At 36.8% G+C, this 438,898-nt stretch overlaps 2 protein-coding genes and 1 long non-coding RNA gene across 3 annotated transcripts; 2 read left to right on the plus strand and 1 right to left on the minus strand.

The window, feature by feature from the left end:
• The first annotated feature begins 165,870 nt into the window (after window positions 1-165,870).
• LOC145660678 (uncharacterized) lies at window positions 165,871-178,491 on the plus strand. The gene is made up of 2 exons (XR_014126858.1): window positions 165,871-166,046; window positions 177,667-178,491. It is a non-coding gene; the product is annotated as an uncharacterized LOC145660678 (long non-coding RNA).
• On the minus strand, window positions 178,309-392,403 carry LOC145660677 (heterogeneous nuclear ribonucleoprotein L-like). Its single transcript, XM_081726013.1, has 16 exons — window positions 392,320-392,403; window positions 382,557-382,619; window positions 347,589-347,638; window positions 315,274-315,462; window positions 296,233-296,305; window positions 281,653-281,738; window positions 268,303-268,399; window positions 257,928-257,991; window positions 203,926-204,003; window positions 193,272-193,410; window positions 189,348-189,558; window positions 186,375-186,496; window positions 184,188-184,338; window positions 183,719-183,830; window positions 182,343-182,438; window positions 178,309-180,966 (listed from the first exon to the last, which is right to left on the minus strand). The coding sequence occupies exons 1-16, from the start codon at window positions 392,386-392,388 to the stop codon at window positions 180,887-180,889; spliced, it is 1,680 nt and encodes a 559-aa protein (XP_081582139.1). The 5' UTR covers window positions 392,389-392,403; the 3' UTR covers window positions 178,309-180,886.
• Window positions 392,404-392,456: 53 nt separating this feature from the next.
• Window positions 392,457-432,117, plus strand: LOC145660676 (F-box only protein 28-like). The gene is made up of 5 exons (XM_081726012.1): window positions 392,457-392,755; window positions 401,790-402,038; window positions 408,020-408,227; window positions 427,948-428,096; window positions 431,168-432,117. The coding sequence occupies exons 1-5, from the start codon at window positions 392,669-392,671 to the stop codon at window positions 431,507-431,509; spliced, it is 1,035 nt and encodes a 344-aa protein (XP_081582138.1). The 5' UTR covers window positions 392,457-392,668; the 3' UTR covers window positions 431,510-432,117.
• Window positions 432,118-438,898: the final 6,781 nt, after the last annotated feature.

Raw genomic sequence — 438,898 nt, forward strand, 5'->3', positions numbered from 1 at the left:
AAAAAGACTTCATAACATGGAGGCTTAATACTGTCTTTGTAGGTGATAAAATGAAAACTATGTCAGTTGTAGTGTAATGTTGAATATAAATCCTTTGACAATGAATATTGACCATCGTATATAATCCTTCTAAACAATGAGTACATAAAATTGATGATACAATCGTAAAATGTTCCAACTTTGTAGCAATGGATTGAAGAGTTAATACATTTGTCAGCAAAGGAAACTATCTTTTAAGAAATGCGTGATTTAAGGCGCATAATTTTTCATTTAATATCTCAATAGAAACAGGAAAACAAATGTTAGAAATAAGCACTTCTAATTCTTAAATTTTATTAGACTCACACAGTAAGGCTTATAACATTGTGTTGTTATACTAATGCCACATTGACTTGATCCCTAGTCTTCCGTTGCAAGCGCTGTTATCGGCTGAAGGAATTCCACTCGCTTTCTCTCGCTTAGCAACAGTTGAACCCTTATTGGCTCAACGCGTGGGTGTGTGAGCTTTAGTTCGCATTTTTGCCACGGCTCAAGACATTTGGTAGCACAATAGTACGTCTCTCCGTAACTCCGCACGGCAACTCTTCAAAGGATGCGATTTTTTATAATTCTGTTTCTCGCATTAGATAGCTTGGCCGAATTCGTTAACGGGCTCAATCCCAAGGTGAATTGCTAGGAAAAAGACATTCTTATTGGTTCTAGTGAACTTCGTGTCGTTTCGAGTACTCCGAGGAAAACCGAAGCATCGCGGCAGTCGAGTTGCGAGTGAGGTTAGATTTATATCGAAATTACACACCCGAGCGTGACGTAATGTCATGTTGCATGATCAGGGGACAAAGGTGGAATAAAACTAGTCCTGCGGGGCTTCTGACCCCCTTCTCTCGCTGACGCTCCCTCAGCTATCTTTCGTAACATAAGTAAATCACTTTTTTATCAATAAAGTTGTGTGTGCAAAGTGGACTGATTAACACGTGACATTACGTCACGACCGGCTGGTGCAGCTTTAATGTAAATTTAACTATTCCCGTCGAGTTGCGACCAAGGTAGTTTCTCTTGAAGATACACTGTCAGGGCATGACAGGAGAGCGGCCCGGGCACTGCACGTCATGTGTAAATTTAAAAATAATAATAATAATAAACGGATGAATTTTTAATGTCAAACTTTGAAAAGAAACTTCGAGGACTACCGCACGGGAACGGCACGCTATGTGTAAGTTAACTTTGAATGATAAATTAAGAGCAATGAAAATTATTGAGTTCACTTAGCATAATGGGCGACAAGCATTCTTAAAATGGACCGGAACACACAGGAACTTCATTCTAGCACATGTGTGTGTGCGGCATTTGTTTCTTACCAACATTTGGACATTTCTAATAATTTATTTGTATGATTACATTATAGATTGATCTATTAAGATAGGCTACCATGACATATTAACACTAGAAGGACCAAAGGGGTCATTTTGACCCCTGACGGAATTTAAAATATTGTAGTTTTAAGAATAATTATCTGATGGCCAAGATATGCCGTCACTTTTACTCGTGTGTTATAACATGTCCATAGCTGAAATATTTATAGGCAATTATTTTTAATTTTCCCGAAAACTTAAGTTCTACCTAGAAGGACCAAAGGGGTCAATTTGACCCTTAGCGTTTTAAACAAAGTTATATGAATGAATGGTTTAAATATTTTCTGTCGTTGCTATTTTATGACTTTTTTCTTGAGTACCGAAATTTTGCACGACGATGTTCTTCTCTGAAGTAAGAATTGTGCTATGTTTAGATTATACGTAGTGGAGTAGAGGGTATTCCGTTTTGAGTGATATTGCAATATAATATTAATGGGGTCGTGTGAAGGAAAGGACTCACGAGGTGTAGATTTATACAGTTTATGGGTAACAAACCAGATAAGTATGGTGTGAAATTTTGGGTGTTAGTTGAGGTGAAAAACAAATATATAGTGAACAGTTTTCCTTACTTAGGAAAAGATGAACAGAGACCAGCAAACATTCCACTGGCGGAACACGTAGTTTTGCAGCTTGTAAAAGCTTTGAAAAACTCCGGACTTCATGTGACCTGTGATAATTTCTTTACGTCGTTACACCTTGCAAGAGAATTTCGAAATATGAAAATAAGCATGCTTAGTACTTTACGAAGCAATAGAAGGGAAGTACCGGCATCAGTTCACTCTATTAGGAATGAACTGTATAGCACAAAAGTACTCAAAACAGCTGATGACATCACACTCACATCGTATCAGTGTAAGAAAAACAAAAAATGTCCTTCTGTTGAGCAGTCTTCATTCGGATGTACTGTACGTGTTATGAAAGGTGAGAAGAAAAAAGAAACCAGAAACAATATTGTTCTACAACAAACAAAAGGTCGGAGTTGATATTGTTGACCTGATGTCACGAAAATACTCTGTGAAGGCAGGAAGCAGGAGATGGCCTGTGCAGCTATTCTACAATGTGCTGGATTTGGCCGCTATCAATGCCTATGTTTTGTACAAATGTGCTACAGGGAGGAAAATCTCTCGACATACATTCATTCTCAAATTAGCGGAAAAACTTTGTCAAGCGACAAGACAGAAACGAGTGCGGAACGAGCCTAATTCTGAAGAGTTGCCAGGTTCGATCCCAACCAAGAAACGAAAGAAGTGTCAGATAGGAAAATGTAAGGGCAATAAAACACAAGACGTGTGCTTTCTCTGTAAGAATTTGCCTGTGTCAAGAAATATGTTCTCTGCTCCATCTGCCCTGAATAAAGATACGGGATTCGTGATGGCACATATGTTGTTTTCAGGTAGGAAACTCAATAACATGACTGTTTCATTGCTCCTGTACGAAAATTACAATTCCAGCTAGATAGTTGTTTCAAGCTGTTTTATTCCAAAAAAACTAACATTGATATTTTCAGAAATAATAAAAATTGTGTGGTTCTATTCAAGAAAAATAGTTTCTTTAGTTATGCATATGATCCAAAATTTCTTTAATTTCAATAAACATTCATTTAAGCAACTTGCATTAATATTTATTCATTAAAACTTAGTAGGAGTCAAAATGACCCCTTTGGTCTTTCTAATATAAGAAAAATCTTGGTCCTTCTAGTGTTAAAATAGATCTGGAACTTCCGCTCTTTATTTACATCTAATAATAACTGCATTCTAGCAAATTAGTGTGATAAGCATTCTAAATACTTGCTTTTTCAGACTGCTAATATTTGAGATGGTTGCTATCACGGTATGATGTTGATCTTTGTTGCTCATCTTCAATTCTAGCAGTCAACTAACTCTTCATATCCTGCAATGGAAGTTTCATGCTACATCATCAGTGCTGGAAAGCTCTCAAAATGCTGTTACTATTTTCATACTTTGCACTTCCTTTTATTTTCTTTACCATCACCGTAGAATAGTTACCGTATTTGTGTTTAAGAAACATTAATGCTTTTAGGTGGAATATGCATATGCTGTTATTTAAATTCCAAGAAATGTGCCGTTGGACGTTCGTAAACGATTTATTAAGATAGTTTTAAAAAGTTCTTGGGCCATGGGGATGGAAAAAGTTAATAAAAAGATCGTTATTTTCCTGACTGATGTCTTTAATTTTTCCAATCCACCATTTCTCGTCGTAAATACAGGATACGGTACGAGTATCATTAGGTGCAAATGACACCATGCTATGTTCTTCATAACATCTGAATTGTGTTTGCGTCAGAGGTATAAATCTATGATATGATCTGGCAATGATAATTCTTTTACAAGTAGCAAATCTCGAATTTCTTGCTGTTTGACAGCACTTCTTCTGATGAAACATAGATAAATTGTATATCTGAGATACTATCAACACAAAACCTGTACATCTGTTTAGCTGTTAAAATTGCGAATTTCACATCATTGCAACAACTTATAACTCCGAAACCACTCAAGTCTCAGTGATGCATTTTTATCCACGTTTTACTGCACAACTATAGTCTATTTTGTGCAAATTTGAGGTTTTTCACTTCTGTCCTTCTTGAGATATTTGATGGTGAAAATACACGATTTTCGAAAATTCGCAATGTTTAAAAATTTCCAGAAAATCAAGTATATGGTTCTCAGATCTGAAACTTGTTTGAAACGTTGTTTTTACTATCTAGTCTCTATGTAGACAAAAAATTGAAGGTGAGTCTCATTTATTTCGTTTCAAAATGAACATTCCAAATTGGTCATTTCTAGGTTTCCAACCGCAATGTTCGAAGCTTTTTCTTTCAACGTTCTGAAGTACGTCCCAATGTGCACAGAACGCAGAATGCTGTCCATTCAGAGGCGTCCGAAGAAAATTTTCTAGAAGGAAGGGGGGGCATCTCCATGGTTGTTATATTGCGTCTGGTATTTCTGTTATTTAATATACGTGGTTTGCTATATTACACATACATTTTCGTGAGCCAAACGGGGACCCGGGTCCCACCCTGCCCTCCCTTTCGGGCGCCCATGTATCCATTCCATTAACTTTGATAGGGTTTTGATTTTGAACTCATTATCTTTTTAAAAAGTTACAGCATTTAACGGAATTCTCTGAAAAGTGCAAAATACGCACACGCGCTTATACAAAATGGCCGCTACAAACAAACCTGCGCGGCTAAAGAATAAATGAATACCCGTTTTCAACTCCCTGAATGTAGTACAATCTTAGGTAAAAAATTTAAAAATAAATAAATTTTGTCAGCAACTTTTAACCTGGAAATTGGTCGATTTTATTTGGACTGCCCCTAGCCTTAGTGGTGACAGAGATGAATCTGGATCTTATACATGATCCAATAATGTTTTTAAAAATCGCTCACTTGTTAGTATATCTTCATTTCGTTGCTTATTCAGATAGATAATTCCATAGCTTTATACACAAATAAAGAGGGCGTAGCGTGTCTTTGCAATGTACCAAAGGGAAGCGATAAAATTTAATGCATGGAGACTACGCGTACTAGCATGTATTCATAATCTTACTGTCTAGAAATGAATTACACTCTGTGTTAAAGCACTGAGAATATGTATTGTTTGTAACTGTTACGTGATTATCACTATTCAGATAGTTCTACATCAATATGGATGAATGTGATGAAAGTGGAAATTTAAGTTCAAATATGATTCTAAAGATATTAACTATGCTTTTCATTTGTTTTCTTTAAAGCGAAGTTGGATGGAAATAGAACATAACATCAAGTGTAGTGTGTGACCCAAAAATATCATACAACTTAATATTGTAAGCGTTTTGGGATGCAAGCTCGATCTCTCCTGATGAAAAAGATAATCGTGCCTAAACTTACTTGAAGTTAAACAAATTTTGCAGGTGGTAAACAATGCGTATGCCGTTTATATATGAATGTTCACAGTAATTTTGACATAAAAGCGAAAGGATTGTTATTAGCATTTCTTATCATAAGTCTCTTTTGGGATTTGAAGCTCATTCATTTATTTGTTGGTTTTATTTTTCTTACTTTAATTAACACTCTCCTCACGTAGTTGTTACTGTCAGAGGCCGAAGTTCCCAAAAAAAGAATCTCTTTGGTGATTCTCGTCATGTCTTATTCAGTGCCTTACTTCTTTGAGATAACTTCAAGGATCTAGCGGATTCCAACAACGCAAGAAACCAGCAAAAGGCACTAAAAACTTTAGACCTTTTCGTTTGCACGTGTGAAGCGCATACGTGGTGAGTACTTAGTTTATAACTAAATGCATGGACGCGGATATCCACATTAATATAGCTTTTTCAGTTTTTTTTTTTTTTTTTTTTTTATCTTCTTGGTAAATGGGGGATAAAATTGTGGATGCTCGCGAAGAGACACACATTCCTGTGATTGTTTTTCGAAGCAATGTTAATTATAATCTTGTGTTAATAAAGTGTATCTAGTACTGTGAAAACCAGAACAGTATTCCATTCGATTTTTTATTTTCTCTTATATTTTGAGTTTTTTTTTTTAAATTCCAGTTTATATTAAGGTTACTTTCTCAGTGACCTTTTACCCCTTTCTCGTCTTTGAGTTCTGAACAAAGATGCTCATGTCTTCCGTAGGTACCGAGTTCTTTTTTATTTATTTATTTATCTTAATGAAATATGGTCTGATGTTATTTTACAGAAATGCTATTATCAAATTGTAATTTTCTTGCCAGAATGCATTTGAGAGGACCTCAAGTACAGATATATATATATATATATATATATATATATATATATATATATATATATATATATATAAATTATTGCATTAGTTTTGTAAATGAAATGTGAACGTGAAATAAAAGCAAGAATAGGAATGGTGAAAGAAGCCTTTAGGAGGAAGAAAAAACTATTTTGTGGGACTTGAATAAAGAGAATTATATGGGTCACAAACATGGACATTACGCAAAACTGATAAGAACGACTGGAACCTTTCGAAATGTGGGTATGAAGAAAAAAGGAGTGAACCAGCGGGTCGAACGGAAAACAAATGAGAGGGTGTTATAAATGGCGGGGGAGAAAAAAACAATGTTAGCTACTATTAAGAAGAGAAACTGGTTGGGACATTGGATAAGAAGAATGGTATCATGATGGACGTTTTAGAGGGTATGGTGGCAGGAAAGAGAGAGTGGGGAGGCGAAGGAGACTACAATTAATGGGCGATATCAAAACAGAGAAATTGTACGTGTAAAGACAAAGAGGTTAGCGGAAGACCGTGGAGCATGGAAGCTTCTCAGTTGAGGCAAGTGACCTGCCAATAATGGCAGAATATCTATGGTGATCATGAATTTTGTAAATTGTGTCTGTATAAATTTCATTGCATTTTAGTAAGCGTAATTATTCACAATCACAGGGGATTAATATTATAGGTGGATTTTCATGCAAGTATTCGTTACGTTCTTTGCTTGCGTTGTGGCTGAATAGCCAATTGAGAAAGTTGTTTAAGTACGGTTCTACATGTAACACAGCTTTCTGTTGACTACACATAGAAATCGCAAGCAAGAAACACAAAGGACGCTTGCATGAAAATCTGTCCTTAATGTTTATTTGAAAGAGATAGATATATAATAATCTCATGAGATTCAGAAAAGTACAAAGAAAGTATTTATAATTATTATATTAGGAACTACTTTTGAAATCATAATTGGTGTAAAACAAATAAGCTGACTGTTATCTCATTATCAGGGGTTGTGCTGACGCAGATAGAAATCTTGGGATGCAGTACTGATATGATATTTTGTATCCGCACAGATCCTCACTAATAACCGTACTGGTTTACTTTAGGCGCACCACTAGAAAAACATTGTTGAAAATTATAATTCTTTTACTAATTTCTTTCTTATTACCCCTAAAAGGTTTCCGCTGGGCCGCAAAAAATATCTCACTTCGCATAGATAAAATTCAAGGGGGCCATCAGAAGTAATTGTTGAAAATTTACAATTCTTTTATGATTTGCGTATAAATATGGCTTCCGCATATATGACATAAAAACTACCTTGTAGGAAACAAAAACTAAACTGTGCTAGTGGTGGCCACTACAAAGAACGAATACTATCTAAGCAAGTCAGGGCAGGGCGAAGCTGGTGGTAGCGTAGGGTGCGTCCGAAGGAATGGTCAGCTATGATAAGTATGCGCGTAATCGAGGGCAGTGAAAACAAGTGGGTTTTGGCAATAAGAGTTTCAATAGCACTTGTCATGATTTCATACTAGTAATGTTCCACTTGTAAACATAAAATATATATTTTGTAAACTGTGCAGAAATATACCGCCGGTGGAAAATAGCATCTAATAGAGTCATCTTTCGTATACATTCACTTATTTCATCCGTCATAAAGTACTTGAAATGATTTTACACTAGTGACTCTACACTTGTAAACCTAAACTACAGTTGTATTACTTTGTATTTTATTCCATCGCCTGCAGAAATTTGTTCCTTACAAACATGTCTTTTCATGCAAAGTATCGAATTTTACGTGTAAATATTCCAAATTGTGGTATGTCAAAACTACATCAGCACCTTCATAACAATAACCCAACACGCTACGTCCCCCCCCCCAAAAAAAGAAGTTAGGCCTACCTATATTTATACATAGCACCTTTCATACAGGATTTGTCATTTTTCGTGTGTCTAACTGTGCAGCAATTGATGAATGGCATGTTTTTCATCAGTACTACAATCTCGGCTTAGCTATTATAAGTTTGTGATTCGATAAAGGTAATAGTATACAACAGTTCCTCATCGTGTTCCGTACTCGAGGATAGTTCTTACTCTTGCGCCACGTACAGAAATGGTGGTATGTCATCTACAAGTGTTTAACTTTAAAAAAAAAGTAAATAATAAATAAATAAAATAAAATGATGGTAATGATGATACTGATGATGTGTTTCTTGTATGATGTTCCCTTTCCTTGAGACTACAGGCTATGCTGGATGTATCACTGACTAGTGACAACGAACCTACTGGGCCCGTATGGGCTCGCCATCAACAGTCACTGACAAACTCACCAAGCCAATCATCTACGGAAAATAAAACTCAAATCTTGCCCGAAAATGTAAAGATTCCAGAGTCTCTTCCATTTCAACTCACAGTCCGGTATCCAGGCCCGCAGTTCATTATCCACATCCCATCAGGAAATAGGTTGTGAACCACAACTACAGACACAGGACATCGACCTACGAGTAGAGCTGGCAATGAGCACAATGGAGATCTTAATGTTATCTGTAAAAGTCCTATCTAAATAAAAAAAATCTTACAAATCCCAAAACAAAATTTTGTCGCCCAACGGAATAAAAAAATCCAAACTGAGAATTTGATTTAAAACTGATAAAATAAGAAAATTTTCTGCTGACTCAGCTGTTTCCAACCCCGGTCACACTAAGGAAAACTCTCTTCCCTCGATTCACAGCTATTTCATTTCCTCAGTAAAATTATTATGTGTGTACTGTTCTTTGCCTTGATCATGCTTCACATACATATCAAATATAACTGTAACTCAAATTTACTTCTTTAAAAAAATTGTTATATTCTGTACTTGAAAAGAAAGATGTTTTCACGGCTAGTAATTTTTATTTGACATTCTTCATTGAAAGTGGATTTGACAAGAAATTTAATAAGAGAATCTTTACACTTGCTCGTACTGACATACCCATCTGAATTGAAATCAAAAGAAACTAACATTAAAGATTTTCTAACTTTTCAGAGCCGAAACATTATTTACTTTTATTTTATTTTCCACAGATATTCTTGAAATATTCATATTCATTAATATTCTCAATATTTATAAACATTCACATCAGACCGACACAAAACAAATGAAAAATCAACAAAAAACACACCACACTTTTAAATCTACATTACATATTGTCTGTGGTTAGCTATTTATTTCCTCTTTCTATCATTTTGGTGCTCAAAACCTTCTGTGCATTGAAATTGCGGCCGGCATAGAGGATTTACGCTTTTCGCTACCTCTCTTGAAGCTCGGACCCACTGGACAAACTAGCACAGGTAAACACTCAGAGAAAATATTTGCATTACTTAAACCTAAAATCCCTATCCTAACCTAGCTATACTATACTAACTTAACCTAAGGAAAAAAAAGTCATACACATATACATGAAGCACCCTTTGCATTCATAAAATGTTATGTTGATTTTTAGCTACCACATTACGACAAAAGACGTAGTGGCTATTTCTTAAAGTGTCGCTCTGAAATTCTATTTTACTTTTAAAAAAATACTGAAACATTTCTACCAGTAATCGTTAAGACTGTATTTTAAAATTTCTCGATGGGTATCAGAGTAAAATAACGTAGATTTAACCTATTGACGATAGTTTCCTGTTACCGATACGCAAAATTTTATGTACCCTTGTACTAGACATTAGCCGTGATTTCTGACACTTGCTTCGAAAATTTCTGTAATGTTTAGAATTATTTTAAAACCAAAGAAAACATGCCAAATTATACAAATTAATTTCGAGCAGTACTATGCTTCCAAAAAATGAATAATTTTGAGGTTTTAGGGAATCTAACATTTCTTTCACTGGGAGAAATGTGTGTGCGGTACACACATTTCTTGTTGTTATGACAATCGCTCTGCGTTGAGATAATTCTAGCTTTCTTTCCCCCCCCCCCTTCATTGAATGAATTCACGCTGTCACATTTTCCAGACCTATATGTGTGAAATATTGGGGAAAAACTTACTGCACTTAGCACATCATGTTAATATTCGCACGTACACAAGAAAACCACACTGTTATTGTTATGCCACCAAACTATTAATTTCGAGGATTTCACTATCGGAACTAAATTTTGTTTCACTGGTTTTCTACTTACATGGATCCATCCATCGTCGACTGACTAACTGAGGTTAAAAAAAATATGATGAAAATATTCCACGAAATCCCCTTAAGAGATTTTCCTTCGTGGTATCTAAAAAATATATTTAAATGCACAAGCAACTGCCATGACGTTCCAATGTGGCAATGAAGTGCCACTCACTTCTTCTTCTCTGATGTTAACACACCAAACTCAAGACCTGAGTCTTTTGCCACCGTCTTATTCTGCTTCCGATACAATTTCTAGCTGTTCGAGAACGAAGCACCATTCCATACGAATAACACTGATGTCAGTCAAAGAATTAATCACAGTTTTAAAAATACTAATGATTTTAACAATTTTGTGCAGACGACGAACACTGCACGTCCATATCCTATAGCTGTTGATAATGCAAGACAAAGAACAATGAGAAGATGATCCCTAATTGGAAGATTATTGTGACGTAACTATCGGATGATAGGCTTCTCTTCTGAGATCAAAGAAAGCCGAAAATCTCAACCACAGCTGTAATTGCGGATGATCCAATCAAATAATTTATTCCGAAAACAAAGAGATGCACCAAGAAGAAATTATGGCTGACTTTCTTAATTTGGAATTTTGAAGAAAATTTACGAAATAAAATTTTAGTTTTCTTGTGAAGATTCCCTATGCCGAAATATCTATAGAAATAAACTGAAAACCATTAATAAAGCTAAAATATACATTTATTTTCTAAAATAATGTTATATTTTTGGCTAAATACGTAAAATATGCAAAATATAATTTCTAACCATGTATTTTTCATGTAATACTCGTTGAAACTATTTACTTAACAAAATTTACGCAGAATTTGCGACCTACTTTTCATACTACAAAAAATTAAACATGTTTTCTTAGATTTTCAATAAAGATAAAAATTCCTTTCAATATACAAGGTGTCCAAAAGTACCGGGCCATGTTACGTTATGCCGAGCATAAGGTAACAAGAGGTAATAGAACACACAGAAGAAACCCAGATCATGTTGTACTCACACTGGAATATGCAGTGTGAGTAGTACACCGTGATCTGCGTTTCTTATGTGTGCTATTACAACTTCTACATGAAATACCATCAAATACCATGAAATAGCACTGTCGTAACTTGGCCACCTCTCTAAGTTGGCCACCTGCTTATCTTGGCCTAGTTCGTCTTGAACCTGCATTTTCCCATAAGACATTTGTTACTTACTACTCTATAAGTTGACCACCTGTCTATCTTGGAAGTTGGCCACACTGAAGCAATGTTTACCCTATTATGATAATGATAAGTTTACCTGCGTATCTTGGCCACGAAAAATACAGTTTTGTTATTTTTCTTAACTCTTTCGAATTCCCATATAAGAGGCAGATGTTCTGTATTTGTAACTGGACACAAAGAGCATAGGTTCGCACGATTTGTTCTTTGGAGGTCAATGGCCAGAACACTACCCTCATAAAAGGGTGGTGAAGGAAGATGTGAATAAGAAAAAGCACGTATAGGAATTCAGGAAATGGTTGTAGGTATTTGTTTATCCTGTCTGTTTTGGTAAAACCATTAGCTATATCGGCTCCTTTCGTCAGTGGGAAGCTTTAGTAATTACCGAAAATTCTCAAGGTTAAAGCTCAATTGTCATTTATTGGCACTTGACTGCATGTCAAAAGGTAGCGGAGGTTTTGAGATATGAATTCCCTCAAGATTTTCTCAAAACATCTTTTGCTCCGAGGGAAAATTAGAATGTGCATATCTGCCAAAAAGAATAAAGCAAATATGTTTAGAATGAACCACCATTCAGTAACAACTGAAAAGAAGTCATATAAATTGCATATGAATTTCTCAATTTATAACTTAGCTTTTCTTGTTTTCAATCTGAATAACTCAGTGTGCTATAATATCAATTTCAATAAACTGCGTAAATACACTTCTATTTCATGGTTGTTTGTGTTATTGTGTTTTCAATCCGAATAATCCAATGTACCAGACTAGTTTTCAGGAAGAGAAAGGTATGCATATATATTAGACATACTATCTAGAGCGCCGATCCTGGGGGGACCGAGGGGGCCCTGGCCCCCCAAAGCTCATGTGGTCCTATTTTATTTATGAGTATACAATATTTGGTATAATTTGAGTGCAATTTGTCTTAAAATCTTCATATATATATATACACCTTCTGCATCTGAATGCCCCCCCCCCCAAATTTACAGAGAAATCGGCGCTCTTGCATACTATAGTAATGTTTTCTAGTACTGTATATTTTTATGATTACTCTATATACATTATTTATAAGTAGCTGTCGTGCCACTGTTTATTAAAATTTTACAATCAAGTAATAGTAGAATTCCTATTCTAAAAATACACAAATCACACTTATTTTCTGTAAGTTGGCCACCTGTCTAAGTTGGCCACTTTTCGATGGAACCGGTGGTGGCCAACATAGACAGGTTTCACTGTATATCCTAGATAAATACAAATGGCGGCGGACTCTCTTATCTATATCTTATAACAATGGACAATGATAATTAAATACTACTAACTATAATCGGTACAATTAATAATCATGGACAATTAAAAAATATTCACTGCTACCATATTCTTCTTATAGATTAATTACCTATATTTAACAATTCAAGCCTAAAACATTTTTGCATAAAACGTCAAGCACACTAGGACGTTATATGTCGGTACACCTACTTTTTCACCGATAAAGGTATTGAATGAATGAAATAAGCATGTACTCTTTATGAATTTAATATTATTCTCTGAACTTACAAGCATGTATTGGTTTGTGGATAAGTCTCTAATTAGATAACGGATATACTTGTTTGTATGGTTTAATATCTTTGAGAAATTTAGTTACTCTCACTTGCAGTATAATAAAAAAAAATATTATATTGTGTGTTATGCTTGCAGTCAAGGTTTGCAGTAGTGTGGTTATTATCTTCTAGCCCTTGTGCGTTTTAATATATAAGTAGCCGCAGCTGCATACGCCCAATCAACTTTATCGCTGAATTTGCTTTAAACTAAAAATTGATTTTCAAAATGGCCCGTCCATGAGGACGAAATGACCGGGTATAAGTAAACTTGATATAACTAATAAATGTGAAATTTGAGAGGATAAGAGCCGTCGAACATAATTATTTTATGCTAAATATCTTGATAATTGTATCAAACAGTAAATATGTCTAAAAGTAAAATTGATTAAAGTTAAAATTGAAAAGGAATTAGAGTTTGACCCTCAAATACTTAACTGTCCAGCAGCAATCTTGATTCCTCATGCGGTTAAGTTAAAACACTACATTTATGAGATTAAATTACAGAGATCACAAACTTCTTACATGGTACAGATTAACTATATTGGCTCACAATATTAATAACAACAATTCGCGCAATCTAAATTTTAAGATGTCTGATTCAAGTATTTTAGCAATTTCATTCATTATGCTCTCACAAATAGTTAAGTACAGATCTTACTCGATGACGCGTTTACGTACCAACTTCTGTCCGGCAGAACTGACCTTAAGAGGTGCAAGGTTCATTTGGGAACACTTTTGGTCGAATCCAGGTTCCCAGTCAACTTTCATCAAAGCCCGTAAAAATACAAAAAAAAGTCCTTTTTAGTGGACCTTATATCCCTGTGATAGAATGATAAACAATTAAAATGTTCACTTAAAAGATGCATGTGAGCTAATTCACCAAACATGTCTTTTTGTTTGTTTGTTTGTTTGTTTGTTTTAGTATCCAGGAGATTCAGACTATACCTGAAAAGTAGGCACATAACCAACCATGAATATATTAGAATAAATATATATATATTACATGTCATGAAAGTAACATTATCGTCTTATCACAATCTAAGAATACATTCTACTTAAAAATCAAGAAATAACACGGTTAATGAAACTCATGGATCCTTAAGATAAAGTATACTTCGAATTATCTTAGTGCTACCAGAGTAATGCGCACACTCTGCAAAGAACGTCTTTAAAGTTGCATGTCCAAAAGGAATCTATCCAAAATTCAATGTATAAATGTTTTTAACGGTTTCCAAGCAATGAAATTTAAGATATTTAAATAAGACGCCATTTTGAATTAGCTACGTTGCCAACCTTTTTATCCATCACAAAATGTGACCAAACAAGTAACCACGAAAGGTAACCAAGAAAGTTCTGTCGCTTTTTGTCGAGGTCTGTGTTTAATTGACCTTTACACCATGAGTTGAATGCGAATGGAGATAAGGCGAAAATCAGTCGTTGGTGTGGATATTTCCAACATAGTATCTGGTTGTGGCAGTTCAGTTACACCATGAACTTGCATAAGGACAGAGTGAGCACTGGACCTCCAGAGAGCGTCATAAGGGCGTGTATGCTGTACGAGTTCAAACTAGGGTCGAACACCGCTGCAGCGGTGCGGAAGATAAGCTAGGTCCTTGGTGAGGGTGTCGTGACTACGTGGACAGAGTAGTGCAGTGGTTTAACGAGTTTAAGGACGGTAACGAAACACTCGAAGACGCACTAGTGCCGGAAGACCAACACATGTACAAAATGAAGATCTTCAGGCAGAAATTGAGGCGAACAGTGGCCAGACATGTGAAGAACTCGGACTACAATTCAATGTGAGTGGAGAAATCATTCGGCAGCACCTCCATCAGCTTGAGAATAAACCACAAGTTGGGTCGATGAGTCCCACATGATTTGACTCCGGGTCAGAAGGGACTCCGGGACTATTGATTTGACTCCGGGACTATTGACTTCTATTCTTAGCCAACTGGATCCAGTTCTACTTTGTATTCCTATTTCTGCGAAATCCATCTTAATATTGTCTTCTCATTTGCGCCTAAGTATTCCTAATGGTCCTTTCCCGATTGGATTTCCAGTTAAAACTTTGAAAGTGTTCCTACTTTTTTCCATTGTCGCTACATGATCCTCCTAGATTTGATGACCCTAAGGATGTTTGGTAAACGGTATAAATTATGCCTTCCCTCGTTATGAAGTTTCCGTCATTCCTTATTCCTGTTCCTCTTGGTTCCAGATATTCGGCTCAGGATCTTGTTCTCAAATACTTTCAGTCTATGTTCTTCCCTCAGAGTAAACGACCATGTTTCGCAACCAACCATAGAAAACAACAGGCATTATTGTAGTTTTATATATTTTAAACTTTAAATTCGTCTACGGAATTCGCCAGGACAGAAGGTTTTGAACTGAGTAATAACACGAATTCTCTGCTTTTAATTGACATTTAATTTCTTCGTGACTATGATTTTCATATGTTAATGTTAATCCTAGATATTTGAAAGTATCCACTTTATCGAAAGTATTGTTTGATATTTTAACGCATCCATAATTTGCAGTATTACGATACCGACGAACTTCCATGTATTTAGTTTCCTCTACATTTGCTTCTAAACCCAAGCCCTGCAAGCACACCTGAACTAAAGCGAAAGTTAATTTTAGATACAGTTCTAAGAACATTCCAATACTAATCTTCACTAACTTTTTCTTAGCAAAAATTCGCCATAATTTCAAATAATTCTTTCTTTATAACGATCTAACGTTTGGAAAGAAAACCAAAAGTCTATGCTAGTAGAGTAAGCAAACCAATAAATGAAGAAATAAATAAAAAGACAACGAACCATAAAATGGCACTTTTATGTGTGCGATGATGATGATGATGATATTTAAAACCAGCAAACAACTAGAATTAAGTGACAATAATTCTAATGGGGTCGAAACAGAATTGAAAACGCTATCTTGTCACTGTCAAAAAGTAATGGCGACAACCCAAGTGAAATGCCAAACACCTGTCTTTGGCAATTGAATATGACATGTCTGCCTTAAAATAAACAACCAACAGCGGCTCATTCCTTCCGTCGTCAGCGAAATAAGCAAGTCTATACATTAACACTGGAAGGATCTCCATTATCCCCCTCTGCTTCTTTGGACCATTATTTCACCATGCATTATGAAGCTCTTGAGAAGTTCAACTCTTTTAAAAGACTTGCTTACACAAAATAACAAATCACTACTCGCTCCTTTTTTTTATATGTTGGTTCATCGTTCTATATTCTCACACATGTTCAACACTTTCCGACCGACTATTACACGTTTCAGTGTGTCAGCTACACATGAGATTTTTCTCTTCTGTTTCAGTTTTTCATACGTGAAAAAAAAAGGAGAGAGAAGAGTGGAAGGGATTAAAAGAGATAAACGAACACCGTGCCTACAAAATACGGAGCTTTGCAGATCATTTAAAAGCATTTATTGGGAAATCCAAATAGGCGTAAATGTACTTTACAAAGAGTTACACGTATCCATTCTATCTCTTTTAACAAATACATACTGCTGCAGATATTTAATTTTGCAGCAGTCGGGTAGGTGGATAGTGTACAGCAATCAAACATGCAAAAGTTTGCAAATTCGAACAGTAATACATTTTTTATTAGTCTTTCTAATGCAGAGTACTGCTGTATTCTTCTGTTAGAAGAGCATTATTTTTAGTCTCTAAAAGGAAAACTAATACGAACTAGATATATCGTATTTCAGAACCAAAATGAAGCAATTAATACGTTTAACTTTACGTGAACCATAAATAAGTTTTCTCAAAAATTGAGTCTACCTAGATTGCTTTCTCGCTCCCAATAACTGTTGATTTTTTTTTTTTTTTTTAAGAATGACTTTCGAGATGGATTTTGTAGGGATTTCTGAACTTCCTTCCCCAATAATAAAATAATGTTGCAATTGGACACCTCGATAGCAGTTACAAGTGGAAAACTAAAAATTTTGCCTACGAATACTCTTGGATATTAACGATTGAGAAATTTGCGCACAATTAATTACGACAAAATTGGCAAAATGTAGGAAAATTTTATTTCTGATTAAATCTAAGAGGCTTACGTAATTTTCATGGAAGAGTTAACGTTAGGAAGTTGTTTGCACCCCAAACAACACTTCAGGCATTATCTTCAGTAAATTAGGGGGGGCGGTAGCTCAGTGGTAGAGCAGTTACCTTTGGTGCGTTAGGTCCTTGGTTAGATACCTGGCCAAGTAAGTTTTTGGTGACGAACATTGTGTCAGCGGGTTTGATTGGGGAACTCCCGTTTCCTCCCTCTTTCTCATTCTACTAATTCATCACACTTGCCTTAATCATCGTCTCCATTAGCCTAACGAGTATGAGTGGGACGTTAACCTGAAAGATTTCATTTTTTTTCGGTAAGTTGTTCGATCAACTTAGAAATTTTGGGTATTATCTTCGGTAAGTTGTTGCCAACGCTTACCGGAGTGTCAATCCCTTCTATTAGCCAACTATTGGACTGCCAAGCATTATGCTAATCGTCAAGGACGTACGCATGGGGTGGGTCCTGGGGGCCGGACCTCCCCCCGAAATTTCGACTTTTGGGTAAATTTAGCCTAATTATAGGAACAATTTTAGAATTTTTTAAATAAAATGTCCTCATACTGACTTTTGACCCCTCTCGAAATAAATTCCTGCATACGCTACTGCTAATCGGGCCCAAATTCATCGTTCAATAACCTTTCTAACGTCAGGATTTAGCAAAACCGTTTCATTGCTCGAAAACGGTTGATTCCACTCGTTCCTCGTAAGGTTCCTGGAGTGACTTTCCCCGAAATCATCGTCGGCTCGCATCTTTAGTAACCATTACTGTAGGGGTGTAAGTAGTGCTCCCTTGTGAGTTCCCAAATTCCAACCTCACTTCCCTGTTAACTGTATTCATTATAATCCACGCTAATGAGGTTCTAGTGACACCAGTGTAAACATGTTATAATGAGAGGGAGTGGGGAGGATGTTTCTTGGGTTTGTTTTGTTTATGGCTAGTGTTGTAAAAAAAAGTGTTTTTTCTGTGAAGTTGTTTTTCAATAAAAAAAAAACATCGTTCTTTTTTGTTTTTCAAATGTCTGTTTTTCTGGCAATTATTATTTATTAATTTATGTTGCAGATTATTGAAATAATCAACAGAACTTGAGTCGAAGCCCTCACAACTTACAAATCGTTTGTTTCTTTATACCTATTACAACGACTCACCAAAGGTAGTCGTCAACCTGGTTCGGCTAATGATATATATAAATCTTGAGTGGTAGTAATTGTTTACACATAAAAATATCTTCAATAATTATATACACTATTATTCTCACCTTTTCTATCGAAATTACAAGTCGATGATCGATATTAAATGGTTTATTAGTTGATACTCTTTTAACGTATTTTCACTCAAACTGTCTCGCAAACATACATGTTGATTAGGTATCCATAAACAACTACATAGCAACTAATTATACTATAATGTATGTTTCTTACATATATTAAAAACATTCTTCTTTTGTTATTTTTAAATTAACATTATATCTGGTATAGTGCTTATGTAGAAGCACTTTCTGCCCAAAAATACAAGTAATTATCAATTTATACAAAGTATCTCGTTGTATAAAAATGTCGCCCGACGATGGGACTGAATATAAAAGTTACAAGGGAGCTTGGTTTTTATATTTAAGAACCACTGGTCCATTTATAAGAACAATATTCCATTAATTATGTCCTTTACATTTTGATCGACCCTCGCATATATATAACATTATTTATTTTCATTCATATAAATATATTTATAATAAATCTTTCATTTCATTATCATTTATCTTTTATTATATTAATATATATTTTATTATTAAAACGTCGTCGCTTATTTATATAATTAACGAAGGGTACAAATTCAAAATAGTAAGAAGCAATTACATTTTAAAACATGAGTCACCATGATCAAGGGCGCATTATATATTAATTACTTTAGATGATACTCTACAGTATGCATTGTATCAATTGGGCGTCAGAATATAGAAGGGTCTTATTCCAGTAACATATAAGATTGTGCATGAAGACAGTCGTTGAATAATTAGCTTAATAGAATGGATCATATACTTAACATAATCTTTGACAATTAAGTTTCAACATAAATCAAATATACTATAAATAACCTTTGCTTTTAATGAATCGAACTATAATTCTTCATATTAACAAGAAAGAATTAAAATCATTTGAAAATTATCATTTGTTGAAACAAATGTGATAAAATATCTTTGAGTCCATATCGAAGTCATAAGAATTGTTTTCATTATTGATATTAACACATAAACTTAAAAATAAATGTTCACAAGAATATATAGCTGGTATGGGTTTAACCCTTACTTCATTAACTAGAGTCAGTTTAAATTTGTACTAGCATATGGTTCTAATAAAGTACATTGTACTGCACTATCATGATTAGGTTCCGCAATATTTTGTACATGTATGGCGTCGTGATTCTGATTTTGATACGAAGTGCCATCTCTTGAACAACGATTATGTCTATACATAGAATTTGTAGCATTTCTAGAATTTCGCCATGTATTTCGATTGTTTTTATGTCTACTTCGGTTGAATGATCTGACATAATTATTGTCACGATTGTTTAGGTTAGGTTGATTACCAACATAGCTTTGCCTATTTTGCTCGTTCTGATTGCTTGGATTTACTCGATTTAGGTTGTTTTCCGTATCATTCACATTACGGATATCTAGATTCCGAACAGGTACAAAAGGATCTGAATTATTTTTACTTTTACCTACTCCTGCTTGTTGATTCAGAGCATGGTATTGAGTTTCATAACATTGAACAATCATTAATAAGTGGTTAAAACTCATACACTGTGTAGAAAACAGGATCTGTTGTAGTTTAAACGGTAGCAAATTTCGAATTGAGGCTATGATTCTAGATTCCGATTGCAATGGATTTACAACTTTTAATTCGTTGTATGTATTTACAACAAACTCGACAACAGATTTGTGCAAACGAGGATTGAAATGTTGGTTTCTAATCGTGGCATCTCTATTTGCAAGCAAAAAGTCATTTTCGTAATTTGCGATTAACGCTGCTTTAAACTCCTCATACGTACTAACGTGATCTCGTACTGCTTTAAACCATAAAGAACATGGTGGGAGTAATAAATGAGGGATTAGTTTCATATATTGTGATCTATCTATACACATTATATTGCACTCGTCCTGAAATTTTTCTAGGAAAGAAGTAGCATTCTCATTACATTTACCACTGAACTTACTCATAGCACTTATTTCATTCATCTTTACGCTTAACTTTACCTTCCTTTTATCATTCCGTGTTCTTGTTGAGTGACAATTCCTACCTATGGCGTGATGTGTAGTTGCACCATCTCTTTTCCGCCCATCTGTACTTCTCGGATGAATTTCTTCCAAAATAATGTCCTCATCAGATACGGGTGAAGGCGAAGTCATCTCTTGTGAACAAGGGAATTCTACACGATCATTATCCATGTTGTTGTGGTATGTGTTGTCCTTGATCTGTAGTGTCCTGATTTTCTCTTGTAAGGTAGCTATCAACTGTGTATTCACACGTATCTGGTTGGAGTTATCCGTGACCTGAATCTTTTGTTGCTGTACAGAAGATTCTATTACTTCCAAATCCCTTTTTACACCACTGACTTCTTGGATTAGATGGTTTTGATTATCCTGGCAATCCTCAGATATTCTTTTTAACTTTTCATCAAACTGCGAAGTGATGTCATTCATTGCCTGGATAATAAATTGTTTCGTCTCATCTGACTTCTGCTCCAATCGTCTGTTGGATTCCTCGGACTTCTGCTCCATCGTCTGCTTTAATTCTTCATATCGTCTGTTGGATTCCTCGGACTTCTGCTCTATCATCTGTTTTAATCCTTCATATTGTCTGTTGGATTCTTGCTTCATGGCTTCCATATCGTCTTTTCGGCTTTGTTCTTGCCGCTGTAAGACTAATAAAATTCGGTCTTCTAATGTCATTCCTGGTGCTGCATTTTGTTCACCGTTATCACTATCACTGGTTTCTTTCTGCATTGCCTCACCGTTCATTTTTCTTGTGATTATTCTACCACTTCTAAGTCTTGTCAAGTTCGTAGTCATTAACCTTATTACAGAAGTAAATTCACCCTTACTTTACTTCGGGATTTGAATTTACAAGAGTCCCGGGTGAGGTAAACCAAAATTTTTACAACGACTCACCAAAGGTAGTCGTCAACCTGGTTCGGCTAATGATATATATAAATCTTGAGTGGTAGTAATTGTTTACACATAAAAATATCTTCAATAATTATATACACTATTATTCTCACCTTTTCTATCGAAATTACAAGTCGATGATCGATATTAAATGGTTTATTAGTTGATACTCTTTTAACGTATTTTCACTCAAACTGTCTCGCAAACATACATGTTGATTAGGTATCCATAAACAACTACATAGCAACTAATTATACTATAATGTATGTTTCTTACATATATTAAAAACATTCTTCTTTTGTTATTTTTAAATTAACATTATATCTGGTATAGTGCTTATGTAGAAGCACTTTCTGCCCAAAAATACAAGTAATTATCAATTTATACAAAGTATCTCGTTGTACTATACGAGCAAAATTGTGTGATTATTCCTTTCGGATCCAGGTCATTTTTGGCGTTTTCTTACATTTTCAGTTAGTGACTTATTGCTCAAAAACCGTTCATTCAATTGAAATGGTTAAGACCTTGTTTCTTAGAAAAGAAATGTGGATATTTTTTGGTGTACGTTACATTACAGTGTTGCCAGCGGATGAGAAATTACTGAGGTTAATGTAAGGGTGAACATTTACAAAAAATTCCCTAACCGAATTTCAAGATTTTTTGTATCTAGCACCACTGTCGCTATATGGGTCCAAGTCACCTTAAAAAATTCTTTGGTGTGTTGACAAGGTACAGTGAAAACCTGAAATCGCTGGCTTCCATTCAAAGAGAGAAAGAAAAAATATCTGTTTCCATGCACATGAAATTTTGACACTTTTTACGCCTCAGAAGCAAAAATCAAGAGATATGCCGGGACTACAGCTTCTCTAATTATCCTATTAAAACTTTTTATGGTGCGTTCTGTAGGCCTAAAGAAAAGGTTTTTAGGTAGTGGTACATTTGTTCCAACGTAGCGAGCAAGAGGGAAATAATAGAGGGGAAAGGGAAATTTGCCGAATTTTTCACCTAAAATTGGGAATTAATTGTTTTGGCTGGAATCACTGCCATCAAACAGACGTAAACTGTCTGAAAGTACACCTTGGTACCCCGAGAATATATCCTACAAGTATCATGGCGATATCTAACAAAAGGAAGCATGAATTTTTTTAAAAAAAATCTCATTCTGCCTCAGAAATTCACAATTTTCTTACCATTTACAGAACATGGTTTATTATAAGCCTCAACTGTACTTCCCCTAATTATTCTACGGAAAGTTTTTATAGTGCGCTGTGTAGGCTAAGAACGAGGCTTTCAGACAGCGGTACGTTTGTTCGAATGTAGCCAACAAGAGGGAAATAATAGAGACAAAAAGGTTTTTTTCAAAATTTCCCCCTAAAATCGGAAATTAAAATTTTCTGTAGCTGGCAACAGTGCAAGCAGACACACACAAATTATCTTAAAATAAGCTTTAGTATCCCTCTAATATATCCTACAAGTATTGTAACGATATCTAATAAAGTAAGCAGGCCATTAAAAAATATTTCATTCTACCTAAAAAAAATCACAGTTATCTTTCCACTTAGAGAACAAGGTCTACTATAAACCTCAACTTTACTTCCGCTAACTATCCTATTGAAACTTTCTATAGTGCGTTGTGAAGGGCGAGGACAAATCTTCCAGATTCTGGTATGTTTGTTCCGATGTAGCCAACAAGAGGGGAAATAATAATAATAATAATAATAATAATAATAATAATAATAATAATAATAATAATAATAATAATAATAATAATAATAAAAGTGTAAAAAAAAGGTTTTAATGTCGGTTTAGCACTATTGTGGTTGTTGAACTCAAAGAAAAAAACTTATGCATGATTACAAAAATCTTCATCTGCACTCATCCAATAATTAGATTATTTTGGTTCTTAAAAAGAGGAAAAAGTAGTAAACAGTTGTACATACAATTGTAGTAGATAATATTAGTTAAACCTTGGCTTTATTCCCAAATCAAAACACTAGGAACAATAATAATGCATTATTCACGGAGAGCAAGAAGAACAAGATGGCAAACATGAAAACAAAAATTCCTCTGACATACTGTTTACGTACCAGAGAATAAGTGCACATCATAGTTATTAATAATGGTAGACAGAACTGATCTCAAGGGTCAGAGAGTCTCAAGCATGGGTGTTTGTTATTAGTAGAAATCGAAGTTTATAAACGCATGGAAGGAGCGGAACTAGCAAGTAAAAAACTGGTGGGACCAGTCAGAACCCAAACTATGATAGGTATATCATGAGCAGGGCCCGGATTTTGTTGACCTACAATTTTCTTAAAAGCGACCTATAAAATGACACTAAAATTCCTGTAAAATGACCCTAAAATTCACAAAAATTGACCTTAAAATTTACGTTTTTTAAAAACGTTTATTACGTTAAACCTTGTCATTTTTTGAATATCTATCGGATTTTAATTATCATTTCTTACTCATTCTCAAAAGTTTTGTTTCAGTTAGCTGCAGTCTATTGATCAGTCCATTGTACAGCATTTTACGTATTGAAAGCGTCAATTCACTCCCGGATTGAAACTAAGAGCACACTTAAAGAATAGAAGTTCGCAAGTGTAGACTGAATACATGAGAATAATAGATTTAAAAAACTGTTTAAAATCTCTGTAAGTCTTCTAATCCACTTTTAGTTATTCTCGTAATCACATCCTTTGTGGTCAATAATCCAAAGCCATCTATTTGGACAAGTACCAATCCTTACCCCTAATCAACCAGCTACAGCTTAGTGTTCATTAGCTTTTTAGAAATGCAGTTTTCCACCCCAATAGTCAGGAAGCAGGAAAAGATATAACTTTGTATTTTCAAATCCGTAAACAGTGTTCATTTTAAGAGTTTCTTATGTATAAGAAGAAAGATTAAAAAGATCATAAGTTACTTGAAAGTTACCTTAAAATATTAAAAAATGACCTGAAACTTCAAAAAGGCAAAAACTGACCAAAAGTTGACCCTAAAACAATACACTTTTAGAACCTTGAGTTGACGGATAACGTTTTTATTTGAAGTTGCATTGTCTTATGCGTAACAGAAAAAAGTTGACTTGTCAACAAGATCCAGGCCCTGATCATGAGTTTACAATTTTTTTATTGATCCTACAGAAGTTTGCGACTTAACTTTCTCCTGGTGGATATTATGGTTAAGTTGAAAGTTGACATTGTGGACCTCAAGTATTATTTTACACATTGCATAACAGAAAAATTGCAAAAATTTTCCAATCAACAATAAAATGCAACGCTTACTATAAACTTTTAAAAATATGTAAATAATAGTTTCAATTATTTTTGTCACTCAAAAAACTGGGGGGATGGCCCAGGGTTAGATCCGCCACTGATAATGTACGTAGAGATCAGTAATAATTTGCCACCTGTCTCAAGTAAAATATTTTGATTATGCAATAATGTCTAATGTGCATATTAATTACATTAAATTAAATCTTGAACAACCATTTACAATTCGTTACACTGTAAAAAAAAATCATAGGTAAATTTAGAAAAAACGGTGGCAATCTGTTTGCCACTCCTCTATGTAAATCAATTTACACTTATAAAGTAAAATTACTAATATGAAATGGTGTAAAATTACATTTTTATCAATAAAAATATCGTACTTTCTTAGAAATTTACTGTAAATGTTTAAAATAACACAGCAAATTTTGTAATTTAATCTAAGAAAATGTGTATCAACTTACAACATAAAGGGTAAATGATTTTACATTGATGTTTGGCAATTTAATTAATTTTTTTTTTTCAGTGTAGTATTGTTCAACGGTGAAATAATTTTTAAAGAGTAAGATTTTGGAATATCTTGATGGGTAAATGGTACCATATTACCATTCCTGCAATGTTTAGTGCTATACTTAGACCAGTGGTTCTCAATCTAATTCCTATCACGACCTCTATTTTATCATATCCTCTTATCAGCGACCCCCTTATTACAATTTCTGGTTTGTAATAAGCTTGTGTGGGATTTTTAATATACCTGTTGTGGAGATCTCACGATATCCATCTATTTCTATAATAGTAGAATCTATTTCTTGTATAACAGTAACTTCTCTAAAAGCAAACGGATTAAAAGATTAAAACCAAATTTTGTCAGTTCATTCATATTACAAATGTCGAATCCGAACCATCATACTGTTACAAAACGGAGAACGTTTGGAAATTTTAAGACTTCATAACTCCCTTAATTTTGGGTCATATGATAAAAGTAAAGCGATTTCTAATTTCGGTGTAAAAAACTTGTCGAGTTGTTAAAAAAAAAATTGTTAAATATTTTAAATAACTTGATAATGGACGTAACAAAGGTTGGACCAGACATTGCAGCACTAGTGAAATCACACCATGCTCACGTATCTCATTAGCTTTCAATTTTAATTGTATTTCAATATGCAGGTTTTGTTGCATTTGTATTTTTCTCGTATTTCAATATGTAGTTCTCATTAGTTTCATATTCTATCTCTTTCATTTAAATTGATTTTTATACAACTCTGCAACTGTTGAAAATCTTTAGTAGCTATTTTTTTTTTTTTTTTGTTGTTGTTGTTGTTCTTAACAGTATGTATAAAAATAGAAATATGTCCATCAGAAGATAATTCAAATTAATCTTTAAAAATATTTTCCGGTATTAGACTCTAATTATATTTATCTCTTCAACTTATCTTCGCTACCCCAGGTTGAGAAACCCTGACTTAGACGATTATAAGTCTAAAATGAGAAAATCAAATGAAATGAAATCCTTGAGTTTTACATCCCACGGTTATGCCGGTTAGGCTAAAGGAGACGGTGAAGATGAGAAATGAATGAAAATGGTGGAATGAAGAAAGTGGGAGGAAACGGGAGAACCCCGAGAAAACCCACGCACACGGTGTTTGTCCACCACAAAGTTCACTTGGCGGGGGCTGGGATCGAACCCGAGACCAAGTCTAAAATGAGCTTAATGTAGGGAGAAAATAGAGAAAATTAGGGTTAATCACGGGACAATTTCCTGACGAAATACGAAACGACACAGTGCTTTTTCGAATAGAAACAGATACGCTTTTCAAGACGAGACTTTAAATTTTACGACAACGTTTCGAGACGAGACAACCTTAACACTTATCTTGTAGGCAACCCTGCCAAAAATTCTGCAGACGTATATACAAAATAATTGAGGCTGTGAATCATAAAATAATCTGAAACAATGCAAAATTTTTCAAATTTGAAATTTTATTTCATTAATAATTTTTTAAACCATAGTCCAGACTGTTAGAAAAAATCTTCCTTGTGGTACTATATATAGCATAGAAGTCAGAGTTCGATTCCCAATGGGAGAGTGTGTTCGAATCGCATGTTAAGCTGAGGTCCATATCCCATACAGCCTCTGTGCTGAAATGACATATATATATTGAGAGAGACAGAAAGAAAATGAAGTATGTTTTACCTACGAGGAGCGCTCAATAAGTCTGCAGAAAAAGACAGAAAACATTTTGGGTAACTTTCTGTTTACTTTTCAATATAATCTCTTTTTAGATAGACATATTTTCCCAGCGTTTGTCCAACTTTTTAAAATCGCTCAAAGAGTAGGATTTCGGAAATAAGCATCTGCTTCGGCGATGACCTTGATGTGAATCTTTTTCCACCGAGCCATTTTTTCAAGTTCGGAAATAAAATAGTCACTGAGGAACAAATCTGGTGAATATGGTGGGTCTTTAATAATTAGAATTTTAATTCCATAATTTTTGCCATCAAAACTATTTTTTCTTTGCCTCATAAGGGCGTTTTTTTTTCTTGATTTCGTCTTGCAACCGGTGCAATAACAACGCATAATACTCTCCATTTATCGTTTGTCCTTTTTCCAAGTAATCAATGTAGATGATTCTGTGTGCAACAAAAGAAAACTGTAACCATCACCTTGTCGGCTGATTTCACCTCTTTGCCTTCTTTGGAACTAGATTAGGGTGACCAACCGTCCCGTAAAAACGGGATTGTCCCGTTTTTTCACTACCATTCCCGGTGTCCCGAGAAATTCTCCTGGGACGCCAAAATGTCCCGTATTTACGTACATTCGGTACAAAAAACCTTTCGAATCGCTAAAACTTCCTGTGATTATATTGGAGTATGTCGAATTACTGAGCAACGTCAGTATGACGTTTGCGATATTGGATGTGGTGGCTGCACTGTTTTCCCTCCTAGGCCTCCCCACTCCGCACACGACAGTGCAAGGGGATGAAAGTCTTATGAAGAACAATGTAACCTGTTTTTACTCTCTGTTTGGGCGCATTGAGGCGCTGTCATAAGTGTTTCCGTGATTTGCTTAAGATGTAACATACTACGAAAGGGTAACAAAGGTTTATAAAAGTAAAGGTAAAAAGAAAATCAATTGTAAGTGAAATAATGTTTAAAAGTAACAAAATGCAAATAAAAGGAGTTGGAATCTGATGCTGAGAGTAATGTAAATCCTGTCGGTGACAGATTTGAGCGCTCATATATTTTTAGTAATGTTTTTCAATTATTTCATTTTTTAGTTGCTGATAGTTACTTGTTATTTAATTAATTCCAGAACCTTTTAAATATGTTTTAAAACTAAAAAGTGTAAATTTACTCTTTTTTGTGGGGGATACAGAGAGAAAGACAGAGATAAGGAACGGAAAGGCAAAACTATATATTTAAGGGAGCAATTTATCCAGAAATAAAAGGTGTCCCGTTTTTTCTAGTTGACGATTTGGTCACCCTAAACTAGATCACCTTTAAACACCTACCGTTTCGATTGTTCCTTTGTTTCTGGAGTGTAATAGTGTAACCACGTCTTGCTCACTGTTATCTATTAACGTAGAAACATATTAACTATCAACGGGATTGTGACGAAATAGCACCAAACCAGCCTCCCAATCGATTGCGTTTATTCTCCACTGAGAGCACCCATCTTGTCGAAATTTCTTTCAAACCCAAATTTTCGTGCAAAATTGAAAACAGCGTACCTTGTGATATGCCTGTGGTCTTAACTATTTCGCACACTTTGATTCGTCGATCACTTATACTATATCGTGGATTTTGTCAATAATTTAGGAGGAAGTCACTTCCACTCGACGCGGACGTCCCGAACAATGTTCATCATTCGTGGATGTATGGCTAAATTTACTTACCAAATTGTAAACAGTCACAAACACAGGAGCAGATGTGCCATGAAATTCATCCAACTCGCCTTTGATCTCTTTCGGTGTTAAACCTTTTAAATAGCAGTGTTTAATAACCGCACGAAACTAATTTCTTTCCATTTTTCGAAATAAACACAAGTTTGTTTCTTCGATCGACTTACAAAACCAAATCTTTTTCGATACTAAGCGTCATCTTTCGGATTTTCTAAGGACTTATTGAACGACATTCTATTTTGTAAATGCGGAATAATTCAATTCTTCGAACATTATAGATCTAGGATATAATTACCTCTTCCACCATCAGTGGGTAAGATACATAAATCCAGGCTCAATTTCCCGAATAAATACTATGAATTAAAGAAGAAAACAAACAAACAAACAAAAACTTATACAGACACTCCTCGACATGCGTAAATACATCGTTCAAGGGCTCTCCAAAGAGGACTCCAATACTCACAACTAGCTGAGTATTAATGTCTATTCATTTTACAACATAATAGCCAAATGAAACATTTTTGAACTGATTCAATTTTGTTTGTTAATTTTGTCTGTATGTTATTTCAAATAACTGCACCAAACTCTAGTCTTGATTTTGTAAGTAAATTGTATACAGCAGGCAGGGCCGTGCTGGGATACTAATGAGGGCGGTGGACAAGTCTACTAAAAGGGCGCCCATACAAACAGGAATATATATATATATATATATATATATATATATATATATATATATATATATATATATATATATATACAGGCCCGTAGCCAGTCCAAAAATTTAGGGGGGGCCCGGTCGAAGTTAGGGGGGGCCCGACCCAATCATATTATACTTCATCACTATATTATAGTTCATTTGCAGGCCTACCGTGAAACTTTTATTGGGGCCAGCCAAAGTTTAGGGGACGTGGATACGGGCCTGTATATATATATATATATATATATATATATATATATATAACTAACTCTATGGCCTATGGAACCCGGAGGTTCAGTGCCGCGTTCACAAAAGCTCTCCACTGACTTCTATCCTTAGCTAATTGCATCCAGTTTCTACTTTATGCATATATATATATATAATATATATAGAAAGAGAGAGAGAGAGACTTTGAAAGAAAGTAACACCAAATTTGTTTTAATATTAACGTAAATAGCTAACCTCGAATCGAAATCTTCTTTACTACGGAAAAACTCTTTAGTTCCTGTAATAATATTTCTGTCAACTAAAAAGAAGCTAAATGTATCAACAATTTAATATGGCACGCCAATGGACGCAGGAGGTTCAATGCCGCGTTTGCAAAAGCTCTCCATTGATTTCTGTTCTTAGCCAACTGAACCAGTTTCTACTTTATATTTCAATCTGCGAGAATCATTTTAATATTGTCCTCCCATCTGCGCCACGGTCTTCCTAACGGTCATTTGGATTTCCAGTTACAACTTCGAAAGCGTTTCTAATTTCTTCCATTCTGGCTAAATAACCTGACCATTTGAGCCTCCTAAACTTGATGACCCTAACAATGTTTGGTAAACGGTATAAAATTATGCAGTTCCTCCTTATGAATTTCCGCCTTTCCCCATTCCCGTTCCTTTTGGATTTCGAATATTGGTTTAAGAATCTTGCTTTTAAATACTTTCAGTCCGTGATTTTCCCTCAGAGTCAGTGACCATGTTTCGCAACGATACAGCACAACAGGCATGATTATCGTTTTATATTTTGAGCTACAAACTCCTCAACTGAATCAGCGACAGCAAAAGAATTTTAACTGAATAATAGCACGAAATCCCCGCTTTCAGTTGACATCAATTTTTTTTACTGATTATGGTTTTGGTTTGTTAATAATGATCCTAGATATTTGAAAGTATCCACTTTGTCGCAAGAAAATATAAGTTGGTATTTTAACGCATCCATAAAATGAAGAATTACGATCCCACCAAACTTTCGTTAATTTAGTTTTCTCTGCATTAACTTTTAAGCCTATATCACTGCAAGCGTTAATTAAGATTTCTGCATTCCTTTCTATTATTCTATCATTCCCTATTAAATTTACATCACCAGCATACGCCATAACCTGGCAAATACAATTCAGCTCTAGAACCTGATTGCTATCTTTGATTTTCCTTATAGTGTTATCCAGAACAAAGTTAAATAATAATGACGACAACGCATCTCCTTGTCATTCTCAACGCGAAAGCTCGTGAACAAGAATTTCCCTACTCGAACCTTACTTTGGGATTCATTTAAACATATCTTAATTAATCTACCTTTTTCGGTATTGCAAATTCTGTAAGCATGTTGTACAATGTTTCCCTCCTACCAGAGTCTAAAGTCAATAATTGATGTGTCAGGATGTTGTATTCTCTCATTTCTTTTCAAGTATTAGTCAAATGGTAAATATTTGTTCGATAGTTGATCGATTTTACCTAAATCCGGGCTGATAATCTCCAATAATTTCATCTGCGTATGGAGTCAATCTTGCTAATACAATGTTTAAGAGGATTTATTGGATGTTGACAGAAGAAAAATGCCTCGATAATTATTAAATCTGTTTTACTGCTTTTCTTCTGAACTGGAACAATGATTGATTCTCTTCATTCTTGTGGTAATTCCTCATTGTTGCAAATAAGGAGAATTAGTTTATCTTTCTCTACAATTTTTCCCCTCCAGCTAAAATTAAGTCAACCAGAATTTCGTCTACACCCGGAGATGTGTGTTTAATTTTTTAAAATAGCGATTTCTATTTCTGTCTGCTTAGGTTCTAGAATATACGGTTATGTTGCATGCATTTCACTTTCTCCACGCCCATTAGTTTTTGGCTATGTGTTAAACAAATTGTCAAAGAAATCTGTCCATCTATTTAAGATGCTATCTGTATCAGTGCGAACTGCTCCTTTGGGTTTCTTTAATATATAAGCACGAAGTTGATAGCCTTTCTTAAGTTCGTTGATGCATTTATACATGTTCCGAATGTTTCTGTTTTCACTATTATCTTCAAGTTAATTAATTTTAACTTTCAAAAGTCGCGTTTCTTTGTTCTAAAAGTTTTAGAAGTTTTCCGCCAGATGACAATGAAATTTTATGTAGTTATTTCATTCGGATTTTGTAGCCAACGCTGTTTCTTGTTTTCTCTTCTCTGCTACTTTAGTACATTCCTGGTTGAACCATGTTCCTACGTATTTCTGCGTGACGCAATATTTCTTTTGCTGTAATTTTAATGTTCTCTCATTTCAAAAAAGTATCTTGAACACTATTGCACTCCGAACCTTCTAAAACCGAGAATCTATTCGACACTTCAATCTAGCTCCCCTCTCACCTGACTCTCCTCTATTTTTTAAAAAAATAAAATAAACCGCTCCGTTTTCAGATATTGAATATTTCCTTTATTCAACGATAGTCTCCCTCGTACTATCACAATCAACTCCTGAACGACCGAACATCAGTTGTGCTAGACTGTTCTTTTCTGTCTACTAAAACACGATCGGTTTGAATGTGTGTTTTTCCATCTAATGAAATCCAAGTATATTTATGAATTTCGCGATGTTGGAATTGTGTAATCTTCACGATAAGGTTTCTGGATATTGCACAGTTCACGAGTCTAACGCCGTTGTCACAACCTTCCTTATGCAAACATTTGTTTTCTATAATCAGTTTGAAAATACCCTCTCGTTATACCTTCGCATTGAAACCGCCTAACAGAATTTTCATATGATATTGCAGGAGATGATCAAATACCCGTTCTATTCTTTCGTAAAAACTGTATTTTTTTAATCGCCATCCTTATTTCCTGTTGGGGCATGTGAATTTAAAACAATAATATTACACCACCGACCTTTAAGGGAAGTAAAAGAAAATCTATCATTAACAAATTCAACCTATGTAATTGCCTATTGTGAACGGAAAACCCTGTTTCTAGATGGTAATTTTAATTTGTTCCCCTAAAAGCACGTAAAATTTCCCGACTTGACTCCTCCATTTCCTTCTCATCTAACTTCCTGATATCCCACTAGGTCCAACCTCTATTTCTAAACTCATTTTTTACAAATTTTAACGCGCCTGTCCTATAGGAACTACTTATATTTCATGTTCCAGATCTCATGTCGATTTTACTTTCCTGAGTTCGTGCCAAGTTATCAGTTCTGATCAGAGGATTCTGCGAACTTATCTGAACAATCTTTTTTTTACAGGTTGAGGTTGTTAGCCTCATACCAAATTCTCAAGCTGGATTATCACCCCTTGTCTGTCCGCGACTGCTTACTCAGTATATTCGCAGCTAACCTCTATATCCCAGAGGCCTTCTCCTCGATGCACAACCTGAGGAAGCGCCGTGCCGTGGTGACAGGAAGACCACATTTTATGGAAATTAATACAGCTATATTTCAGAAACACAGAAGGTACTGATTATCCGAACACTGCTTTAAAACACACAGGAATAATCAATATGCTCGAATATATGGATGCATATTAAGACTGTGAAAGCTTCGATGCCGTGAAAATCGTAAATTAGAGACTAGTGTCAGTGTAGTATTACATAAATGCATCGTACGTTTGACTATCCGAACTATTCTTGATGTATCACATTGTTTTGTTTCATAGATATATAACTTTATAATATTTTTGTAAGTGATTATACTCTTTACCCGTTCTCTGCCAATAGCAACTGTATGAATTAATAATACAAAACTGAAATACAGAAGAATAAAATAAAAAAAAAACAATAATGTGATATTTCGCAGGGCATCTTATGTAAAGGGCGCTTGTATTCTTCACAGGTTCTGTACTACCAGTCAGTATTTGAATTTATTATACAAAGCTCGTATACAGGATAACTAAAATCACTCATCTATAATGTGATGTTTCTTAGGGCGCCTTATGTAAAGGGCGCACTGTACCTTTCACGGGTTCTTCGCAAACAGTAACTGTGTGTATTTATTGTACAGAACTGTGCTATACAGAAGAGTAAATAAAATCGTTCATCCTTGATGTGGTCTCGGAAGGGCGCCTAATGTAAAGGGCGCACTGCACCTTTCACGGGTTTTTTACCAATAAAACTGTAAGAATTTATTACTAAAAACTTGTAACTTTATTTCTACTGTGATATTTCGGAGGCTGCACCGGGACACGTCCCGGTGTCCCGGTGGGCCAGCACGGGCCTGACAGCAGGCCATTGTTTGCATATGAATCCTATTATTCTACTAGTCCCTTGCACCGTGCCCGTATCCAAGGGGTCTAAGGGGGCCGCCCCCTAATTTTTTACCGGCCCCCTAAAATTTTCACGGTAGGCTTGCAAATGAACTATAATATGGTGATAAACTATAATATGGTTGGATCGGCCTCCCCCTAACTTTTACCGCCCCCCTACATTTTTGGACTGGCTACTGGCCTGCCTTGCACTATAGCATTATGATTGCTAAATCTTATTCCTATCAAATACTATGCCTAAATCTTTAATTTGTTTGTCTTTCTGTAATGTGACATCATTAACATTTTTAATAACATAGTATTGCCTTTTGTTAATATATGAAATATATTTTGTTTCTTACAATTGATTTGTAATATCTAAATTGTTTTTACATGCTAATAATGTATTAATAATACCATGTACTACTACTACAAATAATAATAAATATAAAGACATAGGAACAGCCCACGTGATATTGGAATAATAATATTTACCTACTTATATTAGACTCTCTAATACAGTTGGACGTCGATAACTCGAATTCCTTGATAACTCGAATTTTTTCACATTCCATTGGACTCTCCATAACATTGAATGTTAAAATAACCACTGTAAGTCGAATGTTTAAAAACTATAAATACAACCTCGATAAGTCGAATTTTAAAGCTTTCATAATCATATTTAAAAATCCTCAATAACTCGAACTTTTTCGTATCTGTGAACCTCTACAGTTTGAATTTTACTTCTGTAAATCCAATTTCTCTTGATGTGAGCTCGATAACTCGAAATTATAGCTGAGGCTGAGGTCACTCAATGGTAGAGCGTTCACCTCTGGTGTATAGGGTCCCTGGTTCGATCCCAGCTCGCGCCAAGTGAGCTTTGTAGTGGACAAACACCGTATGCGTGGGTTTTCTCGGGGTTCTCCACTTTCCTTCCACTTTCTTCATTCCACCATTTCATTCATTTCTCATCATCACCATCTCCTTTAGCCTAACATACATAATCGTGGAACGTAAAACTAAAGATTTGATTTCTTGATAAGTCGAATTGGATGATAACTCGAATTTTTCACATTCTTGAATTCTCCATAACATTCAATGTTGAAATAAGCTCTGTAAGTCGAGTGTTTAAAAATAACAACTTCGACAAGTAGAATTTTAACAGTTTCATAATCACATTTAAAAACCTCGGTAACTCAATTCGTAAGTTTCGTATATGCAATCTCTACGAGTCGAAGTTTACCTCTGTAAGTCGAATTTCTCTTGATGTGACTTCGATAACTCGAAGCTATGGCTGTATGCTTATACGTAATTGTCATTGTTCCTAGTCCTATCATTGTTCTACTGTAATTGTGTTTTACTTGTATCTAATATTTTATTTTTACTAGCCATCTTATTTAATTTAAGGATCTTTTACAACTTCGAGTTATAGAGGTTGAATGAATAAAACTTCGAGTTATAGATGTTATATAGTCACTTTCCATTATGAACGCGGAACCTCGATATCTCGAATTTTTGTTGTGACCACCTTTATAACTCGACCCTTGATTACTCGAAAAACTCGATAACTCGAAATTTTACCTATTTCCTTCAGCTTCAAGTTATCGAGGTCTCCCTGTATTATAATCGTCACAAACGAACATGTTTCTACTGAAGCCTTCTTGTTGATTGCAGTCTTCGATTAGATTGAAAATTTTAAATAGGCTAATAGGGTCTAGATTCCACCAGAAATAGAGGGGGCGCGGTGGCTCAGTGGTAGAGCGTTCAAATCTGGTGCTTGGGGTCCCGGGTTCGATCCCAGCCCCCGCCAAGTGAACTTTGTGGTGGACAAACACCGTGCTCGTGGGTTTTCTCGGGGTTCTCCCGTTTCCTCCCACTTTCTTCATTCCACCATTTCACTCATCTCTCATAATCACCGTCTCCTTTAGCCTAACCGGCATAGCCGTGGGACGTAAAACTCAAAGATTTCATTTCATTTCATTTTCCACCAGAAATAGAATTCTGGGCAGCGTGCACGTAAAATTAGAATACCATACACCTTATGAAGAATCAGAAACTAATCCATACACAAAATCTTGAATACGTCTAAATAGGCATATATATGAAGAAAATTGACAGAACCATTTTTTTAAAACCTTTAATATTTAGTTTCTTTTTTTTCTTTTTTCTTTTCTTTTTTGTAGGGGGCACACCCTCTTTTAGAGAAGAGTTGAAAGGGAAACTATTTGGATGTGGGTTTACTGACATTGAGCTATAGGACATTTTTTTATTAAATAAATACTCTAGTTTGAAGGTCATTTTGGTCTTCGCAACTATTATCATTATTGAGGAAGGTAATACATAAGACATGTAGGTATTTAGTCTCATGTACGTAATTATTTATTTCCCTTCGTGATACAATTATGTGCACAGAGAAAAATCCGTTCTCCGGACAGCTGTATATTGTACAAATATACGGTATCCTCTTGCTTACTGTAGAAATCAGTACATAGCATACGTTATCCGTATGTTACATAGGCACTGCCCTTAGATGTTACATCATGCCGTTGCAGGATGTCTGACATCTAACAGTTTTCCGTATATCACATGCATATACTTATGTTACCTTCGTCAGTTATATGTTATACACGTCCATTTGTATGTGAGATCCTGACCGCCTACATTATTTCATACGGAAAGTACGTATAGATGGTACACTTATACGGAATGTACTATAAAACATGCGTTTTCAGTTATACGTCTGCTGTACGTTAAGTCCAAAAACTACAGGAATTACGCATGTAACCTATCTTTTCAAGTACGCCACCTACATTTTTTTTTCTCAGTGTGCGAGGCCTTACAAAACTTAGGCACCTTAATCACAGACAATCGTTCAACTAACTCTAGAAATTGCATGATATATTTAAGCAATTATTTTTTAATGCTACAACATGCACCGAAATGAGAATGCATTGTAATTAAAGTGCACAATGACCATGAAATGATAAATCATATATGCTCTCAAGTGTAAATAAAAATTTAGTTATTTTTCTACAAATGGCATACGTAAGCATGTTGATCCATGCACTTATTTCAAAATGTTACTATCCCAAACGAAAAAAACAAAAAAAGTCGGATAGCATATGAGTTCATATTTGCTGAAAGATTAATATTTGATAGATTTGGCAAAAGTGTGGATACTGTGTCTCGAGATAATACGTTTTACCATACACGAATTCGCCTACAGAAAACAAGTTTTGCCGTAATAACATAATGACTACAATTTACTGCAATAATAATTAGAACTGTTTTTTGGTTATTAAAATGCAAAAGTTGCATAGATTATTTAACATCACTGCATTACATACATGACATTGATCCTTTGCAAAACAGGAAGCAGTCTAGAAATATTTAAAACGCCTAACACTGAGCTGTGTTAATAACAGACAATTTCAATGGTCTGGGTGCTTTCTGTTTTAGATGGATATTTTTTTCGTATGATCCTCTCGCATGATTTGCGTAATATCAATCATGAAAGTTAGATTTTGAAACATAGTCCTATTTCAATGTTGTCACCTATAGGAAACAAACAACTGGTCGAAATACGTTCTTTATAACGTAACTATCTAAAATACCCATTCTTCGAATGGATCAGATAAAATATCTATGTAAACAAACTGAACAACGAAAGGAAAACAAATATATCGGTCATTTTATACTACTTTTACATATCCTTGTAAACGCCCCCTGGGAAACCCTGGTTCGAAATAAAAGAAAAAAAACACCTCTGGCACCCAGCTGATTGGGGCTGTATTTGGAAGTCAATCCCTGTGGAAGTATCACCATTCACCTCAGCGACCGCGAAAACTATGGATTTGACACCAATATCGGTCATTTTGGATTATTATTATATGTCTCGGTAACTCCCCCACCCGCAGGTGACCCCCGGCCCGAATACAATGGTAGCTGAATTTGAAAATCATCATTAATGGAAGTGTCACTATTGATCTCAGCTACTGCGAAAACTATGAATTTGACACCAAAATCAGTCATTTTAGATTATTTTTACAGGTCTTGGTATCTCCCCCCCCACCGGTGACCCCCGGCTCGCAACCGAATGAGGTGAATTTGGAAGTTATTGCGATCGAAGTTTCACCATTGATCTCAGCGACCGCGAAAACTGTGAATTCGACACTAATATCGAACATTTTCTATTACTTTTACATGTCCCGGTAAACCTCCTCCCTGAGACCCCTGATTCGAATAAAAAATAATTTTAAAAAACACTTCGTCTTGGTCTGGGGCCTGGACCAAGGTACCCGTGACCAAACTTTTGTGGCTCTCGGTCCAGTCGTCTGGTCCCCAGGTCACACACAGACAGACACATAAACTCTTTATTTTATTTACAATAGGTAGATTCAAGCTAGTTAAGTTTTAATGAAGAAATTATCAATGTCTGAAATATCAATTATTTTTCAATTGTTACTAGTTCTTTGGGGCTTCAAGAAAAAATATGACATTTCAAAAATATTAGGTAGTATTAACAAACAATCCTAGGCTATCGCGAGCATGATTCTATAGGGTTAGCATATGATTTGGTTATACTTGGGAGAGTTCAACATGGTGAAAGTACGAACCCTCGTCGCGGAAGTCTCCAGCGGGAACTTGTATAGTTCTATCCCACATTAAGCTGTGGGATAACATTTGATATGCTGTTTGCGCTGAAAAATAAAATCAACCAACGAATATGGAATTAAATAATGTAAGGTTCTCATACTAACAATGTCTAAAGTTGTTTCTATATTCTTATTATTCCACTCTATATCGCTTCTAACCAGTTTTCACCATCAGGTGAATTCAATAGTCATAGTTTACTCATTGTCAAGCTACAGGGAAAAAAAATGGTGCAAGCAGTTTTGACGTTAAGCTAAAAAAACACTTTAAATATAAAAAGTGGGAAATCTGGAGGCTACCGGTTTCTAATTAAATATCTCTTATCAAATATAATACCTAAGAAATTTGGATATCCAATTTCCGAAGGAAGTGGGAGGAAACGGGAGAATCTTGAGAAAACCCATCCTCATGGTGTTTGTCCACCACAAAGCTCACTTGGTGTGAGCTGGGGTCCAACCAAGGACCTCATGCATCAAAGATGAACACTCTACCACAGATCCACAGCGGTCCCATGAAAACTAGTGAAATACAGACTAATATAAAAGTCTAAATCAAATTCCCTGAGCACCCTGATGGCTATATGCTTCTTCTGTGTGAAAGGCTAGGGTTCGATTCTCAGTGAAAACTCACAGGATTGAGATTCCGTATTAAGCTGTATATCCAGTCGTATGTATCCTCAATGCCGAAAGGGACACTAAACCCAAAACAATTAGGCAATCTAATTCAAGTTTTCAACTAAGCAATCTAAATCAAGAATTTTGTTAAAGCAGAAAATAAGACGAATTTGTATTAACATTTTTCACAATGCATTAAAGAAACCAAATTCTTTTCAAGGAGATACTGACACATTCCGTATTTTTCAGCTAACGTTGTCAAAATTTAACTTTTCCTTGAAATGTTTGATCATATATATTTCAGAGATTTCATTAATTGAAGTATATAACCAAAATACAACTAAATTGAGAGTAAAGATGACAACAACAGAATGAAATATTTCATCCTAAAGTTACAAGTCATAAAGAGGTCTTTCTACCCACACGATGCAGTAATAATACTCACTGGAGTTGTAAATGAAACATGGAAACTACAAAACTCATTTCTCTAAGAGATGTTCCAAATATCTTGGGGTGGAACGTTGAAGTGTGTGTCAGGAAGAAACTTCAAAATATAATTATGTATTCTCATTCGGAGCTATAACACATAATTTCTTAAGCTCATTACACTTATATCTCCTTCAGTTCTTCTACCTCTTAATGCTGTGCCTTTCTATGTTGTTTTCAAACATCTTAATACAAGGTATGATCAAAAGTACACAGGAGAATGTAGTTGCACAGAGCCATCTATCCATGTTGTATCCGTAAGCCCGCTAGCCTAAACCTTTGGTACAGTCAGCAGTTTGAACTATTTGTGACATGTTAGTTGGCTTCCAGAGGCAGAAGAGTGAGGACGTGTTAAGAGTGTCTGTCTCGCGCCAACATTAAATTTTGCTCAAAGTTGCAAAGAAACAAAAGTGCCAAATAAGCTCACTAAATATCAAAATCCGTGTATGCTGTTGACGCAGTGGCATTGAAGACTGTTTACAAGTGGTATGAGCGATTCAAAAGTGGCTGAAAATAAGCAACGATCGACGTCCAAAATGATTGAAAACATGAAAACAGTGGCATAAACGATTTGTTCAAACAAGTGAATGACTATTCGAGATCTTTTCGAAGAACTAAACACCTCGTATGGGTCCGTAAAAAAATATTTTAATCGCCGATTAAATGCACAAATGGCTTCCTTCTTCACAACGAAAATGCGTCGTGCCACATCTTGTTTCTTATCCTCCAGTTTTTGGCCGAAAAAATGTTCCTGTCTGTCCATATTCACTGTGCTCTGCAGATACAGCTTCATGTGACTTCTGGCCCTTCTCAAAACTTAAAACCGTGCTGAAAGGAAAACGTTTTGACACCCTTCCTCACATTGAGAGGGCCACGACAGAGCAGCTAAACGCCCTTCCAAAAGTAAATCCTTTCAGAAGAGCTTCCAGTCATGGACTCAACGTTGGAATAAGTGCATTGCTAGCAAGCAGGGGTGTACGCAGAGGGTGGGTCCTGGGGGTCCGGACCCCCTCCCCCCGAAATCCCGACTTTTTTGTAAATGTAGTCTACTTTTAGGGACAATTTTAGAAATTTTCATATAATTTAGGCCCCCAAAACGCTTTAGACCCCTCCCGAAATAAATTCCTGCGTACATCCCTGCCAGCAAGGACAGTATTTTGAAGGAGATTAAATCAAATTCCATGTAAATTTATTACTTTGTTTCTAATAAAATTATTTATCGTATATTTTGATCACACCTCGTATTTAGAGCAGGAATTTCCAAACTTTCTGAGACCGCAACACTCTTCACATACCGTAAAACATTTTTTTCAGCGATATTGAGAAGTTTTTTTTTAAAGGAAGGAAAGATATTTGGTTATATTGGAACGTTGGACTTTCAGCTGTAAAAATAAGTTAATGCTGGTATATGGTCATTCAATACCGGGTACTAATCCACGAATATTGTACTATACAACACAAAATATAAGAAATAAACAAGTTGAAAAATGAAAAGAAGCTAAGCCAAACGATAACGAAATTACCCGAAGGAAATGGCAGTTTTCTACAACGGTTTAATATTTATTTTTAGCGAAACTGGGAGTTACTCAAATTTTTAAAATTATTTGTTAATTTAATAAAGAGCTTAATACTTCTACAATATTATTAGCATTTAATTGTTAAAAAAAACCGTCCAAAGACGAGATAAAGGGTGTCCCATAAAGAACAGCATCTTCCTAAATTGCGCGCCATTTCTGTTCTACAGGGTGTTCGATAGACAATGCAACCCGGAGTTTGGAATAATAGAACTTTTGAACCTGAAGTGATACACAAATAATGGTTATATCAAAATGAAGCTTTGTTCATGCATATACCTAGTACAGGGTGTCCAATATACAATGCAATCCGGAGTTTGGGATAGTAGAACTTTTGAACCTGAAGCGATACACAAATAATGGTTATACCAAAATGAAGCTTTGTTCATGCATATACCTAGTACAGGGTGTCCAATATACAATGCAATCCGGAGTTTGGGATAGTAGAACTTTTGAACCTGAAGCGATACACAAATAATGGTTATACCAAAATGAAGCTTTGTTCATGCATATACCTAGTACAGGGTGTCCAATATACAATGCAATCCGGAGTTTGGGATAGTAGAACTTTTGAACCTGAAGTGATACACAAATAATGGTTATACCAAAATGAAGCTTTGTTCATGCATATATTTTTAAACTAGGAAGATATAATTGAAGTACACTAGAAATCACACAGTGTTGCCAGATGTAACCGAAGGTGTAAATCAATTTTTTGCAAGATATGTAAATTAACTCATGACTCATAGGTATGGATGTTCTGTCGTTAATTTTCAGTTTGTTTAGTTGTAGTAGCTTGGAAACTATGGAGCAGAGAAAATAATTTTTCATTTCCGTCCATAACTAATCTATAAGAGAGAACTAGGAAATCGTAGTTTTCGTAAATCAACACTCTGAATTGTCAACATTGCTGATGTTTCAGTGCATCAAAAGGTGTGTTAAGGATCTGTCTACATTATGCAATTTCTGAAAACAATGAAAAAGAAACTTTGAAATTATCATGATAAAATTTTTACATACATGCACCCGGCAACACTCTATTATCACGAAACGAGTTATCAGCCCTACAGCAATGCTGGAAGCATTTTTGCCGATCCCAAACGTTTCAGCATTCTTGCCAATTTGATGTCGAGAACATAGTCCAAACAACCCCTGCGGGGCTTCTAACCCGTTCCTACAACTACTACTACTACTACTACTACAACTACTACTACATTAGCTGTGGATCTATATAGTACAAGGGCAAACGTACTACTACTACTACTACATTTGCTGTGGATCTATATAGTACAAGGGCAAACTCATTTTAATGAAATTTTTTTAAGAAATGATCGTTAAATCACTTTTTGAATATTATTTTTAATCTTATTTTAACGAAAGAAGTGTTATAAACATTTTTAAAAGTAGTAAAAAAAACTGTCCGTAGGCAGGATTCGAACCCTCGCCAAAAACATTTCCGTTACTAGCATGGTACGCTAGACCACCCGGCTACCAGAGCCGACAACAATTCTCGTTTACTTTGTGCTATATGTAGATCATGTCTTGTGATATCGCATCTGTATCGACCAATCAGATCAGAGGATATGCTGAAACGTTTGGAATCCGCAAATATGCATGCTGGAAGTGCCCCCTGTTTTGACTCAAACACTGGTTCACATGTTTCACCATGTTGGCAGCAACTTTACGAATAGTAGAAGTGTTAATATTCTCATTGGCACTGCGAATGTTCGTTTGCAGGTCTTGTATAGTTCCAGAATTCTTCTTGTATACCTCTTGCTTTAAGTAGCACCATAGAAATGAATAGCAGTGTTGCCGGGTGCATATAAGTAAAAATTTTATCATGATAATTTCAAAGTTTATTTTTCATTGTTTTCAGAAATTGCATAATGTAGACAAATTCTTAACACACCTTTTGATGCACTGAAACATCAACAATGTTGCCAATTCAGAGTTTTGATTTATGAAAACTGTGATTTCCCTAGTTTCCTCTTATAGAGGCCTCATCCGATTTGTTATGGGTGGAAATGAAAAATCCTTTTCTCTGCTCCATAAATTCCAAGCTACTACAACTAAACAAACTGAAAATTAACGACAGAACATCCATACGTATGAGTTATGAGTCAATTTTCATATTTTGCAAAAAAAAAAATTGATTTACACCTTCGGTTATATCTGGCATCACTATGTGGTTCCTAGTGTACTTCAATCATTGCTTCCTAGTTTAAAAATATATGCATGAACAAATCTTCATTTTTGGTATAACCATTATTTGTGTATCGCTTCAGGTTCAAAAGTTGTACTATCCCAAACTCCGGGTTGCGTTGTATATTGGACACCCTGTAGTAAGTTGGCATCACTGAACGTTACACGATTTTCATCTATTATCTTTGTGGCTAGTAGTTATGGAGCGTTGAACAGCGCATCGTCGTCATCATGAAATATTCACTGGCCTCTGCACAGCACTAGCCACATTACCGAGAAAGAAAAATCAAAGTGGCACGGGTCCGGGATCATAAGAACCTATTTTGAAATGAAAGTTGAAGGGTTGGAAAAAATCACAGGTGTTCTCCTGTTTCCTCAACCATTATCATTGTAGTTAAACGATTTCCTTTTGTCTCCGCCAAGAGACTCTTGCTACTGCCTTCCGAGAAGACCCCCTGCCGTCCGAGCAGGTGAGAATACTGATCTTGAAGAAAAATTTCGTCACATAGAACTAAAGCAAGAAAAAAAAATTCTCCCACGTCGGACATTGGTATTAGTTATAAAAAGAAATAACCAAACCTCAAAAGTGCCAAATATTCATTAAGATGCATATACAAATCCCCCGCTTGAGTTAGCAAGTGGTTAACATGTAAGACTTCGATACACGTGCTCCGGGTTTAATTCCCGTTGGGAGTGCATTTTGGCGTTCACCCAGTGTCGTGACCATAGTGCTCTCAAACGGGTCGGGTTGACCCGACCCGACTCGGATCGGGTCAGTTCGGGTCAGGTCAGGCTACTCGGGTCGGGTTGTCGGGTCGGGTCAGTCCGGTCAGCTCGGGTCGGGTCGGGTGAATCGGGTCAGCTGGGGTCGGGTTATTCGGGTCGGGTTGTCGGGTCGGGTCAACCGGGTCAGCTCGGGTCGGGTTGTCGGGTCAGGTCAATCAGGTCGGATCACGATTCGAGTCAGTCGGGTCAGGTCGGGTCGGGTCGGTCTTCAACCCGACCCGACCCGTTGAGATCACTAATCTTGACCCATTAATAGTTCCAAATTTCTACTTAACTTTGAAGTATGTTAAGAGACCAAAATCATATCCACGAATAAATTAAATGTCAACTGAAAGCAAGGAATTCGTGTTATTCAGTTCAAAATCTTTTGTCGTCGCGAATTCTGTCGGGGAATTTGGAGCTTAAAATATACAATATATAAAACGACAATCATGCCTGTTGTTCTCTATGGTTGCGAAACATGGTCGTTTACTCTGAGGGGAAAACATAGACTGAAAGTATTTGAGAACAAGATTCTGAGCCGAATATTCGGAACCAGAGGAACAGGAATAAGGAATGGCGGAAACTTCATAACGAGGAAAGGCATAATTTATACAGTTTATCAAACATTATTAGGGTCATCAAATCTAGGAGGCTCAGGTGGACAGATCATGTAGCGAGAATGGAAGAAAGGAGAAACGCTTTCAAAGTCTCAACTCGAAGACCAATCGGAAAACGTCCAGTAGGAAGACCTAGGCGTAGGTAGGAGAAAATATTAAGAATCTCGCAGAAAGAGAAATAAAAAGTACAAACTGGTTCCAGTTGGCTAATAATAGAAGTCAATGGAGAGTTTTTGGAACCCGGAATTCAACTTCCAGGTTCCATAAGCCATAAAGTTAGTTAGATTGAAGTATCTAAGCATCAATAAATCAGACAATATCTTGGTTGATACGTGTTGAATAAAAATCGCTTTCAATCCGGATCAGTTAAAATAGAAATCTGCATGTACAGTCGTAATACTTTGTTTTCCTTAGTGTGTGAGTAAGAACCGAACATTGTATATATTTGTTTGGGGACAATTCGAAATATTTCATGTTATGCGGTCTCTGTCTCCTCGAGAAATTTCAGATCAGAAAAAAATGTGTATTGATATGATAGCGTAAGAGAAACAAAAACAGTGAATTTCCTTCATATGTCTTTAAAATATGATTGGATAGAATATGTTTGTACGGTAGACTGTTGAATTAAATTCAAACGATTCAACATGTCATATTTTCAAAAAAAAACAGCCTGTACTGCACTAGTTTTCTTGTATCTTCCTTGCATAAGACTATCAAAGATTCGAAGAATCTAGCAATATTGATCTTATGAATGCATTGCTAGTGCTTTTGCATAATTCTATGTCACTGCTTAACCTTAGGATATACCCAATTGTTAAATATGCCTATTATATTGTATTGAATGTTTTATACCGAAGAGTAGACCTATTGTTATCACAGATTTAGAAGAAATGCATTATTTATATATATATAAACCTATAAATAATAATAATGAAATGCTTTCATCGTTAAGGACAAATACCAATGCTCTCAAACAGATTATTAGCAATTTACCGTCTCAGACGGTTCTACTATACAGGGTGTTTCAAAACAACACCGACAACGTTTGGGAGGTGATTCCTGACACCAAGATAAGACGAAAAGTATAGACCAACCTGGGTGCACAAATGCTTAATTTCGGAGTTATAGGCTGCCGAAAACATGAAAAAATGAATTTTAAAGGTCCATAGCTCCGAAACTATGGGACCTACAGTAGTCGGGTCAAGACTTTATTTAGGAACTAATATGTGCCCTATCCAAATATCCATGTTTCAGAATCCTGCGGTACTTCCGTACCAATTTTTATATAGGTGGTTTGTGAGTACTTCAAATTATAAGACCATAGCCAAACTCCCTCTCCAAAAATTGTTGTGTGAGTACCTTAGGATTCTGAAACATGTATTTTTGGATAGCCCACATATCAGTTCCTAAGTGAAGTCTTGACCCGACTACGATAGGTTCCATAGTTTCGGAGCTATGTGCCATTAAAGTTCATTTTTTTTTCATATTTTCGGCAGTCTATAACTCCGAAAGGAAACATTTGTGCACCCAGGTTGGTCTATACTTTTCGTCTTATCTTGATGTCAGGAATCACCTCCCAAACGTTGTCGGTGTTGTTTTAAAACACCCTGTATAAGTATGGCCAATTTAGATTTAATTTTATGTGGGGGGAGAAACTACGTTTTTGTACTAGTTATGGTTTTCTAGGAGACAGCATAATATTTAAATTAGAAAGAAAGTACTAATCATACTATTAACTGTCTTTCAGAGTTGATTATATTATAAAATCTACGCCGCGAAACTACATCGTGACGCTCCCCTGAGTGTATTAGGAGGCGCTCCGAAAAAGGATCGCAGTTTGATATTTGGTTGATGAAAACTTATTCTGAAGTGTACTCTAATATGTACTTGCAATATAACTATCAACATAACGCAAATTATAAATTTTACTGATCAGCTGCTATTAATGAATAATTGAAACAGATGCAATACCACATTTCTTTGCTAATCTTACTAATACTCCTATCATCATAGGTATTCTGCCATTGCTAGCAGAGCACTTGCTGTAACTGAGAAACCTCCATGCTCTATGGTCTTCTGCTGACCTCCTCGTCTTCACGTACGATTTCTCTGTTTTGATATTGTCCATTAATTTGTAATCTCGTTCGCCCCCTCCCTGTTTTTCCTGCCACCATACCCTCTCTAGCACGTCCCTCATGATACAGTTTCTTATCCAATGTCCCAACCAGTTTCTCTTCCTCTTCTTAATAATATCTAAAACTGATATTTTCTCCCCTACCCTTTCTAACACCTTCTCATTCGTTTACGCTCGACCCAACTAATTCGCTCCATTCTTCTCCACATCTACATTTTGAAACCTTCCAGTCGCTTTTCATCATTTTTTAATAATGTCCATGTTTCTGCCCCATACAGTACAATACTCCACAGGATGTGGGAGACCCGGGTTCGATTCCCGGCGTGAGTTCATGTGGTTCGGATTCCACGTTAATCAGTAGGTCCACGTCTCATATAGCCTCGCTGCTGAACAGGACATAAAACTTAAATTCAACTCAGCTCAACTCAATACTCCACAGGAAACATTTTATGTGTCTTTTTCTCAACTCTTTATTCAACGTCCTACAAAATATTATTTTCTTCCTCCTAAAGGCTTCTTTAGCCATTCCTATTCTTGCTTTTATCTCACGTTCACATTTCATATACATAAATATGAACGTGAATGATATTACATAAATAAAAATCTGTTTTCTTCTTTTAAAAAATAACAATGGATTAGAATATTAGGTAGAGAAGGAGTAAAATAAAATAATAAAAAGAAGGGAATAAAACTTAAAACAAAACAGGTATTTAGGAATAGGTCACACTAAGAGATAATGTCATAAAAGTTATTTTGCCATATTAACGCATTAGCTTCTATCATCTGGTATCGTCCATGCCTTATTCTTGCAAATGTTTTCTTCTACATATTGTTTTCAGGTGTATCCTTTATTTTTATTTCTTTTTATAGTAACTTCCATTAACCCTTTTAGGATTTCCACTTTTTGAGGCAAATTTTAGACTTTCACTCAAACAGCTTCTGCTTCCTTACTATTTATCGTAGAATCGTGGTTTATACCTCGCTTTTTTCAGGATAGAGCATACTTACCAGCTGTACCACTACTGTATTATGCACCAGAAACGGGACAATCGGGAAAAACCAGAAGGTTTTTCGAAAAAAAATGAAATTTTTACGCCCCTCTGGCTCGAGTCTGGGTTGACGTAGGGATCTGAATTTTTAAAGAAATATACGTTCTTATGTTCATAATATGTGTGCAAAATCTCAATCTTGTATCTTGAAAACTAAGGTCGGGAGAAAATTTTGAAACTGTGATTTTTCATATATATATACTTCAAAAATGTGCTGCGTCATTACTACTTGATCTAGAGTTATGGAACAAACGCCATTTTCTTCCGTATAACGAGCCCTTTCCAATGATATAATTCACATGTCCGTATCATACACCTAAGACGGAAAATTCGGAGAAAACCCAGAATATTTTTGGAAAATCCTCCCTGAGTTCACGTAGCGATCTGAATTTTAAAAAAAGTTATGTACACTCATGTCCAAAATGATTGTCGCATATCTATAACTGTCTTCTTGTAACAATACAATTTGATAATGATTTTGCAGGGTAGTTTTATTACTGATACTATATGTATAATCCGGAAATTAATATTTGTGGTAAATTTCGAAGGAAAAGACTTATAAATACGAAAATTAGAATGAGTAAAACAAAATGTTGCTAAATGGACAAGAAAGTTTTATTTTCAATTTATTGTTCTTATTTACTGCTCTTTTGACATGAAATTTGCCACATGCATGTCTTTGCCGATTATACACATACTAACATTATAAGAAATACCGGGAGAACTCATCAAATTATATTCCTACAATAATATATTTATAGACATGCGACAATAATTTTGGACATGAGTGTACATAATAAGTGTGGAAAATTTCAATCTTGAGTCTTGAAAACAAAGGGCGGAAAAATTGTTGAAAGTCTAAATTTAGTCTGTATATATATCGTATGTTAACACCCAATGAAAAATAAAGAAAAGAGTATTTTAATTTAATTAAATGGATCGTCAGAACTACTAGATTCTTTTTATTTTCATCGATACAGAATCAATAGACAAGTGTTACTCGATCTCCATCGTGTTTTGGATACCTCTGCGAGTAAGTCGTTGGCAACGGTCTGGCTACGTTTCCACTGCTTTACAATATTCACATTGCGCATGCGCTTCGTGTTTCTCTCCTTGTGCTTCTGTGATCCAAGGCGTTGTTTAGAAAGTCAACGTCTTGAGTTTTCTGCTTGTCCTAAGCGTTGCCAAGTCTGTAGATTTATGTGTGGATCTACAGATTTTTTATACCAATACGGAATACATTTTTGGGGGTGGGGTATGATCTACGGACTTTTTTTTTATTGTTAACATATCATTCATTTCAGAAGTTAAGGTTACAATCGACTTCTTGCTAAAAATACATGTAAGGAACACAGTGAAAAGAAACATCATCATTTTTCTCTGGATCCAATGAAGTTGTGTTCGAAGGGTCAGTAGATACAAAAAAAAAAGTTTTGACGTTGAGCTACAGAACCGTTTTCAATTCTGCCTTTTTCTTTCACTAATTTTCATTTACTTTGTTGTTAGTGAGTCATCCTCTAGACTTATGGCTTCGGGTCTCCTATTACTGTCTTCGACTGCTTCAAAATTCTAATTTAATAAAGCACTAAGCCACAGGTTTCTACGTAAAGAAAGGCGACTCGAGTTCAAGAGGTGTAAGTTAATCGAATTCCCGATCAATACTGATTATAAATCTTACAAACATGAACCATCGACAACAATCGCTAGAAAACGAATGACTTTTTTGTCTGACTCGCTAAAAAATTGCCATAGAAAATAAATAAATAAACAATATAGAAATAAATATAAAACAAAACAAAAGACCATTGATTTACACAACAATCATATTTCGTTTTCCTTTTTTAAGTGCATTTTCATTTTATTTTTCGTCTCATCTACTATCCATTACAAGCTACGTCTTCGGTATTACCTGAATGCAAAGTTGGAGTTGTTTCGTTGTGTGATAATTCATGTCAGTAAACGAGTTTTTGAAGAGCAGGTATAGGATGTAAATAATTACATGGCATAGGAAATAAATAATTACATGGCAAGTCTTCAAAATTCAGAAAGATTGTTAGATGCTTATCCCAACACCATTCATGAACTGACAAATCGCAACTCTTAAGAAAATGTAATAAATTTAGAAAATATGAGCCATGGCAACAATTGCAAAGTGCCAGTTGGAATCTTAAAACATGCTGTGAAAATTAGGAATGTTCCCAATTTGAAAGATCGAATAATGAACGTTTGGTGCACATGAGAAGTCTTAAATTCATACTGGTTAATTTAGAACAAAAATAAACATATCATTGATTTTTAGAGAAAATTTGCTATTCAAATGAGGTGTCTCTGGCTTTTATTTTTCAAAATTTCACTTTAGTTCAAAATGGCGGATTTCAACATGCCTGCCGTCAAGGATACCCTTACCGTATCACTTTCTTCTAGGCCTAATATGTATTACTGAAGCTTTTATCCACTTATTATCATTAATACGCGGGTTAGAAGCGGAGATAAGGGATTTACGCACATAGTAAGTATAAACAATTAATATGCCTGTAACTTTTCCTCAAATCTGTGTATTTTAAAACTAACTTCACCATTGTCTTTCTGATTAAATTCTAGCTCGAAATTATGTATCATATTACCCTATTCCCATTTAAAAAACTTGACCTTAATTCAAAATGGCGAATTTCAAGATGGCTGTCTTCAAGGTCATACCCACCATGCGACTTCCCCCTAGGCCTTATATGTATCTACATGGTTATTCTTTCATTAACACTCCGTTTACAAAGGGTAGTAAGGGACTTCTGCAGTAATCTCTAATAATCACATCACAACTCTTAAAAAATTATTTAAAAAATAGAAAACATTCACCATGACAAAAATTTCTGTCATCACAAATAATGAATACGTGTCCTATATCAGCAAAGTTTCATTGAAATCGGAGCCGGACAATTGGGTGATATCCCTTGTAAGTTCCTTGAAATACCAAAGCTTTGGAACATACACTTCCTCACCTCCAGTCCCCAATTTCTTGGATTTCACTTTCCACAGTTCCTTCCTAAATGCCGACCGTAGTTTGTTTAATTTTTGATAACAATATCGCATGTCGACTGAGGTTTCGACTCTTTTAATTTTGTAAGTAACATATCATATGCCTCTCCTCTTTTATACCTATCTGAATAATACACTTATTACAGATTCCAAAGGACGGGATGAGCTCGCAATGTCTCACTTTTACTAGCTACCGTGATGACAGGACCTGATCTGAGACAACTGCGTGTTACCTTCAGTTAATAGTACAGTTATCGTAGCAAAAGACGGTTCATTTGTTCAGTCTAAAATAACCGTACTTCAGTCCAAATAACCACATGAAGAACTGACTGAACTGAACGAATTCCTTCAGTTCGCACAGTTTTTCCTTCAGTTATGACGTCACAATCAGATTATCCTTCAGATAAACTGATAGATAGTGTATGTGCTCCTTATGGGCCTTATATATAATAGCCATTCTATATTATAAATTTTCTGGTCTGTTTAAAATGATTATATAGTGGTTTTAACATAGTGTTGTATTTCTGCCTATGTTTACAGCACTTAAAGTTATTATTATTATTATTATTATTATTATTATTATTATTATTATTATTATTATTATTATTATTATTATTATTATTATTGAATATATGTGTGCTACATCTTAAAATAGTAAAAGGGATCAGATCAACGTTCAGAACGGAGGAGGAGACGTGAAGTATGCAAGACTCAAAAAGGGAGCGCCAGGTAAAAAAGTTGGAAACCACTGCTTTAGATTAACTACTGTACTAAATCATGTATTGATTCTATTGATTTACATCCAGCATTTTAATCTTTCGTGCCATCTGCAAGATATGAGTTTGTCTAACGTCAAGAAAAATGATTTAATTCTGTTTATAAAATATTTTGATCATGCGCAGAGTTTCCTAGCAATCACTGTTATTCCGAATGCTTGCAACTGCAAAATTTCCGTGGTTTTAAGAACGAAAGATGTTACGACAAGCGATCAACTACTTGAGAACTTTCCATGCAAAAAGATAGACCAATTTTTCTTCATTTACTGCGAAGAAGACATTGTCATGCAGCACGAGCAGGCCACTCGTGACTGTCCTTGTCTCTGAATAAGGGTCTTCTTTTCTTCATCAAATAACAGCAACCCGCCGGTGGAAATCGATATAATACCTTCTCGGGATTGAAGTGCTCTCAAACATGCAATGCATGACATGAGAACTTCTGTAATTGGAGATCATGGAAGGTCGCTGGCGCTGAGCTGACAGGAATTTGTCAGTAACATAACGGAGAGATTTTTCAAATGTCATTTAATGGCAAGTTAAAATAGGAAATCACATCTTTAATTATTATTATCGCTACAATTAAAATACTTACAGGTTATATGACACTTAAACAGATTTGTTACAGACAATAGTACCTCATTCTCTCACATGAGAAGAGCTCCTCCATGGCTAAGTGGTTAGCGTACGCGACTTTGGCGTGGGAGACCCGGGTTCAATTCCCGGCGGAAGTTCGTGTGGTTTGGATTCCACGTTAACCACTAGGTCTACGTCTCACATAGCCTCGCTCTCACATGAGAAGCTGAATTGGCGAACGTGGAAGCAGGAAATAGGCCATGGGGCAGGCATCTTGCCTGAAACAACCCAATAGATTAAGGGTTACCCACGACAAGAGACGAGAAAGAATTTTCTTGACACGAAAGATGGTGTTACTAGCGAAATGAGAAAGTTAGTTTTCGAGACGGAGATGAGAATCGGGACAAGAGGAGACATTTTTAAATCCGAGACGAAACATGAAATTTCATAAGTCTCATGAGCAATACTAGAGACAGAGCTCTTTTTACGAGAAACAGATATAATTTCCGAGACGAGACATCACTTTCAACACATCTTTCCGAAACGAGATACCATCTACTCTTGTATCATAGGATATTTTAGAGGAAAATGGAATTTTTCAGTTTAACATCCCACGATTTTGCCCTTAAGGTGGATCACCACCCGGAAGTCAATACATATTTTAGCTCATTCCCTTAATTACTGCGCAATGAAACGTTACATATTATAAATATTGTACTGTAAGATAGAGTTATGTTTTAGCTACAACACAAGATACTGATTCATTTGGTTGTGTCTTCTGATATCGAAAAAGATAAATAAAAGAAAATATTTTATTAGTTTTACCATCAGCACAGGAGATGGCACTTGCTGTTAGATCTTACTAAAAGTGCTCAGTTTTATGAAATGTTTATTTGTATGTATAAAGTATTTTAAGGTAACAATCTTATCACGAAATAGATATATTGTTTGACCGTTTTTCGTGTTATGTTTCACATTTTATTTAAATATTAATTTACATTTAAGTAAATAGATTTTGATAAGAAACTTGCGCAGAACGCCATATTGCGTTGTTGCCAAATTTGAACGTTTAGTGTGGTAGCCATAATAAGAACATTCCTGGATTCTAGCGTTGCAGTTTGAGAAGCGAAACTTAGCTGTGAATTGCGGGAAACGTCGAAACCTAATTTCTCCAGTAATTATCCAAGCAGAATTCCATCACTACTTCCTTTGTTATCTGGCATCAGTAAACACTCGACACTATGTGGCAACGCTGCACTATTCAAGCAGCGTTTAGCATAGCACCGAGAACACCTAGGGATCCATCTTAAAGTTAAAGGAGACGGGTGATTAAGGCAAGTGAATGATGGAAGAATTGGTGGAATGAGAATGTGGGAAGAAACGGGAGTACTCAACAAAATTAACGGACACAACGTTTACTACAAACTTACTTGGTCGGGGATCGAACCAGATACCCTAGGCACCAGAGGTAAGCGCTCTATCACTGAGCCACCGTTCTACCGTTCTTTAAGTTTGACCTCGCACAATCATGCACCGAGGCTAAAGGAGAAGGAGCTATTTGTAAGTCCCACCTTGTCTGGGAATTTCTTATGAGCTTTCAAGAATCCTTTACCCTTCCACTGCACTTTGACGAATGTGCAGTGGCGGATCTAAAAGGTAAAAACTGAGGGTAGTCAGAACCCAGACTATGATAAGTACATCATGAGAGTTTACTATAAACTTTCAAAAATATATAAATAATGCCTTAAATTATTTTTATTAATTAAAAAAACTAGGGGCTAGGCCCCACGACCCCGGGCTAGACCCTTTCTACGTATGTGTGACTTCCTATACATACATTGATTGGGACCGCTACTCTACGGCTCCTCGTCTTTGAAATAAAGCCTGTTGGAATGTCTTTTTCCATGGTTTTGGACAGCCTTAGCCCAGGAAATGTATTTCATTTTCTCCCCATAGGTCCATGTGGGACACATTTCAAATTTAATGTTGCACAGGCGTGGAGTGAGTTGCAGCTTTGGGATGGCAAGTGGATAGAATGTCATTTCATAAGAACACTACAACAGCCACAATGGACCTTTGGCATAACGTCAGGTAACAATGAAATGTCTGAACAGTGGCCGCATTTTAATGACTTGACTTCGTTTCGTAATAAGTACAAACACAGAAAACACACTGTTCAACGCTCCAACGATGTCCATGGTAATTGTAATGATATTCCTATAAAATGGCATCCTATTCTCTTTCAATCTCTCACCTGTAACTCACACTCCGAGCTATCGTGATTGCGCAATGCTTAACTGTAAAAGTGTCAGTCAACTACGTGCCACCCTGTATATACTGTATATAAGTTGCTCGATTAGTTTTCGATTTAACGTCCATTTTCAGCTTTGGAGGTATGAGAGGAGACATGGATCTATACCAGCGTTTCCCAACCTTTTTCAACTTGTGGCACACTACGGGTGTTACTTGGATTCTCGCGGCACACTTATAGATATTATTTGTAAATATAAAACAGTGGTATTTTTTCTGATTATTGATATCCTTCTTACAGAGAAGAAAGCTCGATCACTGGTTTTTCCTCGTAGTAATTCATTATGCTTATTTTTCATTCTAATTTAAAAATATAAAACAATTGCAATAAAATATTGGACTCAAGTTTTTAAAAATAAGCTTTCTTTTTTTAAAACTGTATCCAACCTTTTACTAAGAAGGAAGACCACTAAATAACGAACGAATAAACAAATCTCTTTTACTTTTAAAACACAAATGTAGATAATTTGTCCGAAGGATTCAAAGGGTTGAATGCGTATTTTAAATTTTCAAGTTGCGAAATAGTCTGCAACAATAAAGAAGCAATAATTGTCATAACAATGACAACAACTACTTTTTTCAACATTAGAAATGTACAGAACAGTAACACGCCATGAAACTTAAAATTGTAGATTCATAGCAGAGGTTCATAGTAATGTGAAATACAAATATACATTTTCCCCACGTTTTACAATTTGATTGCTATAAAATTAATAATTTTGTTTCGATTCCTCGCGGCACACCAGCGGCCCATTCACGGCACACCGGTTGGGAAACGCTGATCTATACCTTAACGTGTGATGAACTCCCACTGGAAATCGAGCTTGGGTCTGCCACGCCGAAGGTACAAATGTTAACCATTTGTCTACAAACGATATATCAATCGAACAAATCTGTACCCTGCATTGAAAGAGAGGAAAGAAAATGAAGTAATCTGGCAGTCAATATGTATTGTATAGTATAATATGAAATTACTTTTTTTAAACAGAATATGTACGATACTCTTCATACAAATACTATGTACAATAGTGTAACAATATTTAGTATTTAAAAACGTTACAGCAGTTTATACTTCATTTGTTTCTAGACAAATACACCTGACATGTGGAACAGAAATCGACACTGACTGCTGTGTAAATAGATACTCGCATCAAAAACCAACATGGCGCAGAAGCGTTATTGTGTTAAATGAGAACAAGACATCCCATGACACAACTTCGCTTTTGGCGGACAACGAACATCACCGATACATAGATACGAGTTAGAAATTTACATAGAAGCCCATTTACACATGCTAATCGAGATTATGCCTCCGTAGGTTACATATGCACATCGATGTGTTCTCCTCATACTCAGTAACTGAGTGCATGTGTGTTTGAATATAGGAAGAACAAAGTACATACGTTGTATTGTTGTGTAAAATAATGTAGCATTTTGTCATACTTCATTCTCCTTTGCTCTGCTAAATTTTCGTTTTGCGTTTTATTACAATCTGTTAATGTTGCTCAGTGACTATGAAACATGCAACAATAGTGCAGACTGATGTTTTGTTTTAAGCTTTTGTGTATTCACGTCCTAGAGTCAACAACTTTGAAATGAACAGATCGAAGCACGAAGTAGCTATGAAAGAGGATTCTTCTTGTAAAGAGGGATTCAATCTCTCCTTTTGCTCAGATTTTTTTTAAAACCTATTGCGCACTGCAAACATTTTGTCGCGCAACTATTCTGTTGCTCTGGCTAAAAGCATTGAATCTTATGGAAGAGCGCGCACACTGCGGCGACGGAGACACAAAAGTCGCCGAAGTGTCTCCAAGCAGCGAGTTAGACGACAGAAATAGCTCAAAATGCATGGAAGCAAATGGCAGCGTGCACACCAGTGACAAAACAGTTGTACAGGGCTCCCTGTCCAGTGAGTTAGAAAAATGTAATGGAATAAAGCATATTTTTAATTAGTAATTAAGTCAATACAAAGCTAATTGAAGAAATACAAAACAACATTATATAAAAATGTTTGTAAGAATATTCCAATGTATTTGGAGAAGAAACTGAGGTGTGAAGTGTATTTCGCTGTTGTGAGAAAGTGGAATGAGCTTTCCATCGAAGAAGAAGAAGATAGATAGGTACACTCATGTCCAAAATGATTGTTGCATATCTACAACTATCTTCTTGTAAGAATATAATTTGATAATGATTTTGCAAGGTACTTTAATACTGATACTATGTGTATAATCGGGAAATGTATATTTGTGGTAAATTTCATAGGAAAAGAATTATAAATACGAAAATTAGAAAGAGTGAAACAAAATGTTGCTAAATGGACAATAAAGTTTTATTTTCGTTTTATTGTTCTTATTTACAGCTCTTTTGACATGAAATTTGCCACATACATGTTTTTGCCGATTATATACATACTGACATTATAAAAAATACCGGGCGAATTCGTTATCAAATTATATTCCTACAGCAACATATTTACAGACATGCGACAATAATTTTGGACATGAGTATACATTCAAGAATGTACCCATTTTTTTAAAACTTTTTTGTTTTCAAAAGCTTAACATGTTTTCGATCATTTGTTTCATTTTCCACTAGAGCTTCGCAAAAGGAGATTTAAGCCTAAGTCTAACTATTTGGCACTGCGTTAACAGACGGTTCTATCAAATATAACTCAATTAACACAGTAGTAACCAACTTTTACTACCTTAAAAAGTGTTCCTGAACAATGGGAAGTTTATTATACACCCTGTAACTAAGCTACAAAAGGAGTAAATGTCGTATCCACCGAGTTAACTTTCGGAATATTTCATTCTATAGTTTCTCAACGAAGCTAAAGGCAACGTATATGAAAAACTGCGTAGAGTTCCCCGTTGCTGAATAGATAAAGTCATATTTCGCTAGCTAGAAGATTCGTGGTTCGAAACCCGTCTCAGAAGCTGAAGATGTTTTCTAAAATCTTAATTCCCCACATTTTAAAGATCTTTCTCTTTTTTCTACTCAGCTGATGCTCTAAAAAGAGTTCTCCACCTTAATTCGACAACTGCCTGATGTGATGCTCGCAGTTCGGAAACTTTCCTTCTTCTGTTTCAGAAAATCCCAACTTTAGTCATAATATGGATGCTGTCCGATCATTTTTTCTCCAATTCTAAACTTGCACATGTAAATCATCCCTCTCTCTCTCTCCATATTTGAAAATCAAATGAAATCTTTGAGTTTTACGTCCCACGGTTATGCACGCTAGGCTAAAGGAGACGGTGATGATAAGAAATGAATGAAATGGTGGAATGAAGAAAGTGGGAGGAAACGGGAGAACTCCGAGGAAACCTATGCACACGGTGTTTGTCCACCACAAAGTTCACTTGGTGGGAACAGAGTTTGAACCCGGGACCCCACTGGGGCATCGCGACCCCTCTCTCCATGTTTGAATATATATATATCAATGTCGTTCACTATGAAAGCACATGGCTTGAGATCAAACCTTCGACTCTTGAAACCAAATGTAAAAGCTCTGACAATGTGCTACCTAACTCTATAGGTTTGTTGCTAAAAGCAGTGTCATTTTAGATTTTAGCCTGGGGGGGATTCTCCGCCGACATAAAAGTTTCACTTTTTGTATTAGTATTTTACTATACATTCGATCAAAAATGTGATATGAGGGAAACTTTAAAGAAATACGTATATGTTTGAGAAAACCTCAAACTTTTCGTTTCAGAGCCAGAAATCACGTTTATATTATCGCGAATTTTTGAGAAATTGGGCATTACTTGCGATACATGCGAATGAAAACGAAAAAGTGGAATTGTTATTAATTATTGCTAATAATAACTAAAAGCGCATTTCCAATATTATTTAACTTAAACGTTGTATTTACGAAAAAGCTCTGCGAGTTATTTGATACAGAAACTCTTTCACTTTATAAAGATGAAGACATCAACAAAACTGAACAATTGTTTAAATCCTTGACTGTGTTTTGTGTTGAAAACGTTCATGATCTGCTGGTTGCTTACCATGAATTTAAAAGTAAGGTTATTAAAGTTATCAACAGTGAGGACAGTTGACATTCTATCATTGTTGAACAGTTTAAAAGTTAACCACAGGTCTTTTGCTGTCAGTTCGTTACGTTCAATATGGTTGCCAGTCTCGAGTGTTGATGCCGAGAGATTCTTTTCCAAGTATAATATGATTGTTACTGACAGGAGAACAAACTTAAAAATGAATACATTAGCTAGAATGTGCACCTAATCGAGGTACATCCTTATTTTTGCATTTGATGTATACCTTATTACCAAAAATATACTATTTACAAGTTTAATAATTTAAAAAAAAAACTTGTGCTACATTTAAAAAATAAATGCGACATAAATGCGAAAAATGTTATAATTAATGCTACAAACTATCAAAATTGTTGAGAAAAAGTTTCATCTCTAAATAGGTGTTTATCACATTTAAAGGGGGGGATGACCAATTGTCTCTCCTGGAACATTTGGTTGCAATTACTGAAAAGAAATGAAATTAAACATTGAATAACACTCACTTCTGCCAGTAGTTTTTAGAACTCTGCACCCGCGTTACAGATTTTGTGATGCAGTAAATCTACTGCCGTGATTGACAATTTCCATAGATTTCACAAGGAGCATCTTCTTAGCTTGCAATCTTTGATGAAGGGAAATAATAAAAATAAAGGCATTTATGAAGCTATGGGAAGATTTTGTTACATTATATATCTATATGTATCTATATGTATTATATATCAATATATATTCAAGCTCTAAAAAGGGTATTCCAGAACAAACGACTGAAAGAGACGGTTTTAGAGCTATAAACCTTGTAAACTTGGTTAATGTTTTTTCTTCTTTCTGAATGGAAAGAGTGTATTACGTCACACACTGCTTTAGACAAGAAGAGGCGGAGGAGTGAGTGAGTTGGATTGAATACCAGAAGGAAGCACTCGATCGAGACGTGTGTTTCTGAATGCATAACAAACGGGGCAAGAGTTTGTTATTCATTTGGAATTTTTTGGTAACGATTTCTATGCCGCGAACTATACAAAGAAAACTATGGATTTTACACTGATATAATTTGTTTTGGATTATTTTTACATGTCACCATTCCCACAGGAATGATAATGGGAGCTTAGCCTGGACTTAAACGTCATCAGGAGTTCCACTATTCATCTCAGCGGCCCCAAAAGCAATAATTTCGACACTAATATAAATCAATTTCGGTTATTTTACATATCACCCCCTTCCCATTCCTCACTAGGTGTGCCAAGGAATGTTATCCCCCCACAGTATTGTTTCCCAGGCTGTAAGTAATATGTATACCAAGTTTGGTCAAAATTGTTCCAGGAGTTCCAGAGTTATGCTGGAACATACACACATACGTGCACACATTCATGTGTACTTTTATATATAGGATGAATCATTCATCTTGGTACACTCTTGTAACTTTTAAACTAAAGGATAGAAAACGCTTAAATTTCGTACCATACTAATATAGAGATGGTGATATTGTTTTTAATACTCTGCAATACAATTACAATAACAGTATTGCCAACCTTATATAAAGTTATGCAGATGATGATGTGATGTGATGTTTTTCAAATAGCATTACTTCAGGTTATTACATATTTCAAATCTACATTTAAAATGAAAACATACAATACCGCCCTTATTACGCAGTGTTGCAAACTAAGGACGCTACAGTATCATAAACTTCAAATACTGATCCCGGATTCGATTCCCATTGGGGACACTCGGTCCAAAAATGTAAAAAGTTTTTTTCAGGCCAGCCATCCTGAATGAGGTTTACCTGGGTCTTTCTCATTCACACCAGTCAAACGCCGGGGTGGTACCTAATATATGGGTCCCAGGCCACTACCTTTCTTCCCCAATCCTTTCTTCCTTCGAATAGTGTGATCGCAGATGCAGAAAGCTCAAAAATCTAAATCGTAAATCCTAAATCGAAAACTGACCAAATTTTGGAGGATTCTACAACAATAAGAACGAAATATAACACGGACGGGGTAATGCATATCCAAAGTAGTTTAGTCGGGCTTCTCATACGCAGCGATCGATTCCAAGACCTTGCGAATGTGTAGCGAAAACTCTACTAATATTTTTAAAAGACATTAGGTGGAGATGGGAGTCTACCGTTTAGACATCCCTAAATTAATTTTTGAATATCTTAAAATTGTTTTGTGCACAAAGTACAAAAGTGATGCCCAAATACTTGAGACTATTTTTGTGAAACTCAGGAAAGTTGGGGAGAAGAGGAAGTCTGTCTAAATCGATTAAAACATGGGGCCGCGGTGGCTCAGTGGTAGAGCGTTCACCTCTGGTGCTTGGGGTCCCGGGTTCGATCCCAGCCCCCGCCAAGTGAACTTTGTGGTGGACAAACACCGTGTGCGTGGGTTTTCACGGGGTTTTCCCATTTCATTCACCACTCATCATCACCGTCTCCTTTAGCCTAACCTGCATAACAGTGGGACGTAAAACTCAAATATTTCATTTTCATTTTGGATTAAAAGAAACAGCTGATAGATAATAGCAAACTCTAGAAAGAGTTTTTGATGCTCTTGCTATTATTCTTACTTGCAAGACAAATTAAATATACAGAGGGTTATAAATTTAATGGAAACACCGACGGGCGTCAATCCCACCGGGAACGTCTTCTCTCCAATATTTGTAAGACGGTTTTTCACCCCCCCCAAAAAAAAAAAAATTTCAATTATCTTAGGTCAACTATGACTCAAAGTAGGCTCACTCATATAACAGTTCGCTACGTTCACAAAAGAATGTTAGACAAAGTAGATATGAAAAAAAGTAGCACAAAAATAAGTTTCCAATTGTGAAAAAAAAAATTAGTTTTTGGCCCTATGGTGATGAAGGTGGAGTAAAATGTAGAGGAACAAACTGTTTTTGTTAAGACAGTGAGCAGCAAAGCGCGAGTTTAGTTTAGCTTTAAAAATTCAACCATTTTTTTTTAACTCTACATTGTTGAGTTGTCACATTACCTGTAGACCTAAAACCTGTTTTCAAAATTTTATTGTTTCTGGGTACTTACTGTACATTACATTTTATCATTATTTTATTTTGACATATCTACACTTGGTATCAGGAGTAAAAGTGAGGAGAAACGCTGGGGAACGCCATCACCCCAGTTCCAGAAAATATCTTTGGAATCCACCACTTTCTTAAAAAAAAAAAAAAAAAAAAAAATACAATGTTCAAAGATAGACACTGGGGATGCGTGATGTCATGGGTCCTCCTACCTTTTCAGATCCACTTTTATACCAGCTTGGTATCATTTAAGTTTAACTAAAATTGTAACAAGGTTGCATTTTACTGTTTAAATAAACAAACAAACTTTAAAGTGTCTGTATGTTTTCTTTAGTGCCACATTTTCAAAAAAAAGAAAGAAAAAAGAAAAAAGAAAGAAAGAAAGAAAAAAAGAAAAAGAAAAGAAAAGAAAACTAGATTATCAAAAAAATTAAAGTTTTTGTTTGCTTTCTAACTCAAAAATGCTTTAAAATGCTATGTAAGAAGACTACTACTTTAAAAAAAAAATTCCTGGGGAAGACCGCCACTTCACTTAGGGTATTTCATACCCCCTAGTCCCCCCGGGTAGTCTATCCCCGCCCCCAAAGCTTATGTGCTGCTGACGCCAATGGAAATACCCGAAGGGGCAAATATGTCAAATATCAGAGTTTGCAACGATCAGGCGGTGAATACAACACAACGAAATTTCGTTATTTTTAAAGCGCTACCAATAATGTTTTACTTTAATCTTATTGGTAAAGATTGCGTTCAATGAGAGCAAAGAAAACTAACAGTTTATTTTAGGTTTCAGAGAATTTCTCTCCTTCTTGTGTCACACAATCATCAATCCTGTGTTTTGCTTTTGATCTTTATCATCTTGCCTTTCATCAGTGTCCTCTACGCGTACAATGTATTACATCTCCAGCACTTGTGATAAAAAGTCCTCTTGGTTTCTCTTCCCTTCATAATTAATATATAACAAAAGAGGGAGAATTGTAAGGAGTGACAGTGTGTCAGGTATATTTCCTGTGAAAATCCCTAAATCCCAAAGACAAGAGGGCACAGAGAGAATAAACGTCAACTGTAGAATAGTGAGAGTCAAGACTGGAGAATTCTTGTAGAGAGAATTGCAGAAATGCATGACTGGAGAGGAGAAACAGCTCAAATACTGAAAAACAAATATAGATTTGTGTTTAAACAGTGTAAGAGGGTATTTATATCATAGTACTAGTAGAATTACCAACGATTTTATGGCGGACACAACATCTCTATTTGTACACACATCGTAGCAAATATTTACATTAAAACTTTGGCAAATACTTCTTTCTCTAGTAATTTGCATCGTTACTTTAGTTCTTATAATTAAATTATGCTTTTAACTTAATTAAAATTGCATCGTGACACAGTTCCAGTCAACAAATGAAAAACCTTCTTTATTTCATTTTATTATTATTATTATTTTTTAACATCTACGATTCAATAGCCTTGGAAACATTTGGACTCGAGGTGTGGTTTCTGCCTCAAAGACAATTATTGAAGAGTTCGTGGAAAATAGCTCAGACAAAACAAAGTTCCAGCTTCTGCACTGGCGCAGACGAATATACAGCCGATCACGAAACAGGTTACAGAGATTTGCTAATTTTACGGGAGAACTAAAAGAAGAGTAAATCATCGGCTATCGTAAAAGAAGAGTAATACCGTATGTTACGGGCTATAAGACGCTACAAACTATAAGACTTACCATCATTTCTAAGCATTTTTTTTTAAATACCGTAACATTTTACCATTTTTATTATTATATTGCAAAGCTATGCTAAAATAATTGAAGCGCTTGGAGGATAAAGGTGTTATGTTACATTTTTCGAAATGTTGCATGCTGACTGTTCATGCACGTGTTATATGCTACTCATACTACCTAACACATTATTTGGTGAGTCCTCGTCCTAGTGCAAGTATTTAGAAACAATGAAGGTGGTATGTTGTAACGGACAAAGTTGTGAAAGTTAATTTTCCCATCATATTAAATTTGTTGTATACCACCTTTATTTTCCAAGCGCTTCAATTCTTAGTTTATAAAACCGGACTGGCCTTTAAAATCCCTCACAAAACGTCATAGAGACAGTATATTAGCAAGCTTGTGAATCCCCGCAACTCATGTTCGTCGCATGGGTGCACTGCTGCTGCCAGTTGAAACCAATGTTGCCAGATAGAGATAAGTTTCCCGCAGCATCGAATATATGGCCATTTTTAAGACTGGCGGGAATTTTAAATCAAACATTGCACATTTTTATATTAATTTCAACGTACCTGAATTTTGGAGGCAATTTTTCGAAGGAAAAAGTGCGTCTTATAGTCCGTAAAATGCGATAACCAATAAATTTTGTATTTGTATTAGTGGCGTAGCGTGGTTTTCTGCAAAGGGAAGCTGTCATTTTCAAAATATTGTTCTGAACATTTAATGCATTGCTCTAAATATTCTGTTATTCTTAAAACATGACTGCATTATTTATTTTAATACACTATTCTGTGTATGCAGTGGAACAATTCCGATGAACCCGATTTATACATTCATGAAGTGTTGTTGACAGTCCAGGAAACAGTTTACTAACCCCCATTGTCAATAACATTCTAAGAACCGAAGGAATGTAACACTGCTGCTGTGACGAACATTGATGAAAACATGCTATTCAATGCATGGAACGAAGTGGTTTACCTTTTGCACATGTGCGTATGACTAGGACTGCCAGGACATCAAATACAGGATTGTTTTTTTTTATTTTACACTCTGTTCTCTTGTCCTGTATAAAGGTTGTAAAGGACGCACATTTATCCTATATTTGGTTGCTAATAGCAGTAGTTCAAATTTTAAGCCATTCTAAAGAAGACACTATTACTATATTTCATGACTTCAAAGAAAAACCGGAACATTACATTATCTGATAAATGATGTGTTACTCGCGAACGACCTGAACGGTTCGTTTGGATGATCAAGTGATTAGTGGACAATAGCAGTCGCAACTGCCAAAAATTCAGCATCGCAGCACATAATACTAACGAAGAACATAGTATATTTTCACTGATGAATGAAAGTGGAGTACATATGGAAAAAAAATGTTGAGAAATGCCAAATCAGCCTATAAATATACTAATAATGACCGTTGTTAAATGTCATTTGATGTTAGAAAGACTTATGAAATTCATGAAGTACCTACTAATCAAAATTGCCAAGCAATTAAGTGTACTGTTAAATAAAAACTGGACTTAATGTATTTTTAAATATCAAAATAAATTAGATACTAAATGTACTTAGGTATATTTAGAAACTACTTTCATTTTTTGTCAGCATGCATTCTGTATTTACAATGGAGAAATACCTGTATGTCAACCCTACGTATGACCAACGGCTCACACATTGAATATCTTTAATATGTACCTGAAACTTGGTGACTATGTATCTTTTCATATATTACTCATCTTTGTAGGTTTTATATTTTTAAATACATTGCGTTATACATTAAGGGTGAAATCAAATACTTTCATCCTTAATCCATACTTAAAATATTTTACAGTACACTTTTCTTACATCATTGACGAGGAGATATACACACAGGCCCGTATCCAGGGGGGTCTAGGGGGAGCCGCCCCCCTTAAATTTTTACTGGTCTTCTCTAAAATTTTCATGGTAGGTTTGTAAATGAACTATAATATGGGATGAACTAATATTTTTGGATTGGGACCCCCCTAACTTCCACCGGCATCCCTGTACATTTTCAGGCTGGCTACGGGCCTGTATACACATCCCTTGAGTTATTTTCTTCGTCCCTAATCTTTGCAGTAATGTTCGCTAAATGTCGTTTGCTCTGTTGTTCTAGGTTAGCACAACAATAAAAGTACCTCATCCACTTTGAACATACACTCAAAATTCTCAGTCGCAAATTGGTAACATGTTACAAAATGAGCTTTGAGAATGTGGGATTTACAGAATCCTTATTTCCTATGGGATAGTGTTAATAAGAGGCAACTATAAATATGACACGTAAACTAGATTGAAGGGTCGTGATGTTCTATAACGAACAGAAGGATTGCCAAAATAGTAAATCATACTTTATTCTCTGTCTATTCATAACTTCAGAGGAAGTTTTCAATGGACACAAACGCCTAGAACACTACCGTTGAAGACAAATGTCTGGAAATTAACAACTTCGAACGTAGAATTAGCCAAAATTATAGATAATAGCAAAATTACATATTTACTCGGTGGAAAAATATGTAACAGCTTTTTCAGGCCAGCCATCTTGAACGAGGTTTTCTTCGATTTTCCTCATGCACACAAGGCAAATTCCGGGATGGTACACTGTAAAAAAATCGTTGTGTTATTTCAACGACATGCCTATGTGTTAACATGATTGTGTTAAAATATAACACAAACAAGTGGTTAGAACAACTCACTCTCCATTTGGAGTTGTGTGTCAAATGCCGATAGTTGAAATGACACACAGCCTGTGTGTTAAATTAACACAAGTGTAGAATCTTCGGTGTTGTTTTCTGCGTGATTGCCAAATATGTTGGGCATCTAATTATAAAGGCTTATGAATTGAAGCTACAGACAAACACAGTAGAAAGAAGTACTTAAACAAATCCAGGTATACGCAAAATCTCAAAATGAAAACCGCGCGATGTGTTTTCAATTGTTTTACATAATGTTTCTGAAGAAACCCTAACAGCACAAGATGTGCTAGGCATGTGTTCTTTAGGTATTCTAAATTATTCTCCCACATTTGATGCAGTTATTGCTTCTTTTTCTAAGCGATTGTGTACTAGAAACAACAAACGCATCAACTTTATTAGATGGCAACTGGTGCCGATCATTTGAAAATGAATATGGAAGAACTATAAAATAAAGTAAATAGACAGTCGTCATTTTGTTATAAAATTAAGTCTACATAGCGAGCAGATTTTATCTTATCCCGAACGGTTATTGTCGAATATACGCGGCTTAAAGGAGCACTCTGATTAGCCAAATTCAAAAGACCTCAACAATTTATACCTCTACAAGCGACGTTTTCTTCATCGCCTCCGTGGCCAAGTCGGAAGAGTACGCGGCTAGTAATTGAAAGGTTGGTGGCTCGTGCCCCCCCCCCTCCGCCTATGGTGTACATTCTTTTACTTGTTTAAAGTGTTTTTTTTTTTTTTTTTTTTAGACTCAGCATAATGTAAACATATTACGCATATAGGCAATTTAACATATTTTGGGAACTAATTTTGTGGTTCATTAACGCTTACGGCACGGCTCAACACCGGTTGTGTGTTAAAGACGTAACACACCCACTGTGTTAAACGCCAATACCGCGGGGTATGTGTTGAACTAACACCGCATAGTGGTAGTCACGCTGGAACCACTGCCCTGTGTTAAAATTGAGTTGAGTTAACACAACCATTTTTTACTGTGTACCTAACATACAAGTCCCAGGCCGCTTCTTTCCTTCCTTCCTTTTTCCCGAATAGTGTGATCGCTGAGGGACGTCTTCCCTCATACGTTACTGGCTAACATGTCCATAAATGCCGAAAGCCCAGAAATCTAATTCCTAATCCTAATCCTAACATTTCTATCGGCTAAATATTGTGAAAATGGCTAAATTGGCAACACGGGATTAACGCAATATATTACACGTTTGCTAAGTAGTAATAGTAATGTAAGTAGTTAATAATAGTGGTTATAATAGTAACGGTGGTAACAACATGCAGAAACTTTCAGTTTGAACGTCTCTCCATAATTACACAAATGCCGCTGATCTCCGGCCTTGCATTCAGTTCAGAATGGCAACCCTACTTCATTATCGAACTAGTAACAAGAAAAATATTATTTGAAATTGACATATGCAGTTCCATGCTTAGCATAACGTATACTCACGCTTTGATTAGTGTGAATAAATCTACGATCGTAGATAATAGTCTGCAGAAATAGTGGATCCTGGAAAGCAGCCACCCGCGTCTCAATGTTTTCTCTTAGATGTTTCCCAATTTAGAGAATTAAACGAACAGACGAAGTAGACCCTTCAGAAGACAATGGTTTAATTCCGAGCAGACATTCTGTGCAGGTTTCCCTCGTTTTTGTTACTTCGGATGTTCTCTTAATTGGAAGTGCTCAGATGTTGCTCCCCGCACCACAAAATCCCACATCAATCACGACAACGCGTGGCAGAATGAGTGGCTCAAACGTATATACGCGGAAACTGCTTCTCCTTCGGTGTTCGGTGAAATAAGAGTGAACGAAATACAACACAATTCCAGTTTGTGGTATACAGCGGTCTTATCATTTATAATCTTGAGCTTTCACCAAGAATCAAGAGTAATTAGGTTGCGGAAGAATAAATGATTTGGCTGGCGTTAGTTTGTTATAATACTGGTAACTCATTAAGTGTCCTTAACAATGTCCTGTCATTAAAATGAGTGATTTTCTAACAGGAGTTGTTTGATTTCTAAACCTGTAAGACGTAATCCATATATTCATACCTCAATAGAACTGTACTGGATATTCAGAACAACAATCTTCGTCTCTCTCCCTCTCTCTCTCTCTCTCTCTCTCTCTATATATATATATATATATATATATATATATATATATATATATTATGTTCCATTATGTACCATTATTTATTTTGTTTATGTACCATTTTTGTTTCCTTGTAGTGGATTATGTAATTAACAACGTGCGTTTAAAACATCCAGTATTGGTTCGTTTTATGTACAGTCTGAGTTCGGATATTTTTTATTTGATTTGATTTTACCGTTCCTTTCAGCAGCAAGGCTATATGAGACTTGGACATACAGCTTCTGTGGGATGTGAAGCACATAAGGTCTCGCCGGGAAACGAAAATTGATTTTTAAACCTGCATTGCAGCTGTTGCCGGCAAAGTGTAACTTATGCAACCACCATATGCCAAATGTCGGTTTGGTTGCCTAACCACTTTATCAAGTATCTGAAAATAGATTCAATCTGCCAGGCAAAAAAAGAGTATCATAAACCAGGAAACAAATACAATATCATTTATGTTTTGATATAAAATCTTGTTCTCCATTCAGGAAACATTTTATGCTGAGCTTGAGGGATTTCAGTTTACAAAATTAAAGCTAGAAGCGGATATTTTGGTTATAATGTTAGTTTTAACATCATTATTCACAGAACTCCTTCTTCCTTTGTCTTATATCGAGTCAACATTTTTGAAATAAACGAACTTGTGGTAAATATTTTTTCCTTTCGAACTTTAGGCTTAATAAGTGTAATATACAAAGCCACAATGAAGTTTTAATTTATTCATAAAAAAAATTAAATGATAATTTTATTTTACGAAATTTACTACATTTTCAGAGTAATTATTGCTAATGTTGTTAACTTTCTACTAAAATATTTTTCTCTAATAGATTTATAAACAATTCGTTGGAACTAGAAAACCCGCTACGACCACCGATTTGCTCATTTATCTTCTATCGTAGGGATGCGTTCGAGTCGAGTCGAGTCGAGATTTAAGCCTGTCTCGACTCGACTCGAGAAAATGTTGTCTCGACTCGTGTCTCGACTCGAAAATATGTTGCTGTCTCGACTCGTGTCTCGATTCGACAGTCTCTGTCTCGACTCGACTCGAATGTTCGCAACGTTCCTCGGTGGGTCGCTGGAGAGAGTTGGCACCACATATGCACACACAGGTCATCTAATTCCCGTAAATTCCGGGGAGGGGGTGATGCACCCTCACGTCACGTTCAATCACATCCCAGATGTGATCGATTGGGTTCAGATCCGGAGAGTTTGGGGGCCAGCACATCACTTGGAACTCGCTCCTGTGTTCCTCGAACCACTCCATCACACTCCTGGCCTTGCGACATGGTGCATTATCTTGTCGAAAAATGCCACTACCGATGGGAAACATGGCCGTCATGAAGGGGTGTACGTAGTCTGCAAGCAGCGTGCGATACCTCGGCCGTCATGGTGCCTTGCTCAAGCTCCACTAGACATATAGATGCTCACCTGAATGTTCCCCAGATAATAATTAAGCCGCAGCCAGTTTGTCTCCGTCCCGCAGTACAGATGTCAAGGAGCTGTTCCCTATGAACACTACGGATTCACACCCTCACATCGTCATGATGAAGAAGATATCGGGATTCATCAGACAATGCAACGCTCTGCCATTGTGCCAAGGTCTAGTGGCGATGGTCACGTGTTCATTTTAGTTATAGTTGCCGATGTCGTGGTGTTAACATTCGCCATCGTTAGGAGTGTGTTCAGACTAGTGTTGTGAAGGCCTGTGAAAAAACCGGAAATTTTGGGTTAAAAAAACAGTGTTTTTACTGTTTTTCCGAGCTGGGGAAAAAACGGAAAATTTGGGTATTATCAGAATCATCATTTAATCATAGAATCATTTTAGTTAATATGTTAAATCAAACATATATTTCATAGAGATATCTTGATTGTTCTATGTAAAATTCCGGAAATTTTGAAACCATTAGAAAAAATCGTTTGTTCGGAAATATTGGCAAAAACAGGAAAATGTAGTTTAAAAACTATTTGTTAGCCTGATGCTAGTAATCTTACTTGCTGTAACATGTCTGCAACATATACAGTGGGAAGTCGAAAATCCGAACCAATTGGGACTAACAGCTATTAGGATTTTCAAATTGTTCAGATTTTCGAAAATGACCAAGAAAATGCCATTTAGGCTTACATACTGTACGGTATGTTCTTCTATCGATACAGTGGTTATTCAGTACATACAGTAATTACAATACCGTACGTAAGGCTACTTACATTTAATGTTTCTGAAGTACTTGCTTGTACTCTAAATAACACTGTTCTTGTAAGTCACACTTAAAACTTATAGGCCTAAGAAAAAATAAAAATAAAAATACATGACAAACAATTACATATAAATGAACTTTTGTAAAAACACTGACTTCACATAACGTCGATGGACACGCTATTATTTGTTTATCGCTAGCGTTAAGACAAAATGTAAAAAGCTTCTAGGGACCGCATTCGGATTTTTGACGTTAGGATTATCGACGTCCTACTGTATATATAATGTATTTCGCTAATGGAAAAATACTTAAAGCAACAGGTTTTAATTCTACTTTACACACATATACCGCACAAGTGAGTAAATTTGAGCAGCGAGAAATATATTAAATGAAACTTCCGTTAGTTATTATTACAGACTAGCAGAATATCCATTCTTCGCACGGGGAGAACACGTTTCATTTTGGACACAAAGGGCACCAAAACTGTCACTAATGAACTTGTGGAGCCCCAAAACTATGAATTTGACATTAATATAGATAATTTTCAATTATCTTTACATGTCACCATCCTCCTTAGAGTACTAATGGGGCTGAATTTGTGGATTTAAACGGCATCTTCTGCTCATCTCAGCGAGTATGGATTCGAGGCCATCTTCGATCATATATATATATACAGAGGCGGATCCAAGGGGCTATAGCCCCCCCTTCACACTCAAGTATACACTGCATAAAATGGGCTTCAATCCTGCTTTACACTGGATAAAACTGCAAACTATGGTTTAGCCCCTCCCTTGATCATATCCTGAATCCGCCACTATATATATATATATATATATATATATATATATATATATATATATATATATATATATATATATATATATATATATATATATATACTGTATATAATGCTCAAAAAAATTAGGGGTTCAGCTGAAATATCACACAAGACCTTAAGATAGTGTATGAATAAGCTTGTGTTTGACTCATATATATCATACAAGAAGGAATGCTTTAAGATACACTAGAAAAATGGGGCACATGCTGGTGTTGGGGCACGGAAAACCTTGTTCGCATGGCTCATGACACAAGACGGTTATGTGTGCATCTCTCGAACTGCCCATAAACAGGCAAAGCAACAACACTAATTGTTCCTTAATATGTCATATGATCACTTCGAATAGCCAACAGAGCCTCGCACCTGCGTGGCATGGATTCAATCAGATTATCGATGAGTTCTTGGGGGATGTTGTGCCACTCATCCAGAAGAGCGACTTCCAGCTCTGGAATGGTTGTTGGATTTACTGGCCTAGCCGCAATTCGTCTGCCAAGCATATCCCAGACATGCTCAACTGGAACGAGATCCGGAGAGCATGCTAGCCACTTCATTCGAGCGATACCCTCAGCATCTCATCCACTAACCGAGTTCTGTGAGGACAAGTATTGTCATCCATAAAAAGGATCGAATCACCAATGGCACCAGCATAAGGAAGAACAAGAGTTTTCATGATCTCATCCCTATATCTGAGAGCCGTCAAAGAGCCATTTCGGATGATGTGGAGCTCAATACGCTCACCAATGCTGATTCCTGCCTACACCATCAGTCCACCACTATGATACTGGGATCTTTCTCGCACAAACATGGAATTGTGTCGTGTTCCACACTCTCTCCAGATGAAAACACGTCGATCATTATGCTCTACACTGAATCGAGACTCGTCAGAGAACAAAACATTGCCCCATTCATTGCGTCCCCACCCACGATGTTCCTCCGCCTACGCTCTTCGATCAACACGGTGTCGAGCAGTTAATGGGACACACACCATAGGTCTACGTGCGTAGAGGCCACCTTCTCGAAGGCGATTGCGGACCGTTTGAGTAGATATTATGCGTCCTGTTGTTGTTCGGAAGGCTCGCGGTAGCAGAGTTGTATTCTGGTTTCGACGGGCTGTTAACAACAGATAACGATCGTCTCTGGCTTTAGTTGCTAGTGGACGGCCCTGTCCTTGTCTTCTTCGAACACTTCCAGTTGTTTGAAATTGATTCCACAATCGGGAAATCACACTTTGTGCCACTCCTATGGCATGTGCTACCTCCCGCCATGACTGACCAGTTCCAACCTCATTGGGGGCCGCGGTGGCTCAGTGGTAGAGCGTTCACCTCTGGTGTTTGGGGTCCCAGGTTCGATTCCAGCCCCTGCCAAGTGAACTTTGTGGTGTACAAACACCGTGTGCGTGGGTTTTCTCGGGGTTGTCCCGTTTCCTCCCACTTTCTTCATTCCACCCTTTCACTCATCTCTCATCATCACCGTCTCCTTTAGCCTAACCGGCATAACCGTGGGACGTAGAAACTATAATCTAATTTAATATTACTAAATATTAAAAAATAATGACTTACCAAGGTGACGTCAATTTGGCAGTCATCAAATCCATTTTATACTTTCACTTAATCCAGTGGATATTAATATAACAATTACAAGACACACGTCATCATCTTCTCATGTATCTGCATTATTTGATTCATCCATAGATTTGTTATTTGTACGCATTATTCATTTTTGCATTTTCGGGAGGGTTCAGGGTTCTTTCTTCATTTAAAGAGTCGGTTCTCTGTATTGGAAAGAGAATCAGGGGAAGAAATATATACAAAACATGCCGCTTCCGACGCAGCACTGAAGCATTTCTTTTAGCGGTCATACCCCCCTCCCCTCTCAAGTTGTAAAGTGAGAAGGGACAGAAACATCCCAGACACTCAGGGTTCAGTTGACAATAATAAAACTATGGGTAAGTAAACATCTTGTATAGAGTCACGTTTTGCTTATTTTTGAACATTTCTGTGAATTCAACAATACAACAGCGGAAAATACTAACTGGTTTTATTACTCCAACCATCGCTTCAACTAATGGTAATTCCCAACGCTCAGTGAGCCATCTAAATTTTCGTTCTTTTTCTGTTCTCCAAAGGAAAGAATGAGATTTTGCCAAGATGCTAAAGTCAAGATGCTAGATGCTAGATGGGAGTGAATTATGCTAGATCTAGCACCAAGATGCTAGATATGGCTTCACTGGCGGGCTTCGATATCTACAGAACTTTCTGCCAAAGCATACAAAAAACACAAAGCACAATAGTTTCGATAACATCTGTGTGGTCCTTCGGTAGGCTACACATCTGGTAAGAAGCTCAATCCAAAGAGTAGTTTGCACTGCACCCGTAGCCGGCTAACAAAAGACTCGTAGCCGGCTTGTATAGATAATTGAGTTCAAATTTTCAAGTATCCATTTACTGAATGCACATATCGTGTATGCATGCATTTGCATGCATTATTTAATAAGTAAATAAAGTACACACACAATTAATTATGTCAGTGATAAACGGTGTTTATTGAAAAAAAAAACCTCTCCAAACAATGAAGATTAATCTTAGACTGGAGAAATAGTTATCCTTCGTTTTCATTATCATTTGGCCATGAAACAAACGCCTGACAGATATACAACCCCTATATACAACTATGTGATGTTGGAATATATAACTCGTAGGGTATGATGCTTTACTTTTTCAAAAATTTCAGTACTTCTAGTGAAATGAAATCTTTAGTTTTATGTCCTACGGTTATGCCGGTTAGGCTAAAGGAGACGGTGATGATGAGAAATGAATGAAATGGTGGAATGAAGAAAGTGTGAGGAAACGGGAGAACCCCGAGAAAACCCACGAGCATGGTGTTTGTCCACCACAAAGTCCACACGGCGCGATCTGGGATCAAACCAGGAACCCCATGCACCGGAGGTGAACGTCCTACCACTGAGCCACCGCGCCCCCACAGTACTTCTTGTGTACCCCTATAAACGCAATAAAGAACTAATGGCCATGGTTTTTTTTTTTTTTTTTACAAAAATATTGAATTAGAACTGGACAATTTACATAAAATTTGGAATCGACAAATGAAAACGGCACGTTTCTAGCACTTGTGGGTTCGAGGTCTCATTGTTGAAAGGATTGGAGACAAACATATAAACTTTTCTGTGAGGAGAAACATATACGCGTAAATCTAGTATTTTAATATATAGATAATAATTGGAATAATTTTATTTTCGAGTGCTGTTTTTTAATATTCGCAATATTGAAATTTTTGAACTTAAATTTTTCCCGTGTTTGAAAAAAAAAAGATATCATTACTAGTAAAATTAACCTAATACAAACATATTTATTTTTTTCAATTTTTCCAGAAAATCGAAAAAAACGTTTTTTTAAAAAAAACAGGTTCAAAATTTCCGGAAATTTGAGAAAACTAGTTCAGATACACTTGTACTTTGCCCAGCATTAAACTCTGATCTTAGTTCCGACGCAGTTCGCCGCCTGTTCTGTTATACCAATCTGCCCAGACTAGAACGTTCGACATCTGTAATGAGGTGGGGGCACCCAACCCCTCGACATTTGGACGTCTTTTCCCCTTGGTTTCACCACTTGCTGAAGACAATCACCACAGCACTCCTCGAACACCTGACAAGTCCTGCAGTTTCCGAAATTCTCGTGCCGAGTGTTTCTGAGCGAGCACTTTCTTTATTATAATATTAAAATAATATTAAAAATTATAGAAAAATTTTCGAGACATTCGAGTCGAGTCGAGATTTTTACCAGCTGTCTCGACTCGACTCGAGTCTCGACTCGAAAATTCGAGTCGAGAAATACGTTTGTCTCGACTCGTCTCGAATTTTACAAAGTGTGTCTCGACTCGAATCTCGACTCGAATTCGAGTCGAGTCGAGTCGAGATTCGAGACATGTCTCGACTCGTGCGCATCCCTATTCTATCGAATCACCGACAGTGATGCCAAGCTGAAACGTTATAAAATCCCACTTGGAGAGGCAGAAATCCCCATTTCTCTCTTGAATTTCCCACGCTTTATAAAAAATTAAATTTATAAAGTATGAAAGTGAAACTACTGAATGGCACTCATTTTCTTCAATATTTTACTGAATTCGTATCTTCTATGTTTTTAAAACAGTTTATGAACAAGTAATTGTGAGATAATTGAAAATGTTGACGGAAACAAATACATTTTGTTGTTAGAATTTAATATTTGCATCACATATTTGTGTCGTAGTTTTCGATGGAACGTAACGAAACTAGATAAGAACAAGCTATAAACTCCAGTAATTTCATGTGGAATGTTTTGGAAAATGGTTGCTTCTCATTTAGTATATTTTTTAAAATACCAGAGTTGTTAATAAGTTCCATGGTGCTTGTTTTTTGAGATTCTCAAGTCACTGTATAAATCACTTCCATATTAGCATGTATTTTACTGTAACAAATTTTGACAATTAGCTCTGATTTCACGTTTAGTGAAGACTTATTTAGTTTGCTTCGCGCTCATAGAGAACTTTATTGGCGTCGATGAAGTATATGTATGAAAAGATCCCTTATATATTGTCAATTTCTACCAAAATTCCATTTATCCCTTTTGAAGGAATTAATGTCAAAAAATCCCACAATATGGGATTTTTCCCACAGGTTGGCTTCACTGATCACCGATTTTCTTTTATTCTGGTTTGGTTTTCTTTTTTCAGAATTCTCTCTTCAGAATGCAGTATTTTGTTTGTTTGTTTGTTTGTTTGTTTTTGTTTTGTTTTCGTGTTATAGTGCGAACACAAAGGTAGAACGTACTGTTATCTCTCCACTAAACTTGATTTTTTTAGAGGCCAAGATTTCGAATGCAAAAAAAAAAAAAAAAAAAAAAAAAAATCGCAGGAAAACTTCTTTAAAAAAACTAAATTCTTTCTGTACAGACGCGTGAACTCGACAACAATATAATATTTTCACATAATAATCTCCGTAGCTTAACGTTTAACTTCAAAGCTAATAAATCTAATTGTTTTTGAAACAATTATTAAGCGCCTGCTGCTTATACAATCCAGACTGTCATTGAAGTTTTGTTGGTTGCAGACGCCTAGACGTTGGGTTGACCATATCAACATTTGCTTTTGTCCTTTTTTATAATAGTCCCAGGAATGAGACTATTGGCTTCCATAATGCAAATCACAATATTGAATAAAGCGTAAAAAGTAATAATCATTATAAAGTATCAAGGACAATGCTTTTATAAAATGCATTAAAAGTGAAAAAATTGGGTGAGTAAAATTAAGAAATAGAACTACCCAGATTAAAATTATTGAGTAAGATTAAAACCATTGGTAAAATCAAATATCCATAAAACATTAACCTTCAAACTTAAGAAGAGCGCTCAACAATTTTAATGTTAGTCTGATTCTTCCATTTAATTCACACCAAAATACGCTTTTTTAGTATATACAGGGTGACCCAAAAGTAGGTACACCCCTATCAAGTATAACATTCTAGTTTATGGATTTATTCGCTTTGACTATTCCGGGCTTAAGTTATAATGTAAAAAGATGTTTAAAACAAATGATAATAAAAAAATAGGTCTACCTGTTTGATAATAAAATACAGTGAGCTGATCGGTACAGGACTGTATACCTAGTTTTGGGCCACCCTGTATTTTCTAAACTTTTGTTAATGAAGTATTAACACTGAACTGCCCCAACAAAAAAATAGTGCATTTTATAATAGCACTAGCATAAGTCCCCGCTTTACTTCGTGAAGAATATGTTTAAGCACACTATTTGTAAATAAAGAACTGAGTACGACAAACAACATAATCAGAGTTGCCTCTGTTAATACCTAGGCAGCTGACATGCGTAAACACTCAGAAAATAAAGAACAGAGTGTAATAAATAATGACTAGCGACGTCTTCGGCGTTGCCCATGTCAATTCACGCGTTACCTGACATGTAGGTTCTTGCCTAAACTTGGGACTATCACCAATCATCTCAGCGGCCCCGGAAATTTCTGTTTCGATAGTAATGTCAGTTATTTTGTCATCCCTTCTCATTCCCCATGCCGATGAGGATTAACTTCGATATATATAAACTGAGAAAAAAATGTAGGTGGCGTACTTAAAAAGATAGGTTACATGCGTAATTCCTGTAGTTTTTGGACTTAACGTACAGCAGACGTATAACTGAAAACGCATGTTTTATAATACTTCCTGTATAAGTGTTCCATCTATACGTACTTTCCGTATGAAACAATGTAGACGGTCAGGATCTCACATACAAATGGACGTATATAACATACAGCTGACGAAGGTAACATAAGTATATGCATGTGATATCCGGAAAACTGTTAGATGTCAGACATCCTGCAACGGCATGATGTAACATCTAAGGGCAGTGCCTATGTAGCGTACGGATAAGGTATGTTCCGTACTGACTTCTATAGTAAGCAAGAGGATACCGTATATTTGTAGAATATACCACTGTCCGGAGAACGGATTTTTCTCTGTGTACGGCATTGGGACTATTACTAACCTCCGTGTCTTTGGATACTTTATCTTTTCACTCATTCTCACCTTCATGCCGATGGTAGCCGAACGTGGACTTGGGCGGCATCGGTAGTGTCGCTATTCATTTCAACGAGTCGACACTAATATAGGTCATTTCGATTATTTTTTACATGTCTCCTCTTGCCATCCACCTAAGTATATCTTACAGCACAGTACTTTTTGTTTCTAAATTGTAAGTCATATGTAAATGTTCTTTTATTTTTAGAAATGAGTTTACATACGGAGTTTCATCTTCCTAAGATGACTAGGTCCGTGAGATACTCTATTTTTGCCATAAATTTTAAAATACCTCTTCCCCTTTGAGTCCCCCTTCTCCGCCCTTATGATACGCACGTAAAATTTTCAAACAATCTACGGTCTCTTTTCATACTTCGGTTTCTTTGCCACAGTTACTTAGAAGTATGCCACACCAATGAGGTGGGTTTGTATACCAGACAAACATACATACAAACAAACATTTTTATGTATAAGATTGTTTCTTAATAGTTCCGTTTACTGTTTTCTGATTGTAAGTAAATAGTATTATGAAATTTTCAAGTATTGAAACATCAATACTTTCATTAACAGGGAATACTTTCATTTCTATGTCCAATAAAAACTGGAGTATGCTGCTGTGTTCTGGAATGCATTGCAATAGTAATATCGACATGAACTGGAAAAAATCCAATCTAAATTTATCAAATACTTGGCATACAAGAGGACTGGGATCTATCCGTGTTATGAAAACTACACTGAGAAAAATCCGTTTTCCGGACACCGGTATAGTGTACACTACGCATCAAAAAAATAGCAACAGCTAACGCCCTGCACTTAGGCCATCCAATATACACCTTCTTATCCCATAATCGTGTCAGGTAAAGAAGCCCCCCTCTCTCTCTCCTCCTTCTTCCCTCTTATACTAAAATTAGCTAACAACATGAGCGCAATTCTTATTTCAAACTACACATGTAATAGTTTCGATAAAATGAAATAAAAAAAACGAGACGAAACAAGATTCATAGGTTCATATACGGAGAAAGTGAAACACACAAAATGAAAAATTGAAACCAATGGATGTCTATAACACAGAGATTCATAAATGAGGCAGAGAGAGAGAAGAAGAGAGAAGAAGAAAAAGGAAAGGGAGAACAGATAAAACTGTGGAATTCAAACGTAGTAAGAAAAGAAACTAACACTATAAAGTTCCGTTTCCAGAAATCCAACAGTAATATAGAAATAACGTTTGCTTTTACATATTTTTACAGAACTATTCGAATATATAGAGGATGCTTTAAACATTCATTATGACACTTCCATAATGGATAGCATACTCAATTTCAAGTAGAATTCTAGATCTCTGAGACATATCTGGGATCATGTCAAAAGTTTAACACACATGCTTTGTTTTCGCGTGGTTCGATTGCAAATTCGGTAGTGTTCATTGGACGTACTGTTCCAAAATACATTCTAATATACCCAGTAGATAGCGTTGGTCATATCCTCCATTTCAGACTACTAATGCAAACTGAACAAAACAGAAAAAAGAAAGGAACGAAACAAAAAGAAAAGAGAAGGAAAGAAAAAAAGAAAACTGAAGAGTAATATTTTACTGCTAAATTTCTACCAGAAATATCCTATATTAAAAGTTTAAACTGTATCCTAATGAAAAGATACAAATGTTGGATAGGTATATCAAGCTCTTGCTCCGTTTTAACTTTGGAACATGAAGTGCGTGTGTGTGTGAGAGGGGGAGAAGTGAAAGATGCAAAGACAGGATAGGGAAACGTCAAGATAGAGAGAGAGGGAGGGACGAATATAAATATGAAACATACTTATCATTACAGTATATGATATAGAACGCACACACTGTTTATTTGAATTATCGCCAGTGATGCCTTGTAAGTTCTCCATCAGAAGATAAATCTATGCAGCCATTATTTTATGCGAAAAAATCATACTACCTGATGGGGAATCGAACCTAGATTTTCCATTTGGAAGTCTGGCACGTTACCACTACACCACCGACTTCTTTAGCCAAACTTTGTTTAACAAATGATGTAGTGTTTCTTTCTGAGAAGGATAACACGAAAAGTGTATATTGCAGATGAATGATGTTTTTGTAATGTCCTGGTAATTCCCTAGCCCTTTCTCAACCAGAATTCGTAAAGCGTCTCAATCATGATACAGGTGTTTGCTTCCACATTCTTATGTATTGCTTGTCCAGTATGATAAGTCGATTCTTCACAATTACTTTGTAAAATGTTTAACTTTGGTTTGAACAGGATTTGAACTTACGTTCGATAGCTCTATTATTCAAAAGACCATTACGTTACCTCTACACTATCACGCCATCTGAAATTACAAGCCAAATATTACTTACTTTATCCCTGATCTTTGGAACGAACCGGCTTCTTTCTGTAACGTTATTTGCACCAAAGTGCACAACGAAATTAATTTATTCGACGGCCTGAAGAGAAATTGGTGTCCACTGATAAAAGAAAAACATACAATCGAGGAAAATATAAAGAAATAAAACATATTTTGCATTAATTTTTCCATGCAAGTTCAAAAGTATGCAAATAATAATAATAATAACATATATTATAATATTGAAAGTAACTGTGTTTGTGACACCTAATCTCTTGAACCACCCGACCGATCTCAATCAAATTTTCAACATTGATAAGGTTCGGGCCTGGGAAACTTTTTTTTATCATTTCATTTTAACGGTAAAACTTAGGTTTATGAGAAGAGGAGGAGGGTTGATACATAAAAATGAATAAAACGTAATAACTCTTGAACCACCAGACCGATCTCTACCAAGCTTTCAACATAGATAAGGTTCGGATCTGGGACGACTTTTATCATTTCAGTTTTCCGGTGTAACGTAGGGGCCGGAGAGAGGGATATATATATATATATATATATATATATATATATATATATATATATATATATATATATATATGAAAAAAATGAAAATAAAAGTAACTTTTCTGACTTCATCACTCTTGAACCACCCGACCGATCTCGATTAAATTTTCAACATAGATGAAGTTCGGGCCTAAGATGGCATTTATTTATTTACTTTGACGATATAACTTAGGGTTTGAGGGGAGAGAGGAGTTAAAAAGAATAAATATAACTTGAAAACTCGTGAAACAAAGGATCAATCACAATCAAATTTTTAACATAGAAGAGGTTCGGGCCTGAGATGATTTTTATCATTTCACTTTCACAGGAGAACTTGGGAAGGGGAATAGGAGAGGGAGATATATAAAACTAAATAAAACTTACTGAACTTTTGAACCACCAAACCAATCTTGATAAAATTTTCAACCTAGATGAAGTTCGAACCTGAGATGGTTTCTGTCATATCACTTTGACGGTGCTACTTAAGAGATGGGGAGGGGGAGCGACATAAAAAAGAACCAAAAATTACCGGTATAAGTGGCGAATCTATAATTTTCAGAGTCGCTAAGATTAACAGTGACACATCTGATGCTGTTTAAATCCAAATTCAGCTCCTCAACTTGAAGGAGGGGGATACATATAAAAATGATCGAAATAACCAATATCAGTGACGAATTTATAGTTTTCCGGCTCGCTGAGATGAACAATGACACTGTAGATGCCGTGTCCCACAACATAGGGTAGAGAGGGGATATATAAAACACATCGAAAATGACCAATATCAAAGAGCGCTTTAGTAATCCTAAACAGTGACTGAGTAACGGAACATATTACTATTTTGTCTCAATTTAACCCAACGAAGCGGATAATTGATGTTAATAATAATAATAGTAATAATAGTAATAATAATAATAATAATAATAATAATAATAATAATAAGATACTACCATACTATGAATGTGAACATTTATTATTAATTATTATTATTATTATTATTATTATTATTATTATTATTATTATTATTATTATTATTCACGTACTTTTGAACTTGCACACGAAATTACTGCAAAATATAATTTATTCCTGTACTTTTTCCTGGATTGTATGTTTTTCCTTTATTGGTGGGAACTAATTTCTCTCTAGGCCGTCGAATAAGTCAATTTTGTTGTGTACTTTGGTTCGTTCCAAAGATCACGGCCAAAGTAAGTAATATTTGGCTTGTAATTTCAGATGGCGTCATAGTGTAGGGGTAACGTAATGGTCTTTTGAATAATAGAGCTATCGAACGTAAGTTCAAATCCTGTTCAAACCGAAGTTAAACATTTTACAAAGTGATTGTGAAGAATCGACTTATCATACTGGACAAGCAAGCAATACATAAGAATGTGGAAGCAAACACCTGTATCATGATTGAGACGCTTTACGAATGCTGGTTGAGAAAGGGCAAGGGAATTACCAGAACATTACAAAAACATCATTCATCTGCAATATACACTTTTCGTGTTATCCTTCTCAGAAAGAAACACTATACCTTGTTAAACAAAGTTTGGCTAAAGAAATCGGTGGTGTAGTGGTAACGTGCCAGACTTCCAAATGGAAAATCTAGGTTCGATTCCCCATCAGGTAGTATGATTTTTTCGCATAAAATAATGGCTGCATAGATTTATCTTCTGATGGAGAACTTACAAGGCATCACTGGCGATAATTCAAATAAACAGTGTGTGCGTTCTATATCATACACAGTAATGATAAGTATGTTTCATATTTATATTCGTCCCCCTCTCTCTCTCTGTCTTGACGTTTCCCTATCCTGTCTTTGCATCTTTCACTTCTCCCCCTCTCACACACACACGCACTTCATGTTCCAAAGTTAAAACGGAGCAAGAACCTGATATACCTGGTCTGGAGAATCTAATTAACTGTTAACTTCGGCGTCGTGTTTTTCGTGCTCTGGGGATAACATCTCCAGTCCTGATCATCTCTGACATAAATACTGTTTAAACGCAAGGGAATAAGTAAAATCTCTTTTATATCCTCTGGGTTACCGAGTATCAGTTGAATTACCGGGTCACTACGGATTTAAATCCTCGACCCAGTGGTGGTCGATAACCTAACCAACATCATCCGACTGACACGATGATCCGTTTGAGCTCTTAGCGTGTTCATTCTATCTGTGCAAATTACGTTATATCCGGAAGAGAAGAAATCAATGCTGGGTGTTCGGAACAGATAAATCTTCGGAAAAGACTAGAAAATGGTAACTCTTTGGTTATTTGAAAACAAAATTTTATTTATACTAATTCGACACAAAATTTGTTCCCATCCTATAATTCAATGTTTTTTTTTCACTTTGAAATTTGAAAGATATTACATGTATGAGGAATATAAACTTTTCCTTTTCAACATTTGTAACTTTTCAATACGATACAGTTTGAATTTTTAATATAGGGTATTTCTGATAGAAATTTAATAGTAAAATAGAACTGTCTTCTATTTTCTTTTTCTTTTGTTTTCTTTTCGTTTCGTTTCGTTTTTTTCTGTTTTGTTCAGTTTGCATTAGTAGTCTGAAATGGAGGATATGACCAATGCTATCTACTGGGTTTATTAGAATGTATTTTGGAACAATACGTCCAATGAACACTACCGAATTTGCAATCGAACCACGCGAAAACAAAGCATGTGTGTTAAACTTTTTACATGAACCCAGATGTGTCTCGGAGATCTACAGTTCTACTTGAAATTAAGTATGCTATCCATTATGAAAGTGACATAATGAAGGTTTAGAGCATCCTCTATATATTCGAATAGTTCTAAAAACATATATATGTAAAAACAAACGTTATTTCTATATTACTGTTGGATTTCTGGAAACGGAAATTTATAATGTTAGTTTCTTTTCTTACTACGTTTGAATTCCACAGTTTTATCTGTTCTCCCTTTCCTTTTTCTTTTTCTCTCTTCTTCTCTCTCTCTGCCTCATTTATGAATCTCTGTGTTATAGACATCCATTGGTTTCAATTTTTCATTTTGTGTGTTTCACTTTCTCCGTATATGAACCTATGACTCTTGTTTCGTCTTGGTTTTGTTATTTCATTTTATCGAAACTATTACATGTGTAGTTTGAAATAAGAATTGCGCTCATGTTGTTAGCTAATTTTAGTATAAGAGAGGAGAAAGGAGGAGAGAGAGGGGGTCTCTTAACTGACACGATTATGGGATAAGAAGGTGTATATTGGGTGGCCTAAGTGCAGGGCATTAGTTGTCGCAATTTTTTGATGCGGAGTGTACAAATATACGGTATCCTCTTGCTTACTACAGAAATCACTACGGAGCATACGTTATCCGTATGCAACATAGGCACTGCCCTTAGATGTTACATCATGCCGTTGCAGGATGTCTGACATCTAACAGTTTTCCGTATATCACGTGCATATACTTATATGTTACATTCCTCAGCTATATGTTATATACGTCCATTTGTATGTAAAATCCTGGCCGCCTACATTGTTTCATACGGAAAGCACATGGAACACTTATACGGAAAGTATTATAAAACATGCGTTTTCAATTATATGTCTGCTGTACGTTAAGTCCAAAAACTACAGGAATTTACGCATGTAACCTACCTTTTTAAGTACGCCACCTACAATTTTTTTCTCAGTGTATCTAACATGAATAGATAACTTCTGCATCTGTACACTTGAACAAATGCGAAACGTGATAGATCTGATTTTTCCCCATAAAATAGTTAAAAATGAGTTTAATTGTACAGATCTGATATCGACAATAAATTTTCGTGTCCCGATACTTAAAACTAGTGGTGATAACTGTGGCCTGTTCTATTGCAAAAAAGCTAGGACCAACGTATTACTGAAGTCACGAATCTGGAGAATATGCTCTTCTTATAATAAAATATGTGTCGAACACAAAGAAATTGACATGTGAAATATGAACTATATGCTTGAGAAAACCATTGTAAATTTATTTTGTAATTCTCCAACACTATAATTGGGCTTATGCCTGGTGTGTTGACGACAAATCTATATAGACCTATATATAATTGAAAATCACTATGTTTGTGACTCTAAATCTCCTGAACCCCTCGAACGATCTTGATCAAATTTTCAACATAGTTGAGGTTCAAGCCTGGGATCGTTTCTGTTACTTAAATTTGATGGAGCAACGTGGGGAGAAGAAGGAGGGGAGATATATAAAAATCAATTTATATAAGATTGAAAGTGACTATTTTTGTAACTTAATAACTCTTAAACTATCTGACCGATCTCAATCAAATTTTCAAGATACATGAGGTTCGGATCTGGAAACATTTTTGTAATTTCACTTCAACGGTGGATTCAAGGGGGAAGGAGGAGAGGGGAACGTATACATAAAACTAATAAAACCTAATAACTTTTGAACCATCCAATCAAACTCGATCAAATTTTCAACATATATGAGGGTCGGGCCTTGGGCGTTTTTTTATCATTTCACTTTGACGAGCCAACCTAGGAGCGGGGGAGGGGGAGATATATGTAAAACAAAAATAATTAAAATGACTGTCGTTGTGACTTCATCACTCTTAAACTACCTGACCGATCTCAATCACATTTTCAACATACATGAGTTTAGGGGCAGGGATTACTTAAGGCTATTCACTTGGACGATGCGACGTAGGGGAGGGGGAGGGGGAGAGGAAGAGAAATTTAAAAATTATCAAAAATGCCCGATATTAGCCCATTACTGCCCCTTGGCAACTTAAGTTGCCATGGCAATTTTTCGTCATAGCGTAAAAACTCATGGATTGGCATTGCTAGTTGTAACCGTAAAGTAACTTTGGGGTCTGTTTCGTTATAGAATTGTTGAATTTTCTTTGTATAATATATTGATGCGGGATTAGCACTGTTGTTTGGGTACAATGTGTTTAGAAGAGAAAGACGCAACTTGATTGATTTGAAAGACTCCAGAAGGAAGGATTGAGGGTCTGCAAAGAAAAGATTGATTTGATTTTGATAGTTATGATTTTCCCGTGTATTTTCTCCGTGAAGATTGTAACTTTTCAAAATGTTCCCTTTTTTTGAATATGTTGCCTGTTGGGAACTTAAGTTGCCGGGCTAAAAAAACAAGAAAAAAAACATAAATATTTTTCAAAAATATTCTAATATATATTTTAGAGTACTAGTAAGACCAAATAGGCGAAAAAACTTTTCAAAATACCAGTGGGAAATTCTGGGCACTAATGGGTTAGTGTTGAATCTATAGTTTTCGTGATCGATGAGAAAAACAGTGACACTTCTGATGCTGTTTCAATCCAAGTTCAGCCCTGATAGTTGGGGAGGGGCAGGATACAACGTAGGGGAGGGGGATAAACATTTAAAAATTATCGAAAATGATTAATATTAGTGTCGAATGCATAGCTTTAGGAGTAGCTGAGATTAACAGTGATATTTCTTTTGCCGTGTGTCGCAGAACGGAGGATGGGAAGAGGGAGCTATATATACCGTAAAGAAGGGGGAGGGGAGAGAAATTTAAAAAGGATCAAAAATGCCCGATATTAGTGTCGAATCCATGGTTTTCGGGGTCGCCGAGATGATCAATGATATTTCCAATGCCGTTTAAATCGATGCCATTAAAAACGAAAACCATATTTCACGGGTATTAAACACATGAGATACGGAATTGTGCATTTAAATTTTCATTTCAACCCAGCGAAGCGGGTAATATATGCTAGTAAATAAATAAATAAATAAATAAATTTATAAATGAGACTGTTTCCTAGCAGCAAAGACAGCCTTTAATTTTAATCACCAGTTCTTTAGAATTTGTTATATTCGGGGAGCAATATCTTAAGTAAATTAATTTCTTGAATCGATGCTGCTTCGCACAACACCCAGGAATAAGTATACCTTTGCTCTTAACATTAATTAAAGTCTCGAGGAGAACATCCATCTCATGAAAATTTAATTTTGGCAAACAAAATGGAATACTTGAGACTTTTTTTTTTTTAAATCTAACATAGTTGAGATTAAGTCTTAAAATTGTGGAACACATAACACTAGTCTCGTAGCCAGAAAGGAAAACAGGGAAGCTTACAAAAAGATAAATAAATATATAAATAAATAAATAAACTACACATTTATTGAAAAACTGAGCAATTACCTAATACTTCAGACGTCACTATAATTATAACACTCACACAACTACTTTAACTACTTGGTTCTTATTATAACTATTTTAGGAAAGAGGGTAATGCTTTGTGGAATTAAAGTTTGTTATGCAATTTCTGCAATTAAATTCTTTCCGTGTCAGCAAGCTTTTATGAGATATTACGCGATCTCTTTGTAACTAGAACTGAAAACATTTTGTTTCCATACGTTGGGATAGCTGCAATAATTATGTTTTTACCCAAGGAAACATATTTAATATTCTTGTTGCGTTGAAGATACACAAGCAAATTATTTATATTACTATTAGAATATTCTGCGAATAATGAAAATCAAAGAATGGAACTGAGTTTCTAAATGTAGAGTATACTAGTGTAAAACTTTACCACACCGCAAACTGATTCTTCTCATAGAAAGAATAAAGTGTATGGGAAATATTTCAAAGTTAATTTTGAACTTCTTTCCCCTGTTAGTATACGTATTTCAATTGAAGTGAAAATGATTTTTATAAAAGCACCAGTTCGACCCAAGTGCAAACCATGTTCTAAAAATAAATTCAAACTATCAGCTGTTTACGGCACTGAGCATATTATGAATACGAAATCGGAAATTAAAATGCTATAGAAATTACCTCCCCTTTTTAGAAGCAGAAGTTTCTAAAATGCTGAGACACATGCTCATTTAAATTTGATGTGTTTATATGCCGAGTTAATGTACCTAACTTTCGGAGGCATTGAGATATTGTTTTTTTTTTTTTTTTTTTTTTTTAAACTTTGAGCCCCCTTAGTTCATCAAAGTGATATGACAATATCCTGGTTCGAGATCTGCGTTATGTTTAAAACTTCGGTTTAAACGCTCAGCTGTTTTCTCGTAAAACGACCACTACTATCCTGCTCATATTTATATAGATATATTGACAAGATAATATCTTTACAAAAGGAAATTAATCTTTCAAATACTTTGAGTGGCATTTACCTAACTACGCGTCTATAGCTATGTGCAAAATAAGAAATGATGATGAGAAATGAATGAAATGGTAGAATGAAGAAAATGGGAGGAAACTGGAGAACCCCGAGAAAACCCACGCACACTGTGTTTGTCCACTATAAAGCCCATTTGGTGCGAGCTCGGATCGAACCAGGAACCCTGCGCACCAGAAGTGAACGCTCTAATACTGAACCACACCGACCCACATAGCTATGTGAAGTTACTAAACAGGGGAAGATAGAACTGACTGAAAATACCATCTTACATTTCGGAAGATCACTGCACGGAAGAGCACGGAACTTTAGCATACCTACTGCCGTTTTATCCTTCCATAGTTGTTTCAAGCTCTGAGAAGAAGTATATAAATGACGCATTTAATTGCTGCATAACATTGAGCCAGAAATATTATTTTTGCTAAGTCCCCTTCAGTGGTGTAACTAAAGACTTGGGGGCCCTCCTGCAGACAGCGTGGAGCGGGGCCCTTCTCTACATCCCACTTCTCGATTTTGGGCTCCCTGATGGCCTGAGGCCCCCACAATGCGGGGTCCTTATTACGCCCCTGGTCCCCTTGCTCTCCACTGAAAATGGAGAAAGAGGTGTTTGGTTTAGAACTATTAGAAAATGGATAAATAAACTGGTTATATTTAGCATTTGACTATAATATGAGTTAGGAAATGAGCATTTGGGTGAAATTAACTTATTGTGTCTTAATCATAAAAATGAAGGTTCAGTTCGTAGACTGCATAATTCCAATTCTCCTTTTCTTGACTGCTCAGCATTACAAATTCAGTAGTAAACTCGATATACAGTAGACGCATTAATCTTTACATAACAGCTTAGACAATCTCAAGGACAAAGGTAGCATTTTCTTACATATACAACTGACATTACTTTTCCTTTGCGTTCCTTTTCATTATCATTCTTGTTTGTGATCTGCAAAAACTGTTACGTAATATGGTTTCCTATTCACATAAATCAGTAATATAAAATAATTATCTCTATACTGCCGAAAATGCGATACAAAACCTACAAATTCCTACTCAAATTTAAATTTATTTAGCAATTTGCGACACAAAAAAAATAATGAAATTTAAAAAGTTCTTATATACATGGTGACCACGTTATTATGTATATGATGTTTGACTGATTGTAGTATTTGTAACTCTGGACAGAAAGTTTCGATATAGCAACACTGTGCAACCTAAGAGTGGGGATAACGGTTACTGGAATTAGAACCGTTAGAGTATGTCAGACAGAATGAACGGAACGGTTGTCTCTGGAACAGCGCAAGCGTTGTGTACGTTTGTATTCTGCAACAAGCAGTTATAGTCGAGAGGTTCTATTGGTCCCCAACCGGCTTCCTTTGTACTCAAGCAGAAAATTTACCCTAACCGCCCTCATAAATAACACTCCAAATAAGCCATAAATGGCACGTGTTCGGTGTCGAAGTAATACGTTGTTGCCATAGTTAAACTTTTATTATCGATGGATACATTATATAATAATAATAATAATAATAATAATAATAATAATAATAATAATAATAATAATAATAATAATAATAAAACACAACAATCATTAAAGGAATTCAGTATAATAGTATGGACAGGGGCGGTCAAGGACGAATTTCTGGGAGTGGCAAAGAAAGATTGTATTTTTTTCTCATCGGGTTTCTACGGCACTGCCTTGCGGGGGGGAGGACAGGGGCGAACCACTTAACATGTTTGGTTCGTACAAGCGTTATCGTTATGCAAGTTACATAATATTAACAATATGCTATATTTAAGAGTAATATAAGCACATATCATGAAACTAATGATTGATTTCTTTTTTCTCTTCATTACAACATATCCAAATTGAATTCAAATTAAATTAAATATTTCAGTTTAACGTCCCAAAATTATGCCCTTGAAGCTAAAGGAGTCGGAAGGAGGAGGATGCAATGAAAACAAAAGTAACGAAAAAACTAGATAAATCTTGTTTTTCTGCGAAGACTACTGAAGAATCAGTAAGCAAGAGGATGAACATTGCAACATCGCTTTCTTTTTCAGCAGGTCAACTGGCAGGCCACCCTCAACTGGAAGGACATGTTCAATTATCCCTCCAATGTAACAAAGAAACATGCAGTTTCCTTCAGTGATGTTCCGCTTCTTTTGTAGCCGCCTGGGGACGATTTGAGCGATTTTACTATACACGGAGGTGAAACTGAGGATGGCAGTCGGGTTTGGAGGAAAAGGCCCTCCATAACGTGTTTTAAAGGACAAAACGTAATTTGGCCGAACTAAGGCAAATTATTACTGAAGAGTTTCATAGCATACTGGTATAGGTCTGTCAAGGTGCTTGAGGCAGCGTTACTCTTCGTCTCCAGGCATGTATCGATTTCTATGGTGCATTGATAGACCATTGCATGGAGAACAGAGATTAACATTCTTGTTAGGAAAGGTATGAGAGTTCCCACATAGCACACTAGTCCCTTGGATGTCCCATTTTGATTCCAATCATGCCATTCGGTTCCCGGGATTATCGGGACATTGAGAAGACATCCCATGGACGTCCTGCATGGGACGTCCTGAAGGATTCCCATGTAGGATGTTCACGGGACGTCCCAGATGGGACAGCAGGTCCGAGGGAAAACCAATAGACATTCCTTCGTGGTCCCGTTGAATATCCCGGATATTAGCGGACATCTGGATCTCCCGCGGAAGTCCTGTGGATGTCCCGGGAGCACATTCATATAATCCCGGGATGTCCCGTCGTCCGTTGCGGGCTCAGTCTCGGACATACCGTGGACGTACTTGTGCTATGTGGGTTATGTGTTTATATTCAATTTCATGTTTAAGTTATGTTGCTAGTTTCTTTACCGCAGTCTTTGAAGTATTATATACCTAATTATGGGTAAAGTATATCGTGGAATGACAATCTGGGAGGAAACGGGTAAACCTCGGAAAAACCCACGGTCACGATGTTGGCCACCACAGACTCACTTGACCGGAGACTGAACCCAGGACTCGCACCAGTATAGGTTAGTACTTTCCCACTAAATCACCCTGTCTCCACGTCCCACGGTTATGCCGGTTAGACTAAAGGAGACGGTGATGATAAGAAATGAAATGGTGGAATGAAGAAAGTGGGAGGAAATAGAAGAACCCTAAGAAAACCCACGCAAACGGTGTTTGTCCACCACAAAGTTCATTTGGCGCGAGCTGCGATCGAACCAAGGACCCCATGCACCAGAGGTGAACGCTCTACCACTGAGCCATCATGGCCCATCCAATTAAGGTATTTGTGCAATAATATAGTTATTTCTGGAAAATCTAAAACTGTTCTAAATTTTAATGTCTGTCTGCTGGCAACCCTACGTGAATACAAATCATTGTTGTTACATACGACAAAAAATAATAGATCATTCATAAGTGTAATTCGCAATTTCCTTTGGCACATTGTTTTGCAATTTGACATTTGTACACAAGTACACAATGAAAATACTAATAAATTCTGAAAGTACAATGTTCAATTTCTTTACGCACATGAAAGTTATACCTTTTAACTAGTAAAAACAAAGAGCATGCAAACAAAACAGAATTATTGTTATGATTATTGAGGTAATGAACAGCAGAATTATCCCAATGACCGAGCGAGATCTATAAGAAAAAAAATACGTTTTAAATTTCAATGAAACACATCTGGCAGTATATGCGTTATGTTCGTTTCTTTCGTAGAAGTTATACCGACGTTTCTTCACAATAGGGAATAAATATTACAGCAGCATAAAGCGATCATGCTTATAACACAATTCATGGCGTACCATATCAACATGCAAAAATGAAGTCACAAAATCATATTTTTTCTACTCGTTCTATCGCAGCAGAATATAAGATTGTACAGTATGCTAAGTCTAGGAACGTTAGCTTTCATTGTTGAAGATAAGCGTAAGCGAAAAGAAATGGACAACTGTTTGTTGTGTTTCTTGAGCCAAAACATCACGTCGTCACATAGTAAAACTTATCATTAATGATGTGATCTTTCATGATGTTTGTCATTTCCTTTGTGATTACGATATGCGTAATGACAGCGAGCATGTAATCTGTGTCCAATTCTGATGGACATTAAAGAAGAAATCTCTTGTGTCGTAAATTGTGGAGTCTTCTCATCTTCATCATAAAAATCTTCATCGCTATCTTAACATGCGCTCTTCATTGACTAACTAGTAATCATACGAACATTCGCAATTATACAATTCCTGTCTTGTTCCATTACAGGTTATTGAACGTTATAAAATTACGCCATGTGTTGCCTAATATATATTTAATGATTTCAGAATATTTTTAAGGCTACCAGACTCCCAATTTAGTCGATTCATTTCAATACTAGAGACCATATGTTGATAAATCACTATGTTCTTGAGATACACGACATTGCTGACACTTAGGACTGCCGTTATTTTTGTCAGGTTCAACTGCGAGGTGTGATCAAGAAATAGTGTGCAGCCGCCCCTTGTCGGTCTGAGAGCTCAGATGATGCACTTATAAATAACGTAATTGGGGATGTTAGAACCGACAAGTTGCGCCCAGGATTTTGTATACATTGAACTTGACAGAGCGTAAGGTACGGGATCTGACCTGGGTTGCACTTAAATAAAATCAAACATATGCCAAAGAAACAGACTGTGATGTTGAAGGGGATGAGAGGGGTGAGAAGGGAGCAACTTTGAGGACAGGTTAACCTACTTGCACTTACTTGTAGATCTGGATGTTGCCTTCTTGATGATTCTCCCAATGGGCTTACGTCCGTCCATCTCTCTATTTGGCTGGCTGGTCGTTCAAGCAGTCGAAGGTTAAGGGTTAGCGAAACCCGGACAGGAAAACCAACTTTACGAAGACCGCAAATTCAATCAAAGTGGAAACTTCTTTTTAGAAAACAATTCATCATCGTTAACAGCTATGCAACGTTAGCTGAAACAAAAGTGCTCTTTAGGACAGAGCAAGGCTAAATTTGTCGTAAACTTGAAAATGAAGTTCGTGGTCTACATCTTAACTCGTCTCTAATTCCATATCGACTGTCCTTCAAAAGTCTCCCGATCGTTTTTGTTTAGCCTCCCTTCCGGGTTCATATCCTCGGTTATTCACTATGTTTTCCGTCTTGATGAAAAAGTGCGTGCTCGTAGATTAACCAAGGTAAAGTGATGGTAGGAATGGGGACGGGGAAGCAATCTGTTGTTTTTGTTAATTGAGAAATTACAAGTGTAAGAAGGAAATAACAGACAGCAATAAGACTTCCTAGTAGGAAAGGCAAATGAACTTAGAAAAAAAATCGAAAAGTGATTCAACATTAAATGAATGATTATGCTTTTCACTGTAATGAGTTTTAAAATAAAATGTCCCATAGTTCAAAATAAAATATTTTGTTATGTGTCTAAATACACATATCTTCACAATAGGGTGAATAATTTTATTAAAAATAAAGTAATAATCTTACATAGAATTTAATTTAATCTCCTTCAAAGTACTGTCCTTGGCTAGCAATGCGCTTATCCAAACGTTGAATTCATGACTAGAAGCATTTCTAGAAAGCTACTTTTGGAAAGGCGTTCAACTGCTCTATCGTAGCCATCTCAATGTCAGAAATGGTGTCAAAACGTTTTCCTTTAAGATGATTCTAATTGTTGAGAAGAACCAGAAGTCCCATGGTGCTATATCTGAAGAGCACAGCGAATATGGAGCTGGACATACAGAAATATTTTTTTCCGTCCAAAAACTCGCAGAGCAAAAGCAAGGTGTGGCACGGCTGGTTTTCGTGGTGAAGAAGAAAGTCATTTGTCCATTTAACTGACGGATTTAATGATTTTCACGGGCCCACACGAGATGTTTAGTTCTTCGGAAAGCTCTCGACTAGTTATTTGTCTGTTTGAACAAATCAGTTGTGACAATTTTTTGCACGTTTTCATCTGTTTTTGATGTCAAAGGACGTCTTGATCGATCATTGCTCGTTTTCAACTGACTCCTTGCCGATTTTGAATAACTCATATCACTTGTAAACAGGCTTCAATACTACCGCTTCATCGCCATACACTGATTTTGACATTTCGTGAGATTCTTTGGCGCCTTTTTTCAGCTTAGAATAAATGTTGGCGCGCAACAGACACTCTTAACATGTCATCATTATTCTTCCTCTGGAAGCCTACTAACATGTCACAACTGGTTCAAACTGGACACGGACTGTATCAAAGATTTAGGCTATCGGGCTTACTAGTTGAAAATGAATACAACATCGATAGATGGCGCTGCGCAACTACTTTCACCGGACTTTTTGAACACACATTGAATATTGGAGTTTACTTTTCAGAGTGGCAACAATACCGAGCAATTAAAACAGACAAAACGACTGTAAAAGACGTTTCATTCTTACAGAACTGGTAAAGAATTACAATTATAATTTTGTCATGTTGGGTGATAAGAAACAAAAATGAAAAGAATGGCCCAAGAGTCTTTGCCATTTCTCCAGTTATTTATGTAATTTCTCATTGCAGATCATGATATGTAAAGATTGCTAAGAAAAAATGTGCTCCTGTATATCGTAGAAGAATGAATGGCACTGACCACGTGGATTCACAGACAAATGGACAAAGGACATTCTAATAGTTTTCAGAGGATAATTTAATAAATCTGTGCCGATGTGGACAATTGCCGAAATAAACAAATTCACGGTGTGAGAAAAAACTGTTTGAAACTGTTAACAATGGAGCATCAGCCAGTGTTACCATTGGGGAAAAAGTAGCTAAATCTGGAGGATTGAGCTTTCAAGATAGCGACGAAAAATCACTTTTCCAATTGGCGGCGTTTTTCGTGATTTTTAAATGACAACTTGGCGACTAATTTTTAAATATAAAGACTGCTATACTACTAAAACCTTGTCTTTCTGTAATCAAACTGAAAGGAACTGAATTTAGAGACACTAATGACGTCATAGTAGGTGCTGAAGCATAGTTGGCAGCACAAAACAAAATGTCTTATTATTATGGGACGGCTAAAATTAAGAACCATCCTTTTGAAAATGAAATGAAATCTTTGAGTTTTACGTCCCACGGTAATGTCGACTAGGCTGAAGGAAACGATGCTGATGAGAAATCAATAAAATAGCGGAATGAAGAAAGTAGGAGGAAACGGGAGAACCCAGAAAAAAAACATGCATGTGGTGTTTGTCCACCAGAAAAGCTCATCACTTGGAGTGAGTTGGAATCAAACCAATGACCCCATACACCGAAGTACCACCCTTTCCTGAAATTTGTTAAAAACATCAGTAATGCTTCAACATTATCTGACCATTCATTTTGGAAAAGTCTGTGTTTAATTTAAAATAAACTGGCTAAACCTGCGCATTAGCCATTACACAGCGCATTATTCACATTAGAGCATGAGTCTCCTTGTCATTCCTCACAACATCTATACCTGTTCCTTTACAGACAGAAGTGAAAGATATCTTGACAAAAATCAGCAAGGGGTACCATAAAGGGGAGATTTTTTCAATATTTCGCACCATTTGCAAGATTTGGGCCAACTTCCGGTTGGAGTTTCTAATTCATATATGATCAGTGTTTTCTTTATTCTTGCGTGCAGTGTGTAATACCCAAATACATTACACACACAATTAATTATATTGTCAATGATATATGGTGTTCATTGGGCCAAACACTCCAAACAATAATGATTCGTCTTAGACTGAAGAAATAGTTATCCTTCGTTTTTCATTATCATATGGCCGTGAAACAAACACCGGAAAGATATACTAACCATGTATACAAATGTGTGGTGTTGGAATGTATAACTTGTAGGATATGATGCTCTACTTTTAAAATTTCAATACTTCCAGTGTACCCCAAAAATGTAATAAAGAAATAACGGCTACTTTTAAAAAAACAATATTCAATTAGAACTGGACAATCTACATGAAATTTGGAATCGACTAGCGAAAACGGCACGTTTCTAGCACTTGTGGTTTTCGAGATCTCATTGTCGAAAGGATTGGAGACAAACATATAAACCTAGCATTTTAAAATATAGACTAGCTGAACCTGCGCTCTCTACACAGCGCATCACTCACATATGAGCATGAATCTCTTTGTTATTTCTCACATCTGTACATGTCCCTTTACAGACACAAGTGAAAGACGTCTTAATAAAAATTGGCAAGTGAGATAAAGGGGAGATTTTTTCAATATCTCGCTCAGTTTCCAAGATTTGAGCCTACTTTCCGGTTTGAGTTTTTAATTCATGTATGATCAGTGTTTTCTTTTTTCTTTCTTGCATGCAGTATGTAATAGGCAAATACATTACACACACAATTAATTATAATGTCAGTAATATATGGTGTTCATTGGGCAAAACACTCCAAACAATAAAGATTCAACTTAACAGTGGAGAAATAGTTATCCTTCGTTTATCATTATAATTTGGCAATGAAACAAACGCCTGAGAAGTTTGCAACCGCCGTATACAATTATGTGGAGTTGGAATGTATAATGCCTAGGATATGATCCTGTAGTTTTTTTTAAAGAAATGGAATCTGAGTTTTACGTCCCACGGTTATGCCGGTTAGGCTAAGGGAGACGATGATGATGAGTAATGAATGAAATGGTGGAATGAAGGAAGTGTGAGAAAACGGGAGAACCCCGAGGAAAACCACGCACACGGTGTTTGTCCACCACAAAGTTCACTTGGCGGGGGCTGGGATCGAACCCGGAACCCCAAGCACCAGAGGTGGACGCTCTACCACTGAGCCACCGCGGCCCCAATTTTTTTAAAATTTCATCACTTTCAGTGTACACGTAAAATGTAATAAAGAAATTGGGGCCATGTTTTTTTTTAAATATTCAATTAGAACTGGACAATCTACATAAAATTTGCAATCGATCAGTGAAAATGTCATCTTTCTAGAGCCTGTAGTTTCCGAGATCTCATTGTCGAAAGGATTGGCCACAAATATATAAACGTCCACAAACGTATAGTTTAAAAGAACTCCAAAGATGGCAGAACAATTCACTTGCATTGATTTTCGAAAAGGCTTATTAAAATACAAAGGCTTTGAAAAATAATTTAAACAATAAACTTTACGAAAAAGGTATATTTAAATAATTTATTTAAAGTACACATAAAACATCTGTCTTCGTTAAACGTGAAATTACAAATAACCGTAAATCAAAGGTTTGAAATCCAAAGTTATAGGTTGGAGCTCAGACGCTTTTGTTAATATTGGCATACAGCGTTAAATGTTCCTATCACGTTATATATCAAAAACGCACATCCTACAGCTGAAGAACACTGCCATAGTCTCGAGTCGCCTTGAGACAGAAGAACTAAACTGCATTCGTTTATCTAACACTATATTTGTGACTGTGGCGAGTAGGCACTGCATTTCATTTTACATCATCAGGTTTATTTCATAAAGCTCAACACATTGCTTCTATACCAGTTCCCTTTATACTTGCACTATTTATATTTGTATTTTGTTTTCTTATATCCATATTTATATTTATTAACTCACGTGATGTTTTTTGTTTGTTACTTTTCAGCACTATTTGTTTATAAAACTGCACTTAGACCATCATACATCATTTAAAACAACAAAGTCTACAATTCTGTGCCAAAGAGAGGGCGTAGCCCTCTAATGGCTAGGGCTAGGAGTCATACACCAAATCATCTAATTTTGAAAATAAAAATGAAAATTGATGAATAAAGTACAACCTACAACTCCCTGACCCTTTACCTTTAAAAAACGCCTTTTTTCGCATAATTTAGCTGTTTCCAGCTTTCTTATTTGAGGCATAATGTATAGTGTCAAGTCCAGACTGAGGATATTACGAGCATGTGAGCGCAAGCCCGGCAGTTCTCAGTGGCGGGAGAGATGGTGAGGAAGATAGAGGGTTTCACCCGAGTGGAGACTGCACTACCGTACACGCTAGTGTGCATATTTTTGGAAGCTTTATCATCCATTTCATCATTTCTCGTTCAACATACCACTGTTCGATCATTGGTTTTCTATCCACCATCCTCATTGACCACTATGACCAGCGGTCAATATCCGAGTCTTCCTGCGGCTGCTCCTACACCATCCGTGTTAGCTCATAAAGTAGAGAAACGGAAGAGCTACAAGGATGTATTTGAATCACCAGTAATTGCGACTCCACGACCAGATGAGAATACCAGGACTACAGATGATGGCAACATTGCATCTACATCTACATCTCCACCTCACAAGAAGCACCACGACGACAGCTCCAGACTCATGATAGTAGACAGCATCCAGCAACTCTCTCACAAACCTCAACCGGACGTACATAATTTTCTACTACAAAACTTTGATCCAATAATCCGCAACATCAAACTAATACTTCAGCAAATTCTTAAATACCGACCACGCAAAGAAATCTTACAAATTGTCCAAACTCAAAACGGCTATATCATAAAGTCACCTCTACCGCATTTTGCTACAACAATCAGAGACAAGCACAGTTTCGAAATCTTCGGCAAGACTGCAAAACTTACGAAACTCCAGGACCAACGTACCAAACTACTACCTCCACCAAGACGAACTCCTACGCTATCTGTGGTCATTCGCGGAGTGGATCCATCGTACAGCGACGAAGAAATTGAGAAGAAATTACGTCAAGAAGGGTACGCATTCAAGAAATGTCTCCGCATCCGCAACAACCAAGGAGCTACTTACATGGTCCGGGTTTTAACCGAATCGCAAGATATTATTGATGATCTCTTAGAACACGGGGCATACACCTACAAGAAACGACACAGAGTCGAACCTTCGAAAACTCCAGCCCCTTTACCAATACGCTGCGACCGCTGACAGGAATATACGCACCCAACATCAAAGTGCATCAATTCTTTCATATGCGGTTACTGTGCTGGTCCCCACCACACCCGGACCTGTCCAAACATGCAACAACCACCTGACTGTCCTACCTGTCACGGACGTTACAAATGTAATTCGAAACTTGTTCCTCAAGAAGCACAGCCTGAATTAGTTGTTCCTCTCCACATGCACAATACACAAAATCAAACCACTGAAACCTGTACCACATCCGACCAACCTATAACTATTAAGCAGCTCTTAGCTTTCATCACTCTGACGCTTCAAAACATGCATCCGTTTGCACAATCGATGATACCGGTCTTCAACTCAGTAAATCTGTCAAATACCTCGGCCTCACCTTAGACGCACATCTCACTTGGAAACCACATTTACAGGATGTCATTGCCAAAGCTTCAAACCGTCTCAATTTATTAAAACGTCTCATGGGTACTACTTGGGGTCTCAGTTACACAACTGTGCTAAATACTTATAAGGCCTTTTTGCGTTCAGTTCTAACATATGCTAATCTGGCTTGGGTCGCTGCACCTCCTTCCTTCTACAACAAACTGAAGATTTTGGAACGCCATGCACTTCGCATTGCATTCAGGATAAAATTGACCAGTCCGACATACGAATTGTACGAAAGAACGCCTTTATCACCTATTATGTTTCATCTCGAATCTCTCCGTCTCAAATATATTGATAAACATCTGCATGAACGCATCCGCTCCTTATCGACACCATGAACGCCCACATAGACTTTCCGATTTCAGCTCCTATTATACATACACCGCTATCTCTTCTCTTCACGATCTACCATTACACTCTACCCCCAAACCACAACTATCTCCCCTTACCAGAAGAATTGAAGACCGACGATCCCCAGCCGCTCATTTGTCCATCATTCGCACTGTAATACCTCTGTCACTAATCTGGGCTTCCTCTTGTCTTTTATCAATGCTTGGAGCAGCCCCCAAGCGAGAAGATTAACCAGCATCTGTCAACTAACATAACCCAGTGATGTATTGTCTTTTGCACTTCACAACATTACATTTCGCCTTTTCATCTTCATCTCATGATTGTGATCTAAAGATCACAATGTTTCACCTGACAATATTTGAAATAAATAAATAAAAATCTCTCTCTATAATTATCCTACCGTCTTCCCTTAATGTTTTCTTTACCCCTCCTAACTAAGTATGATACTATCCCATAGACCAGCTACAATTACTCCTATTTCTTCCTATTATGCTACAACAAACCTTCCCATAGATGGCGTAACCCTCGAGGGGGTAGCTAGCTCCGGCTAGCAAAAAAAAAAAAACGCTTTTGTTGCTATTGTGGCATTTTAATAGATAGATTGTTCCTTGTCACTTTGTATATCTTATCTAATTTAATTACCAAATCCCTTCTTCTTTTATTTCAAGTAAGTAATTTAGTTGCAAAAACCTTAGTCGGAAGAGGTGACACTATTGTGTATGGAGATATTTAAAGCAAAAATCATGTTTTTAAATCATTGTTAAAACAGTCTTTGTGAATACAAGTAGATAAATAAATTCCATCCTGCATTTAGAGAACTTTTGATAAACTAACAGAATGTGGTTCAGGATCCCTTTGTTTTAAGTTAATGCAAACATTGTTTTAGAACAATCACAATTTAGATTTCAACTTCAAAGCACAAAACTATGTTAAAATTAATGAACAGAATATAGAGACGGAAAAACAAAAACCGTTTTGAACGCTATAACAAAACTATTAAAATAATTTCCTACTTTTCCTTTGGTGCCGATACCAACAACAATTGTATTTTTAAAACATTAATTGCCTGCTTCATTATACATGGAATGAAACTACTGAGTAATATTTCCATTTGGTTCTACGACTAGCTATACAATAGTCGTTGGAATTGAAATGAATAATTCATTACAACCAACAAACAATATGTTCACATATCCTCTGTCTTTCGTTCGACAGAGAACAGTATGTTATAAAGATAAACGCAATGAGGCAGTAATCGTTATGCTTTCGCTGGTTATTACAGCAATTACGTACGAGCTCTCTCAAGTATTTCAGTGGTAATATCTAAACGAAATATTGATGACATGACAATATTACTGTATTACGAGGGTGGATTGGAAAATTCGTGGCCTGAAGGAGGGAAGCAATTATTTTGGGTTCGTATACATTAACTTCAGAAATAATAAACACTTCTGACCAGAGTATATACACTTGTTTATTAAAAGCTAAATTCCAGTGTAACAGTTTCGTCAACGTAACGTTGTCTTCATCAGGCACTAACTGCTAGCAGTTAGTATCTGATGAAGACAACGTTACGTTGTCGAAACTGTTACGCTGGAATTTAGCTTTTAATAAACAAGTGTATATACTCTGGTCAGAAGTGTTTATTATTTCTTTAGTGAGTTCCAGAGTCGTGATGGATAGAGTTGCACATTAACTTCGTAGCTATATCTGGTGTTAGTCATTGTGTAAAATTTCATTTCTCTATTGTTTCAGGCGAGGAGTTTGTAAGGCGCTAAGTCAGCGGAAGTGACGGAAATGTGGAACATGGAGAAAATCAAGCATCGGTCTGTCATTAAGTCCCTGTATAAAAAGGGCTTAACACCACAGGAAATTCATATGGACACTGTAGAGACATTAGGAGACTCCGCGCCCTCGTATTCCATGGTGAAAACCATGGTAGCTGAATTTAAGTCTAGCAGAAACAACACTGAAGATGACTTCCGTAGTGGTAGGCCTTCAACGTCGACCACTACAGTAAATGTCCATAAAATTTGTGATTTGATTTTGAATGACCGCAGAATCAAAATCCGAGAGGTAGCTGAGATTGGGTGGGTATTTCCCATGAGTGAGCACAAAACATTATCGTAAACGAATGATTGATTGATTTTGAGTTGTACGTCCCGTTCAGCAGCGAGGCTAAATGAGACGTGGACCTACTGATTAACGTGGAATCCGAACCACATGAGCCCCCGCCGGGAATTGAACCCGGGTCTCCCGATTTTCGTAAACGAATTAAGGTTTTCTAAGGTGTTCCGCGAGATGGATATCCAAGCTGCTTTCAGTTGAACAAACGCAATCGACTCACCCTTTCCCATGATTAATTGCAACTGTTTGAAAGTGATCCGGAAAAGTTCATTGGCTGATTTTTTACTGTAGACGAGACATTGGTACACCTTCATACACTGGAATCAAAACAACAATCGAAACAATGGACCTGATCTCCTGTCCCAAAGAAAGCCAAACAAGTTTTGTCGGCAAACACGGTTATGTCATTATTATTATTATTATTATTATTATTATTATTATTATTATTATTATTATTATTATTATTATTATTATTATTATTTTGAGATGTTAGGGGCATTATCATGATCGATTTCTTGGAAAAGAGAAAGACTTTCAATTCTAAATACTACTGCAACCTTCTGCGACGTTTGCTTGAGGAAATCAGAATTAAAAGGCCAGAAATGCTGCGAAGAAACTGTTGTTTCACCAGGACAATGCGCGTGTTCACATGTTCCTTGCATCCATCGTAGAAATTCGTTCCTGTAGGTTCGAACTGTTGCCGCACCCACCCTATTCGGCTGATCTGACCTCCTCGGACTTTCAATTGTTTAGAAACTTGAAAACAGTTTTTGGGGGTGAGATATTTTCTTCGGATGCAGAGATGAAAAGTGCTGTACTGGGATATTTTGCAGGACTCGAGGGATCATCTTTTAAAAGTGGTAAAGAAGCGTTTTCGAAGAGGTGGTGTAAAATGTATTTTGGTTCCTCAGGTGTCATATGTAAATAGTTGTTTTCAGGCGTCATTATTATAAAACAAAACATATTTAGTTCTGGAATGAAGAAACCATCTAGTAGGTAAATATATCTAATATATTAGTAAGTAAGTTGAATAGGAGTTTAACGTCCCTTTTGGCAGCGAAGCTACATGAAACGTGAGCCTACAGTTTAACGTGGAATTCGAACCACCGTAATGCGTTTAAATTTTTCCAATCTTTCCCACCGGGAATTTCCCACCGAATCCATTAACGAGCTTTCGGACAATTGGTCCATTAGACTCGCTAGGGAAAGCTCTGTCGTCTATGGTTTTCGAGAGCATGTCTGTTTCCTTTCAATGTAGTTATTCCACCGTTTCATCATCATTTGTTCGTATTACGTAAATTCGTCTGCTTTAATTCATAGAGTATAATCGCTTCCAGGATAGTCTAGGGGACAATGAACTAAACTTGTTATCCATTTTAAATATAGCTGTTTTTTCAACAAGGTATTACACAGTGTTGCTATCTGTAATTTTACGAATTAGCCAGTATGAAAATTATTGAACGATAAAGATATTAATATAATATTAATTTTAAAGTCCTATAGGACTCGAAACTTTCCACTCAACTATTCGAAAATCACAGGACGAATAAATAGTATTAAGTTAGTGCGATTGACGTGTACGATTTTTACATCTGGTAGGACATCACCGTCTGTAACGCAACACATGAATAACGCGTACAACGTTATAAATTCCCTGCATATTCATTCCCTAGGCGCTCACCCAGTCGGACAGGATGCAGTCTGTTGTTAAATTGTACCATGAAGAGAACACAATTACAAATGATTCTCTTCTATTAGGGAGCTCGCAATATACTACACCACTTATATAGATAGTGGTGTACTTAGGTATATACTACACTACTTGGTGTACTTAGGTATATACTACACTACTGTCATTCGGTGGATCTATGCAATCGGTACACTGAAAAATATCCATTAGCCAGGCAGCGGTATATTGTATACACGACTCCAAAAGTGCATTACCACCTGCAATTCTCCCTTTCCTGCAATAGCAGGCAACCCAAAAAGCTCAGCGCTTGGGTTGGTTGCACATTCGAAAGGCGTTGGACCAAACCTCAATTTTGTTACAAATATATCAGTGTGGCAAACTGCAAATAAGAGAATAAAATAAATTGTTAAGACTTACCATTTTATTATCGTGATGGCAATGGATGACATAAAAGTTACAAAATCATCTTACCTAAGCAGTTCAAACAAGGTGAATGGTAAGAAACACACATAAGAGGAAAGCAGTTTCTTTCCTTTTTCCAAAAGAAAATCTCGTGAAAAAGAAAAAGATTATATAATGTAAAGGTTTAATTTAAAAGCCTAACAACCCCAAAACAAACATCCACACGACACAGAAAGAGAGAGAAACACAGAATAAGGAACACCAATGGCTTAGCTGACTAGCGGGCCTCTCAGACAAGATAAAGAGATGGGATCCTAGTTGTAAACCTAATTGTTATAATAATAATAATAATAATAATAATAATAATAATAATAATAATAATAATAATAATAATAATAATATATAATAATAACAACAATAATAATAATAATAATAATTATTATTATTATTAAAAAATCGTCTACTTTCCCAATCTCTGACCGTACCTAAGAGCATGTCTGTATATAGCGGTCATGTGAGTACCTTTTTTCAATGAGTGGCCCTAAAGGTCAAAAGGGATGCAAATCTCTGAGAGAAAGGAACAAAAAAACTTTCTTATGATAAATTCTAGGAGAAAGTTTGAGGAATTGCTTTTGATGGGTGCTTTCTTGTTTCTTGGGGACAGAAAATTGTATCGGCTAAGAAATTACAGTATATAATATTGCAAATTTGCAAGTGCATTTATTTACAATGCAATTTGAGGTAATAAAGAAATTGAAGACTTCGGGGCAAACGACCTGTCAAGTCCAAAAAGTGAAAGTATAAAGGAGATAGCTTCACAAGGATTTCTCTTCATCTGATTTTCTTCAAATTTGGCACATATATACTAGACCAAAAAGAAATGCACATGTTTTTTTTCGTTTCCTTTTAAAAAAAAGGTACCTTTGATTTAAAAGGACCAAATTAAAGAAACTATACTCTGCCGATGCAAAGGTGACTTCAAAGTATAAAATACGGGTTTTGAAGTTTTTCACAGAGAAGTTTTGCAGAGGCAATGCTCCTTCGAAATGAGAAAGGACCCCGAACAATCTTTATGGAAATTGGATTTCGGTGGAATTGCTTGGAACCGTGTTGTTGTAGATATTATGTTCCTGAGAAAAGTCTCAATGGGCACAACCAAAAATCGTTGGCCGTTTGGCCACCACGAGGCCACTTTCTTAAAAAAAAAAGCCGAAGAAAACGACATTCGAGATTTTGGACAAAAATACTAAAATCGTGATGTTGTAGATATTGTGATTCCGAAAAGGTCCTAATGGCCATAACCACCAAACACTGATATTTGGCCACTACAGGGCTACTTTTTTGAAAACAGCCAAACATAGTGATATTCTGGATTTCAATGAAAATCAGTAAAACTGTGATGTGTTGTAGATGTTGTGATCTTGAGAAAAAGTCTCAATAAGCACAACCACCAATCACTGACCGTTTGGTAACTACAGAGCCACAGCAGAACTTAACGTTATTTTGGATTTCATAGCAATTGCTTGAAACGGTGATATGTTGTAGATATTGTGATTCTGGGAAAAGGTCTTAATGAGCACAACCATTAATCACTGATCGTTTGGCCACTACGAGGCCACTGTTTTGAAAGTAACCGAAGATGGCCATGTTCTGGATTTCGGTAAAATGACTGAAACTGTGATATTTTGTAGATATTGTGATTCTGAGAAAAGGTCTTAATGAGCACAACCACTAATCACTGATCGTTTGGCCACCACGAGGCCACTTTCTTGAAAGTAACGGAATATGGTGATGTTCTGGATTTCTTAAAAAAATAACTGAAACTGTGATATGTTGTAGATCTTGAGATTCCGAGAAAAGATCTTAATGGGCACAAACACTAATCAATGAACGTTTGGCCACAACCAGGCCACTTTCTTGAAAGTAACTGAAGATGGCATATTCTGGATTTCGGTAAAATGACTGAAGCTGTGATATGTTGTAGATGTAGTAATTCTGAGAAAAGGTCTTAATGGTCACAAACACTAATCAATGACAGTTTGGCCACAACGAGGCCACTTTCTTGAAAGTAACCGAAAATATTGATGGCCTGGATTTCGGTAAAAATGACTGAAACTGTTATATGTTGTAGACATTGTGATTACGACAAAAGGTCTTAATGGGCACAGCCAATAATCACTGGCCGTTTGGACACTACGAGGCCAATTTTTTGAAAGTAAGCGAAAATGGTGATGTTCTGGATTTCATTAAAAATGACTGAAACTGTGATATGTTGTAGATATTGTGATTCTGAGAAAATGTCCTAATGGGCACAACCAATAATTACTGACCGTTAGGCCACTTTTTTGAAAGTAACGGAACATGGTGATGTTCTGGATTTCGGTAAAAATGACTGAAACTGTGATATGTCGTAGATGTGGTGATTCTAAGAGAAGGTCTTAATAGACACAACCATTAATCATTGACCTTTGGCTACTACAGGGCCACTTTTTTGAAAGTAACGGAACATGGTGATGTTCTTGATTTCGGTAAAAATGACTGAAACTGTGATATGTTGTAGATATTGTGATTCTCAGAAAATGTCCTAATGGGCACAACCAATAAATACTGAGCGTTTGGCCATTACAGGGCCACTTTTTTTAAAGTAACGGAACATGGTGATGTTCTGGATTTCGACAGAAATGACTGAAACTGTGATATGTTGTAGATCTTTTGATTCCGAGAAAAGGTCTCAATGGGCACACCCACTAATCACTGACCGTTTGGCCACTACCAGGCCACTGTTTTGAAAGTAACCGAAGATGTCCATATTCTGGATTTCGGTAAAAATTTCTGAAACTGTGATATGTTGTAGATATTGTGATTCTTTGAAAAGGTCTTAATGGGCACAAACACTAATCAATGAACGTTTGGCCACAACCAGGCCACTTTCTTGAAAGTAACCGAAGATAGCCATGTTCTGGATTACGGTAAAATGACTGAAGCTGTGATATGTTGTAGATGTAGTAATTCTGAGAAAAGGTCTTAATGTTCAAAAACACTAATCAATGACCGTTTGGCCACAACGAGGCCACTTTCTTGAAAGTAACCGAAAATATTGATGGCCTGGATTTCGGTAAAAATGACTGAAACTGTTATATGTTGTAGACATTGTGATTATGACAAAAAGTCTTAATGGGCACAGCAAATAATTACTGGCCGTTTGGACACTACGAGGCCAATTTTTTGAAAGTAAGCGAAAATGGTGATGTTCTGGATTTCGTTAAAAATGACTGAAACTGTGATATGTTGTAGATATTGTGATTCTGAGAAAATGTCCTAATGGGCACAACCAATAATTACTGACCGTTAGGCCACTTTTTTGAAAGTAAAGGAAATGGTGATATTCTGGATTTCGGTAAAAATGACTGAAACTGTGTTATGTTGTAGATGTGGTGATTCTAAGAGGTCTTAATAGGCACAACAATTAATCATTGACCTTTGGCTACTACAGGGCCACTTTTTTGAAAGTAACGAAACATGGTGATGTTCTTGATTTCGGTAAAAATGACGGAAACTGTGATATGTTGTAGATGTGGTGATTCTAAGAAAAGGTCTTAATAGGCACAACCATTAGTCACTGACCTTTGGCCACAACCAGGCCACTTTCCTGAAAGTAACCGAAAATATTGATGGCCTGGATTTCGGTAAAATTGACTGAAGCTGCGATATCTTGTAGCCATTGTGATTGTGAGAAAAAGTCTTAATGGGCACAGTCAATAATCACTGGCCCTTTGGACACTACGAGGGCACTTTTTTGAAAGTAACGGAACATGGTGATGTTCTGGATTTCGATAGAAATGACTGAAACTTTGATATGTTGTAGATATTGTGATTCTGAGAAAATGTCCTAATGGGCACAACCAATAAATACTGAGCGTTTGGCCATTACAGGGCCGCTTTTTTTAAAGTAACGAAACATGGTGATGTTCTGGATTTTGATAGAAATGACTGAAACTGTGATATGTTGTAGATATTGTGATTCTGAGAAAATGTCCTAATAGGCACAACCAATAATTACTGATTGTTAGGCCACTCTGTGGAAAGTAACGGAACATGGTGATGTTCTGGATTTCGGTAAAAATGACTGAAACTGTGATATGTTGTAGATGTGGTGATTCTGAGAAAATGTCCTAATGGCACAACCAATAATTACTGAGCGTGTGGCCACTACAGGGCCACTTTCTTGAAAGTAACAGAATATGGTGATGTTCTGGATTTCTTAAAAAAATAACTGAAACTGTGATATGTTGTAGATCTTGAGATTCCGAGAAAAGGTCTCAATGGGCACACCCTAATCACTGACCGTTTGCCCACAACCAGGCCACTTTCTTGAAAGTAACCGATGATGGTGATGTTCTGCATTTCGGTAAAAATGACTGAAACTGTGATATGTTGTAGATCTTGTAATTCTGAGAAAATGGTACAACACCTAATCAGTAACCGTTTGGCCACTACAGGGCCAGTTTTTGGATAGTAATCGAAAATGTTGATGTTCTCGATTTCGGTAGAAATGATTGGAACTCTGATATGTTGTAGATCTTGTGATTCCGAGAAAAGGTCTGAATGGGCATACCCACTAATCACTGACCGTTTGGCCATTAAAGGGCCACTTTTTTAAAGTAACGGAACATGGTGATGTTCTGGATTTAGGTACAAATGACTGAAAAGTGATATGTTGTAGATCTTGTAAGGTCTCCATGGGCACACAAACTAATCACTAACCTTTGGCCAAAACCAGGCCATTTTCTTGAAAGTAATCGAAGACGATGTTCTGGATTTCGAAAAAATAAAACTGTCATATGTTGTAGATCTTGTAATTCTGAGAAAAGGGCACAGCCACTAATCACTGAACGTTTGGCCACTACAGGGCCACTTTCTTGAAAGTAACGGAACATGGTGATGTTCTGGATTTCGATAGAAGTGACTGAAACTGTGATATGTTGTAAATCTTGTGATTCCGAGAAAAGGTCTTAATGGGCACAAACACTAATCAATGAACGTTTCGCCAATACAATCCACTTTCTTGAAATTAACAGAAAATGTTGATGTCCTGGATTTCGGTAAAAATTACTGAAACTGTGATATGTTGTAGACTGCTGGTTCTGCGGGAAGGTCTTAATAGGCACAACCACTAATCACTGATCATTGGCCACAACCAGGCCGCTTTCTTGAAAGAACTGAAAATATTGATGTCCTGGATTTCGGTAAAAATTACTGAAACTGTGATATGTTGTAGACTGCTGGTTCTGCGGGAAGGTCTTAATAGGCACAACCACTAATCACTGATCATTGGCCACAACCAGGCCACTTTCTTGAAAGAACTGAAAATATTGATGGCCTGGATTTCGGTAAAAATGACTGAAACTGATATGTTGTAGATATTGTAATTCTGAGAGAAAGTCTTAATGGGCACAGCCAATAATCACTGGCCGTTTGGACACTACGAGATCACTTTTTTGAAAGTAAGCTAAAATGGTGATGTTCTGGACTTAGGTAAAAATGGCTGAAACTGTGATATGTTGCAGATGTTGTGATTCTGAGAAAATGTCCTAACGGGAACAACCAAAAAATTACTGACCGTTTGGCCACAACCAGGCCACTTGAAAGTTACCAAAGATGTTGATATTCTGGATTTCGTTAAAAATGACTGAAACTGTGATATGTTGTAGATATTGTGATTCTGAGAAAAGGATTTAATAGGCACAACCACTACTCACTGACCGTTTCGCCACTACAGGGCCAATTTTGGAAAGTAATCGAAAATGTTGATTTTCTGGATTTCGGTAAAAATGACTGAAATGATGGAGTGTCAGTGGATCAATTGGATTAAGATTTTTAAGTGGGTTGTGGGTCAACAGGATATGACTCAATGTGACACACAACCCACCGTGACCCACTTTGACCCAACAATCCATTCTGACCCACGCTGACCCACCGAACCACTGTGACTCACCAACCCATTCTGCTCAGTGCGTTGTAGACAGCTTCTTCTGAGCACTGGTGAATTTGTCTACGTTTTACTTTCAAGGCCTTCTTTTTTCTTCTTTTTTCATTTGTTTCTATTGAAGAAGGAACTTCAGACACTCTTGTAGAACTTCAGGAATTTGATCATATTTGCAATTGTAATAATAGCAATAGGACTTACTTCTTGACTTTTCAAACACAGCCTAAGAGTTTTTAGAGGAGCTAACTACTGGTTTTATTTTTAATCACCTATAATGTATGAATTATTATATAAAAATTTAATATAACTATGTATGTGTGATCATCAACATCAAAGTCAACTGAAATGACACTTGGCATATACATAGTTAGGCCCTAATCTCAATATCATTTTTTAAAACTCCCTTTTGTTGGGGGGGTGGCATTTTCTATATATAGGATGGATTTCTAAAAATAATCGAAAACGATCGATATTAGTTGACTGCCTAATATTGATATTAGGCAGTCCTTGATATGAACCACCGTGACTGCCATGATATAAATTTAACTTCAACTGCTTCTTCAATGTTCTTCTTCTTTTTATTTTTTACTTTCTATGGCTAGAGTCGAGGGTGAAAAAAATATTCTGTTCAGAAAATGCTGTTTACAATGCAGTGAGCAGAGTGGGTCACGGTGGGTGGTGGGTCACATGCTGTTGACCCACGTCCCACTCAGAAAACTCGACCCACCGACCCACTCACCCACTCCAACTCTGGTTAACGCTTCGGCGTCTGGAGTAAACAAGTTCTGCCAGGGGAACCTTTTTCTTTCAAAATATATTTTTATATGTTCATATTTATTATTATTATTAATTACTTTCTTGTATTTTTTCCTACATTATCTTAGATTAGTGACCACGGTTTAGGATAGATTATGTAAAGTCAAATACGGTTATATATGGTTACATTTTCGTTTCTTTCTTTCAAAATGCACTCCTATCTGTTCACGTAGTCCAAACGTAGGCACACACCTCTGTATTAATCAACTATAACATTCTAGTGTATGAGTTTATTTGCTTCGGCTCTTCTGAGCTTAAGCTGTAAGTAAAACATATTAAGAAAAAATAATAAAGAAACTAAGTCTACCTGATGGATAAAAATAAGAAATTATATAAAATGCAATGAGCTGATCAGAACGGTACTGTATACGTACTTTTGGGCCACCCTGTATATTATTAATAATTTATTTCTTGCATTTAATAATAACTAGCTGAAAATAACCACTTTTTCCATGGGTCAGATAAAATATCTATGTAAACAAACTGAACAACGAAACGAAAATATATCGGTTATTTTCTACTACTTTTGCATATCGCGGGAAACGCCCCTTGAGACCCCCTGGTTCAAAATTTAAAAAGAACGTCTCTGGCTCCCAAGCGATGGGAGCTGTATTTAGAATTCAACGCCTCTGGAAGAATTACCATTCATCTCAGCGACCGTGAAAACTAAGGATTTGATACTAATATAGGTCATTTTGGATTATTTTGACGTGTTTCGGTACATCTCCCCCCTCCCGGTGACCCCGGCCCGCACGCAATGGTAGCTGATTTTGAAAGTCATCGCTAATTGAAGTGTCACCATTTATCTCAGTGACCGTGAAAACTATGAATTCGACACAAATATCGGCAATTTTCTAATATTATTACATGTCTCGGTAAACGTCCCCTTCCCCTGAGACCCCTGGTTCGATTTTTTAAAAATAAAAACCACTTGGTCCTGGTCTGGGGCCTGGACAAAAGTATCCGTTATTAAAATTTAGTAACTTTTTGTCAACTCGTCTGATCCCCAGGCCGCACACAGACAGACACACCGGCAAACTCGAACAGATAGAACAAACAGCGTTCTTTCGCATAGAATGTTGTTGCTTCCACCCAGCCTAAGTGCCGGAGGGCTTCTTTTATACGTAAACACGTCTATTGAATCTGCCTCTTCTATCGAAGTAATCGGTCGCGTGTAGTCCTATTTTGTTGTTATTGACCTTGAAGAAGTAACAAACGGTTTCTCATGAAGTCACAAGTCGCTTTGGTCCGTGAAGTTGATATACAGTAGAAATGACCTATGCATTACTCACCCGTTGTGAAATAGAAAGATTATGTTGGTTTTGTGTGAACACCCACAAATCTGTTATAGCAAGAGGCCTTTCCACAACTACTTCCAATCTAGATTAAATTTCACGGCTAACGTTTTGAATCATACACAAGAGTATCATTGATATGTTAGTGTTAATAATATTTATGGAACCAAAGACAGGTTTTAAACTTCCAAACTGTGCTGTGCATAAAGTCGGAAATCTTATAGAGTGGTTTCATCCGTGTGTCTGTTGACAGATACCAAAGCAAAGAGAGAAAGTGATATAGAGAAATGGTTTTCTGCTATTGATTCTTCATCCAATGAATAGAATAGGTTCCATCTCATCCGTTAACTCTATATTGAACCCAGAAGTTTTCCAAATTAGCAATTTCCGGTTCTAACATTTAACCCATAGATGAAAACGGTAACATACATGAAAACTTTTTTTTTTTTGTAAACGATTGCGCGTGTATAGGCAACATATCATGGTCATTCACAATCTCTACTAAAATTGAAAATGGTTTAAATTTATTATTACTTCCGGTTTCAACAACAGTTTCAACTTTTATCGTCATAGCATAAAACGGTAACAGCGAGAACTGATTTTTGAAAACGAGTTACCATCTAGAGTCAACATCATGGGTACACAAAATATTCTACCGAAATTATAAATGGTTGAAATTTACTATTACTTCCGGTTTCAATTTCCAATTTCCGCCTAATAGAAATAGTAAATGCTTCAAGATGTGGTCTTTTGCAATTAATTCAGTATCCAAAGAATATATTTTATTTCCTCCGTTAACCTTCTACTCAAACCGGAATTGCTTCAAATTAGCCATTTCCGATTTCAACGTTTGTTGATATATAAAGGAAATGATAACGGATAGTGAGAAGTGGTTTCTGCAAACGATTTAGAGTCTAAAGACAAATATCTACAATACTAAATTCGGCTGTAGTTAGAATTTATTATAACTTCTGGTTTCAATAACGGTTTCAACGTTTATCGCTATAGAATGAAAACGGCAGCAGATAGCTAGAAACAGTTTTAAGCAAACGATTCAGCCTCTCAACAAACATATCGTTACTATCCATATAACTCTACTAAAACTGGATATTGTTTAAATTTACTAGTACTTCCTGTTCCAATACTGATTTCCGTAGAGCAAAAATGGTAAAAGATATTAAAAAGTGGCTTTTTGCAATCGATTCATCGTCTCAAGAATAGCCTCCTCCATTTCTGTGGCAGCTTTGATCAAAGCAGAATTTGTTAAAATTAGCCATATTATGTTTGAACATTCCTCGCCATAGAGCAAAAACAGTAACAGATAGAACATTTTTGTTCAAACGATTTACCGTCTCTAGGCAACATACCATAATTATTGTCAACACCCTATCGGAACAAGAAGTGGTTCAAATTAACTATTACTTCCTATTTCAATTCTTTTTTCCATAGATGAAACAATAGGAGATATCGGGATACGGCTTTTTTTTACGATCAACAGGAAGTGGTTCAAATTAACTATCATTTCCTATTTCAATTTTTGTTTCCAGGAATCAAAACAATAGCAGATATCAAGATACGGCATTTTTAAATATATCAGAGTCATAAGGAAATGTTCCTCCAAGAATTCAGCATCCCAAGCATACTCTCCACCAATTCCTATTCAAAACAGAAGTAGCTGAAGTTAGCCAAGCTCGTTTTCAACGTGTATTGCTACATGTTTAATCTATGACTAAGAGTTTCAACTTGTTGCATATATTAGAGGAGTTACCAGTACCAATACCAAACTAAAAGAAGTGAGTATCGTTTCACAGTGTGAAACGAAGATTTCCAAACAATATGAATTCAATAGTGAAACTTGAAGTAGTGTTATCATCTGTCACAAAAGAAAATGTACGTTTTTCGCGGGATAGTATGTTTCTATCACCTCTCGATTTAATTAAATGTTTTAAAGGATCAATCCCTAACCATAAATCGATAAATGTATTACCTCTCGTTTTGCAGCTCAGACAAGATACGATAGAAATATCGTAAACCTTAATAGAAAGACAAAACAGCTACGTTCTTTTACAAGCTTGAAACTTACGAATATTAGCAGTATATATTTACAGAGTAGGGAGTTTCTGCTACGTTATTCCGTAGTTCATTGGATCCGTACACAACTACCACCCAGATGCTATGTGAGCTTTGTGGTGGACAAATACCGTGTGCGTGGGACTTTCCGTTTGGTCCCGCTTCCTCCCACTTTTCATTCCACCAATTCATCCCATCATCATCCATACAGCCTGAGCCGTAGTTACCTAAAGAACGTATGACAAAGTCAAGTACTTGACCTACTAAGTAGAATTTGGTACGCTACCTTTAGACCACGGAGGCCAAAACCGTGAACTGGCGTGCTCATAAGACAGTGCAATTTGTAGTTATGTTCAATTAGCAAGCCAAATACCAAATGATGTTACATGTTCCTGTATTCTTTATATCATAGTATGATACTACAAATATAACAAAATATTATGATGAAATAAATAACCAAGACGCTAGGGACGATTAGGTGTTCCTGGAACGGTGGCTCAGTGATTGAGCGTTCACCACTGGTGGATGGGGTCCCAGGTTCGATCCCAGGTCTCGCCAAATGAAATTTGTGGTGGACAAACACAGTGTGGGGAGGGTTCTCGACGTTCTCCTGTTTCCTCCCACTTTATTAATTCCACCATTTCATTTCAATTATTCCACCATCATCACCGCCTCCTTTAGCCTAGCCGGCATAACTGTGGGACGTAAAACTCAAAGATTTCACTTGCATTGTTTTGTTTTCGTATTACTAGTAATAGCAGTAGTGGTATTCGCTGTCGTTTTGGTATAGTAATAAGTAGTAGCAGTAGTGGTAATAGTAATAGTAGTAGCAGTGGCGGCAATAGTGGAATTAGCACTAGCATTCGTAATCGCAATAGTAATAATAGTATTAGCAGTAATAGATGTAGTATTAGTATCACATACGGTGTAGAAGTTTTACATATCTTCTCTGTTACTCGTAATGCATTAATGAGTGTAGTATAAGACTTTTACGTCCATGAGCTGTATTATTGTATAATAAACATGGCTGGACAGAGCAAGCACAAATAACAAATAGACAGACAGTATAGGGATATAGAAAACAACCCTTGGGTAACTTTTCACACGATTTTCCTATTTGAGAAGGACAAATAGACAGTGCAATATTATGACGACACATTTCTCATTTTCCATTGCATATTGAAGGATTGACTTGATTTATCAACTTCGTTGTTCTCAGGCCGGTTACGCCCAGCCCGTTTAGAGCCTGGCTCGTTTGTGCCCGGCCAGTTTAGAGTCCGGCCCGTTTGTGCCCGGCCCGGTTACAGCCCGGCCCATTCCCTGCCCGGCTCGAGATTCGGGCCGGATCGGGTCGAGCCGGACACTGAATACAGATCCATCCGGGCCGTCTTCGGGCCTGGCTTTGCAGGGCTCTGGTCTACAGACACACGGATAAAACCGTTTTATAAGACTTCCAGCATTTATGCACAGCATAGGTTTGACGGTCATTTCTATAGTAACTTCATGAATTAAAGGGAACTTGTATTCCTCGAAAGGCCTTCAAGGTCAATCGAACAATGAAAAAACTGATACTAGGAGTATTTTAACACGCCACTCACTACAACGATGTAACAGAATGCTGCCTCCGGCTGTTAATAAAAGGCTTAACTAGCTGGAACTCGCTAGTACAGGAGCAACGTTATATGCCAAACAACGTTGTACTGTGTAAGAAATGCTAAGGGTTGTTCTGTCAATGCGCGCCGCCTCCTTGGTGTTCCCTGGTTCCAGCACTCACACAAATAATCTTGTCAGGGCGCTGCAGGCAAGATTTTTACTTTCGAAACATAATAAACATAATAAAATAAATATTTCTCGGTTGACACTATCAAAAAATAAACAATTAAAACATAGAGATGGGAGTTAAAATTTCTAACCTCTAAAACATAATTGATTGTTTCAAATGTGTTTGTGCAAAAGCAACCAAGGAACACACTAAGTTAGTCACTTTATACTTTATGTAAACAACAAAATCCTTGCAGGAGGCACGGTGGCTCAGTGGTAGAGCATTCACCCCTTGTGCTTGGGGTTCCGGGTTCGATCACAGTCCCCGCCAAGTGAACCTTGTGGTGGACAAACACCGCGCTCTTGGGTTTCCTCGGGCACTTCCGTTTCCTCCCACTTTCTTCATTCCACCATTTCATTCATCTCTCATCATCACCTTGTCCTTTAGCCTAAACGGCATAACCATGGGACGCAAGACTCAAAGATTTCATTTTCAGAATCCTTGCAAGTTCTTTTTGCAATACCATTAAAATTATTTTTTCTTTTATGATGATATTTTCATTTTAATTTGTATGAATGTAGTATTTTCTTTTAGTAACGTTTAATAATATCACTGCCTTTTGCACTCATTGTGCATCATGTAAGTTGTTGAAAATATACACTAAATACCACGATTATATATGTTGGGAATATGCATTACAGGAATTAAACTTGAACCCGGGTTTCAACCTGTTTCTTTACGTTTAAGTCAGCCGTGTTACCGACTGAGCTAGGACAGTCCCAACTTATCCTTATATTACCGGTATATTTTACTTTATCACAGCACAACCCTTTATGACAGTGTTCATAAAAGATTTTAACTACAAAGAAATCAATCAAAAAAAATCGAGACTCCCCTGAAAACATATAACACGTCCCGCCATTTATATGCACCCACATACATTTTAGAAAGTCGGCGCCGTTGGTTCTATCTGTTGGGTTTGAAATCAGTGTTTCTTTCAGAAACTATGTTCCGGGGGGCACACTTCGTATTCCGGGGGCACTATTGATAACTTTCTATTTTTTTATTATATTATAGACGTATTATTTTGGTTTCTTCCGGGGGGCACTCTCAGAGCTCCGGGCGGGCAGTACCCCCTAAAAACACTTCTGGAAGAAACACTGTTTGGAATACACCTAATCTAATATAAATAAAATAAAACGTTTGTTTGTGTGTCTGTCTGTCTGTATGTATGTATCTGTGTGCTGCCTGGAGACCAGACGAGAGGACCGAGAGTTACCAAATTTTGATCTTGGGTACCTTGGCCCAGGTTCCGGATCAAGACGAAGCGTTTTTTTTAAATCGAACTAGGAAGACTCAGGAGACGTTTACAGGGACATGTAAAAGTAGTAGAAGATAACCGATATTAGTGTCGAATTCAAAGTTTTGGCGGTCGCTGAGATCAATGGTGAAACTCCGATTGCACTAACTTCCAAATTAACCCCACTTAGTTGCGGGTCGGGGTCTTGGAGAGGATAACTGACATGTAAAAATAATCCAAAATGGCCGATATTAATGTCAAATCCAAAGTTTTCACACTCGCTGAAATCAACGGTGATACTACTAATAGAAGCATTGACTTCCAAATACAGCCACCATGCGAATAATGGGTTTTTCTGATAGTTATTAATAAATGCAAGAAATAAATTATTAATAATAAATGGGAACAGATAGGAATGCATTTTGAAAGAAAGAAACGAAAGTGAAAACATACATAACCATGTCTGACTTTACATAATCTATCCTAAACCACGATCACTAATCTAACAAGAAGAAAGTAGACTTTGGTAAATTAACTTCGGGTCATTTTTCGCGAGGTAGTATTGCACATTTAAAATATGAATATTTATGGATGCGCACGAGTCGAGACATGTCTCGAATCTGGACTGAAATTCGAGTTCAGACACACTTTATAAAATTCGAGACGAGTCAAGACAAACTTATTTCTCGACTCTAATTTTCGAGCCGAGACACGAGTCGAGTCGAGAGTTTCGTAAAAATCTCGACTCGACTCGAATGTCTGGAAAATCTTTCTATAATTTCTAATATTATTTTGAAGAAAGTATTCAGTCAGAAACAGCCTTGAAACCATTTCCAGTATTTATTACTTTAGAAAGATACCGAACGCATAAACTTAATGGTTAATCTTTCGAAATCAAGATTTAATTTTCAGCTCAATTCAGTTAATTAAAACTAATAATTAATGTCGTCATATTTGATTGTACTTTAAATATAATAATAATAATAATAATAATAATAATAATAATAATAATAATAATAATAATAATAATAATGCTCTGGGGGACATACACGTCAGAATGTATCTAGTATAGCTAGAGCAAGGCACGATGACGGCAGACGCGTATCGCACACTGCTTGCAGACTACGTACACCCCTTGATGACGACCATGTTTCCCAACGGTAGTGGCATTTTTCGACAAAATAATGCACCATGTCACAAGGCCAGGAGTGTGATGAAGTGGTTCGAGAAATGTTCAACAATGTTCTATATCTGTTGACGATGTGCGAATTATAAGGAGGATGAGGGAAATCCCCATTGGTAATACTATATGCTCCTATAACCAAAGGAGATTTCCCTCCATGTCAAAGAACTATGTGCTTTGTAATTAAAATGTATGAGTTGTTTTATCTGTTGTGTGTATGAAATAAATTATTAAAAAATGCAACAAATAAATTATTAACAATATATGTGATCAGATAGGAATGTATTTTGAAAAAAAGAAAAGAAACGGTAAACATACCTAACCGTATTTAACTACACATAATGTGACTAAATTAACCGATGGTAACTAATCTAGAATAATGTAGGAAAGATGCAAGAAAGCAATTAATAATAATAAATATCAATATATAGAAATATATTTTGAAAGAACAATGTTCCCCAGAAGTAACCTTGTAAATTTAGGATTTAGGATTTAGATTTCTGGGCTTTCGGCATCTGAGTCATTTAACCCGTCACGTTCGAGGGATGACGTCTCTAGGCGAACACACTTTCCGGGGAAAAGGAAGGAAGAAAGGATTGGGGAAGAAAGGAAGTGATCTGAAACCTAAGGTATCACCCTGGCATCTACCTGGTTTGAATGTGGAAAACCAAGGAAAATCTCATTCAAAGTGACTGGCCTGAAAAACTTTTAAATTTTTCGACCGAGTGCCCCCACCAGGAATCGAACACGGGACCGCCTTTATGTAACCATATAAACGTATGTTTGTCTATTCCATTACATTGCGAATAGGCGAAATTGGAACAATGTTGCATCGGAGTCAGTCAATTAGTTCGAATAAAATATGTTATTCGTAGCACAATCCCTTCGAGGCATTTCCAAGATCGGGGCAGTAACCCACATGGTCGAAAGTAGTGTTTCCACGAGATGGGACGAGAGAAGACTTCAAGCTGTCTCGCCTCGTCACATATCTCGTCTCGTAGACGAGATACGAGAAATGTCTCGTCTCGTGGCAACACTAGAGCGGATGAGGCCCACAAAAAGGAGCTGTTATACAAAGTGGTTAAAATTACAGCTTTTAACCACTTTTGTTTGGTTATCAGCACAACACACAACACGGCTACAATCTTCCAATCAGTCTTTCTTTCAGAAAACATGTTCCTGGGGGGTATATTTAGGATTCCGGGGGTACTGCTGGTATTATTCTATTATAGATGTATTATTTTGGTCTCCCCGTGGGGGGTACTCTCAGAGTTCCAGGGGGCAGCACCCCAAAAACATGTCTGGAAGAAACACTGGTTAAAACAACGACTACTTAGTTTCGACCACGGGCGCCCGAAGGGAGGGGGAAGGGGCCCGGCCCCTCTTGCTCACGAAAATGTATGCGTAATATAGCAAACTACGTATATTAAATATCAGGCGTAATATAGCAATCAAGGAGATGACCCCCTTAAAAATTTCTTCGGGCGCCAATGGTTTCCAGTAATGAATTATTACGACAGGAATATTTGTCAATATCGTCGGTACAGTCGAAAGGCAAGCCTTCCCCACTTATTCTGAAATCCTTTTTTCAAAACCTCTGGCGCCACTCCAAAAAATAAGAAGGCCTGTGTGACTTTCTGATTTCAAAAATGACTTTGGTTCGAATAACATCATAAAACAATAAAAAGAAACTAAATTTTATTGTCAAACCAGCATCCTTTCAAACTCAGTACAGGAAAAGGCCTACACGTTTCTGTCTTTGTTCGGAACGAGAAAACTCATGAAACAATGGTTAGTTGCTGATGAAACTGGCACTAAGAGAACTTGTATTTCTATAAAGGATTTTTATACATAGATATAACCACCAGCCCTCGGAATGAAATCTTCTGAAATACTGATCTCAAAGAATGGTGTAACATTTTACTTGAATCTGGAACAGTATCACTAAATATTTAAACTTGAATCGGTTGGAAAATAGAAATGAAAGCTGTTTGTAAGAATCATTTAAAAAATAAGTTTAGGTCTTCCTTGTTCTTTTGGGATAGTCCTCATTTCAAATAATAAACGCTGGTATACCTTCGAAGGCAATAATTTATTCCGAGTTAATACATTTTTAAACAATTTCAAAAACTGTCTTTGCATTTTTGAGACATGAGACGATACGAGGCATTTCAAGAGACGTCTCGTCTCGTCTCGAAAACGAGACGGGACAAGTAGTCTGTCTCGTCTCGTGTCTCGTATCAAAGGTTTCTGTCTGGTCTCGTGGCAAAACTAGTTGAAAGAAAGAAACAAATGAAATCTTTGAGTTTTACGTCCCACGGTTATGCCGGTTAGGCTAAAGGACAAGGTGATGATGAGTAGTGAATGAAATGGTGGAATGAACAAAGTGGGAGAACCCCGAGAAAACCCACGCACACGGTGTTTGTCCACCACAAAGTTCACTTGTCGGGACTGGAATCGAACCCGGACCCCAAGCACCACAGTTGAACGCTCTACCACTGAGCCGCCGCGGCCCCAAGAGAGAAACAAATATGTAAAGATACATATATGAGTACACACACACGGATAAAGTAGTCATACATGTATTTTAATCTTCTGACTACTTAACCCCGACTAATTTAAGATTGCAAGAAAGTAATTATTAAGAAGAAATATAAACATATAGAAACGTATTTTGAAAGGGAAAAAAAGCAAATCGTACCAGCCGTGATATGAATCTGGGTTGCCTACTCAACAAGCAGACACCTTACCGAATTATCTGCGGCAGAACTTGCAATTTGTGGTTTCGAAGCTTTATTTATACTGTGTGTGTTACGTAACGACGCTACGGCATGTCATTACTAGTGCGACCACCTCATTCAAGACCCTTTTTGTAAATTGTTTGAGAAAAAAAGAGTGATTTCGTAAATCAACCAAACGGATCTTGTATATAGAGGGTGTAACTAAAAGGTACGACAAAACTTCATAGGTGGATTCCTTATTGGTAGACAAGCAAAAAAGTTCCGATGGCTATATGTCGGGAAATGCATCGTTCCAGAGTTACGGCCTTTGAGCCGACTAATGGTGTGAAATAGTCACATTCTGGTCGCTCCTTAATGTGTCTCAATTTAAACCTCAATATATCAAACTCTGATTAAGATAGGAAGGTAATTTTAGTAGCAACGTGTTCTGCAAAAATTAAGCTTTCCGCTGATATGCATTTTATGAGTGTATCCCCAAGGAATGCCATCTCCAAAATGCTGATGCAAAAATCAAACAAAAAACAAGTAATTACCCTCCCATGTTCATCGTGGTACTCCCACACATAGATAAAATATACAGGGTGAGTGAAAAGTCCTTGGACACCTGCATAAGTTTGAAAATCGACGGGAAAAGTAAAAAGTGATGATGGGAACAGAGGTTTGATGAGGGGCCGCAACTTTGAAGTGTATGTCATTCATGGCCGCCATCTTGAATTCCACCATTTTGGATTCAAGTCATTTTTTTAAATGGGAAGGGGTGTATGACCCATCAAATAACACTAGCTTGAGCTCAGGAATTTAGTGGTGTAATTTGTTTTTCCTATCTTGTACAGTTGAGAAGTTATTAATGTTCAAAGGTGGGAAATTACCTTGATACTGAATGCTACAACACATGTTCTACGTGTTGTCCATTTCGTGCAATGCACAACTGTAGTCGCTGCAACCACTCTGACTGCACACCGAGGAGATGTCTCCTGAAGTTTGGTCACCTGAGGCTTGTTGGATGCATTCCTCCAGGTGTCTCAAATCACGAATTGTCTCAGCATACACTATCTGCATAAGATGTCCCCATAGATAAAAATCAAGGGGCGTTAAGTCAGGGGATCTGGGCAGCCACTCCACGGGACCACGGCGACCAATTCACTTCCGTGGCAGTTGTTCACCCAACCATTGACGGACACCAAGTCTATAGTGTGGAGGGGTTCCATCGTGCTGAAAATAAGATGGGAAAATGCCCTCAGCGTTCAGTGTGGCAGGGAACACAAAGTCATGCAACAGCATCAGATACTGTGGTGCAGTTAAGGTGTTGTAAATGAAAAATGGCCCAATGATGCGGGTGTCCCATATGCCACACCAAACCATCACCTTCGGTGGACTATGTTCTCGACTCGGGTCAACCCAGTTCGGATTTGCGTCATACCAGTATCGACAATTATGTCGATTAATCTCCCCGTTCAAAGTGAAATACGCCTGGTCACTGAACAGTATGCTCTTGAAAAACGCAGGATCCAGTTTGTGTTGTTCAGTAGCCCACATGCAGAACTCCAACCGGCGATCAGGGTCATCCTCGTTCAGTTTATGTTGCATGTGCAGCTTGTAAGGATGCCACTGATTGGCGTGCAATATCCGGATAACGGAGGATTGGCTTATTGGACATGCTAGGGACACACGACGGGTACTTCGTGTAGGACTTTTCACAAACGACGCAACAACCGCCGTTGCAGTTTCGTCATTGGTGGCAGTCTTTGGTCGCCCACTACGTGCCCTACCTTCAACAGAGCCCGTCTCTCGGAATTTGGTGATCACGTGAGCCACCGTGCTGTGCGATACCGGTTCTCTGTCTGAGTGCCGTCGGTTGTAGTTAGCTGCTATTGTTCGGTAGCTGTGTTCCACTGATATAATGATGATTTCGATCTTCTGTTCACGTGTCAGACCTATTTTAGATCACCTGGAACAGAGAGAACTGGGTCAGTATCAAGGTAATTTCCCACTTTTGAACATTAATAACTTCTAAACTGTGCAAGATAGGAAAAAACAAATTACACCACTAAATTTCTGAGCTCAAGCTAGTGTTATTTGATGTGACGTACACCTTCTTCTCATTTAAAAAATGACTTGAATCCAAAATGGCGGATTTCGAGATGGCGGCCATGAATGACATACACTCCAAAAGTTGCAGCTCCTCATCAAACCTCTTTTCCCATCATCACTTTTTACTTTTCCCGTCGATTTTAAAACTTATGCAGGTGTCCAAAGACTTTTGACTCACCCTATATATATAGGCGGAAAGCATCGTCCTTTAGAAATACATAGATATCAAAAATATCTTCCTAGGTTAATAGGGTCTGAGTTATTGAGGTTTAAATTGAGTCACATTAAGGAGCGACCAGAATATGACTATTTCCACCATTAGGCGGCTCAATGGCCGTAACTCTGTAATGATACATTTCCCGACATATGGTCATATGAACGATTTTGCTTGTCTACCCATAAGGAATCCACCTCTGAAATTTTGCCGTACCTTTTTGTTACACCCTATTATTATGTGTGTTGGTGCAACAATAAGTTCCCAAGAATATAGATTAATTCATTTTTGATTTTAATCTACACAACAAATGCTTTTTATGAAAGCAAGGAGCCTGCGAGTTAAACATGGTTAAAGACCGTAAATAAAATTGAAGATCTGAATTGCAGAACATCCGAAGTCCACCGGAGTACTTTTTTGTTTTTAGAAGAAAAACAAGAAGATTATACTTGGAATGCTATTCTGTTTAGCTGAAATTATTTTGATTTTTTTTTAAAGTTTTGACTTGGACTTACGTATTATGCAAGTGAATAGCCCTAAAACATAGATGCTAACATAAAAAACAGAAAACGAAAAATGCGAAGAAAAAGAGTGGACTTGGGATGTTTTGTAATTCAGGTTTTCAATTCAAACTTCAAATGGAACTGGGGTAACTCGCAGACAATGGCTGACTTAACACTTTGATAATAGCGGGTGTAATGGCTGATTTGAGAACACAATTGATATGGCCTCTGTAGCTAAGTAGACTCCCACCCTTCCCCCTCAACATTGGATACGGAAATGAAAAACTTATTTAGAATTTGATTGTTGATTCCAGTATATTTCAAGCATCACTTCTCGGAATCTGGGCCTGTGATATGTCGATATATCGCTATCATCGATATCTATATTATCATATATCAACATTCGATATCGCAAATATATGGACATGAATATATCATTCTAAATTTTCGATATCGATATTCGGGGAGTGGGGATGCGAGGTATAAAGGTCCCCTAAGACTTGCGATGGATGAAGAAATTAAACTTACTTTTTGCAAGATTGTTTTCTAATCATAATATCTTTATTACCAAACATTGCAATGTAAATACATCCACTTGCAAATTTGCAATATTATATGATGTAATTTCTTAGGCGCCAGAACTTTTTTGTTCCCTGAAGAAAGAAACAAAAAATCACGTGCAAAAGCAAGTACTTCGAACTTTGAACTAGAATTTGCCGTAATAAACTTTTTGTTTCTCTCTCTTGGAGATTTCCATCCCTTTTGGCCTTTGGGACCGCTAATTGACAAAAGGTGCACACATGATCGCTATATGCATTTATGCTCTGAGGTAGAGTCAGAGATTTAGAAAAGGAAACGACTTTTTAATAATAATAATAATAATAATAATAATAATAATAATAATTATTATTATTATTATTATTATTATTATTATTATTATTATTATTATTATTATTATTATTATAACAATGGAGTTTACAACTAGGGTCCTGTCTCTTTATCTTGCATGGGAAGGCCGCAAGTCTGCTACGCCACTGGTGTCCCCTATTCTCTGTTTGTCTCTTTTTCGTTTCGTGTAGATATTTGTTTTTGTGCTGTTAGGCTTTTATATGAAACTTTTATATTATGTAACTTTTTCTTTTTATGAGTTTCTTTTTTGGGTGGGGCGGGGGGAAAGAGAGAAATGCTTTCTTCTGATATCTGTTTCTTACCATTCATCTTGTTTGAACTGCTTAAGTAAGTCAGTTTGTAACTTTTGATGTCATCCAACTCCGTCACAATAATAAAATTGTCATTCTTAACAATTTGTTTTATTCCCTTATTTGCAATTTGCCACACTGATATATTTGTGACAAAATTGAGGTTTAGTCCAACGCCTTTCGAATTCGAAACCAACCCAACCGCCGAGCTTTTTGGGTTGCCTGCTATTGCAGGAAAAGGAGAATTGCAGGTGGTAATGCACTTTTGGAGTCGTGTATACAAATATACGGAGATCATATCTTCACTACGCAAATCTGTACGAAGCATACATTATCCATATGCTACATACGTGATGCATTTTTCCCGCTTAGATGTTACATCATGCCACTGCAGGATGTCTGACATCTAACCGTCTTCCTTACATTACATATGTATACGTATGTTACATACGTCAGCTGTATGTTATATACGTCCATTTGTATGTGAGATTCTTACCACCTATATACAGTCATACGGAAAGTACCTATAGATGGAACACTTATACGGACAGTATTATAAAACACGTTTTTAGTTATACGTTTGCTGCAGGATATATAGTTATACTTTTTTAAGTCCAAAAACTACAGGATTTACGCATATAACCTACGTTTTTACGTACGTCGAATATGTGTTTTTCTATGTAAGATGCCATGCGGGTTGGCACTAACCAATAAGGTCCACTGTTTGGTGTGTGAAGTTCACTGAGTGTAAGGAATAACCGGGCTAGTTTTCTGCACCGAAATGACACATCTAATGAAAAATATATGTGGTATGACAATCGTGAAAGTCAAAAGAGTGGTTGGGATTATGATGAACAACCGGTACGATTTCCATAACCACCACTCGACCTGCAGACTTTCTTGTTGCTCCTATGGTGGTCTATGTTGGAATTGATCCATTATCTCTGTTTCTCCGAAAACGTCACCATAAATCATTACGGAGATTAACTCCATGAAATGCACAACAAAGTTGTCTACAAGCATCCAGCAATTGTCTGTCCTCATGCTGCACGCCCATATTTCACTCAAAGGACGGTGAAAACTCTCAATGTATTACTTACAGTATTAAACTCTTCCTCACTCATCATGTTCTCGTGATGCCTCTTCCACTGACTACCACCTCTTGACAGGGCGGTATAACGTGTGGTTGAGGACATTTTCGCATTAACAGACTCTAGACTTCCTGCGTCGTTTATTCCAATTACTGGCTGAGCGATGCAAATGGTGTGCAGTTGTAGCCGGAGAATACGTTGAGTAACTATACGTTATAGTTTCGAGTCTTCGGCCTTTGAAAATAACACATGCATATGGACATTTCAAACGAATCAGTCATGAAGAATCTATAGGATTGTATATGTCCCTTCGTAACCAAGTGACTAACGCAAGATATTTCAATAAGCGTGGTCCTTGGGTTCATGCCCAATGAGGGTACGTTATACAAATCCGAGTAGTGGTTCGAATATCAGTTTACACAGTTGAACCGTCTCATAAAGCCTCGACGTTGAAAATTGATTTTACATCTGAATTAATCAGCAAATCAACATAATTAAAGGGTATTATTTTGGATCTTGGGGAGATATTTTCACTTTTAGCAAAATTGTTTTTCCATTAGAATTATTTGTTACCTATCATGATTAGGTAACCATTACCTATCTGATAATAAGTTACAATTACCTTAAAGGAATTTACTTTTCTCCACAACTGTCAAACAAAAACAAACCAGCAGCTTCTATTGATTTGTCATTCAAGAGAGAAGAAGTTAAAAACGTGCCTTTTGGTTGTTCTGTGGTGATTTGTCTCTTTCAGAAGCAGAGGAGCTTACGCTTGACATCGATGAGACAATAAAAGCAAAGACGGAAGGAAAAGCAAAGCGTGCGGAAGAGTTTTCGTCGATCGAATCACGAGGAAATGACTGCAAGATAAGAGAGCAGAGACGTGTCATGGAGACTTAGCATTAACTAATCGTCACCGCGACGCGATCGCACTTGGAAGGCATCGTCGTTTAATTCCACTTCTCACCTTCTAATGAAACAGCATTACAAGATCTGATTCAACATTTTGCCAGTTCTTTGTTACCTCAGAAACAATGCGCGCAAAAGTGACAAATCATGATTTCTTGCACAAAACACAAATGTTCTTCGATGTGACAGCTAGATCTTTTAGTGTTTGAAATGAAATGAAATCTTTAAGTTTTACGTCGGTTAGGCTAAAGGAGACGGTGATAATGAGAGATGAGTGAAATGGTGGAATGAAGAAAGTGGGAGGAAATGGGAAACCTCCGAGAAAACCCACGAGCACGATATTTGTCCACCACAAAGTCCACACGGCGCGACCTGGGATCGAACCAGGGAGCCCAAGCATTGGAGGTGAACGCCTTTGTAGTGTTTGAGTACCTTATTAGCATAGCATGGGCTGACTTTACTGGAAGACAGTTGTCTTAGAGTCTTAGAAATATACCACTAGAAAAACTTTCTTATATTTACTAGAAAAACTTCCTTAAAATGTTAGATATTGAGTCGGTGCATAATTCGTAGCGTTTTGTAAATCTAAGTATCTTTATTCACCTACCTTTTCCAGTACTATAACAATTAATTAAACACAGGAAGGTTACAATTCATGACTTTGTTGTCATAATTGAGTGGTCAGAATTAACTTGATCCAATTCACGCGTTCTTTGACGCAAATTTTCGTGAAGAAGCTGATTTAAGTAATCTTAGCCTAAACTTTAGTCTTTTCTTCTTCTTCTTCTTCTTTTTTTTAACGTGGAACATCACATAGTTCAAAAAATCAGTTTTTTCCGGAAAGAAGAAAATCATTTCTTTCCGATAGATGCTGTCAGTCAGTGGCGTATTTACGATTTTGTTTCGGGGGCGGCTAAACCCGGAAGCTCCCATAAATAAGCCACTGCTGTCAGTAATGGCGTTAATTCCATACACAGCCATATTGTTTTCGCAGCTCCTGTTGCCTTTGATCGTGTTAATCTTGATAAGCGGAATGTAGCAGAAACATTTAACTTTGTCCATTTGGCGCTGCATTTTCTTTCAACTGCAAAATGTACAAACTATGTTCATACACCATGTTTTCACCAAAACTACAAAGGATTAACAATGAAGTAACGGACAAATCCTTGACAATCCATTATTGATAATCCATAAACAAAACAGGCTTAAGAAGCTATCAACCTTACAATTTTTAACAGAATGACTATTCAAACTCAAAATCTCAGCCGAGTTCGTTAATGGATTCAATCCGTTAAAGTATTAACGGGTAAAACGGGCTATCCGTTAATATTAATTGCAATCTATAACATATACACCACAAATGTAAGTGAATTTTTGAATTGTTCTTTTGGAACAGATACCTAGACCGATTATCTCGGCTGAGTTTGTTAATGATTCACATATTAACGGATAACGGTGACTTCAACGGTGGCTATGTACATCCCATATTCCATATATGTAAGCAAATGTTTAAATTCTGTTTTTTGCATTAGATAGCTATAACAACTATCTCAGTCGAGTTCGTTAATGAAGTTAATCCGTTAACATCTTAACGAATAACAGTAATAATGAAATAAATTCGTTAACACCTTAACGGGTAAGGGTGATAATGAAGTCAATCCTTAACATCTCAATGGGTAACGGTGATAATGAAGTCAATCCATTACCATCTTAACGGGTAACGGTGATAATGAAGTCAATCCATTACCATCTTAACGGCTAACGATGATAATGAAGTTAATCTGTTAACATTTTAAGGGGTAACGGTGATAATGAAGTTAATCCTTTAACATCTTAACGGGTAACGATGATAAAGAAGTTAATCCGTTAGCATCTTAACTGGTAATGATGACAATTTAAATTAATTTGTTAACATCTTCACACGTAACGGTGGTTTAACACGTAACGGTGTCAATCCATATCCTATATATGAAAAAAAATTCGCGCTATCCTCTCTACTGTTTTTTACCAGAGTTTATTGTTTAAAAACAATAATGTAGATGCAGTATATTTGCTAATTATTCATTGTTATTTAACTACGTAAACCTTACGGTATATCGGTTTATTGGTGCTCCTATTAAAGATATTTAGCAGCTTCAGGTCTAAATTTATTTATTTATTTATTTTACAAAATATTCTAAAGGCAAAGAATATTTTTCCACTTAATTTTCTAGGAAGTACTAAATACTATTTAGTAAAAATACCCAATATCTGAGATTTTATTCGTTTTTGCGCTGTCATCCAAGCCTATATCAAAGATGTTTTCTTTCACCGTGGACAATTTACAATATATCAATGGCGGCTCTTGAGAAATGACTAAGAATTTCATTTTATCGCTAAAAAGAAAGTTTCATACAGCTTCAAAAAGCAGTATACAAAAAATTATGTTACGTTTCCTGATTTGAACACTTATCTGGGGAGGGAAGAACACTTATACAATTCTTATCTCGTGAAGCATGTTCGTGTCCATCCATTAATTTTTCTTCCAAGTTGTTATATAGTTGTAAACGTATTCTCCACCGACATTCGCATTGAGTCAAGAAATTGATTTGCTTAAGATATTGCTCCCTCGAATGTAACAAATTCTAAAGAACAAGTAATTAAAATTAAATACTATCTTTGCTACTAGGAAACAATCTCATTTATAAGATCATTTATTTATTTCTTTGTCATCAAAACAACAGATGTAAGCCCAATTATAGTGTTGGTGTTTTGCAAAATAAATTTACAATAGTTTTTTTAAACATTTAATTCATGTGTCAATTTCTTTGTATTCGAAACATATTTTGTTATAAGAAGAGCATATTCTCCAGCTTGGTGACTTCAATAATACGTTGATCATTGCATTTTTGCAATAGAACAGGCCAGAGTTATCAGCGCGAGTTTTAAGCAGCGGAACATGAAAATTTAGTTTCGGTATCAGATCCGTACAATTAAACTTGTTTTGTACTATTTTATAGATCAAAATCAGATCTATCACGTTTCGACTTTGTTCAAGCGTAGGGATGCAGAAGTTGTCTATTAATGTTAGATGGTTTTCAAAAGAAGAATAGATTACAGTTCTTTTGTATGCCAAGTATTTTGATAAATTTAGATTGGGCCTTTTTCAGTTGGTGTCGGTATTTCTGTTGTGATGGGTTCCAGATCACAGCAGCATATTTCAGTTTTGATCGGACATAAGAATAATACATGTTTGTTGGTGTGAAACTCCTTTCCAGTTCTAATTATGAACCCTAATATTTTGAGAGATTCATTAACTATGTTGCCTATATGGTTATTAAATGTCAGTTTCGTATCAAACGTAACTCCAAGATCTTTGACTGAATTTAATCTAATGTGACCATGGTGGCTAAGTAGTAGAACGTTTACCTCTGGTGCATGGGATCCCTGGTTCGATCCAGGCTCGATTTTTTTTTGAATTTAATCTATTTAGTAAGACCTGATTAACTGAATAATTAAACTTTATTTTATTTTAGTTTTTAGTGAAGATAAAATGTTAGATTTGTTTATATTTATTGAAAGAACACCAGTTAGCAATACTTCCTGTGTCATATCGTAAATTGAGACAGCCATTGATGGTCTTTATCCTACCGTATATTTTGAGTCATCCGCAAAAAGCAATTTGTCACTTAAAATTTATTTTGCACCAAAGGTCAATAGAATTGGTTTACTGAAATAATACTTTTAATACTTAATGATCATTTTTGGGAGACGTTAAAATAGGGGGGTTACATTACCATGAAACCTAAAGGTGCAGCCGCGCCTGTCTAATATTACGATTCATTGTAATTTAAACAAAGGTGGTGGGTCAGCGAATTTTATTGATTCATTGTAAAGTTACTACACAACAAATCCGTGGGGAATATTTTAAATGTGGTAAGAGTTTTTGCATGTGGAAAAAAAGATGACACAGCTATTGTAGTCTCTGACTAACAGAGATTTTAAATCCATCCTGGGATCTCGACGCGGTAATTGAAAAAAAATCTCTCCAGAGCGGAAATGAAAAATACATGTATAAAAAGAGGATTTTAAGTTCAGGGGCTGCATCAGAGTCATGTTGGCAGTATCACTGACATTTTAACTGACTGCTGATATGTAGAGAAGCAGACACGATATAGTGGTGGCCCGATATATCGCTTGCCAGCCATTATCAAACTTAATCAGATGTGAAGACCGCTGTGACATTATCCACTTGTTTTATTTCTGGAGCTGCCTTGTTCTTTTGGCACACAAACGCAACGTCTTCCCTTGTTTTGTTGTCCTCAGTGGAACGAACACACGTAGCAAAGACAATCCATTGTCCGACATGCTTCCCAACGACTGTGAAATTGCTATCAACCCTTCTTTCATAACTGGATTCAAAAATAATACCAGAAAACACATGCAAGAATTTTCTCATCTTGTCCACTTCTTCTTCTTCTCTTCATTAAAGGAAACCGAACGCTTTTATGAAGATGAGAAACCAATAAAAGTTTTTAATTTTCTTCTCAGATTTAATCAACTGCAGATAATGTTCTCATTAAGGTAGATTTTAAAAACTTTTTTTTTTTTTTTAGCTATATAGCACCAGACGCTATATCGTATTTTTTATAGTATTGATTATTTCTGTTTTTATATTAATATTTCAACTAAGTTAATTGGATAAAACGTATTTAAGAAGAACGATAATGCGCATATAAAACTCAGATTTAATTCTGATAGATATTTTTGTCTATAGACTGTATGCTGCCACTAACTATCATTTACCCGCATCAATTACCGATAGATGGCACCATGTTTTCCAATTTCTTGAATTTACTGTACTTTCAACACATCAACATCTTATTAAAGTGGTATCGCATCGCAGTTTGCTACACAATGTCATAAAAATAGATACAAACGAAATATGTATCGTAATATGCGATGCAAAAATATGGCAGAATGAATTGGATCCACGCATGAGTATAGAGAGTGGAACATTTTTATTATTATTATTATTATTATTATTATTATTATTATTATTATTATTATTATTATTATTAGCAGGTCCCAGGACTAATAGGATATCATCCTCTTAAATTAGGGTCTGAAAACTTTTTCCCAAGCCTCGACCTTGAGCTTCCTCCTTCAACTCTCGATATATTCTTCTGTTCAGGGCATTCCAGGTATTAAGAGCAAACTCAACACCATGTCAGTTTTCACTTTTAAGTGACAATAGGAGATAAGATTTTAAACTTAAAATCATCATAAAATTCTCCCATTGAGAATTTATAAATTTTCCTCTTACCCCCCAAAAGTAAAGGTAGTTTACTAAAGATTGAAATATTAAAAAGAAAAGAGAAAAGACATTCTGTATTTTAGAATCTAATATAAATAAAATAAAATTTGTTTTTGTGTCTGTCTGTCTGTGTTTGTCTCTGTCTGTCTGTCTGCCTCTGTCTGTTGAAGATTTGTGCCTATCTGTCTGTGTTTGTCTGTCTCTGTCTGTCTGTCTGTCTCTGTCTGTTGAAGAGTTGTGCCTGTCTGTCTGTGTTTGTCTGTCTCTGTCGAAGAGTTGTGTCTGTCTGTCTGTGTGCAGCCTGGAGACCAGACGAGTGGATCGAGAGTTACCAAATTTGGGATATGAGTACCTTGACCCAGGCCCCAAACCAAGACGAAGCGTTTTTTTTTTAATTTCAAGGGGGAGCATTTACCGGGACATGTAAAAGTAGTAGAAAATATTAATGTCGAATTCATAGTTTTTGCGGTTGCTGAGATCAATGGTGAAACTCCGATCGCATTAACTTCCAAATACACCCCATTCGGCTGCGGGCCGGGGGTCACCAAGGGAGGATACCGAAACATGTAAAAATAATCCAAAATGACCGATATTAGTGTCAAATCCATAGTTTTCGCGGTTGCTGAGATGAATGGTGATATTCTCACAGGCGTTGACTTCCAAATACAGCCCCCATGCGAAGAATGGATATTTCAGCGAGTTAGTATTAAAACTTTATTTATGAAGTATGAGCAAAATCGACTAAGTTATGCTTGTGAAAATGGGCCAGAAACAACCAAATTGCAAATTTCCCCTTTTGAATTTTTACCAGAGAAATTACCGTATTCTCGCGTATATAAGCCACACTCATGTATAAGCCCCACCCTTAAAATTTACCTTTACATCCGTTTAAAAAAATCTTTTGTTCGTTTACCGGTAATTATTGATTCAAATCAACAATAGTAGTATTTGAGTTAACGTGTTTGTTCCTGTGTTGAATTGTTGTTTCGTCTGATTGTGGCCTTGTGGATTTGTTTTCTATACGTGTTTCTTGTGATGTACGGTAAATACCGTACAACAAATGCAAAAAATTAATACCGTAATTATCTTTAAGCCATTTTAAATCATTCGCGTGTATAAGCCGCACCCTACATTTTCGTTTGCTTTTTCGTGAAAAAAGTGCGGCTTATACACGCGAGAATACGGTACTTATACCACAGTATAGGGTCGTTAATCAAATAATAATGTATGAAATATAAACAAAAAGCGTTAGGTCAGTAATTAAAAGCAAAAAAGTTAGGTTTGAATAATGGTGTATGACAGCATAAATTCAATTTCCTATCAATTTTAGAGAATTTTTAAAAGACGATGTTACTTTATGTTGAGTTAATATTTAACACAAGGATTTTTTTTTTTAAATATATACTACAAGTGTTAAACATACAGTCACTCGAAAAAAGTATTCGTACAGTTACTATTTTTTAAGAATGAACGTCTGTTTACGATTGTTTAACGACTAAATAAAGTTGAGATTATATATGTCGTACATATGAACCACATGCATTTACATCCATATTATCTTGCATTGCGCCATCTATTCAGTGTAGTTGCTGATTTTACGTCTTACTTCCATCGAAAAAGTATTCGTACACTGTAGTTTTGTTCGTAGTAAAGATACCTGCCAAGCACTGTTAGTATGATTACTCTTGCGTTGGTGCTTGAGAAGGTTGCCAATAGAAATAGTATCTCAGATTCCGTTCATTGCAAACATTTAGAAAAATGTAAGATCAGGCACAAATGAAAAGAAACAACGGTGGAAGAAAGAGAAAACATTATCAGGGTTCACAATTAGATTAAATCAGTGAATGAAATATCTAAATCATGGAACGACTTCCCTCAATGATGAAGTTGATGTTGGATAGATTCAGTGTTACGAAGTAAATTAGAAACGAACGTAGGAGTGGTCGTCCAGAAGAACTATCAAATAGATACAACAATGTAATAGTGCATATTATCAAAATTAATCCGAAGATAAGTGTCCTCCAGGTTGCAAATGAGCTGTACAGACGACGAGTAAAGGTGTCATTAGCTAAAGTGAGGAATGCGTTGGAAACACAGCTAAAGTGAGGAATTGCCGTATCTCAAGAAACAAAATTTGGAAAATTAATAGTAATCGCAAGAAGCGTCTAGAATTTGCTCTGAAGGACGTAAATAAGCCCTTTGAAATTTGAAACAGTTATTTTCATCGAAAGACTTAAGTACACCTTGTTTGGATCAAATGGAAGAATAACTATGCGAAGAATGAAGAGAACAAAGATCGATCCCAAAAATCGTACTCCCATAGTGAAAAATTGCTGGAGGATCTATGCGTGTTCGGTAATCAATGAGTGTTGTTGGTGTCGGGAGTTTGTCTTCTGTAGAAGGGACGATGAACCAAAGGAACTATACCAATATTTTAAATGACAATCTTCGACAAAGAACTGCAGAAATGGGACCAAATAATGACTTCGTATTTTTGCACGATAAAGATCCAAAACATGTCACAAACAATACTGGGATGTGGATTAGGGTGGCCACAAAAATTCAGATTTATCCCACACCTCTGGGCACCTTTTCATTTTTTTTTTTTTTTTTTTTTTTACTGCAGCTGATAGTAGTAAATTGCCAGAATTTCAATATCCTAGGTGGAATAGAAGACAGTGCTCAACGTTTTACAAATTTGGAAAATTGCGTTATTTTGTTTATTTTTGAAATATAAATTTCTAATCATATATTTCTTTTCCCAGATGCTGTTTGTGAAGTACATCAAGAAAACTGTATAAAAAAATGAAAAAAAATAGAACTGTCAATATTTGGTCGTAAGGACTGTTGTGTTACACGTGATTGTTGTGGAATTAGTGATGAGCGCAAGCGTCTTGCATGGTGGAACTCTATCACGGACAGTTGATTCCGATCCAGACGACAAAAGAAGCAGTTGTCGACAGTTTGAAGCCGTCAACTCCAAAGGATTAATCCATGTTTACCTTTTCTACTACATTCCCATATAAGATTTGTTTTTATTATTGCATTATTTGTTGATATTCTACTAGAAAATACACGCCATTTACTACTTCCCAGCTGGTTGTACTTCATTGAAACTAAGCTAAAAAATAATCCCTATTTTTGTATTTCATTTTTAATATAATATGCCTTATATAATAATTAGAGGACTGTCTTCCAATTGGAGTATGATCTAATTTTGCCAGCAGACTTGTTTTATTACTAGTAAAAAAACTAGAGGGTGCCTAGATGTGTACATTTTGAAAATTTGATTATATAATATGAGCCGCCCTAATGTGGGTGCTAATAATGTACCCAAACAAATTCACACACACGCGTGGTGACCAGACATCAATCCTGTAGAGCATTTATGGAAAGTTTTTGACCAAAAATTAAGATATAGGATTACAGTACAACCCCTCAAATCCGAACCCCGGAAATCCGAAAACCCGGCAAATCCGAACACGTTCTCAGGAGAAAAAAATAAGTACAGCTGGAAAATGAAAAAAAAAAGATTTAATCACACAAATTTGTTTTTTTTTTTAAGGTTTTAACATTTTTAGACTTAATATTTATTCAAAATCATTTTCTAATTATATTCTTACAAGAAGACAATTATAGATACCCGACAATCATTTTGGACATGAGTGTACACCCGCCAGTGAAGGTCACTGCCCTTTCGACCACTGGGCCACCCTGTCTAACCTCAGTCGTTGTTTTACCGCAAATTCAGTGACGAAATAAGTAAATAATATTATTTCCCGGGTAATCCGAACGCCCCGAAATCCGAACAGGCTTCAGCCCCAATTAGTTCGGATTTGAGGGGTTGTACTGTATTTCTAACAAAGTTGGTTTCTACAATGCTTGATTGGAAGATTGAAAATATTTCACCTAAAAATACAGCGAACTTACTCGTTCCCATTTAATGAAGATTTCAGGCAATTATAGCTTCTAAAAGGAGCCCTACAAAGTGTTCATCAATTGAAAAGTAATGTTATTATTACTATTATTTTCTTGAATATATCAGCTGTACGAATACTTTTTCCATGCATAGAATTATTTTGTTTGTACAGTTTGTTACAGAGAGAAAATAGCTTTTATTTGAAAGTTACTTCGTTAACATATTCATAAATGTGCACACCAATACACGTAATTTTATCACTCACTTTGCATCCTTGATATGAATAGTACCATTAAAATTATACGAAACCTGGGACTGTACGAATACTTTTTCGAGCTACTGTATTTAAAATTTAATATAATTTTCAGTTTATAAACCTATATGTACATCGCAACGAAAAAACTCTGGTTTAAGGAGGAGGGAATATAATGTTAGAATAGTGCAATGCAGATTATAATCTACTTACTTGGAAAATTTGAATTTTCTGCCGATTATGGCTTTTTTTAAAATTCTAGTTGCTTCGTTTCAAACAAACCAGATTAGAATACTATAATTTCTTTTTATGACTAAGCAATAACTTACTTAATGTAATTATATTTGATGATAATGTAATATCCTATTCAAATTTCGGTGTCAAATATTTTTGTGTTCGCAATTTTTATGAAAATGATAGTCAGAAACCTGACTAGAAATAAATAACTACATTTAATCATAATGCATGCCCATTTAAACAGGGAAAGAACAGCTCCACAAATTACAAATGTTGAGTCGATGTGGCAATACAATTTTTCTCTTAAGACCTAACCTAATCAGGTTGCAATGCTGATGAGAAGAAAAAGAGAATGCTTCTTCAGCAATAAACTACCAGTTCTGGACAGATATGAAGGGCAATAGTGATTCGCTGAACCAGAAACCTGATTAATTATTCAGAATGTATTTGAAGATTATACAGATAATAAGGTGTCCCGTTCAGGCAGACTTTACCCATCAAATTAATTTCACGTAACATATATAAAATGTTTCTTCATACGTGTATGCATGGGCGGCGATTAGGGGGGCAAGCGGGGGCAGTTGCCCCCCCCCCACTTTTTTGAAGTGACGCCCTAATTTATATAGTTATATTTGGAAATGTAAACAGGGTGTCCACACAATTTGGAGAAAAAATCTCTAATTTTTCCCTGACTCCATGACGAAAGTTCAATTTCTCTGACCCCTGGATAACTTAAAAATATAAAAGAAAGAAAGAAACCCCAGCCTCCACACTCCCCAAATTGGCCTTGATCTCTTCCGCTTCTGTTTCTTTCTTTTTTCAAGTTTCTTTCCAAAGGAATGTAAATTTACAAACATGTGCATTAGGCCGATATTGATTAGGCCTACATATTACAGAAAATATAAAGATACAAACGAAAGTGTGTAACACACACTCACACACACACACACACACACACATTATGCAACACATACTTTTGCTGGTGCAGTTGTTAAATGCGACTCATTTAGAAATGTGTTTTCATCCTTTCTCGCATAGTTTTCTTCTCATTGATCTGAATATTCTTCTTGTTGTCTCCGCAGTTTAATTTTCTTCTCTTCTTCCTCCAGCTCCTTTAGTTGTTGCTGAATCTTCCGTTTTTCTCTCCTCTACTCTCCTCCAGCATTTATTTCTCTTTTCGTTTCCAAAATACACCTGATATTGTCACATTGAACTTCTCACTGAATTTATCATACCTCTTGTAATTATTAAACCTGATGATCCATCTATTCTCATCACAGAATATGATCCACTGAGCCATCAGAGATTCTTCTTGTAAGTTGTCAACAATGAGAATTTTATTTATTGTGACACCACTTTCAAAAAATGCGTTTCCGTGAAAGAAGATAAAACATAATTTCATAAAACTGACCATAAGTCTACGAAGTTCTTCCGATTTCCTAACACTAAGTAAAAAAACTCATCAAGTCCAATACCATCTCTGTCATTGGCTATGAATTCATTCGAATATTCGGGGGCGCGGTGCCTCAGAGGTAGATTGTTCACCTCCGGTGCTTGGGGTCCCTGGTTCGATCCCAGCTCGCGCTGTGTGGACTTTGTGCTGGACAAACACCGTGCTCGTGGGTTTTCTCGGGGTTCTCCCGTTTCCTCCCACTTTCTTCATTCCACTATTTCATTCATTTCTCATCATCACCTTCTCCTTTAGCCTAACCGGCATAACCGTGGGACGTAACACAAAGATTTCATTTCATTTTTTTTTTTCATTCGAATGTTCCTTAAATTCTTCAGTCTGAGCTTTCACTCCGAGCTGGAGATACTATTTGTTCGCGTTCTCAGCCACTTGTCCAGATATCCTCTTGGCACCATGCAATTCTTCTAGAACAGCGTCGTCCCTTTTTGAGCAAATATGTCAGGATGCACTTAGACGTGTTTCTCGCAGAAAATTAGTTTCAAGAACTATATCAGAGAACACTGACTCCCTCAATATCATCATTGAGAACGCCACATTTTGCATCCAGTAACAATAAAGAAATCAACCCTATTTCATATATTCAGTAACTGAACAATGGACCTAAATAGATTTTTCCCTGACCAATCTGCCATTTCCCTAACTTACTTGATACATTTTTACTTCCCTAACCTTTCCCTGACTTTCACTTATTCTCCAGAATGTGGACACCCTGGTAAAGATTTTGTATGTATTACTGTTTCATAGAAAGAAATGGTGCCATATATTTGCCATTGCGTGAGTACGTATTGGTTATTTGTCTTAACGTGGAGTTAAGAAGGCTACAGTACTTACTATATTTCATTTCCTAAGAGTAAAAACATTCATTTGGTGGCATGTGTAGAATTAAAAGGTATAAGTTGTTCATTAATTCCCAGTTTCAATATAACTTTTGCAAAACAAGCGTCATTAATCATTATTATGATTAATATTATCCCTTCTATTTATTTGTTTTGCAAATTTATTAAATAATCTGATCACACAATTTACAGTCAGAATTTTAAGATGTTCATGAGCAAGGACTAAAATCTCTTCTTACTCTTTCGTTGTTTAAGCGTATGAAGGACTAATACCTACCTTATTGCTCTTATGAATTTACTTAATAAAATAGAAATACGATATACGGTATTTAAAGAAAGATACTATATCCTATTAGTTATGCAACCTTTCATCAAACAGTGTTAGAAACAACCAGGAAATCTAACACTAATATACAATTGTTCACATCTTGTCTTGCCCCCCCCCACTTTTAATGTCCAACCGCCGCCACTGCGTGTATGTATACAAAAGGTTGGAAAAATGGACGTACAAAGTTTAATTACAGTAGGAGAATTTTTAGTGAAAGTAATCGTGGAACAGATAGACGGACAGACACATAATCGCCAATCAAGTCGAATGGTAGAAGTTATCAATGCTTGGTTCAAAAGCTAATTAGGTTTGTATTCCATATTATAATATACAGGAAAAATTTGTCACAATATTTTGGCAACAGACTCCTTACATCAAAATAAGAAAAAAATAAAGTTCATATGGATCTGTGGTCAGAAGTCCATAGTTTCGAAAACGTAAAAAACTTAAATGTCCATAGTTCCACTACTATAGGACCGATGTAGTCGGGTCAAGACATCACTGAGGAACTTAAATGAACTATCCAAATAACCATCTTTCAGAACCTCCGGTACTTGCCCAATCATTTTTAAAGAGGCTGTTTGGGAGTATTTCATCACTCTCCACTTACCTCGCTAAAAATTCGTGTCCAAGTACTGGAGCATTCTTAAACATTGATATTTGGATAGTTCACATACCAGTTCCTCAGTGATGTCTCGACCCGAAAAATGAAAATGAAATGAGATCTTTAAATTTTACGTCCCATAGTTATGCCAGTTAGGCTAAAGGAGACGGTGATGATGAGAGATGAGTGAAATGGTGGAATGAAGAAAGTGGGAGGAAACGGGAGAACCCCGAAAAAACCCACGAGCACGGTGTTTGTTCACCACAAAGTCCACACGGCGTGAGCTGGGATCGAACCAGGGACCCCCGGAGGTGAACGCTCTACCACTGAGCCACCGCGCCCCCTTGTCTTGACCCGAGTACGATAGGTCCCATAGTAGTGGATCTATGAACTTTTAAACTTCACTTGTTTCACATTTTCGGCACCCTATAACTCCAAAACTATCCACTTTTAAGCACTGGTCCATATGAACTTTTTTTCTTATTTTGATGTGAGAAATCTGTTCCCAAAACATTGCGACACATTTTTTATAACACCCTGTATATATGATTCAAGTACAGAGCTAATTAATAATCTTTTGGCATAGGTTCAATAAAGCTCATGTTAACTTTTAAATTCTTAAAACACGCCACGAAAAGAAAGAAAAAAAAATGAAACTTGCTTATACAATATATTTGTGAAGACATCATCTTCAAACACACATTTCTAACCCAATGTTTGCTTTGTAAATAAGAAATGTTTGTTCTCAACATGCTTTTCTCGAGACAAGTTTCACACAACAGATATATACACACAATGAAATATATTCTCACTTTTAAGTTTTCATTTCAAAAGCCAGTACACAATACAAATAAGACATTTTTCATTGAGAAAAAGTTGTCTTATTTCTTTTTATCACAAGTAAGACAAATATGCATGCATACTAGAATAACATTTAGTGCTTTCTGTTGTTTGGGTACATCATTTCTTTTCTCGTCTTTTGTTCATTTTTTTATTTGTCTTTGTTCAAAATAAAGTAGAAACGACAAAACTAAATGCACATTAAACAATAATAGTTGCTACCTTTTTTACACCTCCTTCTGAATGAGATACAATTTTTTAGTCCAGCTTCTTATCTTTATCATCTGTAGGTTAGAAACTACAGGTTGTAAATGGAAGTCAATAATTACGAAAGAACTGGCGAAAGCAGGGCCAGCCCTACACAATTTGCTGCCCCGTGCAATACCATCATTTGTCTCCCCCCCCAATCTCCAGAAAGAACAAATCTTAAGGTTAGTGTAAAGGAACAACTTTTTCCGATAGATGTCACTACATTTTTCCTATATCTCCCATGTATTTTTTACCTCTCACAAAAATTTACAATTTCTTTTATAAATTTCAACCTAGAGACTTCAAATTTTTAGAGAAGGAACTTCATAACCTATTAAAGAGAACAATCCGTGCCGATTTTTTATTTAGAATTTTCTTCATTGTTGAAACAGTTTCATTGTTAAAGATTTGGACATCCATTTGAACAATCAAGCCATTTCAACAATGCGGAAAATTCTAAATAAAAAAATCGGTACGGATTATTGCCTTCGATAGATTATGAAGTTCCTTTCCTAAAAATTTGAAGTCTGTAAGTTGAAGTTTGTAAGAGAAATCGTGAATTTTCGTGAAAGATAAAAAAAATACATGGGAGATACGAAGACTGTAGTGCCATCTATCGGGAAAACTTTTCCCTTTAAACCAACCTTAAAAGCTACGATTTTAAGTATGCTACCCCATTATGAACAACGAAGGGGAGGGAAACAGCACTTGCACTAAGAAAGGACTAAACACTACAAATACAATCTCGTTGTGTCTTTTTTCTTTAAATAATAATCTATTATGTTAGTGAAAGATAAAGCAAATACACTTGCAGAGGAAAGATGGTGGCATTCAATACTGAGCTTCAATCTCAATATATCAGTTTGCAATTTCAATGCAACTAGCTCTTTTATCTTTATTTCTAGATTTTCCTTCTACATGTTTAAAAATTTTAAAAAAATGAACTTGTGTCTACTTTCAATGATAAGGAACTTGTTTGTAACAAAGACAAAACTAGTTTTCATATGAAAACTGTGATAACTAAGTAAATGGAGCATGTGTTCGCTACTTTTCGAAAATTCAGTACTTGTACTTGACGATTAGATTTAGGGCCGCCCCTAGGCAATTTCTGCCCCATGCAATGGCAACAATCAAGCATTTCATGTTAGGATTTGTTTGACCATTTGCTTTAGCATTGTTCATGTAACCTTAAGCTAATGCGACCTAAACATGATTTATGAATGTAGTATTCAAATAGAAGGTCAGCTTAGTAAATTTAACTACCATCATCATGAAGTTTGTTTCCAATAAGAAATGTTTATTTTAAATAATATAGTTGACTATACGTCGGAATTTTAGGCACGAAAAACTTACGTTTTAGGTGCCTAAAATAGGCCCTCAAAATACGAGACTAGGTGCTAAAAATTAAAAAATAGGCTCTAAAATTTCAATTGTAAATTTCCCAAACATCTTTACTTGTGTCTTTCCACAATACATATACATATCACAATAGTAAGGTTTTATTTATAGTTCACGGAACAACAAATGACCAAAAGTCTTTCCAAGTTTTCTACAGTCAGTGTGTGTCTTTGGTCTGCTAAAATCATTTTCGCTGAAGAGAATGATCTCTCAACTAGTGTTGTAAAAAAACGGTTTTTTTTCTGTGAAGTTTTTTTTCAATAAAAAACATCGTTCTTTTTCATGTTTTTTTTCAAATGTCTGTTTTTTTTTCTGGCAACTATTATTTATTGATTTACGTTGCAGATTATTGAAATAATCAACAGAACTTGAGTCGAAGCCCTCGTAACTTACAAATCTTTTGTTTCTTTGTACGTATATATTAGCAAAATTGTGTGATTATTCCTTTCGGCCCCAGGTCATTTTTGGCGTTTTCCTACATTTCCAGTTAGTGACTTATTGCTCAAAAACCATTCATTCGATTGATATGGTTAAGGCCTTGTTTTTTAGAAAATAGATGTGACTATTTTTTGGTGTAAGTTGCATTGCAGTGTTGCCAATGGGTGGGAAATTATTGAGGGAAATGTAGGGGTGAAAATTTACAAAAAAATCCCTAACCGAATTTCAATTTTTTTTGTATCTAGTACCACTCCTGCTATATGGGTTCAAATCACCTAAAAGAATCTTTGGTATGTTGACAAGGTACAGTGAAATCCTGAAGTCGCTTGCTTCCATCCAAAGAGGGAAAGAAAAAATTCTGTCATACACATGAAATTTTGACACTTTTTACGCCTCACAAGCAAAAATCAAATATGCCGGGGCTACAACTTCTCTAATTATCCTATTGAAACATTTTATGATGCGTTCTGTAGGGCAAAGAGGAAGCTTTCAGGTAGTGGTACGTTTGTTTCAATGTAGCCAGTAAGAGGGTAATATTAGAGGGGAAAAGGGAATTTTTTCCGAATTTTCCACCTAAAAGCGGGAATTAATTGTTTTGGCTGGAAACACTGCCATCAGACAGACGAAAACTATCTAAAAATAAACCTTAGTACTCCAAGAATATATCCTACAAGTATCATGGCGATATATAACAAAGTAAGCATGAAATTTTTAAAAAATCTCATTCTACCTCAGAAATTCACCATTTTCTTACCACTTACAGAACATGGTTTATTATAAACCTCAACTGTACTTTCCCTAATTATTCTAGTGAAACTTTTTATGGTGCGCTGCTTAGGCTAAGAATGAGGCTCCTAGACACTGCTACGTTTGTTCGAATGTAGCCAACAAGAAGGAAATAATAGAAATAAAAAAGGGAATTTTTTCCAAAATTTGCCACTAAAATCTGGAATTAAAATTTTCTGTATCTGGCAACACTGCTATCAGACACACACAAACTATCTTAAAATAAGATTTGGTATCCCCCTAATATATCCTACAAGTACTATGACGATATCTAATAAAGTAAGCATGTCAATAAAAAATATCTCATTCTACCTTTAAAAAAATCACAGTTATCTTCCCAATTAGAGAACAAGGTCTACTGTAAACCTCAACTGTACTTCCCCTAATTATCCTATTGAAACTTTCTATAGTGCGTTGTGTAGAGCAAAGACGAGACTTTCAGATACTGGTACGTTTGGTCCGATATAGCTAACAAGAGGGAAATAATAGAGACAAAACAGATATTTTTTCCAAAATTTCCCCCTAAAATCTGGAATTAAAATTTTCTGTATCTGGTAATACTGCTACCAGACAGACGTAAACTATCTTAAATTAAACATTGGTACACCACTAATATATTCTACAAGTGTTATGACGATATTTAAGGAACAAAACTTGTAATTACCAAAAATATATTACGGTAAACAGAAAAGTAGGGAAAAACTAGAAAAATCAAGGGTTAGAACATAAATATGAATTCTTCGTGCGTTCCCTAATTATCCCATTGTAACGATCTGAACTTGCGTTTCTTAAGTAAGGACAAATGTTCGATTGGCGTAAGTTGACTTGCACTCGGACGTATAGGTACGGATTTATAAATAAAAATTTCTAATTTTTGCCCAAATTTAGGAAAATTTTAATTTCCCTAATTGGCAACACTGCGCGCAGGCCCGTCCAATTGATGTCATCAGTTAGGTATCCATCCGAGGTATCTACTTGGCAAGTCTTAGGGGGCGTTTACACTTAGTCGATTTGCGTTCGATTCAGTTGAATTGACGTCACTTTCAACTTAATCGACCGTGTAAACGGGAATTCAACTTAATCGCTTGTTGATCGAAAGCGACTAATCGACTGGCAACTGAATTAAAAGACGTTCTATTTTCTGTGGTTGAAATAATTGAACACATCCATCGATCTGATTCGGCCTAGTTGCTTCGATTTAGTGGCAAATGCAGCGAGTCGATTTAGTCGTGCGACTGAATCGATTTAGTCGTGCGACTAAATCGACCAAGTGTAAACGCCCCATTAAGGAGGTCTTTCTACAACGAAGGAAGCTACAGGGAAAAAAGTAGTAGAGGAAATTCGTAATCAGAAAATTCTCGCATTTTTGACTGGGGTAAAATTTGAGAAGGAAATTCGACACCAGAAGAAAAAAATTAATATAATAAACTATAGTCCAACCATATTTTGCAAGAATAATATCCCGATATCTTAATTAGTGTCCACACAGGAGTGGATTAAACAAATGACACACCCGTGTGTGCCACTTTGGCTACCTGGGCCACTGAGTATACATTTGATTACATTTTGTTTTACTACTAACTCGTGTTGTTGTTGTAGTCATAGTCTCGACTAATAATACTATCGTAGTTGTAAACAATAACTTTATAAGGAAAATTTTCTCCTTTTTACATCTTAGTTCCAACACTGTTGGTGAGAAATGCAGGGTGTTTCAAAATAAATTTTGGGGTTTTAAGTCTTCGTAGTACTTATTACATTTTAAGTACAATTATAAACAATGCATCAAGTAAAAGAGCACCTCAAACAGTCTTTGCTACAAGTGTTCAATGTGAGATTCATTCGTCACACGGCACACATCTAGTCGATAGGCGAGAAAGGCCCATAAACTTTCCGCCATATGGCACAAAACACATTCAATTTAGGAGAGTCTCGTTTCAAGTGTACCATCTCCTGAGGATTTGCTGACGGCCAGATACAAACATTATGAGTGTTCACTTTAGCTCTTAGGTGAAATGTCGATTTACCACTGAAGACGACACGATCCAGAAAATCTTCATTGTTATGCAGCAATATTTCACTTGCGAAATTGGCATGTAAACCGTAGTCTGTAGACTTTAGACCTGTACCAACTGCAAACGATAAGGACGTAGTTGCAAGCGTCTCCTTAATATTCTTCACACAGACCGTTGCACTGTACAGATTCAGTCTTTATTAAAACACAAAAAACTTTCTGCTCTCCAGTTTACATCTTTGCTGCTTGCTGTTTCTAACGGCAGACAGAAGAAACAATGCATATACATGCGTGCGTACAAAACTGTTTGAGTTGCTCTTTCATTTGATATAATATTTATAATTGTAAGTTAATTGTAATAGATACTACAAAGTTTCAAAACCCTAATATTAATTTTGAAACATCCTGCATTACTTCAATTTGAGTCATCCTATATTCGTGTCTTTTATATACATATCATCAGGGCCGGTCCTAGTCAATTTGTCGCCCCATGCAATGGCATAATTTGCCGCCTCCCCCTTTCTCCAGAAAGAACAAATCTTAAAAGTCATGATTTTAAGTATGCTACTCCAGCATGAACAACAAAGGTGAGGGTAAGTGCAGTTGCACTCAGAAAGGCTTAACCCTTATCCGGGCAAGACATTTTTGTAACGTAAACGGGCAACCGGGGCCTGTGAGGCCCAGTATATATTTTAAGTGCAGAATACACAAAATCAATGCCTATTGTCACTTACTGTTCAGACTAGTCTAGAATGTACCGGTATATATTTTTGTCAAGTAGCGAAACTTCGTGTCACGTTTTTGTAAGCCGACCAAGCAGAATATCAATTCCGGTCCAGACATTTTTGTAACGTAAACGGGCAACCGGGGCCTGTCAGGCCCAGTATATATTTTAAGTGCAGAACACTCAAAATTCAATGTCTGTTGCCGCATACTGTTCCGACTAAAGGTTACAATAGTCACGTGTTCAATATATAATTATGTGACAATTTGATCTAATATTTGACAGGAATTTTACTAAAGTTATACGGGGCCTCCTAGGCGCCGGTTGCCCGGTTACGTCAGGAAAAGATTTTCAAATTAAAAAAAAAAAAAAGCTTTACCAACTCCATATGTTCATGATTTTAACTTCGACGAAAGATAGAAGAATTCAGTATTTTATGTCTTCGAAATATGTATGGTTATTGAGAAATTTTAGAAAAATGAAGCTACTGGGCCTGGGAGGCCCCGGTTGCCCGAATAAGGGTTAAATACTCACTAAAAATGCAATCCCGTTGTGTGTGTGTGTTTTTTAAATATTAATCTATTATGTTAGTGAAACATAAAGCAAACACACCTGCAGAGGATAGATGGTAATCCTTTTTATAGAATTCACTATCGAGCTTCAATCTCAATGTATCAGTTTGCAATTCCAGTGCAACTAGTTCTTTTATCTTTATTTCTTGATTTCTCTTCTATATCTGTTAACATTTTCTAAAAAAACTTGTTTCTATCTTCAATGATAAGGAACTTGTTTCTGACAAAAGCAAGACTAGTTGTCATATCAAAACTGTGATAACTTACTAAATGGAACAGATATTCACTACTATTCCAGAATTGAATTCTTGCATTTGGCAACAATCAAGCAATTTGTGCTCGGATTTATTCGACTATTTGCTTTAGCATTGTCCATGTGGCCTTAAACTAATGCATCCTAAACTTAATTTATGAATGTAGTATTCAAATAGAAGGTCAGCTTAGTAAATGTAACTACCATCATCATAAAGTCTGTTTCCAACAAGAAATATTTAATTTAAATAATATACTTATGACAGATTTTGCCGGACCATCCAAACTTGCCACTCCATGCAAATGCACGTGTTGCATATATGGTAGAGCCGGCTCTGCATATCATATGTATCTAGTCGACAAATTATTTATATATGACATTTAGAAAAATACTATTAGGCAAATTATTATTAGTTTTTATCTTTAGACAACTTATATGAATTTTATACTGTTCGTGACATTATTTTCGTACTTATTAAAGGCCTGCTTTCACGAAAAAAGAAAATTTCATTTCTACTTTTATTTCTTAGTTGATATTGATGAAAACTGCTGAAACCCGAATTGTTAATAGGTATGGTATTCATGTAAATTGTAAAATATTTGTAGCGTATCAGTATCTAGCGTTTAATTTATGTTGCATTTTACGGTGATTATACCTACATAAAAATATTTAATACTTAAATAGACGTAAGATGCATTAGAAATGACTATTTGAAAAAAAAACGAAATTTAGAAAAAAAACGAGAGGCAATGTTTTTTTTCTAAAAAAAACGTACATTTCTGAAAAAAAACGAACGGTTTTTTTTCTATTTACAACACTACTCTCAACTGGAACCATGTTATAGGTGCATACTTGAATTTGCTTGCATTTGATAAAAGTACTTCTCCCGGAAGCATCTCGTTCTCCTCCGTCAAGACTCGTGCCGTGCGATCCAACACATCAAATTCTGGGGTTTTCTCAATCATAGTTTTCCATTTACACTTCACTCTTTCCTCAACTTTTCCCGAAGCACTTTGAAGTTTTCTTTCTATTTTCTTTACCACTGTCACCTGCTTAACAAGTGTTCTTTCCTTGCTGTACAATTTGGCAATTGTTACAGGCAAGAATGAAAAAATTACCTTTATGTACGCAAGATCTCTCTTTACTATTGAGTCCTTCACAAGCTCTTTCAAAGCTGTGAGACACGCACTACTACCCTCACCAGGAAGTTCTTCAACAACAGGCCCAATAGCATGCAAGTTTTCAGCATAGTACAGAGCTGCCTCAATCCATGTTCCTCAGCGTGTTAGAGGGATATCGGGAAGTTATTTTCCTGAGAAAGGCAATTCTGGACGGAGCTTTACAGAATATTTTCTTCATGCTTGAAATGAGGTTATTTACTTCAGAGAATTCATTTCTCATAGTTTCAGAAATCCTGTGAGAAGCATGTGCCATACAGGTAACATGAATTAGGTTGGGGTAGAAGGTTTTCAGATGATTAGATACAGCAATCATGTAGGAGGCAGCGTCAGTACAGAGGAGAAATTTGGAATCACCTACACCACCGACATATAAGAGTTGCAAACTTTTGTTTATAAGGTAAACAATTGACTGGGCATTTACTTTCTGAATTTCCTTTCTACTGATCAAGTGGAGAGGTGAAGGTCCATCATCATTGAGTTTTCCTACAACGACATTGCTACGTTCCTGTTGCATGCGTCTGTTGTATCGTCGATGCCTATTCAAATGCAGGAATCGCCAATGTCTTCCCTAATCTTAGCGGGTGCACTGTTGTATTCGGCCTCTTTCTGAGCGTTGCTTGAGACGGAATCGGCTGCTTGCACCACTTCTAGAAATTATTGAAACACATTATTTTGAAGGACATTCCAATGGACGTTGGCAGCAACTATAAAACTTTGGTAAGTTCTGCATTAAATGTCCTCGTAGTTGAGGATGTAGATTAGGGTGACCCACCCTCACCTACATGTATGTTGATCTTGAAAAAAATAGCCCATGGGAAATCATGCAGCTACCAACCCCTTCCTCAGAGTACCTAGAATATGTTTACCTTCTGCTCTGACAAGTTTCTGATGGAGTATTGAACAGAGATGAGATGAATCATTTTATGTTGTATTTGCTACAATGCTTTCACAAAAGCTATTCTCTAAACAAAATATCTGTTTATATTTTAATTATTAAGAAAATACGTGAACAAGAATTTTAGGAATGATCAAAAAAAAAAAGGGATCAAAAGATTGCGATCTTGACCAATAATTAGTTTTTGAATCAGAGGCCAGAAAATTTTTGAACGGCCCCTAAATCGAGTTTTCGTTTTATTTATTTATTTATTTATTACGGAATAAGCACATCATACTGAGTTAAGTGATAACTTGGGTTTGGCAACATTACATCTAGTTCTGCAGATGTAAGACCTACAAGAAAATTTTTGCCTGAAATATATTGGATCATTCGATCCAAAAATGCTTTTTTCTTGTTTTAGGTTATTTGAAGCTTTTAAAGGACAAAAAAGGCAAAAATAGGCGCTAACATCTCTTTTCGGACATTTTAGGTCACTAAAACATTCTTTCAATACTCTTAAATTTTCATAATTCGTAAAGATCCAAAGTTTTATTGCGGTATTGTGAAAGGGGAAAAAAATAGGCATTTGCCCTAAAATCCGAAGTCTAGTTACAGGTATGACAGATTTTGCCGCTTCGTACAAATGCATGTGTTACACATATGGTAGAGCCGGTAGGTAATTGGTAAGGCAAAACGCGGATTAGGCCAAACGATGCAAGATCTATTTCACTGTGCCACAGCCATAATAAGAAATGTAATGAAAATATATTATTTTGTGCTAGAGTCATAATAGGGACTTAATGAGAGTATATTTCTTTGTGCTAGAGTCATGATAAGAAACTTAATGAGAGTATATTTCTTTGTGCTAGAGTCATAATAAGAAACTTAATGAGAGTATATTTCTTTGTGCTAGAGTCATAATAAGAAACTTAATGAGAGTGTATTTCTTTGTGCTAAAGCCATAGTAAAAAAAAACTTTCTATGTATATTTCACTGTGAGTTTTATCGCATTAAGTGGTGCGGTTCTCGTAGAGCATCAGTTTTTAGCTTTACTAAGTAATTGATTTTTCTCTTTTTTTTCGAAAACTACGCATGTGTATAGTATTTATACTCACACATCTTGTTAAGTTCTATCAGATTTGTCGATTGGTATATGCCTAATCGTTGGATTTTTGTTGAAGGTTACTAATATCGTAGAATTTCTAATATTTTTTCTTTCTTGTTCCGTTATTTGTGATGTCTCTTACTTTCTTATCTTCTCCCTAGATTATTTTTTTTTTCAATCCCTTTTGACACTTCCCCTGTCTTCAAATATTTCCTTAACATTAAATGTCGAACGTCTCCTAACATTAGACGTCATAAAAATTCTTTCCCGCGCTGTATGACATAACTTATATTTTCCGTCTCTTATAACCAGGCAAAAGACCTCGTTTGTACCCGTTCTCCCGCCTACTTTCAGATTTATGTGTTCTCCGACATCTCTCTTTCCCCTTAGTAGAAAACATGGCTTGTAAATCCAATTTGCTTAGATGAAAGGCGCTCCAAAATATTTACTCTCAGCTCCCCATTTTATTTCAGTCAATTTTGCACGTCATCTAATTTCAGAAGCTGCGTTATTTATGATCAAAGCGTTGAATTGTTCGCTTCTAAATGAATGAGAGCTGTATCGTTACTATATGTGAAACCTTAAAACGAGTTTTAATCGTCATTCTACTTAAAAATAATTAGGAATTGCATATTTCTGCGCATAGGAAAAAAAAACTGTGGCGCGTACGTAAAAACGTAGGTTACAGGGGTGCCCACAAAGGGGGGCTATGACGCAAACTGCGTCATTGAAATATTTGGGGGGTTAAAAATCTATATAAATATGTTTGAGGGTTTATAAAAATTAATCGAAAAGACTTTTTTCATGGAAGAACACCTACGGATAGACAATTGAGAGGGGTGCGTCATGGACATGAGGGGGGGTAGGCACCACTGGGTTACATGTGTAAATCCTGTAGTTTTTGGACTTAACGTACAACGAACGTATAACTGGAAAAAGTATACGTACTTTCCGTGTAAGTGTTCCGAATAAATGTACTTTCCGTACGAACAAAAAACTGTATAGGTGGTAAGGATCTCACATACAAATAGACGTATAACATATATGTAGTTGACATCTGTAATATAGTATACGTATGTAATATACAGAAGACTGGTAGATGTCAAACATCCTGCAGCGACACGATGTGACATCCAAGCTGAAAAAAGGCAGTACGGGTGTAGCATATGAATAATATATGTTCCGTACAGATTCCCATAGTAAACTTATGAATCCGTACATTTGTACAATATACCGCTGTCTGGATAACGGATTTCTCTTAGTGTGGGCTTCCGGCATTTATAGCCAACTTTAGGCCGTCATGTATGAAAAATGACATCTTTTGGTGATCACACTAGCCAGAGATGTGGGAAAGGAAGGAAGCGCTTTGGGGCCTTTGTGTTAGGTACATCCTAACATTTGCCTGGTATAAATGAGGAAAACCCAGGAAAAACCTCATTCAAAATGGTTGGCTTGAAAAGGCATTTACGCGTTCGACCGAGTATCCCTACTGTAAAGATCCGTACACCCACACCTACTGTAAGCTTCATATTTTTACTATAAATAAATGTTTTCACAATTTGAGTTGATTTTGAGTTTACCGTTCTTTTCAGCAGCGAGGTTATAGGAGACGCGATCTACTAATTAACGTGGAATCCAAACCACATGAGCTTCCGCCAGGAATCGAACCCGGGTCTCTTACAAGGAGACTTACGGAAGTGTCACTCATCAATTTGAATGAAACTTTGCATACTTGTAGAACATCATCGAAAAATAATCGACACGTAATTTTTGTTTCGGCAATGGTGAAAATTTAAGGGTAGAAACCACCCTTTGAACGTTAGGGGTGGTCTCCAAGCATAGACAGACAACAATAATTTAATATAGAAGAAAACATACTGCCAGAGGCGTTTTAGGACAGATGATTCAGAATCTGAAAATTCAAAATGGTGAATCAAATACAGTGATTACAATTACAAAATATCTTCAGGTTTGAAATTCTCTGCAGTTAGCCAAGAACAATTATAGTTAGCACGGTTAATATGAGAAGGTTGCAGACCAATTAGAAATCCCTTTTTATTGATTTGAAACCCCTTTATTTTAACGGAATGCTTGATTAAAGTGAGTCTCTGCACCTCTCCCTATTCGGGGTGCTTATGTATAGTGAGTTGCTTCTCCTCTTACTATGTCAGAATTTCACATATCCTCAATTGTTATAATTATGAATTTATTGAGAAAACCCTTCACAGTAATGATATTTCGTAAAGAGACGTGTGTGATGCATAAACATTGTTTACACCAAGCTCATTTTATTATAGCAATAACTGACAAATCGCAAAATGCAACACAATCTTCTTCCAAATAACTGTTTTTGTATTACGCATATCTAATAAGATTTGCAAATCTCAGAGAAGAAAACTGATTATGAATCGGTGATTTGGATCTAAATTATATTATTACGGAAATGTAAATCTATGTTATAGTTGTAGGGGACAATATCAGTAAAATGTCTCAAGAAGTTTTTCCACGTCCTAAAGACGAACACATCAAGAGGCAGAATCCTACAAGTTGTTAGTGCCGAATGGTTTCTATTTTGAGGTACCGGTACCCTTTTGTTCGTAAAATAGGTTGAAAAGTTGATTAATTGTGACCATTCCACGAATCTAATAACAAAATGGACTTTGCATTAGACGCTGGAAGAAAAACCTCGAAACCATGATCTCACAAGACCTGACGTTAGTTTTTCCGATTTTGATGCTTTCATAAGGACATTTTCAGATTAAAAGAGGTTGTTTTGGACTGTAGGACCAAATGTTCCATTCTTTTCCTGCAAAATAATTAACAACGGTGATAACAGAACAACATTTTCAGAAATTAAAATCTGTATGATATAGCTGTGAGTCATAGATTTATTGAATGTGCCGCACTTTCTACTGTTTGTGTCTCTGTAAACGCTCTGTGAACGCAGAGACTCACTTTAATCAAGCATCCCATTAAAATGAGTACAGAAAGGAGTTTCAAATTGGTCTGCAACCTCCTCGCAGTAATCTCTGCCAACTGTACTTGTTCTTGGCTAATTGCAGAGAATTTCAAACCAGAAGACATTTTGGTAATTGTAATCACTATATTGGATCCGCCATTTTGAGTTTTGTAATTTTGACGTCAGATTCTGAATCAGCTGTCCTAAAACCCCCTTGGCAGTATGGTTTCTTCTAAATTAATTTTTTTTTTTCGATCTATGCTTAGAGACCACCACTAACGTTCAAAGTGTCGTTTCCACCCTTAATCTTCACCATTGCCGAAACAAAAAAAAAAAAAAACAAACAAACAAAAAAAGCGTTATTTTTCGATGTTCTACAAGTGTGCAAAGTTTCATTCAAACCGATGAGTGACACTTCCGTAAGTCTCCTTGTTAGTGTTTTCACGATTTGTAAATAAATAGTAGCAGACGACAGTAGAAACTACGCTTTCAGAAAGAGACGGAAAGGGCACGGAGAATCACGAAGAAATCCGACAACCCCTCCAAAGGGCGGCTATAAAAGAGGACGTCGAGATCAGGAAGCTATCAGTGCCTTGTACTGGCATCTTCCTACGATACTACTGCTGAGACCGCTATGGGATAAGGAGTCATCAATCCAGTCTGAGGCCGCTTTGGGTTTGCACATCTTCCTACCAACCCGGGGAACATTATACGTCGAGGGGACCCTTTTTATCCAATATTAAAAACATTTGGAGCGATGAGAGACTTAGAGAAAGATTTTATTAACACTTTTTATATATACGACATTTTTGTAATAAGAAGGTGAGACGTGTTACGTTATTGATTCTACCTACAGAATATTACAATAGAAAATAGAAAACATGTTGCAAATTGTATGTGCATAAAGGAATATGTGAGAGTAAAGAAGTGTCACGAAAAACAAGAATATAATCCGCTAGTTAATAATGTATTTTGACACATACCATGTGCGCCCGGGCTTACCAAAATGTATACGTAATATAGCAAACCACATATATTAAATATCAGAGGTAATATAGCAGCCATGGAGATGATCCCCCTAGAAAATTTTCTTCGGCCACCCCTGACACACACATACTATATACATTAAACAAATAATAGTTTGTTCCAGTGGCCTCATTTGGGGCTTGAGGGGAGAAACTGCTCCTCTGAGTTTGAAATGTGCATAAATTTTAATCAATAATATAATAATATAAGGTAGGTACAGGTAAATACAAGAGTGTTGTATTTTTTTTTTTTTTATTGCCTTAATTTACATGAAACGCAAAGAACAAGACGTGTGCGTTGGAGAGTAACCTTTTCCGCGTGTAGAAAAAAGTGGTAATGATGCGACTCATTTCTATTTTGTACCCAAGGTAAAAGAAAAAAGTGTTACAAAGTGGCGTATTTACGAACACATGCAGGTAATTATGCCAAATATTACTACGCACCATGGCTGAAGCAAAAAATAGAATAACCAAAGTGCAAGATGAAGATAGAAAGATAAAATGTAAAAGCTGTAATCTCCAAAGTTGAAGTTCCAAACTGAAAAGTTTAAGTCCATAAGAAGATAAACAAACAATGTCTACTGATTGGTATGTCTGATATTTGGACAATTTTCTTCCGTTAAATGCTAATAATGTTAAGTTACATGAATTTTGCTTCTTTAACTGGTTCTAATATGGAACTAAAGATAGGCTGGAAATAATATTCGAAATATCAATATGCGTCACATAAAACTGTTTGATTTCAAATCCAATCTTTAGTTTTATGTCTTACATTACGTGCTGTGAGATATGGGTCTTCAGAGCACAAGGGAATCAACTCCAATTTCCAAACTTGTGAGAAGAAGGGACATTAAGGTTAGTGTAAAGAGACAAATTTTGCCGATAGATGGCACTACAGTCTTCGTATCTCTCTCGTATTTTTTACCTTTCACGAAAATTTACAATTTCTCTTACAAATTTCAACCTAGAGACTTCAAATTTTTAGAGAAGGAACTTCGTAACCTATTAAAGGGAACAATTCGTGCCGATTTTTTTATTTAGAATTTTCTTCATTGTTGAAACAGTTCCATTGTTAAAGGTTTGGGTATCCATTTCAAGAATCAATGCATTTCAACAATGAAGAAAATTTTAAATAAAAAATCGGCGCGGATTGTTCCCTTTAATAGGTTATGAAGTTCCTTCTCTAAAAATTTGAAGTTTCTAGGTAGAAATTTGTAAGAGAAAGTGTAAAATTTCGTAAAAGGTAAAAAAATACATAGGAGATACGAAGACTGTAGTGCCATCTATCGGCAAAACTTGTCCCTTTAAACCAACTTTTAAGTTCGTAAGGCGCGCTTAAATACATGGAAAAGTTAACACTGTTTCTTTACATTATAAGTGTTTTTAGCAATATCTTTTAAGCTATGAAAGGGTCTTCAGATGGAGATGTTAAAAGATTATAAAGGACTAGCAGCGTTCACCCCGCTTCGCTGGGGTCACCCCGGAACGCAATAAACCTTGTTAATGAGATAATTTTTACTTTTTCGCTTTGAAGTGATATGATAAAAACCATAGTAGATTGCAGTAAATGTTAACATTATATCGCCTGTCATTTATGTTAACCCGCCGAGTGACACGGTCATGCGGGTTGCATATAAATACGTTTATTTTTACCTATGATGAACTAACAAAGGATTTGTACGTTATGGACACTTGAATGGTCAATTATCTCAAGACACTGGTAATTGAAAATTAAAGTGATATGATAAAAACCAACTAGGGTCCAAATCCTAATAACCCCCCAAAAATAAAAGAAATTGGTTCAGCCGTATTAGCGTGATGAGGGAACAAAGGATTTGTACGTTCTCTTTTATATATATAGATGTGCCGTAAAGAACGTAGCTTTTGAAATGTCTGCCATTTCTGTTCTAGTAAGTTGGAAGAACTGAACGCTACGCGATTTTCACCCTTTGTCTTTCTGGTTAGTAGTCACGCAGCGCCGAATAGACATGGTCGTCATCTGTATTAAATGCTTATATATGTGGGTACAGTAGAGACCTGAGGCCCGGCCCGCGGACAGGCTTGGGCGGGCCGATTCTGTTATTTCTTTGGGCCGGGCCGGGCTTGGGCTGGCCGACACTGATTTCTCTTCAGGCCGGGCCGGGCTGGGGGCGATTAATTGCAATTCTTTAATAATTATTGACTCGTTAAACGATAATTAGAATAAAGGCAAACGTTGAAGAAGCGTTTCCGTAAAACTGTTACAAAATGAACCTTTTAAAATTTATCGGGCCCGGGCCGGGCTTGGGCCAAGAATTTTAAAAAAGTTATCGGGCTGGGTCGGGCCCGGGCTGGATTGGGCTCGGGCCCGAAAATTCGGCCCGTGCAGGTCTCTGGAGTACAGGAGTCAATTCTCTTTAATAAGACAGAGGTACAATGATGTTTCGTTTCAAAATTCGGGAGGGGTACATAGGTTCACCCCTTAAATTTGGGAATTGTTATAAAACAAAATTTGATAAACATTCTCTAGAACTCAAGTGGTCCTGCTTGTCCTCTTCTATGGGTAAATATTGCTAAACTATTCATGTTATCATATGGATGGTTATTAACCAAATTATCTTCTTACATGAGACTTTACTTCAACATATGGTTATGTGGTTCAGTACAAGGCTAGTTCTCAGCGCAGTAACTTCTGGAGGGGAAGCACTAATACGCGTATTTGGGCCCCCTTGAAAAAGTTGTTTTTCTAATTCTTAGGTCCCTCTTTCCATCTTTCTCTTACTCTTTATGGGCCCCCGGAACCTGTGAGCCCTCTCGCACGGCAAGGTCTGCGAGGCTGTTAGTTACGCCCCTGGGCCCTTTCCATAATGACAAATTAATTAAGGGGACAATATTGATAAATCTCAAAGCCATACGAGTAAATATTATTTCTAGGGCCCCTAATAGTGGACATTTTTTTTACTGAAATGGGCCTACGACTCATTTTTTTTTTTTTTTTTTATCTTTTGTGTGCTGTTTTGTTTATATATATAATGAATTTGTTTGATGCTTCATGTTCGCATCGTATATGGAGTAAGAAAATTTTGTCTTAAAATGGGCCCCGCTCGAACGACAGGGAGTTTCCCTGGGGGCAGTTGCCCCCTGCCCCCCACAAGTTACGGCCCTGTCAGTTCTCTTTTTATAGGACATAGAATGATGCACTCATAAATTTTGGAAAACGAAATCTTTAAGTTTTACGTCGCTCGGTTATGCCGGATAAACTAAAGGAGACGGTGATTATGATGAGAAATGAATGAAATGGTGGAATGAAGAAAGTGGGAGGACACAGAAGAACCCCGAGAAAACCCACGAGCACGATGTCTGTCCGCCACAAAGCTCACTTCGCGCGAGCTGGAATCGAGCCAAGGACCACATGCACCAGAGGTGAATTCTCTATCATTGAGTCACCGTGATCTTAAATTTTGGGAGGTATACATTGGCAACCCCTTAAATTTTGGAAATTGTAAAAAAATAAAATTTGGTAAATATTCTCTATGACTTTGGCTTATATTCTTTGTAAATTTGAATGGTTGGGTTTATGTGAATCTCTTGCATGGGCTAATCATTATCAAAATTTAAATTTGGATATTTTGACCTCATCTAAAATAAGATACTTTATTATATTATATGATCATTGTACATGAATACAAAACATAGTTTTAAGTCGTTGTTGGAAAGGTATCTTTGCTAAAGAGCCTATCCGGTTTGCCATAAGGAACGGACTGTGTCACGTGATCAGGTCAAAAGTCACGTTGCGTGCTAAATCGAGTCTAAAGATTACAAATCCAGATGTCAGATATTTCAAGCACGTATCTCCACGTGGGGCGCCCTGGGTAATTCGCAGAAGATGCATATACTTTAACATTATTAGATCTATTGATTTTACTCAAGCAACTTAACTTTTGATAATGTTCTATCCGTATTTACCTTACGTGCTATACATCATTTTTAAGCTCTTCATTATGTTTCTGCAATAAGCTTTCAATCAGCCATATCTATATTATAGTCTTTGAGATATGTGAACGACTTCTTTTTTCATTAATTTTCCATTGACTTTAATGTTCATGTTTCGTGATATTTTTGACTACGTTCCATCCATTTTAGAACAATTTCTTTTTTGAATTAGAATCTACATAGTCTGTTCTATATTTAAACTGAATTTCAGCTATCTCCCCAGGCCGGTAGCTAGCCCAAAAATGTAGGGGGGACGGTAGAAGTTAGGGGGGGCGATCCAACCATATTATAGTTCATCACCATATTATACTTCATTTGCAAGCCTACCGTGAATATTTTAGGGGGGGCAGTAAAAATTTAGGGGTGTCCGGTCCCCCTAGACCCTCCCCTGGATACGGGCCTGTATCTCCCTCTTTTGGTTTTTGAGATAAGTGGAGGAATTATTTGTTTTTCATTGATTTTCCATTGGCATTAACGTTAATATTTCCTACTTTTTTGACTATGTTCCTTCCATTGGAATATAGAATGTACATATTCTCTTCAACATTTGAGCTGAATTTCAGCCATCTCCCCCAAACTGGATAGACCATTTGGGCTGTAAGGTATATGCTGAAGCCACAGTCTTTCACATTATTCTTGTCAACAACAGCCATATGAACTAGGACATTGTTAGGCAATATGCGAGCTGAGCGTACAGAGTGACTGATTCAAATGACTGCCTCCAACGACTTGACGCAGATAGACAATTGAAACTGATACGTCATTTCTACCATAGATAGCACTATATGTCACGAACGGCTTGTTATCGTTGTGCCGTACTTTAATGTCAGACCGCAAACTTTTGAAATACCCCCGTATATAAGGCTTAACGGGCACAATACGAATTATTAGACCAAGGTGCCTGGGTTAGATGCGATGTATCATTCGTATGGTACATTTGGTCGCGGTGAACAGACTGAGCCTTTGGGAGAAAGACCTCTGTTAAGAAGACACGACAATAATAATAATAATAATAATAATAATAATAATAATAATAATAATAATAATAATAATAATAATAATAATAATAATAATAATAATAATAATCATAATATATTCAGGAAGTCGGATTTACTTACCCGTTTTGCATTGGTTTGGTACAGGGTAGAATTGGATCATACTAGTGGCCTTATAAGATTGTAATTTTAGTATATCCGTCCGTTACTCCACACGATAAGCTAGGAATTCTGCTTTTAGACAGCTAGAGCGATTATTCCGGTCGGTTTCGTTAATGGAGTCAATCCGTTAGCATCTTCACGGGTAACGGTGACTTTAACTGTGGCTATCCATAACCCATTCAATCATAAATGTACGTTTTGCGTAACCCTCAAAACATTTAAGAGTTGTGGGTTCCCACATAGCACAAGTACGTCCACGGGATGTCCGAGACTGAGCCCGCAAAGGACGACGGGACATCCCGGGATTATCCGAAAGTGTTCCCGGGACATCCACAGGATTTCCGCGGGAGATCCAGATGTCCGCTAATATCCCGGGATACGGGATGTTCAACGGGACCACGAAGAGATGTCTATTGGTTTTCCCACGGACCTCCTGTCCCATCTGGAACGTCCCGTGGACATCCTACATGGGAATCCTTCAGAACGTCCATGGGATGTCTTCTCATTGTCCCGATAATCCCGGGAACCGAATGGGATGATTGGGATCAAAATGGGACATCCCAAGGACGTAGTGTGCTATGTGAGAGGCGACCATATTGAAATATTCTTAATCCTTATTATTAACATAAGCCCATTGAATTATAATGTACGTTTCCGTGATCGTCTTTACTATCTTCAGTAGAACAGAGTTTATTTCGTATCTGCGGCAATGAATCTTCGGTTTTCTAAAAAGACGACAAAATCTTTTCGAGAATTGAGACGAGACTTTTATAAAAGTTACGAAACAAGACGAGAAAACCTTATTTGTAGCCAACTCTATTAATTTCTAACAAGAAATGAATACTTCTCCAGATAAACTTAAAGCTAAAAAGATGGTGGAGATAGGCCTAACCAACATACTCGCAAGAATTAGGGTATTACGAAAGTTTTCTAATCTTGGCTTGTAAGGATAAAGTTGTAATCTCAGGAGCCGCCACTGTATTAAGACAGAATCTGAGCTGCAAGAAAGCATTCAGTGTAGTACTTCAAGAGAATGAAAGGAAGTCAATGTATAATAAATATATCCTTAAGTAAAAACAGTAATGAATGAGCCAAGGTCAAATTTTTGTTTCAAACTTGTCTCTTAACAGTCCTTACACTGATTTACCATCTGTTAATGACATCATATGCCAATGAGAAGATTCGATTGAAGCACGTTCTATTTTTTATATTTAAAAAAAAAAGGTTAAAACGAGCTTATGAGCATACAACGATTAAAAATGAAAAATTTCATCTTGTCTAACCAGTTAAGTATATTATGGCACAGGAAGACATTTTTTTTTTCTTTCTTGAATCTTCTAGTGAAAATATGAACAACACATTTACGATCTCTATGTTGTCAAAGCGCAACTAAAGAAAAAGCTCTTTCTGTAAACATCTGTTTCCGCATTCTTGATGTATGCATCCATGACATATCGTTTTGACATGCTATCACAGTTTGTTCATTATCAACATTACAGCATGAACATTAATTCCAACGATAGAGACGACAGCGCCACGGTTACTAAGCTTCTGCCACAGTTGCCAGAACACATTTCATGCCATCAAATTAGGGCTCTGTGGTTATGAGGCATTATTCATCGCCACGTAGGCCCAGTGATATGAATTTGCTTCTCAGTAAGAGCATACTAATGCATGGATGATGTAAATATAGGTTCGTTAGTTAAGTATCAATTAAAGTACTCAGACGGGGGAATTAATGAGAAGTTTCATTTTCGATCAAAATTGAGAAAATAGTTTTTGAACCATTTCACCAAATTAAAATTTTAGGTCATCTCTAGTTGTAAAAATAATTAAACGTCCACATATACGTATTTGCCAAACTAAACACAACAACACACTCTCTGGAGAAGGAGTGGAAATTTGATGAAGACACAGTTATTGTGTTGAAACTGTTACATGTTTGTGCTTTTATAGATTTTTATCACATAATCTTGCTCAGTATGTTGTATTTAATTTGACAATATGGTAACAAGACCTGATATGTATTTGCGTACGAAATGTTTAATTAGAATGGGATTTATAAGTTTTATCTATTTTCAAGCTGTATTTCTTCGATTTTATCATTACTGGGCTTTTGTATTTTATCGACAGGTCTCTTCAATTAGTAATAATGACTAACAAATTATGCATGGAATTTTAAGAATGGAATCCCGTTAACTAAATTGTATGTATATTTCGACAATTGTTTGAAAAAAAAAAAATCATGTTCGAATTCAAATATTTTTACTCAACTTTGTGTTCTGCCTGTTAGATTCAAAGCTGTTCGATAGAAATTTCTTCACATAAATCAAGTACATTTTATACTCGTTCTGTTTTATTTCCCGATTCCAATCCAAACGACACAGTCTCCGACAGGCATTAAACAACGTAACTATTGTACATGTGCAATACAAAATATAGGTATCCGCAAGTTTTGTAGAGAACTTAAAAGGAATTAAAGGTTTACCAATTTTGAAATACCATACAATAATCGTTAATACTATAGTTTCCTCGCAACAGTCACATGGGTCATAAATTTTGTTCGGATCATCCGGTCTAGTTGTCACTTCAGTGACCCAAAGGTTCATACCGGCACCATTATTTCAGATTTCATGTTCTTTGTCAGTATATTACTATATGGGAACACCGTAGTCCAGTGGATAGAGCGTTTGATTCATGTCCGCGTGATGCCGGGTTCGATTCCTAGCCGGTGCTTCCCAATTTTCAGCTTCCACCCAGCGTCGTGAAGCAAGTTTAAGGACAGTGACGAAACATTCGAAAACGCACCACGTACCGGAAGACCAACACATGTACAAAATGAAGATCTTCAGGCAGTAATTGAGGCGAACAGTGGCCAGACATGTGAGGAACTGGACTACAATTCAGTGTGATTGGAGAAACCATTCGGCAGCACCTCCATCAACTTGAGGAGCAATACAAGTTGGGTCGATGGATCCCACATGATTTGACTCCGGGCCAGAAGGCAACACGAGCAGGCACCTGTGTTTCTTTGCTGTCTCGTCTGAGGAAGGAGCCATTTCCGGACATGTTGTTGACATGTGATGAGAAGTGGGTCCTGTACAAAGCTCCACGGCGCCATCATCATTGGTTAGCATCTCATGAACCAGTTCCAAAATAGCCGAAACTAGCACTGCACCAGAAGAATGTCCTCTTGTGTGTTTGGGGACTGCTCGCGGAATCGTGCATCGGGAATTGCTACCAGCTGGTGAGAGCATCGATACAACTGTGTACTGTCAGCAGTTAAGCCGTGATCAAGAAAAACTCAAAACACTGGAGCCAGCACTTCTGAATCGCAAAGGGGTTCTCCTGTTACAGGACAACGCTAAGTCCCAAGTGACTAGGATGACTCAGGACACCATTCTACGCCTTGGATGGGAAACACTATTGCATCCACCATACTCGCAGGACATTGCACCGTCCGATTACCACGTGTTCCATTCCTTGGACAATCATCTTAAAGGATGCCAGTTCAAAGCCCTAGTAGAGGTGTAAAATGCACTTGATACCTTCTTCGCTTCAAGGCCCACCAAGTTCTATCGCGATGAAACCCATGGCCTTCCAGAACGTTGGCAGAAGGTCGTCAATGCTGATAGAGACTATTTTTGATCTTCCAGATACGTCTTAGGTGACATATCAATGTTCGAAAGTGGTGGGTGAAAAAGCGACAGAACTTCCTTGGTTACCCATAACTCTATTACTGAGTAACATTTCAATAATACGAATATACTGTATGTGAAGATACGTTGATGCATAATCTTGTCAATTACTACACTATAACGTTGTTCTTAGGTACTCAAGTATATTCAAATAAATAGATAAATTGTTTACATTTTAAAGAAGCATTAAATCCTGTTACATTTTAGACTTCCAAACTATGCTATGCATAAGTGTCGGAGGTCATATAGGCTACTCCTATGTAGAACGGTTTTGTTTGTCCGAAAATATTATAGCAAAAACGGTAAGAGATATGAAGATGCGGTTTATTGCAATCGACTTAGCGTCCCAAGAATAGCTTCCATCTCCTCCGTTAACTTTCTATTCAAACCGGAAGTGGTTCGAATTAGTCATTTTCCGTCTCAACGAAAACGATAACAGATAGCGACAGCAGTTTTCTACAAACAATTCAGCGTCTCAGGACAACGTATCAGACTATCTCGAACACTTTGTAAAACCAGAAGTAGTTCAAATTTAATATCACTTCCGGTTTCAATACTGACTTCCACAGAGCAAGAACGGTAAGAGACCTCAAGATGTGGTTTTCTACCAGTGGCGTATTTAGGGGGGTGGCTTCCGGGCTTAAGTCCCCCCCCCCGAAATCTTACTTAGTATAGTAAAGTAAATGAAATATCTTGCAGAATTTTCATATTTTCAGGCAAAGCCCCCCCCCGAAAGTTAGCAAAGCCCCTCCTGAAACAAAATCGTAAATACGCCACTATTTTCTACAATCCATTTATTGTCTCAAAAATATGTTTCATATTCGTTAATCCTTTATTCAAACTGAAAGTGGTTCAAATTAGCGATTTCCGGTTTCAACACTTATTGCCATAGAACCAAATTGGTAATAGATAGTGGCACGTGGTTTTCTACAATCGATTCAGAGTCTCAAAAGAGCATATTGTCACTACCTATAAAACTCTACCAAAACCGGAAGTGGTTGAAATTCACTACTTCCGGTTTCAATACTGATTTCCGTAGAGCAAAAGCGATAAGGGACTTCGAAATGAAATTTTTTGCAATCGATTCAGCTTCGCAAGAGTAGATTCTATCTCTTCCCTTATCCCTTCCTGTTTCAATCGTTATTGTAACAGAACAAAAACATTAAGACAGAGAATAATGGCTCTTTTCATTTGAATTCAGCGTTCGAGGAATAGGTTTCTATTTTTGATCTTAACAATTTATTGCAACCAGTAGTTATAGATGTACTACTTCAAGTTTGTGTATTGAATTACCATAGTTTCGAAGTCTACTTTAGTTTCACGAAGTGAAACGAAACTCATTTGTTTATTCTACGTTTTATTAGCAACATCGTACATATTCGAAAATCGTGCTTCGTAACTTTCTCTAAGCCATTTCCCTACTAGACGGCGCAGACAGTTTACCCTGAACCAACAAATGATGTATCAGTGAAGCCATATCTAGCATCTTGGTGCTAGATCTAGCATAATACACAAGCATTTGGCATCTAGCATCTTGACTTTAGCATTCTGGCCAAATCTAGCATAATTTCATTTTACCCTTTGTTAAAAAGAAAAAGAACGAAAATTTAGATGGTTTAAAGCCCGTCGGGAATTATTCTTTTTAGTTGAAGCGATGGTTGGAGTAATGAAACCAGTCAGTATTTCTGCGGTTGTATTTTTTTGTTGAATTCAGAGCAAACGCAAATGTTCAAAAATAGCAAACGTGACTGCAAAACATATTTACTTACCCATAGTTTTATTACTGCCAACTGACACCTGAATGTGTGATTATCTGGGATGTTTCTGTTCCTTTCAATTTACAACTTGAGAGGGGAGGGATTTGACTAGTATTACACTAAAAGAAATGCTTCAGGGTTGTGTCGGAAGCGGCATGTTGTATATATATATTTCTTAAAATGTTATCCATTCATAAAATATAAATACGACCATCCTCCCCTATAACGTACCATTTATCATCATTCCTAACAGCGTCATATTAAATTTGTACATGAATACAGTTAATACACTTCATTAAAATAATGAAGATAAGTAGGGGCGTGTCTTTAAAATTAGTTAGGAAAGATAATTTGAAAATCTGGCATAATTTACAAAAATCTAGCATAATTCAGACCCGTGTTTGGCATCATCGCGAGTCTCGAGTGTGGCAACCCTGTGATGTATATACAAACATGGCTGTCATTGTTTTAAGCGCACGAGTAAGGGACTGAAATTCAATCGCAAATTTCGACTAGTTAGAATCAACTCATAAGCGGAATGAAGTGTTTTCAGTAATTAGTTAGCTCTGAAGTATTTTGCAGCGCAATAAAAAAAAAGAAAGAAAAAAATGAGTGCAAATATCCATTGAGACAATTATTGTTGTTTTGTTGATGGCATTGGTAACAATGTTCGATGATAGCTTTATTGTTGACTGTCAATAAGCTTACATGTATTGTTATATGCTAGGCAACTTTTTAGCTTGTTACTAGAGGAAAAAATGAAACAGAGAATTTACATTAAAGTTTGCTTAAGAATGGAATAAAGTGCAGCACCTTCTTGAAAATATTAAATGTTGCTTTTGATGTCTTACGGGTAGTACAAACGTTTCCGGAAGGGCTGGAAAAACAATTAAAGAGGATACGCTCCAGCACATCAAGAACCAATAACAACGTTGAAAATATGAAAAAAATTGTTATGGACAGTCGATCATTCACTATCAGAGAGATTGCTGATGATGATCACTTGGCTCATGCGAATTAATTGTTTCGAGACGTTTTTGGTATAAGACGTGTGGCAAGAACTTGCTCCGATTATGTTGAATTTCTACCGCTTCTTTGTGATTTTTTGGGACGAAGAACAATATCGTTACTACACCTCGGCCTCCACATTTAACGTACATGATCTACTGCAACTTCCTCTTATTCCCGAAAATAAAGAAAATCATGAAAGCACTTCACATGGAAAAGGTGAAGACAAGATCACTGAAGAAGCTAAATGCGTTCCAGAAGTGCTTCGAAGATTGGATAAAGCTCTGACACGATGTATTATGTTTGAAGGTGACAAGGTTAGTATTTATAAGTATATATATTTTAGAAAAACGAAAATTCCGCGTATTTTTTGATCAAATCTCTTATTCATCCCAAGCATTTAGAATAAGCGACCTTGCCCACGAAACGATTCGATACAAGACAGAGCTCTTCCAATATACACAGATATAGTACTTCCTTATATGAGACACCACATGGATGACACCTTTTTAAGAAGAGGCAGCTTCATCTCTTATCTTCCAGGCAATCTTAATCTAAACACATTTCAATCAGGAGACCGTAATTGCACACCCCTATATAATAACTCTAGTCTTTGACTATTAAAATTTTCTGCAAAATTGTCATACAAGTTATATTGAATTATAATTACAAATTCTAAATTATGAAACTTAGAAGGCAGTGTCTTTCAGTCCCTTTTCTGGGGGCACTTAGTGACTCGAAAACAGTATTCGTAGGTTTTCGTAAGAAAATTTCCCTCAGTTGACTCAAAAATTTCCCATTTCTTATCAAATTTTGCCTAGTTTGTTGTATGTCCAATTCCTATCACAGAAGTCATGTGATAAGATTAATTTAGCTATATTGAAGGAAGTGCCAACCATGTTTGTTTTATTCATTTGCTTATTACTTCTATTTTATTAAACTTTCCATTTTTCTTTTCTTTTCTTCTTCTTCTTTTTACAAAAAATATACCAAGGATCTTATAAAATAGAGGATCTGCCCTTACAACAAAATCTTGAAGCCATACGTCACAGTTTCATCACACCCCTACTCTGCCCACTCCTCCCAATAGGATCGCAATATTTTGAGCCAACAATCATGGCAGAAACGAAAGTAGCCAATCAGACGATTGCAGAAACGAGAGTAGCCAATCAGACGTGCCGATGTTCGGTTGTTTTTTGGCTTCATCGATTTAATAGGATGAATATATATATGGACAGATCCTCTATTTATAACATCCTTGAAATATACACAAATAACATCCAGCCAAGAATGGGTGCACATTATATTACTTTGAACAAACACATAAAACTATTGCTAGTGTATTGGTTTATTTCTGAAGGACAAAAAAGTATTTATATCGTTCAATCAGTCAGCGTGAGAATTTCCCTGGATTTTCATGTTTTATCGAAAAATTCCCTTTTTGCTAAATTTACCTACGAAATTCCCCTCAAACTACGAATACTGCTCGGTCGGAAGCAGTCAGACTCATGCTCATAATACCCGGTGACAATGAAACGACGTCATAGCATGGAGAGTGAGAGGTCACTAATATAAATCTCACAAACACGATTCTCTCCCCTATCTTCTCAGTAAATGGATAATTAATTATCTCTCTTTTATTTCTGTACGGTACCAAAGAGTTACACTGAATGATAACTACAAGGTAATAAAGAGTACAAACGCGTGAGAATCACAGAAAATCTATATGGTTTACTTATTCGGAATCGTCAAAAAGTAATGGAGTGAGTCTGTAAACATTGTTGTGTAGAATGTACGCGATGCCGTTGAGCCCAATAAGTTTTTGTTACATCTTTTTGTGTAGTCTGTGTTCGATTCCACTGTATTATTTATCAGTATGGGGAGACAAATGGCAAACGCCTACTCATTAAAATGTTGCCTAGTTACTGCCAGAACACCCATTACAGTAGCCTACACTAGTTACACATAGTAAAGACAATTTTGTCTTGTTGCTACATTGTTTATCAAAATTTTTAAAAAATCTATAATGTTTGTTAATATGCAGACTACCGGATTATAAATGAGAGCACGCACGCTCAAACATCTTTCATGTATTTCAGAATAAGTTTGGGTGGAATTGAGCGAACACTTAAGTTCGGTTATGTTCTTTCATACTAAATGCAATGCTAAATTTTGATTTCTTTCTTACACTTTTTTAAAAAGTACTCCCCATGCTATTGGGCGGTATGACAGGGTGTTAATGAACTAGACAGACAAACTCTTGAGAGGTGATTTCTCACATCAAAATAAGAGAAAAAGTTCATATGGACCTATGGCGAGAAGTGCATAGTTTCAGAGCTAGGGCTGTCCAAAATCGCGAAAAAGCTAAATTTCAATAGGCCCTATTTCGAATTTCAGAAACTGTGGATGGTGGTTCTTATCAGCGTAAAGGAAGTCAGGCATACACATTCCAAAAGTGCATATGCCTAAGTTAAGGCTAATAATGCCTTGTCTCCCACTTGACCATGCAATGATCATGAATTTGTAATACAATAATAATAATAATAATAATAATATATGTATAAAATATATAAAACACTCCCAATCACACACATACACACATGCATCACATCACCTGCACACATGGATTATAACAAATAACCACATAATATAGTCAAATTCATTTAGTGAACAAAAAGAGCAAATAAATTGTAGGAACAATAAAAATCAGCATTTTTTTCAGATGTTAGTAAGCCTTGATTGACTTATGAAGGATCTGCTCAACCAACTTCTTAAATAGATTGACTGTCTGAGATTGCTTTGTGTTGGATGGGAGGTCACTCCATGCACGGATCTTGGATGCAAAGAACGCATTCGAGTAGAATTTTGACAAATATAGGGGAAGAGAAAGGAGTTTATTTACACCTGATCTTGTATTGTGATCGTGGTGAGCATTTAGTGGTTGCAAGCGATGAAATAAGTAGGAAGGTTGTTCAAACCGCAAAGCGTTAAAGAGAAGTGTGAGTCGATGCAAATAACGTCTATCGGCAAGTTTCAAAAGGCCCAGCTTTCTGTAATATGGAGTTAAATGATTTGATCGTTTGAGATTATAAGCAACCGTATACAGGCATTTTGGATACGTTACAAACGATACGGTAATTCTTCATTTAAGTCTGATAGAGGTACATCGCAATATTCAAGGTGAAGAAATATTAGAGATTTTGTTTCAGTGGGTAGAATTTTCTTTAGTCTAGTGAGTGAATGCAAAGACCAGAACGCTTTCTTACATACAGCGTTAATGTGAGGTTTCCACTCAAGAAATTGATCTATTATTACCCCGAGATTTGTAACAGTTTCAGAATATGGAATAATTGTTCCATTTATCTGTACTGTTGGTATATTCGAACGGTGCATTTGCATCAGTCGTTTAGAGGAGGAGTCGTTTCGATTTAAGTGGATTTATGGTTTATATACATTAATAGGTCACTTCAAAAAAATGGAGGGGCAACTGCCCCCCCTAATCGCCGCACATGGCTTTTATTTTCCGTCTACATTTCAGATCATCAGGAAATAATACTTGTAGATGCCACACACTGTTCATCTATTCGACAGTTTCTCCTTGGACTTCTATAGTTGTCACTATCCCTTCATTCGCCATTGCTTTCGTTTTTCTTTCCTCCTCTTTAGTAGTTATTTTTATTCCGTATTCTTTCAACTTCCCACGCAATGCACAAGAGTAACGGCTTTATATATAGAGAAGGGTGGCCACATTATTTTGAACAAGACTGTACCTTCTCTATACATTATTTATGACCAGAAACACATGCTTTACGTAAAACATGCAGGATGTGTCAAAACAACACCGACATCGTTTGTGAGGTGATCCCTGACATCAAAATGAGACGAAAATATAGACCAACCTGGGTGCACAAATGCTTCCTTGCGGAGTTATAGGCTGCCGAAAACATGAAAAAAAAAAAAATGAATTTTAAAGGTGCATAGCTCCAATACTATGGGACCTACCGTAGTCGGGTCAAGACTTTACTTCGGAACTAGTATCTGCTCTATCCAAGTATGCACATTTCAGAATCCTGTGGTACTTCCGCGACAATTTTTATAGAGGGAGTTGGTGATGTCCGTAGGCAAACTCCCTCTATAAAAATTGTTGCGGAAGTACCTTAGGATTCTGAAACTTGGATTTTTGAATAGGTCACACATTAGTTCTTACGTAGTCTTGACCCGACTACAATAGGTCCCATAGTTTTAGAGCTATGGATCTTTAAAGTTCATTTTTTTTTTCGTGCTTTCGGCAGCCTATAACTTTGAAAGGAAACATTTGTGCACCCAGGTTGGTCTATACTTTTCGTCCTATCTTGGTGTCAGGAATCACTTCCCAAACGTTGTCGGTGTTGTTTTGAAACACCCTGTATATTTACTATTCATCAAGAAGGCCTAAATCACGCAATATTATTATCTTTGTGTATAGTTTTTAATGACTATGCTGAATAGTGCACAATAAAGAGCGTATCGTCATAAAAAAAAAAAAACGGACTTATGCTATGAGAATTGAATGTGATGAAGAGCGTATTGTTTACTTTGTGTGTGTCCGTAGACATACAGCACAAAAGAGAAGCTAAGTGCATATACTTAAAATGATTTTAAAGTTCTTCAAGTTTACTTAGAAGATTGTCACGTATCGTCTAAAACGAAAAGCTAACTTTGAAGTTGTTAACAGGTTTGAAAGAGAGCTTCACCATTCGGAAGTTATCCTGTTTCATTGTGATGTCACTTGTTATAATCAGCTGCTCTCTAAAACATTTTTATGTAATTGATTCAATTTATAGCCTGATATACGGGGGCACTCAAAAAGTTCGAGGAGTTCTGTTGTAGCTCTTTATTACCACAATATAAGTATACATTTATTTTATCACCTTCAAAGTTGACACCTTTGGAACATACACATATTTGTTCCACCGCTCCTGCGATTGGTGAAAACACCGATGAAAGGCTTTATATATATATATATATACAGGGTTTTCATAAAGTATGGACGGATTTAATTCGCTTATAATTTACATAAAAATGCTCATATTGAAATCAAATAAAGTGCAAACGGTAGCGGAAGGATTAAATTTTTACCTGTAATCTGCACCAGCTCAGTTCATTCACCGCCACACCTCCAACTGGGCGCCATTTACGTCCACACATTCGCGTAGGCGGCGCTGGAATGATGCTTTCCCTTACCCTGCTCACTGTTGCAGGCGATGTTGGCGGCCTCCCACTTCGAGGACGGTCCAGGACGCTTCCTGTCTCCAAGAACTTAGCATGCCACTTTCGGATTGCACTCTCAGTCAGTGCCGGCTTTTTGAACTGTTTGGTGAACTTTCGACACACCAGAATTGGTGATTTTAGCTCTGCGTACCACAGAACACATTGCGCTTTCTCTTTCACCGACGCCATCTTTGATACGGTAACAGTGTTGCCAACTAAAAATTTAATCCTTCCGCTACCGTTTGCACTTTATTTGATTTCATTATGAGCATTTTTATGAAAATTATAAGCAAATTAAATCCGTCCAGACTTTATGAAAACCCTGTATATATATATATATATATATATATATATATATATATATATATATATATATATATATATATATATATATATATATATATATATATATATATCTTCCGAAGTTCAAGTGTCGCGTTGGTTTTGATCTCTTCTGCATTAGGAAACGGAGAAGGCCCATTTTTAATTTTGGGAAGAACCAAACATCCGATTGTGCTAAACGGTTTTTAAGGCTATCAAAGTCTCCGAAGCACAATTTTCCCCAATTTGAACACGATGATTGCGCGTTGCTCGATCTGTGAAATTGCACCAACAAATAAATAACCACACACTCCTTCGTTCAGCTACATTACTCGTACACTGCCTGTTATGACCTGTTGACACTTGTCAATTTCATAATTAGACAACCTAAGGACTGTACTATACAAGATTCATTGTGACAGCATCACAAATGCCAAAACTAGAACATTCCGGGAACCTTTCGACTGCCCCTCGTATTTTTTTTAGTAGTGTTTATTATTATTTTGCCACATAACTTTTAATGGTGGAGAATTTTCAATGTACTTAAAATATTGTTGACAGTGAATTCTATTTTTTCATTTGTGTTATTAAAATTATGATTCATTTGTGTTATTACTTAAAATCAGGGTTTCAAAGATGTGTTCTTTCTACACTATGCGGAAAAACAAACAGTACTGAAATTCGCGTACGGGTGGCGCTCAGATGCAATGTGGTATAAGCTGAGAGTCCCACATGTGTGCTCAGTTGTCTGGACTAGCGTAGTGTGCAGTTGGTGCGAAGATAATGTTACTCACAACAGAGGAGAAGGTACTTATTGTCGAGCAATATTTCCGCTCATATGGTGTGGGGCAGCGTCTCACTGCAGATTTGCGTGGACATCTACTGTATTGCTCTGGCATATGAAGATGTAGATTTCATCAGTAACATATGGTTCAGTGATGAAAAGCCATGTGTACTTTGATCGCCACATCGACGGTTGATTATTGACCCTGTCTTGCACGATTTGTGCGGCTTTTACCGCACGAAAAATCTGTCGTTATAACAACAATGGATGCAGCAAGACTGAGCTATTGCCCACACTGCAAGTGAGTCACTTACCCTTCTGCTCACAAGAGTTTGGGCATCGCTTGATTTCCTGTGGAACGGATTTTCCATATCCTTCCCACTCCCCTCACGACTAAAGATGCCTACATACGGGGTATGCTGAAGGAAGCAATTTTCCGAACAGATAACTTCCTACCACTATACTGGAGTTAGGAGAAAAGATTCGGTTATTTGCTTTGTCATTCCACCAAACCGTGTTCACTAACATGTTCATCGATCTACAGGACCGCTATGAAGAATATGTGCGACCATAATGTTCAACATTTTGAACACATGATGTACAGGAATAACTCCTTGTAAATTACAATATGTGTTGAGTAACATTTAGTTGCCATCCATTTGCCAACCTTTCTTATGTTTCATCATGTTGTATAAAAAATAAAAAATGTCAACGATGTGATTTCAGTTCTGTTTGTTTTGCCGCATACTGTAGGAAGGAGTGGCGGCAAATTACCTAAGGCCAGCTTTGTCTCTTGGTATGTTATCTATCCTGGTAATAAAGCAAGAATATAGCCAATGCGTAACGCTCATATGCAAACTTGAGAACACTCAAGAATTACAGGTTGCATAAACATATAGGAAAATATTTAGATTTTCTTATTATAAACGGGCGATACCTCAATCTAATTCCTAATCTAGTCAGGTTAATAACTGTCGCTAGCTGCACTGCCTCTTAGTTCACGTTTTTTACACGTACAAGCGTCAAATAATCATAGCACGAGGCGTTATTCTAACCTATTCTAAATAACGCCTCATGCAATGTATTATTTGACGCTTACGTGTGTAACAAATCGTGAAATATACCGTAGAACAATACATCCCAGTACGCGTTATTTCCACATTTTTGGGCAGCCCTAACTATGAAATTAGCACTTCCCCCCGTAGATCCATATGAACATTTTTTAATGATCTTGATGCAGAAATCACCTCCCAAACGTTGTTGTTTTGAAACACTCTGTATATAAGTAGAATCGGCTTTCCCTCCCGCTAACTCATTTCATATTTCTGTCAAGATGATAACAAGGTAAAGATACCTTTCGTCTACTTTGGACTCATTTTTAAGTCAGAGCATTCTGAGCTTCGAGAATTCTATTGAGAGTATGTTTAGGAATTATGTCCTGTAGGAAATCCTTTGTGCACACATGACACATCAATAAATATGCATTTTTGGATGGCATATGTATGACTTCCTTTACACTGATATGAAACGCCACTTCACGATTTCTCGTGTTCGAAATTGCGTTTGTTGACAGCCGCAATTTCGGCTTTTTGGACAGCCTTAGCTGCGAAACTAAATACTTTCCCCATAGAAGCATATGACGTTTAAAATTATCTCGGTGTCAGGAATCTTCTCGCAAACGTCGATGTTGTTTGGAAACACTCTACATTACATTGATGGCAAGCAATTTATAGATATAGATCTCATAATTGTTTACGAGTTGAGTTGATTTTAACGGCCCTTTCAGCAGCGAGGCTATAAGAGACGGGACCTACTGATTAACGTAGAATCGAAACCACATGAGCTCCTGCCGGGAATCGAACCGGGTCTCCCAGTACTCAGGATTAAGGCTCTGTTCGAAAACACGATTTTTGTCTGAACTTGTAGGGCAAAGATAAATCATAGTCATTGATACTATAATACTAAAGACTGTCACGAATATCTTAAAATCTGTGAATCTGCTCCTTTATATCACGTATTGAATTTCAAAACTGTGAAGTGCATTAAGAAAGTAGTGTTTTTTGCCGTTCATAATATAAACAATTTGTGTATAGGCGACGTAAAAGTCATATTTCAAAAATCTACTGCCGGGTTCTCTCTGCTCCAAGCGAAGAGGTCACTACTTGTTCCGACCTTGAAACAACATGAGCCAATCTATCTTAGTACTCGAAGCAGAACAAGGTGGTTTTCTCCCTTCCTATGAATAAGTAGGCACAATGCGTATAAGAAGAGGTCAGAGGATTTGCTCACAGCCTATGCCTAGTTTCGCCTCTCTGAGGGCGTGATTATGATGTACGCACGGCCAGGTGATTAAACGAACACGTACCTGTCAGTATACGTACAGCACTGTGTATACTTATGCTGAAGGCGGGTGCTAATTCAATTGTTTTGCCTATTATTTAACCCCTTCAGTGCGTAATTTTCAGATGCGAACCGCTGAAAAAGTGTTTTTTTTTTTTTTTTTTTTTGAGAACTTTGGATGTTGATTCTAAATCTGTTTCAAAATCACTTACATCAGAATCACTAATTAATAACTCTTCCTCGATGTCAGCATCGTTGAAATATCGTTTTGAAGCCATTACTGTGCCGTCTGCTCTCAAACAAAACAAAGAATGAAAACTGTATTTGATGAAGCCCAAACTCTATTTTAATTTCTTTCTTTTTCTTCTTCTTTTAATTAAGCAACAATTGAAACCAGCTGAGCGCAAACTCGCTAAATATTGTCGGGATAACATTACTCATACTATGGGCAAGCATATTCGCCATACGCAATACAAAATAGCCAAAGCAAAATGAAAGCGTATATATACGCCATCCGCACAGCAGGTGCGTTTTGAAGACACGAGTTAACTCGCCACCCACACTGAAGGAGTTAAATAGTTTTCTTCATATCACTAATTGGAAAGGTACGTGACTTCGTGACTATATGGTAGAACCGTCACTGTATATAAGCATAAAGACTTACTGAAACCTAACGGATTCACCTAAGTTTGCCAACAACGGAGACAGTCAACTGATTTTTTTTTTTTTTTAAATAACAAAAACCTACTAATATGCAACTTATCAGTACCAGTCCCTAAACTTTCTTGCTTGGAAATTTTCCTTACTAACACTGTACAATACTGACTTTGTGGACAGTGTAGCAATAAAATTTTGGAATGATTTTCTCAAGTGAAAAATGTTACACCGTGGAAGATGGTTCCCTCAGCTTTCTAGGCTTCCATATTTTGTCTCGTGTCGGTGTTCGAGAAAGAGCGTGCCTAGATAGCACGTGTTGCACACACTATTGTGCACGGATCTCTGTTGCTATTTCGTGCAACGGTAGGCGGATCGGAGCCGAGCTTCACTAAATATAATCTCTTTTGGGCAGTTGGCAGATGTCATCGAGATATACAGCTCCTAACACACTCTTTTTTAATAAATCCTTGTTTAGCACATGGCGCTACCCGCCTACGTTGTGGGGACTATGTAGTCTCACTAGGTGTTCGACGCTTTCTTGTGAATGTCTGGAACACCCTGACCTCAGAGAACGTCTGAGACTAAGGATCTTAGGGAATAATGCGGTCTTTGTTCATGTGTTTGGAATGATTTTTATATTTTGTTATTTATTCGTTAGGCTTTTTCGCAACCTTTGTTTCAGCTTTTACTATATTTTTATTTTAATTTTTTAGAAGTTTTATTGTGAATTTTTAATGTGCAGCTTCTCACTCATTGCACATACTGTAACAGGGATAAATAGCCTCGCTGCTGATGTCTCCATAAAACTGGAATCAATCAATCAACACCCTCTCTCAGTGCAAAACGTTGCTCATTAACTCAGCAACTGCAAGTTGTTGGAGAATTAGTTTCCTTGTGTGTCCTTCAGTCTCCTCGTTCGTCTTGATGGTCTCCATATTTTCAAACACGTTGCCCTTGAGGTGAAACAAATTAGAGCATTACGGTGGATGGCCAAAGACATTGTCACCGAGTTGATCACAAGTCATTTGCTGGAGAACCTTGTGTTCTTGGCCTTCTTAAATTCGATACGTACAGATGTTAGTTTCTATCATACTCTGAAGTTTTGCATCTCTATTTTCCCAGAACAGCTATATCTTTGAAATGTGGACTCACTGTCTCACGTTAGGACGAGAAGTGAGATTTAGAATGTGAGTTATCATTGAGAAAATAGAGGTATTCTTCTAATTACCAACTGCTCTATCTGTCAGTACATGGAGAAATTTAACGGATTTTCAGGCTCTGAAAAAAAAAATTACGTGTAGGAATGTAAACCGCAATCCATGCGATTTTTCAGGTGACATATTTTGTATAAATATGACTAGTATATAATCATGCATAGTTGCAATACAGTCACAGTTAATAAAATACTATTTGTTGTTTTTAACCAGCACAAAGACACAAACCACTTTCTTAAGTAATCGCTAACGATCTTGCCTTTGATGTTGCCGGTCCCGGGTTCAATTCCCGATGGGGATACTTGGTTGAAAAGGCGTGAAAGCTTTCTCAAACCAGCCATGCTGAATTTTTCTCATTCACCCGGCAAAATGCTGGGATGATACTTCACAATGGTCCTAGGTCGCTTGCTTTCTCCCCTAGTTCCAGGGTAATGTAATCACAGAGGGATGTAATACGGGCTAACCTGGCAATGGATGTCGAAACCCCACATATTGATTTATAATCCTTCTAAAGGAGATATTTCATAGCCATTTTAGTATGAATTTAGTTATTTATGGAATAATACCACTGCAATGACATGACAGTATTCAGGAACGCTATAATGGCTTACTTTTCATATTAAGTTACTGTACCCATTGAAAATTTTAAGAGAAAATTGCTGAGACAGTAGTAGAGATAGGAATATATCCTCGGTGTCTGTTGGTGACTTATAGGTTGAATAGTAAGAAAATTTTGGCTCTTGCTTCAATTTAATTTTTCAGGACCTCTAAACTTCAACTTCAGGGGAAATCTGTATTTTCTTTCATATGGATCCATGCTTCACTGCAGTACCATGTGCTTATAAATTTTCATTAAAAAAAAAAAAAGTATAACAGATCATAAAATAAGAGTAGGTGGAAAAATGAAACTAAATTCTGCTTTAAAAAAATTCTTACGTCCTTGTACATATCAATTTGTTGTCTATATTTAAAATGGAAGTCTAACTAGCAATGGAAAGTGTGTTATTGTCAGGGTTGGCTGGTTTAAACCCTTTCTTGTTTCCAATTGGTTTAAATAAAAAATAATGAATGGTAAAATAAGATAAAAACGCCACAAATCGTGTGAACTTCATTCGAGATTGCTCTGAACCATCTAGATATCACCCACATTCTTAATAATTAATTTTCAACGATAGTTAATGAATTCTCTATGTTTGTTATTGTACGAGTATACGTTAGATCCTTTGTTGTATAATCTAGATCCTTTGTTGAACACATGCGGACTAAATTAGATCTTCTGTACTCTGTAGTCTTCTGAAATTGTCCACTAATTTTAAAGATGTATAATTCCGTATAGCAATTTAACTTATGTATCTTTTTGTCTTTCTGCAGTGACTTAAAATATTCACAAGTATGGTACATTAGTAGAAGAGATTTCTATCAGGAACCCTCTATGGACGAGTCCGTAAATTCGTCGCCTTTGTAATCAAGGAGTCCTGGGTTCGAATCTAGGTGCAGGAGTGAGGTAAACCCAGTAGGGGTTCGGATCCTACTATGAGGTGTACGTCCCATGCTTCATAAGGACGTCAAGGTCAAACTTATTTCTATCCATATGCAACTTAAATAAACAAAACTAATTTTATTTAACTAGGGTTGGCAACACTTTTTATTGTTTGAAACACACGAGGGACTTCTCTTTTTTCTTTTAAAAAATATAGTTTTCTGATTTCTTCTTTCTTTATTCAAGGGCTGTTACCTCTGTAGTCACTATTACGTCTCTACTAGGCATATGTTAATATCTGGAGTCGGACAAATGTACGTTTAAATAACTTTCATGTATGCATATGTGGATTTTTTAAAAAAGGAGTATTAAATGTGCAATGTTGGAGTGAACCAAATCGTGTTTTACAGTACCATTATGATGATTACCTTATGTACTAGTTCGTAGTTTTCTTCAGGTAGACAAGATTCATCACAAGAACATAGGATTAGATACTAGAAGTCAAGGCAAGGTACAAGAAAAAAAATTATATGTAGGAACCACAACATTTTTATTTTAATAGATTCAGTGCCATACAAAGTCATTTTTGTGTCAATGGACAAAGCAGTGACGAAAAAAAAAAAAAAATGTGCCGATAGATTTACACATATTTTTTTTCTTCCTACAATTCTACAATGAAAAGTTACTGAGGTAAGGAGTTACACTTTCTAAATCTACTCTCTATCAACTAGCATGATTCTGATCTTTACAGATTACTTCACTGCACAGACTCATACTCCCACAAGTACTCACAGTAAAAACTTCTTTTTGTCTTTTACCACTCTTAACATGACTCTCTAAACAATGCCAACAATTACCTAATAATAAAAAGCAACACTATTTTTCAAGGACCAACTATCACATTTAGCGAATTAGCCAGAGTATGACACTAGATGTTACAGTTGTTTTTTTTTCTGTTTTATATAAAAAAAAGTGATAGCACTAGTTGCTAATCAACTATGTCACAAAAGGAAAAAAAAAAACAATACAAAATTCTAACTGAATCCAATAATATGCAGAAAATGAAAACAATGTTACAATGACTCTACATAATTGTTACATTAAAAAGGAAAATGTGTAACAGATGAATAACTTAAAAAATATATATGATTGTAGTTTCTACTACAGAAAACGAATTGTTTTACTAATTGTTGTACACTTTTCAACTTTTGCATATTGACATTCACCAAACAGGGCACTACAATTTGGTTGGCCATTAATTAATCACATTAAATGGTAATTGACTTCCTCAATGGCTGTGTATTTATATTCTACGTTATAATAAACTATCAGACCTAAAAACAGCGGATCCCACTGAACAGCATAAATGGAACTTTTATTTTTCTCAAAGTCATTGCAATACATCTAAACTACATGGACTTCTGTTGCCATAATTAGTTATCTCTTTTATATTTGCATGATCTAAATATACTGAAGAACACCTACAATCATTCACTGTACAAAATACTTCAAATGCACTATAACCAGTGAAATATTTGGCAGGATCTTTTAAGCTGGTGACAAAGACTAAAATGGGACCAAGAAGTCGATGGGATGCTGGTCACCTCCTAGATACATTTTGGTGTTTTCTTTTTTTCTTTTCTTTTTCACACGAAGCTTCACAATCACATCAATGTACTATAGGAATTCTTTCAACTCTCATTTTCCAGAAAATGACAGCACCATCTTCACTTTTTGCCAAAGGGTAAACAGAAATAGTTATGTACTGTTTAAATTAAAAAGAAAACAGCCTATCTCATGCAGGTAATAAAAGCAAAATTACTCCAAAAGAAAACATACAATAACTTCACTAGTTTGCTGTATTCACGGTTTAAAAACGCACGAATACGACATGCTATTCTGAGGATAGCTTTAGTTTTTGAACGCTGAGTTTACTCATTTAAAAAATAGGGGATCTGAACACGACATTTCACAAAGAAAAAATAGAACACAGAAATTCACACTGGTCTGTAAAATGTTTTAACTATTCTACATAGATGAAGTAATGACCAACCTACAATCTAATGACATCGATATAACACTATTCATCATATAAACATTACTCTATAATGAAAGAAATGTTTCAACAGCTAAATTAAACAACGCTTGCATGAATGTCTTTCAAAGTCCTAATTTCATATATTAAAAACAAAAATGGAAAAGTGGGGCGGGTTGATTCTTGAGAAAAGAAAGAAAGTATGATCCTTGTGCTACTAAACATATCTCCAAACACAATGGGGAAGACCAAGTGCGTCAACTGTAAACTTAGGAAACGTCACAACTAGAATTGAGTACAAACAGTAAAGAAGATAGGTGTCATACAATGTGATTTTTTTTTAAAAAAAAGAAAAAAAAAGATTAAAATGGAGGAATGATACTTCAAAATAGTATTCTTCCATTTAAGCACTAGATGATATGTTCAGGTCGCCTTATATATAATATATATATTTAACATAGTAGTATTTGCTTTATGTCCAAGAACTAGTCTTGGCTTCCCCAGTTGATTTACTCTTTACTTTTCATAGCTGATACCGAAGTACAGTCTATTATCCTTCACTACAAATAACCTTGTGATATTGACATGGTTTTACCTGAGTGCAAAAGGAGAGTCTCTTGTAATGATACAATACTAAGAGGTACTTTCTCCCAGGAGAATTCATGTCTTTATTACTTTTATTAATTTTGGAATCCTAATGCGTGTTCCACATCTCAATAGTAAGATCCACGTTATCAATCCCAATATCATATCTTGTACTAGTTATCCAATGTTTTTGTTCAGGCCACATCACAGGTACTTCATGCATAGCCACAATAGTTCACTGCACGCAACTGCCGATTTTTTTCTTTTTTCTTTTAAAAAAAAATTAAGAAGTCTTACCAAGATGATATGTCTGTCCTTTGGCCATCGAATTTTATCCTCCTGGGGCACAGCCCAAAGTCAGGTAAACACATTCTAATTAATGCCATGTTGTAGAGTTGAGTTTGGACTGGACATAATTTTTGTTGGTATGGTATTGAGACTGACCACCCACTCTCCTGGACATATCTGTACGTAGCGGTTGCTTGGTTCAACTATTGCTGACCTTGCAGAGAAGCTGGAATATGTTTTGAAGACGAAAAGCAGAGCTTCATGATATAAGGAAATTTTCCAGCTGCAAAGCAAAGAAAGAATGTCAATCAGTAATATTATGACTCATGCAAATATAGCAACGCTCATAAATATTGGGTAGGGAGTCTATGGTAGGTAGCTCAAAATTTTGCATTCAGTGTGAATTAATCATTGAGCTAAGTGCATATTACAAATTAGCTGAAATTGTAGCTGCTTTGGGGAGCTAAAATTTGTACTTTGAAGCGGAAAGATGTTCTGAGGTGGTAACACAGTCACTAGACAGGTAAGAGTCATCTTACATGTTGTCAATTAAATTTGGATCGAATTGAAAACTTTTACTTCACTTTTCTATTGCAATGCACTGAAAAGCCTACTTCAATCAATTCGTTCAAGAGTTAATAAAAACATATGTACTACTTTTATAGTTACTATACTACTTGGATATAAAGCTCAACAATCATTGAAATTACCGCTCTAACTGTATTCAAAGCATTAGTGAATGTGTGGATTATAATCCGACATGAGAAGGGGAAGAGATTTTTCTTTACTTTCAATTTTTTCTTCTTTCTGTTTTGTTATATCAAGTGTAATATTTTGGTATATAATCTGAAAATTATAATTGATGTGATCACGGTTGGGTTGTCACTAAGCTTAACTCGTTTCAACTCAAGTTTTAATAAAAACACTACTACTTCAATCCATAGCGAAAAATATTAGGTATTGCTATAAGATGTGATTATTTTGTTCTCTGAAAATTTTCCAATAGAACACAAATTATATTAGTTTCATTTTTACTCAAAGTGAGTTTCACTGTAAATCAAACTAGATATATAATCTAATTCTAAAAAGTGATGAGTAAACTGTCAGGCATCCTACCCTAACATTTTGCGACAAGACAATGTATGAATTCGTAAATAGGAGCAAAAACTAAGTTCACACTCATAAAACAGTGCGATATAAAAGTACGTATATACAGAGTAATCAAAAAGTCACGCAACCATGGAAAAGGAATGTACGATTTCAACCGGACAGCAGAGCCTCCCATACCGCTTATGTGAAATGAGTATTTGGAATCTGTGTTATAAAGCTACACCACTTCCAAGCCAATGGGCCACCTTACTCTCCCAATCTCATTCCAGACTTTCTCTTACTGGAATATCTAAAGTCAGCAACTTAATAAATTTACTCACATACTTTGGAAGATCGGGAAACAAACAATCCACTAACTGTGGCTAACATCTCACGTGCGTGCGCATCCAGGAACAATATCAGAAGGATGCACATGTGTGAAGGGTAGAACCTTCACGGATTACGTGACATTTATCACTCTGTATGTGAAACTGACTACAAAATTTATACAAATTCAAACACTTCCTAAAACAGTTAAAATACTATGGAAAGAATCAACATTCTACTTACATGGGTTTGGAATTGGAGAATGATTACACATCATGAGAGCTTCAAGGGAATCTTGGTTGCTGTCGAACTCCAACAACCCAGATGAACTTCTTTCAGCTAAAGAAAATCAAAATGCTCATATTATCCTTCAGCACAAATGTGTTTTCAATTTGCAAAATGAATTACATAGTACTTTGCTCGCATGAATTAACACTGGCAGTTTCCAAATAAACAATTTATCCTTTCTCCAATTTACTGAAGCCGGATTTTAAAAGCTGGGTATGCATCATGTACTTCAATATATAAAATATTACATTTTTGTCTTTATATGTAAATATTACACGATATACAGGGTGGTCTGAAAGTAGGTATACAGTCCCGTGCTGATCAGCTCATTGTATTTTATATCATTTCTTATTGTTATTCATGAGGTAGACTTAATTTCTTTATTATTTGTTCTTCAAGTGTTTTTACTTACACCTTAAGCCCGGAACAGCCGAAGCAAATAAACCCATAAGCTAGAATGTTATACAGGGTGGCCCAAAGTAGGTATACACCCCTGCATTGATGAAGCATAACATTCTAGCTTATAGGTTTATTTTCTTCGGTTGTTCCGAGTGAGATATAAGTAAAAAGACATTAAGAACAAACTAAGTTTACCCGAAGAATAACAGTAATTATATGAAAAGCAATGAGCTGATCAGTACGGCAATGTATACCTACTTTTGGGCCATCCTGTACATTTTATATCATTTGTAGTATTTTTAAATGATTTCCTACCTACTATGAAAATTACATCGAATCATTTATATCACAATTATATACAGTATACACGTATTTACAGATATGAAATGTTTGTAAGCTGTACATTTAAAAAGGATGGCTCATTGATAGAGCGCTTAGCTCTGGACACTGAGTTTTGAATATCTTTGGACTTAGCTTGATGGTGAACAAAACTACATGCAAATTCCTTTTATCACTATTTTCGTTCATTTGCATTTACTACTTCGTAAATCAAAGTAAATGTCTCTTTTCTTTCGGTACAGAGCCTCCTTTACTTCCCCAAATATCCATCTCAAGAGAGAGTAGGTGAAACTCAGCGGCATTATTGCGAGTGAAGAACGAGAAAAAACTCGAAGCCTTATCGACTACGCTATTGAGACTACCTTACGATTAAATAAATATCTTTAAGAAATTAATATTATTCCCTTAACAATTCACTAATTTTGCGAAGATATTCAGGAAATAGTGTCACCAATAATTGTCTTTTCCCACTCTCTCTTACTTGCTACAAACCTACTTCGCAAATTCACTGCTACCACATAATGTTCATTTACAATATTACTTATTCAGGTTTAAAACCATTTAAAATATGGAGATGGCAGATTTTCACTTACTTTTCGATGGAAATAACTTGATTGTTTTCGGTGGTTTAACTTTCGCATCTTCGAAAACCTTCCTCATCGCATCCTCTGTCAGATTAGGTGGAGTATTAAAGAAGTGGAGTATCTATGCAGGGAAATAATCATATTAGTAACATTAGCATCCTGACATATATTGTTTAAACTGTAATTTTTGTTAACTTCCCATTCGTCACAATACGAACCTTCGTTTACTACTGATAGCAATAATTTATATTTTCAATTAAAATTGTTACAGTTAGCAATAAAATAATGAATGAGTATTAGAATACAAAATAGCAAATGATATACTCAACAGTACGTATGAATTAATTTACGCGATTTTTATTAATAGGTCCGATGCCGTTCTAATATTTTAACATGAAAATACTTAGATATCAAATACTATATAAATATCCACTATACAGAACATCAATACATTTGGAATAAGCACTAAATTTATTACCTTTGATGGTGGTTGAATTCTATTTTTGCTTGCCATTGCAGGATTAATAAATCTGTTATTTTTGTTTCCCATGAAATCCTTGAAGGAAGGAGAACCATCTGGTAATGTATACGGTTGCATAACATCACTTAGGAATGCTTGTTTGGAAAACCTATTTAAGACAATCATCACTATTAGAAACAATGTAAAACAATATCGACGATTTATTTACAGAACCAAGAGCAAACAGAATACACGCGTGCCTTTGGGTTCAACTCCCAACAAAAGTATCTAGTACCAATACTATATTTTGGTCTTTACTCTGAAGATACGGCAAATTTGAATGAAGAGAAACCAATAACATTATTATCACAAACTTCGTATCACTATAATGTAAGTTAACTTGAGATTGAATGTTACATCTTGTGCACTGAAGCAAAGCCAATTACATAATTAATAATTCATAAAGTACAGGAACAGAAACATTAAGAAAGCACAGACGTGCACAAGCAAGTTGTTTTACATCCTATGCCCCACTCAATCTGATTTATGTAATTTTAATTCTTTTTCTCGACTTACATATCAAGCAAGCTACATTCGTGTAAATAACGTACAGGGCATGTTCCAAAAATATCGAGAAAAAATTCAGAGAAAAATAATATTTGTTACAGATCAAAACAAAAACTACTACAATTCTTCATAATAGCACACCTGTGCATTGCTGCCATTCACGGTACTTATACCTTCTAGAAGTCGTAGAGGGAAACCTCTTTGAAACAACGCATCGAAGCCGCTTTGGCGATCCTCCACCGTTCCGAATAGTCTCTCAAGTTCCCCTTGATTAGAAGCAAAAAAGGTACACCGTGCGAGAAACTAGGTGACATGATGTGTTGTTATGCAGCACCCAGGTGTATGCGATCTTCCTGATGAGTTGTTCCTTTTGCCGCAGCCGGTCGAGAATCATTACGTAGTACTAACTGTCCGGCAGGCACATTTACTATGGATTACGCCATTTGTATGAGAAGACAATAAATGGTCTTTATCTTCAATTTGCCCACGCGAACTGTTTTCGGGTGAGGAGAGGCTCTTGTGTGTTACTCTGAGCTTTAGCTTTTGATTCGAGATCGTATTCGAATACCCGTGCTACGTCACCAGTTCACGGTTTTCCTTCCATTTATCACACAACACTTTGGGAACCATTTTGGCACACAACTTCCTAATGTGCAAATCATCTTGTCAGAATTCGATGAATAATGGGTTCCGGTAGACTAGATGCGTTCGCTATTATTCTGACACTGAGGCGTCGATCCGACTTCAACACTTTTCCTTATGTTTTTATCAGTTCCGAGCTGATCGCTCTTGACGTCTTCTCGGCCTTCCCGGACCATCTTGTGCCACTCCTACATTCTCGCTATTGACATCCTCAGTGGCGGCGATTGGACGTTAAAAGTGGGGGGAAGGCAAGACGACGGAAGGCTGTATAACTAATAGGATATTATCTTTTTTTTTTGTTAAAATACCGTATATCGTATTTCATATTTTATTAAGTAAATTGACAGGACCAACGCAAGTAGGTACTAGCCCTTTGTACTCTTAAACAGAGATTTGACTTTTTGCTCATGAACATCTTAAAATTCAAAGCGGCTGATTAATATATTGAATCCTTGTAAGAAGTAGGCTGGAATTATTGTGTTCCAATAGGTTGGAATTTTTGGGTTATTTTTCGTGTCAACTAAAACGCAATTTCTGCAGCTTTCTTAACTCCACGGGGGGATAACCATCACGTAGTCACGCTACGGCAAATATTATATGTCACCATTTTTTTTCTGTGAACCAGTAATACATACAAAAACTTTACATTTCCAAATGAAACTATACACATTAGTGGGTTACTTCAAAAAAAGTGGGAGCGAATCTGCCCGCCCTAATCGCCGCCCATGGACATCCTCGAAGGCTTCTTTAATCATGTGGAACGTCACAACTTCTGATCTTTTGAGCGATCTAATCGCGTAACGCTTTCCCTGAAAAGCTGTATCTTTATTCTCGACGCGATTAACGAACTGACCTTTATCCCAACTGCGATCTTCGTTGTCACGATAGGCACGTGGCCGAGCCGGGTAACATTCTATAGCTGGGAAAAAAGCTTTCTCGGTATTTGTGGGACAGACCCTGTATAGAGTATTAATTAATATAAATGATAATACATACCCTAGCTGAAGTTTTGAGCCGAATAATTGGGCATTATTCAGATTCTGAATAGCTCTTTCTACTGCCAGGCTATCACCCATTTGAATCATAGCACAGCCTTCTTTGGTTTTCAAAAATTTAACCTAAAAAGAAACGTATATATAAATTTCTGGTCTTCTCCATTGAGATAGACTACCACTCATAGAAAGATTAAAAAATAGTCAATAATATAGGAAGTGTTTTATAGATTTTGACACCATCTATATTATATCCAGCAGAACAAGGAGGATTAGGCGCAAGTGCGTGAATCCACTGAAATGTTAACTAATTATTTAATATTAGAACTACGGATTATTACACAAAATAACTATCGAAGCATTAACGACTTCTAAATCCAGCACCTCAACATTTTTCACATTTATCCTGTCACGGTTGACTCGAAAATATTAATGGTTTTAAGATGTGCGATCTCCTTACGCTAAAGGACATGGATAATGAAACAATCGGTGGATTTCAAATGTGAGAGAAAATCCACTGACAATGTTGCTACCACAGACTTGCATGACCGGTGATAGAACCAGAGACCTCTTGTACCATGGGTGAACGCTCTACCATTTACGAGCCGTGACCTCTATAGTTTATTGAAGGTTCACAGTCTCTTGTTTTTCGTGAAATAACCTAAAGAATAGATTATTTGATGGCTGATTAGACAGCACACTCGTCTAGGCCCGAACTCTCTCGTTCTTACGTAAAAACACAATTAAAAGTATTTTCATTATATATAAGTCAGTGTTTGTGACTTACCTCTTGAACCATTCGAACGATATCGATTAAATTTTCAACATAGATGAAGTTCGGGCCTGGGATGTTATCATTTCACTTTGATGTGCGACTTAGGCGGAGAGGGGATATATATATATATATATATATATATATATATATATATATATATATGATATAAATGACCGATACTAGTGTCAAATCTATAGTTTTCTGAGTTACTGAAATGAACAGTTACAGTTCTGATACCGTTTAAGTCCAAATTCAGCTCTGCAACTTCGAGGAGAGGAAGGGCAGATATAAAATAATGATCGAAAATTACTGATATTAGTGCCAAATCCCTAGTTTTCGGGTTTGCTGCGATGAACAGTGATACTTCCGATGCCGTTTAAATCCAAATTCAGGTTTTTATGTCCAAAATGAAATGAATTCGACCCGTGAGAAGAAAGAGTATTTTGCTAGTATATAATATTTGGCTACCCCAGATTTAAACTTCTCACCCTGGTGTAGTGTAAAAGCTTGGTAGAAAGAAGAGTACTGTAATAATGGTACGACATTCCTACATCTCTTAATACTATACATATGATAAGACATGCATTATACGTTAAGTTTGGGAAGCTGACTGAAGTAAAATGTAATTTGTGAAAAAACTCATCTGACAAGTAAACCTTACGTTTGGGTGAATCGAGTTGCTGACTGAGACACATATGAGAAAGTAGTACTAAATGTGGTCAGTATTTCAGTGAAGTTGTAGGTGCGAAGCTCCAGGGGTTTAGGAGATACAGCTACCAGAACATCACATGGAAGTACAGAATAGTCTTCATACAGTTGGAGGTAAAAGCTCTGTAAGACCTCTTGTAGCGACAAAAGGTGAATAACAAATATATGGGTACATATTAGGACTAGGGGGAAGTCATATAGTAAGGGTATACCTGACGGCGGCCATCTTGAAATCCGCCATTTTGAATTAAGGTTAAGTTTTTAAAATAGGAATAGGGTCATGTGATACATGATTTAAGGCGCAAATTCAACCAGAAGAACAATGGTGAGTTTAATTTTTATTTACGTGCAATTGGTAAAAAGTTACAGGGAAATTAAATATTGTTGCAGCATATGTATTAGTCCTTCACCCCACCTTGTAAATTTTGTGTTAATGATAATAATTAAATAAAAAGCAGGTGGATAAATATTAGGTCTATGGTAAGAGTTGCCTTGATGGCGGCCATGTTCAAATCCGCCATTTTGAATCAGACAAAAGTTTTAAACAAAACGCATATCAGTGACACCTTATTAATAGCAAATTTTACCATAAATCCAACGGTATAACCATTTTTGCTTTATCATTAACCAGCACAAAATTAAATGGGAATAGAGTAATGCAATAGATGACTTGGGCTAGAAGTTAATCAGAAATACATTGTTGGCGTAACAAATGCTGGTTAATGATAAAGCAAAAATGGTTATACCGTTGGATTTATGGTAAAATTTGCTATTAATAAGGTGTCACTGATATGCGTTTTGTTTAAAACTTTTGTCTGATTCAAAATGGCGGATTTGAACATGGCCGCCATCAAGGCAACTCTTACCATAGACCTAATATTTATCCACCGGCTTTTTATTTAATTATTATCATTAACACAAAATTTACAAGGTGGGGTGAACGACTAATACATATGCTGCAACAATATTTAATTTCCCTGTAACTTTTTACCAATTGCACGTAAATAAAAATTAAAGTCACCATTGTTCTTCTGGTTGAATTTGCGCCTTAAATCATGTATCACATGACCCTATTCCTATTTTAAAAACTTAACCTTAATTCAAAATGGTGGATTTCAAGATGGCCGCCGTCAGGTATACCCTTACTATATGACTTCCCCCTAGTCCTAATATGTACCCATATATTTGTTATTCACCTTTTGTCGCTACAAGAGGTCTTACAGAGCTTTTACCTCCAACTGTATGAAGACTATTCTGTACTTCCATGTGATGTTCTGGTAGCTGTATCTCCTAAACCCCTGGAGCTTCGCACCTACAACTTCACTGAAATACTGACCACATTTAGTACTACTTTCTCATATGTGTCTCAGTCAGCAACTCGATTCACCCAAACGTAAGGTTTACTTGTGAGTATCAAAGTACCATACTGAAGTTCAAATTATTAAGTGATCAGTGTTTTCTAAATGTACTAAATGAATTCAATTTTGTACTTACCCTAATGACGTTTCCGTACAAACAGAATATGTTGAAAAGTTTGTCTGGATTAACTTTGTCTCCATTGAGGCCATAAACCATCATAACAGAACCAGTCTGTGGAACAGGTGGATTAGGAGCATGTGGCATAGTCGGGCCATACCCTGGTCGAGGAGGTGAAGGACGTAATGGCTCTCGAATATCACGACCATAATCGTTTTTTAACCCATATCTGTGAATTAAATTGGCAAAGGAAAATATTAAGAAAGATTTTCAACTCGTGCATACCTATTTCGAATTAGTTTCTGCTTTGTACATTTACAATGATATATAATTGGATTTTCTTTTGTACGAGGGGTGAACAGAAAGTAAGGTTACAAAGTCTGCAGTGAAACGTGTATATGTTATTTCATACAACCAATACAACCAACAGATAGTAAATACATTAGGTTATTTTTCCACAGTTTCCATATCCGTTGAGGCACTTGTTGTATCGTGGGATGAGTTTGAAGATTCCCTCCTGGTAAAAATCGTGTCCTTGCGTCTTCAGCCACGTTGTCTCCTCATCTAAAGCGAAGCGACGGCCTCCTAGGTGTTCCTTACATTCCCAATTCTGCAACCAGATACGTAACGTGATCCTCCCGTTGTCCTGAATCAGTTCCTCCACGTGATCTCTGTTCAAATCTGTTGATACCGTGATGGGTTGGTCACGGTGCTCCTCGTTGGTAACGTTTTCTCTACAAACTTTCGACACCATTTTGTGTCATGCTGAAGAGACATTACAGCAGGAATGCAAATAAGGTACAAAATTTAACTTGCCCAAGAAAAAAGCTACTAGCCCACACCCCACAATAGAAATCATTTACTTACCTTCGGTTGACACTAAATACTCGCCCGCACCGATGAACCACTCACCCTGGGCGAGTGGTTATTTGCATCCCTGCATTCCAGTCTCTCCGTAAACCTCTACCAGCTGCCGGTGAATTTCAGCCGCGGTTACCTGTTTCACCCACAGAAATCGAATAACTGAGCGGACTTCTTCGCGAGACCAGTTTTCCAAACGAGTTGCCATTTGTGTTTACATACAACTAGCGCTCTAGGTTGCAGGTGGCTGAAACTGCACAGTTGCCAACTCCATATATTACATACGCCTTACACTTCTCTGTAACAGAGGAAACTCCAGAAATATCAGCCTTGTAACCTTAGTTTCCGATCCTCTCTCGTATATATAAAAATTATCCTGTTTGGATGATTTGGTTTAACAGTCCTCGTAAACAGTGCTGATTCCATTTTCCCACGGGGAAATTTCAAAACAACAGGGGTTAAAAATGTACTACGAAGGTACTGAAAAACCACACTGAGCACAATGGGAGTGAGGCCCGGGGATTTCGTAGCTTCGGGAAAGAGCTCCCTTCCTCCGGGTCACCCACTGAAATCATCACTGATCATAAAATTAAAGAAACAGCCAAAACTAAAATATCGATTTCCGAGAGATAACACTTCGTAGAAAGGCAAGTCTTAACATTATCCACAATCACGTTATTAAATAATAATAAAATAAACCATTACATGTACTGACATGTGCATAATTCCACAAGAGCACGTGGAATTCTCCATTTTATAATTCATTAGATACAAAATATAGACGAAAGCATTTTAAATGTGATTATACATACATTATCTCATTCACTTTGGAACAGAGAGAATTCTCACTGAATTATTCTAATCTAAGTTAAATTGTTTTCTTAAAAGTACAGTATTCTCTTAAATCATCCAATTTGCTGTGTACATTATTTTATTTCTTAAATTTGTTAGCAGCTGCAAGCTTCCTACAATTACTGAATAAGTTACGAATTTTGTCTTGAAAGACACGCGTTATTTATCACAATTACAATTCCTAGCTCAACGGTTGTTAAGTATTTTCATAGTTAATTTCCCTTATATCCGAAACATGATATGTAATCTTATCAATTTACGTATCCAAATAAAGTGGCGAACTTCTTGCACTCAGTTTTTCAAAGTAATGGGAGTTTTTTTTTTTTAAATATATTTTTCGTAAAACGATGTTCGAGGGCAGCTATTGATGATGCGTACTATGGTTTCTGAACAAACAAAAGTACGCTTTCATTTGTCCGCTGAAACACCAGAATTGTTGAGGCGAAGCAACAAAGGCAACAGTTTTAAAGTAGTAAATGTTCCGCAATCGCTTTCCCTGATTTACTTCTCTTGTTAAACTACAAAGAAGCAACAATAATTCTGAAACAGTTGTAACTGCGGACGGGAAGTGTTTGTTTTGAGCTGCATCTTCAGTAACGATACCATTGGGAGCTTTCCGAGCCAATGAGGCACGCGGGACTACTTTTTCAAACAGCACTGTATGTGATTTGATCACACGGCAATCTCCAACGTCTGATCACAACTTCAAAACTTCGAGGATCTCAACTGCCACTTTTTCTTCCATGCAGTTGCCATGGACATACATACGATCGATGCATTCGTTATGTATTGATATTGGCCTACTTAGAGAAGGATTTTTACAGAGATATCCGTCGTCAAATTTCATAACCACGTGAAAGACAGTCGAAATCACACTAAGTGTAACTTCCTATATTCAATAATCAGTACCCTCCTAATAAGAAGCAGTACACATTAACGTGTGACTTACTGCTTATATGCATAAAATTTGTGGCTGATAAAAACCAACTACAAAGTCAATACTTTCTATCTCAAGCGCACATATAAATAGACTTCTACATAGTCTCAAACTACAGATATATTATACGAGGAGCAGTTAAAAAGGTTCCCACAATGTAAGTACACACTAATCACCTACAAAGTTGACACCTTCGGAACACATTTGTTCCACCGCTCCTGCTCATTATTAACTTGGGAAAGAGTCAAACATCCTGTGGTTTTTAATTGAAATGTTTCTAAGGCTATCAAGTTCTCTGAATCAGATTTTCCTCAATTTGCACATGAACTTCATGTTTGAGCGTTGCTCGATCTGTGAAATTGCTCCAACTGATTACTACACTCCTCCGTTCATCTACACTACTCGTACACTGCCGTTATGATCTGTTCACACTTTTCAATTTCATAATCGGGCAACCTAAGGACTGCACTGTACAAGCAAGATTCACACTTAATTGTTATTGCACTACAAATGCCAAAACTACAACAGCATTCCGGGAACTTTTCGACTGCCCCTCATATTATTTATTTGTTTACTTCACACTAGTGACAAAGCAAATGAATTCTTTTACGTCAAGTTATCATCTGTTGTGGAAATTGATCATACGTGTAAATTAATGACGAATAAAAAGAGAATCTAAACATTCAACTATAATGCTCACCAGGTCCTAATAACCTCCATAATAAACCTGAGTATTCTATATTACGTTATTTTGAATTTCCTTATACGTTACAGTAACTTAGTTGATTTGGGGTTTAGCACCCTTTCTAGCACCGAGGCTATATGAGGCGTGAACCCACAACTTGACGTGGGATTCGAACCAAGTTAGCTTCCAGCGGAAATCAAATTCGAATCTGCCGCGTCTTTGGCACATGCGCAAGTTTCTGATCCATACAGTACAATAGTACACATGAAGCACTTTATGTGTATTTTTCTTAACTCCTTACTCAAGGTGCCACAAAATATTTTCTTCTTCCTTCTAAAGGCTTCTTTCGCCATTCCTATCCTTGCTTTTATTTCAGAATTTAACAGTCCCATTATTAAAACCTATAACTGACGAAATTATATACACTGATGATTCAAGAGGGTGTAGGTATGAATAATAGATTTTTTTGCAATAATGTCAATTTTTTGTTCATAATATGAAATATAGATTTAGAACTGACAAGCACTGAATGCGACGACTCAACCAAATCGTACACTTGAGATTAACTGTTACGTAAGAACAACACAAATGAAAAGGTTCGATTTACCTGTCCAGCAGAGGTGCAGGTCCACCGTACCTGTCACCATAATCATTGTACGATCCAGGTCCATTCTGATGCCCTCCATACCCATCCTCATATCTGTCGCCACCGCCACCATAAGGAGGCTGGCCGCGAAGAGACTCTCCTGCAAAGATTTAAAAAAAATCTGAAAACAGATGCACCTGAAACATTTTACATCTAAACACACAGAGATACTTTCTTTCCCTTCTCTTCCAATCAATGGTCAGCGTATATAGGGTGAAGGCAAATTTGTGATTGGTTTGTTACTTCTTACTATCTACTGTTGCAGTTCTATAGTAATTTCTTCGCATATTAGGGTACATCCCAATCACACTGCTGTCAATATAAAACAAGCGCAGAAAGTTATGGGTTTTCCAGACTCAAAATTTCTGTTATGATTACGAGTATGGAGCACATGCCAATTCCTTGTAAAATTTGATTATGAAGGGCTGTTTAATAATAGATATGCAAATGTTAAGAGTAATTTCACAAAAGGTGTGCGCATAGCAACGAAAGAAATGTTGGAATAAGACGTTGTAAGAAATAATCATGAGTTCATAAGAAAACAGCTGGGACTCCTATATGCACCTGTAGAAGTTTAATCGCACTTCTACACGATAAAGAGTTAATACAGTCACATTTTATACTGGAATCTTTGAAACTCAAGATTTAAAAAAAAAAAAAAAAAGTACATTTTAGTGATAACGGGATTCCGACTACAACTGGTTCGAAGTTTTGTTTTTATAAATTTCATAAATACTGAACTACTTTTAGTGGGTTTTAATATACTTATTAGTAATTCCACCATGAAACCTCCTATATTAGTATTTTACCTACGTACAATCTGAGTTACGAATACTTTATGTCATCACAGTATCTGAGACCAAGATCCTAAGACGAATATTCGGACCCAAGAGGAACAGGAATGGGGAACGGCAGAAACTTCATAACTACTACATAATTTAAACCGTTTACCAAACATTGTTTGGGTCATCTAGTCTAAGAGGCTCAGGTGGTCAGGTCTTGTAGCCAGAATGAAAGAAACTAGGAACGTTTTCAAAGTTTTAATTGGAAATCCAATCGGAAAACCACTCTTAAGAAGACTAGGCGCAGATGGGAGTACAATATTAAGACGGATCTCGTAGAAATAAGAATAAAAAGTAGAAATTGGATCCAGTTGGCTAACGATAGGAGTCAGAAGTCAGTGGAGAGTTTTGTGAACGTGGCATTGAACCTTCGGATCCTATGGACCATAGAGCTAGTTATCTTTACTACAAAAGAGAGCAACGATGCAATAGTTTCCAAGGACACTACCATTTTTCTTGAATTATGGTACTGACAATGCCATTAAGCTTAATTCTGGTATAGTGGCCCCGTGTAGCGTAGTCGCTAACACTCTCTCCTTTGGTGCGAGCGGTCCCGGGTTCGATTCTCGCTGGGAACACTCGGTCGAAAAAGGGTCAAAGCTTTTTCAGGCCAGCCACGTTGAGTGAGGTTTTTCCTGGGTTTTCCTCATTCACAGCAGACAAATGCCGGGATGGTACCTAACAAAGGTTCCAGGCCGCTTCCTTCCTTCTCTTTCATCGGATAGTGTGCTCGCCGAGGGACGTCATCCCTCATGCACGTGACGGGCTAAATGGCCTTAAATGCCGACAGCACAGAAATCTAATTCCTACTCCTAATTTTGGTCTAGTGCATGCTTACAGAAATCATGCATCATCCCCAATATTACAAGTACATTACTCGACGAAATCAGACTGACTATTCCCAAACGTAACTGATAACCAAATAACAGGACAATTGCATAATATTTTCATGTTTTCAATAGTAATGATCACTGCACTTATTCCAGAGAAACTTATGCAAATTAAGTTGCGGTATCTATTACTACCTGTGTGGGTCGAAGAGCGAATCAAATATTTACGTTCAACACACTGCCCCTTAACCATCATGATCCTTAATGTCGGATTCAATTGCGGGGAAACAAGGCAACAAGAATCCCATCTTCAGATTTACGTCTTATACAATCTTGGAGCTGAAAACCCTTAAGCGGGGGAAAGGTATGAAGAGAAAATAACATTTATTCCGATAGTTCAGTTCACCAGTCAAGTTTCAGAAAATAAAGATCACTCGCATGCAGATAAAATAGAAGCATTTCATTTTTTTTTCTTTTGTTGTCGATGCTAAATGCACTGAGCGTGTAGGGATGGTTTTTGATCGTCTATCACTGGGGGAGTTCACGTTTTTTCGCGCGTGTGCTTTCGACTGGCACAGTACCAAAGGTCCACCTCAAGTAAGAAGGCAGCGTTTGTGGTTGGAGGGATATTGATGAGGGAATCCTGGCACTCTTCCATGGTGATGTAATTACTATTCTATGTGGCTTTTGGTAGCAATCTCCCCGACCACTCGCCAACAAGGAATCTATCGTGCTTCACCGGACACTGCACTTCCTGTCGTTTTTTAAAATAGTACACAGTATCGTTTTGTAATGCTCACTGTAATGGGGGTACGTTCAATTCTAGCTATTGTGGAATTTTTGAGCTCCATGATGGAAAAGGATGGATATCAATAACGAATAAATAATAGCATGCCCCTTTGTGGCTAAGTGGCTAACGTACGTATTTTCGGTAACAGTGCTCTGAGTTTGATCGCCGCTGACGGTATGCAACCTTTGGTTAAAATAACAATAATCATGGCTTCTGTGTTGAAAAGGGAAAGTTAAACTCCACCTAAACCATACTGTACTTTCATTAACTTCGGAAGAACATTGTGAGGATGGTTTCTGTTAAGCTGCAGAAAATTACGTTCTCTCTACGTCCAAAAAACTACTAAAATTCATTATTTGTTTCGAAATCACTGACAAGAACATGAAGAACATTTACAGCTTTTCTAGCGATAGTACAATGCAATAAAATCGAGTAAATTGCAACACTGTACGCCTTGAGTTTTATTGTAATTTAAATATTCACTACTTACATATTGTTCTAGGACACTATCTCCTCAGATGTTAGCGTCACACGTTATTGCTTGGCACTACGCATTTCGATGAACATTGATCTACCGATGTCAAGGAATACTTGCCACATGTGCCATGAAGGGAAAAAGGCTGTTTATATAAAGAGAAAATATCAGGTTCCACATTTAACTATGTTGAAGTTGAGAACTTACGATCTCTCAGGTCGTATGGTGTATGTGAAGAAAATTACGGTAAGAGGGAATACATTGAAAGTAACAAACTAGACAAAATCACGTGAGATCCTCGAGATCTGGCGCTACAGTATTCGCCTCCGAGATTCCTCTCCCCCTGATTCATCATGCAACTTTTTCTTGAAGGGTTATGCCAAAGTGTTTTCTGCCGATATTATCACCAAGTCGCGCATCGTGTCAGGTGCGTAGCTTTCGTGTAGGTCGTGCCACTATGAATCGTATACGGAATCCTGAGTCCATCACACCGACCCAAGCTGGATGGTCGGATGGAAAGTAGATTGCTGAAATTTCGCTAGCAGAATCATATAAAGATTTCGTCTGAAAAGGTTCGTGGAGTGACACTATTTAATTTATATTTGAAGGAGAGAAGGTAGGCTTCTTCAAATGCTTCCACACTCTTCGCTGCCAAGACAATTACGAATATATCAATTTCTTTAATTAGGCGTAACCGAACATTTTAACACGCCGATTTTGTTTCAAGATTTGTTTAAATTTTACGAAATCAAAACCATCTCGTAATTTATTGCAAAGCTTCTGAGTTTTAATGTTAAGTTTGAACGTTTTGAAGACAGAACACTATCAAGAAGGAAACTAAGATTCTTTTAAAATAAAAGGTTCCTGACGGTGAGCATAACATGAACTTGTACGACAAATTGCTTTACCTCTGTTACGACGACGGAAGGAAGTTTTTGTCATGCCGTGAATATTGACAAAGTGACATTCACAACCAGAATAACTAAGCACCACCTGTGGCGATGAATGAATCGAACAGGAAGTAGCTGCTACGCAAGACGAATCACAATCTCTATAATGGGATTCATGTCCGTTGAAACTGTGCAGTGTTGATAAAGAAAATATTAGGTCACTAGCGTATCTCGATTACATTATATTTTCCTATTCGAACTCATCAAATACTATTTGGTCGATATGCACGATCACAATGTCTAGTCACAGACATCAAACTGAATGCTTTTAATTTATGTCTATTTCCGCATCAGAATATTTCGTTTTGAAGTGGGATTAAAAAAAAATTAAGGAATCAATAAGATCTAAATTACTACGAAAGCGTTATTAACGTTCAACGAGTCGTCAGAAAGTTACTTTTGTTTCATGTTGGCAATGCTTACTAAATAAAAAGTACGCTCGCACTAAACTTTCTCGCTCCAACTTCCACCTATATTTTCCGAAAAAAAAAATAATAATAATAATTAAAAAAATGTTTGTTTTTATTAGAGAAAGAACACAGATGAAGTGTAAGATCAAATTTCCATGCTACATCAATCATTCCCCTGTTAAACAAGTATAGTTTTATTGAGAGAGTGAACAATTTTTGTTAGGAATTTTTGAGGTGGTCCGAAGCAGGTGAACGCCGCGTGGGTGCGCCCCTGCCTGTTAACTTGAATCTTTAATTTCTTTTAACACTGCATATTAATCGTAACGGAGCTACTATTCCCAGATTCATTCTGGAAGAATCATGCTACGTACACTACCAAAAACTGCAACACCATGAAACTGTTTTCCAATCTGAATTACAGTTATTCCATAGACAGTATATAGTAAGGGTTTGAAATGATTATAACATGCATTCCATATATACAACAGTAGTTTGGGAACGACAAGTATATCATTACATTGCCACCTCCACATTAGTACCGTATATAACCTTCGTGGACAGCAATGCTGGCACGGATTCTTGGATGCATTCGATTACAGAGATGACGGATCAGTCTTATGGTACATTTTGCCATGCCTGGTTGCGCAAATCAGCTACAGTTAGTTGTAGGTGGACTTAGAGCAACTGTCAGTTGTCGACCTATGATTTCCCCTGTATGTTCGATAGGATACGAGTCTGGGAAGCTTGCTGGACAGGAAGTCGTAAAACACCTAGCAGAACACGTTCTGTTGCACGAGCAACATGTGGCCATGCATTACCTTGCTGAAACAGTACATGACCCTCCTGCCTGAAGAAAGGCAGTAGAACAGATTCCACCACATGTTGCATGTAAGAGGAGCTAATGGCCCATGCACAAACTGTAAAGGCGAACGAGAGTTGTAGCTGATTGCACCCCACATCATAACATTTGGGTGGGACTACACACTGTCCCTTTCACGAACGCACCGGTAGCAGACGCTCTCCAGGTCGACGTCGCACTCGCAGTCTATCATCACTTGCATACTAACAAAATCAGCTTTCATCTCTAAACACAACGGAACGTCATTCTCCCTCCAGGTGTTCCTTTGCTGGAACCACGCAAGCGGTATACGGCGATGATGTGCCATCAGTAGCAAGCAGACGGACAATTTTTATGTATGCCCGAAGTTCTATCACCAAGAACCGGTTCCCTGTAGTACCTGTGGACACTTAAGGGGCGAGGGGTCACATTTGCTCGGATGTTGGAAGTGGTAGCTGTGCGGTCTGTCAATGCTGCTCTTCATGCACATCCGTGCTACGAGGAAATCCAGAATCTTCCCTGTGGGTATAGGAATGGGTTGATATCCACCAATGCCAACACCGCTGCACAACAGATGCATCACAGCCAACGCGGTGGTCGATTCGACGAACGGACCAACCAGCCTCTCAAAGGCCAACAACAGGACCTCGTTCGAACTCGCTCCTTGGAGCGAGTGGAGCACGATTGTGTCTTCGTGGCATGTTGTCTTGCTTGGCTTTACTGTTTGAGTCATATTAATTTACTTGCTTCTGCCTCTGCTCATTCACAATACAGAGTCGACAGAGATGCGCCAATGTCACTCTGTGGTGCTGCTATCTGTTGGTCGAAACAAGTATAACACATCAATAACCCTAATGTATTACAGTGTGTTGCAAGTTTTTCCGGTAGTGTATATAATGGACAAAAGTAGGATATACTGAAAATAATAAACTAGTGTCTATATATTTTGGTTATGATGGAGCAAAGGAGGAAAAAACATTACTACAGTCTGAATCAGAAGGACTTAATCTGGCCTTTTTTTTTTTTTTTTTTTTAATCAAACTGCGAAATATCTTCCTAATTCGCTAAAAGTTACTTATAAGTTACTCGCGGGAAACGAATTCTGTAAAACGATATTCCAAACAGCTTTAAATTTTCTAATTTTCACAAAAGTTTCGGAACCTCTGGAGTAATTTAAATCCTAGTAGGCTTGGCCAAAATAGGATTGAACAGGAAGCTTAAGTTTCAGCAGCTATGAGCTTTCAAGTTTTTAAGACCATATGATAAGTTAATGGTTCTAAAGCATTCTCCGTTACTCCACTGATAATTGTCATGTTACTATTTATTGGAAATTACTGAACATATAAGTTGTCCGTTCCGAAGCTTCATTCAAAATAAATATATATAGGGTGTTAATGAACTATACCGACAAACGGTAAGAAGTGATTCCTCACATCAAAATAAGAGAAAAATTTCATGTGGACCTATGGGGAAAAGGCATAGTTTCGGAGCTAGGGCTGTCCGAAATTGCGAAAAAGCTAAATTTTAGCAGGTCCTATTTCGAATCCGAGAAACTATGGATGGTGATCCTTATCAGCGTAAGGGAAGTCACGCATACACAGTCCAAAAATGCATATTTTAACAATGTTCAATGGGTGTGCAGGGTATTCTCTACAGGGTGCTATTCTCAGATATGCTTACAACAGTGTTTTCAGATATGCCCTGATTACAAAGTGGGTCCAAAGTAGGCAAGATGTAAGCCTTGACAACAATGGACACCCAATACTTTGGAGCGAAGTCGGAAGTTTTAGGAACCGGCACCTCTGCGGTCTTTTGTGTTCGGAATAACGTGTGCTGCGATGTACTTCGTCACGTATATTCCACGTTTTTTGCACTTATAAGCGTGAAAGAAAACGTCACAGCACGCGTCTTCCCGAATACTAGAGATCGTGCTGCTGACGGCTCACTTCCGACATCCTACCAAAGGATTTAATGTTCACTCCTGTAAAACCTTATCGTTTGCCTACTTTGGACCAAGCATAAAGTTTGAGCACATCTGAAAAATCGGTTCATGGCATGTCTAGGAATTACATCATGCAGGTAATATTCTTTACCCCCATTGAACATTGATGAACTATGCATTTTTCATTGCGTATACGTGACTCCCTTTACGTTGATAACTGCCACCATCCATGGTTTCTCGAATTCGAAATAGGGCCTGTTGAAATTTAGCTTTCTCGCGATTTTGAACAGCCCTAGCACTGAAACTATGCACTTTACCCCCATAGGTTTATATGAACTTTTTTTCTTATTTTGATGTAAGGAATCACCTCTTTCAGTTTGTCGGTATAGTTCATTAACACCCTGTATATACACACACTGGTCCTTAGATATAGGTTAAAATAGCTTTTAATAGCTCAAAAGAGAACATTCTAAATTTGCTTGATTGCCGCTTTGTCTGTCTCTCTGATATAGAATTAAGGCTCGCCTGTACAGGCACTGGAAAAGGAATATTTTCAGAGATGCCAGTGGAGCTATAAAATGCTTTGATGTATTTTTGTCCCAGTCGCATGTGTAAACTGAAAACGAGAGTTCCACGTGGGCTTGAAGGCAGCGCTGTACAACTCTTTGCCATTCATAGAGTAATTGATTATTTACGATCCAACTGCATACTAGGAGAAAAAAAATGAACTTCTGATATAAGTGTTACAGGACTGATGTAAAACAGAAATGCAAACTTTACGACTACACTTGGAGAGCGCAACGATTTTAAGCTGACAATCTCTTTTAGCCACGTAGTCATGTTAATCATTTTCAATAAGTTTTGTTTGTTTATCAATTTGAAGATATGTCCGAAGTTTCTTTGTTTTAAGTAGTTTTAATATGAGTTTTTATCGCAAGTGATTTAGAATGTTTATTTTATTGTATTAGATACACTTTTTGATAGCTCATTGTGCTGGTCGAGGATATACTAATAAATTACTCACACAAGCCGCGTGGTTCATGTTCCATAAAAGTTTGGAACACTATTGTCCAACAAGACATATACCCACGGAAAACTAACGTTATAAAAAGGATTTACCTTTCTTTGTTCTTGAGAAAATATATAACATGCAAGAATAGCCCACAGTAAAATGAGCTAGCTATAGCCACTTTCATATTTTTCCTACAACTTCTAAAAACATGTGACTTTTAGCAGTTGTGATATATTTTACAAGTAAAAAAAAAGTGTTTTTATTTCTAAAATAGTTTCTTATCCAATAGTTTCGATTAAAGTGCATATTTGGAAAAAAAAAATACTGGGTTTCGAGACGGCTCAAATTCATAATTTTGTACATTAGTATTATGCGATAGCTTCAGATTTATATATATATATATATATATATATATATATATATATATATATATATATATATATATATATACACAAAGTATTCCTTTCTTGAAACCAAATTAAAGACGCGTGGTACGCTCAAAAGTATAGAACTTAATTTTTCCTGCGTAAACCAATCAAGCCCGGGAGACTTTCTTCAGTGTAGATGTACGAAGGACACTTAAGAGGCCTCATCCCGGTGAAATTAAAATACCGCTAATTTTACAGTAATTATGTGATATCTTCAAATAGATAAAAGATAACTGAAATGAGGAACAAGAACGCCCTAGACAATATTATTTTGTGTGAGGTACCGTTATCACAAGTCACCTAGTGGCTTTCCGTTTTCAGCCGTTTAGAAACGCGAAAATAAATGCCGATTTTCAAAATGACTCGAAATCCAAAGTAGATAAGTGAGTCGTGATAACGGTATCTCATGTAAAATGATATTGTCTAGGGCGCTCTTGTTCCACATTTCGATTATCTCTTATCTATTTGAAGATATCACATAATTACTGTAAAATTAGCGGTATTTTAATTTCGCCGGGATGAAGCCTGTTAAGCACAGTCGTGATTTTTTTCCTGCCCACAGACAGCGTCAGTCGCTGGTTAAGCGGTCGTCGGGATTTTTTTTTTTTTTTTTTTTTTGACAAGAACCTGAGCAGCGATATTACATCAAATTTTCCAAAAGCCAGGTGCCAACCAAGCGGAAACCATTCCATCGGATCGGTACATTTGATTTTGAACGAGAATTTTGGGCATGAGGAGTCAGTCCGCGAAATTTGATTCAGGCTTTCATCGCCAAACACAACATTCCTGTGTGTCGTCACGCTCCCTACTCACCCGCATGGCTCCGTGTGACTTTTGGTTATTTCTCAAGCTGAATATGCAACGAAAAGAGACCCAATAGAGCCATGAGAAGACATCACGTGGAATGTGACGGCAGAAATGTATGTATTACTAAGGACACTACTTTGAAGGAAATTAGTGTTTCGGATTTCCAAATCAATAAATGTATTTTTGTCAATCAAAGGTTCTATACTTTTTGAACACCACATATATTTAAATTCGAATTTTTTCTTTTCCTTGCAAGCCATATTGTATTAAATTTCTATTTTAAAATTAATAATAACACGTACGTTGTTGCAGTAGAAAATAAATACATTTTACTTTTGTACTATTTATTTTGAGTAACCCTGTACTGCATTTTTGCGGTGTAAAAGCCGCAATTAACCTAAAATATATTTCTAAATTTTCTTATGAGTTGCGTGTAGAGCTGAAAATCTAAACTTGGAGCTTCTATAGTACTTACACAAAACTTGATTCTAACTCAAGGCCGCGGTGGCTCAGTGGTAGAGCGTTCACCTCTAGTGTATGGGGGTCCTGGGTTCGATCTAACTCGCGCCAAGTGAACTATGTAGTGGACAAACACCGTGTGCGTGGGTTTTCTCGGATTTCTCCCGTTTCCACCATTTCATTCATTTCTCATCATCACCGTCTCCTTTAACCTAGCCGGCATACCCATCGGACGTAAAACTTAAAAGATTTCATTTCATTTTTGATCTAATATGAATGAGCTTTCATTATAAGAAAAACTCGCCTTGCTGATCTGGCAGCTCGCGTGCATGGTTTTGGTGAATGTTGTGTTTGGCGATGAAGGCCTAAATCAAATTTCGCGGTGCATAGCAAGATTCTGGATTCGATTCACGGTGGGAGAGCATTGAAGCACTACAAGTTGCACCAAATACCTTGTCGGATATGCTATTTACCTTCACGTGTACAAGCCGCATCCTTAATTATCTTTTTATTCATTTTTTCAGAACTGGATTGTATATGCGAAAAAACGGTATTCAACGTCATAAAATATAGTAACGTAACCCACATACACTGTTTATTGATTCCATGAGAAATTTTAGTTCCCGAAGATCTCTCAAACAATTTTTACATTAGGAAGGCAGCAATAAACACTAATCGGGTAAATATATAATTTGCTCGACGGTAAAAAAGTCGCCGAACAACAACGAACGAAGCCTTGGAAAAATCAACCGTAAAACTACTACTTTATTTTTTCAATTCTTATTCACTACCACTTCTAACGCATTAAAAACATGAAATACATGATACTTACTGTAAGGCTGAGGACCGGCCCCAAACCGAGGTTCTGGAAGCAGTGGTGCAGGCCGACCGGGAGAAGGATCCGGTTTGCCTGAGAAAAGAAAAATAATCCATAAACTAAAGGTAATATTACACCAACAAACACTACAAGCCCATAGTTCAACTTGCATAATAACTTTATTTTAACATTAAGTTACGGCTTACTGTCTATATTTCTTACAACAGGTCATTTATTATGCCTAGACTTGCTACTGTTTTCGGTAGCGAAAACGAGGAGTTGCGTGATTGCATGTCAATAAAAACGAAGCGTGCCACGTTTAGCTTGAGGCCAAAATACCCGTAACTTAAATTCAGCAAAGTATCCACCCTTTTTATTAATGCTCGCTCACGAAATTGGGAAAGAGAAGTTTATCAGTGGATCCACATACGGGAAAGATGATGAAAACATTTCTGTTCTGGCATCAATTAAATGTCCAATATTATTAATAAAAATTCCTATATACCATCGCCAATGGTATACACAAATTCTGTAATTTCCATTAAAAAAAAAAATCTCGCCTCAAGAACACTGCCAAATTATGACCCTAACATACTACCATTTATTATTTGTCGATTTCCGAAGAACTTTCAAATTACTGCACTGGTTAGCTTTTTACCAATATATTATCTCTCTCTCTCTCTCTCTCTTATATATATATATATATATATGTGTGTGTGTGTGTGTGTGTGTGTGTGTGTGTACACAAAACAACTACAGTTCCAGTCACCAAGTTAACTTTACAGCCGGATATGTGAAGTATTGTGTTTGTTTTGTGAAGCAGTCTCTCTCTTTTATGAATGAGAAAGTGTTCATTTAAACTTGCAGCGCACAGTCTATGAGGATCATCTATGGAAGTCACTAAATTACAAACAAACGAAAAGATCATGAAAACAGCAGCTCAGTATCTACGTTTACAGATACCACCCCAGCATTCGCCTTGTGAAAGAAAACTGTCCAGAAAAAGTTGATCAGCAGCAACCAGATTTACATCCAGAAGTTTCCAACTGAGAAGCAAGAACTTTCACTCGTTTTCGATTAGGTTGTGTAAAATACCATCAACTGGAACGGTTAGCAAAACTGATTGCAGATGAAGGAATCAATCTGAGTAAGAAACAGCAGTGGACATCTGGTTACATTCAATGACATTGTGCTGTGATTATAATTTACAGCACTTTATAATGATATACCTTGAACAACAAGAAAATTCAAGATTTTGATAGCACTGCTGTATTTATTTTAGTATTCCAGACATTGAACATCACACTATTTCAGTGAATCTACTAAGTTCCAGTGAATCTTAGTAAGAGAATCAAATTAATGTTATTTATAACCAAGGTAACATTAGCACTCCAATGCGATGGCTTTATTGTTCTACTTAAAAAAAAAAATAATTATTGTTTGAAAAATACCAAAATATCACACCACAAAAAATAATCTAATATATTTGGTCTAGGAATTAATTCGTGCGATTGGTACGCACACATTGAAGCTGTAGTACAAACACAAAATACATAAATACCTTAAGAAAAATATTGTCCATCGCTAGCCACCACTTTCGCCCATCTGTCAGGCAATGTACGGATTCCGTGGCGAAAGAAGTCCTCATCCTTGGAAGCGATCCAGTCAGAGACCCATGTTTCGATATCTTCTGAAGAAGTAAACCGCTGTCCAATCAAATCGTTGTTCATGCAATCGAACAAGTAGTAGTCCGAAGGAGCAACGTCTGGTGAATACGGCGGGTGGGGTAAAACTTCCCATCCGACATTTTCTAAATAGGTTTTGACCGGTTTTGCGACATGTGTGCGAGCGTTATCATGTTGAACAATAAGTTTATCATGTCTGTTCTGGCCAGAGCTTGCTTTAAACGCATTAATTGTCGTCGATAACGTTCTCCATTCATAGTTTCACCCGGTTGCAGCAGCTCATAGTACACCACACCTTTCATATCCCACCATATGCACAGCATAACCTTTGCACAGTGAATATCTCGTTTTGGTTGTGATGGACCTGGTTCACCTGGTTTCACCCAGGCCTTTTTTCGTTTAGGGTTCTCGTAATGGATCCACTTCTCATCACCCGTAATAATTCGATGCAGAAACCCCTTTCTGCTCTGTCGTTGAAGCAGCAATTCGCAAATGGTTTTTCGTCTTTCAACGTCTCTGTCTTTCAATTCATGTGGAACCCAATGTGACATCTTTTGAATCATTCCCATGGCTTTCAAGCGTTTGGAGACTGTTGTTTGATCAACGCCTAATGCTGCTGCAAGTTGTTCCTGCGTTTGACACGAATCCTGCTCGAGCAATGATGTCAATTCTTCGTCTTGAAATTTTTTTGGCTGTCCAGCTCGCTCTTGGTCTGCCAAGCCGAAATCACCACTTCTAAACCGTGCAAACCACTTCTGACACGTTCGCTCAGCTAGAGCATGGTCACCATACACTTCCACCAAAATACGATGACTTTCAGTCGCACTTTTCTGCATGTTAAAGTAATGCAGCAGGACACCCCGCAAAAACACTTTATCAGGCACAAATTGCGCCATGTTCACTTAACTACAAACTGGTGTTGTTGACGCCTTAATCCACTGCCCTATACTACGAACGATACGCGATGACAGGGGTTTGCAACACATGTGTGGATACACGGAACTGTGGGACGCTCCGTTCGTTGCGCCATCTCTTGTCCACCCGCACGAATTAATTTCTAGACCAAATATATAAAATTGAAAGTAACTATGGGACTTCGTAACTCTTGAGCCAGCCGACCGATTTCGATTAAACTTTCAACATAGATGACGTTCGGGTCTGGGATGGTTTTCATTATTTCACTTCGACGGTGCAACTTAGGGGAGGGCGAAGGAGAGAGAGAGAGATTTAAAAATGATCGAAAATGACCAATTTTAGTGTTGAATCCATAGTTTTTGGAGTCGCTGAGGAAAACAGTGACACTTCCGGTGCTGTTTAAATCCAAATTCAGCCCCACAACTTGAGAGAGGGGGAGATATACACAAATGATCAATATTAGTGACGATTGCAGTCTTCGAGGTGGCTGAGACGAGCAGTGACACTTCCGATGCCATTTAAATCCAAATTCAGCCCCCACTGATCTTTGTCCAAAACGAAACATTCTCCCCGTGCGAAGAACTGGCAATCTGCTAGTATTAAATACAAGTGTTCTTTGTATGTGAAATATACTTACAGTGTTACAAACTATCAATACCACATGCTATGGAAATAGTGATTCTTATACAACTGGCCCAAAGAATTGGTGGTGCTCCCGCAATCGATGATATAACCGATCACAATTAGAAATTAATAGGTGGGCCTTATGGTGTCGATTGTGTGTACAGTAACAGGTGGAAGCACAATTTATAACGCCAAACTGATTTATAACTATTTCTGAAACTGTCATCTCTAATGGATGTCTCTCCCAAGATTTGTTCCCTCCCCGTCCCCTCATCGGCACAGCCGGTGTTTCTTTGTGTGGGGTTTACTGAAGGACATGAACAACCTTTATAACTTACAACAGTTGAGAGAGTACATTTCAGCTAAAATTAGGAACATCACTGGAGAAACAAACACTCCGGTGAATCAGAAAGAATATGTAATAGCTGGTGCGTACGCTTGTTCTGATTACAATAAACAACAAAATTCAAAATACGTTTTCTGCATACTAAATGACATACTACTGCGTACATTTTATATTACAGCTAATTTTGTCAAATCGATTGTATGTGTAAGAACTATCCTATAGGCCACTATAATGCTTTAAGAAACTGTTGAATAATTGAATTGGAGTTTAGTCTCTCTTTCAACACCGAAGATATATGAAACATGGACCTACGTTTCCAACAGAATCCGAACTACTGCAATACATCCAATGCTCTATCTCTGAGAATCAAACCGTGGACCATATGTACCAAAGGCAGGCGCGCTAACGGCTACACCGGCGGCGAGGGTCACAAAAAAACATTATAAATACCTGTAGTTTGCAACGCTTAAGATATTTTAAGGTGGTGATAATGAGAATGAGGACTAATAGCGCCTGGCCGTTAGCAGCATTTAAGGTGAGTATCTGTAGTACACCAGGCGGGCCGAACAGATGTCTCTGTTGAAGCGGGGCAGATGATAGTGATGCAAAATGAGAGAGAGAGAGAGAGAGAATCTCAGTTTCAAAGAAGCCGAATTCCAGGCGCGCGGTTAGTTGGTAGTAGCCAGTGTGTTAAATGTGTTGCAAAGTATAGCGTTCAAGGTGACCGATGCCTCCGAAACCCATGGCAAAACTCAGCAGAAGTAATAATGAACGGAAGAAAAGTATGTGATAGGGAGGAATGTCACCAAGGTCAGTGAAGCAAATGCGGCGAAAGGGATTAAAGAACTCAGAACACTTCGGAAAGATTGCCATAATCACAGGCCGACACAAATTACATAACCTGAACCTCCGAAGTTAGGTTGCAATTTCCAAACCGACGATCACCAACAACCCTACTTAAGCGCGAAAGAAAATGGGCCAAGAATCTGAAAAGTGGATTGCTGATGACTGGAAACGTGTAACATGGTTCGATGATTTATTTTCCATCTTATTTCTAACACGGTATGTTTACGTATAGTACGCCCAAAGAAGCTTATGCTTCGAACTTTTCCCTACGTACCACAAAATATTGTGGTGTGTCTGATGTAGACCACAATTTCCTGGCATATTCTGGGTCCTTTGATTACCCAAGCATCTGGAAAAACCACGCGAAAGCGACTTATTAATTCAGGTATTTCCGACCAATGATGTTACTTTCCACGATGACAATGCGACAACTGACACTCCGAGCAGTTAAGGCATGACTTTACATCGAAATGATTCTGGCCTGTCGAATACCCAAATCTCAACATTAGTGAACACCTGTGGTTACTTCTGGAGCTCAGGGTCACGAGCACATAACCACCTCCATCCTCGTCGACGGATCTGCGTGTGCAACTGGACAATATTACTCTGGAAATAATTCATGATGTATACACTTATTCCATAACGAACTAAAGCTGTTCTATAGGCTAACGATGGCCCGACCCCACGGCATTTTAATGGAATAAGTACATTTTGTTTATAATCTTATTTCATGTGAAGACATTTAGACAATTCTATCTGGACTCGAATTAACGAAGTACGATCGGCGCTTACAGAAAAATCAATCATAACACCTGCTAGTTTTTGTATAAGGCTGGTCAGCACATCTATCTTATAGTAATTAATCAAAGATGATTTCTCAATCGTTCAAATACACACCAATTAACACTACAACTGACAAATGGTTCGATCAAAAAGTGAAATCTTTAGTTCAATATTTCATAGGCAAAATAAAACACGAGCGTTAATATATAAGGGAATGATGAAAGGAGTGGCGGAATAAATGTAGGGAAGGAAATCCTAAACAAACACGATGAGCTGAAATCGAACAATAAGTGTGTGGCCTGGCATTGACCCTAAATGTTCAGTCTAGGAATAAAAAAAAAAAAAAAAAAAACTCCTCTTGAGAAGCATGTATTTATACTCCAGCAGAATTCCGAGGTTTCAATGGTATTACTTCCTCCTCAGACTCTGCAGTCTTAGCTGTAAGCTTTCGAATCATAAGATTCCATTTGCTGACCTCAGTGGTAGAGCGTTCGCCTTTGGTGCGTGGGGTCCTTGGTTCAATCCTCGCTCGGAGCTTTGTGGTGGACAAGCATCGTATGCGTGGATTTTCTCGGTTTTCCGTTTCCTCCCACTTTTTTCATTCTTTTCTCATCATCACCGTCTCCTTTAGCCTAGCCAGCATAATCGTGGAACGTAAAACTTAATGATTTCATTTTCTCCCCCCATTTGCCGATCTATTACTATAATTGTTATTATTAACAAAAATAAGTCTCACAAAGATATTACAAAAACATTCAACTCGTCTGTACAAAACTATTACCTGGTATTCTTGTAGTATTTTTCCACCACAAAACTGTCTACAATTAAGTCATTTCTATGTTGAAGTGGGTTACTATTTAAAGGAAATAAAGGCCAATGCGGGGATTACCCCCAAGTTAGTTTTCATCCACTTCCCAACTGTTTCCGCGTTTTCTAATGAAATGCATACAGATACTGTAGGTGGTTCTGTGAAAGGAAGACAGAAGAACCTTAAGATGATGCTCAAGACAAGCACCTGGCACGCTAAGGGCGTGACTTAGGTATCACGCGAATAACTCGCATGTAATGATCTGAAGAGGCTTATTGAAAAGTTTTTGAGAAGCGTATACGAACTGCTGCAGCAGCTAGAGCAAGCAAGAGCTTCCCTTTCTATTGATCCACATCGTGGCGCCATGCCGGCATTTTCCCGCACTACAGCCGACTCCCAATGTCATAAATTCACTTCTTATTTGGTAACCACCTCTTCAGACCTGTTCAGTGCCTGTGGCGATCTTTAAACATCCACCAACTATCCAGTTGCCTATGCGAATGAAGAAATCCGATCGGGAGGAAACTCTCAAGGTTGCTCCTCAAGTAACAAACGTATGTACTTTTCTGCAACTCGAGCGTCAGTCATCAGTGAAACCGGCTGGACTCAACAATAAAATATACATTGGATATAAATATACGGTATTTACAAAGGTTCCGGTCAAAATTAAAACAGAATTTAAGTATTTTGAATAAGCGTTAGCATCCTTATCGATACTAATCTAAGACTTTTTCTATCCAGCAGAAAATGGTGTAGGTAAAAAAGTTAAATTTCAATCATGTATATACATACAAAACGCACAAAAACCTTTACTGAACTCATTTATCGTAAAATCGTTGCTTTGTAAGCGCTAAAGGACAACTATGTTACTTTGTTAACCACTGACCACATGCATATCTTGGTATCAATGACTGCGTCATATGCTTTGGGATTTAAATAGTTAACAATTAAATGCACTTCGCGAAAAAAAAAAAAAACTGTCAATGTTTGGTATTGGTACTACGCAACCATGCAGGGAAACTGACACAATGGTCTTTGATTTTTGCAATATTTGCGAGACTTAATGCTCTTGGTTGTTTAAAATATGACAGAATTTGGCATGGGAGCCCCCAAAGGCATGAGAGCCATGAACCGGCTGGCCCTTCAAGGATTGTTGCGCCAAGAAGTATTTTTCACTTCCGTACGAAATAATAATAATAATAAAAAAAAAAGTCCATCGTGTCTCCCAACACCTTGCTGTCGAGCGAAAAATGGACCAGAAAATGCTTTCATATGCAAAACGAGCACCATCGACATATCGGCAGTTTTCACTGTGGAATGTTCTTTCTATCAGTGGCGATGATTTCTCTGGGGGTGGGCTTCGCTTCGACTAAAAGCGTTCTAGGCTCCGTGCAGAAAGGGAACTTAGCAGTAAGGCCGCGCCTCCATTGTATCCGAATGCGAACTCAATAGTGTACACTGCATCCGAAAATCTGCGAATACGAACTACCTTTTTTAAAAGATATAATTTTTAAATTGTATGCTTCAAAATTCGTATCTGAAGCTTTTGGGGAAAGCAGTAACAATATAACACCATTTACCACGTAACTAGATGGAAATAAATTTCCACTTGCTGCCATACGGTGCTGTAACAATAAATATAATTTTGCTGCTGATTAAGGAATTCATATTTCGTTTCTAGGGAATTAGTGACACCACTTCATTCATTTATCTTACACTATAATATGCCTGCGTAGTGGCTCAATGGTAGAATGTCAGTTCTGGTGCTTCGGGTCCCTGAGTCAATACCAGCCAGAGGTAAATTAGATTTGTGGAGGTCAAACATTGTGTGAGGGGGGAGGGTTCTCGGTTTCCTCCCACTTCTATCATTATCACCCTATCTTACAGAGTATCGCTGAGGATACAATAAATGTTGGTTCTATATATATATATATATATATATATATATATATATATATATATATATTTCTATTAGAATTATGAAAACGCATTTTTTCACAATTCAGCAGTCATTGGAAAACTACTTCATAGTAACATCAGACAACTGGTACGAAAATTTGTTGATGGAAACACTGCTTCAGCGCAATTACGTGAGTTTCCTTCTGTTGGATAAAAAAATGAAATGACATGGAATCTAACTTTTAGTACCACGGTACGCCGGCTAGGCTAAAGGAGACGGTGATGAGAAATGAATGCAATGGTGGACTGAAGAAAGTGAGAGGAAACGGGAGAACCCCGCGGAAACTCAGGCTCACGGGGTTTGTCCACCAGAAAGCTTACTTGGTGCGAGCTGGAATCGACCAAGGACCTCATGTACCAGAGGAGAACGCTCTACGACTTACAAATTTTTGCTGGATACGGAAGGACCGACTGAACTGGCTCATACCTTGATCCACTGTACAGCAGACTGTACCTTGAACCCTCAGCATACTAAAAATACAGCATTATTCGGAAAAGGATTTTTGAGGTGTTCTGGGCCCCTTACACAATAATGTGAACGTACAACATGTCATATTTTGGGAGAGGGAGGGGAAGTTCTCTTGCGTTCCGTTCGAACAGCTTCCTGAACTAGAAACTTCATGAAACATAGGGTCTTATCCGCAAGAGCCCAAATTACTGGTATAATTAAAACCATAGCTGCAAGGATTTGATGAAATCCCGTCAGGACTCAGTGATGTCTCGAGAGATGTCCACTTCAAGGCTAACCATGAGTGCTCAATAAGGACCTGGGACAAAGCCTACAAACAACACACAGATCATATCCTTACTGAAGCGTTACGTCAGCAAAGAGTGATGAAAGTCCCCTCAAGCATTATACAGGAAATGGTCACAGGATAATTCTCTTTTCTTACGAGAAGCTGTTCACACCTAAGCAACCATTTAATGTTCAAAATCACGTATCATTGGTGCACGAGTTTCTAGGGTGCGAAGGTCCCATCATCCAAGCATGAATTATGCTGTTGTACGTAGAGTGTAAAGCAACGACACAGCACGGTTTCAAGTTTGTGAAGAAGGTGTGAAGCAGAGCCCTGCACGGGCCGGGCGCGCCCGGTTCGGCCCGGACACACTGAAAGACGGATCGGAAACTAATGTTAGCCTATGCTAATCGTAATGTGTTTGGGAAACTGACTTTATTCAAAACTGCAAGGTACTGTAATACTACTTCTACTACTAATACTACTACTACCACTGCTAATACCACAACTGCTACGACTTCGCGTTAGAGTTGACATGTCTGGTGGTACCGAATTTACCTTCTAAATACAGAAAAAAAGGAGAAATACTATATGGCCGGTCTGCGTAGAATGTGAACCGATGTTTGATCTACGTGGGACAACGGTGCCTCATTAGGAAAAGCACTCACATCTGATGCTAGTGGTCGTCGGATCAATCCCTGCTCGTGCTATGTGAGCTTTGTGGTGGACAAAAACCGTGCGCGTGGGAGTTCCCGCTTCCTCCCACTGTTTTCAATCCACCAATTCATCCCAGCATCATCCATACGCCCTGAGCCGTAGATACCTAAAGAACATATGATAAAGTCAAGTACTTGAACTACTAAGTAGAATTTGGTACGCTACCATTCGACCACGGAGGCCAAAACCGTGTACTGGCGTGCTCATAAGATCAGCGCAATTTGTAGTAAAGTTCAATTAGCAAGGGAAATACCCAATGATGTTACATGTTCCTGTATTGTTTATAGTATGATACTACAAATATAACAAAATATAATAATCAAATAAATTACCAAGATGCCAGGGTCGATTAGGTGTTCCTGGAACGGTGGCTCAGTGGTTGAGCGTTCACCTCTGGTGCATGGAGTCTCTGGTTCGATCCCAGCTCTCGCCACGTGAACTTTGAGGTGGACAAACACCGTGTAGGAGGGGGTTCTTGGCGTTCTCCCATTTCCTCCCACTTTATTTATTCGCCATTTCTCCTTTAGCCTAGCCGGCATAACTGTCGGACGTAAAACTCAAAGATTTCATTTTCATTGTTTTGTTTTCTTATTACTAGTAATAGCAGAGTGGTAGTAGTAATAGTAGTATTAGCAGTAGTCGTTATAGTATTAGTATCACATATGGTGTTACTGGTAATGCACTAATGAGTGTAGTATAAGACTTTTACGTCCATGAGCTGTATTATTATATAATAAACATGGCTGGACAGATCAAGCACAGATAACACATAGACAGACATAATAGGGATATAGAAAACAAACCTTGAGTAACCATTCACACGATTTTCCCATTCCAGAAGGACAAATAGACATTGCAATATTATGACGACACATTTCTAATTTTCCATTGCATATTGAAGGATTGACTTGACTTATCAGACTTGGTTGTTCTCAGGCCGGGCCGGGTCAAGCCGGGCACAGAATACAGATTTATCCGGGCCTGGGTTTGCAGGGCTCTGGTGTGAAGTAGGGATGGCCAGAACTGGTTCCTAGCGGAACCGGTTTTCGGCTCTAGGTCTGGAACCGGTTCCGGTGGCCATCCCTACGCTTATCCCGAGCTGCTGGCAGGCTGTGAGCAGTGTGCTAGATGAAATGGTGGAAACGACAGGCAGGCGACGGCCGCTTGTCTCATTTGGCTAAACACTCACTAGTGGACCAAATTGTTTTTCTGGGGGGCAAATAGTGCTCTGGGCGGGGAGGGCACAAGCGTGTGGTCCCCTTTGCAGTGTTTTGAAGGTGAACTTTGTGCCTCCTTTACGGTTCTTTGAGAGCTTTCGGATCCAGGTCTGGAACCGATTCCTAAGATCCGTTTTTACGGATCAAGGTGTGGAACTGGTTCCTAGGATCCGGTTCTGAAACTGGGTTTTCAGATCCAGGTCTGGAACCGGTTCCGCCGGAACCGAAACTTTGTGGCCATCCCTAGTGCGAAGACATCGGCTACTGTGTACCAAATCCAGTGTTGGAGCCCATTGTGAAACTACTGAGTACTACCACGTTTCCCAATTAACAGGAGACCTTCCAGCAGAATTCTACTGTTGCGCACAACGCACGATCAACATAAGAATAGTTACGAAGCAAGAGGTCTATTCCAGATTTCATCTTTAGATCGGAGTCGCCCTCTAGCAGTCCGGATCTGAAGCTGCTTGAGTACAAACTGTGGTAAGTGCTTTAATCAATGGCCTGCAAGACACACCCTAATGTGGACTCTCTGTAGCGTGCTCTGCTAGATTCCGGGCCTGCATTCAGACTCTAGATATTTTGAAAACTAATTTGTGCTCTTCATTCTCCATATTTCCATATATTTAGTATAATTTTGCAAAAGGATGTTAATATATCGTGAACACCGTTGTGTTTTATTTCCAAACCTCTGACCGTGTTTATGAAACAACGATTTTATATACATATAAAAAGGCTTTTGCGTTTGTGTAACATTTGAGATGTCACTGATCCAGGGACCAAGTCTGTCGTTCACGGAGGCTCACTGAATAGGACCTCTCCTTCCAATCCAATTATTGTGGAAAGAATTATCCAGGAAATCTCGCATTACAGGCGTAATGCGGCAGATCCCCGTCTAGTTGGAACATGTATTCCTGCGAAACATCGTGCAATTTGAAATTGTACATTACCACGCCTCACTGAAAAGCTTCCCGAACTGTCTTTCCTCTTCAGCAGGGAATCAATTTCCAGCAACTCTTTACAGCACGAAACAATACATATAATGGTGGTCTGATGGTTCCTATCCATAATGTTATCTAAGTTTTCTCTGTACGGTTGCATGCGACTTAAATTAAGCCATCTGTAAACAGTTCTCAACTGTTTGAGGCACAATAAACGATGCCATATCCCGCACTTTTAAACACGTGCAATCTTCCGTCTCCTGGTGATAAAACCCGATTATTTTCTCTTCCAGAAAATCTAAACTGAAAGATCTTATCGCTACTGGTTACTGAGATTATTTCATTTCTTTATTGGTACATTTTGAATCGGGCACTGTATTTACGCAATACCAGCAAAATCGCTTACGTAGTTTGAGAAAATTGTTTCTTGTAGGTTTTCTTTCTTCAAGGGAAGTTACTGATGCCATATTATAGAGTTGTTAATGAAGGATTTATTAGGTATGAACAAATTCACCTTAGCAGCGGTTTGGCAATATTATCCAAACAACTATGAAGGGAATTTTCCAAAACCTGCCAAGTCCATTTTGAGCAAACACAAAAATTGGGCTTATTAAAAGTTTTTTCCGCTCTCCGCAATCTAAAACGAGTTTTTAAAAAACCCTTAAGTACTCGCGCGGGGTGTTCACAGACCTCCAACCAGGTAACTTCTGTATTGCTAGCCGGAAGTCCTGATGAAAAAATATTTTAAAATATCTCAAAACGAGTTTTAAAAAAATCTGATTGATTGATTTTGAGTTTAACGTCCCTTTTCAGCAGCGTGGACGTTAATGAGACGTGGACCTACTGATTAACGTGGAATCCGAACCACATTAGCTCCCGCCGGGAATCGAACCCGGGTCTCCCGCGCCAAAGGCGCGTACGCTAACCGCTTAGCCACGGAGGAGCTCTAAAAAAATCTGATTGCAGCAAATACTTTTTAAAACATGTCTAGAGTTACGCTACATGTCTTAATTATTAAAAAAATATTTTTATTGTAATAAAACAAATATCAATTTGGGGGTCTACTGGACCCCCGCGCGAGTACTAGTGTCACAAAAAGGGCGCGAGTACTTACGGGTTAAAAAAAAAGCAGAACTCATTTAAAAAATTGACAACAATACTGTACAAACAATTATCAATTTAACAGTCTTGAATGAACATTACACTGCATTTTTTATATATATATATATATATATATATATATATATATATATATATATATATATATATATATATATATAAGATCAAAACCAACAAAGCACCTGTGCTTTGCCCCTATCCTAGTACAAAAGAAACCTCCGGGCAGCCGCAGTCTGCGGCCATAACCAGGAAATCGATTCCACGCGGAATCTCCAGGGGAAAAAAAAAGTGGCGAAAAGAAAACAACGAATACAGACAGAAAACCATTAATAGGAAGACAAAAAGAAAACAATGGGCAAATTGTGGAACATCTGTATCTTGTCTTAATCCCTCAGAAAGTTGCTGATAGGAAGTGTTACTTACACATTACATCCAGTTTCGTTAGTTAAGAGAATAGAATACTATTGATGTCATAGAATAAGAAAAGGAGTTCTGCACGATAATGATGAATGAATTTCAGTGTGTGTTGATAAGTTTAGGATACTCTTTTTAATGTATTACTCGTATTGTATAAAAGGTTCTGCTCGAAGTAGTTCTATTTGAGTTACATTTACAGCGTTCAAATCGTCCCCAGCCAGCTTTCTTTGTACAAACAGAAAATTTAACCTAACCGCATTCATAATACTCCAAAACAAGGTGTCGATTGGAGGGACGCATTGTTACCATCGTTAAACTTATATTTTTTAAAAAATGATGGATTTTGTTACTATCAATTTTAATAACATATCACTAACAAATACTAACGTAGTCCCCTTAACGTAATCAAACATATTCCTTTCCAGCAGATCAACCGCAACACTACCTTCAACTAGAAGGACTTGTTGAAATATCTCTCTCATGTAACAAAAACATACGCGTAACTTCAATGGTGTTCAGCTTCTTTTGAAGTCGTCTGAGGATCATTTGGCCGCTTCAACTTCATCTATAGTTAGCTTGCCACTCTACAAAAATCTTGTAGCTGTCATTTAAAAAAAAAAAAAAAAATTGCAACCCTACAATATTTTTCCATATAAACACAATCTGGGAAGAGATATGCAACATTTTTTTCATCTTGCTAGGAGTTAAACCATGTACAACTTTCTTCTGGGTCGCCTTGCTCGCTACCTGCTATCGCCCTCCCACTGACAAAGAAAGAAAAAAAAATTCGCCGCTTCCGAAAGGAAAGATTCTTTTGGACGGGGAGAGGAAGCGTGTCAAAATACACGTTTTTAATGAGGTTCACTATTTGTCCAGAAGATTGCAGTGCTCCAAGGTGGAGATATATTCCTTGCTTTCAGAAAGCTGTACTGTGTAAACGGTAAATAGAAAGATGGGGTTGCACGATTTTTTTTAATGACAGTTACAAGATTCTTGAGCATGACAACCTAGCTTAACGTAGCAAGTGGACCATTAGCCGTAAGAAAGATGGATAGTTTCATCCCTTATGATTTGTTTTTTAAGTTTTAGTTTTCTATACATAGTGGCGGTTCCCGATTTGTCCAGATAAACCGACTTTGTACCCTTTTCCTGAAAAATCAATCCCTGTCTTTTGGGCCTCTAGCGATTTTTCACTTCGAAGATACTCTAAATAAATATTACAGTGAAAACAATAAGCTTTGATATTGCATAATCATATCCAGCATGTGTTCTACAAAATTATTTAACTTAATTTTAAATACTTCCTACAGAAACCAAGGATGTTATAATATTGAGGATTTGTCCATAGCTCTATCTTTGTTCTCGTAACTCGGTGATGTCGAAATCCAAGCGAGCATCGCTAAACCTAATTGACTTCTCTCTTTTCCTACATTAATGTTAGCTCAAAACATTTGTGTTTTCCATATGTGAACATGTAGTGTTTAATGCGCTTATTTTTATTTTTGCCTTAACCTTCAAAATGATTACATGTACTGCTTACGAGCTAATGTTCATCATTTCAGTGCTGCTCGCGCGTACACCCTTCAGTGAGGATTGCACTCACTAGACTCTTTGGAGCTCGCACTCACTAAAATGGGGCTTGAACTCATTTGTGCTCCGGTTCATTACCTTCAGTGGGGGAAAAGTTCACTATAGTCGTTGATATTCGCGCTTGCCCGGACTCCACATTTTTAAATGAGGCTCGCATTCTTACTTGGATTCGGGCTCATTACATTCAGTGAGGCTTGCGCTTACCCGGGCTCGAGCTCACATCCATTGATAAGGTTAGTGCTCACTATTCTTTTTCGGCCATACGCTTACTTGGGCTTGGAGTTACATCATCCAATGAGGCTCGCGCTCACTATATTCAGGGGCTCAGGCTCAGTAATAGTTGATCCACTCGCGCTCACTATCTTCATTGAATTTCGCGTTTACTCGGGTTTGGGTTCGAATCAATAAGACCTGCACTCACTAGTCTCATGGAGCCCACGCTAATTTCATTTGCCCTCGGACTCGCTAACCTCAAATGGGTTCGTGCTCACTACCTTCTGTAGGCCATGCACTCACGTTCAATTTCGATCAGGCTTGCGGTCATTTACCTTCAATGAAGTTCAGGTTGTGGGATTCGTGCTCACTCGGGATCGGGTTCACTAATTTAATTTGTTCTCGAGCTCACTCAGGCCCGGGCTCCCTACCCTCAACTAAGCCTGGGCTCATTATCCCGATATGGACTTGCTCTTTCTTGAGCTCAAGCGCCATAATTTCGTTTGAGTTTGGAGTCATTACCTCCAATGAAGCTCAAACCCATTACTTTCAGTGGAATTCGCGCTCATTCGGGTTCGGGCTTATTAATTCCAATTGGCTTCGCGATCATGTTCTCTTCTGACTGTTTGCTTAACACTGAAGAAATAACACGTAAGATATTGCAATTTTTAACTTTAAATTTTGGGGTATTGATTGTAAGCTGAACCAACAAAGATGGCAAAGTAAGCGTGACGAAGCTATGACGTATGGCTTCATGATTTTGCAATACAGGTACATCCTCTGTATTTTATAACATCCTTGTTCGAAACGGATACAAAAAGCTAAGCAATGATGAAAAGTTAATCAGCTTCATTTCATGTTTATGATGAATTAAAATTCAAGAATTCATTCGACCATTTACTTTCAGCACCAAGATGTAGATGTGCTGTTTAATGTTGGATTCGAATCACACGTACACCTACCGGTAATCGATCCTTGTATACCAATCAGAAGAAGTGCTTGCTAACAATATATGCACATAAAAGCTTCAAAATATGCGTGAGATTATTCAAAACGAGTGGAGACCGAATTTACTAGACTCTCCGAGTGTTCTCCGTCTTAAACCTCTTCTAAATGACTTGACAATGAATTCGCATGCTCGCTTTCAAAAGAACATTTCTGATACGAATCCCTTCAGCAAAATCACTTCCAAGGTAAATCAAAATATAGTTCAACATTCGTTTAAGGTTGTTTTAAATGTAATCCATATTCAAAATGCTTACACGAAAGTTTTAAAAAATCAAGTGCTTTTAAATTACGAGATCACAAAATGCATTAAAAAGTATTTTATTATTTCTCCATAATAATTTACATGTACGCGTTGTAAAGAAAACACAATCCGTCAAAAATGTATTGAGAAGCTGTCTCCTTTGAAACGATATGAGTCACCCTCTTTCTCATGACTACTAAGTTTTCCTTCCTACGCTCACTTTCATGTGAATTGTGGAGTGCGCAAAATTGAGAACTGACTGCTCACCACCTTTCCCCTCTTGGCTGCCACCTCTTTTCAACCACTGGCCGGAAGGAGGTAATTAGAAAGCGTTTTTTCATTACGTTAAGTGTGATTACCTTGTATGTAAAAGCATCTAAAGTAGGCTAAAATGCGAAAGAGATAAGCGGGAACACATAAACAGAAAATAATATCAAGCATCGTGACTTACGCTATGTTGCAAAATCTCTCATGGACATCAGGGTTGCAGACTCTCCGTAATTTTTTTTTTTTAATGAATTATTACTTTCCATATTAACTGCCAGTGGCGTATTTAAGGGTGCTTCCGGGCTTAAGGCCCACGAAATGTTATTTACTATTTTAAAGTAAATGAAATATCTTGCAGAGTTTTCACATTTCCAGGAATAAAGTTAGCAAAGCCCCTTCCGAAACAAAATCGTAAATACGCCACTGTTAACTGGGAAGGGACGTGACTGAATACATTACAGAGCCGCATCTTATATACAATGAAACTGGAGTGAAGGGAAATTTTGGATTAGAGGTAATACAACATGCACAACTGCTGAGTGATTATACGCAGCTGGAATTTCGGCCTCTAAATATGTATGATGTGCTTTGTTATTCCAACAAATTTTAGAATAGGAACTTACATTGGAAAGGACACACAAAACTGACTAATAAATCCATCAGCAGCTGTGACTGATACGATCCTCTCTTGCAGTAACGGCTAACAAAATGTATGTTAAAAACAAGATTATTGCCGATTTATTCACACAAGTAACTAATACTAAATATTTTTACTTGTAAATGCAATTACGAAAGTTAGTTAGCTCAGCAAATGTACAGTGTGGTGCAGGAAATGTTAAACACTGATATAGTTTTATATATATATATATATATTCATATATTCATTTTGGACACCACATTTGTAAATTTTGTGGCGAAATGCATGTCTTAGAAGGTGGAAGTATTTGATATGGTGTGTAATCACTTATAGTTTATATATTACGGCGGGCAAACAGCTACGGACTTTCGAACGTAAGGTAAAAAACTTTTTCACAGAAATTACACTAAATAAATAAAAAGTAGCAATAAACTTTCTGCTAACACAATTTATAGGCTAGTCCAGAAATCTGAAACTTACGACAGTAACGCTCTGATAGCAAAACGTGTTGCGTTAGAAAATGCAGAGTGCGAGTACCCACGAAACATCCCTGTGACTTCTCACGTGGGTCCTTGAAGAAAAGCGTCAACCACTCAAAATCAATGAATAGTGCAACTGCGAGCTGCCATCCGACTTCACCACTGATATACAAAACGAGTTATCCTAAACAAAAAATTGAGGTATAGCCGAGTGGATACACTGAACACACCTTCATAGTAGCTAACACTGCACATTCTACTGAAAATTTTAGTATAAACTTTTATGTAACATTTCATATAATAAGAATGTTATAATTCACTTTCACTGTTCAACATTACGTGCAGCCCTGTAAAAATTAATACACAAAAGGTCGAAACAATCATCCCAAATTGATTCTGAACGGTATGCATTGAGTCCATACAGATATTCTGGCTGCTATTAGTTAAAGTTCTGGTGTGTTACTTTTAGAACACTCGGTATATTGCTAGAATTCTCAATTACAAGTGCTTTCTTGACTGCCAATCATGCAGAACGAGCATGAGGTTCTAACCGTTCGGAGCGCAGAAAAATGTAATTAAGAACATTTCCACACGAGCAATTAAGAACACTTAACGACCCCTTCGCATTTATCCAATACGTTAATCATGAATTTAAATTATACATTCATTCATAAGTTCTCTATTGCCATTAAAAAAAAAGTTAAAATAATAAAGTGAAAAGTTTTAAAATAAGCAATAAAATGTACTTACAATTAACATTTGTAACATATAAAACATATCTCAATAGTAACCATTATGATTTATGGCTCATTGTTCAAGTTGAATATTTTGAAACAAGCAAACGATTAACAAAATTAATTGAACAGAACTTATTGAAATACGTGACAAACTCATTATTTTGTCCACTTATTTTTTTTTTTAAACTTATCAACGGCAGTTTGGAAAAACTTCACTCACTCCTTTCTTTCAAAATAAAATTCCTGAAAGCAAATATTCTGGTAATTAATTCATTTTGTCCCAAGAATAATGTACCTTACTAATTATGTAACTAATACATCATTATCATTGGAATTCTGCAAGTATTGGCAGGTCTCTTACTGCAACTGAGAAACTTCCATCCATGCTACACGGTCTTCCGCTAACCTCTTCGTCTTCACGTACGATTTTTCTGTTTTGGTATCGTCCATTAACTGTACTCTCCTTCGCCCTCTCCCTCTCTTTCCTGCTACCATACCTTCTAGCAGGTCCCTCATGATACAGTTCATTTTTACCCAATGTCCCAAGTAGTTTGTCCTCCTCTTAATAATATCTAAAATTGTTTTTTTTTTCACCATTTCTAATACCCTTTCATTTGTTTTCCGCTCGACCCTGCTAATTATTTCCATTCTTCTTCACACCCACATTTCGAAAGCTTCCAGTCGTTTTTCATCTTTTTTGCGTAATGTCCATGTTTCTGACACATACAGAACAATACTCCACACGAAGCATTTTATAAGTCTTTTTCTCAGCTAAGGTCAAGGGCGCCCGATTGCTCTAACTCTGGGGGGCCCATTCATAAAAAATGCATAAAACAATATATATATATATATATATAACAAGAGAAAATACATATTCATAAAAATACACGGGGGCCCGCCCCCGGTTCCCCAAGATTGGCGCCCTTGGCTAAGGTCCCACAAAATAATATTTTCTTCCTCCTAAAGACTTCTTTCGGCATTCCTATCCTTGTTTTATTCTACGTTCACACTTCATATCATCAGTAATACAACAACCCAGGTATCGAACACTAGTTCTGTTCTATTTTCCGTTATCCTACTTCTATATTTCTCATTGACTTCTTCGTTCCAATCAGACCTGGCTTTAACATTTATTTTCATCTCACATTGTTTACAGCCCTTCCTCACGTTTTCTAACATCTTACTGATTTTCTTTTCAGATTCACAACAAGCGCAATTATCATCTGCAAACCGTATACACCTAATCATTGAAACTCCTACTGAAATGTCATCTCATTTTGTATGCTCTTCTTCACGATCTCTTTTAAATAGATATTAAAAAAATAGATGAGAGAGAGCACTCCTGTCAAACTCCGTTCCAACTGCACTCCCCTCTGTCATTTCCTCCCCTATTCTAACACGTACTTGTTCGTTCATATATAACTTTCTTATGACTTCGATCTTTCCATTCCAACCAAACTTTCTTTAGAACTTCCAACACCAATTTCCAATTCACGCGGTCAAGTCTTTCCTAGTCTTTTACCATCATTTCTCATAATTTATTATACTAAAAGCAACCGTTTTGTTAACTAGTTTATGCTTAATATACCGAAATTTGCATGTCCTGGGACTTCTATGACATAACCGCAAGATCAAATTTGTTCTGAACTTGCAAGTAATCCGAAAACATACGGAATGTAGGTTCTGGGAAAAGTTGTACCAAAACTTGTACCCTCTAACAAACTGGTTTTCAGGACGGCGACCAAGATCGTCCCCTGCGACTTTGTGAAATTGCGTTAATCAAATTTCTAACGATTCACACTTTCTCGGTCAAGTTTCAAGCTGTAAAGTCAGGTTAACATGGATAATTGTATTGAACAGATAATCTCCAGCAAATGTGGCACAACTGAAAACCAGGATTTACTTTGATTAATTGTTCTTCCAACAAAGTATGAAGATAGAGCGTATGAGGCTGTTACCAAGAAATGATATGCATCCTGATAAAATATTAATATGTTACCACCTTAAGTTCACAATAAATTGAAATTTCTGTACCGATGTGTTTTGAAATCAGTTTGCCTCATTGGGATCACGCATAATAAAAACTTTTTTAATTTTCTAAGCAAATATACTCAATTTTCCCTTATTTCCAGTTTAAGTATCATTCTGCCTGATTCTTCCAAAATTTCCCCAATTTCCATATTTGTAAAAATTGTTTGATGTGCGTGATCTGTTTTCAAGTCATTTCCAGACCGAAATTCAACTTGTTCCAAGTTGCCGCATGGTGCTGATTCAATAATGATTATTCTGTACCCCGACTGGGAATTGAACCTTACCAGTACGCACGCCAACTACATCTTTACAAGAAACTAGCATCTATGTATAAATACACTCGTTTGGATTTTTCAATATAAATACTCTCATTCACTAGAAAGAAACTGCCTTCCTTTATCCCGCCAAGATACCACGCAGTTATACAGGGTTATTCAAGAAGAAAGAACATATTTCAAACATATAATTCTTCCAAATTACAAAAGATAGAAACATGATTCGAACGTTACTTGATTAAGAAAAGTACAATTTAAACAGCCCGGATAGAAGTTCCAATCACGGCCGCATTGGCGCTGTTGTTTGTAGTGAAATGACGGCGTCACCACAAAAGAAGTCTTTTTGTGTGCTACAATTGGCAAACTTGAGTCCATTGTTGCGGTTCAGCGAGCATTTCGCCGTCATAAGCAAATTTACGAGTGGCATCGAAAATTCGTAGAAGATGGTTGCATCTGCAATGGGAAAAGCACGGGACGTCCACGCACATCGAACGAGAATGTCGAGCGTATTCGTACACTTTACGAAAGGACCTTAAAGCAATCCACATCACGAGCAAACAAAGAACTTAACATTCCTCAACCAACGGTATGGCGAGTTCTAAAACATAGTCTGCAAATGAAGCCATACAAACTGCAGGTATTACAAGCATTGCAACCTGACGACCACAACAAAAGGTTCGAATTTTGCATTAGCACCGTTTTGACATTTGTTGTGTAACACACGGTGCTCATATTGAATGCACACCATAATTACTAACCATAAATTGTAAACTTTTCTTAATCAAGTAACGTTCGAATCATGTTTCTATCTTTTGTAGTTTGGAAGAAATAAATGTTTGAAATCTGTTCTTTCTTTTTGAATAACCCTGTATTTACTAATAAGCTGGTTCAAAGTTTTCATGACTGATTTTATTTTAAAAACACGATACATTCGGAATAAACTTACTTCAGTTCCCCTACAACTAAATCTATTTCCGAAAAGCGAAATCAACTTATAATGTGGAATCGCCACCGGCATAGTTGGATGAATAAGTCGTATTCAGTAAGTTGAATATTAAATGTGTACTTCAGTAATGCAAACTATTACGATAATTTTATGTACCTTTTAAAAGAAGCCTAAAGAATTTCCTTTCTAATTCATCGTATTGTTCAACTTTATACCTTTACCTGTCATTCAGCCATCAACTCATTCAGTTCATGTTAATGGTGATATTTCCAGAATACCGCTTGACTTTCTCTGGATATTACTATTGATACACACTTCTATAGGTGCTGCTTCAAAAAACTCGGTAATTTGGCAGACTTTCAAGACTTGAATATCACTTTCAAATGTTGGCTATGAAGCTTGAAAAAAAAAAAAATGAATGGTTTATGAAAGGAAAAACTAAACTCATTTGTATATCGGCGCCTTCATTTATGATCAATGTCGTTCTTTCTTTAATGATGCCCGCAATGATTTCAGTTTAATCTATCGTTGTTTTCGAAACCCTCTTGTGCTGAGAGAAATGAACAATGAAAAATTAAAGTAAGTATCTATACTTGCATTTATTGGAATAGTTCAGCTCTGATCTACTATTCAAGCAACTTTAATTTTTAAGCGAAAACAAAACAATCTTATAGATTAACAATTTTCTATCGCTGTCAATTTTTTTAAAGACTACCATAAAATATCCACATGGCATATTCAGTATGCACATAATTACTTCCATATTCGTAATGATCTGTTATAAAACAACGCGTGGCCATTGGGGACAATACCATGAACATCGATATACAAACCTACTTAAGTCTCAAGGTCAATTGTTTCCCTTAAAATTTTAAGTCATAGCAGATTCTTTTAGAAATATTGCCAAGCTTCAATCTTGACTAACAAAACAGAAGCCCAAACAACAGTTTCGAATTAGGCCTAACCATACCCTTATTTTTGGATACAACCTACTCCGTATGTTTGATACTCATAACTAAATGAACTCCCTTATATGAAGACCTTAAGGGTGGTTTTACTATGAGGGATGCTTTCATTATTTGACCAGGCTTTGCTACTTACGCTTTCAATTATTTGTCAGACTCGCACACCTTGACCAAGAGCCAACTAATAGAAATTAAAACTTTCAATGTTTACTTTCGAATTCAACAAAAGAGAGACAGTTTAAAAAAAAAAAAAAAAGCTTTGTACTTACGATATTTCATCCATTTTCAAATACAACTATTCTACCACCAGAAAAGGCTATTGCAATTTTGATGGTTCAGTTATGTGTGAAACGAAAATGCGAACAAAATACAGAAGCTGTTGATTAAATTTCGCATTTTCAAATTACTAATTTCGGAATTATCATTTAGTAATTACCAGATTACACGGAAACCCTACTCTTTTTTTTTTTTTTTTTTTTTTGGTCACTCAGCAAATATTCTATAAAGAACGATTACAAGTATATATAATCTGCATACATATTTACTTTATGTTAGTGTTGTTAGAAAGTAAGAAGACTGAAATCCCAGGGAAAACTCGTTTCATTAGGCAAAAGTTTCACGTCATTACTTGCAGACTTGGTTAAGATATTTTTGTGGTTTAGAGGATCGTCCCTGCTCTTTGATAGTCACATTTCAACCTTCTGCTGGTAATCCTTTACAAAAAAAGAAAAACTGTTGGAAGTTAAAGCGTCGTAGATCCAGCCGACCCAAGACTTCATCGAGATTCAGACTAGGATTCAGAAGCAGCACGTTCTCTTGAATTAGACTATGTACATCGGCTTACACTCCAGACAAATTGCTTGGGTCGGCACTAAAAGCAAAGGCGATGTACTAAAGCGCATGTCAAGAATTCTGATGATTCCAGAGCTTGCTCACGATCGACTTCTGCACTGCTCTCCTACTCCCATTTTCTTCTTTCATTCTTCCTTCTTGTACTACAATGGTGATGGGCAGAATTTCGTCTACTTCTTCCCTCTCTTTACAGGCAACTTACTTTGTAAAAGACAGCAACACCAGGAAAGATGTTCCGGTATCATCAAGACATTCGTATAATAAAGTTAGGGTCACTGACTGAGATTAAACTATTCGAACTGTCGTCACTAATGTGAATGAAAAGCTATTTATCTGTTGAGTTCCAAATCTATGACAACCATATTATTATTATTATTATTATTATTATTATTATTATTAATAATAATAATAATAATAAACTAATTTACTATTCAACGGGTGTCCATGCCATGCCGGTCGTGAAGTATCCACCTAAATTCACCTGATCCGAAAAAGCATTGATTACTTTGAATCACCGTTGCCGGCGTCACTCAAAGAATTATCTGACGATTCGAAGGTATAAATATTATCTTACTACAAAGATTCCATGCATTTTTCTTTCACTCCCGACGATTTCTGATTATTCCTAATAAGGTGAAGAACGGGATATACGTACTTAAGGTGTTATCGGAGCGGAGTTATTATAGGACTGCAACCTAAATTATACTCATTGCCATACTTCAATTCCAATAGGATTCCCACTTATTTGGCGAGCACAAATTCCGTGACTTTTCCTGGCTTTCCAGGTACATCTATAACGTAAAAAGCAACTATGCTTTCCCCCATCAGGTTAGTCATCTACTACGCAAGTACATGCATATGGTGTATGTGTGTGTAGGTAGAGAAGTTTTGCAAAACAAACTATTTTATAAAATATATCCTCTCAATAGCAGGATAAGAAAAAAAAATAGGATGTTAATATTCCCTAACTTTTCCGGGTTTTTCTCTATCTTTTCAGGACTTTTTACCACTAATTAAATTCTCTGATTTTTTCTAGTCAGTGGGAACCCTGTTTTAATCCCTCAAAGGAGAGAACCGAGATCCTTCTGATTTCATGACTCAAATGTCCTTTGTCAACACAACAGTCCCACGATGCAAAATTTCTTGACATTGCTAAATTGCTTCGCAACCATAAATAGTATTCTAGGCAAGTTCAGTACATACATAATTTGATCAATTTTAATGAATTTTTAAATATAAGTACCTAAGATACAATGCACAACAATGCATTGAATTTACGCACAAAAATACCAATGATTTAAGATAACGCTTCTATACTACTCTCGAATAATGTGAAAGCAGACGGTTCAATGTAATTACGTAATAATGTATTACAACAATCTAATCGTCGTTGATTAGTTCTCACACTTTCAGTTAAAACAATAATTTCCCTTTTACATCATGAGATAATCTTTACACGTTGTTGTTTATAAACCATTTACCGAAAATATTTATAAGCAAGAAAAAGAAAGAGGAAGCATTGCACCGTATTTAACACACGAATACACTGACGGAAAGGACGATTGTCTTACTAACATAATCAAAGACGTGATGTCAATATAATATGCTAATTACAAGAATAGCTGTGCAATACAGACAAACTGGTCGAGCAGCAGTATGAGATTAAATTCTATTAGTAGCCTATATAACCAGGAAAGAAGTACAAGTATACACCGAAACAAATCCCACGAATTTTCGCTTCTGTAAAATAAATTACTTACCTAAGCACATCTACATAGTTTTGCTACTTACAGTTACATTAGTTCTATCGTTTATACAACAAATTAAAAGAATTCACTATAAACATGCTATTTCTTACACTTGATAAAAATAACTGTAATAACAGTTTACACTACCTTAACCAAACATATTTCAAAACCAGCAGTCCTGAATAAATGATGCACAAAAATAAATAAATTAGAATAATGAAAATGTATTTACGAGTTCGTAAATATCAGAGCTGCTGCTTTTGATAATATTACACAAAATCCGTATGTAACAGTAACAAAATACAACATACAAATAAAATTCAAGTAATTGACTCAGTGTCTATGGATAAAGGTGAGCATGGAGAATTTGAAGTATGACTAATTTCGTGTATTTCTCTCTTCGTGTTTCTAATTTAAACATTGTATGTTTATTGCCAATGTTCTGGAAAACCATGCATGGGCGCTACTTTCTCAATGTTGACATACTGAAAATGAATTTAGTTTGCATGTTTACAATCGTGTTAATTTCAATTTTCTATTGCATAAACCAAATTATATATGGTGCTCACGATTCTATCATGGACCTGTCGTATGTCTCATATGACTGTGTTGCCAGTAGCGCCACGGTGATGTCACTGTTAAAAATGAAACCGTCCCAATGAGATCTGAGTTCCCACGTTTGTCGCGCCTGAACCGTGTCCTGTATGTGATGTACATACTTTGGTAAACTGACTTAAGATGTCTGTTGTGTTGTGTTTGTATTTAATCCAATCAGAATTGAAAGACGGATTTATATTCATTTACCTGGGTGCGTGTGGTGGAGCCTTGCAGACCTGGTACATCCATCGCTGCAGATCAGTTAGCCACGCCCACGCACCGAACTAAGGATTTGCTTCACTTCAGCTGCTCCTGTACAAATGGAAACATTCACATGTATCAGTCTCAGATCATTCATTAACTGCACATTACGAAACAATGCTCACAGCTTTTAAGTAAAACTGGACACATCTTGCCCCTTTAATGGTTTTGCTTTTCTAATAAGTTATCAGTGGCAAGAGAGATTTGAATGCCGTGCATATTTCTTCTGTTCCTTATTGTTGCACTAATGTGACATGCATACTGCCAACACCATTCCTTTGTGCTCTATGGTGCTGTCCATGTGTCTTGTTGACTGTGGAGTGCCTCAAACTGCTTGTTCTGTTTTCTGTGAGTGAGTAATTTTATTTTTCTGTGTCCTCTGTTCACTGTGCACAAGCATACTCTTTGCCTTGTTTTTGTTCTGTGTCCTTACAAGAAATGTCTCATTGTGCTGTGTCCTGTCTTGTGTTCACATGATGCTGGAAAGAATCAGTCACGTACTCAATTTGACATTAGGGGGAAGTAACACAATACACCATCTTGACCGAGAATAAAATCTTGGAACGAATAATAAAAAGAAAAAAAATCAACACCTGCTCTCTCTTCATCCTACACCTTCTTCTAATCTTCGTGTATTAATGACGAATTACCCAAAATTAAACCCATATTCTATTTCTCTAATTAAACTAATTATTTTAATCAAAACCCCTTCCGTCGCTAATACATATCCCACGAAAAGCAAAATGTGCTCCATCAGTTATCCTGCAACAGCACATGCTACAAGGCACAACCCATTCAGTTACTGGCATAATCGAACAAAAGTTTTAATTTATTTTAAAAAAACAAAGTGTAAAACTTTTAACATAACTAATTCCGCACGGTTCTTAATAAAAACAAAATTAAATGGAACACTAACGACAGATCCATGATGAGTTATTCAAATTAAACAAAATTTCCTCTCTGCTCGCCTTTATTTACATGTCAAACTGCCATGAAGGTTTTTTCACTTACATACCTATAAGAAGGCCTTGAATACAAGCAGTTTTTGAATTTAAGATATTAAAACATAGTTAATGATTATTGACAGTATTAAGATATAACTTTCCTTTTAATCTTACACAGTGGGTGATGTACAGTGTGTTTCATATCAGTTAAAGACATTAAAAATTAAGGAAAAATGGTTAGCATGATAAAAAAAAAAAAAAAAAAATGCATGTACAACATGAAAGCACTGTAATGTATTAATTATGTGTTACAATAAAGCAGTGTACACTTATTGGCATGTCATTCAATGTGCATAATATATACACAATTAGCTCCTACAAATTCCCCTATTCAGATGAACATATTCCACAACTGCTAACCCCTCATTTGCTTGAAAGTGACGTCATGCAATACCAAAATCTGTCAGCTTCGACTTTGTGTAGTTTTAGTAGCTTAGGCCATAGGAAGGAACCATGCAAATTGAAAATGTATAAGATGTATATGCTCCTATTCTGTTGTCCATTAAACAAATAAAAATCAGTTATTTAATTATTTAGTACCCACTCTCCCAGAACGTCTATGCACTAATGTGATCTATGTATGTTATAAATACTGTTCCCATAATTTCAAAATAATTGTAAACCAAAAATTATTAATTCGTTTGTGCGATATTTACATGTAACGAAACAAACAATATTAAAAAAAAATCTAAATTGTAATATAAATTTCCATATATTTAAGATGAACACGACCCCTTCTTTACTAATTGGTACATTGTTTCAAAGCAACAAATGCCACTTTAGATAATATTCAGAAATATTTCGAATTGAGTTCTGAATTCTCTACATTAGTAACTACCCAAAAAATTACAATATTTCAAATAATTCCTGCCTTATATTATTTCAAATGTCTTATTTCATTCATGCAGATTTTGCATGTAGATCAGCACATGTATTTCATTTTTTAAATATCTTTTATATATATACTAGATGATACGAAGGCTAGATATTTGCCCAGCAACAAATCTAGATGTGAAAAATTAAACCTCGGAAGTGATTTTCTCTGAAATCTACCAAACTGGGTCAAATTATCATAATAAATTTGGTAGCTTTTCCCTACATATTATATTTTAATTATATTTTATTTGTTTACGAAGTTTTAGGTAAAAGTTTACGAAGAACCATGAAGGATTACAGTCTGTAAATCTGTGTGTTTATGTTGTGTTATTACGAAACAAACCAAAATCCAACGAAGATGTTCCGTATCATATTAAATTAAAACCGAACAAGTTATTCAGTGTGGTACGAAGTCGTAACAATACTGAACTGAATAAACTAGCATTACTTTCAAGATTTATGAATATCAGATAACAGATCTTCATGGAGTACTTTTTACTTTTTGCACAGAACTATTATCAATCATTTTCCTAAAAACTGCAGGTAATATTAAACGTCAGAATTCTGTTAAAAAATAACAGTAGGGATTTTTATTAAATTGAAGATAAATGTGTAGTGAAACGCAAAATCATCACAGCAATATACGATGCCCACAACAAACGTTAACATTCTCATTTAGTACAAATGATTAGAGCGACCTACGTCAAAACAAGTTTCCAAATAAAATGCAATGATGGGCGGGCAACCATAATGACCATGACTTTTCCAAATAAGGATCCATCACTGCTGAAGAAAAAAGGTGGAGCAGGTTTACTTACGAGGCTTCAGAAAAAGTATAGCAAAATGTAACAATTTTTGAATTCATTCTGTGCCTAACGAAGTTTTACATTTTTGTACGAAAACTTCATAATCTACTGCAAAATGAAATTTCATTTAACAATGTGCTGAAGTATTTATTATTTACAAAGCATATTAATATTAATTATCATCATAGGTATTCTGTTATTATTGGCAGGTCACTTTCCGCAACTTAGATTTTCCATGCTCCACGGTCTTCCGCTAACCTCTTTCGTCTTCACGTACGATTTTTCTGTTTTGATACCGTCCATTAATTGTAGTATCCTTCACCCTCTCCCTCTCTTTCCTGCCACTATATCCTCTAGCAGGTCCCTCATGATGTAGCTCCTTCTCAGTCAATGTCTAAACCAGTCTCCCTTTCCCTTCTTAACCTTTTACCGCATGCCGTGCCATATATGGCACATACCCTTTTTTCACTTTAGCTTTTTTGTGATTTATCAAAGAGATCAAATGACTGTTTTGTCTGCTGTGTGAGATAGCGACGTGTATGAATAAGAGATTTTGGTGTCATCTGCCATGTTCTTTGTGAGTTGTGTGTCATATATGACAGTTACTTATTTCTCGTTGGAATTAAGTGAAAAATTTAAAATTCAAGTTCTAATTCATTTTTCAAGTTCCCATATGAGGATTTCCAATACTGATTATTTTTTTTTTTTTTTTGCTAAAAGAAAAAAAAATCATGCAGAAAGGGGTTAACATTTAAAATCGTTCTTTTCTCCCTATTTCTGACCCATATATTACAATACTCCGCACGAAGCATTTTATAGTTTTTTTTTTCCCTCAACTCTTTATTCAAAGTCCCACAAAATAGTATTTCCTTCTTTCTAAAGGCTTCTTTCGCCACTCTTATCCTTCCTTTTATTTCCCGTCCACACTTCGTATCATTACTAATAATACTACCCAGGTATCGAAAGTAGTCACTTGTTCTACTTTCTTCCCTCCTACAAGACAACATAAATACGACATTCTTGGGTCTTGTTGTAAAGAGGAAGCAGCTTATTTATTTTTATTTTTTTTACACTATGTCATATTTAGTGCAGAAAAAATATATAGGTTGGTGTAAAATAAAATTAACTCGAAGCTATGATTTGTCGTGCAGCATCAAATTGGTATTCTTTCATAAGACACTATATTTTTCTGAACCACATAAGTCAAACTGAAACAACTGCTTTTCGCAGCAAGATTAAATTTTCAAACTGTCCTAGAATTGTTTGTTTAAGGGAGTGATGATGTGAAGTCTTCGAAACCCTGTTAACTGCTGTTTTGTGAAACGATAATAGAAGAGGAGTTTTCTCTTGGTAAAAGAATTTCCTTCCTCATCACAACAACTGTAAAATTCATTTATCTTTCCAACCATAATTACGTTAGTGAAACAACTCGACATTTCTCTTCAAGGTCACAACTACCACCTCCAGACGAGTACATAGTCCTTGCAGAACTCTGACGCATAAGAAATATCAATTAAGTATATGTAGCATAGTGTTTTCATTTATTTCTTCATCTTCGGACATTTCACAAAAAAAACAATGGAATTACTAATATTTTTATGGCAGATCAAATTTATATTCTAGTCTATTTTTTTTTATTATTATTATTATTATTATTATTTTGGAGTGAATATATTTTTATAGATCATGTTGAAGTGTGATTTAATTTAAAACTGATATTTTGTGATTTTTTTTAGGTTATGCGCCTTTGGAAACTGCAAAAGGTGTGTTTAATTGTACTCTTCAATTTATAACATGGAAACAACACTACTATATTGTCAGATTTTTTACCGCCGTTTGACCATGTTCGGTATAAGTGAATGTACCTAGGTACCATCTGGGTATCGTGGGGCAAAGTTGTCCCTGAGCTGTTCATTCCATGGTCAGGCGGGAATGTGTAACAATGGAATGGGATTGTCTAAAATGGCGCTGCAGCCATACATGCATTGCTATTTCGTACCCTGAAACGGAAAGTGTCAATGACCGGCAGTGTAGTGGCAGACCGCGCACAGTGCGGGCATTACAGGTAGTTAAAGCCGTAGCTGCAAGAACCTGACAAAATCCCGTTAGGACTCAATCAGTGATATCTCGAAAGATGTCAATTTCGAGGCCAACCATGTTACGAGTGCTGAATCAAGAACAGACTCAGAGCCTATAAAGAGCGTACAGATCGTTTCTTGACTGATGCGTTACGCCAGCAAAGAGTGGTTGAAGTCAAACGTCCCCTTAATTATTACACAAAAAATGGTCACAAGTCAATTGTCTTTTCCGACGAGAAGCTGTTCACAGTTAAGCAGTCCTTTCATGTTTAAAATAACCGTACGTAAGCATCATCATCCGCATAGACTACTGAATGTGTTTCCAGGGTGCAAAGGTCCCAACATTTAATATCAGTCATGTTGTGGTGGGGTGTGGACTTCCAACGACAAAACACGGCTCTATCTGAACAAGAGGTGATACATCTGATACCGTGTACCAAACCACAGCGTTGGAGTTCATTGTGAAACCCTTGAGTGTCACCACTTTCTTCAACCAACAGTGGACCTTGCAACAGGATTCTGCTCGCGCGCAGAAGCATGGTCAACACAGGGATGGTCTCCTAGCAGTCAGGATCTGAACCCATTAGACTACAAACTGTGGTCGGTGTTACAATCAATGTCCTACAAGAGAGACCGCAACGTGGATTCTTTGAAGCGCGCCTTGGTCAAAGCAGCCCGCCAAACTCCAGGCTCAAGATGGACATTTTGAAAAGTGATTGATGCTTTTCCTGCTTCACACTTTCATGTATCATCTTGCAAAAATAATATTTTATTGTCGCCTGTGTGTCTGAATTTCATTTACAGTAACTTTTGACAGTATTTAAGAAAATTAGGTAGACATAACTGGATAATTTTTTGATACTCATTTTTTTTTTCCCATTAATGAACTTCGAGCAGAATTCTAAAACCATAACAGGACATTAATCTGTTTCAAGATGTTGCTTACAAACGACAATGGTCAAAGCATTGTTCGTGAGCAACGGTTTTGCGCCATCTATATATCGAATTAACACCCCCCCACACACACACTCACGGTTCTTCGATAAGTTGATCCCTCTCCCCACTGTAAGTTTTTCATTAAATTAAAAAAAATGAATATTAATATATATTGCAACTATGTCAGGTAGTCTCTACAAAGTGCTATGAAGTAAATTAAACTTTACGCTTTCAAACACTTTCTTATAGCGTAGAAACGGGTGTGCACTTCATGATGTCAATTTTTACCACTGAAATTTGTCAAATTAGTCATCCAGTTCCTAAATGGCTCTTGTCCATTTACAGCAAATCCCAGAAAAAAAAAAAATGCAGGATCTGCAAGTTTTGTAGAGCTGGAAATACTCCAGTGTGTTAATGTGAAACACTTAGAACATCAGTAATTCCAGTTGTACAAAACGCATCGATTCTACAGTTTTTGTTGGTTTTCTGGGATTTGATATAAATGGACAAGGACAGTTTCGGAACTGGACGAATCATATAGGCGTTTCACAACCATCTTTCAATTCAGGGCACTTTCATTGGTCAGTATGTTCTACACACAATCCTATCCTGTCTCTTTCGAAAGCAAATTTATTCACTCTAATGTTTTGAGCATATATCGGTATATTTCAAGACCTGTCATTAACTAAATTGAATATTAATTGTTAGTGCCACTTAGAACAGCGACCCAAGTTGTTGTTATTTCATAATTATCAGATTGCCGACAGGGAACTTTACAAGCGCGGCTACTACACAACACGAAGCATTCGGTCACCCTCAAACTAGGCACTAACAGGAATTAAAAGTGATACATCGTGATATATTGTTCGGGGTCCTGAGCATTAGTGGCGCAGGCAGTATCAGGTTAATCTAATAATGAAAATGGATTCTCCTTACATGCATTATATTCCTTTATTATTCTCGATGTTACAATGATTTTTATAGTTTATTCAAAAAATAAATGTACAGCCAACCATGCTTTATTAAAATTTCCAGAAGTTCTGCTTTTAACCCTACACCAGATTTCGGCAATTTAGTTATATACAGTGTACTATTGTTTTCATGTTCAATCAGGGAATTGAAAGAAAATGTATATAAAGAAACAAGTATAATTTATAGACATACCTGTCTAGTTCATTTTAGCTTCATTAGATATTAATCAACATTCTTTTATGGTAAGAAACAATGAAACTGCGCACTAAATTCACTAAGTTTATACATCAGAAAATCGCCTAATTTTCGAGCCTTATAAAGCAGTCCGTTGATTTTGAAATTATTAAAAGTAAAATTACTATCTTACGTGGAAGATGCTACATTTATTGAATTTGCTACAATGTTTATATACGCTGACCAGCCAAAACATGGCGCCACACTACTTTTCGAACGAAGTCGTTGGGTTGACGTAATAATCACGGGGTCAACAGAACCGCTTGGCAGACGGTGATAGGGATATCACTCGATCAGTCAGTGTGATGCTTGTGCGTAAAATGAAGGCCGAAAAAAAAAAAAAATCAGAATTTGATAGGGACCAAATTGCGATGGCCAGACAGCTGGGGGTTCACTAGCTGCCATTATTAGTGTCTTCCAAAGATGGGGAAAGGAGAAACAAACTAGCACCACACCACAAAGCATGGGACGATCACACCCCCATTCAAGATGTTTGACCTCGCAGACTGTCGAGATTGGTATAACAGGATAGGACGCAAACTGTGACACAATTAGCAACAGACTAGTGGAACACGTGTGTGTGTGTGTGATCATTAGACATCAGAGTTTTATATGCACTTAAAATGTATAAAATACGCATGCAATTATGCTGTCAAATATGCAGGAAAGTTGTGACAAAGTTTTGTAGGTAAAAAACAACACCGCAAATGTACTTTATCTTTCAGGGACTTCCCTTCATAATTTAATTTTTATAGTATTTAGTTTATATATTTCTAATTTTTTAAAACACGCACAAATGAGATTAAAATGAACACGATCTCTAGTTTTTTCTTCACAGTTCGCTTTTAGAATGTATTTACTTTACAGGAAATAATATGAACCTCACTTTCCTATACGTTTCTATTATTCAGGGGAAAAAAGTTTTTAAGGATTTACTTCTTCCCGTAATTATTAGTCTCACAGTACATCACGAAATGCCTCTCTAGGTTTTTAGTGTCAATTTCAAACGCTGGGGCCAGAAAATGGACTTAACATCAACAGGTGTTATTGGATAATATTTATAGACAGAAGCAAGTGTAATATTTTCTGTCGAGTTAAAATCCTTGAAGGTATTTTCCGATTGCTTCAATTGTTTTGTAGCTTCTGACAAGAACAGCCACCAATTACTATTCCACAGAGCGCCTGTATTTATCAGGAACTGACTGAACTTCAACTAGAGCTCTTTCACTGAGCAATATTCCTCGTGTCTCTTGTTTCTGAACTGATGTTGAGACGATATTACAATGAGTCATTATCATTAGATTTGTCTTGACGTCTTTGTTCTGCTGATCGGTTGCTAACAATATTGGTCTTCCATCCTCCCACGCAAAAAGCTATCCTGCTGCATAAACATTAAATGCATTCAACATACAAACCAACACTAGATTTATTGTATCTTATGTGTCTGATATAAAACTTTTACAATAGGGTCAATGTGCTCTTAAGCACTAATATATGCATTAACCTTTGAAATATGCATTTATATGCACTATAAAACTTAAAATTCGAGCTATGTTACTGTAAGAAACCCAAAGTTTAACAGAGACGCATATAAGCAAACAAAATATGCATTTGCATAAAAATTCAATGTCTAGTGATCACACAGTTCACCGTACATTGTCAGATACGGACTTCTGCAGCCGACGTCCTATACGCGCACAAATGCTTACTGCAGAGCAGTAGCATAACGTTTCATCGTCCGATGAAGCATAATACTGCTTTATCACATCGATGGCTGGATCAGAATCGAGTCTTCCTGGAGACAGCTGCAAGACGTGTATAATTAAATGACGACAGACCATTGGTGGTTCCATTACGATTTAAAGAACCTTTACATGACCTGCATGGGTCCAACAGCGCGTGTGGAGCACATTGTGACGGCCCTTAGCTATCGGCAAGTCATTGCTGATTATGTACACTCATTTATGCCCATCATACTTACAGCTGGGAATTGCATCTTTCAACAGGACAGCACTCCTTGTCAAAGCCAACGTTATGCTGGAGTGGTTCAAGGACCACAATGATGAATTTCAACTGCCGCAATGGCCCCTGAACTCACTCGATGTGAATCTAATTGAAATCTTTGGGATGATAATGTCAGATCCGAGATAATCGACCCTTCCGCGGAATTGACAGGAATTAAGTGATTTTTGTGCGCACATTTAGTGCGCCATGCCTCAACAGCTACCAAGGTTTCTTTGCTTTCATGCTAAACCGAAGCGAAAGGTGGCCATATCAGATATTAGGTACATAGTAATAATGTTCTGACTGTCAGAGCAAACAGTATATGTAATGGTAATTAGTAGCTTCCTCACGATGTTTTACTTGCTACGCAACTCCTGTGGTTAGGGTTTTATCTGAAATTAAGAGGAAAGCAACAGGATGCAGAACCAGGATACTGAATTTATGTATATGTCGAACATACCTTCAACTGACATTCCTTCCACTAGTGTTCTTCGAATTTACAGTAACACCGGGTGTCCGGCTTAAACGTCCAAAAGAAAACATATTAAATTCCGATCTCGTTATTATACTGCTGCTAAGTCTAGCCCTACAAGTGGAGAAAATGTTTTCCCCCCTCGAAGGTGACTGCCTTCACACTGCACTGTGAACGAAGGCGTTGGTAGCGATGAACTGTGTGCTAGCTTTGGTCGAGCTGAAGTCTTGTGGAATACTTGTGGAACACCGTTTTCATCTTGACTACTACCAATGTATCTACGTTCAAGTCTATAAAGAAATGGGATATAATCCTTCATGAAACCGGAAGTTTGCTGTCATTGTCGGGCTACCACACAAAACCATGTTATTCCAAAGAAAAATGATACAAGAAATTCGTATATCCTTCCAACAAAGTCTAACCGACGAAAAAGTGGGGAATTGCAGGTTCCTAAGGTTGACAATGAAATATGTTATCCAGAAACGTTTGCGCTTACGGACTTACAAATTGCAGCTGTCAGAAACAAACCCATGACAAATTGCTAAGGAAAGCACTTGAAGCAATACTTGAAAAAAATTTACGCAAACTAGTCACTTCTCCTTTTTCCTTCTGATGAGTGCACATTCCATGTTCCTGGGAAAGTGAACAACTACAATTATTGTCGGATATGGGGAACGAACTACCCAATACCATGAGAGAGAACGAACGAGATTCTGAGGAAATAAATGTCTGGTGTGCACTGATGAACAACAGAAATATCGGGCCGTACTTCTTTGTGGAACGTACTATAAATGGAGAGACTTGTTACACCTTTGCGCATTGACACAACTCCTCCACATCAGCCAGTTTTCGAGAGAGCGAGAGAAAAGGGGTACCATATCAATGTGAAAGAATTTTGCGTAAGATTTGGACAGAATTTCTAAACGGTGGATTGGTAACGGTTATCTAATTTCGTAGCCCCCTAAAGACCCTGACCCCACGTCACTTTATTTTTCCCTTTGAGGACTTGTAAAACTCTAGTCCGTGATCCTCTGATTTGCATGAGCGCATTCGTGTTATCCTAATATTACAGTAGAAATGCTGAATAACACGTGGCGAGAGGTAGAATACAGATTCCAGGTCTGTCGCACGATGAATAGTGCACATATTGAAGTTTTATTAGGCATGGAAAAAGAATAAATTGTACAGATAAATAAACGGAACAAAAGCTCAAATAGGAAGTCCCATGGGGCACATAGAATGATGATGTAGCGGTGCTCCCAGGGCCATCTTAATGTGGACTCAGGGCCCAACTTTAAAATTTTAAATGAAAAAAGGGGCGAGTGACACCTTGTTCGATAGATCTTTAAAAACTAAAAAGCTTTGTGGCAAAAGATTTTTCATATGGGTCATCGTTTTCAAAATGACCAAGAATATGGTGGCTGTATCAGATAAAACGTCCAGTGCCTATGGAATGAAAACAGTTAAAAATAAATGAACAGAACAAAAAATCCTCTTTGACTTCCTATACGAGTTTTATTCTGTTAATTTATCTCCAACCGTTTTCATATTAGTGGTACTGGACGTTTTATCTGATACAGGCACCATGTCTTGGCGGCCATCTTGAATACGGTGAGCGATATGAAAAATCTTTTGCCACAACGCTTTTCAGTTTTTAAAGATCTATCGAACAAGATATTACTCGCCTCATGTTTGCATTTAAAATTTTAAAGTTGGGTCCTGGGTCCCCATGAAGGGTGGCCCTGAGGGCACCGCGACAGCACCATTCGATGTGCCCTATGGCATTCCCTAAAGTTTTTGTTCCGTTCATTTATGTTCAATTGTTTTCGAGATAATTCCGTGAAAAGATTAAAATGTGCCAATATACATATCTTTTATTGAACGTTTAAGCCGGATACCCTGTATTGTGGATCTCGCGCTAAAAAACAATCACACATCGTCAGTGTTTGCTACGTTTAGAGCATGACTTGCTATAGCTTAACGTAATTCTTTATATAGTACAATGGCATTAACAATGACTAATTTCTATAGCTCCAAACATTCCAGAATTTAAATAACTTAAAAAAACACTAATATTTGGTAAAAACTAGAATTGACACTCAAAGTCTTCATGAACACGTAACTCCTATTGAAATTTTTATTTTGACGTTTTCTTTGCGGTCTAACGAGAGAATTGAGAAGCAGAGGGAACAATCGATTTCACGTGTAGAAGCAAGCTGGTAGCCCCACAACACCGCGGTTATAGATCGTCGTCATATTATTGCATTATTAATAAACAAAACCAAAAATCGTTACGTGACTGATGAACTCTGTGTGAATAAACGCACAACACACTCACTCGACATCTAATTTCTTAGAAACAATGTTTTGCTCAAAAGCATAACATATGTATCACTAATTTTCTAAATCCTACAAATAATGGTTCAAAATAACAACTGTTTGACACTCGCTATACTACCACACTATTAAAACATACCTCCGCATTTATTATTTTGTTTGCATTGACCATCGAAAAATAATAATCGGTAAAAATATGAACACATTGAAGACCAACCGTCATATGAACTGTTCTGTGACCCTACATCTACTTACAATACACAAGCGGTAATATGCTTAACAGAATAAATGTACATCTCTTTCAGAATTTATTTAAGTTGGCGTACAAGAGCTAAGCATTTATACGTATTATGAACAAACACTTGAGCTCACTAACCGGGACAGATTTTACTGAGAGGGGGGGGGGACAACGTCGTATAATATGTCATTATGTTGTATATTATGTCGTTATATAATATACGAGGGACTTCGTTAGTCAAAGCAACTATGCTAGTCGCCAAAAAAGTTGCAGCAATAGACATACAGTAGTATGAATTTGAAAGCTACAGGACGGTGCTTCTCAACGCTAGAGCAAAGAAGTTTGTGTGCAAAAAGTGTTTACGTAAGCCTATCAGCGCACGAGAACGACAGTACCTTTCCGTAGTGCTCCAAGGAATTATAAAACAAAACATCATACGTGAAGATTGCTGTTCTCGTAGCAGAACAATATGCTAGGGTCATAAGGAGCTACTAAAACTGTTGTGTGCGCCCGAGTTCTCTGATCTATCGAACTCTTGCTCATTGGGTCGAGGCATTCAAATGCGGATACGTAGAAACTGCTAATCTGTCAAGCTGTGACCGTCGGTGTCGACTCACACCGAGTGTCTGTGGCCGTAATCAAAACAGAAGACAAGCGCTTGACTGCGGGAATTATTCACGCATAAGGGTGTTCCTGTGTAGATCTTAAAACTATGAGGCTGCCGAAAATTTTATGTCTTTGCGAATTATTAATGATAATCACAGCAAGATATACATGAAAATGTTGTACTATTACTGTTAACTTCCGGTCACAACGGAAGAAAAATGTTTGGAATATGTAATTATGAGGCATACTAACTACTGTCGCATACTTTTAGTTGATCACGTCAATATTTCAGCTTGCTGCTTCTAATGCTTCTCAAGACACTCGTGCAATACAAATCTGGATCAATTCACGAACTGTCAGTTTCACGCCTCCAATGGGGAAACAGAAGTGGTATATGAGCACTCTTTTCCCTTTCATCCAACAGCTACTCGAAACAGACAGCACAAGAAAAACCTGCGCACGGAAATATTTTAAAATATTACTGTCTACGAAACAGAAATAACTACGGTTCATTTTCTATGACTCGAAATCTTTGAAAACACGTACCATTTACGCCCCAGAAGTGGCAAAATATGACTAAAAACCACCAAAAATTTCATATTAGAGCACTCGATTTTAGGCTTGATGCTATACTTTCTCAGATGAAATCTAACGAATGTCAAATATTCTTTATACTTGAAAGTATACCTACGTACATTCGGCAAAAACGGAGAAACAAAAAGACGGCGTCTTAAAAATACTAGTTATAATTTCACGGGTGGCTAGGAAGGAAATTCTTCTGGGGTCATATTTTCGATCGTGCTCAATGTAGATTACTGTAATTTTCACAGTACTATTTCATACCTCGTGAATTGAAGTCCCCCCCCCCCCAAACGTAGATGGAAAAATTTCATACTACTTTAAATGCAACAACGAAACTCAATTCGGATATCAATGTAAGGGAGGAGAAAGGGGCTAAGGTGGCAATTTCTCTTGTCGAAGTGGTTAATGGTAAGTCAGGTCACCTCTGACATTGTACAGTATTCCTTCAAATTCTGTTACACTAAGTCAAATATTTCTAAGAAAGGGCGTTCCTAATATCATCATTGCCAATATGGCAAATGTATTTCTGAGCATGAAGTGAAACTCGCCTAAAATATGAGCACATTACCAGTTTGGGTCCAAATGTGACCGGAAGTTACACCATAGTTCAAATATGAATTTATATGGCCAATAAAAAGCTGTGTTCATAAGAGCCAGAATTTTGTTTATATTTAATTACATTTAATAGATGCAAGAACAAAAATATGGAATGTCATAGAAATCCGAACCTTACTTATAACGAACCAAGAACGGGTGAAATCTATCTAAAATAATTTCAACATCAAAATTTTGTTACTGTTTTTTGCTTCCTTTATTATTTACTCCTTTACGAAGAACTTCAAACACGTAGTGGTAGCTTATACTGTACTGTGGTGTACAAATAGTTATTAAAATAATGGAAACACTTGTAGTAAATAGTGTGTTGACTAATTTTCACACTTAAATCTGCGCTCTGTGTATCTAACATCAAATAAAGTAATTCCCAACTCTATTTACCTAATTTTAAAATAAAATTACTCAATTGCAGCGAATACGGTGGTAAGAAGAAAGGTAACCACTGAAAAGCAATTCAATTTTTAATTCAACCCTGGTCCGTGAAAATCTCTGCACGTTGCCAATCATGGAATATTAAAAGATTATGATCTATATGTATATAGTTCAAATACATAATACCGGGTGAGTCAAAATATTGTTGCCGATTTCGTTATTTGATGTAAATTTTATTTACATCAAATTATATATATACTAGGGATGGCCACAAAGTGCCGGTTCCTCGAGGAACCGGTTCTCGGAGATTCGGTTTTTAGAACCGGGTTTGAACCGGTTCCAGAACCGGATCTTAGGAACCGGTTCCAGAACTAGATATTAGAAACCGGTTCCAGATCTGGATCTGAAAACCCGGTTCCAGACCTGGATCCGAAAGCCCCCAAAGACCCGTAAAGGAGGCACAAAGTTCACCTTCAAAACACTGCAAAGAGGACCATGCGCTTGTGCCCTACCCGCCCAGACCTGCTTGTGCCCCCCCCAAAAAAGTTGGTCCACCAGTGGGTGTATAGCCAAATGAGTTGGCCAGTATGCCTGTTGAGCCAATGAGTTTGCCAGTTACCCAGCTTATTTAGCCAAATGAGACAAGCGACCGCCGCTTGGGCGCCTGCCTGTCGCTTTTACCATTTCATCTAGCACACTGTTCACAGCCTGCCAGCAGCTCGGGTTTAGCGTAGGGATGGTCACAAAGTTTCGGTTCCAGCGGAACCGGTTCCAGACCTGGATGTGAAAACCCGGTTCCAGAACTGATCTTCGGAACCGGTTCCAGCCCTGAATCCGAAAAAACGGTTCCAGATCTGGATCCGAAAAACCTGTTCTGGCCATCCCTAGGGTATTCCCTACAGGGTGTAAGTCTCAAATATGCTCTCAATAGTTTTCAGATATACCCTGATTTCAAGGAGGGTCCAAAGTAGGCAGAAGGTAAGCCTTCACGACAATGGACATCCAATGCTTCGGAAGGAAGTCGAAGTTTTAGGAACCTGCAGCTCCATGTTTTTTCTGTGTGTTCGGAATAATGTGTGATGCGATGTATTTCGTCACAGTATATTTCACGTTTTCTTCACTTATAAGCGTGAGGGAAAACCTTGCAGCATGCGTTCTCCCAAATACGAGAAACCGTGCTGCTGAGGTTCCTTAACACTTCTGACATCGCGCCAAAAGATTCCGTGTTCACTGCTATCAAGGCCTATCGTTTGCCTACTTTGGACCAATCATAAAGTCAGAGCATCTCTCAAAATTCGGTTGATGTCATATCTAGGAATTTCACCCTGTATGGAATTCTCTGTACACCCACTGAAAATTAATGAAATATACATTTTTGGATTGCGTATGCGTGACTTCCTTTACGCTGATAAGGACCACCACACACAGTTTCTGGCATTAGAAATAGCGCCTGTTGAAATTTGGCTTTTTCGCGATTTTGGACAGCCCTAGCTCTGAAACTATGCTCTTTTCGCCATAGGTCCATATGAACTTTGTCTTATTTTGACGTAAGGAATCACCTCTTCGAGTTTGTCGGTATAGTTCATTAACATCCTATATATAATCATTGAAATCTGAAACATCACTTCAACTCACCCTGTACAAAATACATCTAACACATTTCTCGCCTTATTAACGAAGTGTTCATGATATGTATTCAAACTGGTTGGTTAGAGTCTAGGATCTCTTTTTGGCACCGAGGATATATGCGACGTGGATCTACTGTTTAAGGTAGAAGCCGAACCACCATAATGCAACCAAATTTCAAGACTTCCCTACCTGGAATCAAATCTGGATCTCGTGCACTAAAAGCGCGCGAGCTACCAATTAGGTCAGCAGAAGGGGTAATGTGTATTCACGCAGAAATCACACTCGCTTCTGTTGCAAATTGCCTTGGGTTTCATTTCCACAGTATATACAGAGTTGGCCCAAAAGTATAGAGTCCCGTACTGATCAACTCATTGCTTTTTATATAATTTCTTATTGTTATCCATCACGTAGACTTAGTTTCTTTATTATTTGTTTTCAATGTCTTTTTACTTATATCTTAAGCTCGGAACAGCCAAAGCGAATAAACCTATAAGCTACAATGTTATACTTGATTAATGCAGGGATGTATACCTACTTTTGGGCCACCCTGTAATTAACTGAATTATCAACGCCAATCTTCGTCTCCGTAAGTTATTGAAAAAGAAAAAAAAAGTGATGGTATTAATCACAAATTAGAAGTAGCCGTAAACTAGCAACACGGTCGTAACAATGGAATTATCATTTAAATCGCATCAATGTAGAAAATTAATATTCTAACAACGTGTACATACATTATATTCAGTGGAATAATGGTGTTGATTCTAGTATATTCAGTAATAAAAATGTACTTATAGAAAATTTATTTAGCAAGAAATTCTATAAATGATGCAAGACCAATTAACATGAAACATTTGTACCACTCGTAATAGTCAAGCACTGTTGTATGGAGTTTCACAGTTGTTGCAGGTTCGAAATATGAACAAGTATGATTGTCTCGTAAGTATGATTCAAACGAGAAAACCAAAATATAATTACATGATCTGTGAGGAGAAAAAAAAATGAGGTAAGTATTATCTTCCAAAGTTACCTTCAAACAGTTCAACAGTTTTCCTGTGATGAAATCACAAATTAGACATCTCTTTCAAGGTGGTGAAAACAATATAAAGTGCTCCTCTTAAAAACGCTGGGACACGTATCTGTTTATTTTATTTTTTTAAAATTTATTTATGAGTTCAACTTCCTAACTTTACGGGTTCGTGAGATGGTAAGTTCTTTGCACACATTATGCCCAACTCTTCCCTTGGGATATGAATTTCAATCAAACTGACATAATAACTATACAGTTCGAGGTAGCTGATATGATTATATATATTATATATAACAAGGGGGGAAGAGAAGCACGAATATGTGGCCACAGATGGCCATTTTGTAACAGGAGCTTACCCGTGCAGACGTCCATTACATTTCAGTGGGTTTTATGTTCATTAATATCAATGAAGCTTATGCCTATTCAGCTTCTCACTCGACTGAGCTCGGGCTAGCTTTAGTTAATATAGCTCCTGCTATTTATTCTCGCACTCATTACTTCAGAGCTCGCGCTCGCTTAGACCAGGGTCCTGACTCGTAATCTATTTATAGGATTAGTGTTCACACGGGACTCGATCTCAAATATTGACCTCAAGGTTTAAAGCCGGGTGCGCGAGTTTGAACATCTCAATACAGTGCATAGGGTTACCTCTCATTTGACGACCATGAATTCCCTGATTATTTTTTCCCAAGGTTTTAGGTTGTGATTTACGAATCTTTATATATTTATACATATTTCAGGACATTACCAGCATCCATGGTCTTAAGCCCGTGACGACGTCCCTCAGTGAGCGCACTATCCGGGCAAAAGAGAAGGAAGCAGCTTGTTGACCTATGTCAGATACCATGCTCGCATTTGCCTGATATGAATGAGGAAAACTCAGAAAAATCCTCACTACGATGGCTGCCATGAAAAAACTTTTATACCTTTTCGACCAAGTGTTCCCACCGTGAATCGTACCCGAGACTGCTCGCATGTACGTAGTTTTTTTTTTTTTTTTTTTTTTTTTTTTAAAGTTTTGCAAAACTAATTTACTTTATAAAATATCACGTACGAAATAGCCGAGAAAGAAAAAAAAAATGAGAAATAAAAATCCGTACCGATACTTAAAATTCATCTACTTTTCCAAGTTTTTGCAGTTTACCATGAAATTTCTCAACCTTTTCAGGAGTTTTTAGAGTAAACTGAATTCCCTGACTTTTATAGGTCTTTCAGGTTGGTGAAAACCCAGGTATACGTCTACTGTAAATTTCGCACAAAATATCAAGTTTTATTAGTGTTTTAAAAAAAATCACTCAATGTTAAAAATTGATCTATTTTCTGTTGCAATCCTTTTCGCTTTTAGTATAATCTTTACTTCCAAGTCAACGAGGGGCCGTTCTCACTTCTCTTTAATGTTGCTCTACAATCAAGTAGAGTGAAAATGACAACTATTGTATCCTGCAAACCCTCTTTTCAGAATGAAATTCAAAATATGAAATCATTAAATAAATTACACACCTTGAATTCCGCCACCTCTTTCTTTCCTTACCTCAAACAAAACAAAACAAACAAACAAACCAACCAAAAAAATCATAACTTTCAGTGACTAATTATCAACATTCTGGAAAGCTAACCAAAACAAACCACGCGAAACTCTGTTCATTAAGAGTCTATACATTTTATTCACATGAAAGCTCTGTTGCTACTGTTTCCTGTCTTGCGTATGTGACCAACAACGACCAAACATGAGTCGTCTGAAGAATCATGTGTTTGCCGCATCACTTGAAAAACACACGAGAGTAGGTGAAAGGTGTGCAAAACATGCTGTCAGCACCCGTAATCAATCTCTCGGCCTTTTTCACGAAAAGTCTTGGCAATGTGAAACACTTGCCGCTCACCCACACCAGCACCCGGCTCAAAAAGATACGGCGACACATATGGCAGCGATCCCACATACTTACAAACTGACGCATCTCTCAAAAAGCTCTATTTAGAAAACACCATTATATGAAAGAGCTTTGTGCCAGTCAAACATAACTACACCTGACAATATGAGCTAAAAACAAATACTCGTGAGATGAGCGCTTTCTTTATCTTATGATGCATGGTCATGATGTAAATTTTTCCCTTGGACTCCTGCCTTGGGTTGTTTCATTCTGCACTGGAAAAAGTTATTCTACTAAACGGTTTTCATTTAAAAAAAAAGCCCATTTAAACGGAGATTTCTGAAAATTCTTATGCTTGATATGCTGATATGACAAATGAACAAATATTGTCGCGAGGTTTCGCGAATTTTAATCAATTTCACGAATGAGTTTTCCTCAATTTCTTAGAGATAATTTACAAACGATATTTCAGAGTATATTACACTCAACATTCAATACATTTATTCTGTTATTCAGAATCAAAAACGCAACTAGTTCACAAAGCATAACTATATACCGACTTGCATCACGATCCTAGAAAAAAAAAGGGGGGAGGGACTATGGTTATGATTATGTTCAACGTCACAAACCCAACACACTTCGAATAGTCATATTCTTTATACGTGGCCAAAAAGTATTCAGCTTTCGGTACTGCTTATTTTTACGAAAATGTAAATGGTTTAACAAGTATTTAACACAATGAACTTTGTGACTTGTGAACCATTTTTCATTTCCCATCAAAAACGGAAGTTTTTCGGAATCAAATGATAGGCTTGGCCAGCATATTCGGATAATCTCTAAAAAAATGTTTAACAGGTCTGTTTCGCGTATTTCCCCTTATTCTAAATAGCAGTTAATCAAAATGATACATAAAAAAAAAAAAAAAAAAATCCAAACTACAATTTTGATAGCCATAGCTCGGGAATTAACGTTTGTGCAGGAAAATAGTTCACGCCAAGTTTGGTTAAGATGAATTTTGTAGATCGCGAACGATATACACTGTCCATATGATTTCTTTCTTTTTCAAAGGAGGGACACGTTGCCAATAGGTAGGACTAACCAGGGGCGTCATTTCAGACTTCGCTTGAGGGGCAAGAGCACCACCGATATAAGACACGTTTTGTACTAGTATATTAGTAGACAATCGATTAACCCTTTAAAGTTCCGGCTTTTTTTTTAAAGGTAAATTACAGACTATCAGTCAAGCGGCTGCAGCATCATTCCTATTTATCGTAGGATTCATACCTCTTCCCGCCCCCCCCCCGCCACACACACACAATAGAGCAACCTTTCAAATGGTACCATTCGCATTTCACTATCATGTCCCTGAGGCGGGGAATATTCATTGAAATCGGGATTTTTCTATGATTTTTTTTTTCAAATTTTGACCCCCCCCCTTGTGTTAACGCAGAGACCTGAAAATCAACTGAAAATAATAAGGGGTGTACTGTATGTACAAAATTTCAAACTTCTATCTTGAACAGTAAGGGCGGGAAAAATATTTATGAATAATCCCCACAATGCCCCACATAACCGCAAAAGACCCTGATCTCAGGTTTAAAAAAAAAAAAAAAAAATCTGAGACATCCATATTCATCCTAGAATCATGGTTCGTCTATCATTCTCTTCAGAATAGAACTATTTTCAAACGGTACCATTCACATGTCTCCATCGTGTAACTGAGACGGGAAAATCGCAATTCAAGGGATTTTTTTTTGTTAAAATCTCTCTTTTTTTAAAACTTTTTGCCTATCTGGACCCTCCCTGTGTTAACGCAGATTTGAAAAACTCTCAATATTCACTGGAGTGAATGTTTGTGCAAAATTTCAATCTTTCTAGGTGCAAAAGTAAGCCCGCCAAAAAATAAAAAATAGGCCTAACAAAACATATTTTTTAGTTATGACGTCATCACCTCCTATGTCTCGACGCAGAAAGACGTGAAACCACCCGTAACATGTTCTACAACGCCTCTACCCTTAAAAAAACTGAAGTAAAAAGCTTTAATGGTTCTTTTTTAATCGAATAATGAAGACTACTTTAGTACCTAAAAATAGGTGCTAGAATTCCAGACGGTTAAAGCAAATGTATTCCTCGAACTCTTGGGGAAGGGGGCAACTACCCCCTCCTGACCCCTAAATGACGCACCTGATTGCAGCAGGCGAGGATAAATATTCATCACCCTATTAAGGATGATTTGAAAACCTATCGGTACGTAAAGTCAACACAAGCTACGTATAACAGTTCTTAAACAAATCAAATTCATGGCTTTCTCACGGTGCAAAGTTTTTCAATTTCACTGTCGAACACTCCATAAAAATACCTTTACTGACTACATAACGACAATAAAAAACCCCTGATGTGGGACCGAAGCGTTGGCAGGACCCAAGACGCGGCACGACGGTCGGTACGTTGGAGTGGAATAATTTAATTTTCCCTTGTTCAACTTTACGTTAATTTTACATACAAGAAATTGAGAGAACACTAAAAAATTTAGAATTTTCTAGATTTTAAGGGTTTGATAACGAAACTCACGACTTGGTGGGCGCCCTGTGCAATGTATATAGAGCGTTCTTGTAACAAATGAATTAAAAAAGATGGCATGTATAATTCACATCGTATGTAATTCACATCATATGTGGTATCTTAACCACGCATTACCCAACTACAAGCCATTTGACAGGGCACAGCCTTACCGCCACGACGTTAGAACTTTTTACTCACTGAATAGACATACTGTTTCCAAAAATCAAAAATGTGTATATATTAACAAACAAAATGGTAATAAAACTAATATCTGAAGCATAGATTTAATATTTCCTACATATCTGATACGAAGCAGATTACTGACAATTTTATTCTCACACAAAAATCAGGTGAAAATGTACACTACATTTAATCGGCGTTCTCTTTACAGGAAACCCGGAAAGCTACCAAAACATCACGCACATAGCAATGCGATATGAAATCGAGAGCGTCTGGTTTTGAACGTATTGGATTTCTTGATATTATTTATTCACCTGCCACTAAACCATGCTGAAGCAGAACAATGCTCTGTTTCCTCTCCTCACAGCATGGTTTCCATTGATTGTCAGTAACTGATGACGGTCCAACACAGCGTCCCCCATTCATGACCAGATCTGCCTGTGACAGCGAACATGGCCTTGGCGTTACCACACAATTAGAATCAAGCGTCTACGTTCCAATAACGGATGGTTTCACTGAAGTTATACCATAAAAATGACAGAGGGATGAGGACATTTTTACTAAAAACACGCTGGAAGTTGTGAGCGAACTGGAAATTTTCCAGAAGAGTTCACTTTTCTCATGTACTTTCTTATAACCGTGATTTTCATGCAATCGATGAACAAGAAGCATCAGCAATATCTTCGACAGACTAGACTTCAGCATGGGGTACAGTAATTTTTACTTATAATACAGCAAATAAGATTTTCTACAATGTCTTAAATTAGAGACATACGAGGAACTATCAAAAACTTCATCCAATCATCCAGGAGACAAACCACGAACCCCCTTGGATGTATGTCCTATGCCTTGTTTCTTCTAAGCATACAAAATACTGATTCGTACGGATATACAGTGGACTCTTTTTAATTCGAAGTCCAAGGGGACACGAAAAAAACTTCGAATTATCCAACAACATTCATTTTCACATATATAACAACAAACAAACCAAAATACTGTGCATCAAAAACATATTCATGTAGACTTTACCTTTAAAGCAGCTTATTATTTGCGTGATCGAATACCGCAAACTAACAAACGGAGAGTACGTGTACAATGGAAAATATATTTACGTACAACACTACAACATACATTGAATAGCCCAAACAATTAAACATCAGTAACAATTTCAATATTCTGTTCTCACTTTTAAGAAGTCGTAATCATCATCTGCTTAAATTTGATTGTTTTTGTACGGTCAATAAATCTTGAATTTAATGTATTGTGTGGAATACGATATTTATAACATTTAGTTGACTTTATCAATAATTCATCTTAAATTTTCAACCAATTCTGAAACAAGATGAGATTGGCACACGTTCTCTATCTTTACTTCTTCCCCAACTCACCTTCATCTTTATCATTACATAGATTTACTAATTATCTTTTGTATTACTCTTCCCTATGGCTGCATCTGGATAACGGAAAACAATCTAAAACTGCATTTCTCTGTTTACATCTGTCCAACATTAAAAAATTGTCAACTGTGTTTACTTCGAATTATCCAAAACATAGGTTCAGAAGTTCGATTTATCCACTATTTTTTACTGTTGTTTTCAATTCAGTTTTCAAGGGGAATGGACTTCTGTTCGAATTATCCACTATTTCGAATTATTGAAGTTCGAATTAACGAGACTCCACTGTATATTTTTTCCACAGATAAATCACTCAACGTGGAATAAATAACGAAACTGAGGCACGCACTTTATGAAGTTCCTGCACCTCGAACCGAAAAACAAATTCAGAATGAGATGAAAGCAGTTAATTGAAATGAAAGCCAATATGAGATGGTATCAAGTAGGAAACGGAAATTTCAAACTGGACACATGAACACTTCGGATGCCCCGGCATCCAAGAACCACCGATCATCTCAGCAACCCCACAAACTATGGATTCGACACTAATGTCGGTCATTTCCGATTATTTTTAAACACCTTTCCCCCTCCTCAAAGTTACACCGTCAAAGTGAAATGAAAACTTCTCAACCCCGAACCTCATCTAGGTTGAAAATTTGATCGAGATCGATTGGGTGGTTCAAGAATTACGAAGTCATAAACATAGTCACTTTTAATTTTATATATCAGAGAGCAATGAATGAAATGTGTACAAATATTATACCTGTATGTATGCAGTGCTAAGTGAAAACGTCAACTGGGTTGGCCAATGACTCAAAAGCAGAGAAAAGTATTACACATCTGTAGTAAGAAAGTCAGTATCTACGTAGTTTGATGAAAATTAGATGAATTCTGTAAATTGTGATATGTCCTGTTCTTGTGAATTGATGCTTTTAAAGAAAAAAATAAAAGGACGAAAATATTAGTAAAAATAAAGTTTAAGATCCGCCCTCATTTTGTAAAATTCTTCGGTAATCAAACAATGATACTAATATTTCTCTGAGTAATTTTTTTACTCACAAAATAACACAAGTTTCATTCTTATATAATTAGCAGTTTACAAGCTATAACATTTTGAAATCGGTTGATGACTTCAGAGACCATTTCTTTTAGTATTTGAAATGGAACCTGCCTTTAACCGTTATCAATTATACCCCTTTAGGATAAAGATAAATAAAAATAACAGATAATGAGAAGAACTGGAGGAATGAGGAGAATACAAGAAATAAAAACTCCCGAGAAAATATTTTCAGAGACTCTCGTATCAGGAGAAAGCGCTATTGCTTTCATGACAATGACCAAAGTACTGTATATTACCACAGACAACCCAGACGCACAATCGGTGATTGAGGTGTTGTCTGTCTCTGCATACTTATTTGATATAGGTATTGTGTAGGCGACACTAATATCTACGTCAATTATTAGTGTACATTTCTCAATTAGTAATGCTGAGAAAATGTTATTTTCGATCTTGTCAACATACTTTTAAACAGTTGAAACTTCTAGGCGTGATCCTTTGCACTTTCTTTAGCAGAGTTTCTTTCTTTCTTTAAAGCTTAGTTCTAATATTGCCCGGTAGATGTCAACCGCTGAAGGATGTTTGTTATCAGCTAACGGTGCGATGTTGAACTTTCAGCATGTTACCATTATACGTATGTAGTTTTATTTCAACAGTAGAAAACGAGATTTGGATTGCCACAACTACCCATGAAGCGTTAACAGACTGACTCATATTAATGAATTCGTCTGAAATAGATTACCTATCTATTGCAAAAAACAGATTTCTAAAATTTACTTTGGTTCACGAATTATTGTCCGGAGTAACGTACCAACACTACAATCGCGTAAGGCCCACCAGTGTGATCAGAGCAAAATCTTCAGTCCATTGCCTCTATCAGTAACAACTATTGATTTGTTACAATAAAGTCATCTGTATGATAATTCTATAAAATATTTGTTGCTTATAAATGGAAGGAGCTAAATCTGTATTGTTCATCTGGGTTGTCTGTAGTACTACCATCAGTGAACAACTGAAACGTGGACGACAAATGAAAGCTAACATACACAAGAGAGAAAAAGCAGATAGCTAAGTGGTCTGAATGGGTTCTTGTACTAAACCGAGAAAAAACATAATGGAAAAGTGATGAAAAATTGATAAGTGTAACTCGAAAGGAACAAAGAATTAAATAATAAAGAAAATGCAATACTGAACATTAGAAATGCAACACCAAAAAAGAGAAGTGGAACCCAGAAAGCGGCAGGCAGACAACGTACGGAGGAGTGAAATAATTTCACGTACTGCTGTGTCCAACATGTGACAGTGGCAGAACGTCCACACATCAGTAGCGCCTGAGACTACCACGAGCGTCCAGAACGGCTGCGAAATGAAGAGAGAGAAAATTAGACTTTAGATGTATAGTAAATCACGCGTCTGTAACGTTATAAAACCTACCAACTGGAGCTCAAGGTCGTTTCTGGTGTGACGCATTGTGCAATCACGGACTAGGTTTGTTCAAAAGACAAGAAATCTAAACATACCAGTCAAGAAACGGAATCAATAGAACATTGTGTCAATCTAGAAAATGTATTATGTCATATACAGTCGAATATTGTCTTGTTGGAAAGTGGTTGCATGCAGGATAAACCAAACCAAACCAAACCAAACCAAACCAGGTACAACACCTCACTCACGTACCACTGTCTGATCAAAAATCCGTAACTTATTTCACGTGAACAGGTATAGAATACATTCGCACCTCAATGCCTAGTGTTTCAGCGGTGTGGCGATGCAAAATGCAGGCCAGACCATGTAGCCATCATGCCGCAGAAAGCGCTGTTCTTTCAAGATGTAGTGCCATTTGACTACACGCGCGACGTCCGCGGCGCAATCACGAACTAACACATTTATATGCTGTAATCACAGTTACAGTAGCGAGCGTTTTGCAAATATGCCTACTGTGCCTCACACTGCCTGACTATCTACTGTTCGTGAAGACACTAGTCGTAATGCCGAATTCCTTTGCCAGTATTCTGGATATGGCTCTTTTACCCGCCATTATCAAAGCACAAGAAGTCTATAGTATGATACGTCATTATATATTGCTTTTCTGGAGCCATTGATTGCGTACTCCCAACATTAGAGTTGCACTCCGTACAACACGGACAGCAATATCGCTGAAGAATAATTCATAATCGCGATATAACACCATTCTGATGCGGTCAAAGGTGGTAACATGCTAGAATTCCTAACGCATACAATGACAAGGTACTGTTCGCCTCCAGAAACTTCCATCGTGCCAACACTCAGTCATTACTGAACTGTCGCACTCGGAAGTATAGTCAATTCAGCCTATACATGTGCAGTTTGTATCTAAAGGATTTGTCGTTTTCTACGTGGGGCTAGTGCCATAAGTAAGTCATCATCCACGGGAACTTGTGGAAAACATCCCCGATTACTAAATGGCCAACCAGAACCCTCATTTCCAGCATTTGACAACTACTCGCCAAGTCCACGTGGACTATTTAGTTGCCACAGTTCCAAACTCTGTCCTTTCAGTCAGTGATTAGAAGACTGCTGTTCAACATATGTAGTTTTCTTTATATAAAATACTCGATTGTAGCAAAATGTGGCGGCCTGACATGTTTCACATTAGCAATAGTATTGGAAGAAAGAATGAGACACAGTCGGTGCTGCGACACTGCAACCCCGCAAATACAGTCAAAAGAACGATGGGGAGAGGAAGAGATGCTGTTGTAAAATCCAGCACAAGTAGTTCAAAGAATTTACCGAACTGCCCATGTATAGAAGAAATCGACTTTACTTTTGATTGTTACTTCAAGAGTCTACGTAATGAAAATGAAATTAAATCTTTAAGTTTTACGTCCCACGTTTATGTCGGTTAGGCTAAAGGAGACGGTGATAATGAGAGATGAGTGAAATGGTGGAATGAAGGTGGGAGGAAGCGGAAGAACCCCGAGAAAACCCACGAGCACGGTGTTTGTCCACCACAAAGTCCACATGGCGCGAGGTGGGATCGAACCAGGGACCCCAAGCACCGGAGGTAAACGCTCTACCACTGAGTCACCGCGCCCCCCAGTCTACATAATGAATTCTGAACCTCACCGGCAACATTTTTATGTCCTACCATCCTCTACACGTTCTGTAAATGAACGGTTAGACCGATGGTGTCGCATTTTTATTATCGAGCAGAGTACACTAAAAATCAGGTTAATAGTAAACACACTAGCTGAGAACAATATTGAAAAGAATAAGAGTGATGAACTCAGTCAGTCTAATGAATGATTAGTATTAACTTGCGATTTCAACGAAGTGGACATGCTAGATTATTCAATTTAAAAAACAAAAGAAGAATACCACCCGACCGGCCGTTAGTCACGAAATAAAAGCAAAAACGCGTACACACATTGGATTAATTGTAAGAATACAAATCCCAAATTTTTATTGATATATTTTAAGTACTCTGTGTGAAGCTGAACTCTCAAATTACTGTAAATGTCATTCCTCACTTAAAACAATAGTACTACCTTCAATTATTTATTACCTAAACGATACGTTATTTAGAAGCATGATGCTGTTGGGACAGTTCATAAGTATCAAGCTTGAAACAAAACCGAAATACAGTTCAGAACTGATTTACTAAAGCAATTTCGAGTTATTGCAGGATTAAATAATAATACAACTATTCCTCCACTAATCCAGAAGACACATTGTTATGTCAGTCCAAAGTCAATCATTTTAAACGTGGAAATAAAAAAAGAAAAAGTGATGTTAAAATCAATATGATGATGTGCTTCTATATTTAGTTTTCGCAATTGTCTAGTGATTTTCTCTGTTGAATGGATGTTTGTGATGTATCGACTGAGATGCCTGACTGCCATGCCAAGTAAAGAGAAGAGTGTGTACATGTTAAGTGACTGCCCCTGAATTCACCAGATTCCTCACACCCGCTTCATTAACTTGCAAATGACAAAATTTGAGTTCTCAGTCTCTGCTATCGATTTTTCGTCTAGTGAAGTCGTGATGCTGGCATGAGGATCTCTGGTCGGGTGGTGTGTGGGCTGTGTGTACTGTGTACAACGTGTTGAGTACACTGTGCTCACACAAAGGAATGGCGGTCCATTTCAAAGATAGCTAGCTTTTAAAGTAAGCAGAATGAAATAGAAATAGAATGCAAAATTTTCATCTGGTTAAGAAATATACTTACCTAAGTTAGGATTTGTGTAGTCCCAGCTCTCATTATCATTCTTGTGAACATTCAATTTTGAGGGCTGCAAAGAAACAAACAATAAAACTTCAATGCTTTTATTTTTTTATATTAGATATGAACAATTAATTATTTATCTACTATCTGTATCAGGGCAAGAAATTTTAGGTCTAAATCTACACTGTGCGCAAGGAATGGTGGCTTCTAACAGTTGGGTAGAACAGGTGGAGTACTGTAGGCGCTGTTGCCAGCGGCTCCGCAACAGAGATAGCAACTCTGGCGACAAACTTAAGACATTTAACAAGACGTCTCAACTACCGGCAACAGCGCGACCAGTGACCTTCGTTGCCTAGCAACAGCGTGCGAACAATACTCCCTCTAGTTTTGTTTATAACATGTGCAGTTATCTGTCAGAAGCCACCTTTCAGTAACTAGATGATAGTAGCAAGACCAGAGAGTTTGGTCGTCATTTGACATCTGGCAAATGAAGTAAAGACCAAATAACTATCACCAAATAAAGAAGTTGATTCATTTATATTAAACCGAAGTCAATGTGCAACTATACCACATATGCATAATTCATCGTCGTAAGATTGTCACGAGACAAGCAACAGTATCTCGTTAGTCACACAGTGGACCAGTATGATCGCGCGTAGTCTAATGTCGCCGAAACAACAAATTCTGGGAGAGGTTCATTGTGCCCCTTTCCGACGCTAAGTTCACGACATCGCACTGTAGAAATGTGTTAAGTGCGTAATTGTCGTGCCACTGTGAATTGTATTATACGGAAATATGCAGCACAGAGTCTTGAACCAAACCATTACCGACGCGAGCAGCTAGAAACTAGCCTCCAAGGATCCCACCGCTATTGTGTGAGGGTCGTCATATGCTGGCCTCCAAAAATAATCCAAACAGCGTGCGATGGCCAGAAAATGCCGCACATTGCAGGTGACAATCAACCGCGCCATTCACAGGAACTACGCCTCACAGTCGTTTGCAAGAGAAGGTACACGCCCTGAAACTATTATGTGGCTGAGCGAAAAAAGAACTACAGGAGTTTGTATGAACATTTTGTGAGTGATCGGTGGAAGTTAGTTGTTACCCTTGGTGAAGCGTGGATTTTCCTCACAGATTGTGATAAACTTCGTGCCATTACATGCAGACCTGTTGACGCCAAGGGCAAACGCACGTTCTTCCGCCAGTGCGCAGTGTTTCGCTAAAGTGTAGCCGGTTAATCGTACACAGGAAAACTGCGTCTCCGAAAGGTGGAGTGAAACGTCAAATCAAAGCTGCATACTACCAGACTCATGTCCTAACTGAACTCTACCAGCATCAAATCCCAGCACGGTACGGACAAGATGTGAGCCACGTTGAACTCCCAAGACTAGCCACACAACGAAAACATCACTGGAATGTTATCACCATATGGAACAGGAAACTGGAATTTCGGCAATTCTTTTCTCTGACATCCCTAAGAGTCCAGACCCCAGCCCAATGGATTGTTGTGCTTTCGGATTCCTCAAGTAGCGCCTGTCCCATAAACGAGTTCGCAGTCTCCGGCTTGTGGAAAGTCTGTAAAAAGGAGTGGGATGAAATACCAACGGTCCAGCTGCAACGCAGTATTCTGCAATGGAAACTGATGTCAGGCAATATCAGTAGCAGTGGCCTGCAGATCGAACACAATCGGTGGTGGAAACATGGCATTTCTTACGTAAATGGCACATTCGAATTCAGCTCAATATAAATGAACCTTTGCATTTGGTTGCTAAGAGTGATCTGAAATTGCACGACCTGATATAGCTCTATTGTCCGTATATTGTGGACATATTGCCAATATATAGTTTTTTCTTCTCGTTCTATACATTGTCATGTAACATGCTAGGCAAGCGGATGCTTATGCCATCAAATGCCATGATTTGCTAAAAGCCAAAATATATTATTCCATTAATTCTTGCGGTACGCATTACCTGTATGCATTTATCCTATTATACCTTAGTTAATAAATAGCACTGCACATAATTAAACATAGGTAACCAAGGTAAACAACAAGCATTTGGATCACATTTTACTTATCTGTACAAGTCTTCACAGTGGGATTCAGCGGAAGAGCTTTCTTTTTACGTATTTTGGTGGTGCGAGATAAAACTAATGTTACCGATGTTGAAAAGTAACTGGTTGAACCGAAGTGGAATAAGTCAGTGGGAGTAAGAAGGTGTAACCACCCGAGGAAAATGGAGATATAAAAAGTTCAACCCAGAATTCAAGGGCGAGAGAATACATGGGAAATCAAAACTGACAGTGAGTAGTAGATAGGGTAATCAGAGAACCTGGAAATGGAGAATGCAGAGAAATTGGTCAGATGGAACTTAGGGAGTGCAGGAGGATGAATAAATCAAAAACAAAAGGGGAGGGGAACTGTAAAAAAAAAAAAAAAAAATAGAATGAAGAATTTAACCTGGCGTAAGAGAATCAGGAACATGGCAAGAAATAAAATACGTCGAAAGAAGAAACTCGACGTTGCTAACAAAATTTTTCATTTATGTTGTTTAGTTTTAAAGATACATCAGAAAGTTGGTGCAACAATAGGAGTTTGTGTTTCTAGTTGTATGTTGATGTTTATGTAATTGTATATTCAAGTAAGTAAATAGGCCTAATCAGTGGCGTATTTATTTTGTTTCGGGGGTATTAACACGAGAAATAAAGGGGGGACTCGGGCAGTAAATTTTTAAATATACAAACATATTTTCGGACCTAACCCTGTAAATATACCGTACTGCGGTATTTAGCGGACTGTTCTTTCTGGAGAATTTTTAAAGCACAACTGCAAAATTAAACCTCTAACTGCTGTAGACAAAAACACAATTGTGTGTTAATTATTAAGTTTCTATAATTCGGGCTTTTTTCGGGCTCAGTTGATTACGACACGGAATCGAGGCGGGCTCGGGCCTAAAAGATAAAATGGATTTCGGTCTCACGTCGGGCCTCAACATTATAAATTCACTGGCCGGGCCAGACCCGGGCTAAAAATTCCGGCCCGTGCAGACCTCTTATCACACGGACAGCGAAAACAAACCAAGTAAATTGAAAACTCGTTGTTTAGGAATGCACTCACATTGGTCACAACGGATGAATAATATTACGCCCTCCACTCTTTTCATATTTCTTTTATTATCCACCTCATTTAGCCTAGGATGAAACACTGTGAAAAGTTAATTTATTTCAAACAAATCTAGGAGGATCAGTTACCAACTCTTCTAGATATTTACCTTCTCAACACGACCTTTCCTCTTATTTTGATGTAAGGAATCACCTGTTCGTCGGTCTAGTTCATTAACACCCTGTATATATATATATATATATATATATATATATATATATATATATAAAATTTCATTCTTACGAATCTCACATAATTAAGAGAATCCCCAGCGGACTAACGCAGTTATAATCAATAAATCAAGCTGATTCAGCAAAATCTTTTAAAACTTTTTACTTCTACGTCCCACGTTTATGCCGGCCACGCTAAAGAAGATCGTGATGAAAAATGAATGCAATGGTGGGAATGAATAAAGTGAGAAGAAACGGGAGAATCCCGAAAAAAATCCACGAACAAAGTGTTCGTTCAGCACAAAGTCCATTTGGTGCGAGCTGGGATGGAACACGGGACCCTACACACCAGAGGTGAACGCCCTACCATTAAGCCACCGTGTCTCCCAGTTAATTCAGTAATCTGGTTCCGCTGTAGTTTACGCCCCCCCCCCTTCTACAATTCAGAGTTAGGGGTTATTTTCGCTGGTACAATTTTTTTTTTTCAGAACCATTTTTCCTACATTCCACTAGATGTTTGGCCTAAATCGTCCTGAATTCTAACTACGATCTGATTCGGATTAGGCTGGTGAGAGATGAACGTCCACAATTATCAAGTTTATTCAACATAAAGATGTACATGCATAAACAAGACTTAAAAAAATCATAAACCACGATTGTGAAATACGACTAATTCCCAATAGTACTTTGTATGCGGGATAAACTATGTTACGACAGACTTTTCCAAACTTAAGTTAGGGGTTTAGGTAGCAAAAAGTTCATACTCTTTATATACCCTTTTCACGTAACAAGCTAAATATTGTAGAAAGTTGCTATGGCAACAGAGTATGGAGAGCCTCTTTCCCAGAGGTAATCTTGTTTGATCCACGCCTGCCGTGGCGACGAACGGCTCTGTTCCCAAGAAGAGAACACTTCTACTGCTGATGACACATCACTGCTCCGCGCACGTACTACTCTTACCAAAAACAGAACTTCCTTCGGCTTCAACAAGCCCAACTACGCAGAACAACGCAAACAAACGTATAGCAATTTTATTTTTACAGTTGTGACTACTGTCGTTTTAACACATAACGTATATTCATTCTATTCAGTGCGAAAATTATGACTCGTTCATAAACGTCCAAATAACAAATTAAAAGTTAACCGCAGAACTTACGATACATGAAAAAAAACTGAGACAACCAACATTTATACTCTGGCAGTTTGTAAATCAGTCAGTGGGAACTTACTTCCTGCATCTTTCGTCGGGACCAAGACTATATCAAACGAAAACTACAGTTTAAAATGGATCGGAACCACTTAGGTACTTTTCCACCGAACCCGGTACCTCCTCACTAAAGGTACACACACACACACACACACACGATAGCAATTAAACCAGCAATGAATGAACTCGAAGCAGACGTCAAAGGAACATGAAAATCTAATATCATGGCCCATAAGGGCGTAAATCAAGGCCCGCAGACTCCGTATTGCAGGGGCTCCAAAAGCCATTAGTTACGTCACTGCACTGACAACCAAACAAAGATTCCAAACCGCCCTCCTGAAGAGTGGGAATAAACTGCGAAATGACTACTGACGAACATCCAAGTTTTAGTGTTCTTGCTAAGAAGGTGGAAATTTCCAGACATTCACTATATGATTTCAATAGATAGATAGATTGATTATGGGTTTAATGGGGACGTCAGTAGCGAGGCTATTTGTCCCCGTGACAATAAGGCCAACAGCTGAAGTTCATTGATTTTTTTAAAGGCAATTTCATTATGTGTACTGGATATTACCAAAAATTTACGACACTACAGTAACTTCAAGATTACTTCTCATCTTAGTATTATCTATTCAACTCAAAGATCAATTTTAAAACACAATTACTTTTATCCACAAAAATTCGTAGTCTTCACATAACCTACATGAAATATGAAAAAATATTGTTCAGTTGTTTTTTCTCCCTTCCCCCACTCAACTAATATCATATTAAAATGTTTAATATTCCGTGATAAATAGAAGGCTTGTCTCACGTAACAGCACGTATTACAGCGACAGAAGTTTCCAATGGTGCTCAGGGTTAAAATTGAATGTGAGTAAGGGAATACCTCGTAAAGACCATCTTCAGCTCTGATCTCTTTATCGGTAAGGTTCGCATAGAAAGCTCACTTTACAAAAGACGCCAATTTCCTTCTTTTGATCTCGAATCAAGAATGACAAAGGTTTACAGTGTTCGATGAACAACGTGATCCATATGATACAAAGTACTTCATCCTTCACATACACATGCATCAAATTATGAACACTAACGATACATATATAAAATGTCTCTAAGACTGAACTGAAGGAAAAAAAAAAAAAAAACAATAAAACCAAAAAGAATTAAGTGCATGTCCTTGGAACGAACATTTTATTATATAAACTAGCTGAACCTGCGCTCTCTACACAGCGCATCATTCAGATATGAGCATGAATCTCCTTGCTATTCCTCACATCTGTACATGTCTCTTTACAGACACAAGTGAAAGATGTCTTGATAAAAATCTGCAAAGGATAATACTATAAAGGGGAGAATTTTTCGATTATTTTTTTAATATCTCGCACCGTTTGCAAGATTTGAGCTTACTTCCGGTTGAAGTTCCTATTTCATGTATGATCAGTGTTTTCTTTCTTCTTGCATGCAGTATGTAATAAGCAAATACGTTACATACACATTTAATTATAATGTCAGTTATATATGGTGAAAAATACTCCAAAAAAATATTCATCTTAGACTGGAGAAATGGTTATCCTTCCTTTTTCATTATTATTTGACCATGAAACAAACGCCTGAGACATATACAACCCCTATATACAATTATGTGGTGTTGGAATGTATAATGTGTAGGATATGATGCTGTAGTTTTTTTTTTTTAAATTTCAGTATACCCGTAAAAGTGTAATAAAGAAATAACGGTCATGTTTTTTAAACATTCAATTAGAACTGGACAATCTACGCAAAATTTGCAATCGATCAGTGAAAACGTCATCTTTCTAGAGCCTGTAGTTTCCGAGATCTCATTGTCGAAAGGATTGGCCACAAACATATAAAAGTCCACAAACCTATAGTTTAAAAGAACTCCAAAGATGATAGCACAATTCATTTGCTTTGATTTTGGAGAAGGCATATTAAAATACAAAGGCTTTGAACAATAATTTAAAAACGTAAAGATATATTTAAATAATTTATTTAAAGTACACACACTTTAAAATACTTGTCTTATTAAGCGAGAAATCACAAATAACCGTAAATCAAAGGTGTGAAATCCAATGTTAGAAGTTGGAGTTCAGGCGTTTTTATTGCTATTGTAGCATTTTAATAGACAGATGAATAACGTAACACAACAATGTAACATATTGGAAAAACATGTGCGAAGAAATAACCTCTTAACTAAGGATCCTGTGAGACAACAGACCACAAACAAGGGATCTACTACAAAGCTTGTACGTTAAGATCTATATCAAACTTATAACCTTTCACTCAAGGGCAACAATTCATAGTGAAAGAAAGTAATAACATCAGAAAACCACAATTTAAATACAGCTGCCCTTCACACAAATACAAGGTACCAAGCGACTTCAGCAGTGTTTACCAGAATTTAGAAATACAATAGTGAACTTTCCTTAGGCTGAATATGAAATTTCACATTTCCCGTGTCTCTCTAACACAATAACGACAATTTCATTTGCTTAAAGATAAATAAATACATTTGGATAAACTAAAAAATATTTTAGTTGCTATGAATATATTCTTAAAATCATGGAGGCATGTAAGAAGTACAAATTCCATTTTTCTCAAATACATCCCCTCGGGGCTGAAGCTCCACACAAGGATATGAGAATGGAACAGAACAAGAATGGTGCAAGAAGCTGTCGATTGAGAAATCTGTTTCAGTTACAATGTTACTTAGTGAAGGACTCAAACGTTTTGCTTGAATAACCTCAGACATACGAAGAATGTCGAAATTGTGTGGGATGGGAAGTTAATCTGAATCTGATTGATATTTTCGAACAAAACAAACAGGACTTCCACTCAAGCTAAATAATTGAAACCAGGGCGATTTTCACGATTTTCAAGGTCCATTTTTTCACAACCGGAAAGTTTATAAAAATAACCTTTAATGACCGGACGACAATAACTGCCCGATTTGAGACCAAAAGCACATTGCAATGAAATAATCAACTTGATTCAACTTTACGAAGTCAACTGTTCATACACGAAACGGGAAAATAAAAATTAGAATTTCTTTGGAATTATTTTCTTTTGATAAGTTTTTCCAATTTGAAGATTTTTCGATTTTCAAAGTTTGATAACTAAATTCACGACTTACTCGAGGTTTTTCCACGGTATATGAAATCCACGACTTATTCACGCTTTTCAAGTTGGGTGGGCACCCTGCCCAAGGGGGAAAACTATACAATTTGCACGGCCAGGGAGAATCTCTTTAATTAAAAAGTGTTCCCTAACTTACGGGATTCCCATTAGTGTCGTCATAATTTATCTCTATTTGCGTCCTTTGTCAACAGCGAGACTATACAAGGCGAAACCTACAGCTTAAGTGGAATCTGATCTGCTCTACTACGTTCGATGCGTTCTCACGGGAATCGAGTCCGAAGACTCATGCACAAAACGGACATTCGCTACTCAATCAAAATTCGTTAATATAGCACTCCCAAGTTTTTAACACGATTTTGTAGCAGTAGTATAACTCATGCAGAGAACAAAATCTTTCAGTTTGATGTCCCACGATTATGCCCTTTAGACTAACGGATACTACAGGGTGTCCAATATACAATGCAACCCGGAGTTTGGTTGGGATAGTAGAACTTTTGAACCTGAAGTGATACACGAAAAATGGTTATACCAAAATGAAGCCTTGTTCATGCATATAATTTTAAACTAAGAAGCAACAATTGAAATACACTAGGAACAACACAGTGTTACCAGATGTAACCGAAGGTGTAAATCAATTTTTTTTTTTTTAAACATTTAAATTGACTCACAACTCATACGTATGGATATTCTGTCGTTAATTTTCAGTTTGTTAAGTTCGAGTGGCTTGGAAACTACGGAGCAGAAAAAAGAATTTTTCATTTCCACCGATAACTAATCGGATGAGGCCTCTGTAAAGGGGAACTAGGGAAATCATAGTTTTCGTAAATTAACACTCTGAATTGGTAACATTGCTGATGTTTCAGTGCATCAAAAGGTATGTTAAGGATCAGTCTACATTATGCAATTTCTGAAAACAATGAAAAACAAACTGAAATTATCATGATAAAAAGTTTATTTACATGCACCCGGCAACACTGCTACTATCAGAAATGAGTTACCAGCTCTACAGCGGATGCTGGGTATGTCCTGTTTTGATTCAAACACAGGTTCTCACGTTTCACCAGGTTGGCGGCAACTTTACGAAGATTAGAAGTGTTAATGTTGTCAATGGCACTGCGAATGTTCGTCTCCATGTCTTCAATAGTTCGAGAATTGTTCTTGTATACTTCTTGCTTTAAATAGCACCATAGAAATGAATAGCAGTGTTGCCGGGTGCATGTAAGTAAAAATTTTATCACGAAAATTTCAAAGTTTGTTTTTCATTGTTTTTAGAAATTGCATAATATAGACAGATCCTTAACACACCTTTTGATGCACTCAAACATCAGCAAAGTTCAGAGTGTTAATTTACGAAAACTACGATTTCCCTACTTCCCCCTTAAAGAGGCCTCATCCGATTTGTTATCGGTGAAAATGAAAAATTCTTTTCTCTGCTCCATAGTTTCCAAGCTACTCCAACTAAACAAACTGAAAATTAACGACAGAACATCCATACGTATGAGTTATGAGTCAATTTACATGTTTTACAAAAAAAAAAAAAAAAAAATATTTACACCTTGTTACATCTGGCAACACTGTGTTGTTCCTTGCTTCCTAGTTTAAAAATATATGCATGAACAAGGCTTCATTTTGGTATAACAATTATTTGTGTATTGCTTCAGGTTCAAAAGTTGTACTATCCCAAACTCCGGGTTGCATTGTATATTGGACACCTTGTATTATCTTCCAGAATAAACTAAAATTTTCAGTTATACCTAAACGTTCTCTGCAGTCTAAGTATTCTAGGAATTCTACAAGAATGTGCCGAATACTCAGTGGGATGATACAGTCTTCGCAATACGTACAGTTAATGTCACGCACTAAATAGAAATACACAAGCGTATCAGGATCACTTCATCTCGGAGACTTGTAGGCGACGCTGTCTGCCAATTGTCCAAGAGGTTTAAATGAATGCAGCTTATTTTCGCTAGACTGATATCACTGAGAGCGCACCCTTTGGATTATAGCATGGAAAAAAATATATATATATATTTAGGGCTCCAGTGCAACATCTGCCAACGCAGCGTTCTTGTTGCTGTGTCGGCACGCTCGTTTTGACTTCAATTTAGGATTTTCTGTAGGCGCATCGATCTGTTTCATGGGTTTCTTACCATCTGAGCTATTGACCATACATTCAACAGTACATTTAGGAGCGCAATCCGCCAAACGCAATTTATATTTTCGCATCTCGCCTTATATCGAAATATTAGTTTTATTTTAAACCAAATAAAAACGAAAAACTGATGATTTTTGATTTCATCAATGGCGTTGGAATATATAATGATAAGTATCTTATTATTAAATTTATGGTTCATTCAGAAGACAGTGCAAACAATTACAGTAAAATATTAAATTAACAAACAGATGCGGTGACAAAGATTAAAATAGGAAGATTTCAAGGTTATGAACGCGGACACATTTTAGGCTACTATTCTTTAACGACACGATCTATACTTACCGGCTCACAAATATTAGAAAGATTTGATAAGCATATCTCAGAAGTTTGTAAATGACAAATCGCACTTCTTCTCGCAAAAATGTTAACACAATTTTCCAGCTCAATTAAATTTACAAAAAGTTAAAACGTGTAAACAAAACTAGAACATAAGAAAGCTACTTTTAAGAAGAAAATAGGAAAATAAAACTTACCTTTGCGAATTCTATCTTCAGTGTACAGCAACCGGAATAAATATCAGCTCCATGAAGAGCTTCCTTCGCTCGTTTTGCTGCTTCAATACTGTCAAATGTGAACTATGAGTTAAGGAAAATACTTATGCACAATCGGATTTGGAACCATACAAACATTATAAAATTTAGAACGAAATATAAAATCATATACCTCAGAAACAATACTCTCAATATATAAAAACTAACTAAACTAACTCTATGGTCTATGGAACCCGGAGGTTCAATGCCGCGTTCACAAAAGCTCTCCACTGACTTCTATCCTTAGCTAACTGCACCCAGTTTCTACTTTGTACTCCAATCTCTGCGAGATCCATCTTAATATTGTCCTCCCATCTGCGCCTAGGCCTTCCTAATGGTCGTTTTCCGATTGGTCTTCCAGTCAAGACTTTGAGAGAGTTTCTACTTTCTTCCATTCTAGCTACATGACCCGCCCACCTAAGCCTCCTAGACTTGACGACCCTAACAATGTTGGGTAGAGCATATAAATTATGTAGTTCCTCGTTGTGAAGTTTCAATATATACTCTCAATATATACGTATCACTAAATACACAATATACAGGGTGTTAATGAACTAGACCGACAAATTCTAAGAGGTGATTACCCACATCAAATAACAGAAAAAGTTCATATGGACCTATGGGGAAAAGTGCATAGTTTCACAGCTAGAGCTGTCCAAAATCCCGAGAAAACCAAATCTCAAAAGGCCCTATTTCGAATTCTAGTAACTGTGGATGGTGATCCTTATGAGTAAAGGAAACCACGCATACACAATTCGAAAGTGCATACGTGATCAATTTTCAAAAGGTGTACAGGGATTCCCTACAGGGTGTATTTCTCAGATATGCTGTTAATAGTTTTCAGATATACACTTATTTCAAGGAGGGTCCAAAGTAGGCAGGAGTTGAGCCTCAACAATGGACATCTAGTGCTTCGGAGAGATGTCGGAAGTGTTAGGAACCAGCAGGTTCATGCTTTTCTTTTTTTTCTTTTTGTATTCAGAATAACGTGTGATGTAATGTATTTCGTCACGGTATATTTCACGTTTTTCTTCACTTTGTGTGTTTTCTTCAGTAGGAGAGACCGTGCTGCTGATGAACCTTAACATTTCCGACATCGCGCCAAAGGATTCTGTGTTCACTGCTGTCAAGGCTTATCGTATGCCTACTTTGGAACAATCATAATGTCAGAGCATATCTCAAAATTCGGTTGATGGCAAGTCTGGGAATTTCACCCCACAAGGAATACTCTGTACACCCATTGAACATTAGTGAAATGTGCATTTTTGGACTATATACGCATGACTTCCTTTACGCTGACAAGGGCCACCATCGACAGTTTCTCGAATTCGAAAGAGGGCCTTTTAAAATTTGGCTTTCTCGGGATTTTGGACAGCTCTAGCTCTGAAACGATGCACTTTTCCCCACAGGTCCATATGAACTTTTTCTCTTATTTTGATGTGAGGAATCACCTCTCAAGAGTTTGTCTGTCTAGTTCATTAACACCATGTATATGCAGTACTCTCAATAATCCGGCAGATGTCTTAAGACGAGGTTGATTATCGAAATCGATGAACTGGATGTCTGTCTTGGTGCAGGTTTGAAGACTTCGGTTTCTGTTATGTATACCCGAGATGTGGACATTAAAAATTATGACGCGTCTGGAAAATTGGTGAAGAGTAGAAGTCAAGATAGTAGCGCGGTTCCAGTGTGCCAAAAACACTACACATGCTGACATTCACAGACAGATTGTAGATGTGAATGAGAAGGGCTAAATTTTAAAGCAACATGTAGATGGAAGTGGTGTCCTTGCAACGACTAGAGCACTCCTTCTACAGCCCTGACCTAGCCCCAGTGACTCACTTTTATCCTGTTCTAAATCGAAAAAAAAAAAAAGGATGGCCACCATTATCTGGCATGTGATTATGTCAAAACCACTGCCTCATGGTGGCTATGAGAACTTGACGCGGTTGAACAAAAACTGTGTTTACATAGAGGGCATTCAACACTAGTTCTCGATCATTACGTGTATCTTCTGTCTTTCACATAATACATAATAGGCTTTGTAACCTTTTTATCATCCCTCGTATAATACAAAAAAAAAAAAAAAACTACTTTAGAATGTCCGCATCCCTCTAACCTCCAAATTATAATTCATTATTAATTTGCTTTGACTGAATTGTGTACGCAAAATGCAGGATTTTTAAGTATGAGTACACTGCCGTGTACACAGTACTAATTCCGGTAATAGACAAAATGTGGAAGTTGGCGAGTTAAAGAAGCGAAAAAGGAAATGGTGAGAAAAAAATATCCGCATTGAAGATCCAAGATGAAGAAGGCAAGACGAAACCTCTTGGATAACTGAGTCATCTATCTTCCCACCAGCGAGAAACTTCCAGATGGTCAAGACAAGTGGCGACAATTAGTTCATTAACGTCTTTCACCATCTCCCGATCTCCCAACCACAGAAAGGTCTCAAGGGAATGAGAAATAGATCTCTCTCTCTTTTGAAATATTATCTCAATTCGCGAAAGTCATACGCAATATAAACCCCCAGAGTTTAGGTGCGCAAGAGACGCCAATATAATAATATACAATTAATAACTTGACTTTTTTTCTCTTATTATATGCAGTACAAATGCTGAATAGATTGTTAATAAATATCTATAATGAGCCTTATTTTATCTTCCAATTATAATATTGACATTTCCCGACTTACATTTCGGGGCTCGCACACTAAAAATTAAAAAAGCAAGTTGTTACCACAACTCTCCGCATTGCCGCAAATAGATATGAAAAATTACGAAAAATTCGGAAAAAATAATATTTAATAATACTGTGATTTAAAAACTCTTAAACTTTATAAATAGGGTACAGAATCTATATATATCCTATCGTGCCAATGGTGCAAAAATAACTAATCAATAGCACATCAATAACAGTTAATTATCTCCTTAGTTCATAGCACACTTGTAGATTTTCGAAACAAAATTTATTTCGGACGCAAGTACCGCTTGTAAATTTGACACATATCGGACATTTCTTACCTAAGTATGATTTTACGTAACTCGAGGACAATCTGTACGATATGACCTTAGAAATTTCCTGAGTTCATATCCCCAAATTATATCGAAATACTTCTTTTTCACGCATTTGATTTAATAGGTATCTCTCAATACTTTCTCGCGAAGGATTTAACATTGATTGAAAGTATATTTCTTAGTTTGCTTTCCACTTTTTATCAGTTAGAACCATTGCCATTCATACTTACATATCTTCAACACCTAAGGAAAACTATTCCTTCTATTCTTTCTCAAAAACGAGATTTCTTTAGATTAAGATTTTTCATGCCCATTCAAAGACTACAGCTATCCACACAAGGTTATTTTTAACTGCTGCACGCTCTCTCAAAATCCATTCACTTGCAGTAATTATATGAGCGTGAAAATGCGCGTACACGCGTTCTTTAACAATGCACAAAATAATTTCATTACGAAACGCGGCATTTTGATTTCAAACCAAAGCTATATTTCAATTTGTTGTCATATCTACGACGCACATAATACTTTTTATTGCATAGTTCTACAAACAAAAAGGCAAAACAAAGCTCGAACTAAGTACCGAAAGTTTATAAACGAACTTTCTGCAAATTTCGATGGCGTGTGTATGCGACTGATGAATGTTAACATACACATACTTCACCAATGAAGTAATTTTTCTTTTGTGAAACTCGTCCAAGTTGTTACGTAATAGCCCAATTCAATAGTTCCATATATATTATATATATATATATATATATATATATATATATATATATATATATATATATATATATATATATATATATATATATATATATATATATATATATATATATACACGCGCTAATTCAATTTTGAAAGTCAATGATTTTCAAATAAAGGCATGTTTAAAATTAAATTACCTTTACTTCTTTAAGATACATTCAAACGTTCATTGTGGGCACACACCTGACACTTTCTCCTTATGATGGACACCTGACACTTCTTCTTATGATGGCATTCTGCATCCCCAGACAGAACTAAGAAAGAAAGTTCCTAATCAGAACAACATTCGGGATATACTGAAAATCGAATCCGGGCCTTTCACATGAAAATATATACCAATTAGTTTCACCTCCCACGTTTTTGTCCTTTTGGATCATTAATATTTTCTCTAGTTTTGTCATCAAGGAGATGACGAGAAAACGGATGAAAAGGACAATACGTAACATCCATGTCCTCATCGGGATTCGAACTCACGACAAACAGGTGTTGCGATCGCCAATTTATAGTTTAGACCGTTCGATCATGCCGGTCAGCTCCTACACCGAAGTGAAGGACATAATCTGCACAATTGTTTTACATTATTATCGAACACAGACTTCTTAATGATGGAAGAGGACTGCGAACCACTCTAAACAGGGTCTGAGCCCAAACAAGAGGTTAAGGTCGGCCGCCCATTGACCAGATGTAAGACAGCCTAGCAGAGAAAGGCAAGAGAGGATGTCCTAACCATATATATCTCAATCACAATGTTGGAGATGCTTTTGCCTAGCAGGTCTCGAGTGACTATGAAATACGAGGCTTTGTTGCATTAATCGAAGAACTCAATTCTAGAACAGTAGTGAATACCTGTTCCATATAGTTAGTTGTCAGTTTTGATATGAAAACTAGTCTTGATTTTGTCGTCACAAACAAGTTTCTTATTATTGCAGATATTTTTTTTAACCAGATATAGAAGGAAAATCATGAAATAAAGACAAAAGAGCTAGTTGCACTGGAATTGCAAACTCATACAGGGTTTGTCCGGGAAGTAATAGGACTGATTTTATTCCGCCATGACTGTACTTTGGAGCGTGTGCGCACAGACTGGATCCGGTAGAGGGCGTTCCTAGCTAACGAACGAGCGGCTGGTCAGTTGTCTCCGAGCACACGGAGAGTCAGGACAGGCTTTTTCGCGCGACGTGTTTCTGTGAGTGGTGCAAGCCGAAAATGCAGCGTTCGTTAGAGCAGAGGTACGCGATTAAATTCTGTGTTAAACTCGGTAAATCTGCGACAGAGACGTTTGGTATGATCAAGCAGGCTTACCCAGATGATGCTTTAGCAAGAAGTGGTGTGTTTCGGTGGCACAAGGCCTTTTCGGAGGGCCGGGAAGAGGTCGCCGATGAAGACCGTGCTGGAAGACCGACTTCGACAAACACCGACAATGTGACTCGTGTGCGCGAAGTTTTGAACTCAGACCTTCGACTAACTATTCGTTTAATTACCCAGATGTTAAATTTATCAAAAACTGTGGTTCATGAAATTGTGACGGAGCATTTGAACATGCGCAAGGTGTGCGCGAAGATTGTCCCAAAAGTGCTCACTGACGACCAGAAATTGCGGCGAGTGGAATTGTGCCAAGAAAATTTGAACATGTGTGAAAGTGACCCCCAATTTTTGAATAACATAATCACAGGTGACGAATCATGGATCTTTGAGTATGATTTCGAGACAAAGAGGCAATCTTCCGAGTGGCACACGCCGGAGTCTCCTCGCCCAAAAAAGGGAAGAATGAGCAAATACAAAGTGAAAACAATGCTCATTGTCTTTTTTGATATCAAAGGCATCGTCCACCATGGAGTTGTTCCTCCTAGACAAACCGTCAACGCCAAGTTTTACGTGGAAGTGCTCAAGAGACTCAAACGAAGGGTCAATCGGGTCCGTCCAGACATCGGAGCCGACTGGAAGCTGCACCACGACAACGCCCCGGCTCACACCGCCTTTCTTGTGAACAGCTACCTGACCAAGGCCGGCATCCCAACGCTTCCGCAGCCGCCCTACAGCCCAGATGTGGCCTCCCGGACTTGTTTTTGTTTCCTCGCCTGAAACGCCCGATGAAAGGCAAGCATTTTGAGACGACAGAGGGGATCCAAGCAGCTTGCACCGCGGCTCTCAAGGCTATTCCGGAGAATGACTTCCGTGACGCCTTCAATGCTTGGAAATCGCGCTGGCAGCGCTTCATCGACGCAGAAGGAGCCTATTTTGAAAGTTTTTAAAGAATTGTAACGATTGGCTCAATATTTTTCTTTAAATCGACTCAGTCCTATTACTTTCCGGACAAACCCTGTATATTGAGATTGAAGTTCGATATTCTATAAAAAGGATTACCATCTTTCTTCTTCTTGTTTTTATTTTACTAACATATAGATTATTATTTACAGAAAAGAAGATGCAACGAGATTGTATTTGTAGTGTTTAAGCCTTTCTGGCCCCGGGTGTTCTTCCCTCCCCGCCACCTTCGTTTCGTTGTTCATAATGGAGCAGCATACTTAAAATCGTGGCTTTTAAGATTTGTTCCTTCTCGAGAAGAGGGGACAGCAATGCCATTGTACGGAGCGGTGCAAATTGCCTACGGCCGGCCCTATCTGTAAGGATCTAGCAAAAGCAAAAAAGTCAAACAATACACTAATTAGTATATATATATCCATATAATCAGATTTCATAATGACATGTTATTTACAATCAAATACGTAAGAAGTTAGACCTTAATCCGCTAGCATCGTTGAAATACAATAAGGTATCTGTGAAAAATGGACAGGAAACTTTATAATCGAAAACCAACGAATGCTCAGTTAAAGATTTATGCATTTCTCTCTGGATTTGCATTTTAGATTCAGTTCTAATTTGGGGAGAAACTACGTAAATTTGGGTTTTTATTCGTTTCAAGTGAACACAATATGCCATGAAACAATGGCACCTGCAGTGCGCGAAATCTCTGTGGGCCACAGCCATGTCGCTTGCCATTTAATCCCGTTACCAGAAAGAATAACTGAATTACAAGTATGGTCAGGTCGAGGAATTCCGTCCTTCACCTGACATTTAAATCACGCTTTTAACTCGGAACAACGTTCGCTTTTTTTAAAAAAAAAAAATCCTCACAAACAGTGTCCCATGGGACTCTTTTGTTTCACCTAAAATGTCACTTGGAACGCTTTTTCCTTTACCCTATGATGAAAATTTGTGCTGAAGAAAGTCCATCACGCGTAAAACCCAATGTTACTAACTACTAGTACATCAAAATATCTATATACACACAACTGTGACAAGTAAAAACAAGACCGTTCGATTGACTTTCTTGCTGCGGTTATCAGGATTCCAATAAACCCAAACGTAACTTATTCTCTTTTTATAATAGAGACTGAGTGAGAAATTATATGCTACATATCTCTCTCTCTGTATGTGTGTAGCTACGAGGGATAATTTTTTTTCAATCTCCCGTTAGCCAGAGAATCACGTTTTATGACGGAACTAGGATAATGGAACACTGTTCATTGAACGTCGACTATTCCCGCCCTGATAGACACACTGTTGTTCAGTCGCATGGAAAACATGTCTAGTGTAATCGAATCGCCCGCCAAGTGTGAACTACTCGCTTTCTCCAAATGGAACGCCATATTACAACAGCCTTAATCGTCGAATAAAGAAGGTTTACGGCAAGAATTTTACGTAACAGTTGTGCATGAGAATGGTGTAAGAAATTTAAAGAAAGACATACCGATGTATATGACGGGGGCTGTCCACGACCAAAGTCTGGGGCAACAGATGACCTAGAAAAGCATAGCTTCGATTTCTGAACTGTTTGGTGAGTTCTCTGGAATTTCAACATCAACTCCCTATATGGCACTTTACAGTAACACTTGATTATGTCCACTTATCACACGAAGAGAATGGCCAATGGTTTGGAATTTTTTAATTCTACCACGCAGAAAGGGAACACTTTCTGGACAAGATTGTTACGGGAGATAAGGTATGAGCGTAGTACGAATCTGTAGATGCGAAAAAGCAATCCGAAAAGTGGATATACACTGTCTCTCCAGGTAAACCAGTGATGAGAAAGCTACTCTCGTCCAACAAACTTACGGCGACCGTAATTTGAGAACGTAGAGGGGCTTCATTACACGAATGCATGAAGCGTGGAACATACGTCTGCATACTGCAGCATCATATGAAGTAGAACCCTCTTCAATGACTGCGAGTATCAATACAACACAAAAGAAGAATGTTATATTACTTTTATCCTTTTCTACAACAACACTCGTTCCCATGCTGCAACACAAACTAGGTTCTGATCCAGACACTCAAACAGGAGCACAGCTGAACCATCCATCATATACCCTCCACCTGGCTCCCAGTTAATTTATCCACACAGATGAAGCTGTGGTTTAGGATAAGGTTTCACAGTAACAAGGAGTTGAAAATCATACTGAACGGGTGGAAATAGTTGCGGAGAATATACGAAAAATCGTACCAAGGTACACCTCTCGCTCATTCTTCCAGACATAGAATTACGAAATAACTAAAAACGCACATGTGATTACTTCGCCATTACAGTGCTTGCTTCAACCTTACCGACGCTCGAAAGTGGAATACTTCAATTCTTTGGTAGAATTTGGTTTTATTATTTTATTTTTTTTACAAAAGAAAAAGAAACAGCACGAAATAACCATTCACATTTTATTCCTACTGATTAAATTGTCGTCCGTTTTACTTTCTATACTTGAAAATATATGGACATAGTATCCGAACTGAGCTAATTGCTCTGATAGGCATTATTAACTAGTATATATTCAATATTAGATTGTTGAAGGTTTGAAGAACTTAGCGGCAATTCCAAAAAATCAAAATTTATTACAGGTGATATAGCAAACAAGACATGACAATTTCGAAGTTAACAACCTACGTTTAACTTCCCTATCAATAGGTTACAAAGAGAGGAAAGATAATAAAAATACTCAGGTACAAAGTAATCAGCCAAGAGTACCTTCCTTATACTGGACTATTTCATTCTTACTGAAATCTATCTGTATAAGTAATTCTCTTCTTCATTACTGAGTCAACTTCAAAAGCCTAATCGAATTCGCCACTTTTTACTTCGTAAACAAAAATAATCATTTCAACAAGTCAGTGAACAAAATGTCCATATCAGTTGCAGGTGAATTCGATATCTTTAGTTGAACGGGAACATGCTGAAGGAAAGGAGGGGAAAGTGGTTTAGGATGCGGCATCCAATTTCTCAAGAACGGTCGATCCACATTCCCTGGGAAAAGGTTGCTTTAACAGAGAATGCTGGAATGTTAGGCATTTCGTCATCTGCTTGCTGCTCCTCCATCCCGTTTTGAAAACCCGCAGACAGATAGCGTTGCGGCTATTAAATTCGAAGCACATCCGCAACAATATTCACATCAATGATTTCGTGATATTCGATTGGAAGAGGAAAGCAACTGTAAAACCATTTAACTCATGTACTGGATATTGTCATGCATTGCACAGTTTATTTCCATGGAAACCTTTACTTTTCATTGGTACATAGAATGAAATTTAATCAATCACGAGTTTCTATCTTCTCTACGAATAAAGAATATACAGTGCTAATATGTTCTTTACAATAACACGATCATTTCTAATGATTTATTGTCTGTTGTATGGAACTTGGCAATATTAGAAAACATAATTCTTGAACATCCACGTATACACAGGGACAATTTGCCGCCCTGTGTAATGCCATCGGCCCTCCCGCCTTCTCCAGAAACACACAAATCTCGAAAGCCACGATTTTAAGTATGCCACACAATCATGAACAACGAAGGGGAGGGAAAAAACATTCGCATTCAGAAAGGTCTAAACACTTGTTTTTTTTTTTTCTTTAAATAATAATCTATTATGCTAGTGAAAGATAAACACACCTGCAGACGAAATAAAGTACTTCTTTTTTATAGAATTCAATCTCAAGGTATCACTTTGCAATTCCAGTGCAACTAGCGTTATTATCTTTTTTCTTAATTTTCCTTCTACATCTGTGAAAAAATTAAATAAAAAACTTGTTTCCACCTTCAATGGTAAGGAAGGAAATTGTTTGTGACAAAGACTAGTTTTCATATCAAAACTACGATAACGAACTAACTGAACTGAGTTATTGTATTCGACAACAATTAAGCAATTCATGCTAGGATTTGTTTGACCATTTGCTTTAGCACTGTCCATATGACCTTAAACTAATGCGACCTAAACATGATTTACTCAAACAAAAGGTCAGCTTGGTAAATTTAACTACCATCATCACTAAGTCTGTTTCCAGCAAGAAATATTTATTTTTAAATAATATAGTTGTGACAGATTTTGCCACCCCGTGCTAGTGCACGTGTTGCACATATGGTAGAGCCGGCTGACATTTTTATCATTTACTAAAATACGAAAATAATGTGAGTTCTCCACTTCTTTTTCCTTTTAAACATTGAATGGGCACGGAGGTTCAGTAGTAGATTGCTCAATCTAGTATGGGGTTCCTTTGTTCGATCCCCGAGTGAGAGGTCTGACAAAAAGTGTTCGTCGGTTTTCTCAGTTCTTTCCTACATTCTCATCTAGTAAGTCTTTTAAACGCCATTCACTATCGTTAATCATCCGTTTCCTACAGTCTACAGGGAATAAGTATGAGACGTAAAACTGAAAGATCTCATTTTCTTTCGACCTCGGGAAATATCAATGCACCCACCGATATGCGACCAATCACGGGTTACTCTGCTAGATTTAAAGATGTTAATTTTCCGCTGGCACCGCAAGTGAAATAGAACTAAGTCAACACTCTGACTTCGGCACGACTAGAACTTTCCAAAACAAATTCCTACGAGGGTGATTCAAAAAGTAATGCCTCGAAGCTCACTACTTAGCCAATAGTACTGCAAACATTCTGCACTGTTTATCATTAATGTAATGATATTTAAGCTATAGATTGTAACTTGTTTCACTTTCCTATCTCTTCTCGTTCCACAGTAATGGAGCAATCCATGGCATTCAATGGTGACACCCGGTTGAAATAGCACGCTGTCATTGAATCTGTCACTAGGATTATTCAAATTTGTAACCTGACACTCTAAAGCGACTGCGGGCCAGATTAAGGATCTAAACTTAAGGATCACCTTAAGAACTAACGCTATAATTGTGACGCGGAGGTGGAAGCAGCAGTTCGGAAATATTGTCGCCATCAGCCACCACAATTCTTCGCCGGCGGCATGAAAAACCTTGTTTCGCTTTGGCGCAAGTGTGTGTGTGTTAATGAGAACTATGTTTTTAAAAAAACGATGCCACTATTTGTGGCTGACATTGCAAGCTTTCCATTGATACCTATATCATTGTTATCTGTCAAACACAAATAAAGGAATCACCTTGCAACCATTACTTTCTGAATCACCCTCGTACATCTATGAATAGTGAATACACATCAAGCTAAGAAAGTTACGTAACTTTGGATTTTATTCTTCCACGTTTTCGTTACTTAAAAGTACGTTCGATAATTAAATGCAATTCAAAACTGAAACACACGTGCGACATCCTTTTGTATAGTGAAAAATAACAATATCTTTCTAGGTAGAACCTTCCATGCTGAATTTGTTCATCAAAGATAAAATATCGATGAAAATCTCTAAATTATACTAAGAAGTAATTATAAACGGAAGTAGTGGTAATTAGCTAACAATAATTAACCCCCGACAAACATGCTAGTAATATTCTTTTTTGCCAAGTTAGTCACGAAACCATTCAGTACCATCCACAGCTGATTTTCGCGTATCCTCTGGACAATTGCATGTTGAAAATCATGTTTTATACCTGCCGTATTTTCCATACATTATGGTACCTTCGAGCAGAAAATTGATTGAAAATTATGGATATCAATTTATGCAATACCATAGCAATTGTTCCAGGCTTCTGAATATTCATACCTATGTTTGGTTCAGGTACTAAAGTCAAGAGTCCTGACTGGATTCTTGTATGATATCAAGCGCAATATATCAATCACGGTTTTAAGTGCCAAGTGAGGTAGTGTCAAATTTCGTTGTAAGAGCTGCAGTCGCGTAGTCGAAAGACATTTTGTCATGCAGCCAAATGGCCCGGGTTCAATCGCCAGTAGGTAGAATTTATTTCTCGTTCTATCTTTGTTTCAACACAGCTCAGGAGTTAACGCAGCCTCTCTAAAATGGGTTCCTGGGGAAACCTGAAAAAAGAGAGCGTCCAACTGACTTGATAACGTTCTGACGTACCGAAGTAAGCTTTACTCCCATACTGCTCATGGGCCTTATAACCTCCTCCCGGCAACTGAACAAACATTACACAACTACGTCACACACAGAATTAATTTATAATCAGGGTACTCTTGTTGTCACTCGATTTCAGCATTGGATTAGGTACGAAATAAAAGGTAATTTTGAGAAGATCTTCACAACTACACCTTCTGTCATTAATGTAATGCACAATATCGCCCCTCGATAAGGGCACCTTTTGCCACGGTGTACGATATATCGATGCGACGGGTGAGCAAGTCTGCATCGGGACCAGCAGTAGGTTGTCGCACCTCCAGCAAATATCACGCCAAAATTGAAAGTATACAAGAACTTTTTACATTATGTGTACAACAATCTTTTCCGGGAGAACTCGAATTATATACAATGTCTTGATCTTTCTTATGCTGCTGTGTCGCATACGAAAATTACCAGCCACGCAAAATACGAAATAAACTTTAATGTTTGCTTCTTCTATCGTTGCAAATCAATAGGACTGAGCTCCAAAACTAAAAGAACAGTTTTGAATTAATCTAATTCTCTTACATCAACAGTCGATACATATTCCTAACTCAATAGCACGTAAATCACTGTACAAACCCAGAATTAGATGCTACATTTTTTTTTTATAAGATTCACTACCCAGATATTTTACCATTCAACTTTTAACAATAGTTAAGATAAGAAGTAGTTAGTACGTATATAAACAGCAGAGGATATTAGCAACGGTACTGGATGCAACGTCGGGCGTAGAGAGATTGAAAAGACAGATGAAAGGGTGAACGATAAATGAAAGCACCTATTTCTATCGTTCCTCGTCGTGAACTCGGAACATATAAATCTTTAAGAGAAAACAAAGAAATTGGTGCAGAAACGTGTTTCTTTGGGAGAAAGCTTAAACACTGTTCAAATTCGCGTATATTGCAACTGCTCCTTTGTAATATACAAACTACAGTATTTTTCACTATAACATGAGCTTCCTGTTTCTGTACTGTCGTCAACACAAGAAAATACACACCTACACACACTTTTGTCAACAGTTTAGATACATATGAATTTAATGACAACTGTTTTCTTCACGTTAGAATTCAGTTTTACTTTTAGAAGAAAGTTATTTCATACTATTGAAACCCGAGGACACACATGCATTTTGAGCAAACAGCTAGTTTTTACTTGCATATAAATACTGCAGTAAAGGATATTCAACCATTGCTTGGACGCCATTCTTCTTAAATATCACTATTCGAAGAACTTTTCCACTAGGACTACTGATCGTGTGTAATACATCCTGCAAAGAGAAAATTGAACAAGTTATAAGGTTACAGAACAAAAATGTTACCAATGTATTTTTCTCATTAAAATTATTAGCATTTTAATAATTACAATGGTTTGTAAAGCAATGATACATGAAATCCAAATGAATTTCAATCACGAACATACAAAGTTAAAGGCTGCTGATAAAATACACAGGACCTTGCTTCCAAAATTCGACAAAACGTGGACTGAAGCAATTTAGTGATGGAAAGCACAATTTTGGGGTAATTTTAGTTAGAAAGGTACTTTTAATTTTGATAATTTTGACAGTAGGTTACTTTTTTTTTTGTTTGTTTGTTTGTTTGTGTGTTTTAATGAGGAATTTACATAGTTCTCACCAACTCTTGCCGTTTCGTTATTGTCTACATCAGCGTTTCCCAACCTTTTTCAACTTGCGGCACACTACAGGTGTAACTTGAATTCTCGCGGCACACCCATATATATATATATATATATATATATATATATATATATATATATATATATATATATATAATTACCGTGGTATTTTAATGTGATTACTAATTTCCTTCTTACAGAGAAGAAAGCTCGATCACTGATTTTCACCCGTGCTAAATAATTATACTTATTTTTAATTCTAATTTTAAAATAGAAAACAATAGCAATGAAATATAGGACTCGGGTTTTTAAAAATCCACTTTCTCTTTCGAAAACTGTATCTAACCTCTAACTAAAAGGGAAGATCACTAAATAACGAACAAATAAACAAATCTCCTATACTTTTAAAACACAAATGTAGGTAATTTGTATGCATGCTTGCTTTGTTGAATTTATTGAATGATATGTTAAAATTTCAAGTTACGAAATAGTCTGCAACAACAAAGAAGTAATAATGGTCATGACAATGATAAATACGTTTTTCAACATTAAAAATGTATAGAAAAGTAACACAGTATGAAATTTAAAATTGTAGATTTATAGTAGAGGTTCATAGTAATGTGAAATATAAATATACATTTTCCCCTGTCTTGCAATTTGGTTCGTATAGAATTAATAATTTGTTTCGATTTTTTCGCGGCACACCAGCGGCCCATTCGCGGCACACCAGTGTGCCGCGGCACACCGCTTGGGAAACGCTGGTCTACATGCTGGATAAAGGATTAAGTTTCTCATCGTAACAAATATTTCAGCATAAGTTATTCGATGTGCATGTGTAGAATAAATCAACAGTGTTACTTTAAACGAATATTTTAATTATGACAACACTCAAGCTGTTCTCTTGAGTATTATACTTAGATATTTCAGATTAAAAAAAAAAAATCGATGCAGTTAAATGGCAATTTTTTAAAAAAGGAACCAAAAATTAACTTCACGAATTCTTTTGGTTACAAAGGTTTTTACAATGTTTTCAAAAGATAGCAATGAAGCTAAGGTATGCTCTATGGATATGATCCTAAGGTTGGCAAGTCGCTGTCCTGTTCTTTTTTTTAATCTTTTGTCTGGTAAAACTCCTTTCCTTGCCTTATGGTGAAAATAAATATTTGCACTTTTGCGGCCCCCAATTCGGCGCCCGGGCAACAACCTCCGTTTGCCCCCCTGTTAGTTACATCACTGGTTGTGGAAGACAACCAGAATGTGAAAACACTAATAGTCGGTATCTAATCAATAACGAACGGAATAGCTGAGTCTTATTGTCAGTTAATTGTAGTAGCAACCTACAATTCAAATAAGTTGAAACATTATTTTGTTATTTGTGATACCGTGGGGCAGTTATATGTCGTCAACTTTAAATGATATGTTCAAAACAATTGAATGCTGAGTACTGACTTTCATTTTCTTTCTTCTGAATGAATATGCGCTCGTCTATGAAAAAAAAAAAAATACCCGAATATGTTTGCTGAACATACAAGCTATGCTTCGAATATGCCGAATATGTAAATAAGTGGTTAGTGTTTTCGCTTGGCAACCGGCAGTTTCCATTCTGGTCAATGACGACGCTCAAGGGGGAAAGGGTGGGGCGACACCCCGCATGGCATCGTCTGCCTCACCAGACTACGACCCACACCAGATCCGTAGCCAGGATTATCGGAATTATTTCACTGGCGGCACACCTTGTTATGGCCTACTAAAATTTTCATGATGTAACAATTAATGTAATTATATATTTCTTTTAGATTTTGCTTCTTGCGTAGCAATTTGCGAATCCAATTTAAATTTGCATCGCAATTCATTATTGCATTTTCAGACGCGAAAGAAATTATTGTCTATGCATGTTAAGGGAGCAGACTACTAAATATTTTTCAAAAGCTAACAATTTTTGTTTTCCGTAAGTGGAGAGAGATAATGAAATTTAACTTATCACAATAATAGATAATGTTATTCTGTACCCAAAAATACAAATCGGAAGAATTTTCAGTGTTGCCATCTACAGAAATTACAGTGTGACCAGAATTTGAATTATCCAAAAATCTGGTTTAAGGCAGCGACTAGAAAAATGAACTCAACGGTACTTGATGACTTATCATGTTGTCTTGGTTCCTTGTTAACTACTTTTAAAATAATGTTTGTATTTATTTTGTAATAACTTACATAAGTTATTAAAAATAAGTAAGTTATTTGAAAATAAATACAAACATCTATTAAAATGCTATAATAGCAATTAAAAGCGCCCGAGCTCCAACGTATAACTATGGCTTTCAAATCTTTCATTTACGGTTGTGTGAGATTTCACGTTTAACAGAGACAAACATTTTAAGTACGAGTACTTTAAATAAATCAGTTAACTAGATCTTTTTCATAAAGTTTATGATATAAAATTGTTGTTCAAGGCCTTTGTATTTTAATAAGCATTCTCGAAAATCAATGCACGTGAATTGTGCTTCCATCTTCCGAGTTCTTTTAAACTATATGTTGTGGAAATTTATATGTTTGTGGCCAATCCTTTCGACAATGAGATCTCGGAAACTACAGGCTCTAGAAAGATGACGTTTTCACTGATCGATTGGAAATTATGTGTAAATTGTCCAGTTCTAATTGAATATTTTAAAAACATGGCCGTTATTTCTTTATTACATTTTTTAGGGTACGCATGGAAGCGTTGAAATTAAAAAAAAACTAAAGCACAATACCCTACGCGTTATACATTCCAACACCACATTGTTTGTATATAGGGGTTGCATATGTCTCAGGCGTTTGTTTCATGGCCAAATAATAATGAAAAAGGAACGATAACCATTTCTCCAATTTAACCAGTAAGACGAATCTTTATTTTTGGAGTGATTTGCCCAATGAACACCATATATAAAACTGCGATTATAATTAATTGCGAATGTAATGTATTTGCTTATTACATACTGCATGGAAGAAGAAAGAAAACACTGGTCATGCATGAATTAGAAACTCCAACCGGAAGTAGGCTCAAATCTTGCAAACTGTGCGAAATATTGAGGTCCCCTTTATGTAGACCTTTGCCGATTTTTTTAAATCAAGACTTTTTTCACTTGTGTCTGTAAAGGGACATGTACAGATATGAGGAATGAGAAGGATATTTATGCTCATATGCGAATGATGCGCTGTGTAGAGAGCGCAGGTTCAGCTAGTTATTTAAAAAGTAGTTAACAAGGAACCAAGGAACTTGAGTAGTTAACAAGTCTTACTTAGAAGCGATCCTGTTTCCTGCAATTTATTCACTAACGACCATATTATGTTCCTGTCTGGGGCAGAACGTGAGGCAAAGTTGCGTGTAAATGCCCTTTGAACTTATAGTTGTAATTGTTTCATTTCTGACCAAAAGTGAAAAAACGAAATGAAATTTTGAGTTTTACGTCCCACGGTTATGCCGGTTAGGCTAAAGGAGACGGTGATAATGAGTAATGAATGAAATGGTGGAATGAAGAAAGTGGGAGGAAACGGGAGAACCCCGAGAAAACCCACGCACACGGTGTTTGTCCACCACAAAGTTCACTTGGCGGGAGCAGGGTTTGAACCCGAGACCCCTAGTCTGACCAAAAGTGTCAGCTTCATTGTGTGATGAAAAGTAGTTTATAGTAATACCACGCCAAAGACATGAAAGAGGCATTGGACTCAAGGAAAAAAAAAAATAATAAATTTGCTTTTCTTGAAATAGGTAATAGAATTTTATTCGTTACATTATATGGTTTTCGTTTTCACAATATGAAGTGTCGTAAATTATAGTAAGTGGTAATATTCAATATGTATTACACCGAATCTACCTTACACCGAAATTTCCCCACACCGAGTTTTCCGTACACCGAATTTTCCTAGACCCGGTCAACATTGAAAAAATAACGTAGCGGTGTCATTTATGAATTACTTACCAGAGCTTCGAACAACATAGTACAGGAAAAGCGGATACTGTTAAAGTTACCTGTTTTCGCTAGTTATTTAATTTCCAAACAGTAATTTTGAAATACCATTTGAGCACTTTATTTTCATTATGTTATAAAATGTCAAGTGCATATTGTTTCTTTGTTGTCCACTCGAAAGCCACTCTCAAGTAATCCACAGTGCATTGGTATGTTAGTGATAATTAAGGAATCTAAAGGAAAATATCTTATTTTCGAGGGGTGGTTTAAATCAGATTTAAAAAATGGTTTAAATGAAAAACAAAATGCGAATCGTGTGAACTTCCTAGTGACGTTTCAACATATCAAACCATCAGCATTAGCTTTATCTCCTTTTGATTTTTTGATCAAGGCGTTCCATGTTCAATTCTCGGTCCGGCCACAACTCTTCTTTCAAATCGAAACCAAGTAGCGGTTCGAATGTCACTTTAAGCGAAAATCATCTTCTTGATAACCTCGGTATTACGGAAGGATGTTAAGCCTGAACATACGAAATGAAACCAAATTGTATACTTCGACTTGCCTGAGTGCTTGTTTTATAAAGACGACAAGGTTGCTTGAATATCACAGAAATTGGCAAAATTTATCGACTGTCTATGCAGCTTCCAACATTAGCTTGGATTGGACTTTCAATGATAACTACATACTAAATTTGTAATTTAATACCTCAGTTTTAGCATAGTGATTATGATAAGCTGATCTTAAAATTGTACATGCAAAGCAATAATAGGATTTTCCGGTTATTGCTTTGCATTTAAAGTAATGATGGGATTTTCCAGATGGCTAAAGCGAGACTTTCCCAATTTCTGAAATTTACTGACCGGACTTCTTTAAGCTTATGTGATCTCTTCCAGCATAACCTCGTTGTTGCATAAGAACAAACTAAGGAGATACAAACTTATTTCTGTCCATATGTAACAAATAGATAGAGCAAATTATTTAAATCAAAAAATCTGGTTTAAACCAAAAAAAAAAAAGATTTAATTAAAAAAACATGTTTTTTGTTGTTTTTCAAAAACAACCATGGTTTCTGCCAACCCTGACAACAACTGAGTAGCTTCCACCCTCCACGGTCTTCAGCTCTCTCAGTCTTCACGTACGATTTTTCTGCTTTGATATCGTCCATCAAAGACATTGTAGAATCCTTCACCTCTCCCTGTATTTCCTGCCACCATACCGTCTAGTACGTCCCTGATGATACATTTTCTTTTTAGCCAATATCCCAACCAGTGTTTCTTCCTCTTCTTAATATTAAAAAAAAATCTCCTCCCCCACTACACCCTCTAGTTTTCCGCTGGACTCAGCTAATCCTCTCCATTCTTCTCCATACACACATTTAAAAAAGTTTCCAATCGTTTTTCATCACTTTGTTTTATGAATATCTATAAAGCACTTCATATAGAATATTTAAGAAAGAACGTTTTTTTTCAGAGGAAAGGCTAGAAAAGACAATACAAGAGTATTTGTCCTTTTAAAAAAAATACATCACGCCATTAATAAATACGACCATTTATATATCGCATTTTGCGGTGCAATTTTTTCCGGCTTCATCGCAATTCTATGATTTTGGGTAGCGAACTACAATGTGATACCAGGTAAAATAACACTGATACCGGTTTAAAGGAGACAGAGCAGAAAGCTAAGAAACATTATTTCTAATTTGTATTACTGCTCCGTTTAACCCTGTATTATTTGAATATCTTAAAAAGCAGAGGAGTTCTCGGTTGATCACAATCCAATTGCATACTTCAAGAATGTATGAAACTATACACCATAAACCAGGAATGCAAATAATCACTCGCCCGGGGCGAGTGGCTCATCGGTGCGGGCGAGTATTTAATATCATGCAGAAATAAGTAAATGATTTGTATTATGGAATATGGGCTAGTAGCTTTTTTCTTGGGCGAGTAAAATTTTGTTGCTTATTTGCATCCCTGCCAGAAATACTTCAGAACAAGATGTATACATGCTTAGTACAGTTGAGAACATTATTGTTTGCGCTGTGAATATCTAATGAAGTAAGATTAGGTATTTTATTTCAAAATAAACAATTGAAAATACACTTCTTTAACCAACATACCATAATGAAAAATAAAAGATACGCGTTTTTTCTGAACCTGTATATGACAAGTAATAGAAGCCACGCTCATTGATAAGTTTATGAATTGTTGTTTTAAGAAACACTTAAATTTCACTTGACTTTCCATAAACCTTCCGCAGTTGTAATCCTTCAAAGCGTCTTGAAAATTTTCGAATACCAATAGAACAAGGTTGTATTTTCTATCGTGAATCATTGATTCTCTCTGTGACGTAAGAACCCTTTTTAAGCCAAGGAAAGGTGTTCTCACAAAATTTGTTGGTGCACTAATTGTTACAGTTGCTGCATATAATTTATACACATTGGGAAAAACATTTCTGTACGCATACAATATATCTAGGATCTTGAAATATTATGTCGCTCTTGTTGCTGGATAAAATACTTAAGGTGTCTACTAAAATTCCAAAATGAAATTGTGACCTTTTCTTTCCCAAACCATAAAATTTAGTATCATCTGAAGAGTGAATTTGGGTGCGAATTGGGCCGAATTTTCATGCATGGGATTTGGTAGCGCCTAAAGCCGATCATGGACATTTTTGGTGGTGAATTTTGACGTATTATAGAACAAAAATTTCAGTCTCTACTTACACTTATACAAATAATAATAAAAAAAAAATCGTCACCCAAAAGCCAAATTTCTTGATTTCATGACCGTTTTCATGACTTTCGTGACCGAGACACCCTGTTACTCGAACGGCTTTTAATTCGAAAGCTTGTTGATTCCAGCAGCTCCTGATGGTTTCCCCGAGTTCGTATAGGTGGCGCATTACAATGCAGTGGGAAATGCCGAGTTTTACATTTGTCATGTCCTAGAGAATGGGATTTCGTCAATGGCGTGTCGAGATCTAAGGATCTGTTACCCTGGGGCGGATCCAGGACGGACTTCTGGGGACAGGGTTGGTTGTAACACTGCTACTTAGAGCTACTTTTAAGAGCTCCAAACTCTGGGGTGGGTTTTATTTATATATATAAAATAAGGAAGTTTCCTCTTCTGGGGGGGGAAGCGATTGCCCCCCTGGATCCGCCACTGGCCGGATCATCGACACTTTTACAAATCGCACGAAATTTCTAGGAGCAAGGAGTTGCTATGCACATTTCCCTTTCGCATGACGGATGTTTAGGATTGCTACCGCAGCGTAACGCGCGAGTTTGAACTCATACAATAGCAGTTCACGCATGAGACATTGTTGAGCACTCATCGTCACTGCCGCTAAAAACTAACTGAAGATAGAATGGCGACCTCGGTGTTTAACCCTTTTAGGATTTTTACTTTGAGTCAAATAGCTGCTGCTTCCTTACTATTTATCGTAGGATCATGGTTCATACCTCGTTTTTGTCGGAACAGAGCATTCTTTCCAACGGTACCACTCACTTGTCCGTATTATACACAAGAAAAGGGGAAAATCGGGATTTTCGAAAATTTTTGCGGCCCTCTGGCCCGGGTCTGGGTTCACGTAGGGATTTGAAAACCTCTTGAAAAATACGTAGTTGTGTACACACTGCATGTGCAAACTTTCAATCTTGTATTTTGAAAACAAAGGGCGGAAACTTTTTTTTTTTTTTGAAAATCTGAAGGCGACTATAAATATTCTAAAAATTTACTGTATCATTACTATTTGGCCTAGGGTCATGGTTCGAACGCCATTTTCCTCAGTATAACGCGCCCTTTCCAAAAGTACCACTCATATCCGTATCATACACCTGTAGCGGGAAAACCGGAAATATTTCTGAAAAAAATCACCCCCTCTGAACAGTTGCGCCCCTCGGGCCCGGATTCACGTAGGGATCTTAAAAAATTGAAACTCAAAGGTGCACACAATCCGTATATGCAAAATTTCAATTTGATATATCGAAAACTACGGGCGTGAAAAATTTTCGAAACCTGCTTAAAAGAAAAAAAATGTCACGCCCTAACTTGGCGCCGCCACGTTGACCAACCGGTTGCGAAACGCATCTGGGGTGTTCTTTGGTCCATGCTTTATTTGGCCAATAATAATAATAATGACTTAAATGCATGTTAAAAAGACTTTTAAATAAGCGGTCAAAGACGAACACTACGCTATGGTAACGAAAGATACCATAAATCCTTTTAAAAAAAACTAATAGTCCACTTGGCATGCTACCTCTCTCTGGCCACTCTGACGTTGTCCTAACGGTGCTGCTTTGGGTTGTGGAAATATTGCAAGACTGCCAAAAGTTTGGGAAGATAGCCTAATAGGGATTTGGTAGTCTTAGTTTACAAATATGCTACTGAAGTTCAAGTTTGGGGACTGCCAAATTCAACAAAAATAGACCTTTTACACAACGTAAAAACAGCATTTACATCAGGATTTTAGGAATCTAAAGAAGATAACAGGTTGGATTACAGACACATACACACACAAAAAAAATTAGCAATGTTATTGAATTGTGAGTACTTTTAGTAACAATAAGCTGATAATTACAAACGAGAGAATTCAAAAACCTATTTCGGAAAATATTACAACTGCTTCGTCGTATCTATTTTGAACTCAATTATACAATTAACTGTTTATATAGCGCAAACGAAACCAGCATTTTGTGTTAAGTATAGTCTTCGTCACAGAACGTGTAGATCAATAACTGACTTTCAACGACATAGATAAGAAGTGAACACAGTGTAAAACATTTTAATGCAATCCGAAAATAGAAATAATAATAATAATATACTCTAAGAGTGATTTTGACTTTTTTCACCATGAGTTGCTACAAGAGTAGGTAGGATCAGCTGTAGTACATACCGCATGTTGAATTCCCACGCAAACAATGGAGCCAAGGTAGCTCAGTAGTAGAGCACCCACCTCTAGTGCGAGTGGTCACTCGTTTCATCTCAGGCCATGCTGAGTTTTTCCGTGGGTGTTCAGTTTCCTCCCTCTTCCTTAATTATTACCAATTATTTTGTAAGCATTCGCTTTCATCATCATCAGTCCTTTTAGTTAGGGATGCGCACGAGACAAGATTTGTGGCTGTCTCGTCTCGAAAATGTGCTGTAAAAGTGATGTCTCGACTCGAAACGTGTATTTCTATATTGGAATAGACGTCTCGACTCGAATTTTGTCAGGAAAATCCTGTCTCGACTCGTCTCGTTCGTATCCCTACTTTTAGTTTACAGGGCATACTCGTCGGACGTAAAACTCTGATTTTATTTCGAGTTTTCCAAGGAAAGAAATACAGTAATCATTAATGGGAAAAAAAGTTTACTTCGTACAAGATGAAGGTATTTCCTGCAAGAAGATCAGGAATTTTATTAGCTTGTAATCAGCATGAATTTCTCTTTCAAATGTCATGCTTACTTTCTCTGCAGGCGAGTGCTTTTTCCCAAACTTCCCTTGTTTGAGTGTACTGTCACCAATCAACTTAGAGAGTTCGAAAACTATGGATTCGACACTAATATCGGTCATTTTCAATTCTTTTTTCATGTTACCATTCTCCCCATCCCTCAGGATTAGTAATGGGGCCTGAATTTGGATTTAAACGGCATCGCAAGTTTCTCCGTTCATATGAACGACCCCCCATATATGGTGGTGAGCGTGGTGGATTATACGCTTCTTTGGACGTCCGTCGCACATGAACACATCGCATGATTTGAAATAAGATGAATGATAATTCATCAGACCATAACTGTCACGGGCTAATATTTCGTGACTACTCTACCTACTCCTAGGTCCTCGGTTTAATTCTCCTGCTTTACAAACGCATTACTTATAGGAACAACGATCTAAATTAATGTCATTTCCTTTCTTTTACCTTTCCTAAACGAGTGAGTCAAAAAGAGAGGAAACAGGTAAGAGCTGAATGTTCAATACATTCTAATTTCACCCAAACCTGGAAATTGTGTAAACGTTTTGTTTTCTTCCTGACTCAAAGATATCGGATGACTAGTCAGAAAAAAAAAGAAACAAACACAAACAACTGAAAGTTGCGTTATACGATAAGTGCATACCTTACCCAATTCTACCAGGGATTCAAATGATTTTTTTTTTTTTTTTTTTTTCGCAGGAGTTTGTCTTGCCACTTTCCGAACCAGTTCCCTTTCCGCATCCATCACATGCGACCCCCCAGCGAATTCCCTAACCTTTAATTCGTTTTTGCATTTTGCTCACTTTTTCGATTTTTTTAAAAACAAGTTTGCACTGCTCAAGCACTTCGTTAAGGGCGGCACACTATATTCACTTCTATCATCTGCTTCGCCGATTGTCCTCCCTTAGACTGAACTGTGTGGTTCGTCCAGTGTTTCTTATCGGTCCGGATGTACCTCGTTCGCGTTTGCTTCTTCATTTGAGCTCGTAGCTGTTTCTGTTCTCTCATGTATTTTTTCACGACTTGCTTTGCTGTATTAATGTTCGTTATGCCAAATTTGTATTTTCGTTTTCTGCCATGTTTATTTTGAGGACTAACTTGTACCTATACCATGCCCTACTGTTATTACTCCCGATTTATTTCTTTCCATGTACTAATGGCTTCCTTCTTTGCGGTTCACAACCTCTGTCTCGCGGACCAGCTCGACTGCAGTATGGTTTTCTTTTCCTCCTGGAAGGGGAAATCGTCACTGTGGGGTGCGAGCTATGGCCTCTCCTGTTCACTATGGAAGCTACATCCTCATTGGCATGCTTAATGTTATATCGCTATCTGCTATGATCTTTATAGACCTTTGGATCTTGCAACCAGATGTCACTGCTAGACTACAACGCTCCACCAGTGCGACGTAACACTTCGTCCAACGTATGATATGCTAATAAGGCCTACTTAGTGATCAACTGCCATTCTGTCAAGTTACTGTATTAGCTGTATTACCTTTGTTTTGATAGGCTACCAACATACACATGTTTTAAGTAATCAACGGTCCTCGGAAGACGGCTGTGGGGGGAGGTGCTGTTTGTGTTCCTTCGTTACTTGCACTATAGTTGCACGACGGTTCTGAGAGACAATGTATTATAATGCTTGGCGGAACCTGTCACCGAGAGTTTTCTTCCGATCAAGTTTATCTTCGCTGATGTCATTTTACCGTCAGTTTTGCAGTCATTATCTTGGACACTGTACTTCCTGACCCTCTTTCGTCAAGCTCTCACCACATAAGCGATAGCTCTCCTTGGAAATCAGAGAGGTCACCCAACTTACACTATCACCATCCCAATCCACTCCACACAGCCGTTCTACTCCACTGGCGCTCCTCATATAGTACGGAGTTGGCTCTAGCACCACTAAGAGCGCGACGTTGCTGTCACCGCCTGACTATTACTGGCCCAGACATCGTACGTGTTTCCAACTTCTGGTGTATAAACCAAATTATTATGCTTCCACTTACGAAGCTGAAAATATTTCTGTATTGTACTGATTTGGAGTTTCACACACCTTTTCAGCACCAAGGCTGTACGAGACGGATCTAATTTAACATGAATCCCAACTACACAAGTTCCCATTAGAGACAAAAGTAAGATTTTCAGCTACGAAGGCATGTACGCTAACCACATATCCAAGCTAGAGTATTAAGGGACCCGCAGACACATGCATGAAGGAACCTTCCAACATGCACGAAAAATGACAAAAGCACAGGCAAGTTGATCGTGTATGGCCTCGTTCATGCATGCTGAAAGTTTGCAAAATCTTCTGTAAACATGCATTCTGGATTTGCCGTTCTTCATGCATGTTTATCGTGTATGTGCTCGTTCATGCAAGTTGGTTATTTTATATTTAGGTCCGCCAATCAGGACAGCGGAAGAAATCACGTTGACTCCTCCGATTCACTCTTCTAGTAAGTTGGACAGCAAGTTGTACGTGTATGGGCAAAAAATTCTTCCAACATGCATGATGAAACAAATTTTTCACGCATGTTGGTTATGCAAGTGTGTGCGTCTATGGCTCCCGTTATACCGACTCTAAACATTTTTTTAATGGATAACAGAATGAATATAATCTGAAATGACAGAAGCAAATTGGATCCCATTTTGTCACTGAATAAATACTTTTGACTTGGAAGTGTATAGAATATGGAAAACTAATCAGGATGTTACGACTGGTAGGGAGGAAAAGTACGATGTTAGATGCAATTAAAAGACTAAGAGAGACTTCTCCGTTAGCCTAACGGCTAGAGGATGCGCCTGTGAAGCATGGGATCTCAGGTTTGATTCCTGGCGAGAGTATTGAATTCATTATGGTGGTTCAAATTCCATCTTAAACTGGTTCCACACTACCTCCAACAAATCAAAATACGAACAGGAACTGGTTAAGGGTACAGTAGAAGGAAAAAAGGGAAGGAACGAAGCTTAATTCGTAACTATTAAAATTGGTACTTGAAGACGAGGAAAATTACTGAGGACCATACTGCATGGAGGCATCTCACAGTCAGTTGGCGCCAAGGACCTGCGAGTGATGATAGAATATCTATATTGATTACTTCTGCGCTTTTTGGTCTTAAAGCCGTTAATGATATTCATCCACGCCAACCATCACATGATATTAGATGTCTCACTGATTTTTATATGGAAGAACTTTTATTCCCGCCAGTGTGAATCTAAATTGTAAAGACAAAAAATCACGACAAAGTCGATCTAACTAGACTAAGAGCAGTATATCTACAGATCTCTTCGTGTTATACGTTCGAATTACTAAGGCCGAAAGAGTTCCATTTTGTTGCCGTGATAACTGCCACGTTCACTACGCTCTTAGCATAGTTCATCCTGTAATACTCCAAAATAAAAGTTTTTTTTTTTAAATAAATAAATAAACTCTTCCCTTTAAGAATATAACTGCAAGTAGAAATTTAAAGAAAAGTTTGGGGATCGAAAGAATAACTTCTCTCTCTTTGTTAAACTACCAATTTCCTTTTCTATAACAAAAATATCTACAACTAATTAAATATTTTTACAAGATTTGTAACAATCTAGATTCGGTAAGTTTTCAAACCGTACTACTGCTCCTTGGTAGGTATTACAAGGGAAAATGGAAAAGTAAGTTACCTCTAGCGGGTATGGACAGATGTGTCTACGGAATATACTGCGAAAATAAAGAACAAGGCTTATTTTAATTTTCCACGTAAGAATCGAGGACGTTGATGCATTATTCACACCGCTTTACAAAGTTTAAAATGCGTTTCTTGCATACTGTACAATTCCTTCACGGCTGTCTCCACTTTGTCATTGGTTCCAAAATGCCTTCTGCTGAGAGCCTTCTTCAATGCCGGAAAGAGATGGAAGTCACTGGGCGCTACATCAGGACTGTACGACGAATGGGCAAGGTGCTCCCAACAAAGAATTGCAAGATGTTTTTGCTTGCTGCCATCACGTGGTCTCGCATTGTCATCGAAAAAGACACCGCCAGATGTTAGAAGGTCGAATCGTTTTCGGCACACTTTAGTCTTTATTTGTCAGACAATACAGCTAAGCATTCATTATTCCAACCTTCATATTTGCGGGCAGAGAATGCTGCTAATAGGAACTTCCTACTAGCACACCGATGGTGTCATCTGCTGGATCTTTGTCGTGCATCACCAAACAAATGGCTGGTTGGTTCTCACATAAACTGATGTCTTGTCTGCCCGACTGATTGAAGAGTTTTCGAGAAAAACGCAAGGGAAACTTATTTTCCGGCTTCTCCTCGTAGATTCATTCATGTTCATTAACTTTTACTTCACAGAATTTCAGAATCCTTTACACCCTTTGAGGTAGTCCGCTCCGCCACTATTGAATGATTTGGAACTGTATATTTCAATCAAGCTGTGTACAAGACTAGAACATAGCGCCTCAGTTCTATGACTAGTAGCCTTGACGGTAATCAGTTAATTTTTCCAGGTTTAATTTTAAGGGAAGCGATACTAGACAGATTCCACGACTTTTATTATTATTATTATTATTATTATTATTATTATTTGATTAGGCCTATAAGCCCATCAATTTATTATTACAATCACGAAAACACTAAGGAACCTTAAAATTATTCTTTTGAGGTTCGCTCTTTCCCATTCACGTGTTTCGTATATTATACGTCAGAAGATTATTTAAAAAAAAAAAAAAAACATTCTGCGTACTTACCACTGTGATAGGATAGACTGGATTTATGATAGTGTACAGCAGTATGTGATTTGGCTTAACGTCATCTGTCGACCTGAAATGAAAGTAACACACCGATTACTTTAACTGTGTATTACCACTTAGTAGAGTTCATAGGAAAAAATGCACACTACGCAACGAAAATGGAAGTTCAGATAATTAACTGGTCACGTAGCCGGCAACACAGAAAACAAACGACAAGTTCAACATTCTATTATCTACAGTTAACAGCTAACTGAGAAAAACAGCTAATAGGAATTTTCATTTACAATAATATGGCTCAACGTGTCCTCCTAACACTTTTCTTTTGGGGAGGAGGCAGGAACAGGGACAAAATTTCTCTTGTCAGAGCAGTAACTATGAGTGTGAAATTTCGTGCGCGGGACTTATCCAAATACGTTAAGCAATCTGCGTATACAAGGTAATTATATACTAATCTGCATCCAATTCACTCATTTAGCACATTATCCAACAATTGTACATGGCCATTTAAAATTTTATATGTAGCTCAAGAAAACATTTACCTCTTGCCATTCTGAAAGGCAACTGCATTTGACCAATTTACGTATGATTTTAACACATTTCTTGGCCTATTAAAAAAATCCAAGTTAACCGGTAGAAAATTGCATTTAGCATACCCATTGCGACTACGTTACCTTGAAAATGTTCTGCATAGATACATACATAGTGCCTGCCCTCACTGCTCATGTTTCTTGAGTATGAGAACAAAAACTTTATTAGTTTTCTTTCCGAAGTCTCATTCGCAAAAACCTTATAGCTGGCCAAATGACTCGTGTGAATTGTATGAATTGTAAGTGTATATCTATATATATATATATATATATATATATATATATACAGTTTTATACTAAGAACTAGCTGGGGGCTCCGCCTCCAGACCCCCACGTTTGCTCGGCCTACTGCCTCGTGCCTCTTAAACCCACAATTCTACAAAATTTCAAGTTTCTTCTATTTCATCTATCTAAAAGATAACATTTTGTATCCTAAGAAATCGCTCATTTAAATAACATGGGAATTTTTCATCTCTCCTTTAAACCCATTAAAAATTAAAAATATTCCCTTTTGGAAATTTTCCTGTCGGTTAGTCCCAGAAGGCTACAGTCATGCCAAATTTCATCGTTTTGATCCTGCCAAAAGTGCCTAAACATTTTGCGGTGTACAAGATGTTCCATATAAATAACAATGGGGAAGATTTCAGTTCCCTATAAAATCACTCTAAAGTTGGAAATTTTTATTTTTAGTGATTTACTTGGGTAACTCAAGAAAACGTACAAGCATACCGAATGTCAAGTTTTTATTCCCATTCCAAGTACCTAAAATATGAGATTATAGATATAAAAAAAAAAAAACGCTCATATAAATAACATGGGGAATTTCTTCATCCCCCTAAAAATTGAATATATTCACATTTGGTAATTTTTTTGTAGGTTAGTCCCGAAAAATTATAATCATGCTAAATTTCACCTTTTCACGTCAACCGGAAGTACTCGTTATTTTGTCAGTGAATTCGTTCATTAGTTTTATATATTATTGATAATTTACGCATGTTCAGACGTTCTTTAGTATTTTTAATTTTTTTTTTTTTTAATTTAAACGTTCTACAATCTGCTGGAACGCTTATAAAAATGACCTCTATCCGGGACAAAATCAAGGGCCACGAACAGCAAAGGCAAACAGCACATATTCGGTTAGTGGCAAGCTCTATTGGTTGTCGCATTGAACAGCCCAATAAGGTTTCATTCTATAACTGTAAAACGTTAATAACAAAATCTATCTCCAGAACCTACTATCTCCTAGGAAATAAAAGACAAGACATTTTTAATATGCAAGTTTATTTGTAAAGAGAGACAATAACTGGCCGTAAACATAATGAAGTTCCGGCAACTATTATACTGCTCCCACCACAAGCTCCCGCTTTCCAGAACCCAATAAAACTTCTAAAGCAAAATTTACTCCTTGTTCTTAATTAAATGCTCTATTGATTACCCCAGTTGTGAAGCGGATGCTGCAGTTCTCCACAATGTTCAAAGCCTTTCACACAGCATTTACACCAAAGTCAAGAGACAAAGCCTGTCGACTTCCTGAAGATGGAAGTGACAAGAGAACTGGCATCACACGAGGAAAACTAGACTATGATTCTGGAATGAAGGGATTCTACATTATTTTACCATGAGGATATAAATTCAGCATCTAGTTATCAATAAAAGGCTGCGGCTTTCCGGCAACGAGGAGAAATTTAGAATATATTCCAGCAATAATTAAAACATCATGATATATACATTTTTTTTCAGAGGAAATTCAATCCTACTTCCCTATCGACTCCTCCAATCTAGCTCCTATATCCAATTTTCCCCATACAGCTTTTTAACCCACAGGGGGACAGAAAAATAAAATGAAATGAAAATTTTCAGTTTTCCGTCCCACGTTAACGTCGGCGAGGCTAAAGAAAGGGTGACGATGAGAAATAAATGAAATGGTGGAATGAAGAATGTGAGAGGAAATAGGAGAACTCCGAGAAACCCCACGCACACGATCGTTTGTCCACGTAAGTCCACTTGGCGCGAACTGGGATCGAACCAGGGATCCAACGCATCAGAGGTGAATGCTCTACCACAGAGCCACAATAGTTCCTTCTGGAGAACTTTTAAAGCACAACTGAAAAATTAAACCTCTAATTGCTGTAAATACAAATACAATTTTGCGTTAATTGTTAAGTTTCTGTAATTCGGGCTTATTTCCGGCTCATTTGATTCACACGAGCACGGGCCTAAATGCTGAAACATATTTCGGACTCAGGTCGGGTGTCATATTATAAATTCACGGGCCGGGCAGGGCCCGGGCTAAAAATTCCGGCCTGTGCAGACCTCTACCGGTAAGATGGTGTAACATTCATACGTCATGAAAACATGGGCAGAACTCGTAAATTTTTGTTTTCTGCAGTTTAAGAGTTACGTTATGTTCTATTCACTTCCTTTAATTCTAAAATTCATCAGTATCATACAGAATTGCAACAGTCAAGTTACGAACACAATCAATTCCAACATATATATTAGCAGTGCTAAATTATTATATATATACATTCTACATTTATACATGAACATAAAAACTTACTTCAATTGTAAGAATGAGTTGCTTCTTTTCTTTAATTACGTGTAGGTTATTTAAAATATACATTCCGTACATATCTTCACACTATTTTAAATGTTCTCATTATGCTACTTACTAATCACGTCCACCGACTTCATAAAGGGGTAATCAACGCCTTGTCAAGAGGGGATTGATTTCTCGTAAAGTCGGATTAATTTGTCAATGGACTGTGCCATCAGAAATACACATTTCTTTACCAGAGAAGAGAAACTTTCGTTCTTTTCGGCTGTCACAGAAAATATTAGCAGTAAATATTACCGAAACACCTTTAAGATAGTAGTACTTCATTGAGGTACAATCTACTTTTTCTCAATTTTTAAACATCTCTGCAATCCACGGCATTCTTGATATGGATGCGATGGTAATGAGACAAGGTTCTTTTCTTCAGAGCTTATGCATTTCAGGACTAGTGCACGTAGGTATTTTATTTATTTCTTTATTATAATAATAATAATTATTATTATTATTTTACTTCAGAACCAGTGCATGGGAGGTTAAATACAGTTTAGGAACTGAAATTATACTGCTGAGTCCCCGACAGAATGAATCGCCATTATGATAACTCTATGGAAGGCAAAGTATTAACTGTGGAGAGTTTAATTGTTCCCGTGAAACAAACTACTCCAACAAAACTAGCCAAGACTGATCCAGCGGGAAATGTCAGTGGTATATCGTTCTAATCGATCTGCAACGAATATCTGCCATTCGTGAGCATTATTGCATTATTGGGCCGCGGTGGCTCAGTGGTAGAGCGTTCACCTCTGGTGAATGGGATTCCAGCTTGCACCAAGTGAACTTTGTGCTGGACAAACACCGTGTGCGTGATTTTCTTCGGGGTTCTTCAGTTTCCTCCCACTTTCTTCATTCCACCATTCATTCGTTTCTCATCATCACCGTCTCTTTAAGCCTAGCCGGCATAACCATGGGACGTAAAACTAAAATAGATCGTAAGCATTATTGAATTCAAGCGTATCTCAGAACATTGTACCATTCACAGTGAAATGGTAGAAGAACTTACGACACTCGTCAAATAACATGTTTCATGTTATATACCATGTTTCATTCAAACTGGTGTGGTAATTTAGAAAGAATGGCGAGACATACGAGTAGATGACAAGGCAGATTCATTAACGATCTCAATTAAATGATACTCTATTATTGCTGAATCGAAAACTTATTGTTTTTCCACCTACGAGTAAAAATGTAACATGGCAGAAGGAGAAAACATTTAAATAGAAAATCAATTCTTTATTTCACTTTCAGGAAGGCTCTTCAAAAGCTGATCTATAACAACACGCATTCGAGTACTTAATATCGATCCTTCTGATGGAGAGGGGGGAAGAATAGATATCTAAGCGACTACAACTTCCGCGTCACTGCCAACCCTCCCTCTTCACACACTTCCATGACATCAGCCATCGCGACGTTCCTGAGCCTCAAATCTCAAGTAATGCCTTCTCAAAGAGCGTCACAAATAGAAGGCTCAGAAAATGCATACTCAATATCTGAGACTCAGGTTACCAAGAAGAACTTTTAGTTTTGAAAAAGCCTCATACAGTAAGGATATTTATTTCACTTACATTGACAGAGTTTAGGGAAAGATGGCTGAATCTCGCTCAACTGTTGTTGACTACAGAAGACTTTTTTAGGATTTAAAGTATAAGCACACGCAACTATCATCCACAACAAGCGATCTCATTTCAGAAATAGTGATACGCTGTTCTAAATATTAGTGATATGACGTGACTGATCAATGGAACTTTCTTCTGCAGTGTTTAAAATTACAGCGCACGAGAAGGATACATGCATTTGTAGAATCATTACAACTTTTTACAACAGAAGTTTACAGTAGTGTTCAAAGGCACGGGAAATCCTCAACGTCCTATATTCATTCAACTATTCAAACACACGAACGAAGTTTTTCTTTCCGTTCAAATAACCTACTTATACACCAATATTCCATCGATCTGAATACTTTTTTACCTTTCCTGACCTGACTGCTGACGAACAAATGTTGACTCTGCAAAGCCCTTAGCCGTCCTGACCTTTACCAAGGAATCAAATCTTTTCAGTTTTATTTCTTACGATCATGTCCTGTAGGCTGTGATGGATATAATTATGAAAGGATGTAGGAGGAAACAGGAGAACCCATGAGAAAAAACACGGACACGATGTTGTTCACCACAAACTTCCATGGTCTGAGATAGAATGAGAGATCCTCGCACCAGAGGTGAGCACTCTACCGCTGAACCACCGTGGTCACACCCCTTCACTAAGAATTTTTTATTTATTTATTAGTATAACTTTCCACGATTATAGTGCAAGGCTAAGATGATGATCATAATGAACGGAAGAATAGAATTGAGAAAGTGAGAAGATAAGGAATAGCAGAGAAAGAAAGAGAGAAATATAAGAGAAAACGCACGTGTACACAATCTGTCCACCACAAAACCTACTTTGCGAGGGCTGGAACTGAACCAGAGTTTCAATATTTGCCCTAAATCACCCGTCTTGTGTGCACAAATTCACGTTTAGCAAACCAAAATTACAAATTTAAAAAAAAAATGGAATTTTATAATAATGAATATGAAAAAGCAAAGGAATGTCCTTTCTAGAAATACACCAGACCATTGTCCTGTTCTCCTAGTAAACTCTGTAAGATTTATCAATCAAAAACACGAGTATCAACGACATCACTGAATCCATTTCACCACGGGAGTATCTTAAAAAAAATAGCTGTATTAGGTAAAATCTAAACATTAGTAGCAAGGGGCAAGGCTAAATATAATTTAAGTATTACAAAGGAGCCCAAAATCTTTGCATCCAACTCAATTTGTATTCGTATTATTTTGATCATCTGCAATGTTTACGCAATAACAGAGTGAACTTCTCCAGAAGTCAAGTGGTTCAACGACATGCTGGCACACTCCCAAAAGAGCACACACATTTATTTTGGCAACTTCATGTTACGCCATTCAATTCCACTTAACCTATGAGGGAATGGAATGGTTTAACGTGGTCTTAATTCTCAACATTCTCCACTAAAATAAAAGTATACATTTCTACAGCTGTAACTCTCAAGTGCTTCAACGACTAATGAGCTAGAGGGTTATGATTCGAATTACCAGAAATGAATACTACTATCTTATACGTTGTAATAGTCTCTAGTGCGTTTTAGTAATTCATATACAGCATGTTAAAGGTGTGCGCAGTTTTGTACGTTCTTATATTTCTATTATTAGTACTAGTTCTGTTGGATATTAGAAATAAGATTGTTGGGTATAAAGTGTTCATGAATTTGGGAACTGTCTTATGAGTTGGTATATGTAGTAGCCTATGCTAATATTAGTTAATTAAAATGTAATTAGAATTACAGATAGATTGATTGTGTTAAGATTACATGGAACAGTAAGAAGTTGATTACGAAGATTTAATTATGATCTGGAGTTATGTATGAATATACATGAATGAATAAGGGGGAAGCACAGAATGAGAATAAAGCAATCACTTACGATATGTTGCTTAGCGATTAGAAAGATTCAGCGGTCACCCCACTTAACTCTTAATTGTGTAAACAAGGTTCTCTCGTTTAGTAAACTGTGATTAAGTATTTTTAGAAAATACTGCATTATTTGATTGCATTATTTGATTCTAGCTAACAAGTTCTAATATTCAATATTTGCACATCGAACTGATTAATACTAGATTGGTTATGACAAGCGTATTTTTTTTTATAAGAGCAAGTGTAATAAAAACAAGTCCATATGAAGGGTAAGGGGAAAAAACAAGGAATGTCCATGTGTGTGCTTTGTCCTATCTGTTGGTGACTCTTGATGCTATTTGACTGTATATGCCATGCATACGTAAATGTAGAAATGTCTATGTAAAAAGGAGCAAAAGATTTGACTAATCCTATTCTTTTAGTATGCAGTTTCAATATTAAAACGCAATTTTCTCCAAAATCCAGTTTTGTGACATTCCTTCTTTTTCCCCCCTTACACTTCATATATGTATTATATGAGGTTCGGTCCTGGGATATTTTCATTATTTCACTTTGACGGTGCAACTTAGGGAGGGGGAGATATATGAAAATGATCGATATTAGTGTCAATTCCATAGTTTTCGGGGTCGCTGAGACGAACATGACACTTCCGATGCCGTTGAAATCCAAATTCAACCCTGCAACTTGGGAAAGGCAGAGATGTATAAAAGTGATCGAAAATGACCGATATTAGTGTTGAATCCATTGTTTTCGTGGTCTCTGAGACGAACGATGACACTTCCAATGCTGTTTAAATCCAAATTCGTCCGCCCTTAATGTCCAAAATAAAATATTCTCCTTGTGCGAAGAACGGGCAATCTGTTTATATATAAATCGAGAACGCAAATACGATTGGCCGAAAAAGAACACAGCATAGTTTGTTTTTTAAATATATATTAAACGCATGTGTCTATATAAGAATGATGTATTTAATTTATTTTCGCTTTAAACAGAAAACTGTTAAGACGATGAAAACGACGAAATTAACACCTATCGCTTGGAAAACGCCTCAAAACAGTCTACTTCCACTTAAGTTTGCGATGTCAATCTGTACTGGAATCCTTCATACCATGAGTAACAATGAGAGAGGAAATCCCTAACGGGTATATTTAGAACATACTATTCAGGCATTCTCCTGCTAAGTCGGAACTGTGAATCGCGGCGTTTACATCCGATTGCGAAGTAAGAAAGTAAGTTCTCCAGTAGCCAAGTTGGCGAAAATTATAGTGATTGGTATGGCAACTTGGACATTAGTTCCATTCGTAGAGTAACTTGGCTGAGATACTGCGAGGTGGAAGGCAACAGGAAACAACCACTATTTTGCTCAGTTTGGAGTATTGTATTGTATGGTCAGAAACATTGACATTACGCAAAAATGTTGAAAAACGACTGGAAGCTTTCGAAATGTGGGTGTGAAGAAGAATTAGCTGGGTTGAGCGGAAAACGAATGAGGAGGAGGTTAGAAATGGCAGGGAGAAAAGAACAATTTTAGATCATTATTACTGAGAAGAGAAGGACAAACTGTTTCGGACATTGGCTGCGAAGGAAGTGTATCATGGAGGACGTGCTAGAAGATATGATGGCAGAAAAAAGAGAGAGGCGGTGAAGGAGACCAATTAATGGACGATGTTAAAACAGAAAAATCGTACATGAAGACGAAGAGGTTAGCGGAAGACCGTAGAGCATGGAAGCTTGTAAGCTAAGTTAAGTGACCTGCCAATAATGCCAGAAACCTATGATGATGATGGCTGGAATATTAGGACGTAAAAAGAAAAATCTTAATTTTGGAAAGTCCTAAAAATGTCTCAAATGCTGACAATCAACGACGAGATAACCAAAAATCAATTCCATTAACAAAGTAATCAGCAATTCTATGATAAGTGACCTCACTCCTTACAAAATTGTGATGAAAATATGGTTGGTGATCTCCTCTCTCTTATGTTCTAATGTACGCTCATGTCCAAAATTATTGTCGCATGTCTATAAATATGTTGTAGTAGGAATATAATTTGATAACGAATTCGCCCGGCATTTCTTGTAATGTTAGTATGTGTATAAACGGCAAAGACAAGTATGTGACAAATTTCATGTCAAAATAGCAGTAAATAAGAATAATAAAACGAAAATAAAACTTTCTTGCCCATTTAGCAAATTTTTGTTTTGCTCACTCTAATTTTCAATTCTTTTCATATGAAATTTACCACAAATATACATTTCCGATTATACACATAGTACCAGTATTAAAAGTACCCTGCAAAATCATTATCAAATTATATTCTTACAAGAAGACAGTTATAGATATGCGAGAATCATTTTGGACATGAGTGTACATTATTTCATTGTCAAGTTTGAATATGCATTCACATATTACACGCGAAACAACTGCTTTAAGCAAGATTTTATTCCTTTTTGTTGTTTTTTAAATACGCAAAATTACGCTGTAATTAAGCTAATGGTAACTACATATCGTCATCTACGTATGCTGTGAGAAAGCTAGAAACTGACATTACGCGCGCACACACACACACAACACTTGGACTTCAGTATCTCAGCTTTAACATCATATATTTCTACAAATTGACGTTAAAACCACGTTTGAGCTCAATACAGCTAATGCGTCTAACCTTGAATCGTTCACTGTTCTTGTGGCCTTGAAAAATGAAGACTGTTTAGAATAAACTGGATTTTATTGTTATTGTCTTTAAATTAGCAAGGAAGAGAATAAAATTAACAATAGCTCTTTAGCCTTAAAGATCTTATATTTTTAATTTTAATGACTTAACTTTTAAAACTGTGGCAGAAAATGAAGAATCGGGCACTCAACTCATGGCTCATTACGTTTGTTATGCACTACGTTACCAATACGTGGGTCGTTCAATATATGTTTCCCTCAGTTGTGAAATAATTATTTTTTACGATACATTTGTGAACTATACATATATATGTGTAGGTGGGCTCTTCCTCATCTCTCCATATAATCCTCATTGAGATTCAGGCATTTGTCTCACCGTTTGCACCAATTTGTCCAGCCCTTGGCAAAAAAGACTTGCTATTTAGAACTGTTCTCACATTCTGCTTCACTTCATCACCAGTTGACAGGAGACCAGGTTACTTATGTCGAACCTGAACTCTTCTTCAGGGAAACGCAATTCGACATAAGCGACCTGATCTCTTGACGATAACAATGAAGTTAGCGCCAATCGCACTATCCAGAAAAGCATAGCAAAGTGTGACTGCCAGTTTTTACAATTTGATTATATAATTTAATATTTAGTGTAAAGGGACTTCCTGGCCTTGCTGTCGTCTTCATTAGTGTTCATTTGTGTTTACTGCCGGTATCTAAGACCATCACTCGGTTAGAAGAGCAAGAGTCACAGTTTGCTACATTAATGAAGCTTTTAGAGTGTCGTACAACAAACCACACATGGGCAGGTTGGACTTTATTTTTTTAAAAAAAATAAAAAAGCAGCTTCATTAATAATAATAATAATAATAATAATAATAATAATAATAATAATAATAATAATAATAATAATAATAATAATAATAATAATAATAATAATAATAATAATAAACTATCTGAAATTCTTATGGAATGTGAATGCTAATAGGTATACCATACCAAGTTTGAGAAACTTTCATTCAGCAAGTGAAACAGCGTCTCTAAAGTTTTGTCCATCTGCAACTTGTAATGCTCGAAGATTATTTTTCATTTACAGGACATAAATTCAGGCAAATTTTCTTCAATGAAATACTGAAGAGTGCATTGTAACTTGATGAATTATGAACTTAATGTGTACTGAAATGAAGTGTATTGTGTACAACGTACAGTATTTAAAATGCTGAAATAAATATGCATTTCGTTTTTTATTTGGTTCGAACTTCAACAGAACTTCAGAGATGCTGTTTCACTTGCTGAATGAAGGTGGTTTCTCAAAAACTTGATATGGTATACCTTTTAGCATTCACATTCCATAAGGATTTCACATCAAGGTTTATCGTTTAATACATACTTAGGCAAGTTTTAGTGCATATCGATTCGCACTTTAATAACAATAAGTCATCCCGAAATTAATGCCTCTATTGCAATTAATATTTTTATCGAACTGAAATGAAATTTCATACACATATAATGTGTTATTAATGAGCACAATTTTTAATTGCAGATATCTAACCAAGAGTTCTGATCGTGTTCTGTAAAAAGAGTTCTAAGCTACGGAAATTCATGGCAGGCAGCATATGGAACAGGCTTTTGTTCCAGGATTTTGTCCGGAACAAGGTATAGAGGATCAAAATGTAAGCGGACTGCATCAGGACACGATAGCTACAGGATATTTCCTGCACAAAAATAATAATACCTTAGTTTAGGCGGAGCAGCAGTTATCGAACTCTAAAGCCCTCGAAAGTACATTTAGAAGACTAGTGGTCAAACACGGTGTGGGGGGATTTCTCGTGGTTCTGCCGTCTCCCTCCCCCCGCTTCCTTCTTCATTTTCTCAATGTCATTTCATTCATTATCATTTCAGTTTTCCTTAATCTTGGAGCATAATAGCGAGACATTATAGTAAAATACACTCATAAGAAGTAATGCAACTGATATTAGCAATGTCAGAAGATGTATGAAGGGAATTCAAAGAGAAATTTCAGTGGTGCGTAAACATCGAAGTGGAAGGTCTGCAACCGCAATGACAGATAAAAAACGGAAAAGATTGCGTTCGCTTATTATAATGAATGCTCGTGTAATCACGCAGGAATTGTATAAGATGACTGGGGGCATAATGTTACGGAAAGTATTAGTTCATGCGTTCTAAGACACTTTAAAAACAATGCTGAACAGCGTTCTTCTGCACCAAACTAACACGTGTCCTCATATGTCAAAGGAAATGCCAAAGGGCACTGCAAAAATGGATTGGTCAGTAATGCTCCAACTCCCTAAGAATCCTAATTTAGCTCAACCTCCATTCCATTTTTTACTCTTTTCGTGGACAGCATTTCCAGGACGTGGAAACATTGTCAGAGTATTTCAGCACTGAACGGTGGTAGAATTATATCAAAAGCAAAGTACTAATATGTAGTTACCTATTTTCATACAAACTATCCCAATTTACCAAACTTTCCTGTTACTAATCTTTTTCGAAATTACTTTCTGGATAACGACAACAAAAAATAATTTGCCATCACTAGCAGGTCACTTGCCGGAAATCGAAAAGGGTGGCCCTGAGCTAAACATTTCGTCTCTGCGTAGAGTACGTCACCGTAATGGAATCATACTTCGTATTTAGGGTTCCAAACAGCTTTGACTGCTACGTAAAGAAAGCGCATGCCTCAACAGATTTCACATACAGGATGACCCAAAACCTTCCTACCAGGATTAAATGTTAATATCTCAGCTACTACTAAGTGTAATGGTATGAAATTTGTGTAATATATATATGTTCGTGGCAACTCATTTTGTTGGATTGAAAAATGACCACCTACAGCAATGAGCAGCGAATATTTATGACAGAATAGTGCATTTAAAAAGATGAAAGTTCGGAGCGAATACGACGAGCATTTCAAGTGAAGTTCCAATTTAAAACTGTCCTAGACAGACGCACAACAACAAATCTAGTCCACAAATTCAGAACCACATGTTGTTCTGGATCCTGTATGGATGAAAGTCTTCCACATAAGACCAGAAGAGTACTGCCGAAGTCCATGAGGCAAGCATCTCAGGTGTCATAGATCGCACCCAGCAATGTGCAACACATTTTGAGGGTAATTTCGTTTCCCTATAAGTACAGACCAGACACTTAACCTGGGATAGCGACTGCAATTTGCGCAGACAATGCTCATTAAGTTTCAGAAGGAGGTACTGTGTGTCATCCAGTTCTCGTATGAGGTACATTTTTGATTGGATATTTTAGTGCACCGGCAGAGCTGGCGTATATGGAAATAAGAAAATCACTTTGTTGAAATTACTTTCAGGTCTTCATTCGAAATGTGAATGTGTGGTGTGGCCACTCTAGAATTGGGACAGTGGAACCAGTGCTTTAGAATGAAAATGTCATCCCAGCGGAACAGCCAGGTGCTTGAGAATGAATTAATTCCTGTCATTCAAAGACTACGCGAACCCGAGCTAACTAATCATTTTATGCAAGATGGTACACACACCCACTGCATAACTGCTATTTTCGGATTTTTGCATGAAGACTTCGGACAAAATGTCCTTCATGTAACTCGATTATCCAAAACAGTATGGTTAAGGTATTGACAGACATCAGTATCCATTTGACCGTTAAACTCAAAATCAACTCAATTTATTCTTTTTTATGAAGTTACATGAAGGACAGCACCTACTTCAGGACCCTGAACGAGCTGTAAACTTGTATCTGAAATTTTGGAAACCCCTCCCCAGCGACGTTTTCACGAAAGTGGTGTTCAGTTTTACAATTCGACTGCGTAAAATCATTTGAGGTAAATGGTAAACATCGACAATGTAACGTTGAAAATGGCATGTTCTGTTTAATTCTGTCGTCAGTTACGTTACATATGCCCTGATTCTAAATGTTTATGCAATACACACGATTATCTGGAATAACTCAACATAGTACTGCACTTCAAATATATATTATCCTTCAACTTATATCTTGTTCACCACCTTAAAATATTGTACATTCAGATTACACAAGATGGTTCCTCGTTACATCTAGTTAACATAGCAACGACATTAAAATAGATAAACAAATCGTCACAACAACAACAACAACCAAAATCTCAATATAATACAAAATATTTAAATTATTTCTTTATGTAACTTCTTGATAGCTTGTGCTTTTAAATAGCTCCTTTTGCTCGTAAATAAAAATGATACTTAAAAGTACATGAGAAATATACTTTATCGTTGTATAATGGATCCCGAATTATAGGACTTCTTTACATTGATCAGAATTAAAGAAAGAATCCTGGACCGTTAGATATTTCGTATATAAGTTACCTTAGCTTTTGAATAACCCTCGTATAAATAAAAATTACAATTCATAAAATAACATATGATTTTCATTTTATCTCATCATTTTTTTTATTTATTCTATAATCAATTTTATTTTAAGTCTATAAAATTACCGATGGTAAGAAGATATTCAAAATGTGGTACGTTTGTTGATTATTTTTAGGTCCTATATAGATTCTTTAATTCGATGCCATTTATACTCGTTAACACCAAAGTTGATGTAAGTTAGGATATAATATAACATGTATCATTTATTCGAGCATAGTTAGCATAAATTTAATAGATAATATTTGTATCGATGCATAGATGTAATTGCATAAAATTCAGAAGTACGAATTACAATGAAATCAGAACAATATTTGAATATATTTTGTCGGACGCCATAACTTTAGCTCAAGTTACATTACCAAAAGATTCGATTAGGTTACATTGAATAGCACAATCTTGATTACAGTCCTGTGTGTTGTTTACTTCACTAATTCTTTGGTTTCTATTTCGAAAATTTCTGCCACCTAGATAATTATTACGAAATCTAGGAGTTCGTGAGAAATTAGCTCGATTATTTACATTATTTCTAGAAACTGTACTATTATTTGTTTCTTCTTAAGTTAGGTTCTGTCGTATTGTCATTACGAGTAAAATCTAACATTACGTCTTGTACTATGATTACAATCCTCTCTAACGTATATTTCGAACAGGAATATAATTAGCTTGAGTTCTATTATTATTACTTTCCAATCTAATCTGACTTTCATAATTTCGAACAATCATTATTAAATGATTGAAATTTAAACATTACGATGAGATCAATACTTGCTGAAGCTTAAACGGTAGTAATATTCTTCCTGATGCGATAATACGTGACTCCTACTGGTAAGAATTGATTTGTTTCAAGTCGTCACACGCTGCGATTACAAAATCGGTACGGCTTTTATCGACCTTTGGATCAAAACGTCGATTCCTTATCTGGATATCCCTGTCTGCTAACAGTCATTCTCGAAATTAGCTAACAATGCATTTTTAAAATTTTTACGCAAACTACCTCTAATTGCTTTATACCATACAGAACAGGGTGGTGGTAACAAAATATACGGTAATATCTTAAGGAAACTGGCCTTACCTATGCCAATAAATTCGCATTCTTCCTAAAATTTCTCTAGAAACGCACTTGCTGGGATGTCTTCTGATCTGCCACTCAATTTAGTTAATGACCTTATTTCACTGAATTTCACCCGATTCTTATTAATACTAAAATGCCTTAGATGTCGTTTTACGTGCGTGTAATTCCTGTAAGGTGACCTTTCTTTATTCTCGGTATCTGAGATGGTGTCCTCCCTGTCAGAACAGCTTTCGGATGAATTGTTGTCTTCTTCGCAGTGTCTTAGGTCAGGTCTCCTATATTTATCACGCACAACATTGAGGGCAGGATCAGGATTACAGTTAACCGCACTGATCCTCTCTTTAATAGTATGGATTTCTTCCTGCAGTCTTCGAATTTGATTAGCATGTTCGTTGACTTGGGTTTTCAACTACGTCAACAGTACTTTTCACCAATGCAAAGCTATGAACAATCTGTTCCATCCTATTGTCAATTACTTCCAATTTGGTATTTATCTGTTCCAATCTGGTGTACAATTTTGGAATCCTTTTTGCTGAGCCACTTGTTCCAATCTGGTGTCCAATTTGGTATCAACGTTTTGTGTCACTCGTTCAAACTTAGTATCTATCTGTTGTGACACGGAATTCATTTGTTGTCCTAGCTGTTGTAAAAATTTAATTACATCTGTTGGAAGTTTCACTTCCAGGAACATCAACTTTTTCAATTCCGGTATTCACATTCATTATGGGTCTTCTGTAAATTTTTCTTTTATTACGAAGCAATAAATAATCCGTGATGCTGAGAAATAGTTTACTAATACTTCTAACTAATCTCCGAAGTCCACGGTTCCGGCACCATATAATATGTAACGTTGATTCTGTCGTCAGTTACGTTACATATGCCCTGATTCTAAATGTTTATGCAATAAACAAGATATCTGGAATAACTCAACACAGTAATTCAAATATATATTATGTTATTATCCTTCAACTTATATCTTGTTTGCCACCTTAAAATACTGTACATTCCGATTACACAAGACGGTTCCTCGTTACAACGACATTAAAACAGGTAAACAAATCGTCATAGCAACAACAACAAGCAAAATCTCAATATAATACAAAATATTTAAATTATTTTTTTATGTAACTTCTTGATAGCTTGTGCTTTTTAAATAGCTCCTTTTGCCCGTAAGTAAAAATGATACTTAAAAGTACATGAAAAATATACATTGTCGTTGTAGTAAGAGGCCCATCAGAAGCAAATAATTAACGGAAATCACAATTGAGATACATCATACTTGAATCATCCACAGTACACAAATATTAACTATCTATCCACTCTCATTTTCCCCTCTACCATACCTCATCTCACGTCACCTACAAATACAATTTCTTCATCAAAAATGGCCTAATCAGTTTACTTTTCTCTTTCATATTTCCTCGTTCAATATTGTTTCTTCTTCCCCTTTTCACAATTCTTCATTGGTATTCTGCTCGACCCTGCTAATTTTATCATGTTCACATTTACATGTTGAAAATGTGAGCCGCTTTCTTTTGTCAATGTTGAGGATTTTCATCCAACAGTATAATGCACCACACGAAAATCTTTAATGAGCTTTTTCGCAACTATTCAGAGATTTATTAATCCAGTTTCCCTTTTTCCTGCAAGCTTCTTTCGTCTTTCCTATCTCCGGTTTTCTTTTCCATTAAATAAATAAATAAATAAAAAATAAAGATCCCACGATTATGCACTGAGGCTAAGGGAAAATGTAATGATGAGAAATGTATAAAATAGTGAAATGAAGAAAGTGGCAGGAAACGGAAGAACTCCGAGAAAACCCACGCACACGGTGTTTGTCCAGCACATCTTTTTCATTCACCTCGAATGTCCTCACTAATACGAAAACTAACTACTTGTTCTACTTTATTCCCTTCAGTATTACAGCTGCTTTTTTTCTCCTTATTTTAATCACAGCACTGCTTCAATTTTTTTTAAGCATTTCAAGTATACTGCCATTTTTTTAAGCATTTCAAGTATATGTTCTTCCTCAAGTATTTTACAATAATGTTAATATTAATTTCGTATCTCTCCGTAAGATTCAAATCAAAAATAAACTTTTAATTTTTTTAAAAAAAGCTGAGAACTTATACTACATGAAAAACTTATGATATATTCAGGATCTATATATCCTAAAATTTGTGTTAGTATATTCTTAATAACTAGTGTTAGCTCTCTAGCTTTAACTATTTCTATGATCATATCAGTAACTGCGCTCACAAGTTAAAACAGGGTTCCCACTAAAACTGAATAATCGAATTTACAGTTTTTACGATACAAAAATGTTCACTTTCACGGTCGAAGAGTACGTAAAAGGTACCCTTTACTGACGGCACAACAACAATTAAAATCACGCCGTATGGGACCGAAGGGGCGGCGCGCAGTCTGTAAGTTACAGTAGAACAATTAAATTTGCTCTCGTTCAACCTAACGATGCCACCTATATATAAAAGAAACGGGTAGTCTAATATCTTCGATAGATTAAGTGTAACTGAATCTATCTTTCTGGGATAATAAAATTACACGCACTGCTAAACATTCACAATCTGTTTACTTTTAGATTGACTGGCAATAAGAAATCAGGCCTATTTACGTTCACACTAGATAATGCAACTAACAAGCATAACCAGTTGAGCGGAAAATAATAATTACGATTAGCGCTGCGCTGAGATGGGAGGAAAGTTAAGTAGCAACACTGATTCAGCGGCAGTATGTAGTGCGCGCCTCACCTCTACCTCTTCTCCAGCTTTTAAATTTGAAATAATAATAATAAAGGAGAGTTCTACGACTCAAAACAACTTTTCTTATAAGTTTTCTCTCCCAATCTGAAAAATCTAGATTTTCAAAGTTTGATAACGAAATTCACGGCGTTTTCACGGGTTTCTTGTTGAATGGGCATCCTGCGTTAAGTGAAAACGTAGAAAAGCAAAATGGCAGCGTGAACAAATCAAAAATAAAGTTGTAAATCCCGATCAATAAATGATAATTACGGTTCATACGTTAATCTTGCGCACAAACACGGATAGCAACTTGTCGAATACCGTAGAGCAATTTCTGGGATTGGCTGAGTGTATCAATCTAAACAACTCATAGGCACGGAGCCCCAAAGGGCTTAAGCCCATTACTCTGTAATTTTGAATTAAGAGTGATGTATAATCAGCACATTGCGAGCCTCTGCTGTGATGCTGATTTCCACTATTTTTTTCACTCGTGTACTTGTCTACGAAGTTGTTGAATGCTCTACTGTTAACACCATTTAGTAATCCAACTCGAGCATTAATTAGATTTCACACTGGTGGACCAAATAAGCAAAATTAGTAGCAGAATTATATTTTTTCTTTTATCTGCTACTACCTCCACTGACTATTTTTATTTTCCAGCTCTTAATTTGATCGTAAAACAAGTTTCAATACTATTGTATTGCATTCTTAAAATCAAACCAGTTGGAGTAACAGCCCATTTGAGGGCCTGAGGTGCTCCAACGCCATCTGTCAGCTACTGGCTGAACTACGTACAGCCTGATGACGAGCACGTGTCAATAACTGGCGCATCGGGAGCTTTTTAGACCTAATTGCATTCTTAAAAGAACTACTATTTAGCACATCCAGCATTAATATTTTTAATACTAAGAAAAATAGAACTATGGACGTATTGCCCAAGGAATCATCTACTCTTACACTAGAAGTCATAAAAACAATCGAGTAGTTGAGTCCAGAAGCACTTTATCTCCCTTTGTTAACCATGTTGACTTCCTCACAGTTCCCGGATTATTATTTTAAACTATTAGCTTTCCTTAATATTTTTTAAGGAAAAATTTCGGATTTCAGGACACGTGACACTTGAAAGCCCACCGCATAAACGTTAATTTACTGATACTCGGACAAAATACAGAAAAGCATCGAAGTTGTATCCATGTCACAGAGGAACTATTGTACTCTATATAAGATTACTTTTTCTAAATAGCAAACCTTATTTATTAAATGGAATATATATCAACAAATGGAGCAGAAGGCATAATCCATTCCTTAGATCAAAGACAATCGAATTCTGAATTTCAGAATCGATGGCCACCGCCTTCAGCGTTTCTGTACTGATTCGATGTCTCTATGACTTTCAGAACTCACGTCTGATAACTTGTAGCAAATAACGAGATAACTATCCTCACCCGCCGAAGTTCTGGTTCAGGTTTCCTTTATCATCTGGTAGCTGCATCGGCCGATTTTCTCCTTTCAGCAATGTTCTACGAACCGCAGGAACATTATCTGGCATTAAGTTAATCCGTGGACGGAGGAAAGCTCGAAGCCCATCTTCCAACTCCTGGTAACCACGGCCTCCTCGAAACTCAGGAATCAACCTATAAACAGTACGACAACGTTTAAACACATACAAACTGCGACTTCGCGATTATAATGTATTGGTGTTGTAAAGAAATAAATCCTACACTACCTACCATTTGTGTCTATTTATAAAGACATCCAATACAATGGACACTCGCGTGACCCGGCAATTAAGGTCTTCGTCCTTTGGTAGTGGTTCTTCATTTCAACTTTTCCGAATGAGATTGACTCTATATCGTTGAAGGAAAAAGGTGACTATTACCGAAATGTTCTTTGAAAGGTTAGCTCTAGAGAAAAAGAAATAATTTACATTGCTCTGTCGTAATCAGCATAATCAAATATTGGCTGTGTGTTCTTACTGACTAATGGCTTCTTATCTATTTTCTGTGTATGTTTGACCCGTTTCCCACGATGAAACTTCTTCAGGTTGCCCAGTTCAACCCCCACACACATTGATTTCCATCCCGTTCCACTTTTTAAGGTCCTGCAAAATATCAGCACGAAGATTTAACTTGAAAACTGCGCGTTACTAGTGTTAGCACTGTGATCATGGTACACTTGAACCACTGTTACTATAATCTGGCAATGTTCCGTTCAGCTGTCACTGTTTCAACTTAATTTCGCTATACGTACCACCACCACAAGTATTCTGCCATTATTGGCAGGTCACATCCTGCAATTGAGAAACTTCCACGATCTTCCCTTAACCTCTTCGTCTTCACGTACGATCTTTCTGTTTTGATATCGTCCATTAACTGTAGTCTCCTTCACCCCCTTCTTTCCTCCCACCATACCCTCTAGTACGTCCCTTATAACAATTTCTTCTTAGCCAATGTTCCAATCAGTTTCTCTTCCTCTTCTTAATAATATCTACAATTCTTTTCTCCCCTATCATTTCTAATACCCTCTCATTTGTTTTCAGCCCGACCCAGCTAATTCTCTCCATTCTTCTCCACATCCACATTTTGAAAGCTTTCGGTCGTAAACCCTTCCTTTGTTTTGATATCGTCCACTAATTGTAGTCTCCTTCGCCTCCTCTTTCCTGCCACCATACCCTCTAAAACGTTCTTCATGATACAGTTTCTTCTTAGTCTATGTCCCAACCAATTTCTCTTCCTCCTCTTAATAATTCTCTTCCAACATTTCTAACACACTCTCATTCGTTTCCCGCTCGACCCGGCTAATTCAATCAATTCTTCTCCACATCCGCATTTCCAGTCGTTTTTAACCATTTTTGCGTTAACTGTTTGTAATAATTGTTAACAGCATCGCCATTTCATTTCACGTTTCCATAGCATGTGTTACCCCTATCCGGATGCTAGTCTTTACTTTTTGTGGCTTAGTCTTTATAAAATACCGAGGTTAAGGACGACAAGAGCTACTAATAACGTGGGCTCCGAACCAATTGAATCCGGTACAGTTGGCAGATGCATAGACAATCATGCAAAATCAATCCTCACAGTTCAGGCCGTTTCCCCACCACCCTCTCGCCTACAGGCGAGCCAGATTACAGGGCCTCACCACGGATCCCGACTGGATATTAGTTTATAATCCGGACTAAGAATCTCAAATTTAATTGCTATATTTTCTCGATTAGGGTAAATTTAAATAACGCTTTCATTATCCACTACTACTGTAAACAATCGTTCTTTATACTAAAATCGAAAATCCCAATCAAATAATGACACCGAACGGAGTAGTCAAATATTATATTCCCGAAATATAAACGCATTAAGGAAACTGTTCCATCTTCTTTTCGGAATTGAAATCCCTTAAGAGTATCAAGCTCTGTTAACAGCTGTTACCACCCTGTTGCTTGTCATGAAGCCTGCTTGCTTTCCTCTCGCTTCTCAGGACTTCCCACGTTAGACCCAACGCACGGTTCGCCGAGCACAAGAAACTATTTGCACACACACACACACACTTCAACTACAATTTGATCTTTCTCAAAAGTTATCCTTCTCATGTTGATTTCACTTTCCAGCTTCTTACACAAGGCTAAGAATGAGAGAACTTAGAACATACATTTGGTACGTTTCGTTTCCAAAATCGCTCTTAATAGCACCAATAAAATAATTCAGCAACAAAAGAAAAATATTAGGCGGATCTCGAGTTCACATTCCGGCATCTTTTTGAAATATCACATTGCAAAAGCGATTATACTTATAAAAAAATCAGTACTACCATGTTATATGTTAAAAGAAAAAGCATATACCTACCCACCTACTGAAATTTACTGTATTCTAGCTTTATTGTCACTAAATCTGGAGGAAAATACCAACCAAAACGCACATGAATACAAAAACATGAGAATAAAGAAGGCCAGATAAGTTCAGCGTTAGACTCGTCACTCAAGAACAGAAATAAAAAGAACAAAAATATCACTTCAAAAGATTGTTACTCCTGAAGACACTACAGTAGAGAAATACATGTTTAACTAGTTTAAGGACATAAATTCTCTACACTGAAATAAAATGATTTTTCCTTAGTTTAACGTCACACGATTTAAGGGAGACAATGTGTAAAGCAGCGAATGATGGAAGAATTGGTGGGATGATAAACTGGCAGAAAACTGGAGTACCTCGAGAAAATCCACGGATATACTGTTGTCCACCACAAACTTACTTGTCCGGGATTGAACCCACGCACCAGAGCTACTGTGCCCCACTTCTCTACGTTGAAGAATACCAATATAAATGAACTAGCAGAAATCCTCGTACCAAGAACTTGGAAATTATGTTTTAATGCATATTACATTTATACCCTCACGTTTGACTGTATAACCTCGATTCGTCGTCCACCTCTTTCCATGTCAAATATCAAGAAAGAAAACATGTGTTCAAACATTTTCAATAGAAAATTTAAATACGAGATTTCATGTGTCTAACCTTACGATATTTTGTGATATGGACATATTACAATGATATAATAACTGCAACCCCCCAGTTCTTCAACTTCCACGTAGAAATTTCAAGAAGTCCTTCCTTAGTGAAACCTTGACGTCATAAATCCTACGTATCGTCCAAACCATGTTTCTAGCTTATGCAGTCTGGTCCAGGTATCGATCAAAACAGAATTACTACTTTTATATATAAAAATGATAAAATAATTATTAGAATAAGAAATTAAAAGAAAAGAAACAAGCATATCAAAAAAATTCCTCATTCTAGATGGTTGTCCATTACGAAGTCTGTATGCCACGACTTTATACTTTAGTAATTAATCACTCAACCATAACTAATTATTTTATAGATTGAAGTTGTAATGCGCCGCTATGATATAGCTGCACCGTTGCATTACATAACATTTTGGAAGTATTGAGAAGGATACCAATCTGTATCGGATGATTTAAAATCTAAATTAAATCTTCAACTTTTTCGCATCGAAACTCGTAAACAAACTATTTTTTAAAAATGGTCTGTAAATCACATATAGTGCAGATGACATTTTGTGATTGTTAACTGGTAACTTAGTTTGAAAATATGAACATGTAAATGGGTAGAGCCTCGGATCCAAATGTCTAGTGCTAAAACAACTGTAAAATTACATTTTTCCTTAGATCTAAAAACAAGATAAAATTAAATAATTAAAATTAGATCGAGCTGTCGCAATTATGTCCATATTCTATCAATGATTTGCAGTTTTACAGAAACATAGTGATTTATAATCAATTAGTACTTTTGATCATGTCTATATGAATATATACATTAAGAATCTAATTCTAGTTTTGAAAACAGCCATTTACAGAATTCGATGAAGAAATACGAGTGATTTTAATAATACCATAAAGTATGAGAATCATGTATAAAGATGATTATAATATATATAATGAATACTTTATAATATGTAAAAAACTGTGGAAAGATTTCAGAATTGATCTTAATTAAAATATGATATAAATATATATGTTTTCTTAATGCTGCATAATCTGGTCGACATTTTCATAGAGTTTAATGCACAGCTTGAGTATTACTAGTCAGACATTCTTCATTGTGGGAGTTTCTCCATCAGTACACGAACCTCACAATACGAATATACATTAAATGTACAAAGTAACATTACTCTGAGAGCACATGAAAAAAAATGAAATCTTTAAGTTTTACGTCCCACGGTTATGCCGGTTAGGCTAAAGGAGACGGTGATTATGAGAGATGAGGGAAATGGTGGAATGAAGAAAGTGGGAGGAAACGGGAGAACCCCGAGAAAACCCACAAGCACGGTGTTTGTCCACCACAAGGTTCACTTGGCGGGGGCTGGGATCGTACCCGGGACCCCAAGCACCAGAGGTGAACGCTCTACCACTGAGCCACCGCGCCCCCCTCTGAGAGCAGATGAGTTACAAAGTTTAGTGGGGATGTTAGCATCAGGATTGCCAACCGTCGCGATTCTGTCGGGACTGTACCGATTTCCGACTTACTAGTCCCGCATCCCGACCAGACACTCGTCGGGACGCATATCGTCCCGATTAATCGATTTTCAAAGTTAATTTATATTTTACTGGGCCATTATTACAAAAGAATAACTTATTTTTTTATACGCAGTTTTATGTATAGAATCAATTTAACAAATTTGTGTTTTAATTTGACTCATGAAAAAGTAGTTAGCAGCTCTTCTTTAATTTATAGTTATTCCCTAATTGCTTTGAGTTGATAATCCAGCCGATTATGATAATAGTATATTTCATGCAGCGCTAAAATTATTGTTTTTGCAACTTCTACATCGTAGCAACTGCTACCGCAGTAGCACTAACACTAACGCTCACTTCAGAGGGTGTCCGGCACGTTAACTATACCGGGTACCGGCCGTCTGAAAGATCTATCACAAGTGTCGGCGTCTTCTGCTTCACTTTTGGTTTGGCGCGCACCTGTGCTGTGTAGTATTATTCTCTTCTTCGACATTGTTATAATGTTATTTTTTTATATTGTTTATAAGGACTTGCCATACGTAAAGTTGTCTCCGGGGAGGAGGGGGGCTCCAACCCCGATTGTCGCGTTTTTTTTTTTTAAAGAAGCTAGCAACCTGGTTAGCATCGAGGTTATTTGTCCATCAAGAATTACAAACACATAACTTTCAAGACTTACTGAGTCTTTATAGGATAACCAATTCTGGTGTTTTTTTTTTTTTTTTTTTTTTGTATTGTTGACAAAGATAGCAGAGTGAGCGATTTTCGACCAATCGTGAACCTCTGATTCGATCCGAGCTCCTGCCAAGTGGGCTTTGTGGTGGACATTTTTTAGAGGTGTTCTTCCATTTACTCCGACTTAAGTCATTCAACCATAATCATTCATCTTATCACTCTCTCTCTCTCTCTCTCTCTCTCAGCCTCGGTGCTTAATTCAGGGACGTTAAATTTAAGAACACGAAAGAAATTCTTTAAATCATTCTGAATCTGAGCGTATTCATTTAATTCGTAGTCACCCCGTGAAATAAATGGAACCTGTGAAAACATCTAACGACGCTTATACCGGCTTGTAGCGGGTTCTTTAAACTTTCGATAAATAGCGGCACGGTGGTTATCGCGTTAACGGGAAAAGGAAGGTCGAGCTGCAAAGAGGGACAGTTGTGAGTCAGCGTCGTCCAAATATACAGTAGTGTGTTCTCAGTCGAAAAAGAAACAAGCCGGTTCGCGGAAAATGGAGGCTGATAAAGTGGAGCAGCGTGCCTTTACACGGTTTCTTACCGCCGAAGGTGTCTGCGCAGGGCAATGCACAGACGAATGGTTTGGGTTTATGGACAGCATGCATTGTCACTGCCAGCAGTCATCAAATGGAGCAAGAGGTTTGCAGAGGGTCGAAAGACGCTTAAAGACGACGTTCGTACGGGGCAACCCGTAGTAGCGACGCCACAAATTACTGCGTGAGTGGACGAGATCATCCGCCAGAACCAGAGAACTACTACAGTGAAGGAGGTGTCAACGGAAGAGAGTGTCAGTATTGGATTGGCCCACTCCATAATCACCCGCACGCTTCATTTTCGCAAGGTTTGTGTCCAATGGGAGCCCCACTAGAGACCTGCACGGGCCGGGCCGACTCTTATTTCTTTGGGCCGGGCCGGGCTTGGGCGGGCCGACACTGTTATTTCTTTGGGCCGGGCCGGGCTTGGGCTGGCCGACAGTGATTTCTCTTCAGGTCGGGCCGGGCTGGGGCCGATCAATTGCAATTCTTTAATAATTATTGACTTTCGTTAAACGATAATTGGAATCAAGCCAAACGTTGAAGAAGTGTGTCCGTGAAAAATGTTACAAAGAATGCAATAGCTATTTACAGTTTGTGTTGCTTAGCGGCTCCACTTTCACTATAGAGGATTGCAGGCATTATGCGGTAAATTGAGCTCTGACCTTGACCTTCACTGAACTCAAAATATAAAAATAAGGGGTGGGAATGTTTTGCCTCTCGCTAAACAATATTGTCATCTTTATTTTATGCTAAAAATCAATTTAGATTTTTGTTACAGGGAATGGAGTTTTTATTCTCTCGATGACAGGCAAAGTTCTAGGAGGCAATGGTACCATTCCGGAGGCAAGCGTCAGGTTGTGAACCAGTTTAGAAAATGTTTCTGAGGGTTAGGTCAAATTTAGTACTAAATTTTGAGAAAGATTCGGGCTCGAACTAATTTTTTTAAAAAAATTATCGGGCCTAGGTCGGGCCAAAAATTTTAAAATTTATCGGGCCCGGGCCGGGCTTGGGCCAAGAATTTTAAAAAACTTATCGGGCCGGGCCGGGCTCGGGCCGAAAATCTCCAAAACTTTTCGGGCCCGGGCTGGGCCGGGCCTAGGTACGTTCGGGCTGGATTGGGCTCGGGCCGAAAAATTCGGCCCGTGCAGGTCTCTAAGCCCCACAGCCTTACCGACGCTGAAGAAACTGAAAGAATGGAGGCGTGGCAGTTGCACCTGGACAGATTCGGAGCTGAAGGTGAGGCATCCCTGGAGAAAATCATCATAGGGGACGAAACGTGGTGCCATCACTACGACCCGGAAAGCAAACACCAAAGTTCGCAGTGGCGTCATACCACCTCTGCCCCTCCAAAGAAGTCCAAATCTATTTGAACCTCATCGGGAAAGGTCATGGCCTCCGTGTTCTTCGATGTTTGAGGACTACTGCACACGGAATTTTTGGAGCACGGACAGACAGTGAACTCCGCCCGGTACTTAGACACGTTGAACAATCTCCACAAGTCCATCAAGTCAAAACGCCCAGGGAAAGTTTCGACGGGTGTAATTTTGCTTCATGAAAATGCGCGGCCGCATACAGCCAACATAACGCAGAAGACTTTGACGAAGTGGAAGATTCTCCATCACCCGCCCTACAGCCTCGACCTCTCCCCTTGCAATTTTTACCTGTTTGTGGCACTGAAAAAAGCTCTACGTGGACAGAGTTTCCGTTCGGACGATGAGACCATACAGCAGGTGACGTTGTGGCTTCACCGGCAGCCCAAAGCCTTCTACCAGAGGTGATTACTTTTAAGGTAGGTAAAAAATTTCCCATACTTGTACTGGGTGACTACGAATTAAATGAATACTCCGTATAGTTCGCTTCATTAAGGGGGTGATGTTATACTTGAACTAGTCAACTCAGCTTTATACTTTTACCTAGCTCCTAGCAATGTTCTGAGCTAATCCCTAACCTTATTCGCATAATAAAAATAGTATTGAGTTCTTTTCTTTCTCAAAACCAAAAACTGTCAACTATTAGCTACATCGAAATGAGAAAGAAACAATAGAAGATATGGAAAAAAATTTGGATTATATTCTCAAAAGTAAGGCAAGGTATCAGACTACCAATATAGACAATAGCTATTGCATCTAAATTAATTTTAAACTCATTCTTCTGTTAACTGGAAATCCTTAAATTTAGGATTATTTGAATCATTTTTGCACATAGAATAACTATTATCAGAAACGCGTATTGTAATAAGCACACAACAATGCATATAAATACAAACCTACAATAAATCAAATATACAGAAATATACAGAAAGCTATTTAATAAACAGCTGTTGTCATGAACTATTCGCACGTTATTCTGAATTATGCATTATATATACGTTATATAGTAATTTAAAAAGTATAAAGATCTTACAAATTGGTACCAAGGGAATATTGTTGTGCTTGTTGAGACGTGATTATGGTTAAAAATAAATATCACGTAGCCATCAGTGGAAAATAGACTAGTACAGGGTGTCTGGTAAAATTCCAAAATGAGAGGGTCTTTCCGAGTAAGATAGTGAAATCGGCCCTTGATCCAAATTGGGTCGCTATTGACCCAAAAGGTTACCCTTGACCTAAAACTGCCTAAAAAAAAATGTTCCCCTCCCCTTACCGAATTATCGTATCATGCATGCTTAAAATTGAATATTTTCCTTTTTTTAAATTTTGGATGCTCGAGAAATTTTGAACGTTTCACAGATTGTAGATACTATCTAAATGTGTATGTGTAATTTTTTTCAAAACCGATGCGTATTTTCTATATTTTTTTTATTTGTTTGTTGAAAATTTCAAAAAAAAAATGTAGGAATTTTTGGGGGGGAGAGGGACACGTCGCTGATTTTTTTGGTTAAAAAATGTTACACCCTTAGGTACAACATATATTTTTTTCGGTCTGAAAGTGATGGCAACATTGTCAAAAAGAAATAAAACTGAAAACAAACGTGTTTTAGCACAGTTTTCTCACAGAGCTCTCCCCCCCCCTCAAACAATCCTTTGCCAGAGTTCACAATTTTTCTTTCTCTTGTGTTCCTTCCGACTCTGTCGTTCTTCGGCTGCTTCGATTGTGTGCGTTTCGGAATAGAAACACCAAATATATCTCGGTAACAGTGCTTCCACTGCAACCGACTCTTGCACAAAGTTACACACATCTCGCGTCGGCTCCTCATATCTATCAGTGATTGCTTCACTGGTCACACACAGTGCGCTCTATACCGCGAGCTGTGTAACTTTATTGTGTAAGAGTCGGTTGAAGTGGAAGCACTGTTACGGAGATTATTTGGTGTTTCTATTCCGAAGTGGACACAATCGAAGCAGCCGAAGAACGACAGAAGCAGAAGGGACGCAACAGAAATGAAAATTGTGAACTTTGGCAAAGGATTGTTTGAAGAGGACCTCACCTTGAGGGCATAAAATGGTGGGAAAACTGTGCGAAAAACAAGTTTGTTTTCAGTTTTATTTCTTTTTGACAATGTTGCCATCACTTTCAGGCCCCCCAAAAAATATCTATGTTGTACCTAAGTGTATCAATTTTTTTTTAACCAAAAAATCAGCTACGTGTACCTCCCAACAATTTTTTCTACATCTTTTTTGAAATTTTAAACTCGCACAAAATATAGAAAATACGTTTTGAAAAAAAAAATATACATTTACATCTAGATAGTATCTACAATCTGTGCAACTTTCAAAATTTTTCGACCACCCCCATCAAAATTAAAAATATTCAATTTTGAGCATGTATGATACGATAATTCGGTAAGGGGAGGGGGTGAATTTTTTTTTGAGGTAGTTTTAGGTCAAGGGTAACCTTTTGGGTTAATAGCGACCTAATTTGGATCAAGGGCCGATTTCACTATCTTGCTAGGAAAGACCCTTTCGTGACTTTGTGACCTTTTCTTTACCAAACCTTAAAATTTCGTAACATTCTCAAAAGTGAATTTGGGTGCGAATTAGGCCGATTTTTTATGCATGCGATAGAAGCGTGTTTTGCTTGCGATTTGGTAGCGCCTAAAGCCGACCATAGACACTTTTAGTCGTGAATTTTGACGTTTTATAGAACAAAATTTTTCAGTCTGTACTTATATTTGTACAGATAAAAAAACGCGACCCAAAAGCTAAATTTCGTGACTCTTTCTTGACTTTCATGACTGTTTTCTCATTTCCAAACTTTTTCGTTACTTTCGTGATTGATAAAACACCCTATAGTCTTGTCTTCGTTACAAACAAGTTCCTTATCATTGAAGATGGAAACAAGTTTTAACTTTAACAGATGCAGGAGGAAAATCAAGAAATAAAGATAAAAGAGCTAGCTTCACTGGAATTGCAAACTGATAGAATATATTGAGACTGAAGCTCGATATTGAATTCCATAAAAAGGATTACAATCTTTCTTCTACAGATGTGTTTGCTTTATCTTTCACTAACATACTAGATTTAAAGAAAAAAACAGACAATGAGATTGTATTTGTAGTATTTAGGCATTTCTGAGTGCGATTGCTTTTCCCTCTACTTCGTTCATGATGAGGTAACGTACTTAAAATCGTGGCTTTTACGATTTGTTCTTTCTGGAGAAATGGGTGGCAACTTGCCTCTGGCCGGCCGTAACTGTAACAACAGGATTTACGTAGTGTTGAACGAAAGACCAAGTTGCCGCACGGAGCTCAAACTAATGAATAATTACTGTTATGCATAAAGACATCAAGAGTTTTACGCTGGAAGCAAAACCTATTAGTTCCCAATGAATATTCGTCATGACACCACCTGGAAAGACTGTAGGTATTGGCAGGAATCGAAAAACAATGGGAAAGATGCCATTTTTCAGGGGCGATGCAACATTTTTATTATATATCATGCTGATATGGTAAACACCTATTCAATCTCTATTTCGCTACTAAAACGAAATAGTGTGGAGAGTTTAAAACTGCATGCGTCTAGCCACAAGTTATTTGTCATGCCAAGGGGTTTTAGCCTTTATTTCCTAAGAGAGAAATTACCAAGAATGAAGTATATGGTAAACTTCGTGAAAATACATTTTAAGTTATATGCTGGTGTTTATTCACAGCAGTTTCCAATGAATCGAGATATTTTACAAAGTCAATTCACACGTTCTCAAACGTCGTTCGTATCTATGCTCTTTCATTCAAAGAACAATATATCAAATGGAGACAGAACAATCAATAACCCTCACTACAGAAAGAAATGTACACAAAAAGAAGCGAGTCATACATATACTTGTCAAAATATTTTGGATAGGACAAGAACATCGCCTGACAAATCTTCTAACGCTACAACAATCGTATTTCGCCCTAACTTTACTGCGAGAAAAGCTCCTTCTAATGAGAGTTAAATATTTATTTCTGGAGTGTTAAGTTCAACTAGTGAATCTGGTTTTAGGATTTTTATTTCTATAGTCTGGCAGGCGTCCCACAAAGCAAGCAATCCCGATGACATTTGACAAGTGAGAGTTTCACAATTAGAACATGTAAATTCCCTCGCTCAAGCGTTTACGCATACAAACCACTTGTGTACGACAAAAGTACAACGTTATGGATTCACGCCAAACACAACTACCTAGGCTCAGCCACGTCAAAACTACCGTACATTAATTTCATTACCATTAATCAAATTGGATGGAGAAAGAATTATGAAAAACTAAGATGACGTTGACAGAAGGCTTAGATCCTCATTAAATTAAAACACTTTTTTTTTTTATTTATTTTTAACTAATGTTCTATGAAAACTTTTTTTCCACACAGATGCATAAACTCCCAAGCCCGGAATCACACAGAACTGGGTTTCCGAGCCAGAGCACGATTTCTTCACGAGTATAAGCCCAATCAGAATACTGAGCATGAGCTCTTAGTTCAATGACACTAGTCACCACAAGCTCTTACGTAGCGCAAGCCCAGTAAGGTTGGTGAGCACAAGCTCAATCAGGTTTAGTAAGCACAAGCGCTAACGGAGCGAGCTTAAGGTTTGTGAGTGAGTTTTTTACGGAGCAAACGCATAGAGGTTTGTGAACACGAACTATTAGCCAGTGCGAGGCTGAACTAGCGCGACCTCCAATAAGTGTACTGAGCGCGAGCCTCACTGAAGATAGTGAACCTGAGCCCGCGCGAGTCTTAATTGCAGAATGGTCATCTCTAATGCAATTACATTTTAAGTAAAAATTTTCCCCCTTTTTTAGTGAATAATATTCTGTTCAATATGTTCATCGTTAAAATAAGTGAAAACGAAGTGACTAGTAAAATCATCCTAAGCATTCTGCTACCACTGGCAAGTCACTTTCCTCGAATTACGAGCTTCGATGCACTACGTCCCTTTTGAATCTCTTAATCTTATCCTCATAGTCTTCCTCCCACTCCTTTCTTCTATGTTTTAATAGGACCATTTTTCTCCAATAAGGTCTTAATTCTTCTCATTAAAAAAAAAATGACGGGAAAGTCGTTACAAAACTTTCTGCAGAGAAAAAAATCATTGCCTAAAAAAATAAAATATATAAGTATTATAAAACTACATTGGCGCAATCGCATTTAAGAACACACTATAGGAGTTCCTCAACAAGGCGGCACACAGTAAATTTTCAATGTGTTATAATACTCCCTTAACATACAGTGTTAACTAACCCAAGCAACCACACAACCGCACGAACGCATATGTGGTCAGATGCTGTGGGCTATGTCTTGCCGTGGGACTTGCAAAAGCGTATTTTTCGAACCCAGTTAGTGGTCAGACACCATCCCATAATGTTCCATAGTGCTCGATAAGACTTAGGTCTGGAGACCTGGCAGGCTAGAGTAGAAGGCGTACACCTCGTTGGGTTCACCTTGTTGTACGGGTACACGTGATACGCTGCTGGAAGATGAGCTCCCAGGTAGTATCCAGATAATGTCGGAAGACAGAATTGACAAATACACGACGTACTAATCGTATTTCTCTGAATGACGATGAGCGATAGCTTATCCCTCTCTCCACCTCTTATCAAATACTAAAAACTGAAGTGTGAGTACTATGGCGAATAAGAACACGCTGGATTTTCCCCCCCTCTCACCTCTGCACAAGTTTACATATGCGCACAGAACCATCTCTATGCCTAAGACAGAAATTGCTTTCATAGCTGAATGCCACCACACTCAATTAGCCATGTCACTGCAGTCTCCTCGGATACCATGAGAAGCTTTCTTGGCGATGATCAACTGTCAAGAGTAACTCAAGATAGTAGATTAATATCTAACAATAGATTACACTCACTGTATAGTGTTCGGGGAACCATGGTGGGTCTGTCTAATTGCACTAGCGGTCGCAGTCCCGTCAGTTAGGGCGGCTCGAATTATCTATCTTTCCAGAATTATTTTGGTGCGTTACGGAGACATTGGAGAGGACACTTAGGCTATGGGAACCCTCTGCCTTCCATTGTGCACACCACCGATGGATCACTAACGACATGACACGCGAGTGGCTGTTCAATGGAACGACTATCTGACCTCTCACTGCTTCAGTATATGGTTGCGCCCGAAGACAATATTGTACAGTAGACGTTCGCCGGCGTCTTCCTGGAAACTATCCACAGGTAACTAAACTCATCTTGTTTGAAAGCCTTCATACTATTTAGCAGCATGCCTTCTACAGATTCTGTTGAGTCAATTTAGTATAGTACAATCGGGTGATGTACGGTATATTGACAGATCTGAAATTTTCAACAGTGTCTTAGTTTCATATTGCACGTAGCAAATATTCAGCTTCAAATATGAAAGATATTATATGGAGGAAAAGTAAGGAAGTTGAACAGTTATAATTTGGACGGAGGTATCCACAAAGATGCCACTAGTTTCTAGCGAATCAAGTAGATGAAATCTTTTAAGATAAAAGAAAAGTAAGTGTATGTAGTATTTGCTGATTTGGAAAAGTCTTTACTTGCTTGAACTGGATAATCTGTTGGATGCTTGGGATGAAATGAAATATCAGACTGAAAAAACTTACATACGAACAAACCAAAGTTGGAATTGGAGAAATTATACAGTATAGTGAAATTGGAAGAAGTGCTCGACAAAAATTTTGCCTTTCAGTGACGTTACTATCAAGAAGATCTGATCAGAGGACGCGTTAATTTGATAGCAACTAGAACGATTAGTATATGAGGCTGCCGTTGCGAAATCTGAATACTAATTTAACATGCTAAAGAAACAACTGAAATTTGAGATTAAGAATATTATCTATAAAAGCCAAATGCTACGTTTATATGTTTGTGGTCAAGAAAAGTTTATTTGTTTGTTTCCCATTCTTTTGACAATGAGATCTTGAAAATCACAAGTGCTAGAAGGTGGAAGTGGAAGGTGAAAATCACAAGTGCTGGAAGAGGTCATACTCCACTTTCCAGGGAGGTGGCAACATTTTAAAAACTGATCGTAAACGCTTTCGCTGGTCGATTTCAAATTGTGTAGATTGTCCAGTTCTAATTATTTCAAAAAAAAAAAAAGAAAAAAAGTTATTTCTTTATTACATTTCTAAGGGGTACACTGAAAGTGTTATTTTTTTATTTTTTTTTTTTTAATTATAAATTACAACACCACATGTTTGTATAAAGGGGTCTTACCTTTCACGCGTTTGTATCATGGCCAAATGATAAAGAAAAACGAAGGATAACCATTTCTCCAGTCTAAGATGAATCTTCCTGATTTAGAGTGTTTTGCCCAATGAACACCACATATCACTGACAGTATAATTGTGTATGTAATGTATTTGCTTATTACATACTGTATGCAAGAAAAAAAAAAACAATGATCATGCATGAATTAGAAACTCCAATCGGAAGTAGGCTAAAATCTTGCAAACGGTGCGAGCTATTGAAAAAATAGGAAAAAACTCCGCGTTTTGATACTCCTTGCCGATTTTTATCAAGATGTCTTTCACTTGTGTCTGTAAAAGGACATGTACAGATGTTGTGAGGAATGACAAGGAGATTCATGCTCATATGTGAATGATGCGTTCTGTAGAGAGCGCAGGCTAGTATGAGAAAGAAAGACAAACAATGGAGGCCAGAATGATTGACGCTGCGAAATGAATATTTCAATTTAACGTCCCACGAATATGCTTTTGCCTGAAGGCAGGCCCTATTTATATATTGCGCGCCCCTGTGCTCTAAACAATTTTCCCCCTCCCCCAAAAAAAGACCAATTTTAAGAGTTTCATTCACAGTTTTTGGGGTCGCTGAGATGAATAATGACAGTTTTAATCTCATTCAACTTTAAGGTCATACTCCACTTTCCAGGGAGGTGGCAACATTTTAAAAACTGATCGTAAACGACACATATTAGTATTGAATTCATAGTTTTCGAGGTCGCTGAGTTTATCGGTATCAGTTTTCATGATGTTTAAGTTCGTCCTCACCCCTTGGGGTGGGGTGAGAGGGGATGACTTTTTGCAAAATGATCAGACATGCTAGCTAATTAGTAACTACTGTAATTAGAGCGAATTAAACACATTAGCATATTTTCTCGCGCTTGCGCGGGACTCTGTAGGTTGCTAGTTTATATCATACTTTACTGTGAATCTTTTAAAAAAAAAAAAAAATCAAAAATTTTGCCGCCCTGTGCTCCAGCACAGAATAGAACTTACCTAATTACGGGCCTGTCTAAAGGAGACTATGTTTAAAGCAAGTAAATGATGGAACAATTGGTGGAATGAAAACGTGAGAGGAAACGAGATTACCTAGAAAACCCACGAACACGATGTACACCACAAAGCTCACCTGGCGTTGTTGAAGTTCGAGTAATGAAAAATAGATGCTCGAGACACTCGAAAATAGAAGCTCGAGTAATGAAGATATATTTCAACACTTAATAGTAGACTAGTATTAACAGAAATATGAAATGTAAACGATAAGTAAAAGGCAATGTCAAAAACAGCAAACTATCTAAGGCTATTCTGGTTATAATGATGAGAAATACACTATGAGTTACTGAATGAAGAGTTATAAAAACGGCAAACTGAGTATTAAATTGTACGGGGGGGAAAATACTGTTCTTCAGTTAAGAAAGAAAAAAAACCTGGCTGATTGGAATGGTATACCAATAAGCGTCATCAGGAATAAAAGGGGTGAAACAAAGAATGTTAAATAATTAAAAAGATGTTAGGGAACGGACCAAAAGAAATTTTACTTTCAGTGACATGATAGGAAGTATGATGAAAGGCAAAGAAATACAAAATTAATGGATATAGTACAGGGTGTTTCGAAATGAATAATGGGGTTTCAAAGCTTTGTATTATTTATTACAAGTAAAAATAACACATAAAATGAAACAGCAACTTACACAGTTTTGTACGCACGCATGCGCATGCACTGTTTCCTCTATCTTCCATTAGAAAGCGCCAGCAGCAGAGATGGCGAGTACTGAGCAGAAAGTTTTTTGTTTTACACTTTGCAAAGACTGAATCTGTTCTGTAGTTACAGTGCAATGTGCTTTCCGTATTAATTCACTTGCAATCTATAAAGTGATAACATCCGTAGATGATAGTTTGAAAACACCGGCTTTCTGTGCTAAGGAAAGACTATGGAACGACCAAGAGTAACTGAAGAACGTGTTGAACGAGTGAGTCTTTCATGCGTAGCCCCAAGAAATCAATTCGAAAGACTAGTCGTGAATTAGCAATTCCAGTGACGTCTTATGTGGAGAATTTTAAGACGATTTAGGAAGAGGATTGAAGCTGTCATTGCAACAATTATTCCAAACACATTGATTAAGGTTTAGGAAGAACTCGCCTATCGTCTTGATGTATGCTGTGTGAATTGTGCTCACATTGAACACTTGGAGCAAAAACTGATTAGGAGTTCTCTCACTTGATGAATTATTTATAACTAAGTTAATTGTAATAAATACTAGAAAGTCTTAAAACCACGCTATTAATTTTGAAACACCCTGTATGTGGAAATAAGGATCATAGTATATAGAAATTTCTAAATATGTAGCAAGTGACCTACCACCCATGATGCAAGAATTCATTGTGATCAATTCACTAGTAAAGCCCAATCCCGCTAACCCAAGAAAGTTAACATTTAGCTAACGATTATGACGTAAATTTAGCTGAGGTCTATATGCATTCATCGTTCTAGTCGACCCCCACATTTTTACCTGCCACAGTCCCTATGTTTGATATTTTAACGTACCTATAATTTACAGAATTACATTCACGACGAACTTTCACGTATTTAGTTTCCGCTACGCACACACAAAGTGCTTTAAAAAAAAAAAAAACACACACACACACACACAAAGGTTGAGTTTTCTGCGATGAAAACAGGCATCAATGCGAGACGATAATTAGCGGACAACCGTGGTGTATGGAAGATTCTCAGCTTGAGGTAAATGCTCGTTGCTAATGATGACAGTACGACTTCCAGCCCATTTGGTGTCAGAATGACATCTTCGCGAAGTTTATTACCTCACGAAACACCTAGATTGAGTTGAGTTCCGTATAAAATATTTTCTCACGCTATTATACGTATTGTATAACGAAACTTACGAGTTCGTAACTACACTTCGAAATATTAAAAGATATCCAACTAAACAACAGTGTGAGCATATTACTGAAGTTTAAAACCACTCGGACTACAGTGCAAATATTGATAGCATGATACTTATCACGATACCCTCGTGCAATTTAATCATCACTGTCTTTACACTACTTGTTCACGAAAAATAAATGGCGTGTAACGAAATAAGATAAATCATTAGCGCTCCGCGTAATAGAAGGTTGCGTGTTATTACTCTTAAAATAAAACAAATGTAACAAGCTTTCTGCTTCACCACATGAAAAGAACATTCTCACACTTGTCACGCAAGAAATATATACACAGTGCGTCAGGAAAAGGACTTCTGTCCGCAGTCGGATGCTGCAGTCTCTCAACGGTAGAAACTTATCAGTTAGGAGAGTAATTTTGTCCATGTATGTTACTCACATACTCATGCTACACACATGCCTTAAGGATTGAAACTATACAATACGAAACTGTATTCCACAAATATTAGGACAAAATTTTAATTGATAATCATTCTAAACAGATTTTTCTTTATATATTTAACAATTACGTGGCGAGAGATTACAGAGAAAATAGTTACACCGTCTGGTCAGACTTGAAAGAAAGGTGTAAAAAAGTTAAACTGTAAAAGATCCAAACAAAGGTAGGATTTATGAATTTGGTTTGCAACATCTCACACTGCACACTGAGTGGTGCATACACCTCTCCAGCAGGAAACAGAAAAGTTCTGGTGAGCAAACGGTGTAAGTGGTGCATTAATGGCTTCGAGATCGATATGTAAATAATATTACGGAAAGATCACTCTAACTAGCAGACTGGATAATGGACTAATGAAAGACGTTGGTTAAATGCTCTTATATGTGGAGCATTGAACTGTGTGGTTCAGAAACTTGGACATTACGGAAATTTAAAGAAATATTTAGATAGCTTAGAAATGTGATGTTGGAGGAAGATGAAGATAAAATGGGCGGAGATTAATAAACGAAGATGTTTTAAAACGGGTAGGAGAAAAGAGGATACTTTTAGCCAGCATTCTCCGTAAGAAGGCGAAATGGAATGAGCACATCTTGCGAATAAATTGTCTTCATGCCTCCATGAGGGAAAGGCGGAAGGAAAGCGAGGAGTAGGAAGAACACAACTAATCGGTGACTTGAAAAATAAAACAATATATTGGGATTTTTAAAAAAGCTGAAGATCAAGAAATGTGGAAGAAACCCTTCCAGGCCCAAACCTAAAAACTTCAGTCCTAGGACCTCCCAACAGGCACAGTACTTAAATCATGTACGTGTCACTACTACCACGAAATCTAGAGCTGTGGTAACCAATTTATGACGACATTAATGGCATCGATACTTATATGTTGACAGAGTAAGACGGAGAACAATTTAATCCATATTTTGTCCTGCATGAGGTACTCATAATGAATGAATATGGCCGTGAGGAATTTCTGGCATTTCTTTCCATTGAAGGAAGTGATTCTGTAATGTAATTTATTGCTGTATTATAATTTATTTGAAAAGTGTGAGCATACTTTATTTAAAAAAATGCAAATGAAATCTTTCAGTTCAATGTATCGCGATTATGCTATTTAGCCTAAGAGACGATTAAAGCAAAGGAATGATGGAAGAATTGGTGGAATGAGAAAGTGGGAGTACAGAGAAAACTCGCGGACATGATGTACGCCACAAACTTTCTTGGCCAGGGATCGAACCAGACACTCCATGCACCAGAGATAAGCGCTCTATCACTGAACCACCATGCTTTTTGAGTCATCCTGCAGAAAGTAAAACAAAAACTGGCAAAGCAGTGTTCTAATTTAGGGTTGAGATTAAAAGAAAGCATGTGTGGATGATTCGCTAATGCTCTTAGCCGCGTTAATCAACAGATTGAAGTGAAATCATCGAATCAAGCAGTGTAAGAACTGGGAAATCACTGTTGGAAGAAACACTGTGGCCAAGCGGTGTTTACCTAGCATTATGTGGCCAATTTGGAACTGATTGTCATGGGACTGGCGATGTGGTAACGACAGTTCTTCCAACTGAAAATAATTTCTCAATTCAAGCCCACGTGGATTTTCTTTTACTGAGAAATCCATCATCACCACGTTACGTCACATTATTATAATGAATACAATGAGATGAGGACTAACGACTTCTGGACACAATCTGAATAATTGGGGCAATTATCAAATAAAGGATTAAGATTGTGACAAAAATTCCCTAAAATCGATTGTTTAATAATAATAATTAAAAAAATAGGCCTAACGTCACTCATAATTTTAATAAAACATTATCACTTTCACTCAGTGTTGAAAAAATCTGATTTCATCTCTCTTTTAAACTAAATCAATTTCACTTCGATTAATCAACCCTCCTTCTACTACAAATAATTAAAAACCACATCATCAATAAAAGATAATATATTTTCAGAAATTCCAACCTTGTTTTAAACAGAAACTTCAAGGGAGTTACAATAACATATTTAACAAGGGGTACATACTGTTCGCATTTCCTTTTTAAAATGTTTTACTTTTTCCCTGATGTCGATTCTCTGATATCGTAAACCTAGTGAGAGGGTCTTAAAAATGGTGGGAGAATAACAATTTTAGAAATTATTACGAGAAGAAAGAGAAATTAGTTGGGACATTTGGCTAAGAAGGAACAACAGTTCGAGTTTAAGTGCACAACAGGTACAACTGGATTATTAAGGGTGATCGGTGAAAGGTTTATAAAAAAAGGGAAAGAGTTGTATGTGGTATTTATTGATCTAGAAAAGCCGATCGACCGCATGAATTGGGAATTGTTGCTGGAAGTTTCAAAGATGATTAAGTTGGAATCCAAAGATCGAAGACTCATAAGAAACATATATGAACCATAAGTAAGTGTTAGAATAGGGGAGGAAATGACGAAGGAGACTGCGATTTGAAGGGTGTTCGAGAGGGATGCTGTCTCACGTCTACATTATTTAATATGTATCTAGAAGAGATACGAAAAAGAGCCTACAAAATGAAGACGGCACTTGTGTAGGAGGTAGAATGATTAGATGTATATGGTTTGCAGATGTTATGGAGCTTGTTGCAGAATCTGAAGAGAAAATCAATAAAATGTTAGAAAACTTGAGAAAGGGCTGAAGAATATGGAATGAAAATGAATGTTAGAAAGACAAAGGCATGATGTTTGGAACGAAGTTATCGGTGTCAAATATAGAAGTAGACGAGACGGGAGAAAATAGAACAGGGGACTAGTTTTGGTACGTAGATAGTATTATTAGTGATTATATGAAGTGCGAACGTGAAATAAAAGCAAGGAAAGGAATGGTGAAAGAAGCCCTTACGAGGAATAAAACACTATTTTGTGGGACCCTGAATAAAGAGTTGAGAAAAACTTATTAAATGCTTCGTGTAGTGTTGTACTGTATGGGTCAGAAACATGGACATTAGGCACAAATAATAAAAAAACGACTGGAAGCTTTCGAAATGCGGATATGGAGAAGAAAGGACAAAATTAGCTGGGTTGAGAGGAAAACAAATGGGAGGAAAAGAACAACTTTGGATATTATAAAGAAGAGGATGAGAAATTGGTTGGGACATTGACCAAGATGTAACTGTATCATGAGGGACGTGCTAGAGGGTATGATGGCAGGAAAGAGAGAGAGGGGGGGCGAAGGGGACTACAATTAATGGACGATATCAAAACAGAAAAATCGTACGCGAAGACGTAGAGGTCAGAGGAAGACAGTGGAGCATGGAAGATTCTCAGCTGCAACAAGTGACCTGTCCATAATGACAGAATACGTATGTTGATATCGATTCGGATGACTGGAGTTATTCTGTATTTTCAGACTGAAAACAAGCTAAGAAAGTTTAACTACCTCATTTCGTAGTACCACATTCATATGTTCTCCAAATGTCTTTTGTCTGAGCTACTTCGATAAAATAAAATGGGGTAGTGATTGTGTTTTGACACGGCAACAAAGACAAGAAATTCTGGTAGCCAGTCAATAGGATCAGGCACTAGAAGTTTCAATTTCATCCGATAAATGTCCTACCATCTAACGGCGCGTTAGGTAACTTCTGTTACCTTTATTTCAATAGAAGAAAATTATATAAGGATAGTTAGCGTTAAAGCCACTGTTACTCGTTACGATGTTCAAGGATTGACTTTACTGGCGAACTCGGTCGACACAATCACTCTAGCAATCTGTCAAAAAAGAACTACAAAAATAGCTTTCGTTCACAAGTTGCTGTGTGAAGTAACGTACGTATGAAGTACTAACCTTACAATCTTATAAGTAACGGACGTACTAACATTACAATTTTATGAGTAACGGATGTACTAACATTACAATTTTATGAGTAACGGATGTATTAACATTACAATTTTATGAATAACGGACGTATTAACATTACAGCTTATGATAAGGTACGAACGGAGGTACTAACATTACAATCTCATGAATAACGTACGGATATACGTACTAACATTACAATCTCATGAGTAACGTACGGACGAATATTACAATTTTATGAGTAACGGATATTAACTTTACAATTTTATAAGTAACGAACGTAATAATATTACAATATTATGAGTAACGGACATAATAGCATTACAATATTATGAGTGACGGATATACTAACATTACAATCTTATGAGTAACACATGGACGGACGCACTACATTACAATTTTATGAGTACGGTACGGACAAACGTACTAACATTACTATTTTACGAGTAACGGACGTACTACCATTATAATTTTATAAGTAACAGACGTACTAACATCTTATAAGGCCAATTTGTGTGACCATTATACGACTACCAGGGGTCTATGGTTGCTCACTGGTAGCGCTTTCACTTCTGGTGCATGCGGTCTTTAGTTCGATCCCAGCTCGCGCCAAGTGAACTTTGTACTGGACAAACCACCGTGTGCGTGGGTTTTCTCGGGGTTCTCCCGTTTCCTCTCACTTGTGGGACGTAAAACAATTTTATTTCATTTTCCTCTCGCCTTCTTCACTCCACCATTTCATTCATTTTTCATCGTCACAGTCTCCTTTAGCCTAGCCAGCATAAGCGTGGGGCGTAAAACTTACGGATTTATTTTCATTATAAGACTACCAACATGTTGATCACACATCCCCTAATTTAAAATAGCCGGCTGCTCCATTTTAATCATTTGGGACTTCGTGCCATGAATTTCATTTACGTGAAAGTGACGCTTATTATCCCAGTAATAATATGCTGAACTGCTGTGATAGAAAGAGGTTTAGGACGAAATTGACTTGAAATGAGTGTTCCTTCACTACAGCTCTAACAGTAGTTCTGAAAGTTCATCTGGATATACTGTTTGTATACTTAAAAGTATTTAGAGAAATCGAAAATACAAAACTAGAATACAGAGAAATGACACTTTAGTTCTACATTTTGCAAGACTCAAATTTATCGCGTTCAAATGAAAACGAGTTGCCCTACAATTTATATCCAGTTGCAATAATTTCTTTAGTAGTCTGGTATAGCACTGTTAACACAATGTTTCATTTTATGATAGCCTTCCTCGCATACAGACAATATGTGAGGTAGAGCTGTACAACGTTGTATGTACTTACGGTACGAGCAATGAACATAAAAATGCAATAACACACAGAGATTACGTAGTTCAAAGTCTCTATATAATAGAAAGCACGTATATTGGTTTATTCATTCTATATATAAATTGATAATTACTTCACGTGTTTAGCATTATGATTTACTATTACGTATCAATGATGTTTTACAGTATTTCCAACCCACTTTTATCAATGATCTAATAAATAGGACAAATTATTTCAAGTTAAAATTCTACTTTTAATCTCAGCAAAACGTACAATTAAACATATTATTTAAACGCTTACGTAATGACATTGAAAAAATAAATCAAAATTCGGAGACAATTACACTGAGAAAAATCTGTTATCCGGGCAGTGGTATATTGCACAAATATACGGAATCATTATGTTTACTACGGAAACCAGTATGAAACATACGTTATTCATATGCTACATCCCTACTGCCTTTTCTCCACTTATATGCTACATCATACCGCTGCAGGATATCTGATATCTAACAGTTTTCCGTATATTTTATACGTCAGCTATATGTTATATACGCCCATTTGTATGTGAGATTCTTACCGCCTACATACATTTCTCTGTTTCACAAAGAAATTACGTATAGATGGAACAATTGGAGCATATTATAAAGCATACGTTTTCAGTTATACGTATGCTGAAGGATGTTATAAACAATTGTACTTTAATACCAAAAACTACAGAATTTACGCCATGTAACCTATGTTTTTACATACGCCACCTACTTTTTCCTCTGTGTTTATTCTAGCTTCAGTTATGTATTTGATTTTTTAAAAAATAGTAAGGTTTTCTGAATTGTTTACAGTTCAAAAATATGTAACTAGGTTAACTTCAAAAACCTATTTGTCAACTGTCATTAGTATGCCCAAAGCTCCTGTACAGAGCAAGGTGGTTCAATGGTAGAACTGATCCCAGGCAGTGTAAGTTTGTAGAAGCAACATATATCCGTGGGCTCTCTAGTTTCTTCCTTTATAATCAGTCTCCTTTAGCCTAAAGGACGTATTCGTGGGACGATAAAGCTAGAAATTTCATTTCGCTTCATTTTTGTACACTCATGTCCAAAATGATTGTCGCACATCTATAACTGTCTTCTTGTAAGAATATAATTTGATAATGATGTTGCAGGGTACTTTAAATACTGATACTGTGTATATAATCGGGAAATGTATATTTGTGATAAATTTCATAGGAAAACAATTATAATACGAAAATTAGAATGCGTAAAACAAACTGTTGCTAAATGGACAATAAAGTTTTCTTTTTATTGTTCTTATTTACTGCCCTTTTGACATGAAATTTGCCACATACATGTCTTTGCCGATTATACACATACTAACATTATAAGCAATACCGGGCGAATTCGTTATTAACTTATATTCCTACAAGATCATATTTATAGACATGCGACAATAATTTTGGACATGAATGTACATTAAAATAAATAATAGAAAGAGTAAAGCCATGGCGATTGGAACGAAGGAGTCTGTGTCAAATGTAGAAGGGTTTAGACATTTTACAAATAATAAATCGTTAAAATATTACCACAACTAATATTGACTTATGAAAATACTAACGGTACGCATCAATCACGAACAATTATAGCTGTCAACTCTAACAGAAACTTTCCTGTATTTTAAAACACCATTAAATATAACATGAGCTACTCTTGTCATCAATGTATCTTCAACTCAATCTAAAGAAAATTTTTAACTACTTGGTTACGATCTTCATTTGTCTTTCCTGGCCCGACTATTTCACTTCTGCAGTTTACGGATTAACTCCTTAAAAACGAACTATTCTGACTGACTCCTAACAAAGGCGAGAAAATAAAACAGGACTAGTTCTAGATACCTGAGTAATCTTATTAATGATTATATGAAGTATGAATGTGAAATAAAAGCAAACGATAGGAATGGCGAAAGAAGAAGTCTTTAGGAGGAAGCAGTGTTGGGTAAGTTACTTGTAAAAATGTAACGCGTTACAAGTTACTTTACTTTCTCTTAAAATGTAACGCGTTAGTAACGCGTTACTTGCCCCCAAAAAGTAACTGTTACTTTACTTCGAAAGTAACGCGTTACTTTTAGGTCCGAAACTTTAAAAATGTGAAAAAAATTATGACCAATTTTCCGTACTACTATTACTACCGTTATTATTATTATTATTATTATTATTATTATTATTATTATTATTATTATTGCACGTTCTGAATCGCTTTATGTAAATGCAAGGACATATTTTTACTTTATATATGAACATTTTCATATAATGTAACATTGATAAAATGCCATACTGCGTTACTCGTAGGGATAGACACAAGTGAGTTCGAGCGAGTTTTCTTTGAAATTCGATCCGACTAGAAACAGACATCTTTGAGCTCGACCCGAGAACTCGGCTCGAAAAATTCCCTCCAACTCGACTCGAATTGGGGTCGAATTTCGAGTCGACTCGAGCCAAATCCGGTGTATAGTTTCGAGTACATTCTTGAAGTATATTACATAGACAGTATAATTATTATGAATGACACTACTATTACTACAACTTATATTATTATTATTAATAATAATAATAATAATAATAATAATAATAATAATAATAATAATAACACGTATATAAAAATGAAAGCTAGGCGGTTTGTATTTGAATACTAAAAAACTAGTTGATTGCCAACCTCGGTAGTCGTGATGTCTAGAAGTCAAGGACATTGTTCACGAGCTTCTGAATTTGGGTTGAGGGTGTAGGTTGAGTATTCGGGCTCGGGCCAAACACTGTTAAAAGTTACAGGGCACTGGCCAAATATCTCCAAAACTGCTCTGCCCGGGTTTAGAATTGTCAACGACTCGAGTAGCTCGTCTCACAGCTCATTCACTATCGACCCGAACCGAGAAGTGAACCGAGCCAACAGCTCACCCAACCGACTCGGCTAGAGCCCTCGGCTCAGTTGAGCCGAACCGAGCAAATGGCTCATCCCTACCAAGCCAGCTTGAGCCGATGGTTCACCCCAAGGGAGCCGGCTCGAGCCATCTTCTCAGTTGAGCCGAGCCGAGCTGAGCTTGTTATAAAAAATCCGTTGTGGTCTCGCTATCGAGCAGTGTCCCCTCTTGTGAGCAACACTAAAAGTATTCCATAGTACTGTTTAGCTTACATTTCTCATGGTTTTAGTTTCCCGTGTAATCAGGCCATGATTTCAAGACGACTTAAAACGAACAAGCCACTTATCAAACTCGAGTGGACTCGAAACTCGACGCGAAAAACTGAATCGGCTCGGAACTCGACTTGAGGATATTACCCTTGACTTGACTCGAAACTCGACTTGAATTCGAGTCGAGTTGAGTTTTAGCTTGACTCGTGCTCATTCCTATGCGTTAGAAAAAAAATGGTTCTTATTATTATTCTGCTAAACTAATTATATAATAATAATGTTATGTAAAATTAAAAATACAGAATATAGAGAAATATTACACTACTCTATAATCAACGGGACTCTACGATAAGGAAACTGATCTGAAAGAACTCCAATATAGCATACCATCAGCAAACTATTTTCTAGTAATAAAGTAGGCCTGCTCATCAGCACACAGTTTATTCATATTAACCCCTTACTGTAAATCGTTAATTATGGTACCCTAGTTGTTGATAAATATTTTCCGCCGGGGCACTTCAGACACTTTACTTTTAAATTCTGTCCACCATCATCCTCAGCTCTTAAGAAAAATGTATTCTTTCAAATGTTCGAACGGCAAAATAATTTCGTTCTCCATCTTTATAAAAACAACACCAATCAAAGTAAAATAGACTACTGGTATCATTGCACGCCTAGTTCACTCACTGAATGTATTGATTTGGAGCTGTCAAAATCTACGACAAAATCTTCCAGGTGCTTGCAATCAGTACACGTGATTTCCCTAAGGCTGTCCTCATCTTCCAAAAACAGAAAGTGCACTACGAACTTATCTGTTTCTCTGTGTGTCTGTGACTGTTGGTCACTGACATACGTAGTTCATGCTCGATTGTTTCATTCTGAGAAATTCACTTACAGGAAAGGAACATTTGTTTCCGAAAAAAAAATACATATACTGTAGTTACTCATCCGAAATGTAACGCGAAAAAAGTAACGCAAACTAGGTACGTTACTTAAAAATTTGTAACGCGTTACAGTTACAGTTACTTTGGAAAAAATGTAACGCGTTACTAGGGAACGTTACTTAAAAAGTAACGCGTTACAAGTAACGCGTTACTTGCGTTACGTTACTTCCCAACACTGGGAGGAAGACAATATTAACCCTTAACAGGAAATGTGTGTCAGACACCTATGGTTTTTCTTTGTATTGCATTGGCAACACTGATTCGCTCAATGTATCTGTTTTCTTAGTACCTTACCATTATTTAGTTGTACGTATGACGCAGTAGTTCATTGTTGGCCTTGATGTCTCAGTGAACATTTATCGATGATTTTAGAAAATCTACGGTGTCTGAGAGGCACACATTTCCGTTATCGTATATATATTTATGCGTGTTTATTGGACACACATTTCCTGAAAAGACAGTTTTTCTTTCGAATAGTTTCTGGGGATGATTTTTTTTAACCATGAAATAGAAGCTACAGAAGCTCTTTAAACATACTATTTTGTTTGTGTGAGATTTTATATGTTTGCAACATGAATAGACTTAGCACTTCAGGAAAGAAATGTAAGGAAGAAACTGTAAATACAGCAGATCATAATTTTACGGAAAATTGCAAAAATGCTGAAAGAAGAGGAGGACTTTATGTTAGTATCTTCAAACGATTCTGATTTAGACCTCTCATTTTTTCCTGAAAGTGGAAACTTACCTACTGACAGTGAGGGCGATACTAATTTTGATAGAGTGCAAGGTGTGACTTCAAGTACTAACAGAAGTGTCAATGTAAGCAGCCCTACTCAAGTTTCATGTGATAACCAAGGCCTTAGATACAGAGGTAAAAACAGATTTCTTTGGAATTCAAATGAACCACCAAGAAACCGAAGGGTTCTTCATCAAAACATAGTAAGAGTGATGCCTGGTTTAACCACTTATGCAAGAGATTTGGGAGAAAATCATGGCAAAGTTGATATTTGGTCTACCTTGTGATGATGATATAATTCAAGATTACAACATGAAGTTGGAAGGCGGTCGAAACAGATTTGAAGTAGAACAAAACTCAATCTACAGGTCTATTGACCTATCTGAAATTAAAGCCCTTATTGTTTTTCTAATGTTGTGTTCTAATGTAATGTTCTAATGTAAATCAGGACACGACGAGATGCATTAACTACTTTCAAGATACTGGGACAATCTCTATTTTGAGCTACCATGTCCGTCATACATTTCCAAGCTCTTTTGGACAAATAGCACATTTGGACAAGGTAGCTACCAGGGGCGGATCGGGGGAGGGCGATCGCCTTCCCCCCAGAAGAAACTTATTTTATATATACAAATAAAACCCATCCCAAAGTTTGGAGCCCTTAAAAGTAGCAGTATGACAACCCACCGCCACCCCACCCCCCCTAGAAGTCGGTCCTGGATCCGCCCCTGGTAGCTACATGTGGACAAATAGCAGATTTGCAGGGTACTAATGTGTACAATTATACTAACTTATAATTTTTCAGTTTTTTTTAATGTACTATTTTTATTTATATTCTGTAACTTTTTCCGGATTTATATTCCAACAAAACCGAATTATTGCATGTAATTCTTGTTTATCATATTTTGCTCAAAGTACAAAATATAAAGTTTCATTATTCTTCATTATACGTACTTTATATATATACAAGATATTGCCTTATATATATCCATGTCCCACAGAGAGACATTTCCTGTAAGCGAAAAAAATAACGTTTTCTGTTAAGGGTTAATTTGAAGAAAGTTGAGAAAAAGTCACTCTCTGTGGAGTATTGTACTGTACGGGTCAGAAACATGGACGTCACGTAAAAATGATGAAAAATTACTGGACGCCTTCGAAATGTGGGTTTGAAGAAGAATGGAGAAAATTACCTGGGTTGAGCGAAAAACGAATGACAAGGTGTCAGAAGTAGTGGAGGACAAAAGAACAACTTTAAATATTATTAAGAGGAGGAAGAGAAACTGATTGAAACATTAGCTAAGAAAGAATTGTATCATGGGGGACGTGCTAAAGGGTATGGTGGCAGGAGAGGGGGGGGGGGGCGAAGGACACTACAATTAATGGAAGATATCAAAACGGAAAAACTGTGAAGCATGGAAGCTTCTCAGTTGCGAGAAGCGACCTGCCAATAACGGCAGAATGCCTATGATGATGATCATTCTGTTTCATAGTACATAGAAGTTTTAAAACGTTGCAGCTAAGTGTATTTAATATAATACAAAGAACAGAACAATAAAATATTAATGAACAAAATATAAAAGGAAACAAAATTACTGAAAAGAAATTGGCGAGGTCAAAATTTCTCATGAACATACTTCAATCTTGTTCAACGGATATCCAAAGTACAGATTACCAAAATATTAATACATTGTGTAATATATCCGGTCATTTCAAAGAGGACAGGGATTCGATTACATGGTGTCCTATTTTCTAGTTACGGGCATTAAATCTTGCCATACAGTATATATGTTTCCTGGTTAAGAATAATTTCCTTTTTGCTTTATAGTTAGTATTTTGAAAGTAAAATTGTTCGAAACAGAATTACTCTTATAAATATGCTTCAGTATTTATAATGCGGAAAGTTACTACGGAAGTTAAATGTGTAAATAAAAAAGGCTTATATTCCAATGTAAATATAAACTAGACAACCGTAAATATGGAATAATTTTAAAAAGTTGCTCTGTTTGGAAAGTGAAAATGTATTGGAAAATTTCGAACAGCTCGTTCTAACAAGCATACGCCTTAACCAAAAGCAATAAATGGAAACCTAAAATTTATTGTGCACATAAGTATAAAGTCGTTAGGAACGTTCTACAAAAAGCACAATAGACCGATTACCTCACAGACCTATAGCTTTCACTGACATATTCTGGTTATGAAGTGTACTCACTTTATGTGTTTTACTATTGGTGCTGCCTCATTGTACGGAACTCAGGATAGCCGTTCAGCATTCCGAAGTATTACTGCATAATTGTGCAAAACAAATTCAAGCTACGCTAAGTTATCTGTGGTCCATAATTTGTAAGAAAAATCAAGTACCCTGTCGCGGACTTTGTTCTTGATCGTTACTCCGTTAACTTTCCTCTACTTCATTTGCAATTAAAATACAAGGACATTATTTAATTGCAATGATGCATCAAACTCTTTTTCCAATGTTCATATGAATTCATTATTACATCCTCGCTCTAGACGTGGTTTACGCATTCCAAGTACGAAGTGGTAACAATGAACGGAAGTATATGCACTGGTTTAGCTACTGGTAACGTATTGTAACTATCCTTTGCTTTCAATGAAAATTGTACTATCCACTATCTTATATACAAGACTCTCCACTGAAACTGTGCTAGATAATCATGTGCTGGTTATGCCTATGAACACAATCGGAGAAAAGGCAATAGAATCAGCAGGAAGTATATCTACGATTACATTGTTATAAAGTTACGACTAGCAGAAAACAGTGGCTTATTGTCTACGATAAGCAAAACACTCTAGTCTAGTGATAATGTTTGTTCTCCTTTTACGTCTATAGCATGAAGTACACGATGGGAGCACGCGACTGTCTTCACCTTATAAATGTTTCCTAGTTAAAAAATTATCCGCAATAAACATTTTTTTTTCCTATTTCAATCTACTGTATGTTGCTTTAACTATTCACGGAACGGTTCCTCTCCTTTAATGTATAACGCGACCGAACGGGAAATTCTAATTGCCTATTAACTATTGCAAAGTTTATCTGGTGAAAAGAACTTTTTCAGTAAATACAAATCCGTAAATTCTCAACTACAACTTCGAGACAAAGCTTCTACCGGCCCAGTCCGTTCAATACAATGTTATTCAAGGGGAAGGGGGGGGGGGAAGTAACTCTCAACCTTTCCAGATCCTTTCATAACAGAGCCACACAAAATTATAGTTCTGTACACCGGACTCCAAGGTATCGATTCGATATACAGTGGAGTCTAATTCGAAGTCCAAGGGGACACGAAAAAAATTCGAATTATCTGATATTTGAATTAACCAAAAATTCTCATTTTTAAGTAAAATTAAGAAAACAAAATAATTGTACTGTACATGAAAAACTAATTAACACCTTACCTTTAAAGCACCAAGTTTTTGTACGGAATTAGAATATGAGCCGCGATTCGACATTGTGCATAATGCACATCAATAGATCACAAACGAATCTGGTTACTTTTTTGACACTGCTTTTAGATCAGTTAAAAATAATTGCACAAATGTGTCGTACAAGTGATTTGCTAGTAGAGGACAGGGTTCAAGGTAGTTCACACTTCTACAGATGGGATGGACACTTCCAGGTTATTGAGGAGGAGGGGAGATGCATACCAATCACCTTCTGTCGGATTCTCTATAGCAGGAGGGAGTTCAGCGGAGGTGGTATTAACAAACGAAACTTTCCCTTTTCAATGGCTGTCTCGGGGTAAGATAACAGATAAACAAGAACCAGTTGAAATTGCATTGTTCTGTTTCCAATCCGTCGGACACTACAAATTTTTTCGTTGTAAATATTTCGAATTATCCAAACACGAGGTTCAAAAGTTCGATTTATCCACGATTTCTTACCATTGTTTTTAATAGCGTTTTCAAGGGGAATAAACTTCTGTTCGAATTATCCAAGTTCGAATTAAAGAGAGTCCGCTGTATTTTGTCACATAGAATCCAAATTTCGAAACCCTAGGACGATTGATCATGTCAATTTTGTTTTATGGGCGAAAAACTTGGATCCTCCCTACCCAAAATCGAAAATTTTTTTCGCCTATAAAAAAAATTGACACCGCCAATCATCCTAGGGTTTCAAAAGTTGGATTATGTGTAACAATATACATTGAATCCACACACTGGGATATGGTGTGCAGAACTTTGTGTGTGTGTGTAGCTGTGGTAATTATTACTAACTCTCTGAAGTCAAAATAATGCAACCATCCATTATTCACGGCAGCTGAAAAACTGCTGATAGTGCGCAAACGTATTTTTTTTTTTTAAGTTAGTTTCTGATTACTAATAATTAGATAAAAATCAATTTCAATTTATCATCATAATAATAAGCATTACGCAGAATTTTATTCTCGGAAAAAAAAAAAAAATCTGCGTGTCAATAAGTTTTAAGAAACCAAAAATGGTACATACCTCTTTCTTCTGAGATCGTCTTGATAACCACCATACTGGTCGGTGTGGTTCTGAAAATAAATTTAAAATACGTTGAGATAAAACTGCTATTTCAAATATGAGCTACATATTAAGGTGAAACTTCGGTTGTTCTTGATTTATAGTCAAATTTACGAACAAGAAAAACATCTTACTTGAATAGTGTTCAGTTTTATTTCTCAAAATTGACAACCATATCGGTTTATATTAAAATCTGTCTGTGGTTCATGTAATTAAGGAGTTTTCTACGTGGGTCGTTGGATTTATACGTTTCCCTAAGTCGTTAAAAAAAAAAAAAAAAAAAAAAAAAAAAAAAAAAAACATTTGTAAATTATACATACATGATTAGGTGGCACATGCATAATGCATATAATGTCCATCAAGATTCAAGAATTTGTCTCACAGTTGCACCAATTTGTTCAAAATGTTTGGCACAAAAAAAAAAAAAAAAAAAAAAAAAAATCAAGGCTCTGGCTATCTGGCTCTCCTCTCACATTCCGCCTCATTTCGTCACCAGTTGACAGCAGACCAGATCGTTTATGTCGAACCTGAACTCTTCTTCGGGGAAACACTTCGCCAGGAGTGAACTGGTCTCTTCTTGAACGCTCACCCCTACTCAGCACACAAACAACACAAACTTTAAAGGATTAGGGTCAAAACAACTGCACTACTCTCTATACAGCCTCAACTTAACGTGTTATTTAAACCTTTTTCCGATGTTAAAAGTCTGCATTGCAAGATGAACGTTTCGATTTTAGGATTTACGATGTAGATTTCTGGGCTTTTGGCATCTAAGGCCATTTAGCCCTACACGATTTGAGGGATGACGTCCCTCGGCGAGCACACAATCCGGGAAAAGGGAAGGAAGAAAGGATTGGAGAAGGAAGGAAGCGGCCTGGGACCTATAAGTTAGGTACCACCCAAGCACTTGCCTGGTATGAATGAAGAAAACCCAGGAAAACCTCATTCAGGGTGGCTGACCTGAAAAAGCGTGTTACACTTTTTCGACCGAGTGGATGAACGTTTCGAAATTGATGAAGTGAAACGGAATGTGAGAAAATAGCTAAACAGCCAGAGCCCTGATTTTTTGCAAAAGAGTTTGGACAAATTGGTACAGACAAATGCCTGAATCTCAACGGGAATAATGTGGAGAAGTGAGGACCCACCTACACATGTATGTATAGTTTCCAGAAACGTATCTATTGAACGACCCATGTACATACAATTTGACCGACCACGCGACCATTATTCGTAAAGAGAACACCAACTAAAATTTCATCACTAAAGCATGTACCTTCTTTGCTGATGAAATTGTGTCAGTAAATTACCATACAGGATTTTCTTTTTAAACTTGAGACAACCGTGTACGTCTAAATGAATATGAATATTATATATATATATCTTTTTTAATAAAATTTTTCAAGAGTCAATCAATATGGGAAAATGGTTTGATGACCTCTGAACTACCAATAGATTACCAGTTATTGATAGTCTAACGAACTAACGAAGTTATATTTAATCAAATGGCAGGTTAATACACATTTTAAATATGCATGTTAAAAACTAACAATACTACATTTATTTTATAGCGTTACAAGCTAAGGACGCTACAATATTACAAACATTCAAATTTTAGAAGTCTTTACTATACTAAGAGCACAACTGCGATGGACGGGCAAACATCATCCCAAATACATTATCATGATATGACGTATTTCCAACAAATGGGGAACGATGTACAAGGAATTGAAAATCTGACGTTAAAAATAAAAAAAAAAAGTAAAACAAAATAAAATAAATTCGAAAACATGCTTACATAAGTATCATATGTTAAATACTTACACTGTTTCCAATTAGCCGTTCACAACAATTTGGCATCTCAAACGGTTCCGGAGATGCTTGCAACTATACTTACAATAAAGTACTTGCGGAAAATGTATAAAATGATTGTGGCTTACCTTTTGTTTTTATAAGTCTACAACAACAGCTTTCGGTGGTGTTAATTGCAACAAATTCTCGCAATTACATGATTTTAAGATTATCACTGGTACTGTGAGGTATTACACTACTGTAAACTGTAAAATGATTTACTAGTTTATTGAAAACCATTTAAGTATTCACATAGGATACTTATGTAAGATTTTTTTTCGAAAAAAAAAAAAAAAAAGTAAAATGTTCAACTTGAAGCTTCGTTCCCACTTATTCGAAGTATGTTCAACTGTGCTGATAGTGTTGTCGAGACTTACAAATTGGAATGTTCGTAACACTTTAGCATCCTTAGTTTGCAACACTGGGAATAAGTATGGTATTCGTTTAACATATAGATGTGAAATATATAATAATCTGACAACGGTAAATTTATGCTGGATTGGCAATAACGGTTCATCTTTTGGCACTGTGGATTATGTCAAATTATTTTCCCTTATTGATGTTAGTTTCGTACAAAATTATAGCTTTTTATCTACTTTTTTAGAAGTTACACCGTTGTCTGAAATTAAACTCACCCTGTATATGAACATGGAGATTACAGGTTGTCTAAAGAGATCCAACACGATATCATGGAAATTAATGATTCTTACTATTATTAATCCGAAAACTAAATGCCAAAATACTCACATTTTGTAAAAGGTGAAATTCGTACTGCTATGGAGTAAAAATAATTTAGTACTCTTAAGATTTGTAATTCATGTTTGTTTTCTGAAGGATACCATGCAATTAGAATGTAAGTAAACAGAGCATATACTTAAAAAGTGTAATAGAAGGCTCCAAAGAAATTAATGAATTTAAAATGTAAAGATTTCGCTTTCTTTTTAAAACTAATATTTTTAAAATTATTTTTCCCCCAAAATGTCTTTGCATATAATTTGATCCACTCTAATTTGAAATCAACACACAGAAATCAAAATGATTTGAAAGAACTTTCTTACTATTATATTCGCAAGCAATTTTATGTAATTTCAAGGCAATATATAGAAATGAATTACGAGATTTTTTTTTTTTTTTTTTTTTTTTTGCCACCTCGATATATATTTACTGACACAATATTCAAGCGCTATATCAAGAAGTTACACAGAAATCATTTTGCAAGTAACGATACGGATCGTCATATAAATCCGTTTTTGTTTATAGATTTTTCCCCTCTTTTTGTCTTTCCTTTTCTTTATTCCTTCCGATTTAGGATTTTTCGATTTCTGGGCTTTCGACATCTATGGCTATTTAGCGCGTCAGGTTTGAGGGATGACGTCCCTCGGCAAGAACACTATCCGGGGAAAGGGAAGGAAGAAAGGATAACGGAAAGGAGGCGGCGGCCTAGGGCGAATATGTTAGGAACCAGCCCGGCATTTGCCTGGTGAATGAGGAAAACTTCATTCAGGATGACCTGAAAAAGTTTTTTACACTTTTTCGCCCGAGTGCTCCCACCAGGTTTCTTCCTTCCGAATTTTGCGCCCCCTTACTTCGGTGCTGTCGCTCTGGTCAATCCCCTTCCCCAGGCACGGCACTGTTTACTATGAACAAAAAATATTTTCCCCTTAATCCTTATGCAACTGAGGTTAAGAAGAATTTTATCACATACATGGACTCTGAATCATGCTGGGAATTAATTCAGTGCAGTTGAGGGATGGAAAGACAACATAACTTCACATACAATAGGCTCTTCCTCACGATACTACAAATACTGTCTTTTAAAAAAAAGTCATATGTCAGTATTACACTAAAATAATTATGTTATGATCAATTATTCATGGCACTACACAAGGAAATTTTCGAATTGATTAAATTCATTTCAGTAATATAACACTTGGCGAGCTTAACTAAGAATTACAGAGTAGTTGGAACAATCGAGAAGTGTAAATCTACTAATTTTCAAAAACTAATATTCTTAAGAACCTCAAAATCATATAGCGAGCAGCAAATAAACTTCCTAACATACCAATGTTTCTGAAAGAATGTTTCAATTTTAATTTTTTATTGCTACCTTCTATGACTGAGCAAAAAATCGAATGGCAACAATGAAATTATTTTTAATGAAGGCAACAGTGATATACGTAGCCCCAAAATTTTCCTTTACTAAACTAAAGCCTCCTCGAGTATACTCGTCAGAAACGTGAGAAAAAGATCGTTCTCAAGCTTTTATGTTAAGGAAATAACGTTTTATTTAACTCAAACGAAACGCTGCATAAGATTACATTACGATTCTTCAATAGTTTGGTTTATATAATTCAAATCAATAATGTAGTCAATTTCAAACTTCGCTTGTGTGTAATGTAGTTTTAAAAATAGAAGTTGAAAATTATAGTAAAGGAGCTGAGAATTGGGACTGAATGCGATTAAGAACGAAATACAAATTTCTAGTTGGGAAAGATAAGTTGTGTTTCCCTTTGCAGTAGAAACCACAACCACATGTTTCCAACCAACCAATAAGCAAGGCTCATATTCTTTAATATATAACAATAATTCGAGAAGAGTTACAAAGAAAAATTACACATTTTAAGGAGCTCAGTTTACCAAAACTTCTTTATATATTTACTGTCTACGCATCCACACGTTAAAAAAAAAAAAAAAAAAAAAAACTATTTGTTAGATCACTATCAAGTTTGGCCAGGATGTTGGTGGTCATAAGTTAGAAATCAATTGTTGAAGAAGTAATATTTAAGGGTCTTCAATACAGCGAAATTAAACTACCGCTAATTTTAGTTTTTGTGTAATATCTTCAAAACATACAAAAATATTCGAAAAGCAGAAACGAAGTGAACTAGACAATACAATTTTGCATGTGATACCTTGACCACAATTCACCTCTCTGCTTTTGGTATACCGCTATTTACAGAACCCGTATAAAAAAAAAAAAAAAAAGCTAGATCTATCTACCGTTGCGAATCGAATGCAGATAGATGAGTTGTTATAACAGTGTCACATGCAAAATCGTATTGTCAAGTTCACTACGTTTCTGCTTTTCGAATATTTTTATTTGTTTTGAAGATATTACACAGAATCTCTAAAATTAGCGGTAGTTTAATTTCGCTGTAGATAAGACCCTTAAACAGAACTGGTAGAAATCAACCATTTCCAGTATTAACGATCAGTACAGAGCAAAGACGGTGACAGACAATGGGAAATGAGCAGGCTTCTCCAATCAATTAAGAGTTCCACGAACATGCTAACTTTCCTTCCTTAACTCTTTCTTGAAACCGGAAGTGACAGAAAATACAACTTCCGGTTAAAATTTTTATCTACATCCAACAAAAAGGATAAGAGATAGCGAGAGCTTCTTGTGGTATTCACTTAGCGTTCTCAGAATAGGACCCCCTTACCTTTTAAAACTACTGAAACCAGAACTGATAAATTATCTATTTCCGGTTTTCACATTAATCGCTTTAGAGGAAAAACGTCGATAACGAAAGTTGTTTTCTACAATCAGTTAAGAGTCTTCATCCCGGCGAAATTAAAATACCGCTAATTTTACAGTAATTTTGTGATATCTTCAATTAGATAAAAGATAATTGAAATATGGAACAAGAGCACCCTAGACAATATTATTTTGCGTGAGGTACCGTTATCACAAGTCACCTAGTGGCTTTCCGTTTTCAGCTGTTTAGAAACGCGAAAATAAATGCCGATTTTCAAAATGGCTCGAAATCGAAAGCAGATAAGTGAGTCGTGATAACGGTTTCTCATGTAAAATAATATTGTCTAGGGCGCTCTTCGATTATCTATTTCCACATTTCGATTATCTTTTATCTATTTGAAGATATCACATAATTACTGTAAAATTAGCGGTATTTTAATTTCGCCGGGATGAAGACTCTTAAGCGTCCAAAGAATACATTCTATCTCCCACCGGAAGTAGTATTAAAGCTACTTTGACTTCGTGTTTCAGTATCACAAAGATTACTTTCATTGATACCAAAACAATTCATCTACGAAATATCATACCCAGGCTATTTTATCTTTACGTCAAATAAATGGCTCAAATTTGTCCATACTTTTTTTTCGAGGGATGATTAATTAAATGAATGATTTAACAGATTTGGTGGAATGAAAATATGGGGGAAAGAAAAACTGAGAAGACTCAGAATCAATGTTGTTCATCATAAACTTTGTCAGAGATCAAACCAGGACCTCATCACACCAGGAGTTGTTTCGTACACATGTCATTATGATCCCTTTCTGGTTCATTCGTGTAAAAGATGTCGACAAAATAAGAGAAGAGGATATGAACTTTTGTTAGTTATTATTCAAAGAAGGAATAAAGTCTCACTCAGAATGTTAAACGAATATTTACAAGATAAATTGTTGAGGGAGGGGGCTTCCACTGTAATTATTACTCAATAACACCCTCCCCACTGGTCTAACGCTAAACCTTTGGCGCACGTGGCTCTGGCTTCGATTCTCGGTGGAAGAGAATTAAAAAATCTCACAATAATTCACATTCACTAATCATCAGTCTCTTCAGCCTGAAGGCCACTTTTTTTTTTTAAGAATACTATATGCAACATTTCACTGTTACTCAATAAGTAGCATTTACCGGGGAAAAAAAAGTATCTGTACTTGCTCAACTACTGAAAATTAGAACGAAACTAATTTCTGAAATGAAAGATCAGTTACAAAACTATTTCCATACAGAAACGTACTACCAATATTCTCAAGAATAAAAGCTCAACAACAAAGAACGGATTTTCACATAAAATTCACCTTTAAATCCGGCACGTAATATAGTTTTATTTTATTTGAAATAAATGCTCTCGGGGAAACAATATAAAAGTGATTTTTATTATTTCTCACGACGAAGCCCAATACGCATATGCAAATCACAGAACTTCAGTTTAGATTACAACAGATCTGGCGCCAAGCCCGAAAATCCGCACCCTCTCTACCTGACGGATCGATAATCTTCCATCGGAGTCGGACCCACCCAGGTGCTCCACTCCGTTTCTGCTTTCTTGCACAGAGAACTTTCAAGTATTACGAATTTAACTATCACATATCAGAGCAACTGAAAGCTGAGAGACGTTATCGGAAATTACGATCTCCGACGACTGAAATGTTTCTCGCCGCTGAACACGTGAGGGTCAACGTAAAAATATGCTCTGCTTCGTACTGAGTAACACGAGAATTAAAGCATTAGTTAATTTCCAATCATACCATAAAATCACAAGAAACGCACATTTGATAACAGCGTAATGACTTGATTGTACACATTGAAAGTACTTAAATCGATGCTTTACTTAAGTCTATTATATGTCTAGATTTTAAAATATTGATCTCAAACAATTCCCTTTTAATTTATAAATTATTATTGCTAGTGTTTATATGTAATGAGTTATCAGCTAGTCTATAAAGTAGTAAGTCTTTTGCACACGAGATGGCGTTAGTCTCATAAATCTCAGGGTATATGAGTCGCAGCGGATCAGGCCTAACATCACCTGAAAGCTGAAGCTAGTAGAGGTGCAAAACTGTTGGAATTCTTGTAGTCATATACAGGGGCGGATCCAGGACGAACTTCTGGGGGAAACAATGGGTTGTAACACTGCTACTTAGAGCTTCTTTTAAGAGCTCCAAACTCTGGGATTGGTTTTATTTATATTTATAAAATAAGAAAGTTTCCTCTTCTGAGAGGGCAATCGCCCCCCCCCCCTTGGATCCCCCACTGTACATATGTAAGGTATTGTGCCGAGAAGACTAGTGAACTTCCTGAAAACTTTTCTACATTTTACGGTGCAAATGCTGCACACGCCTGTGAAGGTATTTGGGTATTTATGGGCACGATACGTTATCGAAAGTTACAACCAAAAGATGGTACAGTCGCTTTCATTCTGGATATTACGATGACCAAGATACTCCTTGCACCCGATCGCAAATGCGGATGACATTTTGACAGAAATTCGAGCAAGACCAGCCATGTACGTAAGCAGTCACGATACTGCCAAGGACCTAAACATGCATCACCAAGAGAAAGCGGACTACAGAAAGAAATTTGACGTTTGGATGTCACATTATTTGCTTCAACCGGACAAGTTTCTATGCAAATCTCTATAGAAACGTAACGAACTCAATCCATTTCTGAAGCGGTTGATCAAAAGCGCTTTGCAACCGTTACGAGTTGCGCTCCTCACTACTTACTATCTCCCATTAACGGATACCATATTTTTCCTCGGGTTTCAAAATAAAAGGAAAATCCAACTTTGACTCACCCTGTATACTGAATACAAGGAAAAGCAAAGAAATTTAGCTTAATGCGGTTTCTTACAGAAACAATATTCTCCATGTTGTTGGATCAACAAGAACCGAAATCAACAGAAGAACTAACGTATCTTGAAGATAATTGAAAACCTGTCAATGTATGAAAATTATAGAATAACATTCATATTTCGCGTCCGTGAGAAGGAATAGTAGAGGAAGCAACTGCTGGTAATTCACATACCGAATGACAATGTGATAAATCTTACTCCGAACTGAAATTTTCGAGTTTAACGTCCTACGATTATGCCCTTTTGGTTGAGGACGATCATTAAAGTGAGAGAATGATAATGGAAGAAATAGTGGAATGAGAAAGCGGGAGGAAACGGGAGTAGCCCGAGAAAACCCATGTTGTCCACCACAACCTCACCGCCGGGGATCGAATCAGACACCTCCGCACCAGAGGTAAGAGCTGTACCACTGAGCCACCGTGCCTCAGCTTATTTCGAAGTATTACTGATGATGAGGTGGTGAAAAGAGAAGTCGGTAATTAAAAGATGAAAGCACAGTACGTTCACTGTTGATTTCAGAATTGTAAGAGAAACTTATTTCATTTCCATTCTTTGCAGTTGAAACAATCTAACGATTTTATATACTTGAAAATTGTAATAAAACAATACCTATATATAAACCCTTAACATAAAAGCTCGAGTAAATTCGAGCTTTCGGGCATCACTTTGAACTGCACAAAGTTTAAAAGCTTGAAAATGATCGTTTGCCCACGTTTCTGACGAATAAACTCGAGATTTTATTAAAGGAAGATTTTAGGGCTACGTATATCATTGTTGCCTTTATTAAAAGTAACATCATTGTTGCCATTCAATTTCCCTCAGTGACTGTTAAAACTTAGCAATAAAAAAATTAAGATTAAAACTGAAACGCTCTTTCAGAAATAATCGGTATATTACGAGGTTAAAATGCTAGAAAAGTTTATATGTTTGTGGCAATCGTTTCAACAATGAATCTCGAAAACTACAAGTGCCAGGAACATGCCGTTATCGCCAGTCGATTCCAAATTTTGTGTAGATTTGCCAGTTCTTATTCAAATTTTCAAGAACTTTTTTTTATTTTTCTATTCCAATTTTAGGTGTTTTGGCAATACTGTATTAGTTAATATTGCAACTAGGATGATACCCCTTGCCATTAGCGTCAAGAGCACAAACTTGGGAAAAAGAGTAGCGGGAGACTGGGGTATATGGTATATCATATCCCCAGGTAACTGAGGGATCTGTGTCCTTCCCGGAATATTACAAAAAATGTTTTCGTAATTGCATTTTAAATCATTTTTTACTTTAAAAAGCAAACAAATTTTTAATTTTTCGTGTATTTTTACCTTTGATTTTTTTTCTTTGAAAATGTGGTACTAAGAAAATCACACACTTTATAGATTGTTTTTCAAACATTAAAATTCAACCTTGTTTTACAATTTTAATTAAAACTTTAATGATTGTATTGGAAGCTTTCGAACTGTGTTTAGAAGAATGTAGAGAATTAGCTGGGTCAAGCGGAAAAACAAATGAAAGGGTGTTAGAAATGGAGGGGTGAGAAAAGGGCAATTATAGATATTATTAAGAGAAGAACATTCGGTAAGAAGGAGCTATGTAATAATGTGTTAACAGTGTGGTGGTAGGAAAAAGAGGGAGAGCGAAGACTACAATTAATGGACGATATCAAAAACAGAAAAATTGTATGCAGAGATGAAGTTAGCAGAAAATCGCTAAGCACGAAAGCTTCTCACTTGATGCAAGTGTCATGCCAATAATGTCAGAAAACGTATGATCATCATCATAAACGACACCAAGTGTATGTCAAAAATGAGGCTCAACAATGTGTAGTTATTTTTTTAAAAAAAAGCTAAACTGAACTCGCTTTGCTGCTCGCTATCTAAACAGAAACAGCTCGTTATTTTACAGTTTACTTTACCTTCATAGGCTCAAAAACTAACTGCTTTTTTTTTTCACAGTTGGAAACAAATCTTTGTTCTACTTGTTTATGGATTTAGAAAACTGTTACATGCTTGAGCGTCTTAAGACACTTGAAACATTGGGGAGGGGGGAAGAAAAGTGATTCATAAATATTGGGTGATCCTTTCGAAAGGCAACCAGTAGATGAGCTACGTATAGCGGGTTGATGGACATTTCAGGCGCTTTTGCGTTCATCTGAATGACAAAACCTTTTTTTTTTTGCAAGTTGGTAACTTCGAAGGCTTGTGAACCCACAATAAGGCGTACTCGGATAAGGAATTATACGAAAATAATATATGCATTTGCTATCATCTATTACTTATCCAAGTTTGCCACAAACTCCTCTAATAGCAATTCACTCCCTTTGACAGTTTTCTTGTACTTGTGTTTGTAAAGGGACTTGAACAGATATAGTGAGATGTGGGAAGAAGATTCACGCTCATATTAGAACTGTGCGCTGTATAAATAGTACAACTTCAGCTAATATTAAAGTAAAATTCTTTTAAACGGCGTTTGATGGTCTAACACTGGACAGAAGCTTTCATTGTGTGGCCCCCGCCTATTCCATTCAGTAGGTTTCTTAGGAATGAGGTTATTTTTTTACAGACCAACTTTTAGTGTTCCTTTTTTTAAAATTTATTTTTATTTGAATTCTTAAAAACTTTTCTTTCTTTCGACATTCCAAATCGAACTAAGCAGTACTCTTGATATGATAAGTATGTTCTAGTATGTAAACAGACTTAATAATAAAACATTAAGACTGTATTTTGGATACCTGTTAGCTCAACATGTTCAAAAGTTTGTCTGGTACGTTCATGTAAAAGTCTTGACTTTCTAAGTTTGAAATTAGAAGCTGAAATTTCTGCTTTTAAATACAATTAGGGGTTAGAAACACCTCCAATTTATTGATCTTGAGACTACTGTTACAAGTAGCTTTATATACATAGCCAATAAAAGGAAAAACACTCCAACGCAATCGTAACGATATGTGGGAAAGGTAAGTACCGGATTCTTTTCAGTTCATGTATTATATAATCACGACTGAATATGCCGTATCAACAAGAAACATGTCCCAGACGCATGTCATTGTATACGAAGTGCCATTAGCCCCTGCTTAATCTGGTAAATTCCCTCAAATGTTTAGAAGCAAATATATATTACAAGCACACTGTGATATGTATACTCGTAACATGTACGTTTGGTTGCAACTGTGCACGAAAATGTAATTCTAACTTGAGAACATTTTTATTGACAGTCTCCTTAAAATGAAGTTATAAAGTTTATTTAAAATAAAACTTTGATGGCTGGAACTCGATAAAAAAGATTAAGAAAAGGTTTTATAAGTTTATATAACGAGTTGAAACGTATTCTACAAATGGCCACAGATGGGCCCAGGATTCTAAAAGCAGATGCTATTCAAAACAAATGTCCATAATACGAATCTGTTTATCACCCAATGTCACTGTAGTAATGAATATGGTATTAACTAAAGACGGGAGGTTGTTTCAAGGTCAGAGAGCACATACGCAGTGTCATTTAAATACAGGAAAATTCCACATTTTGTAATGAATTTAAATAAAGGTCAGAAAATACATACGCAATTCCTTTTAAACCCAAGTCTGTTACACGCCTCATACAATTCTGATTACTATATTAAAAACCAAAGGCGGAAGATATATTAGTTGACCGAAACTTCATACATAAAATTAAGCCAAATAGCCCCCTTAAAAATCAAAATAAAGGGAGAAGCGCAATACTGAGAATTTAAAAAAAGCGGGTAAAAGTGGTTAGAAAACTCAGTAATAGTATTTTGATCGACGTAATATGGAAAACGCAAAAAGGAAGAGCAAGGACAATGAAATATTTCAGTTTTACGTTCCACAATTGAAAACTCGCTGCAGAAAACAGTGTAAGTGCCACCTTGAAATTTTGTCACTTATTTTTTGAATACATTTATGCCATAGTTAGATTTTCATACTTTGGTTATATGCTAGGTTGTAGTTTTAAGCAATAGTATTGTCTATCTTTTTGACGCTTGGGCGCAATTTACTAGCTTTTGTCTCTACTGTTATAGTAACTATCGTTTTTGGCACTTAAACTGTTGTCTACAATGAGTCTTCAATCATACTCGGTAAGCTAAACCAGCGGTTCTCAACCTAATTCCTATCATGACCCCCACTTTATCACATCCTCTTGCCAGCGGCCCCTTATAATTTCTGGTTTGTAATAAGCTTGTGTGGGATTTTTAATATGCCTACTGCAGAGATTTCATGATATCCATTTATTTCTATAATAGCAGAAGCCATTTCTTGTAAACAGTGAATACAGTAACTTCCCTAAAAGCGAATGGATTAAAATCAAATTTGGACAGTTTATTCATATTACAAATATCGTATCCGACCAATCATACTGTTTCAAAATGAATACAATTGGTCGGAGTGGTTTTACTTCCATAGTAAGCATTAAAACAAAGAAATCACTTTTCAATTGAAAATGACTTGATAATGTGCGTCACGAAGACTGAACCGGATATTGCCGCACTAGTGAAACTCCACCATGCTCAATTATCTCGTTACTTTTCAATTTTAATTGTATTTCAATATGCAGTTCTCATTAGTTTCACATCGTACCTCTTTTATTTAAATTGATTTTTAAACGACTCTGCACCTGTTGGAAATGTTTAGCAGACCTATTTTTTGTTGTTCTTAACAGCATGTATATAAAATATGCCTATCACACTAAAATTCAAAATAATATTTAAAAATATTTTCCGGGATTAATTATATTTATCTCTTCTGCTTATCCTCGTAAGCCTCATGAAATGCTCTCGCGACCCCAGATTAAGAAACTGAACTAAAGAAACATCACTTGAAAGTACATGTTTATGAAAGAATTGGTGGAATGTGACTGTGTAAAGAAACTAAAGAAGAACCTATGTTGTCCATCACATCAAAAGTCGCATAACTTGGGATTGTAGCAGAAGCCTCTCGAACCTGAGACGTGCGCTTTACCACTGAACCACCATGCTTCCTCAGAATAGTGCAGTTCAGGAGTGGTATTCGACAGATCAGTGATCCACAACCGGTAAGCTGCGATGTACCGGAGTATCAGCACAAGGTGAATTTTTCGTAACACTATTTTACGAAAAAAAAATTACTTCATCTTTATTCCTTTACTGTGTAAAGTATGAATAAATTTATTTGAACAGCACGTCTAAAATAAAAAAATCTATTTTTTCTTAGATTTTTTACACTCCATCTACAGTGAATTAAAGTTCACAAATTACTAATAAATTCAGATGACTATTTCTGTTTAATAATATGAAATATAATAAGATTAAATTACCTACTTGTATTAGCAGTGTCAATATCAACATTACGTGACAGAAATTACATTTTGGTGTACTGTATTGAGTCATACAATTTGTAGGTGCCGCAAAGAGCAAGAGGTTTCAGATCACTGTGTAAGGCAACATCTTTAGAGTTGAGACAGAGTTAGCAGTAATAATCAAAATTCCGAGAAAATTGTTAAATATCTTCAATTTTGACCTAAAACTTTCAAATTCAAAATATATATATATATATATATATATATATATATATTGGGAAAGCAGCTTGAATTGGTAAGAGAGACTCCAAAGTACAGGATATGTACTGAAATAATGAAAAATCGTTTTATTTCATGATGGGAGTTAACACGACGTGTCAAAGTAAAGAGCGAATTAAATAACTTTTTCGCACCCGGAGCAGTACATTTGTCCCATTGCCTGAAAATCGTTAGAAACTGTGTCAAACTGAACTTTAACATCCAGCAAAATCTATTTTATTTATACTACGGAAATATGTTCCCCACCAACCATGGCAACAAATATACATAGTGACGCAAAAAATATTCAACTGCTGATAGCCGCAACATAAATATGTGAAAACAGTAGAGAAACAAGATAAATTCAGGTAAAAGACAAATGGAAAAGTAAATGAAATCTTTCAATTCAGTGTCCTACGATTATAAGAGAGATGATGATTAAAACAAGTGAATAATAATGGAAGAATTGGTAGAATCATAGTGGCAAGAAACAGGAGTACCCGGAGAAAACCTACGCACAGGATGCTGTCCACCACAAACTTACTTGGCAAGGAAACGAACCACGGCCCCACACACTAGCAATAAGCCACCGAGGCCCCTCATTAAAATTCAGAAAACTTGGGGTAAGTTTAGCGAAGAGTCCTAATAAACTCGTGCAGTTAACTTTCGTAGTATGTTCTATAGTCAGATCGAAAGTTTCTTCCAACTTACAACCAACTAGCTAAACTGTTAAGTGATTCTTTCAAATATAGCAAAAAACCAATGTCTAGAAGTCAGACAACACCCATTTCCTTTAAAGTATGGTCTACGTGTATTTAAAAGGAAGGAATGTACGTGTATTTCCTTCTCAACGATTGCCACATCAAAAATGCATTTGTAGCCTCACTCTAAGTAAATACAGGACCGTTATATTTGGAGCACATACTATTTGTAATTATTTGACTTACACAAACAAATTTTGCGATTCACACTTTACATTTTCACCTTTCGAAAATCAACGTGTGTATCATAATTGGTAGAAACAACAACGCTTCTTTTATCTATTGCGAATTGGAAGTCTGTGAATGTTCATGCGGAATCCCAGATACATATATTAAGGAAAGTCCAAAGATATCACACTGGACCAAACAATGATTTATTTTCATCTCAGCAATCTATTTCAATTACGTTTTGTTCTGATTAATTCCCATAGGCTTGAAATGTTCTCATACTTTCTAAATCTTACAACAAACGCCTATTGTTTCTTGTATTGCTCTAAATCTTTTTCCCACACATTTCACGTATTTCACTTGAAAGGAAATAGCGGTAGCAGAAAAAAAGTGGTCCTTCATCGATTTATAGCAAATGTTTGTTATGAAACATTATACTTATTTCCCTTAACACTTTTGTTAAGTGCAAGCACGAAATTTGGTGGTCAATAACTCAGGAAACAATTTTCCTAACTCACTCATTCTATGGTCAATGGAACCCGTTGGTTCAATGCCGCGTTTACAGAAGTTCTCCATTTTCTGGACCCAGTTTCTACGTTGTATTCTCATTTCTATGAGATCCATCTTAGTAATGTCCCCTTATCCGTACTTGAGTCATCCTAATAGTAGTTTTCCCATCGGAAAACTTTGAAAGCGTTCGTACTCACTCCCATTCTGGCTACCTGAGCCTCCTACACTTGATTAACATTGTTTGGTAAACAGTATAAATTATGCAGTTCCTCATTTTGAAGTTTCCGACATTTATCATTCTTGTTCCTCTTGGGTGCGAATATTCGTCTCAGGACTTTATTTTCAAATATTTTCAGTCTGTGTTCTCTCAGAGTAAGCGACCATACAGAACAGGCATGATCATTGTTATATATTTTAAGCTTCAAACTCGACAGAATTCGCGAAGACAAAAGATTTTGAACTGAATAAATAACACCAATTCCCTGCTTTCAGTCGACATTTAATTTACTCGTGAAAGTCTCCACTTGACTAGAATTGAAAAGTTGGAAGATCTTAATAAGGTTACTAAGCAGATGAAATATCGTGATCTACATGTCTTTGCTTTTTGACTCATTAACCACCAAATCTAGAGTCTGGACTTTTCAGTCCAAACAACAACGTTAACGGCAAATAACTCTAGAACTAAAACTAAAGATCTGCAATAATATTTACTATGCGTACAAGGCTCATAAACCTACCAACTACAATATTGCCAAATCTTAAGATTAAAAAGTAGAGAGGTTGTGCCCCGTAAGAAGCGGATTTGAACTATTTGTAGCCTAAATATAACAATGAATTATTTTGCATTTATGCACTTTCACTAATCATATATATACAAACCTTATCGATGTACTGGAAACACTTGGAGTTGTAAATGCCAGATGTCTAGGTTGGCAAGGGTCAAGCGGAGACTGTTTCGAACTGTTGGAGGTGTCAGGGTACATTTCATAATACGTCAGAAAAACTGCAGTGTGCAATGAACTGGAGAGACGGTATAGTATAAAATGTGCGACCTTTCTGATTTCCAAGGAGACATGATCGCTTAAGTCAGTTTTGTGGGCTCTGAAGTCAACTTTTCCTAGCTGCTCTAATTCATTTGCTAAATTCAAATTAATTAGAATTCAGTAACAATTAGATTTCCGATTTTCACGTTTACATAGTTCCGTTCAACTATTAATACGCATTAATAAATAAATAAATAAACAAAAACACCAGTGACACTCCAACAGCGCGCAAACTTAACAACACTGTAGTGTTGTCAAGATCTGGAGATTAAAAAGTACTAAACAAGAGCTGAACAAGTATCGAACATGTTAAATTTTAGTAAAAAAAAAAAAAAAAAAAAATTGTTCATTGTGAATAGAATTCTCAACAAATAAAGCTTTTATTGTATTATATAGAACTAATAATTTTTTATTTCATATATGAAAATAAAATAGCGCATTCTTAAGAGCTATACCAAAGACATCTTTGGTTTGATGCAAAATAACCCGGGAGGGGCTCCGCTTCACCATAACTGAAATGCCGGTAAACTTTTTATTCGTATTTCTTTGAAGTGCAAACCTCAACTTTGATAGTTTATAACTCGAGTAACAAATTTTGATTGCCAATTAGTCAGAAACCAAAGATCAACACAGCATGTGATGCCACTTTAAAATGTGCTCAAAATTCGTCAAGGTCAACCACCATACCTAGTCAAGATAGGATGGATCAAGGGATGGCCAGAACCGGTTTTCGGCTCTGAACGGATCGGGTTCTGGAACCGGGTTTTCGGATCCTGGTCTGGAACCGGTGCCGGTGGCCATCCCTACGCTAAACCGGAGCTGCTGGCAGGCTGTGAACAGTGTGCTAGATGAAATTGAAGCGACAGGCAGGCGCCCAGGCGGCGGCCGCTTGGCTCATTTGCCTAAACAAACTGTGTAATTGGCAAACACATTTGGCTAAACACTCACTGGTGGACCAAATTTTTTTTCTGGGGGGCACAAGCGGGCCTGGGTAGGGAGGGCACAAGCGCGTGGTCCCCTTTGCAGTGTTTTCAAGGTGAACTTTGTGCCTCCTTCACGGTTCTTTGGGGCTTTCGGATCCAGGTCTGGAACTGGTTCTGAAAATCGGATCTCCAAGAACCGGTTCCTCTTTGTGCCATCCCTAGATGAATCAATAACTCTAGAACCAAAGGCTTGATCTACTTAATATATCACATGTACGACGCTACACAAGGTTTGTCACCATTCCAAATCTCAAAATCTGACTAATATCTTCGATTAGCATGCCGCACAAAATATCCTTTCACTCAGGCCACTCACGAGTTTGATGGCCAGTAACTCTCAGGAACCAAAGATCTGTTCAACATAATATTGCGTACATGTACTAAGTATATAAAGGGTCCACAATCACGTCAAATTTCGTCAAGATCGAATTAATTTCATCAATCGTCTACGATCCTTGTATTGCGGCTACAAAAAGCAGTTGATCCTTTCTTTTGATTTTTTTTAAAGTTGTTGCAATGTTATAAATAAAATTCATATGTTCTACAAACAGAATATTTCCTAATAAGAAAAATCTTCATCCTTGCGAGAAGCGATACCCGACATTTAACTAGCTACGTGATTTTATTAATGCTTTATTTATTTAGATAATAGCGTATTATACATAAAATGGAAACATTTACATAAAATATGTTTACTGCAGTTTATTTCGGCTGCAGAAATCAGTAAACAAACCAAGAGAATTGAGCGCGAACTCTCCCACAAAGTCGAAGAAAAAACCCTGTTCAACAACCGGTGCAAATTAGCTGTTGTAAGGCGTGGTTCTCCACTTACGGCCCTATGTGGGTATATCGTGTCCGCCTAAGTGCCTTACATAAGCCCCCCCCCCCCCAAAAAAAAAGTACTATACTATTGGTTAACATTGGGTGTCACTACTTTTTTTTTTAAATTTAACTTTCCAGTTTTCATTAAAAGAAAAAGAAACTACTGAATAAAATAGTTCGCTTGTGAGTTATTCTAATAAATCAAACAATGATTTATATAAATTACTTACCCATGAAGAACTCCCGAAAACCTTCAATATATAACAATCATAGTGCTTTTACAGCAGGAGAAAAATAAAGAATCTTTGAAAGCTTGTGAGTCAGGAAGAGTATTGCACAGCATCATTAGCACTTCATGAAATACAAAACATTTAACACTAATAAAAGGCAGAACATTTAAGTGAAGAAAAATCTACTTTGAGACTTCAACACTCCGTAACACCATTACTATAAACGTTATTATCTATGTAAGTAACATTCCTATCACCAGAAAAAGAAATATTGGGCGATTGCAACCAGATCGGATCTCCCAGAAGCTGGAAGATCATAACAAACATGACTGACATATAAGTTGTTTGTGAGAGAAGAGCCTTCATGCACTTAACACTTTAAATTGTGAAATGAGCGCATAAACAACAATTAATGATGCACAACCAAGCAAGTTAAATGAACAACGTGACGAAACGCATCGTGTCAACAGGATTTACTTCACCACCAACACAAGTTTCAGGCTTGTTCACATGCATTTCTTTCAGCAGAGAAATTATGAATAATGTGAGGTAAATAGCTAGATTTGGCATGAGTCCGATGACGAAGTACCTTGTTGAAAGGAAGCTTCGCTACTTATCATTTTATCCACACAAGACAATTTTCAGCTTTTAAGTTCATTTTAAACGATTTACACTTAAAGCCCGTGATTTATCAAAATGTACAATGTCTCAAGGCCTAATCACTATACTCATCCCATTTTTTTTTCTGAAGGCTTTGTAAATAATACAATAGTAATGTAAAATGCAGTAATTTTGGAAAGCAATTCCTTAATCCTCATGAAGTTATTTAAAAAAGAATCAGACTTTTCGCTACGCTCAAGATAAACTACTTATTATTAGTACATTTAATGGCATTTTGAAGACAATATGTCAATTAATATTTAAACCTCTGTTTTCCGTACTGTCTTCGCGTTCAAGATTTTCATATTCTTTTAACATTGAGGGTGTAGAAGAACCTAGAAAAAAGAATTCATAAACCGCTTAAAGGTGCAAATTTATAATAAAACTCTTAGAAATGAAAGCATTATTTAAGAAAATGACGCCATTTCTGAATACAGGGTGCCTATTAAAATTCCAAAATGAAATTTCGTGACCTTTTCTTTACCAAACAAAATATAGTAACATTCTCAAAAGCGAATTTGATTGGGTGCGAATTAAGCCGAATTTTCATGTATGTGATAGAAGCGTGGTTTCCTTGCGATTCGATAGCGCCTAATAGACATTTTTGGTGATTAATTTTGACGTTTTATAGAATAAAATTTTCCAGTCTGTACTCATATTTGTAGATATTAAAAAATAAAATAAAAACGTGACTCAAAAACTAACCTGATTTCGTACTTTAGTGACTGATACATATCCTTTAATAGCTCTTAGATCTATATAATAATAATAAGAAGAAGAAGAAGAAGAAAGGCTAGATATTTCTTAGGAAAACCTAATCCAGTAAACTATAAAGCTCTTTCTACTTTGTAAGCAAAAATATATGGAACTCATTTTACACAGGAAGATATGATCGAACAGCAAACTCATGGGTTCCTTAAACCACTGAATCAGTTAATACATTTCCTTCACTCCTACGGTAACTAGAAAAAGATTCTGAAAATGAAATTATTCCCACACTAATACCCTGGAGGCTAAACGAGACGAATGATAGGTTATAGAGGAAATGGCGGAATAAGCTGTCAAAAAACATTCTTTGCCTTACTACCAGCAAATCCGTGAAACGTATACCAAAACCGAATCACTGCTACAGTTACCGGCGGATATGCCCCTACTAAATAGTCATTTATTTGCATAAACACAGGCACACTGGTAGAAAAGGGGATACGCTCTACACATTCTTTTGCTAGTAATTTCGACTGAGTTGATGAATTCTATGGCGCTCGAGGTTACCTTTTTGCCCATACTCAGCTTAAAAAGCCTTCACACATTTTATTATGGCACATGGTCGGCTCTACTCTCAGAAACGCTTCGGATTGCACTGCAACCATCTCGTCCCATTTAGCCATGATACTCAAAAAATGATGTAGAACTCCAATCAAATCAAGTAAGTTCAATTTGTCATGTCTGATCTTCTCCCATACTCATATATGCTATTTGATTGTAGAGCAACGTAGTAGAACTTCAAATTCCACACCTCTGCTCTAATATGCTTCCTTTAAGTTAGGGCTCAGCACAAGATACGTATACTGTTAATAAGTTCAACATCTGTTTTTAGCACCATATCTTACGCCTATACGACACGTGGATCTACAATGGTGTGCGGTATACATCATGTGAGATCCACCGCAAATCAAACTCGGGACTCCCGCCCTGAAGAGGTCTACGCTAACCACATAATCACAATTGAAGGGTAAGGGGAAAAAACAAGGAATGTCCACGTACGTACTTTTTCGGGTGCTTTGTCCTGTATGTTGGCGACTCTTGGTACTATTTGACTGCCATGCATACGTAGATGTAAAAATGTCCATGTAAAAAGGGTCAAAAGATGTAACTAACCCTATTCTTCTTTCGCGGTTTTCAATATTAAATCGCAGTTTTCTCGAAAATGCAGTTTTGTGACATTCCTTCTTTTTCCCCTTACCCTTCAATTGTAGCCGGGGACAGTGGCGTGATCCTGTTATCCACCTCTCTAGGAACCAAGACTGTCTGATGAGGAACGGCCTATATCAGTGGTTTTTTAACCTTTTCCTTATGGCGACTTCCTATTAATGCGTCGAAATGTATCAGTTCAACGTTCGACGATTATGTCCTTAAGCTAAGGGACACGATGATTACGGCCTGTGAATGATGGAAGAACTTGTGGAATGAGAAAGTGGGAGGAAATAGGAGTATCCCGTGGAAACCGACAATATGTTGTCCACCACAAACTTACTTAGCCGAGGTTTGAACCAGAGGTAAAATGAAATGAAATTGAGTTTTACGTCCCACGTTTATGCCGGTTAGGCTAAAGGTGACTGTGATGATGAGGGATGAATGAAATGGTGGAATGAAGAAAGTGGGAGGAAACGGGAGAACCCCGAGAAAACCCACGCACACGATGTTTGTCCACTACAAAGTTCACTTGGCGGGAGCAGGGTTTGAACCCGGGACCCTAAGCGCTAGAGGTGAACGCTCAACCACTGAGCCACGGTCCCCTCTTAATGCACACAATTTTACTCCACATATTGAACACTTCGATATATGGAAGACATCCTTTATTGCTACAACACGTGAAACCCATTTTTAGGAATTTCTGACCACACATATAAACATAATGTTCTTACAACAACAGAAATTTAATATCATCACTGAATGTTATTTGCGGAAAACTGAAAATTAACATCTCGATCACGCAATTAACGCGCAAATCGAAAATACGGATAGTTACTATTGTTTTATCACAAGCTGTTTTTTCGCTTAAAATTCTGAAGGTATGGTCACGATAATACGCGACACCCCTGATATTACCATGTGACACCCTAGTATGTTGTGACACTCAAATCGGAAACTTTTGGTATATATTGTAAGAGTTGATCGTGCATGATATTCTGTGCACCAAGTAAACACAAAAATTCACATGACGCAAGCCTGCGGGCCGGAATAAGTACCAATGGAATTATTCTATTCTGCATAATGTAATCACTTTGCGCCCATTTTTAAAAACTTAACTAGAACAGGACTATTAGTTTTAAAAGGCCTAATCTAACTGTACGATGACGCGAAGTTTTGCTAATTATCTATCTGACAAAAGGAGAATACAATTCTATGTACAGCACTAACAACGTTCCTATTGACCAATTGTGTCAAAAGTCATTTAGCTTTCAAAATGAAAAATACGCTTGTGAATCAGAGGCTAAAAGTTCAACTTATATACAGTCAGTCTGGGTCCTGTGCTATGCAAACTTATGATCTTTGTTCGATTCCGTTTAACGAGAACCTGTGGTTGACAATACCACACTCTCAAAATCACCAATCCGAGGATTTTTTTACTCTCTCATATTTACATTTTATTAACGTTTGCTACGGCTTGAAGAACATAAGCGACGGCATTTAACAGATTATATTCTCTCCTAGTTAAAATTAAAAAAAAAAAAAAAAAACTAATTTCAATTGACTTGATGTGCTTTTTGTGGTGAAGAAACATCCTGTACGTGAGTTATCTCGGGGTGCTCCCGCTCCCTCATGCTCTATCAATTCATCTATTATTACAGCCTCTCAGCAGCTCGAGGATCTGGTTATATTCCCTAAACCAAACGCTTTTTTACGGTTTCTTTGGCTTACTAGGTTTGCATGCATAAAATGAAATCTTAAACTCATATATGTTAACCCTACATATTACTACGTAACCTACACCTAAATCAGGCAACTAAAATTCAAAAATATCTATGAAAACATTTATGATGATGCACAAAGACGAAGAAACACAATACATAGCAAATGCTCATTGTGTGTGAAGTCCATTTATCACTCCCATTAACGTGGCCGGAATAGTTTCTCTTGGGAAAGCTTTGACAGCTGTATCTACTAGAAAGAATGCAATTTTGCAATACTAATGACAGCGGGCACTCCCACAGATTACGTCGGACTTGAATTACAGGATCCTATTGTTTGGAAGTTGTCTCCTTGGAAGATAACTTAGAGGTTATATATCGTGTGACGTGACAAGCATTAATTGAAAAGTAGTACACTTAGCAAGACGAAAGTCAGACACACCAACGAATTTCAAAATACCATCCACAGAACTTGAATGCTACAAATAAGGGGAAAAAATATCTAATACAAACCTCCCAAGTTTGATGCATGCAAGGTAAACTACTGGTCCGTATCATATAGAGAGTCGAGTACTACAGTGAAACCTGTCTTCAGCGGAATCGAGCGGGACTCGCAAAAATTTCCGTTAAAGACAGGTTTCCGCTTAATGGAGATAGACCTTTCCGTTAAAAAAACATATGTGCTTACAACGGACATAATGAGAAAATATATTGATGTACGCAACTTGTTCACTTACAGTACTTTTTCCTTCTACGGATTAATACCCCCAAAAAAACTTAAACACAAAATATGCTGTGCACACTTTCCTTTATTTTTCCCAATAGTCAAGCAGGATTTTTTGCATACATTGCTACTACTTGGCTGCGGTATACTTCAGGACAAAAAAGCTTTCTCTGGAATTTTGAAAGTCCTCTGAACTCTTTCCTCCTTGTTTCCACGACACGTGATGGAGATATATAACTTCTGCTTTACCTCAATTCTTTTTTTCCAGAATTTGTTTTGTCAGTTTTCTTGTCATTTTTGTTGGCTGTCGCTAGTTGCTACACAAGCGGAACAGAAGTACGCCTACAAAGAAGACTGACAGCTGACATGCTACATAGGACTAGCGAAAAATTGTGGGAGCTGAATATGAGTAGTGATTGACCAAGGTCAACACTACCCATAAAGATTTAACAAAAGAACGAAGTATTTATCGCAGACAGTATATGTTTACCCTCTCACAGGATGTTTAAAAATTTTCTAAACGATGTAGTCTGAAACTCAGAATTTTCCGTTAAAGGTTTATTTTGCTTTCCGTTGTCCGCATAACACAGTTTCCGCTTAATGAAGGGACTTTTACATGTCTTTTACTCCACAATCCATGGGACCATGAAATATTTCCCATTAAGACAGTTTTCCGTTTAATAAAGGGTCCGTTGAAGGCAGGTTTTACTGTATTAATAATTTTCTTGTTAAATTTCAGGTATGTCTCCCCCTCTGAATTAGGTGTTTATCAATTGAAGTAACATTCGCTACCTTTCAAATAACAGCCAACATTAAAATTTGGAGTAAACAATGCCCCCCGAATGCACGATCTACTCTATCAAGCCATTACGGATGGTCAGTTCCTCTATCGTAATGATCCAACGGTATACGGAAAACTACGAACTATAAGGCTGAAATGAAGTGATAAGCTAGGGACTCCACACTTCAACAATATAAAGAACTAAGTAATTCTGGATCCATTACAGGCACTCCCTATTTCACGTCAACAAATCCTAATTACAAGAGGCAAAAATGACAGTCTGTGCATTACGCAATCCTGGAATGTTATACAACCTTGCTTAAGAGATATGTATTGTTGGTTGCTTAAATACAAAGGGTACAATAAGAATTAATATAATAAACTGCGAACGTCTCAGTGCGGCACGCTAATAATGTCGTCACCCGAGGGATTATTTTGCATAATGAATCCACGAATAAGTGCATAAAAAATGTGGTATACTGTTTGAAGTGGTTGACAGGAGAACTTACAAGAAAGAAAAGTTAAATATAAATAATTAGAACTTTTTATTAAGTAGGCTTTAACCCACGGCGTACAACATAAGGGCCTTTCACAGCGGAAGCAGCTGCCCGATTCAACGTAAAAAGTACTAACATTCTAGAACGTTAATCCCTACAAAAACTTGTTCTACCGTAATTTCATGAGAAAAAAATTAATCTCTTGTTTTGCCTATCTTTGTAGATCAAACGAAAAAGGCACGATTCAGGAAATAGCGGAACCGAAATAGATAAGGAAGCAAAAGAATAATGTGCATGGGTAGGTAAAGAAATTTTGCAAAAACTAAATTTTACAAAATCCTCTTTTTTAAAAAAAAAGAGCCGGGTAAGAAGAAATGAGAAATCCAACAACCCAAAAATTCTCAAGTATTAAAAAAAAAAAAAAAAAAGCCTAAATATTCCCGACTTTTCCAGACTTTACATGACGGTGAGAATCCTGACTACGAAGTACAATACATCAATACTTCGTACATTCTATTTGTGATCAAGCCACCGACTTGTCGCACCAGATGTGACCACTAAAAAAAAATAGAAAGTTACACGAGTTGATTTTGGGTTTAACGTCCCGTTCAGCAGCGAGGCTATATGAGACGTGGACCTACTGATTAACGTGGAATCCGAACCACATGAGCCCCGCCAGGAATCGAACCCGGGTAGAAAGATAAATGAAATTTCTAGAGTTATGTCCAGGGCTATGCCCTTAAGCTAAAGGAAACGGATAATTGACGAAAATGAGTATTTATGAAAGAATGGGTGGAATCAGAATTGGTGGAAACGAGACAACACCCGGAAAACTCCAACAACACGTGGGGCCAGAAATCGAACCAGGGACTCTTCGTACCAGAGGTGAGGGCTTTACAACTGAGCCACCCGCTCCCTACGAAAAACAGAAAAATTCGCATCAAATGATCCTCCGTCTGGACTCATCTATAAAAAGTGGAAACAGTTTTGAGGTCCCTGTATTCTTATAATTTAAGCAGTATTTTATTTTGAAGTTACGGAGCAAATACTAGCAATTGCATGATATCCACTTCTGCTGAATGAAGCTCTCTCCAGCGACCTTACCAACTCCACTGTGATTTCAAGGTCAGCATTCCCACACTGCTCCCTTTAAGGTCTGATCGCGTAAGTTGTGCATGGTACACTCCCACCAATGCGAGCACCGCCTTCAAGAAGGTGCGGTGAGAAAACGATACAAAAAAAATAAAAGCTTAAAAACCAAGGCCGATGTCCGCTGAGTCAACCTTTCAAACAAAGAACTTGAGAAACCACAAGACCTCTTCTTCCATATCTTCACTCCCAGAACGGATACAGGAGACAGCGATATATAAAACCAAATTTTACTTTCACCCAATCTCTCGCGCCCACAACAATCATCTTAAGACAATAGACTAATGCCTGCTCATTCTCAAAGTAATATTAAAAAGACGATATACTAGCACAAACAAAGAACTTCGCTCGCATAGGGTAGCGAATCACCAACTTTGAAAGTAGGGTTCAGACATGCCCGTTGTACTGTAAGGTATGTCGAACGCTTAACTGGTAGTGATAAAAAGAAATTAAAAGTGAAACTACAGCCTTGAATAAAGTGTGAGGTGCCCGCAGAAACAAAGAAAAAGGTGAATGAAACACGTTACGTAACGAAGACAATCTCAATACCTTTCGCCGAATAGACACTGTTAGAAATTTGGCGATCCATTTCAGCACCGAGGCCGTACGAAACATGGACTTACATTTTAAGATGAAATCCAAACTACCGTAATGCGTTCCAAGTTTTTAACGATCTCTCGCAGTGAATCGAACGAGGGACCACACACAACAAAGGCACACGCGTTAGCCACTAGACAAAGGTGAGGGCATTAAAAGATGGAAAGATGTATCTTAGGAACATGGGTTAATATTTTTTGTTCGCGTAACACAACACCTAGGGCTCTTTATTCTGGGGCGGCGAGTCTTTGAAGAAAGTTAAGGCAGCGATCCCCACTTGATCTATCTAAGCTGCTGTGACCAAAATAAATCTGAGGCTTCGAATGAGCATGACAACTATTGAATTGGGTGACAGTAGACTCTTATCCAATTACTAACGTCTGAACCACACACCTAATTCCCACTACAACCGAATATGAAAACAAAGAGAAGTGTTCAAACAAGTTCCAATACGAATCACAAAACTGTACACCCAACAATCGAATTCAAGTGTCAGTAATATCACCCGACAATCGAAGGCTCCTTCACCTTCCATTTTATCTTTTACATCATTGATAAGAATTTCTCTTCAACGTTGTAACCTGTTTCCCCTAGGACCTCCTTTAAATTTCTTGTACCTTGGTAATTTCATTTCGTTCCTCTCCATACCTACATTTTTAACGGTTCTATAGAGGAGCTACCAAGATCAAGTCTGACAGCTCGCAGCGGCGTTGCCACTACTCACGTTTCAAGGCTTTTTTCGATGCATCTATAATGGCAATTTAATTAATGGTTTAAAACAGAACGACCATGGTTGGTAACACTAGCACTAAAACAGGGACTGTATTTTCCATCCATCTGTGGTAAGAAACTTTAGAAACCATCTCTTGATGGCCCTGCTATAGTAGTATTTTGTCACCTTTTTGCAATGTCCACTTTCTAATCGTGCAACACAATACTTGACACGCAAACACCTATTGGAGCCCCCATTGTAATTGCTAGTCGATGGCTCATAATATATGCCCCCCTCCAATTTTCCCCAGTAGTTGCTATTCCCATTCCTTCTCATTCTGTATTTCCAGTTTACGTTCCACATCCTTGCGTATACTGCTACCTAAATAGCAAGCAATAATACGTGAAAACAAGGCGTAACACTCAAAACAGCTCTAGTGGCAAGGGCATCAGAAAATAGCCTCTGCTCGGAAATATCAGCATAGATGTGAAAAATGCGTATGCAGTAAGGCACATTCTATCTCTACAAGACTCTAGAGCAGTGGTTCTCAACCTTTTCTGACTGACGATACACTTTACTGAACTTCCAGGACATCATAACACACTCGTTTGATACTTTTATTATAAGTAATAATAATAATAATATAATAATAGTGAAACCTATTAATTTTACTATGTAACACTGTAACATAGCATGATTATGTAACACTTAGCATTATTGCTGCTTCATGATTTAAATTCTAAAGATTTGCGACACACTAGTGTATCGCGACACATCGATTGAGAACTACTGCTCTAAAGCCTGACTCTAGAAGGAAAAAGATGGATGGAAGCCTTCGAAATATGGTGTTGTAGAAGAATGCTAACAATGACGTAGGTGGATGAGTGCTGAAAAGGTACGAAAAAACAGGACTACCGAAGACTGAAAAGAAAAAATGAAATCTAAGTTTAATGTCCCACAGTTATGCCGGTTAGGCTAAAGGAGACGGTGATGATGAATAATGAATGAAATGGTAGAATGAAGAAAGTGGGAGGAGACGGGAGAACCCGAGGAAACCCACGCACACTGTTTGTCCACCACAAAGTTCACTCGGCGGGGGCTGTGATTGAACCCGGGACCCCAAGCACAAGAGGTGAACGCTCTACCACTGAGCCACTGCGGCCCCTGTAGAAAAGAAGAAACAGGATGACTGGACACATGAGCATGAGATAAGGAGATAGATCACTTTGTTAATTACGGAGGGAATGGCAAAATGAAAAGTATCCAGGACACCCACTAAAGTATCGAACCAATAATACGTGTGTTATTCAATAGGTAAGTTTCCTTAAACCGTAAAAAAACTTATACATACATGTATAAGTGGGCCCTTCCTCACCTTTCCACATAATCCTTATTAAGATTCAGGAATCTGTCTCACTGTTGCACTAATTTAACCAAAATCCATTGGGAAAAAAATCCACGACACCTGCCGAACGCATTTACAAACTTCTTTGCATCTATGACCGTAGTTTTAGCACCAGGGAATTGTGCAGCTGCAGGAACGATAGCGAAAGGTGGTGGATGCTGATGAAGATTATTTCGAAAACTAATGGTACGTACCCGTCCACTGTTGTTTACCAAACAGCAAAAACTTTTTGGCCACCTTGCACTACTATCTCCTTTCTATATCTTGCTTTACCAGACATTATGAAAAAATGAATGTCGTCTTAACAGAGACAGCTTCTTAGAGCCAACCAATAAAATATACTGCTGCTGTTGAATTGAAAGCCACTGATCCGATAAAGCTTCTCAGTTCTTAAGTTGCTCAGTCTGATTGTCCCAACTTCGCGCTGCTGTGCAATTGCATTCACATAGCCCTAAAGCCGCTCCCAATCACCAACTTCTGAACTAACAACACTTCCATTCAAATTTACGGTGGGAGAGGTAGCGTGTCCCTGTTATTCAGATCTTTTGGAGGAAATACACTGTGGTGGCAAACGGACTACTGTGGGAATCAATCTGGTATGATAGTCTGTGCATCCATCCGGCTTCTCGGAATTAACCTCTTGCTCGTTCGGAGCCCATGGTAACAGTAGGTCACGTCCTTCATAGCCCTGTTGTTGCAAAGACACAAAACTCAAATCCAAAAACTCTTCCAACTACGGACCGCAGCTAAGTTCACTTCCCCAAATTCTAACTCCCCAGTTTCTAAGTAAATTCATTCTATATCTCATCTGTCTACCCTCACAGATGAGTACCAACTATAGCCAAAGAGGATTCGGATTCAACATATCGATCGTAGGAAAAAAAATCTGCATGAAAAAATCCAGAGATTTTCCATCATGGCGACTTACAATACGGACAGTCTACTGGCGATCTCATATAAACCCTTTTTATGTGGCTGTATAAAATGCTTAAAATTACAACAAAATTCTTGCGAAAATTGAAACCATCATTTCTTTCGATGTTATGGATCTGCGCCCAATCCTGCTCGAACACTACATCACTTTCTCATCTGCCTTTACAACCAAAGAAACAACGGCATTCTCCCATTATAGTACATTCCGTACATTAAGGATTATTGATTTTACTACGAAAAAAACTTCAGGAAACCAGGAACCTCAGTATCAGCATATATAACCAAATGCAATCTTAACAGTATCTTCAATAGTATTCAAATCATTTTTTCACTCGACCCATCCAGATTCAAAACCAGAGTTACTCCACCAATCTTCTCATAATCACGCACTTTCAACAACCATCCAGCTCCCTCAGCCTACAATTACAAAAACACAGAATCTTAAACTGTATAAAAAACGAAAGAAAAAAAAAAACTCCAAGTTAACTAACATTCATCCTTCGATCACGCAAACTCAATCATTTTGATCCATTCGCAGATATCCGCACAGAACAGTTCTTCAGACACACTACTGTGTGTCTCAACAGATGAAAAACAAGCCCATGCCAAGCGTTATGGATTCAACTTGCTGATATTTTTACCGGTCTTTTTAGTAAGTTATGAAAACCCAGCTCCGACAATAAACGCAGGTTGTTACAAGTGCCTGAAAAGCCAGTGCAAACATGGAACAGAAAATAACGAAATAAAAAGACAACTATCTAGCCTTTTTTCTAAGTTGACTATGTCGATCTGTCCGTCTCCTCCCCCCAAATGAAATTAAAATGATGCAATTCTACGAGAAACCATAGGGACAGAAGCAAAAATTGAAATAAATCTACAGTTTAATGTCATAATCGCCTACAATAGATTATTTTTTAAAAAAATGCGAGAGAACTATGAAAAAAAAAAAAAAGCTGCTTATAAGTCATCGTACCAAAAATTAACATGGCCCAGGACCTCTCATATTAGATGTCAGTGTTTAACCTTCTATTTTAATTACATCAATAAAACATATGAAATTAACAGCACTAATTTGAAGAACGTTCGACCGTACTGGCCTTAACCATCCCTTCCCAAGGGGTATTATGATGCAACGCACCAAGCGAGAAAAAAAGTAACAACCAAACCCTATGTCACTTACTACTCGTATGAATTAAACACCATATTTAGATCGCCGAACAGAATATAATCATTTACGTGGGTAATCATTTTGAGGAGATGCAGCCTTCGTACTTCGTAGAACATTGGTATTTGTGTCAGCGCAAGTAGGATGGTATGTCCTTTTAAATCAACTTTACAATCCCCAATTTAATTAGTTGAAGTTGCTAATAATGCTAAGCTTTCAACTTTTCTTCTTCTCTGAACCATTGTATCAAGATTAGGAAAAGTATTTCTGGTCACTCGGTACCTATGGTCTCTGAAGCCCGTCACGTACCAGGAATCACACTATAAAGGGAGTTGGGGAAGGAAGCGGCTTGAGTAGCTACACGAGGTACCATCACGCCATTTGCCTGGTATGAATGAGGAATCCCCCGATTTTTTTTTTTCAGGGTAAGTAAACCCATATAATACATAAACCCCGAAAACAAACACTATTACAGGATCCTGTCTACCTGAAAAGTATTCTCTATGACCACATTACGGGAACACTAGTACGCCGTTTGAAATGAACTTGAGTGTACTTATCACGTACCTCGAACTGGGTTATCATGCTACCTTGATAAAAATGCATATATTAAGGGGGAATGGAGGGTCAAAAACTATGAGAAAAATTTAACTTATTACGATGGTGTCAAGTAACGAAGATTAAACTTAACTTAATAACAGACACCTGTTTCACTGTTTTCGTAAATTCTAATTTCTTCCTTTACACTGAAAGCGATGTTGCCTGTTTGTGATCGCGTAACGGGGAAACTGTTGTATAGTTTGATATGAGCTTTTGAGCATAGTTATAACCTACCTTTAGCTGGGTCTAACCATATTACGTTCAACCAAGGGAGGAGGGTTGAGGGGGTCGAAACTCGTGTAAAAAATACAGTATGCCACGAGCCCGCCAATTTACAAAGGATGAAACTCAATTTATAAACTACTCATTAAAAATAATCGGAGACGTGTTTCAACACTTTTTTGTGAATTTTCGTTTTACGAAGAATAACCCGTTCTCTTTACACTGAAAACTATGTTGGCTGTTCGTGATCGCATTACGAGGAAACGGCTGAATAGTTTGAAATGAGTGAATACAGTTAGTACTTACACCAAGGTGGGATTTTATAATGTAACTTAAAGGGTGCATCCCAAGGGAGAAGAGGAAACAATACAGTATCTTGTGAAAGTTCTATTATTACACTTTCATTGATATGCATACTCTAAAGGGATATAAGTACCTGAAATAAAATACAATGCGATTACATTTCCTTTGTTTTTGTGGTATATACTCGCATATTAGTACTAACATGTAATAAACTGCTATTTTCTATCCATCAGCTAATTCCAAATTGAAAGCCTTTTACTTAAAAAAGGAAGATACTATGACATGTATCCATCATCTTAGCACAAACGGCAATCAGAATTCTACCAACGTATCTGGTGCAAGTGTGTGGCGAACACACAAGGTTACGTACCATCGCACCTTACGAAGGCCCTTTAATCGTAAAACCTATTGTGCGAAAGTAAAATGACAACTGGAAATGATAATTAAAAAAAAAAAAAATCAAACATTTCAGCCCCTATCCCCCCCCCCCCAATCTATTTAACAACGTTTTATCTTGAGGCCGAACTTGAGGCACTACCCCAGTACTCGCTTGGAACATTTTGAGCGGAAACTAAGGAAATCTTGTCAGGACGCCTGGCTCAGGGATTTGAATCCTGGGTGTAATGGGGGAATTTTTATCTTTATCCTATATTATACAAAACTACCCACCTTTTTGTTACTCTACAAATTGCCTAATTCTTTCTATTTAGAAATCATACATAAACTAGTGTCAGCAGTACAAAACATGTCCCAGGGAACGCGATCGAGGCTTCATGGACCTTCTTATGCAGGTTTTTTAAGTTTAGCTCAATATCTGATGATTACGCACCGGGGCTGAAAGAGAAAATGAAATGAAATCTTTAAGTTTTACGTCCCACGGTTATGCCGGTTAGGCTAAAGGAGACGGTGATGATGAGAGATGAGTGAAATGAAGAAAGTGGGAGGAAACGGGAGAGCCCCGAGAAAAGCCACGAGCACGGCGTTTGTCCGCCACAAAGTCCACACGGCGCGAGCCGGGATCGAACCCGTGACCCTAAGCAGCGGAGGTGAACGCTCTACCACTGAGCCACCGCACCCCCCCGGGGTTGAAAGAGAGACTGTTGAGTTGGCTGATAATGGTGACATGATGGTAGAGGGTAAATCCCGAGAAAACCCATACACACAACTTGTTCACTATAAAACTCACTCGGCAGGAGCTAAAATATACACAAGAATACGCGCCCGAGATGACCCACCGCGGTCCTAGATGGGAATTCCACAGCTGCATGCGCACAGTAAAACATGAATGCTAAAATAGTTTTAAAGAAGAAACATGGTTTCAAAATACATGTACTTAACTTATAATAAAACTCAATTTTTGCCACTTTGGTTTGGTTGCCTGAACTTTTCCCACAACTCTTTCTTCAAAATAAATAAAAGAAAAACTGGGTAAATACATTCATCACGAACAAAAGCAGTTGGGTTGAACAGGAAACCAACGAGGAAAAAGAGTAGGGAAGAAAACAATACTAAAAGCAATCAAAAAAGAGGAAAAAACGGAAAAAGTATTTAAGAAAAATTTATCTTGAAAAACAGTGCTAGAAGGTGTTGTAGGAAGAAAAGGAAAAGGCGGTATGCAAAAGGAAAAGTAACACCCAAACACGAAAAGATTAATTGACCGCAGAGGAAGGAAGCTCTTGAAGCGAGTAGCCCAACCAAAAAAACGGCAGAATGTATATGAGTTTGACGATCCCAGTGAAACATTCTTTAGAACGTCTGAGACAAAACGAAAGAACTTCCGAACACTTATCCAGCATACGCTCAATAAACCCTCACAAATTCTGCTCCCCCCTCAATTCATAGTTCATAGATTAAAATTCTCATGCTTATTCAAAATTTATGCGCAAAATAGTACTGTCTTCTATCAACTACAAATTATTCAACTATTTCCTTATTATTAGAAGCAGCACTTGGGGATCATCTGCTAAATCTTGCGAAGTGCTTCCTGTGTGTTTTTGAGGAAATATCATCCGACTGACTCGACCATTAGGAGATGAACGCAAGATCACTGACGTAGTGATTAACATATCTGATGTACGCGGTCCAGGGTCCGATTCCTGTTGCAAGAGCAGTAAAACATCAAAATTTGAACGCACTACTGTAGTTCGGTGTCCCCTTGAAACTATTATGTCTTATATTGCTTCTGTGCAAACAAGCGACACTAAACCGGAACAACAAAAGCAAAACCATAGTTCAAAATTAACGTAATTGTACTAAGACATCAATCAACAAATTTGCCGCGTACTATTCACAGAACAGTCAAACACTGTACATATCTAGTTCGGTTATGATTTGTTTTTCAGTTTCGTGGCCCTTCCAGCAGCGAGGCTATATGAGACTTGGACCTACAGGATCCGAACCGCATGGGCTCCCGCCGGGAATAGTTCGGCTACGAAATGCCTATATTATTTACGATACACAACTCGTTTATAAAACATGTTTACTGAAACTTTCAAACTCATCAGTTTCCTCATAGTACCGGTACCACTTTTATCCCAAAGATCTGTAACTTTAAAGAAAGAAAACCCTGGTATACAAACTTACCTTGCGAAGAAACAAATTACATGTTATTAATTTATTAATTATATCCACAAAACAAGCCAAAACTACTTCGAAAAAATAATTTTACAGGAAAAAAAAAATAGTTTGGTGATTACACCACAGCCCTTTGTCAAAGCTCGTATATTCAACAACATACTAATCTTCCGGAATATTAAAAAGAAAAAAAGTCACACAAAAACAGTTTTAAAAAATTGAAGCGATGCCAAGTCTTACCCTAAACGGAACAACGCTTGTCACTCCAAGGAAGTGGCATGCAACAGAACGTTGGTATGTACGTTATATCCAAATAACACTTCTAAATAGGTAAGAAAAACAGACTTTAAAAGAAGCTAAACAAATAAAAGTTAAAAGCGTCTTACAATAAGACATTATAACAAAAAGAAGGCATCATGCGCTGCCAATAGGACAAGAACGAAAGCAAATATGAAGCAGCTTTACATTAAAAACAGCACAAAGGGAGTCCAATGAAGAAACGACCTTTCCATTATAGATCAAAATATAAACACAGGAACACAGACAAAACAAACAAACAAAAAGGGAAAAAAAAGCAAGCACTCGCGCGAACACAAATGTACAAACAAGCAACGTAAAAGCAATAAAGAAAAAAGAAAAACCACACATTCGTAGTATAATTAGCTGAAGTAGAAGTATTACGTAAACAATACCTCTGTTTTGCCCTCCATGGGTTTGTTTTGCAGTACAGAAGAATTAGGATTTTCATTACCAAGCTGGAAAGACAGATGACTCACTATCAAGGGCTGTTTAAATGCATTATCACTAAAGAGGTAATGCAATTAGTTTCAGTAATTTTTTTTAATACTGTAGGAAATAAAATCTACTCATACTCTGGTAACAAATTTCGCTGGTGCTACTAAGTATTTCAAATACGCAAGCAAGAAAAACTTAATCATTGCACATGCAAGAGACTAACCAAGCAAATTTAACAGATAAAACGTCAGAAATTCAATACTATAATAATAGATTATGACTAATTAATTTAAAAAAATACTCTATTGCTACAATAACCTTATTGACCTTAGCACAACATTTGTTGTACCAGAAGTCATTCCAGACATATTTTCTTATATTTACTAAAGTAGAAGAGAAACTATAAAGAATCCAATCATAGTGATTGTACACAGAATTCACTCCCTTATTCAGAAACAAGTATTGCATAAGGGAGAAACTTATCTATACATAATCTTAAAACTGGTTAACGTTTAAAAAATTACAAAAAACACGACTTATTCAATGACAAAGTGGAGAATCAGGAGGGGGAAAAATTATTACCTATAGCATAGCTGTGGTGTGGTGGAATTGAAGGTCTCAGAGAAAGAATATGTCAAGTCCATCAATTCTCTATTTTTACGGAACACTAAAATTAGAGAGACTATTTTTCACCTGCCAGTTTGCTCTTGGGAGAGTCCATAGCAGTTATTAGCAAAATTTTGCCATGTAATAAAAATAGCAAACAAAACTAACAATTGGAAGAAAATTTTAACGTATACCTCTCAAACTCCAACTGAAAGCGGCGACGTACTTCTCCCACTCTCCCGGCTATTATAATCGCCATTACTTACAGCTCAATTTCATAATAATTATGCTAAAATGAGAAACTAAACCCAAAGCAAATCTACAATTCCCTCAGAAATAAATCCTCCAAAATTTACCGAAAAGGAAAAAATGCGAGAAATTGGATGCGGTATCAATCAGAATTACAAAAGTTTTTCTGTAACACCCGCATATTATAATAAGGTATTCTCCTATCCTTTTCCAGACCCACAGAACTATCAAACAGAAGTTCTAACTAGATAGCAGAACACCCTACACACAGCGTATGCGACCAAGGACCGTTCCCCACACCTCGTCTTTAATTCCCTTCTTCAAATATTTGTTCTCGAAAACTCTCACCATCCCCTCCTAGACAAACCACATCTCAAACACACACAAGTTCGTCTGCCAACTCTATGATTTACCGTCTTGGCCTAAATGCAGTACGAACTCAAATATAATACGATCCATGTTCTTGACTTGAAATGAATAGAACTTTTATTTATAAAAACCAATGGAGAACTTACCAATTTCAAGTTATTGGTAAGATTCAAATCCCAATTATTAGCTTATCTTGTGGTAGTTAGCACTCCGCCTTTAGTACTCATACTCAAATGGATTTGAATGCTCCGTCGAAAATTGGTAAAAATAGATCTCAGGTGTCGAACAAATCGAACTATAAACACTACTGATAACGATTAGGTTTCTTATATAGGTTGGACCCTGAATAGTCACGCAAATGCCCAGCATGTTCGTGGAAGTGCGATAGAGTAGAGATATTAGGTCTGTGTTACGAACGTTTTATTTTTAAAGTATAAAGATCCAGACCATAAGTGGGTAACTTGCGGTCGTCGGAGTCATCAAGTGCGGCTTTTGGGCCTGTTGTGAGAAAGTACTAAATTATATAAGAAAAATAATCCTGAAGTGCAATACATCAAATAATATAGTGTTACATAATATAAAGGGTGCTTTTTTAAATTTTCTTTAGATGCAGAGAACTTCAAACTGTCATGGCAATTCATCATGAATAGACTCACGCCGGAGCAACAGTTTGCAAATTGCGCAAATTTACTCTGAAATTCCTGGTTCAACACGACAAATTCAACGGGATGAACCTGAAACGAACTGGACCTGTCAACCGTCCACCTCGTCCGCGCCATTTGAGTGGAGTTGATTTTGAGTTTAACGTCCCGTTCAGCAGCGAGGCTATATGAGACGTGAACCCATTGATTAACGTGGATTCCCAACCATATGAGCTCCCGCCGGGAATTGAACCCGGCTCTCCCACACCAAAGGTTCGTACCATTCGAAGCCATTAGATTATTTTCCCTGGGGACATGTGAAGTCGTATTTTTATTCCGGGAAAATAGAAACAATTGAGCACTTGGAAGCCAATGATTGGACGCGTTATTGGCGAAGTAAAGCCTGACACACTGTGAGGAGTGTGTGAAAACTGGATTCCCAGATTACACCATTTATGCGCCAGCCGCGTGGCCACATGCCCGAAATCATATTTGAACAATAACGCCATAAAATGATCTGTCAAAGCAAACTTCGTGGACATTAAGAACAAAGTTCTCCGCCTCTTTTAAAACAAAAAAAAAAAAAAAAAAGTCATAGCTATATACACATTTTCATGTACATTAATATCACTAATAAGTACAAAAATTAGGCATATTCATAATTATCAGGGGGGCACGGTGGCTCAACGGCAGAGCACTTACCTCTGGTGCAAGGGGTCCCCGTTTTGATCCCCGGACAATTAAGCCTGTGAACAACATCGTGGCCGTAGGTTTTCTCTAGTACTCCCGTTTCCTCCCACTTTGTCATTCCACCAATTCTCTCATCGTTCACTTGTTTTAATCATAGTCTTCCTTAGCCTGAAGGGGATAATAGTGAGACGTTCAACTGAAATATTTTTATCCCATTTCATAACTATCTTGAGAAACAAGCATTGTGAACGCGGAATTTGAAACGGAAGAGGCTCTCCACCCCCGGGGCTAGACACATTTTACCTTCAACTGCTTCCTATACTAAAATAGCCTACAACAATGAATGTACACTCATGTCCAAAATTATTGTCTCATGTCTATAAATATGTTGTTGTAGGAATATAATTTGATAACGAATTCGCCCGATATTTCTTATAATGTTAGTATGTGCATAATCGGCAAAGACAGGTATGTAGCAAATTTCATGTCAAAAGAGCAGTAAATAACAACAATAAAAAGAAAATAAAACCTTCTTGTCCATTTAGCAACATTTTGTTTTATTCTTTCCGTATTTATAATTCTTTTCTTATGAAATTTATCACAAATATACATTTTCCGCTCATACACATAGTATCAGTATTAAAAGCACTCTGCAAAATCAGTATCAAATTATATTCTTACAAGAAGACAGTTATAGATATGCGGCAATCATTTTGGGCATGAGTGTACACACACATTATGGCAGCACATTACATTTGTTCGGATTTTTTACCTTGGAAGAAAAGAAAAAATATAGATGTAAAATCTCAGTAAAAGAAAAAGTTTAGAGAGAAGAAGTCGAAACTACAAAAACACTGGGAGTTAACTTTCATTCACGTCATAAAGCCTAAGGTTAAGAGAACTGTAAGGTTCCTCATTCCTTTCCTCCTCACACACAAGTATGTCTCTCACTCCTGGTTCAGTTTCATTTAAATGACTGAAACCCATCCTGTACCGTAAGTCCAAATTTATAGTAACATTATTTATTCAAAAAAAAAATATATATATATATATATATATATATATATATATATATATATTGGTAACTTAAACCGATTTCATCGCTTTGGCCATCCAGCGAATAATAGAGGCACGTTAAAACAAAATCCAAATAATTCCAAATAATCGTCAGGTACAGAAATTGAAAACCCTCTAAAACCTTGGTTATATTACAAAATCTCAACCGTAACTCTTCAAATTCTATAGGCACACCAGTCAAAACTGTTCGACACAAAAGAACCCAGACAGGGATTAAAAAAAAAAAAAAAAAAAAAAAAATCCAACTCCCCAATAACATAAAAAAATAAAAGTTTTAACGCCGTATGATCACACCCTTTAGGCTAAAGGATACGGATAATGAAAGTGAAATAATTAGTGGAATAAGAAAGTGGGAGGAAATGGAACAATCTCAAGGAAACCCAAGGGCTGTAAGTCGTCTACAATAAATCCAGTTTGCCCTGGAATCGTGCCAGGGGTCCCTAGCACCAGAGGCGAACGCTCTCCACAGACCTGCTTCCCCCCCCCCCTCATATCTCATAAATAACCAGAACATTCTTATAAAGAGCAAAATTTCTTAAGTTATCATTTCTTTTCAGTGCGAATAACTAATCTATTACACGAAAGACGCGAGTGTACGTGTTGTTCACTTACTGTTCAATTGTACAGCTGTAAAAACCTCTCTCCGATATTGTACACGCAGTTATAGCCTAGCTTACGAAATCTCTGCCGCGATTGACGCCAAAAAAGAATTAGAATCGCGGCACAGATTCGTGAGCTAAGCTATACACTCCCTAGAACCTACTTCCGGTCTTTCTTCTACGCAACCTATCATACAAGTTATATTTAAGAACTGCACACCCCAGCATCACATTACCACCCCATGATTCGTTCTCAGCCAGACGCCTCCATTAAACTACAATCAATCAGGTGCATGTTGGATGCTTCCATAATAGTCATGTACAGCGGTGGACACTTCTAAATGGTACACCTTAGCCGTAAATCTCCATATGGCTGTACCATTTAGAAGTGTCCACCGCTGTACATGTTAATTACTTCGTGAACCTTTAACGGAGTATAAAAAACTCATAACACCTCTCAAGAAGTTAAATTTCTAATTAGGAGAAAACACTAAATATGCCGTTAATCTGAAACACTGGCGAATTAACAACTGTAATTGGAAGAGAAATAGAGCAACCATCATTCACTGAAACAACATACGTCAGTGTTATTGTTTAACGTCCCACAAATATGCTTCGGGGCTAAGAAATAATGAACACAACTTGGAAATGAAGAAGATGGGAGGAATTGCGAGAATCCCGACAAAACAAACGCATAATTTCATGCCCCACCAGAAGTATCTGCTCACGCGCGAGGCCGCGTAAATTAAATTGGAGAGCGTACTGATTATGTCTTTGAGATCCACTGATCGAATGATCCAAGGAATGGAAAATACGAAAATAGAACGAATTTATTTATCAAACTTTGATGGCACTTAGAGGTCAGACTTTGCCTACGATACGGGAGACATATATACGCATCCTAATTCCAACAGCATTGTGTGTGGTTCGAACCTCACAGCAAATTGCAGGACACTGAAGAGAGATTTTAAAAATCGACCCAACTCATATACTTGACATATAATTTGCGATGATGCATTGAGACAATTACAATCCAACTGACATTCAACATAGATTTGACACGCAACATACGATAACCCAGAGTGAGCGTAAGCAATCAATTCCATCATCACTAATTAAGAAAAAACTCAAATTTTTATCTATCCACATCTGGCAAAATGAAAGGAAACAAAACGTCGATCATGAACAAATGATCCACTATGATTAAAAGACTCACCGACATAATTAACCATTCGTATCCCCCAATCCTTCGCCACTTTCTGATTACTGTTGCATTCATAAAAACCTCTTGAGAGGTAAATTTGGAAACCTTAAACGTATACCAGAAAAGCTTCGCACACGTTACTACATACATTACAAAGCGGACTTTGAAACTACGTGCCATACTTACACTATGAAAATAAAATTAAACTTTTCAGTTGTATGTCCCATGATTATGCCGTCTAGCCTATACAAGATTATGATCATGAGAATAAAATGAAACAACCATGAGGAAACGGGATCTGAAGAAATTCATACCAGGCCTACAAAACCCCGCTGGGATCGAACCAGACCTCACGCACCACAAGTAATTACTCTACCACTGAGCCAGGACGGCCCCAATTTCTGGTCACATTTTGAAGCCTAATTACGGTCCCCATATAGTAGATACGATATTTAAATATTAAAGCAGTTATAAAGGTCAAGAAGTTAAGCCCCACCTACGAGATTACAGGGTAGAGAAAGAAGAGAAGGTTACTCTAGCTTACGATCGTAATTTCTTCTTATAATCAGTTATACACAAGCGACTTAAATCTCATAAACTTCTCTGCTGTTCTAGAAGCTAGCGCGTAAGTTATTTGTGCAGGCGATCCAAGACTCGATTTCCGCGATCCAATAATTTCAAAATCATTAACTTTAAACAATCACACGTCTCCTTTAGCCTGACGGGGATAATATTGGAACGTCAAACTGAAAAAAAGAAATAACCATCCAAGTGACACGAGCTTCCATCGGGGATAGATGCTGAGACTATAAGTAAAGCATACCCTAACCCACTTCTACGAGGGGGAGAAAGAAGGCCACAATTCCTTAACATAATAGCTCCTAGGTCTTTCTCTACCATAAAAATACTTGTTAGACAATATTTCACACAATAGTATACTCTCTTAATATTCTCATTAGCACCATTTACACAATTACTCTTCAAACGTAAGATGGATAAGCACAGGTGTCAAAATTAAGCAATATCGAACGCAGAGTCAACACAACTACAGTATGATGAAAAAAATTAGTATCAGCCAACGTTCATGCCCAAGCTACAAAATGGCTAGACAACCAGTCGAAAGCACATTCGGCACGAAAAAAAAAGGTACACCTAGTCTACCCGATTCGAAAAGGCTACCAAAACAAAAATCACAAACTTTCCATGACTTAATCGACACACTCCTCACAACATAGCAAATCAGCATCGAAAATTACACAATTCCTAAAGCATAAGTCATTATAGAAGGCATGACCCCTTGTAACTAGACGTTAACACTTTCCATCAAAAGAATACGTAAAAATAATAGCTCAAAGAATTATCTTGTAGACATTGCGAACAGATCAGCATTTAACAAAGACCAGTAAAAATAAGAGGAAAAAAGTCTGAGTGAGCGATACACACAATAATAGTGAAAACTTTGGAACCAAATAAGCCTCACCTGTGCAGATATATACAACAAATTTCATCTCCAGAGCCATAGGCGTACTTATGAAGAAAAATTATACGTTAGCAAAGAAATCACCTCAATGCAAAGCAAAGTGAAAAAAGGAAATTACAGGGATTACACAAGCGTACAGCTAAGCATATAATTTCCGAACAGAATAAATGAAGTATTAAGAAGCCATAGATCTTACTAAAAATGAAAATGGTTATTATTTGTTATTATAAGAAAACCAGTATTAAAATTAATTCATCCAAGCATTTTTTTAAAAAGTTAATAAATAAAAAATAACCTATAATCCCGCAGCCAATTCCCTATTAGAACCATTGAAAGAGTTCGAATTATAAAGCAAAAGATTCGACTACTCTAACCACCACTGAATTAGAATACTTAGAAAGCAAATAAACAAATATTTCACTGAATATGAGAACCAGTTGAAAATGAATACAGAAATAAAATCTAAGAACGTAAACAACTCAATAACAGCAACAAACCATACATTGGAAAGCAGAATGAATCTCAAGCTGAAAAGAAACTCACCCAACACTAAAAACCGTACCGCTGGATAATCCTCGCGAAATCAAAAAGAAAAATAACCAATTTTTGATTTTGATCAACAATGCCATGAAATTACAACTACACAGGGGTGGCATCTCTCGACTAATATCTAATAATAATAATATTTATTAAAAAAAAAAAAAAAAAAAAAAAAGCACTGCACAGCAAACCCATTCTGAACAGAATCTAACCACCTCGGAACGACTTTAAAATCAAAATATCACGCAGTCCACACTAATCTACGAACTTCTTTATATCATTTAATAGAAATACGTTTTTTCCCGACGATCCCCTTAATCTGTATGAATTGACAACACGGTTGCTAACTTAATCCAAACCTGAATATAATTCAATCATAATATAACTCAATCTCTATAACGGGGAGATTCCTCTTTCACAAGATAACCACGTTCACAGGCCGAGTAAAACACTATGAAAAAAAAATCTTAAACACCCATACCGCTCAGCATTCGGCTTCGATACACACGATAACGACTAATGGATACAAAGGCTGCAACATAAGCAACATGGTCATGGTTCAAGAATTCATTCGGGAAAGAGTGATTATACAATTTCAGGTTCATGTTCGTAAGAAGTAATAACAATAGAATATCAGTTGAAAAATAAAGTCGGACCATCAAAGCTTTACTTTCCGGAATGCTGCCACAACTTCAAAAGATTTAAAAAACGCACACTATTAACATTCCTTTCATAGAAACAATACTCTGTACGCGTTAGAACAGCACTTATTCCCTTTGCCTGCTAGCTTTTCAACACGACGATAAGTACTTATGAATAGGTTAAGTTACGTTGGACCATATTAAATTAGATTTGGCTTCATTTACATAGTACATTGGTTTGGCGCGGCAAAAGCTTATCGAAACTTAAGTTAGAAACAATTTTAGGAATTTTAATATAAAATGCCCCCTCATATGGAGTTTGGACCCCTCCCGAAATAAGTTCCTGCGTAAGCTACTGCTTCTCCGTAACTAGAGCAATGAATCCCGTAACTCTTCCCCAAAGCTAACAAAAGGAGTCGCCACATTAGGTGCAATTCCGTGATACCAAAACGCTTGTCACGAAATCAAATGGATGAAGCAAACTTAACCATCTGTACAGTACAATCTAATCTTCATCGTAAAATCTCTGAAGGCATAATACTGTTCCGTTTACGCGGAACGACTTCCCAACGCTCAGATTTATCAAGTAATACCCGCGCTTGCCGCATTTGGAAAATTGCGACAAAACATAGAAGATAAGCCAGAGTGCTGTTCGCAACGTTATACAATATCATTCTCTACTACACTAAAACTTTGTAGCACCATCAGCCCACTAGAGTCAACCACAATCATTCGGACCCCTTTATTACAAAATCACCTCCATCCTCGCGAAGCTTTACGGCCTTATTAAAAGAATAATGAATGCAATCAGATTCATTACTACCTTCCACACTAGGAAAAAAAAATTAACCACTCAATACGCATCGAAAGTATGAATTGCTCTTGATAACTCATCACCTATTACTAGATTACAATCAACATACACGAACAATAATACCTGAGAGGGAGAAATGTAAACCTAACTTCAACGAACAGAAGTATTTTGCACGAAGGCAAGGGTAACCAACGCACAAATCGAACCCATTGTTTTTAACAGAACTACACTCGTTATAAATGCGACAAACCGGCTAGCCTGAGGCATTTGGCACGCAACGTCTTCCCAACGTGCTTTACCCAGCCTAACCTGCAGAAGAGATCGGACGCCGGTAGCACATCGATGGGCTAACGTATTATTGCAACACACAAAACAAAAACTTTCCGTTTATATTCACTATTATTGCACTATTACAAAATGCGCATCCTGCAATTACTATTCGCATCATACTTGTAAAAGAAAACAAAAGGAAGGTCCTCGTTGTATTCGATCCACAATACAAACGAATGTTCACAACAATAACTCCCAAGCAGTAGAATATCAGAGAGAAACAAACAAAACTCCAAATGTTCATCACCAACAAGAATACGCACTGGTAGAATGCATAATATAAATCCCGCTTATTCGACTAGAACAATGGTCGCCACATTGTTCTTGGAAGCGGCTGCTACACACACCAACCGCGTTGTCACTAAACCGCAATACAATCACACTACAACTAAATACACACTTCTTCATTAAGAACATAACATCACGAACGTTCAAAGGGCGAACTGTATGCAAAAAACAATAATTAGAACATAACATTACCCTGTGCAGACCGGATTCCAGATCTGTTCTTGCTCGCTTGATCATGGGGCCTTCACCGTTGTACGCCATGATGTAACTGAAGCTAAAGCGATGCTCGTCGTTTTCATCTACAATGTTCTAGATGGCAGCACAATGCAGTGACGAAATCTTCGTTCGTATTCGTACCACAAGTTGAGAGTGCAATGTGCTAATGACTAATAACATTGGGAGTGGATTCGGGGATTTGTGATTCTAGTGCAAGTCGTGTGTAATATGTGTTACGTAAAAATTACAGCAATAAAGAATAATTATTGCTACTAAGTGATATACTATTTATCGTAGAATCTGTTGTTAATTAGGAAACGGAAAGATGGTAGCCCTGATCGAGTTACCTGAGATAGTATTGGAGAAGATATTTTTGTACCTGTCTTACGACGAAATTGCACGCAATAGAATTGTAAGCAAATTACGGTCACTTAATTTCTTATTTAGGCCTATAACTCATGGTAATCACTTACTCAACGCGCGGTAGGTGCTTATTGTTTTTATAAGTAAATACCTGAAGTGATGTTCATCTCTCAAAACATATACACTGTGATCCTTGTACAGAACAGTATGTATATACGAGAGATTGTATAGGATTAGCTTCCAATCGGAAGTCTCATTTCGAAAATTATGTACAAACATTTCCCCTTCTTCTGTTAAATATAATGATTTGTATAAAAAGGTTTGAACAAACAGATTTTTCCTGATAAGTTACTTGCGGCTTCAAAATGGATCTATTCCGCTGTTAACTAACTTGCAGTTATTAAGCTTTATTTATTGGGTTTTGTACAAAATAAGCCCAGCAATGACCTGTCTTGCAATCAATACAATGGTGAGAGGTGTGTCTGTCAATTTTTGGCTAATGAATTGGCATTCTACCGTGTAATGTCACCTGCTTTTGAACCTTGTACATAATGGTGCAATACAGTTTAGGTAGTATATAGGTTGAGTTTGTGCCTACTACCAAAAACACTTCGTGCATAAGTAAAGTTAGTTTCATAAGTTACTTTTGTATCCGTTTATTATGTGAACATTAAGATACCACCACCGAATAGTATGTAAATATGTAAATTCCCTTTTGAAATAAAACTATATCCTAACAATCCATATACGGTTGGTAGAAGGATGTGTGTTCAAGTACCCATTCTACGAAACCCCTCAAAGAAATTGTTCTCTTTATCTCTTCATATCTGAGAAAGGGAAACACTCTTTAGTTGTGTAAGCTTTGTAGAAATTAAAATACAGGTCAATATTTTAGTTGTAGGTGTTCAGGTTTAAAATTCATACTTTCTCGCTATATTTTGTATTTTTTATTTGTTCGCCTTAGGTTAGATGAACTTAGTACTTACCTTCACCTAGTATTTATATTTCCGTAACATTAACTCATTTCCCCTGTTAACATTCTTTTTTTCTTTCTTCGAAATCTTAAGCTATCCCAAATACAGTAAAGTTTGTGGTTTTCGTCGGTATTCTGTTTCCTGCAGCTTTCTCCATTACATCATTTCGTTTATCATTAACGTCGCTGTCTCTTGGCTACGAAACGTATTCGTGGGATGTTAAAGTAAAAATATGCAAATAATGATCTCTTGACTTACAAAAATTTGATTTATAAATCGCTTACGAAGTATAAAGTCGTAAGGATTTGCAAGTACTTTTATATTATTTGCACAGTCTTGTTTTATGAATCAAACTACAAATGTACCGGTATCACAAATGTGCAAAGTATATATAAAGGTGCTTTTACATGTTTTTATGCAGAAAATATAAGCGCGCGAGTATAGTTTCTCACCCAGGGCAAACACAAATCACCACAGGTTTGGTAAGGGAAGTGTTTACGTTCCCAACGGAATAATGTTACACAAACAAATAAACACTTTAAGCTTTGGTCTACTTCACAACTTTTTAAGGGCAAATTTCTGAAGTGTTGGGATGGGGTACGGAACCTGGCCCCGGCAGGGAAGGGTAGGAGGAGCCTGCGAAAATGCTTTTGTAGAATTACTTCCTACGTAGGCCCATAATATTTTTGATCAGACAAGGGAAAATGTAATGTTGTATTTTGGTTTAACTTTGGAAATTTTCCTCCAGCTACAAACCTACAAAAAAGCAGTTAAAACATTAAAAATTAGTAAGTTAAGCTAGTTCAGGTTGGATTTGGTTACCTGATTACTTAAAGTAGAACACTGATTGGAGCCGTTTCTCATAGAGGCTAGTTTTCATTTCATTTAAAGTATGTTAGGTTAAGCTCCAGTGAATGTTTGTCAGAGTAAAGATTTGCTCATTTCTCTTTCACTACGTCCAGCGCACCGATTCGCCATGTTATACGCTTGTTGATTTTGACTTCCTACCCACACTTTCTATACTGTGTTCTCAAATTCAGTAATCCGTGGGCCTCAAAACAATTCAATAGATCCTCGTCATTATTCTATAATTCAGTAAAACTCAACGCAGAAATATCAGATCGAACGCACCGATTCACCAGGCTCCTGAAGCACTGAAACCTTCCGCGTCTTATAAATAGTACCAACTTATAGTTTCTTGTATTTAGCATAGGGTTCCAGATGGCGGCCCCGGATAAAACACATGTGAAACTATTTTTAACGTTTCTGTATATCTTATCTGCAGTTACCTCTGTTTCTTTTCAGGCCTTCCCTATTCACAGTTAATCACAAATATTTCTTATTTTCATCATTATTTTGCTCTTTCGTATGTTCGTATGCATCAATAATTATAGTTGAGTTGAGTTGATTTTGAGTTTAACGTCCCGTTCAGCAGCGAGGCTATATGAGACGTGGACCTACTGATTAACGTGGAATCCGAACCACATGAGCTCCCGCCGGGAATCGAACCCGGGCCTCCCAATAATTATAGTATTACTGCACAAAATTAGTCTTCGAATTGTTACGTGTTGCAGACTACGCACTACTCAGAAATTACTAAAACAGTGTATCCTAAATCCTCACTGTAAAATAGGTTGTAGATTCGAAACTACTACTAAAAATTCGCTGTTGATATCATCATTCCTTATTGCGTGTTTGAATAGATATTCCGTCAAATATCCATCGAAGTATTCCTCCTCTTATCCTGAGGATGGGGATGCAATTAGGAACTGTTCTCCACATTGAGTCAATCGACTGAGTATGCACTTTTTCAGAAGCGTTTGGGGGTGCAGTCCCCTATGAAACACACGTTGCTAGGACATTAAAAGTTACAAAACACATACGAAAATACTTCTTTCCTGCGTGCTAACCAATCAATGGACGATTACCTACATTCTTAAAAATGTAATTGTTTCAGCATCACATGCACTCTTACTGCCTTGGAAAGTGTTTCTTACAGGAGCAGCTCCATTATTTGATGCAAATTGTTTTTACGAGGGTTGAGTATAAATGCAGTGTGTGGAAGTATGGCATAAAAACTGCAGTGTATCAAGCACAAATCAAATTGCCCTAGATGGCCACTAAAAAGTACAAATGCTATCTAACCGAGTCAGAGCAGGAGTGCAGCAGGTAGTCCCGTAAATGAGGATTGTGGAAAAAACACTTCCTATGGCATAAAACAAATGGATTGTGTATCACAAAGCTTTCTGGCGCTTGCATTAACAGCTTGCACATTGCCTTTCCTTTCCTATTGAATAGTATCTGATACACACCACACTTTCTATTTCGTACTTCCACCTTATTATACATTTAATGTGTAACATCCCGATATTTTTAAATGCTATTGATATATGAAATACAAGACTTCTTCCATGTGTACTTTCAACGTTTATGGCCCCCTAACATGGAATATCACCGAACATTTTGTCCCATTTCTCTATATTTATATATTTCTCTCCATTACAGCTTCATAACCATCCTACCTTAGTTAATAACATAGCGTAGTGGGTTTGAAACACTGTCATATTATGCTCTACTACCTGTTCACCCCACATCGGATCAATCTGCAAACTCATACAGTCCAGATTTTAACTTCAGTTTTCTCTGTTATTTATCAACCTACGTTCATTTTTCCGTAAATTTGGTATTTCGGGGCCGCCGTCCACGGCAGTTAACTCTAACATGACTTTACTCCCGAGCTTACTCACCTAAGCGTCATATACTGTAATAATTCTAAATCACCATTTCTTACCTCCTTTGTCCTATATATATAGATCTTTATTGAAATGGAGGAGCACCTCTAAAGTTAACCCTATATTTTTTTTAAATTCATTATTTATTATCGGTTTGAAATAATAACTTTTAGATGAATAATTATAAAACGATGTATTTAATGGTCTAGCTCCAGGAAGTACAATCAGGTCCTAACGAAATCTATATGCGACCACTGGGAGGTATGCTCCTTCACACAAAGATAGGATCATCAAGATTTATGTGTAGTGGTTTAGTTTCGGCTAACCACTAGAAAGAATTGTTGAAATATTGCAATTCTTTCACTAACTTCCTTCTTATTGTTTCCTAAGTGTTTTGTGATGGGCAACATAAAAGTATCTGACTTGGCATAGATAAACTCCAAGGGGTCATCATCAGTAATTGTTGAAATATTACGTTTTTTTTACGGTTTGCGTATAAATACGGCTTCTAGATGTATGACGTACAAACTACAGTGCAAAAAATACAAACCAACTTGTGCTAGATGTCCATTAAAGGCACGAATGGTATCTGACAGAGTCGGAGCAGGGCGAAATTGGTTTTCCCGCGCTGTAATGTGTTCGAAGGGAGAAGGCGCGTCATGGATGGTGAGTTTACGCGTAAGCGAGGGTAGTGAAAGGAAGTGGGTTTTCACAATGATAGGAGTTTCAGTAGCACTTGTGGTTTCATACTAGTACCGCTCCACTTGTAAACATAAAATACAGCTTCTGTGCACTGTGCAGAAATACACTGCCGGTGGAAAATAACATGTCATCGAGTCACGTTTTACATGCAATCACTTACTTTATCCGTCGTAAGGTACTTGTAATGATTTTTTACACTAGTAACTCCACACTTGTAAAACTAAAACACAGCTGTATTACTTTGTATTTAATTCTGTCGCCTACAGAAATGTGTACCTTATACACATCTTTTCATGCAAAGTATTGAATTTTACGTATAAATCTTCCAAAATGGGGTGCACCAAATCTATACCAGCACCAATTTGTGCACCTATATCGAAGTTGTACGTGAGCACAGCCACAATATATAAATAAACAGATTGAATTAAGAACTTCCTTTTCTGAAGTCTGTTAAACCATTCAATACTGAGATATATTGCATTTTTGGCGCCCCGCTTTGTCCTCGTCCCTCCTTTTTTGCTCTGAGAAAATATATATTACGTATGTCGTTGCATACTGCATGTTTATACGGAGTAGCCATAATTTTCAAGATTGATTATGTAACTACAAATTATCCTGAGTCGGAGGGTTACTGTAGCAGAGAAGTGGGACGGTTATAGAATGCTGGTCCATAGTTATAAGTGAAGGTAGGTTAGTAACCAGGTTGATTCCTTTGTATATCAAAGCTCAATACTCAGTTCTCATAGTGATACCGAGCGATTGATAGCGAGTGAAACCGGGTTAGTAGCAAGTTTGATAACTATAACAACTCAATGGGGGATGCGGACCAGTGTTCTAAAACACTGCCCACAGAGGTAAACAGTAGTGAGGTAACCTTTAAACTATTTGTTTTCAAAATACCCTGTTTCTTGTCTTAACTACGGATATTTCGATACTACAATATCTTTTTTAACACGTTTTGTTTCATGCGTTTTCGATAAATAGGAGTGAAAAAATGGGCTTCTTTGTAAACCCTTACGAAAACGCTTTAAATGTAGTAAGGTTAAAACTAAATTACCTCCGTAGTTTACAGGTTAAAGACTTACCTCCGTAGTTTAAGGATTTTTTATTTATTTATACGAATTTGAGAATTTTATACGTCACTACAAAGCAAAACAACAGGCGACGGTACGACAATGTGGCAGAAAGAAAATGCGGGCTGCAGAGAGATTGGCTAATCTGTAGACGAAAATTAGTGCCTCAGAAAGATTGTCTACTCTGTAAATAGAACACGATTCGGAACAATTCAACGTTGAATAGTCATAATATTCGAATAAACTTGAAAAGCGCGAAAAGGAAGAGTAAGCGATATGTACAGTCGCCATTGCTACAGTGCATGCAGCCGAATCGAGACACTAGCAGAGAGCTGAGACATTGCGCTTTGCTTTGTAGCGCTGCCGTTGTGCTTATAAGGTGATTGTGATACTTAGAAAATGGCTGCCTCAAGACGATTTGTGAAAGATGAATAACCGCCTTGCAGGCCTGTTCGCTTGAAGAGATTGGCACTACTGATATGTAGGCTTACATGCAGATAAATAGACCACCTGCTGGTTACAAGGGAAGCAGGGAATTTTTGAAAAATGGCTTTATGTCAGAAATATCGTAGTCAACCTCAATCATTTCAAGCCTATTTCTAGACACAAATTAATGTCTAAAGAGGTAACATTCAAATTTGTAAGAGAAATTCCATGGAGACGTAAATGAAAAAAAAAAAAAAAAAATACCTGTAATTCTTTTTTGTTAAATATGTGGGGGATTTCTTGATGCGTTAATTATTTAGTTGTTATACAGGTCTGTAAGTTCCCTATATTTTCCATAAATAGACAACCTATAAGTTTTTTTAAAAAAAAAAGTTCATTAAAATAGAATTGTTAAAAACGTTTTTGGTATTATGTGCTTGAAAATTTGGTTTTAATTTTACTACACCATTTCTAAAATTCTTGTAAGTCGTCACAGATGTTTGTTTATTTGTTTTTTCATAGTTTTTACCAACCCTGTATAGCAGTATGTTTTCTTTAGATGCACTGAAGAAGAGGTGAGAAAGCACCTCGAAACCGTTAGCAGATTTTGTGCCTATTGTTTTGAAGTATAAAAAATTTTATGTACTGTTTCTCTTCGTGCAATTCGACGAATAATTAGTTTCCTGTCAGTTGAGGTTATTATTGTTCTCTCTTTCACCTTTCTTTAGCAGTTAAATCGGTTTATTCTCAATTACATTAGTTGGAAAATCAAACATGAAGTCCAGAAACTGTTTATGACAATCATTTTCTTTCACTTTTGTATCAAAATTGGTAAGTCGTGCTAAGAAATGAGCAACCAATTGAGTTTATACTCACGGAAAACTTTGTGGTGAGTGATCGTCTTCTAACATTATCCTTCAGAAGAATTCTAGGTTTTGTTTAGTCGAACGATATATAAGGGTGTAGAGGATGTATTCTCCTCTGTATAAGATTGGACATTTAGATGTTTTCGTAAGTACCAGGTAACGGTATTTTCTTCAGTAGAGGTGGACAAACATCTTGTGCGTGGGTTTTCTCAGGGTTGTGCGGTTCCTCCCACTTCCTTCACCCCACCATTTCTTTCATTTCTCATCATCCCTGTGTCTTCTTTAGCCTGGTTGGCATAATCGTAGGACGTAAAACTCGATAAAGATTTCATTTTTTTTCTTCAGTAATGAATTACTAATCTTGAACTCAGTTAGGCACCCATACTCAGTAATTTATTTGTATCTTGTTCAACTTCTCAACATCATTTTTGTTACGTAGTATATTATGTTTTTTAAAAATTGATTTGTGAACTCTCATTATGGTACATTTCTGTCCTCTGCACCATTCAGAAAAACTTTTAATATCAAGATCAGGATAAGTTTCAAAATGGTTCTGTGAAACTTCAGATTTTTAAAAGTCAAGTTTCGTTCCTGATAATAATGAAATTGTATTTATTTTTATTACTAGGAGAAAAGTTTTTTATTTTCATTCATCAGTAGCCATGCCACAGTGATGGATGGCTTATAATGTTATGAATTTGCTGTAGATTATTTAAGAAAACGCCAGTGAAGAAGATTGGAGTTGCCATTGAAAATTTCGGCAATTACTAAAATGGGAGACGTATTCCAATATTAGTCATATAATTGTTTTACACAGGTTTAATATTTTCAGATTTTGCCCAAACACATCGTTGCTGTTGCCAGAATCAAGATGCGTGCGACATTCACCGGTAAACAATACCTTGCTGTAACTGTCTAGAGTCTACTTCGTGTTTCACCTGTCAAGGTGTGAGAGCTAGAGGGAAAATTTGCATTAGTTTTACTAGTACTTTGATTTTTAGACACTGAAAATCCTGTTTGAGATTTCCTGAGCCGAAAGTGGCAAAGAATTCTTATTTGCTGCACTTGTAGGCCATATACAACCACTGCATAGCATGTCTGACATTACCTGTACTCCTGTAATGAGTCTAAGTCCGTGCTACGTTACTTCGATTTACTCATGAGCATCTCTTCGTCTGGGGCGATTGAGTTGAGGAATTTTGGGTAGGCTAATAGAGAATATTAAAAAGGGTAATCAGTTAGAATAATTCTTATAGAAAACTTGTTATGCAGTTCTTGAAATTCCGAAAGCCTGTATATAAGTCGTAATTCATTGGATATCACTAATGCAATGATTTAATAATTAAAGGTAGTGCTTTTCTGTGGTGGCTCGCAACGGTACGGAGTTCTGGTACTGTTTTGCTGGAGTTTGAAAAATTGCTCTTTCTCTACCCATTTTTGTATTTATGAAATGAATTTTTCAGTTAATATCGATTTGAAAAGTTGAACAACAGTATATTATATGCATTTAAAAGGTAGCAACCAGTAGTTTGCAATACGAGCAGTAAAAAGTATGCCCTATTTTACGTCAGCATACTTAAGTTCGTTACATATTCGTTTCTTTAATCACGAAATTCACACTTAGTACTTTAGACAATATTTCTTAAAGGACGAGCTACATTTGCTGGATGCAGGTTCACCGTAACAGGTTAAAATTTGGTCAGGAAGACTGCCCGTCAAGCCGATCATGCGCCATATTGAGTTCAAGATGGCGGAGACATGCCCATGTCCGGTGCCCATCCCCATTAAAATGCTACTTAAATAAAAGAGATGGAGTTGGTAGTTTCCCTGGCCGTTTTGAGAAAAACTGAAGTTCGGACAAATTATTTTCAGAAAAAAAGTTCTCGATTGTAATATATTCCAGCGAATATGAAAGGGTGTTCTCGCAGATGAACCTTCTAGTAACTTAATCTAGGTAATCTAGGTCATCTTTGCTTATGCGGACAGATTCCGTAATGATGTTCATTAGGATAATAGAAATAAACCTCTCTCAGAGTTTATCACAAATAACAGAGTAAGGCTCTAGCTGTTCGAGTGTCGTCATTCTCCTGTTGATATCAAAGCCAAAAATCAATCGATAATCGACGAGATTATTCCGGACGGTACATTCAAAGAGTGGAATTTGCTTTAGTAATATAGCCTCTATGCGTAATAAGTACGGTGTTTTTCCTTTCAGAAAAAAGTACTGACGAAAGGTAAACAGTAAGAAATAAACATCATATATATGTATATGCATTTATATACATTAATTGTAATATTGTTTCATTTTAGGTGTGTAAGGATTTCGACCGTCTGGGAAGACAGTTGCTAAATAAAGGTTTTATTGCTGTCGAAAAGTACCATACACAATGCTTGAAATCTGTGAAATCCCAGTTGCCTCGGAGGGAATCCGAAAGAAGGAACCATCCGTTAGCTAGACACTGTGATATTCTTACAGCTGTTGAAACAAGGTTATCAATGTTGGTGATGACTTTTATGAAATACATAGATATTCATCTATGTTGCTTCATACCAGGGAAGGTAATGAATTTAGACAAGTTATTTAATGATATGAATTGACGCATGTTTACGGTAATTTGTAAACATACTCTTTTTATTTTGTCAAATATTTAAGGTGTTATTAATAATTATACTATTCACGAAGGTGTTAGGGAACACCGTACAAGTTGCGATCAAAAAATATGATGGATGATTTTTTAGCAGCAACTGCTGATTCTACAACCATTTGATGTAATATGTCCGAAAGCCTGATCTGTTGAGACAGGCAGCGTCAAGTTGGAACACGTTCTGACTTGCCAATCAGTGTTCAGAGCCACTAGAGTGAGGTTAGATTTACCGCGTCTGTCGTGCATTACGGATTTCGAACAACACGTGGATATTAAGTTCTGTTTTAAGTTGCAAAAAAAAAAGAAAAGAAAAAGAAAAAGATGCGTGAAATGTTGAAATTGGTGTTTGGTGATAATGATGTAAATCTGAAGATTGTTTACAAATTGTATGAGCGATTTAAAAGCGGAAATGAGTCAGTAGAAGACGAGCAACGTTCGGGATGTCCATTAACCTCGAAACGAGAAGAAAACGTGGCAAAAATGTTCTTCAAACAGGCGAATAACTATTCGAGAGCTTATCAAAGAACTTAGCATCTCGTGTGAGTCCGTGCAAAGCTTTTTAACCGATACTTTGCAAATGAGACGAGTAAGTGCAAATTTTGTTCCAACATCTCGCTTTTGATTCGCGAGTTTTTGCCGGGAAAGGTGTTTCTGTCTGTCCACATGCGCCTTGTTCACCAGATTTAGCATCATGCGTCTTCTGGATCTTCCTAACATTTAAAACTGTGCCTAAGGGAAAACGTTTTGACAGCATTCCTGACATTGAGAAGGCTACGACAGACCAACTGAACGCCCTTCCAAAAGAATCCTTCCAGAAATGCTTCCAGTCATGGAATCACGTTGGGATAAGTCCATTGCTGGGCAAAGGCAGTACTTCGATGGAGATTAAATCAAATTCCATGTAAGCTTATGACTGTTTTTAAAAATTAGTCACCGTATTTTTTGATCACACCTCGTACCTTAAATATTAGCTCAGTAAATGAATAAATTCATTTACAGATTTTTAGACTAAGTTGATTGAAGATTGTAATAATTGAAGAAAGTCACGGGAAACTTTTCCTTTCTAGTTTTTCACATTTTTGAAATAATTGCGTAAATTGAGAAATTCTTTAATCCATTTCCATGCATAATTGTCTAATACCTAGAGAATATTGTATACGAAAATTGTCAGTCCTTCCATGTTGACTCTAGAATTATTACTTTAATATTAATATTTTTCTGACCAGAGTATGTACTTCATTATTAAATTTGAATTAATTCGTAACAGTTTCCATAACGTTATGTAAAACGAATTGATTCAATTTTAATAAAGAAGTATATATTCTGGTCAGGAAAATATTAATTATTTAAAATTGTCACTGTTTTGAAGACGTATCTTTAAAGCCATGATTGTAGTTTTTATTTTATTTTATTTTATTTTTGTATATAGAAAATAAAAACAATGATACTACTAGTAAAATGTTCGAAAATTACGCAGTAAATCAGGGTAATCGCAACACTACTACTATATGATCCACATACTTTCGTGAATATGAAAAAGATATGTAGATTTTTCAAGGAAAAATTAACGAATGTAGAGGTAGGGTAATTCTCTTATGTTGCATTTCATAACGGCAAATGTGCAACTAAATACATGATTGTATATGAATATGTTTACAAATGTGTATATCCCGATTATAATGTAAGAAGCAGATAATGTTAATGTGATTGCAGATGTTTGACTATTATTAACAGAAAATTGAATATTGCTAAATACCAGGTTATCATAACATAAGTATCGCTGTTCAGAGAACTCTAGAGACATAACCAGTTGACAGAATGCAACCAAACCTGGTGGAAGCATATTTGGGAACATGCAGAAGCGATTGGTGTAGAAAATAAAATAGATTGGTTGCATTCTGTTGAGTGGTTACGTCTCCAGAGTTCTCTGAACAGCGATACTTATTTTATGATAACCTGGTATATAGGAAAGACTTTTTTACGGTTTTGCCCATATATTCCGTGATCTTGTTCGCCAGGTTGTCACTTCACATAAAAATCAAATCACATTTATAAGTACATTTTTCTCCTTTCATAAGCTTTGCTGCGAGCGTTTTAGAATTGAACCTAAACTAACTCTATGGCTTATGGAACCCGAAAGTTCAATGCTACGTTCACAAAAGCTGTCCACTGACTTCTTATCCTTAGACAACTGAATACAGTTTCCACTTTGAATTCCTATTTTTGCGAGATCCATGCTTAATATTATCCTCCCATCTGCTTCTAGGTCTTCCTAATGGTCATTTTCCGGTTAAAACTTTGAGAGCGTTTCTACTTTTTTTTTTCCATTCTGGCTACATGACCTGCTCATCTAGGACTTCTAGATTTGATGACCCTAATAGTGTTTGCTAAACGATATAAATTATGCAGTTTCTTGTTATGAAATTTCCACCGTTCCCGTTTCTCTTTGGTTTGAATAAGTTCTTGTTCATCAATTGCTTGTTTATATAGAAAAAAGGAAAGGCCACTATTTATGAAAGAACGGACGTACTGACAAGATGAGAGTCTCTCGTAGGTGCTGCTGCTTCTTTTCTTGATGTAGTGTTTGTAAAATGATTCAATCTTTATGTGAGTGACAACCTGGTGAATAAGGCCACGGCATAAGTGGCTGATACAGTTCAGGAAAACTTGCAGACTACGACATAAGTGTTTTACATATCGTTTTAATAATTTCATTAAATATGCGTTAGTTTCTATGTAGGTAAATAATAAAATGTTGCATTGACCTTAAAAACTTGTTTCATAATTTTAAAAAGAACATATCAAGAGCTTGGCATACTAAAAACAATACAATATTTCCCATTTTTGTTTTGCTTGTTTTTCATAAGTGAAGGGAGATTGAAGTTTAGAGCCAAATTGAGGAATTGTTAATTACATTAACTTGATTTAGTAAGCGGGGTAGAGATTAATGTATGTAAATGGTGGCATCTTAAGGGATAGATTTACTATATGTAGTCATACGAGGTTCTGTGAAAACAGAAACTAATCCACTTGGACTTATTTACTTAGTGATGTGTAATTAAGATTGAGTCAAGTCTGTGTTGGTTTATGAAACGTGATACCGACCAAGAAACGAATAGAACCCATGTTGAGCACGGTGAAGTCACTGTATTCCTCAACACAGAATTAAGCTGCAATATTACTAACAGAGATAATGAAATGCAACTTACCACAATCAACCATAATGTTATTCTACAACAGAAAATATTAACCTGAAGAATTTTCAGTGATGCCAGAATAATATTTCCCCCAAAATCTAAGTTAAGGCGGAGACTTAGAGGAACGAACTCAACTGCATTTGATTACGTATCATGTTGTTTTGGTATCCTGTGAATTAGTTTGTAAAAATATTATTACTTAATTTTAATAACTGTATGTTAGAAGTATTCTGTTTATTACAAACTAAATGTAACTACTATTTAAAGACAACATGATGCGTAATCAGATTCAGTTGAGTTCGTTCCTCTAGTGAATCAAGAGTCAAAGAAATAAAAGAAGTTTGTAAAACAAAAAGTAACAACGATTGCGGTATGTTTTGACCACGTATCAATGTACTAACAAAAAGTTTGACAAGAATCTTTCGCGGGGTATAACGTTATAAGTTAGATAGATGTCAACTTTTGGTGACTGTTTTGCAGTGGCTTTATGTTCAGTTTTTACAAGTTTGCTCTTTAATTATTAGCTAAGAATTGCCAAATCTAATGCATTAAAGAATATTTAGCTAATAACACAATCTTATTATACTATATTATGTATAGCGAGTAAAGTAATTCAATATTTTGGATGAAAATCATCAGCCATGATCACCAGGATACAATGAGGGTGTCTTGGTTGTTTGGGAAAAAGAGAGGTGGAGTTCTTAAAACTGCTCTGCTAAAATTATTTTAATCGAAATGAGAGCTGTATTAAGAAATTGGAAATTAATATTCAATATTTCCAATTATTGTGATTAATTTTGAAAAAAGCGAAAAATGAAAGTGAAACATGAAATGAAATGAAATCTTAAAGTTTTACGTCCCATAGATATGCCGGCTAAGCTAAAGGAGACGGTGATGATGAGAAATGAATGAAATGATGGAATGAAGGAAGTGGTAGGAAACGGGAGAACCCCGAGTTCACTAGGCATGAACTGGGATCGAACCAAGAGCCACTTGCACTAGAGGTGAACGCTCTACCATTGAGCCACCGCGGCCCTCACAGATGAAAGTGAAATCCGAAAACACTGATGGAACAATTGCTTGGACAGAAGCAAGCATTGTTGTTTGCTTGGTTTTGCACCTTGCAATTCGCATAGTCGGTGAATTGTATTTGATTTGTAAAGGAATACTAATATGAAGAGGGCTAAGAAAAATTTAGTTGAAATAAAAGCGACATAGTGCTGAATTATGTCGTCACATTTCAAATAAGGAAGATTCATCCATGTAAACTCAGGTTTTTTTAAGTATTGTAATTATTCAGGTAAATTTTAGGGATTTATTGATGTTTTATAGTTTTAGATTCATTCTGCTAACATATCAAAAACTATGGCCATTTTCGTTGTCTGATCTGGTCGTATGAGTTCAGTTTTTGAAGCATTGTTGAAAGTTATGTTCTTGTTAACATCAACAGAAATGTGTTTGAAGGAATGTTAGAACTGATTTAGTTGGCCTAATTATTAGTATTTCAACTGTTACATGTTTACTAGCAGAGACGAATGGTCTAATACAAATTTTGTTGATTCTACGAAGTAACAGGAAGGAGAGGAAATGTAAGCCTAATACTTCTCTTTTAAAGACCTTGTTCTTTGTAAAGTGTATAGAAAATTGCTATAATGTAACTGAAACTGAAGATCTCTTTGTCTTTTGAAGATTCGCATTTGTTTGAACTAATCTCACCAGTAGACAGAAAGTGAGCTCATTCGTGGCTAAATGGTTAACCCGGCGGGAGCTCATGTGGTTCGCATTCCACGTTATTCAGTAGGTCCACGTCTAATATAGCCTCGATGCTGAACGGACGTTAAAGTTAAAATCAACTCGCTTCAACTTTAGACAGAAAACAAGGTTTACGAAAGAACAGTTGGTGATCACTTAAGAACAAAATAAAACGAAAAAAGAAATAAACACAATTGTACAATGTACCCATGTATTAGGCTTAGTACACTTCAATTTCTCGGCGCCAAGTGGATTTTGTGGTGGATAAACACTATGTGCGTGGATTTTCTCAGGGTTCTCCCACTTTCTTCATTCCACAAATTAATTCATTTCTCATTATCACCTCTCCTTTAGCCTAGCCGGCATAACCATGGACGTAAAACTCATGATTTCATTTCATTTTATTTTTCAATTTTTCCACTTTGTGCAGCCACATAGACCTAGAAACACTGTGAAAATAACTATGCGACTGCTCGCTTCTGGACACATTCTTGGAAGCAAAGTTATGGCGTCACTTTAGTGATTGTTGAACCAGAGAGCAAGGTGAGTCGGCTATCAGTCGCCCAATAACCTTTGGCAAATATTCATGGAGCACATTTTGGGTTGGCTTTATCCAAAGAAACAATTCTGATAAAAGACACAGACTAAATTCTAACAAACACGTTAGCATGTATATTACTTTTGCAACACAGACAGACATAAAGGTAACAAAATAACACTAACTATGAGTACAAACTTATATCAGGCACACTAGGTAAAATGTCGATAAGTTAAATTCATATTTCATTTCACAAGATTTTTAAAGCGAAATATCAACATATTTGTTCATATCGAACCTCCCCTGCATGCATTTTTATTATTATCTTTTTTTTTTTTTTTTTTTTTTTTTTTTTTTTTTTTTTTTTTTTTTTTTACATTATTTCTGATATTCCATTGCTATTTCCAGGTCATCGATGAAATCTTCCGAGTTTTACGATTTATCGAGAAGACTAAGACTCCTCCTCGTCCACATGAGGTGTTGCAAGAACTTCGTGATATTTCCTCCATGGCAATGGAGCATTTTGATGAGAAGATTGTTCCTATGCTCAAGCAGAACTTGAACTCCTCGTCACAAGGGATGGGTATATCAAGCAGAAGCGGATTTGGTATGGCAGGTAGGTATCGTTACTCTGTACTTCATAAATTGAACTTACTCTGTTAATTCTGAGCAAACACTACATTGTAGGTCGGCGGCAAGAATGACTGTTCACAGTAGAAATAAGAAATACCGTACACGCCCATGGAAGGGCCTCGGCTGTGTAGCGATCCCCATCCTATTGGTTCTCTCATATTGCTGAGTAGCGTCAGTTACCTGCCTCGCTGGGTTAAAAAAAGAAAAGTTAGTAATATGTTCTGTTAGTTAGACACTTTTTACCATTACTGAAGCACTCTCTGATGTCGGTCCTTTTCGGTTATATATATCTCCCCCAAGTTGCGCAGTTGAATTTGGATTTAGGTGACATCGAAAGTATCACTATTCATCTCAGCGACTCCGAAAACTATGGATTCGGCACTGATATGTCATTTTCGATCATTTTTATATATCTTCGCCCATCCCTTCCTCAAGTTATGGGGCTGAATTTAAATTTAAACGGCATCGGAAATGTCACTGTTCTTCTCAGCGATCCCAAAACTAATATCGATCATTTTCTATCTCCCCTCTTCCCCCTCTCTTGAGTTGCGCCGTCAAAGTGAAATGATAAAATCCATCCCAGGCCCGAACCTCATCGTGTATGTTAGACCTTAGATCGGTCGGGTGGTTCAAGAGTTATTCAGCCACAAACATAGTCACTTTCATTTTTATTTATATAGATATTCAAACTGCCTGTGTTAAAGCCCCATTATCAGTTTCAAAATAAAGCAACGAAATATTCGAAGAAATTACGCCGCGGTTGCTCAGTGGTGCAGCGTTCACCTCTGGTGCATGGGGTCCCTGATTCGATCCCAGCCCGCGCCAAGTAAACTTTGTGGTGGGCAGACACCATGTGCGTGGGTTTCCTTGGAATTCTCCCGTTTGCTCCCACTTTCTTCGTTCCACCATTTCATTCATTTCTCATCATTACCGTTTCCTTTAGCCCAGCCAGTATAACCGTGGGACGTAAAACTCAAAGATTTCATTTTTCGTTTTGTCTTAGGATCTTGTTCTCAGATACTTTCAATCTATGTTCCTCCTTCCGAGTGAGCGACCAGGTTTCGCAACCACACAGAACAACAGGCATGGTTATCGTTTTATATATTTTAAGCTTCAATTCCTCGACATGATTCGCGACGTCAAGAGATTTTGAACTGAATAAAAACACGAATTCCCTGCTTTTAGTCGACATTTGATTTCTTCGTGAATATGGTTTTCTTCTGTTAATATTGATTCTAGATATTTGAAAGTATCCAGTTTTTCAAAAATATTATTCGATGTTTTAACACATCCATAATTTGCCGTATTACGATCCCGACGAACTTCCATGTATTTATTTTCTTTGCATTTGCTTCTAAACTCATATCCCTACAAGTGTTTAATAATATCTCTATATATCTTTCTATTGTTCTCCTATCATCCCTATGGAATATACATCATCAGCATATGCCATAACCTGGTGAACTCCATTCAGCTCCAGGCCCTGGTTGCTCTCTTTGATTTTCCTTATAGCGTATTGCAGAACAAAGTTAAATAATAATGGCGACAACGCATCTCTTTCTTTCAGGCCATTCTCGACGTGAAAGCTGTAGACAAAAATTTTCCTACCCGGACTTTACTTTGGGATTCATTTAACCCATATCCTCCCAAATTATTTTTTCTTGATTTTTTTGTAGTTTTTAGCTTTACTTGGCCTATTTAGAGTCCGACTAACTGATAATTTATTTTCCTAACTGTTTTCCTGTGCGCAGTAGACCGCCCCAAAAATGGGGCAATGGGCAGTGGAAGGGGTAGGTAACATGAAAAGTACCCGTAAAGGCAAGCGGCACTTTCAGTATACACTTACAAGCAAAGAAATAGTGAATTTGAACATTTTGTTTTATTTAGGACGTTAAGTCTTATATTTTATATAAAAGAGAACGCACAAATCCTTTGTTAGCTCATCACGCTAATACGGCTGAACCAATTTCTTTCATTTTTGGGGGGTTATTAGGATTTGGACCCTAGATGGTTTTTATCATATCACTTTAATTTTTAATTACCAGTGTCTTGAGATAATTGACCATTCAAGTGTCCATAACGTACAAATCCTTTGTTAGTTCATCATAGGTATAAAAATAAACGTATTTATATGCAACCCGCATGACCGTGTCACTCGGCGGGTTAACATAAATGACAGGCGCTATAATGTTAACATTTACTGCAATTTGAAAGCGAAAAAGTAAAAATTATCTAAGTAACAAAGTTTATTGCGTTCCGGTGTGACCGCAGCGAAGCGGGGCGGGTTAACATAAATGACAGGCGATATAATGTTAACATTTACTGCAATCTTCTATGGTTTTTATCATATCACTTGAAAGCGAAAAAGTAAAAATTATCTAAGTAACAACGTTTATTGCGTTCCGGGGTGACCGCAGCGAAGCGGGGTGAACGCTGCTAGTATTTTATAAACTGGAGTAAAGAAACATTAGGAATATACAATTGAGAAAAAATACATACTTATAGGTGAGCTGTTTTTGTACTTCAGTACTTTAACTTTGATCAATTTCATTTTCTCGTTATGTTAGGTCCTATCTTATTCAAAATCAACATATATGTCTTGTACGAATGGTATAGCTGTATATCATTAATTGATATAAGACTCAGACACCTCAATAATGTGGCAGTAGGAACTATAGTCATGGTGGCAGTATAATTTGCAAAAGTTGTTGGTTTGCGTACCTTTACCTGATACTTGCAAAAAATGAAATGAAATTTTTAAGTTTTACGTCCCACGGTGGATGTATATAGATAACGATATTTACAATATCTGATTCTTGTATCTGCATTGCCCACGTTTAAGATAACTTTAAACATACACACACACACAAATAAAATAACGGACAAAATTCTGTATCAGTCAACGCAAAAGTTGCGTATTGAAACTCAACGCAAACAATGCAAGAAGTTATTATAGCTGATAGTCGATTACCGGAATCTAAAACACAAAATTTGTGTTGAGTTGATGCAAACGCTACCGAGTGAGACTCACAGGATATATAAAAAGTACATTGCAATATAATGTCTACGTATCGAAATTGTAAAAAAAACACACTCAGAATTGAAACATTACGGACTAGCCAACAATACTAAATTTCATTAAAATGAAACATATGATTCTAATAATATTGAGTGGTAGCAATGAGAACGTTAAGGATGGTAGAGCTAGGATTTGCAACTTAAATTTAGAACAGTCTAATTCTAATATGAAGTTGAAGGCGTAGACTTGTAGATCGAGGCGTCTTGAAGATCTCCATGATGACTTGTCCGACAATCGACCAAGGTATCGAATGCCGAACCGAAGATACGGTGGCAAAAGTAACGAAGGTCCCAATGAGCAATGACCAAAACACCAGGATCGAGCTTTCTCAAGTGTATTTGTCTCGACTGTCTCTCTGACGTCATGAAGGAAGCAATGGTAGTCACTCACTCGACGACAGGCGTATTCAATTCGCCAAATTGACACAGCCAAAGTACATATCGATGACACAACATAAAGCAGCTATACTTCCTACTAGGCTGCTAACGTCGTCAGGATCGCATAGACTAAAACCAGGAAGAGAGAGATTTCCGAGAGTCGAAGTACTTACTACTCATCAACAATATTTCCTTATTGTGTCAATGTTTACCAGGTCGATGGTCGAAGCGAGCATTGATTCGTCGTAGGTGCATGACAATGAGAGTCCAGTAGAAACAAACACATTGAGAAAGCATCTGATCTAAACAAAACTGAATTCCAGTTAACGCATGTGAGACTGTTTGGTAGGCAGAAGGTAATAGGAAGTTACTACCAGTATTTATTACATATCGTTTACAAATACAAGGACTTCCTTGTAGTAGAGCAAACATAACGTAATTAATTATTTCCTTGTTGAAAATCTGGCGTCAGCTGGTGATGTCGATATCGGGTGTGAATAACATCTAACAGACGATGAGCTTCCTCTCAACAACACATGTTCGTTTGTAATGAATGAATGACAGGTTCCCAACTCCAATAAAGAATATGGTTCTTGGTTCGAGCCATGCAACAGAATGAATATTGTTTACAAGAAGTCGAAACTAAGTAGAAGTTGAAATAATAAGGGTATGTAACAAAATAAGACACTATTAAACAAATTGAGGGTTATTCAATAGTAGTTTCCGTTTTAGTTTCTGATAATTGACATATATATTATAATTCCTTTTCGCTGTTTTTGCGTTGCATTGTGATACACAATGTTCGAGTTGGCTTATACGGAATATTGTTCATTATTTCATTAGTGTGTGCGCGTTTAAAGTTACCCTGAACGTTGGTAATATAGATACAAGAAGCAAAGATTGTAAATATCGTTTTCTATTTACATCCAGATTGCAAGTATCATGTAAAGTTTTGTAAATCAACAACTTTTGCATATTATACTTCCACCATGTCTACAGTTCCCATTGCCCCATTATTAGAGCGCCGGAGTTTTATGTCAATTAACAATATAAAGCTATAATATTCGTACATGTTATATATTGTTTTTGAATATGAAAGAACCTAATATAATAAGTAAATGATCAGTTAAAATACTAAAAGGTAGAAAAAAACAACTCACCTTTCCCAACTCCACATTTTGTTGAATATCCGCCAAATTCACTTCTTTCCATAAACACTTAATAAACAAATGACAAGCTGAAATCGAAGGGTTTAGTGTTGCTAGATACCAAAACAATCTATTCATAAAATGATTACTTTTAAGTTACATAGCAGGTAAAAGAAAAAGTAGACCGCCCCATTTTTGGGGCATATGGGTTAAACATAGTTTAATTAATCTAATTAGCTTTTTCGGTATTCCAGATTCTGTAAGAATGTTGGATAATGCTTCTCTCGTAACCGAGTCGTAAGCCTTTCTAAAATCAATAAATATACTCATAAAATAATTAACTTAGTAGAATAAATAACAATAAACACTGCCTTCGGCACTGCTCCTGTAAAATCCCTAGCCAGCTGACATGCTCGTTCTTGCCTAAGCTTGGGTATAAATGTCATCGAGATTGGCACTTAACAGCTAAGCGATCCCGAAAACGCAGTAGACGTTTATGCAGTATCATCTTAGACGTTTTATTTATTTATTTTCATCCCCTCACACCCCCAAATTGATGGGGGACCAAATTTAGACTTTAATTATATGTGGAGTGTGACTATTCATCTTAGTGACCCAAAAAACTATGGATTTAATTATCGATCGTTTCCCATTATTTTTGCATATCACTCCCTTCCCACCCCCTAAGGATGCTGATGCAAGCTGAACGTGAACGTACGTGGCATGGAAGGTGTCATTATTCATCTCAGCAATCCCAATATCTTCGGATTAAACACTAATATAGATCATTTTCTATTAATTTTTACACATTTCCCCTTTTATTATTATTATTATTTTACATATCATCCTCCCCCTTTCTCCCTCGCCAGGCGTGGTGGTGATGGCTGAACTTGAACTTACGCGGCATCGGAAGTATTATGATTCATCTTTGCTACCCCGAAAACTATGAATTCGACATTCACGTACGCTCCCGAAACTCCACTTACTTATTACGAAAACTGTTCCCTTTGAAGCACTGCTCTTGTACAAAAGAAATACCAGAAAGCTAGAAGTAAAACATATCCTGTGTTCAATATCAGTTTGACCTTGCAACATTTCATCACAAAGATTACCTTCCAAACTTTTCCACGGTTCCGGTAGTTGTGATTCTCGCAATCTAATTTATATTCTTAAATGCACTGTCAAAACTTCTATGTTAACAAAACTCGGCTCTTTCAATTTATATCAACAATTATAGTTCTTCTGCAGTTTTCAAATTACTCATCTACCTGTCCCAGTACACGGAGCCCATCACAACAATACATTTGACCGTACCTTCCGTAAACTCGCAAAATAATTTCCTCAAACTCATCAGTATCGCTCAGAAAATTGAGAAGACGATCGGATTACCATCTCTTTTCGAACCTCCTTCCTCATCTTAATCGTCTGTCGCTTCGTTTCCGATACACTTGTTTTTAACTGCCAGTTTTCCTTCCTACGTGTATTTCATTTTCCATTGCGCCTTATCATTTTGAATGTTATTTATGTATTATTATATATAATTTATCTCTGTGTGTGTGTGTGTTAATTTCGTTACTAATTTATATTTTTCTCTCCATTCATTTACTACTTTTTTTTTTATCGTACATTCTTACCGACTCACTCATCGTATTAATTTTATCTTCTAACTCTAAATATTTTCTAACTTTCACTCAGGTAACATTATTACGTGATCCTGCCTTCCATGCTGGCACCTCTATGTTTTACAATTATTTTATTTGTACCTAGTATTTCTTTGCTTTCTTCCTACTTCCTCTCTATGTCCGATGAAGCGTTTAGTGAAAGTGCTTATAATATGTATAATTATGCTTTCCTTATTTTCTGGTGAATAATTCAGTTTCCATTTCCGCTTTAAGATTTCTTTGCTCAGTTTTACATGCACACAGATGGTTATCAAAGTAATAAAAACACCTTGCAAAACATGAGTTGAGAGGTGGTAACACTGAGAATGTGTATGTGTGTTGTTAACCATTTGTTAGGTTTTGTCTGTAGTACGAGGGATGTTTAAAAAGTAAGGTTACAAACCCTGTAGTGAAAATTATATATATTATTTCATACAATCAATACAGGCAACAGATAGTACATTCATTAAGTTATTCTTTGACATATTCTTCATATCGATTGAGGCACACTTGATGCATCGTGGGATGAGTTTGAAGATTCCCTCCAATTAAAAATCCTGTCCTTGCGTGTTCAGTCGCATTGTCACGAAGTGTTTCACCGCCTCGTCTGAAGCGAAGCGACGGCCTCCTAGATACTCCTGTTGCTGCGACATTCCCAATCCTGGCGCGAGTTGAGTTCAAATCTGTTGATGCTGTGTTGGGTCGGCCAGTGCGATCCTCGTCGGTGACGTTTTCTCTACCAGCCGCAGACTTTCGACACCATTCTGCGATATGCTGACGAGACACTACAGTCTCTCCGTAAACCTCTACCAGCTGCCGGTGAATTTCAGCCGTGGTTACATTTCGCCCACAGAAATCGAATAACTGAGCGGACTTCTTCGCGAGACCAGTTTCCCAAACGAGTCGCCATTTGTTTACATGTAACTAGTGCCGTAGGTGCGGGTGGCTGAAACTGTGCACAGTTGCCAACTCCAAGTATTTAAATTACCACATATGCCTCATCCTCTATAACAGACGAAGTTCCGAAGGTCCAGTCCCTTGTGACCTTAGTTTTTGATCCTTCTTCATACATCAAACAGAGATAAAACGGAAGCGGGCAGATAGTGGTGATGCAAAATAGATCTATTCTGCTTTCTAATAGGGCCAATTGTGGATATGTGGTTAATTGGTGCAAGTGTATCTAATGTGGTCAGTGCGTTAGGTATTACGTGGCAATTTTTAAACCACTTATCTCCATCAGCACTTTAGTGCGCGATGAAAATGACGCCGAGAACATGTAGACTGGACCACGAATGATTAGAAACACGTATACGGTCTTTCACGGTCATGTTTAAAATAACATTTCTTGATTATGTATAGCGGATGAGCAAATAAAATATGCTTCTAACTGCCTCCTACCTACTGCAGGGTGCTTACCTAACCGTGGAAGAGTCATGGATTTCGTAGACTGTGGAAAAACCTGGAATAAGCGGCGAATTTCGTTATCAAACCTTGAAAATGTAGACAATTTTCAGTTACCAGTAGACAATTAAAAAGAAAAGAAGAAAAAACTTACCAGAAGAAAATAAAAGTCGTTTTGATCGTCTTTCGGTCACGAAAGTCACGAAAATGTCATGAAATCAGAAGACGTTTATAAAAGTAAAGCAATTTAGCTTTTGGGTTACATTTTTTATTTTATTTGTACAAATATAAGTATAGACTGAAAAATTTTGTTCTATAAAACGTCAAAATTCACCATTAAAAGTGTCTATGGTTGGCTTTAGACGCTACAAAAACGCAGGTAAACAACGCTTCTATCGTATACATAAAAATTCGGCGTAATTCGCACCCAAATTCGCTCTTGAGAATGTTATGAAATTTTATGGTTTGGTAAAGAATAGGTCACGAAAAAGTCATGAAGTTTCATTTTTGAATTTTAGTAGACGCCGTGCGTCAGTAAAAGTTACGACCGTGAAATTGAAAATTTTTGGACAGTGAAAACCATGAAAAATCTGTAAATTCGATTATTTAGTTTGCGTGGGAAACCTGTACTGTGAAATTGGCTGGTGCTCTATGATACTGTGAGCTGCAGTTTCCTGGTATTTCGAGATTGTGTGATCACGTTCGCAGGACGCATTATTGTATGTGTTCTATGCATATCCTATGGTTTAACCCTTTGGAGTTCTAGTGCCTATTTTTAGGTACTAAAGTAGTGTCTTCATTATTCGATTAAAGAAGAACCAATAAAGCTTTTTGACTTTTTTTTTAAGTCTAGAGGCATTGTAGAACACTTACTTTTTTAAAAGTCTAGAGGCATTGTAGAACAAGTTACATATGGTTTCACGCCTTTTGCGTCGAGACATGGGAGGTGATGACGTCATAACTTTAACACGTTCGCTGCTGAGAACACCCATCGGCGTCCAGTACTGAATTTGGCGCTAGCAATACCTGCACTAGTGCTGGCGGGAAAGTGAATCAGCTGCAGAGACAAGCGCCGAGAGGCGTCCGGCGCATATGCCAAATTCAGTACTGGACGCCGATGGGCGTCCTCAGCAGCGAACGTGTTAAAAAATTATTTTTTTTAGGCCTATTTTTGTAATTTTTTGGCGGGCTTGCTTTTGCACTCCGAAGATTGAAATTTTGCACAAACATTCAGTTCACCGAGTAGTATTTATCAGATCTCTGCGTTAACACAGAGGGAACTAGAGGGGCAAAAAGGCTAAAAAAAAGAAATTTTTTTAACCAAAAAAAATCCTCTTTTCCGCGAATGTCACGCCTTAGATACATGATGGAGACATATGAATGATACCGTTTTAAAGGCAGTTCTGTTCTGAAGAGAATCATATACAAACCATGATCCTGGGATAAATAGGAATGTCTTAAGAATTTTTTACCTGAGATCCTGTTTTATACGGGAATCTGGGGTATTGTGAGGTATATTATTTTTTGGCGGGCTTTCTTTTGCACTTAGAAGATTGAAATTTTGCACAAACATTCACTCTACCGAGTAATATTTATCAGTTTTTTCAGATCTCTGCGTTAACAAAGGGGAGATCCAGAGGGGCAAAAAGTTTTAAAAAGGGATATTTTAACCAAAAAAATCCCTTTCTTTGCGATTTTTCCGCCTCAGATACATGATGGAGACAAGTGAATGGCACTGTTTGAAAGGCAGTTCTATTCTGAAGAGAATGATGGGCGAATTATGATCCTAGGATAATTAGAGGTGACTCAGGAAATTTTTTACCTGAGATTCAGGGTCTTTTGCGGTTATCTGGGGCACTGGGGATTATTGATAAATATTTTTCCCGCCCTTACTATTCAAGATAGAAGCTTGAAATTTTGCACACACATATAGTACACCCTCAGTATTTTTCAGCTGATTTTCATGTCTGCATTAACACAGGGGGATCCAGATGGCGCAAAATTAAAAAAAAAAATAGAGAAAAATCCCGATTTCTCTCAAAATTTCCCGCCTCAGGGACATGATAGGGAAATGTAAATGGTTGCTCTATTGTGAAAAAAACGAGGTATGAACCATGATCCTACGATAAATAGGGATGATGCTGTAGCCGCTTTCTGCAAGTCTATAATTTACTTTTAAAAAGCCGGAATTTTAAAGGATTAAGTATTGTTTTCGATCAGTAACACAATTTCCAAGATTACAATGCGCCAGTTCACACTTCTGGAGCTGTTGACGCGGCATAAAATATGACATCTTTCCTGGCCTGCCCATTTCCAAACTTCAATATTTCCAAACACATGTGGTCAGTTCTGGAGGTCAGACTGCAGCTCCGATATCATCGTGCGTCCTCGTTGACGAAACTATGTGCTAAGCTGCATGAGGAGTAGAGATGCAAAAAAAGGTCGGCTCTTTTGAATCGATGGTTTTTTGCACATAAAAGGCCGGCTTTTCTGGGGAATAAACGAGAATTTAGGAAATTTTGGCTTTTTTCATTTTCATGATTTTTCTATTCAGATAGCTTTCTTATAGTGTACTCTAAAGTTAAATAAGATTTCATGACCTAAATACCATATTTCGCTCTGGAATTCACCATCATGATGGATGGAGCACATGATTTATGAATTAAAGTAAACGTAAAGTACGTAGTATTTGAGAGCAATATTAGATGCTATTTTACTTTATTTTAACTTCTGAGTTATCGACATTATTTTCTGCTCTAGATCATTTCTTTTTAGTCATCTGTGTTTCATTTCTTAGAGCTTACTATTCTAGCTTCTAGACATAAGTTAAATTTACGTTTTTCAATCTGTCAGAGCGTACTTCCACATTTCCGTTATACTGTCTGTTTATTTAATCTTCCGGACACACCCTTGAATACCATTTGATGGAAATAATCAGTATCGGATTTAGAAAAGTATTTGGGAGGGATTTCTCTGATTAATGTTTGTTTTTCCTAAAAATCCCTAATTTTTATTTGGGAGGAGCTTGAAATGTATGAGTACAGGTATAACAAATATTTCGTTTCGTTTGTATATTCAGCTATAATCTTCCAGATACAACCTTGAAAACCATTTTATACTGATAACCAGTGGCGGATTTAGAAAAGTATTTTGGGAGGGGTTTTTCTTATTAATGCTTAGTTTTTCTAGAAATTCCTAATTTTTTATTCGAGGAAAGCTTGAGTTTATGAGTAAAGGCAAAACTAATATTTAGTTTGTTTCAGAAATTCCGTAATTTCGGGGTACAGGCTTCAATCCGAAAGACATCCCCACCCTAAACCTCTTCAAATCCAGCACTGTTGATAATTAGTAATAACAACGATTTAAAAACGATAAGAAAGAAAGGAAGTCGACCAGGACTCACAGTACACGCACTCTCTCTACATTCACAGATGAAATTAAGAAAAACTTTTGTCAAAATGGTCGAATGCGGGGTTGAATCCCGAACTTCCCAATAGAAGCGCGAAAGCTAACCACTCACTCATGTTTGTTGTGCAGTTGTGCTTAACTTAAATGTATTCTCTCTCTCTCTCTCTCTCTCTCTCTCGCCACAAAAGCTCTCCATTGACTTCTGTCCTTATCCAATTCAATCCAGTTTCTACTCTGTACTCTAAGATGCACCTAGAACTTCTTAATAGACGTTTTCCGATTGGATTTCCCTAAAGCGTTCCTACCTTCTTCCATCCTGGCTTCATGACCTGCCCACCTGAGCCTCCTAGACTGGATGGCTCTAACGATATTTGGTAAACCGTATAAAATATGTATTTCTTCCATATGAAGTTTTCCCCATTCCCGTTTCCCTTGGGTCCTAATATTCGCCTCAGAATTTTATTCTTAAATATTTTCAGTCTGCGTTCCTCCCTCAGCGTAAACGACCATGTTTCATAACCACAAAACACAACAGGCATGATTAACATTTTATATATTTTAAGCTTTAAATTCGTCGTCAAAATTCGCGACGACAAAATATTTTGAACTGAATAATAACAAGAATTTCCTGATTTCAATCGACATTTAATTTCTTCGTGGACATGATTCTGGTCTGGTAATACTGATCTTAGATATTTGAAAGTATCCACTGTGTCGAAAGTATCAATTGATATTTTTTAACGAATTCATAATTTGCCGTATTACGATCCTTGTGAACTTCCTTGTATTTAGTTTTCTCTGCATTTACTTCTAAACCCATGACTGTGCAAGCGTTTAATAAGGCCTCTGCATTTCTTTCGATTGTTCTCCTCTCAGATTTACATCATCACCATACACCATAACCTGGTGAATACCATTCAGCTCTAGGCCGTGGTTGCTATCTTTGATTTTTCTTATAGCGTACTCCAGAACAAAGCTGAATAATAACGGCGATAACGCATATCCTTGTTTCAGGCCAATCCCGACGTGGAAGCTCGCATTTTTCTACCTGGACTTTACTCTGGGATTCATTTAAACAAATTTTAATTAATCTAATCCTGGCTAAAAGAATGTTGTACAATGTTTCCCTCCTAACCGAGTCGTAAGCCTCTCTAAAATCAATAAACAGTTGATGTACTGGGTAATATATTCCCATTTCTTTTCGAGTATTTGTCGAATGGTAAATATCTGGTCGATAGTTAATCGATTTCGTCTAAATCCACACTGATAATCTTCAATAATTTCATCTGCGTATGCGATCAATGTTATTGATACAATATTAAGAGAAATGCCTTGATAATTATTACAATCAATTTTGCCGCCTTTCTTGTGAATTGGAACAGTGATTGATTCTTCCACTCTTTTTAAATGTATTCCATAGTTTTTCTTTTTTGTAAAAAAAAAAAAAAAAAAAAAAAAAAAAAAAAAAAAAAACGTAACGATATGTTGAATTTTCTTGTTAAAAATTCAGGACTGGGTAAACCGTGATGGTGGTTACATATTCTAGAGCCTAGGAAACCACACGCTCAGATGAACCGCCTATTACGTATATGATCCATGAACGGAAAATTCGATATTTTCCCGATTCTGAACAAGCTTAAGGAACAATCAGTGCATTACAGAATTTGGAACTTTACCGATTTTGCAGATCCGAAGCACCTGATAGGTGGTAACAGATTATTACGTATGTGATCAATCAATAAAAAAATTGTTCGAAATATTCATATAATGTATATGAAAGTTAAAACTTAACTGAAAAATCTCAAGAATGTACAGATCCACCCGGAACGAAGCTCTTGATATGCATATTTCTCTCATGTTTTACTTAATTTTGTTTCCAAAAGAGGGTATGTGATATTTTGAAGTAAAAATACTACATACAATTTTGCTAGTTTAATGTAAATATGTTAAGAATTTTAAAAAATCTTTTTGAAATTCATGTTTTTTTTTTTCAAGGTTTCATATTATTATCTGCATCAACTAATACTTAAATGAGTTTTCATGTTGTAGAGAAGCGAAACAAAGTCTGCTTTATCATTTTAAAGCAAAATTAAAAAAAAAAAATTCCCAAGCAACAAAGCAAAGCAGAAAAAATCGATATTTTTCAAAAAAAAAAAAAAAAAGAGTTTTTCCGAGCCTTTGCATCTCTAATGAAGAGTGGTACAATATTCCTCTGGAAGCCATACATATATGAAAAATCAGAGCTTTTCTGCAGGCTGATAATGATCTAACGCTGTAATAATTAAGTTCATTTTCTTCAGATGTTCCCACTATTAGGATAACCGTGTGTAAGTAGCAGAAAAGGGTAAAATCAGAATCACACAACACTAAGTTCTTTCGCTCGAAGCTTCATCAGAAGAAAGATGCAAAGGGCCGCGATGGGTACCTGGTTCGATCCCAGCTCGCACCAGGTGTACTTTGTGGAGGACAAACCCGTGTACGTGAGTTTTCCCGTTTCCTTCCACTTTATTCATTCCACCATTTCATTCATTTCTCATCATCATCATCTCCTTTAGCCGAGCCGGCATAACCATGGGAGGTAAAGATTTCATTTCATTTCAAAGATAGAAAGATGCAGAAATAGAAAGAAAAACGAATGGTTAAAGCGGTATAGCTGTGAAACCTCCAGGTGGACACCCTGTTGGGAATGCAATCACTTGATAGTGTTTCCAGGTTAAAAGCGTTTACAGAATTATAGAATTCAGTGTATAGTCGAAATACAGACTAAACCAACTTTTTTTATTTATCAGCAGTAAAGCTGATGAATGGGTATTAGTGTCACCCGTAGACTGTAAATGAGACAAACATTGCCCCGTTACAAAGGTTATAGGGGAGCCAGCAAGAGAAGGTCTGTTACAGCTCTTAGTGACGTTACTACTACTCACGTGTCAAGGCTTTTTTCGGGGCATCTGTAATGGCAATTTAATTAATGGTGTAAGACAGTGTGACCGTGGTTGGTAACACTAGTACCAAAGTAGGGACTGCATTTTCCCTCCCCATGTAGTAAGAAACTTCAGAGACCATCTCTTGTTGGCCCCGCTATAGCTGCTTTGTATTATCGCCAGGAGGTCATAAGAAGATTAATATGCTCTTCCCTTAAATAATGTCACTCGGAGATCTTGACCTTCAAGGAAAAAAGTTGGTTTTGTTTGTGCGCAAACTATAGAATGATAAAACTTATAAATCAGTCGGTAGGGCTACTGGAATGGGAAGGATTAATATATAGCTAGGGAGATTTATATTTGTATAATTATGTATTAAAAACGTTAAAAAAATGATAAAGCTTACGAATAGAATAATAGAAGTTAATAATGAGAGAAAATGCAAAACGAAAAGCTTTTTTTTAAGGAGGTGGATATTATAAATCGTGACCAGGATAGAATGATGTGTGTTCTTGTTTGTTTTTCAGAGACGTGGCAATTTTGTGTGTTTGAAGATATTTAACGTGCAAGAAAGTTTGGTCGAAATTATTGTTGTGGTGGGTCAAGTAGCTGGTTAATGTTGTCATTGTAGGAGTATCTATGATCGTTGATTCTGATCCGAAGAGGAATTTCTCTCCTTCACTACTCTATTCCGCAACACACAATTCATCATAGCATTGCACAACCATACCTTCCACATAATTATCGTCAGAAACTTTTTCCTGAACTGTTGATTTCACTCAGAAAGAAATGAGTCGGAACTTACTTATCCATGAATTCCCCTTCCCGGTTTTAACTGTCCTTAATACCTATTTGACCACTCTCAGTTCGTTTCATACACACACAGGGTGTCTATCGGTCACGAAAGTCATGAAATCAGAAAACGGTCATGAAAGTCAAGAAAAAGTCACGAAATTTACGTTTTGGGTCACGATTTATATATATATATATATCTGTACAAATGTAAGTACAGACTGAAAAAAATTGTTGTGTAAAATGTCAAAATTCACCACCAAAAATGTCTATGGTCGGCTTTTGACACTACCAAATTGCAAACAAAGCACGCTTCTATCACATGCATGAAAATTGGGTCAAATTCGCTCTTGAGAATGTTATGAAATTTTATTGTTTGGTAAAGAAAGGGTCACGAAAAAGTCAGGAAATTTAATTTGGAATTTTAATAGACACCCTGGACACATATTTATTATTGCTAATTCTTTTTTTGTTAAAGGATGCTCATTGGTAGAATGCTTACCTTTGATACGTAGGGTCCCTGGTTCGATTCCTGGCCAAGTAAATTTGTGATGGATATCATGATGTCTGTGGGTTTTGTTGAGGTATTCCCACTTTCTCATTTCACAATTTCATTCATTTCTCATCATCACAATCTCCTTTAGCCTATACGACATAAGAGCGGGACGTAAAACTCAAGGATTTCGATTGGTTAATTCTTTTGGACGTTATTGAAAAAATAATACATAAGATGTGTATATCTATTTCGGCCAGTGACTATACTTGAAACTAATTCTATCTGTAATAACTAAAATCATGAATTTCACTGACATTTCATAACAGAAAGTGGTTACCCTGTTGTAATGTGAATTGCATGAAGACCATATTTATCGATAAATTGCTTCGCCAAACTCTTGTAGATCATTCAATATATATATATATATATATATATATATATATATATATATATATATATATGGTCTAGGAATTAATTCGTGCGGTTGGTACGCACACATTGAAGCTGTAGTACAAACACAAAATACATAAATACCTTAAGAAAAATATTGTCCATCGCTAGCCACCACTTTCGCCCATCTGTCAGGCAATGTACGGATTCCGTGGCGAAAGAAGTCCTCATCCTTGGAAGCGATCCAGTCAGAGACCCATGTTTCGATATCTTCTGAAGAAGTAAACCGCTGTCCAATCAAATCGTTGTTCATGCAATCGAACAAGTAGTAGTCCGAAGGAGCAACGTCTGGTGAATACGGCGGGTGGGGTAAAACTTCCCATCCGACATTTTCTAAATAGGTTTTGACCGGTTTTGCGACATGTGGGCGAGCGTTATCATGTTGAACAATAAGTTTATCATGTCTGTTCTCCCATTCTGGTCGTGTTCTGGCCAGAGCTTGCTTCAAACGCATTAATTGTCGTCGATAACGTTCTCCATTCATAGTTTCACCCGGTTGCAGCAGCTCATAGTACACCACACCTTTCATATCCCACCATATGCACAGCATAACCTTTGCACAGTGAATATCTCGTTTTGGTTGTGATGGACCTGGTTCACCTGGTTTCACCCAGGCCTTTTTTCGTTTAGGGTTCTCGTAATGGATCCACTTCTCATCACCCGTAATAATTCGATGCAGAAACCCCTTTCTGCTCTATCGTTGAAGCAGCAATTCGCAAATGGTTTTTCGTCTTTCAACGTCTCTGTCTTTCAATTCATGTGGAACCCAATGTGACATCTTTTGAATCATTCCCATGGCTTTCAAGCGTTTGGAGACTGTTGTTTGATCAACGCCTAATGCTGCTGCAAGTTGTTCCTGCATTTGACACGAATCCTGCTCGAGCAATGCTGTCAATTCTTCGTCTTGAAATTTTTTTGGCTGTCCAGCTCGCTCTTGGTCTGCCAAGCCGAAATCACCACTTCTAAACCGTGCAAACCACTTCTGACACGTTCGCTCAGCTAGAGCATGGTCACCATACACTTCCACCAAAATACGATGACTTTCAGTCGCACTTTTCTGCATGTTAAAGTAATGCAGCAGGACACCCCGCAAAAACACTTTATCAGGCACAAATTGCGCCATGTTCACTTAACTACAAACTGGTGTTGTTGACGCTTTAATCCACTGCCCTATACTACGAACGATACGCGATGACAGGGGTTTGCAACACATGTGTGGATACACGGAACTGTGGGACACTCCGTTCGTTGCGCCATCTCTTGTCCACCCGCACGAATTAATTCCTAGACCAAATATATATATATATATATATATATATATATATATATATATATATATATATATATATATATATATATATATATATATATAAAATATTGTAAAGAGATCAATATTTATTGATTATTGATTTGTATTGATTTCCCTCTCATTCATTTATTCTTTGTCTGAGATACGTAATTTCCATTAAGGACTGTCATCAGTGTTGTGAAGCTTTTCTCTTTTTTTTCTTTCTTGTTTTTTCTAATTACATAAAACTGTTTTGTACACATCAAGAACGTTAGACATTCGGAAGACTTAGCTAATGAAATTCATTTACGTCTGGGAATTCGGTTAATATATTCTTCCGTAGTTTCGTGTCTTCATTGCTGAATCGTGAAAGTGTTTGTTTACGTTTGTGTAATGTATTATGTCAATGTGTATTTTATGTAATAAAGCTGAGAGAGTTCCTTTCTTGATTATCTAACCATCTCTGACGTCAAAAGTACCTGTTGAGACGAAATCGTCTCATCGACACGTGTCTGGAGTCAGCAAGAACACCAGAAGATTTGGATCCTTAAATACTCCGTTCAACCCGGAAGGAGAGAGTCAGTCCGGGGAGTTCATGAGAGTCAGTCGGAGACAGTCCTCGGAAGTACGTAGGAGTCAGTCCGGGAGTTGAATCTACTGTGCCAGTCTTTGGAGTTGGCCGGAGAACGTCGGAGTCGGTTAGTTAGAAGACTAGTCGAACAACCTTAATTCGGTCAACGGCAGGATCTAGCTCAGTGGCTAGAGAATCAGTTTACTTTATAACCAGAACGACAGATCACCGGTCATCATAAAGAAAACACCAAGGAGCCCAGCAGAGATAATAAAACAACAGGTACTGTGATATCAAATTTCATCCCTTCCTTCCCTCACCCTTCACCTACACTCTCTCTCTCTTCAAATGTCTTGAAATTCTCACTTTTATTTCTCTTATTTTGAGACGGGTGTCGTCTGTCCCAGGACCCGATCTACCTATGAGACACATCCCAAGAAATTCTTGTTGACAACACAGCTTTCTTTGAAAATCTATTTCAAATTAAGCACCCGTAAAATATATATAAAAACTTAGAGTATTTGATGACAACTACCAGCAAAAACTAAGATAAGGGATAGGGCAGGGTTTGTGCCCCACGGGTTTTTTCGGGTTGGACCCGCCTGAAAAAAAAAAAAACACCTTAAAACTCACCTGGATTTGTGAGCTTTTTGTTAGTATATTATTGGTACAACTGAGGTGGTCACATTGAAAGTGAATTTTATCAGATTTTGGACTTCCCTTGGGCGAATTAGATGCTTTCACGTTAAGGTATACAACAACATTCAACATAAGACCTTTATAAAGTTCTGAATAAGAAAAACTTACTTTAGCTTTAGATAATTATAGAACAAATTAATTTATGAATTATATGTATAGCCTATTTGAAGTAAAATATGTAACTTTATATTTTAGAAAATACTTTCCGTGAATAGCGTGCTCGCCGACTCGGTGACGCCGAGGAATCCTATCCCTCATACGTTTGACGGATTTAAGGCCATAGGTTCCGAAAGCTGCATTTTCGGGAAAAACCCGTCGTGAAAGAAGTGCTCGGGAAATTTCCGCAATTAAACGCATAAAGCATTGGAAGTGAATACTTCAACGATTAAACTATTTATTTTATATAGAACATTTTGAAACATTTATTTTATAAAATATGAATTATATCTTTGTTTTAAATTAATATATTTGGTTTTCATATTTGGCGAAAGTCACTGAGGATGACTTGATCTACATTTGTTCATTTGTCTGTTTGTACCACACACACTACAGAGAACAACTTTCGGTCTTTTAAGTTTCAATTTTCAGGGTGCAACCACGAGACATTCTAAATTTACTGTTGAGATTTTGGCGGCATACCAACTTAATATATGAAAAATGCGGGATCTTTTTCTTCTTCCTCAAAATAGCGGGTATCGACGCTACAGAGTGCAATTTTCGGACTTGAAATTTTGAGGGTAGAAGCACGAGATATTCTAAATTTGCTGTATAGATTTCCTCGGCAATCCAATGTAAAATTTCAAAATGGCTTCCATTTTTTCAAAACAACAGTGAATAGGAAATTGTTGCAAGTTATGACAATGACAATCTTGAAATATAAATCACATTTTAACACTTTTACCCCAAAGACACTGAAATGTTTCTAAAAAAAAATACAATTAGACCCGAAAAAACCCATATGGGCCCAGGTGGGTTGGGTTTTTCAATAAAACCTGGGTTTTTTCAAACCCTGGATAGGGACAGGGTAGGTTAGGAGCGGTGCCTGGTACAATTTTATATATATATATATATATATATATATATATATATATATAGTTTGCCCACTATTATCTCAAACCCCATACCATATTTTTAATGCAAATATTCAGAGGTTTCGTTGTATACCTTATCCAGCAGGTAACGACATTATTAGTGTGATGAACTGACATGTTTGCTCTTGTTCCTTATCTTTCTGCAACCAACATTACAAATCTGCTATTCAGTGTTGTATAACATTCCGGGATAGAGCGATACACAGACTGATATGTTTCCCTTTTATAATTAGAGTAGTCACCAACTGAATTTAATAACGAAAGAAAAAATAATATGTAAAACATGATAACTGATGCTTTGTTTTCTCTCATTCATTTCAGGTTCACCTCTGCTCTCTAATTCGCCCACGCCAAGAATTATTGCTCATGAAAAAATTAGACAAGAATTCTTGAAGATTCAGTCATCCGCTAAATCCAATAAAGCTTCTCTTAACTCTTTAAAGAAGGAAGTGATATTTCTAAATGCACAGGTAATTTTTAATAAGTTAATCGGGCATTTTGAATAGTAATAACTCTCTAATCTCGAAGAGAACACACCTTGTATTTCATAAAACCGCAGAATTTTTGCGAAATTTTCGCGGAACGCATGCTTTTAACATTGGTGGAAGTAACGTTAAATCCACTTCCTCATTAGTGATGAATTTCAGCTTGTTTGTGGGGTAAGCCTCAGGAAAGATATATTCTTTATTGCAGCAAATCCAGTACTTATTCCCGATTGGAGCTCATGTAGTTCAGGTCCCATGTTAAGCTGAAGGTCCACTTCTCATATAGCCATGCTGCTGAACAGGACGCTAAGCTCAAATTCAATCCATTACTTATTCACAAAAGTTATCGCAGAACATAATTTTTAAATCAAAGAGAAGGAATTGAATCTGTTCCTCTAATTTTAATCTTGGGAAAGCCAGAAATGTCATATTCACTATCTAGTCTTACCATGAATACTGTACCAAAGTTTTAAGTACATTGACATAAAATGGTTACAGATATTTTAATATTCTAATAACATGAGATACAGGGATGCATTGTGAACCAAAATTACAAGTAATTATTCAAAATGCCCACCATTAGCATCCACACTGTCCTTGCGTCTCATCAATTGCATTACGCAACATATCAACTGGAAAATCTGCAGTTGCCTTCCGAAGAAACCGCTTTAAACTTTCAATATTGGGTTGTCTCTTCTTGCAAGCCATCTCCTGAAATTTGGACCAAAATTTGTAGTCCAAAGGAGTCCAGACTTGCAGAAGACCAGTCTAAAATATAAATGAAGTCTGAAACATTAATACCTCCAACCACTGCTGGGTTGTCCGTGCCTCGCGTGCCGGGTCTTGAGTCCTGCTGGAAGCTCCAGTTCTGTCCATGAAAGAGGGTGGTGAGATTCTTGACTAGCCTTTCAAGCATTGTCTCTCGATACACTTTTGGCTGACGTTTTGACTCCCGTTTCACAGAAATGGATCTCTGTTGTGCCCTCGTAGCTCAAACCCCACCACACTATGACTGAGGCAGGATGCTGACCCCTCTGCATCCTTGAAGCCTTTTCAACATCTTTTCAAGAGGATGTGGTATATATCCTGTCATTTTCGGCATCGAAAGTCTCCTCAACACTGACATTTTTTTCATCAAGAAAAAGGATTCAACGGTGCCCATTGGCTAGTACTTTGGTTTTGATGAGCTTCTGGCGCTTCAATTCATTTGTCAGGAGGTGTCCTTTGCGTTGTGTGTAAGTATGGAGTTTCAGGTCACTGTTTAACATACGAGACATAGATATTTTCGATATCTTTAGTTCACGAGCTATAACTTACTGTTCCCTAACTGCATTTCATCGAACACCTGCCGTCACTGCATTCACAAGTTTCGATGTTCGTACTGTGTTTGGTCTTTCTTGCTGCGGGCAATCTTTCAGTTCCAGTCTCAACATAGCACTGGATAGTGCTGTAACTTTTTTTTTTTTAATAACTAATTTGCAACTTCTTGATAGCTCTAAAAATCTCTTCTGGTAATTTACCTACCTTGTGCAACGCTATCACGGCCACACGATTTTCATGCTCGCCCCAGTCTAACTTGAATATTTGCCGTATAACTGACATCTTTATACTTCTTCAGCTTATCCAGCAATAACTCACGCTTCACGACACCGCTCTTAAAGCCGTTTACTTGTACCGGCAGAAGTAACAACCACCCTCAAAAGCTGGGACAATATTTATGGTAAGACTGTGTATATTGTACAACAGAATAAATTTTACAAAAATTATAGTGAAATATATGTATTTTTAATGGTCGAGTGTTAATTCAACCTTCTTGACTCATGTTAACTGTAAGCAATGGGGATTGTGAAAAAGCCTTAGAGAAAACACATCATATTGGTCAAATTCATGATTTTTTTTTTCAGCTCTTTCCTTTCTACGTTAGGTTGGAAAATTTTCATCTGTCTCTTGTAAAATTACCTAAGCTAACAGTATCATGTTAAAGCGCTACAATACCTCATGCCGTAAGCATCGGTGGACCACCGATGAGCAACTAGCGACATCTCGCCAAAAATTGGCGGCCCCGCAACGACGATCCGCGGTTGTCCCACTTCCATTTTGAAAATTATACCACCGCGGCAGAGACGCGACGAAACACCAATGAACCACAAAATTACTCCCCCAAAATATGTTAAATCGCCTATATGCGTGATTTGTTTACATTAAAGTAAGTCTGAAAAGCACTAAAAAAAAAAAAAAAAGTACCCCGGGGTGGGCGCGAAGCACTAACCTTATGATTCCTAGGCGTGTATTCTACCGACTTCGCCACAGAAGCGATGAGGAAACCCTCAATTATAGAGGAATAAATCGTTGAGGACTTTTTAATTTGGTCAGTCTGAGTGCTCCTTTAACCTTGTATATTCGACGATAACCGTTTGGGATAAGAAGAAATGCTTTCGCCATGTAATTTTATAACAAAATGACGCGTGTTATTTCATAGTTCTCCCATATTCACTTTCGAATGATCAGCGACAGTTGCCGTCTCAATTCATACAATTATACGCAATCTTAAGATTTTTCACGGGGTTATGCTTGATCCGCGGAATTCACTTTATGAACACTTCGTCAGGCATAATAACCACATGCACATGACTGGCGATAACTCATGATCCCTTTGCGGTTCGCGACGAATCGAAGGAGCACAGACCAAAATAAAGTCCTCGCTGCTGCGCGGTGGTAACTTCAACACCCCGAGTCGACAAAACCCTGCCGCCAGTGACACACTAGTGGCAATCCTTCGACGCGTCGCTATAACGACGATCGACATTTACCGGCAAGTGGGCCACTAGGTGTTGGCGACGTTTACGGCATTGGGCATGTTAGAATGTAAATAATACTGTTAGAAAAATATCCTGGTTTTTGGACAGTTCTCTAATTAGGCTTTTTCAGGATCCGAATGAACTCGAACTCTTTTGAATTTTCGGATGTCAGACTTTATATTATCTTAATATATCTACTAATTAATCTTAATTTTCTCGTTATTTCTAATTTATCGTTATTTATTCCTTTGGTTATAGGTTAAACGACAGCGCGCAACCACAGCTGCTCAAGCATCTAGGCTTCGAGAACAAAGCAATACGCTGCGTGAACATGAAACACAGATAGCAGAATTGCGTCGCCACCTTGAAGAATATGAACAGAGATTCGCAGATTTAACTGCTGAATTGAGCAGAGCACGTAGTGGTCCTTCTACTTCGTCACAGCTTGATTCCGAAAGATTGCATCCTAGAAGCTCCAAGACTAGTGCAATAGCAGCCTCTACAGCTACGAAACGAGTTGAACCGGAGGATGGCAGCCCGTCGAAACCAAAGAGGAAGACAAGTATGGAATCACGTGCAAAGAAACGACCCAAATTATAGAACATAATCATTGGGGGAAAAAAAGTCATACTAAACAAGGGATAATGAAATTTAAAAGAAAAATGTTATAGGCATATTGGTGTACGGCGAAAACTGAATTTAAAGCCCTAAATTTTTACGGTATAGTAATTTTTATTTTATGTAAAATACGTACAGATACACATATATTTATTGTAATATACATTAACGGCGTTGTTTTCATTATTCATTCCATTTAATAACACTGGTTTACTTTTAAAGAAGAATTTATGTTTAAAAGTTACAATCTGATTGTCTTTATTTTCTTAAAACAGTCTGTTTTAACTGCGTTATTTAAGAATTGCAGAGTAATTTTTCACAAGATGATGTGGGCTTTTTATTAAGATGAAGGAAACTGCCATTTTTTAAAACTATAGTTTTCAGTATTTATGAAATATTAGTATATTAGAAATAGATTATTATTTATCAAAGCTTTTAATATTTCTACCCATAAGTCTTTACAAATGAAATAAATATGTATTTATGTTCATTGTTAAGTTGAAATCATCAAGTGCTTATGTAATTGTAATATGTACAAATGAACCCAATTTGTATATAATACATTTCAATAAATTTGCTATTTAAATGATTTTCTAAAGTTCTTTAATTTCGTGAAACTCATTTTAGCCTGCTGCTTTGCGGAGTAAATTTTTAGTACGGAGAGATCAATGCAGTTCTAGTATGGATGAGGGGGTATCGTAAAGTTTTAATTATCGCAGTAAAAGAATCATGTAACGCTAATTCTATCGTGAACTAAGTTACATATGCACTGATTCTAAACGTTTATGCAATACACGAGATTATCTGGAATAATTCAACGCAATAATGCATTTCAAAGATATATTATTATCCTTCAACGTATAACTCGTTCGACAGCTTAAAATATTGTACATTCAGCTTACACAAGATGGTTCCTCGTTACATCTATATCTTTCTAGTTACTATAGCAACGACATTAAAACATGTAAACAAATCGTCATAGCACAACGATAACAGACAAAATCTCAATATAATACAAAATATTTAAATTATTTCTTTATATAATTTCTTCTTCTTCTTCTTAGTAGCTTGTGCCTTTTTAAATAATTCATTTTGCCCGTAAATACAAATAATACTTAAAAGTACATAAGAATTATACATTATCATTGTAATTAGGATGCGGAGATTGTTGTGATTTGTAATTGGTGCAACCCCTCTCTATGTAGTCACCACCCAGATTTACACGTTTCTCCCAGCGTTACTTCACTTTATGAATGCCGTCGTTGTAAAAGTCTACATATTGTGTTTTAAACCATTCTTCCACCTCATGAATGACGTCATCTGTGTTGTCAAAATGGCGACCACGGAACTGATTCTTCATTTGATTAAATAAGAGAAACCAGTAGGTCTGAGCTCGGGAGAATAAGGCGGATGCTGCAATACCTGGAAGCCACACGCCCTTGCTTTGTTGACAACAACTTGAGATGAATGAGCTGGTGCATTGTCAGTTAGAAGAAGAACGCCTTTCGAGAGCATGCCGCGGCGCTTTGTTTTTAGAGCATCGCGCAATTTGTCCAGGAGATTGGTGTAGTACTTCTTAGTGACGGTTTGTCCTTTTGCAAGATAATCTGTGAGAATTACCCCACGAGAATCCCAAACAACGGACAGCATGACCTTTCCCCCTGCCTTTTGCACCTTTTTCTTTTTGGGAGGAGGGGAATCGACATGCTTCCACTGTATTGCTCGTGGTTTTGGTCTGCGGATCATACTGGTATAGCCACGTTTCATCTATGGATAGCAGACGCTCGAAAAAATCCTCTTCTGTCAGAGTCAACATCTGTTGGGAAAGGTCATGCAACCGTCTTGCACTTTGGTCATTTTTCTCAAACCCTATAAAAATAATCACTAGGAGTTGATTTCCTTAATATCATGCACATAAGAACCAAACATAATACTGACAAAATTTCATCACCATATCTTAATAACCTCCTGGTGACAGGGGCGGATCCAGGACCGCCTTCTGGGGCGAGCGGTGGGTTGTCATACTGCTACTTTTAAGGGCTCCAAACTTTGGGATGGGTTTTATTTATATATATAAAATAAGAAAGTATCCTCTTCTGGGGGGGCGACCGCCCCCCCTGGATCCGCCCCTGCCTGGTGATAATTAAAACTTTATGATACCTCCTCTATATCATATAATTTGAGTGTCAACCTTTTGATATAAGTAATTTTAACACTTACATTCACTATATTTATGCATTATTTGTATAGTATATACATGTATATCCTTAAACTATTGCTCTTTGAGCGATTGGATTTATCTGGAGTTGCGGAATACTCCTAATGATATTAGTTGTGTGTCCAATACTGTTTTTCAAACCGATTCTTTATTATATATAAGGTGAGAAAACAGCGACGTTTATTGTGTGTAGTAATGCTATAGAAACGTGTAAAGTAGTTTCATAAGCAGTGGCCAGGGAAGCATTACCAATCGGAAAACTATCTGTCGTAGACGTTTTGAGAAATGCGAAACGCAATTTGCTTTCGCGTAGAGAAGAATAGTTTGTGGTAGACTGCAGTGTTTGCTAAAGAGATAACGACGAAAACAAGAGTATGTGATGGAACATAAGATGAAACAACCTCGAGTGGCTGGAAAATAAATTTATCCGAGTGTATTACATACTGAGTGGATTCCAAAAAGTGTCAGATCCGTGTTATTCTGATGGAAGTGAAGAGGTCTTGTGTGATCAATCGGGGAGCGTCAAACGCGTGCCTTAAGCTGGAGGCTTAAGATACATTTCAGCCCAGAAAGCGTTGTTTATTCCCATTGACACAAACTAGTTATTTTGTGTTATAAAGAAAAGGACCCGAACCACCACTTAGTACATACGTTTTGTCCAAGAGGCGTACTTCCATTCGTCGTGCAACAGATGAGCGCACAATTCCTGTCGAGTCACAAGTAGAGATGCAAGGGCTCGGAAAAAAATCGGCTTTTTTGGAAAAAAACTCGGTTTTTTCTGCTTTGCTTTTTTGCTTGGGAAATTTTGGGCTTTTTTCACAATTCTGCTTTAAATTGATAAAGCAGACTTTGTTTCGCTTCTCTATAACACAAAAAGTATTTTAATTAGTGGTTGATGCCGATAATAATATAAAACCTCGAAAATAAACCATGAATTTCGAAAAGATATTTCAAACAATTTTACTTCAACATTTTTACATTATGAATTCCAAAGGATTAACCAGTGTATATAATAAAAAAAAAATTACCCTCCTAAAACAAAAGCAAGCAGAGTTGGAAAGAACCATGGTTGTTTCTGAAAATGCCAAAAACCCGTTTTTTGGGGGGAGTTTAAACCAGTTTTTTTTTTATTTAGATATTTTGCTTTTTGTATTTATATTACTATTCACAGAAATAAGTTTGTTTCGCCTTGGTGTTATTATGTAACAACGGGATTATGCTGGAAGAGGTCCCATAAGCCTAAAGAAGTCCGGTCAGTAAATTTCTTAAATTGAGAAACTCCCGCCCTAGCCACCGGGAAAATCCCGTCATTATTTTAAATGTAAAACAATAACGGAAAAATCCTGTTATTGCTTTCCATGTAAAATTTAAAGATCAACGTATCATAATCAGTACGCTAAAACTGAGGTATTAAATTACAAATTTAGTATGTAGATATCATTGAAAGTCCAATCCAAGCTAATGTTGGAAGCTACGTAGGCAATCGATAAATTTTGCCAATTTCTATCAATATATTTAAGCAACCTTGGCTTCTTTATAAAACAACAGGCATGCAGAAATATATAATTTGGTTTCGTTTCGTATGTTTAGGCTTAACATCCTTACGTAATACCGAGGTTATCAAGGAGAAGACTTTCGCTTAAAGTGACCTCCGAACCACTACTTGGTTTACACATGAAAGAAGGGCTGTGGTTCGACCGAGAATTGAACGTGGGACACCTTGATTAAAAGGTGAAAAGGAAATAAGACTAATGCAGATGATTTGACATGTGGAAACATCACCATGAAGTTCGCATTTTTGTTCTTTTTATTTTTTTGGTTTAAACCATTATTTAAAAAAAAAAAACGGCTGGTGTAAACGAGCGAACCCTAAAAATAAAAACTTCTTTTTTAAAAAATAAACAAATAACTAGCAAAATTGTATGTAGTATTTTTACTTCAAAATATTCCATTCCCTCTTTTTGAAACAAAATAAAATTAAAATAAAACATAAGAAAAATACTTAGATTTATATGATACACTTAAAGGCTGCACATCTAGAGCTTTTGGTTCTGTATATTCTTGAAATTCTACATTTAAGTTTTATATAACCACCATCACGGTTTACCCAATCCTCAAGTTTTCTGAATTTTTAACAAGAGGGATTCAACATATCATTACGGAACCCCTCCTACCAAACAAAAAAAGGACTACGAAATATATTTAAACTAAATACAACTGCACAACAAACATGACTGAGTGGTTAGCTTTCGCGCTTCTATCGGGAAGTCCGGGATTCAACCCAGCATTCGACCACTCTGACAAAGCTTTTCTTCATTCCACCTGTTAATGTAGAAATAGTGCGTGTACTGGCCGACTAGGAATGTAGGAGTTGGCAGATTTCCTTTCTTATTGTTTTTAAATTATTATTATTACTAATTACCAGCAGTGACGGTTTTGCGAAGGTTAGGGGGTCCGTCTTTCGGACTGAAGCTTGTTCTCCAAAGTTGCGGAATGTCTAAAACGAACGAAATATCTATTAGTTATGCCTTTACTCATAAACTTTAAGGTCCCATCAAATAAAAATTACGAATGTTTAGAAAAACTAAACATAAATAAGAAAAACCCCTCCCAAAATACTTTTCTAAATTCGCCACTGATTATTTGTATGAATTGGAATTCAAGGTTGTATCCGGAAAATTATGCTAAATCATTGCACAACTACAGTATAACAGAAATGTGAAAGTAGGGTTTGACGAACATATTGAAAAATGTATGCTTTGACGGATATATAGAAAAACGTAAGTTTAACTTTTGTGCTAGAAGCTAGAGTACTACGCTCTTAGAAATGAAACACGGATGACAAACTAAAATGATCTAGAGAAGAAAAAAAAATGTCGATAACTTAAAAGTTAAAATAAAGTTAAATAGCCTGTAAAATTGCCCTCAAATATTACATTCTTCATGTTAGCTTTAATTCGTAAAACACGTGCTCCATCCGTCTTGATGGTGAATTACAGAGCTAAAAATGGCATTTAGGTAATGGAATTCTTATCTAACTATAGAATATACTATAAGAAAGCTATTTAGATAGAAAAATCATGAAAATGAAAAAAGCCAAAATTTCCAAAATTCTCGGTTTTTTTCCCAAAAAAGCCGGCTTTTTATGTGAAAAAAACCATCGATTCAAAAAAGCCGGCTTTTTTGCATCTCTAGTCACAAGTCAAGCATGAGTCTTGGGATGTAATTGGAGTAAAAGTCCAAGGAATCATGGATTCATTATCACATCTTCGTAATGTGCATTACCATTCTTCCGCCAGCTATAGTATAGGTTGAGAATTTAAAGTAGAACTTGGATATTCTAGGACAACCATGTGCAAGTTGGAACAGAGAGTGGGCCAACCACAGAGGGTTTACTGGCGTCGAGGGTCGTACAAGACAATGTACACTTCTCCAAAACATATTTGCGTGCGTGAATTTTTCTAAGTCCCTTAAAATCGAGGGTTTCGCAACAACGCATTAGGAGTAATAGGAGGGGAAGTAATGAAGAAGAAAGCAAGACTTACGAACAAAGCTCACACTTTGCTGTTTGAAATTCTCAATTCTTCTTTCCGTACATCATACAATGATTAGGGATGCGCTCGAGTCGAGACATATCTCGACTCGAATTCGAGTCGAGATTCGAGTCGAGACACACTTTGTAAAATTCGAGACGAGTCGAGACAAATGTATTTCTCGACTCGAATTTTCGAGTCGAGACACGAGTCGAGTCGAGACGGCTCTTAAAAATCTCGACTCGACTCGAATGTCTCGAAAATCTTTCTATAATTTTTAATATTATTTTGAAGAAAGTATTCACTCAGAAACAGCGTTGAAACCAATTCCAGCTTTTATTCCTTCAGAAAGGTACAGAACGCATAAAATTAATAGTTAATCTTTAAAGATCAAGATTTAATTTTCAGCTCAATTCAGTTAATTAGAACTAATAGTTAATGTCGTTGTATTTGGTTGTACTGCAAATATAATGATAATAATAATAATAATTTATTATCTAGTTTGTATAAAACTATTATCCGTAGTCTAAATCTAGTTTGTATAAAACTATTGTGATAAAGTGAACTTCATAAATTCTCTGAATGAGCAGTTGGTAGTCTATAGTAATTTAGCATAGTTATAATTATTGTGTTTTCGTTCCCATGAACGCAATAGGGTTACGTAACTTCTGGATTATTCGCTTGCCCAACTATTCTGAGGCTTTAATATGTTGCAGCATATCACGAGCTACGGATAATATATAATGTAACATTTGTTGTAAATCACATATTATGATACGAGACTATTTTACATAGTATATATTATCTAATATAAATAAAATAAAGAGTTTGTTTGTGTGTTTGTCTGTCTGTCTGTGTGCGACCTGGGGAACAGACGAGTGGACCGAGAGTTCCCAAAATTTGGTCACGGGTACCTTAGTCCAGGCCCCAGATCAAGACGAAGCGTTTTTTTTTTTAATTTCGAACCAGGGGGGTCTCGGGGGGGACGTTTACTGGGACCGACCTGGGGACCAGACAAGTTGACCGAGAGTTACCAAATTTTGGTCACGGATACCTTGATCCAGGTCCCAGTCTAAGGCGAAGCGTTTTTGTCAAAATTGGAACCAGGGGGTCTCAGGGGGGCGTTTAGCGAGACATGTAGTAAAAGTAATCCAAATTGATCGACATTAGTGTCAAATCCATAGTTTTCACGGTCGCTGACATCAATGGTGACACTTCCATCAGCGATGACTTGCAAATTCAGCTACTACTGTATGCGGGCCGGGTGTCAGCGGCTGAGGAATACCGAGACATGTATAAATAGCCCATATTGATTGATACTAGTGTCAAATCCATAGTTTTCGCGGTCACTGAAATGAATGGTGATACTTACATAGGTGTTGACTTCCAAATACAGCCCCCATGCGAAGAATGGGTATATTAAGCTAGTATTACAATAAATGGACTGCTTGGATGCCAAGAACTACTACAGATAAGTACCATTCACTTCTATGAATAGGTATTTTTTAAAAGGATTTTTGTAAACACTAAGTTATAAAACAATGAACTACATACAGTAGTTATGGTTTTGGTTCCCAACATAAAAGAAATATGGATTGTTCATGAGATATTGAACTTCAA

Source organism: Thermobia domestica, chromosome 9, assembly GCF_964235325.1.
Source record: "Thermobia domestica chromosome 9, izTheDome1.hap1.1, whole genome shotgun sequence".
NCBI lineage: Eukaryota > Metazoa > Arthropoda > Insecta > Zygentoma > Lepismatidae > Thermobia > Thermobia domestica.

What these genes read in the sequence shown, in the direction of transcription:
- LOC145660677 (XM_081726013.1), bottom strand. Translation starts at nt 392,388, where the DNA reads ATGGCGTACAACGGTGAAGGCCCCATGATCAAGCGAGCAAGAACAGAT. An exon ending in CCATGGAGGGCAAAACAGAG is followed by an intron (nt 347,639 to 382,556) that starts GTATTGTTTACG and finishes ATTTATTTTCAG; the next exon opens with AACCACACCGACCAGTATGG. An exon ending in CAGTCTATCCTATCACAGTG is followed by an intron (nt 281,739 to 296,232) that starts GTAAGTACGCAG and finishes TTCTCTTTGCAG; the next exon opens with GATGTATTACACACGATCAG.
- LOC145660676 (XM_081726012.1), top strand. Translation starts at nt 392,669, where the DNA reads ATGGTAGCCCTGATCGAGTTACCTGAGATAGTATTGGAGAAGATATTT. An exon ending in AAATTGCACGCAATAGAATT is followed by an intron (nt 392,756 to 401,789) that starts GTAAGCAAATTA and finishes GTTTCATTTTAG; the next exon opens with GTGTGTAAGGATTTCGACCG. An exon ending in TGATATTTCTAAATGCACAG is followed by an intron (nt 428,097 to 431,167) that starts GTAATTTTTAAT and finishes CTTTGGTTATAG; the next exon opens with GTTAAACGACAGCGCGCAAC.